Consider the following 576,716-nt stretch of genomic DNA (forward strand, 5'->3'; position numbering starts at 1 on the left):
AGTGCAACTTTATACACCAGTGATTCATCACTTGAGTCCTGTGTCACTCACTGAGCGGCTGTTTGCCTTAAGGCATTAAAGCACAAGCTTAGTTCTTAATAGTTCTGAAGGCAATATGATACTAAAGAGAACTCCGTGGGTGTTTTGTTTTGTCCTTCTTCGAGTGAATGATATTATTTCAATTTTGTGTACAAACACAGTAATCTAGGAAATGTTAAGAAATAATTAAGTTACCCTGTTTTATATATTTTTCAAGAAGATCACATTATAAGTCAGATCTCTGTACATTACTGCCTTTAAATGATACTGAACATTAAATTTCCATATTATAAATTAAATTCCCACAGGGATAACGATAGTCCTACATCAGGCTAAAGTTACTTTATTTTCCCAGTAATTCCATCCCAGTTGCCGAATTAAGGACAAGAACTGAAGATGTGAGCAAGCCTTTTCTCACACTGGACCAGTGAACAGCAAACTAGGAAAATATTAGTTGACCAATGTCTTGCTTTCTAGAAGAACGTTTTAAGGAAATGTTGTTTCCCCAGCACTGTGATAATATTATTTTCTTGTCTCTGGGGCCAAGGCACAGATGAACAAAGTGAAAAGGGAGAATATTTCCTTTTTCTGCTGTGTCAAATAGGATTAAATTAATCTGGTTCTAAACTTCGGACAACTGGACCTTCTAATTAAGAATCCCCATCTTCTTTTAGACTGACCCAGTGAGCTTGAAACCTCTCATTATAGTCTTAGAGCATCAGACTCTCAATGGGGCACGTCCCCTTTGCAGGCACATTGACCAGTCCCTGCCCCTGGGGCTTGTCACTCTGTGCCGGGGTCAGTCAGGGGAGCCTGGGTTCAATCAGCCTCGCCACACTGACATATTCCGGTGCTAAAGTAAATATTTGCCTTGGGCTGGTGAAGGGCACTGGTGCATGTACAGCGCAAAACTAAAGTAAGGCTGATGAATTACTGTACGGGAACTATGCCCTTTTCTGATGGGGATTTGGTGGTTATGTCTTTTTTTGCATGATATATTATGCTATATGGTTATGTTAGGTTGTAAGTGTTGAAATTAAGCACATAATGAAATAAGGACAAATGCAATTTTATTTCACTTACTGATTATTTATTTTCTATAATGTGAATTGACATTCTTTTTATGCTTAATATAACTTTATTGGGTCCAAGTTAAACTTAAAAGTCACAGCAGTTTCTTTATTTCATACAGAGGACTATCTGTGTTTTTCCATTAATTTACATTTTCAAAATATAAGATAAAAATTTAGTGCCTTTAGAGTTATTGGTGTGTCCTTCTCTGTATTATAGAAAGCACCTGTTTTGACCATTAGTGTAGTGTTAGACCACTGCACTATAATATTTTAAGATGGTCTTTTATGGCATGTGAGTCTCCATTGATTATCCTCCAAATAAAGGTAATGCATCTAATATATTCTTTCCAGATTCATCTCTGATTCAGACTCATCTCTATGATTCAATTTTTGATGAATCAGTGCTATTAGTTCAGCGTCCCATTTCTATTGTATAAGACATCTAATGTTGACTTTTTAGGATTACCGAACTCTTTCTGTATTAAACACCAGTAACATATGAATTGAAGCAGTGTGTGACATGATACTTGCACCAACCTAGATTGTGTTGCTCTCCGACATACACATCCAGAGGAAAAAAAAAACAATATTAATTTCATTTTAGATTATTTATAAAAATGTGATAGATTTTGAGGAAAAAAGGGCTACTCCAAAACTAAAACTACAAAAATAAATTGTATTGATTATAGTCTATATTAGCAAATATAATAAATTAATAATACATATGAGAGTAATTTATCTATGGAGTCTGCTTTTCTCATCGAGATGGTGATTTGAATTTAATGTTTTTTTCTCCGACTATGACTTTTTCTATTATTATTGAGCCTATGAAGCAGTAATTGTACTAATTTCACATGACTGCCTTTACATACTAGTCCATTCTTATAAGCAATAAACTACCGCAAATAATATGCATTAAGTATAACTTTGTGAACTGCGTATTAGTTTTTAATTTAACTTTTTCTGTAGTACTGTATTTCAATTTTCAAGGCAAAATTACATGTATCAAAGAATGTTCAAAGTGCCGCCCATATAGTATATATTGTATCTTCCTGATTATGGGATTATGGGACATTACCGTTATTAACGAATTTCGATGCACTTTAGCGCCTGATTAGAAAACTCATGACTTTGAGAAACAGCTTCCAACCTCCGAAAACAAAAAATACCAGTCTACGCGACATAAAAAGACCGAACCCCATTGATAAACGATCACAGGGAAGAAGGAAATATTATTAATTCTAAAAATAAACAAACATGAATACTTCAGGTGTTTCTTTAGGTGTTTTATTCAATGTTATTCAATGGAACAAGTCTCCACGGCCGAAACGTTGTGTTCTCTTTCTTCTTTTTTTCAGCATGGAATAAACCTATTACTTATTCCTTTGCAGCCTACGCATGCTGACGCAGCTACCCACCTGAAATGTTATTCAATGTTTGATTGAATAAAAACATTGAAAGTTTCTCCCACTCATTCAGCTTCTAGGAAAACACATATTTCTACTGATTATTTTGTAATACATTAAAATCTCCCTTTTAGAGAACGGTCGGAGCTAATATGAGACACTGTAAGTTCGTTTTATATTACATATAATAAACTGAGTCATAATTAAACTTTGCAATTAATTTTAGATCATATAAAACATTTTTATCATGTTTAGATATTAGTTTGCTAAAGCATCTGATCAATATACGGATTATCATTTTATTCTAAATAGAAATATGAGAAGGGCTTGGGGGAAACCATTTTATCATAAGGCAGATTGTTTCCCAAAAATAAATAGCACATAGGAGTATGACCTACGTATACAAAATGACAACTGAAGAAAAAGAACAGGAAGCGCTGTATTACAAGAAAAGTGGTGGGTGTTGGGAAGAAGCTGCCAAGCCATGTTATTGGCTTCTAAAGCCAATTCCCCTTCAAATACCTACTGGATGAGATCCTCAGATCAATACATCGAGAGCCAATCGAGCACAATACTGTAGATTTGAAAGGCTTGCTCTGTTTAAGAACGTTTTGTGTGTTCTATAGAGTGCAATAGTTCTGTGAGTTTATAGAACGAAAAAAAATCACATTGTAAAAAAATGAGATATCAAAAACACACTTACGCCTTTCAAACAATTCAGCCACTCAAGAATATGTTACATTATAAGGTGTATTATTAGTGTTGATGAGACAGTATAACAATGACTTTATTATACAATAGATAGTGGTTCAACACAGAACAGCAACGCTGTAAAAAAAGTTTATTTCTAGTAAAATACTAAAGCAAAACCTCAAGGGAAAACCATCGTTGCATGTTCCATCCTTACACACTACTAGTCTATTGGTAGAGAGGGAACTCACATTATGAAACATGTGCTATACTTTGCTTCATTATTGTATTTCAGAGCGTATCCTTGGACCGGGCTGATCACAATAGAGGTTGGAAACTTGCCGCTGTGTGAAGTGCTTCGGTTTTACAGAAAATGCTTTCTTTGTTAGATTAAGGTCTCTGCTTCATAAGAAGAAGAAAATGTGGTCTGAGTGATATAATTTGTTCCCAGATCTGAGGTCACGGTGTTTTCGTTCGGGCACAGGAGGGAATCTCTTATTGCTGCCAGCATCCATTGTGTCACGACCAGGAGCACGAAAGTCTTGTCAATTCTGTTTTGCTCCAGACAACAGAACGCCAGAGTGCATTCAATTATAAACCAATTAAGAGGTGTTTCCTTTTATTTACTTGCTTTGATTTCTGCATGCAGTTTACTGTTTCCAAATACTACATGAGCGGCCTGCGGAAAATGCCGTATATTTCCCTGTGGGAGCTTTCCCTATTTTTTAAATCACAAGTTCGCTTGGTTTGTAACTCGAAGGACAACTGTCCATATACATCAATGCCAGATATGTTATTTTAAAGGCGCGAGTAATTCAATTCAGTGGAGGCCTTTATTTATTCCGAAACGTTTTGTTGTACAGTTCATAAGTAATTTAACAATGAGTTACCAGCCATTCTCACACTGCTGTGTAAACTTCAAAACACGAAAATCTCTCCTAGGTCTTTTGTGCGTCTTCTGCATTTCGATGCTGCTGGCAAGTGAACTACAGCTGCTGCGTAGTTACGCTCTTGCAATATCTGGTACAGCCGATAAAACCCACTGAGAAGACCATTTTTATCTACCGTAAAATAAGCAGAGAATAAATAAAGTGGACCAGACGAAAAACTGAACTTTTGAACTTTGTAGAAATAAAGCTGTGATGACTTGTTGAAATCGGGTTTATTCAAAGTGACAAGCGGAAAATGTTTCAAGTCTCACCTTCTGTTTTCCACTAGTCGTGAAGAGACACTTGAGTTAATGAACCTAGACTTTTTTAAGGCTATAGCTACATATGCTGCAACAATTAAAAACTAAAGAAGCTTTCAACTCGTAACACTATCATTTAAATTTCAATAATTGAACAGCTATTTTGAAATAAACTTTTGATCGTCAGCTCTAGAGTACTTTGCTATTCGTACACAGTTACTTCATCGGTCACAAAACGCATCGCCTAGTTAATGGGCATTAACTATAGCCTAGTTAATGCAAAGCAGGCAGCATCTGAACCAAAGATGGGAAGAGGAAAGAGTTATAATGTCTGGACTGAAGAGTTAAACTTAAGTCCCTGAGGGTTTGAAAAGTGTAATTAAAGGGGCGCCCAGCGGGGGTTTGGATTAATTCAAACGCTCGATTAAACTTGAAATTCGTCATATATAGTCAGCAGCATCGGCTTCTAAATATTATCTTTTGTTCGGAAAGAGAAGAAAGAGGTGTTTACTTCTAAACAGAACTCTTGGTTTTCTTTTGAAGTCTGTTAAGATTACCTCTTTTCAGAACCACCGATTAAAATGTGTATTTGAAATAATATATAAACAAGTAAACCGTCAGTCCGTCAGTGTATTGCTGTTCACAATCATCCCTCCATTAATCGTAAAGGTCTTGAAATAATGAAATAATTATATAAACCAATCTTTTACCCCCCCCAACACGAAAATCAAGTTTACATTAGTTTGCTGCATTCTCAGAACACTAATAAGTTTTGAATAAACGAACGAACAGGATACTCCAAAAACAATGAGTAAGACCATGTAAGAACAAACTATCGTTGCTATTCTTTATTATTTGCAATCATTTTTCTTGTATATTTCCCGCTTGGTTACGCCTGGGAAACGTGCTGTAATCTCCTCGCGTATTTTCAACAACACTTCCCTCTACACATCATCTGTATTGTATTTTGTGATACAAAATGTAAGATGTTACAATGCAATTTGTACATCATTCGTGCTCCACCTCCTATTATAGAAAAAAAAACAAATATGAGAACAAACTTTGCGACAATTAAAAACAAGCTGATTCCAACCATGAAATAAATTTATTAATCGAGTGCAGTACCAAACAGTAAAATACACTTAGCATACAAAACAGCCTACTACAAAATAAGGCACTGAAATTCAGTTTTACATTGTTAAGTTACACTGCATAAGAAAGACTTTATACGTTTAACGTGGCCTGGATCAAATGAGGCTGCACTAAAATGCTTTAAAGATTAAGCTTGTTGGGGTCACAGGTTCCTCTTCACCCAAAATGCGTACACTATAGGCAAGTTGTGCATTATCGTTGCAGTAAAAACATCTATAAGAAACAATGCTTTACATAATGTTTTTACTTGATATCCAGCGCTCTCCGCAAGCAGGAACGCGCAGCATTTTGCATCAGTGATTTATTATTATGTATTAATGTACGTAATTCTTATTAGTTAAGGCACCTTCTTGACAGCACTTGATACAATCTTCACCTTAATGCTGGGTAAATTGAGGAATTGATGTTCTTGCTCTAATTCTCCCATTGTTTTCATTTTGACTCATGTCATTTTTTAAACTTCTGTTCCTTCTCGACTGTAAATTAAATTGTTGACACTAAAGTGACTGGGCATGGGGCTGCCCAATGTGCCACTTCCTTGACTTGTCGGGTAGTAGCTAAGTCGGTTGTGGGTTTGATGACTTGCATCAGAGTTCGGTAGCGTATTGCTTGTTGACGAGTAAGTACTAAGTCCGGAGAGGTTTTCTCTGTGTTGAGTCAAATCGCCCAAAAGTCCGGAACCAAACTGCCTACTGCCATTGTTTCCAAGAAGCATCGAGTTCATACTGGAAACGAAGTTGTTAAAGCAGGGAGCCGGCTCAATGGCAGGCGGCGGTGGTGAAGACTTGGATTCGCTGCCCGAGTCCGGGGAGTTCTGTAGGCTCGGGGAAGGAGAGCTCAGGAGACTGGCTGTGTCTGCAATCTTAAGTGAGCCACTGTTGTCTTCGACTTTTTCGGAAATTCCGTTGTTGCTGCCTGCGTTGGCGTCTGCTCTCCTTTTCCTCTTTCTCCTGAAGTTACCGTTGTCGAACATTTTCTCGCAGTTGGGATCCAGGGTCCAGTAGTTGCCTTTTCCTGTAAACACACAAAGTACCCCTTCAAGTATTTTGACCCAAACATGAAGTTCAAAACGTATTTTCACCCCCTTTGCTATCCAGCCCAAGTTTAATTTGTGCATTTCTTAAAAGCTTGTTTATTATGGATTATACACGTGCATTTGTTTGTGCAATATAGTAAACCAGGGAATAGTTATGACTTCTCTCCTTCGGCAACGAATAACTACACATTATTAGAGCAAAGCACAAAGTTTGGTTTTGTGTCCTACATCATTTTCCTTTTTTTCCGGGTTGTGTAAACGTTCATGCAAAAACGTGTTTTCTTTATGTTCATCACAGTACCTTGTCGGGGATGGTCGTCTTTTCTTTAATATTTAAAACACTTTTCAATACACAAGTAACCCCTTATTTTAGTATAAATGACGGGTTCTACTTACCAGGATCATCCTCGTCCCGTGCTACCTTTTTGAAACAGTCATTTAAAGACAGATTGTGACGAATGGAGTTTTGCCACCCGGCTTTACTCTTTTTGTAAAATGGAAAGTTTTCAGCAACATACTGGTAGATCTGGCTAAGAGTCAGCTTCTTATCCTGAGCATTTTGGATCGCCATGGCAATCAGGGCCGAGTAAGAGTACGGAGGCCTGACCATCTTAAAAAGTTCTTGTTGACTGGAGAGTGAGAGCCACCCTAGATCTGCTCCTCCAAACCCTGTGGGCGGTGGCAGGAACTGTCTCTGATTCGCCCCGTAACTTGATGGAATATATGAAGCCCCATTTGTGCCGGGGAGATAAGGCGACGAATTGATGCCCGGGCTGTTTAGCCAAAGGTATGGGTTGGTCGTTGGCGAGGAGTATTCTCCGAGTCCGTAACTCGTGGGGTGCGTGGATGGCCTCTGAGAGTGGTGGTGGTGTAAGTTCTGCTGGTACATGCTGAAGTTGTCACAGTACACGGCCATATCTAGGAGCTCCTGCGCGTTGTGATGCTGAAGTGGGGCAGACTGAGAGTTCGATGGCTGCTGTCCAAAAGCGTTCATAATCCGTTCTGATCAGTGACGATTAAACAGGGGGCAGCGTCTCTCAACATCAGGCAGGGCGACCTAGTATCCTTCTTCGTCTGGTTCTCTCTGAAGAATAAGCCCTCACGCTGTGGAGAGGAGCATTTAAGTAATGGCTCCACGCACTGTGATAGTGAGCTTCAAGAACAGGTAGCTTGAATGAATAATTTGGCAACACCCCCTTACACCGTCACACTCCACTTGTATTGTCTTAACCAAAAGGACCCAGAACCACACAGGATTACTTTATACTAACTCAAAACAAAAATGATCTTATTTTAAGTACTTGTACAACAATCATTAATTGTTTTTTAATTAAAAAAAACAAATGTAGACCACATTCCCGATGTAAAATATGCTGCTTTAAAGATGATATAATAATTCTAAAAACTATTCATATAATTTGGCACAATGTGAGCCTCGGTATGCTAATATTGCACTAGTTGACGACCGGAACGTGTATAGCAGTCAGGATTGCCTACAGTCTAATTAAAACTCTTTTTTAAGTCTTTTTCCGTGTTAGTAACAGACCAGTAGTCCACTCCCACACCAACTTCACATTACTCCAGTGCCTTTTGGATGCGTCGCGTAAAGCAGTGCACTTATTCAATGCAGTAAAATACGTCTTCCGACTTTATAAAAACAGTTGAGTGTTCTATAATCCTATTATTTTTATTTAACCGTACAGTTATGACCACTTTATACATTTACTTTTTGTCACTATTTTCTCTTGTGGATTTTATCTAAAAAAAAACAGAACAAAAAACTGAATGACGTAGTCTGCCTGTATCTTTTCACAACCCCACATCAATGGCAGATCAAACTGTTTATGATGCTTGACGCAGACCTCGTCTGTAGTGTTAAGAACTAGTAAACAAACTCTGGTCGCTCACCGTCTTGACATACAAAAGCAGGAGTAGTAGGTCGATACGTAAAACCTTTTACATTATTTTAAAAAACTAAAAATACTTAAGTGGTTACTACATTTATGTGTATGTGTAAATGTGTAAAGCAGGCTCTAAATTGTTGGGATGTGCTATGGTAATGTGTGCATTGTATGTGTATTACAACTTGTTTGTTACAAGCAATTTGCTGGGACTAATTTTGAGAGAAGGAAAATGGTCACATTTGAAACTAATTACGTTATGTGTAATTCTTTAGATAAAAATGTATACATATAGCCATGCAATTAATCATTTACAATGACGCATTCATTTTTTCGGTGTATTTTTATTAATCCAAACAGACTGGAATTAAAGTTCCGGTTCAGGCGAAGGTTCAGATGATGTGTTTTCAGCTCTCGTCCTGGCCTGCACCATGTTTTCGGTGTATCCGAGCTTCAAAGTAATTTTAACAACATTGACACGAGAAATAACTTGATTAACTCCAGCTACTAATAAATTACAATTTTTAAATTACTGTAGGTTTGTTAGGTTTCTTGATGTTTTCAAACTTTTTTTTTGCAAGAGGAATAATCAAATCGTTCCAAGTATTGTCAGTTATCGTTGACATTACTACGTTTCTGAGCTTTGGGCTGGCTTTGGGTTAACTTCACGGATCTGTGGGAGAGTTGAAAACTGGTTTCTCCAGTAACCTTCTTAGGATGCCACCTAGTGGTTTAATTGTATATTGCGCTCCTTCAATATTGATTTCACTGTCGTCTTCCCGAATAGCATTTGTGCGTGTGTGCACGTGTTACTGTCAATTGAGAAAATATCCCTACAAAGAAAGTAACTCCTTACAAACAGACTGTGTTGCAACGCCACTTTAAGGTAAAGCGTTCTCTTTATATAAACCATCCTCTTAAAACAAATCCCGAAACACATATGTGAGGGATCAGGATATACTCCGTATCATCAAAATACACTTTTACATTAAGTTAGCGGACGAAATGCCTGAGAACATTGTGTCTCTTTGGTAAGAAATAGTAATCTAACTGTTTAGAGTAGTCTCTATGAAAACATCCCGCCTCACAAAAAGATAACTTGCAACCTTTTATCGGCTAAATGACCTTTGAGTACACTTGACTCGCACCCTTCACAGTGCGCTTTCAGGTATCCAATTTTTGGGAGGACCCTGCAGAACACCTTTCAGAGAAACATAAACGATTAGCGAAAGAGTTCGAAAGTGGATATATGCAAAGTAATTGTATTATCAGCAATACTCTTTTTTACCGAGAACAAATGACATGTCTGCGTCACTTTATAGTGCGTCATTTAGATAAGGGCAGAAAGCTGGGTTTTACGCTTTTCGTTGCTGTTTTGTTATTTTGCGGCTAGGAATAAGAGACACAAAGCGTGGCCTTTAGATGCTGATTGTCATTCTCTTTTACTTTAAAATTTACAGACTCTGTCTTTAAATACAGAGTAACACATAGGTCTTATACCTCTACCTGCAGCATACCTTACATTAATGTTATGAGATTTGTTGCTTTTGCTGCCATCTAGCGGTGAATCGAAGGCGTCTCCCCTTACTGTTTTAGTATATTTTCTAAATTTTTTTAACAGAACAAACTTCGCATTTTCACAATTTCAGTTTTTCTAGAATATTTTGGATTATTTTTTTTTTGCAAAGATTTATTCTTGATATAACATGAGAGTGGATGTCGATAAGGTCCGCAACAAAAATAATAAATTCTACTTATCACTTCCGTGATAAACATTAATATTCAGCTTCTCTTACTGTTCTTGACAGAAATGTTAAATTAAAAAGTATGGGATCTTAGCATGCTATGTTTCGAAACATTATTTAAGAAAAAGAAACTGGACACGTGCAATTCTAAATAAACTATGTTCATTTCTTACTTTGGTACTGAATCACCATGGACTCAATGCTGTTATTCATATTTTCATAATGAGTTTGTTGTTCATGGAGCATTTACTTTATAAATATTTACACATATTACAAAAACAAATATCCATAATTACATCTAATGTGTCATATACATTGCTGAGATACTAAGCCATACAACAAGGTGATGCATGAAATAGCTTTCACATCTAAAAATGTAATAATCTATGATCATATGATATAATTTAACACGCCTGACTGAATTCATCAGCCAAGCTGCTAAATCTTTGTACTTTATTATCTTATCATTTAAGTGTTTGTGATGGTGGATATAAAGTTATATAGTACCTTCATCTTTTGCAAAGTGGTTAAATTGAACATGTTAATGATGGAGACTGTTTTTCAAACGAAGGCAGCCTCATTTGGAGAATAGTGAGCAAGGTAGCACTATGCATATGAATAAGGTTCTGTGATTACAACCATTCCACCTCAATCATTTGTACAGAATGAAAAAATTCAGTAGGACATAATTTTATGTCATATTAACAGGAGGTGGAAATGACTCCATTTGAGATTATATATTGCTAAAACATCTGGATAAACATTTTTATACAATATTTTTATACAAACGTGGTTAGGTGGTTAGCTACGTACTGCCAAATACACTGGATAGGTTACATGGAACCTTTCTTATGTTTTTATGTACCTTTCCCTCCATTTTCAGAAGCTGTTTAATCTAATACAGGGTCACAACCTGGCAGAGAGTAGACAGAAGCATAATATCTCCTGGACCTGACACCAATTATTCACATTTCTGTTATTTACTATATTATATTGGCAATCGACTGGTCTCCTGTCCAGAGTGGTTCTACTGTTGTGACTGCAGGGTGGGGCTTTTGTTCACTGCACTTGTTCGCTGAGATAAATAGTAGAGGAGAGTAACTAAATTACATGAGAATAGCAAAAGTCTGCACACATCAGAAAGATTTGATGTCGAACTGATTCATATGTGTTAGAAAGCAGTATCTCCTTTGACCATTGTCTGATAAAATAAATGAGCACCTACTGTATATGATATATCTCTGACCAGTATCTGGAGATCAGATGCTTGTACAAGATCAGCTAATACAAGCCTATATTCAGATGAACTGTGCAGATATCCTATTTTGCCAAAGAAGGTTTCAAAATGTTGGTTGTAATGTTTGTGGTATGAGTTAATGTGTTGTCTTCATTGGTGCCTGAAGCCCACAAATCACATAATTATCAGGAGAATGATATGCACTTGTTTCCTTCAAACTAATCAGCTGAAAATGTTTGCTCTCCATGACCTTCATTTAATACAGTTGTTTGTTGAAAGAGCCCTTTGTTTGGGGTTCAACTGCCTGACTAGGAAAGCTGTTTGAAATATGCGCAACTCTTTGTGTAAAGACTGTTTCTTATTATTTGTTCTAATTTAGTTCCTTTCTAGTTTCTTATTAGAACCCAGAGTCCTTGTGTCACTACTATGTGTGAAGTAGTTCTATGAGCTGCATTATTCATGCATAGCTTCCTGCAGCTTAGAATCACATATACGTGTATAGTGTATGTTCCCTCTTCATCAAGTGGATCACTTATCAATGTTAAATGTCATTTGCCAATTCAAAATTTAGTCTAAGTCATTTTGTACTTCTCTTGGTGCTGTTTCTGTTTGCTATATTGCCCTTTGTTTTCTTATCTGCAGATTTAACTAGTTTGATAACTGTATCCAAATCCATATAATTTATAAGGTTCAGGAAAAAGTAATGAATGTTAAAATGTTCTCTGCTTTTACCTGCCCAATTAAAGGTTTTACTCTTTAAGATGATGACCTGCTTCCTGTTTGTTAGCCAGTTCCTCATCCAAGAGAATAGACAGAACATAGAATTCCAAGAGAATAGATTAGAATTTAGAGTTCCTCCAGTTTATAATTTGAGAATTACTTCTTATTGAGGATCTTATCAGAAGTGTTGCAAAAATTGAAATATATCATGCCATGTGGTTTAGTTTCAATTGCTGGAGTCTCTGTATTGAATGCAATCACATTTTTATATGCAGTCAACAATTGAGATTCTCATTCTTAGTGTATAGACTGTACTAAATTAATAAAAACAAAACCATCAATAGACGTTTTTTATCTTCTGAAGTATCCTGCACATTTATGTTACGTAAATAAGCCGATGGTTTTAAAATAACATTTGTTAAATGCTTGTTTACAAATCGTGTCTTATATAAGCTGCATAAAGCTACATTTTTATGTAACGAGTAATAGTGAAAGCTGGAAAATCCTGACTATTCAGGTTTTTTTTAGTTTGTTTTTGAGAGCAGCTCCTTTTCAGCTCTTCTATTATAATGGATAATAATATTCCAACATTTGTGACTTTGCAGATCTGTAAGAGTTGTGGTCTCCTCAGCATCTTTGCAACTAGTGCTAGTGCTGTCAAGGGTAAGAAGGAAGGAATGATACTTCTCTGAATGGAAAGCTTTGAACACGCCAATCAAGGAATGACAAACACCACTGTCTGAACAATGTAGTACAATTACACACAATTGAGACACAAGTCTCAAAGTTTCAGACTGCAACACAGTTTTTTAAGTTCTCACATGGCTTGTGTGATGCTTCTATTTGCTTTGAGACAAATTTGAGGTCAAAAGATCACTTGCTGTATCTCCAATACATCCCTCTAGGAGGCTCCAGAAATATGTGTTAAAAACTGTTAGTTGTGAGTACGCTTGTGTCCTACTTTGGGTTTTAAAAGGTGGCTTCAGAAAAAAAAGGACAGATAACATGCTCCCTCTAGGGAGCAAGAGAAAGCGGCTCTTAAGTGCTTAAGCACTTAAATCAGTGGGGGATCACCATCTACCAGTCCAAAAATGAAACTTTATTCACAATGAAAATCTTTTACATATAATGGGAAATGACAAAAATTATAACTGTTTTATGTCACAGGAATTGGAAAAAAAAAGGCTTAGAGAACAACAATGTTTTGCAGATTCCTTATCCATACCACCATTTTCAAGTCAAATGAAATCAAACCAAGCATATAGTAAATTGACAAGTATTGATTATTATTGTTTTTTAAGTGCTGTATTTTTCAATTGGATTTTTTCCATTTCAAAAGGCAAAAATATTTTTTTGAAAATCCAAAACCATCCTAACATGTCCTGCAGTTGTTTTATTCCACAGATAGATAACATGTGTAACAGGTGGCTTTTACAATTCCTGACCCCAAACCCCAAAGTGAACTGCCCAAACAGAAGTACATTCCAAAGAGATGACCCTCTTTCACAAGACAAGTCAGCACCACTCGGTGTCCTTGTGGTTGTCACTGCAACATGCTCACTGAATAAGCCCAGATACATATACTGTATATATATATAACAGCCAAAGCAAATTTAATTGTGCATTCTCTTTGCTTATATACCTGTAGTCTAGTTTGCTCTGCAGTAGGTAAAAAAAACATTTGATTTTTTAATATAGACTTATTTCTGTATCTTCCATTGAACAAGAGAATAAGTTATGATCCTGGCATACAATTTACTGCCAAATTAAAGTACATTGTTGCTTGCAGTGGAGCCTAGTTTTAATTTATCAAACCTTTGACAACCATAAGGAAAGGATAACTTTAATTTGAATATGTAATAAAATAGTTTTTGCCTCTACTTTCAGATTAAAGCGTTTTTTCAAAAAATATTGAAAGAATTTCTGTTTTAATCTGCCATGCTGCAGTCATCCATAGAACATGCTTATTATTGTGGGAGTTTGATTTGTGGGCGAGATTTATGTGATAGATAGGGCTTTGTTGACCTTGATGCAGATTTCATAATTGATTATGTACAATATAGCCCTTTCTTTCTTTCCTTTATTATCATAAGTCTCTACAGACTGCAAGCTTCATTAAGTGCAATTTAGACTATACTTCTTTCCTCTGTAAGAAATAAAGATTAATGGTCATATCAAGCCATAGTGACATGGTATTTAATCCTTAAACACAACAAATTCTTAATTGTGAAATGGAGTCAAACTGCACTGGATTAAAGACTTGCATAATTAGTACTCCTTCCTGAATGAAGCTAAATTGGATTATTTACACTTATGAAGGCCAGGGCTGCGTTGTCTATAGAATTGTTATTTCGCTAGTTTAATTTATTTGCATTTTATATCTGAAAAGTTGCTGGAAAATAATTTGTGGTTATTTTAAGAGGCTCTATTTTGGGTTCTTGAGCACATAGGTACGATGGTACATTTTCTTTGTGTGTAGACAAATGCTAATTTATTTTTCCTAACAGATGTTTTACGATAACATTAAAAAAAAAACATTTATGTGGTTATTGTCAAAGGACAGTGTTTTTTATGACCCTGTGTATCTCCCTTTCAGATTTTCTTTGAATGCTCCCCCTTTCCATTCCAGTTTAAATGTTTAGATTTTCTCTGGATGTCCCAGTGCTAAGCTGACTGGCATCCATTTCATTCAGATGTACTGTAATGCGTCATCTCTGAATAGCCTTTGCCATGGGCAACAACAACTGTGTATTCACCTGCCTTTCCTTGGTGCCTGTCTACTCTTTGGGCAATGTCAACCACTTCAGCTCCAGGGAGCCGACATGCTCTTATTGACTCAGGGCCTTGATGCATTACACAGATGCGGATTGAATGTGGCTTCTTCTAGGCCTCTGTGACAGTTAATGCCAAAAAGGTGGATGCACTACATTTTTCCAATAATTTTCTGTATTTGCGGAATCTTGTCTATGCAAGATTCATGGGGTAATATGGCCTGTATTAGCCATATTGTTTAGCGTTTAACGAAAATATTTGTTAGGATTCTGAATAAACATTAAAATACAAGTGACTGCAGACCTTAGACCATGAACTACAGAAGGAAGATTTTAACTTCTACTTTAAAATAAAATCTACGTACAATCCCACACACAGAAGTTCAGTGTAATGTTTAATGCTTGTTGCGCCTAAAAATGCTTACCTTAGGTGAAGACAGGAGATTAGTGCCATTATGTTTTGCCAGAAAAACAGAACACCATCTTATTAAAACGATCATATTTTTGTTACATTTCTAAAATATTAACTTCAGAAGATTTAAGTGTTCAAATTTAAGACTCAATTTATGATTTTTATGTTAATTAAAGTAACAATTAAGATGAATCAGTGTTTTAAAAACCCATAAGATATTTCATGCTCACCCTTATTTGTTTTTTAAATACTTCTGAGTATCAAAAAAGCTAATGTCTCTCCAAAAAATTATCCATATAACCAGTGAATTCACATTTGATATTTGTTGCCTTAAGTGTGCCACTTGAAAAGCAACATCTCAGATTTGTCTTTGTTTCTTTTGATGGTGCTTTGCCATCTGTGTTCTGAATTGGGTAGATGTTAGTTGGCTTTGCATTATGGAGACTGGCCAGCACAATTATACTGGATCTGAGAATCAGCTAGAGCATATTAATTCAAGACCCTGAAAATACTGTGAAACAAGGGCAAAAAAGACCCGGGAAGCAGGTCAGAAATGCATGACCTTGACACAATCTGGTAGCTTAGCTGGACTATTCCAATGCATATGATTTATTGAGACATGTCAGTTCTCAGACTTTACTGATGCAATACGTCTGTGAAACATATCTCTGTTTGCTTTACTTTTTGCCCACAGAAGATGCATTAGATATTATTAGAAATTATAATTGTAATTTTCTAGGTGGAAGTATGTTTGCTTTTTGAATGCTGTATGTAATTAAATGCTGGCAGGTAGTATATCAAAAATCTTTACGCTTTGCACTGTTCATTTTGTATGTTGTTGTTATATGTTGAACCCGTTTTTCATATTGTTTTTTTGTTGTTGTGGGAAATCACTTGTTTTCTTGTATGAATCTGGTAAATTATACTAACATTTATAAAGGGTTGCATTTCATTTTATAAAATAAACAGCCTTTCTAAAACTCATTTTGAAGTATTCCTTACACGTCTACAGGCCACAATGAAATTATTTTATTTCTAAAATGGAAGTAAATACGTTGCTGTCTTCTACAGATGTAAAGGTAAACTATGGCAGTTGTTTAACTATATCCACGAATTACAACGCCTTAGCTGTGATCCGCAAGAGCACCGAAATTGGAAAAATAAAACAACTACAATTTCTTATAAGTACTTACAAGATTACAATTCACTTGATTTCTGTAACACACATCTCAGGAAATATATCCTGAGATAATACCCAATAGATGTGAACATACTTGTGTTGTAGTTCATGGTAGATCAGAGAAAGAGATGGTTTTACTTGTTTCTTTTAAATGATTTTTGACAGCTGGAATGTATCCCTCGTACATCATGTTTTAGTGACTGAATATTTTGATGAAGTACCTAGAGCACTGAAAGCTCCATAGCACAGTGTGTCATTTTAGATTCTCTCTCCTCTGCCCTCTTTAGTTATCCATCTCAATGTAAGAGATGAGTGATAGTGAATATGGTATAGATTTCCTCATTTCAATGCAGTTAGACGAATGTGCATTTATTGACACATAGCCCCTAGGAAAAAGACAGGGAGGACAAAATATTGTGGAATTCCGTGACATTGTTAGAACAAAGCAGTTCTTAAGTGCTTACTGCATTCTCAGCTGTACTTATTTGCTATTGTTTCAATTTAAAATAACCTCATGCTGATTTGATCCCATTTGTATTTTAATGCTCCAGGAAATTGAACTGCCTTTGCAGACAAACTAAATCAAGTGGCACTGAGTTAACTCTGGCGTGAAATGGACCATGTGGGATTGTCAGTGACATCTTGTGTGGAGAGCCTACTCTTTGGCATTGGAGAATGGGGGTGAAGCTATGGATGAATGGCTTCAAAAGCTGACAGGCATAAATTATCTAGAAGGGAGAACTTGCCCATCTAGATGTCTGATACCAGCATTTGTAAGCATTTACTACAGATAAAGCAGGAAAGAAGTGGAATACTAACTGTAATGTAATGTATTATGCTGTAGAACTTTACACAGGATTGACATTATCAGTTTAGTCATCACCATTGGGTGCTAATTATTAACATTATCAATGATGATACTAAGATTGTCAAAACTTTGTTTAAAAAGGAAGTGTATGGTTTTAAAGAGAAATGAATTACAAAAAAGTTACGTTTCTCCTTCATTCACTTGATGATCTAATAAATCATACATTTATGTTATCTAAAGACTACCGGAGGCAATAAAATTATCTGTAGTGATGCCGAGGTGATTATGTGAATAAACTAAGCAGGTGTGAGCCTGGTCAGTACCTGGGTGGGAGACCTCCTGGGAAAAACTAAGGTTGCTGCTGGAAGAGGTGTTAGTGGGGCCAGCAGGGGGCGCTCACCCTGCGGTCCATGTGGGTCCTAATGCCCCAGTATAGTGACGGGGACACTATACTGTAAACAGGCGCCGTCCTCCGGATGAGACGTAAAACCGAGGTCTTGACTCTCTGTGGTCATTAAAAATCCCAGGGTGTCTCTCGAAAAGAGTAGGGGTGTAACCCCGGCATCCTGGCCAAATTTCCCATTGGCCCTTACCAATCATGGCCTCCTAATAACCCCCCTCTATGAATTGGCTTCATTACTGTGCTCTCCTCCCCACTGATAGCTGATGTGTGGTGAGCATCCTGGCGCACTATGGCTGCCGTCGCATCATCCAGGTGGATGCTGCACATTGGTGGTGGTGGAGGGGAGGCCCCATTACCTGTAAAGCGCTTCGAGTGGAGTGTCCAGAAAAGCGCTATATAAGTGTAAGCAATTATTATTAGTATTATTAAACTTATGTGGAGCTCATTAACAAATCAAGGAACACATAAATATTGTCCTTCTGTATTGTAAGACATGTATTTAGTTATTTACAAAGTGTTCTCAGTTCACCTAAAGTTCAGAACTCTAGAGACAATGCAAAAGTATGAGTTTGGACTGGATTTCATTCTGTATGAGTTTAAACATCATAAACAGTGATAAACAGTGAACTTCGCTGTCCTCTGTAGTGGCAATAAGGACAGGAAAAGTATGCCCTTTCAAGATAAATTCTGGAAGCTTCTGTGTCAAACAATAACTAACCATGCCATGAAAGATAAAAAACATTCAACTTTGACAAATAGCTGTCAACAGTGTCCCAGATTTTTTTGCGTGAAGTAAATTTCCAGAAGTATCTAATTAGAACTGATGTCTCTTACAAAGTTCTGTGAAGTGTACAGAACTCAGACAGGTCAATTGGATGCTGAGAGGCGGAAGGAAGGGTGATATAAATAGATTACTGATAGATGACCCAAGAAGAAATGTTGCATGTAGGCTATGTTCACCTGGATGGTTCCCCATAGGGCTATGTTGCTTTCTTAGTTCATAAAAAATTGAGCTTGACATTTTACATCAAACCTGAAGTCATACACTTAGAAAGGACAATACCCAGCTTTTATGAGCTTGGGTTTAGGTTACAGCTTGGCTATACAATATAGATGGGAAAGATAAGCTGAGATGACCTTTGCATTCTTGAAGCAGGGCACATTGATATTATGCTGTTTTTTTATCGTTCGCTACACAAGAGACATGATTATTTATTTTAGAAAACAAGACAAGGTTTAAGAAGACATCTTGATACATAAAGAAAAGCACACTTCACTTAAATTGAGAAGTAATTAGCATCCTAAATGGAAATGAAAGCAAGTGATAAACACAAGTGGAAGTTGTGGTATTTGAATTATTCTTCTTAAGCACATATCTGTTTTCATTGTTTGAGCAGGGAAATGGGCTATAATCTGGGTTTTATTACTGAAAGAAAACATGCCCATTATTCCTGTATTCTATTGTGTTTAACAGTATCTGGATCAAAAAAGCAAAGTTATTGTGGCTGAGGAGAAATGATATTTTCTATCTGCAAAATAATCCATGTATTGTCTTTTGTTTGAAAAAAAGGTTTGATCTACAAACATCAGTCATACATGGTGTATGTAATTTAACTCTTCTGCACTTCACATCTATAATGTAATTCAAATGAACCAATTTGAGAGACTGTTTTAGTCTTTTTATTGCACTGTGCTATTGAAAAAAAAACAATGAATACATTTTGCTGGTTATTATTCATTGCTAATGGGATCTTTTCTTGTAATGCTCTGCTAATTTATTGTTCTTCCAAGAGCAGGCTGCATATTAAAGCCTAGGGAATAGTGTGAAAATGGCATTAAAATGTACAGAGACTTTCAGATTGAATGGTTTCTTACTCCTGCAGCAGCTAAGGACCACGTAGGCAGGGAGTCAATAGGCACCAGGGGATTAGACCTTGGAGAGAGGGAGGTAGAGTAAAGCATAACTACATGATGGAGAAACCAAATCAAACATACCATCTAATAAGGCAATATGTTAGCCCAGCTTACCAAGGCATGGTGTTTGTTCAAGCTAATAGTTCAAGCGTTCTGGAAAAACAGCATTAGTCTGTCATACTGCTTTTAACTTGGATAACTGGGCACAAACCTATACATACAGCTCTGGATAAGCCATAATCCCTAGTTTGTGACTGCTGACAGCTTTATATAGCGGTTTGCTTTGTGGAGATGTCGTTCAAAGCTTTTAACTCGCCTCTCTCTTATGCTCTGCATTTTTCATTTAAACTGCACATTTTTTCTCTGATTTGATCAATTGGGAGGTAAAAATTAGTAATTGGCAGTACCTTTGTTGTAGGATACTCCTGACTACTAGTGTCTTTATTACATGACTCTAGAGGACATGAAAAGATGGTGCAACTGGTAAAAATATTTTTTCTTACAATATACATTAGAATTAACACTATACTAATTGTGGCATGTTATGCTGGTTTTCCTTTTTGAATTTAATTAATGCTCCAAAATATACTCTGGAAAACAGACCATTGAAATCATCTTCAATGATTCAGTATTTATATTGGCAGCACTCTGAATTTATATCCTGGACACTAAAAATAATTGGAATTTGTCATTTAAATTAATTTTAAGTTTCATTCTTGTCAACTTTCATAAAATAAAGACAATGTGCTCACTCATATGTAGGCCCTGCTGGTACGGCTTTGAGAAAGGTTTGATTGGCAGAAGTACTCTCTTGGGAAATAGACAAAAGCAGCAACACAGGGGCATCCTGTGTACTGTTTATATAGGAAATGCTCCAGTCTCTTAAGCAGTGGTTCTTGAAGGACTATAACCACCTGTTGTATTTTATGAAATGATCACATGACGACAACCAAGGAAATTAGCTTTGAATGGTCATTAGCAGTTAAAATGCTTTAACACTGGAACAAGTAACAGGTTTATTCCATGCTGAAAAGAGAAGAAAGAAAATACAATGTTTGGGCTGTGGAGCCTTCTTCCGATGTCACCTGAAGGTTGACCCACCCGGTTGACACCTGAAGAAGGCTCCACAGCCCAAACGTTGTGTTTTCTTTCTTCTATTTTCAGCATGGAATAAACCTATTACTTGTTCCTTTGCAGCCTACACATGCTGACGCAGCTCCCCACCTGAAATGCTTTAACAATGTCCAGTGTCAGCTGATATTCTTCTTGTTCGTCACATTTAAGCACACATAAATCATAACATTTTATTGCTGTCTACATATTCTTGTAAATCCTGATTACCACAGAAATCCTATCTGTGTAGAATTTTTTTAGAACAATCTGCTTTAGTGATCAGAGTGTTATTAGTGGAGTTTCATTGAAAGTTCTGGAGGGATGAGGGCAGCCGGACTTATTAAGCTCAGCTGCTGGAACCCCCAGCTCATCCTGATGCACAGTAATTTCTCAGATTCCCATTTATACCACATATCAGCCTCTCTTTTTTGTCACTCATTTTGCATCCCTCCTCCACTCCATCTACACCTTTGCAGCTGCTTCTTGGTTGCCTTTTCACCTGGCATGGGGGTCCTAGCCTCCCAGTCCTATGGCTGAGAGGTTGGTCCACATAGTTTCCACAAACTCAATAATGGATTCTAATTCCAAACAATCTTCGGCTCCACTCATTTCTCATGAAAGTGCCTTAATGTAATATTAAATGAGAAATCTTCAGTTTGAGTTCAGGGATACTCTCTTTTAGAGACATGGCTTATGTAAAATTGCATTTCTTCCCTTATCCTGGTATGGCTGATTGCTAAGCAAGACTATGTCTTGTAAGCTAGGAGCTGCCTGCATTGAAGTCTATACAGGAAAAAAATATTTTTCTCTATCTGGTGAGTTCTAGATTCTTTTGGGAAAAGGCTTCCTAGAACTAAAGACCAAAACCATTTAATGTGAGCACACTTAGGCATGTCACAAGAAGTTGCAGTGTTTGCTCATTTATGTGGAAATATAAATCTGAAAAAATCCCTGGATAGTTTGACGGTGCTGTAATGAAACTTGGAAGACTCCAAAGATGTTAGGATTTGACTTAATAATGTATTACTATCTCTCGCTTCAGCCAATAACATTAATTATTTAAGGACATGATATTATCATAGTATTGGGTTGATGTGTTGCAAAGAAAATAGCCTTCCAGAATCCCTATGGTTAAAGTTTAAGAGATGATCAATAAAGATATTAAGAAATGTACAATAAGTTCCTGTATTGTATCTGGATATTGCTCTGAAGATTAAAATAACTATAAAATAAACAATAAAATAACTCAAATAACTTTGAGTATCTATCCATCACAACTAATTGATCAGTTTTGATCTGTTCATATGGTAATATCACTCTTTTCTCTGTCAGTTGTATGTAGATATATTGCTTTGATTAAGCCTTAGAGACCTAATTCTAAACCAGAGATGGACACATCTATATACTGTACCTGGGTATAGGTACAGGGTATAGGGTTAGCTCATTTCTATCCTGAGCTAAAGAGTTATAAAGTTTTTTTTTTAATTGTTATTGATTTTCTCATTTTATGTCTACAGATTCACTAGTTGCCCAGGCCATTTTATATTTTGTTTTCTTCAATGGTAAATCTGAGACATGCACTTCAATAAGAAAGTGAAGTATGTTTCAAATCACACTGTCTGTGAAAGTGTTGTTGGGGTAGAAAACAACAAATAGTGTCTTGATTTTATCTGACATTTTTCTGTATGTGAAAAATACTATCAAAAGCTAAGGCCTCTCTGTCTTTCCTATTCCTCATTTATTTCAGATTTGGTTTTCTTGAATCCAGGCTGGTGGGTCCCTTACTGTCTTTTCTATTTTGTTAATCTCATAGCCTTATACTTAAAGCCCCTCATTCAGTTAATTTGTCTTTGTGAATATTTTGTTCTTTGGTGTGCTGCCCTGTAAGATTCTTCTCATTATCAGGAGGGTTTTCATCCACTTGAGTTCTACTGATGCACCGCTCAGTATATTAACTGGCTATCTGCAACCACTCGTTGGCATACCCCAGAGACTAACTTTTAACAATTCTTTAAAAAAGCTACATATGGAGACAAAATACCAAATTCAGTGTTCTGTCAAAACACAGTATTAATGCTTTACTGGTGCTACAATGGTTTCATTGTTAGGCAATTTAGAAGACTTCATAGTAGAGCATTTCTGTGAATAATCATATAAAACCATTTTTTTGTCCCAAATGTCTTATTTAGGTAATATACATAAAATTTGTCTTTGTCTAATAATATTTGTCTAATATGTTTTTTTATTAAATTTGTGTTTTAATTTGACATTTTTACAGCATTTAATATTTTTACCTTTCTGATTTAGAAGCTATCAGCTCAGAGAAATAGAAATAAATGTATTGCTGCTTAAGGATCTTCTGTTAAAGTATTTTATTAGGCTTTTGGATCACTAATAATTCACCTCTTTTTTTGTAATTTTGTTTTAGACCATCTAATGTTTCTTGTAATTCTTCAGTAGATGTATTTTTCTGATCTGTTCATCGGTAATTCAAACTACATATGGTGTTGACTGTATGTTATAAAGTGTTTGCCAGCATACTTCACTTCAGTGCCCATGAGTGTTCCCTTTGACCCTCATATTATCAGTGTGCTTGTATTACCAATATAATTATATTTACTGTACATCTTCCCTTTAATTGTACAGTACATTGTAAAAAAGTAATCAAAGTAGTATATGGTAATTAATCCAGTATTTATTTCTGCTGAACAAGTAGAGTTTAATTTCATGCTCAAAAGTAAAAAAAAAGAAAGATAGTATTTCAGGTGTGTGGGTTTTTCAGGTGTATATTTATTTCTGTTTTCTAAATCTGGAATCAAAATCAAAATAAAGCAATTGGCATTTCTTTAAGAGTTGCTTTTCAAGGTACTGTATAAGATTTCCTTTAAAATGTAAAATGCTGGTCTGGCAGGTTAGATGAAACACAATAAAACATAAAATTTACTGCTAACAGCTGGTGGTAAAGAGCCATAAAGCCTTTTTGTTTTCTCCAGTAAGCAAATTCAATCTCCCACAGAGCTACCCCAACTGACCAATTACAACTGGAACTGACAGCTCATCCAGTAGAAAAGCAATTATCTGACCCCTAACCAATCAACATTTCTGAAAGAGAAAAATGCTCTCATTTTTTTTAAATTGGTATTTTTATTTGTTGAATTCCCTTAACTCTGATTACAGTGGTTACTCTTATTACATCACTCTAAATATCCTTAAAACAAGTCCATTCAATCTTATACAATATTATGAATACAAGTGCAAAACAAAAGAAATGTAAAATGTAAAATATATATATAAACAGATACAAGGATTTTACTATACTTTGAGTATAGTGTATTCTGTATGTGTTATATGAGTGTGTGAAGCTCTCTGGATTAGAATTGAACAATGAATACATAGATGGTCATAGCATAGTTTTAATATATTATCTCATATACTGGTATTTTTACACATGATTTTGTGTCATTTAGGAACAGTTCTTGATTGCTTCCTGTCCCAACTCATATATTCATTTGAGAGAAAGTGTGATCCTTTCAGGAATATCATTTTTAAAATAAATGATGCATGAACAAAAGCAAATATAATTAAATAAACTTAGTTTTATGCATGCAATCATTATATACCAATATCTGGATAAATAGATATTGTACTATACATGATATAAATATTGCAACTATATAACATAGAGCCGAGCACAGTAATAACGCAGAGCTGACACCCCGCCTCAGTATGAGAACTATCCAGTGTCGGAACTTGAGAATCGTAGTTTCCTGTTTCGTCTGGCTGCACCTTTCAGTACTCAGACCAAGATATGGTGGATGAAAAGTGAACCAGGCCTCTGGCAATCATAATGTCATTTAAAGCCAACAGGTCAATCATTACTTAAAATAATTATCCGGGCTGATTATGAGTTGTCGCCTCACAGCAACCTCACAAATGAAAGTGACCACTTTCAGTTCTGGACTGAGCAAGAATAGCCCTTGTTGGGGGTCTGGTTTGCGGTCGGTGTTGAGCACAAGACATATGTCTTTAGAAGAGATTGCTCTGAATAAAAATCTTAGAACAAACTATTTTATTCAAGACTTCATAGCAAACCTCTAGATATGAATTAGCATTGAAATCCTGACAAGATATTTTAGAATAAATGCTGTTCATTGCAAAGAAGTACAGTTCTGTGATTGGACGGTGAGCTTTTACAGGACTTGCATGGGTTTATACAGTATACAAAGCGAGCCTAGAACTTTGTAATAGCTTGTGTGTACCAGCTGGGGACAGCATTTACCCAGGTCTGTTTTTATTTACAAGCTGGCAAGCCTTCCTTTTCTATTAAAACATTAATACTGTTTAAATTTGGAAAAATTAGGTCATTCATTTATGAATTAAACATTCTCATTTAATATTGTAATGCTTCAATTCACTATAGCTTTCCCCATATATTTCCCATGTTCTTATGTATATGTTTTGAAATTGAAAGCCCATATTTTAATTAACTCAAGAAGAAATGTTTCAAGAACTGTTTTAATGAAGCTGGAAAAGAGGGAGGAGGGTTTTACTAGCAGGTCTCGCCCAAATAACGCTAAAGTTGATCAGTGTCAAATTTTGTTTACACAAATTGTTTAATTAATTCTAAGATCAATGTTTCAGTACCAATTAATAATATTCAACTCACCATTGACTCTCTGAAAAAGCAGCTTCCCCTCCTGGTCACTGTTAGAGATGGAACCCTTTGAAAGGACTGCAAAAGTACATGGCACTGGGCTCCTTCTCACCCTGCCACTGAAAGCTCACTGGCAGCTGGCTCACATTGCCGGGACATTGGCAAGGATCCTTTGCAGAGCACAACTGTATGTGTGTATAAATAGGATAACCAGGTACTGTTTAATCATCCCTCACACATGCATTTCAGTTATCAGACTGAACTATCCTATTATGCAGTATTTAATTTGACCTGCAATGATAATGTAATACCAGTCTGAGTTGTATTTTATTCCTGTAAACTGTTTATTTCTATAATTGCTTTTCTACAATAAGCGTGTTTTGCAAACTAAAAACAGATACAGATCTATACTTGTGCTGTAAATAAAATATTCATGCACGTATGTGTATTTTTTATTCAATCAAATGCCATTTCTTCTATGTAAAAATAACTCTTGTCAGAAGCAATCTCCAGTGGTCGCTTTGTAGAGTAATTTAACCAAGTCACAGGCTGTCAGAACCTGTCACGGGATGCTTCTTGATGAAGCTAAAGGCTTACACCAGGAACAGAAAGCCTATCTGCTGGATTTCCCAGATGATTCTGCTGAAAGGGATTGAAGGAATAAAGCTGTTCAAAGGTGTAGTTTTACAGACCTCCACTAATCACTGTATGTTTGATGCTATCATTTCTAATTATTGCTTAAAACATGTCAGTGTGTTATTTTTTCCTTACTTGTTTTCCTACAGATTTTGTGAAACATCTAGGTAACATTTGCTTTGTAGTGGATGCTTGTTGCCTAAATTATGCACTTTTAATTAACACATTTGGACAAACAATTTTAATCTTTGTGTGCATGCAGTGTTTTTTACTGGAGTATAGTTGGAATATTATTCCAAAAAGTAATTAAAATAAGTTGAATCAGCAGTTTTGTGCTGTTTATTATTTTCAAGAACTAGTATAAAATACACTATAGTACAAAAGAGTATTAAAGAAAGTGCATAGGCAGAGAATTCACTCTCTTTACCTAAGTGGTCTGTACCATGTTTTGCTGAGTAGGTCCTTTTACATCTTTATGGTTTTCATAAGAGTGTCCATAATTTATGTAGCAGTGTTTCTCACTGGAAAGTAATCCTTTATTAATGCTGGGGTGTCATTGGAGCTGAGGCTTTGCATTATTCAGTGTCTTTCCCTAGTGTATCAAGAGAACAATGTTATGAAGGTCTACTTTAAATACAATTGAAAGTGCATATACACTGTAGGACTTCTGGTGAATCTGTTACAGGTTTTATCTTACACAGGGAGTGTAAAAACACAAACAACCCTGGAGAACCAATGTTTCTCCAGGAGACATTTGAAATTGGGTTCATTTCCAAGAAGAGGAGTTTTTGTGCAGCTCTGTTCGATAGCACGAGTTGTCTCATAATGCATCATAGCACACAATGAGTAACATACAAGAGATTTGGAAGCAATGGACAAATCAATGTTGCAGGCTCACAGAAGCATGAGAAAGAGCTACTATAGTCATAAAAACAAAAATAAATCTTTTTTTTCTGGGCCTTGAACTTTTAAGATCTATTTGGGAAAATGGTGAAGATTAAAGTACACAAAAAACAGTAGCAGAGGATCTGTCTTGAAGGAAAAACTCTTCTGCTTTTAATCTTCCTTTCCCCTCAGTTTTATACATGCTGTCTGATACAGTTATGGCTCTGAAACTTCCCTGAAATTAGAGGGGCTGAAGTCAAACCATCCTTGAAAATAGAGCCTTCTTAACATTTTCTTAGCTGTTGTACTGTTACAAACTGCCAGGCTGCAGAAGCAGCCCCTACATTTTTACCAAAGGATACCATTTGACCATTTTATTTCCCATTTAATTTCTGTTTGTGTGTCTGGAATAATGTCTACCTTATTTCTGTGAATGTTTACTGTTACGGGTATGTGGGAACACACCATACTCAAAAATGAAAAAAGTGATACAATATGATTTTTTTTTCTATCATAGTTGTTTTCTTGAGAAGTGGTCATTGTGTGATCTGTGTTTGGCAGCAGCTGAAAAACTCAATTTCTAAGAGGTGTGGTGCATTTGTCATTTTCATGCAAACTGAAATCTTCTCTGGCCTTCTTAAGTCAGAGAGACACTAGTGTTCAGTTTAATGCTTACTTTTCTGTTTTTTTACGTTTATTTTATTTTATCAATACAGAATAATGCCCAGAATATGTCTCTTACATATATATAACTTACTGTAAATGTACTGTATATGAACATTACTTTATTAACCCTTTACAATTTCTTGCATTAGGAATTATCTTTTCGCATACCCCAGCTTGCTCTCCATGAGACACACAGGGTCAGAACACAGGGTCAGCCATAGTACAGCGCCCCTGGAGCAGTTGGGGTTAAGGGCCTTGCTCAGGAGCCCAACGGAGTAAGATTCCGGCAACCTTCCAGCCACAGGCACAGATCCTTAGCCGCAGAGCCACCGCTCCGCCCCGTATATAACCATTTCGATTTGATTTGATTGGTAGAACTTTCTATTCTCAAATCAGTGTTACAGCAATAATTTTTTCCTTCATGACAGCCTGTGATACACTGTGCATTTTAGACTCCAATTAAAGATATTATTGCAAATATATATTTTCATTCTTTCCCCGTTTTTTTTCCCCATACTGTATTACTCAACCTGGTGTTCTTAATGTATAATATATATATATCTACAAAAAGAAAAACAAATCTATAAAATACAACAATATGCTCAGCACAGCACTGTAAGATCTTAACCCTGCAGTTCCTGTCATTGAATAGAAGAATATTATTTAATATGTTTGCTTATTAAATTCCTAATTCGTTTACATTACTGTGGGCATTCAGCTCAGAATGTTGCAGCCTTCTGGAAAAGAAAGGTTTGTACATCACTATATGTTGGTTCAACTACTTCAGAAACGGGCCTGTAATTGTTCTGTCTATTGTTCACAATGCTGATCACTGCATAAACCTATGTGTTCATTGCATTTGCTTTCAAGATGTTAATATGCTTTGGAAGAGTGGAAGATGTCCTTAAATCACTGCTTCTCTTGGGTGCTGGAGAAATGCCAATATTTCCTTCAAAGTGTGTAGAAAGGTGTTCCTCCAGTAACTGCAGATGGCAAAATAAGAATTACAGATTTTTTAATTAATCATCTGTATAGAAATAATATTTTTATATGCTGCTGTACTGTATATTTCAGGCTTGTAACACTTGCTTTTTAATGACAATGTATGCAACAAAGACGCGTGAAGCAGTTGAATGTGTTGTCCGGTCACAGTGTTAACAAGCCTTGTTTGAGAGACCTAACACGACCAAAGCACATAAAACTGCAATTAATTAAGAAGACATTTTAAGCTCAAATTCTGAGCACTTTTAATTTTCATCAGACTCTTACTTACAGATTCTCTACATTGAATTAGAGCAAATATATTTTCAGGAGACACAGTTATGACTAGCAGCAGAATTCTGCAAAAGCCACATTAACACACTTCCTTCTAAAAATGATTTGTTTGGAATTGCGGTATAATTCTTCCTTTTAGTAGTCCAGCTTGAATAAAAATGACATATCAGTCTCTTTCATATATTTTATTATTAGTAATTGAGAATGATGCTAGACTTCTATCAAGGGACAGGCTCTGACTGGCAAGTTACATCTTGCCACTTATCGAAGGAGTTAATCACTGTTATTTCTACAGATCTGTTGTCACAGTATTATCATCACTGGCTTCTGGATAGAATTCAGCTTGTTTCATATTAAAATTAAGAGTTACCCTGAGTCCTGTTGCTTTCTTACAGAGAACAGCATCCCATTTCAAGGAACATTAAGTAAAATACATGCTCAGGCACAGACTTGCTTATTCAGTCTCACTAGACCTGTATCTGTTCCCATCTCTGCCACTATCAGAAATTGAAAGTGTAACCTAGCAACACACTCTTTGTTGGCTAATTGCCAGGGAAACACCTGCAGTTTGTGATGGGCCTTGTTTAAGTAGGTCAATCTAGTGTTATTTTATCCAGGTTACAGTGAGATAAAAAAACCTCTTAATCCACAGATATTGCACATTTAAATCCTTGGCTCATTAGTGGAGAGCAAAGCTTGTTTTTATGTTTGCAATTTTTAATTAACGTGTACAGCCTAATTGCAAAGAAAAATAACAACTAAATGATAAAAAATGCATTATTTATCCATTTCAGAAATTGAAAGGAAATGTGTACGTGTTTGTGACTATTGTAATGTTTTTTAGCTTTTTTGTATTTGTACATATCAGGTTTTTCAGAGCAGCAATATTTTAGCTGCATGATCATGGTCACATAACGGGTTAAGTGTAGTTGCTGTTCCTACCAGTGGAACTCCAGCGTGTTGGGATTTTTTTTTAATGTATACACACAGAAACACAAAAGCATTCCCCATTAACAACTGGGAACATGTATAACAGACTTACAGTACATAAAATGTGGCAGATGAAAAGAGAGACCTGTTTCCCTGGATTCTTTCCGATGGATATTGGCTGATTCCCACCCTAGTCTGTAAAGAAGGTTTGTGACTTTAATACAGATATCACAACACATTAGAATTGCAGGGCTTCTGCAATAAAGGGCAATGGCTAGCAAGACCTGTATTGCCTAAAGCTCTTTGTCATTCATGCCTCTGTTTCCAAGGATAAATTTTTAGGAACAGTTCTGACAGCCAGCTTGGGTAAGAAAATGATACAGTATCTCAGATCTTAAGGGTGTTATGGTGTCTCTGCTACAGCCAATAGGGTAATCGAACACAAGTTTAGGTCTTTGACATTCAATGGTTTTGTAAAATCTCCTTTTGCAATATATTTCACCTCAGTAGATTTCATGTTCTTTATATGGAAAACTTGAAAAAAATATTGTCAGGATAATTATTTCAATCCTAGAATAAGCTTTTGTGTGAAAAGCATCTTTGTGTTATGAGAATCCACTAACTTGGCAAATGAAGTGGACCTAAGAATAGGCCTCTGTTTTGGTCTTTTCTACCGCAAATGGAATCCTACAGAACATCAGGTGCATATTTGGGTTTCAGACTTAATTAATGTTTGTATATATAAACAAAGTGCAAACCCAGACGTGGAAGACTTAGCCACTTAGGGGGCTTTAAGTCTTTCTATGTGTGTGAATGTGTACACCCCTGTTGTGAAATTCAGCCTACCGAGAGAAACAAATCAGGCATGAAATATGGTACCATTATCCCAGGGATTCCATGAAACAAACTGGCAGCCCCTGATCCAATGATAAGAAATCTTATAACACTTCATCAGAAATATTTATTAAAGTGTAGAGCTGTATCCATTAGTTTCTTAATACAATGCACTGATGTAACGATGACCCTATGAAAAACAGAATGCTTTTTGTGTATGCAGGCTAAAATCAGCTGCTGCTGTGATCAATTGAAGATAAACAATTTTGTCATGTGCTTATTGGATTTCAAAATAAGATATGAAAATGAAAACCTGTTATTATTTGCAAGCTGATGTCTGCTCTGATATATGGTAAATTTGAATATTTCTTGAAAGCTAAATACATTTTTATGAAAACCCAACTTAAATGTGTTTGAACACAGATCAAATGTGCTTGAAGGTTATACATTTCCTGTAGCAATACTGTTTGAGAAGTTAACAGGCATGAAAGTGAATTTGTATGTCCTTCTCTAGAGAGCACAGATGCTGATTTTTCGTGACAAATTTACAAAGTTTGCATAGTAATACATAGAATAATAAAATTGCATTTACATGTTAATCCTGAGTAATTCCTAAGTATATTTATCAGCATATTTTGTATTAGTATGTAATGGAACACACATTAAATGTTCATAAGCTACAGTAAACAGAATTGTTCTGTCTCAGTATAACAAAGTGCATTTTTGCTGAATGGGCAGCTCCTGCTGATGAAATTGAAATTGGCCTTCAGTGTTCCACAGGCTGTGTATATTTACCTCTTCTAGACAGGCTTATGGGCTGAAGTAGTAAATCTAAATGAGAGTTGCATAAAACAAGGAAAGATAAACAGCGATTCTGAAATTATTTGAATAAATACATGTACAATATCAAAGGCAAAGGGAAGTTTAGTACTTTGGACTGAAAGAGTAAAAAAATCTAAAAGTTTTAATTTAATTTGAAGCATTGTTTTTACCTGACCTATTGTGGATAGTGCGCTTTTGATATATCATGTAAAAATCTTTTAACTTAAGAATGTCTTTTGTTTTAATCATTCAACATATAAGTTAAGTTTTACAGTAAGAAAGGAATGTTTTTATAGCATACTTACAGTGGCTCATGAAGCTTTTTGGTGAAGTGTAAAATTTGTAGAGAATTAAATTTTGGCTAAAATGAAGTAGTCTTGCTGTCTATTTACGTTGTGCCCGTGCTAGTAAAGTGTAATGCTCAATGCAAACTGTTCAAGTTTGAATATTGTATTTTGAAAATTAGTCCATAGGAAGAAAGATGTTTAGATTATTAGGGAGTTAAAAGGTGGACAACAGCAATTCAAGGTAGTGAGCACTGTAGACCAGAAGCAGAAGAAACACAATTGAAAATTGTCTTTATTGGCAAGCTACAAACATAATCTTTCCAGTAAATGAGTGAAACAGTGTGTTAACAATGTGTAAAAACTGAAATGTTGTTTACTCATTGATTAAACAACAGTTACCTTCACCTGCTTGGATACTAAGCATCATGTGCTCATTACCACTGCTTTCAAATCTGCAATTGTGCACATTTTCCTAATGTTTGTTGTCCAGCTACTTGAACTGTGGACTATTTGGTGTTCATAGAGCGGTATGGATCTGTGGTCAAGGACAGATTCTTCAGTTTCTAGGCTCTATGAGGATTTCTTCAAAAAAGAAGAGTGAAAAACCAAAATTGCCAGTTTGGCCACAGTGTCTAATCCCTATACAATACAATACATATGGCAGAAGCTGAAAGAAATGCTTCAGATAAAGCCCTTTGGAAGAGCCATGGTGAGTTTAATTGTATAACTAAAGAATTATGGAAATGTTTTCATGTCACATCATGCACAGAAACACCCCGAGGTGATTCCAAACTAGATTTTCAGTTGTAATATAAAACAATGGGGCATCTAGCAGAAAGGAAATGTTAGCACTATTATAATGAGTACAGAGCTAGCCTAGTTCTCTACCCTTTGTAAACTGTTATTCCCCTTTGTTAACTCTTTAATACCTTGCCAAATTAATTATTTTAACAACAACAACAACAACAACAACAACAACAACAACAACAACAACAACAACAACAACAACAACAACAACAACAACAACAACAACAACAATCATTTCCCAGATTATAATTTTGAGGTGACCGTTTCTTAAATCCATGACAAACATTTGAACACTGAGGTGGCAAAATGTAATTTGCAATTTGCAATGGAACAGATGCTCCCGTAAATTATTATATATGTACTGTATATTTCTCAGTTCACTAATTATGATAAATTATAATTGTCAAACCCACTTGTTCTTACCAACTTGAAGGGCATATATGCTTATTATAATGTGGAAAAGTTTTTGGCATTATTTAAATTGGGTATAGTAATGTCTTTTCATAGATATTGCTATTCAGCAATGTTTGTACCAACTTTTATGGCAGGAATAATAGACCTAAAGGTCAAAATCCGCCTAAGTTGTTTCTGAGATCAGATCTCTAAAATACCGTATTGCAAATACTCTTTATGATTTTTTCTGTGTACAGTAATGTGAAACAATTAAGACCCTTTCAGCCTACAAAATATAAAAAATGAATGTACTATACGCAAGCTCAAATTTAAATAAAATCATCATGTGGATTCTAGCAGGTAAGCACTGATATGCATTGTTTAGTTACTTCACTTAAGTGTATTGGAGAAATTTTCATATTTTAACAAATAATTGAATAACTGAGTTCTTGATTACATAATGTATCTGGTAGGGTAAAGAAAAGTAAGAGATCTGGGTAACACCAGTATAGGGAGTGCAAGTTCATGTATAGAGCCCTTGTAATCAGTGATATATGAATTGTGCATTAATACAATATAGATAGATACTTTATTGATCCCATGAGGGAAAGTGCAGTGCAACAGCAGCTTAGCACAGTCACCACAGCACAGTGTAACGAAATGATACAATAATACAACAATACAATACAGTACATAAAATACAGTCAGTGAGAAGTGCACTAAGAAGAGTTGCTCACAGTCCAGAATATACAAAGAAAAAAACAGAGCAGTACACAAAAAGTTGTATTGCTCATTAAAAATATGAATATAAATATATCGCAGTCCCTGGCATATATTGCACAAAAAACAGTTGTAGATGGGAAAAGCCAGATGTAAGCAGAGAGTTTACTGTTTAGTCCAAAAACAGGTCAATGTCAATGTTGCCCTTGCCCAGACACAAAGTGGATGAGTTGTAGAGTCTTATGGCAGAAGGCAAGAATGACCTCCTGTAGCGCTCCCTGTCACACCATGGTTGGATCAGCCTGTTGCTGAACGTGCTCTTCATTTCTACAAGCATGTCATAGAGGGGATGGGAGATGTTGTCCATGATGGCCTCTAGTTTGGACACCATTCTCCTCTCAGCCAATACATCCAGGGGGTCCAGGTGAAACCCAATGACAGAGCTTGCTCTTCTGATGAGCTTGTTCAGCCTGTTAGCATCCCCTGCTCTAATCCCAGAGCCCCAGCATACCACCGCGTAGAAAATGGCGCTCGCTACCACCGACTGATAGAACATATGCAGCATCTTACTACACACATTGAAGGACCTGAGCCTCCTCAAGGAGTAAATTCAGCTCTGACCCTTCTTGTAGATGGCCTTGATGTTCTTAGACCATTCCAGTCTATCGTCGATGTGCACTCCCAGGTACTTGTATGGGTCCACTATCTCCACGCCACTCTCATGGATGTAGACAGGAGTAGGTTGGACCCTTTTCTTCTTGAAATCTATCACCAGCTCCTTCGTCTTTGCCACATTCAATTGTAGGTGATTCTCCCCATACCACTCCACAAAGCTGCTGACGAGTCCTCTGTACTTTTTCTCCTGCCCACCCTTGATACAGTACATCCCACAATTGCAGAGTTGTCTGAGAACTTCTGCAGGTGGCATGACTTTGAGTTGTATTGAAGTATAGAGGTTGAAGAGGAACTGAGAAAGAACTCACCCCTGAGGAACCCCTGTGTTACTCACTGCCTGTTCAGACACACTGTTCTGAGGTCTCACAAACTGTGGTCTGCCTGTCAGATAGTCGGTGATCCATGAGATCATGGAGGCACCCATTTGCATCTCCTCCAGCTTCCTCCCTAGCAGTAAGGGCTGGAAAGTATTGAAGGTAGTGGAGAAGTAAAAAAAACATAATCCTCACAATGTTGCCAGCCTTGTCCAGGTGTGACTTTGTAGCATGTAGATGATTGTATCTTCCACACCAACATTGGAATGATAGATGAACTGTAGGGTGTCCAGTGATGAACTGACCAGGGGTCTCAGGGGGGACAAGACCAGGCTCTCCAGTGTCTTCATGACATGAGAAGTCAGCACAACTGGTCTGTAGTCATTGAGGACAGAGGAGTACCATTTCTTTGGTACCGGGACCAGGCATGATGTCTTCCAGAGCACAGGCTCTGGTTGAACAGTTGTTAGTCGTTGTGTTTATTAATGTAATGTGGACATTAACTAAATAATAGGTCACATATTTATAATTTCTAACTATTTTTAATGGCTACTCCATCTTAAGTGTTCTTGTACACTTAAAAAGTTTAATTTGCACCTTATAAAGTTTTATCTGCATATTGGACAGTCTAATGCTTTGAATATCATTGGAATGTCATATTCTTAATATGGTCCAAGAAATATAGCAAAACGTTCTCAAATAAATTGAATTTCTTATCCATTAAAAATGGGAAATACAAAACCCACAGTTATCTAATTTTTTAAAGACACAAATTACAAAATGTTAGGCTTTTTAATGTCTGACTATGAGACCAATGTAACATCCCTTTGGTGCAGCAGTGTTAATTACATTTTAAAATTCCTTCTAAGAAATGTATAAATGAGGGAGTTAAAAACTCATAAACTAATGACTAGCTTCTGTTTGTTCCTGTTCCTTTGGGCAGACACCCACTGCTTGGTGCCACTTGCATACCAAAGTGCAGAAACCAGTGTTATTATAGCTGTCTAAAGCAACAAATGGCTTCCCTCTGGGTCTCCTTATCTTTAAGGATGTTTAAAAGTCAACCAAAGTGGAATTTAACAATTGGTCTGTTGCATGAGGAATTTATAAAAGTGCCCTATATATATTGAAAACTGTTTAAAAGGGGCAAATAAAATTGAATGTTTACTTCCAAAGGGCTAAACATGATTAAATGTATTGTACTACCACATAAGTGGTGCAATGTGGTGGTGCATCTGTTCAATGTTTTTTTTGTTCTTTTCTGTTTTTGTTCTTGCTGTACTTACAGGTTTTAGTATTTTCTATATTCCTTCTATTCTTCACTCATTTTTTCCATTTCTATTTATTTTAAATTATCCATTCTGATAGATTCACTGCACAGTCACATACACTGCTCTGTACACCACAGGAGAAAATGATAATTTTGTGATGGTGCCAAATGAACTCAGGTTCTGATAAAAATGAATAATACAAACAATTAGTGTGAATCTGTGGACAATACCCTGTATAAGACAGCACATCTGAGTCCCCAAAGCAAGGAGGCAGACCTGAAGCAACCGAGGTCTGAGTTCCCTGTCCCACAGTGGCTACTATCTCACAGAAGGGGGTCAGAGATCCTCAAGTATAGGCTGTCCCAGAATCATATGCCCTAGTCTGAACAGGCCATCACCACATTAGAAAAGTCCCAAAGATTAAATGAATGAAAAAATACAACTGATTTGTTATTTTTGCTAATATTAATATTGTTGCTTTGATACTCTGAATGGCAAGAGTTGATTCGATTCTGTTTTTGAATACTTTTTAAATATCACTCATGTATGTTTTACTAATGTACAGTAGATCTTTAAGCCAACAAATTTAAATGTTTCAGTTTATAAGGCATAGCTGAAACAAGCAAGAAGTTATTAAAATTGTGTTCTCCTGCTAAGTTATTTTACATATTTAAACAGTTTATTGATGTACATTCACACATATACTACACATATAGTACTTATACAGATTTGTTTGTGTGGGCATGCTTGCCTTGGATGATTGTATTAAATCTTTGTTTTAAATATTGCAAATAAGACAGAATGTAGGTCAGCATGATTTTTTTCTCTTAATTCTATTTCCGTGCATTATTAATTTCATTTTAGTCCAAAATCAGATTGTTTTTACTTGGTGTTCATTTAACAAGCTGAACAAGATAGTTCTTATTGATTCCTTTTTAATTCTTGATTTTGTTAACTGATTGTTAATAAAGAGCATTGACATGTTCTCTGTGCTCACCCTATCCATGAGGGCAAAACATGGATTAAACTTGCTGTTCAAGTAGGCAAATCAGCAATAAAATGTTTAAATTTCCTCAGAATTTTAACTGTGCCCTGAGCAGAAAGGATTTAAAGGAATTAAAATATTGTACAAAGTAAGTCAGTGTCTTCTGTAGAAAACAAGATAAATGGTTTGTTTAAATCTCAAAGTAAGCTAACTATTCAATTACCTTGTTATAAAAAAGCAATTGTATTGCATTGCATCTGCTTTCAATACAGATTTCTTTTTCATTTTGTTCCATAAGAAGAAGCCATTAACTGTATATAAATCTAAATGAATGCAGAAAGATAGTGTATATTATTCAGACACATTATGGAGAAAAAGATTGAATTCATTTTTGACAAACCTTTTGATTTGTGGTTCTGTATTGGAGAAAAAGCCTATGGTCCTGCTTATTTATTCATTTCTAAAACTATTGTTGAGAAGGCATAATTTAAAATGTAATCTTGGTCTTTGTGAGTTTTTTGTTTAGCTTCCTACAAAGGCACCCTACGGCTGGCCTAATAAAAACCACATTGCTTTATTTTTCTTAAGGCTGATGTTGGAATGTTGAAAATTAATTTTTTAAAACTTTTAGTACTTTCTGAATGTGATGGTCAACAGAGTAGCATGAGTAGCATGATGACAGCAGCATTACAATGTTGTAGCCTGATATCATCAGATATCAGAATAAGGAAGGTCTGCCTGGCCCATATTGATATGGGAGATCCCCAAGGAAAGCCGGATTGCAGATGTAAGTACTGTTGCTGGACCAGTAAGAGTCACTCCTCACTTTGAACCAGAATTTCTCAAATCAATGCCCCAGTATCATGTCTGGGGACACAGTGATATTGGAGGTGCTGTCATTTGATGAAATGTTAAACCAAGGTCCAGAGTATTTGGTCATTAAAGAGTCCATGACCCTGTTTAAAAGAGAAGTGGCATTAACCCCAGATTTGACTAATCCCAAACCTGGGCTGCACATTCTCACATTCCTAAAGTCCCCCCTTATAGTGAAACTATTTCTCAGTTCTCGACATGATCTGCTGTGTCATGAGGATGGTGGTGCCCAGTGGTTCCTATGTTTTACCCAGGTAGGTGCTCTTTCTATTTCTCTCCTTCCAGGCTGGATCCTTTTTCCAATTAGCAGGTAGTCATCATGGCTCAAGGCCACGCATTTGAGTTTTGAGCCAAGAGGGTGGCTTTCTCACAAAGCCACCTTTTACTACATCTCAGGTGTGTTTATTTTCTAGGTTTTCAGTTTTTAAAAAAGCTCCACAGACTCTGTAGAACTTGCCTTTCACAGTCCATTTAATCTAAACACTAGAATTTTTAAAATGATTTCCTGTCTGTTTTTAGGTGTTCCGTCACAACGATGACAGTTTGCAAATGATATACATTTGGACAACATTACTAGAATGAAGCCAACATGACTTATACCAGGATTGTTATCAATTTTGTTGACAAAGTTGTATTTTCTTTCTACCTACAGATACTGTGGAAACAGACTTAAATAATACTGTTTGTTGTTACTTTTATACTATCCTAGAAAAGGTCAACAGGTATTGTTTTTTATCATTTATCATTTTTTGTTTTTATAATTTATTAAGTTTTATTAAGACCCCACACTTAATCTCTCTTACACATTTAAATAAAAAGGCTTTGCTGTTGTCCACACATCAAGCAACCATTTCATCCAGCCACCTCCTGTTAAAATCTCTTTATTCCTGTCATGAAAAAAGCTTTTTTTCCCCAGAAATAAACAACTAATTTAATGTTCAGGTGCTGTTTGTGAAAGGGTAGAGTCTGTGAGCTTGAAATCATTGCTGTTCTTTGGCTGACAACAGTTTTATGTTTCTAAATGATGGTCTACACAAATTCTCAAACTATAGCTTCAGATGGTTGCACCTCTTGTTTTATGAGAAATAATTTTGGTGTTCTCTATAATCTACTAGAATGAAATGTACTACAATAATGTAGAAGATTTATTTCTTGTCACCGGAGAGCAGGGCTCAGCTTTATCAACATCAGCTCCTCTTCTGTTTTTTCCTGTGATGATCCTTGGAGTTGGTTTACTTGCCTTCATTCCTCACACCTCATAGTATATTACAACATAATGTGAATACTTTGCAATATTTACATTAGGCCACGCATTGACCAAGCTAGGATAATGTTTTAAATTTGCAATATAACAAAGAGATAAAGCTTTTTAATGTGGTTATTTGGACATTTACAGAGCAGTTCTTATTGCTGTACAGTATTTCCCAAAATAGTTTTGGCAGTCTTTACAATAAAAACCCACTTGTGCAGACTGTAGAAACAGTATGAAACAATGAACTTGTCACAATTGGAGAGATACCCTTCTAAATCATTGCAAATTGTATTTTTGCAGTTTGTGAAACTAGTTGTGCTAGTAGTCAATTTATCTAGAAATAAGAAATTCGACTGACTCACACATCTGCTTTGAGAACAATTGACAGAAGAATGATTTGAGAAAATATGAAAGTGTTGTGGTAAAAGTTTCAGAATTACATGGTAGGTTAGCCTTGACAGGTTCCCAATAGAAACATGACAGAGTTCTCCATTCCCATTAGATACGAGAGTACTCAGTCAGCTACCTGTCAGCAGAGGGTCAGCCTGCTCACCAGCCCATGCAAGATCAGCCCCCTGTAATGCACAACATCATTTTCTTGTTAAGATTAATGAAATTATAAATGAGGAAAGGCAAAATAACAGCTGTGTCCAAAATAATCTTTGTTAGAAATCTAAAGACAAAGTCTTTTGCAACACAAAGACATGAAATAAAAAAATAACTTTACAACCTCTTTGGCAACATTTTTACTAAAATTTATTTTTTGAGAAACTAGTTTTGTTAGAACCACTTAACAGATAATAACAGCACAGAAAATGCACAGAAAAGTTCTCCTATCTACATTATTATAACCATTATCACAAATTGTTATAAAAATGCATTATCTAATGGAGTGAAAGAATGACAACTTATTTTTGACACATTTATGTTTGCACAAGCAAGTAGACTTAAATTATTACACTTTTCCATTTCATGGATGATTTTTCTTTTAAATTATAGCGTAGCTTTATGGAACTTGATTAATATTAAATTGTGAGTGGTTTATGAATATATGTGAAAACAATTCTTACTAGACCAGATAAATGATTTAATTGTTAATCTTTTTTAAAGTCAAGTATTCCAGTATATTTAGAGCTTTTACATTTATATTTCTGCATATTTCATGTCATTCATGAATGTTGCAAACTTAAGATGTTCATAGAAGTTTGTGAAAATTTCACAAGAAAAGTTAATGCAAGAATTTAATTCATTCTGTTCCCATAATGACTATTTTTAAAAAACAAAACCATGACAAGAAGACAGTGATTTAATAGCAGTTGTTTGTTAAACACAAAAGTGACACATATGACAGGAAGAAATTAGAAATTAAACTTGAATTGAAGCTAACAAGGTAGTTCATAGGGACTTTTTCCTGCAGTGTTTTCAAAGGATGATACAATACACTCTGGTATCAAGAACAGATGTTCTACCATAATAGTCTGGAAAGATTAATATGCCTTCATTGTAGATTGACAAGAACATTTTTGTCCTGTGACAAACTTGTTTTGAAAAACAGGTAATGTTTTTGTAATGTACTACAAATAGAGAAGTACAATAGATATTTCTTGTAATTAATACAAATGTTGATTTGTTCACTGATTGTGGCATCTTAGTTCTTTGGTTCAGGATTCATGCTGTTAAATTATTCTTTCCTTGCTTGTCAACATCATTTTTTCACACTTTTCTGTTAGACATTTCAGTAAAGAAATATGTAAATTGTGGTTATATTTTGTGTAGTACAACATCACTATCCTACAGCATATTATTCCTAGAGTTTATTATTTCCAGCAGCATTTGTAGCATTAACAATGTTAGAAATAATACTAACAGTAGTGTAAGAACATTGAGCTATTCACATTCAAATTATCTGTCAGATTACACATAAAAATTTGTACAAACAAGAAATGTTCAGCATATACCTTCCTCTTTTCTGTGGATATGCATAAAATGTCAAAGTAAACAAAATAAATCCTTTTGTGAATTTGTTTAGTGAACAATAATAAAATTGTCACATTATTCTTTTCTATACAAGACATATCTGCCACAGACTTAACCATGTAGCGAGAAATATTTGATATTTGTGGATGAATAATAGTAGTAGAAGAGCAAGGAAATAGTGCTGTAAAATAATAACTGACATTATTATGCAGACTGATTTGCCATTTATTATGCTTAGTTTATATGCAAAATGTGTTAACCAATGATCCATGATAAAATGCACTGGAACTAACACTGGCAATATGCATTGCTATTTAAATTACTATACTGTTTACCTCGGTTCAGTGCAATTACAAAGGTTTGAAGAGAGCTAGTCTCTTATTAGCCAGCTCATCTAATATATTGCACCTATACTGTAGCTGGAAATTCCAGGATTCCACTCAAAACTAGAAATGAAATAAATTACATGAATGACAAGACAATTCAGAAAAATCTTGAAGTGCTCCTAGTAAAAAAAAATGAATAATGCATCATTCTCTTATGTACTTTATTTTATGGAGGGTCATAAAAAAATTGTGTTCATTACTGTAGAAAACAAATGAAAGTTTTACCTTATGACCTCCAAATTAAGAATTGTTACTATGCAACTTGAAAATCTTTAAAAGTATTATAAACAGAAATCTCATCCTCATCAATTGTTCCCTCATTGATACAAGCCACATAATAGGTGAACACTGTCCAACAAGCTTTAACAATTTTGTTCCTTTCAAATTCTGGCTAAATTCCAGCACTACTAACAACAGTATTGTGTTGAACAGCTAAATATAGTCTATATGATGGACATGAGAAAAGTCTATTAGTGTCTCAGTGACCTGCATCATCTCCTGTGACCTGCAATCTAGCCTACAGTGGATCAACAAAGAACATTTGATGGTATACCTTAGCTTTAAGTGAACACTAATTGGGATCTGAAATCTTGTTTAAGGTAAGACTTGCAGTAGTTTCTGTTTTCCTGAGTAGTACTTTCCAAAAGTATGATAAGTATTTAGCTCGGCTGCTTTTGGTCTTATTTCATTCTTTTACTTATCATTAGCAATCACAAATAAAAAATATAAGAACTAATGTGCACTCAGTTTCCAGAGCTGTGATTATTGCAATCAAAGCAAGAAGAAACAGACAAGTAATAGACAAGTAACAAAAAAAAACAACAGTAATGTGATGAATGATATATTAACATACAGTTTTATGCAAAAGGTTGGGCACTCCTGTCCATATGACATGTTTATTGATTTTCTAACTGAAAAGATGTTAACACCTCTGCAGAGAACAAACTTAAACTTGATATATGTCTGCAAATTTTAATGCACAGTTCCTATTTATTAACAGATTGAAAAAATATAAAACAGTAAATGTGGCATGTGCAAATGTTTGGGCACCCTACCAGTCAGTACTTAGTAATACCCCCTTTGGCAGAAATCACAGCCTTCAAACGTTTGTTGTAGCCAGCTAACAGTCTTTCTATTCTTGCTTTAGGAATTGTTTTGCACTCTTCCTTGCAGAACACTTCTAGTTCAGAAATATTCTTAGGTCCTCTTGCATGCGCTGCATGTTTGAGATCTACCCACAGATTTTCAATAATCAAGTCTGGGGACTGTGAAGGCCATTTCAAAACCTTAGTCTTTCATTTCTTTGAGTAGTTCTTGGTTGATTTTGAGGTATGTTTTGATCATTGTCTTGTTGTAATATCTAACCTCTTTTCAGCTTCAGTTTCTTTACTGACTGTGGGACATTAGTTTCCAAGATTTGGTGATACTTAGTAGAATCCATTCTTCCCTCTACCTGCACAATATTTCCTGTGCCACTGGCTGCCACACAACCCCAAAGCATAATAGATCCTCCCCCATTCTCAATGGGTGGCAAGGTGTTCTTTTCTTCAAATGCTTCTCCTTTTTTTCTCCAAACGTGAAAATCAACAAACGTAATTTGGCTAGGGGTGCACAAACTTTTGCATAAGACTGTATAAGTCAAACTGTTTACTGTACATCGTTTTTTTCCTCACCAATCTGCAGGATAATGATTTTGAAATGTCCTCTATGCATATCTCTTTGGGTGTTCATTTTGAGCATTTATTCATTTCTGAAGCAGAAAATACAACAAATAAAAACAGAAACTTAAAAACAAACAGGAGCTCATTACAGAAAAAAGGAAAAGGGGCTAATAAAACACATCTCATAGAGGAGAAAGCATCTTACCACCTAGACTGCTTTTTGACTGCCTCTGTCTTTGAAGGCAGCCTTGGGGTAAAGAGTCTCCTTTAAGATTGAGATATCAGGCTGATAACAAGCTTTTATAGTTCAACAGCTAAAGCAGCAACACACATGGAGATACTTTCAAGTTTTTGATTCAGTTTTTTATTTCACCTCTGCTAACACAGAAAAATGCTTTTAAAATTGCCCCCTAAAGCAAACTACTGTACCTCTTCAGTTGTCAGCAAATGCAGCCTTAAAGTCTCCTGATATTCCATGGCCTTCAGTTTCCTATTACAGATACTGTAACCTTCTTCTGGGTACACTTTCCTTCATCAATTTTGCTTCATTATTTTATGTTCAAAGGCATTTACACTGTGTTGCAGCTCAGTGCACCATCAAAAGTAAACCAGCCACAGGGTTGTGGTTGGACCCAAAACAACTAAAGGATCTGTGAAGAGTGCGCAGGTAAAAAGCTCTCCTGCTCTCCTTACAATGTTTAATTTTACATACAGATCACAATAAAACAAATTTATATCCTGTAAGTTCTGACCAGATGTTTTACCAGATGCATCAGGAGATCAATAATATTTTGCCAAAAACTGAAATGAAAATACAGCCGTGGGCCTTTCAATCACACTCAGGATAAAGTATTAGAAAGGAATCTTACTAAATAAACTGGTGTGCCTTGCACACACACACTGTCAACTCCAGTTACTTCAGGACTAAGCTATACCTATTGGATAGCTCAAAATCCAGCATTTGTATCTTTTTATGCACTGAAATAGGACAAACAAGATTACATTTAAACTCAATTCTTTGCTTAAACATCCTTAAGATGTTCACTGATGAAGGTTAACATTGACTTTTTTTTTCTCCTGACTGAAATTCTTTTAAAGCAAGCATCTGTGCTACCACTTTGCAACACACTAGAAAGACCCTATTCAATGTCTATCTGCCAGGTACAATTGGAAAAAGTCAAGCTTAACAGGTCTTTGATTATGTGCACCTGGAACCACTTTAGAGACTTTGACTTATTTGACGCATAACATTGAGAGAACTCATAGAGAAATTTGCATTTAGTATGTCTGAAGTAAATACATTTTGCATGCAGTAAGAAGGCAGTCTTCCTTTTTGACAATCGCAGAATTAAATTGGCTATTAAAGTTTAAAAAAAAAACTCAGGGCAGTAGGGGGTGTGCCATAGCTTATCCTTATGCATTGTTAGCATAGCATCTATAGCTTATCAAATAAGTTGCTTACATTATTTGGATTTTCAGTTCTGCAATGCTTAGATTAATGTATAAAAATTGTAAAACTGTCTTGTGATGTGTACATTACTATGTAAGGTGCTGAGGATAATTTTATCAACTCCAAATGAGAAATTTCTCTTTTCTTTGAAGGAAATTATCTTGAAAGATTTTACATATACAGCATACAGTTTATATACAAGGAACAAATTTACTTTGCATTTACATAAATATATCTACTTTGCAGTTGATATAAATAAATATATTATATGAATATATATATATAATTATATATACTGTACATATTAATATATATACTTTGCAATTATGTTTAGTCTGAAAAAACAATTGAATATTTCTGTTAATTTCATGTGTAAATAGTAAAAAGGTTTAAAAAAATGTATTTCAGCTCACTACTGTGAGCTTTATTTCTTTAAATGCAGGTTTTACCTCATTCTTAGGACACAGTGCAAACTCCACTGAATTGTACATTAAAATAAAGCTGTGCATAACATGATGGGATTTCAGTACATTTTCTGTAGCATTTTGATGTTGCTAGGCAGTGTCCACTTATGAATCATCTCCACAGTTGAATATCCCAGGAAGATTTCTAGGCTTCCTGGGAGAGTAAAGGTTGTGAGGACCCAAGTGTTTTAGGAGGTCTAACCTCATCTGACCTTTTCCATTTCCTCATAACTAATAAGGCAGCTCAGAACAGCCATTAACGTAGTACTTCAAGCTATCATTGACTGTCTTCTAGTATTGTTGAAGTGGTCTATAGCAAACACGAAGCTAAAGTAAGCAGCTTGAAAAGCCAGTGCTGGACTCTTCTCTACTATACCCTGAAGTCGTGCTTTTTTGCAATAATTATTTGAGCCAACTTCAAAGGGTGAAGTAGTAGACACATTCGTCTTTGCTTTTCATAAATTAAAATGGGGAGACTATGCAGGGTATGGCCATTAAACCTCTCTTTAGCTGGAGAAGGGATGTTTTACTTATTAAGTCTTACGTGTGTGTGTGAAACCTGTAACTTTCATCATAGGTTAATTGTGAATATGACAGAGTGGTTTAGTCCCACCAACAAATTCTAAAAGGTAACAAGATGATTTGGATGGTAGATTAAATTGCTTTTTAATATAGCTTGAAATACTGAAGTATGACGTACAGTACCAATAAAATGTAGCCTTTTGGGAATGTTTCAGTTGTTTTTGACTTTGACAGGTAAAATAAGAGTGGCACAGTGGACAGCATTGCTGCCTAACAGCACTGGCGCCCTGGGTTCAAATCTGGGTGTGAGTTGCTTCCTGTGTTTGCGTAGGTTTCTTTTCACAGTCCAAAGAGATTGGCTTCTTCTCAATTTGGCCCTAGTGTGAGTATTTACATGTCTCTGCATGGTCAGTGATGGAATTCTGCCTTGTGGGGTTGCCAGCTAGGATAGACTTTGGCTTAACCATGATCATGTACTGAATAAAGCGTTATGAATGGATGGATTTGTTTAAAGGGTCAACAGATGTATTATCATCAGGCATAACATCAGGATGCTTGGCTCTGTTTGGGTCTTGTTTTTTTTTATTCAAACTTATTAAAAAGTGCAATGAGGTTTGATACTGCGGAAAAAATGGTGGTAACACGTGTATTTATTCTACTGCATGTATTTAAGCTGTTACCATTTCTAAATTCTATTCATAAAAATAATTCAATAACAAATAGTATTTTTTTTCAAGCAGCTTCAGGAGTACATCTTATAAAGGATTTGTTAATTATCCTATTGCAGAACAAAATTCAGAAAAAAGGCTGAAAAATAAAAAAAAATCCCATTGAAATCGGCCTATTACTATAACTTGAACAGCACGATATTTTTTTCTACTTTTCATTGTTAACTGGGAATTGTGACAGCAGGGTTAATATGAAAAATATAAAGCTATTCCTGCTGCATTTTTAATCATTTTTCACCCATGCCTACTGTAGATTTTTCTTTGAATTGGTCATTTATTGCATGCTATTTATTTGTGCATGATGAAATCATCTGTTCCACTTTTGCTTTTTCCTGCTGTTAATGTCGTCCAGTGATATGACTGGCTCTTGAGAACAAACTGCTCAGGAAGAACAATGAGATAAGACAGCACCTGAGGCCCTTCACACAAAACACCCCCATTGCTAGAGCAAATCTTTCTCCTTTAAAGACGGCAAGATATGGTTCAGCGTGACAGACTAAGCACTGAGATTACAGAAATCAATCCTTCATAGCTGGTGTGTCAAACTCTGGAGGCTGCAAGGATCACCAGAGATAGCCCAGCATGTGTTGAGGAACAGCAGGGAATGCTAATAAATATCTTGTCTGTTTATGGTATGCAAAATGGAATTCCACAAGCCTAGCAGGAAGGAAGTGCATTACTTATTCAAAAATATTCTAATCAGATTTTTTATTACTAGTTCTTTAAAAAATCCATCCGTCCGTCATCACAAAGTAGCTTATTCCTGGAAAGGGACATAGTGAGCCTTAGCGTATCCCGGATACAAAGGGCACAAAGCAAGACTACAACCTGGGAAAAACATGCAGTACACTGAAGGCACTCTAGCTTTGAATCAAGCCTAGGACCTGAGTGCTGTGAGGCAGAACTGGTGTCATGCTACTGTTCCACTCCAAAAGGAAAAAAAAGCATGAGAAACAGAACTGCAGACCTGAATCCAAATACAGATTTAATAGAAAAAACATCCAGAACTGGTCACAATTTCTATCAAACTTGCATCCCTTTTTTTCCTGTTGTGTGAATCGTGCAGAATAATGACTTTAAGTAATTACACAGGTATACACAGGTTCTTAAACAATAAAACGCCAAAGCTGTCACTGCCTTGTCATTTTTGGGAACAGATGTACCTGAACAATGAATTCAGTAAACCCAATATACTTTTACCTTTCACTTGTGTACTAGATATTTTCTTCACAGTAGTGTTCGGCTGACACATTAACCTTCACAGCAGTGCTATTCTGCTTGTGCACGTTGTAGGAGACATTTGAAATTGTCCATCACCTGAATGGCTTTAAGGAGAAATAAAGCAACAGAGCATGGGCAGTATGTGTTCTATTTATAACCTTTTAGGAGTAAAATAAACTAATGGACTGCAGGCTCTGCCAGACGAGGCTGATGTAGATAGAGAAGCTCATGCCCTTCAGCCTGTCACCCTGCCACGGTCTGTACTTACCACGGAGCTTGTAACTGCAGCAGGCACAGAGGAGAGCCATGTGGGAGCTGGTAAGGGTGTGTCAAACAAGCGTTGCAAAGAAATAACAGCAGCCCATGTGTGTGGAAGAACATTTGAGGATTGAATTTTTTAACATGGGTTTCCATTATTTCTCTCTTCTGAAAAAAATACTTTAGGAGAGTTTAATTGAGGAAACAAGGTAAATACAATGCAAAAAAGGTCTCTGAGTTCCAAGAAGGCGTTTATTTGTAGGGAACAAAGGAAAAGGAGAAAAATACTCTAAAACCAGGCAATCCTGGAGTAATTTTGTTTTTTTTTGCTTTTTGAATCACTTCTTGTGTGTGATGGAATAAACAAGGCACATGCAGGGAGGGAGACAGAGGAAATTGTTTTAATGGCTGCTGCAGTTTTTTCTCAGGCAAAAACATAAATGAAAAAAATGAGGTTGAGAGAGCTCTTGGTTTTAACATACTGGTCCTGCAGTAAATTAAATATTTAATTTATAATGTGTCAATACAAGTCATTACATAATGCGGAACATGACGCATCATATGTAACATAAAAGCCTTTTAGAAACTTACCATATAGCTAACATACAGTTTGCAGTTATTTTAGTCAATTTACTAAATTTACTATTTAATTCTAATATGTTCTTAATGTGAAGATCTTGTATGAGTTGTTGAAGAAGCTACCACAGGGCAAGACATTCATCATCGTTTTGAAAGAATATACTACTGTATATAGTACATCTAACATGGCTTACTGTATATACCTGTATGAGCATACATTTATGCTCATATATTAATATACCATCCATGATTTATTGGCAGTAATTTGACATGTGCTATGAAAAGGAAAAAGGCAAACAACCATTTTAAAAATACACTTTAAAAGTTTATTCCAAAGTCAGTAGTGAATCTGAAATTGTCAATGTTATTCTAATCCAAGGTTATAGCTTTCTATTACATATCATATACAATGATAATAAGAACAGCTGAAAAAAGTTAGTTGTATACACTCCAACACCCATTATTTCCAAGCTATTAAATAATGTTTATATAAAAGATACTCAAAGATACTTTACAGTCCCTGTCATTTTAAAATCTAAAAGCCCTTTTCTGTTTATTTGCCTGTGTCTCTAATGCAGTGTTATTCTGAAAAGGGGTATCAGAAAATGTGTTAAAAAGGCTTAAAATCATATATACAAACCTCTGTACATTACATTATTTGGGCTAAGTAGTAGCTTCTGCAAAATCCAATGTTCACTTATAATTCAGTCAAATCCAAATCCCCTCCCCTCATACAGATATGATAAAAACCTGTAACATTCATTTTTTATCAGAGTGAAAAAGCAAAACAATAACTCATTTAGTATGCATTAGTATCAACAACTCAGCAGTTGAAGACTTGATTAATAATCTGTGCAACAGGAGAAATTCCCTATGACTGACAGCATCATCACACTAAAGGAAAAAAAAAATCTGTAAAGGCCTGAATGAGGTATTCATTTTTCAAGCTGTGAAGGAAAAAAAAAACAGCAGAAGGATATATTACAGCTCAGTCTTTGGGGAATCTTAATCTTTTTCTGTCCTTGTTCACTGTACAGTTCCCGAGTCAATTGATGTTTGTTTCCTCGTTGTCTTAGGTGGAGGAGGAGGAGGGGTCTTGCTGGGTAGTGGAGGAGGAAGATGCTACAATAATAAAAATATAATCATGTTAATTTTCCAACCTAGGCTTTTCTTCACAAAGCAAAGAATATGTTTAACCTGTACTCTGGGATGATGTTACAAAGGCACCAAAAACCAAACAATATACATCAAGACAAAGGTATGACATTCCAGCAGTCACACAATAGGCATAATGTTGGTGTAATTTGTTCTGCTGCACAAAATGTGCATACTTATGTTCAAATCAAACTGAATGATGAGACTTGCATAAATAGAGCTGACAGCCGAACAGGTTTACAGCTGTACTGTGAGGAAGAGGATACTTTAGTGGTTTTGATACTGAAATTGCTGTATCTCTGGAATAGTTTCCTATTCATCTGCACAGTGTGCACAGTATTCTGATTCTCCTAGATTTCAACAGGTGTTTTATGTTATGCAGGCTTATGTATACTTTTGACTCGTCAGCCTTCAGATAATTTAATCTTACTTGGAAATTCTAAATGCAAGTAAAGTAAACCAGAGGACCCAGCAGGAGGACATTTCAAATTAAGCGAACCTTTTCAAAATTGGGCTGCATAAAAAACAATTTAATGTATGACGTAAGGTGCTACAAACTGTAGTGCCAAGTACTTGATCCAGTTCGAAAGAAGGATATGCTTATCTTTGCAGGTTCTATTTTACTGCCTGTCTGTAGTTTGTGAAGGGATATAAATAAGATTAGTTAACTGAGTGGCAAAGAAAAAAAAGCTCCTGTCTCTTCCTTATCAGGAATCAGTAGCAAATATACTGATTAACACTGGGAAGCTCCTGAGTGATGTGAAAGGTAAAGTAATCATCCCATCAATCACCTGAGGGAACTACTTGAGCAGCCTTATATAAATAACATTTCTGTACCTACATCGCATGGTTATGGTTGGGGTATCTTTAACATTTCAGTCCTAAAATGTTTTTTTTTTTCCTTTTAATTCTCACAAAGGGGGAATTACAAACTGTGTATCACATTCCAAAGCTGTATCTTGTCAGTTTACATTCCACTAGAAATGCCCTGCATCATTAAAGAAGTCATTCTACACCTAATTAACAACACTTACCCTTTGATGTGGTGGAGGAGGTGGAGGAGTAGTCGGACTTGTCAAGTCTTGATTATCCACCAGATTTCCATAATCTGCTGTGCTGCCTTTCAGCGGCAGAGGAGGAGGGGTTTCTCCTTTCTCAGGGTAGCCCATGCCATTTAGCTCGATACCTGCAATCAACAGAACATGTTTTGGGTGGGGGGCATTTATACCTATTTGCACTTACACAATTCCAAAAAACACATTGCATGAAATTCCAATTGATTCCCAAAATATAAAACAGAAAACATTCCAGTTATAGAGTTATTTCATTTCTTATCTTCCTAGCTTACCTGCACATTTTTTTCTTCACTTCAAACCTCTGTCAGCAGGTAGGGTATATGCCTGAAGTGTTCCCTACAAATTAACTACTTTGACTTGCTCCCTTGGATTTGTCTGTTCTGGAATGTGTTGTTTGATTCACAAGTCTTCTCCCCAGAGGAGGGACTGAGCTTTCAGCATTGTACTGTATATATATATGACAGAACTACACAGGCATTCAGCTGAGCGGTGCTGGATTTGAAAACCTGATATGATATGTTCTAGTAAACAAATGCCACCAAGCAAGGTCCAAAGACAAAAAAAAAATATCACTAACTTTTATGACACTCACAGCGCCAGCAAAGCTTTTTTCCAACATCTATACACACAACATAAAAAAAATGTAGACACACAAAGCCCCCAAAATAAAAAAACAAGTCATCATAGCTTTTTTTTGATGAGTCATTTAATTTACACATGATACTGATCTCATGTTTCTTTTGTCAACATGTACCCTTTCTACATAAACAGTAGCCTTTAGTCTGAAGGCGTATGATAATGTCATCTTTATTTTAAAAACTCAACAACAATGGGAAATTCAGGTTCAAGTAGTTGTCTGGTACTATATGATTCTACAGCAAGGGCCATCTCTTCTTGTGACGAAGAGCTCTTTATTTGCATTTCATCCTGATTGGATTTCTTCAAAATCTGATCTAAAAGTTTTCAACAGAACCGCTGTGCCCACTGTGGAGGACTTGTGTGTTTATGAAGTGCTGACTCTGAGCTCAGCAGTGTGGCGTGGCAGCAGGTGCCTGTCTCTTGAGTGGTACTTACTGGAACCTGTCAGCATGCTGAAGGACAGCTTGGCCCGGGGGGTGATAGGAGGGGGGACAGAGGAGGAGGAAGAGGACCCCGGAGAGACAGAGAAGCGTCGGTCCCCAGTTATCGCATTGATCACCTGACTCTTTGGTCTCTGAGGTCTGAGCGGACTGATCTGGAAATTAAGAAAGAGATGTAAATAACAAAAAACCTCCAAGCACAGCGAGAACAGATAATATACCCTGCTGAGGAACTCAGAGGATATTCATCTTCTTCTGGCTGCTCACTCATTCAAAATGAAATTTGGCTTTAATAAAGATCATCTTTATTACTAATTGAAATGATTTTCACAGACCTCATTCCAGATAAAGAACACTCCATTAAATTAAGCTTCACTGCCACTTCTTAAGGATGATATCTGTGTTATGAGATGTTAGTAACTCATTTGGCCACTTTTCCCATATCTGAGAAAGAGAAATCCTCCCTTATGCTGCTGTATGACACTGCCTGCAGAAAAGAACAGCACTATGCTGATGTCACACAATCCTAAAGTGAGAGGAGCCGAATTGGAAGCTTTCATTTCCTAAAATGATCATGATCACATTCCTTTCAATAGCCGCTTATCCAGTTCAGGGTCATGATGGCCCAGAGCCTATCCCAGAAAGCACCGGGCACTAGGCAGGATACATCCTGAATGGGATACTAGTCTATCATAGAGCACACACAGACACAAACATAGACACATGCACACCAGGGGCAATTTTACATCCAAACTTCACACTGGTAGTACCCAAGGAATTGAACCCAGAGACCCAGTACTAAGAGGCAGTAAACATAATCTAAAATGAACATTATCATCCAAAAAATTCATCTTTAACAAATAACACCTACATTGCAATTAAATTATTTGAAGGCAAGATTTCAGTTCAGGGGAAAATAAACTGATATGCATATATATTTTGATAAACATTTTATACATTTTCTTTAAGCATAAGCATATTCAAGCATAAGGTGTTTCTATGCATTTTTATGTGTTCATAGGGACTAAGTAACTTGCATTTACACTAATCATCTAATAGTGGCTTTCAGCAAAGTAAATGCGCTAATAAAAAGCAAAGCTGTTATAGACACTTCATTCCAACTTTCATAAAAAGCTTGTTTGATTTCTTTGTTTAAACACTAGAAGCAGAGGAATAAACGCACTGTGGAACAAAGGGACAAATAAAAGTAGTTGGAAGCACCTCCATCCATTAGGACTCCAGGGTATGCAACATAGTGGTGCCCGAAGATGCAGACTCACCGTTTCAGACAGAATGACAGCCTCTGTAGGCTGCTGTGGGATATCTGCAGCTTTAAATTCCTTGTCAAACAGCTCCTGGTGTTTACTGTTCCTCTTCTCCTTCTTCTTCTCCTTCTTCTCCTTGTCAGGCTCTTCTCTGTCCAGTTTATCCTGGGACTTTGAATGGAGTTTCTTTGGCAAAAGAGGCTCTAATGTGAATCTGAAGGCCAAAAAAGAAGGGGAGGTGATGAAGTTTGTCACAAATAAGTATTTAAGTTATTGTATTAGGTAATGCAAATAAAAGCACAGACCAATAAGATTTTATATTGTCAGCGCCGATTTCAAAAAACAATTCAGATACCATTTACAAAAAACAGTAAATAAGATCAAATTATTCAACATTTTTGCAGTAATCGAACCAGAAATGTGAAAAAACTCTTTCTTGATAGCCATTTACTGTGGAGTGCAGAACATTAAAAACAAACTAATTTATAAATCTTAACTATTCACTTTTTCCCCAAGTTCAACACCTTAAATCTGTCATCTGAAGTAAGGTCCACAGTTTCTGTCATACATAATTTAGGCAACAGCATGAGCAAAGATTTCTGAAGCCACTGAAACAGTAAAAAAATACATGTCTGAATATAGTGGATTTAAAACATAAAATATTGCTGGGATTAATTAACAGAGGTGCTTAAGAGCAGCTGGTTTTATTAACAGTTTTGATTTTACTTGAAAAATATGTTTATTTATATTAATATATTTTTATTCATTTAACAATAACAAAAACTGACAACTCTGATACAATCCTGTGCTGAGAAGGTGTCCTGATGATCTAAGATGATCTCTTTTCAGCTTTACACTGAAAAAATGAAAACATTTTTACTATCCCAAGGGACTAATGTTCTCCAAAGTCAATTCATGGTTTGCTCAACACTAACCAATTTGAGCATGGTGTAATGACTCACACTTCCCATTAGATGGCAATTCATACCATTGCTGTCTACAGCAACCACATTCAAAAACATCAAAGATGAAGGCAAGAAGAAGACATTGCTTGCATCTTTGCTTGCCCACTGCTATTTAAACTGTAACCACAAAGCAGGTTTTTGCTTGATCAATACTCCGTGATGTTTTACAGTAACTTCAAACTTAGGTTTTCAGATTATTTAAAATTATATTTCCTCATGTATTTTGCATGTGCAGTAGAAATGGACATGACCAAATTCAATAAAATACCATAATCTGATCAGATTGTTTCTCCCACCCACAAGATAAATTAAAATATTATTATTATCATATTTAATTATTATATTTTAATAAATAAAATATTAAACTTTCAAGATACAAAATCTGGAAGATACATCTTTATCTGACTGGCCATTGTTAAAACTGTAATCACAAAATAGGTTTTTGCTTTGCTTTCGCTTTGCTTTTCTTTGCTTTTGTTTTGCCTGAACAGTTGTAGCTCTTAAAAAAACATCTACATAAAGAAATGTGCCCTCTTCAACTTGTCTTCCAGTCTATGTGCATTAGGGGCCAATTAATTCATGCAATGATTCAAGCAATATTGTGTTAAAAAATAACACAATAGCATACATACTGGGTGTCTTTGTTGCTAAAAAGATGAGAGTACAAAGTAAAATTTTGCAGTAGATTGGTGTACAGCTGCTTTCATTTGGTTGCAAAATCTTTTGAAATTTAAACATGGTAAAGGTGCAATTTAAAATCTTCTCAGCTTTGCTATGAACATCTTAAATTGCAATGTGAAACATTACTTCTAAAAGATTTGTCATTTTAAATTCTACCTACAACACAGTCATGGATAAATTCTATTTATTGTTTTCTTGGCTTCAGCTGTGTAGGAGCCAATGTGAATGCAAATTCAAATCCCAATAATGTGCATTAATGAGATACAGTAATGAATCTTTCTCTGTATTTGCAATCTCTGAGCTCCTGACACTTTTGATTATACAAAGTAGTCATAAACCTTTCATAAGCCAGATATCAGAAATCTTAATTGGCAGTATATAGATTTTAACAAGCTAGGCCATTAAAGACTTGAATGATTAAGTCAAAGGGAAAGTGCTTAGCAGCTACAAACAAAGATTTGTAATTTAATTTTATGCTTCCATTGTATTGGCTTTTGAAGGACTACTTTTAGCTGGGGTAACATTAATATGTCCTGAAGCCTTTTCTCTATATTATTGTTAATATCATCCATTGGAAATATTGCAATGCTGTGGCAGGTAGCTGTTACATCTGCCAATAAAGTGCAGTGCATGAATAGAAGACTGACAGCGCTGAATCCACAGCAGAAAAACTCGAATAGTCAGGGGTCAGCATCTTGTCCGTGGCAGGAGGATATGCACATTTAAGTGAAATTATTTTATGTGTGGACCTGCTGGTTGCCAGTTGAAAGGATCAAAACAAGCTGGTTTTTCTTCCTTTATTGTGTTTTTAGGCCCAATGGAAAGTGAAAACTGAGAGAAGAGGACCCCAGTCCCCCCAGCCACTGTAATGCTTTGTCTGTGGTAAAACTGCTATTTAAAAAAAAATGTCAGCTATTGCTTGAAATGATGCCGACCCTAGGTTACGGGCCTAGAGGGGAGTTCATACAAAACTATATGTATTCTCAAGAAATGCATCACGGACTAGCGAGACAGTGACCTATATGACAAAGGACTAAGAAAATGATTCTGTGTCAGCGATGGTAACCTATTGTGCTTTGTCTGAGGCTACCAGTTGAAAAAAATGACAGAAACTAGGACACCTCTCTCCTATGCAAATCGTTCAAGGCAAAATTTGTACTTTCCTGGGCTTTGAAGTTAAAATATAGGAAAAAAGAAATTACCTATCTGCTGTAAAAGTTATTTTTCTGAAGCTTGACTTTCATAACTCACTGTGTCAATTAATTAAGGTCTTTTATTTCAATGGGGTGGGGAGGAGGTCATTAAAATAAAAGCTTACTTTCTTCAACATAACGTGTTCTTTAATAGGCTCCATAGGGGAGCAAATCTGAATTTCTGTAAAAAAAAAAGAGAAGAGAAGCCACAAACCCATCCGAGCCTGGCCTGGAAGGCGAGTTGTCAGAAGACACGGAAGTCACCGATGCCACGGAGAGGGGTCTCTGGGAGGAAGGCATGGTGAAGGACCTGACCATGGAGCGGGGCCGACTCCCCCGCCTCTCATTGCTCGCAGGCTGCTGCAACACCAAAGGGGTAGTTAACAACTGAGGCAGCTCCCTAGCACACACCCTCTCAGGGGGGGCAGCGCGCCGCTGGGCACTCCGAGACATTTTTCCAACGTTCTAACATTTCACCATTTCCAACATTTCTGTCAGTGCGCCTGCAATTACATTTGACTAGTGAACAGAAAAAAAAAAGTGTAAACTCATAACACACTCAACACAAAGCACACACGGTAATGCAAACGGATTGAGGCACACACAGTTAATGTGATACTCTCTAGGCTGGCTGAAAGCACTCAACTGTTAACATACTTTGATTTTCTAAGCGTTATTCAATTTTGTTGACACCGAGTTAGTCTCAAAAGATATTTCAAAAGAACTGAAAAAAAAGGGAGGCTTTTAATTTTACAGACTTTAGCTGCAATTACAAGCAGGATATTAAATAATTGGAAAGGAACTGGATAATTAAGGTGCAGCAATTAAAAGACTTTCAGTCCTATTGTCATATAATAGGCTGAGTAGATACTGTATTCCATTATAGATGTATCCTAGGATTCTGATGAGGAGTTGTAGTGATGTGATGGAATATCAAATGTAATGAGGCCCTTACTAATCTCCCTTAGTGGTAGTGAATGTATGTTACAGATGCATCCTGTGCATCTCCTAATGATAAATGCAACGTATTTCTCAGTCCTTAGGTCTAAATTGTAAAACATATTCATAATTTGCACAACATAGGGCACGCAAGACTAATGATGAATAACAACCATGATTTAATTCATGTAAATTTTCCTTCCTAGATAATCAATATAAACAGTCTTTGGTGCATATCAGATGCCTGTGTTTATAGCAGACCGAGCAATTAAGATAATGTTTTCTTGTAATTCAGCAAGGCACACACAACATTCAAACATACTGTACTCCAGACGGGAGCCGGAGCTGGGCAGCATGAAATAGCACAGCACAATAGTTTTTTACTTTAAAGAAATCTGGAAAATAAAAATCAGCCATCTGGCCATTAGTGAAAGAATTGTGGTCTAAATTCATGCTTTTTCAGTTATACCAAGCTTGCCCAATTCTGGTCCTGGAGGGCAGATGTGTCTGTATGTTTTCTATGTCTCTTTAAATCAAGAGGACCTGAAAAGTTGACAAACGCTGGTAAATTGGACCAATTAAGCCAATAACAAGCTGATTCAGGCTGTTAAGAGCTCAGCTGGACTGAAAACCTGTAAAAATTCTGGTCCTTTAGGACCAAGATCATGGAGTCCTGAGTTATACTGTAGGTTGATGAAAATGTGGCAGGTATAAGACAAGTAGGCATAGTTCACAGATGTACAAATATGAACTGCAAAACTGACTTTTTTGCTTTAACAGCCAATAGAAATTGTCTTCAAAAGACACAGCAAAAATGGCAACAGGACAACATTTTCAAATTCAGTGTCTAAATGATTTTGTGCAGCAAAAATATCAGCTAGTATATAGTATATAAGCCAGTTTATCATTCCTATATAGAAAATAGATAACGTTAAGTGTCAAATTCTGATTACTTTTGTACCATGCTCACATGATGCTGGAATCTTAAAAGACTTGAAAGATTGGAGGTTCTGTGGATGATGCTACATGGTGCAATGAAAAAAGAAAATTACTAACATAGCACCCAGTAGGTGGTCTTTTAATGTCTGTTAAGAAAAGCTTTCTGATTCAAGGGCCTTTAAAGGAATCAGTGTTCAGTAAAAGCCTAGTAACATGAGTCCAGACATAGCATGTTCTTTACAGATTTCAGTGGCTACTATCTTTTCTTTATAGTAATTCCAAAGCTTTTAGCAACAATGGAAAAAACAGCCTGAAAATACTACAAGGGCATGCTAGCTCATAAAAGGAGGACATTTTTTACAGGAAGTTTTATCTTCATCATCATCTTCACTGGCCTTTCCCAGAAGTCTAGCAGCTGAACTTTAACAAAATCAATGCGACTAAAGGAAAAAAAATGGAAGGCTAATTTGTTGTTAGGCACAACAGAGCACTGATGGAAGAGGGTGCCTAAGAGAATTATGCAATTGTACAAGTTTGTGATTAAGTCATAAAATCTTAAAACCTTGAAAAAATGTGATGCCAATATATAAGGAGTTTGGTTCAGATTTCAAAGAACTGTATTAATATGTTAATTAATCTGTCATTTGATCATTTCAGCCTTCTGAAATCTCATTGTTTTAATTAAGGTAGCTGCTATAAATAATTAAGAATACAAGTAAAGTTGACAGTCACATAAAGAGCTGTGCCAGGATCTTTCCTTCATTCTGCTGTTTAATTTTGTTATCTAAAAATAACAATCAAACCACACATCTCTACTGAAAGCAATCCCCCCACCAGATCATGGAGATCCATATTTCTAAGATTATGTTGGGAAATTGACTGAGACAGAGAACGTAACATTTTGAGCTATACGAGGATATTCAGTGTTTGCCAAGAAAATGCAGTGAGATCTTTACAGCTCAGAGAGAATCAATGTCTCTGAGTCACTTAGTAGTAAAGATGCTTCATCTCTAAAGTGCTGCTGAACACCATGCTCTGGCTCAGCCTCTGAAGGCAAGGAAACCCTCCCCCCAATGATGCTCAGGGAGATCTGCATAATCCACTGCATTTTCTTTCCCTTATACACCAATCACAATTCCAGCAAGACAATAGATTGCCAGTCCATTCACGTGCTGCTTGAGCTACTGGAGAATGAGAGCAGCCTGTAGATGAACGTACCAGTATCCTGACCCCATACTGCTTTTCCACTTTCTCTTTCAGCTGCTTAAAACAAGCCTCCAGTCGCTCATGGAAGGGCCTCAGAGCTTCTGTCACCTTTTCTCCATGAATTCGCACTCCATCGGCAAGGTTTGGGATCTGAAGACAAAAAAATGGTTATATAATTGAAATCTCTCCATATATAAATATACCCAGTAAAGCTTTTGAAAGGTAAAGTAAATTTTCACTTAAGACATTTTTGCCTAAATCTGGGATGAATGTCAAGAGTCTTCTGCTGTTTTATCAGTCTCTCTGATAAACTAAGCTTCTGTGTCTTCTTCACTGACCACCTGAGACTGTCACCATTCACTATAAAAATAAACTGATTTATTTGTTCAAAAAAGGAGTGAGAAAGAATTGAAGATTTAGTTGCAGAATCCCAAGAGGAGCGACTGCTTCTTTTCTTTCTATGGACTTAAGAAAAGTAAAGATGGTTTGAAAGAAAAGTGCTTTCATGTATATTTTAGCTTTCATGCTACCTTTTTAAAGTGTTTATTTTTGGTACTGAGTCAACAACAGTGCTCCATTTAAGTTTATTGTGGTGTCTGAAAACACCAATCTGCAGAAGTCCTCAAGAATCCATGCCAAGACAGGATCGTCCACAAGGGATAGATGGGATGTTTTATAAAGATTACAAGCTAACCTAACAGAAATGTCACTTTGGAATACAACACTTAAGCAAAGCAATTAATGTGACTTTTCTTAAAAAAGACATCTGAAAATACGGAGCATGTCAGAGGAGTTCATCTTTTGAATGCATTCCAACACCAACAAGAGGTTGTAATTTTGGGTTAATAGGATTACATAGTAACAACACATAGATTATGTCTTTGAGGAAGCAGACATGGGAATAAAAGATGTGGGTTTGGGAATAATGAAAGAAAAATTACTACTTGAGAGTAACTATACATGAAATATTCTCACCAGAAGTTTTAAATTATGGCCAATAATTTCCAATATAAACACCACTATTACCTTTTGATTACCATTGATCATTCTAATTTCACAAGTTTCTAATATTACATATTAATGCTAATAATAAAAGCTTCTTATAATATATTAGTTTATTATTATTCAATTTATACTTGAACAGAAAGCCATACATAATACACAACAGCTGTATATAGCATCCTCTTTAGTTTGCCTCTCACTCCTTCTCCTTGCACACATACTTGACAAGCACCTAATACATTTCTGCTAAAGGTCAGAAATAACTGCTTGTCAATGACCCAGACTGCTGTCTGAGAGAACTCAGGAGTACAAAGTTCTAATTAAAGCTCACTGTGGAGGTGCAGCTGACCTTTACTTATTTATTTAGAAAGAGAAGTCTTCATTGCTGTGGTCCCAGTAAGCCTTCCCTAGATTTTCAGAGAATATATTTCCTCTTACAGTTAACTGTAGCCATTTTAAAGGTCTTTTTCTCATTAAAAATGAACAATTCATTTCATGGACAAGGCATTTGTGGGAGTGAGAGGAAAATTATCCATTGCAATGAAACAACAAAGTTAACCAGTAAATAGTTCAATTGAAACGGAGACATCCCTTCAGAACTATGACACCAAATTTCATGTGGTATCATGGGAAAAGGCCGTCATAAAGTCTGGGAAAACTAGTAACAGAGGCTAAAAGACATGGCAGCTCACTGTCAAGTCAGAAAGGTAAGGCCAAGTCTTTTCACGCTCTTTCAAGATATTTTCTGTGCAGGAATACAGAAGGCACAGCGCAGAAGGGAGTTAGGACAAGATTTCAGTGTTGGTGCACTGAGAACCATGGCAGTTTGGCTGGGGACATGAACTGATCAGGGAAAAAAACAAACCTTATAAGTAAAACAGAGAATTAATTGTTACAGATGCAATTAATGTTAACTTGTTAAATTTATCTAGCTGAAGATAAAAGGAATTATCTTGAGCTGATATTCATATTGACCTTATTGTATAAAATAACATAATATTATTTTATATTATAATATGCTATTATAATGTAACATGAAAAATGATATACATTCTAACTATAATAAAATGCCAGGACATGGAAGCTGTTTTTTGGCCAACATCAACAAAAAATATCAATAGGTTTTGATTCCTCAAATATCTATGGGAGTATGTTCCAGAATCTGAATGCAATGAGCAAAATGTTCTATCTCCCGCAGAAAGAAACTTAGGCCTAGGTACTGACAACAGATGTGTATTCATAAAGGGAAGGTACACATGGAGAATATTCTCTTGTAACTGTTCAGGCATATAGCTCGAGCTAGACCATTAATGAGGTTTATACAGTGTTACAACTGTAAAATCATTCTGCATTTAACAGGCGACCAATGCAGGTGTGATATGAAATAAGACTGAAATCTCAGAAAAACCTGATAATGTCTGTAAGTAATGAAACAATACATTCTCAACAGTTCCAACATCAGATGATTTTAACACTCCTATCCTTAATCTGTGCTAAAATATTCCTTCTTCCAATCATGTTTCTCAAGACAGCAAATGATTGGTTTATATATTCATGTGGAGTCTAAGCATAACTAATTTAGAAAAAAAGAAACTTTGGAAATAGGCTTTTCTTAAAACTGCAGCAATTTTGTCATTATTTTCATATATCAAGCAATCAATACTAATACTATTAGTGTCAGAACTCTTCAATTTCAAAACACATAAAAGGCACGTTTGATATTGTATTTTGCTACACAGCCTACATTTAAAGAATGTATTACCTGGCAAAGAAAAGTCAATAAATGATCTGAAAACGTTTTACACTGAAACAACTTTATAGCATTAGAAATAACTAAATGCTAATACTGAATTTGTGAAACTATGTATGTTTTGTGAATGTAAAAGACATGAGTTCTGCAACAACATTCTATGAACAGGACACTGGAAACAAGTGATTGTTTAGACATAGTTTTGCAAGTATTTTAGATATTACTATCTAAATATAATTTATTGTAACCTGTAGCATGAAGCCTAGACAACTGGAAGAAGTGTATGCTCTAAGAGAAGATCCCCTCCCCAAAATTAAAATGTTACTGTAGGTTACAAACTTCATTGCAGCACTAAAGAAACCAAAATGGCAGTGAGCATAAGAACCAATAATGGTTGGACCAAAAAATACTAGACAGTAAAGTCACAGAAGGTCTCATGGAAAATAAGAAGAAAATCAAAACCTTTGATTCTGGGGAAATTCTAATCGTAGCGCACACAGAATAAGGTATCCATCTTTAATATAATTCCATAAGTGAAAATAGAATGGAAAAAACAAGAATTATGAGAACTGAATGCTAACATTTCCAGATTCAACTATGTAATAATTATGACACACGAAGAAGGCTCCACAGCCGAAATGTTGTTTTTCCTTTCTTCTCTTTTCAGCATGGAATAAACCTATTACTTTTACCTATGTAATAATTATATAATGTTTAATTATATTTAACCACCAGCTGTCTGATACTATTAAAAATAACAATTTCCAGTCATAAAAGAGCCTCCTCTCTGTGTCTCTCAGAAAGAACTGGGGGGCAGGGAGAGAGGGAAGGCAGGTGAGTGGCTGATTTTCAGAGGAGTGCACCGCTGTCCCTCAGTTCTGTACACCGCACCCTCATTAGAATAGCGCCCCAGGGTGCTGACACAGGACTGGTATGAGAGAGGGGTAATTGACAGAACTTGAAATAAGTGAGAGGCAGGATCTGAGCTGCTAGAACAGAGACATCCTTAGATCTTTCTTTTTCCCTTTTCTTGAAGACCAAAGAAAAAACAAAAAATAAATAACCTAAAAGAATCAAATATTATTAATAACAAGAACAATCAATAATAATAATAACAACAACAATGATGATGATGTATGTGTGGTTATAACCAACCACAAACAGCCACCTTATTTGGATTTAAGCCTTGGCTAAGTTTTTTTCTTCATTTTCCAATGCAGTGATGCGTCAGGCATCCCTCTGCTGTTAGACTGACTGCACTAATGCTGTTTAATTTATAAATACTGAAACAACTGAATGTATTATCTCTGAAAAAAATATTTGAGAATCATAAAAATATCCAACACCAAAATCTTCATGTGAAGCTTCAAAAATGACTCATTTTTTGCATGTTATACTATTCTGTATTTTATTCCCTTTTTCATTTTCATATTAATAATTTAAATATTAAATCATTCAAAAAGACTGCAACTAGAAAGAAGAGAAATATTGTTTTATAACCTAATAATTCTATCTTAACTTCACATTGAGACATTTTACCAATAGTTCTGAGTAAAACTGAAAAGTACATTTTCTTTGGTAAATAATATTAGAGTGAACAATTTGTATTGAAAAGATATTCTGCTTTTGTCCATTACTTAAAAGAATTACTTGAAACAGAAACCTGTACTGAATAAGGATGAAAAAGGAATTTGGACAAAATGATCCCTAAGGGTATGAAATACCTGACTTTTTAAATCTTCATCACCATTAAGGGAGTTTCTTTAAAGTAATGAAATTGCTCTGGCAGGATTCCCATCTCCTGGGAAACACGTTTCTTTTTATAGCCATAAAAATGACTGCACTGGAGTATTTTAAATAGTGCTACACCAGCACAGTGCTTGTGCAAGTATATGTCCAACCTTCCATTATTATAATATTTTTTCACAATGTTTGTACATTACTTTGGAGTTTGCCTTTCTGACTGAAAAGATGTGCTCTTTTTTACAGAAAAGCAGTGCTAAACATGGCAGTACATAATTGCTTTGGTGCCAACTTACCTTAATTTAATTTCTTAATTTAATTTCTTAATTTAAACAATTTCTTTCAATTAAAACATTGTCCATGTGAAAAAATATTTCTTACATATTTTTGCAATTCTGTGATGTGGACACATTCACTAAGCACAAAGTGATACAGCCTTACAAGCTGAGTAAACTTTGTTTAGCAGTTTAGCACTAGTGTTCATGCTATCCCTAGCTGCAGTATTTCGATAACCAAAAATAATTCAAGGCATCCACATATTCCCAAATGATGCTTTCTGTCATTAAAACAAATGAGGTACTTGTTGTAATTCATAATCTGCTTGCTTTCACAATGTAATGCAAATGAAAGGAGGCCATTCTGCGCATCATTGTCATTTAATTCTGTTTCTCCTAAACCCCAAAGCCAGTACTGGATTTACCGGGAACACAACCTTCAAGTGTGAAACGGCTTGAGATAGTGAAAAGAAACGACAACACCTGTCACCAATCTGTGCAGATATGGGGAGACGTGCAGCCTTTACGTAGACAAGTGCCCCACATCCATTTACCTGGTATGATACTCATACATACAGTACCTAAACCATCTAACTGGTTTATCACCACATGGGTTAATGAAGCATTTACCAAGGTATAAGCAAATTCCAAAGATTCTCATGCCAAAGATTTCATTTCAATAAAATATGAGGTCAAGAACAGACATCTGTTATCTTAGAATTGTAACATAAAGGGAAAAGTGGTCTAAAAGGATATTTTTAATGAAGAGAGCAGTGATTATTCACTTCTAACTACTAAGAATCAAAATGTTTCTCACTGAAAAGTAAAAAGGTCCGTCCACCCAAAAGTGTGTGTCTACATGCTTAATTTAACATTAAATTATTCCAGTTATGGCATTGTAGTAGTTTTTAAAGAAATCAAGTTAATAACATATACAGACAGTGTTAACTGGCTACTCCCATAAAAGAAAGAGAACATAAGGTACAATTTCTACAAAGATAACCATTTTCAAGCAGAAATATTCATTCTCTCTTTCTGACAACAGTATGTAAAAAAATAACATCTTAATGTAATGATTGTTTGGCTCACAGACACAGAGTAAAGTGAACTTGTAAGCAGCATCTATTGACTACAAAAACGAGACATTCTGGATAGATGGCTTTGTATATCACTTGTATTAACGTTATGTTATTGCATTCAGGCCATCCAAAATATGATTCTGTGAAATGCTTTTATAAGGGAGCTTTCTGAACAACACATAATGTCAGAAGACACCTAATACATGATTTAAGTCTGTTATGATTACATTACAAGATTAGTGTATTACAAACCTTGGCTTCTTTCAAGAAATAGATGGATGAGGTTCTCAGATCAACTAGTTGCTAACTACAGTACTACTACTAACAGGCTACATGGCCGAATGACCTTCTCTCTTTTTTAAAAATGTCTGACATTTTTATGACTGTTTACTTGTTAAAGTTAAATTTCACACCTCTTTCTGATACCATTTCTTGGCCAACTATAACTATTCAACTATACTGAATTCCCCCACTGTTCTAAGCACAGACTGTGTAACAAGGTCTGAGAATCCCTTGACACAAACCGACAGTGAAATGCAGGAGAAGAAAGAGTAAAAGGTCAAAATGGACAGAGAGCTTAAACATCTCATTCTTTATGGATTGCCTGAAAGCTTCCACTCTTTCTATTAATGCTTTTTCGTGTCTTAAGAGGAGAATAGTTGTAACCTCTTCCAAAGCCTATCTCCACAGTTAGAAACACTGGTGTTGAATGTGAATTTGTACAGTATAAACATGGTTCAAAATAAAGCATTTAAGTTCCTGGGAAATTACTCTGTGGATCTGATTAGGGGTTCGCTTAATTTAGTTTATTATACCATGCCCTGGCAGAGTGAAATGAACACATTTGTTAATGTTTCTTTATTAGCCCTATACAATTTCTTGCATTAGGAATGCGTCTTTTTGCATACCCCAGCTTTTCTCCAGGGAGACACAGACACAGGGACAGGGAGAGAAGCTTGGGGTCAGAGCGCAGGGTCTGCCATTGTACGGCGCCCCTGGAGCAGTTGGGGTGAAGGGCCTTGCTCAGGGGCCCAACGGAGTAGGATTCCTCTGCCGGCCGCGGGATTTGAACCGGCAACCTTTTGGTCAGAGGCATTTATAACACAGAACTTTGGTTTGCTTTTACAGGGGGAACTGCATTGCTATTTTTTATATTTTGGGGTTAGAAAAAATCAACATTGATGAATGCATTTCGAACCACAATGAAAGTAAAAAGTACACAAAAATGTGTTAACACTCCAATTTAAATCACAAAATAGACCATGTTCCAGGTATGCGAAGATATGAGTCAAAATGAGGCAACCAAACGTCTGGTGAGGTGAAGTGGCCCTGTTATACTACTGTATAAATAAGCAAGTTTGTAAATACATCTCTTTTAATCCAATATAAATTGCTCTCGAATTGACAAATAAAACTTACTTGTTAACTCTGTTTGCAGATCACATTGGAACACTTCTGTGACAAAATGCCTGCTGTACAACCTATACTTATTTGCTCCTACAGTACATCACATTACAATAGTCATTACAGAGACTAGTCAGCAGGAAGGGCCATTTCATATCACAATTGCGTGAACTATCACTATTGCCCGTGGCAACATGGTAACCATTCAGTACTTTCACAATGTTCATGATTTTGTGGTTAATACAGAATTTGTAAAACTTTGCGATACCATGAATTAATTTAATTTGTTGCCAAGATTTAATAACCACTCTGAGAAATTGAGACAGCAGTTCCCCATCAAATATTTAAAATAGGTCTGAAAGAGAAAAGGCATGTGAGGGGGATGAATTTAAACTTGCCCTCACATATTTATCCACATTAATTTTATTCAGCCAGATATCTTTATAAATAAATGTGACTGCTAACAAGCCAGTTGACCTCAATATGGAATGCAGTTTTCTTTTTCCTTACTATCACCAGTTATTTTTAATTTTTATATCCACCCAAAAAGGAGTTACCAAACCTACTTACCCACTATAGTACCTGTACTGCTCAGGGAGAATGAGGATGTGCTCACCTACCACACCCACTTGTCATATGAGACAGTGCGAGCACAGGCCTGCAGGAGAGGCTGCAATAGTGGGAGGAGCAGCATTTCTCTTAACAGAGTTACTGCCACCTCACAGGGGCTTGGCAGGTCCCTGGATTAGCCATTGTTCAGAAAGTTGCAGAAACCTTGGCCAACTAAATTCCATCTAGTCCTGGCTGTACTCAGCCAACTGTTCACCACCAGCTGGGTAATCCTGGTCACAGGCAGCTACTTCAACAGGCCTGAACCAACAATGCCTGGCTCAGCCTGTGCTCTGAGCTAGCACCTTTACTAGTGTATCCATCTGGGAGCCACTGAAAGAAAGTTAATTTAATCACCTTTTGCTATTTACCCATTTTGCTCTATGCTTCAGCCAAAATATTGGATTCATATTTTCTAAATATTGCAGGTATTAGAGCATTGCTGAAACTCCAACAAATGTGCTAATTCACTGGATGCTACATAGTTCATGAGTGCAGTGATTAGAGGTGATGAAGTGTTATATGAATGAACAATCAAATTTTGCTCATCTGCCTCAAATAAAACTAGCAATCAACACACTAAACAATCAATCAATAAACACAGCAGTAAACACTAGTATATAGATGCCTTTTTTCCTCAAATAAATTTGAAGGATGGAATGATAAAAATAGATACAGCTGCTTTAATAAGAGAGCAAATCCCTTTCAAGCTATTGTTCCAAAAAAACTTCATGGTCGAACCATTATTGTAGAATTTTTCAGTTTATGTTGAATTTTGTCAGACTAACAAAAAATGTCAACATTGAAACAACTGGTAATTCTTAGGAGGCTGGGGTGATACAAGTCTGTGATGAGTTGTCATTAACTTACAGTTAGAAGGAGTTTCTGGTTAAAGAAAGAAATATTACAGTTAAAACAGTATCGAAGACTTCACTAGACCCAGGAGTTTAGCTGTAAATTCAAAACATGTTACTGTTAACAATTTTTATTGTTGTGGTTTTCAGTTAATGTTTTGGTTAATGTGAATGATTGCATTTTAAAACATTTCAAAGCAAAAGATTAAAGGTTCATAAAATTTTAATATACAATACTTTTCTCCTTTAAGTTGGCAGCATCAAAAGGTCTATTTCCCTGAATGAGAGAACATTTTCAGACTCCATTACAATTCAAAATGATTCCTTGTTCTCAAAAGAGCTTTTTTGAAAATACTCCCTATCCTTGGAATGACTTATGCAGGTTTTCAGTTGAAAGCACCTATTTTATGACATAAACCTAAGGTCGATCTATTAATTTGAAAATCTAATTGCATGTTTATTTTGTCAGGAACCCCACTGTCTTTCTTCTCCTAAAATCACGAGAGAATAAAGCATACACAATGAATCAGCAGTACGTTTTTCAGAAATGAATGGAACGAACAGCTAATTAACAATAGCTAAGTTTGCTTTATCTTTTCAACTGTTTTGAGTAGAAAAGATATCCCTTAAATGCTCTCATAACAGGCAGACATTCTGAATAAAATAAATATGACATGTGTCATGAACCAAAAAACTTACCAAAGGATAAATATGTCATTTTTTCCTTTTTTGAAAACAGAGATATACTTGTATGACAATTTACTTACCAATTCACAGTAACAAACTACCAATCATCCATTTTTTTACTTTTTATCTATTACAGGATCATGTGGGATCTTGACAAGCAACAGGTTAAAGGCAGGATGGACACCAATCCAGTGCAGGGCAGTGACAAACATTTTTTGGAAATCACAAGCTGTTCTCTTTGCAATCTGGAAAGTTGATTTGTGTTTTAAAACAATATTCTCTGGTTAACACTGATCCCCTATTCCCAGGCACTGAATAGTCAGTCTGTAAGTATTTAGAAATTTAAATGCATTCAGTACATGTATTAAGGCTAGTGGATACGACTGCATTCAACAACCACATTCAAAATAAAGCTTAAAGGTTATATGATGTTTGTAGACAGTGAGACTAAAAACTTCAATTTCAGAAACAATGTGCCACCCTAATTGAAATTATCACGTGAAGCTGTTGTATCGACCACAAAAGAAGCTGACAGACACATTTGAGGTCCAAATAGGTTTTCAAATAGTTTGTACCAGAAACAATAATATCAAATGCGCTCTGTGAAGTGCTTAACATGTGGCAGACTAGATATTCTTAAAAAATATTTTCATTCCTTAAATAACTAGAAAGGAGGCTTGTTTATTAGACCTTGTCTCACATTATGTTATGCACAAAGAGCATGGATAAGAGGATAAGGTTAAAAGTTCCTTGCAAGGAACAGGAATGATGTTGTAAAGAAGAAGAAAAACACTGAATTTCCACTGAGAAAAAACTGCTAATAAGAATGGGAATACATAGTAAGCCTGATAGCCTGCTGTTTGTTTTTTTCACACCTTTCAGTGCTCATGTGCTGTCTGACAATCTCTTCTTCCCAGCTCCATTAAATTATAAGAGCTGTGGACTATGATCTGATCTGAACATCCTTGGTACTCCTGATCTGCAAATCACACAAAAAACAACCACACAATGAAGCACTTTTAGAATCTACAAGCGTATAAAATATATACAAGGATGTCCATGGAGCACAAGCCTAATGCCAGGAGACAATCATTACCAGCTGTACAAAGTGCAGTGTCAAAAATCAATTCACTCTGAATTCCACTGTACAAGAATTCCCTCTCTCACTCTGTGGTAGGCCTACTGCAAACACAGTGATAAAACTACTTATATCAGAACGTACAGTTTAAACAGAGGTTTCAGCCCAAATAATAATGTTGTGAATGTTGGAGGTGAACCTAGACCTTAACAGCTTCAGAAACATTTTTTTCTTATGTTCGAAACATTAGGTAAAGTATATTAGCACTTCTGGTTTTAACATCTGCCTTGTCTACCAACTTCTGAAACTTTACGGAGGGCGTTTTTGTGATGTTGACATACAGTATGCCTATACACAGCCTAGGGATAATGCCACCAAACTAATTTCAGTGATGAGCCCTATATGCTACTTTGCACAGCAAGATGAATGTTTTAAAACAAAGCAAACCATGTATTCAACATTAAATGGATTATTCTGCTGGGCAAGGCGGACAAAATATTTGCCAAATTCCTCTGATCATATGCAGAGTAGAAGAAGATGCCAAAGGCAATTACCTGAAGTCCCCCTTAAAATTGCAGAGAAAAAACCTTTTTAAAGTGAGCCTTTTTTCCTCCAGACACATAATGAGAACAAATACTGCAGCTTGCATGTTTTCCATGAGAGAGGATGTGATAATTAAGCTATGCATTCAGATGCAGCGACAAAAATACCCCAAACTCTGGCAAACTCATTACTATTCTATAGCCTCTTCTGAGTGAAATTACACACTTGAAAGACACGGCCATAATAAAGACTGTATAATGACATCAAGGACTACACCAAACAGACAGATGGAGCACAACGACTAAAAAAATCATTAAATAAAAATATCACTTCTTGTGACCCCATGCAAGTGGTAATTGATTAGCACTGTAATCAGCCCAATGGCTGTGGTATTTTAGTTTTAAAGAAAAATGCAATTAAATATTGACAAGACACAAAGGAGCTGTACAATTCAGAATCATTAAAAGAATATGTTCATCTGAACATGCTGGGAGTGGTTTATAAAGCTCAATAGAAAACCTCATGAGCCTTACAGGCCAATGAGAGGAAGAAACAGAAAGCATGCTAATCCTCACCCTTTGAACCCTTCTATTTTACATCAAGTGGATGGAAAAACTGTGGCAGTCAATTTGAAAAGAGTATTAGTTTTGGTTCAATTGCTTAACCCTGTACTTTTGAGATGCCTATAACAAATAACATCAAAGATAAAGTATACTAAATACTGAGGCAAATAGAATTGAGCATGAAGGACAAAGTCGCTGTGCTGTGAGAACAGTGGCAGTCTATTTAGGCGTTCAAGGGCAAAAAGATTGACCGATAGTTCTGGTCACAAAAGCATGAACGCCTGTGATCCTTAATAGAAGTCTGTACTCTTTCTTAAATTCTTCACCAAAACAATTAAGGTAGCAGACTAAATCTTCAAGATCCTTATGACTCCACCTATTCCGATAATGTTAAAATGCAGACTAAGCTGAAGCTGCATTTATTCTGTGATCTAATTAGTGATTGGACCCCTGCAGTTCTCATTTCCTGGTTTTATAACAGAATAATTTAAATTACAAATTGGAGGTGTTCTTTACCATATTACACAGAATTGCAACTAAACAAAATGGCTAAAAGTTTTGAAAGTGATTCAGCCACACTATGAATAACCATTTTTGCCGTTTACAAAACAGCAAAAATGGTTAAAACAGGAATTCCATTAGATTAAAGGTATTTTGTAGTGAAATAAGAAATATTAATAAGATATTATATAAGGGATTGAGGTTACTAAGACTGATGTCTTATTTTAACCTAAGTGGAAGACTTATAATATTGTATGCCATAAATGCCACAAAGAAAACGAATGCTATTTTTTCTTTTTTACAAGCTTTTGAAGCAACAAAGTTCAAACTCCTACTTCAAGCTTCAGAAAATCATATTGTTAGTGCACGTTTGGCAAAATAAAGCAGTAAACTTTGGAATATTTATGCAATTTCTCATTAATAAAACACTTAGAAGAGTGTAGCTGTCAGTATCACTTAGACCAACACTGAAGCTAACAGCTCTCCAATACTCATGTACACACTATTACATGCGAGACGTTATGCCCTTTTATAGTACAATAAGAATATAAAATATGATATGACCGTGAGAGAAAACTTTTCTTCTACAAACTAAATAAAAGTGAAAGAAAACTAAAGTCTTCCAAAGTGCAATGACAGTGAAGCCTCTCATGCACACAGAAGGGTCTCTGGTCTTGCACTTAAAATACCAAAGTCAAACTGCTGCTCTGAAGCTGAAAAATTCTATAAACACATCTTCCAAACTGAGACCTTTCAAGGTTTCATTCTCTGTCAAATACTGCATGACACCTCCCTTCTCTCTATTACTGACAGTCACTCTTTGGACAGGGCAGTAATACTGCCTTACCTGCCAGGCGATGAGGTCCTTCAGCTTTTCAATCTTGTCCTGATCCTCTGGGTGTTCTTGTGTGTACTTCTCTGTAAAGAAAGCCTGATGGCAAGAGACAGGGGAGAAGATAAAATAAAAACATTACTCTCAGTGTCATCATACCATTTTTCAAGGGAGAAGGACCCCTGCAGTGTCTCTCTCGTCACTGGTATGAGATGTGAAGATTTCAGCTGAGGCATTGTGTCAATTTGGGGTTGATTTACAATCTGGAGCAACTGGTTATTGCTGTTTTATAATGACAAAGCATATGGTAGAAGAGTTGTAGCCATGAGTTACGATGAAGTTGCCTTAACAGCGAATTTAAATTGAGAAAAATCTGTGCACAACTGTAAACAAAAGTTGTTAAAAAAGACTGAGTGACATTGCAATATATATCTCAAAAGTCGCTTGTGTAAAAAAGATGTTAAACAAATGTGTTTTTTACAATTTGCATAAGGCAATCTATTATACCAAAGACAAACAGCAAAGGTTCCCATTCTGGATAAAATGCTCGAGATTTTGAATGATGTGCTAAACAGCCTACTGCACTTGCTACATCTAGCTGGAAAGACTAAGACTGCTATCCAGCAAGAGACTTCTAACTGCCTCAAATGCCATAATGATAAGAATGAAACATGCAATAGCTCAGAAATTTAACAAGGAGAATCAGCATTCAAAGAATCAATTCAGTGAGGGATTTCCAGTTGTGCTGTTCCTGCAGGGTTATTAATGTCTTCTCTCCATTACAAAGCTAAAATAAATGGGAGTGAAAGCAGATTAACAAAATGAAGTCATGAACAATTATGTCTTTAATATTTTCATAATACATGACCACCAGCTTTAAAAAAGAAGTCAAATAGGACTCTATACATTTAAATCTCAAATAGCAACTCCTGATTTCCCACTGCACATTGATTATATTTCATTTGACAGATCTGTTTTCAGGAAATACCAATGGATTAAAACACTGGCCTATTATATTCACTGTGCAATGCACAAAAAAGCATTACCTTAATTTGATTTTGAACAAGTAGTGTTTCTAAAAATCATTATTTTGACTGATAACAATTACCTTTTCATAATTGGCAAACCCGCCCATTACTGCTGGATCCACAATTCCATTAAGCAGCATGGAGAGGGGATTAATGGGAAGGTTGGGATCGTTCAAATGCCTCTGTACCATGTTATTGATCTTTTCATTGGTCAGCTGCATTGTCTCTATTGCATTTTCCAGTGGACTTATTTCAACCTGCACACAACAAGAATCACATGAGAAAACACCATTAAGATATACTTCAGTTTTTAACAGCATAGTCCAAATGTTTAACACAAAATAATCATACAGCTTTTTTCAACAGAAGATCATAAAAGCCACAATAACATCAAATATATCCAGAAAATAGCATCCAGCTTTGCACATGCACTTCAAAGCTCCATCTTCTATTAAATTAATGCAGAATACAATGTGAAAATATTACATGACCAAGGTTTTTTTTTTGTTTGTTTGTTTCAGGCTGTAGTGGTTGATGAAGTGCTTAAAGCCCTCATTGTTTTGATGGCAGGAACTGATGCAGTATCTTTCATTAAGTGGGCTTTACAAATACTGATCAGGAGAAGTTTTTTTTTTAAATAGGCTAACCTTTTAAGGATTAATTTATCTTCTTCTTAAGAACATATCTGAAATAAAATAAAACCTCCATCCACCCAGTTAGCTACTCCAACTTCCCTCCATCTGTGAGGAGGATTAAGCTTGATTTCATCTAAGACCACGTAATGGATGAAAAGTGAAAACCAAAGACAAAAAATTAAATCTAGCCTTTTGCATCGATAGATTGCATTATTTGCTAAAATTCTAAACCTAATAAGAACAGACATGCATTGAAAACATAACCAACCATGTTGACCTTCAGCAGTGTGGCGTTCACCAAATGTAGCAGTTCTATATAGGGCAGTGTGACAGATTTTCAATCTGTACTGATTTTTAACTTGCCTTTTCTTATGTCTGGAGGAAAGCTGTTTTAAATGTTATAAGAAATTGAATTTTAATGAACTGCTTCATTACCTTTTGGTCATCATTAATATAAACATCATAGAAGGAAGGTCTCAGTCACAGGACCTTAGCTTCTCTGCTCTGGGCATTGAGATCATTTTTTATTTTGTGCATACTGTAAAGCTCCTCTGAGGCTTTGTGGTGGAGAATAACAATAAAAAACTTAACTAAAATCTCAAGCGCACACTCTTAAAACCAATATATATCTGAACAAGATTTATAGCTTTGTATAAATTGCTGTGGTTTTGGCCATTCATCTCTTTTCACTTCTTTGCAGCAGCCTATAAAAAGCATGATGCAATATAGCCTGAGCCAGTAGATGGAGCCCCACCTCTCGATAAGATGGTAATTTGGGCTGCCCACCACAGTGCAAGTCAAAAAAGCTTTAATTCCTTTAACCCTGTGGCTCCCACGAGTATTAATCCATTTTGTATCCTACAAAGACACCGCTGGAAAGAAACACTTCCAGTTATGTCCTGATGAGGAAATATCTTTCTGTCCTCTCTGAGTAAGAACACAACTAAGGAGGAACAGCAAACTGTGGCACTACTACAACTGGCAAGCTGTTAATCTAAAAGGAGATTCTCCAGCAGACTCAGCACTAGAACATGAAAAGGTAAATCAAAGCATAAAATACATTACTAGTAACTGCAAAGTGCTAAATTGCCTAATTAGGCACAACATATTTTAAGAATATCTAAGTATTATACAATCAATATGGTACTACGATGGACTAGCTTGTGTATGGAAAGATACAGTAAGCCCAATAAACATCATTGATGGATGCTCATGGAAGCTGTTCTAATTGCATATTCTTTTAATCAGCTTCAAAAACATGGGTGTGAAGCTTGTTCCAGATTCCTACACCCCTCAGTGTCCTTCTTTGTAGTTTCTTCTTGCGTGCTCTGTTGACTCTGAAGAAGTCCACCAGGTTGACACTGTCAGTGTCTCTGAAGATTCTGAATACTTGAATCAGATCCCCAAGCCACCTGCTCTGTTTGTGACTAAAACATCTGTCAGTGTAGGGCATTTCTTAATGGCCAGGAATGTAGCTAGTTGTTCTTCTCTGGAGATATTCCAGAGCAAAAATATATTTTTTTGCCATTGTTGTAACCAAAACTGTACACAATATTCTAAATGGGGTCTTGCTGTCTTATAGTGACAATGCCAATGCCAATGTTTTCCAGTATGACAATGGTATCCAATGCACATGCTAGCCTAAGTAGCTCTTCCTGCTGACAGCATGGCTTTATTAGTCCTGTTTTCTGGTTTTCTAAAGGAAATTCTAAAAGGTGACAGCTGTTAGCAGGATTTGTTCCCTGCATGAGTGTAAGAGTGCCACATGATTAAGTTGCATGTGTAGCAGCTGCCATGCAGAGAGAGACAGCATGTCCTGCACACCAGAGCTCTGGTGCTTTATTCATCAACACTAGGCTTTGAAGAGAAAAACAATAGAAATGCAAAACCAATATCATCATTGGTTCTTGTATGTGAGATATACAATTCCAAACTCAATTCACTGTTCAAGTGAGTTGACTATTAATGTCATGCATCACATTTCCAATTCAGGCTCCACTGAGACTATAATCACATTATGCATAACATTTTACATCTGAATACAACTGCCTTTATCATCATCCTGGGGACAATATGTGGGATTTGATCACTTATATGCAAATTGCATTTCAGAGCTGCACCAGCCAGAATGACCATCCTATGAAAACACATTTTCTTTTGCGAGGCGTTTAACAGTATACAGTGCACTGACATGTAGACCAACAAACAAGAGGATCCTGGCTGCTGGGGTACTGCTGTGGCTTTACCTGACTGTCACTGAAAGGTTCAGAGTTTGAATCTAACCCAACAATGAGCCACATAATAATACAACCGATAAAAATGGAAAACAGAGACCATTCATCGGTTTGTGTACCCTCCAAAAAAGAAGGCAGGTGCCCAGTTAGGCCATACACGGATCATTTTAATGACTTTATTGAAATGCGTTTTGGTCAGTCAAAACAGATCTAAACTGAATCAGTCATGGAAAGGGTGAGAAACATACAATTAAAATTGGCAAAACCACAAACCACATTTTTTTATTTAACTGATTTGGTTTGTCTTGTCATTCTATACTGAGTGGCTGTATGGAGTTAAGGTGTTGACTGATGTCTTTGTAACATTTTTATAAACACTTTTCAAAGCTTTAAGCAGTATATTGTTCATAGCATCATTATGCTATAATGGTTATTAGTAACAGCCTTAGGAGGATTCTTATTATAATCTAGCTCATAATACTGATCATTGCAACTTTAGTTGCAAATACATCTTGCAGGCCTGTACTTACAGCAAATGTACAACAATATTAAACCTCAAACTCCCTCCAGCAAAAGAATAACAACAACAAAGCAGTTAAAGAAAATATGTAAGGCAGCACTTATGAATAAAAAAGAATAAAAAAGTAATTTAGCACTTAATGACATGATTACCAACCATGAGCAATACATTATTGAAATTAGGACATTTAAAAAAATATATCTTTATGAAATTAAGATAACAACTGTTACTATTTCTTTTTGAATTATATTTTGGAGAGATGTTGCACTGGCAAGCTTAGAACACCTAATTATAGGATATGAATTACTGTACTCCTTGTATCTGGCTATTAGTCAATAACTATTGCAAGCTCTTATGAATATTGCCAATGGCCTGTGGGTTTGTAGAAAAACTTGTGTATGTTTATTAATCTGGCTCTTCACAACAGTTAAGTGAAAAAATATTGATCTTATTTTCTTAGGTAAGCCTGAGATAGCTATCTGAGTATGATGCTTGACTGGTGTCATCATACATCATACTTACCATTGAGACAGATCTGACTTCAAACCATCTCAGAATTCCTGGAAGCTTGTATGCAGTTACATAAGTGGTTCTTTCAATCCACATATTCTGAAATACAGAAGACAAGCTTATTAAAGGGACACCTTTTCTATAAAATTAAATACAATACAGTAAATAACTAAATAAGTTAAATGCAGAGAATTCTTCATGAAATATTTTTGATGTTTTAGATGCATGACATACCCATTGTGATGTTTTTAATATATTCTGAAGAAATATTACAATGTCTGTTAGAAAAAAAGGACCTTAGATGTAATGGTAGATATTTGATTAAACTGTTTCCGGAGTAGTTTTTTTAAATACTCAGGATTGAGGAGATTATATGAGAAACTATCTGAACATTACAGCTCGTTTAAGTTCTACCATTTTAAGACAAAGAAGACTCACTGCAAAATATCAGGAAAAATTCTACTTCAAACACCATTATACACTATTAATGATAAAAATAAGGAATTTAAGTGACCCTTTCAGAGCCATTCCAAGGGAATGAGAGAATTTAAAAACTAGTTTTTGTGTTTAAAATGAATATCTTTTCAAAATACAATACAATTAGAGCATTCCTAAATTTACAGAACTGAAGATTCAAAGATCAACAGAATTAAAATGTATTTGGTAACACTTTACTTCAATTTAAACACTATACTGTACAACATGACATAACATTGCATAATCATTTACACCACTTTTGAAATTATAGCCACATTGTTACTTGGAACAGATCCGAACAAGACAGTTTGAGCTGAAAGTTAACAGTAGAATTCCAAAGTAAAAATGTTTGAACATGCCATTTAGGATTTGAAAACTGACAAAGTTTCTATACATGAAGCTTAAGTAAAAATAATGTTTATTAAATGCTTTTATGTGTATTCTTTTATCATAAGTGCAGCTGTATTATTAGCCTTGTGCAAGTGTTACCAGTTGCTCTCTTAATCTCCACTTGTTGAAAAAGACTTTCTTGTCTTCCAATTGTTTATAGCAAATCTCAATGTAAATAGACTGATTAATATACTTTAAATTAAAAAAGCAAACAAATGGTTGTACCACTGAATGGAAAATTCATTGCATCTCTGGCAGACGTCTGTCTTATCAACAGTGAAACATGCAAGGCTTTTACCCAAATGCTACCTAGTATTCTTGGCAAAAAGCGGACTACAATTTTAAAAAAATCGAATCTATTTTTTAAACATTGGTTTGGCTAAGAATAATCTTAATTTCCAGAGTGAAACTAGGAAATGTGTTTCATTGATTTCATCTAGAAATCACTCAACCTTATAGCCCAGCCAGCACAAGGTGAAAGCTTTGTTGACAGATTTGTAATAAAGAACACACATTGGCTAAGCATGAATACTGAACTGCTGCAAAACATGGCTTCTATACCTTGGAAAAGCTGCTAAAACTGAAATAAACCCAAACAGGGTTTTTCAGAGAGCTACATTGTCCCAAACATCATCACATGCTTAAAAGGAAAAAAAAAGTAAATTGTAATTACAGCAAATTCATTGTCTGGATCCTTCTCTCCCTTTCTCACTGGTCTGGAATACTGGAACTTATGGACTTCATTTACAGTGTAGAAACTGGAAAAAAAATTAGATGCAATACAAACATTGCTGAAGTATATAATCTGCAATCATGCACTTTTAAGCTTGGTTAAACAGTTTGATTAGATTCCTTAAGGCAAATAAAGGATCTATATCCAGCAAAAGCAGGTTTCCTAACCTCTTAATTGTAGATAATTTCATATTATCTAACTTAATTTTTACGATAAGCAGGACAGTGCAAATTCATGTAGCTGAAAATTGAAGAATTCAAAAATTTAATTCAATAAAATGCACACAGAAAAAAGCATTAAAAATATTTTAAAGACATTTTAGTGATTGGAAAGGAATTCATTTTTATTCTCATCAGTATATTTCACAGTACCAGATGCAGTGTAAGCCATAGTGTTTGTGGCAAAAGGAAATTACTGGCTAGTGTGAACCTGTAACTCAAGGTTAATAGACTTTCACACTTGGAAAATGATCCTTGTGGTGCCTCCCTGTGATTGTGATGTTCTCCATTCTCAGTTCAGATGGCATACCTGGGAGGGTGTGAATGCATGAACTGCAAGACTTCATTGGATAAGAAACAGATTAAAAAAAAATATTTTTCAACTGAAATATTTTTATAATGATCCAATGTAAGGAATAATACGCTTGCTTTTAATGTTTATACAGCTATGCAAATATCCCATTAGCAAAAAAGCATCTGCAGTTATAATACAATTGAAATGACACATTAAATACACTTCCAGTAATTTGTAAGTATGCACGGAAAAATACATACTTAATGCTTGATTGTTTTTTTTTACTTTGTGTCACATTCACAATCATAAGCATTTCCACTAAAGATGGTCCATTAATGAAGCTTGAAGAGATAATGATTTCACAAAGTAGTTCACAAGATACCAAGATACTTGTTTTACATACTCATCTTATGTGAACACAAAACTCAGTACACTGTTTTCAATCTATTTACATATTTTTTGACAAAAGATCTTAGATATTAACCATATTATAAAATCAAATAACCATAACAAATATACTACAAAGCAAGTGTACTCTGATTACAATTCTACCACTCACAGCAGGTTTTTCTTGTTTTAGGATACTGGTGCAGAAATGCTTTTGTTAACCTACTTTAATCTTTAAGCAAATATCAAGCATGATTTATATAACACTTTGCTTAAGATACCATCTTTGAAATCCAGACTTGATTTACACAGCTGGCAAGGACAGAATTACTCATACAGGAGTCTTGCTATTTGCTAGCATTGTGCAAGCAATAATCTGAATGGGTGCAGAGTTGCTGTTTTATCTCAGTCATATTTTTCTGCCAAGATTGTAATAAGCACAGGGGTTAGGGGGTCTGGGACACCTGTGGCTACGGCAACCAAACAAAATAAGGCCTTTGATTTTGCAACTGCAAAAATCCACTCTTTGAATGCTCATGATATTCATTACTTGTTATGAAGTCTTGTACCGAAAGAAATATCTTTCTAAATATATCAACAGGAGGAGATAATGGTTAATAGTACAGCAGTTAGAAATTAATTTGAATCAGAAATTGTGTGAAAAGATGTTTGAGTAAAAAAAATGGCATCAACATAATGTCATATGTCATTTTCTTGATATAATTTCATAATGATGATGGATTTCCTCATTACAGGCATCTCAAATTTGAAAACAGTTACATACCTCAGGATCTGCTCTGATACTGGTTTGTTCTGAAACTTAGGGGGAAGCTCCAATATTGGCTTGACTGTGAAACACTGGATGTCTATTCAACAATGTTAAGGTAAACATTGAAAAAAACAACAGCTCTTTCCTCAAGAAAGACAACAGGCACTAAAAATAAAAAAAGTAATTTGCAAGTTAATTTGCAAGATTAGAATTAACCTAGGAAGGAACACTAAGTGGTTTTATAGAGATATCAAATTTATTAATACTTCTTTTCCTAAAATGTCTGGCTGGAATGCATATATTTTCTACGGAAATATTGTCTTTTTGAAAAAGCTTCATACATATTAATCCAACAAACGTTTTTCATCTTAAACCACCAGAAAATATATTCCATATAATAAAGTGGACTTGCTCCAAAATTTTTAAAGCAGGACTTAAAATATAAAAAGGTAAACAAATTCCATACAATACATGAAAAATAAAACTGGGAAATTGTGATTATGCAGGTTCTGAAATGAAATTCACAAAATTAATGTGTTGTGTCCAACATTCTACACAAACTTCACTGTAAAAAATTGACCATATCTTATAAAAGAAATGTAAGCATATCAGTAACACCATGATGTATTTTAATCCAACAATTTGTCTGTAAATTCTACAAATATGCTTGCTGAAATGCATGCTTGAACACTCACTCAGTATCACGATTAGCATAAGAGGTTAGCATGAATGTGGACAACTGTGTAAGAAACATGAGAAGCAGTTTGATACCACCTTTGCCGTGTTTCCACTCATGCCTTCCTCTGTCTGAATTTAGACAAGACTAAAGCTTGGCATACAGCAGATTCTCAAGGATACACTGTCCGGGGGAATTTTTAATGTCTTCGCTGGGTGGAGTTGTCGTCTTCATTTTGTCTGCGTTAGGGAACTGGGTTAACAGTCTTGCCTCAAAGTCTTCCCTTCGCTCATACTCCTTTCCACGGTAAATGAACATTTTGTTCTGAAACCAACAAAAACAACACAATCAGGCACAAACAGTGCATCACCGATGACAGGATCAAATTCATAAATGACTTTGCAAAAGCATGTGAAACAAAAGTATACATCAAAGCTTCTTTTTTAAACAAAGTTTTTTCAGTACACTGAAAAAATGAAACAAAATTGTTGAACAATATTAAGAGAACTTTCCAATGACATACTTAATTAAGGAAACTGCCACCAGCTGAAGGCTCCTTGCAATAATAGCACGAAACATTCGTTCTGAGATAGTGTTATTTGAGGTAAAGTATGACTTGCATGACAAATTGGCATCAAACACTACCCTATTTGCCTCATAAACCTTTAATTAGCCTTCCAAAGATTAGAAACCCATAATGATTGTGAGGATTGTTTTCCCCAGACGTACAAAACTGGTGATTTTTAAGAACTGAGCTCCAAACAACCTTATACAAGCTAAGTACAGTATACTGCTACAGATAAAGCATTTAAACTGTTTCACTTGACACCAGTCAGATTTCATTAGGTTCAATCACCTCATAGCCTGTGCCCTACAGAATCAACTCTCTCACTAATTAGGTAATTTAGTAATTTCACAACAGTCAAAGTCACTTGTGTGTATCACAGTCTGTCAAGAATAATTAACTAATCAAATACAGAAAACATGCAATCAATACATATGCAAAATACATATATATATTTCTAAAAATATGTGAGCCTAGATAGGGTTATAATATTTCTTTGACACTCAGTGTGCATACTATCATATCAACAGGATATGTGAAAATAGTCTTCTTGTGAACACCAAAATGGATGCCCAGTTTTCTTTGCTGTCAACCTACAGGTATAACTCTTCTGGTATAAAAGTTCATTTGACCAATTAACTACATATGTGGTATCATTCTAGCAAACATAATTAACATCTGCTGTTCCTCTGTATACCAAGATGGCTGCATGATCTCAGTTTTGTTCTCACAATTCAAATACACATTGCAATAATTTCCCCACCCCCATCAGATCAACTGCTTCGAGAAAGGCTGTCAATTACGTGAACTGCTCCTGTTCAAGCACTGTTTGGCCAATTAACACCACAATTTTGTTCACACCATTCAACAAATGATTCCCACTGAATTGAAAGGTTTGCAGGTTTAAAAAAGCCTACAAAATACAAAAAGCCTGTTGCAGATTTACCTTTAGTTCACATTCTACTCCCACAGAGGGTTATCACCCATTAGGCACAATGCACCCCACTCAACTAACTGCCCTTCTAAAAAAAAAATCTGGTTTAATTTCCGATGTAGTTCAACTGGCAAACCATTCCTTGGCCTGAGGGGTGAGGTGTATGATTGTGTTTAAACTGCTCTCAAAGTGGTGAATGGAGTAGTCTTCTACAAGGTGGAGTGCTGTCTGCAGCTCTCCTGCATTGGCAAGGTTCCAGGAGTACATGCAGGCTCTCAGACTCCGAACACCAGTTCTTTGGCAATTCAGCCAACATCACTCCTTAGATGGCTCAGCACATGTAATGAGGGTGATTGAGCTTGGCACCATTAGCTGCAGTCTTCTGGCTGGTTGGGCTTTTGTCCATTTGTTGTTGAACTGTTATATGATGACTGTAGGGATTCCGGGAGGTTGTGATGCAGTGGATATGTTTTCTGTGTTACCACCTTGAATGTGGATTGTCTGGTGGCAGCTTCACGCCTGTAGTGATGGGATGTCAGTGAGGATAGTAATGTTGTGTGTAAGTGTGGGTTTTAGACAGTCGTAGATGAATTTGGCAGAGCTGAATTATGTACAGTATATCATCCTTAGTTTATGAGTGGGCATTTCTACCTCAGGTGGATGCACATTGTACTGCACAGGAAGATAAAAGTTTGAATGTGGAGGAGTGAAGGGTTGTGAACTCTGAATCCAACACACAACATGTTGGTAGCAAGTTGACTCTGGCAGACAGCTATGGATACTGTACATCAGTGGAAACTGTAGAGGCGGTCAAGCTTCCCTTTGAGGTAGAGTGAAGTGCTGTAGATGGGGATGGGCAAGCCTTTGAATATGATGTTTAGCTGTTTGCAAACATTTGTTATTTAGATGTAAAACACAGTAGATGATCTTTTGCGTATTTAACCATAGGTGCCAGAGGTGGCACTAAGTAATTTTTGCCTATTAACTTCAGATTGGTAGGAATTTTTCTAATGACAATGTAGTTACAATAAGACAAAACAGACTTTTTGCATAATGCCTGACCAACACTGCACTCTTTTACCGTAATGCATTACAAATTACTCTTAAGCAAAAAACACTTTGCCAATCAATTTGTTTGCTTAAACAGAAACATCCGAATGACCCTTTTTTCTTCTTTATTGCTGAAGATTCAGACTGTTTCTGTCTTGGGAACAGCTGCACCAAGTGAATTGACTTGGCTGATTTTATCAACACCTAAACCTCCTTCAGACTAGCACCTCACAGGATGCAGCTATTCTTTTTGTGCTAGGTCATCGTGTGCTTGTGCTAACACAAACAAGTTCAATATAACAAGTGTTTGGCTGAATAACTCTGAAGTTAGCAGGTAACATTCTAACGGCAATATACTGACTGTAGGCAAAAGGTGATATCCAGGTAAATGAAGATGACCCACTAAGTGCAATATTTACCTACTGTCACTATGTGGCCTGTATTGCAAGCTGCTAATGTTAAAATCTGTTACTGACACATTGGTTTAATGCTTGCACTTTTCAAGTCGTATTATCTGTTATGTACATGAAATCCATTGGATTAATTGTTTTAATCAGATTGACAAAACTGTATAGTCACTCAAACAAAAATTGATTGGAGTGGAAGATGATTAAAAAGACAAGAACGAAGGAACGCGTTTATTTACAAGGCATGTACAACACAGAAGAGTCAGAGGGCACCAGAATAATACACAGACTACATAACCTGAAGGCTACTTGCCTTCTGCCTTCTTGCCTTTATACTTGCATGTATCTTTTAAATTAAAAATGCAAAAACAAAATAAAAATTCCGGTTGCCAATGGATCTAGCAAAAGTGATATAAATGCATTATCATAATCTGCATATCAAGGGCCTAGAATTAATTTGACAGCAAGCTCTTGGATTCTTTCCATATATTTGCCACTGAGAACTGGGGTCATTTCAGACTTCCAAATAACACTGGCATTTAACTAAATTGGCTGACTGAATCCACTCCAAATGGATTTTAACTGTAAGCTACGGATACAAAAATAAACCCTCTTCTTTTTAGCAGCACATACTACAACATTAAAATTGTGACACTGACAACAAGAACAAATGTTAAACTACACCTGTCCAACTTCACTAAAAGCTGTATGAATATGTATAGAGTTTCAGTTTCATATGTAATTATGACTTAAGCTATGCTACCTTAATGTCACCAATGTGAAAAGAGCACTTAAGAGCTGTGAAATCAAAGAAGAAAAACATCAACTTCAACAACCGCAAATTAAGATATGGAAATACTCTTCACTAATTCTAATGGAAATAGAGGCCAATCCCTCATACTTCTATACCCAATAAAATAAAAAAAGCACACAAACTGTTTACATTCTGGAACAATTACTTAGGACATTTTATTAATTAAATAATAGTAATCAAGGTTATGAATAAAGCCATAGGAGTCCTACAGGAAGATGCACTTTTACAATGTTTTAGTGGGATGGGATGGGATCAATGGAGGTTCAGCTTAATAAGGACATCTTATACTGAAACTCAGCAAATGTGGTCAAAACTGAAGAAGAGAGGTCAGCAGGTGTTAAACAGCCACCAATGGGTGACATTTCCTTTGTCCAAAATTACATGCCAAGCACTGCTTCGTGCATTAGACCAAATTGGCGACAAGAGGGTAAAAGGAGTTGATAAAAGCTTAAATTTCTACCTTGAAATGTCCCCTCCGAAGAACTTATCTTACTGTAAACACCATAATATGAATGATGACAGAGTAGAGGAAGATATCAGACCATTGTTCTTCCAGCTGACAAGTACTTAATTTCAAGACCTATGGTGCAGTAAACATCGTTTTTGCCCATGGCTACTATTCCACTGAAATGTTGCAAAAATTACATTTATTGGGATACAAAGATGAGAAATGTTATACAGAAAATATTTATTTTTTTCAGAAAAGCGATCACATCAACTTGAATATGGAAGGTAATGTCACCCCCACTGACAGCTTTAGGAACATTTCTCTCTCCTGTTTGAGGTAATTGCTTTCCATTTTACCTTACTATTTCCAATGTTTTATTTTTCAAAATCTCCATCACCATCTCTGCCTCCACTGCCGAATTTTAAGTACAGTGGTGAATGTGGAGAGACATCCTGGACAATGTTTTTTTTCTGCAAAAATATTTTTGTAAGTACTACGAAAGGGGACTAGCACATTAAATCTTTCACAATAGTTTTTCTTTTGTAGAATTTAGGTAAATAAAGCAGGTTTCCAGTGAGCTAATCAAGCATATTTATTTTAAAAGCTTTCTTCAATAAAAGAACCCATTTCTGAAAGATGGCTACAATACTGAGAGCACACTTCGAGAACAACAAGTAAAATTTCTTAAAGATAATCTAAATACAAGTGCTTCCAAATTATTTGGGGAAGCAAAGTTAAAACTCTTACTATTGTTTTACAGTCAACCAATATTGTGTTTTTGATCATGAAGATTAAATGATTAAATTACATTAGAAAATGATGAGTACAGCATGTTTTATTTTTGGCAATGCATACATTGGATCATATTAGAACAATAACATACTTTATGTTCAACTCAGATTTCACGGGACCATAAGTACTTGACACATTCACTATAATTTTCACGGTGTAAATGTCAGTATTTGGTTGATCATCTCTTTGAGGCAATAACTGCATTAAGCCTGTGACTCACTGAGCTCAATAGACTCTTTGTATTGTTATGTCAGATGCTCTGGTGCAGTCACACTGAGGTCTTGCCTGTTCGTGGGATGCTCTGGCATCAACGTTTCCTTCAGCATGTAACATGCATACCCAGTTCGAGTTCTTTTCTTCATCCACACTAACTTGTCCATCACTTTGGTAAAGGTCTTATCTATCCATAAAAGCTGGTGTCAAAAAACCCGTTGTACTTCAGAGTATATCTGTCTTTTATGTTCTTGGTGTTGATGAGAAGTTTACATCTCGTGGTGTACGCTTTATAATTCTGCTGTCTCAATCTTCTGTGAACTGTAAATTTTGATACTTTCACCCCTGCATTCTGGAAGTTATTAGTGATTTCACTGACAGTTGTTTTAGGGTTTATCTTGACAGCTCTAATAATTTTTCTGTCATCAACTGCAGATTTTTTTATGACTTTCTGTGCTATGAAAGGCTTCAAAAGACTTTTATTAATCATTATTATTATTAATTATTATTCATTTTGACTTTTGACTACAGACAATAAACACTATAATCACAGTGAGACAGGCTGATGAGGTATTCACAGGTCTTTTATAAATACTTAATTACCCAACAACAACAATTGTCCCTAAACTTTTTCTCATTTAAAATAAAGAGTTTAAATATTAGAAATGTATTTAATTGACCCAAGAGAGTAGAACTGAACTGGATTAATACAAAAATACTCACCTGTTATATTTTTCTACAGAAAAATAAGATTATTACTTACAATAAATATTATCGATACAACATCAACATCATCATTTTTCTTCTTATTATTATTCAAAGTAAAAAAAAACAGTTAACAATTCACTATCCTAATACTTTTGGAGGGCATTGCATGTAATACTAATAATAAGATTTGTTGCCAATTTCTATCTCTTACACACTCAATCTACTGTTTCATTGTATTCACGGGAAGTTTCAACATGACAAAGAAATTTCTCTTGCAGTTTTCTTTTAGGGATTATCATGAAACAACAATTTATGCCAATGATTGCTATTTTATGCTTGTACTTTTATCTAAAGCTGTACAGAACCAGTACTTGAAACCTCTCACAATGCTGTTCTGAAATTAGCTGAATGCAAAGCAGCACTGACAGGCAACTGAAACGACCTTGAGATCCCTTTTTGTCGACAAACCCTGGTTTATTAGTCGCATGCGTGTGGCATAATTGGGTTCTTTATATTTTCTCTGGACCAAACCAGAATACAAAGCTGAAGCAGATCGTTTCATGAAGCAATCATAATCTCATTATTAGAATGCACAATTACTTGCTGCTATTTCAGATAGATGAGTAAATTACAAGCAAACCCAACAGTGTATACAAGACCAACCAGTATTAATAAATGAGCCCAACTGCACAGAAAAGCAAATATACTCACCTCTCATTAAAAAAGCTTTCTGTTTTATTACCACCACTCTGTGACAGAATGATGCTCAGGCTTCGTTCCACAGTACAGTATTTCCTGATAAAATGCTCCTCATTAAACACACACCTCATTATACAAAACAGATCCCAGTTTCCAAGGTTGATGTTATAAAACAGAGACTAGAGAGAAAGACTGAATCAAATGGTAGTGACTTCTTAGGCTTTATTAAGTATATAACCCACTTCTAGACTTAAGTCAGAAGTATGACAGAGATGTTAAATTAAACTTTGAAAGCTTTAGTAAAATGAAGTACTGAAGTACTGCCAGCTTGGCATTTATTTATTGACAGAATTCAATCTTAATTGCAATCTTACATTTTTTGGTCCATTTGAACTAAACAGTGAGAAACATTGTTTCTACCTCACACTGTGAATGAAAATGCTGTTTATTAAACAAAGAAGCAAAAACTATCATTGCATATCAGATGCCCACATGAATTCAAAAGTAGTGCTATGTTCTTTCCTCCTACCTTTTCTTGCCACCACTGACTTTGGAAAAAAATAAATAATGCAACTGACATAAGCTATTTTCCATATCTTATGAGTAAGGTGAGACACTACTAATAACAAAGTGAATATGAAGCAAAAGGTTTCATATTCAACATCACATTCTGGAGATACAACCTTGCTTCCTATTGCTTTCTCTAGTTCTCACTTCAGTAATTGATTGTACCAATAAATACTATACCCTGCATTGACAATATATACCAGGAATCTTGCAAGTTTACTGTATGAAAAATATGCCTAAATTCCCAGGAGCCTTCTTAATGGTGGAGGTGCAGTAAAATGATCACATATCTCACAGATCCAATTTCTCTTTTTCAGGGTGTATTTTACGACAGAAGAGGTACATGGGTCCTAAAAGGCATTCAAATTAAAACTGATACAGAAATAAATCAATATGTTGAGTATGTTCATTCAGTCCCTGTCTAAGAGGTGTAAACTACAAAAACAAGGTTTATCATATAAGATAACATCAAAAATTAACTTTTCTTTTATCTTTAAAAGCCATATCATTTCGACAGCTCTGCTCTGTATCAGAAATTGAACCTGATAAACAGCTTGCAAAATGAAAATAAAATTTTAAAAGCTCAAACAGAAAACAAAAGGAGTTTCTTTTGGAGATTTTTCTGTGTTTATTTTATTTTGCTTCTGTTGACAGGTATTCAGTTTCAGAGAGAGTATTAATGATAAGTTTTGATTTTCACTTTAATTTCAGTCCAATATTATTTCTTAAATACAGCTTCGTATTTAATATGTTTAAAATACACATTTTTTAAGTGGTGTATGAGATGTAAATTGAATTGCGAAGCCCCTGAAAAGATGACAGGAAAAAGTAGGAGGTTAGAGTTTTAAATTGTGATAATCATACTCAAACTCAGTCACTGCAAAGCCTTTTAACTGAAGGAACTAGGCTAAATAAATCTAACTTGGCCTGTGGCGATTTTTTATTTGAAGAATAAAACAACAGCAGTGAGTGGCTGCTGCAAAAAGATTGCTCTGTGCTCTTCAACAAAAATTGATTGCATTTTTCATACAAGCAGAACTTTTTCCTCCTACAAATTCTATTTTTTAGAAATAGTAATAGTATTCTCAGTACTAATATTAGAAATCAAATGGAAAAAAAAACATACCCCCAAGATCAGCAAAAACATAGCAAAAGTATGTAAGTTTGGTCATAAGTTCAATATGATATTTTTAGCATTCATGCACTAAAAACAGAGCATAAGGGATTCTCAAAGAAATTACTGCATCAGTAACCATCTGACTGGTGTTGTATGCATTGAAATACAGCACATAAAGTGTAAATAAAAAAGAGTTGGTGAGCTGGTTAGTACAGTAAAGGTTTTTTCCTCCCCATTATCACAAAAGTACATTTAATGACTATGTTACATTAATGTAATATATATCATCTATTTCAGCTGAGCCCTTAATGTCATAATTTAGACCTTCCTAAGACCGTACAGTATTTGGGCACATTATTTATTTTGGCAATTCTACTGTAAGCTAATGGAAATCAGGAATTAAACATTACAAAAATGTATTACACTTTTCGGATCAATTTAATTTCCCCTTCAAACAGATGAACTGTTAATACCTTACTGAGAGATTTGTTAAGGATTATTGGTCAGGTTTAGCCAGTCAGGAGTTTGAGCTGTAACTCCTTTCTAAAAGGAAAAGCCACTATCCACACTATCATTATTTTATCCTACAAAGCAAACTGAACCTGTAGATTTAATAAAACCCTAGTATTCCATGTAGAATTTTGCTACAGTATGTTTCAACATAAATATCTCACATAAAATGCTAAAAGATGTAGTAGTATACAATGATATACTGTATACAGTAGCATATAACAAAATATGTTTGAACTAAATGTCATAGAAATCAACTCAGTTTGTAAATACAATCATCGTACTCCACCTTTACTTTTCATATTTTAATAGCTGTTTAGTTTATGAGGTATGAAAAGGCATGTATACAGCATCTTTGAAAATGAATAAATTATAATTAATTAAAAATACAAAAGACTGAAAATATTATTTTGACTTTATGCAATTACACCTTTTGTAACTGGTCATTGAATAGTATAATTTTATTTATGAGTGTTTTTCAAGAAACCCAAAGTGCTACACAACAGCACACGTGAAATACACAATAGAACCAAAAAGTGGGAAAAATATTAGGAAGAAAGAAAGAAAATGGACAGCTGTATGTTGACTTACAAAAAGACCATATAATCTTTCTACACACAAATGGAAATGAGTATGTCTTATTAAAGTAACTTTGCCTGGAGCTAGAAATGCACAGTCATATCGGAGTGAGACACATGTATCAAAGCTAATTTGATCACACCTCTTAAACCTAGACAAGAATATATTCCAGCAGTCTTTTTAAACCACAGACCCCCTGTAACAGATGACTATTTTTAAAACGCGTCAGTCCGCAGAAAGCAAAGGCAGACTTCCCCACATCACAGGAAGGCTACATTCCTAGAGAAATTCCGTTAACATCACTTTTGTTCACTACATTTATCAATTAATATTTGAAATATCTGTTATTCCTCTCTTCATGCCTCTTTTTCTGAAGAAATAATTCTATTTCCTACTGGCGTCCTACTCCACCCTTAGACTTTGGTGTCAAAAATGCTGTATTTAGTTGCACCACTGCTTTGAGCATATGAAGACAAACACCTTTCAGAGAACTCCAGTACACAATACCTTAGTAAAAACTTCAAATTTTTAGAAACCATAACTTCCAAAGAAATGGCAGCATACCCACAACGTTATACTCTTGATTTATAAGCCTGTAGAAAACTTAAACTAACTTTGGCCAACATGAAGGTATTCCAACACACAAATGTATACACAAATTTGTAAACAATAATGCACATACTGTATATATACACAGTACACATACACATAATTTACATCACAGCCACCTTTTTCATTTGCAAGTCATCATCCTAATTCAGGACGTAATATCTACAAAAGCATTTTCAATGTGCAATGAAAAATAACTGATGAAATATGATAACTGTGATACCCATGATCTAGCTTTTAAATACACCAACTATTAAAAAAATATATACAATCAAGCTTTTTTCATAATCAAAAACCAATAAACCACTCCATAGATTGAACTTCCAGTGGTTTGTCTACCCATCTAAATGCTGAGTAAATTTCTTACTGCTCCACTCAGAATAAAGCTAGCACTCATAGTGAGCGAAGACAGAGAATGTGTGATGGTATCATCTTTAGAGGTCTTGTTAATAGTCAAAACAGACTGGAAACAGACACGCTCAGGTTACGAGTATGTGCTTTTATCACTCACAATGTCAAAACAGCTCTTTTATAGATTCTACATTAGCATGCAAGTCCATCGAATGATAATTGACTAGAATCTGTTCTTGTCCAGGAGGTGTATTTGAAGGACTCATTGGCGCCATTCAATAAAGCAGCATTGCATGGCCTGCATAGCTGCTGGGCATGATCTACTATCCTGATATCTGAAAAACAACACCCTATACATCTGCAGTGTTCCTCACTCACGACAACTCATTGCAAATCAACATTTCTACCATCATTAAGTCTCTAGGCTTAATTTCAGGCAGACATGTAAGGTAAATTAATACTGCTTCACTACTCTCAAACACATTACATTGATACAGAAGGTCAGAATATTTTTGAGTGTACAGTATATACAACATCATTCCAATTTAAGAACTGCCCAATACATTTGTAATTATGAAATGGCTTATTAAAAAAACTGTGCTGTAAGTGAGTGGAAAGCTGATACATTGTAAGTTTTCTGTATAACACTTATTTTGCAATATACTAAACTGTAAATACAACATTTCCCTGGTCTTTAACAGCAAATGATTCTTCTGTTTTAGGTTCAGAGAAGAAGAAACGTTTCTCTCTGTAATTTGCAGTATGCCTTGAAAAGGGGAGGCACAATGGTGCAGTCGTTAGCACTGCTGCCTTGAAGCGCTGAGGTCCTGGCCTCAATTCCAGACCTGGGGTGTTATCTGTGTGAAATTTGTATGTTCTCCCTGTGTTCACATAGGTTTCCTCTGGGGTATTCAGTTTCTTCCCACAGTCCAAAAACATACTGGTAGGTTAACTGGCTTCTGGAAAAGTTCCAGTGTCTGCCCTGGAATGGATTCAGGGTCTTCCCTGCCTTGTACCTGTTGCTTGCTGGGATAGGCTCTGGCCCACCTGTGACCCTGAATTGGAAGAAGCGGTTAAGATATGGATGGATGGATGGATGGATGGATATCCTGAAAAGCCCCAGGGAAGGATCTAGCATTAAAATATTTTCATTTTCCAAAGCTGGTTAGTAAAACAAATGTCAGGCTCTTTGATATTTACTAATGTGTTTATAGAGTTTCTGCCTATACTGAACTCAGACCACCATCGTAGGCGAAATTCTTCTTCCTCGGGTGCGGAGCCTGTTTTAAGTGAGAGGAATGAGATGTGACCTTGACCTTACCCGCAGGAAGGAAGGAAATCCTTGTCCATAGTATCCAACAGCAAAGTAATCAGGCTTGGGTCTGATAACTTTCACAATGCTCTCATAGAACTGTGCCTGTTTTCTCTGTGGATGCAACAGAACATTTTACAATTTAGTGAAGCTTCAATACATGACCCAGTTATGACAATTGACATTTTATCTGTTACTGCTATTTTTACTACATCCAAACCTCTTCTGGACAGATACAGTACATACCTTTCTGCACAGTACATGTAACTGTTAGCTTAAAATCCTACTCAAAAATGGTGTTAAATGCAAAGTAAATAATATCTACCTCTTTTAAAACTATAACTATTTTCCACATTTAAATATGAAGAACCCACAAATGAATAATAATCATAAATGTCTTTAAAGCCTTCAGGTTATATCTGTGAGCCTACTCTTAAGGATAGACAAAAAACATCACTGTATTAAATCCGATTCTCATAAGCACAAATGGCCTATGAAGCCATTCAAAAATGTTTGTCTTTAAAAGAGATGCTGATTTTGTTGAGCTTTATGTGCAATGAATTGTCAATATATCATGTATTTTGTCTGTTACTGGATTTTGTATTTATACATATTTATAAACTGTATGTAATATTATATACATATACAAAAGTAATTCAAACCATGATTTATAAGCTATCCAGTAGTCTTTTGTCCACAAATCCACAAATATTATATTCCACTCTAACATATGAATCCATCTCACATTTTATTACCGTATCTGCTCAAGTTCCAAATGCTTATGTTTTCCTTGTGTGTGAATACTGAAGTCTTAAATCACTCTTAATTAAAATAGATGTTTTAACTAAAAATACTATGAATAATATTATGAAGACTGACTATTACTTACCAATAATGCACTTAGCTGCTCGTAGTCAAACATTTCATTTTCATATTGCTCTGCAAGTTCTTTCCCCAAAATTATGGCCTCTTCCCACATCTAATTAACACACAAAAAGGAGACAACAGTTATATATAACATATGCCAGCTACTAGTAACTAACTGAACAAGACTGACTGAATGGACTGCTCTCATTTAAATGATTACTTAGGATGTTTTTTTTACATCTTCAATAATTGTAAATAAAGTTTATCAATACTGTTGGCAATATCATTTTTACCATTGCTACTCTATCCAGAAGACATTGAAATTTTACTGAATGTAACATACACACAGAATCAAGCTTCTGTTCCAAACACTTCAACTTTACTGAATATTGACTTCCAGTGAAGTGATTTATTCCTCCTATTTTTGGTAACAGATTAATTCCTTGCATTGCACTTTTACAGACATTTAGATGCCATTTAGAAATGGCAATTTTGGCACTGAAGCAAATAATTATTCCAGCAAAGCATTTTAGCTGTAAGCATCCTCTCCTCTCCGTGTCAGACCTCTTAAAATATCATTGCCATCATTAGTTTTCATCATGAGAAATTAAAAAAGTGATCTGCACAGTCTGTCTTGTGCACAGTGTGCACGGAATAGATCCGTTCCATGTAAAATACACATTTTAAGCTTTCATATCTTTGCATATTACACAGTTAAGCATTTAAACACTTCTATTAATAGACAGTGAACAAGGGTACGCAATCGACAAAGTTTTCCTTTTATGGATGTGGTCATAACAGATTTATTAGTTTTGTCAAGAGACTGCAAAAATAAGAATGTTGGAAGAACAGCAGCGAGATCATTGATTTCTGGATCAATGCTGTAGAGATTGTGCACCCTTTCCCTTGGGTCTTGGACAGGCTCAATGAATCATGCTGAGGACACATTCGCTTGAAAAATTCTGCAAATTGTAAAATGTTTAATTTATTTTAATTTATGTGCGATAGAGTTCAGTGGCATTATTTACTTAGGTATTTGCGCATAACAAGCAGAGACTGGTCTATTTAAAGAAGGTTATTTCAGGACAAAATATTAACTACAAGACAAAAATGTTTCCAAGTCCTTGTGACAATGCTTACAGTAAAAAAGTTTAATATTGGAACCTAGGATGGGAAATTACCTAGAACATAAAGTGCTCTGGTAGAATAAAATATGCACCTGTGTCATTTACAAGACAGGAGTTCTATTGGTACAGCTTGTGTGACTGTGATACAGCTTGTTCATTAAATATTTCACATTATTCCAAAGAAGAAGCAAATGTACGTCAGAATTCACCCTTGTTTTCAGTAGGCTTGTTGTGATAGGGGGTGAACTGGGCGGGCAATAAACACATGGATTATATAAATTGTGAATATTAACTAATGCACATAGGTTGCAGTAAGGAACCTTTTAATCCCTCTGGAAAGTCTTGCTCACAAAATATCTGAGTATCTTCTGAAACAATTTCTCTTTCAGACCAACTTAAAACAGACTCTTCAAGAAATCTCATGGAGTTAATGACACCACATCAGAGCCTGAGGTTCTGTAAAAATCGCTGGACTTGGTTGGGATCACTTTCAAGTTACCACTTTTGTGTTGTTTTTCTAGCTTATGTCCATCAGACAGCACAGCAGAGAGAATTTTACTTATCCACTTACACACTTCACAAAGTGATTATCACAGCTCCTACAAGCACAAACCCAGGATATCAATTCATGCTGCAATACGTCTGCAGGTTAAATTAGCACAGGGTAAACCTCTACACAACCAGGCAATAGATGGGCAGACTCAATGTCAAGGAATGGCACTGAGAAGACAAATGCATGCCTCTGCCCCCCACCAGCATGATCAGTAGAGCTCCTTTGCAACTCCCGGCACCACTTCAAAGATCAAGCCACCAGAAGATTATTCTGTGCTTACCAGCTCCTCAACAGTTCTCTTATTAAAAAAAAAAACAAGTGACATACGTATGTAAACTTAAGTGGGGTTATGTGCTTTTTTTCTTTATGGAAATAAAACTTTTGTAAGGTTAAAAAACACTGCAATTGGACACATGATTTTAACAAGTCTGGAGCTCTAAAACTGTTCTTCCTAGGAACTTGCCTACTTGTTAATTAGCACTACTAGAGCAATACCTATCTTCCACATAGACAAGAATTTCAGACGACTTCAGAAAATTGAGTAAGCTAATATCTGGAATGTAGGGAGATTTGCATTCTCTGCCTTGTGCAAGATGAAAACATGGTTCTCGGGAGGCACTGAAGGCTACAGAGACACAATGCCATGTGCAAGTAAAAATTAACACTTCCCAATGTGTTATCTACACTCATCAGGCTCACTGGGCCCCGTCACATTAGGAATGAATTTCACTGAAAAGCATGGAGGTATTTTAATGCAAAGAGGCCTGGGAAGTGTCTGTTTTTTAAAACCTACTCTGCCAACCTCACCTTGCCCTTGTCAAAGTAATTGATAATTTCTTGGTAGAGTTGATCCTTCAGTTGTCCTTGAGTTGCTGCATGGTAGCCATCCCGCTGAGTAAGATGAGCGGCACAAGCTTCCTCAGACCACTGCAAAGACACAATAAATAACACATCAGGGTGCACTATACTGCACCGCACGCCATCTGCCTGCAAACAGCACCCTGCAAAGCAGAGTCATGCTACACACCCAGACAACCCACTTTCACACAACCATACATGACTGCACAGCCGGTGCAAATAAAGACAGATATGGTGCAAAAGAAATAAAGCAGTCAGGCAGTGGCTGGAAATTCATAATTCGTTTTCAGACTAATAATCTTCTGGAAAGCAATGATTTCATTCTTTGGAGCAAGCCAAATCTGATTTATTGTCTCATGGAAATATTAGTTTCAGACCCTGTAGGGAAATGACCATAACTTAAAGGAGGAGAAACAATGCTGTGCTGGACCAAAGGTTAATGCTTGACGTATAGTACTGTACTATACAGTACATGCTGGGTAATAAGACATCAGATTAGAGGTAGAAACCCCCCTTAAAACAAGCAAGCCAATTTTTAGTGGTTCCTGAACCAGATAATATGAACACGCCAGCAGTCTTTTTCACTTAAAAACCACACTTCTGTGTTTCCACGCTACATGAAAGGTTGCTATAAAAGCACACAGGGATATTAAGCAGCAGCTTCCATCTTTCTAGCACAGCAAATTGCCTCTACCATCTACAGAGAGACCCTGACAGGGATGAAACATTCGATTCAAATTATCAGCTTTTACAGAGGTACACACAAAGAGCAGCACTATCACAATTACCATCAAATTTATTAACTGCTGCAAGAAACTCTTTAAAAGGCCTGTCAGTCTAGCTTCATTTTCACAGCAAGATAATTGACAAATCATGTTGTTCCAAAATACCAAGGCAGTAAAGTACTACTGGAAATTACAGTATGCAAAGCAAGATCAGACAGCCTGCAGCTTTACTGTTTACTAAAACTGAAATATGGTAAAAAAAACCTCATATACACAGCCCCAACAATGAAAATCTGGAAAGCTTCTAACACATTTCCAAGGCAAAATGAGAATTTCTAAAAAATATGTTTTAGAAGCATTCATTGTGTGAATCAAGAATCATCATTGTCGATACAAAAGGTTTCTGTTGCTAGTAAAAGACTTTTACCAGTAAAGTCATAAATCTCAAGACCACTTTCAGAAGATGCTTCATCGACCAAAAAGCTTTCGCCAGCCAGATGGCCAGTGGTATACTTACTGTCTATGTGAAACTATCACTACATTTGTCTAAGCCAATTAGCAGCTGTGAACCCAGTTTAGCTTGTGAGATAATAGGCAAATGAAAATAAACACCTAGGACACTATAGTTTTGGACTAGGAAGGAACTCCAATGTTGAAGTTTTAACAAAAGTCGACTTACAGTACAATAAGCATTGTCTTAATTCAGAGAAAGCTAGGGACCAAGACTGCTGGAACTAACAGGAAATCATTTACTCAACATGTTAGCTGCTTCCTGCAGGTCTTAATACCATCTCTGCTTCACAAAGACACTTTATTATGGGTTCTGGAACACTTATCAACCAATCAGTATGCAGTGTGCTGACAGTCTGTGTTCTAATTCAATTTTTCATGTCACTTGGCTCACAGAACTCACACCACCCTTTGACTGTTTCAGAGGAGGCAGAAAGGGAGGTGAGATTGACCAACACTATATCATGAGTTTTGAAATAAAATACAGTTTAAGAATGAGAATAGACTACTGCAGTTCCAACCTCAACCAAAAGGACATGTATTTAATATTTGCAATTGTATTAAATGATAGTAGCAATAACATTTATTAGTGGTACCAAGACAGGATTTATACTCTTTGTTACCAATGCTTAAAGCTTTCAAATACACACATTTTATTAAAATGTAAAACATTTCCTTGACAAATTAGTAACCTATATGGCACACACACAAACATACATACAGTACACATAACCACAGTGGCTTTTTAATATGAAAAAAATAATCTTATCCTTCCCACACAGACTCCCTTTTATAATTCAGATGTAGCCTCCATGTCTATATTTGCGTTTAATAAGATTCTATCATTTCTAATACCTTCAGAAGCTTGGCATGAAGTAGCAATGTGTAGGCTGCTTCTGTGTAGTTATCACACTCTTTGTGAAGGTCGCAGAGCTTGTAAAGATACCTGAATGCAATAAAGAAAAGTTAATTTATAAATGTCAGGAGCTGAAAAAGGAATATAACACTTGAGTACTGCAGATGAGAAATCCAAAAAGCAAACAAAATGCTGCCTTGCTAGTTTTCTTTTTTTCTTGTCATAGAACACCTTTCAATTTTGAGCAAAGCTTTTAATCACATGCTTGTATGAAATAAAAGAAAATTAAGAGTAATGGAAATGAGAACAGGACATTTTTCAGCCCGTATTAAGGGTGATTCAGAGCTCCAGGTATTTAATTAAAATCAAATCCAATCTTTATCAGAGATATAAAGCAAATCCAGAGACAAGATTGCCTTCACTAAAGGCTGTGGTTCTGATGGTGAATAACTCTTAACACCGTAGTTGAATTTCAAAATAATGCTATACAATCCCCTGAACTGTAGGTATTATGTGACATACTTCTACATTTTGTCCTCAAAACCACTGATTATTATGCAGGCAGAACTATTTTAAGCACAGTTACACTAGGGAATGCAATGCACACTTCTATATAATTAGATTTAATCTTATTATTAAAATATTTGTATATGAGTATTTATACAAACTGAGGTAAGAATTAAATTGTTCTCAATGAAGTTCATAGGACTATAATTTGCAACCCATAAATCATTCATTTTAAAAGGTGTATATAAAGCAGGTTAGATATTTTTTACAACCTGGAGGACAAGTTTGCATTTTGTTGCTTTGCAGTTTATTTTCAGTCAACTTTGTATTACCAGTTGTGGACAACAAACACAGTATTCAGGGTTGGTTAAGGCTTGCTGTGACTACAAGACTGTGTATACAAAGGAGAATTTAAGGCCAGAAGAAAATTTGAAAGTTTTCAAATGTGGTTTAGCCTTTATAATGTAATAATAACTATAGGAAATTAGGATAAGCAGATCATAAAAGCTAAGCCGAATGTTTCCAGAGTACCCATGGAAACTCACAGAAGAGAAGGGATATAACTATTTAACAAGATTTTAACTTTGACAAAACTCATTTCCAAGCACGAAAGGATGGCACCAGGGTTTAAAGAACCAGCAGTCTCTCTGCTGCTTTGTTCAAATGTCTTATAAAGCAGCAAGGTCAGGCCTGTACTGATTTAACAAGCCTTTAACTCCTGTGCCTTGAAAGGTAAAAATAAGAATCGCTGCGTGCGTACTCGAAAGCTAATAAAAAGGAGACTACATTAGTATTCATTGACTGTATTAAAAACTGTTTTGTGCATGAAGATGAATGCTATTTTAGCTTCAGGAATTTTGTCTGCTAATCCTAGACACTCCTCCATTTAATGTTATGTTTAATGCAATGAATTTTCCGGATTTTACATACTGTACTGTCTTTTTTAATACTAACACTATTATTTGAAAAAACACATTAATTAAATGATAACATCATAATATATTTATGAGGTTACTTCTTTTATTACATCAACAATGTGTAACAGAAGAAAGTAAAAAAAAAACTCAAACTGTATTTTGCCTAAACGGGGAAATTGAAACCTTCTTTCCTATATTTTTTTTTATTTGCGTCTCATAAGAACAAAATATATGAATAGCAAGGTCCTACTGTAGTCAATGACAATCAAAACCAAATGACAACCCAGTTTTTAAAAACATTTTAATCATTTTTTTTCTTTTTCGGCCTGTAATAGATCTTTATCACCACATCATTCAGTCCCTTTCAAATGTTAATGTATGTAAACTACGCAGATTTTCTTTGGAAAGCAGGGATCCATTTGTCTCCTTGTGAAGAATCAAAGCTTTAGCAAACACTCCAGTAACATACGAAGAATCTTTCATCAAACCTTTTATAAAAAAAAAACACAGCAACCATTTCCTGCGGCCTAAAGCAGAGGTTCTCAAAGTGTGAGGAGTACAGATGGGCTTGCGGGGAGGCGTGCACCTTTGTGAATTTTTAAGTAAAATCCGCATACACTAACAGGATTTTGACAGTAATAACACTTCAGTAGAGATTCAAAGTGTGAGGATGGGGTGAATTCAATAAACAGCACTTATTGAATATTTTGTCGTGTAAACTATATTAGCTGAGAGCACTTCAGAATGCTAGCTAACAGTCTGAGGAGGTGCTTCACCGGTGAGTTTCAGAAGCTGTCGGCTTACTGTGTCTGCTTTTCACTTGTAACATACTTTTTAAGATGTCCTATAACACAGTTTAATTTAATGTGATCCATATGAACACAAACTATAAACAGTTACTAATGCTATCGGATCTACACCAAATTTTGTTTGTCATTAATTTATGGTAGTTCACTTCTTTAATTCAGTTATAAATACCATAAAGTCAGTAAAAATACTGTCCTACCTAAAGCTATTATGTCTATAGAAATCAGAACTTTATGTAGATGTGAGTTTTAACTCAAATGAAGTTTTTAAAACACTTTCAGGATTACTGTACATTTTATCATGTACATTCAGACATAGCAGTTACTGTAGATAATCTGTTTAAACAGTTTATCAGCTCTCTTATGTGAATACTCAACCATTATCAGAAACTAGTATGTCCTGATGAGGTATGAAACAACCTGGAAACACAAGGTCTTAGACAGGACTAAAAACATGTAACAGCTTGCACCCTTAATGGGACAGCAGCCTATTGCAAGCCCATGGAGAAAGGGACAACTGAGACCAGTCAATCAAACCTAGCCTGCATGTCTCTGGGTGGTGAGAAGAAATTCATGCAAACAGAGGACAACATGTAATCTCCAGTTCAGAACTTAAAAGTTAAAGACCCAAAAGTTGTGAGGTAGCAATGCCACCTGCCACTCCACAGTGAGGATAATATTAAGAATAAAAGTATAATTACACAAAGCAAAAAAATCAGACATTATGAAAAACACGTAATTACTTACCTTATATACATTTCCTCCCTCTCTATTTCCTTGTAGAAGTTCTGAAACAATTAAAATGTTTTAGAAACAAATAATTTTATCACTAAAAAAGCTTAGTCATTAACTGATTGATACAACTATCAGATAAATAACATTTTAATAATGCCTTACAGTTGGTGAACTGAACTGTAGTTAGGCTCTTTGAAGTACCCCTTCTATGAGTGTATATAAATGTAGAAGAATAAACCATCTTTTCATTGAAACATTAACTGTTAGCCCTTCCATAAACAGGAGTAGAGCCCTTGTAAGTTGCTTTTTTTCCAAATATAATTAGATGCTATTAGTAAGCAGGAACTAATTTAAGTAAGTTTACAACAAACAAATGTAGATAAACATTACACTTGAAGATTAATGAAATAAAACATCATGAATTGTATTTATGTGGCATGGTACTGCAGCGGACTACTTTATAACCCACAAACAGCTTAACTGGTTCCAGAGTGTTAGTTCTAGAATCATGGAGTGACAGTTTCATTAGTTACGCAAAGCTAGCTCTAGAACGGTGATGTGACAACTTGATTAGTCACACAAAGATAGCTCTGGATTGCTGCTCTGACAAGCATTCTGGTTACAATTTACAAATCTTCAAAAATCTATATATCTGTGGCAGGTTAAAAACAGATTTGTTATGTATTTTTCTGTTGGAACAGAACAGTACCCAACACTGAAAATAGCTTTTAAGGGCTATATTCCAATTGCGTAGATGAAGGCATTTAAGGCATTTTCCATTCCTGGGTTTGCTGATGCCACTGACTATGTATTTCATGGAACTTCTTCATAGTGCTACAGACATGAGGTTTTATACAGTCAGACTCATTGAGGCAGCTTGAGCTTCAGAAATGAAACCATTCCTCTTCCCTTTACTTACCCAACCCAAAAGGATTTCTGTACAATGATACACAGGTATTAAGATACCCTCATCAGGGGCCCGCAAAGCACAGTGACATCCCAATGGGAAGAATTACTTTAAACATGCATTATTATAACTGCTATTATTACTAGTAATGAAACATATACTGTAGCAGGATTTGCACGGTTATTGGGACACAGCCCATGGGCTCCTGAACTCACCAGCACATTGACAGTGCAACTCATACGGTTCTCTTTGTTCTCATCATGCATAATAGTTCTGTAGTCCAGCAGCCTTTCCAGGAGCCTGACGACCAGCGTGACGAAATTTTCTCCGCTCTTGGCGAGATACTTGTGTTTCCGGCAGTGCTCCAGGAGGCTGGGCAAAAGTGGTAAATATCATTGTTATTTCAATATAGATTATCAAAAAGAGCAAAACAAAACCCAGAGAAAAGGCTAAGACAAAACATACTGTTTCGTAAAAAACCCTTTGGAGTCATTAACATGTTTCAATTCTTTTTTAAGAGCACATGTTTCAATTCTTTTTTTAAATAAAGAGCACAGAGAATACTGTATTGCAATTATTATTATCTTAGGTTTCTGGATTCTGGCATAATCCCAGCAATTAATCACCACTTACATTTTCTGAAAAAGAACTTTGTATTGTTCGTCCCCTCTGCCTCCTTCCACTTCGTGATCCAGCTTGGTGATGATCTCGTTTTCAAACTATAATTAGACAGAGCAAGCGTAAATAATCAGTGTGGCTAATTTTTCATTTCATTAGTATGACTTTAGTGGTTCACTGTTTGGTGGGAGATCAGTGTGCATTGCCTAATCACCCTTTTTCAGCCTGATTGACTTTAAGAGCTTGCTGGAGTTCATATTAATCTATTCATTATCGGTCTCAAGTATTTCAGAGCTCTTCATTTTGAGCTACTACAACAGCTTCATTTTATCTATAGGGGATTTGCCAGGACTGGATATAAAGAAGGGTAAAGAATATACTAAGCGGCACTTCTTCAGTTTTGATGTTGTATTCCAGGAATAGGCCTGTGTGCATTGTTTCCAACGTTAAGACTCATGATTCAACGAACTGATATTGATTGGATTTCTCCATTCTGGCTACATAAAAACTCTTTTACAGTTCTACAACAACCCAATCGGCACTGCCCGGATGATGTGCAATTGTATAACCAAGTAGCTGAGTGTCTGTTTTGTATAGAGGCAATGCAGTACTTAAGTAAGCTCTGTATTTCATGGTAGTGAGAGGCAGTAAAGACAATATGCCTTGCCTATTAAAAGGGTCAAGATAAAGTAAAATTGATCACTTTTAGCTGCACAGAATAAGAGCCTGGCTTCGCTTTAAATGAAGCAAGGTCTGACAGGCATATATAGCGCGTTACAAAGGATCCTCTTGCTTACGGTTAAAAGACTGCAATATCGGCAGTAAAGGAAGATGGACAGATTTTGGGAGCCAGCCATAAAACTATGGACTTGATTTAAACTACTTCACTGAGCAAGTCTGGCAGGCTTACCAGACTGTAATGAGAATAGCCTGAGATTAACTTTTTTTTGTAAATGCTACTAACTAAACCAATACCAATGTCTGAAACAGATATTTATAACACTTTACTATTTTAATAGTACAACAGCAGGGAACAATCAGGCACTGCAGTGTGCAGGAATACTAACAGCTTAACCTTAAATGAAGCTATTAGTGAACAATTCGGTGGACATAAATGTGTTTTATGGCAAATTGTCCTTACTTGAAAATCGCTGTGCTGTCAATTCCAATTATGAAGGTCAAAATCATACTTCCCTTTTACACATGCTTCAATAAGGGAAGCCTTGTGAATACCCATCTTTATTATTACATCACACATCTGTTGTGGAAATTCAGCCAGATTCCTGTTCTTGTCATTTAACTAATAATGTAGGCTAATTACATTTCTTGCATATTAGTAACACAAGAAGCAACTGTTTAATCACCTTATCTTAGACTGCTTTTGCTTCTCTGTCCAATATAGATTGTAGCTGCTTCAACATTAACAGTAAAACAAGTGCTTCTGTGCAAGTCACACATTTGTGCAGCACAAACAGGAGAGGAACAGGCCTAAAAGTTTTTTGCAGGTAATTTATTTTGCGTAGTTTTGTGATTTTCTGAAAGTTTGTCAAAAATAAATTTGCTATTTCTCCTGGAACTTGTGTCTGGTCGCCTTTATATGACCCAAGACCCATTACTTTTTCCCTAGGTTTTTTTCTCCCAGCGTCATTCTTCTTGGGTATTTTGCCTCCTCAGGGGCAACAGCTTTGCACAAAGCAGGTAGGCAGTCAGAAGTTCATGTTTTACTGTAACAGGGTAACAGATAAATGGAAGGCTTTAACTACCATGTTACATTTAGAAGCTGATGTGAAAGGCACAGGTTTCTTCATTATAATTAATGTGGTTTGTACAATATGAACATAGCTAGCCTATCTGTAGCTATCCTTTCTCACTGCTGTCTGGTGTACACAATAATATAATACATAGAACACACTAGCAGATCTGCATGAAATTCTTAATTAAAAGAAATTTAATTTTTCTAATTGTTCACTTGTGTTTTTCTTCATCTCCACATATAAAATTTAAGAAATGGTAGAAAATGTCAACTAAGCCTGAACCCATTTTATTTACTTTTAACTGTGTTAATAAAGATAGTAATTTGACATAGGAGTTTAAGGTTTTTTAATTAACTGACAAAAAGCAAAACCCATATGAGGCCACTGCAGTGTGTGGTTTGCAGGATGATTGGTTTTCAGGATGGAGTGGTCCAGGGAGAGTTCATATGTGAACACGGTCAACTAGTTGTGTGCATGTTGAGTTCAAGTTCTGTGGACTTGAGAATCAGCCTGTTGACATACTGCACAATTCAGATTTCATGGAGTTACAGTAAGTAGCTGACATACCCTATAGGGAGACTGTGTGCACATCACGAGCTGGAGGGCAGTAGTCTTCAGACCAGAAAGAAAGAGATTGGAGGGTGTCGGGACCACAGAGGGGTGGCAGCCCCAGAGCTTGCTGTGACCAATTGCTTCCCAATCTTACTGGAGATGAATCTGTGTACTGACAGCCTTGAGGAAACTGGGAGGACTGCTGAACCCCAGGGTCCCCAGGACCCCTCTCCTTTTAGTAAGATGGAGCTAGTGACAATGGGGGGACTCATTTATTATATGTATAAACAGTGTATTGTGCATGAGAGACAGGAAGTCTCATACTTTATGGTTCCTGGTGCCCAGGTTGCACTCAAGTGACCAGGCTCCTGGCCAGAGCCGGGTTGAATCCACTTGTCATGGTCCATGTTGGACAAATACAAGAAAAGGCAAAGTGACTTTTTTGCAAGACAAATTTAAAATTTAAGCCTTTATGTTTATGAGCAGAATGTCAACAGTGGTGTTTTTAGGTGTTTTACTGGTGTCACGTGCAAGCCCAGGGTAGCGAGAGAAAGAATGGAGATTTAACAAGGAGTTAAACAACTGGTGCAGAGAAGAGGGTTTTAGGTTTATGGTGCATTGGGGGTTCAAGGTCCCATACAAGCAGGACAAGTTGCACTTAAACTAGATAGGTTCCAATGTACTGGAGACATGCATGTCTAGAGCAGTTGAGGATAATTTAAACTGGGAAACTGTGGGACAGGAAACTTAAAACAAGCCTGTTCTGGTAGATTCAGAGAAGTCCTAGACAACACGAAGAACAAATCGAAAACAAAATACTCATCCGTTCTTAAAGGCTTATACATCAATGCTGAATAGGGGTGGAAGGATCAATCGGCTAAAGATCGAAATCGTTCGATATCCGTTCAAAATATGTAAATAAGTTCCTTTTACTTGGCCGATACTGAGAGCCGATCTATGGCGCAAAATATTTGAGCCACAATTTCGCTGTGTGCCTTGGAATGAAAACGTCATCCATCTGGCAGTTTTTTTAAATATCTGATCCAGATCAAGCCAATGCTATTTGCAATGTTTGTAAAAGTAACATGTCTGACGTGGGTGGAGCAACACACAGATTTTTTATACAACTAACCTGATACGACACTTAAGATCACTTCTCCCGACTGAATACAGTGAGCAGCCGAAACTATAAGAGCTAGCAAAGACATATAATGCTACACCGACATTAAGACAACCGTCAGTGCAGGCGACATTTGACAGATACCAAATGTACAGAAGCATTAGCCCAAAAGCAAAAGGAATCACAACCAAAATCATATAATTTATTGTGTTAGATAACCAACCATTTTATGTTGTTGAAGATGTAGGATTCTGCCGCTTGATATCTCACCTAGAGCCGTGCTATGCCATTCCCGGTCAGAAATACTTTTCAGATTATGGCTTTCGATCATCTTCATTAGATAAAAGAAATGTTAGACCGCAGCTTGTTACTTCATGTGAGTTGGTTGCAACAATCGTTGTCTTACATGTAATAAAACAATTTTAGCTTATACCATCTTTTGTGTCTTTGGCTGGATAATAACACACCAACCACCCCCCACCCCGGCTCGCATCGTTATTGGCCGATCCTGCTGACAGAAAATCGGTGATTGGTATGGGCCTCACAAAACATTGATTTGTCCATATCTAATGCTGAAAGCATAGGAAATAAAACAGAAGTTGAGATTACTGCACTAAATGGAAACTATGTCATTATATAATTAACTGAAACAGTTACATGGTGATGGCGGGTATAAATAAAACTAAGAGGAACACACTTTTTCAGAAAAGCACACAGGACTGAAGAGATGATGGTAAGTAGATACACAAAAACATCCTGCAAGTAAGTGTGTGGACACTTTAGAACATCAGAAAAAAGTGGGATATTGTGATGCGGAATACAGGAGCTGAAATGGAGATTACTTGAAATGATTAATGATTGCTTCGTAACCCAGTTTGTTAAGGAACCTACTTGGCATGACTCTCTTATTGACCTAATCTTTTCAAACAACCAGCCTATAATTAAGGGAACAGATATGATAGAACCACTGGGAAATTGAGACCATAATATGGTATCTTTCAATGTATACTTTAATTAGAATTTATAATTTTAGAATAAAACAAGCTATGAAAGAATGAGGGAGAGCTTAGAAGCAGGGAAACAGGAACAGATAAAGAGTCAATAAAATAAGGGTGGTTATATTTCAAATACAATATTAAAAATTACAATGAGAATTGCCAAGAGGGAGACCAGAAAGAATATCGTAAAACAGAAGCAAAAAAATAAGCCAACAACAGTAGTATAACAGTATAATAGGAGTAAATAATATGCAAGATAACAGGACATTAATAATAAATGGTGATAAAGATACAGTTATCAAGCAACTGTAAATCAATCAATTGAAGTTAATGAAGGTATTTGAAGGTATGAAGGTAAAATGTATTTTCCAAGTTATACTTAAAGGGTAACACCTGTTCCAGTTTCTCACAACAGTTATTAAATCTCTGTAACAAAATAAATTAATTGTCTTTATCAAAAAAATTACCAAATTGGAATTAAGCATAAAATCATTAACTTTGTGATGTGTTGCATGTTGACGCAACTTGCATTCAAGTTCCCACGAATAAGGAGCCCTTCCTGCTCACTATTCTCTGTAAAGACTAATGTAATGTGATAGATGAGTATATGAGCGAATAAATACAGGTTGTGCAGCAAATATTTAATTACAGAAATGTTCCAATGTGATCTGCATGAGTTAACAAGTAGTATTTGTCGGTAAAACCATCTCGAAATAGAAACCAATATTTCTCTTGGTATACACAAGCCTGCTTGTTTACAATTTCATAGGGCCACACACGTCACTGGAATTTTCGTTGTTTCGTTCTGAATCACAGAATATGGCTGTGCACTTACCTGGAAAATTAGTCTATTTTGTGATGTAAATTGGGGGCTTTACAAGCTTCTGTGTACATTTTACTGTTACTGTGGTGATTAGAGAATCCACAAAAACTGAACCAGGGAACTACAGATCAATCAGTTGTCTGCTGCTGGTAAAGTTACATATAAATGCCAGAGCTAACTTAGAAGAATACTTAGAAAATAAGCATATTTTAAGAGACAGCCAACATGCATTTGGAGGAAAAAAAAATCACAATAAACTGAGCCTACTCTTAATTTTCGCACTAAGTAATGTATTTAGATTTAGTACAGTAGTTACATCATAGTCCTCTTAAAAATACCACGATGAATACTACAACTGTACATAAATCACTATAGGTAATGGGCACAAATACAATGATGTAGGTCCCACCAGCTTTCTAAAAATGCAATTATACCAGAACAAACCATCTGCAATGACTCAATGGAAAAGGCCATGAATCATATTATGCAAGATGTGTTAAGTGAATTACAAAGGCAGCAGGCTTAAGAGCTTCCTTAGGAGAACGTGGCATTATTTCAGCATTTTACTGTACAGAACAAAACGAAAACTTTTAAGAAGTTGAAACAAAGAAAAGAAAAGAAGGAAAAATAAAAAAAACAACATATTGTGTAAGTGAGGGTTATGGAAGTGCACAAAAACTTTTGAAATGTTTGAAATGGTGATCTTGAGTAATAAAAGAACATCAAAGGGACTGACCCGCTGAAAGCTCCGGGTGAAATGGAACTCGCACTGCATCATGTCGAAGAAGATGGGGATGGTGGCCTTGCGTAGCTCAATCTCAGGAACCAGAGTCATTTCCAGTATGGGACCGACCATCTCTGGGATAAACTTAATCTTGTGTGGACCTTTCATGCACAAAATCAGGTAAAGAGGAACACATTAAAACAGGGGTGAACAGTGAACAATCTCAAACATGAATCCAATTACCACATCAAAATTCTCTGGCAGGTTGGATGGTTTTCTAAAGTTGATATACTAGGTGCCAGAAAACACTACCAAGATTACATTCTTTCATTTGATACATGAAAATTGTGTACAGGCAGACACAAGTGGATTACTTGATATACCCAACTGCCCTCCACGAACTGACTCGGAACACTGATTTCTCTTTCCCAGTCCATGTCACTCTTCAAGTTGAGGATTGCATATTCCCAACACTATAAAGGAACTAAAGAATAAGCACAGTGCAAACTAAGGAGACAATGCTAAGTGTATCAGCACATCCAATTTTCAATTTAATTTTACTTTCAGTGCAGTATGCTGATCCGTGAAGTGTATATTGGTGAGGACTTATTTAATTAATTTCATTACTTTAATTCTTAATAATCATGTACCCCAATTCATTAGTCAAGCAAGCATTGTTTATATATTTTTCTTAAGGTTCTTTGCAAAAAAAAAGACTACAATGGGGATACAGTATGTAGATCCTAGAAACAACTTGGAAAGTTAGGTTTATACCTTGTATTGTAGCAGCACAAGAATTAACGGGAGGTCTTTCTAGGTTGAGCACAGCCTGCAATAACTGGATGTCATTTAACCTATTGCCTGCTGGCTATAAAGAGAAATCAGAGTCTCATCAGTTTGAATCCCAGGCTGGCTATTAGAAAACTTAGACATGTAACACTCTAAACAATCAAAGGAGGTCAATTTTTTAGATAACTTCCGTCAACATTAAGATCAGTCCGTCCAGATGAAATACTTTGGAGACAATCACATGCATGGATAACTTCATTAGATTTCATTACCGTGCAGTGGATCTGCATGATGGTCTTTGCCTGTACAAATTCCCAGTGTCCCTGCCTGTTTGTGAAACCATCCCTAGTTCTTGTAGTATCATTGATGTGAGTCACAGTTGAAAAGTTACCTGAAAGCCCTCATGACTTGTCCTGATCAATCCATTGAGTTTATTTTTAATTCTCTGCTTCTGTTTTTTATTAACAGATGCATACAGGATTTAAAAAACACCACGTGAACTACTGTGTCCATGACAATGAAAATAATAAAGTGTCATGATACCATTCAAAAGAATATTTTTAGAAGTGCAAGCACACTGATGACAAAAATTGCAATTATTGAGGAGACTCTATTAAAAAGGTGTTTCTAATAACACTTCAAATGAATCTTTCATCAGTTCTCTGCTGTGGTTTTAGCACCCATCATTTTGTTAGGTTATAAAAGAGAAAACCATTTTCTCAGCTTTATCTACATTGAAAGTAATTGGCTTACTACTTAAAAGTAGTAAGCTTAAAAGTACAGTCTCTGTGCTTTTTTTTACTAACATTGATTAGTAAGAAAACAGAACACTGTAAAGTACTGTGCATTTCAAAACAGATTAACGATTATAATTTACACATTTCTATATGGTATCCATATAATTAGGATTTAGAAAATTCCACTTGTTTCGTTAGGTCTAATTATACATGACCTCCTGGTTATATGAGCATTTCTTATATATTGTTCAGATGTTTGCATTTGCACTGCTTGAAATAACAAATAAGATTATTAACCCATGGACGTAAAACTGCTTAAGTGTGTGCTTCATTTTATTTTTTTTCTACAGTTGCACAACAACAGTATAAGACAGGTGAGAAAACATGCAATTATCTTACCAAGATTATACCACATGTCTCTGATCTCAAACCCAATTTGCCGCCTCATATCTTGATATCTGCAAGGTGAAAACAATAATAAATCAATTCATTTATAACCCATTAGTTTTTGGATAGATCTGCACAATTACCTCTTCATTAATCATTTTCACAATCAAGAAAATCAAAAGCCTCTCAAACGTCAATCCCAGATTATTATCAATATTACTCAAGGCTAAGTACACAACAAAATGATCTTGCAAAGACAGATACCAAAACAAAGCATTCCTGTCAAACATAATACTCAATAAAAACAATCAGAAATGCATCTATTGACATTTGATGTTCATAGCCCAATTCTTGTTCTTTACATCATGAACAAGTAAAAGAAACATGGTCTGGTAATAATCACCCATATTTTGTCATAATAATAATTATTAAAGCCAGTATTAGAGGTAAATATTTTGGACCTTGATATCTTAACTGCTACTTATCAGCCATATGAATGCGTTACTTGAGTTTCAGGTTATACTAGACAAAAAATGCTAAATTAAAAAATATGTTGCTCTTTACAGGGTTATTATAATTTTGTTTTCCCTGTCATGCAATGACATTTCAGTGAAATGTAAGCACTGAGGAGAATTCTTATAAGCTATTGATTGCTTTGCCAATATATTTTTAGAAGGCTGTAATTAATGGAGACAAGGAAAGCACATTAAAAGTATCTAACAAAGAAAACCATTAAAAAGGTGGTGGCTAAAAGTTGTGCTGATCAGTTTGTGCTGCAGAGTTGTAACATTCTCTATAGTTTGCATTACCAAAACTAAAAAAATCTAAAGATTCTAAATGTGCTATATTTGCTTCATTCAGAAAGATACCCATCTCTGTGTGCTAAAATCACTGTTCTACCTTACTTCTAGAATTAAAGAGTTTTTGCCTCTCTTTTACCTAGTAGGGGTATTTTGGCAAAAACATAAAATGCTAGCCCAGAGGCCTGTTTCTTATCCAATAGCATTTTATTAATTTCCAGTCAGGCAGGGGACTGGACAAATGAATAGGCATCAGTATAAGAATAGTGCTCTCAAGGAGAAATGGTAAAACATTATGCTAGGTGACAATCAAAAGGTTTTAACCACCAGACTATTGCCAAGCTCGGGAGAAAACACTTGCAAGGCATTTCCAAAGATCAACTCTTGATCAGAATAAGACAGACAAGAAATCAGTGGAAAACAAAAAAGAATGTTTTCAGTTAAGTTTAAATGAACTTCGTTAGGAGAACACAGCCTGAGCTTTGCACTGGAGAAATATACTTTGAATGCTGTGCTACTAACACACTCACTGACAAATAGATTTTTCATTAAAATTCTACATTAACAAAGTCTATGATTACTATGACAATAGTTATATTATTATAATTCTATGCAAGTGAAGATGTAGTGGTCTTAAGGAGGATGGATTTCCATCACCTTCCCTAGCCAGAAACAATCCCAGATCGCAATCCTATAGAAAACTGGTAGAACTGGCAGAATGTGCAGTTGAATTCCATTCCATAAAAGACGCTGGGTCTGGGATGCAGATAGTTGAATCCTTTGTGAAATACACACCATGTTGTATTCAAACTGTTTCTGTTGCTCACAAAGGTCCAATGTGTCCAATGACCCTTGGTGTGGAAGTAGATATTATAGTAAAACTATAAAGAAGTAAATTAAAATTTATAGAATTATTTTAAAATAATTCTACACTCAGTTAATGAATGATCCTCATAAAAATGATGAAGAGATACTTGAAAGACATGCACTCCCACAGGCAAATTCATACAAGAGATATGAGGGTGATATCACATCCCATGACTAAATGCCCTTTATCAACAGACAGGGCATGTTTTTTTTTTCAGGTGAAGACATCAAAATTCACATTAGGTCACCTTCAAAATCTTAAAACCACTCATGAATTACTGTAGGATGCATATTCCAACCAATTTTCTGCTCTTATTTAAGATAACTTGATTGGAGTAAATTTAACAGTTTTGCCTATAGTACATGTTATGCTGTTTACAACATTCATAAAAGCTGTGAATAAATAATGATGCTTCCTACACAAAGACATGAAAGATATGAAATATAAATGTAACTACATTATAAGGAATTCAGACAAAGCTCATTTTACTTGCTAATATAGACTTCTGTATGCTTTACAAACACACCAAGCAGGATCAGCTGCAAAATAACTATGACCGAAATGGCCTAAACTTAAAACTAATGATCAAAGAAAAAAAGTTTGAGGAAAAGACAAAGGAAGGTCTAGGGAACTCTTGGGTAAATTAACAATCAGTTCCACTGCAGAGGGCTATTTCTAAACTAAAATCTTTCGCTCAGCAGTACTTGTCATCTCTCAAGTTTGTTTGAAATTTTAATTTACTGCCTGTTTGAAACCAGAAAAGAGCATAGCCTTAAGAGAGCTCCAAGATAAAGGAGAAATTCACCCTCTAACTGATACAAAGAGCAAGAGAAACTGGGATAACATCTCATCTGTCAGCTGTCAAGACACAGGCTTACCTGTCAAAAGTTGGGAAACATGAACTGAACTGACAGATATGGCATTACACTCCCTACTGAAGCCAGAAAAATAATCTGTGACAAATATAATGATGGTCTTCAGAATAAAAAAGGATCACAGAACAGCCACACATGCCAGATATCAAAATATCAATAACCCTGATATAGGCATGTCTAATCGATAAATATATTTAGACCACTATTATGAAATGTACCTAAAATTTAGGTTCAATTAATTTCAAGCATTAAAACATTAACCTGGTTTATAATTAATAATAATTGATAATAATTGCTTACACTTATGTAGCGCTTTTCTGGACACTCCACTCAAAGTGCTTTACAGGTAATGAGGACCCCCCTCCACCACCACCAATGTGCAGCATCCACCTGGATGATGCGATGGCAGCCATAGTGCGCCAGAACACTCACCACACATCAGCTATCAGTGGGGAAGACAGCAGAGTAATGAAGCCAATTCATAGGTGGGGATTATTAGGAGGCCATGATTGGTAAGGGCCAATGGGAAATTTGGCCAGGATGCCGGGGTTACATCCCTACTCTTTTGGAGAAATGCCCTGACATTTCTAATGACCACAGAGAGTCAGGTCCTCGGTTTTACGTCTCATTCGAAGGATGCCTGTTTACAGTATAGTGTCCCCGTCACTATACTAGAGCATTAGGACCCACATGGACTGCAGGGTGAGCGCCCCCTGCTGGCCCCACTAACACCTCTTCCAGCAGCAACCTTAGTTTTTCCCAGGAGGTCTCCCATTTAGGTACTGACCAGGCTCACACCTGCTTAGCTTCAGTGGGTTGCCAGTTTGTGAGTTGCAGAGTGATACGGCTGCTGGCATGGTTTAGACAGAAGAAAGCTGTCATTAGAGCTGTATTATAAGTATTTCATTCCAGCCAGTGTAAGACTGTGCTAAAGAGACTATAAAAGAACTGAGAGGTAAAATGCTACACGATAAATAATATATCAGAAATAATTCATCCTGCTCATGCAGAAAGTTTTGATGGGAGTATTAAAGAGCTAAAAGTAATTAACCCGCAGTCATCTTCACTCAGTAAGTACAGGCTCAGTTCAGTGCTGGTTATCTTGATTTTTTCTCCAGTAATTGAGAATGAGCACATTCCCTGTTTTTTTTCTTGCAACCAATGTCAGGACCACTCAGACACAAAATGCTAATAGGTTACATTTAATCAAGCACAAAAAGTGCAGCTCTTGAGTTGAGTAAGATAAGAGTTCTTCCTGCCTGTCCTAGCCTTTTCACCAGCTGTTTCAGTTGCTCTTCACTAATGAAAGCATTAATTCATGACAGAAATCATAACCTAAAGTTGATTCCAATTAAAAATTGATACAATACTTCCGTTCATGCACAAAACCTCATAAATATGTAGTTTATTAAGAGTCTAACAAGGTATTTGTGATCTTTTTTTACTTTTTGCTGTCTGTTACCAGATGGTGGCATGTAAATATAACTTTAGCAGTACTCCCAAAAGCTGAATCAATACAGATATTCAGCTGGGGCACAGGTTGACTCCTATAGTTCAGGTATCTCAGAGTTAAGCTTAGGCTGTGTCATTAGGTAACCATGAACTGGGGTGCAAGCCAGTGCATCAGTGAATCACCCAGTCTCAGTTGTCAACACTGATAGTGGCAGCTTTGGGCTGTTGAGATATGTCTCATCAGCAGGCACTGAAAAGCTCAGTAGTCTTGAAGAGAAAATTAATGGTGCAAATTGCAAGGTGAATCCTAGAGTAAAACCTGCTCAAGTCAGCCAGAAATCTAAAACTGGCTTGAAAATATATAACTGAATAGGATAATGATCTAAAGCAGTGGTTGTAGTTCAGGTGGGTAGCTGCGTCAGCATGCGTAGGCTGCAAAGGAACAAGTAATAGGTTTATTCCATGCTGAAAAAAAGAAGAAAGAGAACACAACGTTTCGGCCGTGGAGCCTTCTTCAGGTGTGAGAGAGACAGGGCAGTAGGCAAAGGTAAAGTAGCGGGAGAACAAAGGTTGGGAGGGAGGAGATTGGTCGTTGGAGCCATCTACATTGGAGCCATCTACATTGGAGAAACAGGAAGGAGACTCGGAGACCGCTTCAGAGAACACGTCAGGGCTGTGAAGATTAAAGATCTCTCCAAGCCCATTGTTTCTCATTTCACCTCTGACGGCCACGACCACTCTAATCTCTCCGTCTGTGTTCTCAAAGACGGTTTTCCGAACTCATACATCAGAAAGACCACCGAAACTAAAATTATTCTGCAGCTAGGATCACACATTCTCCCTTCCCTTAACGACAGATTACTGTTCTTTTAAATTTTCTCCATTCATTGGAAGTTTCATTTCACACCTCTCTGCACCCATTCTGGCTTCACAGCTCTTGATTGGCCTCTCTTTCTGTCCCCTGCTCCCGCCTCTCACTCCTCCTCCCTCCCAACCTTTGTTCTCCCGCTACTTTACCTTTGCCTACTGCCCTGTCTCTCTCACACCTGAAGAAGGCTCCACGGCCGAAACGTTGTGTTCTCTTTCTTCTTTTTTTCAGCATGGAATAAACCTATTACTTGTTCCTTTAAAGCAGTGGTTCTCAAACTGTGGTACGCGTATCACTCGTGCTATGCGGAGCGCCGCCAGCTGGTACACCATATGACCCTGAAATTTTGTTGTGTGCACAGAAAAACGGGACGGGTTCTCATATTTTCTATTTTAATACGTGTCGAATACACAGCCCACGTACTACGATACAGCGCACACTAATACTTGAGTGGACACAACAACTACAATGTAATTCTATTCCATTCTATAGAAATGCGTGCTACGAACGTAAGTGACCAATTGTATTTAAAAAAACGTATCTCCAGCAAATAGGGAGGTACAGTAGGAGAATGTGTGTGATCTTGGAACACCGCCAAGCTTGTAAGCACAGGAAAGCATAGAAATGTGTGCTACAAATGAAAGCGGCCAATTGTATTTAAAAAACGTATCTCCAGCAAATAGGGAGGTAGAGAATATGCGTGATTTTGGAACAATGCCAATGTTGTAAGCACAGGAAAGCATAGAAATGCGTACTATGAATGCTGGCAATCTTCTGAGCACAGGAAAGCATGATAGATAACAGAAAAATATTTAAGAACTGTTCTAGGTTAATTTGAGAAAAATACACCGAGCGTCTCCGTGTTTTGCTCCCATCCGCATGAAATAATTTCTTTTAACTTCTGAGACGGACTCCAGAAACGGAAACGGGGAAAATTGCAAGCTTGCGGATTGGTAAAGCAGGTAAGCCCCACACTATTTTTGAAGAACCTTATTTACCGTTGGCAAAAGAGCTGACACGTATCATGTGTGTAGAAAAAGCTGCTAAGCAGCTTGACCTGCTGCCCCCTCCGAAAGACACAGCCACTCATAGAATTATTGATATGGCGGATGATAAGCTGACACAGCGGTGTAGTTGCACGAATTAGAGAGGTTGCTCCAGAAATGAATGGACGCATTGCAACATCCACGAGACCTTTGCCTTCAAGAAAATGCCTGACGATTTAAAATCTGTTAAGACTCTGTTGTGAATTGTATCAAGGCTCGAAACATGAATTCACATCTACTTTGGTCGACTAAACAGGCTCACCCATCTCACTGAAATGGTGCCTTTTTTATTGTTTATGTTTAATTGTTGTTGTTCCTGTTGTCATTCTGTAAACAATTAAAAATAAACAATAAAAAAGCACCATTTCAGTGAGATGGGTGAGCCTGTTTAGTCGAGCAAAGCAGATGTGAATTCATGTTTTGCTTTGAGAAGCCACGTTTAAAGGCGCTATATCAAATAAAGTTATTATTATTATATTTGTGTGAGAGTGTATGTGCACGTTCTAGGGTTCCAATGAGAAGATGACTTGTAGGTGGTACTTGGATGCTTTGGTTTGATCAGAGGTGGTACTTGGTCCAAAAAAGCTTGAGAACCACTGATCTAAAGTACAGGGCCAAAACTATACAGGAGTTTTCAGTGTGAACATGGAGCAGCGCTTTTGTTGATTGACAACATCCGGCATCACATTCTCTCCACTACGGATATAATTTCCACACCTCCTCCCTCCTCATCCAACTTCTCTGGTTCCCGTCTCTCCAGCTTCTCTCTTCTTGACTCAGCATCCCTAAACAAACTAGTTACGCGCATGAAACCCACCACATCTATTTTAGATCCCATTCCCACCACTTTATTCCAGTCCTGTTTCTCTTCTCTCTGTCCCATTGTCCTCAATATAATACATGAATCCTTGAGAACCGGCATTGTACCAACGGTCCTCAAAACTGCTGCTATTACCCCAGTGCCAAAGAAGCCTAACATGGCTCTCGACAATCTTAACAACTTTCGCCCCATCTCCAACTTACCCTTTCTCTCTAAAATTCTAGAATGTGCTGTCACACTTCAGTTACATAACCACCTCATGACAAACAACCTTTTCGAACCCCTCCAATCTGGCTTCCGTCAACTTCACAGCACAGAAACCGCCCCTAGTCAAAGTCACCAACGATCTCCTAAAAGCTTCTGATTCTGGTTCTCTTTCCATACTCATCCTTCTTGATCTCAGTGCTGCCTTTGACACTGTTGACCATAACATCTTGCTTTCTCGTCTCGAGACTGTGTTTGGAGTCTCTGACACTGCCCTCAAATGGTTTAAGTCCTACCTCACTGATCGCTGTCACTTTGTCTCTCTCAATGGGTACAGGTCTGAAATTGGTCTTGTCAAGTCTGGTGTCCCCCAGGGCTCAATACTGGGCCCCTTGCTCTTCAGCATTTACATGTTCCCACTTGGTCAGCTTTTAAGATCACATGGCCTCAGCTTTCATTTTTACGCTGACGATACTCAAATATACATCCATACCAAACCCGACACTGATGTGGCTGTCTCTATTCTATCTAATTGCATCTCTGACATAAAAATTTGGATGACTCAAAACTTCCTTCATCTTAACTGTGACAAGACTGAAGTCATGCTTATTGGTACCCCCCATCAACTTCGTAAAGCCAGTCCTGTAACCCTGTCTGTAGATGGCTCTGTACTTGAGCTTCAATCAAAATTGAACCTTGGGGTTATATTCGATTCTGGCTTAACATTCGACCCACATGTACAGCATACTGTCAAAACATCTTTTTTTCACCTTAGAAATATCGCAAGACTATGCCCTATGCTATCATTAACTGTGGCTGAAAAGCTGATCAACATATTTGTATTCTCTCGAATTGACTACTGCAATGTTCTGCTCCCTGGGGTATCTAAATCTACTATGAACAAGCTGCAGTATGTCCAAAATTCAGCAGCCAGAATCCTGACCAGGTCTAGTGCAAGTGTTCACATTACTCCTATCCTGGAGTCCTTGCACTGGCTTCCGGTAAAATTCCGCGTAGACTTTAAAATCCTCATGCTCACCTACAAGGCTTTACATGGCTTGGCACCTCAATACCTGTCTGAACTTTTATCGCCCTACTCCCCACCTCGCAACCTCCGCTCTTCAAATTCTGCCCTCCTTACTGTCCCCCAAGCCCGTCTACATTGTATGGGCGACAGGGCCTTCTCCTGCTATGCCCCCAAGCTCTGGAACTCTTTGCCCAAGGATATTAGAGAGTCACCTTCTCTAAACTCCTTCAAATCCAGACTCAAAACCTTCTTCTTCAGAAAAGCCTTTACTTAACTGGTTCCATTCTTCACCCCTCTGCTCTTCTTAATACCATCTTCCACGGTCTCCTCTATCGTTATTGTTGTATTGTTGTAATTATAATTGGGTCCTGTCTTGTGAAATTTTCTTATTTATTGTTGTAGTCTTCTTATTTATTGTTATTGTCATCCTGTAAAGCGCTTTGAGAAGCCACCTTTAAAGGCGCTATATAAAATAAAGTTTATTATTATTATTATTATTATTTTATAAAAATCTTTATACACTATAGTTCACTGGCAATGCTTAAAGGAAATCTAAAGGCAGATTGCTGGTAAGGACTTTTGTCAGAAAGAATCCAGACAGAAACTCTAGTGTCCATCACACAACAGCCATGACAAAGTGGATGTACAGACTATACTATCATTCAGGGAGAACAAATGTCCCTTTTCCATTCCCGATTTGTATACCTTCATGCCCTTTTCACCTCGTCAAAATGTGCTTTCACATTGTACAGCTAATACCTGTCAGTTTTCAGTTAAAACAATTCGAGGTTCTCCCTCATCTCTTTGGATTAGTGGCTTTCATCTTTTCTCGATTTCTGCCTTAAACTGTCAGAACAGGCAGCCTTAATTATTCCCTTAACTTGGCAGAACTCAACCCTTTAGGTTTTCTGTCACTCGGCCCGCTAAACAAACAATGTGAAACAGACTTTCCAAATGAGGTACAAAGAAGCACAGCAAGAAGCTCTGCAGCTGCTGTGAGCACTCTGAAGTCACTAAGTGTACAGCTTGCTAAAGATCACTCTTTGAATTAATTCAAAGCAAACACTCCACCTCCACTGGGAGTATAAACAATAAGAAAACCCATGAAGTCATGTTAAAGTTAATTACTATTATCTACGACATCAATGGAGATAGAATAACTTCTTACTCTGTCTGACAAAATGAAATTCTTGGATGAGAGTTAAAACCAAACTCACTTATGAAATATTTTGGCTCGTTTATCACTGGAGAAATTTTCAAGCTGGAGAGATTCTTGGGTGAGAAAAGCAACTGCCAGGTGAAAGTAGTTGTTCCAAAGCTAGAAATAAAAAACAGAAAAGTTTCTGAATGACTCGACATGGTCATAGCACATAATAATGTAATAATAATGTAATGTTGCTTTATTAGCCCTATACATAGAGATACTGTCAACCTCTGTTAGCTCTACATGTATTAGTGAACCATTAACACATTAATTGTATTAATACATGCCCTGTTTGAGGAGCCTATCAATGTCATTTTGCAGATGTTAATTAATGAAGACAAAAGACTATTAGTGAGGTTTATAACTATGATGTATGACTTAGAAAATGACACCATTTCATATTTTGATATTTTATTTTACTGCAAAAGTTGAAAAAACAAAGATATCAAGACCTGCAGTATGTATTACAAGGATATTAAAGGACAAAATTTACTCAAACTGCTTTAGGGCAGAAACAGTTTCAGTTCTTGTGATTTAAACTAGCCCAATGAGTTAGCTGAGCATTATTTGGAATCCACCCTGAAAAAACAAGTGCATTGTGTTTGGACACTTAGCCTTTCAGAGGTCTTCGTCTTATTTAGATATCAAGTGCACTGAAAATGTTATTAATGGTAGAGACAAGACATAAATTAATCTGTCTGTATTGGCCTCTTGAAAAGGACTCCTGATAAATGTAGCAAATCAAGATTCTTGATGGAATTTACCTTCTTGGGTGATTCCCCAAGCTCTGACTGTTTAGCCATCTTAAAATTATTTTATCTTTCTACATCATGCAGTATGTAGCAGACGCTCACAATTATTTTCTGGTAATGAAAGGAATAGTAGTTTTTTTTTTTACCAAAGTTCTGTTACTGCATACATACATATTTATGGATATTATAAAACATAACTGGATGGTTTTATTCATGGTACTTACTTGAAGTTCAAAGTTGGCTTGATCGAGGAACTTCTTGTTTAGCACTGCAGCATACTGATTAATTGCTCGCAAGAAAACTCTGTAAGACAAAAGATTTCTTATTTAGTCCTTTTGTACTTTGTGATCAAATAAAGATTAATTGCTTTATGTAAATTTAGCTGTAAGCTTTCAGTCATTCTACATTGAAATGTTTTCTTAATCTTCATTTAAATAGAAGCAGAGAGCAAAGAATTCAAAACTTAATCAGAAACATTTTTTTTTCTTTGACAGAAGATGCTGTTTGGAAAGTAAAAGTAGTGTCTGCCTCATAGAAACTCATATTTAAATCGCATATTTATTGAGATTCTGATTTGCATTAAACTCCTGCTCAGAAGGAATGTGAACTGATCTTTAAAGACCATACAGTACATTTACAGTAGATGTGTTGTTTTAAGTAGTGCCATTTACTGTAAGTGCATTTTTGTCTACCAGACCAAACCAAGAAGCTAGGTTTTGTACTACAAATTATTCTTACAACAGGGATGTGTAACCCTGGTCCTGGAGAGCCACAATCTGGCAGGTTTCATACATCACCCTTAAATCATCCATTTCCAAAATGTTTTGAACAACTTAATTTCTTCTTAAGCAGAAGACTTATTAATCAATGACTGTATTTAAGAATCTTATGATATGAAAAGAGTAATATGCTGCAGCTCCCAAGGACATCAACAGATCATTCCTGACTTTAAAAACAATTGCTAAATTGGTAATAATAATAATCTCTACCTAATACAATTTTTTACTTACTTTCATGTATGTTTTATCCTTACACCACTAGAAAGAGAATGTTTTCAAACCATGTACTTTGTGCCTCCTTCATAACTGCAATACTGAAATTCTCTCAAATGCTCAAAATGTGGGAACCTGTTCCCCACACATCTCAAAATCCCATCCTGTGTATAAACGTTTTCTTTAAAAAGAATTGCAAAATCATTATATTTCAAAACTCTTTTATATAAATGAATGCGAGTACATTTGTGTTTAGATACGAATTATATAAAAAGTGAAACACACGGGTACACCACCTGACATTGACATTAAAACCTGATTGTTAGAAGTCTTTGTTGAATTTTACCTGTTAGTTAATAAATGTAATTAGTGTTCAACAATAAAACCTCATTTGGAAATGGCAAGCAATAAACATACTTTATTAAGCTTGAAACAATGTGTAATTGTTGAAAATCCTCAACAATATATCTTCCTAATTGACCCCCATGCTTTCACGCAAGACTTGCAAAGTATTACTCATCTACACAGGGAATTCAAATAAGACACAGATAATAAACTTAATTGCTTTTCCTACACTTAGACAGCAGGAAGAAACAGACATTAACAAAATAATATGCATGATTGTACCACTTACTCAAATTAGGAACGAAAAGAGGCTATGATGGGGCTTCACAAATGCCTACCATGAGACTATCCTCACATTTTAAATGCCCTGAGAAATTGTCAACACATTTTACATTTACATTCGTCATATTTTCTTTTTCCTTTAACCTCTGAGTAATGCATTAAAATATCATGACAGCATTTTAAAGGAAAGGGCCTTGGGATGTCTAAGACATCAGACTTGCTCATGGCTCATAGCAATACTGTATGCTTCAAGGGACTATTAAACAGTCCACTCATGTATCTGCACATCATCATTTTTTATTTTGCTTAAAACCACAAACATGACAGAAGTGCAATTTCCCATTAACGGATAATATGTCTGTTGAAGAACACTGTGAATAAATGAATCCTGTTTAAAAAAGTCCCCATATACCGCACTTTCTGGACTCTTACAATACTCACACTAAATTAAATCTTGGGGTGTTCTATTAAAGTATTTAATCAAACTGCACCAATAACAGTAAACATTATGACTGAAACGTACGTAAAAATCATGTAGCATATTCATAAAACGTTTTTTATTCAATCTGCTCCCAAGTTAATTAAAATTCATAAAATGTCGTCATAATTAAGAATATTGCTTTAAAGATACAGCACTGCACTGTACATTTTTGAGTGATGACAAGAATTAGTGTAATATGAGTAAAAATACCAATCATATTTTAGATTGGCTAACTCATAATATTCTATTCAAGCAACACTATCATTTTTTAAATCATTGTTAATGTGGCTTGTTTGAATCTAGAAGCTACAGCTGCCATTTTAATATGTATTCCCATTAGCTGCTTAAACAACACTTTAGTGGGTATATTATCACAACTGTGTTGGTGATAACATATTTAAAAGCTTTTTAAGTTAATATTTAAACATTAAGTGCATTTTTTCTTTACTGGGCAAAAAGTCTGAAAACACAGCAAACAAGTTCTTAACCAAGCATGGGGTATTAGGATATGACTTAACCAACTATGTATACTTGTCACTCGAAAAAGTACTTGAAAAAAGCAGAATACAAGGACTAAGCTGAGAAGAAAACCATTTGTGACAGTATATACTCACCAGAAACACAATTTATTGTTTTAGGTATTTGTTCTTGGAGCAAGAAAGCTAGGTAAAGACAGATGCCAGTCAGTTTGTCAGGATTCAAGTAAACTCGTAAGTTAGGAACAGTTACAAATACCCTTCAATTAATTCCAAAAGGCTCCTTCTCGTGAGGCATTATTACAGTGTTTGGTCCAAAGAGGCCTTCCTGTTGTGTTCTGCCAACACAATAATCATAAATCATCTCAAACGCTAAAGCATTACAGCAATCTCAAACTCGGCAAATGCCACCTTGTATTACTTCAGAATTGTAACCAGCTCTCACACAGAGCTTTAATGACACTTCTCTGATGGTGGGTCTTTGGATTCTGACAGCAAAGGGAGAGCCTTTAAAAATCAAAAGGAAACTTCTAAGGAAAGGCACAGAAGATGGAAGGTCGCTGTTACCTTGTGACAGCTAAAACGTGGATAAAAAAATCATTTTGAAATGAAAAGAATTACTGCTATAGAGGGTGATGGAGGGTGGGCAGCTCAGGATTTCAGACTCTGCCTTCTCAATACATTTTTGACTGCAAACTATTCATGACTGTGGGCCCATCAGCTTCATAAGCTGTGAGAATTTTGTTGACGAAGATGAGAACTAGACAGGGACCAAGTCTTTTTACCACATTTATAAGTTCGCATTCACTGCTTGATAACTGGAGTGTCTCTGGATTTAGGCCACTTCATATTTAAATGTAATACCTTGGAAATTATTATCTGGAACTAAAGCAGAGGTGTTCAGTCCTGATTCTGTAGGGCCAGTGTGTCTGCAGGTTTTTAAAAGTCTCCTTAAAGCATTCAACACAGAAGCTAGTAACCTGCTGGTTTAGCTCATTAAGAATCAAATTGGAATTAAATCCTACAGACACACCAGCCGTCCAGCACTAAGAATTTGACAGTCATGTTCTAAAAAGAGACGGGAAACAATATTCATAGCCACTGAAAGGTAAATGTTGAAAAGAGTGTTTGCATTTAACATTAGGAACCCTTGGTTCACATGTGAAGTGAGAAGTCATTGAAAATGAGTAACGATTTAAGGATATAATGGGCACCATGCAGGTTGCTCCCCTGAACATTGTCAAACAACAAAAAGGCCTGGAAGGCGAAGGAGAAAAGCAAAATGCAAATAATTTGCACATTATATACTATAAACAATACTATGCCTCTACTATACTTAATGGGGCCAAGAAAATCTTTCATTTCATATGATGAGTGCATCTGTAATAAACAGTGACCTTGTAATGGTAAACCAAACGTTCTGAGACATGGTTCATGTCTAGCTGACCAGGTTTCTCCAGCTGTGGTACACAACATGCTAAGCACTTCCAAGGGAAAGATTTAGATAAACCTCCTGTACTGTTGTTAACCAAGACGTTACACAATAATTGACTGACAGTAAAACTGTATGCATAAATAATAAAAGATAACTGTCCATTCAATTTTCACTTTAGGAAATGGTGAAGCAACTATTTCTCACTTTTCTGTTGAGTCAGGGTGCAAAGGATAGGTTATGAATTCAGTTAAGAGTAACTTTTTTTACTCTTTAAAAAGCTATACTTTTTATCTTCACAAGACTTTTGAAGTTGTCTGACAGAAAACCACTACTGAAAGGCAGACTTCAGAAAAGACTTCAAATTGGTCAGCCGAAAACATCAATTTAAAAAAGCTAGATGGCTGGTATAATTTCAGGAACTTTTGGCTACAATCTTCAAAGTGATCTATGAAATCAGAACACAATCTGATAAAAATATAGTTCTCTTCATTTTTTCTACAGGATATAAATTCATACTTCATGCAATATTATTTTTAGCTATTCAAAATAAATACAAAATATGTATTTTGATAAAGTAAATCATAGTAAAGAAAGCCAAAGTGATTAATTCCTAGAAAAGTATAACTTTGGTCAAGAAACTACCATGGGGAATTCATTTTTAAAAATGAAGTGTCAGTACAACTTGAATAGATCTGAAACAACTTACTGGCAGAAGGCACCTCTACATTTGTATCTAGAAAAATCTGAAATCCCTAGGGGGAAACGGAGATACTTCAGGCAGTCAATTCTCATTCAGAAGTTCAATACGTAACAGCAAAATCCAACTGTACATGCAATGCACTATTGAGCTTTTGACTGAAAACCTGTCATTTCAAAACACTGGTGGTGCAGGGCAAATAACTATTGAATGATCAAGCTAAATTGCAAACCACCATATAATTATATATTGAGAGAGAAATAAATATGATTATAAATTAAGCCTTTTAAAAACATATTTAAATGAAACATCCAATAACAAGGTTTAGCAATTCAAGCCAGAAGAAATGAGAATGCAGCTGACATTTTTGACCTTAATGAAGTTAGGGAGCAGCCAATCTATTTCTCAGGCAATTTCCCAGCTAGTAATTACCAGATAACTATGTTCTTGGGGGACCTCAGAAAATATTGATTTACCAATCCTTTTCCTTCTGTCAATATTTTATGTTTCTATGACAAGTAAATACCACTTCCCCAGACTACTATCAACAAGGTTCAATTTTCAAAATAGAGGTGGTGGAGAGCTCAAAGACATGCCTGTGGAAATTTTGGAAGGGAGGGGAGAAGGAGTAAGCGATTCATCGGCTGATTTCTGAAGGCCGCTCATGGACACTGTGGCACAAACTAATTGAGATGAATAATGTGATTATCAATGGTTAAACAGAACAGAACAACCACCTAGAAATTCAGCTTTCAGGGTTAGACTTAGATGAGAACTGCAATCTTTTTACCTTGGGAACCATATACATGAGAACATAACGAAAACCATTTGGCCTATCTAACTTGTTTGATAACGTATTATCATAACCTTCATCCTGCCAGTTTTTGAAAGTGCCCAGAGTTTAAGATGCATTTCCTACTCTCTGACCTAAATGAATTTCTTTTTAGTTTTCTACTGTGACCCACTGTCCTTGCTACACTAATGAGCCTAAGTCAGTCTGCTGGCTTCATACAGCTAGTGTATACTAGAGCCGTATTAAGATAACAATATCTGTGTCTCTTGAAATGGCCTTTTGTTTAATTCATTTGTTCTGGGGGTGGCAACTTTGAAGTTTTTTAATGTGTCATATTATTTATATATAAAATATTATATACAGTGGGCATAGAAAGTCACCACCCCCTTTCAAAATGTGTACCTTTTGTTATATGACACTCTGAAAATAAAAAATAAATAAATTAGGCTTGTTCCATTTTTATTTACACACATTAGCCAAGTGAAAATAAAATTCTAAAACATTCTGAAATTAATTTATATTACAACAGTAAAATACCTTATTTGGATAAGTGAATACCCCCCTTACAATTGCACTTGTAAACTTGCTCGGGTATGACCAATCACCTTACAGATTACACAACTTTAAGTATCCCATGGTGCACACTCAAGACCATCATTAAGAAGTGGAAGGCGTATGGCACAACCCGGCCTTTGCCTAGATCAGGTCATCCCTCCAAACTGGATGACCGAGCAAGAAGGAGACTGATCAGAGAGGCAACCAAGAGGCCGATGACAACTTTGAACGAGCTACAGACCTTTTGCCAAAGACTGGTCATTGTGTGCATGTAACAAAAAATCAAACTTTTTGCCTGGAATGCAAAAGGGTATGTCTGGCAAAACCCCAATACATCTTACATCTAAAGAACACCATTCCTACAGTAAAGCACGGTGGTGGCAGCATCCTGTTGTTTCTCTTCAGCTGGGACTGGGGCACTTGTCAGGATAGAAGGGAAGATGGATGGTGCAAAATACAGGCAAATTCTTGAAGAAAACCTGCAGCCCTCAGCCAGGAAGTTGAAAATGAGAAGATGGTTCACCTTTCAACATGACAATGAGCCAAAGCACACCGCCAAAGCAACCGTACAGTGGCTGAAGGACAGGAAGGTGAATGTCCTTGAGTGGCCTAGGCAGAGCCCCGACCTAAATCTCATCAAAAATATTTAAAATGACTTGAAGAGGGCAATCCATCAAGGGCCACCATGCAGTTTGTCTGAGCTTGAACAATTCTGTAAGGAGAAATGGGCAAATATTCCTCCCTCTAGGTGTACAAAGTTGGTAGAGATGTATCAAAACAGACTCAAGGTTGTAATTCAACCAAAAGGTGCTTTCACCAAGTATTAACTCATGGGGATGTTCTCTCCCCTCTTTCCCAGTTTTTCTATTTTTTTTTAAATACATTTTGTTTACTTATTTCACTTGATAGTGCAAGGTACAATTTGTAAATAAAACTGGAAAAAGTCTGATTTGATTTGTCCTCATTTGGGGTTATAGGGCAACAAAAGCTGAACATTTTGAAAGGGGATGGTGACTTTCTATCCCCACTGGAACATCATAATTATGCAGGAGGTTTGAATGTGTATTGCACCCTTTGGCAAGAGCCTAATCGTTTTGAAAATAGTGCCCTGCATGTTTAAGGATCAACAAGATTTTTATACCAGAAACATCTGCTGTAGACTTATTTCCTAAATTCATTATCCGTGTAGAAATTGGATAATGTATCAAAAACCATCAGCACTCACAACATCAATACCTTTAATCAATCATTCAATCCAATTTAGACGTAAGTTGTTTGTCAAGTTAATTACGCTGCCAACACATGACTGGCATACATTTCTTAAGAGATTGTATAAAAATAACCTCATAAAATACATAACCATAAAAAGTTGAATAAATAAGAAAACAAGTCTACTCTTATTCTGATGACTATGACATTAACATGTCGCTGCTCATTTGTTTTACTTCAGTGAGTAGCACCAATACAAATGAATTCCCCCCCAGAAAACAAAACAATTCTGTTTATCATAATATCCCCTTCAATGATATCTTGAAAAGCCTACTTTTGATAGGAGCACCACTATTGCCTGAAATAGCCCTCTCAATTATACTAAAAACCTTCGCCCAACTTCTTGCCGGGGGGGAGAACAGCCAAATGAGCTTAGAAGTCAGTCTCTTAGCTGATGAAATCAGTGAACAAAGACAAACTAGCAATTAAAATTAACAAAACTGAAAGGCGATTTGCTTGCAATACTGTGAAAAGCTGAAATAAACCTCAAAACAAGGACTTGATCCTGGTGCTGGTTAATCCACAGGCAATCACCTAATAAGTGAACTACTGCAAGAAGCTAAATTGCATTTGAGAGTTTAGAATTATTACCAGAAGCAATGGTGATGTGACCTATAAAAACCCAGGGAAAGTTTCTATAAGCCAAAGGGAAATGAGCTGCCTGTTCAATGGGGAGACTTGTAAAGCCTGGGAATGGAATAAAAACTGGTCTTGCATTATTTAGATATTACAACAAAGAACGTTAACAGGTTGCAGGTAAGAACATGCCATTCACCTGCTGATTTTGTTTGGTGGCTAGAAGCTTACTGATCCAGAAGGAAAAGTATATAGAAATCAAGTCATTTTTTTACAGGTTGACAGTGAATCAGCTTCAACGACATTACTCAATAGCTTGTTCCAGACACCTACCAACTTTATGCAAATAAGTACATGCTGAAAAGCTAAAATCACTTCCTTGGTACTGAACATTCTTGGTTCCCAGTACCAGTTATTTTAAATTTATTTACAGTTTCCGAACTGATTTATGCATATTACCAATTTCAATTAGGCTATACATGATATTTCAGGAACACATCTAGTATAGTTGACAGCACTGCTATTAACTGTATGTGATCAAAGTCACAGATGTGTTCTGTAACTCTTAATTCTCCAAAAACAGTGTAATTAAATGAAGAAAACAGGAGTTATTCCCCTTGGCTTGTATTTTCTATTTTTCTTTAGCTCAATGTTGATATTAACATTTGTATCTTTTGGGTACACTGCTTTTTTTGTTTAATCATACAACTTTGACTGATTTACTGAACCACAAAATTAAAAGCAATTTTCTCACATCACAACCTTTCAATGGCTTCTTGCTTAAAAATACACATTTTTGGTCTAGAATGCTAATGCAAACCCACTTGAATCCAGCTGAGACTGATCAAAAATGACAGTGTCAAACAAGAAAGAGCAGCATTAATCTGGAAACGGGCAGCAGGAAATCAAGGACAACGTAACATTTGGTGCTCTGAGGAATTCAGAAGCATTGCTGGGAGTGATCAGAGTCTCGTACAGAGCTAATAGAGGTTGCCATGAAAAGTAATTTTGATTAAATTGGTCTTGAGAGAAGGTGAAATGTATACTGTATGAATTTATACATGTGATCTCAAGAAAGGGAAGTTGTAGTTAAGGCAATGCTTCAAATAAGTCTGTTTGATTTATTTCAAAAGCACTCTTTTGCCTTCTTGGATATTCACAGGTGAAATACGGAAGCTGATGAGCAATTCAAATTAGCAGGGGCCAGCATTGCTACCATGTCCATGTGTTATGTCACACATGCACCACTGTCACTCCTCTCAGTTTAATACCTCAGCCTGTGGAGAAAATGCAGATGATAGAATACCCACACCACCTTTCTGCTTCCAGTCAGAGTTCAATGACCTGTTTGCTCATCATGGTATTCTAATGAAGTTTCTGGGTCCTGTTGTGAGCTCTTTGTTCTGGGTGGTGTGTTCTTTTAGAGACTCTCTAATCGTCTTATCTGCTGATATGAACCACTTGCTTCCTAAGCATTACCATAACTGGAATGCTTTCTATTCACAGCAGCTTGTTGCTGGAAAGGGCAGGGGATGTAAATTCTAACCTCTTGGGCTCTGAACCCCTTAATACATCTGCAAAGCAAAACAATTTACATTGGCAGTTTAAATAAAAAATGAATATTTTATTTCTTTGCCTCATAATGATGGTTCATATTTTAAATCTTCAGTTCTGAACTCTATTACAGGTCGATCACATTGCCATATAAAACTTTAATGTCTGCTGGTGTTGTGTTTTTATAGTGGTGTCCATTAGAGAAATGGAAATTGTTATAACAAGTGGGTGACATTTCAAAAGATTGCTTGCTGTGGCCCTGGAGCCTCATGCAAATGTTAACTTTTCAATACACTGTAACATTGGTCTGATTAATTTTTCTCAGACATATTTTTTTAATTCAGTAAAAACATAGATATTCTGCTTAAGGAAAACTACTTCAGATGAATTACAATCATCCTTGGGAGCAGATATAATCCATAGTACAAAAAATAATAATAAATGAAAGCTATCAAATGTAGTGTGGCAGTAGCATGCTTTGCTTTGTTCTGCTCAAAGATGGGAAAGTCTATAGTGAAAACAAAGTCCATCAGATCTCACAAAGCTGTCTGAAAAAAAAAAACCTTGAGTTCTTTGAGAGGCACAGTATCCTCTAATCAGAGGCCATCATATGACTGGTTTCAATGCATTGTCTAACTTTCACATTTAACATGTTGACTAATAACACAGCACATTTCATTAAAGGTCAATTATGCATTTTAGGACATGCCTAGGATACATAATGATGCAATGGATTGTTTTATATCTTTTCATATATATTCTACATTCTATTTGGCCATATCTGCTATTTGGCAGATCCAAAATTAGATGTCAGCCCAGCATGTTAAGGTAGTGCGCGATGGTGTTATACATACATCCTGAACATCTAACATGGGTTAAAACAGCATCAAAATATAGACAGTCTCTGATTCTCCCTAGATTTTTTCAAATGGCACAGACTATGATGTTCCAAGATTACCTTTCATACACTAAGGCAAAAGCTGAAAAAATAGCAGAACATCTTTGATATAGTTTCTACCTTGCCATAAAGAGAAGACTGAGCTACCGCGTTGTAACAGCTGTAAGGGTCTATAAGAGATTGCTTTGAATTTTGCCTTAAAAAGAATATTAGCATTTTTGCTCCTGGAACAATTTCCAAAACCTACAAACCAACTGTATCCTTATGAACAGAAATAGAATCTGTGATTCCTGTGGTTGAAAGTCTATATCACTCTTTCAAATTATATGAAAAAGCACAGAGTAAATCAAAATGCATCCTAGAACTATTTATATCATTTTTTAAATTTACTTTAAAATACATTGCTTCTTTTTTCTCTTAATTCTTCTGTTAACAGATCTGCAAGTTCATGATCTGCAGATTTAATTTCTTCTGAAGAACTGAACTGGCATAATGGCATTCCTGTGAAAGTATAAAACAATGTATAAAATAGATATGCATATATACAGTGTGTGTGTGTGTGTGTGTGTGTGTGTGTGTGTGTGTGTGTGTTTGTATTAAGTGAAACTGCCAGTTTCCTTATCTGTTCTATTAAAGAAATGTTAAGAACTGGTGGTCACAGTACACAACCCAAGATTGCCTGAAGAGTGAATACAGGTCAGCAAGGAGATCTGACTTTGCTGAGACCAAAGCCTGCCTAAGGCAACTGGGCTGAATGCTGTTTAAATGATATGATTTGGCACGGATATGAAGTTTAAGAACTTGCAGCTACTTTTAAAAGAGGACAAAGAGACCTTAATGAGAAGAGTGGCACATTTTGTAATCAATTCCGATCTCCCTCTATTAAAGATTAAAAATTTAAGTGGTGTTAAATTGTTAAGTTAACAACTTAAGTGTTTTTAAAGTGAAACTGAGCATTTGCCACTTGCAGCGTGGTGCAACACTTGATTTCCAGATTCCAAGCAAAAGCTAAAATTTGTGCCAAGGTAATATAATTCATTTATTCATTAACCGAGAAATGAGATAAGACAACCTTCACAAGATTATTGTCAAAATGAGCTCTTTGATAACATTCCATGAATTGTATTTTATTTCTGATTCAACATATTTCTCACATATCTCATTTTTTTGTTTCCCATTACATGCTGAATGCAATCCTGAATCAAAACAGAAGAACTGTGATTTAAGGGGAACTGCAACGCCATTTTTATATTCGGGGTAAGAAAGAATCAAAACTGATGAGTGCATTTCAAACCACAATAAAATTAAAATGTACACAGTAAAACCTCAAGGTTGCATCACAAAATAGATTAAATAAAGCAGCAGGCTTGTGTATACATCTCTTGATTTCAAGACAGTTTTGCTGGAACATACTACTTACTTGTTAATTCTGCATGCAGATCATGTTGGAACATTTCTGTGGTGAAATGTCTGCTTGCACAGCCTGTACATATTCACTCGTACATCACATTACATTAGTCATTACAGAGACTAGTGAGCAGGCAGGGCTGCTTCACGTTGCAATTCCTGGGAACTCAAATGCTGGTTTGCAACAACATGGCAACTTACAGTACTTTCACAAAGTTCACGATTTTGTGCAACTTTTTCTATAGTGTTAATGAATTTATTTTTAATAATGATTTAGTAACTGTTCTGAAAAAATTGGGACTGCAGTTCTCCTTTAACTGTCTTGGCAGTGACTTGGGAATCCTTGGAGAAGCATCTGATTATTCTTAAAACTCGACTGCTTATGATAAATTTCTGCATCATACAACTTGAGTCACACTCAAATACATTCCAAAATGATTTCCTGAAAAGGTCTGGAATGCTTTGCAGGTTTTAAACCAGTTTTCTGGAATGAAATGGCAGAAGAAGGATCAAAGCCCAGTGTTTTAGAACTGTTTTGAACTGGCATTGAATCTCATAACACAAGTCTTTTAACTGTGTTTCAAATTTGTGAAAGGCTTCCAGTCTTGTATTTATTTTCTCACACGTTTAATAATCCAATGAATCTAAACCATATGGATATCAGAATGGTCCTCACTGCTTGAAATGAACATTCTTCAGTATTGTTTTGAGGCGTTATGGGATTTCAGATATGATGACACAAAGCATGAAATTACATTTGTATATCTGTGCATTTCCGTTTACAAGGATGTTTATATTTTTATAATATAAATTTTACAAGAGGAGATAGTCATAAGACAGCATAATATATTACTCTTTGAAAAACATAAATCATTACTGTGCCTTTTTCATTTTTGTACAATAGGGCACACAGAGGGCCATTTCCAGTTGAGTAAGTGTTATCGGCAATGGCTCTTCAATCATGTCAGCTTGCTGCCTTTTTTTCAATGCTCCTTAAATTCCTTGGAAAAAGGACTGAGACTTTTATATAAGAGTCCTGATTTTATGACAGATGAACTGAGCCAAGTAGATGAATCTGAATATTTCAAAAGCGATCACAAATTAATCTTTAGGATGTAAAGTGTTTAACAAAGCCATTTCCACTAATGGTCATCCCATTTCCTTTGTTCTTTGTGAACCTCTAACTCCTTTCTCAAAAATAAGTCCCTATCTTTAACTGGAAACTGCCAGCTAAAATTATCTCTTACCACAATCATTTCTACTCTTAATATTTGCCTGTTCCAGCATCTTAGCTTAAAGGTTCACACTAATTATGTGACATCTGAAGACTGCTGAAAGGATATGCATTATATTTTGGAAATTGAGTTTCCACAGAGCACCTAGGGTTCTCTTTTAAAGATCTGAATAGTGATGGATGAAATAGCTAAACTTTAAACCTGCTATTACAATGTTGATTTTCATAATCAAAAAAGAAACTTTATATGAAATTTTGAACCACCAAAATACCAAAGGTAGCACTTTAAATGCACAATGTTTAGTGTAAATTACTTAATTTCAACCTGACCAGAAATCTAAATTTGTATAGGGAGACAATCGTTTACCTTAAAAAAACAATCAAATGTTGAATAAATTGGAAAACATTCTTAAATTGGCAAACAAGCTACATTGATTAGTTCAACATCATAATGCTCTTCTTAGACTACAAATGGTAAACAATCTTATAATGTTGCTGATATGACTTTTGGCAGTGTTTACTGTGATTTAAACACATGGAACAACAGTCTCAATTTTATTTCCAGAGCAACATACATGTAGAAAGCCATGGATTACTGGAAAAGTAATATAAGAAAGAAAACTGTTTGTCCACACAAAACAAATTGTGGAAAAGCCAAAGGATTTAAAAATGATTCCAGAATATAGGATGGTTAGGCTTTTTTGCAGCCAAGGTCAAACTTTAACATCGTATCCTTTTTGAATCGCATGGGTTCCTATAACTGCTACTGTATACCTAATCATAGGGGAACACTACTGTGGCGATCTGGCAGCACATGAGTGCAGTGTACTGCAACAGGCAGAAAGTACGGAAAAAACCTTCAACATAAGAAGCATTTTGTCAGCACATTTACATCTACCACCTATAAGATAAGCTGTAGTACTTTGTTTGGCTATCCACTGTAATTAGCTGTACTTAATGATGGGGCAATCTAACATAATTACAAATGGAGAAATGTAATCCCCAAGGTTTGGAAAACCCTCAAAGTCAACAGAACAATGATGGTTAAAGTTTCCTATCAATGCAAGGGAAAGTGGATAACTTTTCAGAGCAGCCACAGGTACCTTATGAAGCTTTTTATTCATTTGACTGCTTATCTTTTAGGAAACATTTTGCTGAATATTACCATCAATCAAGTGTCTGCTTCCAAGGACATACTTCAATTTATCTTTAAAATGCTTCTCTGAGATGTAAAGCCATTCATTAAATTGTATCTGTGACTGCTATGGGAGTGAAATAAATATTTTAAAAATATAATAGTTATTTCTTTCATTTCTGCTTGATCCACTAAAAGTAAGGCAAAATAAATAAGACACTAAAGTAATGCCTTGTCTTCAATCAAAGCAAATATATAAATATTACTGCAAGACCATTGGTTCATACCATCTAAATAAGTCTAAAAAATAACTTTTCCTCACATTAATATGTTAATTAATCTTCATAATTAGTAACATATTTTGCAATTATATGCTTTAGCATCAAAGAGAGAACCCACTGTAACTGAAAGTAGACAACTGTCATGACGAGGAGACACTGTTACTACAGTGTTTTCATTTATTACAATAAAAGCTTGACAATTTAAGGGACTGAAATTGTTAGGTATAAATTGTAATCTATCCTTAGAAGAAATTGTGACTCTGAATTCATTTTTGAGGCATCACATCCAATTTTATCTTCCAATATTTTATCAATAAATGAACTAATACTGATGACTTAGGAAAAAACATTTGGGTGGAGGAGGGAGAAGTTAAGACATAAAGCATGTTTAATATCACAAGACAGCTTGACAGACATCGTTTTTCCCTGAGCAACCTCAACAGTTAATTTTCATGTCAGGAAGACAGATTAACACTGACTTTAAATGGAAAACAGTCAGCCTAACACCTTGTGATTCTATTACAAAAGCCACTTGTTGCAAAAGCACCTGACATTTACCTCCACAGTAATGTGGTAGCTTGAAGTCATAGCACTTCCAAGAAATCTAACTTAAAGCAAACTTTGTATAGTAATAATAATAATAATAATTGCTTACACTTATATAGTGCTTTTCTGGACACTCCACTCAAAGCGCTTTACAGGTAATGGGGACTCCCCTCCACCACCACCAATGTGCAGCATCCACCTGGATGATGCGACGGCAGCCATAGTGCGCCAGAACGCTCACCACACATCAGCTATCAGTGGGGAGGAGAGCAGAGTAATGTAGCCAATTCATAGAGGGGGATTATTAGGAGGCCATGATTAGTAAGGGCCAATTGGAAATTTGGCCAGGACACCGGGGTTACACCCCTACTCTTTTCGAGAAGCGCCCTGGGATTTTTAATGACCACAGAGAGTCAGGACCTCGGTTTTACGTCTCATCCGAAGGACGGCGCCTGTTTACAGTATAGTGTCCCCGTCACTATACTGGGGCATTAGGACCCACATGGACTGCAGGGTGAGCGCCCCCTGCTGGCCCCACTAACACCTCTTCCAGCAGCAACCTTAGTTTTTCCCAGGAGGTCTCCCATCCAGGTACTGACCAGGCTCACACCTGCTTAGCTTCAGTGGGTTGCCAGTTGTGAGTTGCAGGGTGATATGGCTGCTGGCGAACCTGAACCTCTCTGTCCAAAAGAACAGCCTGAAATGTAGGGCTATTTATCAACCTCAGGGACCTGAGCCTAAAATGCTTGCTTGTGCCCAGTGGCTTTGCAGTTGACTCAACTGCAAATGCCTCACTCTGGCTACCAATCCAGCAGCCTACTATACGGTGAGCATGCAGCTCATTTGCACAGTTGCAAATAGAGTAGATCATCAATTATTCAGTAACCAATACTCGTATCCGCTGATGAGGCAGCACGTGGGTGAAACATGAGGGAACATGTTTACAGCCATGTGATTGCAATTCAAAACACTGTTTGAATATGCTATTAATGAACAGACAGCATGTAACAACATCAGCCATGATTTTTCCCTGACGCGGTATGGTGGTCTGTGCAGGAATTCTGGCCAGATACATTTTTCATTGAACTGTCATGATTTTATTATTGTGTAAAATAAGTTCAGTGCTAATTACATTTCCAGATATGAACAGTACATTTACTTATAATTAAAGTATATCACATAAAGAACATTTTATTTCTCATTAATGAATTAGTGAGAAAGTGCTGTACTAAATACAATACATTCTACTTTCCACAAAACAAGTACATTGAACATGAATATAGTCTGTTTGTATGGATTTTAGCATTCCATGCTTATACAGAAAAAAAATGTGCCAGCATCCTAGAAATCTCCAGATTACACCTCTAGAGACAAGGGCTATTATTTCACTTAGAATTAAGTGTTATCAAAGTTTTCTAATAGTCTTTGTGTGCCTTGACCAAGCAGCCTTTTGCCTGTCTGTGGATGGCACAGGAACATAGCTAAGGAGGCCCCCCCGATAAGAGACATTGTAAAACTATATCAAGCTCAACAATGATATATAGTGCAGGGGGACTCCAGCAAGTCACCAGGGTGGTTTCTTCCCAAAAACGAAGGTCAAAGGTCAATAGCCATCACCCAAAGGAGGACCCACCAATTGGGGATCTAAAGGGTGTGTACCAGAACGATCACATCTTAGCCAATCATCTACTGTACGGTGAGCATGCAGCTCATTTGCACAGTTGCAAATACTAAAAAAAAGTAGATGATCAATTATTCGGTAACCAATACTCTGACAAAAGTAGTAGTATCCACTGGTAAGGTAGCACGTGGGTGAAACATGAGGGAACATGTTTACAACCATGTTATTGCAATTCAAAACACTACGTTTGAATGTGCTATTAATGAACAGACAGCATGTAACATCAGCAATGATTTTTCCTTGACGCTGTACGGTGGTCTGTACAGGAATTCTAACGATAAGTTGAAAACATTTTTCATTGAATGGTCAAGCTCTTTCTATCTCTCCTGTGTCTGCTTTGGGATCCTCCCAGCAGAGAAGCTGTCACAGACAAATCTGCTAAGCCCTGTTTTACCAGAACGAAGTTTAAATTCATCACAGACGTGTGGGCAATAGATCTTATGTGTATAAAACGTCATTATTCACATTATTATTCTTGGGAGTTGAACTACTATTCCAAATGCATGTTTGATGTTTAGTTCACTATAGTAAATGCCTATTTACAGATGCAGCCGTTCAAAACGAGCGCGGTGGGCGTATCGCATCACAACACGTCAATCGCGTCATACCACAGCTATGATAATAGTATCCGGAATCACCACCAGGTGGAGCCAAAAAAGCTTAACCTCTCATGTACAGCATTTGAGCTGTCACCAGAAAACACCCAGTTTTGAATCCTGATCACTGCTGAGGGACAATCTTTATCCAATTAAGAATTTAAGTATTACAACGTGTTAATCATTAAACATTAAAAATTGGTATATTTTATAAAAGCAAGATTGCTCAGGTGGACAAAAGTACACAACCTCGCACCTTCATTATAAATATATTAATTATGCATACATATTTTATTTATCAAAGTCTTTAACTTCGTAATTTACATGGGTTCTGGCTTTAATTTTCTTGTTCTAACATTATTAATGTAGCACTCTCGGGTTCACGTGGGTATGCGCCCTCGCCGTTGCCACCTCAGGTCAGCCCCCCACCGCTGCGGACTCGAACCCGGGCCTCCAGTGTCACTCAACAGGGAACCAGCCAGCTGAGCTAAACGGAAATCTCCCCTTAGCCCGGCGGCTGAGGACTCTGCTATCCACAGGGAAGGGCAGTGACGTCAACGCGCTGGTAAGCCGGCTCCCACAACCTGCAATGCCGGCTGTATGTGTTACATTAAGCTTATATTCTGTACTTAGTTAAAAAGTTATAATGTTTTATCCTTTTCCCAGAATAAGTACAGTAGTAAGAACACCACTTGCTGTTGACAAGTGAAAAAAACAAAGATAAATGTTGTAGTGATTTAAAATCACTTGATAGCTATATTAATATGGAATCGTGTAACTAAGCAGCTAAAGTATCACGAGTGGACATTTTAGAAACATTTTGACATTTGTTTCTTTTTTAAAAAAAAACTTCTATTGTTCTTATAGTGGTAATGAGCACTGCAATGTAGCGTGCTGCATCCAGAAGGTTCAAAGCATGATCGGAGCATTACTTTCGGTTTGGTTCTCATATAGCTGATTGCATAATAATAGTCCACTTTTATAGCTTGTTGTTGGCTCTGGCGTGAATTTGTGTATCTGGATAAATTAAGTGATGATATTGTGATTAAGGATTTCTTCGCTAAATTCTTTAAGTTAAACAAAGGAAGGAAGAAGGGTTATTTTTACAATTGGCACTCTGAGATTCTGAGTGATTTAATTTCCCTCATTTAGCTGAAATGGACAAAGAAATCATGCAGTAGTTATATGTATTGGAAGGCGCTCTGTTTTATTAACAGACACTCCGACTCAAACCCGTGTCGTACAGTGATATATAGCATATGTGGGTAATTTCATCCCCATTAAACAATGTGCTTATTGCACAAATCCTGCTTAACTAGAAGCATTGTAGAAGGTGATAAACTACATTATTTACTGAAGCACAGTTGAGTTCAAAGAAGGAAGTCTGTCAAGAACGGGGTAAAGTTAGCTTGAAGTTCAAAATGATTTTAGCACGCCTGTAGCGTTTTCATGAAACCTCCTAAAGTTATGAAAACACTTGCTGTGTGTACAAAGTACATTGTGAATGTTTTCATGGTCTTCACTATGTCGTTTTTATGCCATTTTTTTTATCACGCACGACTATTCTTATGTCCATATCTTCACAAAGGAAACACAGGAAGACTTACCAGGTAACAGTTCTAACCCCCCCCCGTTCCCTCTGCCAGCCAGACATGTTCCCAATTTTTTAACCATTCTACAAATCGCAGAGGGTATGACAAAGTAGGGAGAGACAGAAAAAAGTAAACCCCGGTTTTTTGATAGTCAAATGGAACGTATGTTTGAACACAAGACTGTAATGTAATGTTTTTACAAGACGTGGAATTGCAACAATTCATCACGGTGTGAATTGTAATACTAATTAAATGACCGCTGGCACATTTCCTCCCCCACATGTAAGACTTTGATGCTTAAAATGTTTAGGGAGAAAGTGGAATACCGGTGTGTATCTTTTCTTTAAAATACCATTACCAGCCATACACAGTTTGTAACGTAGGGATTTCTTTATTCATGTCTTTATTTAGTGGTTAAATTAATGACCAAACTTTTAGCTTCAGTAACGCGTATGCCATATGGCATACATGTTTGTAATGACAATATAGTGTCGATAATATTTATTGTCAGTAATATCAGTAGCAGTAGCACACATCTTATGGGTGGTCGACCAGGAATGTGCAAGGAGCCAGGCGGGTCAGGGCACATGCCAGAGACCAGCCCAAACGTAGAGCGTAGGCCGGACTGCAGAAAGACCGGTCCAAAAAGTACAGTAAGTGGCTGCCTGCCTGTTTATAACTACTTTTTGTGTGCGAAAAACGGGTGATCTTTCTTTCTCGTGGTCAGCCTAAAATCTTTTTGTACGCTGTAAGTTTAACTTTTTTCTTTTTTCTCACCTGCTGCGATTCGGGCACAGAGGGTTAAAAAGAAGTCAGACAGGCAGAGGGAAGGGGGAGGGGTGAAACTGTTACCTGTCCTGGATAAAGCAGTTAGAAAATAGGTAGATTTACACCTGTGAAAAGCGTTCCAATTTTAATGCGATACGGAATACATTATTCATAATAAATGATCTTGTAAGGTCTGTAAACTGAAAATTTATAGAGGAGACACTTGAGTATCACCTCTTTTTACACTTGGAAGAACATTCCAATGTTAATGCGACACTGAAGATATTATTAATAACCTTTTAAATATGCAGCTGTTAAGTCTACTTCAGACCTGCACACCTCCACACCTGCATGTCAAGATCATGGTTCATCATGCGTGAATGAGTCAAATTAAAAATAAAACGTGTTTCCAAAGAAAGTGGAATACAGTAATCAGCTGGGGACTCGAACCTGGGCCTTCGGCATCACTGCTAGCTGTGTCAGTCAGCTGAGCTAAAGGGAGATCTCTCATCTGCCCGACGGCTGAGGTCCCTGCTAGTTATTCAGAGGGAAAGGTGGTGACGTCACCCAGCTGGTGAGCATATGCGTTACAAAAAAACAGGATTCACTTTTTTCACATATTACATATTCACATATTAAACTTAATATGGTCAGAAGGAGCACGTAAAAATGTTTCCGAAATGACCACATGTAAGACTTGTAAAAACATGTTTTTGAAATTATTAGTTGTTATTAATAAATGACTTAGCTTCGAACATGTTGTGATATTTAGAAATATAAAAAATGTCAATATAGTGTCCATAATATTTGTTGTTTTAGTTTTTCAAAGAAATGTTTATTTGTTAAAAGAAAACTCATGGCGACAGCAGGGCTTGACCCACGGACCTCAGGCTTAAAATGCACAGGCTTAAGCCATCACGCCACAGACGCAGTCGCAGTCATGTAGAAAGCAGTGAAACTGAAGTCCACATACAGTATCCATAGAAAGTGTCTTATACTACTGCTTGAGGTACAGTATATGAATATAATTATATTGTTATTAATTTATTTAGATATGCAATTCCATATTATATTCCCTATTAATCAAATTCTAAAAGTATGCTTTTGTTTACTCCAATAACAGAAAAGGTCAAAACATTATCACTTTTTTACAAAGCATATAAACTTAATATGGTCAGAAGGAGCACGTAAAAACATTTCTGAAATAACCACATCAAGACTTTGATGCTTAAAATGTTTAGGAAGAAAGTGGAATACTGGTGAGTATTTTTTTTAAACTACCAATACCAGCCATATACAGTTTACATGATATGTTTATGTTCCTAAATAAATATCATTTATGATCATCAGATGCGTTACTCTCCTCTTCTTTTAATGCCCAGCTACTAAAATTTCTCTTTAGGTGTAAAATTTCATATAAATATTTAATACTTAGCGGATTAAAACGTGCACAGTAAAGAGATTAACTGATTAAATCTTTTTACTAACGACCAATGCACCACAAAAGCCCCTGTCGGTCATTTTGGCCAGCCAATCACATACCGCGGTACACCGCAGTGGCTTGTGGGTAGTTGTGTGCGGTACAGGTTTGTACCGCACATTTTGAATTGCTGCATCTGTAATTGTGTCCGAGAATATAAATGTGTTTTAATTCTATGAGATTGATAGAACCTACAAGCTAGACTGTAACATGTTATAGTCGAGGCATATTTTAACTCTAAAGTTATTAACCCTGATCTTTGCAATCCCTGAGTGAATGATCAACCATTTGTATCACGGTAGATAGTTTCTCAGACATATTCTGTTTGCTGCTTGTTATGCATGTTTGGTTATATCAATAAATTGCATATTGCGTATTTAGAATCCATGTGTGAGATTGTAAATTCTTATGTTGGTTGGTTCCTAAACGTTGTCAAGTACTCTCACTATTTACTGCTAGAATTTCTGATTGTTACAGCAAATTAAAACACATCTCCCACACATCAATGTATGTGGTATTAAAACAAAATGTGTGGAAGTTTGGATCAGCTACCAGATACAAACAGCAAAGGTACAATCCTGCAAACAAGACCTTCCTTTGTTGTGGATAAATAAAATGTTTCATGTTAGGTTGTTTAGTGTGAGAATAAAAACCTGGAACCTTTCTACTATCAAAGCTGCAAAATCCAAAATGAGAAGTTCTCACTTACAAGCCCTATCATGCTGCACAAGCTCTCAAGCTTAGATTCCCAGGTCACGCTGTTGATTCTATTACATTTTTCTTATGCACTGAGAATCAGTGATGGTGGCTGACTTCGGAGTGTGGTGAAATAACCCTTGGCAGATCAATGTCTTAGCTGTCCAGGCTAGAACCTGTATTGTAATTCCATCATAAAGTGCAAACTGTCAAGCTCCTATTCTGCAACTCATACCATAAATCCTCCCTTCCTCTAACTAAAAGAAGGCCAAATATAGAGGAGATTGACTTGGTTAAAAGCAGTAGATGAGCTTGACTACATGATACTGTATTCAATTTAATTTTCTGCAACACAGCGATAGTGATTCATTCCTGCAAAAAAAGACCGATAAAAAAAGCGATAAATCAGTTTGCCACATCTACACATCACAGGGTTGTATTTAAGCAGATCTGGTTGTCTGTTGGAGCTTACAGTACACTACTTAAAGGCAACAAGCACAGTGACTAGTGGCACACAGCAGAGCTGCAAGAAATGATTATTCAGACTGCATCATCTGAGAGGAGAGTAAAATGACACAGACTGAGGTGATAGGACATTTTACTCTATAAATACAACTGTGACACAGTCAAATTAGACTTGCAATAAATCTTGAATGCCAAACATATTGATACAGAGTAATAGTCTTTCTCGCTTGAAAGATGTCAGCATTTTGATGTACTACATATGTGACTTACATTAACAAAATCAGATTTTTTTAAATATGCCTTCATGTTGTGCATAAAATATATCAAATGTATCATTTATTTCTGATGATTAGAGAATAAATTGAATTTATAACAAATACTAAATAATCTAGAATCTATAACAAATACAAGTGAAGCATTTTTTTCTGCTAAAATCTGATTTACTTCAAAACTCAAAAAAAGAATGCTAGTTGGCTATTACAATACTTGCATATGATGAATGATTAACTTAAAATTGCTCAATTAGTTTTACTGGCACTAACAGCAGCTTATTTCATACATTTATAAATGTTACTGCCTTTTGTCATTTTCTAACCTAATTCTATATCAGCTATCAAATGTACTGCCAATTTCCCATTGTCCATTATCTTAATGTCCACTGAAACTAAGAAAAAACAAAAAAAAAAACGTTATTTTCAAGTTGTTTACAAGTAGATGTAAGGCAAAACAGAATTTAAATTTAATTTACATCTGGAGAATACTTCAATAGAATTAACAGTACCATCACAGATTACTATTCTTTTTATCTGAACATTTTTTAAAAAGACTGTATTCCCCCTGTATTTCACGGCAAAATGTCAAATACGGCCAGACAATAAAATGGCAAGAGAAAGTACTTTACATGGAAATGATCCTGAAAAAAACGATCAATGTAAATCTTCAAATAATGTTTTCGCAGACATCTGACGGCAGTCCTAAGCGACTTCGAGGAAGTGAAAAATGCAAGATCTGTTCTCTTTTTTATCAGCTCACACTGAGTCAAGCATGTCACAATGAATATGCTTCACCATAAAGAATGAGCTGTCACTTGGTGGGTACTTTTCATAAATGTAGCCATGTCACCTACATCGAACTGCTTTGAATAACTTGCTTTATTACCACATCATTCAAAGACACAAAGAGCTTTGGTTGAAATATGATGGTGGCCAATACAATCAACATTTTTAATTGGTAACTTAAGACACTAGGAACCAATAGATTTTGTCTTGAGGAAAACAAATTGCCACAATTGACAACTGTCATCAAGTTAGGCAAAGGAAACAGGCATATTACCTATAAAAAAAGACACTACAAATTAAATTTAGTAATTTAGCATTAGTAGTTTTACAGGTGGCTTTATGATGAATACATTTGATCGAATTGTCATATTGGAAGTATTACTTGATTATTGTTGACTGATGTGCACAACTATAAACAGTTCCTGGCAGAAAACATAGGACATAAAATTATTTTTTTCATAAAAAAACTTATTTTGAATAGTGCATTTTGTTGTTTTGTAAAGTGGTACACAATTGCATACAAACTTCTTTTTATGTGTGTTCCATGATATTGCTGGCAGAAATGGGGCATGCGATTCCCAAATTGTATGATGGACAGGTTTGTCAAGTTTTATCACAATGTTTGATGGGCTTCCTTTATTTTTGGGAATTAAACACAAACCCATTCAGAATAAAAGGAGTCATGAAGGGATAACTGAATTGAATAAAGTGTCAAAATAAACTGAAAAAATGAAACACTATTTTTGCTTTTAAACATGCCCCATTCACCCTAAGTGATGCTTCGTCTCTTCAGCAATTCTCAAAAATTTTTAAGAAGCTGCATTTTGTTATAACTACAGTAGTGTACAGAGCTATTCAATGGCAAACACTCGCTTTACAAATTGGACTGTACAACCAACATAAGTGGTTTGCAGAGCCTGTTTCGAGGATGACCTGACATTTCCTGAGAAGCAGAGATTCACAACTAAATTACAGATGCCACATGCTGACATCGCCTCACTAAACATTATGGTTGTAAAGCAAAAGAAACACACCTAATTAAATGAAATTGAAGAATTATGTAGGTATTACATAAGCATGTTTTAGTTTCTTGCTCATAACAGAAATTACTCCTAACACAGCTGGTTAATGAGTGGTATGATTTACAGTTCTGACAGTATCAATGAAGTGGCTCTACTGAGCTGATAATGTTTCATGATCTCAAATTATTTTTTTTACAAAAAAGATTATGCTATGTTTTCTCTCCATTTCAGATTTATTATCTCCCAGCCTTTCATTATAACATTTATATTCATCTTATAACTATCGTAGATATAATAATTTTAATTTCTTACATTTCTGTCCAAAAAGACATATTTCTTGTTACGCCTTTTAATTCGAAGAAATGTTCACAAAGGCTTCCTTAAATGCTACCTCATAATTGTTCCCTCTCAGCAGGGAAAAAAATGTGAAGCTTGCATTATAAATACCTCTGTAATTATTGTTTATTATGTCATTTCATGAGGATGCATTTTAATTAGCACAAATGCACCTAGGGGTCTTGCATCCAGCTTAGGGCATGACAATGAACTTTTCTGACCAGCTACATCTAAGGAGGCTACAGAGCCTGAAACAGCACCTCTGTAGTGAGGAATCAAAGCAAATTAGAATCAGAGTTCAAATATATTTGCACATATCTTTTTTATAGTATGCTTCATTATTATAAAAATCATCTGCTTCCAAGTTAATTTCAGAAAGGCAAGCAAAAGGATACAAATCTTAAGACATGAAGGACAGTTTGATATTTCCATTTTGTCCCATAGATCACAACTATTTCCTTGAATGTTTGCCCAGTATAGATTTCAAAGCAATTTTAATTATACAAATGTGTGAAGAGTGTATACAAAAAAACAAACAAACTCCTAAGCTGTGAATTAGCTCTGTAAGTGCCAAACTTCTAGAAAGACTCTCACTGTATGCCTATGTACAGTACTTGAAGGTACTTGTCTGGCAATGTAATTATGAACCATAATGTTTACACATATGGGATGTTAACAAAACATGATGCTCTAGTAATACACATGAGTTTTAAGCCAAAATCATTTTCCTATTCGTTAGTAAAAAGTAAACAAAGCATTATTCTTATATTTTGGCCCTGACATGTATTGCAAGGATGTTAAACAATATAAGCAATTATTGCATTATCATTTAATTATTCTTATTTTTTTGCTTATGTGCGTTATTTCCCTTGCAAATAAAATAAAGGGTTCTCTGCAAATAAAGGTTTCTTGTCAGTTTATATAAATTCCAATTTTTATATTGAAAGACACTTAATATTAATTGAATATTCTTAATGACATTAATTAAAATTAATTGAACTGGACAAAATGTGTATATAATTAAAACTGTAAAGCATAACGAAAAAAACATGTTAACTTTTATTTCCTGATTCATCTATTAATACAAATTATTTGTGTATGTCCACGCATTTAAGACCACAAAGGCACACAATCATGTGAAAGTCTTTTAAACTTATTTCAAATATGCTGTAATAAAAGTAAAAAATGGCTTTCCCCCACAAAACATTAAAATCTGCGGTACAGATAAGCATGTTTTATCTTTCTTTGGCTTCAGTATTTGAATCTGATCATGTGCATTTATTTAGTTTATAATGTTACACTCCTTAAAATAAGATGAAAAATATATAAGGTTTAAAAGGTCCCTAAATTGACTTTCGCTTGAGCTCTAAGTGACAAAATTCTCTTATGCTAAGGTACAAGGTACAAGGCTCCCAAGGGAGGAAGGGTTCTTGACGGTGACAGAGCAGACTGAGCTCTTTGTTGCTGCGAGTTTGAGTTTGAGTTATATCACTAGCCCACTGTGACTGGGATTCCCCAATAAGTGGTACATTGTCAGCTCCATCAGGGCAGGGTGGCTTGATTTTGATCTTATTTCTGGCTAACAATAACTATATCCAAACCTTAACGATTTCCCATCTCAGTACTGACCAGGCTCAGCACTGCATAAAGTTAGAGATCTGAAGAGATCAGATTGTAATCTGAAAATGCTGCCGTAAATGTTTATTCTGGAGAAAAATAGTCACAGTCCATCTGTCTCGCTATGAAAGCTCACAATATAACATTAAGCAAGGTCACAGAATGATTTACTTCCAAGCAACCCATAATAAAACTGTTTAACAGATGCATCACACCTTTCGATAAATCTAAGACAAAACTCATATTTGAGTTGCCATTATTTAAGAAGAAAATATCTTGACTTTTATGACAACCAAATGCTCAGTTTAGTACCCCTGAGCTCATTCTCCAGTTTGAAAATTAATGCCATCAGCTCATTTTATAGTCCAGTTATGGTTTTATTACTAATAACTAAAAGAAGATACAAAATCATCTATTCTTCTGGTCTACTTAAAAATGACAGCTAACTGTCTCAAATAAATTGGACAGAACTTACTGTACCATCTTTGATTTTATAAATAATATTAAGAACGTTCTGGGCAATGCATAGGCATTGAGTCATTACATTCATACATAAAACTATTTTCAACTTGAAAATATATTAAGCACAAAACTTATTCAAACAATAATAATTATAAAAAAGAAACACTCAACGGTATCCATCTTTCTTGTGTGCTTTATTATAAAGTATAATGAAAGTTTCATTCTAATATATAAAAAATTAAAAACAAATTAAGGAATTAAAGCTTTTCTCGTCACTGCATCTGTTCAATCTTCCACTCAGGCATGCAGAAGACAGCATCTTTAATGTCCAGAGACACTATGCTATCATAAGACGATGACAGATCAGCTGCTGATAGCATTCTATCAAAAAATGGATGCCACAGAAGGTAAGTGGAAACCAAATTTAGAAGAATATGGATTTATAGCTAGGAAAGATGAGAAGAGTGAATTATTAAAACAAAAAAAAACAGGTTTACATTCAAATCTGGTTTAAATAATGGATACAATCTATGTGGCAGTCCTGAAATATGAGTAAAGGTAGGCCAATCTAATAATAGCTACTGAGGTAGATGGATTTTCCTGAGATAAATCCACATTAATCCACAAGCCCAGAGTTTATGTCATCAAGCATGGAAATGCATGGCATCCTTCTAAAAGGTAAATCTCCCTCACAAAAATGCATTGCCTAGAGTGCTTTGGAGCAGCAAGTTCATTTAAATCTGCAACTATCAGCTGCTTTTCATTCTGCTGACAACAGTGAGTCCTATTGCTTTAAGGACAGTCCTAAACGCATACGGCGATAACCTTGTTGATCTCCAAGGACACACTTAAAAATACAGGACATCTATTAGGTCTCCACAGAATACTGGCAAGAACATCTAAAGGTGTTTAGTTCATTGCTTTCAGCTGGTCTGCAGATTCAATATAAACATTACTTTCATTATGAAAACATTTAGGGCAGCAATGTTAGCCCATTTTCATTTATCTTCTAAGAGCAATCTATATGGAATCAGCAAAACATCAGAAAACAATCGGAACAAAAGTATGTTTTTATGTTTCTTAGCAGTACTGGAAAATACTGCAACCTATAAAGAAAACAGGTAACTGTTTACTAATATACATAACTGTTAAACCAAAAATAAATAGTATCTACAATCTCCCTTCTCATTAACAGTGAAGAATTACCATCTGATGCCATTTTATTGTTGAACATCCTCAGACATAAATCTTTCTGAGTTCCACAAACCTGACAGCTCAGGAAGGATGTCCCAATTGTATTGGCCTACATTGACAGCTTAATGAGACCACTTTTTAAGGGTCTTCCTTCATACATAACTACATTTTGCAACTGCTTGACAGCTTTCAATTTCAGGGTCTAGAATGTTTCATCATCCCCACGAACATCTCATTTTTCAAATACACATTTATAAAACATCCAGTGTTGGATTCCATTGCATACATCCTTATCTGACTAGCTAAATTGATTCTACATCACTTCACCAACTTTAATCTACCTCTCAAATTCATTTGTAACCTCTCACATTCATGGGTAATGTACAGTATCTTACATCACTCTTGTGGACATTTGTCTCTCTATTAACTATCTGGGACTGAACATGAGTCTGTGCATTACAGACTCACTTATTAACAGTCATCTCATTCATACCTTCTTCCAACTTACTAATGGCATACATAAACATATTACAAGCTATTCTCTTCTCACAATTCCTCGGACGTCATCAATAATGTAGCACTGTTACTTGATTTGTAATACCAAGCCCTTAAAAATGAAAATCCTTCAGATAGCTTTCTCATCCCACACACAAACAACCCACAGAAGATTAATCCCTTGAGGAATTCCCACATCCTGAACTGAATTCCACCTGTCTTTTCATTTCACCTTCACACCCTTTTTCTTCCCAAAGTCTCAAACAGAATTTCTCCTTAACTCTTCAACTCGAAGGTTGTCTCCATATCCTCCGATCATCTGAGAACATCTACACAGCCTTTTTGTCATACTAATTCCTTTACTGTCCACAGCTGTCATAATCTCTAGGTACATTTACTGCTATAGAAGATGCTGTATCACCTAAAAATACATATTCAACTCACTGGCCCCTATGGCTATTTCAAGATGACCTAGAAGGCCTTGTGTTTGACCAGTAACCTAGTTTATTGCACTTCTTACAGTAAATGCCCTGACATTGACAAAACAGAGGACTGGTCATCCATTTCAGGTAGCATTTCAAAGCTATGTGAAAGACCTCTCTAGACTAATAGATTTTAACTCTCCAAGCCATGATTAGACTGACATTTGTGTCTTTATCCTTTAATAGGAATTACATTACACCAGTAAGTCATCAGAAGCCAAAAATAACTAAATTCACACATTCCCCCAACACCCTTTTTCTAATTTTCATTTACAGATAGTTGTCTTCTACACTTCAGCCGAAATTCACTTCCCAAAATTTCATTTGTTTAGTTCTGTTTTCACCTCCTCCTTCCCATGTAAGATTTTTTAATGCACTGCACAGTTAAAAAGGAAAAAACATGGTTCACTATCTTGCCTAAAAAGGTTTACAAAAAACATGAGAGAGCTGAGCCTGGTCTTTGGGCTATAAATCACATGTGACCTTTATTACCATAATTCTTGATATAGAGCAGCATTTATGGCTTTTAGGCAGCACATCAGCTTGTGCATTCCCCAGCTCTAGACAGCAATCTAAGGAGCCAGACAATTTACGCACCAGTGAAAGAAGAAATGCTTAAAGATATCTCTTTACCGGTTGACAGTGGTCAAAGCAATTGCTGAGCGCAGTCAAGGAGAACTGAAGGGTACTACAGTGTAGGTGCAAAGCAGATTGCCCTGATTTAAAACTGACCAAACATATTAGGATATACATGTGCATTATAGTGTATATTGCACTGTTCATTGTGATGGTTTCCATGTTATGCAATTCAGAAATGTGAGGGGATCGAACCTCACAAAATCCAATGAAAAAACACAGAAGGAAAACGCTGCCAAACACATAAAAAGTATATGTTTTTGAATTCCCATAGAACTATGCTGTATATGTCTGTAATTTTGTTTGGGGGGTGTTATGGTTGTAAACAGTTGATGTGGAACAAAGCCATAAAACTGTTCAGGTGGGTTGCCATTAAAGCTTATAATTTGTAATCTACTGGTATTTACCATTAAATACCTGTACTTTTCTTTCTGTGTCTACATTTATCTAAATTATACAGGCAGTAGGTCCCAGCAGAGCAATATAAACAGTTTAATGATGAAAGAAAATGCAATCTGTTTTAATGGTCTGTGTCCAATGTACTGTACTTTTATATAAACAGATACTTTTGCACATTTTTACTTTGCTTTCATGCTGCTGGCCAACTGTAATAAGTAAAAGCTAAGTTCGAGAAATTGAAATATTTCTGTTACAACTTTTACTTATCCCATCACAACATGCATCATGTACCATAAAAAGGCAGAACTACTAAACCAACTTTATCATTTTCAATTTTTTTTGAATTCGTAGGTAAAATTGACATGTCTCTATCTCTAGGTCACATTTCAGGAATCTCCACTCCTCACAGAAATAGGTACAAAGGGAGTACCGTCACTGAATACCTTTCATCCTTTATTGAATATGAGACAGCAAGGTCATAGCTATTACCATGAATTTCCTTTGCCAAGACCTCACTGTCTATTAATTACGTTCTTCATATGCAATATTCAACAAATATAATTTTGATTAAATAATGTAATGAAAATTTCTATTCTGGTCACAAAGTTTTATTTATTGTCTTCTTCCTAATAAACATCTCTGTGTGTTACAGAGAAGTGATTTAAAATTACTACAGGGAATTTGGTTTCAAATAAACTAGATTTGAAATGTTGGCAACTTCAGTCTTTCTTAAAAATAATGCAGCTAATAAGTAAACAAAACAGGTGAACTGTTTTTTTCTACACCAAAGAGATTTCATGTGTGTTGTAGACTAGAGAATTACAGAAAAGTCAAGCATAAGTTTTATCTTAATTTCTCTGTGGCTTATTAGACTTTATTGAACATACCACTTTCACTGCATGTGCCATTAAAGAGCCCCTTTGCTGTAGGTTGCCAACTCTTGTTCTAAGGAAATATAAATAATATATATAATAACAATATATAAATAAGGAGAAGATAGCCTCAAAGATGATCTTTAGCTGGTAAAACTTGCCATTGAAAAAAACAAGCATTTCTGCCTATCTGCTGATGGGGAGACATCTGGGAAGGTTATGGAAGGGAAGGTCATTATTAAGCTGCTGCCAGGCTGCAGATGTAAGTTAAAGCACTTGAAAGGCTTCCTCTTGACCGGGAGGACAAAATTTGTCAGGCCCCTTGAGTAAACACTGTATATCAGCTTACCTTGTAGCGTCTGAATAAGGACGACCCAGGCAAAGATATGTGTGTATAAGCAATATTAATCTGCACATGCCAGGGGGAAAGCCACCAAGCCTAGGAAATGAATTTGTAATGTTGCTGCAATGAAGTGCAGAGACCAAACTGATGCTAAACATCAGGCTTTGAAATTGTAAACTGGATCACTGCTGTCTGTAACAGTCGGAAAGCTGATGCAGAACCATCTATAACACATCTGGTCTCTCCAGTTTCATTCCTTGAGAAATGTGGAAAAAGCACAGTCCCTACTAACATTTTAAATATTTCACTTTTTCCTGATAGTGATAGTGACTGATGTATGTTTTTTTTTAATTCCAAACAGTTTTACTATAAAAAACACAGTATATCATAGATTAGCCCTCCAGCCTTGTTTTTGATTCAATATGACTTTCTGCCTCACATGATATGTGTTCACCCAGTTTTCTTCCAAAGTTTTCTATGCAAGGTGAATGAGTGCAATTCCTTTTACTTTAACTACAATAACTTTCATGGCATTCTGCTACCTTCACATATAGAATTTGTGGCCACCTACAAACACATTAAACACTTAAAACTTTGTAATTGTACCTCACAAATTAGAAATATAGACTGATATTAGGGTAGAAATATAAAAAAGAATCAATTAAATTAGAAATAAGGTTTGTTTATATCAGATGAAAATCTTAGTGTTGACTAAAGGGTGTTTTTCTGGTCTACTGTAGGAGAGAAATGCTTGCTTACAGTGATCTAAAGCAAAAGGCAATAGCTTTCTTCACAGCAACCCAACTCAAATAATTTTCAACTTTACCTTTTGCAGCTATAGAAACAGATTCATCAGTTCCTTTGTTCGAACCCACTAACACAACACCAATGTATAGAAGCTGTCATATTATAAAGAGTGTACAATATTTCTAGTTTTTTAATTTAAAAAAAGATTAAAAATGCATTTGCATAACTCTTTGACAGAGGTCTCTGGCTCTTTGTTTTCCTTCGGACAAACAGCATATAACGGATTGCTACACATGCCACCTTAACCCCATGTAATCATAAGTGGCCATGCTGTGCTAACCCTCGTTTTCAGTGTGGTAACAGCAGAATATGCTCAGTTGGAATGAAATCTATTTAAATAAGTGTTTAATTAAAGACACTTTAAATGCACGAAAACTCCAAGTACACCTTACAAATTCCAAATCCTAATTATAGGTTATTAACACATCTTAAGTCTAGTCAGAGACAGAAACAAATTATGCAAAATAATTCAGAGAAAATAACAGAGGTCCTTGTAATGAAAATCTTCACAATTGTAATTCAAGCTGTTGAGAGACCTGAAGTGACGGAATTTCTTGAATAAACAAAATGCTAATAGGTTTGCCCGATGGCTGGGTTTTTACTGTTTAAAATGAAGGCTTGTGGCAGGTTATTCCTTAGTGCTCAGAGAAAAGGCAATCGAAAACAGCTGAATCATGCTTTGAAATGAAACCTGTATGTTTGGGCTATTGTTTATTTAACAATTTTACACATTTAATTTCTTGAATTAAGTAAATTACAAAAAATGATTAAATTAAAGATGTTTTCTTTGTGATTTAGGTCTATTATCTTCTAAACCCTTCCAATATCTTTTGGTCCCTCTTATCTATTGGTGGAATGTCTCTCTCACCTTCAGCCCTGAAGGCACCACAGCCAAAATGTTTTTTTTTCTTCTCTTTTCAGCATGGAATAAACCTATTACTTGTACCGCTATAGTTAGTGTCCTAGTCTCTCTGATTGCAGCCATATCACTCTCCAACTCACAACTGGCAACCCACTGAAGCTAAGCAGGTGTGAGCCTGGCCAGTACCTGGATGGGAGACCTCCTGGGAAAAACTAAGGTTGCTGCTGGAAGAGGTGTTAGTGGGGCCAGCAGGGGGCGCACACCCTGCAGTCCTTGTGGGTCCTAATGCCCCAGTATAGTGACAGGGACACTATACTGTAAACTGTCCTTTGAATGAGACGTAAAACCAAGGTCATGACTCTCTTTGATAATTAAATATCCCAGGGTGTTTCTTGAAATGAGTAGGGGTGTAACCCCGGCATCCTGGCCAAATTTCCCATTGGCCCTTACCAATCACGGCATCCTAATAATCCCCATCTATGAATTGGCTTCATTACTCTGCACTCCTCCCCACTGATAGCTGATGTGTGGTGAGCATCCTGGCGCACTATGGCTGCTGTCGCATCATCCAGGTGGATGCTGCACATTGGTCTTGGTGGAGGGGGGTCCTCATTACCTGTAAAGCACTTTGAGTGGAGTGTCCAGAAAAGCGCTATTTAAGTGTAAGCAATTATTATTATTATTATGAAGAATGTTCTGTTTGGATGTGAAGTCTGCTTACAGCTTCTTCAACTCCACGCATTGCTGTGGGAATAGTTTCACCCATTTGCTATAAGGGCACTTCAGCATTATTAACAGATTTTCAATACATCCTTCATCTTCTGTACCAGCACCACTTGCAGTGTACAGGTCCTGAATGATAATTCCGCAATGTTTATAATTGTGGAGGCATGCTTTAGTGGTTCTGTAAAGACCACTAGGGCTTCACGGAAAAGAAAGTCAAGTTAATGACAATACAAAGGTGATCAGGAAACCAGTGTTGTAGAATACAGACAAGTGCTGTGAGAGGGACTCAAGGCATATCAAAGTTTTTTCTGCTTCTGAAAAAAAAAAGACATTGAAAACTGTACATGCTTACGAAAAACAATTAAAACAGTAAAGACACCAACATTTGTCATGGAAGGCATGTTCTAATTCCCCTTAAAACGGCTCTGGTTTTGCTATATATTTTAACTATGTATTTTACAAATATTTTTAACACCCTGTATGTCAAGTACAGATACAGATGCAGCCATTCAAAGTGCGCGGTAAAGACACCGCAGTACAGATACCGCAGGTAAGATGACACGCGATACCGCGGTGCGTGATTGGTTGACCGACAGGGGCACTCGTGGTCCGTTGGTCTGTCGTAGAAAGACTTACTGTACTGTAAACGTCTTTACTGTGCCCGTTGTAGATATTGAATTTTACCACTGAAGGGAAATCTTAGTAGCTGAGCATAAAAAGAATAGGAGCATACTGTAACGCGTGTGAAGGCCATAAACGATATTAATTTTGGAACGTAAACATACAGTATATGGCTGGTCTTGGTACTTTAAAGAAAAAAATACGCACCAGTATTCCATTTCTCCCTAAACATTGTAAGCTTCGAAGTCTTTAACTAACGTGATACCGGAGTCAACAAGCATACTTTTAGAATTTGATTAAAAGGGAATATAATATGGAATCGCGTATCTCAATAATTTAATAACGGTATGATTATATCCGTGTACTGCGGCAGAGCTATGTAGGGCTGTTTCGCCTGCGTGATCATGTGAGCTCTCTTGTAGCCTACTGGTCTAGGTGCGTGACCACCAGCTGGTAGGTTGGGTGTTCGAATCCAGCTGGTACTGGACTTTTCATTTTTATTTATTTTTTAATCGCGTAACATAAACATATTACCGTATGCAAACTGTACTGTATACAGTATGTATATGTATATTTAATGTCTTAACTGTGCCCGTTTAATTGAATTTAAAAAACATATTTAACACGAACATTAAGCTGCTTACATCTTCCGCCTGAGAACAGTCACCCGTTGCTACCCAACGCAGAATGGTGATTGGCTGACACCATCTGACACCCCTCTGATTGGAGAAAAAAGACGTGCTGGTGTGCTATACCAGGAAGAGGATTCTTTCCATTCAAAACGTGTATTTTAAAAGTTTAAGAAGTAAAAACCTTACAGCGTACACAGATTTCTAAACTGATCAGGATCGTTATCTTTGTCTCATGCATAATAATGTTCACCGCTCTGTCCAGCAAATTAATAATAAACTTTATTTTATATAGCTTTTTAAACGAATAAGTAATTAGATTGCTCATAAACCTAATCACTTGCTTTTTCTTTTTATTTAGGCTCAGATTTCAACTATAGATCGTATTATTTATAACCATAATAACAACCAACCAACAAAAACAACCATATAAACATAATACCAACCAAAAACATAGATAACAACCACAATACAAAATCAAATAATCAAACCATTTTACACTCGCAAAGTCATCCAATTATCATAATCCCGCCCCTTATGCAAAACCAAACCTTCCTCCCATCCCAGTTTATCCTGTTTATCATAAACAAAATCCACCTCAATTTTCAACATAAAGCATTACACAAAATCAATACCTCAACACTCCATACTCAACAACGATAATTCACAAACAGCCAGAACATGTAACTACACATTCCCAAACATACCTACTTTCCATAGCCCCGCCCCTTATGCAAAACCAACATCCCTCCCCTGTTCTCTCTCTCCCCTGGCGGTTGTAATTGTTTTTATTTTCAAATAAATTTTAGCAAAGTCATGTATTTTAAAAATCTTAAGATTTTTCTATTTATGTCTTTATTTAGTGGTTTCATTAGTGACAAAGGCTAAACTTTCTTGGAAAAATGTCTTTTATGTAAACCATGTTTGCTATTAATTCATTCAGGGCTAAAATATGTTCATTGTCTTCTAATGAAAGAAGGGTTCCTTTCGCCGTAGTCGAGAGCCTAGCCTTTAACTAGTAAGTACTGTATTTACTGGGTTTTTGAGGGGGAAGGGGGGTGTCTTTCGCTGGAAATCTCGCCTCCTACTTTGAAAATACCCGTGAAACCGGTTCAATTCGTCACAGCCAGCACTCCTGCAGAGAGTTGGGTTGTACTTGCAGTGTATACAGTACACGCGTTATGCTCTTCGTTAATGTCTGTGAAGTTTTATTTAATCTCTGAGCCATACTGATTCTTCTGGAAGCACACCAGTATTCCACTTTCTCCCTAAACATTTTTAGGATCAGAGTCTTACATGTGGTTATTTCGAAAACGTTTGTACGTGCTCCTTCTTACCATGTTACTGTTTACCGTTACTGACCATATTAAGTTTAAGTGCCTGTGGGCACTTTTCCTGTCCGTGGGGGGTGGACCGTCTTTCATTAGAAGGTTAGTCTGTTCTACTCTGAGAATGTAGGGGGGGGGGTGGGAAGTGCCCGCGGTCATTTAATTAGTATTAAAATCTTAGTTATCTTTCTAGTTCACAGGTTTGCATGCATAATTTAATTTTGAAAGCCACTGAGACATCAGGTACTACTGTTGTATTTATGAAAAAGAAACAAAACAAAAAACATACTAACAACTGTGCCATCCTACTCCTTAGTTAATACATTTTATTATTCATAAACAGTTAACATTGTTAGCAAAATATTTTGAATTATATTTAACCCTATTTTTTCTTTAGTTTTGTATTTAACTTATTATATGATAGTCAGACTTAATGTATATTAATGTATATTTGAACAATGAAAATATATTTTTACAAGATTTTACATTAAGCACTTAAAATTAATATGGTTAATAATAGTAAACTGTAACATGCTGTAACAAGATCGGTTAAACTTCAAAGAAAATCCTTTCAGAGAAAATGTTTCAGGTGTGAAGAACAAACCTGTTCCCACACACCCTGCCCCCACTATCATTAGAATATACACAAACATTTTAGCGTTTCATTCTGAGCAGAAGACCCTCACACCTGAAGAGTGCTGGCTGTGACGAATTAAACCGGTTTTACAGGTTTCAATCACAGATTGGGACTCAGTAAAGTAACACACAGCGCCAGTGGATTTGATAATACTGTACCTAACCAAAATCCGCAATATGGAAACAGAACCTGTGTAATTGTTGATAGATGATGTACTCGTAACATTTTTTCAAGACGAACTACAACATTTAAAAAATGACTTGTATGTACTTGATATCTCTAATCAATCCACGGGTCCCAGCACAAAACGAAAGTAAAACGCATACCGTTTCGCGCTTCTTATTAGTTGCTCAAAAGTAATTTGACCGTATGAAATGCATAATATAAACCTAGAAACATATACGTGAGCAGTACTTAAGCACTGTAGTATCGGTGTTAAGACATACCTCTCAAATACTGTAAATCAAGTTAAAAATATCTCAAGAACGATTCTGGTCGTAATGAAACCATGTTTCGTGTATGTTTTCTTTTTCATCTTGAAATAACTCATTTCTAAATACCTTTTTCACTGTTAACATCTTGTAGCAACTTTGCGACAAAATATACACTCTGACAGTTCATCCTGCTACCAACATTAAATAAAACAAATCTTAAGATTTCTATATTTATGTCTTTATTTAGTGGTTTCATTCGAAGCTTACAATGTTTAGGGAGAAATGGAATACTGGTGCGTATTTTTTTCTTTAAAGTACCGAGACCAGCCATATACTGTATGTTTATGTTAAGATTTCCCTTCAGTGGTAAAATTAGATATGAATATTCAATACTTAAACGGGCACAGTTAAGACATTAAATATACATATACATATTGTATACAGTACAGTTTGCATACGGTAATATGTTTATGTTACGCGATTAAAAAATAAATAAATAAAACTGGAAGGTCCAGCACCACCATTATGTTTATATGGTTGTTTTTGTTGGTTGGTTGTTATTATGGTTATTAATAATACGATCTATAGTTGAAATCTGAGCCTAAATAAAAAGAAAAAGCAAGTGATTAGGTTTATGAGCAATCTAATTTCTTATTCGTTTAAAACGCTATATAAAATAAAGTTTATTATTAATTTGCTGGACAGAGCGGTGAACATTATTATGCATAAGACAAAGATAACGATCCTGATCAGTTTAGAAATCTGTGTACGCTGTAAGGTTTTTACTTCTTAAACTTTTAAAATACACGTTTTGAATGGAAAGAAATCCTCTTCCTGGTATAGCACACCAGCACGTCTTTTTTCTCCAATCAGAGGGGTGTCAGATGGTGTCAGCCAATCACCATTCTGCGTTGGGTAGCAACGGGTGACTGTTCTCAGGCGGAAGATGTAAGCAGCTTAATGTTCGTGTTAAATATTTTTTTTAAATTCAATTAAACGGGCACAGTTAAGACATTAAATATACATATACATACTGTATACAGTACAGTTTGCATACGGTAATATGTTTATGTTACGCGATTAAAAAATAAATAAATAAAAATGAAAAGTCCAGTACCAGCTGGATTCGAACACCCAACCTACCAGCTGGTGGTCACGCACCTAGACCAGTAGGCTACAAGAGAGCTCACATGATCAGGCAGGCGAAACAGCCCTACATAGCTCTGCCGCAGTTCACGGATATAATCATACCGTTATTAAATTATTGAGATATGCGATTCCATATTATATTCCCTTTTAATCAAATTCTAAAAGTATGCTTGTTGACTCCGGTTTCACGTTAGTTAAAGACTTCGAAGCTTACAATGTTTAGGGAGAAATGGAATACCGGTGTGTATTTTTCCTTGTGATATTTTAAGCTCTAGTTGAATGATAGGTGTCGCATTTTAAATCATTTTCGTAGCTAGAAATTATGAAACGCCCTGTTAAAAGCAAGGAAGTTTTTATGCCCCGTTGAAGTAAAACAAAATGCCTGACAAAGTATGGCTTGGACAGATTCCAAGTGCTTGTACAAATGTGCTAAAGAAATTATACTTTGAGTATACAGCTTGTCCAAAGTCATCCATTATTAATACTATTAGTAATATCTTCAGTAAAGGCTTTGATGCATAAATATTTCTGATAAAGGTAGGTTGTGTACTTCTGTCCAACTGAGCAATCTTGCTTTCATAATATATACCAACATTTTAATGACTGATGATTAACATGCTGTAATACACAGTTCCAAATTAAAGGTTTAAATGCTGTACATGAGAGGTTAAGCTCCCCCTGGCGGTTTTACAAGGCGACGCCGGATAGTTAGTCACGTGACACACGTGACACCGCGTGATACTGCGTGATACTGTGACACGCCCACCGGGGTATGCCGCGAAATACCTCACCCATTTTGAATGGCTGCATCTGTATATAAAGAAAAAAGGGCATGCAGGATACAGGTGACATTCACTGATTCAATAAGTGACTGCTGGAGAGCCGGTCACTGGGATTATTAAAATTAATAAGATCACTGTGCCAACTCCATTTCTCTGTTTATTTATTAATTAGGCTGCTATGAGAAAAATAATGGCACTGTTTTGGTTAATCCAGAATATGATATGGTTTGTAGCTACAATATCTTGTGAGATCATGTGCCAAAAAAGATTCACACTTGAACTTTAAAAAAAATAAAGAACATGATTTCATGCTGCTGCATCCTTGATTACCACCTATTGTGCAATTATTTATTCAGCATTTCCAGAAGATATGACAAATAATTTAACATTATAGCCAACGCAATTATATATTTATCTTTTTAAAGAGTTTTAAAAGACTTCTGTGCAGGAGCTGATTAGTGTTCTGGAATAAATTATCTGCACTATGGAATGGACAGTCCTTAAACAATATTTGGTGACTTGCATTTTATGTTTAATCTTTGATGACAAGAAATCATTACACTTAAAATTGCAGGTTTCAGTTTTGCTGTCATTTTTACTACTTAACTAGGTGTTTTTATATGTATTCAATGTAATTTTCAAAACCAGCATTTTGAAATGGTATTACTCCTATTCTTTTTCATCTCTTCCTAAGAATCAAAATAATAATCTCACATGAACTTTTCCTTTATTTTTCACAGTTCATTGATATCAGCCACTCCTTTGGAAGAAGCTTAATATGAAAGTAAGGGATTACTCTTGGGAGATTAGGACTATAAAACTTCTGTCTGTATGACTTTCCTTATTTTTGTTCTTAATCAAGGTTTTCCAGATATCTGAGAATTAATTAAACCCATACTTAATATAGATTTCTATATTTTATAAAGAAAATGGCAGATGAGCAGGCTCTTGTGCTAATGTGCTCAACGTGTTCTAAAAAACAATCTTTCATTTAGGCATTTAGTGGCAAAGCTAGATTGGTAATGTTGCAGTTCATATCTTCAATAAATATCACTTTATACATGTAGAAACCTTCAAGTGTTCAGGAGACTTTTAAGCCAATCCTTATCCAGTTAATTTAACAGGAAGGGGAGCTAATGAGGTCCCAGAGTTGATGAATGTAGCACCGTGCAGTCAGGTTGCCATCAATCATTACAAGTGGAGTTTTGTAGCAACTACACACTCCTGCCGAGACCATCATTTTGGACCTCCCCATCGATTAGTCTATTGTAGAGAACAATTAGCATATCACACTGCACGTCAGCAGCACACTCACAAGCATCCATCAGGGTAGTCTTCACAACGCCTTGCTTTATCACTTGAAGTTGACTTGGTGCCACCAAGTCCATCTGAGATGATGCTCCAAAATATAGATGGCACACAAGATATCATTCTCTTGATGAGAGAAGCATATTTTTTGTTTTCTGTGTGTTTTTCTCACCTCACTAATTAAGTGATTTAGTGCTTATGCAACATTCAAAGTCATGCGAGTATATCAGGGTCAGGCAAAAATAATAAAAAATTATGCCAAGAACATTTAATCCATATCCAATATATGCATTTTAAACTTAAAAAAGCACACATCAAACAGTGCTTAGTTTCTTTTTAGTGACCAGTATACATTTTTATACACTTTTGAGATGTAAAGCAGGATTTCAACACTTCTTATGAACGACACACACCTGACTCTTTGTAATTACAGCAATGACGGGATCCCAAAGTGAGAACATCCAGTTCAACGCAACTCTCAGCTGCAATAACCAAAGGACCTAGCAGACTGCCCACACAAACTGATCATGTTAAATCAGCCTTGGATTTTAACATGATGACTGAAAAGGAGAGCAACTAAATTAGAGGGTAGTTTAAGCAAAGTTGTTAAAAATAATAAAGTTAAAAGAAATGCGGCAGAAACAGATGTTTTTTTTTAACCAAATGAATAGGATTCAAGAGTGAAATCATTAACTTTCTTTTTTTACCACAATTGGTCACATGCTTTTATTCGTTACATAGAAGCACATGTGAGAATCAGAATTATTCAAGCAACTTTTGAGGTACAGCTTTAAATGTTTTGGTTGCTCCTGAATGACTCAACCAGCAAGGAAGCATCACAAGTTCAAGGCTGTCTCTATTCGCTATTCTCTATTCACTGGCTGACTCTGACTGGGATTTGTCAAGTGGTACACAATTTACTCAGCAATGCTGAGAATAGTTTGTCAGGTCTGTCTTGGTTTCAAGTGACGAGAGCAACCTCCCAGCCATTTGCAGGGTCAGGGGGCTGTTGATGCGGGACATACCTCTTCTCCAACCTGCCCCGAAACTCCCATATGAGACTGTGCTGCCTGTGACCTATAAAAGATGAATGGCTCGAAGATGATTCTACCTATACTTGCTCATGGAAATAAGATGTTTTCAGCTTCTGAAACAACTGGCCAGGTTCCTTGTCCACCGGAACAGAAGATTTTGAAAGGGTTTTGGAATACACTGACTAGACCATCTTCTTAGTTCACACAAGACCCCAACATATGTCACAAATATAATTGGATTATGTGTCCCAGTATACCTGCATAGTATTACGTTGTGCCCTGTCTCCAGATGCAAGCCATTTCAAAAGCGGAAAGAAAAAAAAAACCTTTATAATCCTAGACTTCCACAACTTGGAAGCTTAATAACAGTGAAAATACAAATCCTTTAATTCCATTAAGGAAGCAGGAAAGAAGCTTACAGTATATCCCTGTTAAGGCACAGCGCTGACCTGGGGAATGTCATGGCCAAGGGACGGGCTAAGAAATCTAACCATTACTTTCGGGTAAAAGCAAGCAGACAGGCGAGGCAGAGGATGCAACAGGCAGACAGGCGGAGCAGCGGATGTGATGTGCAGCCTGGAAGACTAGAGGAAAAGCTGCGTAGCCAGGTAGATCACAGACACTGCTGAATACACTGTCAGAGGCCATGCAGCTTACAGGAAGCATGAGGGGATCTGGCTGGTGGGCCGGTCCTGGTTCAGATTCAAAAACAGAACGGTCTGACAGTTTCACAATATCTTGCAGACAGGTTGGTTTGTGCGAGAAGCACAAAAATAAAACAGGGCGAAAGCTGAACTACAGAGCATCTGACTGGCCGCACTAATCACGGTCTCACGGCACTGGGAGAAGTCTGGCCCTGCAAGTGAACGTGGCAGGTTGCCGGGGGCGCCGGGGGCTGTGAGCTCGAGCTCAGGCAGGTGGAATAGTTGCATCTAAAGCAAAACTTGCCACAGTGAAAGAAAAATTAAAACGACAAATTTTAATAAGTTATTTCATATAGGCATACAGTAAATGTCCTACTTATTCTTCTTTCTTTGCATGCACGGAGAAGGATCTTAAAAGATATATTTCTAGAAAATGTTGTTGGATCAAAGTTTTAGTCCTTAAGAGGAGAGAGCACAAGCAGCAGCTGCACCCTTGCTAAAGCCTGGCAGTTGGATCTATATCTTACCAGGCACAATGGATCACATTTTTCTAATCTGGGCATCTTAAGACTGGTATCTTAAAGTATTTGTTGAAAATGCACAATGAAAATCATTCCCATGCCTCTGAGGACATCTTCAAAGATTATGGATTTACTAACACAAATGTTAGTTTTTGCATTAATCTCAAATATACCCATTTTGGACATCAAGATTTATTCTCTAAAGTAAGAGCCTACATATTCCATTACAAACACAAAAATGGTGACTAATGATGCACCCTTTCACAGCCAAAAGCATTGAAAAACATCAAACAAGAAAATCATAAGCCTGCAAGCCAGCCCTGACAGCACCTACTGTATGTACTTTAAAACTGAGAGAAATGCAAAAGAAACTAGTATGATTTCTATAAATGTACAGATCACAGTCAGGCCAGGTAGAAGAATAGCAGCTACTGTTACAGAATACATACAGTATAGCCAAGGAGATGATGATGGTTGTTTAAAGTACCATTGCAACATGTGAGGTTCAGTTCTCTAGCAGGTCTTCACATGATGAAGTTTTAAATCTATCATTGCAGCAGTTCTCAAAGCAATGGCAGCTTGATTTTGAAACCAAAATGGTTGTCAGGCAACACATTGTAGTTTATGCAGGAACCCAATTATGCTGTATGTTAACTGTGTTGTCACAAGAATAATACATAGGTTTGGAGTTTTTTTAGCCAAACCGTCTTGAACAGAAGCACTTTGTGGCCAGCTATGGGTGGGAAAATTATCGCACCTTATGAGGTGCAAATCAGAAACATCCTTGGTTGTTGGCAACACCTACAAACCTTCAATTTAATTTCCCAAGAGACAGGCAGTTTGAGTTGAAATAGTCATTTGACCAGCTTAATTAAATCAAAAATATAAATGCATCAAAGGTTAATTGTACTCTTAACTAGAATTACATTAATTGTACAGTAACTATGGGTTTAACTGACCAGATGTTTTAAACAGGAGTTACAGGCTGTATATTGATTAAGAAAATTAACATAGTGGATAGTCAAATCCACAACCTCACATACATGACACACTGTATATTGAAATAAATTATGCACTGATTCTGGATGTATTAGAATAACAAAGATTCCAAATAAAGATCTCATGAAGAAAGTAAAAGATCTTTATACTGTACTAAAAGAATACCCAAATGATGTGGCCACTGTTCCATTTTAGTCAAGATGCATCTAACACAACCTCCAGGAAAACAGCTGGAAAAAAATAAGCAAAACAAGCCTGGTCACTTATTCTGCTAAGGCCTAATGGACTATGGCTGGAATTGGAGATGAAGGATAGATAAAGGATAGTACACTATCATGCTATACAGTACTTCCCTAAAGCATTTTGATGAATAAATAAAAACTGCAAAGACGTTTTGGGTTAGTGGATGTAATTTGATTACTGAAACTGTTGTCACCAGGAAGGAGATAAAGACAGTAAAAATGTATACAAGATTATACAGTATATAGTACTTGCATACAGCACATAAAAATCCCCTTTTCATCAAACGATGTTCATTTTTCTAATAACCACTCTTACAGATTTTTTTTATAAAGAGCATGTGCTGTTATACTTGTCACTCTATCAGTTTCTAATCTTTGACACTTTATTATTCCTTCTGCGTTAGATTACATTCATGACAATTCATTAATAATTTTTCAGAATTGGTCCCTCCAGCTAAAAGGGCTGCTGTACAGTACCATGTGCAGTATGAAACATCTGATGACACACTCATTAGCACAGCACTTACACAGCAAACGGGGAAATCTAAAACAATAACACTCTAAGGAATTTCAAACTGCATTTTCACTGTGTGGGTGGTAAACCAGCACCAATACCATTAAAAACTGAAATAAAAAAAATGTTGTTCCTGGGGAGCTTAGCATTAATGTCATACTGAACAGAAAGCAAAAAACAGTATGCATTTTATTATACCATTAGGCCATTAATAATGCAGTACGAATAAGATTGCGAGATCTGAGGAGATCCTGTCAAGCAAACATTGTTGAATGTTTCTTAGCAAAAAAAATTTTGGATATATTTCACTTTTGAAACATTTTGCTTCAATAAAAAAGAAGAAATGTATAATAACATTATATAATTGAGGTGACACACATAAATAGAAGCACTCATCTATTCAAAAACCCAGAGAGAGTGAGCTAAATCGGGTGCTTAGGACAAAGAAAAAAACCCAATAAAGCCTCTGGTTTGCAGTCCTTCAGTATATCACCAGATGGTCACATACTTTCACAAAGGTGAACAAACATATTGTATATATCTGAATTTGGTTAGCACAGCAGGATCTACAGTACATAATCCATCTTTTCAGCTCTCAGTAATCCAAGATCACAGATGACACTTTATCCTTACAGGATGTAGCTTTCCCTGTTCTGATTAAATTAATGTATGATACATCTACATGAAATCACAGGCTAGAAGAAACTGTGATGTGAAAATGAATAGACACTTTGCAAGAAAACAAATGATAAAAAATGTTGATACTGTGTATCACATTTCAGAAAATTACATTTTTTCATCATTTAAACAAATCTATATGGATCATCAGATAAGAAAGGTATAGTAAAACTCCAACTTGCAAAAAAAAGGATCTAAATTTTAAATGATTAAGAATGATATGTATCTAAATATTTTTATAAAGGTACATGTAAAAACATACTGTACATACTATGGAGGAATGGAAGTGCAAGGATGTATATTTTGAATAAAGAAATGTATACTTAATTAAATCTATTTTTCCTCTGAATGAACTATTAAAAACTGAATACACTACCTGTGTACAACCTGACTGTTTCCCTTCCCTTGAATTAATACAGTGATTCCATCTCCAGTAAAACAGATGTGATTTATCTACACCCACAGGCACACAGCAATCTCATCACAATCTTTTTTTCTTTTTGCATTTTGACACAGGTGGCCAAAAATGTTAACTTAAAGGCTATATAAATTTCAATATCAAGCCTTGCGAGAACTCTGCTTGTAGCAATCATAGCTCTTCTGGTAGAAAACTACAAAATATATTTCATCCACATAGTCATGTAGGTTATTTCCTGAAAATATATATTTTGGGAGACCACTAACTTTGTATTAGAACACCACGTCCCCAACAGCACCCAGCAGAATCTTAGTATTCTTCATTCTTCATTAGAGAAATTCAGTCCTTAAATTTCTAGAAATGCAAACAATCTTTCTCCTTAATATCTCACAGTGATATCAAACTGTCAGAAGTAACAGTAATCATGACTGCCCTCTGCACACATTCATATTAAATTCATATTAAAAGGTTGATTTTTAAGAAGTCATTCATTTTGAGTTGTTAATCTTGTAAACTCTGATGTATGAGCCACCTTCAGAGCATTGCATTGACAGCATATCTTATGCTTCACACCTGAGTCTTATATTTTTGTATTGTAGTGTATTGTATGCTGCTACATTACATTGATTGTATGCATCCACTGAATCCAGTGAATGTTTTATGTACTCTGTATATACACTGTTGATATTGTTTGTTTTTCCATCAGGCTAAAGGAAAAATTCCACTGTACTGTATGTAGATTCTGATTCTTATCTGGATCTACTGAAGTACTACTAAAAAGTAAGTCTACACTTTAGAAAGCAGCGGTAAAAGAAATAAAGAACATTCATCCTTTTTAGACTATCCCTGTAACCAACAGGCAAAAAATACACTTCCTAAATACTTATAGCCCAAGGGTGAATTTAGAGAGACGATATACTAAGTTAATTTCATGGGGCTCACACAGAAAATACTATTACAGATCTCAGGTATCAAAAGATTACATACTGGCCAGGCATTCATTTGACATAGGAATGATGCATTTTCCACTGACACAATGAATCAGTATTTTCATTTTTATAACTGAATGTGAGAAATATGTTACTCTTTAGACACTGCTGTGATTCTTTTCTTTCTCACGCCTGAAGACTTGTTTTCAAGAAGTGGGGATGTTAGAGTTGACCAGCCATTGTCCTATGGGTTTGATAGGTAGCCTTAAATGGTCAGCGAGCGAAGATCTGAAAAGTACAATAACCTCTCTTCATTAAGAAACCAGTTGTTCCAGCAATGTCACTCAGAGATCATCTGGAATGAAAACTTAAACTCTTTGTCTCTTAATGTCCATGAGTGGACAGTCCAGCATTAAAGAATACAAAGTCTTGTCTTTTAAATATATTAGGAAAATAATCTTGTACAAACTGCAGTAGAAATGCAAATCATTCAAAACATCTCCCCAAATAACCCTGTTCTACTGTGTTATCCAGGGTATGGGTGTGGTTAAAGTAACTGTATATTCCCAGACATTTTACTTTTTTACAATTATTTCTTATTATTCTTACAAATATAGTTTAATATGAAACCTTTTGAACTAACGTCTGATAGAACCACTTCTCAATTTGTGTAAATGTGAATTCATACAAATCACTACAGTTAAATAATTAAATCTGCAAACAAATCATTTTACAGCTTAGGTAACCTGGTTTTATGTTTTTTTTTTTTAAAGTAAAGCATCCTGAGTCTAGTGTATGAGTTGACTGAAACAAAGTGATTTGACACTATATTTTGCACAATAAATCTTAATGAATCTGAATTTAATGGTCAATTAGTTATCGGTATTACAACAGTAGTGTAAGTCATTGATTCCTATCAGATTTCAGGGCATATTCTTATTAGGAGTTAAAAAGTTGAATAGGATGTGTATTTGGTACGATACCAATTTCTAAATCTCAGAACGGCCCTCATTTACACATTGCCTGAAATGTAACTAATTTGACCTCTGCAGAAGGATAAAATGCTCACTGAGGGAGTGTGGCAGAAAAAGGGTAACTACTGTAGTAAGTAAACTGAAAAGAAGTTATTTAAAGTTCTGTATGCTGACGCTATCAGAAACATTGTCAGTAAAGTATGGTATTTCTGAAACTCTGCGTGCAAAAAACAAGTTAATCAAAGTCTAAACAAGCAAACAGATCAATGACAGTAATCAATTAACACTGAAATTTCAGAGCTCAACTGGAATGAAAACCAGCAGACACTGTGGTCCCACGGGAATAAAAAAAATCAAAATAATTCACAATTCTGAAATTCACAAGAGGTTTAGTGTTATGTTTTTAATAATGGATCAAGAATGCTTTTAAGAATGCAGTATGTTATTAAAAAAAAATGAAATGTCTTTTTAAAATCTAGGTATTAGGAGCCTACCCATGTGAAACCATGCAGAGAAAATTTTGGAGCAGAGCCACCAAGGCCATAAGGACAAAAATAAATGTCCAAAACTTGTTTCAGACCTACTATATGCAGTTTAATTTTCAGCTAGGGCGCACAAACCCCCTGGTTTATAGGCTGGTCTGTCCATTTAGATATTATTTTAAAATTGTATTTTGTGGTAATTGTGTGCTGGGATGGTATTTTTGTTAGATTTTGTAATCATAAATGCCACTGATGAGGAGCTCTGTCCACAATATTCCCTTTTCCCTGCACACACCCCTGAAACAGCTTGCAGTCAATTGAAAAAAAATTGCAGAACAAATGGGACTTGGAAACTAAAGACTGAAAAGCCCTCAATAGAACTGACATTCATTCTGAAGTGAATCAGGCAATAATCTCTATTCTTCTTTATCACAAGACCTAAGGCTGTCTTTCAAATTATTACAAGTTCCTAGACTTTTGTACTGTGCTTGGAGGTATAGCAACAAAGCCTCATCTCCAACAGAAGATCTGATCCTTAATCTTAGAACAGAGTAATTACTGTGGAAATGATTTCATTTCACCTTTATAAAAGATAAGAAGAGATGAGAAAAACCAAAACAAAGAAACAAAAGTTTAGTTTAATAAAAGTTTGATTTCCCTAATGTTCTAACAACAGTATATACAGTACAAGGTCCTGCTTCCTTGGTGATCTTAGAAACCAGGCCTGAAAATGGCCATGGTGTTGCTGGTCTCATGGACCAGGCTACACAGTGTCTAGCCATACCAAATCTATGAGTTACAACTGTAATCGCAGACCTTGAATCAAAATGCAAAACACTCAATACACAAATTTCATTTTACAAAATGATCTAAAAAGTAGTCACATGCATCTGAAACCCAGTGCAAAAGAAAAGTAAATTACACACTAATTTTTAAAAAGATTATTGTTTTTCTTGCTTGTTATATTGTTGCATCCAGTGCAACCAATATTGGATTTCTTAACTAAACAATACTCATCTAAAATGTATTGCAAAGAGACTCCCTCTATATAATTCATTACATAAAGCTCAAATGAAACCCATACATTAGAGTTCTCATTAAGTGATAGTATGAGTTTTATATACAATCTATTTAGAATCAATTCATGAGCAGAACTGAATGAAATCATAGGACTTATAATTTAAGAACATTAAATTTAGCATTTAAAAAAATGAGACTTGATGACTGAAGATTGAAGATGATTTTCAGCTAACATTCCAGTGTGAGATTAACACAACACAGAACTAGGCACTGAATTGGGACTGCAAATTTGCAAAGGAACACTCAAAATAAAAATAACATGATTATGTATAATCATGAGTGATTATTTTTAAGAGGTCTTTATGATGTGAAGAACATTTACAGACAAAAAACAACCACTCTTTATTTTTATCAGATTTGGTACATTTTCTCTTTTTTGAGCATTACACAAGCTCAAATGTTCCTGTGATCATTCTTCAGACTGCTAATTGAGTTATTCCAAAATTCCCATTAAATGTGCATTAGGTATGGAAATCACTATATGTCTGCAACAGCTCTCTTCTTCCTATTGCAAGATGGGATTCTAAAACAAGTAGAGAACAGACTTTGCCCCAGTCACTCAAGCACAGTCCTTCATGGAAAGCACATATAACGCACTACTGTAATCTACTGTACTGTATGCACTCATACTTCATACCCTCATCCAGTTCAATACTGTAAGCTCAGTAATAAGAAATTCCACTGTGCTTTTGTCCACTCTTGCTCTGTTAATTAAAGCTAAAATAATATTCACTGAACAGACTAGCTAAACATGCATTAATAATCATATCTATAGAATGAAGGATGAATACAAAATAATAAATTAAATGAATCATTCAAAACTTTGGAAATATCTTTACTAGTCTGATTATACAGTATTATTCTATGGCAACCTCCATGTCTTGATTATGATAAAACATGATGATTTTAGTTATTTGTTCTAAAATAAAATATAGGAACTCTCCTTGTACATTGGAAGTCTTGTTCCTAAGCAACCACAGTTATGAAAGATCAAACGCAGCATTAAGATGTCTGTGCACAGATTCAGAGCTGTTGCCCTGTACTTACTTATTCTGCATCATGTTCATTATAACCCAGTCGGCAGGGTAGACATTCTTTCCAATGAGATCCTTGAACATGATAAATGTTTCCATCAGAAAATCCTAAAAGGAAAAGAAACCTTTGAAATGAAGACTGTAATTTTCACACTTGGATGATAAGAACATTTTACAACAAAACTCCAAAAGGTTTAAAGCTCAGTAAATAAAAAGAGGGTATTTGGAGGTTTTCAAGGTTTAAGGTGGACAACATACATGCGTTTATTTTCTTTTATAAACCTGCTTGAAAATGATTTACCCTGACTGAGAATGTCACATATTGTATCTTATCCCTCGCTCAATTCCTGATACAAAGCGAGTCCGCATATAGTCATGTAGTTTTTCATCTCCATGAAAAATTGAAGAATTCAATTTGACTATTTGAAAGTGTGTGAATTTTAAAAAGCCTTTTTTAATACTCTGTGAGCAACTCTCCTAAAACCAGGGTCTTCAAGGTCAATTCTCATTTTTTTTTACTAAAGGAGAGCTTTAAACAGACAGGCAATATTTCTGCTTTGTTAATCTTACAGATAAGTCTGAATTTGCAAGAACAAATTAGCATGATTTTAAAAAAAAGTAACTCTTGCTTCAGAAAGCAAGTTTTGGGAGAGCAGGTCACATTTTTAAGTTCATTTCTAAACTCCTTTTGAAAACCTTTCCAAGTATGAATATAATGCATCTATCTGGAATGATAAATGGTCTGTGACACTGCAATGTCATGAATATCACCTGGAAAGCATGCCTACTTCATAAGGAGTGAAACATCCCTACTAAGGATTAAGAGAGTCATTACTCTCTTGTCAATCAAAGATATGAGGAACAGTAAACTGTGTTTACTTAGTTTTCCGACAAGAGTAAACATTCACATATTCAATTCTGCATCCTTTATTCCAGCAATGTTCTTAACATATTATAATAACTGCTGTGGCCTACTTACTGCAAACTGTGGTTGTGCTGTGGTTGACATTCAGTGACTTTGTCTAAGGTATTACTAACATTTTCAGCATTCTCTAACCAAAGTCTCCAAATCAATGTTCAGTAAATGGCCCAGATTGTGTGCCAAAAATTAAGCAAGGTGCACTTCACAGGTCACATTTTGCTTACTAAACACCTATACTCTTTTTAAACAATCTGTTATGTCAATGCTATAAAAACACAACTGTAGTTATCACATTCCCATGCATGTTTAGCTTTAAAGTAATAATGGAAGTATTTTCTACAGAATATTTATCTAATCAATCTTGTGATTAGGATATTAGAACCGCGTTCTTGTCATTTTGAAGTTCCTTAAAATTAATAACTGATTTTTGTTCACTAATGAATTAACTTATCTTTTATATGTCATATGAAAACTCCACTGAATCATGAAAAGTGTTGAATACTTGAGAGAAGCCTGAAGTGTTGAGACCCATGAGAACTGTTTTTTCCATTATCAAGATCAGGAGAAAATACAGTGTGAAATACAAGTTATTTTAGGTTACAGGCATCTGTACTGAACAGCTTATTTCCCATCACACAAACCTGAGCCAGACTTAATGGGAGTTTAAAAAGCTCAAGGTGTTAATCAAAACTTTTAAATAGTTTCCAGCTTTCCTCATTAGAATGAATATTTATATACTGTATATAAACCAGCAATTATTGAAATAGAATAATAAAGCAAATTCAAGAAAATTAATGTTACGAGGGTGGTTTACTACTGGAAGACAGTTGCATACTTAAGGCTCAAACTAGCTTCACAGTGAATTTTAGTCTGGGAACAAACCAAAGTTTATGATCAATAACATTAATGGCAGCAACTTACTAGGAAAGCAAATAATGTCCACTCTGTCATTTACTGCAGACACGTATTGTTTTGTGATGCAAAAACAGAAAAATACAATACAATACCACAGACTGGTAATAAAAGCATTCAATTCAATAATGTCTGAAGAGCAGAAGTCTAAAGCAGACCAATTTAAAAGGAAAGTAAAAAAGCAATTTTCCCTTGCTAACATGACAAGACAAAGAGTAAATGTGGTACAAAAATATCCTTAAGCATGGGATGACTGCATATTATGGAAGCCCGTTTCCGCCAGGGAGTAAAAAAAAACGCTCTATGGTATCTCAGAATTCCGACTTAGTAAGTCAGAATTGCGACTTAGCAACTCAGAATTCCGACTTAGCAACTCAGAATTCCGACTTAGCAACTCAGAATTCCGACTTAGCAACTCAGAATTGCGACTTAGCAACTCAGAATTGCGACTTAGCAACTCAGAATTGCGACTTAGCAACTCAGAATTGCGACTTAGCAACTCTGAATTCCGATTTAGTATCTCAGAATTCCGACTTAGCAACTCAGAATTGCGACTTAGTAAGTCAGAATTCCGACTTAGTATCTCAGAATTGAGACTTAGCAACTCAGAATTCTGACTTAGTAACTCAGAATTCCGACTTTATATCTCACATTTGTGACTTTGAAATAGTCGTATTCCATTGTCTGTCCTTTTGTTATTGTAACGGATTCGGGTTCTAGGGCTTGTGCCCTCGCCGCTCCCACCCTAGTTCGTGCCTCGCTGCACTGGCTCGAACCTGAGTCTTGCCAGCTGAGCTAAAGAAGACCTTCTTTTTTAAGTAAAAAAGGACATACAATGGAAATACGTAAAAAGTATGTTTCAGCTTTTATAATTGTGAATTCTTCTGGATGTTTAGTGCCTATTTCTGTATCTTATTTCATATTCTGTCTACGTAAATAAAAACTATTTTTAAAAAGCCCACCGTGCACTATTCCATCCAGGTACTATGGAAGCCTCACTGGCGGAAATGGGATTCTATAAAAATTAGTGTAATTAATTTGATTTTTATCAGGGCACTGTACAGGACAAGTCTTCAGGCTTATAGATCCTATGATCCTGTAGGATTCATGAAAATAGTGTAACGGAACGGCCGACATACAGGTTGTACGATCTGGTTGCAGTACACAACCCTCCCCTGCGCATAACAGGGATGCTGGCCGCCGGGGTTAAAGAAAGTGTTCTTAAAGAAAGTGAGCCAGTGCAGCGAGGCACGAACTAGGGTGGGAGCGGCGAGGGCACAAGCCCTAGAACCCGAATCCGTTACAATAACAAAAGGACAGACAATTAAATATGGTTATTTCGAAGTCGCAAATGTGAGATATAAAGTCAGAATTCTGAGATACTAAGTCGCAATTCTGAGATACTAAGTCGGAATTCTGACTTACTAAGCCGCAATTCTGAGATACTAAGTCGGAATTCTGAGTTGCTAAGTCGGAATTCTGAGATACTAAGTCGGAATTCTGAGTTACTAAGTCGCAATTCTGAGATGCTAAGTCGCAATTCTGAGTTACTAAGTCGCAATTCTGAGTTACTAAGTCGCAATTCTGAGTTACTAAGTCGCAATTCTGAGATGCTAAGTCGTAATTCTGAGTTACTAAGTCGGAATTCTGAGTTACTAAGTCGCAATTCTGAGATACTAAGTCGGAATTCTGAGATACCATAGCGCGTTTTTTTTTTACTCCCTTTACTTTCCATAGGGTTGAATTATCTAAAGAACCTTAAATTCCAGTATTTTCCTAATTAGACTATTCAGTCAACCAGAATTGGCGAAGTAAAGACAGCATGCAATGGATTTGGTAAATTTAAGCATCATCACAATTAATCCTCAAAATACTTCACTTACTTGCCTTTAACTCTCCCAGCTGTTGTAAGAAACAAATTTCTTTATTTAAATACCATTCCGGCTGGTTCTGTCTCTTTCCGGCTTTTACCCCATCCATCAAAAACCCTTCTTTTTTCTCAGCTCATCTCTGTCGGCAGCTCTTACATGATGAGGATTGTCAGGCATGTTTTCACAATCAGATTTCATGATAAACTTACAGCTATGAAGCTGAATATTCAATCGGCATACATTGCTTTAAGTATGATTTGTTTTGTGTGTGTGGGGGGGGGGGATTTTCAAGTAAGAAACTGCAAGCCAGGAAACTAAGGCAATATGATACCGGAATGCTGTTTAAGCACTTATAATGCAGCAGTTATTTTCACTGAAGGGTCACAACATAAACCAGCTTTTCCACAGCAGTATCAATAAATAAATCTCCTAACTGTTTACTGAAGCATATGTTCACTTACCACAACATCAGTCCTCATCTTGCCGAAGGTGCTGATCAAATGAGCGTAATGATACTCTTCCATTTGTCTTAAGGTGGCTGTCATGCTGGCAACGAAGCTACCCTGAAAGAAAAAAAGAGTAGAAAACCAATGTAATCTCTGTCACAAAAATCAATAACTCAATTTCACATTTGACTTCTATGCTACAAGGCACAGATGGTGAACTTGATGTAATGAGAATTAACAACATGAACACAATCGTGTAATTTGAGCTTCATTCACAACTTCACCCTGGAATTTTGGGCCACACAAGACAGACTGGACATTATAATTATTTGGTACTGTGTTACTGATCTTAAAATTCTTCATATTTAGGCAAAGCTAAAACCAGGGCAAACATCTGGCATTGCCCGGGCCAACTGTCTTACAAAATTATGCAGATGACAACCATTTTTTCCCCATTTTCTAATATCGAACAATATCACATTGGCAGATCTCATGGCAAGAAGGGATGGCTGTTCATACTGAAAAGGTGGTTCTGAAGCAAGGATATGACTGATAATGGTAACAAACTGCCTGGCAGCCTGTAGCAAAAATTACATGATCAGAGTGAAAAAACATCTGTGTCAGCACTTTTTTTTCTGAAAAACCAATAAAGACGCTCCAAAAAAGTTGGCACTGCTGAGATGGAGGCTTAAGCAATAAAATAAAAAAAGTAATTTCAAGTAGAAGTACACCTGGTAGGTAACTTAGGCTTTATGGACTGAAATGAGGGGACCAGTGATTTTATAACTAGGCACTTCGAAAACAGAATGACAAGCACTGCTGAGATAGTGAGGCAAGCTGCTTGTTGTAATTCATTTGAGAATATCAAAGATGCTATAGCTTGTCTGTCTTCGGTAGTAATCTATATTACCACTGAATAAATGAATTTTAAAATAAATGCATGCAGTTTTGTCAGTTTTTCAAGTCTCAAAAAATTAATTGGAGAAAAAAAAATGTTTGTGTACAAATACAACTATAAAACATCTGTAGATTAACTCATGTCACTGCATTAATCAGATCCACCTACATCCAATTTAACAGATGAGCGCAACACCTGAACCTTTAAAATGGCTGACGTCATTTTGAATTTTAAAAAATGGGTTTAAAGATGAAGATCAAGCAACTATACCATTCTTATATATTTTTTGGTAAAGCATAAAGCACACATGACTAGTAAGGCATCATTTAATATTTTACATGCTCAGGTACCACAGAAACAGATAAGATCTAATTTACAAACTGTTAAATTAAAATTGTCTAAATATTAAAGAGGAATGTGGCTCCTTGTAATGAAATATTTATCAGGTTTGATAAGCCACCGATGATGCCACAGTTACTTTAAAATGCAATTAATGGTTTCACTCTCTTAAACATGCAAAACTACACTTTGCAGTACTGGGAAATGACTGGTTTTTGCCACCAGAAAAAAATCTCAGTAACTCATGATGAACAGGAATGCCAAATAGCATTGTATATCTCTGTTAAAAAAATGTTTAGAATTCAAATTACTGAGCTGCAAAACTTCAATTTCACTTCCTTTGAAAGCTATTTTATTATTGCAGTGTTTCAGCTGTATTCAGGAGAGAAGAAATGGTTAAGATGCTAGACTCCTGACTCCTGCATGTTTAACATACAGTAAAAAAAATGAATGCAGGTAACTGTAACATCCATAAGTCACTTTGGATAAAAGCATCAGCCAAATAAATTAATAATACTGTGAGCTAAAAAGAATTAAGTTGAGGATGTGATTCCATGCTGAAAAGCAAAATGAACAGAAGTAACTTTCAGATCTCAGAGCCTGCTTCAGGTTTTTATAATAGGCTCTGAAGCTAAAAAGTTGGGTTTTCATTTTGGTCAATTAACCACTACTTTCTAAATTATTAATATTTGCCAATGGCTTTAGAAACAATAAAACAGTAATTCCTGTTGTCATTCTGGGCAGAAGGATTCAGTGACTCACTGAAGACCTGCCAAGCACTGGTCAGTTACATTGTTTAGAAACTACCCCAACTGAGCTTGTGTGGGACAGGTTTGGTTAATACGCACATAAAAGTGAACTACCTTCATATATCTGATCTTTAGACTGCTTTACAGATTGAAGTGTCCTCCCGAACACATCTGTCAATACCATTCTAGTGTATTTCCATACAAAACCTAATAATCTTTTACAAAAGGGTATTAGACTTGAATGTATAATGTGACTACAGTTGAACTCACCCTCAAACTCTTAGGCACAAACTTCATTACAAATAGTAGGATAATATTATCAACAAAAACACAGTTATCCAACCTACAGTACAGTACATGTCGGAGTTTTACATCAGCACAAGTTATAGCAACAAAACAAGTAATGAGAAACAACGATGTGTTTAGAAGACAAATTCAAAACAAATTCCAGAACAAAATCTGAAAACAATTATACTTCAAAGTGATTACGTTTTCTTTTAAAAAATTTGTACAGTATACTGTTTTATAACAAAATGAATTCACATGTACAGTTTGCTTCACAGCAATTTAAGATGTTCATATTGCATATCATTCTCTCTTGACAAATCATACTAAGTGGTCTGCCTTGGAGAATGATAATGTCTCTGGCTACAGTTTTTCTTTTAATTAAATTAGGAATAGAGCCCTCAGCCTGCTGTTTTAAAATCATTCTTTCTGTAAGCTTCTTATTCAAAAAATATAAATCTGTCACTGTTTTTCCCCTCTTTATAGATCGTATGTATTGATTCCAATGAAATATTAAAACAAAGGGATTCCGCTGAGTCAGAAAACTGCCAGAAGGAACAGACATTTAGCATTCATGAACTATGCACTTAAATAAAATGAAAATCAACACAGTTTCTCTAATAATAAAAAAGAGCCATCTGCTTGCTTTTAATCATTCTTTTTTCAAGAAGGTAAATATTGTAAAATAAATTCAAAATGTTAAGCAATAATTTGGCATTTAAAACTAAATACAGGAAAACCTTCATACACTCATTCCAGCATCACAGAAACTACATAATTTTTCCCAAAATTAAAAAGAAAAAAAATAACTGAACATATTGCAATGTGAACTTTCGCCTTGCATCCAAAATACATACAATTGCCATCCATCCACTTAGAGAGCTACAGTGAGCCAGAGTAGACAAGGGGCACAACACTACACCCTAGTTAGCATGCCAGTTCAAAGCAGGGCCTGCACACATTTACAGGGGGCAATTCAGAGCTGCAACTGAACCTGGACAATATGCATTTGGACTGTGGAATTAAAACTCGAACACCAGAAAACGCATACACACTTGGGGAGAACATGCAAACTCCAAACAGACAGAAGCAGTATTTGAACCCAGCATCGCCTACAGCACCGTCATGCCACCCCAATTGTCAAAGGCTTTCATAAAATCCAAAGATAACTCAAGAAAGTTTATTTTTCTAGAATCGTTTATAATCACTGGTTATAACACTGAATCAATGGACAGATATCACACTCATTAAATACACACTCTCACACTATGGCACAGTGACTCAAAACAAAGCAATTTTCTTTCCCCCACTGTGTGGAAGCTAAGTACAGAAGCTAATGTACTGCTTTGGAGATCACAATTCCGCATTACAGTATGGTAAATGGCTCTCTTTATTGCATTAGGTGACCTATATTGCATTACGTGCTGTGTTTTAAAACAATGGCAAAAGCAACACAGTTGCTTTAAGCACCGTTTTCAAGTACAGCTAGGATATCCTTCAAAGAAATGTGTGAGGTGAATTTTAATTGTTATCATTTCTGTAATAATAAATCAAAATATAAATGTTCAACACATGGTGACATTCTCCTCAGCCACTTCTGTTACTCAGAATAAGGAAGACCGTAATTCTCATCATCAGCCAGAAATAAAGCATTACAATGCACTTCCCATTATTAAGGAAGACACAAAACCCGGGGAAAGAGACAAACAATAGCCAGAGATACAAAGCCTGTTTGCTTCGACTGTATAGCAGAGACAAAAGCAGTGGACAGAAACTTGGTATCTGCAGAGAACAAGCCATACTGAATGCATTTCTCTTTCAGGCAGGTTTCACGTGATTTTTAATAACTTGTTTAATTATGTGAATTTAAAGTTAGTAACAATTAGTAGATGGAACTCAAGAACACGTTCCTTGACAAATGTTCACTTTCTTGATTCCCACTGCTTGTTCCGAAACAGTGTAATCTGCAAACCACTACCACAGCTGTTACATATTGTCAAAGCAATAAATTAATCTCTCAATTAGAGTAATGTTTTATGAGAGATACCAGGAACATTGGTCTTAACAGTGGGTTTTTCTAAATGTTGAAATAAAAAATATGTTCTAAGTGTAATACTTCATTTCACTAACAATTCCAGCATTTGAATTGAAAGAGGTAAGCATAGAAACATTTGTTTGTGCCTTACAATGTAGCACATTGACAATGTTTTTTTCTTATTAGCTAGAAGAACAACTATTAGCCTTGCAAGTCTCTTTCTGTACGTTTCTGTACTTTTTACATCTTGCCTAGAGGTGTGATGACCTACATTTCTATACTGATGTACTGCATAAAGCTTACTCACACATACACAGCACTGATACATGAACCTTCAATACTACAATCTTTGTTTTTGTTTCTTAAAAATATAAGAAATTGAACAAGTTGCAAGTCTTTCCTCAGACTCATTAGCGTTATGAAAGGTTAATACTGTATATGTTGAAGTATTTTGATTGACGTAATTTACTAATTAATACCAACAACACCATCACATTATACTGTAACTATATCATACATTATACATAGAAAACATAAAGAAATCTATTAGAAGGAATTTGTAGCTTATTAACATAAGTAAAATTATCTAATGACATAAGTAAAGAAAAATACCTACAGACTGAATCAATGTTGTAATACCAATTACATCTCTGAAAAAAGAAGACAGAAAAGCCTAAAAAACAAAGACCTTTTAACGTTCTGTCTGTAATTAGAGGATTTTCATGAAGGTGCTGATAAACAGGAACAAACGAATTAACAGGATTCAAAGGCAGGTTATAATAGGCAAGACAAGTAATTCAAATTTCCAAGATGCCATACTAGATTGTTTTCAGTAATTAGGACAAAGCAATTGACTTTCTATTTACAAAATATGCTTTATACTGTATGTATCAAATGACCAAAGTATTGAAATAAAAATCCTGTAATAACTTAAACCAGCACTACCTACAATCACACAGCATTTTCAATAAGAAAACACAAAATCAATAAAATATATCTGCTTGACAAACCCACATCTCCACCAAACTGTACAGGCATAATAGAATATGGTCCGAAGACTATTCTAAGTTCTTTAAATCTATAGACTTATTTCAAATTGCAGGCTTCAGAATCATCTCATTAACTCTTCTTTCCAACCACACAAAATAGAATTAAAGAAGAAAAGCTTAGCATGAAAAGGCCAAGAATGATAGATATCAAACAACTAAGCCTTCAGAAAAGATATTAAACCTTGGAAAATGTTGGCTCTTTCAGACATCACAGTGGTTATTTTCCATTGTGAAGATTAAGTTGACACACGTATTACAGACAAGTATGTAGATGCAGCTCAGACTCATTTCCCTACAATCTGCTTCTCTCAGGAGTGAAGAAAGTACTAAGTTGGTCATAGGGCCAAAACATCAGAGACATGTTTGTTATTATATATGAAATTAGTGTGGAATTTAAGAAGTGCTGAGGGTATGCGTGAGAGAAAGACATAAAAACTAAAAACGAATTAAAGCAAAATGGAAAAATGCTGGCAAACTAATTTCACACCTCTAAAAACTGTAGCCACCTCTGTTTAAGTAACCCACCACTTCTATTTTTTGATCCTAGGCTTGTATGAACCAACATTCATGCACAAATGATTTTTTGTTTGACAAGAAAGGAGCAGACACCTTATTTCAAAGCAGATGCCAAAAAGGATTAACATGATTAAAAACATTAAAGACTAGGGAATCCGGGTATAGTGCTTTCAAGCACATCTATGTGCAGCCTGTTTGTAAAACAGGTTTTAAATATTAAAACAATTCCCTTGCTTAAGTTTTTAAAAATTAAATCAACCTCTTATTCTTTACCAATTCATAGTTTGTACACTCTATGGCCTAGGATCAAGAGAGCAGCAAAACTCTCAGGAAGCAATAACCTCAAACAGGTTTTACTATTTTTTCCTGTACAAGAGCCAGTCATCTAGGCCAGCTGGCTTATCTTTTGCCATTCAAACACAAAGTAAAGCCTCTCTGCAGAGGACAGTGCGATCCAAGCTTTTGACTGGTAGCAGAGGCAGTCATCTAGAACTCTTAATGCATGCAGCTGTTGTTGTGCTTGTATTGGTCTGCAAGAAGGGTTAAGATATGTTTTCTGAGGGAAAATAGACCACTCGATTTGGCTTGCTCAGACTGTGAAAATTTAGAATCAACAGTGAAACTCAAACCAGAGGACAGTTGTGGAAAAACCAAGAACAAGAAACATTTCCTTGCACAAAGGATTGTGGGATTATGGAACCACCTTCCCAATCATGTTGTTGAAGAAGATACCCTGGGTGAACTTTTCACAGTTTATTCTGAGGGAGTCCACTGGATACTTAGTCAATTCCAGCACCATGGAAATATCCCCACATCCATACAGGAGATTCCAAAGTTACTTTTATTAAAATGTTTAGTACACTGCATCATAGTTATGATCTTAGTATATTTTGCTAAGACTTTAAACTGTGCATTCCAAAGTTCTAGACAGTGAAAAAAAGTATTTCAGATAAAAAAAGGTTTTAAGTCATATTCTTCGTACTAAAAGGGGTTAGTTAATCAAAAATGTTTTGTAAATGGTTAGATCCCCAGATAGAAACTACTGGATTTTTCTGCTAAAGTGTCTTGCAAGCTCACATAGCCATGAGTTATAACACAGGAGAATAAGATGGCTTTGCAATTGCTTCTGAAGTTAATCACCAAGCACTCTACAGACCCCTTGGATTATTGTCAATACTACCCTGAAGTGTCTAGGTGAAAGATGCACATTTGTGAATTATTAATACATCCTAAAATACTGAGAACCCTCAATTACATAAAGCCGTATTGCTTACATACGTTACATTATGTTCAATTTCATACCTAAAGATGCAGCCGTCTAAAATACTTGTTACAATTTGCACCAGTGGAAAGCGCACTGTAGTATGCAACAGTTTTGTTCAGTCCTTCACTTCTCACAGCAGATCGATATACAAGAAGAGCTTATATACATGAAGAGCTTGTTGCGTTAGATGTTACCAAAACAGTAGCTTCATTTAATCTGTTTTTTCTCCAACTAATAATCATATCTCTTGAAAATATAATTCATACATTATAAAACAAACTACATAGCCTGGCTATTTAAAATGTAACATAGCTGTACAGTTTTTTTTCTGAAAACCCATGAATGGAGCCTGGATCCATTAAATTGAAAGCTCCTGCATTAGACCGCTATTTATTGTACTTCAAAGTATAGTACTGTAACATTCATGTACCCCTTTACATCCATTTAATATGTAATCACATAGGTAAAGGGAAATCTTGGCTGTAAAGTAGCTGAAAATAAAAATAACTAAAATATAATGTTTGTGAACACTATTTCTTAATTCATTTATTAATAGAAATATAATGTATTTACTGCATTTGGCAAGTTTTGCCATGCTCCTTTTAACTACATTTCCCTTAAAATTTATATTATAAACAATAGAAGTTGAATATAGATGTTGGTGAATTCAAGAAAAGCTGGAGTATTTCAGTTTCTAAAGCTATACTGAGAATGTGCTTTAGTCATTCAGGAAAGATATATGGTGGAGTGCTGGGTGGCCTGTAAAGACGCTGTTACAGAACACCCATGGCTGTGCATGTAGTAAAGATACTGATTCACTGATTCATGCCTGTGCTGTATCATTACTTAACTGCTCCTCTAGGCAATGCTAACTGTTCTGTCAATGGCAAGCAGGCCAACAGTGGGTATAGCGCAGTTCTACTCCCCCTTAGGCTAGTGTCAGGGTTGAAGAGGTACAGTAAGCTTGATTAAAGTTGATTAACACTTGTCATTTTCAAGAATGTGTATAAAATAGAAAAGTAATCTTTGATCCCAAATTTATCAAAAAGGGAGTGCAGAAGAAGGCATATCTTGTAAGAAATCATTCATTCTCATATAGCGCCTTTCAATCAGAGCATTCTCAAGGCACGTTAAATGATACACTAAAAAGACAAATGTACAGAAGGAAAAATACAAACATGTATAAATCATGAAATTAAAGAATTATGTAAGGAAAAGCGGGGTACTTATAAATGCGTTTTTTCTATAATGGAACTGAAGTGCAGGGAATGTTTTCCTCTTTACTTCTATATTTAATTGCAGAAACAACAGTTTCAAATGTATTTAAATGTATTAATTTTTTTAACTGATTCTATCTCACTGAAGCATAATTTATCTCAGAAAGGCAAAACAAGATGAATTGTATAAAGAAAATATGGGGATGCAAGTACAAAAGTACTGCCAAGGCCTTTTAAGAAATGATAAAATCAATATTTACTGAATATACTGTAGTGCAACAGCAATTTCCATTAGTTTTTGAATTACAGAATCTAAGACAATGCTCTAGTCTCCAGGTCTTGATGAAGAAATACTGCCAAGTTATCTGTATGGTAACTAGGTAATGTGTGTTACTCTATTACTCTTCATCAATTACCCAGCATTAATGTGCTTAAATGGAACTTTGATTTCTACTGAAACTATAAACCATTCCAATGTGCTCAATCAGTGAGGATGGCACGATAATGGATGCAAAAATAACAGTAAATATGAGGAGGCTCTTGTAAACAATTAACATTAACAAAAACAAAGAAAACAAATTTAGGCTAGTTATATTTTCACCTGATGTAGAATGGATCAGAATATCTTTTGAATTGAATAACAATTTCATTTTAATATATGAGCCAGAGTACAGACATACAGTACATTTTAAGCTTTATCAAAGAAGAATTGCAAAGAAATTTCAGACACTTTACTGAAAAAATTTACAAAAAATATTGTCCTGGTCCTTATACTGTACATGTACAAAAGCAAAGTTTTCTAAACATACACAACTCAAAATCAAAACTTTCAGAATGTGAACAGAATTTCTGGAGGTAATTTTACCTGGGAGGTTTGGAAGGTTTGATAGCTACAGTGGTTTTTGTTTTGTAAATCTGTGTGCCACAGAATTATGGCATGGTCAGTAGTATAAAAACAGCATCTATTTTTCTTCCACATAAAGAGCTATAAGAATACACATTTTATATTGAAAGGAGGTTTTTTAAGAATAATAATTAGAACTGCTGGGGGCCATCAGACATATCTGGACCAAGTAAAACAGAAGTGTTTAAAGTGGCTCTTAGTAGTGCTTTAATAACTGAGATAAATGGATAAATTCCCAGCATTTTTTCATAGCAGTATGTTTTGCAATATGAATCCAGAGTTATCATTTTAAGATCTCCAAACACGTCGGAGACTCTCTGCTTTAAGGAAGGCAAACAACAGGAGACTAGGCAGTACTCGCTTAAAATGCCAACTGAGCTAACCAAGTATATTAACTTTTGTAATTAACAAAATTGCTTGTATAATTAAACTTGCTGGTTCAGTGGTCTAGTCATAACAGGAAAGCCTAATATGCATGTCTAATACGCAGCACACATTAATAAGAACCTATGCCCCTATGATTTGGGGAGTACATTTTGGCCTGTTTAACCAATTAAACCGCCTCAACCGTTATCTAATATTTATTGATACCATTGCAACCTGAGTCTCTGTAACTTGAAAGAAATCATATTGGAAAATGCCTAAACTTATTTAAGATACAAAATATGCAGCAGTAATCCCACGACCTCAGTTTTTCAAGAGGAAATTTTAATCCTAAAGTAAAATCTCAGGATGACAAGAAAATGCCATAATATATTTGTTTTATATTCATGTGTTATCTATAGTTTGTTTTACACCATTTATAATCTTTAGGGTTTATAATCTGAAACTTCTCCCCCTACGCTTTCAGATAAAAGAAGAATTTGCATATTTTTACAATGTATTATTTAACACATAAAACAGAAATATTATTAGAAGAGGTGTGTTGTAGTTTAATTAAAGATCAAACGGAAAATAGATTTAAATATAGAGTTCAAAATTAAATCAAGGAATAAGGTTCAATTTCCATAAATTCTATACCTATTGACCTAACAATAAAAAGCTAAACATATTTTGTATCTTCAGAACAAACACCAGGACAAGTCTACAGACACAGAGACATCTACATGTACTGTACATCTGTACATAACTAAAATTATTTTCTTAACTTTTCTTAAACTTAACACAAAATAACATTTGTGAAAATAGTAAAAAAAAAAAAACTTGTCCCTTTTGATTTTATTACAAGAAAACTATCAGTGGAGTGGAAATGCAGCATTCTTATTTGAAGTGAAGTATTCATTACATAGCTATAGTATATGAGGCTATAAAATAAGTCAAAAGATGCATGCTGTGCAGAGAATATGCAGAACCCTTTTAGATCATAGAAAGGAGTATGTGAAGACAAGAATAAAAAAAAGAATTAAAACAATCTCAAGGCCAAAACCACAAATACATACTGTACCTACAGAATCTTTGCAGAGAAGCACAATGGGGCTGCTCTTATTAATCTTTCAAGGAAATAGAATTGATTTTGCCTTTGTTTCTTCAATCTTAATTTTTTTATATTCATTAGCAATAGAGTGTAGCTAATATGCTGTATAATTTAGTCCAATCTAGAGACTGAACTGTAAGTTACAAAACCGAAGCAAAATTAGTTACCATAAAGAGATAAAAGAAAACAAGATGAAAACTTATTCTAACAATGACTAACAAGTCACTATCATTTTTTACTGTTAACACATCATCAAACTACAGCATCTTTTTTGTAGCCTGAATCCCTCTTGAAATTACACCCTTAACAACAGAATTGTGTACTTATTTTTAACTTAATGAAGTATCTTGTTAGGTCTCTGATTTACTGAAGCATTGCTACACTAGACAGCAAGGGAATAAAAAAGCTACCTTCCCTAAAACTGAAATAAACAAGATTCTTTTCAAGCAAATTGAATAAGTCAGGGATCATGTTACAGTTTGCCTGTGCAATACAACCATACAATTTATTAGAATTAGGAATCATCTGATTAAGAAGCAGGGTGCAAATGAATGCAACTGTAAAGTAGGAAGTCAATTACTTGGCCAGGCACAAAAAAGACAAATCATTGAGCTGACTCCCTCTTTTTATTCAAGGTTAAAAATCCATGCATTTCCAGGTACATTTCTTGGTCAGTCCAAAAAAAGCACTGTGTAATTTCCATTGAAAATGGATGTACATGATAAACAAGAACATTTCTAGATTTGAAAACTACACACAGACAAGACATCATGACCTATCAAGATCCTCCAGAGTATCCGATAATCCCCATCAACCCTCAGTAAATCTGTATTCACTCTTCTCTTTTCACTCTGTCCTTGTAAATTATGTTGAGCCCCAACCCAACCCAAAGCCTCCTTGTTCTCAGAAAGATAAAAAGTCAAAATATCTATTTTTCTTTATTTTCAAAATAATTAAACATGGTTAAAACAAGAATGCCTAATATTTACCGTTGGTGAAAAATTCTGCAGTTCTTTCCAGTCAGTGATTAAATTGTCAGCATGTTTCATAATTTAAAAATAATGTTCAAAGTTCCTACCAGTGCAAGAGGGGAATTCATTTCTCAATAATGGAAAATAATCAATAGTCATAGTCAAGGAGTAGGTGAAAATGGCTACATTGATCCATGATGAATAATAAACAGTGTTCCTGTTTCTAATTATCCTATTATGGTGTAGTGTTTTTCCCCCACAAGCTATCATTATAAACAGCTGCCTTAAACTGGTCTAAAAATCTTTAATTTTACTCATTTAGCATATTAAGACCAGAGCTGAATGTTCCTTAATCTTACAAATGAAAGTAATTGCTACTTTACTAATCAAGTTCTTTAATGGAAGAAAAAACATTAAGCCAAATTAAATGTTGGTAAGACATGCTACAGCCATTTATTTATAAATGCTAAATAAATTTCTTCTTAACCTGTGAAGTAAGGTCCAAGCACCCGCCTGATAAAATAAGCGAATTATGTAAACCAGTGGATGTTAATTGGGTAGTGTGGTGGCCAAACCTCACAGCTCTTGGATGTGAGGATCGATTCCGAATTAGGGACATTTCTACAAGGACTTTCCATGATCTCTCTGTGTTAGCCCGGGTTGTGTGGGTAGAACCCATTCTACACTTTAACCCCTAGAAGGAATGAAGGAAATTTTCTTGGATTTTAAAGCAATCAGTAGTTAAATTCTACTTGTCTTTCCCAGCACTTTGGGACTCTGAGTACCCATTTGAAATACAAGTGACGTAGGGTGATTAAGTTAATCCTACCCAAGCCTTTAAATATCACAGTAGGCTTTCCCTAAGCCATGTCTGTCCCAATACAATAGATGTAATTTCCTTGAACCAGGAAGCTTCAACCCAAAGCTGCTGACGTAAAATGAATATTCTTCTCTGACCTCGTGAATCCATCCTAGCATTTAAACAAAGTCCAATGAAATAAGAAGATGAAACCTGTGGTCCAAAAATGTCTCTTCTCGTTGCTTGATTATAGTGTTACTGCCATGGGAATCCAGATTGAACAAAACTAAAGAATGTAAAACTTGAGTGTAAAGCAATCATTTGTGCTTCAAGATGTTCAATTAATCCTGAAGGTAAACTGAAAAGTAGCAGATACTTCATGCTTTAAAGTCTCTAAGATCAGATCTGTCCTTAAAAAACACAGAAGAGGTAAAAAGTAAAGAAAATACAGCAAGCCTCTGAACAACACAGCAGGATTTTAATATTACCCTAGATGCTCTTTAACAACGGAATAATGCAAAACTTCAGTTTAGAAATGAAATATTCCATCATCATGTATAAAACATGTTGATTGATTTTATGTATCCCATGAACATTATACCGTGTATAAAACTGCATCGTTACCTTTGTCTAGATTAAATTAAAGCCCTTTGTGTTCATTTACACTCTTATGGCACAACTTTAGTTATCATAGATATATCTCATGTTTATTAAGACAGATTTTTACACTATAATAAAGGAAATGTTGCTTATTAAGCCACCCATAGGAAAAAGTCCTAGAAAGTAGCACAGATTATGAATTCAGCAGCCCACGGAAAGGGCTTCAAGGTCTGTCAGGATGAGCCCAGGTCAGATGTTTAAATTGCCCTGGCAAAGTAATGGATCAAATTATTTTTCTACTCTTCGGTGACTTTTTTGCAATTTCAGACAGGTTAGATTGCTACCTTGGATCTCAGAATTAACATATTAACATTTGCCAACAACACCGAAGATTTCTTAAAAACACAAATTTTGCTGTATTTAGCCTATTAGTGGTTATATTAGGCACTAGTGGTTACTGAATAAAAATATAACCTGGAGAAAACACAGGTGCCCAGCTACAGAGGGGGAGGAGAAAAGCCGAAAAGAAAAAAATATATATACAATGTTGCATATTGGCATGCTTGCTTCAGGCTATCGTTTTCTCTGTGTTGTATATGTCAGGCCCTAATGTAATTTTATACAACTGAATAAATCAAATTAGATCGGCACTAGTGACCTGCATGTAAAATAGGTCGCATTACGTGACAGACTAGTTGATGGATTTTATATTTAATAAAAAAGGCTAGTTCACTACATATACACACCCAAAGCCAGAGTGCATATTGAAAGAGAGCTGGCTTTGATTGTAGGTTGTAAAAATTGATTGCAAAATGGATTTTCAATTGATTGCTTCAGAACAGTACATTTTTTATCCTTTAATGATTGAGAGTCTTCGATTAAAAATAGAAAATGTAGAAATGTCTGAACAGTTGAAGATCCATTTTAAAAATACACACAAGGGATGTCAGAAAGCTTTGTGCTTAATTCCTGTACACTGCTACGTTTCTCACACTTGTAATATAATTATTTTTTATTTTCTACCTTCCAATATTAACCAGAGATGTCTTACCAGATTTAAAGAGATTTCTGTCAATATGGTAATACTCCCATTAATCAGCCTAGTGGTCCCTTGTCAATATCAGAGGAGTGGGAGTTACGATTTTCCTTTTACACACACACAAACATGTTGAAACCTTGGCACTCCCCGACAGAAAATACACAGCAAAAAGGAAAGATCTAAAACTAGGTTAAAGTGTAGTTACAAAATCTAAGCTTTATGGAAGACCTGCAGTCAAAAATACAAAGAGTAGAATGTCTGTAATACAATGGTTCAAAAAGTTGTACTAATTTAGTTGTTAGATAGTGAGATTATTTTACAGCATTTACTGTATGAACTACATGTGCAAAGCAAAATGAATGAAAACAGCTAAAACAGAAACCTGGAAGAACTTTGGGAACTGAAAACATAAAAGTTGATTTAATATACAGTAGTTACAGTATGCATTAAAACATCACCCAATTGATATATGGTTTTAGAAAAATATTTTTTGTTGCATTTTGGATTCTGATTAAATGTTCTCAGCAACATATTCATCAATTATTCACTCTCTCACATAAGGACCGAATTACAGTATCTCATTAGTGATTGGATTATGCAAAGGTGATGAGGTGACTGAACCTTTTGAATGTCAAGCCTGGTGAAAATCCACAAAAGCAGAGAAACCAATATAGTGACACTGTCACAAGAGAACAATGTCCTTGAATCACCTTAGGTGGACAAATCAGCAATGAATCCAGGCTCTGTTTATAGAGATGAATGAAGATTTTGTGTAGTTTACCCTGATGCAGAATGATACGCTAATTGTTCTACACAACAGAGTAATCGATGGGGAGGTCCAATGTGATGGTTTGGGCAGGAGTGTCTAGGTGCTGTGCTACTAGACACTCCACTTGTAATGATTGATGGCAACCTGACTGCACGTTGCTACTATCGATCAAGTCTTGAGACCTTAATTACTGTCTTTACTCTGGGATCATGCTGATGTGACAACATTCAAGCAGGACAATACACATCCTTTTGATGCTGGTGTATAAACAGCGTTTTTGTAAGATGAGAATGGAACAATTACGGTATGTCATCTATACCCTACTTGCGAATCGTGAGACGCAATGAAAAACTGTGCCATGAGCTGGAACAACGGTCAGCATCTAGAGCTCAAGAGACCAGTGAACGTTCACATGTTTAGCCCATCTTTTTGCTTGAAAGTGGACTGAATTATGCAAGACTGCAGGCTGGTGCAAAGCATGCATGGCAGATGTATAAAGCAACACATAAAGTACTAGTATTAAGTATTAAAGACTTTCACAGTAGACCCTGTTGTGCAACCTTGTGGATGACAATATATATCACCATGATGAATTTATCTGTGCCATGTCTGTTCAATAAAATAGCTGTGTCCCTGCTACAAAAAGATTGTCATTCTACTGATGATAACTTTCTGAATCCATTGTTGTTGTAAGTGATTAGGAGCTTTTGATGCCCATCCTTAAATGAGCTTGTCAAGCAACTGAACATTTTTTCCACTACACAAAAAGCAAGGGTCACATTCTATCCAAGCCATATTTCAGCTGAAAGTCTAAAATGATACCGACTTAAGCTATACTGTTCCATAGCTAAAGGCTTAAACAGAATATCCTGTGTTTGGACAAAAACAGTCTAACAAGTTTCTGAAAATCCTACAGTATTGCTTGTATTATTAAGAGAGACAGCCGAGTTTCAGCAAAGGGCACATTGTAATGGTCAGGCCTATCTGAACATGTGATATGCGATAAACACCAGTTTATTTATTTGAGCCATGATTTAATGAATACCTAAATGCAATTCTTTGGCAAGCAGTCCTGAAATGTGCTCTGGTTTTATATAATTGGAAAGCAAATATAATGAGAGATGCATCATGTACAGTGCTCTGGAAGCAGAGCGTGATGAAAATAGGACCATTCCTAAAATAAAAAAGGCCCAGGAAAAGAGATCCAAATGTCAAATTCATCCAAATATATGTTTACCAATTCAACATTGTAAAAAGGTACTTAAACTGCTTTCAATTATGTCTGAAGGTATTAGACATGTCACAGCATGATTGCATTGGTAAGATTTTTTCCACATACAAACTAAAGCTACAATCCAATGACGAAAAAGAGGATTTGTCATTCACAATATAAAGGGAAAGATAATCCCATTTCTGCTTGTAAGCATGACACTGCAAAAGCTAGAAATTGATATTAGGTCTAAAAAAAAAACTCAGATCATAAACAAGAAAACTCATTAAAATACTTTAATTAGGACAACTGGGGCCCTGATGCTCAGTAGTGACTACAACAGTGTTTCCACTTAATCTGGGACTGGATTTCACTGCTCGTTTGGTTTGTGATACTCCGATTCGTGCAAAGGCATCGAAAACTGATTAAAAACATTGCTCTCCCCATGGCCAGCTGAATTAATATAGAAATATTACTATTTCAATGAAAAATGGACCAATTATTTAGCATTACTTCTCAGATGCTAAGTACTATCACACTGCATCAATATACTGTAAGCAGTTTTCATCCCACCTTCCGCTGTGACGTGCCTAGAGATTAAACTATAATATTCAACTTACACAGTAATACTATTGTAAAATATTCTTATGTCATCGGGGCATTGAATTGAAACCAAATCACCAACTGGTGGGTTCTCACAAACTGTGCATTTGGAATGAATAAAAATACTAGATTTAAATCCTATTTTTAACTGAAAAAAAATCTTTAGCTTCCATTATTATTGTGCCTTAAATCCCTCTCAGGATTTGGAACATAATCAAATTGTATTTGAAAGCAGTTTTCATGTAATTATCGTTAAAGAACTAGGAAACATTAACACTGTAAATTAAAGTATAACAGTGTGGTTCACATGGCTAAATTCTAGGAGAGACAGAGTTAGTAGGAGCCTTTTACCATTTTTTACATCTACCCTTTCCAAAACTAAGCTGGAAGTCCAATTGTAACATGCAAACGAAGACTTTAGTCTATTTCCTCATATAAAACATACAGGGCCTTGCAAAAGTATTCAGACCAATTGACACATTTTGTTGCTCTAAAGATTGTAGTCATAATTTTGAAGCAGCAATTAATATTTGCTATATACACAATCTTCTGTGTAAGGTGCAAGCACATGATTTCAGAATAAATACACATATTCCTGCAAGGTCTATCAGGTAGTACATTTCAATGGTCATGGAGACCAAGGAGCTTTCAAAGAAACACAAGGATAAAGTTTTATAAAGGCATAAATCGTGAGAGAGGTATAAAATATATCAAATTTAACATCTTTTTAAGCATGGTGACAAGAAACATAAGCAGAAGGCACGCACCAAAATCAGGCTATCCATCCATATTGAGCAGTTGGACAAGGGCGATACTAGATAGGGATTCTACTGTGAGATCAACAGCAAGGAGATAATTAGAGGGGTAAATGGCTACGAATGAAGAAAATATATATGGGTCTACTAGATCCTGTTCACAAAGGGAGCTTATAAGGAACTTAAACAAAAAATCTCAGATTTTGCATGTGTTTTGTTTTATTGCCCCTAAGTGAAACTGCAAGCATCAAACATTTTGTAGACTGATGAGAGAAAACTGGAAAATTCTAGTCTAAATGAAAAGTGTTTCATTTGACATAAACCTAGCATAGTGCATCACTCAGTCAAAACCATTCCAAAATCAAGCATGGTGGTGGCAGCAATATGTTATCAATCTGCTTCTCAACAGCAGGAACTAGGACGTTTGTCAAAACTGATGGAAACAGAGTAGAGATGGAAACTAACAAATTTCAGCAGAAAACATTCTTCATTCCTAAAACTGTATGAAGCTACACCAAAGCTACATTGGCATGGCTTATGAATAAAAAGGTGAATTTCCATTTATGACCTTACTTTAATCCAAAGCCCTTACTTCAATCCTATTTAAAATCTGTAGTCTTAAAAACTGAAATCCATAGATTATCCCCAAGCTTGAGCAAATCTGCCAAGAAGAATGGGCAAAAATTGCACCAAGCCAGTGTACAAAGTTGGCAAATATTTACCCCAAAAGACCTACGGCTGTAATTGCTGCCAAAGGTGTTTCCTCCTTTGGCAGAAATTACAGATAAATACTTCTGAACACATATGCAATCAACTTTTCACTTTTTTCTCTTTAGGGTTTGCTGGAATTTATTATTCTTTTTATCCTTAGAATTATTAAGTTTGAGCATCCAGGTTTTGCTCAAAATACTAAGTTTAAAAAATGTGGATGCATCATATTGGAATTTCACAAAATGGGACATCATTAGGAAGGGTCTGAAGACGTTTGCAAGGCACTGGATGTGGGTAAGAAATCTCTCTAAGGGAACAAAATAATTACATACCAAAGCAATTCACTGCCACTTAGAATTAGAAGACAAATCACAATGGTTTCTCAACAGAAAAATAGGTTTAACATGTAGCAGCACAGGTCACTGCCAGCAGTGTAGCAGAAATGTTAAGCTAAAAGAAATCCCACTAGCAAGATATTAACTACAGTACATGCAATTTGACAATGTGGCAATTATTCAGAAAATGAACCCTTCAACTTAACAAATCATCAAAATGCAAACACCTACTGGCAATTCAGGAGCAGCAGCTGTAGCTGTGTGAGCAGCCACATTATTATTATTATTATTATTATTAATAATAATAATTATCTGAAACCAAATGAGATAGATGGGAAGAATGGCCTCCTCTCATTTGTAACCCTTTCTTATGTTCTTAATCAATGCTTTTATCCAAAGCAACTTACATTTCCATTCATTTATACAAGTTGCATTCTTTATTGGAGCAATACGGACAAAGTACCGTGCTCAAGCATTAAACAGCCTTCCAGATGTGCGTCTAGAGCTCTAACCACTTTTCCACTCTGATGCCCCCACATACACATACTGTACAGTACAGTATATGCTGTTGAATTACAGCTTATATGTATACACACAGTATGTATTGCTTTACCGAAGGTAAAAGACTCTAAATAGAAGAGCTGGAAATAACATTTTCAATCATAGGATTATGTAAGACGCCTTTCACTTTTTGAAATTCAGACATTTTTCATTATTTTTTTTCCTTCAAAGAAAAAATAAGCCACGAGGATCATATTTTCCCTATTAGTGATGCAGCACCTCAAAAACATACTTGGCTTGTTAAAAAAATACAATAATGCAAATCTGATGATAAAAAGATTCTGTGTTTTCAAAGCAAAACACATTTGAAGTTGTAAATTATGCAGTGCTTGCATTTTGCTTTTTAGTAACAGATGTTGAATGAAGGAGCCCAAAGTCTCTTGTTAATAACAGTTGACATCTGGACATGAATTTTTGAGACGTTTTACATGTTAAGTTGGTTTCTGTTGCCAACAGGCAGATATTACACACTTCACACATGATCAGAACAGATGACTCAGAATATCCAAAATCTATAATAAATCAATGAATTCCCCAACAGCTGCTGGATGAACCACACAGATATGAATGTTGCAAGACGCAGCTGTGTCCCAGCTAGCACTTGGTCTCCTACACTACTTCTCCCCACAAGGCAAACCTTCTCCTCTGAAAAACCATAACCATGCCTACTACCTTCCTTGAGGAAGCCTTGGATCAGATTTAACGCAAAATTGAAGGGAGCCTATGTGTAAAGTAAAAAGTAAAAGCTAATGAACAATGCCAGTTTGGTCATGCCAAAGACTTAAAGGCATGTAAAATATGAATGCAAGATAATATTCTCCAACATTTCTCCACAAGCTTTGCTATTAAATATCATGTCACAAATGAAAAAAAAAATAACTATGCATTGTGTGTTTCTCAAGATGTGATGGACTACCTTGAATAACACTATATGGATTAAAAACAATAGAAAAATCCAAATGACCACAAAATACACCACTGTGATTTCATAAATAAATATTTTCTGGCAAATAAGTGATGCAGTTGGGACCATTTTTCTCAGGTAGACAGGAGTATAGCTTTTCACTTTAAGCAAATGATTACCAAAATGATATTATATTATAAATGATATAATTAATTTCATACTAAGACACCAATTGCATCTTCAGCCAAACCATTTCCATGTACACTACATGAAGCAAAAGTGAGTGAGAGTAGTGACTTTTTGTGAACATGCTCCACGTTATCTTCAGAGCATCCTTCAAATAACCACCTTCAACAGGACTCTCCAGCTCACACAGGCTACCTACAGGGCTTAGCAGAAATCAAAACGGGATAAAAACACTCCATAAAGGAAACCAATGACCAATAAAAAATGACCTTCTCGTAGATCAATCACACATGTATTGTAGCTGCTCCTGACCAGGTTCTTCATGGTTGAGCAAGAGTGATTTAACTATAGCTGTGCCTCAGGTTTACAGGGGTAGTTTCAGTGTTACTGGCAGGCAGTATTTAAAGTGTCTGCTTAGGACAAATGATGGCGACAATAACAGTTGCCAGAAGGGAACTATACGTAGGTTCAACCTTCCATATCTTGAGGCCTCAAGTCTACTGAATAAGTCAATAAAGAATAATGTTCTCTGAAAGCTGTTTCACTGTATAGTGAATTCATTTAAGAAGCCTCCATTGTACATGCAATTTGAGAGGAAAAGACAGATTCTGTTGTGATTAACTGTTTGCATTTTTAAAATAAAGACTGCTTTTATTTAAAAAATTTGAAGTCTGCATGTTATATACAAAACAAAGAAAAAATGCAATGTTTCCAACTGAAGGATACACAAGGCTAGTCTTTGTCACTATTCTATGTGCAGTCTAGAACCACATAATGTCATCTTTTTCCTGTACACAGGGAGACTCCTTTTGCTAGATAAAAAGGGCAAACACTTGCAGTAGAGAAGACATGAAAACTAGAAATACTGAATATTTGGCCAGAAAAACTCAGTTCCTGTGTGGCATTCTAAGTCTAGAAGGAGTGACCTACATACAGTAACGTCATTGAAGATACAGAAATATTAAATGAATCTCTTAGCAGCCCAGCTAATGACTATGCAGCTCCCCCTTGACTATGCTGATGAATGGTTCCCCACAGTTCAGTTCTTAGCATCAGGTGGGTCTCAAGATGGAGCTATACCTATTGAGATAGGAGTAAAGAGAAAATAATTTTCAAAAGAAATGAGGACAAACAATGATTTGAAAAGAAGAACTGATTCAAATGTATTCTAATTTTTTACACTATTGATTAGCTGTTTTTATTCTATATAGTAATGTGTCTAACAGTGTTAAACTGTTCACTGCTCTGTAACAATGAATCGTGTCCTTGAAAGAGCCAACAGCTTCTCAGATAAACATCACTACTCTAAACCCCAGCTGCAGGCAGACCTTAAAAGATTAGAGCATTATTTACCTGGTTCATACTGTGAAAGTGAGTAATGTAAGCACTTATATAAGAATTACACAGTAGTACAAGTATCTTTTAAAATCAAGGGTGTCCATAAAAAGGCCTGGTCCTTCAGTCTATGTGAGCTCCCTCATGCCCTATAACTTTCATAAGGCAAGAAATAGCAATCTAATTGGAAACTGAACCAGGAACCAGACTATCAGCTTGTCTTTCTGTCCGTCCTTCCATCTTATTTGACACAAGACAAGATCTTGGTACTTCAGAAAAGGGAAATAAAGATCTTAGCTCAATATTTAGTCATTCATAGAATTAGCAGTGATGACATTAATCTTCTGAAAGCAGTTATTCTTAGCAGTCAAATTAATGCCATTTTACAAGGCGGGTTCTTAGGGCACTGCTAATGTCTTAAATGTCTTACATACCTGTTAATTACACTTCAAAATCAGAACACTGAAATAGGTCTGACATTATGAAAAGGCCTTTAAAAAAAAGATTCAGATACAAGACAGTCTGACAATTTATGAAAAGAAATATAGAACATAAGCCTCCAGCAAAGTCTTCTGTGCTGATTTGCTTCAATGACGAGACTCCTGTCAAGAATTTACAGCATGCAGGTAGAATAATAATACCCTTAATAAGAAACTTCCCCACTCTAGCTTGAATTCATCCTGCTCATTAATTTCAGTTGCAAATTACAGAATCAAAACCACCTATATGGTATTTAAGAAGCCTTGTCTCTGGTGTAAGAGTTTTACTTACTTGTCTTACTCTTGCATCAACAACATTGAACAGAATCCTCTTACATCTTACACTGTTGATGCTGAAATTCAGGTTGAACATTTCAGCTGCCTTTAGACAGAAAACCAACAATGTTCCTCAAAAGAAACTCTCAGAGTTCTTGTGTTTTTAAAATTAACTTCTGTATTCAGTGCATGCTTAAAGCATAGTTTAAAGTTATGATGTTAATTTAAGGTAACTACTTTAAAACTGCACTGTCAAAATAATCAGGTTTTAGTGTCTCTTCTATATTAAAGTGCTTACATTCGAAAGGTTTTGACACACTTATTTTTTCACAAATTATGCATGCCCTAAAAAAAACCTGCAAACCTATGATGTCACCAAATCACATCAAACAATAACAAGGACAAAAAACAATTAAACTGCAGCAATGTGTATAACAGCCACCATCTGTGGCTAATAATCCATGCAGTTTCTCTTATCTCTGGGATAAATCACAAGGAAAACTTGGAGGTAGGGGGCAGTACTGCCTCAGCAGACCACTCTGAGCCCTTACATTAGCACAGGACCTGCTCCTGTGATTCAGTAAACTACTACACGCTTTGCAGCATTCTCATAACATTATAGCTGCCATGGGTCTGCATAATGCGTTACTGGGTTTCAAGCAGCAAAAAAGAAAAAGAGAAAACAATTTGAATCCAAAGAAAAGTCTTTCAATTCAAATCACCACAGCCTGCTGTATGCAAGCAGCACACAACAAATGGAAAGCATTACTAAAGAAGCTGCTCATGAAAACCACATTTTTCTTTAACTCTTTTCAGTTAGGGATTTTTGTACTGTTGTAAAGAGATCTTATTTTGCAAGAAAAAGAAACACTGAACGAGACTACAGTAGAATAAAGACGCAACCTGCAAAAGCACTGAGACATTAAGGCTCTTGTGATTGGTACACTTCTTAGACTTCAGGAAATACAGTATTTTAGCACTAAATTTCCTTAAAACTTGATTAATCATGCCAAAAAAGAACTTGTGTAATGTATAAGAAGTACTGAATTCCACAATGCTTTGGATGTAATAATGAAAAATAAAATAACAGCTAGGAGAAACTAGGCTAACTTAGAAACTGTGATAAAAGCCTCTGAACTGATACAAGGTGGTCAACATGTAAGTTGTAAAAGCAATTCAATACAATAATGGACCCTATGATACAATACAATGAGCTTTCCGAATAGCCTCTACTAGGTCTCCATTTTTCCTAAGTAACTGTCACTGCCTAAAGAAGAGTATGATCTCTTACTACAAATATAAGAGACTGCTAAATGTACACTCAGGCTTGCACCTCTTTTCAGTAAAATGTACCTACTTACGTAAGTCACCGTCTTACTCTGCAAGTTTATCTGACAGCCTCTCCTACAGAACAGCACATGTCTGAAGTACAAAGACAGCATGCATAAAACACATGAAAATCTTAACATTCCAGCTTTTAACAAAAAAGGAAGCTTAAAACCTGAAGGACGTTACTGTAGCTTCCTGTTAGGGCATACCTAACACATTACATACCAGCGGATTTTGTTTTTAACAGTGACAGGTTCCCTGTAATATTGTGAAGTTAAATGAATTAAATAATTACTTCTGAAGATGCTGACAGCAGCTCACTTCCACCCACACTGCAGAAGTGTTAATGAGATACAACTGTGCGGTTTGACTTTTCAACATTACCACTCGACTATTCAGACCAGCATAACATGGGGACATTAGATGGCGATTTTGGGGGTTCCTTAACAAAGAACAGGAGCAGGAAACTAAAAAAGATCATCAGGCTCAAAAGCTTTCAACCTGTACGGTGGCATTTATCCTTTTCTGGCACTTAATCTTCAATTTTCCTAACTGTTCAAAAATGTCATACAACCTGTATCATTTTTAGGAAAAAAAAGATTAACTACATTAAGAGATATCTGCTTCATCCTTCAGTTTTAGTTTTTAGGCACTACAGCAAAATCAGATACAGGGGAATTAGTTAACAAAAGCAGAAATCTTGACACTTGCAGCAAAATTCAGCTGTGTCTGCAAACCACAAGGATATGAAAACCAGAAATCCTGAATTGTACAATACCTCAAGACATATGCGGTGTGTAAATTGAGCTGCCAAAGAAGTGAACTGCAAAGCTGCGATGACAACTGCGAGGCAGGCTTTTTCACATCCACATTTAGAAGCTGATATCCTACACAACGAGCCGTGAATAGGAGAATATATTTAGTATATACTGGGTTTAGGTATTAAAACATGTGAGACACACAACCATTGCCTCTATGGCTATATTTTGAACTTCTGTCCCTAACTCTATCGTGCAAAACATCTGGCAAACATTTTACCCAGTGAAATTCTGAATTTCTATAAAAAATACAGAAAGAAAAACTTTATATATTTACATATTATGCTACTGCAGTTACTGTAATTTAAGCAACTAAAAGAGCTGTGCTGAATATCATACCAGCACCTCTTCACCATCCAGCTTCCTTTGTGCTTCACAGCTGGGTTAATAAAATCTACCTTCTACTGTACAGACTGTAGCATCATAAGTATCCCTGAATGTAGCTAAAACACATCAAGGAAAACTGACATTAAAAGAACCAAACTATATGTACCACACATACACTGAAATAACTTGAAAAGTCTGTTTTTGTACCTTGCTTTTTCGTTCATAGTGTGGATTTGTGGTACAGGTAACAGATAATATTGACTGTGTGTAACAGCGATGCATACATATGACCTTATTGCAGGGCATGTGATTTTTAATTCTTAAACTTAGCATATGATTTGTACTTTTGAATCAAGCACATTTAAAAACAGTAAAACTTAGCCCTCCATAAGCCATTGCCTAGGCTGTAAGGCACCATTCAGTTGAATGCAAAATCATTGTGAAGCTCAGCAGGAGAAAACAATTAAAGCTACACTGCAGCATTAGTTATACCAATGGCATGCATTAGACCTTGACAGACTGACGAGGGTGAAAGACTATTTTTTTATGATGCAGATGCATGAACAGAGCCCACACTTATACTGTACTTCAGGACATCCACATTAATAGAGAACATATGATCCTGTGCTACTGGTAGATGTTGCGCATCAGACTCAACAAGTCTCTCGTTAGAATAAATCTCTAAGGGGTGTGTGGGGGTAGGAAGGTCTTAAGCTGAAATGTCTCTTGTAGCAAGTCAGCAGTCTTTGCGGCCAGTTATCACTGACTATTCCCCCCCCTCTCTCCCTCATGCAAGTGTCAGCTCGCAAAATAATGTGGGCAGGTGGCATCCAATTAAAACCGGTGCAAAATGATTTCACAAATTTCCTTTCAAGCGCTCTAGCTAGAATTCTGGTTTATATAACATCTCTCTGGCAATTAAGTCACCAAGGATATTGGTCCAGCTGATGAGATAAGGAGGTCTTTACTGTTGATGCATGAGCTCGCCAGCTGTAGCTGATACACGCATCGGACTTTCCCTGGCAGCTCCCCCCTCCCCCTCCCCACCTCTGTTTCACTGACACTCGCGCACACGCACACACACACACAAACACACAGGGACTGCAGCAGTAAATGAGGAAAACTTCATGAGTGCATGCCTGCCTCTAGCGAATGCTGGAGCTAAGTAAATGTCTTACTGATACCTTAGGAGAAGAAGTGGTAGCTACATCTCACGGGGCTTTGAAGAATTTTTCTGATATCAAGCAGCCGATGTGCAACAACTACTACAACTACTGCTGCTGCTGCTGCCGCTGCTTTTACTATTACCATGGAAGATCATCTCTTCAATCTAAGCTCCCTAATCAACTAAACGAACGGACATGTACTGGAAGCACAGAGGATTTTTACTGTATTCTCCATTTCATCTGTAATTTACTCTTAAAGGTAAGTCAGATTTCTAAGGCTGTTAACCAAGAATTATCAAGCGAGTTAATTTTCAGAAAAGGATCTGTATTGCCTTAGCATCCTTTGAGGCAGAAAGGCTGGGAATGTATTACCGCCGTTCTGTGTGCTAAGAATCTGCTATGAAAATGTTTTTTTCAGTTTTGTTTTCTAGAGGGCAATGCTTTCATAAACTAGACAGAAGCTGCATCATCATACCATTTCAAAATATTAATATATTACAGGTGTTCAGTTCTAAGAAAAATATAGGTGAATGTTAGCTGTGTTTAATAAATTTAGATGCACTTTCAGGAATGTATCTTACAGTAAATGATTACAGCATAATGGAAGCATCTAGCAGAAAAAAGTCAATACATAGTTGCAGGGAAACAAAAACATTGTGAGGGCACACACTGCTTAATATAACATTAAAGTAAGGTAATTGAGAAAAGTGATGTCAATGAATTATTGTTTAGAGCAAGGGATTCTACTGTGTATTTCATTTCATGCAAGCTCTTACAACCAAATAGAATGAAAAATGTCACACAAATATGAAATGTGTAGCTTTATTTAAAGATCAAATGCTAAACCAAAACCTAAAATACTCTAATTTCATACTGTTTCCAGTGATGCATGATAATTTGGTGTTGTGATGTTTATCAAGGACAAATAGCCAACAGGAAAGTGCAGTCTGAAAACTAAGATAATCTGGAAAAGAAATAAAACTAAGCATAATATATTTCACTGCATTTGACTGGGGATACTTCCACTAACTACTCGGCAATCACGTATAATATGAGTGATCCTGCTTTTTCACACTGGGGCAGCACACCATGCTAAAATGAGTCCCGAGGTCTAATTTAAAAGCAAAAAACTCTGTGCTTTTTCCCCTTCTGCTTTTTCACTGTCTTACGAAACGGACTGCATCGCAATCCATAAGGAATACAATCTCCTCTGCTGCTTCAATGCAACTTATTTTAAGGAATTAATATATTCATTTAGCTTTGAGTGTAACAGTCTGGAAACAATACCTAAACTAACAATTATCTGCTCTGCATCACTGACTCGGAAAACCTCTCAAGAGAAGAACAGCCCACAGCTCTGCATGGTCAGTTCTTCACTGGCAGGAGTTATTGTAACAGCACACCTTATCTAGCGCATTCCCCAACCCCAGGGCATACAGCATTCAAAACACATCCTTCTGTTTTTCATCTAGAGCTCGGAGATCCCAAAACACATCTAATTATACAGAGAGAATGCTGGCTCAGTATAAATACAAACTCTTCTTAAATGCATTACTTGAATAAAAATCTTTGAAAAAGGAACAGAAACTACCAACTTCAAAATAAGAAATAAAATGTTGTACTTGCATTGTGAGGTGACTAATTTAGCCTAAAACAAATGACCTGCTTTTAAAGGTATGACTGTTGTTATACTGCACAAATATGTTACCTTTCATGTTGTAATGGGATTATTTATTAAGTACTTCATTCCAGAGCACTTCTCTGGACTGCAGTACAGCAGAATATATTTGGTTAGTCCAAGCAGCAACGCATTCTGCCGCATTTAAAGGACACATTAGACACCTGATACTGTCAGGCTCTGGTCTTCATTACAGGAAGTTTACATTGAATTACTATTGAAAAGGTATATGAAATGCAGTGGTAGTGCAGTGAATACAGCAGTGGAAAACTGTGGAACTGTGAACCTGGAAATGCAAACTGAAGAACAGGTTCACAGTTCATATTGTACTGTGCTGCTTTGAAAGGTACAGTACGACATTTTTAACATTGTGAAGACTGGGTTAACTCTTATCTGCCTATAGTAAAAAATATAGTGTCTAAACGATTCCCATTAGAAACAAATGGCGCTACATTTTTAATCAGACTTCACAGCATTGTTTCATACCAAATCAGTCTCTAAACCTGCATCATTACAGTCACTTACGCTGAAACCTAGTCACCTACAGTAGTACATAGTCACCTTGTTCAGGCATTTTTATGCATCAAGGAATTCATTGAAAAATAACCTGGGAAGCTGTTCTTTTTTTCTCTATTTAAGCTTAGACCTACATGTAATTTTATAGCAAAGCGATCCACACAAAACTTCAGTTTTCATAATGTTCAAGCTTTTCATTAACATTAAAGGAATACATAGATTACCAGCTTTTTTCAGATTCAGCTCAGTGGGGTTTTCCTTTTATTACCTGCCCTCTATGGCAGCTCTCACCCCAGTTTATATGACTGTCTCTTAGTGATAAAGGTTGAACTGAAAGGGTGAAACATACAGCAATCAAAGGATTGTTCATTTGGCTTCCCAGTCTAGGCTGAATGAACTCAATTTCAATGACTTCAACATAAAAATCAATCAAGATCTGACAAACAGCACAATTCATAACATTACAGTACAGCTGAGACCACCTCACCTCACACCAATTAAGGTCCAAACAATGTCTGGTGAACCCACAGAATACTGAAACATACTGTAAACTGGATAAAAAGAAAGCATTTTCTTTACCAAAACACTGGACACAAAGACAAGCATAATATATTTTGTTCCTCCTGTTTTCTTACTACGTACTTTAAGTATAAACTGTTCAAAAATGTACGAAAGGATCCATATTTTAAATAAGCAACTTGTATTTATTTGTTCAGTTTATCATGCAAAAAAAGGCTCTTAAACGTTTTTTGAATTCTGCTACCCTTTGAATTTCTCATCTATGACAGATGAACCAATTTAGATTATACTCCATTACAAAACAGCTCAAGCCCTTGCCAGCAGACCTAAGGCATCAAAAAGAAAAAAAAACAAGAAACTCTTTTAATCATGAAAACAAAGCAGATTTGCCTGATGAATACTTATAAACTGAGACGATGCTTTTCAAGGGGACAGGAGATCTTTGCAAATATTAATATCATGACCAACAGAAAACAGAAACAATGCTTGAAAGAAATAAGAATTGTTTTGAAACAGGGAAAGCAATAGTGTTTTACAACATCACGATCTGAAGGCAAACCCCTTGCTCAGATTCACTCGGAAATTGGAAAAACGCTTTTGTTCACCACAGACACTGTGGACAAATCTGGCAACCCATAGTAATTCAAAAATGAAAAGACCTTGAAAACATCCCTTGATAAAACCTACCTAATTATTTTAAAAATGTACTGAAATACTTATTACTGAGTTGGCGCAATGAAAGCCAGTCATTTAAGCTTTAGTTCCAGTGGGACTTATTAAAAATAGAATGAAATTTACCAATAGTAGAATTTTATTTCTGACACATAATTTTTATAATGAAGTATGAATAGTCTAATTACTGTGGGAAAACATCTCAGAAACAATGATACATTATAATAATAAAGTTAAAAGTATTTAATAGGTTTATCTTATTAAAACTAAATTCTCTTAATGTCCCCCAACAACAAACAATTCCTAAAGCTCTCTAGAAAATACAGCTAAGGTAAAGAACTCAAAACTACAGACCAAAAGAACTCAGAAGTGGAGGAATATGATACACTCTCCTTTACTTATTATTGATAGTTTAACTAAACATAGTACACTACTTTGCTTCAAATACAAGAAGGTTCCAGCTACTACAAATGAGAAGTCTAAGGTGAAACACATACTCATATATAAATTATTACTTGTGATTCATATTCAGTGCCTACACTGAACCTGCAGGAGCAAAGAGAGTGAGAGAAAACAAAAATCATTGAAGATTACTTGTCTTGTCTTGAATTTTATGTTTCCATCAGGTACTAATCATGTATCAACATTCATGCCAGGTTTACAAATTCAAATTGACGTGTACTGTGACTTACTATATAGAACCTGACACACATGGAAAACCAATACATACAGTACTAAAATTGTTGTATACGGTTCTGTGGAGTATGTGTAGTACAACCTCCACCGCAAAATGATCCTAAAAAAAGTAAAAGTAAAACAAGACAGTAGAGCAGTTGACAAAGTAATGCAACCCTGTTAACATGACACAAATGTCTTACATCAGATACACACATGCACATACATATACAGTACACATAAGCACAGACTGGATGTACAATATATACTGTAGGGTGACTACTAGATTTACTTGAAGACAGTTAAATCAAGTCCTCCTTTCTTTGGGTGAAGGCCAAGTCAATTTCTTTATAACACAATTTCATCTGCTGTATGGCATTATTAAGACAAAGGGGTTAAAAACGTTAAGATAAGCTAGGCATGCCATTGACAAGTAAGTGTGGTAACTGAATTTGTTAAGGATGCATTCTAAAAAAACTACTGATATTTCACTCCAGCAAAACAGAAAAGAATATTTGTTGATTGTGAGAACCATTAGGACTTAAATCATAAAGCACAAGTTAACGAAATCCCCAACTCTTAAAGGGCATAGTTACAGTATGTGCCTTTGACTGCACATAGGGTATCCAGGTCCACATTGTCAAAAAAGTACTATACAGAAAGACAGGATTAAAAGTAAGAAAGATGATAATATTTGTGCTCTTTCATATTTACTGTCATTGAATGTTCAAATTTTATCAATGACACTTTTTTTCTTTCTCAAGGTTAGTGGAAAAGTCTTTTGACAATCTGAATCAGAGCTCTGTCTCAAGCTTGCATGAGCTGAGGAAAGTATATTAAGGTCCCAAGGTAGACTTATGCTGAGGACAGATATACTATGTAAAATTAGATTTTTTTCTGTAAAGCATTTGTATCAGGCTTTTTATATTCGTTTACAAACTGAATGCATGAGAAAGTTATATGTGGTAATTTGACTTTAACCGGCCTAGTTTGAGGCATGACTCCTGCTTTATGGACAAGGATGTCAAAAACGTCTCAAAGACTGAGACGTTTTTGACATCCTTGTCCATAAAGCAGGAGTCATGTAAGACAAAAGGTTGCTGCATTAACAGTGGCTTTTCAGGCAGGAATGTGTGTTAGCATGCTGGAAAATAGCAGTCTAGGGTCCTGCATTTATATTCTAGAGCAGGTGTCTGGTTGTAGTCCTCTCAAGCCTTTATTAGGACCTCCATTTCACAGATGGGGAGCACAAAAAGTATTTGATATAGCAGTAATGGAAGAAAAAAGTTTAAACCATTAGCAATATATATTAAATACATTATAAAACACAAAAGAGGAAATCAATAGGCAAAAATATATATTATTTTAGCACACTGTTTTTAGTATTTAAACCAAATCAAGCTAGACAGAACCTTTATAAGCTTGAAGACTGATATGATAGAAATACTATAACTCTAAAACTTTTCAGTCATATAGTTTTGCAGTATAGAATTCATCTGTTTCATAAAGAGCTGTAGTGCAATAGGAATAGACAACATCCCCTGCTAAAGTACATAAGGAGATTTAAGAGGATTACTTTTGCAATTTTAGAGTTGATGCATAATTCATAATCCTCCAGATCGCTGGGGCCAAATCATCAGAAAAGAACCTTTGGTTATGAGTACCATGGTAAGGGTGATATTCAATTTGGTGAGGAAAAGTCAAATTCTCAAACAGGTAGCTCTGGAATAACTTAAATCTAGGTTGCTAGAAGCTTTAGAATGTCCTAAAACAAGCTTCGATGGATATATGTCTGTTGTAATGGCTATACAATATGTCTTCTTCATAGGGAACAACACTGAAAATGAACACCTGTAATTAAACAGCTTTAATAAATGGTAGAGAAAATTAATCTTTTAAGGAGTCTAGTATTCCTGTTAGTCTTAGGTAGCATTCACCTAAATTAAAAAAATCAGTCCTACGATGTCATCTTAGCAAAACAGCACTTTGCATGCAGTACAGATGTAATGATTGGCAGATTACAGGCAAGCATTATGCCTGCAGCTTTAAGCTCTACACACTTAACTCCCTCCATATAAAACAAAATAACCTATTTTTGAGTGGCTAATATCTGCTACAGACTAATGAAAGACACCTTGGATAGGCAAACATAAAAAGGCAGGAACAATAAAGACGAGTAGCAGAACAGGTTAAGACCAAAGACACATTGAAATATATGAAAATACTACCACCTAAATTTGTTTTATTAAAGTACACAGTTATACTGCATGGTATATTATTCACACAGTTTGATATACTAGATAGAATTATTGTGTTAGAGAAAGGTGCTTTACAAATGCTGTATTTGTATTGGCAATTATCTACAACTGCTTAATAAAAACTGGCTTTACTTCAAAACAAACATTTTGAGTAATCTGTAAATAGTGAAGCTGGTCCAGTAGGTAAATACATCTTTTTTTTTAGCAAGCTGGTGTAACGTCTTGCAGTTCGTCACAGCTCTGACATTTCAACTTCATCTTCTCTAAATGTTTCACTTTAGTTTAATAACCTACTTACCAAACTCGCAGTATATCCCTTTTTAAAGCAATACTTAGTCTTTGAGTCATACGATTCAATGTTATCTGTTTTATAATGGACATTTTAGGTAAAACTGCTGAATTTCTAACCATTACAATTACATTACTTCACTGAAAAATAGTACTGGATGCTCTACAGTACTGCAGTCTGTTATATAGCACTTACACTGCAACCATAAGCTGTCAGTGTGGAGAACCTATCATTAAAGTACTGTCACTGTAGAATTACTTGTTTTTATTTTTCCTATATTTTACTGGGCTATATGTTGTCATAAATGTCAACAAACCTGTTATCACAGAATTATAAATACACCAGGATTCAGATTTGAATGGTTCTTAAGAGTTCTTTACAAAAAAATATATATACATATTTTTCATCTAGATGTTCCTGTGGCTTGATTCATGGCTGCTAATGACATATTTGGAATACACTTCCAAGAAGCATCAGTGCTGCTGAAGTGAGTTTTCAAATAATGCATCAAGTGGCTCTTTTGAAAGCACAATTAAATTAGTTCTTTAACTTCATACACATAATTCAAAAGTGTTCTAAAATAGGAGATCTACTAATAAGCATTTCAATGTACCTTCCTTTACTATTCATTAATAAGACAGTGGTTTCAGTGCCACTGGAGATGTTATTCTCGGGCTAAACAATTCCTTTAGAAAGTCTTATGTTGACACAGCATTTTCTGTTTCACAAACTGAAGTGAAAAATTACAGTTTGCTCTGCCTTAAAACAAGAGGCAATTGCTGACTGAAGTGAGGCTTTTAGAAGCAGCTCTTTATCTTCAGTGAGGTCATCAGTTTGTTAACTGCATATCATGCTTCCATAAGCTATGCAGAGTCCCCTTCAGCCATAATGCAAAATTTTGTCTTAAGCGCCACAGTTACAAAGAGAAGCTTTTACTAGAAGAGAAGTGCTCATCAAATGCATTTATACACAAATAGTATGAGAAGAAAAGCACACAAAGGAGATTAAAACACAAAGGGAGGCAATATACAAAATCACCAAATGGTGTTTTGTACCTCATATATTCAGATTTGATTAAACAATTATTCAGGCAGTCTCAAAACTGTTGATCAGCCTAAACTATAATCCAGAGAAAATGTCTCTGAAACATTTTTAAAGAAATGCTAAGTGAAACCAAAAAGTTGAAGTTTTAAAATCCTGAGTGTCCACACATGGAAGCAGTAAACTTACCTATTAAACATACATGCCAAGGGGGAAAAGAAAACACACATACTGTAACACAAAAAGCGCTGTTTATACCAGCGTACAAGTGCGAAAGGATCAGGAGAACGTGCTTCAGACAATGTGCCTGCTTTAAAGAATAAGGTGTTAAAGCAACAGCCCAAACACAAAGAAACAATTGAATAGCCCCAGACAAAAAGCCTAGTATTGAAGGTTTTGGTGGATACAGATTTTGCATCTCTTAGCTTAGCAGAAGAAAAGACGGTTCGGTCAAGAGCGTGAGGACTGAATAATTGTTTTCAGAATACCTATTGTAGAAAAAAAGCATTGCCTGAACACGTGTAGAGTTCTGAACATATGTAGACTTTTCAATAACTTTCAACAGTAATAATTACATATTAGGAGAAAATAGAAAAGTTACAGTGCCTGAATACTTGCTGTAGATTTAGCACACTGCACTAAACATGAGGTAAACATCTAGGACCAAGAACTAGATCTGAAAAAGGAGAGAAAACATCTAATGCTTGTTGCTAAGATACCATGAATTTCAAATCCACTATAATAAAAAAAATATCGTTCAGCATATAATCTAAGGACTCGCAGTTTCTTACATAATTAGAGAATGGTGTTTCTGCTTAATTATAGCTATTAATGAAGTAACATTTTTGAAGCAACCATACCACCAATTAATTTAAAACAAGTGTCTCAGCCTGAATTTTTCAACATCATACATAATGAAGGCTTCAATACAGATCAATTATTTCCAAGGATGCATTATTCAGAGGAGAAAGGCAAATAAGAATTGATATCAGTAAATCTATGACATTACTAGAAAAAAAAGGATGAACCTATAAGCTAGAAATATACAATAACATTGATGCAGGCTATCAAAATTAAACCACTGTACATCATGATATTTCACCACTGCTTATGCTACAGTTGTCTTAACTGAACCATTTTTTAATTTCTTTACTTTTCAAAGTGGGTTATTTATAACAAGGTTTAATAAACCCTCAAGAATGTTTTTTTTTATATTTATAGAAGGTGTTAAACCACAAAAAGCTAGTATGATGTCTGCAAGGCACTGAAGCCTGAAGAAATGGTTTAATTCAGGTACTGGAGCAGTGAATTGGGCGCTACTGAAGAGCCCAATTCAAGAACAAAATAGAGAAAGTAAAGTTAGGCAATAAATGATGTAACAAAGGTAGGATCAAAATCAAAATGAATTCTCATATTTCTGAATTTTTAATGTAGTATAGACAGATTGCAGTAAGAATATTAACTCAGTTAAAAAACGTTAATTGAAATTTCAGTATTAAAACAAAACATTTTCACTATAACAAACAATAGGACTTGACATATATACAGTTATTTTTATGTATTTATATATACCTTTCACTTAAGGGCAAGGTGAGGATAACACTTATTGATCAGTTAATCTGAGCTTCACTCTTTCAAATCACTCATCATCTCCTCAGTCATTAAAGAGAGGGGTAGTTGCTATTTATCATTATTCTTCACTCATTAAGAAAAACACTCCAGGTGCAGTTTCCACAATTGTCAGAGAGCCAAGAGTGTGATTGCTGATAGAACTTGGGGGGTTTCTGCCCGCTGGCTCTACACAATGAATCATGCACACCTGCATCTAGTTAGCAGCACATATTTATTTACAAAGAATAAATGCCACTCACTCGCAAAGAAGGTCCTCAAGACAAGACTTTCCTGTCCTTTCCTTCACCTAAGCACAAGTACAGTGCGTAAAAAACATGTTTATAAATCAAAGCCCTTAATGATAAAGAACCATACAATAATTGGACCACCCTTGTCAGCTGTGTACTACTATGAGATGATGTGGTAAAAACGAACAAAAGATTTTGGAAGCTATGGATTATTTTGTGCATAAATATGATAAAAAAGGGAACTTAAAAGCTCAAATTCTGAATCATGGCAATCCAGTTAAATTTCAGTCAACTTCAAGGAAAACTGCACTTATGGATTTTTTTTTTTATTTCTTACAGGCAATAATTTAATCCACTGAAGAAACTTGAGAATTTATTGTTTTCAGAAGAATGTTTAAGAAGTGACAAAAACGGAATATAAATACCTGTAATCTGTTTGATAGCATGCAGTTCTCAGAATTCACAGAATGACTAAGCAACAATTAATTTGGTACTGCCTAAAATGTCCCATTGATTGATCTGTGGTCATTTGCCTTCAGTGAAATTGCCATCAAATTCCAATGAACTGACCTTTCTAATGAAAGTTCATTGTGAACAAATGCTGCAGAAAGATAAATAATACTTTACAATTAGAAGCAGTAATGCCAAAGAAAAGTACTGCAACAAAAGGATTCAATAAATCAGAAAAGTGACAGCCTAATACATTATGGTACGTTAAAGTCATTTAATATCTTAAGATGATCCCCTCAGATGTTTAGGATGAATTGCTGTCTAAGCTCTTTACTTCGGTATGACTTCATGACTTCAGATCCTCACAAGCACTACATCAGGAGACTTACATCAGAGATTAGTTTAATTAAGTACACAATCATAATGTCTGTCTTACCCAGCTAGAGTCAAAAGCAAGATGCAAGAAATCCTCCAAGGTGAACACATGTATCCAGTAAAATCATATAGTAAATTTATAACTTCTGTTTTTAGTAATTGTACTATTTTTTTACATTTTCAGAATTCAGTTATGAAGTTTCATCTGGTCATTACAAACACAAAGGCTGCAAAAGTCTGATCTTGCAAGAGCTGTTCTAAAAAGACTTCTTAATTGACAGTAACACATAGAAAAAGCTCTTTAGAAATCATTTTTCTTGGAAAATAAATATCTTCAAATTCATGTGCCTTTAATGTCACCTGTAATATCAATAACGTGCTTTGAGAATTCTAAGACTTCCAAAAGCAGCCATGTCTTTAAGGCATTTTCTGACAGCAGATGAGAGAAATACTATGCATTTTTTATCCCCATACTTCAACTTGCTCGTTAACACTGCACATTTTTTTCTCCTCATAGAAACCATGGTGAGCAAGGAATCCAGTAAATGCCTGCTCACAAACTCAGAGTCAGAGACTGAGGCTGCTGCATCACTGGCCTTGGAGATGAAATACTCCCTGGATCCCAACCGGCAGATCAGAAAGCGGAATAAGGCCCTGCAGGTAAGATTCAAGGACATCTGTGAAGCCCAGAATGAACAAAGGGAGGCAGCCCAGCAATCAGAGCGGAAGAGCGCAAAGCCCATCTCTTACAAAGTGGCGTACCGCAAATATATGACAGTGCCAGCAAGGCGGTCCATTCCCAACGTCACCAAGAGTACCGGCGTGCAAACTTCTCCTGACCTTAAAAAGCGCTATCAAACGTTCCCGTTTGAGCGCAAGAAAGGACACACTATTAAACATGCTGCAGCCGTGGAAGGTTTTAAAAGTCACAACAATGGATTTGTAATCGACGTTAAGGGTAATAAAGACAAAGAAAGCTCAGGGGAGGCTGCTCAGTGCAGCAGGAAGGTCAGCGATCAAAAACAAGCGATGTTGACTTCACATACTAATGACTGTGTAACAACAGTTGATCAACATTCCAGTGGCAATTGTTCTGATGGAACCACATGCATAGACTCCTTGTTGGTCAGCTGTTCTAAAGAGACTCCCTGCCTCCCAAACCCCACAGACTCCAGTATAGAGGCAGATTACCAGATTTGCAGTGTTAAAACAAAAAACCATAAAGGATTACAGCAAGGAGAAAAGGACCCTAAACCATCTGCAAAGAGGCAAATGCTAAACTTTGAGGAAACCTCTACCAGACCCCTGCAGGACACGGGTGCAAAGGTGATGGGTCCTATTGCCTGGAACTCTTTAACACAGGTGGAATGCTTGGAAAGTCCTTCAATGAGGGGTAAACGTAAGAAAGGGCTGCAGCTCAATGGATTGCAGACACAAATATTGTCTGGTCAGGCTTGCTCCATACAGACTCAGTGCCACTCAAGTAAGTGCACTGATCAGCCTCTACAGATCCAGGCTGCTCCTGCCATGGAAGGTCAAACATGCCAGAGCAGTGCAGTGGCTGTGAGTGAAGCCTGTCAGCAGATTGTGGCCGTCGCACAGGATGGGGACCTAAAAGCACAGCTACAGGTCATGGAAAACCTGATCAGTTCCAGTCAGGAGACCATTAAAGTGCTGCTAGGAGTCATTCAGGAGCTGGAGAAGGGGGAAGCTCACAGAGAGGGGTAAGATATTCATAATCCCTTATGGAGCAGCTCAGCCTCAGTACCTTAAGCACAAATCTTTTAATAAATAGCTTCTTTGTATCAGTAATGGAACATGCATGTTTACTGTGATACTGCTCTAACTTAACATCAATATTTTTCACCTGCTCATCCTGGAAAGCCAAATCATCCACTTAGTAAAAGGGAAGAGCTTTTATTTACTGTGTCTTTACTCAGATCTCTTGCATTAAAATAAAAAAATGAAAGAACAAAAGCTGAATTTGTGTACATTCAGCAACCTAAAGTGAACTACTGCAACTGAGTGTGAAAATGTAATCAAGTGTGAACCAAACAGCACGGGTAATCAAGGCACAGTGAAGGAGTAAGATTGCCCTCCCCAGTTCACTGAAGTTACATGTTGCACTACACAACACAGTCAACCACTGCACAGTGAACAAACCAATGACATACAGTAGGAATTTCAGAGGAGTGGGGTCCCTTAGTGCTACTATGAGTAAATAGTGTGCTTGAAGTGTGTGATCTTCTAGATCATGTGATGCAATTGGCAAATGTGCATTAAAATTATTGCTTGTTTAGGGAAAAATGCTGGATACATTGTGTGTCAGTCAGGCAATTTTTAAGTACTTTCTCCTCCCTACCCTCCTCTCACTGTCTGGCCAGGTAAAATGCCAGTGCATCCCCCATTTCTCTTTATGTCTGATTTTTCACTTTTTATATGACTTCTGTGGGATTTCTATGACTTTGTTTTTCAGTTGTATTTATTGTAAAACATCTAATGTACACACAGTTAAGACCTTATTTTCACATTGACAGGTGATGAATCATTTCACCTGTTGATGGTTTGCTTAATAATGAAAGTATATAATTAGGGACACTACCCAAATGTACTGCCTCAGCCCATTGTTAACACAAACATGGATGATAAAACACATTTGCTTAATCATACCTGTGGGCGAATTCCGTTTCCCTACATGTGCATCATTTTTGGAGAGCAGTCCACAAAAGTGGTTTATGATCTCATCTGGGAGCATGTGAACATGCCTATATAACGCACATTGTGCACAAATGAGTGTTGTGTTGCAATATTTATACATTTTGTTTAATGTTTCACCTTTCTGTTAAAAGAGGGAAAATGTTTGAAGCTGCTGGCTCAATACTACAATGCAGCATTTCTCAACTACAGTTCCTAAGACACAGGCACTTACACATCTCACAGGAACAGTTTTCAGTTCTTTTCAAGTGCCTTCTGAGCAATGTGAAGGATCTTTATTAAAACTGCCTGTTCAATATTCTTTGTCTTGCTGTTCAGTACATTGTGTGCTATCTAGACTGTGGAGAGCTTAATCTTACCATGCTGAATCATGCATTTGAACATTCAAATTCATTTTGTATAAATAACCATTAAAACAGGAAAACAGAAAATCTATGTTGATATCACCATTGACTTTTTAGCAAATTAAATACAATTGTTAGCCATTAATCTGAAACTTTAAAAATCCCCAATTACATTATTTCAATGGTTAAGCACACTTGTTAAACACAACAGAACTTTGGAAACAATTTAAAAAACACAATAAACACACACATATAAACATATTTGACCATAAAAAAAATCCAATCCCTAATATACCTCATGGCATAAAATGCATCAGATAATGTGCTGAAAAATGAGATATATCTTCAGGAAATCAGCTTCCACTCTGTCGTTGAAGATTCCCCATCCCCTTGGGTGACATAGAATAAAATGACCCATTTGTCATTACCTGTCAATAGCTCCAAAATGTAAAATACAATTGGCTGAAACCTGTCCCCTTTGGCCTTGTATATTCTCCTTCATCTCCCAAGGAGATGCCAGAAAGAATATTACCCCTTCCCCTCCCCACATACAAAACACCCTGTAGGATAATGAAAATTACTACAGAAAAAAAATTATCCTCACTCCTTTTCAGGCATACAATATCACTGCTTTCAAATTTCAGCATGATAAAAAAATATATATTGTCAATCACTTTGTGCATAATGATACTATTCTACTTTAAAACATCAGTAAAAGCCATTTCTATCATTTTTTTTAAATCCTTTGATTCAGAGCTTTAACCACCTCAAGGTCATTTTAAATATCTATAATTAGGAGCCCCAACCTTACACACCTCACAGTCATTCCACATGTGCATATGCTCTCTACCTCCCATTACATACTTTTCTTCAATCTTCTGCACTCAGAATACATTCCAATGAATTTTAATACCCGTTAAAAGGGATTTAATCTCACAGGTGAAGAAAGTGCACTCATTTTTTTCAGGTAAAGGCTATGATTCTCTAAAACCAGAACAGATGTTCTGTTGTCAACATGGGGTGTCCGACGCAAAACCTCCAATGAACTGTTTCATCTGTCTCTCTTTTTAATCTATCTGACCCACTTCAAAAAATAAAAGTTCACTCAGGAAAAAAACATACTGTCTATTTTTGGTAATTTGCAATGAATAACCAATTCCCTATTACTTTACAGGGTTTTATTTAAAAGAAATCAAAATGTTCATGTTCTGAATAAGGGTCTGTTCACACTGGAGTTTTTTTTTGTACACAGTACATTTCAGTTTGGAGAACAGAGTGAGTATCAAACTTCAAAGTCAATCACATCTAACCTAGATGTAGACTACCACATAGAAAACTGGTAGAAGTCTAAGTCTATTTTGGAAATAAATATGAACAAAATGATCGACACACCTTCGTTTACAGGCAGGCAATTCTATGATATGAGCCCTAAAAAACAGTTATCCCAACACTACAGAAAATGTATTATGCAGCAATGTCCAAGGAAACTTGGATGGGAGAGGAGGCAGAAACATTTTTAGAAATATGGAGAGAAAGCAAAATTCAGATTGAGCCTGATAAAGCACACATTTATTTTTTCTAAGAGGTTGAAAGAGTAAGGAGTTATTGAGAACCTGCTAACAATAAAGAGACGAAGTAAACGGAGATGCAATAAATGTATTTCACACAAACACAAACAAGAAAAAAATTAACAATGTGTGCCATTTGGATGATACTTTTATCTAAAGTGACTTACATTTTTACCTGTATGTTATAAAGATGTGTTTTGCTAAACCAATCCAAGCAAAGTAACATAAGGGTAGAACAGCAGCAACCAAACAGGAATTTGAACCTACAATCTTCTAGTTTTCTTTTAGTTATGAGTCAAGTTATTGCCCTAAGCCCTAACAATAAAGAAACAGTAAACGAAGATGCAACTGCTACTTTAACAAAGTACAGTTAAGTGCAAATCAGCTAACATATTGATTATCACTGATGCAAACCAAATGAACCAAACCATTTGGTTTTGCTTGAAACAAACTCGATGATATAAAACATTTTGAAACAATGGATAATAATGCCCCAAAATGGAAAAACCCATCCAGCTTATTTGAGTATATAATGTTGTAATGATTCATACAGGTGCAAGGTAAAATGGTTAAATCAGGATTCATGAATCTCTCTAATATTACAGAGGCACATCCATTAGACTAACTCAGTTAGTAACTGCTTGAGAAGCAAAAGATGTTCTTCTTTACAGGTTTGATACCTCGTCAACAGAGCACGCTTTGGAACATTAGCAGACGTTATCAGACCATGTCTTTACATTGTAAGGTTCTCTTCAAACCCATGTCCTGGACAGTGTACTGGCAAACGTCCAAGAAACTGATTAGAACTTAGCTAAATTGAGTTCTAAAAGATGAAATTGCTGTATTCACTTGGAAGATCGTTATCGTATGCATATCCATTAACAGGTAATTGATTGCCACTTGATGAATTGATTGACAGTAGGTTACTGGATTTCAGTGTGAAATGTTGCTTCAGAGCTCTATCATCCCTCTAAAGGTAATTCACATACAGAATAATCTATTTACAGATTTCATATTTCCAATTATAAGAGGCTTACCTAGCACAGTAGCATAACATCCTTCTTTGGAAAAATAAATGTTAACTACATTGCAAACTATCCTGTACAAACTATCGTATCCCTTTTGTGTCCTCTTTTTTTGCAATTTCAAGGCTTCTGTGTCCAAATATGTTGGTTTTTTTTGTCTTGTACAATAATACTAATGGCTCTGTCAACATGAACATTAGTTACAGTCATTGTTTTCTGAAATTTGAGTTGTTCAATAACTAAGCAATGCCTGCAGGAAGGAGGCAAATTGTAAATACAATTATGCCTATGATATTACTGCCTGCTTGGTAGAGGTTTCATTTTTTACACCAAGGAACTGCTTGAAACAGATGGGTCTGTCTTTAAGGATATGTAATCAGAAACTGTATATAAATGTATATAAAAATCTTTCTGATCCAATGCACTACTAGAAACCTACCATTTTTGTTCCTTTGTTCACAAATGCAATTTCTCACAGTAAATCAGAGCTTTACTCTGAGAAAACAGAATCTTTACATGGATTTTTGTTATGTTGATTCATGCTAGGCATTAAAAACTTGACAACTGAGTTTACAGCACTGTTCTTCCACAAGATAAAAACTATACTTTAATTTAGATCTACTCCCAAATTCATAATTTGTTTCCTAAGTAATTCAATTTCTTGAAAACCATACTACATATCTCGCATTATCCAATGGCATACTGTTAAGACTAGAAAAGTGACTAGGTGTTATTCACCTCTACCACACAGTTCAGCGCAATTCTCAGCTTAACTTCTAAACTTAAGCATATTCCACAGCCTTGTAAACCTTTTATTTTCACTGATTCAACTGATCTGAAAGCATTCCATACAAAAAATGTATTAAGATAGAATTAGTATTCTGTATTAAAATACACACTGTGCAAAAAGTCCTTAGAACATATTAAGAGAGGGGAGAGGAGAGTGTAGGTGACTTTACTACATTCCTTGACTCCCCATCAACTTTATTGATCTAAACATGATGCCAGGCAGAGATGGAGGTCATAGTGCTGACCCTGTGATATTAGAGGTCAGCACTTCTATGTTTGTATGGAAAGCCACAGTGACGATCAATAATTCCATATGGCACTCAAAAACTAGGATTTCGTCTCACAAGCATCAGACTAGTGTTGTGACTTGTGACACCAAAACCTCTGACAATAACCACGATCTTATAATGATGAGATTAACATCATCATTTAAAAACCCATTTAACCTTTAACCATTTTTCAACTTTTCGGCCAACATTATTTATCTAAAAAATGTACAGATATCCTGTATATTGATACTTACTTACCGTAAGTGTAAACTATGTTGAGTGATTTGTTCAGTTAGCCCAGAAAAAAATCTGTACAAAATACATGTGCATACCTTAAAAGTAAATGTTACTCTACTGTATATACAGTATACAGAATGTACAGAGAATGTTAAAACTCTCATCAGTGAAAGCAAACTGTTGAACACTAGAGCCCGTTAGACCTATATCAGCCCTCAAATCACTGCTTAAAAAAGATTGAAAGGTGGCACTTGTGTTGCGTTAGATGTCACTGAAATAGTATCTTCATTTAATATTATTTATAGTCTAATAATCATGTTTCTTGAAAATATAAGATTTTATGTTGCATAAAAATATCAAATCCAACACATTGCCTAGCTACCATTTTAAAATGTAACATGGCTGTAGAGTTCTTTTTCTGAAAAGGGAATTAAATGCCATGAATGGAGCCTGGATCCATTAGACTGAAAGCTCCTGCATTAGACCACTATGTATGGTACTTCAAGAACAGTACTGTAACATTCATGTATTGGAAGCCCACTTCTTTAAATCCAATTAAAATGAAATCACATAACTAAAGGGTAATTTTGGTAGCTGAAAATAAAAAGAAACTACCCAAATATAATAATGTTCCTGAGTGTTATTACCAATATTAATTTATGGATATAAATATAATACAGTGGTGAGAAAACGTTTGTGCCTCTTTTAGCAGCAACCACCTCAACCAAAAGTTTCCTGTAGCTGCTGATCAGTCCTGCAAATCGGTTTGAGAGTATTTTGGTCCATTCCTCTTTACAGAACTGTTTCAATTCATTGATATTTTGAGATGTCTTGCATGAACAGCTTGCTTCAGGTCATGCCACAGCATTTCAATGGGGTTAAGGTCAGGACCCTAACTTGGCCATTCCAAAATACAAATTTTCCTCTGTTTAAACCATTCTGTTGTAGATTTACTCCTGTGTTTAGGATCGTTGTCACGCTGCATGACCCAACTTCTATTAAGCTTCAGATCATGGATGGATACCCTGACATTCTCTTGTTTGCTGATATGATGTGGAGTTCACTGTTCCCTCAATGATTGCAAGCCATCTAGCACTGAGGTGGGAAAGCAGCCCCAAACTATGATACTCCCTCCACTTGCTTCACAGTTGAGTTGAGGTTTTTGTGTTGGCGTGCACTGTCTTTTTTTCCTCCAAACATACTGTAACCATGTGCAATATTGTCAAAAGGTTCAACTTTTGTCTCATCTGTCCACAGAACATTGTTCTAGTAGACGTGTGAAACATCCAGGTGGCCTTGGGCAAACTTGAAATGTGCGGCAATGTTTTTTTATTGGAGAGCAGTGGTTTCCTCTGTGTTATCCTGACATGCACACTCTTGTAGTGTGTTTCTTATTGTGGGGCCATGAACATAGACATTAGCCAGTGCAAGAGAAACCTGCAGATCCTTAGCTGTTACCTGCTCGAAAATTGTATGGCTCGCTCTTGTAGTGATTTTTGTTGGATGACCACTCCTCGGGAGAGTAGCAAAGGTAATTAATTTCTTCCATTTGTACACTATCTGCCTGACTGTGGATTGATGGAGGACTAAGTCTTTAGAAATGCTTTAGTAACCCTTTCCAGCCTCATGAGCATTACTCTTCTTCTGAGGTCCTTGGAAACCTCTTTCCATTGGGGCACATTTCACTTTGAGAAATCTGTCTTGTGAAGAGCAGACTCTGTAAACAAACTGTGGAGGTGTTTTATATGGCAGGGCACCTCAAACTCCCACCTGAATGTCATCTCACTGATTGGAACTCCTGACTCCAACTAACGTCTTTAAAAGTGAGCATCACATACTTTTTTCCCCAGCACAGAGAGCGAATGTTTCAACAATTTGTTCAATTTAGACAAGAAAAAGCAGAAACGTTTGTATATTATTTGTTAAATCAGATAGTATTTATCGATTATTATGACTTAGATGAAGATCAGATCACACTTTAGGAGCAATTTATAAAGGAATACAGATGATTCCAAAAGTCTTCACAAACTTTTTCTGCATATGTATATAACTGGTAGTGGTAGGTTAAAATGAAAAATAAGGTACAAAACACTACAACACATTCTTGTATCATATTGTATTGTATATTGTATTGTATCAACTTGGTCACTTACTCCAGCTATTTTTGAAAATCTCAACTACTTGTTTTAAGATTGGTTTACTTATATTTCCCAAGAAATGCAAGTTTCAGATTAAAAACAAACAAAATATCATTGAAGCACTAACCACCAAGGCAGAGCGGGGCTTGAAGGGACCAAGGAAGCAGGGGCCATGGAATTCTGGGAGGTGCAGTTTTTGCGGGCAGTGATTGCTTCAGCTTTCCCAATCTTCGACTCTATTCTTTCTCCAGAGATGTGTTATTATGGAATTATTTGTTCCTTCTCTGATTTACTTAATGTCCTAATTACATATTCCCTAAAATATGACGATGTGTTTTTTCCAACTTTTTTTGTACATTTTAATATCCCATTACTTAATTTTAATTAATCTGAAACCAATTATTACTGTTGTCAACTACTCTCATGTCAACTACGTGACTTATAAATTAAAGTTTATACATAGGACTGTAATTATATCTATTTTATTTGGTTTGCATTATACAAAAAGAGTAATATTATGAATTTGCCAAAATGAATTAATATTTTCATTTTTAAATGTGACTTTCGTGAAAGAAAGGTAGTACCACAAGGTGTTTTTTTGTGATTTCACATTTGATAGATATTTAATTTTAGTTCCTCTTTATAAAATAAACTTAAAATAAGTATGGGTTAAGGGACTTATGAAGTTCTGTATGTCCATGAATTGTTTTTATAGTGTGTGGCACAACCCCTCCACCGTACATTTTTCACTACATTCATATGGGGGCTGCCCCTGTGTTCCTAGGTGCAAACTTTTCAAACCTTCACTGAAATGCTCCGAGACTTCTTGCATCCCTACAGATTGTGATTCTGATTTAGGCAATCGATTTGTAAACTGTAAACATTGTTAACCTTTCTGAAATTCTAAAATAAATGAAAGCTAGTAAACTAGTCATGCTTGAAGATCATACCAATTTAGGAGGATGAGGAAACAGAAACAGAAAATTCAATTTATAAAAGATTTTGATAAAATTCACATCTGGGTAACAGCTAGTAGGTGATAATTAATGTAGATAAGAGCAGGGTTTTGAAATTGTTTTGAGGCACTTACTTTAAATGCTGGGGTAAAGCCCACAGAACTCTACTATACAGTATATAGTGAACAATGCATTGATTCCTATCCCCTAGAAATGTTATTGTTTTTATGTAAACAGTACTGAAATGTATAAGAATAAACGAAAATACTAAAGTCTGTTCAACTATTCTCGGTTTACCCAATCCTGTAAAGATGAAATGATTATCAGAGTGTACCAAAGGAGCAGAAATCAAACTTTTGCCACAAAGCCAAAATACTTATGACAAAATGTTTTTGATTAATAAAATGCTATTTTTTTTTTAGTGTTTCTCTATAATTTTGTGTAAGTTTTTGTTCAGTGTTTTTTATTAATAGCATTTAATTAAAAAAATTTTTTAAAGACTTCTGGTTCATTTGGTTTCACTTCTTCAGTAAGCAATTATAACATCAGTAATCTTAATTATTTGTTGACGGCACACCAGTATGCAGAGGCACAGGAAATTTAAGTCTTTGCCACACCACTTGGCAGTGTTACAGATTAGTGTAGTGCTGTATCTGACAATTGGGGAAAAATAAGAACAAACTGTTGCACATGACCTATGTAGAACGCAGTGCCTACTGTTGCATGCCTATGGACACCTTACGCGTTATAGATGGCTGTATCTACAACAAAAAAGCACAGATATTTTCCCTTTTGTGGTTTAGTAAACCAGACTGCTTGGCCACTAGGATGTGTTTCTGCACTACAATGTTCCAGATCTACTGTAAGTAGGGATGTAAATAATGTTTTAAGAAATCAGTTAAATATTTGACGTTTACCAATTAATCATTTTAATCTTAGTTAACCATAAAGACTTTAAATACTCATATACTGTATACTTTAAATCATCGTTAAAAAACATCTACTGACACCTAATCTAACATAAATTGACATAAATGATGAGTTACAAAAAAGTAAAAGAGCTCTTCATGATTATAAGAGGAGGCACATTCTGTAGAATAGTTACTTTTAAAATAAACTGCAATAAAAATGTAAAGTTTTTAAGGATTGAGCATATTTCATTGAGATGCACACTTATGATAGCTTTCTTTTGAAAAGAAAAATGAATGTTCTTTTTTGAGTAGTTTTGAAATGTGTTTGTTTCAGAATATTTTATTTTATAGAAATCTAATGCAGTACTTAACATATTTAGTACACATCTTAAAAATATATAATACAGTATTGCAAAAGTTACAAATAATAATGACATAATTCTTAAGGTTTTCAAAGAATGAACAAATACTGTATATTTTTTGGAACAGGTATCGGCTGTGGAGCCTTCTTCAGGTGTCAATATATGCTCTTTTACCTGGGAAGCCATTAAGTATTTATTATTCTATTTACTCCATGAAAGCTTTCTTGAAATGTTTTATTGTGGCACCGCATAAAATAAAGATGCAAAACAAGTTTGAGCCCTGCCTTACCCAGGCTCTATGACAAAGTGTGGTCCCCCCCGTACATCCAAAGAGCAATGAAGATTTTATATTGTATCTACACTATCCTGGTTCTTAAGAGGTTTAACATGAACTGATGTGTAAAAATGGTACCGTATCGATTTTTGTTTACCATTTAACCTATTACAACTGTACCATGGATAGGAATAAAAAGGACTAAGTGAATATTCTGAGGTAAAAGTAATACTTAAGGTACATCAGAAGGCTCAGTATGCAGAGATTTAAAGCTCTACTTTATATAATCCATTTGATTGCACATGAATGCTTTCATGCAGATTATTTTCATATGATAAAATTCATCCTGTTCATTTCTCATTCTACAGTATCTTCTAATAAGACAGTCAGGATGGAACTAGATAAACCAACAGAGGATTCCTCTGAAATCATTAATCTGACACAGAAGGCCTTCAATATTAATGCAAAGTTGATGTTTGAAATAAACTCCATGTATTTTAAAACTCAAAGTGCAATATCAATTTAAATTGAAGGCTTACAAGCAGATTTTCATTCTGCAATTGTCTGCATTTTTCCTGTCAAATTCTAAAGGCTGTTATTTGATCACATGGGCTTTCCATTGCTGTTTATTTGTCCTTTTCTGGCAAAAATGTTTTTTGTTTTTTCTGGGAGTTTTAAAAATTGTTTACCGCCCCATTAATAAAACAACAATGTTAGTGAAAAGCAGTCACAAGTCAGAAGCTACAGTGCATTAGTATGATTCTTAATATAATGTACTTTTGTATTTCCAAGTTCTAGAGCAGATAAAATGTCTACTATACAGCGCACAATTGAAAGATGAAATTTTTACTTTTTAAATAGAGTGGACAAAAAGCTTTACCCAGGTGTACCTACACTGAAATACCTGCACATTTCAGATTTGAGATTTCTTTTCGACAGCACAAAGCAAATTCCATGCCTTGATTCTTTTAAGTTTACATGAAAAATTATGGTGTTGTAGTTTTTCAGAAACAAACAAGCTGGGACATAGGGACACCATTTATCTTATATTGTACACTCCTGCCCAGTCCCCCTCGTAGTCCATGCCAACAGACTATGTACTCTGTTCAAAAGCATTTTATGTCACATGACTCCCATTACTAGATTGGAAAATTGTTCTGTGACTGAGAAGGGTTGATTCAAATCAAACCCGCTAATGACCAATAACCCGATCATTCAGACAGTCACGACAAAGTCACCACTGTGAATTGGAAGATGGCTCCCACTGGTGTCTCTCAGACCAAGAGTAAGTTTTTTAGAGCTGAAGTGTTTGTGTAGGGGGTGTTGGATGATGGAGATTCTATTTTTTATGTGTGGGAGATGTTATTGAAAAAAAATTGTGCTTTGTAAACTAACCGTGCTTTGCACACAGAAGCAAAGGTATTCAAAGTACAAAGTTATCTTGATCATTGTCCTCATACAGGAATAAGAAAATAAAACTTAATGCAGGCCATGTTTACTTTAAGAGATAGTAAGTAATGACAAACGAGATGAGACAGGGAGCAAATGGGAAAGGAACAACTAAACAAGCCCTGTAATTACTCATTCGCACTCTTATCTTTGCAGCCTCTCCTATCGAACGGGACAGGACACGGCAAACTGTGACACTTGTCGAAACAGCGCATGCATTATTTACAGGTCGGTTTGAAGTTTTCTTTACAATTACTTCATATTCCTTTTTAAGAACACACAAACTGGACTGTATAACTTTCACCCTAGGATAAATCATTCTGTAGCAATGAGGACTGGCTAAACACAATGACAAACCGCAACAAAGTGCGCTGCTAATTCGTGCACACATAAGATAAACAGTCCTAAGACAGAGATCTTGTAAAGATACAAGTAATTCACTTAACCCTTCATTTGTTTTAGCCCGTTTCAGTCATCCCTGGGCTTATAGCTCCTGTTATTTCCTAATTCATTTTCACAGATGCATCTTTGACTTAGGAAATTTCAAAATGAAAGGAAAAATCGCTTACAACCTGATTCAACAAGAAAGAAACACAGGAAATGAGAACAAAATAAACAGAATAAACAAAAGAAAAGTGACAGATGGAGTCAGGCTGGGGTACACTGATTGTATTGCTCGAGTCTTTTATAAGAGATTGTGGAGGAAAATGCTGTTTGATTTGAAGGCACTATCCGCAGATCAAACATGCATAATACTGGTGAGGAATGAATTGTGAAAGCATCTTTTTTGTGCATTTGTACTTGTATTTGTGCTTCTCCACATATACAGCAAAGTTTCTTGTACCCATGTCTTAAAACAGGTTAGCATACACACTGAGAGACATACTGTACATGACTTTCTTAAAACAAATAAATAACAGACATTAGTAATATTAGCATTACCCTTTGGCACTCATATAAAACTCTAGTATTTATTTGTGGTTAGATTTTAACTAAGCAAACAACTGGTTTTAAAAAAAAATCAGTGCATTTTTTATATTCATATAACAGTGGTACAGAATATGACATGTTGCATGTCACAGCACCTGACTCAGTCTTTATTCGTGTAGTCTGGGGATCTCCAAAAACAAGGTGAACCAAACTCCAGGTGCTATGAGGAAATTACCAGCCTGTAAATAATTAAATTTATGTCCCTGAACACACTTTGTGGGGCTCTGTTATGAACTTCCACAACTGTGACAGAGGCTTCCTTTTTAAAAAATCATCCAGCATACAAGATTCTTTGAAAGAAACCATGCAGTGTTAAACAGCTTTGTATGCTCAATTCATCCAGGGCACTGCCTAGCAGCTTTTATGATCTTATGTATGTTTTCTTGATAGATTACTGGGCATACTGAATTTCCTGTCACTACACAGCCTACTGTATATCCATCCACAAGATGTTTAAATTCTTATGTCAGACCAAAGACCCACTTCATATATACTGCCCTCTGGTGTGTAACAGATGCTTACAGACCATGGTGCCCTGTCATGAGGTAATTGCAATTCAAGAAGTTAAGATTGCTTTGAAGGTTAATTTAATACAATTCTTCTAGCTTTCCTACGCTACAGCTCCTGGAGGCCTGGTTTCAAACTTGGGTCAGGTCAAAAGGAAACTTAATGAATGCCAGCCCAGAACAGAAACTTTAATTTAACAAATATTATACAATATCACAAAATCAAACAATAAACTATATGTTTTTCTTCTTCCATTTCCTTTGTGTAAAAATATGCCTTACATAGAGTACATGTGACAATTTTCTAAAAAAAAAATACATTTATAGAAAAATAAGAGCCCTTAAGTTAGAATTTGTTTTCTGAAAAATCAGTAAAAAGTGTTTTTAAAAAAATGCAAAACCTTTCATTTCTCAGTGATATTAGATAAAAAAATATATTAAATATTCCTGCATCACACTGTGAAGTCATACAATGTTAGAGTTTATTATAGAAAATAATTTGCTTAAAAATACAGAATCAGTCTTGTAATGTTTTTTTTTTTCAGTGATGAGGAGAATGAGTCCAACTCATCACTGGAAAAGATCTAAAGAGGCTTGTCTTTCAATGGCCTGAAGGGCTTCTCAGTTAGGGGAATCGTGATGTAATGGAGGCCCTGTTACCACGTGAGGCACTGGTCTAAGAGAAATCACTTGTGTTAGATGTGATGGAATTAGGTTAAGATTGTCAGCAGAAATTCTGAGTTTTGATAGCATAACTCCAAGCTGCTAAAATGAGAATGCTGTATATGAAATAATATCTTACACCACTGTAAAAGTGCAGAATGAGATGGAAAGCTACTGTGCTGAGAGGCATGGCCAAAAAGCACCATCTTAAATTACACACATCCAACTACAGGAAAAAAATACATTCTAAATTTGAATACAATTTGTGCACAAGTCTTCCAGAACACATTCCTGGCAGTGCAGCACTGAGGCGCTTTGTCACTCTTATCGTTTCACTGCATGATATGAAAAAAAAATCATATTTATATGTTATTAACAGCCCTTCTTGGGTTTTGCATTTTTATTATTCAGCCAATATGATGAATAAAATCAAATCTTTTATGTACAAAGATTTAACTATTACAGTATTTGTCAATGTACATTTATTTCACTGGATAAAGACTGTTATTGGATTTGAAGCGTATCATGTTTTGAAGCATTATTTCCAAAGTACATGCAATTGTAAGACTGAGTTTTCTGATGTTTCGTAAATAGATGAAAATGTCATGGTAACAGGCTTTTATAAGCTTTCAAAACTCTGAAGATCTCCTCTTAGTATGTGGCACACAGCAACTGCACAGGGATATGCAGGGAGGAGTATTAAAATTACTTCATATATCCACTACATTTCTAAATGAAATCAGTCACAATCACACAAATGCATAGCCACACTTCTGAAAGCCTTTTTTGAAAATGATATAAAATGACAAAGCCATACAGTACTTCATAGAACTACATACATTTAGGCAGGGCATTCTTCTTGCCATTGTTTCACTATTGTGGAGAAAGTAAACTCTCAAGAATAACTTCCAGACTAGAAAGAGTCCTAGACTTGCGTAGCTACAGTAAATTACTATTAAGGAATATACGATAAGTGGGAAATAGGGTCTGTGAAACTACTGTACTTGGCAGAGGTGCAGGCTTGCTGCAGATGTAGCAGGACAGAAGATCACAAGGTGAATCACAATTTTACATATAATGATACAAAGCAGAAAAAAACATTAATATGCAGTAAAGGAAGAAAGAGGAAAGGATTACCTTTTGTTTCATTATTTAACAGTAACTGATTTTATTTTTTAATTGAAATGATGACTAATTTCTTTTTTACAAATGTTCTTCACTGCAAATTACTCACAAACTATATTGCGTATTAAAAACTTTTCTAAATATGACAGACTTTTCGCATTACTTTTCAACCAGTGCAAGTGGAGGAGAACAGAAGTTAAATGGCTATGAATCAACAGCTCTGCTGACAATCTGTGCATTCTGTAACGGCAATGCTGTATGAATGAAAAAGTGGCTTGTAGAAATGATTAATGTAATTATTATTTTTTTCTTGAGATGATCTATAATCTTGGAATACTAATGTGATACAGCACATTTGCCACAGTCTAATTAAAGACCATGATGGCATGAAAGAGGATTTAAAAGGATTCAATTTATTTTAAGACTAGTGCTTTAAGCCACAGTGCTTCTTGATGCTTTGTTCATCTGGAAACCCCATAATCTAATTATCTTATACCTCACTGCTGAAGCCTAATATGTTGATCAAATGAGAAGATACCTCTAAACATTTTGATTATAGAACTTTGCTTTAAGCAAAATGCATAATTAAAGAACTTCATGATTTTCATGTTCTTTTTTCCCCCTAACACTTTGAGTTGAAGCCACAGAGCAAACCTCAAGAATGTGATTTTAGGCTCACTTGTAAATATACTTTTTCTTCCTCTGTATTTAACTTTCATCAGTTCTTTTGTAAGAAAACCATCAGATTTTATTAGAATTAATACAGTCAATCTTAAACCTCATTCAACTAAATTCTCCCACACTTCACTGATATAAATGGTACAATACCAGTGTATCTGTTAATCTTAAAGACTATTTATGCATCATGGGTACGTTTGTTGCATTAATTACATACAGTATGTACAAAGCATGCAATGAATAAACACATAACAGCGACTGCCATTAAGAGCAAACACCAGTTTTCTATATTCAGAAGGTATGCAGAGGTGAAAGATGTTTTCTGTAGAGTTGAATGCAGAATTTGCAGTGCAAATGAGTTGCCAAAATCATAGCTTGTTAATCTCCAGAAGTGGAGGCTTGTGGCTATCCAGGCAAGACAGTATATTTTGTGCATCTGTAAAGATGTTTGATGCAGAGCTGTTGGCACTGGAGCTTTATACTAAGGCAGCTGGTTGCCATAGATACCAAAATGATACTTGTGGGAATGTGGCAGTGGGACTGAATGAACTCCACGAGCACTCTGAGGAATTCCAGTTCAAATTCTGTGTACAGATTGGTGAGGCTGGGGACAAGAGACAGGATGCTGAGAAGAAAATGAAATATACTGTATAGTGGAAGAAAAATATCATCTGTGGATCATCACAATGAGCCCAAAACACAGGACTGAGCTGAAAGGTTAAGGAACAGCAATGTCTGAAGTGTTTTTAGGGATACTTTGAACAGATGATATACTTAGGGAATTCCTTACAAAGAGACAAAAAACATATATGGCATTAGAAAACCATGACACAGTAGTACACAGATGGCAAACCCATGACAATTTAATGAAAACCTACTGATAAAGTGGCAACACAACGAATGATTGTTTCATTAAAAACCTTTAAAAAATCAAAGAGAAATTGGTCATCAGCTCTCAAGATTTCTAAAGAGGAGGTCTTCTAAAAGAGGTGGTCAGATTGCATTCACTCTGTTCTCATTTTAAATGGTTTTGTACACTTTGGCATATAACATGATTGGGCATTCATAAGAGGAGACAGTACACTGTCCAAGGATCAATTACATTTATTACATTACAAGTCAGAGCAAGAAGAAAATGTTCAATACAAGAGCACACTGGTGTTAATGTGTACTTTCTGATATGGGAAAATATGTATTTCAATGATTGTCAAAAATGTGGACTTTTATTACATTCTACTTTAATACACTAATTTCTCTTCTTGAGCCTAAGGCAGAACTATGGAAAGGTCATGAAACAATCAGGATAGATCTCCCAAACTGAATAAAGGCTTTACCATCACAGAAATTGCCATCTTGTTAACACTGGATCACACCGAAGAGTGATTACATGCAGCGTCAAGGGCCAAAAAGTGTTCAAAAGATAGTGTTCTTTAAAATCATATGAAATTTGAGTTCAGAGCACATCCATGTGATGGTTTAAATCTATACAGCTGATAAACGTTTTTGTAGTCAAAAGAATTGGGTATGCAGAACCTGTGCCAGTTATATCCAAGTAGCTAAGGCTACTTGGAATTAAATCTATACAGCCATTGTCATTCTGTGATTATCTCTTGGTGAAAGTGCCCTTTCTCTTCCTGCTGAAATTACCATCACTTCAGCATTTAAATACATTTACATCATAAATCATTAATGTGGTTGAGAGGTCTTTTGTTTAAGCTTTGGTTCAATTGTGAATCACTTCTTGAATTAGCCATTTGAAAGATATCTAAAATAATTCATAATGAAGATCACACACAGAAAACTAAGTTCAAAATCCTTGAAAACTAAATCAAAGTTAAACAATTTTGTGATTTTTGCTCTACAAAGTATGTTTTAATTTTTCCCAAAGCTGAATCAATTTTAAACCACAATTGTTTCATTTTCAGAAGTTAAATGGTATAAAACTCCATTCTTTCGCAAATGAATACATAGAGGTGATGGTTCTATTTTCATAAAGGGGTAAATTTACACCTGTTCTTTCATAACCAAAATACAGTGATTAAAGAAATCTAGTATCTTACCTGAAAAGTAAATGGAGTCGCAAAATGGAACATACTCAAGTCCTACATTTTATACAACAACATTCTCCATCTTGGGTCATTTCAACACAGCATATAAGCCTATATTTAAACAAGCACATATAAGAACAAACACTACCACTGGAAAAAATGCAGATTATAGTAGTCAGCTTTCTTCAAACACTACTCCAGTCCTCAGTTTTATACTTTTTTCATGTGATTTGGCACACGGAGGTGAAGTCAGTGTTTTCAAAGGATGCCACCCTAATAAAAGAATGAGTGAGCAGAAAGAAGATTTCTAAAACAAGTTTGTCTTTAGCATCTACTGTACAGAGCAGGGCACAGTGTCTCAATCAGATATTGACTCCTGAACCTCCACTGTTTGTCACTTTATCTCACTAGGAACTTCTTAAGTCTATTTCTGCTATCAGCTGTCAACATTTTCTTCAAATTCTCTAGCTCTTTTGGGTCTTGCTGTAATAAACTGGTTCATTGATCTTTTAGGGAACAATAAAGTGAAAGCTAGAGCTGAAAGTTTTTTTTAACTTTATGTTTCTATCCTAGGATCAGAACAGAACCTAAGATTTCATAAAATAATAACTTTTCCTCTTGCTTGTTTACCTGATAAATTGAAATATATGGATGATTTCTATTTTTAAGGATATATCCTTTAGCACAGGTCCCAGGTTTATTTACCTTACATACAAAACACACTACTGTACTTAAAAGGGTTTACATACCTAACAATATAAATATAACACCTAACAATATACATTTTAATGCTTTTACTTATCAGGATTAACAATAATATTATTTGATCAACTTCCAAAACTTTGCAAGTTTGTGGACAATTTTAAACAATACAAGAAATTAAAAATATACTTATCATTTCAGAGGTTATTTCAGACAATTGTTCTTCCTGAAAGGATTGAATTGAACAAACAGATAAAGAAAACAGAAGCCTCTGTTACATCCAGTAAGTGTAAGTCACTGAAACCTACAGTAGCTCCTTCATCAAAAACTTAAGACCTAACAGATTCTAAGTAAAATGAAGATGTTATGTGAATACAAAATTGTGCTTACACTTAAATTATAGCATTGTTCTTCTCTACTGTCCTACTGGCAAACCATAATTTATTTCTTCCTCACATGTCTAGAAGATATACATATAAATATAATGCATCTGCATAAACACCTACTGTATGTCTTTCTCATAAGCAGCCTCTTCAAGGTTGGTGTTTCCCACTTTATATTAATAGTTTATGTTTCTGTTACCTACATGGAACACCCTGCATGTAGGGTGTCTATATTAATGACTTGTCTATATTAAATGACACCTGCCACTTATTCAGCCAGTCTTGAACTGCATCTAAGTCTTTTTGGATTTCTTCTGCAACTTACACAATGCTTGCTAATGCTTATATTTTGGCATTATCTGAAAAATTGTCTAGTTTTCCAAGTATTCTAGAATCCAGATAACTGAAATAAATTAGTAGCCCTAATACAGATCCCTCAGATACTCCACCAATTCTGTCAATGTATTTCAAACATTCACTGTTTCCAGTCCATTAACCAGTTCTGATTGGTACAGTACATACAGTACATCAAATGCCAACCACATGCAACTGCAGAATTTGGGTGAACTTCATAAAACATAAAATAAAAAAAAGAGTGTTGAAGCTTTCCTCCAAGTAGCCCTAGCTTTGTAGTTATCTACTCTTCCTCAACTTCCAGCTTCTTTGTTTACATCATAGCCCTAAGGGAACATTTGGTCAGCAGTATAATTATTTGTGCTTTATCCAAGAAGCTGTAATTTGTTAATCCTTAAGTCTCAAATAAGGTTAACTTTGTAAAAAAACCTTCAGATTTTTAAACAGTTTTGCTTTAAGAAACATGGTTTTAGTTTTTTTTTTAAACGATCTCTATAGCTGGTAAGAGAAAAAGCAAAACAGCACTATTACCTTTCATATACCAACCACTCAGTAATGAACAAAATTAAATTTGTTGGCTTTATAACAGTAGTCTAATTAAAAAAAATAAAACACAAACAAAAGGGCAATACTTTCTAAATCACAGGAAACTGTAATACATATATTAGCATTTCGAAAAGCTCCCTGGGAAGCTCATGTTCAGTAGTTCACCATTTCAATAAAAAAAAACTTCAGCTCCACTGTTCCCCAGTGCCTGTTCAGTAACTGAATGAAAAAACCCTTTTAGGTCGCAGCCCATTTTCTAGCCAAACTAAGCTCAGAACCAAGTATCTTATGACAACTGACACTAATAGGACATAGACAAGGTAGAGAAAGAGAAGGCTATCAATCTGACAAAGTGGAAAATGCCCTAAAGAAGCTGGAAACGACAGATTTATATGGGATGCAGTTATAAGATACACTGCTTCTGCTGACCCTGTCCACTATCAAATAGTCTTTAGGTAGGCACAAAAGAACTAAGATCTTTTCTGGAACAAGGAGTAGTTAATTCTACATTGAAACCAGAAAAAAAAAACGTTTGGGTGGGTGAGTCCCTTAAAGGTGTAAATCTACTGGCTGTTAAACTCGGTAACTATCGAGAGAACAATACTACAGAACTCGAAGTATATGGTTCAATTTTCCAAGCACCTGAATACAAGCATCTCATTTATCACATTAAATTAACTAGGTATTTATTGCCAATATTGAAATATTTCCAAGGGAAAAAACAAAAATCGAAGCATGACAAACCATAAATTAGGCATTAAAAAGATCTGACGTATATATTTGTAAACATATAGTTAATTTAAATTATATGGTTATATACAGTATGTAGGTTATGTATATTTCCTGCCTATTGAACTACATAAACCTCTGATTTTTATGTGACTATTTCACTCAGTAATTGGTAACCATTAACAATGATCGACTGAGAAATGCATATGAGTAGCCAAACTAATATGGAGTTACAGCAAAGAAGGATGCTTGTCTGTTGGGTCAAATGGGACAACAAGGCAGCTCTAGCCACTTTCCCTCACTAAATGACTAAATGTGTTACACTTCAAGTTTCCGAAAGGAGGAATGCTAAGGCCAATCCCCACATATCACTGACTATAGGGTAGAAATATGAGTCTCTAGATCACTATTTCTTAGTGCACTTCACACAGACACACACACACTCTACCGTCATCATCACTGCCAATGCCAACACAGAAGACTTGGAGTTAGAATTTCAGCATCTTCAACCATATAAACAAGCAGTCATCCCTCAAAACAAACGTGTTTGAGTCAACAACAGCAGTAACAACACTTTCCACAATTGTATAATTGGAATGTGTATCTTCTAAACTATGAAGGATCTCAGAGTGAAACATGAATCAACTAAATTAGAAGTCTACTTTGTATGTTTTACTCACTCCAATCTATGTAGATTGACTCTATCAGTTAGAGCACAGGGGTTCAATTCTTGTATGCTGCCCAGGCAGCTCTCTTCCCATTCCTCTCCATCGCCACTTAATTTTATAACTGTATGAATATATACATGCACATTCCATTCATTATCAAAGGTAGGGGATGGAAATTATATAAAATCAATACAACAGTTTGGCATAATTGTGTCATCTACTGAAGCAGAATGTCAATTATAAGCTTTTAGTTACTGTAATTACAGGCCAACATGCTGCAATTTTTTATGATTACATGCTTGATACGTGAATTATGTACACATCCAACCTTTTTCAAATAAGGGTTTTATTTGAAGTTTAACCAGAAGGGCTACATATTGCCGTATTAGTAAAGATGTCTCAATGGTAAACACAATTTGGAGATAAAAATTAACTGTGTAGTTACTGCTTATTTACCAATACGTGCCCTAACTTAGCGTATTGATCCTTTGTTGTTATCCTGTGCTTTTCAGCGATAGTCTTGGCTTGGTAGGGCATTATGCTGATTGAGACATGGATATACACAGATATCATAGGTATCATATGGATATACATAGAATCAGGAAGGGCTGCCCATTTGAACAATAGGATTAACACATTGATTGAACCTTGTTGGCCTCCCTAGAGAGATCTTGCATAGTTAATCACAAAAGAAATTAGTGCAATTAGTGTGATTTGTGTGGTTAAGCTCTGATGGCAGAAAAAACAACATATTGTATATATACTTCAAGTAGGTAGCTGGTAGCTGTGGTAGCTGTGTCAACATGCGTAGGCTACAAAGGAACAAGTTCATTCCATGCTGAAAAGAGAAGAAAAGGAACACAACTTTTCAGTTATGAAACCCGAAGAAGGCTCCACAGCCCAAACATATTGTATATGCTCAGGAATAGCGCAATACCAAAGAATAAGCACTTGAAATAAATTAAAAGAGACATAAAAGGCACAGAGATCACTTACACCAGCTATTTTCCTGTGTGAAGGTGAAGTGGTCAAACACTCAACAATGCCCATCAGTTCTAATACTAAAGAATCAATTGTTTAGGTAAGGCTGGCAATCACACACTGTAAATTTCTTAAAATGTTACCCGAGAAAAGAGTTTTCTTAAACATAACACTATCAAAGTGCCACAGAGAAATTGACCAGATTTTTCAACAAGATTGTCTCAGATTTTTCCCCTCCTCACCCAGATGCAGTTAGGCCTTTCACTAACAAGATTCTGAATTAGATTACAGCATAATTACATGGTTCTGTAGAGTGATTAATTCTTTAATAACTGCCTGCATTGTGTTGTGCTTTTTTTAAAAGAGTTGATTTTAAGAGCTGCAATACACTATGCTTTGAAAAATGTTAGAAGTCACTATCAATCTGAAAGAGAAAATTGCCTTTATTTTTATAATAAGGATAACTATGCAGGACCTTCTACAACAATAATTGCAAAGCACGTTTGGTAATCTAATGCCTGTCCTTGCTAGCTTTTCAACCATGTTTAATGAGAAATGCACCGATTTTCTTGTGCAAGAAAGGGCATTTAGGACATTATAAATGTTTGTTTCAAGACCATGCATTTAAATTCTATTATACAACAGCATTATCTATAGACAGTAATGCTCCTGTACAGTAGCTTCAGGTACTATAAACATATTCACACAATCACATTCCAAAATATTTGTTTGAATATACACAAAACTTGTCCTTAAATCATATTAGCATTAACGAAGTCACAGCTACAAGACTGCTGAGATCGGTCACTAATGTTTTAATGCATCTCCATTGAAAACTTCAACTGTACACTTATACTTCTTTAAATAATACTTTAGAAATACTTTAGAATTTTGCTGATTCCCAAGTGTAACACAGACTACCAATGATGGCCATTAAGGCAGATTAATTTTCACCAGTTTAGATACTGTTTTCTTTCCTATCTTTCGTGTTGTGTTTATTTGGACAATGGAGTTCAGGAAGTGAAGTACTTTAAAAGATGTAATATAGCAATAAAATAATACTACAAAAATATATTTTATAGACAAGTGTAGTACTTTCAGCACACCTAACTGGGGAAAAAAAAAGATTTCAGGGCAGACAGAAAAAAGATCTACAGTACTTTTGCAGGTTCAGCAATGCACAATATTAGAACACTTTTTGTTCTGCAGATTCAGTATTCTACATAATTATCAAACTTTAAAAACACAAAAGCAACTGAAACAGTTGCACAAGTAAACTGCTCTGCAGTTTCCACATTTTGTTGTCTGAGCTTGCAGTCATGACACTTAAAACAGGACTTACATTTAGAAGCTATGCAACTACTCCAACTAATAAGACGCAAAAATGTTGACACTAAGTTCATAAATTTGATTTTTCAAAAAAAAACATTCTTAGTTGCAAAAGTATTCAACTCCTTTGCTAAAGCAACCCTAAATCACTTCAGGTGTGAAAGAGTAGTTTACAAAATTAGTGTAATGTTCTCTGTGTAGTCCCTTGACATTAATTTGAAACCACAGCTCATGTCAAAATATGACAAACTGACACTGACAATCAAGGAGCTGTTGAAACAAACTGGGGAATAAGGTGTTAGAGAGGCACAGATCAGCAGATTATGCATCTCTTTGAATAAAGTTAGGACCATTAGCGGATCTGCAACATAACACAGATCCTCCATTGATCAGACTGCCCATCCAGACTGAGCAGGCTTTGCAGCAAGCAGGAAACTAGTTAGGGATGCCACTTTCAAGCCAATAGTGATTTAAAGATTTGGAAATCAAGATCGAAATCAATTTTCATACATTGACAATACCCCTGTTCCAACACAAAATTGGCCCATACGGATGAGTGGCAGAAAAGAAGCCTTCACTCAAAATGGCTTTTAAATCTTATACGAGATATACCGTACTGCAGGCATTTGGCAGAAGGTAATATGGTAAAAGGATACCTAAACTAAACTTGCTTTAAACATCTTGCGCTAGACGTAATTGCTTTGCAAAGAACACATTAGTCAGTTAGCACTACACCAGCAGTCGAGTATGGGATGTTGTTACAGGGATACTTCTCATCAGTAGGGACTGGAAAACTTATCAAAGAAAGAGGGTGCAAAGTACCAGCAAAGAGAAAAACATTTGTGAGCCACCCAGAAATGTCAAACTGGTTTGAAATTTCTTACTACAGAAAAACAGAGCTTTATTTCAAGACCATAACCACAGTATATTACAAGAACAGAGTAAATGTCCTTGAATGGCAACAGTCATGCACCCTTTTGAAAATTATATTGTAGTCAGGCTTAACAAATACTGTATAGTCCATCAACTATTCCAGACAAACTTGTCAAAATGGGAGCAATTTTGTTAGGAAAAATGGACAAAATTACATTGTTTATCATTCTGTGGAGGCGATGGGGATTCACGTGAATCCCATGTAGCTTACATACAGAAACAGAAATGGACAAGCAAGATTCCCTTACTTTCTGATGATGCTGTGACCAGAAATAGTGTCTCTATGGCCAGTGTTGTTTTATCTATAGAATTTTATTGTGTACAATTTTGGCAGCCTATGTATGGTTTCAAAGCCAATTTATCCTGCATTGGAACACGCGGGAATTGCCTAATGTGTCTGTGAGAGCTTATAGATGATGGAGAAACAGTTAAAAAAGGAATATTAATTGTTAAATAGCACACAAATTTAAAATGAATCCTAAGGGTCCTTTGTTCATACCATTTTACTGAACAGCTTTAATGTCCATAAGAAGTCACTAGTGGGTATAACAGTTCTGGGTAATAACATCAGTGTTTTGATTTAGTTGATTAAAAACAAATAATTAATATTTAACAAATACAAGGCTCCGAGATTCTGGGATGAAATCCAAGAAGAGCTGGAGGCAGCAGATTCAGAATGTACACTATTAATCCCTCAGAGAAACAATGTTGTCATTTAATGTTAATAGTTCTCTGGTCAACATCAGACCCCCCACCCACACTTATTCACACTGACCCTGTCTGAATGAACAACGGATTAAAAGCGCTGGCTTTATTGAATTAAAGGAAAGTGATTTGGCAGGAATTTCAGTGACATATTCAACTTTGAATGAGACTTACAGGGCTTCATATGGACTTCACACTAAAGTACATACACATTCCACGTAGATAATCAAAATCATCTTGAATCACTATAGCCAAATGAACACCTAAGATAATCGTGTATCCAACAAGATGCATGAGATCACAATGTTTTTTGAAAAGCATCCAAGAAAAATTAACCAGTCTAAATGCAGACAGAAAAACTGCTGATAGGGTGGAGTAACTAATGTCTGTATGAAACAACAGGCAGTGAGCAAGCATTCTAAGACATCGTTTAATATTTTATACTGTAAGTTTAAAACACATTAAAAAAATAATAACTAATTGCATCAAATATTCATTGGGTTGAAGGGCTATGTTTTCTTTCACTGAGCAAATACTGAAAATGTAAAAGTGGGGTTTTTAAAGTGTACAGTATATACTTTTTTATTTTCATTTATTATTCATAAACCTAATAACCAACAGAAATACAATCCATTTCCTAAATGGAAAACAAAATTAAAAATCTTATAACCTGACATCAGACTTTGTTTGACTTTTATTTAGGCAAGGGGTCTGCTCATTTACATTGTAAGCAATCCTATTTGTTTGATACTTGTCAAAATTGGTTAAGAGTTTTGTTCAGTATGTTCCAGGTTCTTATTTCATAAACTTTGAAGGATCCTTCCAGCTATAAGTGGATCTTATATGCTTAGGAATGAAACACACCAACAATCCCCTTGAGATAAAATAAACTAGTTCGAAAGGTATTCCTTCTTTTAGAGCTAACAAATTAGGTATTGAAATAGAAGCATCACAATTAGTGAAGTTAAAAATTTCCCAACCACAGATAATTTATAAAAATGCAAATGATTGATTTAATCAAACATTGCAAAACATGTAAGTATAGCAATCCAAACTCAGAAGCAGCTCAAAGCAAATATTTTAAACTAAATATTTAAACTAATTTCATTACCTTAACACATTCTGTGTGAATGAAGAGATAAACTATTCCAGTAGCTATAAGCAAATACACACTAATTTTACTAAAGCTTTTGTTTTAAATTTGGCTTTATGAAGACATTCAACACTTTCTTCTTTCAAGAGTCCTAATATTTTTATATGAATTTATGTTTTCTTTACAATTTTTTTATAAGTACAAACTGCCCTTTTCAATGTACTGTATGACATTACATAAAGTAGCCTACAATGTTTAACCATCCCCAAATTATCAGAGATTTGTCATTTTTAATTTTCATAACCCTCATTATTTGTAATCTTTGACTTCTCTAAACTTCAACAATTCAAAAAGTCTGACGGGTGTGATTTTCTCATAGTCTACTGAGAATTGCAATGTAGCTATGTACTGAGTCCACCTGAAAAAAAGAACAAAAAAAATGGTCTACATTTTTTTGGTGTTGTCTTGCAGTGTTGAGCTCGACTTCAAGCAACAAGAGGACAAACTGCAGCCCCTGTTGAAAAGGCTGTGTCCCACTGAGGACACTCAGGTTCCATCTCTGCCTTACCCCCAGGAGGGATATACTTCAACACCCAAGAGGAAGTCTAAAACAGAGTCAAAGAAGCATGCAAGATGGAAACTCTGGTTTCTATGATTTTTGTCTTCAAATCCAATGGCCTGCCTTCTACTCCTGTACACGGATACCAGTCATCTCTTTTCCTGGATAATGGATGCAGTGCTGGAATTAAGCAAAGGTTCATGATCCCAGTTTGAAAAGTAGTAAAGAACCTGCATACCATTTAAGTTTTGTCACGTTTACCAAAAAAGGATTCAAACTTATAACTAATTTCCAGGAGCAAGGCGTGAAATTACACCAAGCCTACTTATTTGCAGATCAGCAAGGTGAGAAGCAAGACTGGATTTATTATTTTCTCTGTTTATTTATTTTTCTGTTCAAGTTTGCGGAGGGAAATTTTGGTTTATTAGTTAAGCAACTGTTACACTTTAGAATGAAAAGCCAGCGCCTTTGCATTTACACCTCCCCATCCATTCTCTTGATCCACAAAAATGGAAACCATCAAGACTGTGTGGACAACTTGTTTCTTGAGAAACCATGAATGAGATTGCTTCTACAGCATATCAGAATCGGGGCAAAGCACAAGTTTTTTTTTTTTCTCTAATGTTAGGATATGTTGGTTCAATTCCTTTTTGTGTAAAAGGAGGAGGTTAACTGACTATAATTAGCATTAAGTTCAATGTTTTAATTTAGGAACATGTGCCAAAAAAAGTTTATTAAGAAACAGTTACTGCTCTTCATTGAAATGGGAAGCAGTGTGAATTTCCCAAGGTGGAGACACTTCAATCACTGAGTGCTGACAGGGTCAAAATCCAGGAAAACAGGCACATGTCTAATCCAGTCAAACTGTAAAAAACATCTCAAAGCTTTATACTGTACCTTTGCAGTCCCTAATTGTAATATACTACAAAAGAATAAAATTACAGTTATTTTTATATACTTGTTAAGTTAGCATCTCAATGTAATTTTTTAAAACATATATAGAAATAGATATATAAACTTTAAGCTCACTAACTAAATAAAATTAATTAGTTTTGCTGCGGTGAAAAGGATCAGGAATTTGTAAACTGCACCGTATTTTATTATAAAGACCAAGTGAGACCTTTTCAGTGAAAGTTCCGAGTGGCAGGTAAAGATTAAATAAGAACAAACAGAAGCTTTATTATTTTTGACACTTCTCAAAGAATCAGGTTCATGCCAAGTGATTAAAAGTGATTGCTTCTCACTCACAGACAGGCTAAAGCCATGCTATGACATTTAATTAAAGAATTAAAAAAAGCACTAGCACAGTACCATGTAGATTACATCTTTCACATTGAACACAACACAGTCTTTAATCAATATTATTAAACCCATCATATATAATTCAAGATGTTCTGTAGCTAACATCAACATTCACAAATTGATATGAACAGTGATTTTGATACTATATGATTGCTTCCTATACAGCAGCTACAGTACATTCAGTTCTACTGAATGTTGCTATTTATATAGTATAAATACACAGCTTCAACATTGATAAGAATCATATACGTTTTTTTTAACACCATCAGTCTGCCACACCAAAAAAAGCATTACACAGCAATGTAATGACTGTAAAGCTAGCCTTTCAACCCTAATTTCTGAGAATTATGTCAAAAAGATGGACAAGCATTTTAATCTCAATACTAAAATGTTGAATGCAAAAAACAATGATGAAATACATATTTAACAAGTACTGTATTTCATAAGGCTACATCTGTATGTTTTGGAATATAAGAGGATGAAAAGTTATCAAGAGGTGTTCTAATGGCCTATATTTTATGGCAATGTTAGAGGTCAACAAGCTTGCAATTAAAACCTTCCAAGCAACTAATAAAAGCCAAAAAAACAAAATGCCCGAAAGACATCTGTGCCAAAGCTTTTCATTGGGCATAAAGGTATTTTCAAAAATTTCTGAGTTATTACCAATAGGAAGTGTCACAACTTCCCATTGGTAATGAGTACAGTTTGCATCAAAGGGAAGCTGTACTACTGATCATAAAACTGTTACATACTCATTCGCTGGTTCCAAAGTCATTCTCATGCCCTTGATAATCAAAAAGGCTATCTGTTGACTGTATTTAATAAAAAAACCTCTAAATCTTGTACATGAGGAGTTAAATTTCAAATAGTTTTATTGTAGCAAGAGAGACATAGACGTTTATCTGTACCTTAAGGAAGTGCAATTGATTTATTACGTGCAATATTGTGTATTTTCTACTGTTTTTAAGTCAAATTAAAGAATTTATGATAAAATCAACATGGCACAAAACATTTGGAATTCATGCTTTAAAATACATATACATCTAATTTATATATATCTGAAAACATTCAGTAAGTACATATAACTACTTTTGGGTAATCACCATAGATTGCTGAAACTTACAGTATAATAATAATAATAATAATACTACATTTTAATTTAATTACAAATAAAACCTGATAAATCACTTAAATAATTGGGATATCAATCACGCCAGCCAAACAGCATGCTTAAAAAAATCCATGTACAGAATACTACAAAACTACATGCTATTTTCTCTCCTGACAACTGAGGCCCAGTAGAAAAAGAACTGGGCACAGTCATTGGGTTCATGTTTGACATTCTTCAAGACAATATACAGGTTACTACAGTTCACAAAAAACAAGCATGCCCATAGTTCCAACATCTTTGGTCTCTGAATCACACTTCAGTTCATGCCAAACAGCACCAGCTATTGCCCACATCACAGAAACAATGAAATTTCTTTTCTGGCATGATCTATTTTTGAATTCCTTCAGCATCTTGGCCTCACAGCTGACTTTTGAAAATGAATCCTCATTTCTTATAGAGGACTCTATCATGCACACTGTTTTGTGGCATGCAGTTCATGGTGATTTCTATACCATACTGGTACTTTGACATTTTTTAAATATGTGGTTCATGGACTGAGGGTTCTTTTGAGACAGGGCACCAATTATTCCAGATCCATTTGCTTCTTGTTCTTGAACAAATGCCCAATTTTCCTATTGTTACCAACCAGTAAAATTTAAAGTTAAAAATAAATAATTCCTACATCTAAACATGGGCGGTGAGAACTACGAAGTTAGGTGTGATATCCGATTCTCAGACCTTTCTGGATGGTAAAACAAGTGAACTTGATTAATTCGGAAACTGTTCTAAAATAAGTAAACTGCTTTGGAAACATTAAAATATTATACTAAATATTAGATGTGGAAATCCCCCTACTGTATATATTTAAGAAAATATTCCTGTAGATACTTTCTGCTATAAGTAGAATTCGTAGGAAATTACTTAAATTACAAAGAACCATTGATTCATCTGATCTCTAGGTTTGAGAAAAAACAACCTAGCCAGTGTGTTTACCACAGTACTGTGTTTCCAGAGCAAATTTAGATAAAAGGTAAGTTATGTGATGTAGCCTGTTTTCACTCATCAAGGTGAATCCAGTGCTCAGTGGCACAGCGTCAGGAAGAACACACGGGAATACAGCCTTGCTCCTTCACAGTATGGGCAGTAAGCAATGACTGCTAATGATGTGCATGTCTGTTCACCCGCAAATGTTATTCCCCCAAAAAGCTATCCTTTATTGAAAGCCACAGCTGGATGGTAATGGGTTTTCCACTCCAAACACCAATGTGATTAACTCACACAGCAAACAGATTCGCCCGTGAGTATCCTATAGTTCAGAGCTCAGTCTTAGTCATACACCACTGCAAACTGCTACAGTAGAAAGGCAAGTCCCTATGAATTCAGTCTTAAGTGGTGCAGTTTACTATAAGTGTATGCAGTTGTGTTGGCTTGATATGGCAATCTTTTAAATACCTGATCTACAGTAAATGAACAATCAGAAAAATATAAGAGGATCTATATATATATACTTATATATAAGAGGAACTTAATCACAAAAAAGTGGTTATCACCTGCTGCAGGAAAAGTCACAGATCCTACTGATCTGTATGCACCATCATCACATGGTATACTCATTGTATACCATTATCTCTGCCTCCCATAATGGAATATAGATGGCAGCGATAATTCAGCAAGAGAATGAAAAGAAATGAGGCACCTAGCTGCAGGTTCTAGACCATCAAGAATAAGAATGCTACATCTCTGAATGATTCGCAAACGAAAAAGCAGGATGTGCAAGAGAGCTAAGCCAGTAAAATTGTCCAAATTGCCATGTTGTATGAGGCCTGCTTTTCCAGCAGTGTTTATACAGCACTTGCCTAGCCTGCCACCGACCTATCTGGACAAACAACAAGGAAAATTCAACACTGACCAGATCCATTATTTGCCATCCATTTCCAAATCTGATCTGTATTTATCCTGTGAAGTTAAAAACATTTTGCTGTTTTAATACTTGATGTACTTATACTACAGATGAATTATAAACGGATTTAAAAGCTGGCAAAATATTTGAGTTATTGGATATAACAATAAGGACAATTAAATCAGAAAAGTCTATGTAATTGGAAAATATGCTATGTTTTTTCTAAATCAAATCTAGAATTATTCAACTGCTTTTGGCAAAAATTCAAACTAGACATTTTAACAGTACAGTATGTTCCCCACATGAAATTACAGTAAAGGTATAATGCGAAAAATGCAATTAAATGATTATATAAATGACAATGATAAATGTACCTAATTCCGCTTTGTCTTCGATATCTGGTTAAGTTTAGTGCAATCCTCAGATGATTTCTTCATTGTGGAGAAAACTGCATACCGCACTACAAATTGCCTGCATTATGGGTCAGAGCCCCTCACAGCAAAGCTCGTCAGGTCTGTACTCTATCAATCAATACCAAAGGATTGCCCTTCTTCTGCAGCACATCCCCCAAAGATCTCCCACAATACCACCACTGCATACTACCCAGAGCTTTAGAACACTGATGCCAACCGCGTGAATTATGGAACCGACAACTGTCAGGAGCTGAAAAAATTTGAAATAAAAAAAAAATGTTTTTTCCAACATACATTGATTTCACACAAGCCAATTTGTAAGGTGTACAAAATAAAAGCAAAAATCAAACACATTGTCTGAATCTGAGTCTAAATGCAGAGGCTTGATTGGAGACGTTTTTTTATCAAGATGCAAGATTATATAGCAAAGTGTCATTAAGACAACACATCCTGCATTGTAACCGACAGGTGACAAGGATGCCACGGTGTATTTCTGGACCTAGAATTCACCAATATAAAACTGTAACTTTCTGAAAACAGCACAGCAAGAATATAGTTTCCTATCAAATACCAAAGGCAAGAATTATTCATCTAGATTTTTTAGTTTTATAGATCCGGAGTGTCTTATGTCTACCATACCTTGTCTGTTGTGATGACCATTCTAATCTAATTTCTATGTGCAACAGCAGTGATGTAAGGTGGGGGGGGGAAACCCCTTATGCACAAATCCAAACTTACAACTGATTCAAGAACAGCAAGGTCAGGAATTCTAAGTACTGGTTGCATTTCAATCTTGCAACATTTTGTGGACATCAGAAAAGTAAATCATTATCAGAGTTATTACCGAGAGATATTGTCAGGATGGAATGAAATCCAAACTGGGTCCAGGCCTCTTTGAAGATTCAAGCCACTCTTACTGCTCATTAAATAATAAAAGACTGCTACAAATGTAATGCTTAAAAGCTGCACTTGTGCTCACAGCCTGATTTTTAATAAGAAATGCATAACCTCAGAAACTCAATGGCCAAACAAAATTGTATAAATGTTATTTCTGGCTGCTGTAGAGGGAGTTTATTGGGTGTCAGTGCTGTGAGGTCAATGTATAACTGAACACGTAAATGGAAGGTTATGCTACACTATAATCCAGGAGTCCCCACTCTTCATCAGTATTGCACTGATTAATGTAAGCTGCCCCTTAAATTGAAACTGGGAACTTTAGCATCATAATAAAGTGAATTTATAGCTGAGTCTTACAAAACAGCTTGTTTGCAACATCTAATAATGCAGGAATTAAATGAAGCCTGGGAAACAGAACATCCTAGAGGATGAAAACAGCATTATCTGCAGTTGCAGCAAAACAAAGATCGTCTATGAAGTCTGAAGCTGCCTGAAGACACTGGCAGTGAGAAAAGGGAGGCGTCAAGGGTCACATCAACACAAACCCTCGAGCATTTACCAAAACTGAGGAAGAATTCCCAGCGCAAAGACCTGTATTACCAAGGTCCATCCTTCAGAAGTCTTCACTCAGCCTAGGGTTTTGTTACTGCCTTCAGCTAGTCTTATACTCAGGCAGCAAATTCAAGTTAGTAATTGACTTTAAGAAGCTGCTAGATGCTTTATAATGCCTGGTGGCGGAGTCCGTATTAAGGGCAATTGTAAAAAATGGAAAAAAAGAAGGATAATGAAGTAGAAGGTGGCTAACTTGCTTTTATGGAACTTTAACAAATCCTCTTATAGATGCGTTGTCGCTACAGTATGTACAGTATATGTTACAAAACCATATCACAAGAACAGTTGTCACTACTTAAAGGAGTTAACATAAAAGAATCTAAAATAATAGGAGACTAACAAGGCGAGGAAGACACAAAGCCATGGATTTGAGGCACGTCTGAACACTGCAGCAATGTCTGTCCTTCAGAAAAATCAGTCAGGAATTAAAGGGTTCTAGAAAGCGCTCATCACTGAGACTGACCCATCACCAGCCGAAAACAAATTTTCCAAGACTGCGAGAGAGTCAGAAAAAACAGCCAGGGCTATGCGAGAGAACAGTGCCATTCCCTCTAACGCCACCATTCAACCCCTGAATATTGAACAAGAGTTCAAAAGCACCAAACTTCATCCACCATACATAGTCAATGCTTTAAAGATACCATTCTACTTTTAAGAGGATACAATTTTATTTTCTGCACTGGTGCACAAGCTTCTTGCAAGTTTATTACATCATACTCTAGAGCATTAAGGCACAGCAAAGCTATATTAAAAGGGTGTAGGTTGCGCAACGGCACGTGATGAATATTTTTGTATGTTCTCTCATTTTACAGAGTATGCAAATGTAATAAAATGGAAACCACATGAGAAATATTACACTAACGCAAAAGCTTATCATTTAGAAAGTGAATGGGAGGCATAGAGAATAGAAGAATGTGGCTCGATATTCAGGTTTAAAAAAACATTTTGAATATCAAAAAAGATAATCACCACCTGGTGAAGAATCCTGATAAAAATATAATAATACTAATCGCTGACAAGCATGACGTGCATGAAGCAAACATATCAAGCTTTGGGTAAAAGGTATATTGTAACAGGAGGTGTTTTTTTAATTAGTGATTAAAAACTTTTGAAAAAGCTGCTCAATTAAGACCCAAAACAGAGAGCCAATACCACACACAGCTGGCTTGTAGCTGTCAGTCGGGACATGAGCAGGTTTCATGTTGCAGACAGCTTCATTAGCCATATGCTGTATAACTTGAACAGACAGCATAAAACAACACTAAGAGGCCTTTCAGCTCCCTGCATCAGACAAGCCCATCAAAAGGTAAAAATCTGACATGAGACAATGCAATTACCTCAAAACTCATAACCTTTGTGTCAAGATAAAGGTCTGCATTGTAAATTAAGATATTATTGACATACAACAGACAAAATACTCAGTGAAAAATGTACAGAATATGCATTGCCCTTGTGAACTTAGGTATATTTATTCATGAGCACAACAAATTTGCTGTTATTGAAATCTAGATCAGTGAATATTGTATAAACATGTGCAACAATTGCAATTCCTTCAGGGTTTTTTTTGTCCTGCTAGGATACATACTCAAAACAGAAAATATGCACATGAACAAAGATATTCTAGTAATAGTAGTAGGCATAAAGGTAATGTTAACCAGCTGAACATCATAAAATAACAGACCCCATTAATGCTATACCACGTTAAACCAACTTTCACATTTATACAACTGTTTCATGAATGTTCCCAAGTCCCTGAGCGCCTTCAATGAATGGCTGATTGACATCGCCGGATCAATAAGCTACTGCAAAGTACAAAGATCTAATGGCTTTGTCTCATTTAGATCTTTATGTTCCTAAGAAGAATGTAAGACAAACCTCTGCAAACCTGCATCTTTCATTTCCACAGCAGAATGTCTTAAGTGTGACAACTAGATAATGCAGTCAAACCATGCATTTACTTCTAAAATTGAATGAAATGCACCCAAAATTGGAATGTCAGGTTTCCAGCATATTTTGAAAATATATTGTTTTACAAAATTGATCTACAGTAAAAATACGTTGGAAATGAAAAATGGCATACAAAACACACATTACTTAGCCATAACTGAGAAAGGGGTCTAACCAACTCTAATACATATGTACAAGACAGGAAATAATTTTCTGCAATGAATGCCATTCTAGATTTAATCAAAATTTCGCTTGTTCACCATATTTTTCTTGCTAATGCTTGTCATATTTGACATTCAACGTTACAGATCACTCTCCATCCAAAGTATCTCTGTAATTAAAGAGCAATTAACTAGATTGTACCCATGATCATACATAATTTTATAAGTTAAAATGTTGACAATTTTATTGCTAAGGCAGTTTCATGGAAATGGATGAATTTCAGACTTAGACTTTGGTAACTTTTAGTTAAAGATGGTATAGACAAAGAATATAAACAGTGGACTACCAAATTAATGCAATAGCTCCTATTAAAACTTGTTTGCAAACTTTAGGTTGCAGGAGGTCTTTAACAAATAAGACTAGGTCTCTTTAATAAAATGATAAAAGGAATAAGGAGAGAAAGCAAATCTTCAGAGAATAGCTCAGTGAGCACATGAAGTAGATTTAAACAAGATTTTGATTGCTTTTCACCACCTGGGATTTAAAATCCAGTTATTGAAGATTCAGCAAGTCGCAGCCAGTTGTGATAAAGATTTTTTTTTCTAGCTGATATTGAGAGACACTTACAATAAGCTCTGAGTCTCGCCCCATGGAGATGACTGTTCTGTTTACGGTCCTCAATAACTTCTCCATAATGATCTGGACATGCCACTGTGTGGGACCCTGGAGAAATTGTTAAACATGGAGTGAGAAGGAGAGAGAACAAAAATTAGAAAAAAGGGTCCTGGTAAGCTCGATATTTATGAATGTTATTAATTCAATTTCCATTCCAAAAAATAAAGCACTTACCTTCTCTAAGCACAAATTCATTAAAAAAACAAAACTGATCTTGAAATTTTCAGAAGCATGGCGAAGCAAACTCAATAGGCTAGTGTAACATTTTCCTGTCTGAGCAGCTGCATAACTACTGAAAACACAGCCTAAATTATTAATTTACTATATGAAATTTCAAGCTACTGACTTCATTTTGATTTTAACATTAAATTATAACAAAAAAGTAGAATGGTACAAATTAATCTGTATCTTAATCAATAAACACGAGCGAAATTTAAAGCACTGGAAGACCCTGGGGAAATCAGACATTATTTTTTGCAATGTTAGTAAGACTGATCTCATAGTATTTTAAATCTTAACCATTTTTTAGGCATGATATTAAAGATGATTCTTCTCAGCTATTGGAACTTTGCCCAAACCCATATTTTTTCTTCTACATCTTCATATTCTATCTATGCTTCCTACAGACATCCCTAAAACCAAAGCCACTGAAATAAATCATACAATATTAAGTGTACCTGGCAAGACTCAAAGAATTCCACAGAGATCTTCCATTACTATTATGCAGAGCTGTCCTGGATACACTGCTATTAACAGGGCAAAGATTGAACACTGAATGACGAGTAAATTTATTTCAATGAGCTCAGAAGAAGGACAGCTTCTTCCCAAACCTCAATAATTCATGTTCACATTGAATTTTATTTCAGTAACTTCTCCAGGAAACTCCACATCTCATCTTTATGGACCACAACTCATACTTCTATTCCGAACCTCTTAAAGAAAACTCTACTCCAGATCTCTAGCACACATATGACAACTATCCATATGGCAAAGAAAGGCAAGATCTTTCATGTATAAAAAACACTGAAAATTCCCAAACTTGAGAACTCTTTCATTTCAAAGGAAAAAAATAAATAAATAGAAAACATTCAGGTCTTAGATCTCAATCTCCACCCGAGTAGACTCGAGAAGCTAAAAAGCTTTTGAGCAGGATATTAAAAGTGTCACGTATATAACATGCAAATATTTTGCATAATAATTCTGAAACTGCAAGTATAAAGCTTTCATCTCTTTTTGATTGAAAAGGGGGCCTTAATATTATTAATATACTGTGTTCTTAAAAGAGGCACAAATGGTGCAGAATGCAAAGATACACTGCAACATTTGTATTGAATTTTCTACTATCCTGAAATACACAAGATAATATAAAGGGAGAGGAATCCAACAGTCACTTCATTACAGACACTAATTACACAAGCATACAGATTGATGCACTTGGCAGAAAATAATCCTGTCCCAGAAGGTGAAAAAAGCTTTGTATATAAATATTAGACTGAGGTCCATCAGTCTAGATCATACATGAGAAATCAATATCTGTAGAACATTATTTACAAGACTATGATTATATTGGCACAAATCCCTTTTATTTATATTTTCCTGCATTTGGCAACTTCTAAAACAATTCCAATAAAAAAATGGCTACTTGAGAAAGGTAAACAGTTTGCAAACTACAAGTAAAAACTATTCAGGACAACAGGACCGTGACTAGGATGCGACAATACTGTTCACTCAGCCCTGCTTTTGAATATCTGTGCGAGTGTTCCTGACAGCTGAAGGACAAAAATCAAAACATCCAGAAGATAATGGGAATAATGAAGGTAATGGAAATACCTACAAAAACTAAACCTTGTATGGTGGGGCACTGTCAATTCTTTGCTTTGTGACTTTTCACAATAACAGTTTTTTAACAGTATTAATTTGTAAGAAATATCCTTGTACATATCAGTTTAGTCATTGAGAGAACACTAAGGCTGCTTGTACCAGTAATTCCAAGGTCAGTAAAATTGCACAAAGTTTTTAATATGCAAGACGGAACTTAATGTAAAAGGTTTACTGAAGAGGTCTTATTTAAAAATAAAACAGCACAAAGTCCTGTTTCAACCAGGCTTGCACAGGGAGAGATCACAATGGCAGTGGCACTGATTATGACCAAAGTCTGATGCACTAACCACATTCTTCCTGTAGAGAACTTCCAGGATGTAACTGAGCAACTGGCAGCAGGCCTCCAGCTCTTCCTGCTTCTCCAGGTGAAACTTCAGCTGGTCTGTCATTAGAGGCAGCAGAATTTCTCGACAGTCTGAACACAGAACACAAAAAGAAACTATTGAACCCGCATGTACTGTATCTCAACAGTACACACAGCAGAAACATGTTGCTCATGGTTCTTTATCAAAAACAGACAGTACAGGCCCACTTGAAAACAGCATTTGAAGGACATCTTTGATAACCTTCTCAGAATACAATGTGCACATATTTTATAAATCCAACATGTTTCAACAAAATATAACTATATGAAGGAATATGTTTATTTACATAAATATCATGGTTTATATAATTTTTAAATGAATTTTAACATTAAAATTATATTACACATTAAGACTGATGAAATTATGTCATTATCTTTTTTTCTCCATATAGTGGGAAAGGAACAACTCAAGAACACAATTTTATTTTACCATTTTACCCATTTCCTCAGGACCCAGGAGCTGCTGGCAAAACTGACTCCCACCTCATCCCACAAAGCATCATAAAATAACAGATGAATTTAATAATATTTTAATGGAGTACACTGCTGCTTCAGAGGCCAGTCAAGTACCCCCAATAGACCCGAGTGATTATCATCTTAGCAGACATAATACCAGCAAGCACCAACAATGTCTGTTGCACACACAAATCAAAATCAGAATCATTCAGCAACAGCAGAAGAGGAGCTCAAGGAATACTTTTTGAAAGACCCATAAGTAAAGCTGAACTAAACTACTCCCACATCTGTCAAAAATATACTCACACCATATGAAAAAATGTACCACTTGATCTCTGTGGGCATACAGTACACCATACAAATGGGTGGCAGAAATGTTCACTAGACACCTTCCCCAGGGTCTTAAATAAATTATTTGAATAAAAATTAATCATCAGGTGATCATGATCAAGGAAGCACGACAAATTATTCTACACAGAGTCATAAAAAGAAGTAGTCATTTTGCAAGAGAAATGTACCTGTTCATACAATATGCACCAACACCTTGGAGTTTGATACTGGGACTTCTATTACTAGCTTGAAATGCTTGGGGTTCTTTTCTTTTTGGAAAATAAAGCATAATAGAATATTAAAATCCACTAGTAAATAAACCCCTCTGTAATGCGGTTTACTTCCATCTAAAGTAGTATGTGTATCGGTTGAACACAGAAAGCAAAAAGTAACTCAAAGTATGCCATAGTTACCAGGACATAGATGCAGACCTCTGTTCATATTCTGCAATTCTTCTTTTAAACTTGATCAGCAAGATCAGGGACTGAAACAAATGATTCAGTCCCTGAGACATGTGGCAGACAGTGGCCTTCAAGAAACTGTTATCAATTACCACAATCATGTGAAATGTCAGAGCTATACAATTATAAATAAAAGAAGCAATCTTCAGAATTAATTAAAAGTGGGTCAGGGACTGTCACCACTTGTGCTTTATTAGCAAGAATATTTGCACAGCTTTCATTATTATGGAATATTAGAGATAGACAGTAACTCTAATGCCTTGTCAATGCCATAGAAATAACAGTGTTGACGACTCTCCAAGTCATATGGAGTGTGAGCACAATGGTTTCAGAGAGAGATCTTTCCTGTGTATGCTCAAGGAAAGCTTAATCAGATTCCAGGATATTTTTGTGCAAACAAAGCTAATTAAAATTAAAGGGAAGCAATGTAGTAGTGATATGAATATGGTCTTTTACTGCATCCCCAAAACATAAGGGGGTCAACCGCTGAAGCACATTTCAAAGTGCAAAATGTTACAAGATTGGACTGTAGTAGAATAGTACTAAAACACCACTGCAAAAAAAGCACAAATAAAGAGGTAGAGACAACACCATATGATGTGAAAGAGAAAATTAACAATGTGACTGAACATAAAGAGATTTTGAGAATTTAAATTGAAGATAAATTCAATCCTGGAACATTATTTATACCTAGAGGGGAAAAGGGTAAAATCATTAGGCAAAGAGTATAAAAAACACCCAAGAGTAAACCAAGGTCAACTGTAAGTCTTTGTACTACAACACAGAGGATGTAGCATTCACTAAGATTCTATAGTTTCCAGATTTAATGTCTAAAAAAGAATTTACGATTATAAACAAAAAAAAAAGTTTGAGTCATATACTACCAGCGCACAAACTGGAACAAATGTCTTTCTGAAAATACAACCTGTTCTTCCTGGACAGTTAACAGAGGTGTAGCATACTAGGATCATGAGCTCCATGACATTTTGTTTGCACAAGATCCAGCAGTTACAAAGTATTAAGACTTTGTGTAAGGTGAGATTTCCTGTATTATGGCAAGATCAATTTTCATTTTGCATAAAATATAAAGACATCGACATCCAACAATTATAAAAGCATAGTTTAAAACCACGGATATTCCAGGTGAGTAGATTAAAATAAAATAAAATGAAAAAATGAAAAATAGCCTAAACCTAATGTAAGTAGAAAAGTATTCAACTATTCAACAAGTGCAAGTACACTGTTCTGGTCATTAAAAAATCCTGAAGACAAAAAACAGTTATGGAACACTGAAATTGTATACAACATTTAAATAAGATCTTACTCATGCACTGCACAATTGTCATTTAATTCTACATTTAACAGTGATACAACAGCAGAACAGAAAGACACAGAAAATAAGCGAAAGATACAAATCCGACCTTCAAGTTTCTCAAAGTCTCCAAGAGACACATGCTGTGGGAGGTCAAACAGCATCATTCTAAGTGTCAGCAGCAGGACTGTCATCCATGCAAACTGGATCATGAAGGACAGCCCTCCTGGGGGCTCAGGCTCAAGTTAAAAAACAACTCCTCTCCATATGAGATCTTCGACACTACAGGACAAATCAAGAAATACAGACTTTTGACAGAAAAGTCTTTAGGTAGGTTAAGATTATTTAATTTGTCCTGGAATGTCATCAATTCAGAGACAATGATGCCTGATAGTTCCGCTTTCAGTGCAGCGACACAACAGTGAGATTTTCAATCACTTTCACCTAGGGTTTTGGAATCCTGTCTCTTATCTCACAGTGCTTTATTGAGTGGGTCCAAATCCCCTGTCAGCACTTGTGCGATTGTGCTGTAAATAGCATTAATTTGGGTTACAGAAGCTTGTTCGATCACAGGTGTCTGCTCATGAATACATGCCTGTTTACAATACATCCAATCTGGCACATATTAAGAATAATCTGCTTCTTCCTGGATGTCATCTCAAAGTGGGGTCGCACTGAGAGAACAAAAGTTTCACAGGTATGCAAGTTTAACTGAAATGTATGCAGCACATGAAAGAACCCTAGTGAAGAGCAACCTATCATAGAGTACACATCATGTGGTCTTTAAATTTGTAACTATAATTCTTCAAGTAACAACAATTACCATTATTTAATACTTAACATGCATGAAGCATATTTAACGTGCAATGGTGCAATGTGTTGTTTCGAATTTTGAAATTATTTTTGTTAAATCCTTCCGATTTGGAATAACAAACTGTTTTTCACATCTCAGCTATAATCCTCATGACATAAGAGAGAAGAAATGAGGATGTGCAGGCAACAACCCTAACATATTCAAGCTATTTGTCTTTTAAGGTGTAACACAGTCCCATATCAGATCTTCAGTGCCGATTGGAGGAGAGGTTCAGCCATCACCGACAGCACTGCATTACACGAACCGTGCAGGAGGTTGCAGTGGTCAGTGTGGCTGAGAGCAAGAAGAACCCTGGCTGACCAAACCCACCCTAATCTTGGCAGCACTCATCCAGCTGTGCTCCCCACTTGATGAATCTCTGTCACAGTCAGCTAGTGAGATGACCCAGGCTTGAAGCCATTATCATCAACCTGCACGCTGACAAACACCTTTATCAGTGGAGCCATAAAGCAATATTAAACTTCCAATTTCATTTCAAGGTGTGAATCAGGTCTGCATTGAAGTACAGTGATGGTGCAAACAGTAATATGGAACACTACAGATCTTCAAGACATGATGTTAATCTTACAGTGCACAATATCACTTGCTGGTATTTGCATCATAGCTTGGTTGTTTTTCCTGCCTTCCTTCTGAAGAGAATAACTGAAACTATTAAGTTCATGTCTGCAACTCCCAGCTACTTGCAAAATCAAGCATTTATTTATGCCAGATCACTCAAGATCTCTGATCGAATGCATTTCTGTATAACATTCAGTCGCATTTTAAAGTTCATTTTAATTAAATCAATTAATCAATTGATGTATTTTCAAATGGAGAAATACTGCAGAGGAAAATATATCCAAAATGATAAAGAAAAATCCCAAACACACAATACATTTAATCTAAAGTATCCCTTAAAGTAGAGTGGTGATGACATTATATGGGTAGCCTATGCCATATAGACCTTATCAGAACAGCATTGTTAGTGAGTGTGCAAATATATCTATACGGTGAGAGAATCTCTTATGATAATGTGATATCATATTTTCTATTAATCTGAGATTCAGATTTCCCCCATGGCTGTAATGAAATGAAGATAAGATAAGATCACTTTATTAGCCCAATACAATTTCTTGTATTAGGAATTTGTCTTTTTCACATACCCCAACTTGTTCTCCATGAAACACAGACAGGGAGAGAAGCTTGGGGTCAGAGCGCAGGGTCAGCTATTGTACAGTGCCCCTGGAGCAGTTGGGGTTAAGGGTCTTGCTCAGGGGCCCTACGGAGTAGGATTCCTCTGCCGGCCGCGGGATACAAACCTGCAAACCTTCCAGCCACAGGTGCAGATCCTTAGCCACAGACCCAGTCAGAGTCTTAGTGTTAAATATTTTAAATGAGTCAATCTCCTTGGTCAATTAGCCAGTTTCACCTAGAGAGGCTTTGATCAAGAGTGTGGAGACACTGTCCTATCTGAGGAGGAGGAAGCAGGCAAAATTAAAGCACAACTACTTCAAACAATCAAAGGATATTATCAACACTCAATTTATACAGCAGCAAACTGCACAACGTGAGCACTTTTCTCATCACACTACACATTGAAATGAAGAAATAATGACTGCACTCAAAGACTTTAAGCTTTCAAATCAATACAATATTTATCCATCTCTGTAGTCATGGAACCCTAACGTTCTTCAATAATTAAGCAATTTTTACCTTTCTGTTTACAGTAAAGGTAATGAAATCAAACTACACATCTCTGTCTCCAATCAGTGGAATCAGCACCATATTCAGATATAAGCCTTACCAGTCATGAAAGCCTTGAACTAGACTAAACATCATTATTTACACTGTGGTGAATAACACACAATATGAATCAACAGATATAATGCGCAACACAAACACAAACGGAAGCTCCAGACTACCTACACTTTAGTTCATGAACAGTGTTCTGTAAATAGCACGTTAGATTGAGTGTCCTATATTTGTCCCTATTCAAATACATCCTTCCAGTTTTTCAATTTTTTATCAGTTCTAAAAGCAACTGGGCTGAACATTTTTGACCCCTCACTGGAATTTAAAAATCTCAATCAAACTTCTCAGTCTTCTTCACTTGATGCCAAAAATGTTAATTTGTTTTAACCCATCTATCTAAATCATATCCTTACACTCAGGGATTAGTGTAGTTACTCTTTCTTGGACTCTTTCCAGCGCTACAATGTCCTTCTTATACGGTAGAGAGCAAATCATGCACAGTAATCTTTGAGCAGTCCCAAAAGAACATTACACAGCCTTATTATATCCTTCATTGATCTGTTGTTTTTCACTGAACTCTCAAGTATTCTGTGGATCATTTTAATGACTTATCAATATGATTAAACAAATTTTAACAGTGCACAACAATATAGTCCTGTTTTCTGCTTACAGTGTGTCTTAGTTCAATGATTTTTTTCCCCATTTTAATCTATTTTTATTCTACATTGTTTTTTTTTCTATTTTGGGTAAAACAAATCAAAATGGAAGGTTTTCTTTTCAGTCATATAAGCACTCAGGGCTTTCATAAAGAATGGATGTGTTCGTGATAGGCCTGACATCATGGTGAAGTCTCACCAGAGAGAAATAAATGCACACAGGACACTAACACTAGTAAACAAAGACTGAATGACACAGGCATTAACATATTACATGGGGAAAGGGCTAATGGGAAGGAGAGGTCTGTGACTCCTGCAGGAGAACCAATATTGCAGTGAGTTTTTGTGGAAATGTAGGCGTATATTAATGAAAACTAGCTTCATGTTATTACAATGAACCTCAGCTGCATCAATGAATAAGCCATAAAACAAGAGTACTTAATAAGAACATCAAGAAACACACAAGCGAATAGGGCTTACACAGCACAGTTACCGAGGAAGCTCCAGGATATATGCTGACTGTAAACTGTTAATGAACAATTTCAAAATGAAACCTGCATTTAATGACATCTAATTAAAAAATCTAGATGAGAATTGTGTGTATGTGGATATTATAGATAAGGAAACCACATGCTCATTTCTATACTTTTCAAAGCAGTTACTACAGACAAAATAATTTCTGACAGGATAGCAGTCTTTATTTATGCCTGGTATCTACAACCTTACTGCTAGGGCTGAAACCCAGGACATAAATACAGCCCTGAATACTAATGCATCAATACAGAAGAGTGGATCATGAGAGTTAAAAGCTCTTACTGCCTTAGCTATTAATAAGCAGGTTACAGATACCTGCCTTGACAAATTCAATGTCTATCTCTCTGTTCTGCATTAGATACAACCTTTTATATTGATGATCAAGTGAAAGAGTTGTAAAAAAAGGGTCTAAGACAGAAACAGGATTAGGAATTTGTAGAGTCCAGAAGACTGTTTAACTTATTTTATTAAAAGAAAGCAGTCATTGATCACTAAGTGACCTTGATTAATCAATACTTAATAACTTTCCTCTTCAGTGGCTAAGAAAAAAAATGCACAAAAAGCAGCCAAAAACAAGAGCGTAAATGATACACCAAGAAAGCACAACGTAATAATTCAACATCTGTTCATACTGCAGATCTGATCTGGCCATTAAGTGATTAATGACTTGGCACTCTATTTTAAAAATCAATATCAATCATTTTCAGGGTGTGAGACCACTGGTAACCAGCACTGTTCGATCACTCAGTTTTTTTTTTCCATCTGTAATACATCTGATTAAACGTTTATCTAAAAAAAGATAAATATCACAAATTAGGCAGCATTAATACTACAATGACTAAGAAAATGACAGACATTATATGTCACAGTGCCCTATACCTCTTGCAGCACTAGTGATCTCAAAATTGTTGTGCCCTTAGTCATGTCAGTTTAAATGGTGCATTGGTTTCCAAGACAGAAGCACATTGAATTAAGAAAAAATGGCAGTCAAGCAACCATATTGGTCTACACAGGTCCACAAGTGCATCAGATGTTGCAGCAACTTCAATAGTTACTGTAAGGTATAGTAAAAGTTATAATTCAGTTTGGATTTTAGTGCTACGAGTGACTTAGCAGGACCCTGATTTTCACATATACTGTATTTTTCCTGTTGGTAATAAAATTATACCTTTGGAGTTAATTGTCCAAACATTCATTTAGCTGGAGATATTTTTGTGATATGCTGTATTTCTCAAAACAATGGGTGAATCGTTCCAGATGCATAAATTATCTCAGATGTTTTTAGCTACAAATGCCACAAAGCTTCGGATGTTGATGAAAGCTGGCAAAATTCAATTCAATTGGTTAAGTGATTCATCTAAGGATTTTAAAAGGGTTTTTGAATACTCTGATCATCATTGCTGACATCATTGATGATACAGGAACCCAATTTTGTTACACATTCAATGGTTTATCTGTCCCAGTATACCTAACCAGTATGAAGTTGCTCAGCTTGAAACACACATTCATCAAAACATGTTCAAAAGCATGAAGAAAACAAATCTTTACAGTCACTTTATTCTTCAATTACTCAGAAGCCTAACAATCGAGACAATAACAATGGGCTTCCTGCTATTCTCATTGTAAGGACAATATTTTATGTACAGATCTTACTAGTACAGAAAGGATTGATGTTTTCAATACTGTAGTTATGGAAGTGTTTATGAAATAAACTCAACATCATTCCTCTCTAGAAATTCGCATTTTTACACAAAACACAGAAATGGATACACACTGCATATATGTAATCCTTCATATTGCTCAGTTTAATGTGGGTACCTTATCACTTCAGAATCTAGTTATAATATATGATAGCACATTTAGAAAAGTCTGGATCACTCTGACAACAGTAAATTAATCCTTTACAAACTATGATGGCACGGCATGAAAGAAACTCCAAAACAGCAGTTGTTTATGTAATCTCATGTTTTATTGACGGTTTGCCTAAGTGCCTTTTTCTTCATTCCTAAATCTTAACTATTTTTTAAAAGTATGGCACTTAAAAAAATGAAGTCACACAGGCATGCATGAGCTAAAGGAAAAATAGTAGACTGAAGAAAATAAAACCTGACCACTATCCCATAGCCTTTGATGCGATCCCACTTGTCATCTGAAAATGTCATTTTTCAGTAAAACATCCAAAACTACCACCTGAGGTAACGAAGCACAAACCTGAAGTCAGCAAATGCAAAATCTTAACAGACTGGTTAATGAATGTGGTGCTGATAAGCGCACCATTCTGGTAGATATTTCCAGAATTAAATAGTAAAATAAACAAATACAAACAAAAAAGAAACTAAATTAACCATCGCAGATCAGACTTATTGGAATAAGTCATCCCTTCCAGTTACAAGTCAAAACCTCACTACTGCAAAGCCATTGTCTAACGACTTTTCTTTCCTAAGTAGTAAGCTCTGATGCCAACAAATGAAAACCTCAGCACTCAGATTGAGAGCTTTGTGATGACTAAGGGAAGCAGACTGGAACTATCATGTAAGGCCAAAGCTGTACCCATACCACAGAGCAAACAGATTTAAAGAGCACAATAAGCATAGACACAAACTAAGAGAGCACTTGAAACATTTGTTCAGGAGCAATGAGCCCATTTTTTGGCACTTACACAATAATTTATGTTAAGATGCTCAGCAAAATTGTTTGCCTTGTAACAAAGTGCATAGGTAACATACGGCAAAATGCAATACTGGGGCATCTATTTAATTGCAAGAGCATAAGGACAGAAATGGAAAAACAGAAACAAAACCTTTTTTTTTTTAATAACAAAACTTAAGTGTGCATCCCATCTATTCAGCTTTTATAAAGACCTAAAAGTTTTACTTGGTTATGTCAAATATACATTTGATTCCCTGGAAAGTAATGGCGTTCCTGGCACAATTTAAAAGCATTAAAATGCAACTGAAAAAGACAAAAGATAATTCTGGATCAGTTGCATCAGAGTCCAGTATAACACCTTCCACTGAGTTAACATTTTTTTTTATTAGTGACAAAGCACCATCAGTTTAAACCTAAAAGGGAATGAACAAGAGACCCTGAATTAAAACAGATAACATGCAAAAACAAAGACAGTTGTGCACTTACACTTTGTGTGAAAAACCTTGTGACTTTAATACCATACCATAACTAAATTTCAAAGGAAAAAGTAAAGGTTTATTCCATGCTGAAAAGAGAAGAAAGGAAACACAATGTTTCGGCTGTAGAGCCTTCTTCAGGTATGAGCAAACATTTTTGCGCACACCCGAAGAAGGATCCACAGCCGAAACTTTGTTTAGCAGCCTACACACGCTGACACAGCTACCTATTTAAACCACAATAACTAAATTTCACCTTGTTAAAGGTATGAACAAACTCCTATCAGCTGCAGACATGAAAAACAATCCAACAAGAAAATGGAAAATAAACGGTAGTGTGTGCTCAAACGGTAGTGTGTATTAAAACTAACAAAATCTGCTTTTTTACATGCTCTTTTAACTTAACATAAACCTATTCTGTTTCCCAGATAAAACATTAAAACTGCTAATTCCAAAACAGGAACAGCAGCATTTCATTTAACCTCACAGCCGCTGAATCAATCCATAAAGCTGAGTTTACCAGCAGTTCAGGCCTGCAGTTGCACTATTTAACCTGAAGTAGTTTTTTATGCTTGCAGGTTGATTTTGTAAAGAGTCAGAATATAAGTTATGTAATGTATGATAATCACATGAACAATGTTTTAAATTAACAACGCTAATTTTAAAATCATCCTTAACTCAGACAGCAATAAATGTTTCACTAAATTGAGTTATAAAGAAGATCTGCCCAGTGGCTGTTAACTACTGTTATAATGGGAGGATGCAGTTGTAAAATAAACATCTGAGACATCCATCTAAGCATAAGAACAGCTTAGACAACTCAAAGATATACATATGAATATGATGAAATATATGGAAAACATACAAGGCAAAATGTACAGCACACTTGGATTCATTCATAACCCAAAGGGTGTGACTGTCAAAACTCACAAGGGTCAGAACCACACAGCACACTACAAGAGGTGTAATGCCTGCCAGACAAGAATTTACAAAGCACTAATTTCAGAGATGTGAATAAATGTGACCTTTGTGTTTTCTGAAATTCAATTAAATATAATGACAAATGAGTTTGCTCTGTGCAATGCTATTATAATCACACCTAAAATAGGGTCTCAACATCTGTGAATTTGACAACTGTGAATTTGATTATGCACAATTCAGTCTGGCCAATGGGGTCTTGGATGAAAGAAGAGAAGAGAAGATCAGGAGGAAACCAAGCTGAAGGTTGTTAACCACAACTTTCTAATTAGCATGCAACAGGATTGTGTAATAATTCCAGCTAGCGAGTGATCCTCTCCTTGCTGCCTGCTCAGAGTACCCAGCATGTGCATCTAACATCGGCTTGTTTCTGTATTGTAACAAGTGTTTCTGGTTCTGTGTCAGACAGGCTTGAGACAACTTAACAGGCTCACTGATGCTTTTTTTTCTGTTTATTAAAGTGTGGTGTGAAACCACAGAGGCAGAGGAGAAAATCTAGGCAGGATGGAGAGGAAAAATGAATTTGTCAATATTAACTGATAACTATAAATGTATGATTACTATTGTTTCTTTTAGTTGAACAATGTTATTTAAATTAACTTAAAGCCAATGCATTAGTACTTGATCATATTAGGGAGGGTTACACGTCTTTGTACTATACACGATATCCTGAAGTACATTATACAATATTATTTTGACTATTCGTGACAGGCCTCTGCATTGAACCCTTGCGAATATCGAGACTTCACTGTATAACATTTTTAGAACTGTATAAGCAAGATATTATCCAGTGTGTGCCTCATTTTGTTATATGAACTGCATTGTACAACTACTGCAGTTACATACCATTATTTGAGGACAGCTACTTGAAAAACTTAAAAAACAGGCCATAATATTTAATACTCTAATTTTTTTCTTGTAGTTCTTAATCCCACTGTTAGTTCAGTAATTGTGAATTAATTAATATATTTAAGATTCAGATGCCAAGCACACAGATTATCTACTGAATCAGTGCAGTTCAGAATTTCACTATCACAACTTAGCTTTTAAATGTGCAGAAACAGGCACACAGTGAAATAAAATTAAAGTGACATCCAACTGTTATGATTTTGCTGTGAAAGTTTCAACACAGTGCGGAGAAAGCTCTAGGCAGATTACTTCATTTGTTTATTGAAAACAGTAAATGAATTCGTCAAGCAGCCCTGATGAGTCAAAATGTTGTCACTGAAATTTTCTTGCTGTCTTTTTGCATAAATATTAAGGTGATGATATCTGCATGAATTAGAACAAAACTGTACTACGAAAGACTCACAGTGTAGATAGTAATGCTTACTCTGTTAGCTTACTGGGCTGAATGGATGCTGTGTGTAATACAGTAGGTTTTTCAAACAAATATTTGGGTCACTATCTACAGAGGAGTCACTTTTATTAAGTTTCTATTACCAGGACTGCAACTACTCAAACCACTCTGTGAAGGTGAAAGGTGTTTTAACAAAACTGTCACAGTTAAAAAATAAAATAAAAAGCATGCATAAGTGAAGCCTTACAATATCAGTTTTGACTGAAAACCCAAGTAAAAAGTTAGTGAGACTGAAAGGAAGAAAAATTGCAGTCCTACATTTGCTGTAAATTTCAAGAAAATATTATGCACATGAACATTACACAACACAGTATAAAAGCTACTGTATATAAACTGTTTGCAAATTACTGTAGCACAGTTATAATGTATTCACAGATATACAGTAGAATACCAATTATGGAAACATGCAGTTTATTGGTAATCTCACAAAAAGCCTTTTCATTAATGCAATAATTGATACTGCAAAATACAGCACAGTGGTAGTATATTGTACTTAGTCCAGCTTTTTATTACAATTAAGTGAAACCAGCATAAAACTTTCAATTTAGTTTTAGCAGTTGACTGAAAGATGTTGAAAAGACACTGCAGCCGAGCTCCAGTGTCCGATGACATGCACAATCACCAATATACTGTAGCACACAAAGAGATTCCCTAGCAAAACTAGAAGTCCTGATGCCAAAGGTTCCAGCGCTGGCAGTGGTTGAGAAAGAATGCTATTCTTTTGATTTTGCTGACATCGATCATCCATTGTGCTGATGGTGACTGTACTTTTGTGTAACTTTTGTTACCACTGCTCAGTCTAGACACTATATTTAACTTTGGATTACAATAACTTTCCCTGTTTTTCTTGGTACACTCCATGGTGCATACATTTCCCACTTTAAAAAAAATACTTGCTTGCTACAAAATACCTGCCCTGAAAATCAACAAGTTTAACAAGAAATTTAACAAGACTGTTGGCAGTGTACAGCTGATTTGAATATGGACATACGACATTTCGGCGCTCTATATACAGTATAATGATGAAATATAAATATATTGTCTGTATACAGTATGGAAAAGTATATAACATGTGCCAATTATGCCCCATTTTGTTGGATTCTGAATGTTGCACGTACATTTTTAAAGTGTATATTTTTAATTAAAACCTTTTAGAGTTATGGAGATTTTCAAGATCATGCAGTTACTATGAATGATGGAAATGAAAACGAATTAGCTCTCACCATTTCACAATGCTTGAAGGCAGAACCATGCAAACATACTTATAATTGTGTTTCATTTTTGTAAGTCAAAACAGCCACGGCCAGCTGCTTCTCATCTATTGGAGTGCATCAGCGGGGCAGAGACAGCAAAAGCTAATTAATATTAATTCCTATAATATATAATATGTAGCATGTGCTGCAATTAAAATAAATTAAAGCCAAGATGCTGTTTTTCAAAACCAATTTAACAAACATATCAAACATCGTTCGTACAGTATTGTAAACAGGAGAAGCATTGAGACTGTCGAACCATACCTGTAGTGTAAATAGGGTAAAAGTAATCACTTGTAATTATCTCTAAGCTTTCTACAGTATAATAATACATATTTTTCCTGCTGTATAATTGCCCTCTCAATTAAGATTAAAGTTAGGAAACAATGTAGAGAGAAGCCAAAGATAAGTTACATGTTATTCAGCTTTTATATAACACACTTTGGGATCCTTTAAGATGAAAAACTCTATATACTGTACATGGGAGGGAATGCAGAATTTTACCAAAGGCATTACTTATATACACTAGCTCTTGATCAAAACATACTGAGGTTCTACAAGTTACAAAACCAACACCTGATGCCAGAATTCTGAATACAAAAGTAAAAAAAAGGTTTTGACTCAAATTCCAGGCTTACATAGCCAATCATTATTCAGTTTCCTTTAGTACTTCACATGCTCTTGATAAGAACCCTTCATATGTAGGTAGCTTCACCTTCATGGCACACTGATTCCTGTTCATTAACCAATTCTAGGTCCATATGCTTGCATTATATTAGCTAAGATGGCTACAGTTTTTATTCTGATAATTAACCCTTTATGAAAAGCTTTTCAGATACATAAGGGTCACCTTCTTTAGTCTCGTCAACTGCCTTGGTTGTTAGTTCAAATTATAGTTAAGCAAGCAAAATCCACCCTTCATAAAATGAACTTGGAGGGCGAGGTCTCTTAAAATGCCACTGTTTATATGAATTCTAGATCAATTCTACATTAATCTAGAACTAGATCAATCTAATACTGTCATTTCAACACTATCAGTTCTATCACTTCACGAGTAACTGAAGAGTTTTTGGCCTATATAATATCCTGGTTTAGTTTTGTCTTACATTTGCAATTATCCAATCTGTGGGTACAGCTTCCATCCTAAGCAAAAGATGAAATGTCCTGGCTACGGGTCTATGAATAGATTTCCTTAAGCAAGACTGGGAAAATATCTAGCCTCAGCAGAACATCAGTCAGTTAAGTTAAAATTTCCTAACACCACTGGAGCTCCTTCTAAAACCTGGGGCCTGTTACTGACATCTTCTGTTGTAAAAACCATCATGAATTATTAATTTAGCATCTTTAACATTTATTTTATCTTCTATTATTAATCTTTTATAATCTTGTAAACGACATATGCCCTTTTCTTCATTTTGTACTGTTCTTTAACTGTTGCAGTATTGAAAAAAATACTTTACATTATTTTTTGCTCGTGTTGTTACTTTCTTTTCTCTAATGGAAATTTTAATACCCTATTTTTCACATGCTTGCAGCTCAATCACTCTTCTTCTGTCTTTGGATCTCGAGCTCCATTAGAACTCTCTTCCTTCTGATTTTTGACAATTTCTCCATTAAACCATCTAGCCAACATGGTCCTATACTCGGGCTAAATTGTTTTAGGGATGAGTTTGTTCTGAGTCAACAACACTGTTTTTGAAGTATAATCATCCTTTTCTGTTAATTCTGAATTCATTGGTTCTCAAGTTTTTTATGTCTTTATACAGGATGATAAGAATTAGGATAATAACTTGTACTACAATGCATAGACAGAGCTCTGGACACACTTTTGAACTTACCATGCTGTGTGAAGAGGTCACTGTGAACAATGTCAATCATACAGTAGAGCTTCTGTTTCACCAAGCGTCCTGGAGGAACTTTCAGGATGAACTCTGTGAAGAGTTTGCTGCACAAAGAACAAAAAAAACATTATCAATTTGAATAAAGAAAACAACTATAAGTATAGCAACATACAAGATGGCTTTATCACACCAAATGCTTCCTAGGATTCAACACGGAGGTACACCAGATATTCAATGTCACACATACAGCTATAAACTACTGTACCACTGTTTTCACACATGCATATGAACCACCAGCACAGACCATACATTCCCTTAAGTATGTCTGCTTGCCATCACAGTCAGCCAATTGTAGAGTTTATTTAAAATCTGAAGGAGTAAACATATAGTCTTTATCATGTTATGATGAATACACCTCAGATTAGGATAATGTGGCACTCCCAGCCATACTTGCTGAAGATGAAACAGTGCATAATTGATTCACTTCAGTGCAGCACTCAAGTTTTCTTGTTTACTTCAATGGTGGAACATTACTACATTAGAAGCAGACATTGAAACGGGTCCGCTCAACATCAGTTCTCATCCACTTTGGATAAATGGCACCAAAGCATTTTGTTTTATGTCACATAAACATCACAGTCATATAAACAACAGCTTCACAAAAGCACATGAAAGCGATAAGCCTCGGGTTTCTGTGGCAAACGGAAACAAAATGGCAGAAAGTGCAAGGTGCTGGTGAATTTGGATGCCCAATATGTGAATAGCTGCAGTCCAGACAAGGACATTGGATAAACAGCACTATGTGCCAGAAGTCGGCACTTTAATCACAGATCAAAAGGTTTTTGTGTGCCCTCCAGGGGGACAGGAGAAACCCATATGAAACAAATCTCTCTCATGGCAGATGTGCTGGTGGCAGTGGACCAAGTGGAAGCGTCTGGCGGGATCCTGCAACATCTCGACGGCCCTGCCTCACCCAGCAGACAGGGACCGAAGGTACAGACCATAACGGCTAACTCGGGGACAGTGAAAATCCCTCAAGGGAAAAAGAAATCTCCCCCACCACTGCAGCCTAGCAATCTTTTTTTGCTCTGTCCTATCGCGCCTATGGAAGATTAAGAAGAGCATTACCCACAATAAGCTTTATATTATCCTGGCAGGATTTTTAACAGGTAAGAACATATTGCATCTCTAGGGCATTGTCAACACAACCTCAGTGGAATGTCATTCAAGCCATAACTGATATCTTATACACAAGTCTGCATGACATGGTATTCTCTGCAATATGCATCAGCCTTTGGAACTCTTATCAGAGTACTAAACAGAGGTGGACAATGAAATACGAAAAGAAAAAGAAAGAAAGAAGTTGCAGGCATAGCCTCAATTTGCTATGAAAGTGCTCATACTTTTCTTTGCAAGAGCTGAAGACGGTTCTCAAAAAAAAAACAAATCACATTAAAAAAAGATTGTGAAGGCTAAGGCAGAGGGAATACTATCAAGTGCAAAGACTGTGAAACGTTTAAGCAAAAATTTCCATAAACACACAAGGAATTGCAAAATAATGCAATTCAAGGAATAAAAAGTACCTAAATTGAATTTCATTCCTATTGCATATTAATGCATGGGAAAAAAGGAAAGCACAATTTTCAGAAGTTTTAGTGTCAGTAAACAGAAGAGCTAAGAGCTTTCCCTGGAACAAATTGAAATTATTAGTTTCTTAGTAAAGATTTTTCCCTTCATTATAGCAAAAATCAGTGGCAAGATAGTAGTGCTCTATCCCTTATTTGCGGAGTCCAGTGTTAGTGTATGTTAAATTTGCAGTGCAAACAAAAGTAAATGAATAAATCATGAGCTGTACAGTTTGATCTTTTGCCACATTAACAGCAAACCACACACTAAGGCATTGCAGGAAACAGATTACCAGCCACAGAAGCTTTGCAATGCATGAAGTCAGAAGAGTTTCCACTCAATCACACATAACAGCCCCCTGACCTTGAAAGGTTAAATTCACAGGAAAGGTTCTCCTTCAATTTTCCATCAAAGCAGTAAATAAAAATAAAGAATACCATGGATTAGAGATCAGTAAGCCTCTCGGGCAACACATTACACTTAGACTGATACCACCCGACACAGGATACAGAAATAACTAGTATATTTAGAATGTGGTATTACAACAGACAGATTTCTAATCTGTCTCACCATCATTCTGGATGCCGCACCCATACATTACTGAATCTGAAATCATCTTCATGTTTTTATCAGGTTTTAAAGATTAAAAGACAAAAGAAAAAATAATTTCATGAGAGCTGGTATCCAGAGTGGTGGAGATACGTGAATGTCGGAAAGTCAGCACACCAGTTACTTGATGGCTGTGAAAGAATGTTTTATATAGAGAGTAAAGAGTAACAAAAAAACATTTTTTAGATTTTAGATTTTATTTTTCCTAAGCCTTTCCAAATCAAAGCATTCACACAAACTTAGACTCAACAAGCCTGCAAACAACTACAGGACAATATATTTTTCAACGCAAGTAAAAAAAACAATACTTAGCAATAACAGTACATCTTTAGGAAAGAGAAAAAAACTGGACAGACTACCTTTTTATTTTTAATTCAATTTAGGTGAAAAGAAGATATTTCCACATAAGACAAACATTATTTTACACAGAGAAGTGAAAATTGTTTTTTTTCATGATAGGTTGTCTGCATGTTTCCCACATAAATATGAAACGAAGCAGGTTATTAAAAGTAAAAACGAAATTATCAATTTTTGAAGACCTGGAAATTATTAAATTTGAACAGTTAAACAAGATTAAATTAAATATTTTAAATAAGATCCATTCATCCAATTCTTCTCCAATTCAGTGGGGAGCCTGAGACTATTCTGGCAATCAATGGGCACAAGGCAAGGCACACCTTGAACAGGATGAGAGTCCATCACAGGGCAGACACAGAGACACACATACACCCACCCCTAATATTCCCAGGAGCTATTTAACCTACCAGTATGTTTCTGGACTATTGGAGGAAACCAAAGCACCTGTGGGAACCCACGCAAACATGGGGAGACCGTACAAACTCCATGCACATAGAACCTCAGGTGTGGAAATGAACCCACGGTCTAAGGGCTGTAAGGCAGTAATGCTAACCACTGTAACACTGTGCCATTGTAAATAATATTTGGAACAAAAATGAGAATGTCCTGCAGTCATCTAAGGCTTTAGTTCCCTTAACTGAACAAATTACTTCATAGATCAACAATTTACAAATGCTCCTAACCTTAAAAATTAGGTGATTTAGGGTGACTAATATTAGATTATTAATGGACTGGATTAGATCTATACTCCCGGTTCATAAATCTGTGCACACTATCCTGTTTTCTTCTACTGTATGTGATGTCTTCATTGCATAAGTATTCAAACTAATTTCAGTGGGAAACCTAAATTAATTTCTGAATTCCCCATCTCACTTCTCCTGGCCATGATTTTACTTATCGTTTTTAAATACTTTCCATTCATTTACAGATTTCACACCTCTGTCCTAGATTTTCCTTCATCAGGACACTATCACCCTCTCTGTAGCTATTCTCACCTACTCTGTACTTGGTTCTCCTGAGCATTACATCAATGCTACCTTCCTCTTTTCCTCACAGCTGAAATATTGTGTTTTTTCTATTTTTCAGCATGGAATTAACCTTTAGTTGTTCATAAATTAATACTGGTGCATAAAATGACCTAAATGAGATACACAAATAGTTGAGTTGCCTCTGTCTGTGGTTCTCATGATTTTAGAATAAATACAACTGCCTCTGTGAGGTTTTTTTTTCAGCTAGCGAATTTCAAGCCAAGACTCAATAACAAAGATTAAGCAACTTTCAAAGCAAATCATGGAAAACGTCAATGAAAAGCAGAGATCAGGAGATATCTTAAAAATATCATATAACCAAGCAAAAGCACAGATCAGGCAAAAAATATCAAAGTGTCCAAAATGCCCTGTGAACACAGTCTACTCAATCATCAAGAAATGTTGGGTGCATCATAGTACTTATGTAGATACCACCTAAATCAGGCTGTCCTTACAAACCGAGCAGCCAGGCAAGGAGCTAGCTGGTGAGGTTAATGTAAATTTTGAAAAATAGCTACATGCTACTACATCTCATAGCTGAGATGGGAACAATATGCTTCAGTCCTGGCTATCTCATGTCCTGTGCAGGGTTTGCAACAAAGCAACTGAGTCATTCTGCAAAACATGGTATAAGTTGTGGTCAATGAGACCAAAATGCAGTGGCTGAAGGCTAATTTCTTAAGAATTAGAAAGTGAATTTCCTTAAGTGATCCAGTCAAAACCCTGACATGAATCCTTTTGAAGATCTGTGTAAAGGCTTGAAAACTGCTGTCCATACAGTAAGTGATCCTCAAGCAACGTGAAAGAGCTTGCCAATTTTGCCAAGAAGAACAGGCAAAAATTCACCCACAATTTTCCACCTAACTGGTGCATAAATAGGCTCACCCAAAAAGAATTGCTACTGCCAACAGCTACAGTACATCACCATGCAACTCACAACTGATAAGATCAGCAGGTTTGAGCCTGGCCAGTACCTGGGTGGGAGACCTCCTGGGAAAAATAAGGTTGCCGCTGGAAGAGGTGTAAGTGGAACCAGAAGGGGACACTCACCCTGCAGTCTGTGTGGGTGATCATGTCCCAGAATAATTATGGTGACACTATACGGTAGAAAGGCACCATACTTTGGATGAGATGTAAAAACAATGTCCTATTAAAAATCCTAGGGTGTTTCTCGAAAAGAGCAGGGCTGTTACCTCAGCATCCTAGCCAGATTTCCTGGTGGCCTATGAACTGGCTACATCATTCTGTTCTCCTCCCCACTGATAGCTGATGTGTGGTGAGCATATTGACACACCATGGCTGCTGTTGCATCATCCAGGTGGGTGTTGCATATTGGTGGTGTTGGAAGGGAGTTCTCATTACATGAAAAGAGCTTTGAAGGAAGTGTTCAGAAAAGCGCTATATAAGTGTAACGAATTATTTTAACTGTAATAGCTGTAATTCCACCAAATATTAAGCCTACGGGAGTGAATACTTATGAAATAAACATTTCAGTTTTTTCTCTTTAGTTTTTGCTGACATTTACTGTAACTTATCTAACCCTTAGAAATCTTCAGTTTGAGTATTCAGGTTTTGCAAGAAACAATTAAGTAAGGGACACCGCAGGAAGGGAATATTCTTTGCAAGGCAATGCATATATAATGTAGCTTCCTTGTTATACAAAACAGCCTATGAAACATCTTTTGTATCGCATTTAGAATGCAAATATCTGCAGTAGCCCATTCTAGTGCTCAGATTTTCAACGGTGAATGTGAATGAGTTATCAAGGTCACCAATGTGCCATAAGGCAATTTACAGAATGCCATGTCCTTTTAAAGGAAACCTAGAAGTTCAGTTTTGTCAAGGTATTTTTAAGAACACAAGTAAGTGTGTGTTTCGACTAACAAATGTCAGGTCCTGTTTCAATCTTTTTCACCACAAGTTCTCTTCAGGCCATGACATTTTTAAAGTTGTATTTAAAGGTTTACTCTGAGGACCTATGTACTTAATCACAGCTCGAGAACCTTAGCCAATTTTAGGACTTTAGAAATCATTGGAATTGCAAAATAAAATTGCACAGGTTTTCTAGAAAGTTTAACTAGAAGATAAACTATCTTTTGCTTTTAATTTGAATTATACATTTGAACATTTTGTAGAACCATAATGAGGTACTTAAACCTTTTTATCTAATGTCATCTGGGCAATTTAGAAGCAAATAGAATAACATTTAGAATGGATTCAACTAGACATTGGAAAAAAATGAATGGAGTAATTAAAAAAATTCTTTATGCAGCATGAAGCCAAGAAAAATACTAAAAAGAAACACAACCAATAAGAATAAACTGCAGAGATAAGTGTAAAATTTGAAATTAATTCACTCAATTTCTAAAGATAATTACTGCACTATGGAGGTCTTTTTTTATTCCACAATGAGACATGACAACCCATTCATCTATTTTCTTTTTAAATTAATAGAAACTAAGCCCCTTCCATAGACACAGCCTTGATTTTTCTACATTGCTGTTTCTTCTAAAAGATAATTTAATTGAATGATAATCATATTCATGACTGCATACGTTAACCACTACAGTGGACTCTACTATGTAGCACCAATTCTTACGTTTCCAAGGCAACCTAAGAGTCTTCACCCAACTGCTGTTGTCGTTAAGTCTCTAGTGGTTGTAAATTTAAATGCCCAAAGCAATAAAAGAAATACGTAATTAATTGTAGTAAGCAATTCAGTGGAAGCCAATATCAATTCACCATTTTAAAAGATTAAAAACGTCGTAAGATACACAAAAAAGGAAACTTTGCTATTAATTTAATTACAAAACCTGTAATAAAAAGAAGTGAAGAGGGGTAAAAGTTCAATGTTAAAAAACTGAAAAGTGACAAAAAATAAAACACTATAAGGTAAAAGAATGCTTTATATTTATCCTTTTTATAAACATGGTACCATATTTTTACTGAAAATGTATTTGTAATATAAATATTTGTGGAGTTAACTCTGCCTAGAAGTCTGAAGAAACCACACACCCTTTGGGTAATAACATAAATAAATAATAAATAAAAATGTAGGAAAAAAACATTAAATAAACTGAACATCTCATGTCAATCAGTAAATGAACCTAACATATCAATCTGAGTCATTGGCTTGAAAGTCTTCAGTTAATCAGTGTCAAATAAGATGTATATACTGGTAAGCATTAGAGTAAGTGATTGGAACCTCTTGTCAGACGACTCTCATATATGTTAATTCTAATTTAACCCAGTGCTGGCCAGAGGAGGATAGCCTCCCACTTTCAAACCTTGGTTCCTCTCAATATTTCTTCCTACTTTAGTCTCAGGAGTTTTTCCTTGCCCGGAAATCTGTAAAGCTACTCTGTGACAATGTCCATTGTAAAAAGCGCCATACAAATAAAACAGAACTGAATTGAATTCAGAAGAATTCAATTCAAAAGATTAGCAATCTGCAAAAACAATCAACAGAACTTTACATTTTAAATTATAACAGAATAAAATGTAAATGTCAATAGCGTTCTGTAACATTATTTCATAACATTCTTTCAAATACAACGTCAGCTTGTCATGAAACATCTCATCAAGGCAAAAATAAGACAATATAGGAACACAAAAACATAAGTAAACAGATTTTTTTGGAAGTCTGTCATTTTTTGTTTGCTTTCTTTCCTATCTCTGACACCTTAATTATGCTTCTACACTGTATCTTTTACTAGGTTGATAGGACTGAAAATTCTCGTCCAACCCATCTTATCCTGAAGCAAGATGAATTCATTTAGTGAGATAATGAAATCCTAAAGAGTTTGCCTGACACTAAGTAAAATTAAGTTACAATATATTTTTTCTAAATAGTATCAGATTTAAAAGGCAGTCTACAGTAATTTCATGAAAGGCAGTTATGAAATTTGTGTTATGAAATAACACTTAAGTCTAATACAGCCATTGATATTAGAAAGAGAGCAACAGCACAACTTAGGAACTGTAAGGGCACCTTCTGCCCTGTGGGAATGTCAATGGACTGCTGGACGCCTGTGAACCAATTATATGCAAGAGTAGAATTTATCCTCCATCTGATGCTAAGTGTGGTTAAGAAAGTGTGGAGTTCACGGTACGATAAATGATGGATGACTCAAGGTTGCACATTCCAGAGGCATATTCAACACATTTCACACGAGGGACATAGGAGGAATGAACCAAATTGATGGGATAATTCCAGATAGAGGGGTATAAAAACAAAAATAAAAAAGCATTTCAATTTTTCAAAAGGGGTAACAAAGCAAATTACCTTAGTTCTTTTGGATCAAAAACCTGTTTGACGTCATTGACAATTGTTGGAACATATTTCAGTGCAGCACCCTGTAATAAGAAAGAGAAAATGCATTAAATAACACCAATTTGTATCTGCTTTAAAAATAAATGCACCCGCAGCAATGGATGGGCTGTTACTTTACCCTTATGAAATCTTGGAGACCTGTTAAGAAACAGCCCTAATTTCATAAACAAACAGTCAATATTTGATGGAAGTCCAGCTGAGAGAACCAGATGAATCGCCTTAAGATACACACTTCAAGACTGTCAGTGACAATTTTACAAAAATATTGGATCAATGTACAGTATGCTGTTTCACAATACAATACAAATCATTTAATTTCTTAACTGCATTAAGTGTCCAAAAGGCCCCTTTATATTCACTTCTTATTCAACTTCTAAGAAATGTCTTATACCATAATTAACTTAAAATTTGTGCTTAGAATACATACAGTATTTAATTTTTATTATTTTTTATTTTATTATTATAATAATCAAAGAAATTACATATACTCACTGGCAGATATGTAACAGATAAGAAATTCTATGTTTTAATTGAGGACCTGTGAAATTCACTGGTGAATTAGAATGACCTGAACAACCCATATTTTAGTATGAAGCTGTCCATCAAGCCACTGCAGTGAAACTGATCTCAAGAATAATTAAGTACAGTAATCAACAAATCAGCTAACGGCTAATTATAAAATATTCCCTAGTAATGAGGAGCAATTATTGGAATTGATGCATTGAAAGACAAAAGTTAAGTACAACAGACTGACATCATCTCATAATGAAAACTGAATTTGAAACAATATTGAATGGCTGGCAGTTCCTTCAGCAACTTACAAAAACAAAGTGCTGTCAAATGTTCACACACATTTTTTAAAAAGTTCAGAAATTTTACTAGGCTCATACTGTATGTGACAATGTAAGTTACATTTAATGCTTACAACAACATTCTTCCAAGGTTTCTGCCATATTCAGCACATTCAGTTCTTAATATCGATATTTTTGCTCTTGCTTATTGATTAAGAGCTCAGACATGGCCAGTTCCAAAATAGTGAACTAAACTATGTAGAGCCTTTAAAGTACTTGTATCTCTCATACCCGCAGCTTTACTTAGTAATACTGGCTAAAATTAGCTAAAAGACTTTCTAATGCTATTCTTGTTTTTGAGTAACATATTAGTCCATTATAGTAACATGGGTTTCAGGATATGAGTTTTAGAAAGCTTGTACTGTATGTGTATCTCAATAACAATTATCTAAGATCTCAATGACTTCCTACAGAATAGCTTGATCAACAAATGTTAGCTGACAGGAATATTATATCAAGTTGTTAAATTCATTGGGAAATCTTGCAGGGCCCTAATTATAACAGATCTTCATCCATGTATTTTCTAACAGCTTCATCCACTATAGGGTTAACAAGGATACAGAGCCTATCCTGTGAAACATCGGGTGTAAGGCAGGGTACACCCTGAACGGGACACCAGTCCATCGCAGGGCATGCACAGACACAAACACACACGTTCACACAAGAGCCAGTTTTTCCCAGAAGCCAATTACCTTTCAGTGCGTCTTTGGACTATGTGAGGAAACCCACACAAATACAGGGAGAACATACAAACTCCATATAGATTGCTCCCCAGGTCTGGAATTGAAGAAAGTATACATCTCTTAGGCTCGGGGTATCTATAGCTCATGACAAAACTTTAAGGAGAGGTAGAAAGAGCTAACCTACAGCACCACCATGCCGTCCAGAATAATAGATCATGAAATGATCCCTAATATCACTTAGGCTACATATGTAAAACCAAAGTCAAAACCACACAGACATACAGAGAGCTTGTTCAGTCCATTAAAATGTTTACTTTTCAACTAAAAATATTTCAGTATTTCAAATATTACTTTCCACATCCATAATATCACCTATTGTATAATGTTAATTTTATTTGAATAAAAACAACACTAGTAAATCTGTATAACTTCTGTAGTACTATTCATCTCTTCCATGCATCACAGACGTAGTCAAATGTGTACATATTTTATGTATGTAGAGTCCCACTTTGTCATTTGAAGCATAAAATCTTGAACCATCTCCTGTTTCAAACTCCTGTATTCAAGGCACAATGTTCTGTTGATCACAACAAGATATATTAACTGATATAGAAAATGAGCACTGAGTTTTATTATTCCTATAATCACAAGCTCTAAGTACTCATCAAAAAAACAATTAAATTTTGTTGTATGAGCACAACCACCTTTGAAATCTTTTGAGTACACTGAAGCCATATTGAGAACCCCAGTAGCATACTAATGCTAAGTGGGATTTTGAGAGAACAGCAAAAGTGAATTAAGTGTTACACAGTTACTTTGGCAGGATGGCCTTCCCATACAATTGATACACACGTTTTAGAAAGCTTTTTAAAACCACCCAAACATTACAATATGCTTCAACTGATATTTAGTAGTACTAGACAAACTCGGAATATTACCTTAGCAAACAGAGATTAGCAGTTAAATATTGTGAGTTTTTTTTTTAAGATTAATACAAAGATGTATCTTGTGTTACTTTCTCTTTTACTGAATTGTATCACTTGTGCCATCCACTTACTGTGCAGTAATTTCTGTGTACAGTGTCTTACAAAAGGGATATGAGAGTCTCTGTCATAGAAATTAATGATTGTTACACAGCTGTACTGAAAGATGATTAAATTGTCTGGATTGAGTGACTGGAAGAGGTGCATGATTGTAATGATTAGTTAAAACATTGTTCACCGCCATGACTTCATTAGTATGCCTGTAGTTAACCATTATTTAGAAATTAATTGTGTGCAGATTTCGCATACCCGATCATTTGCTGATCTAGATTGTCAGACTGTGCCTTTGGCTGTGTGGTGAAAAGCAGCACCAAGAGGTTTATGTTCACGTGCCTGCAATGCAGTGTGCTTAGAAAGAGTATCCCCTCGAGCTTCTCACACCGATTCAGAAACTTTAGGTATAGCACACAGGGTGCCCATTCCAATTGGTTTGAGATAAAAATCAACATGGATTTATTTGTCACATTCCATCATGAAACCCTCTGCTGAAAAACCTGGGCTGGCCACGGAGGGCACTCAGAGGTCGCCCGAGGCTTCCCATAATTCCTCATTACCGGATTCACTGACTCTGAAACAGATCATGACATTATTCAGGTAACACAACTCTGAGCAGTTAGTGAGATCCTGCTCCCTGACCTTTTTTAAAGGTGGATATAGCGGCAGTCTTGGTTATAGAAGCATTCAGAGATGTGCCCATGTATATACACTATACTGAACAGATTCTCTTTATTTTGAAACCTCTTAAGACATATTTTGTGTTTATCTGTCTCTTCTGTGGACATTTTATTTAATCTGAATACACTTACGCAACACAGGAGATGAGCTTATTTGCAGAGTTCAACAAAGGGTTTCTATAAATCCTTCCCTTTACCTATAGGAGTTCATTTTAAAAAAGAAACCTTTTTTCTGCATCACTGACAGGCCTTTACAGCAGTACCAAGCAGTGACAGAAAGACTGTATAAAGCAGGGTTTAAAGGCCAACAGATTCACAGCGAAACCCATTCATTTTTTCATGAAGAAAATTGACAGCTCATGTTTTTAAACACCTCCTGCATTGAAAGCTAAACCAGTTAATAGATCAAGCATTACAAAGATGTCAATATTCTAATGCTCTGCCCTAAATGTAAACCCCTGGGACTGTGGTAGATTATGAAATCTGTCCTAAAATCAAGCACCACTGACAGGGGGGTTACTATGTCACTATAAAGATGAAAGCACAAGGCAATGGCACAAAGAGGCACTGGAAATTTTATTGTGCAATATTTTCTCTAAGGTCATTCCATTTCGATACAGATACATTTATGGTACATTTAATAAGAAACAAAAGTTTCTATTTTTCTACATGCGCAGAGCCTCTGAAACCTATATATATACACACATCTGAACAGTCCGGTAAAATTAAGAAAATTCATTGAAGTGTTGAAAACCTTGAAGGAGATAATGAACTTTGCTTATAAAGCAGTTTTCAGAGGTTTTGTAGCCTAATCACACTCTGGGACATGCATGCTATTTATGCATACAGCAGCTTCAACTACTGAGATCAAAGTACATAAATGAAAACATCCTAACTTTATTAGGTCTTTAGTTCCTAAATGTACTCAACTAGTCTAAGGCTTCTAACACCATTTTGTTGTGCCTTGCTCACTTCGTATGATAACCACATCAATCGCGGGCACCTGCCAAATGGGCACACTGCTCTTCTAACATCATACTGTTTTCATGTAATTGTTATTATGAAAGCTAAGTATGGAACAAATAGACCTTAGTCACAGAGCTTCCTGGGGGGACTCCAGATGTTCTCAATGACACTTTGCAAAGGTACCATTCCAGGAAACAGCCTGTAGTACTAGCACTGCCTCACATATATTAAACGGCAGCTGTTACACAATACTCTGCACACATGGCTTGGCAGGAGGATTCTTATATCCAATTGGTTCCCCAAGACCAATTTTTAATTTACTGACAGTTTAACTAACAACAAACGCAATTACACAGCAACTGCTTCGTAACTGGTTTTGAGCAGTTTTCCAAATTTAACCCCTTTTTGAGAAGGAAATAATTAAACAACACAACAGGAGATACACATATGAGAAAAGAAAGGAGGAGAAGAGAATAGCAGGTGAGCAAATACCTTCATGAAGAGCTAGAAGAGCCACAGAGATGCCCCAGGCAGTGGTGCTACTGGATCAGGGTCACAAAGAGTGGATGGACACATGAACACAGATTAAGAACCGAAATGTGCCACAAATAGAAGAGTGGATAAAGGAAGAAATGAAGAAACATGACATACAGTACAACAAAAAAAGGGGGAAAAACCTACAGAAGGAGTGCAAAAACAAAATGACATTTTCTGTAAGCAGGCCTACGGTGTATATTTCTTTTGTTGAGATCATGCAAATGTTCAGATTTCTGACCTTTTCCCACCCTACAAAAAATTATTTATGCACTGAGTCAATTATACTCCCTGGCTGCTTCAATTCTGAAATGTGCAAATTACGAAAGTGGTGTCTGTCTTTTTTTTATCTGATTTTATTGTACCCAGAAGTACAGGTAGTTACTTCCTCCTATATATTTGCTGTATTTTGAAGGTTAATCTTTTTTAAGAAACATTTTTTATATAAAAATAAGCACACCAGGTGAAGCCACAAGGGAGATGATCTATGTGTAACAAGCTGAATACAACATTATTCATCATACGATATCATATCTTCATGGGCAGCCTTATAAGAGATGAGGGTCCAGACAGAGTTTGTTTTCCTTCAGTAATCTACTATCCCAATAACACTGTGCTGTTCGCATATTAATTCTGCCTTTACTGTCTGAGCACTGATCAATGTGTACAAGCACAGTAGTACTATGTCAGAGACTGATTCACCCCACAAAGTAAAAAACATAAAAAATAATAAAGGCAGGGCAGAAAAAATAGGGTCTAGTTTTCAAAGTGTTTCAGGCATCTATTATGTATATTTTATTTCCAAGCAACACAGTACCTTCACCATCACTGTGTTTTCCGAGTTGCTGCTCATCATGTCGTTGAAGGATGTAAAGAGACTCCTCAAGGACTCCATGAAGTCTGTTTCTCCTTTATTCTCATAAAGCCTGCAAATCAAAACAGATAATCAGGTAACCATCTGCAATCCACATTTAAGTGAAAATAAAAGCAATCTCCGTGCATCTATTACCATGTAAGGTTTTTAAGCAGTTGCCAGCTAGATGCATTCAGTATAAGTATGTAAACCTAAAGACAAACACATTACCATAGGTTGGGTACATCTGCATTTCTTTAAATGAACATATCTTGTCAAAATTCCCTCTGGAACACTTGAACATTTTAACTATACATATCAACCCATGGGATATTGTTATCAACAACCTGGTGGGCATTAAAATAACTGCTATTTCACTGTTTTCCATTTCTTTGAATTGAGGCTTGTTTTACATCTTTTTAATGTATGTACAGTGTAATTGTGGAAATAATAGGATGACTAAATTTGTTTTTCAAGGAAAAAAAGGATTGATTCATATCTTTTTAAATAAGCTTACACAGAGCAGGACATTTCCTCATTATTACTAAAGTATTTTGCTTTTCCATTCAGGAATATTGTTTCTTAAACTACTTCAAATTAAATTTGAAAAGTTTCCAAAATGACAGTTCATGTAATAGGGTCCTCTTATGAACTGGAATAAAAAATAAGACACTCTTTAATGTAAATTATAATTATGCCATGTTACCACCATGCAGTCTTATCTCATCAGATCTCTTAAGATAAGAAGTTGGTCAGTACCAGAAGAAAGACCTCTAGGGTCTAAGGAAAACATGTTTGCTGCTGGCCATGGTGTTCGTAATCCATTAGGTATCCCTTGTCCCTCAGGGCCAGAATTTCTAAAACAATGCCCCAGTATGGAGAGCAGGAACACCGACAAAGTAGGCATCCTTCTTCAGAAAAGATGTTTAACTGAGTTTCCTTGGTAGTTATCGAAAGAACAAAGGTGTTATTGCAGCTCCCTGGCTAGATTCCACTCTGGGCTTGTACAATCTTGTCGCGCTCAATTGACAACATCTCACTTCTCTGCACAATCTGTTGCATATTAGGGCTGTTGGAGAGTTATCGCCATCGTACATCACCCAGGTGGTTATACCGCTGCTCATAAACACGTCTTACGTCCTCAGAAATTCATCACAAGAATCAAAATTCTGACAATTTAGAAAGTTTGTCTTAGTACAAAATAGAGCCCGAATGTTGAGAAAAGCGGAACATAATACTGATTTTCTATAGGATAATCTTAGAGAAGGACTAATGTGCATATTAATTCATTCCTAAATTATCCTAAATAATAGATGAGTAAAGACCAAGGAAAAAAATCCTATTATCCACAGCTGAGTCTGAATAATGCAAACATTAAGAAAAAACATGATTCATGTAGAATTGCACTGAAAAGTTTGGAAAATAAAGAAGTGTAATCTGTAAAGTGAAAAGTGATTAACTTGATGCATTTTCAAATCAACCATTACTGCCACCTCTACACAACATCGGGAATTATATTTATTGTGATTCTTCTACTCTACTTTCCTACTTTAGCAGAACTGCACTATAAGCAACCCTGGTGCAATATTGAAATATCTCTCTTCCCTGGGGATGACTTTTTTTATCTATTTAGGTGTGCATATAAGCATACAGCTCATTGGCAACAAATGAAATATAAAAAATAAATGCAACTATATTTGCTCTACTATATAACCACTATAATTTCCTCCAACATGAATTGTTCTCTGATCAGTAAGCAACAAACTAGTCAATCATTTCAACACACACATTGTAGTATAACTTCTGTTAAATAACTTATTAAATTAATTTACTATTTTTCTTTCTGTAGAGTACCACTACAACACCTTATTGTTAAATGGACTACTCAGTTTCCACACATTTATACTGACAGTTGTTCCTTTGCAGACATGTTTTATGATAGTATGGTTAGTCACCTCTACATGCATTAGATAGTTATAGGACTAGGTACACTTGCTCAGCATAGTGAACCCAAGGTATATAGGGTCAAAGATGCATGAGAAATGAATTATTTGTGTACACAGATAAGACAGTAATGCTTATTTTTGAACAGTTACAGTATCTGTGCCTTGAAGAGGAAATTCTAGGGTTTTGAAAATCTTAAGCGTAATGTGTGGAAAAACAAACAAAAAAAATCCATACCAAATGAGTTCAGAAGACTCAGTCACCTAAATTAAGGTTCTAATATTTATTTAACACATTGTAATTCAAGTCAACCACATGACAGAAAGCCCACAGAGGGTGTCCTATAAAGTGACTGACACTTAATTACTTACAGACTCTGAAACATACATTGTGCAAGATACAGACTAACCCTACTGCACGTTTAAACGAAGACTGGGCAAGTGCTGTCGTGCCCCATTCATTTTTAGGATGTCCGGCTGTCATTAAGTGTTCGAGATTATACTGGTTGCTTTTCGGTGAGGTGTACCATCTTGTGAAATTGTTGTCATCTAACTTAAAGGACCAAATCAAATCTCAGACATTCAATTATGCCCAGACCATAAATCTATAGAAAACTACAATGGGCCTGTCTAAACCTGACTTAATTGCATTAAAATGTATTACCTATTGCAAATAAGTCTAGGTGAATAATAAATAGTTTCCATACCCAATCTAAAATAAAATGTCCCAGACAATTCTTTCTCTGAACTGTCTTGAATCTTTTAGCAACCTTCTATTGTAATGAATAAAAAAATCTTTATGCTGTGTGAGAGGGATTAAATAAAACCACTAACCTTTATATAGAGGTTAGGCTGAAACAGATTGCAAGGTTGTAAAAAAAATCTTTTTCAAGAACAGTCAGAATTAATGTGCACAAAGACAACCTCTGACGGTACAAGTTGGAAGCTAAACTAAATACAAATTCATTAAAAGCCTAATTAGTAATTGCTAAGTGCTACATTAAATACTCCATAGAATACCTTTAATCTGTGTAAAATGCACAGGGATTAAGGTTTAATTTTGAAATTTTCAATGCAGTATATTTTATTCCCCTCTGTTTAAATGTAATATATACACAATACACATTTTAAAATGACAAAAAACAATTATAAAAAGTAAGACATACTTTTATAATGCATATAAATATATATTTAAATAATTATTAGATAAATCAATTCATTATTATGCTGCATACTTGTAATTCATCTCTCACCGCTGCTTTCAGAACCTTACCAGTAACAGAAGTAAAGACTGGTACATCAACGGAAACACATGGGTAAATGAGGGAAAACAAGTATACTGGAAGTATAAGGACTTCCACACAGCTTTGACCAATGTGCCAATTCCTCAAATAACAGCACAGCATCCTTAGAGTCATGCAATTATTGCTAGGATGACTGCAGGAAGACACGGTAGTGACTTTGAAAAAGAAATGATTGTTGGTGCACATTTGACACCAAGACTGCGTCTAAGGTGATGTCAGCATGGAAATCCAAGGGAAAGCTATCATCAAAGGGCAAAGGGCAAAAGTGGGTGGAAGCACATATTACAGGATTATGATATACACACTTTAATTTAAACCGCAAGGCAAAATAGGTGAGCAACTGCAGATCAATTGACTGCAAATTTAAACCTGGGCTGCTAGCAGCAAATTTCATCTAAAACGATCCACTGAGAGCTCCAAAGAGCAGGATACCATAGGCAAGTTTCATTGCACAAACCACTCAAGCCATCTGGCAATGCCCATTCACAAGCCCAGTGGTGCAAACAGCACACACAATGGGCTACCAACTGTATATGTTCTCACCCAACAGTCTGACAAGCATGACATCCATGTCCGTCAGCAGATACGAACCCCACCAAACATTTATGGGACATGGGATTTATGGGATATTCTAGAACTAGGCCTGAGACAGTTTTCCACTTCCATCAGCCCAGCGTTACGTGATTTATTTTCCCAGGAAGAACGTGCCACACCCCTCCTGCAGAATTCCGGGTGCTGGCAGACTCTGTGTTATATCACATCCATTTTGTATGGCCATATGGCCACACATGGTGGTCTTAAGCTCTATTAAGTGACTTTACAGTACACTGCTGTTTCATTCTTCTTTTGCCCACTACATGCAGCTGCCTAGTTCATTTTGTCTCTTTTTATGAGACATTTGCAATTCTCAAATCACTAATAGAACAGTTGAAATATCCTGGTAAAAGGTTTTTTGAATAACATTCCACATTTTATTAATTACAACTTTGAAAAAGCATAAGGCCCCAGCAATTTATTGTTTTTATGCATTTCTTGACACTTTAATACCTCAGTGTTACTTGTGCTAAAACTACTTAATACTGATGGTTCACATTCTATTACCTGGTGCATGTTATTGGCATAATCCTTTGATAAACCTGTGTAAAATATCCATTTAAAAACATTTACCATCTCTAGTATTAATCTCAACAACTGTTTGCTTCATCCTTTATAGGTTTTACTATTATCATATAGAAAAATGTTTAGCAATTCTTTAAGCCTCCTCTGCAACCTTCCTTTCTGACTCTTAGCAATTCTTTCTTTAGTTGCATCTTTAGCTCAGTGTACTCTTTTTCTCATTTTTAATCTTGAATGCTATCATGCATTCCATAGAGAAATCTCTTCTGTCTGAATTGTTCTTAGCTTTCTGTATTATTTGTTATTTTGTTCTACAACTTGTTCATTTTAATACATAATAATTATATAATCTTTCTTCTTTGGACATAGTATCCATCATTTTCCATTTCACTTTTTGTTAAACTCTGTCTCATTCCTTCCTAGTCTGCTTTTCTATAATCTAAAATTATAAACCCTAATTTTAGATTCAACTTAGGTTATCATATTATGGTCAGAATCCCCAAGCAGATTATCAAATACCTTAATTCTGGCAGAGTTTTCTAAAAGTATATACAGATGCAGCCATTCAAAGTGCGCGGTACAGACACCGCAGTACAGATACCGCAGGTAAGATGACACGCGATACCGCGGTGCGTGATTGGTTGACCGACAGGGGCACTCGTGGTCCGTTGGTCTGTCGTAGAAAGACTTACTGTACTGTAAACGTCTTTACTGTGCCCGTTGTAGATATTGAATTTTACCACTGAAGGGAAATCTTAGTAGCTGAGCATAAAAAGAATAGGAGCATACTGTAACGCGTGTGAAGGCCATAAACGATATTAATTTTGGAACGTAAACATACAGCATATGGCTGGTCTTGGTACTTTAAAGAAAAAAATACACACCAGTATTCCATTTCTCCCTAAACATTGTAAGCTTCGAAGTCTTTAACTAACGTGATACCGGAGTCAACAAGCATACTTTTAGAATTTGATTAAAAGGGAATATAATATGGAATCGCGTATCTAAAGAATTTAATAACGGTATGATTATATCCGTGTACTGCGGCAGGACTGTGTAAGGCTGTTTCGCCTACCTGATCATGCGAGCTGTCTTGTAGCCTACTGGTCTAGGTGCGTGACTACCAACTGGCAGGTTGTGTGTTCGAATCCAGCTGGTGTTGGACTTTTCATTTTTATTTATTTATTTTTTAATCGCGTAACATAAACATATTACCGTATGCAAACTGTACTGTATACAGTATGTATATGTATATTTGATGTCTTAACTGTGCCCGTTTAATTGAATTAAAAAAAAAAAATTTAACACGAACATTAAGCTGTTTACATCTTCCGCCTGAGAACAGTCACCCCTTGCTACCCAACGCAGAATGGTGATTGGCTGACACTATCTGACACCCCTCTGATTGGAGAAAAAAGACGTGCTGGCGTGCTATACACACTACCAGGAAGAGGATTTCTTTCTATTCAAAACGTGTATTTTAAAAGTTTAAGAAGTAAAAACCTTACAGCGTACACAGATTTCTAAACTGATCAGGATCGTTATCTTTGTCTTATGCATAATAATGTTCACCGCTCTGTCCAGCAAATTAATAATAAACTTTATTTTATATAGCGTTTTAAACGAATAAGTAATTAGATTGCTCATAAACCTAATCACTTGCTTTTTCTTTTTATTTAGGCTCAGATTTCAACTATAGATCGTATTATTAATAACCATAATAACAACCAACCAACAAAAACAACCATATAAACATAATGGTGGTGCTGGACCTTCCAGTTTTATTTATTTATTTTTTAATCGCGTAACATAAACATATTACCGTATGCAAACTGTACTGTATACAATATGTATATGTATATTTAATGTCTTAACTGTGCCCGTTTAAGTATTGAATATTCATATCTAATTTTACCACTGAAGGGAAATCTTAACATAAACATACAGTATATGGCTGGTCTCGGTACTTTAAAGAAAAAAATACACACCGGTATTCCATTTCTACCTAAACATTGTAAGCTTCGAAGTCTTTAACTAACGTGATACCGGAGTCAACAAGCATACTTTTAGAATTTGATTAAAAGGGAACACACACACACAATAGAAGCAGGAACCGCTGTCAGAAGGGAAGATATGTTCAAAATATCGCAAATATCGATCATGTTGCGATATTTTGAAATATAAAAGTCAATTGATTGTCCATAATATCGCTTACCTATTTTTTCGAAGAAATGTTTGTTAAAATAAAAGTCCAGCACCAGCTGGATTCGAACACACAACCTGCCAGTTGGTAGTCACGCACCTAGACCAGTAGGCTACAAGACAGCTCGCATGATCAGGTAGGCGAAACAGCCTTACACAGTCCTGCCAGTACATGGATATAATCATACCGTTATTAAATTCTTTAGATACGCGATTCCATATTATATTCCCTTTTAATCAAATTCTAAAAGTATGCTTGTTGACTCCGGTATCACGTTAGTTAAAAGACTTCGAAGCTTACAATGTTTAGGGAGAAATGGAATACCGGTGTGTATTTTTCCTTGTGATATTTTAAGCTCTAGTTGAATGATAGGTGTCGCATTTTAAATCATTTTCGTAGCTAGAAATTATGAAACGCCCTGTTAAAAGCAAGGAAGTTTTTATGCCCCGTTGAAGTAAAACAAAATGCCTGACAAAGTATGGCTTGGACAGATTCCAAGTGCTTGTACAAATGTGCTAAAGAAATTATACTTTGAGTATACAGCTTGTCCAAAGTCATCCATTATTAATACTATTAGTAATATCTTTAGTAAAGGCTTTGATGCATAAATATTTCTGATAAAGGTAGGTTGTGTACTTTTGTCCAACTGAGCAATCTTGCTTTCATAAAATATACCAACATTTTAATGACTGATGATTAACATGCTGTAATACACAGTTCAAAATTAAAGGCTCAAATGCTGTACATGAGAGGTTAAGCTCCCCCTGGCGGTTTTACAAGGCGACGCCGGATAGTTAGTCACGTGACACACGTGAAATGCGTGATACCGCGTGATACTGTGACACGCCCACCGGGGTATGCCGCGAAATACCTCACCCATTTTGAATGGCTGCATCTGTACTGTACCTCTAAGAGCATGTCCCATAGTTAATGCATGCACAAACTGTTTACAGAAGAAAGCAGAAGTTGAAAGGTTCAAAAATTGTTACCAATTATAGAATCACCACTAAAGGCCTTGGCTGGAATCATAAAGTAGATATAGAACAACAGCAATTATCTATTGTGTCTAACAATTCACATTTTGACTGTTATATAAAAGTGGTTTACAAAGCTTATAAATATACTGTTCATATGGTTTCCAATTTCAGATTAATAAGGAGACCCAGTCTTTCAAATCGTAACAATCATCTAAACATGATTATCCACTATGGACTAACATCAACTTACTGGTTGAAAAGCACTCTTGAGCGAACAATGAACTTGAAAATGTATTCAAGCGCCTTCATCGCCTTGAAGAGCTGCTCTGTACTCTTCTCAGCTTTGTCGACATAGTCCTTCAGCACCGTGGTGAGTTTACTGTAAGAAGAACAAAAAAAACTGAAAATGGGACAAAAGATTGGATGCACTAAGGTTTGTTTTTCATTTAGATTAAGAACAACTTTTAGCAGAACAAGAGTTGGTTTATTGCCCTTGATTTTCCTCAGTGACACCCATGTTAAGTCACCCGATGTACAAATGCACTGACTTTGGTTGTCTTACCCCAGTCCATATTGTACACCAGCCTGTGTCACAAACTTACAAGCAATATTTTAACCTAGCTCTCCAGTCTTGCACTGTGGGACATCTGAATCAACAGGGAGGATATTGCTTTTATTATATACTGAGAATCATTAAAAAATGTAACATATGAGAATTGGTACCAACAGCATTAGTTGTGTTTTTAATTCCTCTCTGTGTATTTTTGTACTGAGAATTGGCAGTCATAAAAAGTGTCAGTCAAACTATTCTAATGTAGATAATCCCAGTCTTTATTAAGTATGCCAGACAATATCTGCCTTAAAGCTTTCTTTGAAAAAGACAAATAGATTAATTAAAGCAACTTATCAAATAAAAACAAAAATGAACAAAAACACTTCACTGAGATTAGATTTGATGTGTCTATTTTTGCTGAGTGAGAAGTACAGACATTCATTATGGTGGCAAAGACTGTTAACAAAGCAGAAACATGAAAACAAATTTCACTAAATTAAATGTATCAGAGCATGACCACTGCAGTGAAATAGAGAAACATTGCAATCAAACAACGAATTCTTCAATCCCATCTTCAAATCAACCCTGGTAAATATTCATATCTAGAAGTGATTTGTCTTTTTGTTTCATTTTCTTCGAGGACTGATTGATGGCTGCAGTTTGCAAACATCTTCTAAAAACAGGCTGCAGTTTTAAACCCAGCAGCTTTTGTGCAGGTAGGGCACTGCAGTTACAGAGAGTAAAGGGGGCAGCGTTATCCAATAGATTAAAGTCAATAAATATAAAGTAAAGTTATATTTTAATAGACACTGAACAGGTGGCAGAGACAACCAGTACGAAGCAGAATACATCACACATAGGTTTTAATAAGATAACTGGCTGACTTTAAGAAAGCAAAAACCACGCGAACCAAATTGCTGTTCTCTGTAGACTCTTATAAAACTCTACTCCCTAGTTAAGAGGTTGATAATAAAAAAAACAATAATAAACTTTATTTTATATAGTGCCTTTAAAAGTAGGTTCTCCAAGGACTTTAGAATAAGAAAATTAGAACAATTAAAAACAAGGCATTAGAATGCAGTAGAAGATGCAAAGGAGCGCAGACATCAATTAAAAGCCTTTATGAAGGAGATGGTTTTGAGCCTGGATTTGAAAGCACTCAGGGAAGGTGACTCTGATATCCTTGGGCATAGAATTGCAGAGCTTTGGTGCATAGCAAGGGAAGGCCCTGGGGTTGGGGGACAATCAGGCCATCCGAGTCAGACAAACAGAGGTACTGTAGAAAGATAATTAACCAGACAGGTACAGAGGTACGAAGCCATGAAGTGGACACAAAACCTAATGGGAAGCAAGTGCAAGGACAGGAGTAATGTCATTATTTGCATGTCACCTGGTCAGGATTCTGGTTGCCGAATTCTGGACAGACTGAACTATGTTACAGTCAGAGACAACACAGGACATAGTCTGGCAAGATGGAAGAATGACTTTCAATTTAGACTGAAAGTCAAGTACAGTGCCACCCACAGATAGGTTTGCTGCACTGGCTTTACATAAAGTTTCAAGAAAATGTTTGTGAACCCTTTGGAATTACCTGGATGTCTGCATTAATTACTCATAACAATATGGTCTGATCTTCAACTAAGTCGCAAAAATAGACAAACACAACCTGCTTAAACTAATAACACACAAACAATTGTGCTTGTCAATATTTTACATATTGTTTAAACATTCACAGTCCAGGCTGGAAAAAGTATGTGAATCCTTGTATTTATTTACTGGTAGAACCTCCTTTGGCAACAATAACCTCCACCAAACATTTCCTGTAGCTGCTGATTAGACTTGCAGAATGCGTAGGAGTAGGAATTTTAGACCATTCCTCCTTACAAAACTGTTTTAGTTCATTGATATTTCTGGGATTCCTTGCATGAACATCTCTCTTCAGGTCATGCCACAGCATCTCAATTGGGTTAAGGTCTGGACGAAAGGGGCCATTTTTATGTCAGGGATGCAATTAAGGCACATCGGTGTCATATTTAGTATGGACATTGATTTGAGTATCAGTAGCATCATAATAATTCAGACCATGTAATTTTAATAACAGACCAAGCGGGAACATATAAATGCAGAATAGTAGGGAGCCCAGTACTGAGAGCCGAGGAACACCAGACTTAAGGAGTTCAACTTCAGAACTTAAATCACCAAGAGAGACAAAACGTTGGTGATCATTAAGGTGAAAGTTGAACCGTTTAAGAGCAGTGTCGGAAACCCCAAATTCAGTCACAAGATGAGAAAGCAAGATGTCATGGTTAACAGTGCCAAAAACAGCACTGAGGTCTAGAAGAATAAGGACAGGTAGAGAACGGGAATCAAAAGCCATAAGAAGATCGTTAAAGACTTTAACCAGAGCAGTTTCTGTGCTATGTAATTGTGTGAAACCAGTTTGGAAGGCTCAAAGAATTTATTTGCTGTGAGATGATTATTTAATTGAACAACAACAGAACATTCTAAAATTTTAGCTAGAAAAGGTAGGATGGGATATAGGGCAAAAATTATTAGGTTGTCCAGAGCCCATATTTGTTTTTTTATGCACAGGGTAATTGCAGCCATTGATACCACTCCAGTGCTCAAGGACTCATTTATTATGTAAAGGACAACAGGGCAAAGGGCAGAAAAAGAGGATAGAAACAAACCGGTAGGAATGAGATCTAATAAGGAAGTGGTGGAGTTCATATGCAGTACCAATTAGCTACAACAGAGCAGCATCAAGTTGAGAGAAACTAGAAAGAAAGGAAACCATCAAAACTAAGCTTTCAGGGGGGAAGAAATACTTTACTGATGCATTTTATACTGAACATTTCAGGTATGCCAAATTATATCTGAGCAAATATTTATGGGTCAGTCTCCATGTAGAAAATAAAGATAAAATGTTAACTGAGTGCCTACAGATGGCCTTTAAACTCCACGCAGGAAAACAAGAGGCAATTCAGACCAAACACCAGGGGGGGTTCACATTAGCCTTGAGGATTTCTGTAGAAAGCTGACAAACCTCTATCAGCACAACCTTATGGTGAAGACTGCCCTTCACCCTCAAAAACATTAAAAAGGACCACAGCACTTTAAGCTGTTTCATTGTCATTCAGTATTCCAGATGAGAATCTACAGTGTCAAGAACCAGCATTAAACTGCTTTAAAGAATAAGAAAACAGACCTGGCAAAAGCAGCATATTGCAGAAATCTACACATCTTGTAGAATTCTCCTCATTACATTACATTACTTTGTTGCACATAATTATCAATCTAACTGATTAGTACTAATGATACCAAAAGCAATTTTCAGAACAAACCTACTGTATTATATGGACTTTCTTTTCCACATACCACAAAATCTATTATGAATTATGAATCTATTATGAAGATAACAGAGTGAAAGGTGAAGTCACCTGAAATTATTACAGAAAGTCAGATGAATTAACCAAAGCACAAATGCTTTACATTAATTTTAAGCTCATTATTGTGATTGGGTATATCAGGGGTCTCCAAACTTGGTCCTAGAGAATCACAAACCAGAAGGGCTTATAGGCAATCATTAGAGCTACCAATTTCTAAAAGCTTTGACAATTTAAATCAAATCAATTAAGGTGGTGATTCTTTAAAGAATTCAGAGATTATTTGAGACCAACATCTTGGTACCCTTCAGCCTTCAATGAACAAAGTATTCTTAATTGAAAAACAATGGATTGCTTAATAACTTTTAGCTGTTTCTAAACATTAGAACTAAGTGATTTATGAGATTCACTTCATTACGGTATGAAATAAATTAAGAGAGATGAGCCAAATAGAGAAAACAGAAATTTGAAAAACAAATCCAAGCTCATGTCAGAGCTTTAACTAAACTGAACTCCTTTGTTCAGTATCTCAACAGGGCAGCTATCTTGCTCAGTGTTTTTGTGAACTTTCCAGAGGATGTAGTAATTAAGCCAATTTATTTTCTCTGGCCTCCAGTCTCCTCTTTGCCAATCATGTTCCCACTGGAAGCTCAGCAGCCAGTGATGCAGTGAACTCCAGGGGATCCGCCCCATCTCCCTCTAGGTTTTGTTGCAACCAAACATTAAAAGGGTTTCCATTGACTTTGAATGCTCTTATACAGAGCAATCTCAGTTATATGAACTAGCAGCATCAACCTGATCGCATGTGTCCGCATGATACATTCATTTTCCAAGATGCCTGCTAAAATGCTAAAATGTTGCTATGAAGTAGTCATTCCTTTTTCCCCACAAAAAAACATTGGATTTTCACTTCAGGTACAGGCTGTTAGCCTGTGATTTTTGTTTTAATCCATGAAATAATTATTTTTAAGATGAGCTGAGAGAATGTTAGCATTTACTCAAGGTGGGGAAGCACTTCATTAAGGTCTAGCTAAGCTATAAAAATAATGATTGAATAGACTTCATTCTAATGAAGTACGTTTCCAGTATTTTAGTAAAATCATGCATCAGTTTCTCAGGACCAAAAATGCCTCAAAGCAACCGATAGAAACTGAAACAGCACCAACTCTGGCATTTCAACTGGCACTCCAACTGGCACTCCAACAGAAGCAATTATAACAGAAATAGATCTGCATCATATGAACTTGCCACATTATTCATTTCTTGGGATTACTTCTATTTAAGACTAGAGCAGTAAAGGTAAACTTAAAAAGTAATTACATCTGACCAGGCCACTACACAGACAGTTAATGCATTTGTATCAGTGATTTCTTTCTTAACATGTGTCACTGCCATTCATGGACAGTATGTGGCACACTAGTTTTCCCCAACATCTACGCTTGAAAGACCTGCTGAGGAATCAGCAGTAATAAATATACTGAAAAGGCCAAAGCAGATCTAAAAAGACTAAGAACCTTCCGAATGCTTTTTGTATACGTTTCCCAGTCAAAAGGCGCTAATTCATGCTGTTGATATCCTAAAAAATAATCTAATATTAGTTTCTACCTATCAATCTTATGATCTGAGAAAAAAAATCAACTAAAAGAATTACAATCACAGAAACAATCGTATCTGGCTCATCATGCTTTATATAGTTATTTGCTTGTGCATTGCTGTTTGTCCACAACTCACGCAATGCATTCTTTAGACACCTGCTTTATTGGGTGCAATCTATCATCTGTCTCTAAAACAAATACCACCTCCAGTGGCGAAACTCAGCGTACATTTTTCTGGGACCTGCCGTATGGCTCGAATACTGTAAAAGGAGATACACCAATATTTCCAATATTGTATTGCAGTATCACAACCAGTATTGCAAACCAAAAATCGGTCAAACAACAGATTTAAGCGAATCTGTACATCAAAGAAGCAAAAAAAAAAGCCCCTTTTATTATTAATCTATGCATTGATTTTGTTTACAGGTACATCAACGAGAATACTGACATGCAGTACAGATTAAACTGTGGGTGTTTCCAGGTGTTGTCAGTGGTATTTAGTTTTATGAAACTTCTGAGCAACATCTGAAAACTACTAATGACACTGGAAACATTATACAGACTGGTAATGATAAATCAACATTGGGACACATTAGCCTTTTATTCTCTGCATCCCCCCATGTTTCTAAAGTACTGTCAGTGCTAGGAGTAGTGAATTCAGGAGGCTGGCAAAGGACACTGGGTGACAGGGAGGAGCTTCAAACACAGCTTTGTTATGATTGCTGGCTGCACTTTCAACACACAGCTCTGCAAAATATCTTCCGTAATGCCACTGCAGAAGCATTCAAATAAAAAGCACAGACAAAATATTCAGTTGGATCATTAACAGTGAACATCATCTTCCTCACATGACTTTCACAATGAAGCAAAATGTAACAAAAAAATGTTGTGTTTAGGCATTACTCAAAAATTGTAACCTGCTTTGCAGTTAATCATTATAAAACATGAATTGTGCATATAATATCATATCCTTTACTAATAATTTCCTTGATAAGGATTTACCAATTGAAATAACTGTGATAAAACATATATCAAACCCACTTACGTGTAAGCTAGAGTTGCACTAAAATGCTTTCGAATGTAGGTTTCAAGGACAGGGTTGAAGTGCTGGAATTTTCTGTCAGCAATGAGCCCAATTATGAATACCTGTCAAAGAAAGCAAGATGTGTTCATTAAACCATAACCGATACATCTCGTGATAAAGACTCCTAAAATTACCATTTTTATGACACAGTTAAAGAGCCTCACAAAACAGCACAATTTCAATTCATAAGAGCTGCTGGGGAAAGTGGGCACTGTAACCTCCCTTGTAATGCTAATATTGCAGGAGTAAAGACAGGAAGCACAAACTCTCAGAATGAAGGGGAGACCAACTGTCCATCTGGCCCCAAAAGGATATTTTTAGAACTGCCCCAAGAAGAAGGGCTTTAGAGCTCATATTAGTATATATGATTTAAGTGTTTTCATACAGAATAGGAAAAAGCAACAATAAATTAAAAAGATGCAGGACTTACTTTACATTCCAAGGTAATCTACCACTACCACTAGATTTTATATCATATTCTAACAACTAAAGTCACAGAAGTGCAAGGCAGATAAATCGTACATAACTGTTTAGAAAGTCATTTTTCCACATATCTGAAGCAGCACTAATGAAACAGTTTCACTGATTTGTCAAATCCCCTTTAAATATTGTAATTTGCTATCCATTCAGTCAGAAGAAAATGATATAATATTACAAACTCAAAGTTAGAAAATAGGGTGGCTGACAATGATGCCATTAAAATGGCTTTAAAATCACATTTATTTTATTAACAAAATAAAAAAAATAATGTGGTGCATTATTTTGATAACACACCCAGCTGTATTTGAAGCCTCTTTGTTAAAAAAAGATTTTGATAGATCAAGGAAGTCCAGCTGAAAGAGTACACAGTTGACTGAACAAAACCTATATATTTTTATAATAAAGCTATATGAGTTTGATGGACATGTAAGAAAAGACTGAAAGGAACAATTATGATCTCAAGCAGCAAGAGGTAAATTGTAGGTTAGACAAGGTCTGAACAGGGTGGGGTGATGGTGATTTTAAAAGCAAACTTAAGGACACTTATTTTGTGAGGTTCTTTTTTCTGATGCTTTAAAATGCTTCAAAAAGTATCAAAAATTGATAAGGTATATCTAAAAATCTCCAAGTACTGATATTTTTTTCTAGGCACACGATTAACATTACCGGCTGGGTAGTACAGAAGTACTACAGTATGTTCTTTTCATGGACTGACAGGAACACTTGATTTTTGCAGTCCACCTTATCACAGATCATATTTCTCCTTGTCAGTATAAGCTTATTTCTTAATCTCCTGACATTACAGTTCCACAATCAAACTCATGAACATGCTAGTCACCCAGACAATCTGGATCCTGTTTATAAATAGCGCAATTGCTATAGCAACCTGCGTTAGTTTAAGTAAAAGTAGTTTCCATCAATCAAAATGCAGTTGCCAGTTATGAGCATATGTTGTATCACAGCACCTGTGGAATTGGTATCGTTTAACACTATTGTTCTAAACTGTCCAATATAAAACCTATCACCTCTTGTTGACATTTAATGGCACAAATACAATAGTGGCAAAAAAGTAAGAAATAAGAGCAAAACATTAAAATGGCCACAACAAAGAATGTTTAAATATGTTGAGTACAATTTCAATAGTTTAAATGGTTGTTAATCAAGCAAAGTAAAGCATTTCAGTTTTTGATCCTAACTGACAAAAAAAAAAGGTTATGTTTGGCAATAAGGATAGTTAAGTCAGGATCATGAGACATTTAACCATAAATAAAGCACTTTTTTTCTCACTGTACTATAACAGGGAAGAAGCAGTAGTTTGAACAGCTCTTTTTTAAATAAAATGTTAATGATATGGCTCCAGAGTGGCTCAACAGGTAGAAGTGTACAATGCAAAAACAGGTGGAGCCAAAGGATCCACATATCATGAGCTCAGACGCGGGTCATGTCACTGGCCTTCTGCAACCAGGATTTCCCAAACGACAGTGCACACCTGGCTCAGCACTTCCCAGCGTAGTGCTGGGATTAGTTAGTAGGTCAGAGGTTTGTTAGCTCGCAGTTGCCTACAGGCATTAATAAAATAAAAAAATAATTTTGATAATACACCCAGTGAGAGACCAGTCTCTTTTCCAGTTGGTGCTGAACCTCTAGTACAGTACTCTAGTGAACCCTCCATTAGCTCCACATCAGAGCTGTTAGCATGACAAAAGGTGATTGGTTCAACAGGTTGATGGGTCATGGGAGCCTGCCTTATTTCCCTCACATGACTACAGGGGTTGTCACCGAGATGAAAAGTAAAGGTGTGATTGGCTATGCCATAGCTGTTGGCACTGCTATTCATGGTATACTATACAAAGTAACTGGCATATAAAGTAAATGGAAAATGAAATGGCCTAGATATGTACACAATACTTGTTTCAGGCCTTCTAAAAAAGAAGCAACACAATATGCTTAAGCTTCACCTGAAAAAAAGTTTGTTGCCTGCTGTCAATAAGAATCCTCTTTGTACGTGAACAAAAAAAGACCTCAGACTCAAGGTTCATGTGCTCAATGGAATTCAGGAGCTGCGACTTGCCCATGCTGGTAGATGAAAGAGCGCTCTTACCAAAGCATCAAAAACAAGTGTGTCGTAAGTGTCGATATCAGAATTCTCCATCATGATATTGAAGAGTGCATCCAGCGTGTCCTGCAGGAACTGAAATGACACATTATTTTCATTACATAATAGTTTTAAACTGTTGCAAACAAATAAGAGGCTTTGATGATTACATATAATCTAGTTTCCTTCAAGAAATTTGTAACAACTAACACTGAATGGAATATTTTGCTGGTGACATTTGGACAAAGTCTGCATTTATAATTAGAATATATCTGAATATAATTATGCTTATTTTTATACTCTTGTCATTCCACAGTACATTATCTGGCTCCATTTTTATACTACTTTGTCATTTTAAAACAAAAACCTGACCTCAGAGAACAATCAGCCTTTTAGCACATTTTCGTTTTGAACGGCACAGTAATGCAATTTTTGTAAACACACCATACTGAATGACCCAGAAGTTTGTTCTCAAGCATTCTCTAGATTGCAAAAAAATGTACTCAATGTATTTTTAAATGTAGACATATTAGCTATTTAACCATTTAGCAACGACAGTTATGTTATTGTTACCTTTTCCCAAAACAAATCCTTCATATCAAACAGGCCCATATAAGGGCATCTGCTTATCTGGTGAAAGGCAAACATAAAAAAGGGAAAATAAATCAAGCTTAAGACTAAAATGTACATGTTACAGTTACTGACAAGGGGGGTCCACGTGTCAAACGCTACAGCCCACGTGGTACATCAACAGTTTCTTTCATTGGCTCAGTGCCATTACTAACAAATCCTTCAGGAGTCTCCCAGGTATTTATGGAATGTCTTAAATGGCAGGAAAGTAACTCTACAAAACAACTTTCTTATGTGAGACAAGTCAGGACTAATGCAGTCTACAGATGTTAAATTTATTGTGACAAATTACAGGCAAGGCACACTAAAGATTTCTTCATCAGCAGACAAGATTCACCACGTTCACCCGAGACAAAGAACGCTGGAATGCTGTTCTTTGACTCATCAAACAGTGCAGTACTGCAGAAGACTGACATTAGAAAAATGGGGGAGGTGTATGTCGAAGTCTTGCAAGTAATAAAAAGGTCAGGCCAGCAAAAGAACAATACAAAACCTGAAACAAATTCAATAGGTTTATAAGCTGCAGATGTGAAATAAGAACTAAATCAGTTTTTGTCTTGTTTTATAGGAATTGAAAAAAAGAACTCTATAAAGTGCTATTGCACAAGGTATGGAAATTCAGATCAAGTATCTTCTCTCATGCAAACTAATAATGTGAATAAAGAAAAATGTTTTGTACAAAAAATTTAATTTGCCTTCATTTTCAGAAGGTGCAGAAAGTAGATAACTACTTAAATCCTATTTTGTTCTCAAATAATGAACTTAAACCATTAAACTGTGTATAGTAAAGTGTACAACACTAGGCAAGAGAATCTAGAATCCAGGAAATAGGAGTTAAGAGCTTCTGTAATATATAGATTAATATATTAAGTTTCAGGGTACCTGCAGTGATTTAATAACATACAGTACTGGTTCCAAACTGCCTTACTGTATATAAGAAAGGCACAGCAAAATGTTAAAGTGTATAGTTCACATTTAAAGTTCATTTACCGAATTACTCATTTTATGATTTTATTGGGCTGATTGTTTTATCGAAAGTGACTTACACTTGTTCCTATTTATACAGCTGAGCAATCTACTGAAGCAATCTTAGTGAAGTACTGTAGTGCAGCGTCCCACCTGGGATTTGAAATGACAAGCTTCCCGTTACGAGCCCAGAGGCCTAACTATTGTTCTATACTGCTGCCTCATACACTGTACGATGCATCAGAAAACCACGCTACCAGTCACCTTTTTTTGCAAAAAAGACAAAAGATACACTGTTCACCTAAATATTTTAATTCCAAGCAGCATTTAATACTGCATACTGTCACTAAACAGCCATTTCACCTGTACAAACCTGCACTAAATTAGGCTTTCCTGGATGGGAGTGGGTCCCCAGTGCATGATGCTTTTTAATCAAGAACAGAAAGCTCAGCAGGGGGGTGACAACATGACACAGAGCACTGCTATCAAGAAGTACAAATTCTAACAACTTGTGCGATAAATTATAGCTGAGAGACATGTGTCTGATTGACACACAGACCCCCTGTAGAAGGTCAAGTCAAAATTCAAGAGGACTGGATTGGATTTCAAACCCCACAGAACTCTGCACCAATTAACCCCCTTACATTTTGCACACAGCATATCTATCGCCTGCAACCATAATGTACATTTTAAGTCAACATTCTCTACCTCCAGTGTGGGGCATGGCTAGTTGTACAGAGCAATGGCTGCAGGAGTAATTAACTGTGTTTGTGATACAGCGCTTTGGACACAGTTAAGTCTTTAGCTAACGTAATCTGTGGATTTTCTAATGAAATCATTAAGCCTCCATTGCTTTGAGGCTCAGAAAGATACTCATCATAGAAAATGCAACAGTTTTAGGTAAACACTGCCTCCGTAAAATAACATTCCCTGTTATGTGCCCAACGATAGTTTCTGTCATTTTTCTTAGGTGCTTGCCTACCAAAAAGTGGAAAACAAAATACTTAGAGGAACAAAAAAGAAGTCTCAGTCAATTATGAGGTACACATCATCTCCAACACATTGGTCCCCATGCATTTCTCTCTCTAATGCTTGCAGCAGAGACGATAATGATGATGATACAGAAGAAAGAAGGCTCCCACACAGACAACACACTTATCACAAAATAAATTGAAGAAAAATAAAACATCATTAGCAAGCAAAGTTGTGAGCCAATGCTGATTTGTTTCCCCTTTTCATTGCTCTTCTGGCTTACAGACACTGAAAGGAGTTGCATTTACACTAATTTCTTGACAGATCAGCGTATTTGCCTTTATGAACTGTGATGACTGGTTACAAAACTTGGGAGGACAGCATATACAATGGCAATCAATAATAAACTAAAGCTTTCAAAGACTCAATTACTGAAATGTGTGGTGTATTTTCATTAACAGTTTACCATGCAGTATGGCTATTACCTCCTGCATATGACTTGACTTAGCCACACACTTAGCCACGCTTCTACAGGTTGCCTGCTTCTAACCACACTGCCAATTCAGTAGTGCAAACAACAAAAGCATTTCAAAAGGAGGAACAGGGTCCTCGCTCACAGGGGAACCACAGATTCAACACCATCTGTATTAGACCCCAGTACCCACAGAGATGTAGCCATTGTACAGCATCCAGTTTTGTGGTGCACCCAAAAAATAACAGCGCCCCATCCTAAATCCTCAGGTTTTTTTTGCTGAATGAAGCAATTTCCTCATTTTGATTTATTAATCTCCCAGTGAGTACCAGAAGCTGGACATCTTTATTCTGCATTTAAGAGAAATGTGCCTGTGAGCTTAGACTTCTAACACATGGTCCACTGTGCTATACACATCACTCGTTTAAATTGTGCTCCTCGGGCACCAAAAAGAATCAAGTGGACGATACTAGCTTTACATTATACTTAGGAGTCAGTGCACTATGCCACAATTTCTGGAGCTTTTAATGCTTTGTACGATTAGGGAGTCATAAAAACACTCTATACACAATATGTTCTGCCTTTTATCCTTCTGTCCAATCACTCCACAGATACAGGTTCTCTCTGTGGCTCTTCTTTGAATAGTATTTTAATGCTGAACAGGAAAAAGACAATTATTATTTCTGTCACAGCCCCAGCTCTTCAAATATAATCCACCATTAAAACTTCCCTTCTGCTTAAACTGCCAAAACAAAAACCCTGTAACTGTCACTTCTTATCACAAACTCATAATAAAGTTACATTTTATTATATAAAAATCAATCACTGAGTAATTGTGGGGAAATAGTAATTATCTATTGCATTTTCTTTAATGAATAATATTAAGTTTGCCAAATAGAAGATTTATATCTTACCCTATGCATACTCATGAAACTATACAGTAACATTATCAAGGGTGAGCTCATCACAAAGTTAGATTTTGATCAAATTATGCAAAGTTTAACAAATAGTATAACTAGATTTTGATGCAAACGTAAAATGGTTTTTATCAAAAAACTGTATGTGCTTGATGTATGTGTTTAGTACTGGAAGACAATATAATTCTTCCTTCTCTATTTTCAATATTGTAGGTTTTCACTGAAAATGAAATGGTCATAAACTCCCTGACTTTGACCATGATGATGCAAGCTACTACTGATTGTTTTATGCATTAAATGTACTGTACGTCCTTGTACTACAACAGGACATTTTAGTCCAACACCTGGTGCTCTCTACCAAGAAGATCAACACTAGATGAAAATGGATATTTAACCACGACAATGACCCAAAGCATACCTACAAATCAATAAAGAAATGGTGATCTAGACACAAAATAAATGTTCTGACTGGCCATCTCAGTCAAAGGGTTTCCGAAGTAAAATCCCACCTCAGAAGTGTCACAACCTCTTTGGTCTCACAGGAGGTACTTTGTCAGTGTTATCCCCACCAGAGGAGCGTTTAGAAAACATTAACTACAGGGGTGTGAATAAATGTGACCCTCGTTTGTTCTAAAATTGAAGTGATTGCAAAAATATTATTGTTCTATGTGCAATGCTTTTAAGATTAATTGAAGACATTTTTGTAGAACATGCTATATAATCCAAAAACGTTCCTTGTTTCTTGTTACTTTTTCACCAGGGTTACAATTAAATGTGGAGAGTACTGTATAGCATCCTGTTTGCCTTTTACATTGCCTCCCTATGAATGATGAACTGGAAGTCATTCAGGCTTTACCTTCACAACTTCTCCCCCATCCACCTTCATCAGCTGTCTCAGGTTCTGCTGCAGCAAGCTTGTGTTGGAGCGCCATTTCAGCAGCCCCAGGAGGTCCACTACAACAGAGCACATAGGGGAAAAAACACAACATTAACAAAATACAGCTATAACCAACCAAGGCTGAGAACCTGCTAATGTCCGCAAAACACCAGTGGAAAGGGAATGAGGATGTAAATTGCAATTTGCTGCCAAGTTCCCTTATTGTAGATGAAAGAGTGGTATTAAGAGCTTTTCAGGGTTAAAGAATGCTGGGATGCTCTGGGTGTTGTCGGAAGGCACTCATGCTTAGGCAAGACAAGCCTGCACTATGGAATACACAACACAGCAGCACTAAGTTCTAACCCACGGGCAACTCTTCATCTCTGATTTACTCAGTGCTTTCCTCACTGTGCTCTGTTCACCTCACACACTATATGACCTGTTTTACCTAGAAGTTTTGGAAATAACCAATCTGAAAAAATTATATTTGATATGAAGACCCCCACCTACACAGATCTAGAACGCTGCTTAGCTTTCAATCAGATGGAGCTGGCTTCATGTTCAGAGGAGAAAAGGTTTAGTTAGGCGAAAGCTTTACTTCACTTGACATCACAGCTAGCTCTATGCAGAAATAAGGTATTTAAGTAACATAAGGAACGTTATTCCGATTTCACTTGAGCAAATATGTACTGTAACACACTCAGTCCCCAACACTATGTTTTTTGCAGTCTTACAGATATTCAAAGCAACAAACTAAGTTCTGCTGAAAAACCATGCTTGCGGAGCAACTTTCATTATATCTGCATTTGCTTCAGATACCACAATACTTAGAAATGGGTCAGAGATGAAATGTGGTCTGCGACGTGTGAAAATGTGACATTTCCCAGAGGGGCTTATATATAACTTCTGACTTTACTGTGTTGTTTTCTTGAGAGATAATCCGTGATCAAGACACAATGATGAATGTCCATCTACTGCAACAGTGACAGCCAATTATCCAACTTCTGTCATCACTCCTGTGATGTGCCGCTTAGAAGTTTTTTTTTAGACTTTTATTAAACTATACCATGCTCTTATTTAGATATATAATGTATAATATAAATTAGTCATCAGTGACTGTAAATTGGGACAATTTGGAAGAGAAAAGCAGAGTTCATGAAGAGCAGATAAGAAGATCCAATCTGAAAAAGATTTGCAATCTGTGCTTACAGTAAACTTTCCCTGACTGTTTCTCCAATTATAACAATCCTTCAAAGATCTCCCAGATGAAGCCATGCAGCATGACCTACCAAAACTGCTTTCTACTGAAGACAAGTCAGAGAAAAGCTTGTTCTGCAGCCTACATGATAATTTCACATCATTAAAATATCAAAATCAAGATATGTTTCAGGTGATATAGTAAAATAAAGTATCTCCTTTCTAAATAATCCCCTAGTATCATAACAAAAGGCTAAGTAATATTGACTTAGAACTTTAAACAGGCTGTGAGAAATGATACCATGCAGAAACCATTAAATTTTAAAACATTTATTCAGTGTTGGAAATTACTGTTCAATGTGCACAAATTTTTGATTAATAGCTTTGTGCTTTTTTTTCTTGAAAATACATTTAGTTACCATTGAAATACAGGAATATATCTACAGTTCAAAGTCTATCATCATTTCCCACTGTTTTCCTTATAAATTTAGGTTTCTAACAACATTAAGTCAGGGAAAGCAATGCAAATCGGAGATGACAAGTCTTCAAGAACAATATCGTGCACTGTACAAAAATGGAGCTCCATTTTAAGTGAGTTGTTTGGGAGCAAAAGCAGAAAATGCCAATACATATTAATTTATCTCTGATGAGTCCACTCTGTTCTTCCATCTGATTATTTACATTTCAATCATTTTCACAATACTGTTCACCCATCATCCTCCATCCACATCAAGATGTAAAATGAGGTCTGCAGATACAGTATAAAAAATATTTTGAATCTATATTTCACCATTCTTAGGTGCTAAATTATTTTTTTATGTGTGATTGATTCCCTCCTTTCCTCAAGCTTACTTTGAAAATGAAAGCACACCTGAAATTGTGATACATTAATAGTGGAAACTGTGACTGGGTTATTGTCTCAGCTTGAATTTTAACAAAGCAAGTTAGTACAGTTAAAACTTGGACAAGCTCCAAAACTAGAACACAAAGCTAACCTTGAATAACAGATTGAAGCTGAATCAAATATATCACAACTCAATGTTAGCTATTTAGATTCTACCCACATTTTCTATCAGCTAAGAATAAAAATACTTATCTTTTGTGGATGGAATAAACATCAAGCTAACCTGCAAGTCAGAGTCTTTATCCCAGATTAATGTTGAGTATATGTCATTCATTCAATTACCAAGGGGGTAAGCATCTTAAGATACATGCTACAAAGATTAACCAACTAAGCTGTCCAAGCCTTGTTCCTCGGCATTTCTTTAAAATTATTTCAATACTGAAACATATTAGGAGAAATGGGAAAAAATGTAAATTTTAAACTTTCTTCAAGTTACCCCTCTCCCTCATTAAATACAGAACAATACCACAAGGCTTCAGACATTTAACCACTAAGAGAGTAGTACTTATATCACCACGTGTAGACAATTCTCCTGAAAATTTCAAGCCTACTACTGGCTCTGAATACACACTACGTTCAGAATACACAGTGTTATCTTCATAAAGAACAGTGCACAAAAAATAGATTTTCCACCCAAGTCATATACACTCCCTTACTAGAAGAAAAATATGATTCAGCTAAATCTACAAAACCCATAGGATAGCCATTGTCCAAAAATCTCTAATAACACAGAGGTGTTTGGCACTGTGGTACCTGCAATATTGAAAAAACTTCAATATTTTAACATTTTCTCAAGTCTTTAATAACTGTATAACTTTCACACTATTTTAATAACTTTACTGTGCCGCATTTACACAAAAAACAAAACAAAAAAATACAAAACCACTGGCTTACAGAGTGAAGACACAGCTGCTTGTTGTTGTGTATATTTAAACGTGTATATATACACACGGGTGGTCTTCAGGCTGAATGTAAGAAAAATGTATTTTACAAAAACACATTTCAAAACTGAAATGTGTGCTTCATCACTTTTACAGTGATATCATTAATTCACTCAAGACAATACTCAAGAGTCATACAAACATTCAAATCTTTCTCCTTAACCACGGAATGCTACTTACAGTTGCTGTTATTGACTGGGTAGATCAAAAGCACAGGGAAAGCTCACATAGTGAACAAAAAACAAGGTTTTAAAATGTTAAAAAAATGACATTTGGTTGCAAACAAGAGGCAAAGGATCAGCAGACACAAATAAAGGGGAAAATGAAGTCTTTCCAGCTATCTATTATAGCACACTTTAACCCTGAAGGATGTGTACATGTCTTCAGGAAGTGATTAACGGCACCTCAAGAAAACAATTACTGTATGAAGGGACGTACATTTTTTAATGAGGCCCAGGGCGTCTTATGTTTTCAGAGATGGATGTATACTGTCAGTCTTTATTAAAAGAAAACTAATCTTTCCAGGAGACTCACCAGAAGACGAAAGGTCCCCTTCTGTTTAATCAACGTTCTATGTAGAGATGAGACTAGGCGAGCTTGTGACAATCGCCTGTCAGCTCACAAATTACTGCTGCAAAGTGCAGTATAAATGTCAGGTCTTGCACACAATGGGACAGAGCCACATAAGGTTCAGAAAAATACAATTGTTAATCTTTCAAGGATATTTAATGCCAAGTTAAAAAAGAAAGATATGGAGCAATTTTGTTTTTTTTCTTCACCTTTCTGAATTAATTTTCAAATACCTATTAAACAGAAAATGTAGAACATTTCCATTTTACTCATGCATTGTTGTTCGCTGAGCTAAATATGCCAACTACAGTATGAACAAATTATTCAAGCAAAAATAAAGTGAAGCCTTTCTGGAAAACATCCACTGTGTGCCAAATGTTATATTTTTATTCATGGTGTTCACCTTCTTTTTAAGTACAGGTTATCTTGCTCTTTTCTTAAATCATTTAAGCAAACAATCCTTAAGGGACTGGTACATCTGAGTCACAGGGCACTCTTGTGTTGTTAAAGTGAAAACGTGCTTTAGTACTGAAATAGACAGTGTCAGACGTTTGTGAATACCTTGCCTGAGAAATTAAATCAAACCTAAACATTATTTTGATACATTCAGCGAAAATATTGGCTTTGTACAGATTGTACCAATTTAATAAACATGGTTGCAACATTAGTTTGATGCTTGCAATAATAATTCCTTGCATTTGTACAGCACTTTTAATCCTAAAGAATTCCAGGTATTTCATATAGAGAAGAGGATCTGCTCCACCCACCACTGTGCTGCAGCAATCACCTACCTGTACACGTGTGGCAGCCATCATGCACCAGCAGTCCCACTGAAACAAGGAACTGCTTCCAAAAACTGTTTTGCAACAGTAGAATTTAACTAACACCCCTTACTCTTTTGAACAGTAACCTACCATCTCAAAAGACCAACTAGTCAAGATCTTGATTTAATATCTCATCCAAAGAATGGCATCTCCCTCAATACTGTGCTCCCAGGGACTATTATAGAGTGATTGCTTTGTAATATCTGACCTAGAGAAGAAAGTGTCACCTATTGGTCCACCAACACCTCTTACAGCAGCAGTGTTTTCCTCTGCCAGTACTAACCATGCCCAGCCTTATAAAGCTTTGAAGATGAGATGAAATCAGGCAAGAAGGCAGTTAACACTGCCATCTATAAATATGCTATGCTTTCACAGACACGAAGCTTTCAAACCACAGTTTATAATCCTTGGTGACCTCATTAACAGACATTTTAGTAGCTACGTTATACATCATGTACAGAGCAAAGGCAAGTAATACATAAAAATGGGAGAAAATTGAGAAACTGAAATAATTAAACTTTCCATGCAACTGGATATGCAAAATGGTATGAATGATCCTTTTCTGAGATTTCTAATTTTTTCTTTCTAAACTTGCCGATTTGTTTTATACACAGGTCACCATGTGAGTTATGGCAAAAAGGTAAACAAACCAAAACAGTAATGTCTCTAATCTCAGACTGATTAAAAAAAAACAGCCCAGTGGCTTCCCTCCAAGTTTTCGATACTGTAACTTTCTTGTAACACACATCACCTTGGGAAGGCAAAGGAAGATGTTCAATGACAGCAGAGATCTCAGTTAAAAGTACAAGCATAAATCCTGATCCGAAAGAAAACTAACCTGCTGTACAGTGCATCTGACTCAGCAATCTTCATCCTCCCAAGGTATTACGATAGAAGAAAAGATACCCGTGATTCAGAAATGCTGGCTGCAGATAAGGTACTACATTCCACTAATGCTGTCTATTTGCTCGTACTGTATGTGGGTTGTATTATTATGACTGTTCCCAGGTGAGATTTTTTTTTAAGTCTCCTCTTTTACAGAGATTAACACTCTGGATAACTCTAAACCAGGATTATACCTAAAAAGGAATAAATGCTCTTCTTTATGCCATTTTAGTTAAAAAAGTACCCAAGTCAGCAATACAAAAGATTAGTTATCATCCATAAACAAAAGACTTTATCTTAAATTTAAATGGAAGATCATGAACATACTGTACTGTGAGCAAAGTAGTTCAAAATAGGTTTATACAATAGGCTTGTCAAGGAAGTGCCCCCAAACATACGGAAACCACAAAAAATGCAGCAAAACACTGCAGTTATCTACAGATAATGGAATGTACTGTAGCATGAGATCATAATAGATAGGACTACACAAAAAGTACAATGTGTACAATGCCAGTACAGTATGTATATTTTCTTAATAAGAGAATAAAAAGAAGTCATGATATGAAAATGTTTGGATTCTTTACATTTTGAGCAACTTCATTCACCTTCATACATAAGCTAGAAAAAGAAAAAAAACTAAATGGTTTTATAAATTGAAAAAGGCTACCAGACTCCAAAGGGATTCTCCAAATAAGAAAGGCACAAAGGTCAGACTTCTTTATCTAAAAGCCTTCAGCAGAAACATGGCTTCAAATGGGTTTTCCTTGGCCTAATAACCACAGTTCTTTCTGCTACAGGAAATAAAACACTGTATGAAGTGGATGGCAGTAAGCAGTATCCCCTGTTCCCAACTGTCTGAAATTAACTGATTGAGAACGACACGACTATATATATATAACTTACTGGATACATATATAAATAAATAAGAGTGACTGTGGTGGCCTTACCATTCTGAGTAAGCTTGGTGGAGCAGACCAGGGTAGAGATTTGAAAAGAGTCCTTGCTTATTGTGCAGCTTCCCAGGCCCTGAAGACTCTTTCCTGTAGCTGAATAGCCTTTCTCTTCCAGTTCTAACTTGGTGGCAGGAAGGTTTAAGTACACTGATGAGTCTTCCAATTTCTTTGCTTCTGCCTGTTGTGCGTCATAGACAAAAACAAAAAAGATACCACACTATTGCATATACTGTAGTTCTCCCACTTCATGAGACTTGCAAATTAAAGCTCGTTTCACTTCAAGCAAACAAAGAAAAATTATTTGATATGCCTATCTTCTGGTACTTAAAGCATTACAGCAAAGTTTTCTTTTCATCTTGATACTTTGTTTAAAGAGAGAGAAAAAATACAGAGACAAGGTGCTACTGAAAATTGAAAAACAATGTAGATTAAAGAAATCACATTTTTTTAAATATTCTGTACTGGAATATTTAAGATAATAAAGGTTACAAACAAGAGGAGGCAATTTGTTCCTGGTATCCTGTTTGGTAGTTAGCTGACTGATCAAAGAATCTCATCCATCTGTTACTTGAAAACAGACAGAGAATTGGCTTTAATAACATGGGTAGGTTGCTTGTTTTATACTCTCACAACCTTTTGCATAAAGAACTGTCTTCTGTTCTTAGTTTTAATTGCCATTCTCTTTAATTTCCACTAATACCTTCGATTTTTAATACATTGAATTAACTTCAAACATCCTCTGAAACTCAAGAAAGAGGTCCCCAATCTGTCCCAAATTAATTTCAACTTGGAGACCCGATTTGTAAGGCAGCTAGTACAGAGCACTGCAGAAGACCAAGTACCACTGGAGAGAATACCTTGTACACTATGAGATCATGCTCCCCATCTCGTAGCGTCGTTCCATCATACCTCATCAGCTTTACAAACGACAAAGCAAATATCTTCTCCGATTTGTCTTTGGCTAAGAAGAAAATGTAAAAGGAGAAAGGATGTAAAAATAAGTACCTTGCTGCATCATCCAGTATTAGCATAACTTCAGAATAAACCATTGCGAAAGCCTTACAGCCAAGTCTGGTAAGTTCATATCCAGAAATAATGCCACTCGACACATGCCAGTTTTTAAAACTCCAATGCCACATATGAAACGTACGATACCTTCATTGGGCACATTGATTGTGTGCATAACTGGGCATGGTTTGATGCATCTTAAAACCAATTTTGTGTTCAATTTAGTAGACAAACAAGCACCAACATCACAGAGTTCAGGAAACTTTAGGACACTCTACTGTTTTGAGCTTTAACACATTTTGCCTGTATTGTTTCAATCTTACTTGTGTAACAACAACACAAAAAAAAACATTTTGTGCTGCATCGCATTCACACAGAGGAAGCACGTCCTCTGCCATGGAACATTTTCACACACAGAACAGGTTTGCTGGAGATAGCATTTTCACATCCCATCTCATTATTGCATTCAATGACACAGAACACTGCCTGTACCTTGAATGTTTCAGTTGACCAGTTTATTTCACACCTCCCCAGAGCTCCTGCACTGCTAGATCACCTTCCAGTTGATGGATTACAGAGTATAATCGGCAAAAAGGTGTTGTTCAAAACAGATAATGAATACGTTCCCCATAAATTAGGAAATAAAGTTTTACAATGAACCAAATAAATTTACAGTATTCCAGTGGATTAGGTCAATTAGAATTTGGCTTTTTGATGAGGAGCATGTAGTTTCTTAACCCAACTGAGGATTCAATAAGTTAGTGAATGGGGAAGTCATTCAAACGTGAATGCAGCTGGGGATCAAGGTGTTCAAATTTACAGGAAAAATGCAATTCATCTGAGGGAGGCTTGAGTGCTCTAAACACTCAAACTCTCCATTAACTTGGCACCTAATTCTGACAGTGATTAAGCCATGCTGCACACAGGACTGAAAGCCAACTGGTGGTAGAAGCCTAAAACCATTCACTGACTTCTAAACAGATTACCGTATAATGAACCAGAGCAGATACTAGGCATTTTACATCACAATAGCAGCTCATTAAGGCCAGAATCTTTGTAAAAGTCTCCATCATTGTTGTGGCCACTTCCAATCTTCTGCCTCATCTGGTGCCTTAACTTCTTTTCTTAGTGACTTTCCTAAAAGCTACATCAACTTTCAATCAAAACTGGTAAAATTCAGACAATCGATCATGAACTATATATAAACTGACCTTCAACTGAGGTCTTGGTGTTTTGTTTGTGGTACTGTTATTACTACGACACAGAAAGTCTTCTAGAGAGATATACCAAAATAACTTTTTTTTCTTTTATGGACTCTTATTCTAACACAGGGGATACTCCCATTCACATAAACCCGTAATGGCATTTGCTATAGCATTCCGGCTCAGTCACATAGTAATAGAGGGAGTCCGCTTCTCCGTATGCTACAAGAGTACCCTCAAACTGCCTTGCGACAGGAATATCTGTGACTAGCAGGGCAATGCTGAGGTTTGTTAGTACAAGGGCAGCCAAGCTAATTAACAATTTGTGATTTAGCCAAGATTTAAAAAAAAAAAGTTCAAATTGAGTCACGGTCACACCACTCCCTCAATTTACAGGAATGGGAAAAAATCAAAACTGCTTCTACATCACTGCCATCCGACATGCAAACTGAAGAATGGCTAGAAGTAGACACTTTAACAAACCATTACTTCTCAAGCTCACATACCCTCACATTTTGTGGATTCAGCAAATGAAGCTTTTACCATTACTTTAGATGAAAAATAGTAGACCAGTGACTCTTGCATGGCACGAAATTCTTCAGGTAGATTAATGACATCCTTCAACCCCAACTATTAAAAACTAATAACACACCAGAATCCACAGTGGGTATGAAAAATAAATAAAGCAAGCAGAAATCAGTTGACATTAGTAAACAGCAGCCGGTAAGTGAAATGGCCTGATTGCGCAAGTGGGATATCTTTCATAAACCACTGTGTGTTTTACTGATACCTCATCCAGCATGACTTTCCATTTAAATTGATAGGTTTGCATATGAAGACTGTGCTCTGCTCCTTTTGGCTGCTCCGCACTGCCATGTGGCTGGCAGATGGAAGGCTGTGTCTGCCAGGATAGGGTTCCCTGCACACTATACAAAACAAATGCACTTACTACCACCAGCAGCAAGACTAATTCCCATTGCACAAATCATTAATTCCATGTTCGACAATTCCTCAAGGCTATGGAGAACTTGGTGTACTCACTGCTATACACCTACATTATGGGGAAAAAAACATGGAGCAATTTCATTTCCCGCCATGAAGGCTGAAATGTTCTTTATTCCAAAGAACGGTAAAGTGCCACTGCTGGACACCTCACTAACATAACATTCATAGCTGGGTGGGTTGTTCGGATATTTTGTTCCATGGTTATTCCCACAGTCTCAGTCTGTATTAATTGCTGATACAAAATACACTCATTGCTCATTGCCCCCCTTTTGACTCACAATCCTGGGATGATCGGTGCCGAAAAGTGAAGCGCAAGTGGCTGCGATTCACGTCCTCAATAGGAATAGCAACCTGAAAACACAAAATGCAGAACACGATCAGCAACATGAATTTAATTTCTCCTTTAAACACCAGCACACGATCAAGAAGATCTCAGAAATCGCAGACAAAATCAAAAATAACCTCAGAATTCAAATAGAAAAACTCATGGCGGTGACACAACTTTAAATATCTAATCAACAGCAGGTTATACAGAAGGGCGATACTGCTCGAGAATCACTACTTGAGGAAAAGCTGCATGTTTTGACAGAACAAGTGATCTCCTAACAGATGGTTACAGTAGGTTAAAATCGTACAGGTGTGATGCTTGTTACTAGATACTAGATGGCAAGAGGTGTGCTGAACGTACAGTGAGCATCAGGCTAATCACTGACTACTACACAAGGACAACTATTGAACAGGACTCGGAAAAGGACCATTTGTACAAGCATTATAAAAACTCTCACTCAGACTTCATTCCTAAAGCAAAACTGCATGGCAACAGAAAAGCAATTTTTATCCAAATATTTTTTCAGATAATTCAGCTTTGTTAAGCATGATCTGACAGGATGTCCCTAATCTCCTCAGATATTTTAAAGAAAAACAGGAAGCTAAACATTTAGGTTTATTTAAACACTAGTGAAGTCACACTTATTTCTGCATGTTTAATAATGACATGAAATGCCTGAACCCACATTCTTTTTGCTTGGCAAACAGGCTCAGCACTTTAGGAAGGATTCTTAAAAAGGCCACCTCATACAACCAGCTGTATGAACACAAAGTGTGTTTTAAATCATATTACACAAGCTGAGCTCTTAATAATCGTGTGCAATATTTTTAATTCCTCGGGATATATCCCTAATATCTTGCATAAAACAACTGAACTAAACATTTTGCTACAAAAGCTTTATTACAGGATGCACAACTTTAAATATGTTAAAGCATTAAAAAGATTTACATTAAGAATAGAGCCGCTGTGAAATTCACACACATGGAAGACTAACCTTTACAGTTTCGAACCAACGGGGCTGTTTGACCTGATAGTATATCACCGACTTGTACTCAGAGATCCCATCATCCCCAGCTCCAGGAAAAATTACATTCTTGATAAAGGGAGGAAAAAAAAATAGAGAAATGTGTGAATCAGATGAACACCACATCATGCGAAAAACTAAATATTCTAAAGATCTGCAAGATTAAAAAACAATGCCATTAAAGAGAGGCTTTGCAGTAACCATGTATCATTCTGCTGGAGTTTGCCACTTTCCCTCTCTCTGCTCCATCTTACATCCTCAACATTATGCTGCATCTCTCACTAAATACCATATCTTTCAAGGACTGGACTAGAAAATACCTCATGTCTTAGTCTGTGGTTGGGAAGTTTTAGTGTATTTTTTAAACATTCATAATAGCATTTAATACAAAAAGGACAAGAACACTTCAAAAAGACTGATTTTAGAAGTCTAACTGGTGCAGAGTGGTTGTATGAGATTATTAGCACTAGGGTAAGCACACTGGCACTTGACACTCAATCTAAGGCTGACCAAGAAATGACAGGTGGGTCTGATTGTACTTTTTTTCATGCAGCTTTACATGTCCTTTACACATTCGAGGTCTGTGACATTTGTCATACAGAATCAGCACTAAACTTGTATGGTATGGCGCCCATGCAAGCAATTAGGTTTTCCCTCCCAACCCCTGCAGCAGATCAGGACCTCTGAGTAAACGACTCATGCAGCTCCAACATGGATGAATTATTCTCAAGCAGACAGATTCATCCCCTTCCTTATGACTCACTCTTATTAGGGAAAGTGGCAGAGGTCCACACTAATGGCTTTTGACATCTTGCAATTATGTAAAATGACAAGCCGAGATTTTTGCAAAGCATCGCAAAGCTGGGAGGAAGAGGCTTCTAATGCCAAGGCAAACGATTCCCTCATCAAGAAAGATGCCTAGTGGCACACTACATGACAAGAAGCAGGCCGATTCGGTGTGCTCCCACTAGATGATGGCTTCAGGTACCAGCAGAAGTGCTTCCTTGTGTTAAAGTGATGGGAACACTCTGCTTCCTCTTGCTTATCTGCCATTATTCATCATGAACAAGACGTATGCCAGTGTGGCCCCATGCCAAGAACGAGAGGTGGAAGTGCTTCTTGTATTAAATGTCTAATGAAAACTAACAGCTTTAGTATTTCGCCTTGGCAATATCACACAAAAACTTGTGTCTGTTCATTTTCAATCAACAGATTTCTTAGACCTGATTACCAGACGTTACAACAGATAAAAATGGATAAAGATAAGCTTATAAAGAAATGCTTTTTTGCAGTGGAAGACACACTCAGTAACAAAAAAAAGTGCACATTGGAACAAAATCCCTATGACCTGTTCCCACATCTGTGAATTACAAATACACCGTACAGACAGTAAGAACGGTCAGGAAAAAAAATATGGCTTCAATATAGAACCCAACAACTAACTGAAATATCTACTTCTGAGGGCCTCTTCTGTATAAGTCCCAATGGTATTCATCTCATGAAGGAGATAATGTAGCAATTTAACATTAGACTCTCATCATAACAACAAGCAATTAAGACCAAGAGAGGGGTCATTGCACCAGGCCAAGGATTTATTATTTTTGAGATCAGTACAACACAGATGCAGACAAAGAGATGATGTATATGGCTGAAAAAGGAGCCTCATAATTAACTAATGGACTGGAGATAGAATTAACTAGAATTAAGTATGCAATTGCATTCACAGACAAAAATTCCTGTATAAAAAGGCTGTACCCATTTAACTCACACCAGATTAATTCAAGGTAAGGGCTTTCAAAAGCTGGATCTTCCAGTAAGTTGCAGAACAGGACTTTGAATTAAATTAGCTAATTAATGACTGAACTGAAATGACTTTTAAATAACTGAAATAATTCATAAGATGGTTCTAGGAAAAACGTACAGTAGAAGACAGAAGGCTGAGTCTTGTTACCAACTAAATCTGCAAAGGTCTGAGCTTCTATGTTATACTGTAACAGTAGAATTCTTATTCCTGGAGAAAAGAGCTCCTGCACATAAGAGCTAAGACTCCAATAGTAAGGATAGTAGGGCAACTCTTAAAAAGATCCAAAGCCTTACAATTTAAGTTTAAACTCAAACATGTGAATGACAAAAAGATTATTCAGCGTTTCACTTTTTTGTTACTTCACTACAAACAACCATTCTCCAACTGTTAGCTCCTCCATGACGTAATCGGGAGAAGTACACAGTTCCTTAGTACACATACAAGCAGATACAAACTGATGTATTTCAAGGCCTTTGCTATTAACCCCCCCCGGGGTAACAGAGTCAATACATCAATCTGCAACCCAATCCTTTCCCAAACAATAAACCAGACAAAACCAAAAACCAACCAACACGCTAGACCAGATTCTGTCTTCTCAGCTGTCTTCTCCTTCTCTAAAAGATTTTACACACAGCCAACACACCCATGCTCATCGACCCACAGATAAGTCATTGGTGTGCAAAATGGAAACTGATGTCATGAGGGTTCACTTATCCCTCTCACCGGCAGGTCATGTACTGTACCTACCAAATACAGGTCATGTATTTAAAACCAGCAAATCAAACAAAAATTCAGTATTAATTTGCATCTCTGTATTTTAGCCTATTCAAACCAACACAAACGCTAACTGTATTTTAAATACATATTTAAAACATATATAAAACTCTATTTTAAATATATCTACTGCTCCAGACCTATTGCATTTAACAATAAACAAAATGCAAATGTGTGGGCTGTGTTGACAACATAACCAATATGTTTATTAAAGCTTGAAGCTCTGACCTTGATTGTCAAGAATCAAAGGAACAAAAAGACAAGAGTGACTGCCTCAGGCACTGCAACTCAAGTGGCATCAGAGGAATTTGGAGAAACACTGCTGCACTATGATTATCAATGTTGGGAACTGTAGAACTTCACAGAAAGATCAAATAAAAATAGGGAAATAAGGGTAAAGAATCTCAGTACCTCCAGTCTCTTGCCATCTTCGTCATATACTGACATGGTTACTTCTACATTTTTAGGTGTCGTCTTGCTTCCTTTATCAAAATCCCCCTGGGCCAGTGTTACATAGATGTCATTCCTAACATCACCTTAGGGGGAAGAAGAAAAAGACCACAGGGTTAGGCCACTGAGCGTTCTGTAAAAAATCTGTGTTTCCTAAAGCTACCAAAGTTACTGCCAGAACGCATTTCATTACCTTACCAGGGATTCCTGGGATAACATAATGAATATATGACAAATGTGCTTGCCTTACACCTTACAAGAGCTGGTGGAAGAAGTGCTCCGATTGGATTACAGCACGTAACAGAATTAAAAAACAGAATTAAAAGCTTAAGCCTCTTTATGACAGACTGTGTTTCAGAAATTACTCAGAAGAAGTAAGGGAGAAATAACATCCATTACAGCCACAATGTCAAGAGAAAAGGTCAAGGCAATTAAAAGAATTTGCTGACTCTACATGAGAAAACGCAATCCATCCAGGGGACACTTAAGACAACTCAAACTGGGGTCTGAGGTTCAGGAACTCCGAATACTAAGTGCAATAAGTCATTTCTTTGTCATCTATGCCTATTGACACTCTCATCTATTTGCAAAAACCTTAAAGTGCCACAGTTTAACAAATCATAACCTACCAGGCATTATAATCTCAGGAAATCCCATTTTTCGTGCCACAGCCGTAGATCGATCAACGAGATGCGGGAAGTCTTTACGGATCTGATGTATATCTCCAGGAAGCAGTTTCAATGTCACCCACAGACCTGAAAAGGCAATAAACAATGTTACAAACACACAAAGCAGAATTCCCAAATTTACAACTTAATTTTAAGACTCCCTACATTTCCATACGTACAATTTTAGCACTCAAATAAATTAATTTAAATATTTATATTTAATGAATATATCAAAAAGAGGAAGTTGCTGTTTGATTGGTGGAATATAGGCCCTTTTATCAAGTATAATTTCACAATTTACAGTAAATGCAACATTAATACTTCAGACAGACCACTGTGCTAACATTATTTCATTGTATATCCATGTTATGTATCTGTCATGTTTCAGTGAGCAGACACATACATGAATCTGTGCTATACCCCCTGAACATGGGTACAATTTTATGACTTTTGACAAATAATGATTGTTATACACAGAGATGAATTGCTCCAAGATTTAAAGCAGGCATATTAAAATGACAATCCATAACAAGGAAAGCTCCAGTTGACAGTAACTACTTCTCAAATACACGACTGTTCCTTTAGAAAACTGTTACTGTATATTGCAACAATTTTACTGCTTGAATTTTAGCATACTCTTGCTCAGATATTCTGTACTTCTGTTTAAAATACATGATTACACTTGTAGTCTAAATACCACATATTGTCTTATCCCCTACCATCATACTGCGATACAAAAAGGGCAAAAATCTCTCATTAGCAAAAATGAAGAATGCACACATTTTACAGCAATAAAGATTCATATATAGTCAGCAAAATTGCATTTAAAATAATTATGAAAAATGCAAACCTACAGTTAAAACAATGAGATGGCACAAAAACTAATGCAGCCTTTGAAGGGTAAGAAATCTCAGTGAGGGTAGGAAGAAATCAATTCAAATCATTGATAAACCTAATCCTGAAATGAAAGATCACAAAGGGAATTTCTCTTGGAGGTCTGTTAATTCATCTTCACAGTTAAGGAATTTCATGTCCTATGATTGTGCTGGAGCTGACCTTTCCTTTAATGAGGCCTCAAAGAACAGAAATCATGAGGTGCGGACTGCGGTGTGTAAAACACTGAACACAATCTGGATTGGTATAAAAAATACTGTTCAGCTCAGTTCACTGCATGACCACTGCTGGCCTTTGAAATGCTACTGGTAAAATCCTTTCCTACCCTCTGCTTCCATTTCAAATTAGCAGACTTACTGTATCCACCACAAATTAAAATCAAGGCATTTCCACTTGTACAAACCAATTACAAATGGCGAAACCCCTTCCTTTAAAGCAGCTTAAGATTGTACTTGGAAAGTACAGCTTAAGACTACATTTAACCTAAAATGGTATCTAAAAAAGGAAGCCTGTTATACTCAGGCATTCTGGCCGGCTTTTGCATATTAGATGTAAAAAAAAAACAAAGGGGTAAACAAAATTCAAGGGATAACTCTATGAAGTTGAGAGTTAAGTTTTTAAACAAAACCCACTTCTTTTATTTTACTTAAAAAGGAAATACCTTTGCTAAATCGATGCACACTTGCTGTCACACAATGACAATGTAAGGCCAGAATTTTAGAATGTGAAGAGTTCTACACCAGTGCCATCACCGTCCACCATAAAATAAAATATGGGATCATCTACTATTCTTTCTTGCAAATGCACAGTATTTTAGCTACCTTAAAGGTTAAATAAGCTTCAGTGGGCTATCGCAAAACTAACCTGTTTCTATAAGAATGTGTTTTCCAACTTTTTGAAACCCATTTGCAAGTACAATCTTGTACTCTCCATCAGGGGAAAATTTAAAATATTAAGCATGTTGTGCAATCTAAATTAAATTAAATATACATTTCTATATACACATTTCTATCCAGCAGTGGCTTCCTAGCACTCCATATAATTCAGTGCTCTTGATTACTTGGGGGAAATGGGACAGTCTTAGCTAGACTTTTAAACCACAGATGTGCCTTCACAACACAGAAAACAAGGATTTTTTTTTAAATTCTGTGCTCCAGCCAGAACAAAACCCCTACCTTGGCCCTTGTGATTTACTTCTTTGGCAGCGATCACTTTGTTGATGACTGTCTGAAGGAAGTCGTTCTCTCCCGCCACCCTGGGTGAAAAACGGGATGATATGTTCAGCTGCTTGTGTCGAATGGCGTCATCCAATGCTAGCCTGGAGTATGCACATGAGGGCAACACCACAGGAAGAAGGAAAAAGAGGGGAGCACAGAACACCGGAAGGGTACAGCAAATGAGGGGTGGGGAAGACACACACACACACCAAACGTTGATGCCAATATCATGACACAGAAAGCCATTGTTAGCCAAAAGCGAGACAAAAGAAACAGGATGGGTAACAAGAGAGACACACAGGAAGACCATTATTTAGGAAACTGCGACGCTGCTCTCGCAGTACAAAAGCAAAACCTGAAAATGTTTTGTTTCCTTTCATGGTCCCCAAACTAAAAAGAGAAGCAAGCTCTGAGAGAACATCCCCTCCCCCAGCCTGGCCTCCTTCGCTGCTGGCAGCACAAAATCTGCATGGTTTAATAGATGCACTTCATACTAAACACACATGGGGCCACAGTGGCAGTGTTTGTGAAAGACAAAAAAACAGTATGCAGGTATTTGTTTTGCAATACATCAATGATTCTAATCACCATCTAAAGAAAAAGAAACTGAAGATGATGCAGCCTGGTAGGATTAAAGATATGCTACCTGCAATGAACTCTGATTTATATGGGATGGGCAGTGAGACTCCAAAGAAATGAAAAGAAGAACCTGTGGCTTTATATAGCATTATTGTAAAAAATAATCAGGACTCAAGGGGATTGCACACTTCACTTGAAAGCACAAAAACTACTATGAAGATTCTGAAAATTATAAATTCCATGCCTTCTATAGTTTTTGTACAGCCCCAAATGATACAGTACATTGTTATGAGGTAAAGGTAAAAGAGGAGAGTATTGTTCTTTATAATCTTTGGGGATTTTGTTCCAAAATTCAAGCAAATAAGAAGTGGACTGAATTATGAGACAACAAAATAGCCTGACTAAATCAAATTATAATCTGTACCTTCTGCTGCCTAACAGACATCTTGCTATTCAAAGTACACAGTATCATATCAATCTTAAAGAGCAGACCAGACTTCCAAGAACACAGGACTGTTGGCAACACTGCAGAGATCGTCAATTACTACTGACATGAGGGGGCCAGCACCTCATATCAAAAAGGCATTTCCATATAAAAACAAATCATTAGCATTAGCATTAGCCAAGTATAGAGTGAATTTTATAAGTTATTATTGCAAACACCCCTTTAAAAAGCGTTCCCCCTAAGGTTTATTTACAGGTTTGACTATTTTTAAGATACAAAATAGCAATTACAGTGATTTGCAAAGCTTTAAGGATTTCTGCCGTAAGTATTAAATGAATTACAATTAAGTCCGCTCCACAAGCACATTTTTTAAATTAATTTATTAAACAACTATTTGTCTTATTCTTAAACCCCATCTACTGCAGATCTCTTTATCTTCTACATCTTCGGGGGTTATCAGAAATATAACATTCTTCAGGAAGAGGACTCACTTATTTGCACAAGATATGCACATCACTTAAAAAAAGAACTGAATAATCAGCAAACTAAAGTTCATGAATATTGAATATCTTTAATCACAGTATGCCTTTATAGAATAAAATTGAATTCACATTTTTTTTTAAATGAAGTACAGTAAACTGAGCTAAAGAGAGGCCAGACAATTGCATTTTTATTTAAATCTGTTTTAATTTAGTACCAAATATTGGATCCATGCTAAGCTATTTAAGGAGTAATTGTGTGTTAAATACAGTGTTGTCTCACTCAGTTTTGAGCATTCTTAAGGTTGACTTCTATTTTAGTCTATTAAAGACTACAGCAGTAAAAACAAACCACATAAACATCCTGTCAATATCCATACCACAAATTTCTAAAACAAAACTTTAATTACAAATATTTCTGGATTTCCACAATGTTTCTGTAATGGGGTTTCCAATTTAAACTCAAAAGAATGTTTTATTTCTTCAAATGATTTTCTGACTCCCAATGCTATTTTACTTGTCACTCATAAATACTTACGGCTGGAAAGGAATGAAGTGCTGCTTGTCCTCATCATCCACTTTGCCAGTTATTATGTCAGTGACATCCATTACTGGAACACAGGAAGCTGTAGTTAATACACTGTGCCCGCCCTGACCCAAACAACCTAAAATGAAGTTGTTCCCTTTCTTTTATTACTTCAACACAACACAGAAATACAAAGCACACAGAAGTGCCCACTCATTAACATAAATGCTTAGACGCCCTTTTTATATCACAAAACAGTATTTTCCATCAACATTCAAGAAGGTGGTGACCAGCAATCAGACATAGGGAATTGTGCATTTGCAACAAAAAAAAAGTGTACAGTAGAGACAAAGGTAAAAGAATTACTCCTTGGTTCTCCATGCCTGACCCACATAGATGCCTCTGTAGAGGATAAGAAAGACAGAAAAAAGAGACTCCAAAACTGACTTCAAAAACACGTTTGATGTTTATACTGATGGCTCAGTCTCTTTTCATTTTTCCTCTGGATAGCTTTCTATCTATCCTCTGCAATATCAGCAGTTATCACACAGTTCTAATCACTAGGGCTAAGGAGTGATATTGTGTGCTTTTGTCTTTTCCGTTTATGAAGCTAATCATCAAGCACACTGTATTAATCAGCACTTTTTTGCTGCCCAAGAAGAAAATATGAGTCCGCTGAAATAATTTACTGGTCATCCCATTTCTTCATGGACCAAACCCAGAGATCTAGATCCTTTGCAAATTGTACACTGGTTGCAAACAATATATAACTGAATGAGAACCATTATATGCAGAATAATCAAAAGAGGGCTGTCACTCTAAACAAGAACATCAAGAACACTGGACTTGGTCAATGAGTTCAAGAAAATCCTTTGAGGACATCTTAGTGAAAATTCCCTCTATTCTTCTCCCTCTACCTTACAATTGTGAATAATTCAATCTGAATTATTCATTTTCCTAGCTTTAACATTTTATTTTCTGTTTCTTTTCCCAATTCTTGCCTTTGCTGAATTAATGAGGTAGTCTCTGGAGGTGATCAACTCATTGTCTGACAGCACACTTCATTTTCCAGGACAGTGAACAAGTTTGTATTTCAAACTTCATATACATTTATAGTATGTATACAGGATGTATATTTATAGTATTAATAACCAGTCCCATACTGAAAATTAAAATATCAACGAGTAAACAGCTGATCTTCTAAGATGTTTTATCTCATTCTTTGGATGAGATAAGAAGGAGACCACAAAGTTAAATATTGCTTTTACAGTATTTATTGTACTGGGTGTGAGTAAAGGGCCAGGATAGTTAAATTAAATTACCTGCTACTCCAAAAGGCCTGCGGAGACCAGAGGTCAGTTTTTTGGTATTATTGTCTCGCAGCTCCATGCGTCCTACCCTAACTATCTGACAAACAAAGCTGATTCTCTCTCTCTTCAGGTCCTTGCTTCCGAGATCCTATACATAAAATAAAATAACACAATAATTATAAAAGATATAATTGCACATTGCTTCACTGCAAATTGGAACAACATGCATTCTCTGGTAATTGCAGATTCCTCTCCTGGAGGCTCGAAGAATGTTTTACGAAAGTGATGTGCTTCTAAAGTAATTGGCTACAGCCCGGCTTACCTTCCCATTTACTGGGCAAAAGTCGACATCACCTTGGAATAAAATGTGTCTGATTTTAGTTCCTTGTCAAGCATGAGCTGCCTATTAAGCTATGCACCTTCTACAGTTGAAAAGATTGACATTTCTGATTGAGCATTTCCAGAAAAAGCCAACTTTTGTAATGATTTTCTGCAATTTGCACACACAATGCTTAAACCTCCAGCTTTAATTCTGACCAATGGTTCATTTCTTACTGAGATTCCCACCAGGGACTCTTCGGCTCTTGCTAACAATCATGTAACCCGTCTCTCCTACAGGTCTCTTAGCAGCCATTAGTGAGGAATGACCTTTAGTAAACAGCCCTGGGGTTTAATTTAAGCTCTACATCTCCAAAACTGAACAGCTCTTCTTAACAGACATAGCCAAATTACCCTCCCTTTAACTTCTCTGGCAGCATGTAAATAGCCAAGCCCAGGAAGACATGAATGGCATCTGAGGTTTCTTTCCAACAAAGAAAAGAAAGAGACACTCACTGTGAAAACAGACCGCAGGTTGTGGAGCTGATCGATATCTTTTACTAATCCTGAGCTCGACCATCTCACTAGATAGTTTTCACTACAAGAAAATTAAAAACAGCAAATTAGCATCTCTATGATCACTAAAATGAACAACTTAAACCTCACTGGATTTGACCAAATCCATACACATTTTATTGCATGCAATCTGACTTTTATTTTGAATATTGCACTTGTCCTGTGAGAGGCCAGATAAAACGCACGGATAGGTTACGATGTGTGTTTATTATCTAACGGGTACACAGTAAAGGAAAAAAACATTCTCTACAGAAAAACAGGCTAAGCAATATAGATAATACTTTATCTGTGAAAGACATCCATGAAACCAATCATTACAACCACAGCTGCAGAGACTGTTAATAAGGAGAGCATCCCATTGGGAAAAGAAACAACATACCTGATGAACCTGAACTCCACAGGGTCATATAAGGACATAAGAACTTCAGCATCCTCACCAATCTTGCACACCACATTCTTCAGGGTAACAAACAGGGCAAAGGAAGGAGTTGAGGCAAATTTGGCTTGTCTGTTTAAATCAATATTTTGCTTCTGGGACTGCAATGGAAAAGACAAAAACATTCACCTCTGAAAATGTGATTGGTTCATTCACAGAATTTACAACGGGGCAGCTAGAGCCAGTCATATCAATCAAGATTTAATGCCATTTTCTCCAGTTCATCCACAGGACAGTACTTCATCTGATCTGCTGCTATATACAGTGCCTTGCGAAAGTATTCGGCCCCCTTGAACTTTTCAACCTTTTGCCACATTTCAGGCTTCAAACATAAAGATATAAATTTTTTATTTTATGTGAAGAATCACCAACAAGTGGGACACAATTGTGAAGTGGAACGAAATCTATTGGATTTTTGAAACTTTTTTAACTAATGAAAAAATGAAAAGTGGGGCGTGCAAAATTATTCGGCCCCTTTACTTTCAGTGCAGCAAACTCACTCCAGAAGTTCAGCGAGGATCTCTGAATGATCCAATGTTGTCCTAAATGACTGATGGTGATAAATAGAATCCACCTGTGTGTAATCAAGTCTCTGTATAAATGCACCTGCTCTGTGATAGTCTCAAGGTTCTGTTGAAAGCGCAGAGAGCATCATGAAGACCAAGGAACACACCAGGCAGGTCCGTAATACTGTTGTGGAGAAGTTTAAAGCCGGATTTGGATACAAAAAGATTTCCCAAGCTTCAAACATCCCAAGGAGCACTGTGCAAGCGATCATCTTGAAATGGAAGGAGTATCAGACCACTGCAAATCTACCAAGACCTGGCCGTCCCTCTAAACTTTCAGCTCAGACAAGGAGAAGACTGATCAGAGATGCAGCCAAGAGGCCCATGATCACTCTGGATGAACTGCAGAGAACTACAGCTGAGGTGGGAGAGTCTGTCCATAGGACAACAATCAGTCTTACACTGCACAAATCTGGCCTTTATGGAAGAGTGGCAAGAAGAAAGCCATTTCTCAAAGATATCCATAAAAAGTCTCGTCTAAAGTTTGCCACAAGCCACCTGGGAGACACCCCAAACATGTGGAAGAAGGTGCTCTGGTCAGATGAAACCAAAATCGAACTTTTTGGCCACAATGCAAAACGATATGTTTGGCGTAAAAGCAACACAGCTCATCACCCTCAACACACCATCCCCACTGTCAAACATGGTGGTGGCAGCATCATGGTTTGGGCCTGCTTTTCTTCAGCAGGGACAGGGAAGATGGTTAAAATTGAGGGGAAGATGGATGCAGCCAAATACAGGACCATTCTGGATGAAAACCTGTTGGAGTCTGCAAAAGACCTGAAACTGGGACGGAGATTTATCTTCCAACAAGACAATGATCCCAAACATACAGCAAAATCTACAAAGGAATGGTTCACAAATAAACGTATCCAGGTGTTTGAATGGCCAAGTCAAAGTCCAGACCTGAATCCAATCGAGAATCTGTGGAAAGAGCTGAAAACTGCTGTTCACAAACGCTCTCCATCCAACCTCACTGAGCTCGAGCTGTTTTGCAAGGAAGAATGGGCAAGAATTTCAGTCTCTCGATGTGCAAAACTGATAGAGACATACCCCAAGCGACTTGCAGCTGTAATCGCAGCAAAAGGTGGCTCTACAAAGTATTAACGCAAGGGGGCCGAATAATTTTGCACGCCCCACTTTTCATTTTTTTATTAGTTAAAAAAGTTTCAAAAATCCAATAGATTTCGTTCCACTTCACAATTGTGTCCCACTTGTTGGTGATTCTTCACATAAAATAAAAAATTTATATCTTTATGTTTGAAGCCTGAAATGTGGCAAAAGGTTGAAAAGTTCAAGGGGGCCGAATACTTTCGCAAGGCACTGTATATATACAGTATATGCAGTATAATGTGAAGATAAAAACTTTAAAATTTAGCATTGTTAGGTCTCTCAACATGAGACTATGTAGCTAAAGGTTATGAGATAATCCCAGACACACAGTGATTTTAATCTGAAGTGTTTCATGAGAAGGAAATAAAGTTCTGAACTGCTACAGGTGGTGTTTAGCATGTAGCAACACTTCCTCTATATAATTTGCAGACATGGTTGTCCTACAGGGAACTGCACAGAGGGTTTGCTCAGCTGTGAACACTTTGGAATTCTTCTTGAAAGGATATTGTTTTGCCAATTTGTTTTTCCACCATATACAACGCACCTCGCCCCAAGCCCTCTTCCATAATTTTTAATATAATTGCGCTGAAAAATGCCACTTGCCCTTGCCAACAGACACTGCAGTTCATTTCTGGAACATGACTATATAAAACCATATTTGGCAAACACATCTGAACATATGCAAGTCTGCAAACAAAATAATGCATCTAAAAGTACATTTTATTTTGTAATTTTGATTTCTTGAGATCCAATAAAAATGTAATGGCAGGGAGACAGCTGTATAATTGTACTTCAATATCACTGCACCTACTGAAATATGTAGTTCTACATTTATTGCTTTTATTACATTTATCTAAATGGATGTATTCATGCAGGCACAGATGGATATTACAAGACCTGAGAACTGACGGGCCTAGAAAGCAGTAGATTTCCTTCCTGTAATGTAATGTAAGGCTTCTAGAATTACTCCGCAACTACGAGCACATAATTTATGTCTCAGACCCTATAATCCTATTAAGCACAACTAGGATGATTCTCTATTTGCATACATAAGCTGATTTAGAGAACTACTAACTTCAGGCTTCTTACCACTGCTGTTCTTCAGAGCAGCAGACACCTTGAATAAAATCCTCTTCAAGTTCCACAGTAGCCTGCATCTACAAAATGTACGCAGCCCCCAACCCTGTTTCTGGGTACCCTTCATTATCCATCACTCTCTAGAAACAACTACGCTTCATCAACCTGCCATGGGCAAAGACTCAAGCTCAAGCAGGAAGAAAAAAAAACTAGATCTGGAGTGTCTACTGTAGAGAAACGAGATGCTAATACACAACAATTATCCCATACTAGAGTTGTACCAGCAGGAGTCTCTTCCAGAGTAATACAGCAACTGCCCACAAGAAGAAACAATGAGGAGAGGTTAACTATATTAAAGTTTTCAAACTGCCCACTCATTCATGGATGGAAGGGATTAAAAATACTAGTGTTTTTCTTAACAGGAAAGTATGAGAAGTTTACATTTTATTTTTGGAACGCAATGTTGCAAAACCAAATCTGCTACAGCACTTAAAAAACCCCTAAATCGCCTCACAGGTATTGTTTTGCAGACCATTAAACCTTCAGAATCACTTGTAATTTTAAAGGTGGAGACTACGTATGAAAAAATACCTTTTCTTCCTGGATTCTCTGTTCAATCTGTTTGGAAGCAGCTTCGTGAGCTCTGAACAGGCTGATGGTGCTTGTCTGATCTGGATCTAGAATGTTGCCATCTTTATCTCTCACCACAAGGTCCAGATCCAGGTATCTGATCAAGAAATAGAAACAATTTCAACAAATGAACAAGATGTTGGCATGAGCATATTCTATTGGCCTGTAAATAAGGAAACACATAGGAAGGATACTCATAACATGATTTTTTTTTTAAAAGACCTAAACTCTTATGTCTTGAATTGAGTAAAAGGAACCTCAGGGAACATCCCAAATGGGAATGGCTGTATTCTGCAAATTCTTATTCACTGTTTAGCTTCAAATGTTAAAAATAAAATATAACTACTCTGTAGCACAAATGTGTTTTTTTTTTGTTGTTGTTGTCTTTTATTCATAAGCACCAAACTGGTCACTGTCAAGGTATCATAAAGAATTAAAGAAATCAGGCATAAGAGACATCACTTAGTTTTACTGCAAGGATAATTAGGATTAAGTGACAGACTATTGCAAATTAAAAGAGGTCTTTAGATAAAAGTAGTACCAGTCACAGAAGCCACAGGCAGGTAGAAGAATGTTAAGATTGCTTAACAATGTTGGGGTGTCAGATGCTATGCTTGTGGGCGGCTTTTAGGTATGGGCGAAATGGGAAGCTCCATCAGAAGGAGGGTAGCACACGGCCCTAATTTATGGGTAACAAGAGTATACCAGCTTTCTCCGCCAAACAGCACTGGCTCTGTCTTTTAATGAGTTTCTACTTTTCCTTTTCCAAAAAATCGCTTTTTTTCCCAAACAATTATCAATAAGACTGGCACATTCTACACTATCAGACTCTCAGATTAAAACTACCTTTGCTATTTCCAGACTGTTTCTTTATCTCCCTTTGAAGAAGATCCCATGAGGCAGAATACCAGAACTCCTTTAAAAAATGAAGCATATTAAAAGCGCAAATCTATATGAAGTTGACAGTAGTACTTACTTGTTACCATAATCTATTTTAGAGGTGACTTTCTGTTTCAGCTCTGTCAGTTCATCCTGTGGGAGGGTTCCAGACAGTATCTGTGATCGCCACTCTATGAGATCGTATATCATGTCTCGGACAGTATTGAACATCTCTCTTTTGTCTCCCTGTGGAAATACAAACCAAACTTCATGTAGTATGTATTACAGAATACAACAACACATGAAATTATACTCAATAACTACTGAGACAGCTTAACTCCAGACACATAAGCACTTAAAGTTTCATTAGAGTTTCAACAGAATGCAGATGTTTAAACAGAGTGAAAAATATTAATCTAATATGTTGCATTATCTGAAGAAGCAGAAGGATGTGCATGTTTGTGAGCCTCTGGATACATTTATAATGGATTATAAATCATTATGATTAAAAAATTACAAAAATAAGGATGGCAACAATGCTGTTTAAATACCCACCACATACAACTCTCTCCATATGGAAGCCCATTCCCTCAGAGTAGTGGTCACTTCCTGAACTAAAGGCAGCTCGTTAGGGATGACCGTTTCTTTTTGCCTACAAAGATTAGCAACCATTTCAAAATAAGGCAGAAATCAAAACAATAACTTTAGCATTTTGAGTTTTTTGTGCGCGACAGCATAACATTTCAAATTCATGAAAGAAAGAAACATAGAGGCTGTCACTCTTCATCTATTGACCAATAACCTCCAAATAGTCAGCTACAAAAATATACCGTATCTCCCATGTATAGACATTTCACCTTAACATCTGAATAATGTATATACTCTAAAGTACTCTAAAACACTGATATTCTTTTCTTTCCCTATTATTTATTTTTAGACATTTTCTATTTCCATTAAAAATCTCAATGTACTAGTTAGTAGTTCAAAAAAGTCTGATTTTTGAAAAGAACCTTTGAATTAACCCTGTACATTTCAGACACCATTTTATAAAGTTCACAAAAAAGACAGATATTCCTTTGAATCAGGCGGTTATGTTCTTCCCTTTCATGAGAAGACTATATCGTACAAAACTTTGCAGCAGGAAAAGCCTTGAAGGCACTAACTAAACTAAAAGCCTTCAAGACTGCTTCAAGTATAACCACACTGCACCTTAATTTTTTTTTTCAATACCAATAAGACACAATGTGCATTCCTTATGCAGGGAGCAATAATCCTTTTACAATATGTGAGCTTCCATCATGGACCATAATTACTCATCCATCAGCATGTTACTCTTATAGTACAAAGCAGACAAAGCCCTTTGCATGCAAAATGTCAGACATCATAAATACAATTTCCACAAATACTTTTGACAGTGGGCTGTGCAGTTGTAGTACTGTAGTTCATAGTGCTTCTGCCAATGCACACAACATGACAGGCCAACAAGTTATGTAAGGTACATTGAAAACTAACCCATTGCCTTCAACTGTAGCATCTTTAAGGTGTATGTAGCATGCAGGAAATATACCCTACAATAGAAACACAAAAAATTAAAATATATCCACAACAAATTAAAATCTTCCACAAAGTTGTAAATTAGGTTCCCAGCTGTTAACCATTAAAACGGCTGATTTAATTTGGCTTCACAGCCGAAACATTGTGTTTTCTCTCTTCTCTTTTCAGCATGGAATAAACCTATGACTTGTTCCTTTGCAGACTACGCATGCTGACGCAGCTACCCACCTGAACTGTTTTAATTTAATGCTTGTGACAGTAATATTACACAAATACACAGTACAACATTTAAATTTGACATTTAAATTTACATTTAATGGCAAGGAAAATCTATTGCATTACACTACAAACAGTACATTAAACACCAAGATGACATTTTTTTTTCTTGTGGAATTGGACAAAGGGTAGGGATGATTAATAATGAAATAAGCTACAGATAGACTCAAGTAATAGGTTAATTCCATGCTGAAAAGAGAAGAAAGAAAACACAAAAATTTCAGCCGTGGAGCCTTCTTCAGGTGTATAGATAGATTCTGTTTCCATGTATGTGTAAGATGCCTTTGCTCTAGATTCTACTCACCTTTGTTGACTTTCTTCTTAGTCTATATCCTCTGTACCAGCCTAACAGAAAAAAATTAAGATTTAATAGGTACACAGTCACTGAAATCAGCAAGGACAGAGGCAGAGCTACAGATGTGTCTCTGTTAATTAAACAACCCATAATTCAAATGGGCATTCAGAGGAAAAAAACTAAATTTTGCATACATTTGCTTTTAAAATAAAACATTCTTTTTACCTAACAGAGCCTGCAGGCTTTAGAACTTTCAGACTGGAATTTTACCAGCATCACTTTAATTGTGTTCACAACTTTTTTCTTTGTTATATTCCCATGCTAGATAAACTAATAAGTGCAAATTATAATTAAAGTTGGAGCCAACTCATTCTAAGATGTGTCTAATACATAAGTGAATCAACCCTCCAGATGTATTCATACTCTTGATCAAATAAGAATAAAAAGGTATCACAGAAATATTTACAGGTCGGATAATGCGCTTCCTTAATAAATCTTAAGACATTACAACGCATTTTCACAGAACTGCACAGGGCAGTCCTACAGTATTTGACATAAACATAAGACCTCAAAACACAAGGGTCACATTTATTTATACCCCTGTAGTGTTTAGTGAATTCCTCTGGCATGTCTCATTAGACAAGATGCCTCCCGTACCACGCAATGAATTTGGGACACTTCTGAGGACAGATTATTGAGCATTCCTCCAGGCAGAATTGCTCAAAGTCTGCCAGACCCTTTGGTTTCTATTTGTGAAGTGTCTTCTTGAGTTCAAACTACAAATGTTCAATTGGACTGAGGTCTGCAGATTGAGATTAAGAACATTCGTTTGTCAATTTAGAATCATGTTTTGGATCATTGTTGTGCTGGAATGTCCATTTCTGGCCCCAAGCTTGACCTTCCTGAGAGAGGGAACCAGGTTGTCCAAAATGTTATGGTACATGTGGGAGTTCAAGATTCCTCTGTCCCAAGAAGGGCTCCAAGACCCACAGCGGCAAAACCAACCCAAAACACAGTAACTGTGAGGATGGGTGTTTTCTCAATAAAGCTTCACCATTTTTTAAAGAAAACATAACACAATTGAGCATGTCCAGAAAAGTCAATTTTCCTTTCTACTGGCCAATGGTCATTCAGATGTTTCAATTAATCTGAGTTGCTTCTTTTTGTGGTTCACACTCAGAAGAGGCTTCTTCCTTGCAATCAGGTGACATTAAGATGGTCGTTTTCAAGACTGTGTGTCCCAAAAATGACTGTGTTTGGAGATCCCCACGTGTTTCCTTTGGAAGATTCCCCTGGAACTTGTTTCACAGGCCTTTTAGGCAAGATACACATGTGCCCTTTCCCTGACTGGGTTGCCCCTATACCACCAGCCAAAAAATAACAATGGATAGATACTATAGTGGAAATAGGTACATTTAGCTTTTAATGCGTTCTTTTATAGTCTAGCCCCAACTGGAGGCTGCTGACCATTTGCTTACAGGTTCCATAGACCTTCACTATAGAGATGCATGCTATTGCTGAATGTATTCCATGCGTTACCTCCTTTTACACTGTGGGGAAAAAAGGAAACCTTCAGGGGCCTTTGCTTCCATGGTACTTCCAAAGAGCAGAATATTCTTGTTGATTTGCTTTTGTTGGATTTTATTGAAAGTATTATTTAGAGGTGTGGATAGATATGACCCTTGAGTTTTCTGGAATTCCCTTATGACAAATGGCTTTACACAGTGCAATTCTATTGCAACTACAGTATAGCTTTTTTTTTTTAGAATTTCCTTAAGAAAGAAATATCCAATCAATAACTCATTCTGTTATATTATAACTTTTCTTTTGTTCCTTTGCATTGGGGGTATAAATACTGTAAATCTGGTGGGCATTCTTTTTCTGGGTTTAACAAAACAGAATTTAATCATTGTGAAATTGTAGTAAGAAACAAATACAGATATCAGCATATTGGAGTCTCAGTCGCATTCAGATGAAAAACAGTAATACCCCGAGAATTACTTGCAAAATTCTCATTACATTGTAAATGTTACAACTTACCCACACCATCATCAGCTCAGCACTGAGCTTCTATCTACTCACCTTCATAAGTTTCCAATATATGTACTGTGTCTCCAATTTGTAAAGACAGCTCTTCTCCTCCTCTGGCGTCATAATTATAGATTGCTAGGGAGAAAAAAAGCAATAAGAGTAAAGTGATTTTAGATATGAGGAAAAAGGCAATCAGCTCCCCAGGCTGTGGTGGGTACAGCTTCATCCAAAGGTTTGGAACGCACTGCACTCAAGGCCATGTCCCCCCAGCTTCAAACCCAATCACTAATTGTTTTGCCATTATCCCGGCACCCCTATTTACATAAGTCAAACTAATTTGTATCAAACGTAAGCTGTGCAAATAATCCTTGTGAGAAGAACGCTTATTTGTAACAGCAAAAGAGAGTTGATTAGCTAGGCTCTGTGTCAGCCAAGGATTACACAGCAAGGGAAAGGTTTTGTTTGGTCTTAATCAGCCCTTTCACCAAGCAATTAACAAAGGGGCCATTTTGAGAAAACACTGTAGAAGCCTTGGAGAAAAGGAGCGGAATTTAAAGGTGAAAAAAAAGGTCTCTACAGCCTATTACTGGCACAGTGCTTTAAAATATATTTAAAGAACTGACATCAGATCATATACGGACTTAAGGACTTTATTTTCCTTAGATGACAGTCGCAACATTTTTCTGTTTCCTGCTGCAGCAGCAACGGTTAAACTCCTGAACACCAGGTATCAAGGCAAAGTTTACTTCCTCATGCTGTAGGAATGCAATACCTACTCCCTCTGGAATTCTGCTTACTTTTTTCAACGCAGCTCCAGGCAGAGGTGGCTGTGGTGTTTCATGCTTCAATTGAATCAGTAAGAAACGATAGACAAAAAGTGAGACTAATATCTTAATGTGGCACGGTTTCTATTCCAAAGTGCCTTAGCCTATATGAATACTTGCAACTAGCTGTTTCCACCAGGTTCATTGTCGCTGTCCCTTTTAATAAAACATCAGCACTTTAATGTAAATGTTTCCTTAAACGTCTGACAGTTGTTTCTGGGTTCATTCTAGCAGCATGGAGTACTAGTTAGAGCTCTGGACCTGCAACTGTATTGTCTATCAAATCCCTAATGGGGCACTGCAGTTGTATCCTTCAGCATGATACTGCAATCACATTGCTCCTATAAACTCAGCTGCTGAAATATGAAACTAATTTAGACAAAATCATTAGACATATTAATATGAGTTGGTTCAGTACTTCACTCATACAAATTATATCAGTGCATGTTTTCAACAAAAAGGATGGTCTTTAAATGTGCTTTTTTCTACATCAGTCAAGGAGGGTTTCCCACAGGAAAAAGCTCAGACCAGGTGGCAACCTCAGGCACATGACAATTAATGTTAGACCCCCAGCTACCTGACAACTAGATTACTGTACTAGCTTGTCCACTGACTAGCTATCTTATTATTGTAACTAAACAACATTGTCATGAACAATATGATATTTGACCACAACAACTCGTTTGATTATACAAGACTCACTGAGGATGCAGGCTACCCATAATGCTGCCCAAGAAGAGCTTTGTGCTTTGAACACATTGCTACTATTTATCTTCTGTGTGCATTACGCCATCATTGTGTTCTTATTGTTATTAAGGCACTGTTTATTATGTTGTGCTCATTGAGGCTATAAGTGTTTTTTTTTCCCCACTTAGAAAATTAAGTGACTTCCTATCCCTTTATGATTAGTTAGAAATGATGCATGTTCTTCTACATCAATTACTAACAAAGCTCTCAAAGGTCCAAAATATCAATGCATGAGATTTCCCATCGCAAACTGAAATTACACACTATTTGTATTGATAGTTTTTTTTGTGTATATAAACACAAAATGTATATAAACAGACTACAACTTCAAAGATTTCATGTTCATTACTTCATTTTTTAATCACCCTAGACCTGATTCAAATGCATGACACTTTCAGACCAAGTTGTGAAACCATGACTTTTGATCACAATGTGTGAGACTTGTGAGATATGCGATAATGTATCATCGTGGCTGCTGGCTAGCAAATGATCTTGTGGTGCATTATTACGAAACAGTATTCTGGAGTACATCTTGTTGGTATTCACACAAAGTGTATGTTTGGACAAGCAGCACTATGCTTTACAACTGCCGGAAACCATGGCTAAGGAATGAAAACATTTGATATTGCCTATTGCAGTCGACAGATGATGACAGATGACTCATGACTGAAATCAGACATATCTGAATATCCCATTTTACAGAGACAGGGCTGTTGTTTATTTACAAGAAACATAACATTTAAAATGAATTGTACATGTTTACATGTATGTTAAATAGCAAATATTTAGCAAAACTGGCACAGTGCAGAACTAAAAGTGATTACAAGAACTTGACTATCAATGTATTTTATAATATCTTGTGTTTTTTTTCTGCTGGCATTGCAATCTTTAGTATTCCACTTCTACTCCTGAAACACAGTACACTCACCAAGAGCTGGAATGAATTTCAATTGTGTACACATCAGGGTAAAATCAATGTCATTGGCTAATTATTATCAAACATTTGTCATGTTGACACTTTAAAGCTCTCCAATCATGATTCTTCCCAGAGTTCAATGTGTCAAAAACATGCCATAAAATATAAATAAATCCCTTCCCCTAACACAAAAAACAAATAGCATCAGTGCTGATATTGTCTACTTTCAATACATGTTCTTGTTTTATCTGGATCTTGCTTGTGCCTAGTAATTTATTAACTGATCATTGTTTCTTAGCTGTTAAATAAACATTGGCAACCTTGTTACTACTTTAGATATAGGTAAAGCCTATGGCAAAACAGAAAATGTGTAACTACCACCAAAAAAGCTTTCTGCAAGCATATTGTGGAACTTTGAACTTGACAAACTAATAAAAAAATGTCAGTGGGTCTCCCTGCACAAGGTGACAGTATAAACTTTAACACTGCACAGTGGGAAACGCCTGCAGGAACCTACGGCACAGGCAGAAGTCACATGTGAAGGTTCAGTGCAATCATTTTTATTAGCAACAGATTAAAAACAGTATTCCAGCACGAGTCAAGACCATGGACAGCATCAATACCCACAGACAAGCTCACAGATGAAGCACACCGGGAAGGACACCAAACATAAAAACAGAACCTAGGAGCATTCAACAGGCATCAAGGTGTCAAAGTTTCACCACGGGGTGATGTTTGGTTTAACTGAAAGCAAAGATGAAGATCACCAGCATATAAAAAAAGCACCTGAATAGACTTTAGATAGGAACTACAGAGCACAGAACAGCAGCAGACTGACAAACATGAATAAAAGCCCACTGTGTGAAAGACGGGGCTCCCAAATTCTGATTAAACACTTGGATGACAGTCCAATTAAAATGTCCCTTTACCACTCTATGTTATTCCATAACACAACCTTTTTTATAGTGCTGCATTTTTCATTACACCCATCAAAAAGAAGTTTCCATTTAAATTATTCAATGATGAACTGACAGGAAATCTCTCGAGACTGGGGGGGGCGAAAAAAGCACTGTATAAACGCATAGCTGGGATCTAAGATCACATTTTTGCAACTCCAATGTATTTGTACTGCAGTCACAGCATTTGCTTTTTATTTTAGCTGGAACACCCACTGTTCTGCAGCTGAAATTAGCAGACATACACCATGACATCTGCACTCATGATTTAATAATTACCCAGCTAAATACAGTTCATTTATTGATTCACTTAATAAACGTGTTTAGCATATCAGGGCAGGTAACAGGCAAGGTTAGCAGGAAACTCAAGGGAGCCTTCTTGAGTGACAATCCATTTAAATATCAATCTGTCATTTTTCAACGGTAATAATCATTATACTGTAAAAGTAGCGCAGACAATCAAATTAAACTGTGTGTGCAATATGCATACGGTATTTTTATTTCATTTTTTTTAATCTGGCAAAGGAATTCAATGACTGTTTGCTGGCCATAACATCCTAATATATTCTACCTGGATTATTTTTCCTCGAAGGCCTGCGTGTAGGTGATGGATAAAGTCATCTGCAGGTTTAACAGCATGAGTCACGCACCTCTCTTAATTATACACAACGGATATTACCTATTTAAGGTCTTCCAGGACAATGTTTAGTTCCTTCCTTTTATATTGTAACAGGGCTTCCCAACTAAGTGACTCCGACTTGTGATTCAAATTTAAATCCCCATTTGTATCTACCTCTTCCTGTAGAATTATCCATACTTCTGTTTTTCACTACCAGAGTGCTAAAAAGTGTTTTCAGTTTTATGTACTATAAAAAAAAGCTCCAGGCAAGCATGGAAGGAGGTGTCTTAAACAAGAGTGCTAAAGGTCCTCATGTGCTGGCCTTTTCAACCTGGGGTTCACACGCACACTTCCAGCTTGGGAACAGAAGCCTCCACACCTGTCCAGCTCACCTGTCCAATGTGACACTCACATTAGAACACATGGTGGTAGCCACTAAGCCAACATTGAGATTTCGGGTTCTTTTGACACCATCGCTGAATTCCAGATTCCTTCTGCTCCAGGGAATGTGGGGGAAAAAATAAACGATCTTGCACAGAGCAAACCTAGCTTGCATCTCCTTGCCACTACCTTCCTCCTCAAAGAAAAAAAAAACCTGTAATCACACAGGGAAAGATCAAACCACATTATGCCTCATTTCAGATTCTGTGTTTGACCCAGGATAAGAACTCTAGAGTGAAAGAGATGTGTGAGACCATGAGATAAATCTCAGCCCAGATCTGAGATTAGTGTAAGGCACACAGGGCAAGTCAAACCCGAGCCACTCATCCCAGCCATGGAAAGACAAGTGAGGGTGAAGCTTTGGTGAGGCTTCAAAAAGCTTCCATGCACCTGATAAAATTGCCTATGTGTTTGCATGACATCAGCATGCATTTCCCAGAACTCATCTTGGAATAAACTGATAGAACACATACATTTTGGGCCAAGGGGGATTCATTCACAATGAACAACCGCTACACATGTTGCTTAAATGTGTTTTGAGAGGTTTTTTATTTTACAAAGAATAAATTTTACTAAAGAGGGGTGAACACAGGAAAATCAGCTGAATTACGAATTGTCCCTCTAATAGGACACTTTTTGTTCAAAAAAAGGATTAGCCTTCCTTAGAACTCACAAAAGAATGAAAAGGGGTAAATAAAAGCCAAACAAATTTTGTTTGGGGAAAAAATTAACTTGTATTTTTATAAGTTTCATGTTACAGAGAACTACTAGAAAATGAAAAGTAACATTTGACAGTTATTTTTAAGGGGATAATGTTTTTGAATCCTTTCATCGCACATTAATTTAACATAGATCCTCTTATTATGTGCACTATTTCTGCATTCTGCTTTTCTAGCAGTGTATTACGAATATCCAGTTCACATTTACAGGATACGTAAGCAGCACATAACATAGCATTACTATAACAAAGGTAAAAGCACATGAAAAACATATTATAAACGCTCATTTCCTATTAAACCAATCAGAAGGAAAAATATTATTAGCATCAGCTTTTTTATAGACTGTCTATTCACATTGCATTAAACAGTTTGGGAAATGCTTCCCTACATTTTTACACCTAAGGCACAATCGTATATTCAATGTGATCAATGGACATAATCAATTAAATTCATCGCACAATTGGCTGTGACTAAAAGCAGTGGGTCAGACTGCTTTCAAAGGCCCTTGACACAAGAGTAAAAACTATCCAGAAAATGAAAATAAAAAAACTCATAAAATTCCACTCAAAAATTTCACCTTTTTAGTTTTCACTTGCTATCCATTAACTGTGCAAAAAAAGCATGAAAATGCATTGACTCCTGTCAGAATATTTAGCCCTGCGTGCTAATGAGGGATAACTACTTGAATGTACTGTAGAGAAATGTAAAAAAATGAAAAATAAAAATGTACGCTGCAAAAAGTTTGCACTTCTAGTGCAAGACAGTTTGCACTACTCTTTAACAGCATTTTCATACTGTATAGATGATCAACCAGTTTGGCCGACAAATCAATTTAGTCTTTAATCTCCACCAACCAGCTGCATGTGTGAGGCCCTCATCCAAAACCATTTCCAGTTCACAGAGTGGGAGAGCTTTGGAAAAAAGTCTAGCCTGGCCCTACAAGATTTGAAATATTTTATGCATAATCAAAAAACTGTGATGGGCTGGCATTTCTTGCCCGATTGCCCATTGCTTGCAGGATAGTCTGTGGCTCCCCAGCGAACCTGAATTGGATGACAGAAAATGGATGGATGGATAATCAAATAACGCTTTAAAAGCTTTGCCATTTCTAATTAAATGCAACTATAACAAATCTGAAATTTCCTTTCTTGTCATGTGCAGTTCAGCTAAACAGTTAACATGGACAAATCCTACTTACAAATCCTCGGCCTAGGCAGTTTAAGTCTAAGCTAGTGGGAACATAATCACCATGACTGGAGAAACCAGGGTCAATCGTAATGGACTGAGATACAAAGGAAATAAAAAATGCAGGAAATGGGATTCACTCTGTAAACAAATGACATACTGTATGGCTGAGGCATGAAATTGCAATGGAAATAACCATAATAATAAGAGTTATAAAATCAAGTCTTGAAAATGCCAAAAGCCTTGAGCACATCTCCCATTGCTGTAAAACTGGGTCAGACTGCTAATGGAGTTTTGCTTAATGCACAATACCACAAGCATCTTTTTAAATAATTAATTCCGTTCATTAAGAGAAGAAAGCTGGAATGTGATTAAAGAGTTTGTCACATCCCCAGCAACATGTTTACTTAAACTTCAAGTACTGAACTGACAGGACGACTAAGGTATACCTCGTTATCCACTCCACTAACGGCAGCCCCTTGGGTTTCTGCATTCCATTCAGATGAGCAGAAAAATACAATTGGTGATTAGGTTGGGAGAAGGTTTCATTATCCCATTCCATAATTATGTGGAAAATAGCATCTGCAGCAGACTGCTAAGTAGATACTACATACAAGATGAAATGAACTACCATAATCGGGAAACAATATCTGCCTCACTCTTCAGCTTTTTATAAAAGAAGAGAAGTACCTCCTTGAGTTTTCAAAGCTAACTGGCATGTTTTTTTTATTAGAAACTTTGAAAGTCAAAACGTTCATCCATTTTTCTAACATTTTCATCCAATACAGGATCGCAGGGGAACCAGAGTCTTATCTCAGCAAACAAATGGCTCAAGGCAGGATACACCCTGGACGGGACACAAGTCCATCACAGGGCAAACACAGACACAAACACACACTCACACCAGGGCCAATTTTTCCCAGAAGCCACTTAATCTACCAGTATGGCTTTGGACTGTGGGAGGAAACTGGAGGCCCTGAATTGAATCCAAGGCCTCAGCACAGCTTTAACCCAGAGGGATGTCGGTCAGAAGGACCCAAACTCATACAATCTAGACAAAGGATGTGCCTGTTCAATGGTCTTCGAGTCCCAGATGATACACATGATCCCAGCTCATCCCACAGAAAGTTTAATGGGGCTCAAGTCTGACAAGCAGGGTGACAACAGTATAATTGTCACATCTCATCTTGGAAGACCGCTGTTATACAAGCAGTGTAAGGACATGCTTTGCCCTGCTTGATATGCATACTTTCATTTTTAAAAAACTTGGTGATATCCACCAGTAATTAACAAGTTAAATTACTTCATCACCTGCCCAAACAACGCTCCTACTAATCAGGGATTTTGTGCTTAAGAAACAAAGCCATTTCATTTTATCAGCCATGAATGATTAAAATTGGTGCCTACAACATTTAACCACCACTCAAAATCCAAATATTTTTCAAATAACACAAATTCTTTGAGCAATAAGTTTCTTTTGATCCTTAGTATACAGTACAGTAAATATATATAGATCCATAGTGTATACATATAGACAGATAGTATGACATATTTGACTGCTGTGTATTCTTCCCCAGCAGCAAAGAAGAGCTAGCCCTAAAATTCTGTCATTGTATTTGTGAGACTTATAAAACACTGAAATTATGGCACTGCTCTCTTTCAGTTTCAGGACCCTGGCTTCAGGCATCTGTGTGTAAAGTTGTTTCCTGCACATTAATACAAGGGTCTGCTCATGGTGCTTTACTTTCCTCACACCTCTGAAAGGCTGACTGGATTGGATAAGCTATTCAAAATATTTTTTTTTCTCTCTGGCCCCATAATGGACTAGCATCTATTCTATGGGAAGAGCATCTGATCTACTGTAGCTGGACTTGGGAGTCCATCTTGCAATGACCACCACTAGTAAAAACCAAATTTTGATCATAGAAGGACAGAGGTGGTTGAACACACTGCTATTCTATTTTAACCCTCCCTGGTTGGGTTTTATCCTCCCTTTGTTTCAACTAAATGCTCCATATTCTGTGCTGCTTTATGCAAATCTGCTAATAATGTATTATTGTGTGCAGCATAATTAAAACCATGCAAAGAAAAGAATTGTGCTAAAATGTGGCAAAAGCTCTCAACAAAACCAAAATCCTTAAGTGTGTTTGTCCCAGAGGGATCTTAACACCATGGATAAAACCCAGACTCCAGTGTATTTTAGTCCCTGCAGGCTGATGCTCAACAGATTCGCATCTTATGGAATCTCACAGTGCTTACAGTAAATCTGTGAACCATTCTCCAGTGAATGGTTTTATTTCAAGAAATACTGAATAATTCAATAAAAGCTAAATTTCTCTCTCAAGCAGCTCTATTATTTCAATGAGTTGTGTTCCCAAAAGTTACTACAACTCTCAATCAGGGTACAGAATATTTTATTGCCACCCAGAGGATATACTGTACCTCCCCTCATCCCACACAGTGGGAATAGGAATAGAGGCTTCAGAGAAATAGTATATACATTATTAATACAGCATTACAAATTGCAAAATAAAGGAAAACAGTCTTCATATTACAAAACCATCAAACGTTAAACATATTCACTGGTCCAGATCCTCACTCTGTCTACCCTGAACTGTAAAGGCCTTTGAATAGTCCTCAGTGTTATTTCCTGCAATTCCCACTAAACCTCATTAGAAGCACTTAAAGCACACTCACCTTCTGCTGATCCTAGGAGCAGAAGACAGGTATTGAGGAGATTCAAGAATTCACAGCCAGGGGCTTTAACAGAGGATTTACACAAAAACATCATCAAAACATACAGCAGTTAGGAGGCCTTTTATGTTTCATTTTGTGTTAAAGATACAGTACATGTCCTGAGAAGGATACACTATGCACTGACAAAATATAATGCCCAATACAAATCACATCTCTTCTGCAGTTTTGGATACCAAATTAAAAAAAAACACACAGATACCCAAGTCATGGCGCAGTGAAATAAACAAACTGCATGGTTTAAACGGAGTGATTATGGTGACATCCCGCAGCCCTAGAAGGTGGGCATTGAAACTTTAAAAAATAAAGTTGATTTCAACACTTATTTCAAACTTTGTTCACCCAGGAGTATTTGGGTAAACGAAACAAACTTAGATTTCAGCAGTTAACACAGGGAGCTTTAAATACAAACTGAATAGTTTGTCAGCCGATGATGCTTCATTCCCTACATTTCTAGGATTCTTCAGGCACCAGTTTAGCATTACATTAGTCACCTCGCGTACAGTGGATCACCAATCTAACTGCCCCAAAAGGCAGTTTCACTGTTGTTCTGTTATATTTGGTGGCAAAAACATGGGTTATCTGTTGAAAAAACATGCTGTATGGATAAAATCTGTTCTGTTGTGAAGATGCATGTAGATCCCTCTTCTTGCATTGCAATCTTACAAGGCACAGATCCCAGAGACCTAAAAGACCCCTTTATCACCCCAAAGGACACTAATGCATACAGTACTTCTCAGCCACACCCTCCAAACATCAAAGCACAAACTATTTTAAAGCAAAAATAATGCCTGGTAAAAATAACTCAGCCATATCCATCTCCTTCAATGGGACAGCATCAGTCTTCATGTTTGTTACTCTACCAGATTTATTTAAGGTTGAGATTCTCTTTATAATTACTGTTAAGTAAAGTTATGAAGCAAAGTCACACTAAAAGCAAACATATTCTGAACCAAGGGGTGTGACTATCATTCCATTACTCATGCAACAGCCTATGGTTTGTTCCAACCAGGAACTAAATATAGAATTTTTGTTGGACATCCTGGAAGTCTTTGAGTCGGCATCAACTTCCTTCTCAGTTGTCAGCTGCATAGACATATGACAAGAACTCTTTGAAGTTTCTCTTTTTTCCTTCTGTGAAGCTTTAATAAAAAGGCAACTCTGGCCTAGTTTAAAATATTGCTTCCCATTTCTTAAAAAAATCATGAAGCAGAAGCACAGCACAAATCAAAATCCCTGAGTCATGCCACAATATTTTCATTCCAGGGGGAAAAATACTCCCATCAGCCAATTCCCCAATTCATTTTTTAAATGTTCCCCCATATCAAATAGTCTATATATTCTAAAAAAAGGGTTTAATATTCTTACACTTAGTTGGTACACCATTTGGAACTCCTGAAAATGCTATTCACCAAAACAAAATGTGAGTCATCAAGCCTTTTTCACCACCCTCTCCTTTTGCTGTCACTCCACAGTGATAATCAGAGATACCGCTGAGCTGACGGTCTGTACTGAGGCACCAGGAGGACAGGTGAAGACAAGGCTCTTCATCTTCAAAACAGGAGGAGGAAAATCTAATAATTAAGGGCTATTTGCAGTCTTGACTTAATGAGTTTAATCACCAGCTTTAAAATTCATACAGAGGCTTGATTGTTTTAATTTAGAGCAAGCCTGAAACAAAAAAACCAACACTTCCTACAGGACTGACAGAACCTTCTGAGTTCCCTCTAAAATATATATGAAATATAGCAAGCCAGCTTTCTTAATTATTGATTCCTAAACCCTTCATGACAGTGCACCATCAAATTAACCCTGCAATTAAAATGAAAAAAATCAATTTTGCAAGAGACAGCTTTGCAGAGAAATAATTAATAACACCTGTGAGGAAGAACAACTAAAGTTTTGTGCAAAGAAAAGCCGCCAGCACCTTCATTGTATTCTAATGAGGAGACAATTTTGCAGTAATCAGAGAAAAAGTCCAGACATTTCAACACCGAGAGGAGGAATCTGGCAAGCTAACATCCTTACAAGACAATGGGCTAGCACTTGTGTGCCCTGTTACAGGAAGATGCCGTATTGTCAGTAGAAACGTGAAGTGAGAAGTCTCACCTCCTGGCTGATTGTGCTCAGGGGATTAAAAAAAGGAAGTGAAGGCTGGCATTTTCAGAAGCAGAAGGTTCAGGACTGAAATCATAAGCCTACACCACATTTGAAAGCAATTTAAAACAGGCAGGCAATGCTGCATGTGGTCCTCTGTAGTAACCAGAGCAAATGTTAATAAACTTACACATACATTATAGAAAAAGGTTACCATCTCAATAGTTTGAAGGAAAGTCATCCAGGCAAGACATACAAGCAGTTGCACTGACATCTCTTATTTTGAGGTAATCACAAACATTGAATCCGTGATGCAGCAAATTAACTATGTCCATACTGATACAATGAAAATGCAATGTTATAAAAGCAGCACACCAAAGTCAAAGAAGGAAGACAGAATTTGCTGTGCATGATACATAATGGTGCTATGGTTAATTGTTGTACTTGGGGAGGACGTTTAAAGTTGTAAGACGCATGATTATGAAAACAGACATGCTGAGTACAAAACGCTAAATAGCTGCTGTGAAAATATGTATATATGAAGCCCCAGAAAATATTATTTTTCTGCAAAGGAGAAAAAGAGAAGAAGAAACAACAGACACACTTGCAGGTTAAGACAACCAGAACACCAGTCCACAGAAATACAGGGCACACCTAAAGAGGTAGAGGGTGACTACTCCTGATGAAGAACATCATAGTTATTGGCAAGATGACATCTCTATAACTGTACTGTATATTACTGTATGGTACAGTAAATTCCAGATAAGACAACAATCAACCGGTAAAACCTCTTCCAGCTGTTTAAGATGAATGTTAAAACAACCTTCCGAATGTATATCCAAATGTTCATTTGATCCACATGTTCACTATGTCAAGGCAGTGAGTATGCTTATACCAAATTGTAATAAACATGGTAGTAATGACTTCAGTAAGCACAAAGTTGCCTCACATGCATTTTTTTATTTCAGACATCTACTATTATACTATATTTAAACAACTGAATTCAATATATAGCAATTGATAAAGCAATGCAATGTATTGTAGTGTTCAGCAGTATATTATGCTCTGATTGACTCATAAATTAACACAATAAAAAAATCCCAAGAAAGTAATTAATGGGTTAATATGTCCAAAATACATTTAGCCTACCGGACACATTTCAATTGCACTAAAAGAATGACACTGTTTCCCAGAGGACTACCTTCAATTAAAGGAACAAAAGAAATCCAGGAAACTACTGACTAGATCAGCTATTTTTGCCTACATGCCATCTGTGCCATTTCAATTTTACACAAAGTCAAGATTGACTTTTTATCAAAGACACAGAGGAAAGAGTCTCTAGAAGATCAGCACTTCTGAATTCATACACTATGTTCACATCATGACAGTGACCCAAAATCGCCCCCAACCATCGTTTAGAAAGAAGAATGGCATTCAGTAAAATTAGCTTTAGCAGATTAACTAAAAAGGCTTCAACACTGGTTCCAGGAATGCACTCAAATTTGAACAAGACAGTGATTGGTCACTTTGTTAGATGTCTTTTTTTATTAATGGGGAAACGTCTGTAAGAGATTGAGAATAACTGTGTCCATAATAGGATTTGCATTGATTTTTCATTAATGTTTGTTTAAGCAAACTGATTCGCTGGATACAATGAGATAGATCTAATACGCCATTAGAAAAATAATTTATGATACAACTTCAGCTATCCAGACACTGATACCCGATAAAAACATGATACCCAAGACGCGTTAAATAGTTACTGGGCTAACCCCAAAAATCCACAAATCTAAAGACTGCGATATTGGACAGGTTCAGTTTTCAAAACACATGGCAATCCACTTTATGACAAAAAAGAATATGGATAAAAAAGAAGGACAGAGATGTTTCTGGAGATGCTATCTCAACATCCTGCAGTTAAAGAAAAGTGCACAGCAGATCCACCACAGCAACCAAGGTTGCATTTTTTTAATGCCATTTACATCCAAGAAAAAATAAAGAACAAAAAAAACTAACAGTAACAGAAAAAAGCCCACAAGTCCCATTTTACCACCTGCAGTAATACAGAATGCCTGCTGGGATACTTAACATGTACTTTCCAGATACCAACATGAGTGCTGTAATCAAAGGTAGATGGATTGAACTAATTAGCTTTTACTGCAGCGTTCAGTTTAACAGTGGTGGATGCCAGTGAAGAGGCCCTTTGCTAAAAACTGTTCACTCAGAAAAAGAAAACATGACACTCCAGACAACCATTTCCCAAACAGTTCTTCAGTATGTATCTCAGGATCACCGAAGATTCCCAGTCCATCTTCCAAAACCATATGATCACTGCAATTATATTTGCAAATGTAGTACCACACTGTACCTGTACCCTGGTTTATTGACCAGAATAATCTTTTTCACCAATGAATCTTCAGTAAACTTCAATGGGATGTTTGTTACGAATCAGTATAGTTTAATAAACAATATTGACTGCAGTTCATGAACTTCAGAAACAACGTATCTGACAAGATGCAGTACTGTATTCAGCCTTGTTAATAAAATGTTGGCTGCTCAGACTTCACTTTTAACAGCTTCATCCAGAGAATATTACTTTTAAAAAGCACATTGCTTTGAAAGATGCTTTGACAAGATAAAACAAAGGTGAAAGTGCCAGAGTATGCTTCTTTATTATGCATTTCTGTTTAGGTTAAGCATATATATCATACAGTATGTGATTGGCAAAGGTGCTCAATGTCGGAGCACCACACAGAATATTATTATACACTTGTATGGCAGGAGTCTTTAGACCCTGACTGTAAATTATTCAGAGCTGCACATTACCTATGATTTAGAATTGCATTAAGAGACATTTCAAATGTTGTTAGGTGGGTAGTTTGGGAATTACCTTTCCACTTGAAAAGTTAATTACCCTTATTTATGACCTAGTTTCCATTATCATGGATTTCCTATGGGCTCAAATTAACCTGTAAAGCAGAACTTGATGGCATTTCAGGTGACTAGTGCTGGCTGCATGCTGGAGTTTTATTTACTTCTTATTAATGAGAAAAGTCTTCAAACACTGAGTAAGTATAAGCCTTGTGCTAACAGAAATACCCAGCAGCTTTCATTTTTGAAGATGGCAGCCATGCCTGTAAACAGACTTCAGTGAACTGTTACCACATAGGAAAACTGTACCAATACCCTGACCCCACAGCTCCATAGATCATTATCTTGGTTTTCTTATTTCTTTCCATGTGTTCCCATTTTGCCACTCATCATTTCCTTTCAGAGTCTTCAGAAATTGATCATGTTTCTTTTCACCAATCATTTCTGTATCCAGTTATTACTGTTCTCATCTCCACCACACTAGTAGACTACAGTATCCCACAGCGTGTAGATATTATTCTGTCATTAATCTAGTAGTTTCAGCTGACCAGCCACTAGAGTTTGTTAGGGTTTCTATTGTTTGTAAATAGGTTCACATGTGGTGCATGATTTGATTAATTTTTGAAGGACTGAGAGACGCATTTTCTCTTTTATTTTTATTTAGATTAGCTTGTTATATATAGGGACACACAGTGGTAGCTGGTGTTGGGTTGTTTAGGGTAGGTCTGTGTTTTGTATATGTTGAAGAACTTTGTTAAAAGCCTCCTTGCACTGCATTTTGCTGTGCATTGTGTTTTTGCATGTGCCGAGACCTCACAAGACACCTGCCTGTCACATGATCTTCTACCAGGATACTGCTTTATCTATTTGAATCTTAACATATTGATTTGTTTGATTCCAATATATATTCAACCGTCAATACTCTCTCATTGACATATGAGACTAAAAAAAAAGAAAGATGCATTGATATTTTTAAGTAAAGGTAAGCTTCAAGACATGGACCAAGGTATTGAATTTCTTATACTAATCAATATTTCAAAGAAAATGCTCTACAAGATTATGACCCAGAAATAAACTCAATTAAAAATTGAAGGTCTTAGCACAGGCTACCTCTGTTTTGCAGGAGTATACAGATCAAGGAATTCACAAAAGCCCTCTGTGCCCAATGTAAATCTATTCAACTGGCAGATGTGCCCATTTAACACTGGAAATAAAAATCAATACCAATGCTCTAAAAGCCAAAAGTAAAAAAGGAGAAAGGACAGTAACTCTCGGGCTTCTATGCATCTATAACACAGAGACTTACTGGAAAATGACAGATTACAGAATCCAAAACCTTAGTATTGCAAGACACATGCATAGCATTCAGTAGATAAAACCACTTCTTGCACATTTTAAGAAACAGAGAGAAAAACCATAACCAACAAAGAATAAGCATCATTTTGTGAAAAGCTGTGTAATACAAGGGCCATATAACAAATTAAAACAGGACTTTCAAAATTCAGCATTCATTTATAAATTATATTAAGGCTGAATTTGTTGGCAGTTATAACAATTCACAATCCGTACAGCACAGTACTGTGTGTACTATCTGAACTCATGAAGTATTCATTGAGACACATACCAACAAAAGATTTATCTAATATAAATATAGCTGAAAATGTTTCATCACATACTGCTACAGTAACACTCAATCGCCGATCATAAAGCTTTATAACATCTGTCCACTGAGGTCAGAAACGTATTTGTGGTTTTTAAGATGAGCAATAAAACCACAAAATTTGTTCTTATTGGCAGTTTGAAAGCAAACATCCTGAGATAGCTCCAGTACTCTGTTGTATTCCATATTATACACTACATATTGTAGTCTGAGCTTTAATTTTTTAATTACATTTTATTCTATTTGTGTCAGGAAAACAGACAGTAAAAGCCCAAGTACCAGAAAAGAACATCTGTGTGGAAAAGGTTCCATTTAGACAGTCTCGAATAATGATTAATGCAGAATTGGAAAGGATGAAACTAAGACACCTAATTATAGTGAGTTGAATTATGAAGTAGGCGTAAAAAATAACTTGTTTTCTATCTTCCAGATGTGCTACTTACTGCTGTAACGTACATTGAAAAGAACAAACCAAAGCAAGTTAGCAGAAATGAGGTTAATCCTTCTGAGATTTTTTGTGAAAAGTCTGAATTTGTTCTTTGTTTTTTCTTAATCGGCTTTAAACATTCCCTTCAGCATCTAAATCTCAGTCTTAACGCAGTCCAGTAAAACAGGACAGCTAACAGGTCACATATCTGATGCAGCAAAGACCTGAAAATGTTCACAGTGAATGTGTCACCTCTGTATTTACACACAGAAATTCTCAACAGTATTTGCCCCTTTTTCCAAAGAAATATGAAAAGGTCTCCTAATCACCCAGAGATCAAAACTCTGCAGTAAAAGATTTTCATAATATATTAAGATATTTAATCTTGAAACTAAAATCTGAATAAAGTACACTTATTCTGTAGTGCATGTTACAGTATTCAGCCTTGACTCAAACAGGCCAGTAAACAACCAACCAAAACACAATCCCTTGAGATTTATGCCTGGGTTAGTGTATTAGTGCATCAGTAAACAAATAAGGTAAAAAAATATTAAGGAGTTTAAAAATAACATTTGGAAAAATTGAAAGATTTCGGCTCTCTGAGCTTCCTTCACCTCAAGTTTATCTTCTCCTTATTTAAATACCAAAGTGCTCATCTCATCCCACAGGACAGCCACCACATCCGAATCTCTTATTTTCATGGCACTTTGATGCCGAGTGTCAACTTCCAAAAATTATTTTTCGGAGTAACTAGAAGAAACTGATAAGTTCGTCTCCCACGCAAGAAAAAAAAGCTTCTTCTAAACACATAGTACTAAACACATAGTAAGTGGGATATCGGCATAATTTTCTTTTAAAGCACCATGAATCATCTATGAAAAGTCCTGTGAACAGAATGAACTTGGCTATAATACATTTCCTTTAACTATTTCCAGGCTATGAAAAGGAAGAAGAGTTCCCATCAGCAAAACTAAGTGATGTGTAATATAGCTTTTCACTATGGAGTTTTTCATCTTTTTTTCCTGGTAACTCTCTAATAAGAAGACAATTAAAGACTGTCTCATCTAACTACGAATGACTACACCACACAGGTAAATATTTTAGCCTTAGAATTATTTTTTTAATCCTTAAGCACAAAGACAATGGTTTCAGAATAATATTTTCTGTATTTTCTACTGGATTTCCATGGACACATGTGAACCAGCCTCTTTTGGTCTGGTAATGCCCCAAAAAAATTTTGAATCTGAAGGACAATCATCAGTCTGAAATTAGGAAGATCAGCCATATTTATTTTTCATTAAAAACATAACACTGAAATGATTGTAATCTTTCACGTTTGAAAACTTGTTCCCTTAAACAAAGATGATGCAGCAGCTATTTTGTCCATAAGTCTTTATATATGTTTATGGCAAGCAGTGTCCAATCCAGAGTAGTATTTAACATTACAAGACACTATGCTTTAGAAATAATATAATTAACATCCAAAAATAAGAGGTCTATACTTATACTAAAAATGGCTGCTTTTTGTCACAAAGACATTCCTTCATGGGTGGGAACCAAATTCTGTCGTTGCATTCATAAAAGTGTTCACAGTTTCTTAGGGATACAATTTAACAACACTACTCTTTCTTATTACGCAGTGTAGGAAAATGTTTCCAGTTAGGGCAACACTGCTTAGAAGAGGGAATTCTTGACATGATTTAACCACTTTAGCACCAGCTAATGCTGGTAAAGGACAACACTGCAGTTTTCAGCCAGGTCTAAAAGATGTAAAGGACATTGGTATACATGATAAAGTTTTCCTTTCCCCAAGTATTTTTAAAAGTTTTAGTAAAATGAGTTTTAATTTAGTGGGCCATTCTTTTGACATGGGATTGGTTCAGACACTCTCTGAATATTCTATGCAAACATCCCCTTAAGCCAAGTTTAATTAAAATACATCAAATCTTTATGGAAGAGGAACTGTAACTGCTAGATTTCTAGCCAAAGTGTCAGTTTTAGACTGAAAGGTTAAGTAAGATTTTGACAGGTTCAGGCAAATCAGCATTAATCTATGTTCATATTTGCAGGTTTCTGATGGCCTAGGGCTATTCCGTACGTTTTCAGAGGGAAGCTTACATGCAAACGCGCAAATGTATTACTGACACAAACAGTCAAGCCACTCAGCATTCAAATATAATGTTATTTGAAATGCTCACAAGAGACATTATTTGAATGTGCAAAAGTGGAAACATCCTGCAAGTACAGATAATCATTTTTTTCTTTATGAAATAATAAGTTTAACTGATTACAGTACATACAACACTTAAATGCTAGTAAACCTAAGTGGATGGTCCAGGATTCCCTTTTAAAGCTGCCAGGTTGTGCTGTGCTCATTCTATTTATTTAAATTTAGTGTCAAAATAAAAGACAGTGAGACAGCACTTTCTAATTACGTACTATGTCATGTAAGTATGGAAGGGAGCTATGGTCCATAGATAAAAATTTAAAAAAACATCAATATCTATATAAAATAGACTAATCAATCAAGACTAGCTCAAGCACAGTATAGTAAACTTCATAACTCAGATTAAGACTGAATACAGATTTAAGATTTTTTATTTTAGGAAAACGTTTGTGAATTACATTATGTTAATGTATTGTTTAAAACAAATGAGGCAAATGTACCTACACGGATGATATGACGGCAGCCAAAGTGCGCTAGTACACCCACCACACATCAGCTATCAGCGGGGAAAAACACAGTAATGAAGCCAATTCGTAGATGGGGATTATTACAAAGCTAAAGGCCAGGGGGAAATCTGGCCAGGACACTGGGGTTAACATCACTACTCTTTCTGAGGAACACCCTGGGATTTTTAATGACCACAGAGAGTCAGTGTCTCTGTTTTACATCTCATCCGAAGGTCAGCACATTCCAAAAAAAGACTGGCTATACTTTCAGTAGCAGACAAAGGAAAAGGCAGCAGATATCAAACAATTGTAAAAGAAAGCAAAGTGAAACACTTTTTTTTTCTCCAAAGCATCTGTTTTCACAGGCAAGACAAATAAGACATGGCAGGGTGGCCTACAAACTGCATCACATATAAGAATAAGAATCTGATGAAAGAATGGTGCAGCATACAGAACATCGCAAAACGTACTTCAGAAGTCAAGAAGGAAGGTTATATGAATTGAAAAAACATAAAATTTACACATGCCCACCTAGCTTATTTGGTTGTTACTACCTGTAGCTTAAAAGATCTTATCCAGCAATTTCTTGAAAAAAGCCTCGGTATCATCTTCAAACAACTTCACTTAATTAACATTTTATATCCTGTCAGTGTAGGACATTCCTTTAACCCTGAAAGTGTTATCTGGAAGCTCCTCTCCAGACTGATCTAATATTTTTCATAACAAGTGTGACCAACATTATACCTCCACATTCTAAGTCTTCCTAGTGCTTTGTACATTTGAACATTCCTTGAATACATTTCCCACTTTTGATTACATATCCTAGTATTCTGTTTGCCTTTCTTATTGCACATTGTCTACAACATGGAAATGATGTGCCAACAAACACCTTTGACTTCATATTACAATACGTTTCAAAATCAGTTTTTCTGTGCTTCACATTCTAAAACACAGGGCAAGGTACCAAATTAAGCAAAATGTGTTATTAAAAAGCTATCAAAATTAAATTAACAGCAATATTCCCAACAAGGACCTCAATTACACCACTAAAAATGAGATTTTTATTGTCCCTCTTTCCCCAAGATCTGACAACAATTAATAGAAATAAAATCTAACTTTTATATCATATATTTCAAACAAACTCAGAGAAACTTTGGAAGCAACGTAAAATGTCAAAAAGTCTGTGGCCAGAACACATACAGTACTTATGTACTAAGTGTACATAAGTACTGTATGTACACACCACATAAGTAAGTGTGGTGACTTACCGCAGTCTTGCACACTGAAAACATGAAGTTCAAGGGGTGACCAAAGGGGTCATATGTTGTTCTTTCAATAAAAATAATTAATAGTGCTCCTGTAATGAATTCCATAACAACTGCAAGCAATTTGCAGTAAGAGATGTGGTCCATTTTAAAAATATCAACAGTGGCTCCTAACCAGCTCAAGCTTTAATGGAGAGACTTTGCTCAGCCTTTGATAAATCTGTAGAACTCCACTTCTTTGTCCCTCTGACAGGAGACGATGTTCCATTGTTTTTCATCTGTCAGCATTTTAGCATCTCTCTCCTTCCACAGTGTTTTTAAACTCTGATGTACACAATTCATTGTTCCCTCTGTCAAATCAGCAATTGTCTTGGATAAACTCTTTCTGCTTCGGCAAAGCCTAAACCTAGATAAACAGGTGCTTTGTTAAATTGCCTGTTGCAAAAACTCATTAGACTGGTGTTGGTTTGAAGAAATATAGTTTTCCGTTCACTTACTGGTATCATTACCTAGGGACCTGCCCCATTAAAATAAGCAGCCTGTACACAAGTGCTGCTTAGGGCAAATATGTATGCAAATGAACAAAAAGTATCTGGTAGCTTGACATTGGATATCATATAAAGCTGGATGTTGATTCTAACGTGCAGTAGGCTGACATTTTTACCATAGGCACAGAAGAGTCTAGGATAGCTAGTCGATTCCAGTGTTACAGCAGGACTCTATACTACATTATAGTGTTCATATCCGAGTGTACAGTTCACTAGTTTCCATTATCCATTCAATTGCTCACAGTTATAACGAAAGACAACTGCAAATTTCATTGTAGGGTTTGCATTATCGTTCTTTGTCTGGTTTTCCCCAGCCACCACCCATCAGCCTTGTAAGAGTTTAAAGGCCATTCATTATTTTATATACAGTTAGTGCTCTATAACTGTACTGCAACCCAATCTAAGCCTATAAATTCTAAATTACAGTCCTGTTTTATAATTGCTGAGTTCTTGATTTTTCCTCTTTTTCACATTAAGGGATTTTTTTGCAGTGAAAAAAACACAGATGGAAGAGAGGGGTATAAATGAACAAACAATATATTAATAGAGACTTAGCCCTTAAAGAAATTAATATTTAACACTTCAACAAAACAGATTCTCCTTCAGGTTAACACATTTTACAGCCAAGTATATTTTCTTGCATTTCAGATTTTCAAAGCAAACCTAAACCACCTAAGTGGATTTTTCCATTTACAAAGCAAGTCTTTTTTCCTCTGCTGTCAGAGTTGACCATTTAGAACTCCATTTCAAGGCATTTTAAAGAAACCCAAGAGATAAATGGCCTGGTTGGGTTCATCTGCTAGCCTGGCCATTAACCGTTTTTTGTACCATCATCAAATGAAAAAGGTTTTGCATCCACTGGTCAAATTGGATTCAAACTGATTAAAAGAGAGTACCGATAAATGAGCAAGACATCAAAAGTAAATACAAATGTTAAAGCACAAAAGCAATACTGAAAGCTAAAATTAAAATTAGTTTAATGAGTAAACATTGGCTTATTGCAGTCTCTCCTTGCCCATTAAATTTACTGTTTGTAGCTTAAAAGGTCAGTTGCTATTTTTAAGATTGTAAAGAATGTTATAATCTTTGTTTAGAAATTATCAGAATTAAGAATAAATTCCAAATACTAAGATGGCTGTGATGAAGTGAGTGAAGTCTCCGTTGACATCAAACACTGTTTGCTCATTAAAACCAAACTATTTAGCACCAGCCCTGTCCTCTGGCATTAACCGATATAACCCTGGGCAAAAAAATCACTGAAGCTGTTAAACAACTGGCCAGCCTCTGCGTCTCAAGAAGGTATCCAACAGTACTGTACAAACACATTTGCTAGAACCGCATCATTAAAATATATTTGAGCAAACAAACATTTGGCTAAAATAGACAAGGCCCTACCTCAGGTAGAATGTGATTCGTGCGCTTCATCGCTTTAGGTAAGAGCAGCATACCTTCCCTAACACGCAATGGAAACCAAAACTCAAACAGGATGCACCCCTGAGAGTTCAGCATTATTCTGAATATTAAAATTTCTACTTATCTAAATCTCTACTGTTCTGTCAATAAGAAGGTATGGTATAGTACAATTATTCTTTTCCCCCACCTCTATCAAGTGTATGGCTGTTCTCTCTGGAGAACAAATTACAGCTGTTCAACAGTAGTCACTTTTATGTTTGCTAGTGCTCCAGTCCTAAAACTCAGTTTTCCTCTAGAAAGTTGCTTCTTAAAGTATAGTATTAACATATTTGGTGTCTTTTTATAGAGAAAATGTGCCACAAATGAGGCAAAACAAAACAAATAAACTATTTCATCATGCATCACATGTAGTTAATTGAACTGTTATATAAGGCTTCCCAAAGCACCTCTCCTACATACGTTTCCTGTGTGTGCATGCCAAAATATCCATAGAGAACACACAATTCTTTTTGATCTTTACATGCTTTGTCAGACAGCATAATATGATTCAGTTCACACATGGATAGCAGAACAGCTCTTTGTAAATGGAGATGATTTGTTAATAGGAGTTCCAGAAGGCCACAGAAAATTGGAACTAATGGTTCTTGATCATCACCTGAAAGCAGATAAAGCTTCCCCCAGTTATTAAAAAATCATACATTTATTCTTATTTAACTAAGAAATCTCACTTATATTTAGATGTATTTTCAAGGGAGATCAGGATGGAAGGAGGCATAGGAGAGGTGCAGAAAATCAATTTATAACATAATTAGATACCTTTTTTTAAGCCATAATTTATGTGTTTGGATTTGGTCATAAGAGTCAACACATGAAGGCTTATACATTTACAATATCCCAGGCTCAAGACATCTTAAATCTAGTATGAAGCTTGTGACAAAGCATGTACTGTAAATTACTGAACATGTAACAAAAGAGTTTGTGGTCTGACGAGACATTTTTAATCAAAATGAAAACCATTACGTCTGACACAAGCACAAGACCGCATATTACCCAGTCAGCACCATCCCAAGTGTCAAGAAAAATGGTGGCAGCATCATGTTACGGGAATGGTTCTCATCAATGGGGATAGAATCCGAGAGGATAACAGTTATGTCAGCCAAGAATCTAAATCTGGGTAAAAACAAATCACATTTCAGCAGGACAGGGAGACAAAAGTGTTTTGACAATAAGCGAATGTCCTTGAGTGACCCAGTCAACATTCCGATTTGAACACACTATGAAATTTATGGCAAGATGTAAAAGATCGATCCGCAATAAATTCCAGTCAGAACTGGAACACTTTTTTTCCCCAGGAGGTATGGGCAAAAATTACATCATCCTACTGAGCACAGCTGGTTGAGACCTATCCAAAATAACAACGGCAGCAATTGCTGCCAAAGGTGCTTCCACCAAGCACTGACTTAAGGAACCCATTAGATCAGTTCTAATGTATATATTTTCATTGCAGGTTTTATTTAATAGAGGTGAAAGTATGTTCAAGCCACTATATATGCTAGTTTAAAGTGTACTGCGGCTCTTTAAAGGCATTCATAAAACTATTATTGTTAATCAACACACCTCCTGGTTTTCATTATCATAGTTACCTTACTTTAATATATTACCTTATATTGATATTAAAGCATTAACAGTTCCCTGATTGGAATATTTGTAAGTGTTTTTTTGCTCCTCAAAAGTTTGGGATTTAATTTGACTTGAGATGAAGTAGTTGAAAGGCAACCTTACAACTCCAACACGTTTAGGAGCTGAAAACTCTCAAACAGTTCAATTTAATCCTATTATTAAGTCACACGGGTGTTCAACTGTGTGACTGACAGCTTGATTGGAACAAAACCTAACAGGTATATAGATCCAGGAGAAGGACTTCGAACCACTGCCCCAGTGAACACCCAAGAAAACCCAAAACTGGAACAGTCATTCTGCATACCCAACTGAATTCCAGCACCCGACTGAGGTCTGAGCCCAAAACGTTAACCAAACGAATGAGCTGAACAGGACATGGAACCATATCTAAAGATGAAAATGAAAAGCCACTGGAGTCCTCATCCTCCCACCTTTTCTGACACTCCTTTCCACATTTGACTGTATTTACAAACTCATGCGCCAACTGTAAGAAGGTCTACCATTTTCCACATCTTTGCCAAGCCTGTCAGCAAATCTGAAAGTAGATACATTCTGCAAACTAACCATTTTTATTGTAAAAAAAAAACTGCCTCTTTGTATAACTTGAAACCTGTCAACAGACTGAGTAAACACAACAAACCTAAACAATGTAAAGAAACATGAAGGACACAAGCAGGCAAACATGAAAAAGAGATGACAGCAGCTTGAAGCCACAATGCACAGTGAGAGGCAGCTGCAATTAAAAAAAGCACAACCACAGCCAGTCTTCACAAAAGCCAATACTGCACTACAGCATGATTTTTTTTCAAAAGCAATCATTTAGAAATCCAATAATGACAAATTAAAAATCAATCAGCATCTGCTTAGCAAAAAGAAAGGCGATTTTCTATTTAGTCCCCAGATGAAGGGGGACATGCTGGTGATGAGTGTCTCTGCCATAGCCTACAAAGACAGATGCAGGCAGCATGTGTTACTGAATGACCTACAACAACATAAATAGACACCTTAAAAAAAGAATGCTTCACCAATTCTTTAAAACGCAAGCGATTCTGGTAAATAAGTGTGTTTCCCTACATAGAGGAAACACTGTGGTGTCTGTAAAATCATTTTTATTAACATTAATAATTGTCAATTTATAGACATAGACTCATATCTGACCATGTCTCAAATGTTCTAGAACTCAGTCACAAAAACAAAGAAAGCACATCCAACCACAATGACTACTCACTAATCTACAGAGAGATAAGTTTCACTTTGTTAAATCTGTACTTTTAATTGTTTTCATGTTCCTTTTTTACACAGTTTATAGTTAAAATACAACTTTTTCAAAACAATGTGAAGAAAACTTAATAGTAGTTAATTGCACTTATATGGCACTTCTCATTACAATATTCCGAGATTGCAACATATTGCAATACTCCGAGATTCCATAAGATATAAAAGCACTTTACACATATACAGAAAGAGGGGACCCACTTCATCCACTACTGAAGTGCAGCACCCAGCAGCCATTATGTGCCAGCCGGTAGAGAAGTGACCATTTGCTTCACCAATTCAATTAAGGGGGAACTTAATTAGAGAGGCCAGGTCATTAAAGCCCAGCGTAGAATTTAGCCTGGATACCCTGGTTAACACCTTTACTCTTTCAAAAAGCCCCATGGTATCTTTAATTACCAAACAGCCAGCATTCCAGTTTAACATCTCATTTAAAGGACAGCACCTCTTACACTACAGTGTTTCCTATCACCACCATAATGGGGCTCTGCGTAGCTTTTGACATCTCAGGAGATGAGGCCGAGATGCACATGTATTACTTGATAATTGTGAAGCTGATGCCCTGGCTTCCATCAAGAAATGGCTGGATGAGATCCTTGGATCAATAAACTACTAACTACCAAATAATAATAATAATAATAATAATAATTGCTTACACTTATATAGCGCTTTTCTGGACACTCCACTCAAAGCGCTTTACAGGTAATGGGGACTCCCCTCCACCACCACCAATGTGCAGCATCCACCTGGATGATGCGACGGCAGCCATAGTGCGCCAGAACGCTCACCACACATCAGCTATCAGTGGGGAGGAGAACAGAGTAATGTAGCCAATTCATAGAGGGGGATTATTAGGAGGCCATGATTAGTAAGGGCCAATTGGAAATTTGGCCAGGACACCGGGGTTACACCCCTACTCTTTTCGAGAAGCGCACTGGGATTTTTAATGACCACAGAGAGTCAGGACCTCGGTTTTACGTCTCATCCGAAGGACGGCGCCTGTTTACAGTATAGTGTCCCCGTCACTATACTGGGGCATTAGGACCCACATGGACTGCAGGGTGAGCACCCCCTGCTGGCCCCACTAACACCTCTTCCAGCAGCAACCTTAGTTTTTCCCAGGAGGTCTCCCATCCAGGTACTGACCAGGCTCACACCTGCTTAGCTTCAGTGGGTTGCCAGTTGTGAGTTGCAGGGTGATATGGCTGCTGGGCTTCAAGGCCCAAATTGTTCCTCTCATTTTCTATGCATAATGACTTTCACCACAAAAAGCTTCTAAAACTACTTCCCAAAAGCAAACAGCACCGTCATATAAACTTTTATCCAAGGAAAAAAAAGCATGCTAATGTAATTCCTGGCGACAGATTTTTAAGAGCACTTTTATCCACCTATTTTATTTTTTTCTGGATTATGTAATGTAAGCAAAAAGAACAGTACAGATGCAAAAAAAATCAAATAAGCAATTCCGGTAAAATGTTAAAGGTATGAACTACTTTTATAGCTGCTTCATTTAGAGGAAGTGAAGAGGGAATTGTTTATTTTCGTCAGTGATTCCATCTCAATGTCAGATCTTGTTTGCTTTCTTGTTCCTAAAAAAAACTATAACACTGTGCCGCAGGGGTGAGATCACGTTAAATCAGTTCCCTTTCAAAAGTCTATACACACACATATATAAAGTCGAAGACAGCAGTATTGCAGCATCGTATATTAGATGCTGCTGCATCAAAGGGAACGGGATTAGGTAGCCATCCTTGTAGGCTTGCAGCCAAATCAATTCACGAGTACAGCGTTTAAGAATCAATCTACGATAGCTTCGGCTTTTGTAACAAATGACAGAGCAAAAACCCAGCGCGGAATTAACCTTTAAATCTGTAAACATCAAACCCACTGTCCAGTAGCTCTGTTAGACTACAGAGCTTAAAGAAAAGATGTCTGTTTCTTTCCTTATTAATACTTATTTCTGTGCTGTATATACATCCTGTTTAATATGCCAGGGTTAACCCAGGACAAAATTGGATTACGCATTTTGTTTTCCACTGCCGAAGTTCCTTGGGTATTTGATTCACAAGATTCATATTAAAAAATAAAATTGGCACTTTTAAAAATGGTGATTTTTATTTCTACTGCATTTGAATCAATGTATATTGTAATGATACAATGTAATGTGTTGTGTATTTTATTACCCGCTCTGTATAAGGGCGTCTGCTAAACAAAAACAATATTGGGTCTATAAGAAACAATACAACGAAACTTTTCAAACGTGCTAACACTAGCAACACTACACAGGGCAACTCAGTAGTAGCAAAAAACCGACAGAAAGCATGAATTAAATTAAGAGGGTGGTCATGTTTTAATTGGCTATGTTACTGTTTTTAATCTAAATACTATTGTTTTTTTCTCGGTACATATAGTAAACTGAAAACGATTACGCAGAAACGTAGTAATCTATACTGGAGCTTTTGAGCTTTTCCATGGACGAAAGCAAATAACAGTGTATTAATAATTAAACGATCTTAACTCTTGGTGTATACATGTTTCCGACATTACATTGAGAAATGATTTAAAAGCTTCGGGAAAATCTAAACAGACTATTTTCTAGTAAGGCCCAGAGCAGGATACAGTGTTGCAACTAGGCGCGCCTCTGACAATTCCCAATCCCTAATTTATTTACAAAGAAAGAGGCAGCACTGCTTTGCATGCACCCATAACCATGTAAATCCAACCACAGAACCTGTTATCTCTGACAAGAATTCGATATAACTGAGACTTGCATTGGAACTACTGAGGAACAGCTCATCAGATACCACACAATTGCCAGGCCTCTGCGAGGATATTGGAAAACTCGGGATTCGACACAGCTAAAATATATAGGCTCCATAATCACTATTCTTCCCCCAAACTTGTGCAATCGGATACTGCTGTGGATTAAATGGAAGTTTCGCTCTTACTTACCCACGCCGTATTTTTCCTTTTTCGTAGGAACCCAGCGAGACATTTTCTCAAACTACAGAAACTTTTTTAGTTGTTAGAACAACTTTCTTGTTTAAGTTTCTCAGATGATGATTTTTACCCCTTGCCTTTTACTATTTGTGCCGAAAGCCACACCGAGCCGCCATTTTCCACCAGTAGCAGGGAGAGCAGCAGTAGGCAGGATGAGAAAAGAAAAGTTTTTGTCATGTGGTGAAAGCGTCACTATAAAAACTTTCGCATATCAAAATCCACTCTTTTAAAATAAGCGCCATTAAAACTAATAAATTACGCGTTATTTTTACTTTGTTTATGGTGTTTAATTTGTGTTAGTGATTACATTATTGCTGTTATCTTACAATATAAAATTGACTGCTGTGATTGATAAATTACATTGGTTAGCTATAAACAGAATGAAAGCATCAGGATAACGTTTTATCATGATATCGTTATGAGGGATAACAATAACTTAAGTAAAAAATTTGAACTTCAAACACCTATATTTTTTTCCAAACAACTAGTCATAAACACAGGAAACTGAATCATACTGAAACAATTATGTAAACCATCAGTATTACATGTGCCTATCTGGAATTTAAGTGTAGATTTACATGCATTCACACAGAAATCCTAAACAGGCGATAAAGATAGATATATTGCTAGAATCAAGTTTTAGTTGATGTTGTTTTATTATTTATGTTTTTTTATCCCACTCGACAACCTATATTTTATGGGTTAGAGATATGAGAATATCAAATGATTTCAGAATAAAACCCCTAAAGGGATCTTTTCCCTTCAATATATTTTGAATTGAAAAATCTTTCCTCTGTTACATTGGATTATAATTTATATCATTAACGTTTTAAAAACGACTAAGATTTCTGCCTGAAAAGTCGCCAGGCACTGTAGTATTAGTGTGTTTTTGGGAATACCAAAATATTTTTTCTATTTTACTTGGAATATAAGCTAGATGAGACACTAAATAACATCAAATACTTATTTATAACACAGCTATTAGCTCAGTAACTTTAAAATTATTGATGATCGCCATAAGAAAGCCAACCGAATTATTGTGTACTTTTTAAATGTCTTTAAAGCTGCAGTTCACAAATAGGTCAGTTGTTGCAGTGAAATAGACTTTACCGTACTTTGATTTAATGAGCAATTACTAAATACCATATTAATTAGAGGTTTGTAGCAGCTCTAATATTTATATATATTTATATGAAAAATATTGAAATCTGTGTTCTGACTGCACCTGCATGTTATTTACAGTAGGTCGTTTTTTAATCACTCAAGACAGCCACTGAGGTTGTGTGTTTACTGTAGGTGATGGTAGTAATAATGATGTGATGTTTTCAATTGAATATATTACTTTACCTAAAGATTGTTTTTCTGCAAAGATATAACTCAGGCACATGAAGAGAAACAGTACTGTACCTGTTTTGCTCCCATATGTCTATCTTAATAGCACAAGAACAGTCTACTGCAAGTTTGCCAGGTTCTGTACTGTTAAGATACTCATACAGAAGCTCCATGTCCCACTGTCCTCACACAGGTTCCCAGGATGTGCCACAAAGGTGCAAAGAAAACTGTTACTTGGTGGACACATTGAGTCATTTCTCATTCTCATGTTAAGACACTTTTTCTGCAGGCACCTCATGAATTTAAACCAGTGGTTCCCAACCCCGATCACGGGGAATTCACTGTGTCTGAGGGTTTTCTTTCTGGCTGAGCTACAACTCTCCAGTGCTAATTGAAGTTCTGATCGGCTTTTTCAGATGTTCGGTTTACATGTTTCTGCACTAAGTCGAAACCGTTCTCTACTTAAGCACAGATTAAGCAATCTTTCCTTAACTTGCTGACCCTTATTTCTGGCTTTAATACAGTATGTGATCAGTTTGCAGCCAACAAACACCTGGGAAGAACACAGTATCTGACACTCCCACAATGAGCTACTGTATTTTCTCTTCCAAATTGATTAGAATTTAGGAAATACTCTTGATTGAGGGCAAATTATATAGGGTTGATATAAATTACAAATCACATGCAATCTTTTAAGACATGAAAGTGCATTTTAAAATATGTCTCAAAAGGAAGACTGAAATAAATTAATTTGTAATAAAGAACGTAGCTAGAGCAAAAAACAGAAGACAGCAGTCCTCTCCAAATCAGGGTTGGTTTAGAATTAAGGACTATCTATAAGAAAGCATAGAGTTTTGTAACTTTGTTGTTGTAGATCATTATATGCCATTCATAAAATTAACTTAAGATCAAGGGTTAAAGTTCTTGATATACAGTATTCAGTGATATTTTCTTATTATTAATGCAATCCCATTCTAAATGTATTGAGTTATCTATGCAGAAAATCTGACTTAATTCAACTGCCAGTGTAATATCACTCTCCTCGTGTTTTATTCTTCAGCGGGAATATCAAAATTATTTTACTGATCTTTCCTATTCAGTTGTCTTCTGGTTTCCTTAGATTCAACTATTTCGATGTTTAATATAATTACTTTAAAGAGAAAACAATTCAGTATCTAACATTAAATCGTAGAATGCAGAGTTTGTGCTGCTTAACTTTCAATAAAGATTAATATGCATGCATATACTGTATAATTCCCTAAATCCCTTCAGAGCTCTTTTACTTAGCAATTAATAATTATTAAACCATTAAGTATCAAATTAAGAAAAACACCAACGGGAAAGAAGTGGGGCTAAGCAATGATACAGAATGTGTTACTTGTCTTTTATTGAGCTAGATACCAGGATTTTGCTATGACATGTATCTAAAGATTTAATTTATTTTCAGTAGACCATTTCTTAAGTCTGTAAATCTTCAAGGCATTATTAAAGTGAACTTTTGAAGGCTGTATTCGGATGTGATATTAAAAGCATGCACTATTGCATTTTTGCTGTATATGGCAATTTTTTAAATTTTTATTTATGTTATGTCTGTACATTTGATAACCTCCTTCTATTTTCAACACCCCAGATGAGTTGTATAAGGGCATGCAAACACATTTTTGCAAATTCATTTGTCTTTATGCCTTACGAGATGTACTCTTCAAAATCTCCACTGTGTTTGTTGAAGGTTTTGCCCAGTGGTACATTCAAGGACATTCAGAGAACCAAATGACGTCTCTAGGAAACCGGGTATTAGGGTATAATAAGTTACAATCCTATGGGACGTCATTAAATCAATAGTATAGCTGGTAATCATAGAAAATAGTGTAATTTTGTATCAAACAATCTACCAATATAAGATGTACTTGTAATTCTCCAGTTTTCCTGATTTTTTAAAAAAACAAACTCATAGCTCAAATCAAGCTTCATTAAATGGTGACGTAGAGAGCTCTCGTTAAACTAGCAAAAGGTAGATTTCACTTCTAAGAGCGCAATAAGACTTGTTATTATTGTAGACGATCACTTATAATCTTTAGAACTGTTGTTTCCATTTAGTCATTACTGAATAATGAAAACGACTGAGCAACATGTTCAATTTTAAAGTTCATAAGGATGACCAGCAGAGGGCATTGCAAGTCTTTTTTCTTTTTACAAAGAACATTTCGACGCATCTTGACAGGACAGGACAATTCATTTGCGGCACCTGTGAATTATGTAATGGGCACTGATCATTCCTAGGTTCAGACACTGACTGCTGCAGTATCTCTTACTTACGTTACTTACGTTATTAGGTTTTGTATCCTAAGTGAAGCCTGCGTTGGAGTTTTTCACACTTACATTTTGTTGTTGTTGTAGGATGACATGAAATTGCAGTGACTTATATTCAGATTTTTCAAAACAGGCTGTTGTCCACTAATAAAAATGTTCACATTAAAAGCAAGAAGTACTTCAAACAGCTAGAAATTCACATATTTTAATGTAGTGTATTATTTTTGTGAATAAGGGAGATGGGAGGGCTTATTGTTTCTGTTTTGAGTAATTTTAATGTATCAGTCCAAGTGAGAAACAGCTTCTGTTGAGGAGCCATGAGGTTTGTATTTACCAAGCTATCCAGCCACCTTGTCGAGGCTTCTTTCAAGAAACAGCTGGATGAGATACAATAATTAAGTACCACCAACCAAACAAGGAATATGGATGCCCTCCTTTCGTTTGTACCTTTTACAATCTTCTTTTGTAAAAACATTTCACACTGAAAAACTATAGTTCTGTAAATCTAATAGTACTGTGTTAAAAAAATGGCAAGTCATTAAAAAAAACACTGAATTGGTAAAATCAGTATTAAACACAATTTAGCATTATCTGGAAATGTAGTGCTAACTCCTTAGTCTAGCAGCTCGCCAGCTCTGAAACAATACGAGAGAATTTCAAGTCAGTTGACTGACAGATGTAGAAATATAAATGTTAAACTGTGACTTGACGTGGAACCTTTTGTACGAAATGATATGTCAGATAGTTAAATGTACTTGGAAAATGATTTACACATATTTTCTAGTTTGAACTAGAATGTTTAAATTTCTATCTCTTTTCAAACTATTTTCAAAGCAATTTCATTTAATTCTTCACCAAATAGTTTTGAAAGATGATGCAGAGCCTTGAATGGGATTAAGACCTTTCCTATGGTGTCCCATGTGGTGAAAATACAAAATGATAAACGATATTGTACATATACATTTTAAATTAATATTTTATTCAAAACCTGAACTCAGTTTGAAGACTATGGGTAAGATCAGTTACAGTAAATGTCAGCAAAAACTAAAGAAAAAAAACTTTGATTGCATAATTGCTCCGACTCTTGAATTCAATATTTGGTGGAAGTATCTGTAGTAGAAATTACAGCTGCAAGTCTTTTAAGGTAAACCTTGCTCAAACTTTCCCAGGATGACTGTGGATTGCTTATGGACAGCAATTCTCAAGCCTTTCCAGTAGGATTCAAGTCAGGACATTCACTTTCTTATTAATAAACTATTCCAGTGTAGCTTTGGCATTCTGGTGTAGGTTTTTGTCCTGGTGAAAGGTGACATTTTGCCCCAGTTTTAGGTCTGAAGCAATCTTTTTCTTTATGATTTGCCATTACTTTGGTCCATCTACAGTATGTTCCCACGCTATTGACAAGCTTTCCACTCCCTGCTGATGAGATCTAGAACTATAACAAACGTCTGCCACCACCATACTTGACAGTAGTGATGGTGTTGACTGAGTGATGCTCTCTGTTGTAGTTGCATCGGAAGAAACACATTGAATTCAAACCAAAAGTTAAAATTTTCTGTTGTCCAAGCACAAAACCTTTTGCCACATGTTTGCCGGGTCCTTCAGGATTTTTCTGCACACCCTGTGTGAGATTTGAGTTCTTTTCAGTTCCACACAAGCCCTTTTTGTGGAGTGTCCAAGATATTGCTGACACATGGACATTTTTTCCCATCTCAGCCACTGAACTCTTTCAAAGTTGCGCATGGCCTCACAATGTCATCTCTAACTTGTTTTCTCTTTGACCAACTGCTCAGCTGAATGTGTTTGGGTTCCTTCCACTTTTTAATGAATTACTTCAACATGCTCAGAGTGAGATATTAAAGGTCATTGAAATATTTTATACCCTTCACCTTATCTGTGCCTTTATACAGCTGTACTCCTGAATTTGAAAAGTTCATTGGTCTCTTTGAAATTCACTTCCTGAGTAAATGTGTATTTATTCTGAAATCATGTGTACCTCTATTATTTCACACAGCCAGAGGTCATTCAGCTAATTGTATGACTCATTAAGGTAAATTTGTTGAGCTAAATTAATTTAGATTTGCCACAGCAAAGAATGTGAATACATACAATATGCAATCATGGGTTTTCGATTTTTATTTCATATGAATTATCGATTTTCTACTTTCTTTGAATCAACAAAATGTAAAAATAAGCAAGGGTCTGAATACTTCTACAAGGGACTGTAAATTGGGGTCTGACTAGAAAGCCTACCTTCTTAAACTGAGCTAATAACTAACTGACCCATAAAATTTATTAATGCATGAATGCGTTTAGATTATTTATACAAAAAACATTGACTTGGCTTGACATTTTGATGTGTAAAAGGTAATTGTAGGGTTTTTGTAGTTTGGGATAACAGCTAATTTAAGGGAAAGAAATTGTTAGGAGTTTCCTCTGTTCCTGAAAATTATTTTCTGAGAGAATTATAAAAGATTGTGAGACTTCAGTGCTTCGGGGCAAATTTGTCTTACTGTGAGGTTGGAATACTTTGTTAGATAACTGCACTAGTTTTTATTTACTGTTTCCGTAGCTAAAATGTTTCAGGGCAGTCTGTGGGTCTCCTCGTTATGAGCAACAACAAATGCAGACAGCAATCATTTGAAGACTTACAACATCTTTGCTCCAGTTCATGAAGAAAAATAGCCACATTCGGTTGGTGTTGAAGGGTAGCAGTATGTGATCTGCCAAAATCTATGGACTTTTCTGTAAAGGACAAGTACTTTCCAGAGAGTCACAATGCTGTTAAGAACTTTGATAATGGATTCTCACAGTTTACCCTAGGGCTGGCTTTATTTTCACTAATTGACGTAAGTAGGTTTTTCAGTATTTCTATTTAACTTTTAATAGACATTCGGATTACAGATATTCTGCAATAAAAAGCATAATTTTCATTATTTTAAGTCAGTGCTTACATTTCATTTCAGGATACAGATAATAGATTAATTTTCAAACCTGCAGAAACTACTTACAATACATTCACTAGAATAATACTTTATTGTTCTGGGTTTTGGCAGAGATGTACTTTTACCCGAATTCTGACTTTTTTGTTTCCTTGGTAACTGGTAATTAAATGATTTTTAACTGTATCTAGTTATTTTTGTAGCAGTTACATATGTAAATATTGAAAATATTTTTAATTTAAGATGTACTGTAACTATTGTCCTGAATTAAAACACACTGTATTTAAAAATGTATCAATTACTGATGTACAATACATACAGTACAGCAGCCTGCTGTATGAAGCCTGTAATGGCTCACAAAAGGCTACAAAGATAATGAAACTACTGTAACTAATTTAAACCATATTTCAATGTCAGTTCTGACTTTCACAGAACAACAGCTGTAACACAAATATACAGTATATATGTTTTGGACATTGATTCTGTAAAAGTTTGGATCCGATTGTTATGTTCTGCAGTTATACATACTCTAACAAGGTTCCTGAAGTTTAAAAAAAAAACACTTATGTAGACAACTGAAATAGCAATCAAATCTTTTTCTTAGAACAAGCATGCAACCCAAAAATGTCATAAGATGTTGCTAATTCACAAAAACATCCTCAGGCATTTCTCAAAAGTCTGTAAATACACTATCCCCCTTCCCTTACAGAATGGTTTGTGTATATTCTACCCCTTGTGTACTGTAACACTGATCTCTTTTGTTCATTCAAAGTGGCTCACACAGTTAGCTATATTCATGCTTGACTAGAGAAAGTCCCATCAGTAGCTGGGCTTTTGTCACAAGAAGTCCAGAGTACATAGATCTTTCTATGATGTATTTACAGTCAGCAATTTGGGAGTAAAAAGTCACTGACAGCTGAATATCTTAATGTCTAAAAACCATTCACTGTGATCAATTGAGCAACACAAAACTTTTTAGTTATCTTTTGTTTTCGTTTTAGGATTCTTTGAATGCTTCCGTTTCCAGACGAAGAGATTATCAGGTAAACTAGTTAAGCTATAAGCCTTTCAATTTCTGCTTCTCTGCATGTTTGTAATGTATGTGAAAGACTAAAGAAGGGAAATTTCATAACATTCTAAAACCATATTGTTTTATAAAGTGTTCTTGTATTATATAATGATCAAATGTTAAGATTAAAATGATGCATGTAATTCTGATCCTTTTATGAAGAACATATGTAGAACCAAATAATGCATAGCAATAATCAGTATTCAAAGATTTCGGAAAGAAATGTGTCAGTTTTTGCATAGTTTGTATTTTACCTTGGCAATTGCAAACAAAGCATTTACGATTTGTGTCTTGCTTGTGTATTTGTTTAATTTTTATATAGGTTTAGAAATCTGTAAAAATCTATGCTTTTTGCTGTTACTCTGGTAACCAAGGGAGTTCTTCCAGGAGACTTCATTAATAGCTGGGGCCCAAGAACGTTATGGAAGAAGTGAAATTTGAGAGCTGTACACTGTTACCTGAGAATCACAGAAGAATAGGTTGGGAGTCAGCTGGTTCCATTCACAGTTCACCAGGTTACACAGCATTAGGGGATAAGTACTGGGAACTCCTGATGTCTCAGGTGCAGATTGTACCAAGGGCTACAAGAACCAAAAGCTGCAGTGAGAGTAGCAGGCTGGAGAACCTGCAGATTCTTCCGGAGGGGTCCCACAAACCACCAACAGGTACCCCTCCCAGTAACAAAGTGCAGTCAGTCTTTGAAAGGGCTCTCTCCCTGCCCTTACTGCACAATGAAGCCATCGACTTGGCCCTGCATCTCACAGAGACCCCCGAGCACACTCAGTGGTGTTTCTCACCCAGAAGGAAAGAAGGAACTCCAGGGCTGTCCAAAAACTCACTATGCAGTGAGAGCTCCTTCACGTCTGGAAGGAACCAAGCACAGGAATCCAAAGACATCTTGGAGACCATTCACTTCAGGTGTACTTCAAGAAAGGAGTATGTCAGGTTCTGCACTTTGGCAGCTGTTAAAAGCGGATGGTTGCCAGTCCAGAGGAAAGCAGCCAGCTACGTTATTCCTTGTAATACTGGGGATGAAGAGAGCTCAGCTTTAATCTCTGAGGTGAGACACCTGAAGCTGTTTGCAAAATGAAAGAGCTATTTTAAAATCATGTATTGACAACACTAGCTCTGAGGTTTTTTGGGGGGTTCCTACTGTGTTGAAATATGAGAATTCCTTGTGGATTATAACTCATGTGACTGAATTTTTGCAATTACAGTCAATGCAATTACTGCATGCTTGAATCTACTTTTATAATTGTTGGACCTTTGCATGCATTGTGCAGACTTTAAAAATGTGAAACAAACGACGATAATCAGCTAGTGTCTCCAATTGGATCAGGCAATGTTATTTTAGAAACAGTTATTTTGTTTTTGCCTAGATATTTTTTGTGAGTGGCAGCTATTATTTTCACTCTAGACCTGTTCTTGCAATGATGATAAAATGCTCCTTTTTCATCTGATGCATTCAAGGTGTGAAGCAAAGGGATTGTCACTAGTAATCTTTTCTGTTTGTGCATTACATGACATTTTTCATATAAAATATATTCATTTTTAATATAATTCCTTGGCAAATGTATCTTTACCTGAATATATTTATATTATTGGCTAATACATAGAAACACACTACCTCTGCCCTGATTATATTCTCATGCCACGTTATCTAACTGAACCCAGACCACCTTATTTGATGCCCTATGATAATCAGCACTGACTGTACCCTACCCTACAAATGATACTTTTCTGAGATTGAATCACAATCACTAACCCTAACTGATCTGAACTTGAGAATGTTAACCTTGAGACCTGCAAGACCCACTTGGGAAGCTTGACTTGATTAGTCACCCAGTGTCCTCTAGATCTGTATAGTCCTGCATTTGCTATGGAAACACATAAATATGCATCAGTTACAATTTAGTGATGACAGTGCAATTGCCGCATATTACTCCACCACAATTATCTTAAAATGTATATAGTAAGTGGCTTTTTTAATCAGAATCAGAAACTTTTATTTTGCAAGTACAAAATATACAAGGAATTTCTCTTGGTGCAGGTATCAAAATACTGTAAATTCCAATAAAAGAAAATAAAAAACCTACAGATAAAAACAAATCTCAGTGATATGTAGCATTTAAAAGTATATACAGTTGAATAATAAAATGTAAAATGAGTACTGCATGTATTTGCAAAAAATATCAGTGGTACAGTATGTGCCATTAAATAAAAATGTACAACTAGTCACAGAGAAGGAATCTAAGAAGTGTCCTTATTTATGAGAGTTATAGCCTGGGGAAAGAAGCTATACAGGTGTCAGTTAGTCCCAGGTTTTAGGGCTCTCACTCTTGGGCTCCGCTGAGAGGGAAAACACTGGAGAGTGGCTGGGGTGTGAGGGGTCAGCCACAATTTTCCCCACCGTCTTTCTCATCCTAGACGAATATAAATCTGTCGGTTGGGGGGGTTGGTAGCCGATGATTTTCTCTGCACATCGCACAAAGCTCTGTAATTTCCACTTTGAGTGTGATGATGCAAAGCAAACCAAACAAAAAAATAGAAGATGTGATGACTGATTCTATTATGGCTGTATAGAACTGGACCAGCAGCGTTGTGACAGCCCAAATTTCTTAAGCTGTCTCAAAAAGTACATGCGCTGTTGGGCCTTCGTGATAATTGTGGTAATATTCTTGTCCCATTTAAGGGCCTGTTGAATGATAGCTCCTAGAAATTTGTAAGACTCTGCTCTGCTGACCATGAAGCCATGTACTGAATTTCCAAGGGAAGGAGAGGAGTGGGCTTGTTCCAGAAATCAATGACCAGCTCCACAGTTTTTTGTGAATTCAACTCCAGGTTGTTAACTTCACACCATGACACCAGATGGCTTACTTTCTCCCGGTATATTGATTCGTCACCGTTTGAGATGAGACCAACCAGAGCAGTGTCGTCCGCAACTTGAGAAGTTTGACAGATTCGCTGTTAGATGTACAATCATTGGTGTAAAGTGAGTAGAGCATAGGAGAAAGCACACAGCCCTGTGGAGCGCCAGTATTGAGAAGGACGGGGTTCAAAAAGTGGTCACCCACCCTAACGTACTGTTTCCTCTTGGTTACAAAGCCATGGATCCAGTGGCAGACAGGATGGGGAAGATTGAGCTGCTTCAAATTATCCAGATGTAGGTCTACAAACAAAATACAGACATAAGTGTGAGAGCTGTCCAGGTGCTGCTGGATGTAGTGCAGAGCAAAGTTGATGGCATCGTCAACAGACATGTTAGCTCTGTATGCAAACTGCAGTGACTCCTGAAGAGCATCAGTCTCTCAAAGCACGTCATGATGACAGAGGTTAAAGCAACTGGTCTGTAGTCATTCAGGCAGGAGATGGTCTTGATCATATAAAAAGTGCAATTACTTTTGCAAGGCAATTCATAGATTGGTTTTGGGGGTGAAATGGGTGTTTATTAACTTCAATTTAATTTCTTTAAATTTCATCCTATAACAGTGTTAGAATTTACATTCCAATAATGCAATGGCTGTGAGAAACATAAAAGGAAAGTTAAATTTAACATATAAACTGCATTTTAAGGTGAAGATGCACTGTAAAGTATGACCCAGAGTTTAGTCAAGAACGTTTTAAAAACGAAAAAAAGATTTTATTTAAATGCAATACTTGTGTGGAAATACTGGAAATGTGTAGCTCTTATCAGATGTCAAAAAGACCCCTTAACTGACAGTGATTGAACACACTGAGCCCTGATTTACTTCCACCTCTGCATCAAAGTTATTCCAGCCAACAAGATCTTATTACTGATGCTTCAGAAAGCCCAAAGCTGCCAGACAGAATTGTAACCATCTTAGCTGTTTCACTGCTGCTGTGCCAAGATGTTTCATGGAGCACTTTAGAAATGCTGTAAAGTGCCAGGAAACAGGAGACAATGTAGTGGCATCTAATGATGTTATAAGTCAACTTACACAACACAGGGAATGCTTGGCACTTGGATACGGTCTCATAAGCTGAAAATATCTTACTCCTTGGAAAGAAACAAGAAACAAACGACAGGAGAAATGTTTCTCATTTGTCCAGTAAAATAAATGTATAATCTCAGACATATTGTAGAAGAAACAGCAGAAAATGTTAAGGTCTGACTGTAACACACTTTAAATAAATGTGCATGAAGACAATCCTATGCATTCAACGCTATGGCAATGCTTCTAAAATATGTTGCCAGGCTCTCAGCTTGAAGTTAATAAAACATACTACAGTATGTAAAAGGCAGCAGGCTCCTTGATCAATACCCATTGCTTATGGGCAACTCATCACCCGTTATTGAACCGCACAGATTGGAGCCAGAAACTGCAGAGTGCATTGTTTCTAATGAACTGTTCCTACCCTTAAGTTCACTTGGTAATTTTTCTTTTTTGACGGTCACTTTCGCAGTGATACACGTTATCTTCAAGGGCCTACTTTCAGAGTACGCCTTTCAATCAGCGTCTCCTGACCTAAAAGGCATCAATCACAGAGACACTATTGATTTGTGGGTTTTTGCAGTTGTTGTCTCAAACTAAAACCATTTCAAAGCAATTTGGAGGAAATTTTAGAGCTTCTTTCCTCCAAAGCAACTTCAGCACTTTTTCTGAAAGATGAACATTGTGTATTACCTGACCACTTACTTCAAGACACAAATTCAAGAAAAAAACAGCATCAACTTTGTATCAGAAATTAACATAAAGAGCCTTTCATAACTATTCCATAACGTTTGATTTAAAAATAATATCAACATAATATCAGTATAATATCATAATAATAATACAGGTTATTTATCAATAAACCAAAGTTTTAGAAACCCACAACTAATAAAGCTGTGAGGGAGAGTACTTAGGCACTTTAAATGACCAGACACACGTTTTCTCTGACCTTTTTTTTTGTATTTTAGACCAAAGCAGTCACTTTCAGTAGAAGTTCAATGGTTCCTGAAAACCTCTTGAACAAGAAGACGCCTGTTCAAACTGGTAACTATGAATGTATTATTTTATGATGCTCTGTTCCGATTAAAATACACTAATAAGTAGTGTGCTGTACTGTAAATGTTTACAAACAAAAGTTTAAAAAAATGCCTGGTTTTAAAAGGAACCCAAAGAATGCAGACAAATTGGTTTTAGGAATGGATAATAAAAATAGTAATTAAACATTTTCTTTGCAAATCAGATTGGTTCATATTTAAAGGTTAAACACAAAAAAAAAAGATTTCTATTATATATATAGATTTATTTGTGCCTATATACTGTATATAGTATGTGTTTGGCTCGTCTGTTATTTTTTTTAAAGGCTGAATGGAGCTGTCAACTGTAATTAAAGGCCCAAAAAAGAGCCACTGGACTGATGCAGTGAAAGATATGAGACATGTCTGCAGTACTATTGTGTGACCGAAGTAAAAAATTGTCATTTATCACATTGCTGTACCACGTGAAGGCAACCGAAGATAATTAGAGATTTTCTGAACATAGGGGTCACTCAACCAGGAGGGACACCTGTCCCCTACCGTGCAGGGTAGTTGGTTTTAAGAGGCCAGTAAGCTTTTGCGGGAGATAACTTTTCCTGACCTTGTAGAATTACACTGTGGTGCAGAACAATGTGCACTTTGGCATGCTGAGAAAGGGATTGGGCTGCTGCTGTTACTTTAGTCAAAGGTGCTCAGGGCTAGTTATCACATAGTGGAACGCTGGGCTGTGATAGCCAGTCACCACATTGTGTGGACTGAGACTCAGGTGTCATTGTCAGGCAGTCAGAGAGAGGGATATAAGGGCCCGGAGCTTTTCCCACATTACAGAAAGAGATGCTGGTTGCTGATGCTGGTATCCTCCCTCACCAAGAAACACTCAGATTTGGTTGCTGCCCTCATTGCTGTCTCAAATTGTCTTTATTAAATAGTTCAACAGCTGTTCAGTCACATTCCATTTAGTTGCCTCCAGCCCCTCTTCAGCACATCAACAGAAATTAATAATCAAACAAAAATAAATTACTTTTTATAACGAAATAAAAACGTACATGCAGAACTGAAATATTAAAATGTAGGTTGGCAGCAGGAGTAATAAATGAATGAATGAATTAGCCAAAGATAATGACCTTGGCCTCTCAGTGGGTTCCTAACCATGAGGATGGTTTATAAACACCATTATCTAAATGCCATGAGAGTACAGCAGAAACACAAACATGTTGCTGTAATTGCTGTGCTCTGCGGAGGCTTGTGATGGGTTTATTTCAGTGGGCTTCTCCAGAACAGTGCATCTGCTTGCTCTGCAACCATGCCCCCTTTGGCATTGCTCTATGTTGCCATCACGAGTCAGGCGCTGCTCGCTGAGCGAATTGCTGTATTGAAGCATTACAATAAACAGAAAGACAAAGTGAATTCAGGATAAATAATGCTCTGTCCATTTGAGAATGGGAAGAGCCCCTCACTGAGAGCAAAGAGAATCACATTTCAGGGATAAAAATCATGATTTACACAGTGCAAAAACACCAGGCCTAGTCCTGTTCTGTTTCTGTACACATTTTGCAAGCCTCTTATTTGTACACAGGCCTTTTAACTAGGAACTTAATTTGCCCGTGGTAGTCGATTGTTTACGTGTTAATTACACAGCAAAGGCTTTGGCTAAACACACAAAAGGTAACAAGCAAGATATCTGAAAAAGCAAGGGACTTAAAAACAAATTTGGGGCCGTTTTCATTTGATGCACAGCTGTTCTCTATAAGCCCCAGCCGAGGTCTGTTGGAGCTTAATCAGTGATCAGACAATGAATGTTTCTTTTTAGTATCAGTAAAATTAGTTTTAGTTCAGATTATTTGTTTTCCATAAACCAGGGGTAAGCTTCTTAAACTGGAACATCTCTGGAAAACTGGAGGCAAGAACAAATATGGTAGAAATATTGTATTTTGTAATAATGTAATTTGGATCTGATGCTTGCAACACTGAATGCTACTGTATGTTATTTACCTAGATATAAAAAACTTGACTCCCTTCAACTTAGTATAACAAAATATCTTATTAAATGCATAATAATAAAGATAAATTCAAAGGTACTATATGTATTATGTTATGCATAAAAACTATGTTTTTATTTTTATTTAATTTAAATTTACATTTTTGTGTTTGCAAGCTGTCTTAGAAGACTGTTGACGTGTCACAGAAAATTCCTTGTGTGGAATTAATAACCCATTAAATTTCTATTTCATTTTTCAGCACAATCCCATTGTGCACTAGGACATATTGAAAGGGAAAACTGAAAGTTGAACCAAGAAAAAAATTTAAGCAATAAATTATTTACTAATGTAGGCACGACACAGGAATCGAGGGACAAAATCTAAAAACTATATATACAAATGTTGAAGAAGTCAAACATATCTAAGCAAGAGAGCAGTCAAACTGGGTTTACATCATCCGGCAATTATTGGAATTGGAAAGATCACATTGGTTAGTATGACATTAACAGTGTTAGCTCATGAACATACTGAGATTGAAAGCTCTTCCTCTGCAGGCAGTAGACAATTCAAAACTGAGGATTTTATTTTGTTATTTTGTTATTTTTTATTTTGCATTTGGCACAAGATAGGGCACACCAGTCCATCACAGGGTGGACACACAGACACAAACATACATACACTCACACCAGAAGGTAATTAACTTACCACTATGTCTTTGGACTGTGGGAGGAAACCTTAGCATCTGGAGAAACCCACATTAACATGAGGAGAACATACAAACTCCACCCCGATAGCAAACCGGGACTACCGTGTTGCCCGAGGTTGACTCAGCTAAGTTGGAAAAGTTTCTCTCCAAACACATGTACAGAAAACCAACTAAGGACCAAATAAGATACTCTGAAGTATAATGTATCAGCAGCTTTTTTTAAGGCAAACGAGAGACAATGAAGATCAATAACACGCATCTCATGACCCTGTCTTGGATAAAGCAGTTAGAAAATGGATGGAAGATCTGTGATGTGATCCTTGAAGAAATTGTCACGATTGTCATCCCTCCTCTAGAGGCCGCTCCGACCCTTTTGTGTTTTTGTTTCATTATCACGTACATCTGTCCCTGGATTCACTGTATATTATTTTAACCTCGTGCCTCTGAGGCTCAGGGCTCTGCATTGGAAGACGGACGCCCGGCATCAAGTCTCCCCGCATCCACGGCTTAAAGGCATAGCCTTCCGAATGGCGTCCTGACCAGCTGAGTCCGGGGCTCAGAGCGCCTGGCCTCGTTATCCTTTTAACTTTTGTGTTCCTGATCGAGTTCCCCTTACCGGGGATTTTAATCTTCTTGTCTTGGATGGATCACCTGGTTTTGGACTTTGGACTGAGCCCTGATCTCCTTTGGACTGTTTTTAGACTTGTTTGCCTGCGCACCACCCTTATACCGTCTGCACAGGGTCCTAAACTACACACTACACGGGAGTCAGGACCAGCTCCCGTTACAGAAATCTCATAGCAAAAGCTTTTTCCTTACTGATCCCTCTGTATTGCTCCATGGCATGGTACACTGTAAGATTACTTTCTAAACTTTCTAAATGGCAAGTCCTCTGGAAGATCAGATATAATGAGGGCGATCAGAAAGATCACAAATGAAAGGAGGCCATAGGTCCCATTGTATTCTGTTTCTCTGAAGTTACATTGCCAATACTGTTTACACAGTCAACCACTCCCCCCACCAAGTATGAAACAAAACATTAACATGTTGGAAATATCTTTCCCATTTGTGGGCTTGTTCAGAAATAGCTAGACATCATTCTTAGTTTCTTGTGTGCAGGATAAAAAGGAAGTCATTTCCAAGCCCATATGAGCCCAATGCTTAAACTGCTAAGAGAAATCTCTTTTTTAAACCTGCCATGCAACACAACTTGACTGCTTTCAGAGTAATGGTTGAAGCACTGGGGTCAAAAATCATACTGTGTAATCATACTCACCATGTGTTGAATGCTAGGAAGGGTGAGGAATAAACAGAGGGTGTCTGTGTTTATGGGCATCAACCGTTTTATGAGAAAAGCAGGTTGCTAATGCTTGTATATCACAATTTCTGTGTGTCCTGGCAGCAGATGGCAGTTAATACTGGAAGCAGGAATGGAATTGCTTTGACTGTTTTCTTCTGCTGAAGGCAATTTCCACCCTCTCAGCACATAAAAATGTAATTAACCAACAATAAGCAGGGTGCTGTTAACAAGAACATAACAAACATAACAACAACTGAAACTCTGGTGTTGGCAAAATGGGTCTTTAACCAGTCTGAAAATACACTATTTTTAAAATTCTTTATTTTGTTGACATGGCATTTCAGAACAATTTCTCTTTTTCAATGGTGAACTGGAGACCACTTTACTGTATATAGGAGTTGTCTGAGTAAAGCACTTTGCTCAAGAGTACAACAGCAATGTCTCACAGGGAGCTTGGACCTATGACCTGGTCCAGATTCCATAGTCATAACCACAATGAACAAAATTACATTTTGTAACAGAAGATCAGACCCCTTTTTATAGTGAGAATAGTGAGGAAACAGATTATTTAAGGAAGGTCTGCAGGTGGGTGTGATTATACTGTAGAATCATTTTTCAAGAAGGCCCAGGGGTTAGAAGTTAGGTCAAGTGTGAGGAGAAAGTTATAAAGTGTTATCAGAAAGTTAAATTGAGAGTTCTGAGCTAGTTTCAAGAAAACTGAAAAGATTAGACAGTCCATTAGAGTTCATTAGAGTTCAGTCCATTCTTGGCTAATTGTAAACTGCGTAATACTTGGCTAGTGGTTATATTGGTATATTAATCTAGTGAATCCCTACATACTGTACAGGTGGAAATCTTCTCTTGTCTTTAAGATCCTTATTTTAAAGCTTCTTGTTATTTCTCACCTTTGTTTAATGGAGTGAGAGCACATAGTGTATATGGAAGGTATTGCAGCAGCAAATACAATTTTGAATTTGAAATTGGTCATTTATTTATTGTTTGTTCTCCTTTATGTGAGGTGTATTGTACATACTGTACGAGTTGGCGTGGAATCATGTGGCAGCAGTGTGACCATCTCAAATTTGATCCTGTAACATCTCAGAATCTAATGAAAACCAGGTTTCTGCATAAAGCAGAGCTGGTGGACCAGTAGGTGGGTCTCTTCCCTCTGGGCTAGAATTTTTAAACCACCGTGCGGTTTAAACCATGCTTCTTGACTAAATTCCACTCGGGGTTCGTCTAATCTGGCTTCTAATCAAAGGTAACTGAATGGGTGAAGCAGTATCATACTTGTCTGCCTGCTACAGTACAGTATGTTGTGCACTGGGCCTGTTGGTGCATCATGGCTGCCACATGTCACACAGGAGGACACTGCTCTTTCATATTGAATGAAGCAGGTCTTCTCCTGTACCGTATGTGCATATTTATCAGGGAATTATTATTTTGATTCATCCAGCATTTTTTTTATCACTTAACTAAATTCAGCTCACAGCATTATTATTATTATTATTAGTAGTAGTAGTAGTAGTAGTAGTAGTAGTAGTTATTATATTGCTAAGTTTAAATAATTATTGTGAATAATAATAATAATAATAATAATAATAATAATAATAATAATAATAATAATAATAATAATAATAATAATAATAATAATAATAATAATCACAACAAATCCTCATTGCAGTTTAAACTAAACCCTTTTTGTCCTAATAAACCTTAGGACCTTTTAGGTGAATAGGGGATCCAACTCAGTGATACATGAGAAGAATGCTCATAGCTAGGAGGTAAAAAAGATTAATTATTCATTAGGGTTGTGCAGCTAAGCTCCCACAGTTAATATCTTCTGTTACTGTTGCAACAAGTGGCTTCGCCAGTTTGCTGAAGTGACGCCGGAACCTAAACCGGTTGGTGTTTTGATGGTAAACATGTGATTGGCATCTTACTTTGCTTAATGTTTGCCAGAAGACAATCGGCATTCGAGCTTTTCGTGGTGGCGACACGGTGGCAATTCCCTTCCTATGAACAACGGTATTAGAAATGGAGACTTAAACTTACGCCTACGCCATTCCGCCTCCTTGAACAGGTGTCTTTTCTCCGGTAAGAAAAGAAATACGCTGCTAGTTTGCATGTGAATTTACTAAATAATCGTGTGTACGATCGTATTTGTCTAAAATAATACTTTAAAATGACGGCTATATTGACAAAACATGTTTAAACCCCTCTGGGTGGTTTGTCGAAATGACATAAAATGATACTGACTCTACTATTAATAATATTTTAATTAAAGGGACATATTTCCACTAGATGCGTAAAAGAATGAAACATCTTAATAGTTCAGTTATTACAATATAATTATAGGCAACTATAATGATTAGTCATTATTACAAACCTTTTTTTATTTTGAAACAAATTCACCATAAAAAAGGACAAAAAGCTCTTAAAATAGACATTCTGTTGTGAGATAATATTTGATTTGCATTTATTAGGTGCTCTACGTCAGATTCAAAACTTGCGCACGAGTTCTGCAGCGTGGTCACTTTTAATATCAAAACCGGTTCTTCTGGAAATGTGGGGAAACAATATTCTAAATACAGGATGCTTTTTCCAGTTCTCAGTGAAATTATTTTTTACAAATTAATTCAATAGTACTAAGCGTTTAAATGATACATAGGACAATCTTTGCATGGGTAGATAATATCCAACAAATACAAGTAAACAGTTTCTCAAAGCAGTGAGCAATTTGATCCATACCGAAATAACTTGTTGAGACACATGACTGACAGTGAAGGAGGCCTTCTGCCACAGATACGAGGTAAGGTGCCGGAAATAATATCAAGAGGCAAAATAATACTTTTGAAAGAACTTGTTAAAGGGCATTTTGCCGTCTATTGCAAGTGGAACAAATTGATTATCGTTTCAAAATTAAATTAAAAAATAACACAAATTGCCATGGTGGAGATACAGAACATATCACAATAAGATTATAAAATGTAATAATAAATACTTTCAGATAATAAGGTTATTAGAATTTTCTTTCAATTTTGTTGCACAGCTATGAGCACAGTTTTCAATCTTTGTGTGTCTTATATTCAATCACTTTGTGCTTCTGCCACACAGCTGCTTCCTAAGTCTCAAACAAAAAGTCACAGCACTTATTGTTCTGCCAGATGGGCCTTTGAAGCGCTTCTCCTTCTATATGATGTAGATTGTCACAGGACAGCAGAGACCGGTGTCTTTCACAGAACATTCAGCCTTCTTTGGGTTTGTCTTTGTTCTTCATATGTAGTTGGTAACAGGTTGTCTTTACAGAAGAAACAGTTTTGCATTCTCATTGGTTATATTTGCTTTTCAAATTAGAGAACCACAAGTACGTGGCTCTGTTTTCATCATCCATCTACAGTATCCATCCATTTCTTAGCCACTTCATCCAATTCCCCTGAATTGTGGGGGAGCTGGAGTGTATCCTGGCAAGTAATGAGCGCATGGCAGAGTACTCCCTGGACAGGATGCCAGTCCATTGCAGGGCAGAAATACTGACACAAACTCCCTCACACCTAGGGCTTATTTCCTAAAAGTTAAATAACCTACCAGTATGCCCCCTATTTTTAATATAATATTATTGTTATCAGTAGCTAAAGAAATAGTAGTAATAGTAATTCTGCTTTTGATAGCAGTATTATTGGCAATAGCTAATATTAAAAGTGTGAACAAATGGGATAAACAGAAAGAAAGATTACAAATTTAAAAACGCCATATGGACTATTAAAATGTTTGTTACTTCATTACATTTTGTTGGTGCTACAACAAGATCACTACAGAAAGGAAGGTCCATAAAAAATACATAATTTGCAGTTAGGTTTCCTTTGATTGGAAGTACTGGAAGTGTTTCATTTTAGTCTTTTTTATCTCCATTTGGTCACAATCTCTTGTTCATTAATTCTGATGAAGAAATAAAATATTATTTGTTATTACAGTACTTGTTGGATAAATAATTCATAAAGGGTGTGCTTTGTTTAAATATTTTATTGAAACCTGCCAGTCTGTAATGTAGCCATGTTGAAAATTCTAATACCACACTCAAATAGAGAAACCTATGTTTTATATACAAATCAAATGCAAGAAATTATTGTGTCTTTTCTTTTCATAGATATAAAGGATGTAAACCAGGCAAGTTCCAGTATAAACTCCACAGGATTGAGCACCTGGAGATTTCCAGTTCAAAATTTAAAAAGCAACCAGGTAAAACTTGTTTCTGTTGCTTTTTATAGACTTTATTGAGGACATCATTGAACAAATTTCATGAATAACATTCATATTTGTATTCATGCTGTAAATCCTGGAAGCCCTTTTGGTTAAATGCTTAAGGAATACTTTGCAAAGCAGTAATTACATTTATTGATATTGCTTTGAAATCCTTAATAATAATAGTAATATTGAATGTTTCATGGTTGATGGTTGCCTTCTAAAGCTCTTGTTATAATTCATTATTTTTTAAATATTGAGTTATTTGATTTGCTTTTCTGACATGGGTAATTTAAAAATATCACCCACAATTGTTTATATGTTAAACGTTATAGTGTTTTTTTCTTAACAGTAAATTAAATATGGACTTACAGTACGGTAAGTAAGAATTTATTCTGTGTGATGATGTTAAAAGTTCTACTGAAGTACACAACATTATTAACTCAAGAAAATACATGTACCAGCTTTGTAGACAGTAAGCAAAGGTGCTTCTGAAAGTAAAACTCCTGCACAGCATTTATGCAGTGTTCTGCAGTTCAGTGTCATTCCAAAACAAAGACCTTACACATGCAGTATGTGTCCAGTCCAAACAGGAAACATGGAGTTACTTTATCCAACAGATCTGTTGTTCATTAGAAGATGGAAATATGAATTTAGAAACGGTACAAACCATAGTTGCATAAATAATCCAATTTAAACTGCTGTGAAATTGTACTTAATCTGTATTTTATAGCTGCTCTTTAGATAACTAAAGGGAATCTAATTTCCACTTGAATGCAACCGTAATGTTTCAGTTCAGTTTGTAAGAACACTATTAGTTTATTTTTCTGTTCAGAATAAATGCCAATCATAAAATACACATACAATAACATAGCTGAATATGTTCTCATATGTTTGTTTAGGGAAATCATTAAGTAAGTACCCTACTCTGTTGTTTACACACGTTGAAGGCATTCTACTGTAGGTTATCATAACATATTGGCCTGCCTTGTGATTCTCTCTTGTATTCAGTTTAAACAAATGACCTTATGAAGATACTCTTTAAGAAAAAAAAAAGCTTTTGCTGTCCTTTTGTTAATTTACATAGTTTGAAATCAGCCTAGACTCCTAACTTGTATGTTAACATCTGCTTACAATGTTGTAGAATTACTATGGACAGTAGAACTGTTTAATGCAGAACTCCTTGTACCTGTAGTTAGAAATGCACTGTGCAGTCAACCTTTGATACTTGGCTTAGTCTGACATTACTATTTATCTGGGGCACTGTGCTGTTTAAATGCTATTTTGTCTGGAAGTTTGGTTAATTTTTGCCTGAGCATGTCCCAGCAGGGAAACATTACCATAGTAACAAATGATCAGACCAAAAAGTAGACTCTTGATTCACAAAATTTTAAGAGCCAGACTGGTTTTCCCCACATCACTGCCATGCCCTGCCATAGAGAAAGAGACTTCTTATGCTTATGGATGTGGATGAAGATATTTTTTTCAAAATATAATGAAGATGCATTACAATATCTCTCTCCCTCCACAGGAATCAAACAATAACAACCTTGGTTCACCGAAGGATAAAGTGCCTTTAACAACAGAGGGTGAGGCAAAAAAATCAGAGGACAAGAGGACAGGATTTTCGCTGCTTTCTAACTCAGTTCGGTCTGATAAGTCACACAGTAAGGAATGTGTGGAGCCCCGCCGGAGTTCCGTGCTTCCAAACGAACAGGCGGAAGCAACAGAAATTTTGGAACAGACATGCAGCAGTGCCTATCAAGGAGACTCACCACCTGGGGAGACTAAAGGCCTTCCTAAGATGAAAGCAGGCTTCTCGTCTATCACAATAACAACTAGAAGAGTTGAACAGCTACCTAACACTTCATCACAGCAGGATACATCCACTCTCACTCAGACGGAGGTCAATGATGGCCAGCCTGCCTCTACTGCTACCTTGGATGGCCTCTTAGTGGACAGGAACTGCAAACCAGTTATCCGAAGAAGAAAGGCCACCATAATAAAGGTGACTGAATACAGGCAAAGTTACACAGAAGGTGAAAGGATCAGGAGGGTAAAACCCCTTGAGTTCAGACATAGTTATGCGGAAGGAGAAAATAAAGAAAACGTGTCCTCTCATCTTTGGCAGAGTAAAGATTCTTTGTTCTCTCCACCCCAAGGCTTAGTACGATCCTGTGCCCATCTTGAAGTACCAGCTGAGTCTGCAAATTCTGTCTTGTACTTGGAGAAGTTCCGTTCCATTTCCTTGCCTAAACCAGAGAACGACAGAGAAGAGGAGGTACACAGGTCTGCGCTTTCTTTGTACCTGAGCAGAACATCCCCCAAAGCAGATCAAGCAGAAACGGGAGGTGGCCAAAACGAAGAACGTCTTGGTCCTAAGAATGGTCTTTGGTGCCCTGGTTTGAATAAAAACACAGAAGCTAGTCTGCACTGGATCACTTCTCCTGAATTACAGGAACAAGAGCCCACTCTTCCCAAAAATTCCAATGGTGTCGATACTGCAGAGTCAGGCTCTCATTTATGCAAGCAGTCTTTTTCTGGTGGTGCAACAGAAAGTGATACATGTTTCTCATATACACAAAAAGTGAGAGAAGATACAAATTTAAATTACAAGGGTGCTTTTCAGCAGAGCAGTAGGACCAATCAACCACCTACTTTTAATAAACCCCAAGGTACACTATGATTTTCTACTTAGCTTCTGTCAAAACTACCAGTATAAAGTTAATTTGTTTGCCAATTACTCGTTGCTGAAGTTTGCATTAAGACAAAATGTAGACTATCTCAATATGGATGTCAACCTGAAAGAAGCACATCACGTTCACAACAAGCTGTAGTATAAAAATAATATATATTTTAGATACTTTATATATGAATAATTCTATTTTTGTAAAATAGCCCTACTTTCTTGTTTCATTAATTTAATATTTAACATACTGTTAAACACAATTTAAAATTAATAAAAATCTAAACAGTATACTTATATTCTATAATTGGAAAAGATTGTCCCTCAGCATTGACCGGGATTTGAAACCAGGAGTTTTCTGGCAACAGACTGACATGGCTGGATCATAAATTTCTACCAAATTTAACTAGCCATGATTTTATCTTTTCAAGGCAATAAATATAAGCATGCCTAAAGAAAATGATCAGGTAAAGGTTCGTTCCATTGTGAAAGGTAAAGAAAAGAAACACCACACTTTGATTATAGAACCGTCTTCAGATGTGTCCATGCTTAAAGGTTTCATCGTGTTTCTTTTCTTTACTTTCACCATGGAATGAACCTTCACCTGTTGCTTTGCTGCCTGCAGATGGTGACACAGTTCCCTACTTAAACATAAAAAAACAAAACTAAGTGAATTTAAAGTAGACATCTTGTGCACAGGGGTACAGTGATACATAAAAGTATCACATTTAGGTCAGAGACTCATATGTATTGTCACTTTGCCTGGCCTGTCATTACTATCAGACCTAGTTCAGATCAGAATGTGTTTAGCAGGTGCAGTGATGTTGGAGGGAATAAGCTTGGCACATATGGACAATACCAACTTCACAACAGATATCATGAGAATAGTGCCATGCACGGTCTAGCTCTGTTTTATTTTCCAATGCTCAGGCGGTGAGTGTGATGAATTCTCGGCTCAGCAGCGTGTAATTATGAGCAGCTGCTCAGGGGGTTTTGAAAGCCTTGGCAGGAGGGACAGATTGCTGAAAGCTAAAAAAACATTTATTAGAAGTGATTGGGCATACTTTAATTCACTGATGAACACAGTTTATTCTTTATGTATTTATTTGAGAATTCTAGATGGTTTACACACTACATAGTCATAAAATTAAAACATCTGGATGATAAAAAGTAATGCGATGCTTAAGTTTATCTTCTGTAAGTGAATCGAAATCCATGATGATACAACTACTTAGAAAATAAGTGGTAAATATTTAGGTGTCTTTTTCTTTAGAGATTTTACTGAATTTACTGGTAGCTTATTTACTCATCCTCATGCTTTCTTCACATTAATTTATGTAGCATATGTTTTGGTTGCATGCTTTAAGAAAGTCACATTTCAATCAGATTTCAATCAGATTTGAATTGAGGTTCTAATCAGGATTTAACCATTGTTGTTTCCATTCCAGAACACGTACCATATCAAAGAAGTTCCTGTCCAGCTCTTGACTTGTCATTAAGTCTTCGGGCTGCATCTGTGATAGCCAATCTGAAAATCCAAAAACAACTTGGCAAGATACCAGTTTGCACGGATGCGACATATTTAAAGAAAACTCAGCACACGCAAGACACTTTGGGTAATACCGTGTCTCTTTTCTGTTTTAAGCAATCTAAGGGCACTATTTAAAGTAGAATATCTTTTAAAAAATCTCTTTACCTTATTATATTTACCTTTTTTAGAGATGTTTATATACTGTACAACAAAATCTGGATATGCTATTCTAGGTTACACTGTAAGCATAACATGAATAAGAATATTTTACATTATTGACTCATTTGAAAAGGACATGATGTTTCTATAATTTAAAGGGTGTAAACTAATTAATGTTTTTATATAAATCTATAAAATGTCATCTTTGTATTGTAAATGTACTGTAACTTCCTGTTAAGACAGAAAATTATATGTAAAAATAAAACACTTTGAAGTGCTCAATTCTTCCTATTAAACAACAGGAATTGCACAGTGCCATTTTTATCCTATTTGTTATAAGAACAACAAACAGTGTTTTTTGAATATAGCCCTTATTATTAGACTGCTATACCCTATTATTTAACAGGGTGGTTGTGTTACATTTGTGTCTCGTTATCTTTCCTCTCAGGAGAGGCTGCTAAGGGACACGTTAAAGTGTCCAATCATGAGAAAGAAGTTAATCAGGACCCCTCCTCCTGTGTGATGCCCGAGGATACACCTGAGTTCCCCAGCCCCGTTCCTGAGGAGCAGAAGCAATACGTCCATGGCCCTGTGGATGTCACACTTACAGCCCTCACTCTGAAAGTAAGTCTGGCATAACCTCTGATACATGCTCTTCAGCAGGTTTAACCTGGGAAGAAATCTGCATACAGAACCTGTTTGGAAATTGTCTGAGATGATGGCATCAGACCCTGGCGACTGCTGTTGTTTTGCAGGAAGCGCTGGAGCTCTATCGCCCTGACTTCATTAACCGCTCCAGGGGCAGAGTGAAGCAGCTGGAGCAGCGGGCGCTGCAGAGGAGAGCCCTGGAGATCACAGACGTGTCCCCGCAGGGCCCCACTCCTGGCACCAAGAAGAGGCACTGCACCAAGCCCCACCCTCTTAGTGGTACCTGCCATGTTCCTCTCCATCCCCAGTCTTTTTGTTTGTGGATGTGGGAATCCACCAGCAGGATTTTGTAGTGGGAGCTCCGCCCTCTTAATCAGCCTTTGTGAAAACACTGACACAATGTTGCTCAAAAGGTGGCTTGGGGTCTGCTCTGAAAGTTTTTGAAACTCCAGGCTTTTGATCCAATCAGCAGCTGATCATCAATTTCAGTATTTATACTGCCTATATTGTGTATCATTCACTAATGTCCTCATTGATGGTAATGAGCAAGACACACAAGCACTGCTGTATGTGCAGTGGTGCAGTAATGATTTTAACAGTAATGATTAGTTGCTGCTTGGATCGAAAGTCGAGATAGCGAGGGAGGAATCTGACATTGTTTGGGAAGCACTACACTAATGAACTAAAGTATAATATCGTTTTAGCAGAGAAGATTATTATGTTGCAAAACGTTCTTTTAGTAAATTGCTTTTCAAACATGATTGATCATTTGTGGGCAAATGAACTGTAGGTATTCCCCTTGCCTTCTGCCAGCAGTTAAACAGCTTTCTACCATTTGTTTCTCCAAAAACAGGAAAGATCTAAATTCATCGATGCAGATGTATTTTGGTACATGACATCATATGTCACGACTTCTTCCTAGTATTGTTCCCCCACTTATCAGGCACTGGCTGCACAATAGAAGGCCCAGCAGACCCAAAGAAACCAAAAAATATTTTTCATAAGGCTTTCTATTTTAAACTGCTCCACAACCACAGTGAATGGTGCTCCTGTTAAAGTAATTATGTAGTTGCCAACCACAATGCATTTTATTCGCATGAACTACAAGAAGTTGACATACAAGACATACAAGACGTTGAACTGCACTTGGACAGAAAACTGATATAGAAATGTTAATTTTTGTAGTGTTTTGAGTCCTCTGCTGGACAAACTTTATAACTGCAACATATTAACAGCATACTGGAGTATCTCTCTTGGATATGGGCAATCTCATTGCCGGCCTTAATTTAATAAAATTTCAGTGATATGTGTATTACTGTATTACATTTCATATAATGTAATAAATGGCCATTTCAATATATATGTATAAATGAAAAAGTATAAACGAGCAAGGATGACAGATTCTCAGAAGAGAAAGTCAGCCTGCTATAGAGCAGACATTATTTCAAATGAAAATAATAATAATAATAATAAACTTTATTTTATATAGCGCCTTTAAAGGTGGCTTCTCAAAGCGCTTTACAGGATGACAATAACAATAAATAAGAAGACTACAACAATAAATAAGAAAAATTTCACAAGACAGGACACAATTATAATTACAGCAATACAACAATAACAATAGAGGAGACCGTGGAAGATGGTATTAAGAAGAGCAGAGGGGTGAAGAATGGAACCAGTTAAGTAAAGGCTTTTCTGAAAAGGAGGGTTTTGAGTCTGGATTTGAAGGAGTTTAGAGAAGGTGACTCTCTAATATCCTTGGGCAAGGAGTTCCAGAGCTTGGGGGCATAGCAGGAGAAGGCCCTGTCGCCCATACAATGTAGACGGGCTTGGGGGACAGTAAGGAGGGCAGAATTTGAAGAGCGGAGGTTGCGAGGTGGGGAGTAGGGCGATAAAAGTTCAGACAGGTATTGAGGTGCCAAGCCATGTAAAGCCTTGCAGGTGAGCATGAGGATTTTAAAGTCTAAGCGGAATTTGACCGGAAGCCAGTGCAAGGACTCCAGGATAGGAGTAATGTGAACACTTGCACTAGATCTGGTCAGGATTCTGGCTGCTGAATTTTGGACATACTGCAGCTTGTTCAGAGTAGATTTAGATACCCCAGGGAGCAGAGCATTGCAGTAGTCAATTCGAGAGAATACAAATATGTTGATCAGCTTTTCAGCCACAGTTAATGATAGCATAGGGCGTAGTCTTGCGATATTTCTAAGGTGAAAAAAAGATGTTTTGACAGTATGCTGTACATGTGGGTCGAATGTTAAGCCAGAATCGAATATAACCCCAAGGTTTTTCAATTTTGATTGGAGCTCAAGTACAGAGCCATCTACAGAAAGGGTTACAGGACTGGCTTTGCGAAGTTGATGGGGGGTACCAATAAGCATGACTTCAGTCTTGTCACAGTTAAGATGAAGGAAGTTTTGAGTCATCCAAATTTTTATGTCAGAGATGCAATTAGATAGAATAGAGACAGCCACATCAGTGTCGGGTTTGGTATGGATGTATATTTGAGTATCGTCAGCGTAAAAATGAAAGCTGAGGCCATGTGATCTTAAAAGCTGACCAAGTGGGAACATGTAAATGCTGAAGAGCAAGGGGCCCAGTATTGAGCCCTGAGGGACACCAGACTTGACAAGACCAATTTCAGACCTGTACCCATGTACAAGTTTTGCTTTACATAACAATGTGCCTGATGCATTTGTTAAAACAATAAGCTGTGTATTTAAGCTGCACTGAAGCGTTTCTTTTGAGTCTGTCGTTCTTTTAATGCTAATTGAATTTTGTAAAAATGCTACTTTATGCATCATCAATTACTTGTAAAACAAAACAAAGCAAAAATATGCCATTCAGTGTGCTGTTTTACAAGAATTAGTAATTTAAAATTCCAGATCATTTACATGTAAATACCTCACATCTGCGCTATTTTCTCTCACCTCAGTCACTTCACAAAAATATTTTTTGTGATTCAAGGTTTATTGAAATTCTTAAAAGAGGGGTTTAGCCATATAAAAAAAACTATCAATGCGCCTCTTTTATATTCCACGTTGGATCCTGCTACAGTTTAGCTACCCAAGACCTGTATTACTTTAGATCGTTTTGCAGTGCTGTAATTTACCATAATGTCAATTCTAGCTTGCAGGCGGCTTATTTTGCATCCTTTAAAGCTGTGACAGAATTCAGACAGATGTATAAAAACCCATTGTAGGTCTGTGTAATTTGTGATACACTATGCTTGTCAAAGTTTGGTAATTGTTAAACACATCATACTGAAGTGGACAGAAGTTGAAAATAAGTGATCCATAAGCTGCTTCTGCAAGAAAAATAGTTTTCATTTTGGAAACAAAATATTTCAGTAAAGAAAAACTGTTCTATTGCAAACACATTTACTTTTTAAAACTTTAAAACATTTTTGCATTCATTATTGTTAATAGCAATGAGCATTATTACTACATAGAAAGGAGGATATTTTATTATATTTGAGGTAGGATATTTATTGATGATTATGGTTTACAGACAAAATATTTTAATATTGGATAATATTATTTACTGTGATATTTGTGAACCCAAAGTTATAATTTCAGAAAGAAAGCATAAGATTTCAGAACTTACAATCTGAGCTTTTATCTACATAGTTATAACCTAAAAAGATACTTAAATTGGATGTATCGCCTTGTTGCTGCAATTTATCTTTAGTGAGTGCCTATACTGTAAGAATTATTCCTGCTTTTAAACCAACAGAATAAATAGAACATATAAACAAAATAGAACTAATATGTAATAATCTACAGTTTAAACTTTTTGTCTGTAACTTGTCTTGCAGATAATCTTTTTAAACCCAGGGAAAGAGCCATTTCAGAGAAGGAGATGCAACTGAGATCTAAGCGGTAAAATTAGTTATTATTTCTACATTAAGGACTGCTCTTAATCAGTGCAAATCATGCCATCTTGTTTAGATATTAGATTGCCATGTTTGACTGTTACTCATTAAATTATCCTTAGCCAGATAAACTACTGGGCACATAAGGACAAGTATGACAATAAACATACTTTGCTTTACTTAGTTTGTACCTACTGTATATGTATCTGAATTTGTTGCACACACACAGAAGACTACCTCAGATTTAATGTTTTTTTCTAGCAGTTTGGTTTTTCACTGGTATGATAACCAATCTTAAATCCCAGAACCATAAGCAAGGAATTCCATTTTGAAGGAGGAATGGACTTTGCATGGTTGGTTTTATCGTTTAGTCCAGGTTGCCTGATCTGCTTTCACAGTGATAAAGACCCCTTCTTTGTTTTCCAGATTGTGGTTGTGGCAGAGCAGCCTTTCAACAAAGGGGGCTGCTGCTTTCCTCTCTGCTCTGTGCAAAGACTGAATTGCCTTTTCTCTTGATTGCAAATATTGACAGGATTTACAACAAGCTGCCTGAAGTCAAAAAGAAAAAGGAAGAAGAAAAGAAAAAAGTGGTATCGCAGACAAACAGGTTGCGGGCTGAGCTGTTTAAAAAGGTAAGACTCAGGGGCTGACACCACTGGGCCAAGAGGTTTCTGGAAAGGGGTATTTTTCGGAGAACACACAATGGCTTATGAAACTCTCTCTTCCGATTTGACTCAGGGCGCAAGTGCCAGGAAAATAATTTCTCACTATCAGAATCTCAATATGCACGTATCAACATGTTTTGTACAAAAATATTTTTTCTGCTTTGGTATTTCTTTTATACTGCACATTAAATCAGACCCTTTAGATACCTGCCTGTCAGGCACAGTACATGCTGATATTTTGTTTGCCAGAGATCTCTTGCTTCCTCTCGATGGGGCTCTTCCATCACATATTGTGCTTGTGTTTTTTTAATTTTTAGTTAAATTTTTTATTTAATCCAAGTCTATATATAATTTTGCAGCTCGATGCATACTGGAAGCAAGTGATGGACCTGAAAGGCACAATCCAATCCCACAACACACAACAGACTTAGATCTACATTTTTTTAGATTCATGCATTTCTTATAAAATGCATAATGTAAGACAAATTTATAAGCAGTGCAATAACACAAAGTAATAATCCTGCAATAAAGACTACAAACTCCACCCATGTTTCAATTACACACTTAATATTGGTAGATGTCTTCATAGTCCTGTGGGCTTAGATCTTCAGATCCTTGTTTCACTATAACCCATGTTTGGTAGAGATTACGTGTACGTTACCGGGAGGCTGTTTGTATGTAACAGTGACACCTTTGCCTGATAAGCTCAATTAAACTTTGGAATGGATGTCTTTTTTGTAGTGATAGGAAATTCAATATTTAAAGACATGTTTCTCCCTACTGAAGCAAATGATAAAAGTAATAGACAAAGGCTGCCTGAAACCATTTACAACATAATTGAATACTGTAGATAGCAGTTTGGAATGTTTAAATTCTGACTGATTTTGAACACTATGAAGAAAAAAAGATCTTAGCAAAAAAAGGAAATAAATTAAAAACTGGAAATAGACTTTAATGTTCATAGATATTTTTAATTTCATATTTATGTTACTTTTATAAAGTGGTTAGATGTTAGTGACCTGTTCTCATCAGATCTCAAAAGCTAAGCAAACCTTGGCCTGGTCAATACTGGGATGCAAGATCTCTAAATAACACCAGGTTCCAATTGTGGGTAGTGTTCATGTGCTGGTAGCGGCACTATTCCTTCTAGACCAGTATTTCCATAACTAATGGAACTCCTCTGGTAGTTACAGTCACTGTGTCCTAGAAACTACCATTCCATGTCTGTTTCGCTGTAGGTGCACACAATCTGGTCTAATTGCCCTGATGAAGCAGTTCCTCCCTCACTATCTGATCCAGGTGGATACTGCACTACAGTGGTGGATAAACAGGGTCCCTTTCCCTTCCTATTTCTAAAATACTCTGTGATCCTTTGGGATAGAAACCCAACATCCCCACAGTAGATCAGGTATCGAAATGCGAAATTATTTCCAACAATGGAATTAAGATGAGTATTTAGGCAGGCCATATCGGGCAAGCTCAAGACTCAGGAGTAACACGACTACTGTTACACGCAGCCATTGCATCTTGAAAGAGCTCAGAGGCAAAGAAAAATAATGCCTTCAACAGGTTTTTAATGATGGATACTAATATAAGATCAGAGGGGCTAAGGGTCTGTCTTATTTTTGTTTTCTGGATACTTCTCAATCTTACATAAACACAGAAAATATTTCCCCATTGATTCATGATTGTACAGTATGTGCAGTAAAATTATCTTTCTGCCCAGGAGAGGTCAGTGTTTAGCTATTCAGTGCTGAATTCCTTTCTTCATTATAGTTAATTCACTTTAAACACTGTAAAGTGTTTTGTTTTTTTTAAATGCAAGCAAATATGTTTTGAGAATGGTTTTACTACAGAAACATTTGCTATGCATCTGTATTTCTTATAGGCTTGGGCACGTATCCATATTGAATGGCTTACAAATTAGCTCTGTCAATATTTTGTTTGGGTTTGAAAGAAATCCTTCAGTTTCCACCTGAAATGATTAAACCAGTAATTGTTTGTTTTTTTACCAATAACCTTTCAATTATTAAATTGGAAATGATAGCTTCCATCCTTGAAGTAAATTGATGAAAAAAGGAATGACACTAAAAGCGGGTTTTTATTTTATTTCTATTTGTTTATTTTATAACCATATTTTATTTGTTTTAATTGTTAAAAATGAGTTGTTTCCCTTATATTTGGAAATAAACAGTATAAAGTCTGCAGATTTATTTTTTCTAAAAAGCACCATCTCCTTAGCGACAGGAGAACCTGTGCAGTGAAGTGCCACGGCCCTCTTTCATGAGCCTTCTTATTGACAGGTCTCCTGCCACCCTGTAGAGACTCCGTGTCCTTGCCTGACAAACTTGATCTGCATTAAGTGGGATGATGCTGTCAGCTTGTAAGCCAGCAACCATCCCCATGGCCAGGCCTGGGAAGTCCGAAGTCGGGCAATGTGTCTCACCTGGGCGATTCTTTTTCTTCCAGTGCTGGAGAGAGCTGGCCATGAGGTCTCTCAGGCATGGAGGAAACAAATGAGAAAATTCAAGGAGACTATAGATAACTAAAACCTTCTTAGGTTCATCTGTTTCTGGTGCTTGCCTAGGTGGTTTGAAGGATAGCTGGTCTCCCTGCTGAACTCTGCCATTGACAACATTTTTAAAAAAATGAAACTTTCAGATCTGCCTTGGCTAGGAACCCTCCAGGCCTAGTTTTGAAAAACAGAGAGGAAATTTTCACTTGACAAAAGGTTAAGAGTTATGTCTAAAAGATAAGTGGAAATCTCACTGTGAATTGGATGCTGTCTAACGTGGTCCCTGCAGGAAGCTGACAATCTGATTGCCACCCTCTCCATCCCTTGGGCCTGTGTGCACCTACTGTATGCTGGATTCATTCCATACCCATTGATTTTAGCACAGAATACAGTCATTATGTTTCATATGAGCTCCCGCTGTCCCAGAGCCAAGTGCAGAACCATGAACAACTTCTTTGTGATCTGTGACAAGTGTGTACGCAGCGACTGTTGGATGGTCCCGATGACACAAAAGGCCTGTTAAATAACAAGCAAGAATTGTACATGAGCAGGAGCACAGAGTCAGCTACTCCCACTCAGACTTGAATTGTCTGCTATATGGTGTGTCTCATCCCACCATGCAGTGGAACATACACATTCACAGAAAAGGGGAGAGGTTCTGAGCAACGCCAGCATCAGACAGGTGAACAAGAGAGATGGAAAAAGCAGGTACTGTGAGGCAACGGATGGAAACATACTAGGTCATAGAATGCAAGTATTGAGTGAGAAAAGGGTTGTTTGCCAGGGTTGTGAGACATTTTATAAATATGGATTATGGTTGGATTAATAGAAACAACACAGCAGCAGATTAGAGGACTGTATACGACATGTTCAGTGCAAACGCATTCAATTCGGGGAATTTGTTTTTAATACACTGTTACAACTGATGAATCTAAAAACTATTGTATCTTTTTTTTCTTAGAAATTGCTGGATCAAATCCTGCAGAGAAATGGTGACTGATGAGGAATGATTCTCAGGCAGCCTGCTGGATTTGCAAATCTCTTAGTCAAGTAGTGAAATGCTTCTTCCGTTGCTTTCTTAAGTCAAAAGCAGAATATGTGGAATGGAGAGAGTACCCACAGCAACCATTGGCTCCACCAGTATTACAGTATACAGTATGCAGTTCTCTTCCTGTGCTGCTTTCAGACAGTAGACTAAAATTAAATATATACCACTGCTTTTGAAATTGTATATCTAAGACTATTTTGCAACAAAAAATGAACTTCGTGCTACCAATGAGAGCCCATCATCATAAAGAGCTTTATATAATGGATGGTATTATTTTTACATGAATGGCAATATTGTTTTATGTAATCTGAAACTTGATTCATGAACCTACCAGAAATGTGTTTTCATTCCACCTCACTCCTGAATAACCTTTTTATTGGAATGACAAATATGAAAGGCAATGAAAATATATGAAAAGTGCTGCATGACATTTCTATTTAGTAGCTACCTGTATCTCGTCACCTCACAAAAGCTTGAATTGAGTGGGTTCACACAGTGAACTTCATTAGGACAACAATGAATGAAGCCAGGCAGAGTCTCCCTTTTTTGGGCAGTGGTTTGGGAAAAACTACTAACACTATCCGAGACTCAACAGGGATGTTACACTACATAATCTCACTCAGCCAGAGGGACCACTTGTTGCAATTTCTCTGAGGTAAAAATACTGTAGGATTAAAAAACCCATAAGGTTTAAAAGACAATTTCTTAAGATTAACATCACAAGAACACTAGCAAAAACAATCATATTTAACAGTACAGAATGGTTTGTGTTGAGATTTGTATTTTCTAACCCCCAAATCTTTTCTGTGTGTGTTTTGATGTTGATATTAGGCTGGTGGTTCACAGCATGTGCGAGTCTAGTACGTCAAATTATATTTCCCAATAATAAACTGCATCACTACACAAACAGGTTTGCTTGAAACGTGGAAAATGCATTAGGTAACAACAAACAGGTTTTAAGGTGAGAATGTGTAGAAGTTACATGTAGTATTAATACTGTAGATGTAATCCCACCCCAAACCAATGTGTGTAATACAAGAAATCTGTAACTTCCTGAAAATTGCATTAAAATGGTAAGAACGATGTATAAAATACTGCACAAGAATCTAAATTGAGTCACTGCCTATTGATTGTTGAAGGCAACTGAAATTCAGATTGCTGCAGCAGTAGGTCATCTGTCTTTTAAGGGTGTGCACTTATCTTCTGTCTTTTTAAATAAAACATAATTCTGTATATTCCATTCAATTATTTAATTTTTGTCATGAAAAGTATTTTAGATATTCTCCATGCTTTTTATTCCTCTATAAATCGTCGACCAAAGGCTGTGATATTTTGTATCCTCCAATAAACTATATATTATGACACGTCTTTGAGTGAAATGCACTTTTTAATGCAGTGGTGTGAATTTTGTGAGGACGTATTGTGAAAAATCTGTATCTTAAATTAAAGACCAAATTATATATGTGAAGTACAGTATGCTACTTTTAGATCAGCTTAAAAAGTTTTTCTTAAAAAACACCTTGCTTTTAATTTTATTAGAGACTTTATAGTATTTGATTCTCAAAAAATAGGAACATAGCTAATATTTCACTTTACAATGCACTGTTATTTTTCTGTGCTCTGCTGTTTGTTTCAATCTAGCCCAATATAATGAATTTCTTCTCTTCTTAGTCATGACCCATTGTGGCAAGATAAAGTATGCTCCTTTTTTACAGTACTTTGACACACACTTTTTTCATGGAAGACGTACAACAGTAAAAAGTTGTAAAAAGTTTCATAAAGACTTTATTAATGTATTCTTTTATTTTTTGAATGGCCAAGACAAATTGACAAGAAATCAAGTTATTGAGGAAATTGAATTTTTCTTCACTTTCACTGCTTTTAGATCTAACTTGAGGTTTGAGGAATTTGACTTTTGAAATAGGAATTCCTAGCTAATGGAACTCAGGAGGCAGCCCAATGAAGTGAAAGAAGTCATTGTCAAAGAAGTGCTTCACATGAGATATGACATCTTGTTTCAGTCAAGGCCTAGATACACTAATTCTCTAGGATAAATTTTGCCTCACATTATAGGCATTATAGGTAAGATAGGACAACTGGTGCATATAAGTCCTGAGCTTCAGAAAAGTGGGTGCACCTCTGGAATGTTAAGAGTTACTAGTTAGTTGTTTATATAAAAGGTAGTCTGATAATCTCTTTGTTTCCTTCTAGTACTGTACATCTTGGTACAGTTTGGGAGAGACATTTTTTCCAAACAGGTTGAGTTTCAAATATATTTTAAAAAATGATTACTCTGCATGCAGAAATTAGTTCAATATAAGAAGAAATACATGTATATTGTATTTGTGTTGTAAAAACAGTTACTTTAGTTAACAATGCAATGTACTGCAAGAAATTAATTTGCTTCAACTGACATTTGTTATACATTGTGCAAGGCAATATATTCCCAAAAATCTCTTAATTTAAACCACCAAAGAATTGCTTTTCATAGTTTGGAACGTTGAAAACAACAAACCTGTCTTTCCCACCAAACCCTTTAAGTCTGTTTTTAGTACCGGCCAATAATGAAAACACCTACTTCAGCTGCCAGCACCTTTCAATTAAAACATAATTTTTTACTGTCCCAAAAACAATTATTATTGTCCTAGAACAAAAATATTTTGCTCCCACTGTTGAGCAGATAGAGAAAATGTTATTCAAAGCTTTCTGAAACCTGAATTCAATAATTTTTAATGCTATCCCATGCAGTAAATTGCAAGTACTGTAGACCAGCACATTCCTAGCACTGACCTGTTCAAACACTGATTTTATGTGATAAAGTCCTATTACCTGGACTGACAAGCTTAGCAGGGATTAACATCAACCAGCACAAAGCGTAGGTACAAGCAGTGTAAGCCAGTCACAGCCAATGTTTGTCCTCGCTGTTGCAGATTCACCATTCAAACGTGGATCATCAGATGTCAGTCAATATGTCTGTACACTTCAAGGCACATGCCACTATCCAACAGGCCAGTCTGTTACAATGGCTGGGAAGGAGGCTATCTACCATCCAAGGAAAGAGCTAAGTCCTGCCTCTTTGGCCAATACGATGGGGGCCAGGCTTCAGGCTCTCTATTTAGCCATCTGTGTATCAACAGAGCCTCTAATTGGCTGCCGGACGAGCAGCCAAGACCCACAGGCAACAAAGGTTCTATGTCATTTCTACAGAAAAGCCCAACACGTAAAAGCAGGCAAAAGACAGGCATGTAAGCCATTCTTCAGAACTATCTTGCAAGTACAAATATAAACCAGGATAGTTTTGGAACAAGGGTTTATAGACACATGAGAGTCTATATGAATACAACAAACCTTTACCAAAGTACAGGCAGATGTTCCAAATAACATTTCCTCAAGGGTGAAGCATGACTTAGCCTGGGCACGCAAAGCCTGGACCAAAACTGAATCACAGATCTGTATTAATGAAGCAACTAATGATGACAACTAATGTTTACAGAAATGTTTTGCAGCAGAAAACACTTCCTTACTATTCTAAAAGTTCTCAGAAGAGGCAGGAACCCATTCTGACTGCAGTGATACTGTACATCTCAAATTATCACACAAAGAGTTTGGTAAGATCTACAGGTCACAAGCTTCATGCAGCTATAGTTGCACGTCAACAAAGCAATAAAAAATACTGACTTTAACACTGAAATTTACTTAAAGAGAATGTGTCCTAATACTTTTAGTCACTTGAAACCACTGGGTTATACACAAAGCATGTTTTTTTGTTATTGGTTCAAACGTATGCATGTAATTACTCAAAAGTAAAAATGTATTGTATACTTATGATTCATACTAATCTCATGGTCACAAACTCAAATTAATTGACTGGAAGATAAAACTAAGAATGTTGAATTTGCTGGGCCAGTACTTTTGGAGGGAACTGTATGATACTGTATAATACATGATTGCCCGCAGCCTTATTACTCTGCAACTCACAACTGGCAAACCACTGAAGCTAAGCAGGTGTGAGCCTGGTCAGTACCTGGATGGGAGACCTCCTGGGAAAAACTAAGGTTGCTGCTGGAAGAGGTGTTAGTGGGGCCAGCAGGGGGTGCTCACCCTGTGGTCTGTGTGGGTCCTAATGCCCCAGTATAGTGACGGGGACACTATACTGTAAACAGGTGCTGTCCTTCAGATGAGACATAAAACTGTGGTCCTGACTCTTTGTGGTCATTAAAAATCCCAGGGTGTCTCTCGAAAAGAGTAGGGGTGTAACCCTGGTGTCCTGGGCAAATTTCCCATTGGCCCTTACCAGTCATGGCCTCCTAATACCCCTCCTCTATGAATTGGTTTCATCACTCTGTTGTCCTCCCCACTGATAGCTGATGTGTGGTGAGTGTTCTGGTGCCAGGTGGATGCTGCACATTGGTGGTGGTGGAGGGGATCCCCATTACCTGTAAAGTGCTTTGAGTGGAATGTCCAGAAAAGCGATATATAAGTGTAAGCAATTATTATAATAATGTTATATCTATTTTGCCTTTTATTCAATACCTTTCCACGCTTCCTCCAGCGTGTTTGTTCAGAATGATATCCCAATAATAATGAGCTAAGTCAGCTAATCTAAAGTGGTAACTATGGGCATCACAGAGGACTTCAGGTTCTGGCACAGCCTTTTTTCCAGCTGCATCACCTCAGCAGATCTCTGCTCCTACGGTACCTAGATAACCAGCAAGCACAGAGTGGGTTAACAAGGGCTGGCTGGTCGGACAACAGGTGCTGTTGATAAGTTATGGGTCAGCTAATGATCGTATATTGTTGACCAGCCTTATATTATTTTGGCCCCTACAAACGATCTGCTTTGAATAAAAAAGGACAATTAGGTCAGCCTTTTTTTTTAGATCTGTTAGTGTCATTAAGCACAAAGAACATTGCAGTGTGTATTAATGAAAACAGATGTTAGAGAGAGAAAATGAAGTGACTTTACAGTGGACTCAAAGGCTATGATCGATATCTCTGTAATCATATACTGTACATACACCCATCTCAATGGGGTGTGGAACTCTGAGGGCAGGATAGGATGACATAATCTATCCCGTTGAAGACCAAAAACAGACACATAAATGAGGACTGCATATGTGAGGATTCTGCACAGATTTCTGGACCTCCGACCTATATTCAATTTATTTTCCAACTGCTTTATCCAATATAGGATTGCAGGGGGGCCAAAGCCTATCCCAGCAGGCAAAGGGAGCGATGCAGGATACATCCTGGAAGAGAAGCCTGTCTATCACAGAGCATGCACATACTCTACACATGCACACACACACCAATCTTCCCAGAAGCAACCTAACCTACCAGCACATCTTTGGACTGTAGGAAGAAGCTGGAGCACCCTGAGGATACCTAAATGAACAAGGAGTGAAAAAAACAAACTACGTGTAGACAGCACCCCATGTCCAGGATTGAACCCAAGGCCCCAGCACTGCAACACAGCAATGTTAACCTCTGTGCCAACTGTATACATATATACATACTCTAATTCTTTATTTCGTATTGATATTGGCCCAAAGATTGCTGGTTAACTGGGTACATCCAGGTTAAATTGAAAGTTTTTAAATACAAACTAAAAATGAATCTAAATTTGGGGTTGATCATTAACTTACAGGTTCAGTTCGCAGGTTGTCACTGAACCTCTTGAGATTAATACGGAATCAGCTTCTTCCTTTAGTACTAATTGTACAATTGAAAAAGAAAGAAACCATTAAATCATATTTATTTTCAACAAAGAATAGAAATGAAAAAGAAGGCTTCAAAGCACAGTATTTTTAATGTCATTCTAAAACAGCAATTAAGCTATACTTATTACATTTGACATATTACATTAACATGTAACATTTTACATATTACATTTTACATGCTGAACTCGGTGTACAAAAATGTGCAGAATTGTCAGACTATTTACAGTAAATATTATTTGATATCATTGATCAAATGATCCACAAAAAATCATTTTAAGATAATACTCGATAAGACGTTAAAATATTACTTGAATTAAAAAAATATATAACATCACCACAGCCATCGTTATTTAATACGTGCTACAGAACTTCGCTTCTTGGGAGCAAATACAGCACATTCGCGAGGTTCAAAAATCTGTTGGGATATTTCGGCTTTAGGACCTCGCTGAATCCTCTGCTTAAAGCACATGCGAGGACAGAAGACAAGACTTTGTTCCATAAAGAGAGCTTAACCGATGTCAGTTTGGTAGATTCAATTGTCTGCTTTTTCTTTCATCCTTCTCACTAACAATCTAATGTATGGTTTCTAAACCGGAGAGGCGGACGTCCTACCTTTGTGTTTTGAAAATCGTTGACTAAAAAGTTCATGACAGCAGTAGTATCGTATAGCCAGAAGTCTGAGTAGGATTTGTTGGGTTTTTTTTAGGAGTTGATCATATTGCAGGAAATCACTCACATCCTGAACATCAGCTGCCTGGCTTTATATTATGCTCATGCTGCCGTGATTTCAGCTGATCGGTTATCATCACCCGAAGCCGGACAACATGACAAACCGGCGATGGAATGAAAACTTCGTCTTTTTCACCGCCCTCCAGGTTCTGTCACTTGTAACAACGAGGTGCTTCTCTGTCAAGCCACCAACTGAAGCACCTGAAGGTAAGATGAGCAGTGAAAGCCAGATCTTAAGAATACTAATTAGAAAAGTGTCAATTATGATTGAAATCGCAAAGACTCAATGCAGTGGTTACTTTTTATTTGTAATAATTATTTTTTTTGCCGTTTTAGAAAGTTTCCACATCTATTTGCAGAGTGCGGTGCATTCATAAACATAAGTTTTGGAAAAATACACAGCTTGAAAAGTTGAGTTTTGCAATGAAAAACTGTCAAAAAGAGAATTTTATCTCCTTAGTGTTTGACACGTTGATGCCCTGAAAAATGCATTAGGCAAATTGTTCTGGGTTTGTGGTCTGGTGATACCAAAGCTTCGTGTTATACTGTATGGAATAAGGTTAGTGAAGCAGTTATCTGCATCCTTCTTTAAAATGAATCATTACATACAGTGTGTACTATTTCTCTTTAAATAAGTAATAGAAGATGTCATCTTCTTTTTCCCTGTGTTTGATGAAGACTGTCTTGATTTCTGTTGCATTTTTGTGGCAGGGGTCAATTTGTCAATTTGCAAATGTGGATCTTTCTATAACACTCTTCTTTTACTATCATTTTACAGTCATTATTTTTAACATAAATACTGTAGCTGTTTATTCCCAATTAATTATGTAAGTGTATGTGCGTGAGATACATTTTATCTGAAAGATAAATGTGTACAAATGGATATAAAGTATAAATACAAACCAATGCTGTATTTGTTCTGTGGACCCATATTGTCTATTGTAGGACAGGCCAATTGAGAGAAATAGGATCTAGTCAAGGGAATGGATGACTGCTGTCACCTATCTTTCAGAGACACAGGGCTTTCCTTTACTCTCTTGATAGCAAAAGCACATGTGAGACGTGCATCTGCAGTGCCAATCCAACCTTTGAGAACTTCCCCTTTAATCCATATTCCATGTGCAGTTGGTTAGAAATACTTGTTGTTTTGTAAAGTGAACACATATAAAATCAAATGCATCATATAGTACATAAAGCACAAGAAACTGTTTTATTCTTGTTTAGTTGGACCCATGCATTAGGAAACAGCCATAAACTGAGGTTCACAGAGAAGAAATACCGGAGATGTAAATGGAATGAAATTTATTATATTTTGTGCACCTGCATACCATGTGCACCTTACATCTGAAGAACATGTTGCTAACATGAACTGTTTCTCCACCCACAATATTTTAGATCTGCACTGCAAACAATTCAAAACGTCACCAGCAATGTAGTCCAGAGCTCTATAAATGCTTTATGTTTCAGGTTTGCAAAGGCATAAATAAATACATGTCTCTAGGAAAATGCTAAAATGTAAAGAATTACTTGCTGGGAGTTATATTGTATGATGGATAACTGCAAGTGTAAAATAAAAAAGGTTTTCCATTTTTGAAGTCTAATAATGTTTGTGATATGTACTGTAGTACTGTATGTGGTAGTTTATTGCCTCTCTGTTAATTGTACGGTACAATTCCTATATAACTCTGAACACTTCTGTAACTGGCATCAAAGAAACACATGTGTAACTTCAAATGTAGAGACATAGCGGTCAGTGGAGTGCACTGGATACATTTTGGACACGTGAGTCAAAAAACACCATCGTTTTTGCTACCATGAAGACAAAATATAGAATATATATCTATCTGCTAATGATGTGGAAAAGCAGTTCTTTACCAATTATTTCTTTAGATTAATGTACTATGGTTTACTGTGGTTAATGTAAATCAGCCATGGCCTTTAGAGCTGATGGTGACCAGGTCTGCTGAGCACTTTGGCTTCCCAGGGAGCCTCAGAGCCAGAGGTGCTGTTGTAAAACCGGTTTCAGTTCAGTGTGCAGGACTCATTAGTTTCCACGCAGAATCTACTTGTCAGCTGTTGAGTGTATCCACATAATTTACTGTTCCAAAGCCTCTTAGTTAATGAATTCCATTTAATATCAAAAAGGGCAATTGCAAAATATATTGTTTCAAAACAATTTCACAATTATAATAATAATAACAACAATAATAATAACAAACATACTTTTATTATATTAACACATCACCTTTCTAACCTTTATGCGTTAGTCAATTATTGTACTATTTTAATTTGATGTCCGGCTTTGAAAACTATTCAACGATACCCTGACTTTTATCCACCCCCATCCCCTCCACTTCAAAAGCAAAATATCTATCTGAAGTCATTGAGATCAAGGGAATTCCCATGACAGTAACAGGCAATGTGGAAAACTGACCAGGGAGTTTGCTTAAAACTAGAAAAAAAGTTTATCAAGCATGTAAGAAACAAGCATATCCAGACAGAGCAACACAAAATATTTATTCAGATGTTCCCTGCCTCTACTGTACATCCTCACACTTTCTATGATCTAGTTGTCCATTAAATGTGTTTATGAGATCAAGATGTTGTCTGTCTTTTATTGGAGGTATGTGAACATATCTCAAAATAAACTATATGTATTTTTAAACCATGTGTTCTTAAGCATTTCTAGTAAAACATCTAAAGTAACAGCTCACTGCATTATGATGAATCATTTTTCCTGGGTGGCGAACATGCCCGGGTAAAATGTTCAAGTAGGAGATGAAATGGAGGTTCAGGCCTTGCCTGAATGGTGAATGGTGCGGCCCCAAGGTGAGGTGTTCATGACCCAGTGGGTCTGCTCTGGGCCTAGACCTAGAGTATGGTTTAAGAACCCGGGCCTATACTGTTTTACATTGAATATTCAAGCCAGGAGTGAGAAGCACTTTGTTAAATATGAAATCTACTGGAATAAATAATAATAAACTTATTCATGTTAAATAGTGCCTTTAAAAGTGACTTCTCAAAGTGCTTTACAGTAGGAAGAAACGCACACAATGAGCGGTGACAGCAGAATTACATAAGTACAATAAGGGTTTGGAATACAATAGGGAAGCATAGGGGCAGACACAGAACCAGTTAAAAAAAGCCCTTCTTAAGAAGAAGGTTTTGTGTCTTGAAAGTGCTCAGAGAAGGCGACTCTCTGATTTCCTTAGGGATAGAATTAGAATTTAAGTGCTTTGGGGCGTAGAAAGAGAAGGTACTGTGTTTATAGATTATAGAAAACAGCCATAACATAAAGGTCGTTTTCCAACTTTTGATGGCAGGGCATGGTTTAAATATCATGATGACCTTTAAGGCTATCTTAAGGCTGTTCGTCTTAGATGTTTTCTTAGGAAATCTTAGGTTTATGAAAGGCATTAAGTACAGCTACTTAAATCTGAGTTCACTTGCTTGTTTTCATGTACACCATCGTTTGTACATACTGGCAGAGGGTATTCAGGCTACCCTGTTTGAAGACATACATTGGAAGCACATTGGCGGCTGGACAGTTGGAAGGCACTATCAATTCACAGTAGCCGTCAGAATGGCATGAACTTCTGCATGGAGACGGCTAAATGGAGAAGGCAATACAAAGCAGAAATGCAGTTCCCCACCAAAATGTTCCACATCTGCAGTATTTCAGAATACTCTTAGCATATATTGTCGTTTCCTTATGCCAGGAATGTATGTGGTCCCAGGTTAAGCATTCTTTCATTATGAATCAATGCATTGACATTATGAATAGAGCAGCTGATTGTATTTTTATGAGGGATCTGATGGCTGCTTTAGGTTGTCCTGGTGGATCAATTAAACAGTAGTCAGACATGATGGTGGATCATCTGTATTTATAAGCACATGCTGTAATTCAATTCAACTTGATAGTCTGCTTTAAAATATCAGTGCGCAGTTACTGTCAGTAGTGGCTACCCATCATTTTATTTCAAATGAAAAGAACCATAATGTAATTATTGATCGAGGGAATTAATTTAATCAAATGCAGCATCTACCCCTTACTCCTAACACTGCCTCTACCAATAGCCTGAAAACCCTTTTGGGGTAGTTCTTTCTAGTGTTTTTGAATTAATTGTTTAATCTTCAAACACCTCCTCCAGGGAAAGGACCTTCACTGAACAATTAGCCTCCCTGTCAGGCTTAGTTATATCAGAAGGTACTGAAAAGTGCTAATGTCAACAATTGTGTCCCAGCATAATTAAGACATCTATCTATGTTCTGTGGAACCCAGATGGTAATAAACTAAAAATATTAAGTTAACGTCTGAGAAATGCAGTTGTTGTTTTTTTTGCAGCGCACAGTGACATATTATCATTAAAATAGAAAGAATAAAACAGAAAAGAGTCACTAATATACAGTATGTCATTATTGTTATATCACTATAATGCTTCTTGAATTTTTATGTGTTGAAGATTGTTTTGTGAACGAGTTGAGTAAAACTACTTGGAGAGAAGTAAAGCTGATACTTAGATGCCAATGTAAGATGTGCCAAAGACCTCAGAATAACAAAACTCAAGTACTAAACAATAACAAATCAAGAACATTTCAGGGACTTACCTGATTGTATTTCATTAATGTTTCTGTCATTAAGTATGGAAAAGGTAAAAGGTAACTCTGAAAGCTGTGAAAGACAACCTAACCTTTTAAAAAGCCTTAATTGTCTATCTCTTAGTTTCCCCTTTTGTTTTCATACTCTGAGATACTTGTGCATGTTCAAATTTTGAATAATTTCTAAATATGCAAATGGAAAATAAGCAAGTTACAAATGAATTTGGGCATCAAGAATTCAAAAGGTGCATTGACTGTTGTTGATGTCAGAACATATACATTAGGTTATGGTTAAATATAGGTTAAATCTGTTTAGCATTATGCTGTTCAAAAGTAATCTGTTGAGCATCAGAGGGTAAAAGGTTGTAATAATATATGACAGCAAAGCAGGGAACAGAGATGTCCTGCAAAGTAAATGTATGTATTCTCCAGCGGCAGTACAGTATATGGTATACTAATAAAAATACTATGTGATCACAAAAAATTGTGAGCTACATCTCTGTGAATATGTTTTTGACTGTTTATCCAGTCTTCCATATCCAGGAGTTCATTATCACTGTGAAATGGAGAAACTCTTGAACTCTGTACGTCTATGAGAGGTGGGGGAAAACCAGAGTGCCTGGGAAGAACTGATGTAAACGCAGGATAATATGCAAACTCTACTGTCCATAACGGAGTCCTGACCCAAACTGTCGGGACTTCAGGAAGCGCACCACTGTGGTGCCCCATATTCATGACAAATAATGTATATTTTAAAAAGCACTTGCAACCTTGGTAGCACAGAGGTCCAGTGGTTAGCGTTGCTGTGTCACCGCATGGGGGCCCCGAGTTCACTTCTGGACCTAGGGTCCTATCTACATGGAGTTTGTATGTTCTCCTCATGTTCACATGGGTTTCCTCTGGGTGCTCCGGTTTGTTCCTGCAGTCCAGAAACAAACTGGTAGATTAATTGGCTTCTTAGAAAATTGGACCTGGTGTGAGTTTGTATTTGTGTGTTTGTGTCTGTCTCCTCTGTGTGGATTGGCGTCCCACTCAGGGTGTATCCTGATTTGTGCCTATTGCTTGCTGGGATAGGATACGGCTCCCTGCAACCCTGAATTGGAAGAAGTAGTCAGAAAATGTATGGGTGGATTGGGTGGATAGTGCAACGTTAACAAAAGCACATAAAGCTCAGAAACAGCCAACTAGGTTTAACATGCCTGGGGACTCTGCTAGCATTTGTAAAAAATGTTCTTTCCCCATTCCAAGTTTTCTCATTCAATCTGCATGTATTGCTCTCTGTGGTACAGTATGTGGGTATTTGAATCTGTTTTTTAGATTAAATGCATTTGGGACTTTATGAATTAGAATCAAAAGCGCTGTTGTATTTAAGATGTTTAGTCCTATTGTTTTTTTAATTTATTAGCAGTTTCTCCCTATTAGAATAAGTGGTGACACTAATGCTTTGAAGTATAGCCTTTGCAAATTCCCTACTTAGTCACATAGCAATTTATTTTTTTTAAGTGCTAACAAAAGCTATTTGTCTGAAGTCAAGAGGAAGGATTTAAATGAAACAGGTTTACTGTAGAGAACTGTGTTTATAAAGAAGCTCTCAGAAATTGGCAAGATGGAGAAGAACAGACCAAATAATGAAAGCCAATTTTTTTCGACTCATTAGAACTGGAAAAGCACAACAGTTTTAACTTTTGAGCTGTGAAACAAATTCTCCAAATGCACGTTGTGAAACTCCAAAGCAATGCATGCTACAAATAATTTGAATGCCAAGTTTTACCTTTAAATGGTTCTGGGTCTTTATAAACCTTTGTAAATTTATTTTAAAAAAAATTCCCTCAAAAGACCACCAGTCTGGTATGAATTGCAAAAAGGAACTGTGGTATGGGTTCTTTACAGATAACTGTGTTCCAGTGAAAAGGTCTGCAGTGATATAAATTATGTAGATTAAAAAACAATAGCTAATGTTGGTGAATATGGACTGCTGAACGCTTTAAGGTAAAAACTGAGAAAGAATAATCTATGACTGTGCATGGAAAGCCTTTAAGTGGATCATGCACAACCCCCTTAAAGACGCATAGTCAAATTGTGTGTTTCCCCTTCTCAACAGAAATGTGCTACAAAGGTCAGAGTTCAGCTGTTGCCTTTTCTCTTTTACTTCAAGTATTGAGAGATCCCTTCTAAATAACTGTTGAACCCAAGAATAATAATTTCATTTTTACTGGATTGGTTTAACTGGGAGTTTAATGCTCCTCACAGAATCATCAGAAGGAAAATTAAACAGAAATATGAATCTGTGATTTTTTTATGCTCATACAGTAATTGTCCTATGAGTAATTCTGCTCTGTTGCATTTGAAACATGAAAATATCCTATTAATGTGAAGTCTTGATGCAAGTGCTGGGTGTCAGATGGGGTACAGTTCGTATTTGTCGTCTGGCTTGGTTTCTGATGCTACATTTAAATTTCTTTTTGCAGACCTTGCACAGTCCATAAAGAAGTGGACAGGCGGGTAATGTGGAAATTTAAAGAAAAAACAGGGCTTTTACAAACAGTTCTGTATTTGAAGGTTCTGTTTCCAGCTACCCCCCAAAAAAACAGAATCTTTGTGGTTGTGGTGACCAAAGCTTTGACCTGCTAAATGCTCTCTGCTCAGAAGCTGTGGTCTTGTGGCGGACCAAACCATACACCCAGTGATTATGTCACACACACACATACTGTATGAAGCCTGCTGCTTCCCTTCCCTGAGGACTGAAGGGTCTCATCACTGCATCCTCAAATCACATCAACACCTAACACACTTCTGGGATGCAGACGCAAAGCCATGAGACAAAGCTATATGTTTTATATTTCACTCTAGAAAATGACATTGAGGTGAAGTGTCTGCTTGTCAGTCTATGCATTCCCTTGAGATGCTCAGGACTTATTTTTTCTTTATGCGTCTGATGAAAGTATTGTAGGATATTGATGTCATGACACTGGCTGAGATTTATTAGTGAGTGCTTTCTTTAGTCAGGAGCTGTAATAATAAGACAGAAAAAGAAGAGCACAAAGCTGCTGCCACTGACGTCCTGCTGTCATCCACTGCACATTAGCCATGTCATTATAAGAGAGCTGAAACATTTTTGTAGTCATTGCGGCTGTTAATATAGATTTAAAAAAACAGCATATGGGTGACTAAGATAACGCTTTCTTCAAATGTCTGAGTTTGACTGGATTTTCGCTTTGAGTCCCTGCCAAAGCATGTGCTTTCCATGACCGACAAGAGTCAGATGGTTTTCTAAATGAAATCCTTTATTAGCTCCAGATTAAGGGCTTTCACACAATTATATTACAGAAGCTCACAGACAGGAGCAATCCGACTGCCGCAGGATACCAGCTGTAGATTGTAAGCAGTGAAATTTTATGAGCGATATCAGCACCATTCCCAGAACCCTGCTGTAATGACCTTTCAGTGTGAGGTCAGTGCCAGCTAGCTGACACAGATATCATTTTGATAATTGATAATGCTGAAGCAAGCATAAACTCAGCTTCCTGGACCTGTCAGTCTTGAAGATTCTTCAAACTGGTAGAATTTGAAGAACTGTGTTAGTCAAAATGTCCAATAGAGGGAGCATTTCTGCACAACTTATTTTTGGGAGATTACATCAGACCTGGAATTCTGAGGAAATGTGTATTTTTGTTGTTATTTCTGTCCAATGCCAATTATTATCTCCTTTCAAAGATATAATATAAAGATATTTTCAGGAGGACTGAGTATAATAACTGTTATTATTGTGATGCTTAAAATTTTTATAACCTATCTGGCATACAGACTCAGAACTGTAGAAAAACAGTACTGTAGATAGCTTTTTAGAGAAACAGTGTTTTGATATGAATTAAGATGTCCAAATTTAGGAAAGAAACAGAAGGCCTGCATTGTTCTATTCTTTGTCAGTTTTGTTAATTTTCACTTAATTTTCTTCCAAATATGGAAGCTGAGATTTTTTTTTCTTTGTATTAAAATCCCTGTTAAAATGCAACTTACATTGCAGATAACACCATGAGTCAGACATTCTGATTTATGTTTATCTGTCACAAGACTGAAAGCTTGTTGCAGTGTTTTCTTGAACTTTGGAAAATCAACCAGAATGTAAGCCCATTTCTGATTCCCCAGCGTGATGAAGGAATGTGCTTGGTGGGATCAGAACAAGGCAATATAGAAGATAACACAGAAGAAACAGCAGGTGCTTCAGCTGTGGGTGTGGAGGTTGTATGAATCTCTTCAACATGGATTATGGCCTGTTGAAAACAAGGTGGTAAGACCACTTAATACATGTTTCCGGTGTTATTCCAGCAGGGAGAAAGATAGCTTGTGGTTCTGGGAGCTCCTCTGGGATCAGTGTGCCGTAATGACAGGGTATGGGCGATCCCTCCAGGGCAGGCTCTCCTTTCAGCATTATCTCACGAGATCTGGCTTTTATGGGGACCTTTGGGTATTTGGGTATTTACTCAGTCTTATGTTACCAGCAGAGATGTTTGAGATGGAAAGAATCCAAGATTAACACCCGTTTTGTGGTTTAGCTTTATAATTACCCCATATGCACTTCTACCAGCTATTGAGGCGTTATCACTCAACAAGGTAAGGAGGAGTACAGCCTGTGGACATTAAACACTTCCAGACTATTCCTTACTAAAATCATAGTCTGAATCTAAAAAACTCCCAAATAACAGTGCTTACCTCATTGAGTCTTGGGACTGTATGATTAATGCGTGAATGGACAGCTATTCCAATTTAAATTTCCAAAATGTCTCCCTTACTAAATTAAGGTCAAGGAAGGACAGTATAAGTATCAGAATATAAAAGTCAGGGCCACTACTCACAAGGAAACTGTTTTAATTTATTGTCGAAATGATCTGGGTAGTTGCCTATGGTGTAAATAGGATTTTCACTGTTTCTGTACCATAATTAAATTTGATTACTGTATGGTCTTATTCAGGGCACAAAAACTCTTGCAGAACCTGTGGTGTCTTTGAAAGAAGACCTCAAACTCAGGCCCCATCTGCTTCAGTTTTGGAGTGCACTACGTGATCTTGCTGCAGCCAGCTGGGAGTGCCCGGGGTGCTCCTCATTGCTGTGGAATAAGGAATAGTAAATCTTTCCATGAATATCGCTGCTCTGACCTCCTGAACTCCGTCCCAGTAGAGAAAGCAAATTCAAAGTTAGCAGGGTAGACTAGACTACACTGACAGGACTCTAATATTTGTTTTCCGTGTCTGCTCATACTAACTCCTGCTTTTTCTATTGTTTCTTGCTTTAAAGTATTCCGAGAAAACAAAGATTTTCTTTATATTTAATCACTTGCTCTGATGAACAGATCACCTTGTGCTGTGAGATATATGGTTTTTCAGAGGTTCTCTTGAAAAGTCAGTCAATCTGTACTTTACTCTGTAAAGAAGGCACTGATGCCAAAGCATAGTTTTTGAATAATTCTTGGTACAAGGTAAGAAAAGAGAGGAAATGTCTGGTCTGCATTATACAACTTAAACAAAACTTGGCACCCGAAAGGCCCTTTAAATGGGGTTTAAGAAGTGCTAATTTAAATGGGAGATTTATTGCCCTCTTTTTTTGGGTCTAGGCATCTCAAAACGTTCAGATTGGATTAAAGCTCCAACAAAGACAGTGTGACTCTCAGAACTGCTTTTGATCACATTTTGAAGTCTTGCCCTTAAAACCTCCAGTGCCGCTTTCAAAGGAGTTGTGAGTCTTTAAATAGGCTACCCTTCACTTATTGGGAATTATACATTAATTTCAGATGCATGCCAATTTAATGCTATGGTAACATAACCAGTATGTAATTCCTTAAACTTTCTACAGTACATATCAGGAAATGGGTTTGTTCTGCTTTCCAAGCACAAAGGGTTGTATACAGTGCAGAATAAATGTCAAACTCCATTAGGTGGTTCATATCTTCCATACAGGTTAATTGCAGCTACTGAGTTAATTACTAGCAATACCCATCTTGGATAATTATCTGCGTCAAGTGTGCACTTGAAGCATTCTATCTTTTTTCTTTAATCATTTTTACAATTGGATTAATATTTCCTCTCTTTGTAGCAGGGTGATTGGGTCTGATCAGTTGCATAAAGTCCTGTAGCACTTTCTCTGTACTACTTTATAATTTTGCCTGTTGCATTAACGCTACAGTATTCATGAATAATGCAGAATATGATCTGTAATGTGTTTCAATATTTGTTGCAGACCAAAATATCTAACCTGTTGAAGTTCAGTATCTTCCAATATCCGTCTAAAAGGTGCAATATTTGTCTGACCTTTTTTTGGCATAGTGATTATCCACAAATATAACTATATATTTCTAACTATATATATAACTATATAAATATAACTATAAATAACTTTATATATCCACAAAGGGTTCAATATATTGGGGGAAAATAAAAATATCTCAAACTGATTACAAACACTGCGCTCTTCACACTATGCTTATATATTTGTTTTGGAAAATACATCACTTCGCAGGGTGTTCTAAAGTCAAAAGACTATCAGCAAAAAAAGGACTGCTAAATTTTATTTTCTTAAGAGTAGATTAAAAATAACCATCTAAATGGAGACAAAAATAAAGAGTGTTAAAAGAATTATTTTGCTGATTTCAGGTCATCGTTGAAAATAAGAACCTTTTATCAATTATCTTCTCTAGTTAAACAAAGGGCTAAAAATATTAATTTATGACTTTGGATTCCTTTCAGTGAGTAAAACGCTACATGTACTGTAGCATGTGACACTCTTGAGTTTTATAAAATAACACAAGGCTTCTTGTTGAATTGCGAGCTCTGGGAAAGGGTTGCGGCTGCCATAACCCACTGTTTGCCAGCCAAAAATATGGGAACTTCTTTCCGTAATTCCTCAGACTTCCTTTTTGAGATGTTGTGCATGTGAGAATAATTAAGCAATTGAGATTTCCAAGACTTAAGAGAAACCATCTTTTAAACAGCTAGGGAGATTGGAAGCTTGGATACACTGTGATGATGATTTCAAAGGGACCCCCAGTATTACAAAACATTGTCCATATATTAAATTTAACTTAGACTTACATTACGCAACTTCTTTCCATTTCTGTAACACAAAATAATGCACAAAAAATGTATTTAGCAATGATATGACCATCAGGATACATAAATGTGGATGCCGGGGTGCTGGTATTAATTCCACTGAAGCCTTATTACAGCCTGTGGCTTCTTTAACTAGCCTTTTTTACAAGATTTAGCTACTTTCCTCAACCAGAATTTTTTATAGATTACTAAATTTAACAAATAGCCATGCTTGGGGAAATAAATTAGTCTGAGACTTATTTTTACACTCTAGTTACAATATTTACAGCTGAGTATTAATTCTTACCATGCATCACATTAGCAAAACTGCCCCCTTTTTAAACTGATCTTGAAGCTAAACTAACAAGACTGTTATTAGACAGGAAATGTTCTACACATACAGTAATGTTACAGTATATTCAAAAAGTATTATGACAATAGTAATGTAAATGGCAACAGTGGAAGATTTAACATGTTTCTTAAATCTGACTGTAGTCAGATGAATGTTCAGTATCTTTAGACCACTTATCATTATTTTATGCATGTGAAAGAAGAAAATGTTTTATACCCAAGGAGATTTTTTCCCTATTACTTTAGCTTGCATACTGTACAAATCTAAATACGTTCTGGTGCAGCAGGTTTTCACGGTCATTTTGGCTGGGCTGTTTACACGTCTTTGTCTTTGTTTGTTTGTGCTTTGTCAAAACAAATGTCAGAGGATTTTTGCTTTTAGAACAATGAGCTTCCCACTGAGCTGGAGAGGAGTGGAAAAAGTACTGCAGTTAATGTGGCTGGTGGGGGGCAGGAGGCGTGGAATGGCTCCTGTGGTCAGGCCCAGCAGACTGAGAAGAGGGAACAGTCAGAGACAAAAGGAGGCTCTCTCAACATCTCTGTTTATCATGGAAAAACATTCACCGAGCCCAAACACATATGTGCACTCACACCCACTCACATACAATCTCACACTCACAGACATATGGGAATGTATCACTTTCTTAATGCATATTTGCACTGGTACTAATGCAGAGCTAATTGCTCTTCTCAACTAGAGTGGGCCATAGGTTTTGAAGGCTACAGGTTTAATAATAATCATAATAATAACAGCAATAATGGATCATTCCTAATTATTCTCTCTTCACCAGCAGCCATATCACCCTGCAACTCACAACTGGCAACCCACTGATGCTAAGCAGGTGTGAGCCTGGTCAGTACCTGGATGGGAGACCTCCTGGGAAAAACTAAGGTTGCTGCTGGAAGAGGTGTTAGTGGGGCCAGCAGGGGGCGCTCACCCTGTGGTCCATGTGGGTCCTAATGCCCCAGTATAGTGATGGGGACACTATACTGTAAACAGGCGCCGTCCTTCGGATGAGACGTAAAACCGAGGTCCTGACTCTCTGTGGTCATTTAAAAATCCCAGGGCGCTTCTCGAAAAGAGTAGGGGTGTAACCCCGGTGTCCTGGCCAAATTTCCAATTGGCCCTTACCAATCATGGCCTCCTAATACTTCCCCTCTATGAATTGGCTACATTACTCTGCTCTCCTCCCCACTGATAGCTGATGTGTGGTGAGCGTTCTGGCGCACTATGGCTGCCGTCGCATCATCCAGGTGGATGCTACACATTGGTGGTGGTGGAGGGGAGTCCCCATTACCTGTAAAGCGCTTTGAGTGGAGTGTCCAGAAAAGCGCTATATAAGTGTAAGCAATTATTAATTATTATTATTATTATTCAAACAATTCCCTCCACAACCAATTACAGAGCTCGGCGACTAACTAAGAAGATTCCCAGTTCCCAGTTCAGGGAGGAGAAATAAACATAAAGAACTAAACATAAGATAAAAAATGGCAACAATTCCTTGCCAGAAACGAAACAAGTAAGGTGCTAATGAAGACGTCGTTGTTTAGACAGGAACCATTCATTTTAAGGAAACCCTGGAACGAATGTCGTTGATTAATTCCAGAGAAGATTCTGATTGATTTTTGTATCTTGGTACTGTATAGTACTTGCTAACCCTCTTGTTTTGGTATGGTCTGGAAGCTACACTAGTAGACCAGAATCTAGCTCATTGATATAAATTAGGAAGAGCATTGGTCCTAATATTGAACTCTGTGGTACTCCACTAATTACATAATCCCCACTTATCTATACTCTTTTTTTATATTGACCAATTCTCAGTCTAAATATATACATTTCTCCCGAATACCTAATACTTGTAATTTAAGAACTTTATCAAACGCCTTCTGAAAATCTAAATGCAATATATTGTATGCTGTGAGTGTGCCTGTTTGTGTACTACTGTTGTTATTTGTTCAAATAACTATATGAATGTTAATTAAGATAGATGCAAGATCTGTCCTTTCCTAAATTCATGTTGACTGTTCCCTGTTATTTCCCTCTAGGTGATCTTTTAGTTCTAATATAGTAGACCTGCATTTTATGCAAAATATTTGTTTATATACAAAATAAATGAAAAATCAAACAATTCAATTCAAATCTGGTGTGGCATGCACCTGTGCTACTCTTTGGTTTGGCATATATGTTTGACAAGACTTAATCTTCAGTTCATGCAATTAGAGACAGAGAGAATGATATTTGTGAGAGCTGTGCATCTGCTGTGTTCCCTGCATTTTATTACATCTATTTTGTATACTGTACAGTACTGTATTTGCCATATTACTGTTTCATAATACTTTAAACTACATACATACAAATACTAATACACTTATGATTGATTTAACTTGTATAAAGGAGGAAAATAGGTGGGTGTAAGGCGGTTCTGATTATTCGCTATTTTGGGCATACACGCCATGTCAGGAACCTACATGTAGCTACTGTACCGTGTAAAAATGCGAGTCTACTGGAATTGGTTTAATAACTTATGTGTAATAGACATAAGTGTTATGGGCCTATAATTACTTGGTTCAATTATGTCACCCTTTTTATGGATGGGCACTACATTAACAATTCTCGAGTCCATGGAACTGGAGACCCATGGTTTGAATAAAAGAGTGAATTCCCAACTTAAATGCTATGGGTAAACTCAGCTGGGTCGGAAAAACATGAGAAAAAACAAATATTTTTGTTCAAGATTTTTGTTCAGGAACCTTGAAAAGCATGTTCCTGTTCTCTGGTCTCTGAACCATAGATACCACTTAGAAATGTGTGGAGATCAGGGCATTCACAACATAACTGTCACATTCTCTTCTTGAGGGCCTGCAAGTGAGGTTGCAAGCCTTGAGGATTGTGGCACCATGCAGGCAGTAGCAAATCAATGACTCTACAGGTAGAGTCCCTTCCTTCCTCTCCAGGCCTTCATGTTGTGCCTCCCCATCAATCAGTCAGTCTACACAACAGTTAGCATATTGTTCTGCATGTCTGTGCCACACTCGATGACGTCCATCAGGGTGGTCTGCGCACTGCTAAAGTGTTCACTGCTAAAGATGAATTGGCTCTGCTGCTGGCAAGTTCTCACATACTGTTGTTCCAACATAACAATGACACAAAAGTGTTGTTCTCTTGTAAGTAGAGCATATTGGTTGCTATCTGAGATTTTCTGTATTTTCATCAGGCTTAACCTTCAGCAGGTTAAATCACTTCTTTACCCATGTCCAATTATCTGTCCTACTAGTGAGGTAGTTTAGTACTTACTGTATACAACAGCCAAAATTAATGGAGTGTATCACAGCCAGTTAGTTGATCAATTAAAATGGCACCAGAAACATTTAATCAATATCTAAAATCTATATTTGAACTTTTCTAAAAACATATACAGAACTGTAGGCATACATGTTTTGATGCTCGGTTTACTATAGCTAAATAAGCAGAAACAATATACTATTATATACTATTATTATATACTGTTAATGGTATTGCTTTCCTTTTTGTCTAGGAAATATACTGGATGCATCAAGGCAGCAGAGGACATTAAAAAAACTGGGAAACTACGAAACAATTGTTCCTTTTCTCATAGAAGACGGAGAGCATAAACCAATCAGTGAGCTGCATTTCAAGGTAAAGGCCTACAAGTTGTACTGTGAGATTCAGGTGGGATTTATTGTCAGTTGATGTACTATACACCATTGTTTGGATTGCTGCAAAGTGAAAAAAGATTAAGGGGAGAAAACATTCTTCGCTATAAATACTATGGCAGTATGTATGCTAAATGTGCTTTTTAATTTAGTCTTGTGTTTTCTCAGTCTTGCAGTTAATACTGTCTGCTCTTTTAAATGCATTCACAGCTGTGCTATAATATGAGCAAACTCTTCAGTTCTAAACATTCTAAAGCTATTTCCTTTATGTTTAAGCAATTCTTTATATCATGGATGATAGTGCATTATGTTCTGTGCACATGCATAAATTGTACTCAGAAAACTGTGGTTATGCATTTCAGCATGTTCTGAACATTTAATTTTTATGGGATCTTTTACAAATTGAGCACATGTTCAACAACTGAATTTGTGGTAAGAAAACTGCTTTCAGCTTGGACTTTTTCTCTGGAACCTTAATGAAATGTTTGAAATGCAGGAGCCACTGTGCATGGAGAAAATGTGCCAGACTTTTATAAGATGGGTGTATAACACTCTTACCAGTGATTAAAACATAGGATAGGTTTTCCAAGATTTATTATGCAGACATATCATAGGTGAATGAGTTGAATTTGACTTTTTTTTTAATTACAGCTTTTTCCTTAACATACAAAGCTTTACTTTGCTGAAGAAAAATATCCCCGTTAGCAGCCAGATTCTTTTAAAAAAGCATTAAAAAAACTCCTACAGCTGTAAGTACTGTTGGATAACATGAAGATCACATTAAAGTTTTTTAAATGGTTTGCCAAATAGATTTAATTCATTTTCTAAATAAATGTAGCCCTATGGCAACTTATTGTAACTTGCGAGTGTGGGTGAAAGTGGATCACAGTTAAAGTGTTCATAGGAAAAACAAGACAAAATACAGCCACTATTGTTTAACCACATTGAACTGATCCATGACCAGAAGAAGGCATTTAACCAGGTTTAAATTAACTGGTTATTGTGTGGAAGACACTTTTCCTTGTGAAGTAAAAATGTTACAGATGAATCCAATGCACTGTTTTAAAATAATCCCTTTTAAAATCTAAGTGTGAGTTTCCTTCTCTACTTTCCTCATGTACACTACTTCCATCATTACAGGTATGTAGTATATGATGTATCGCCTTTTGGATAATAGTGAGGTGGTACAGAGTTAGGGCAACTGTCCATCCCATTTTCTAACCGCTTCATCTAATTGGGCCACAAGCAACAGGACCCCAGTCCATCGCAGGGCACAGATAGACACAAACACACACACTCACACCCAGACCAGTTTTCCTAGAATCCAATTAACCTACTAGTAGATCTTTGGACAGTGAAAGCAAACCAGATCACCCAGCGGAAACCCACACAAACACGGGAATAACATACAAAGTCCAAGCAGAGAGCACACTAGGTAAGAATTTAAACCGAGGTCCCCAGCTGTGTGAGGCAGCAAAGCTAATCTCTGCGCTACTGTGCCGCCCATGAGGCAACTACAGTAGTCATTAGTTAATCTCCTTGGACTAATCTGGCAAATACAAAGTTCACCTGTCCAGATTTGTGTTATTTTGTCAATAAGTTATTTCAGTACTTTCAGTAAGTACACCACTTACGGTCGCTTCAGTGTTTTCTGACAGGAATACATGGAGCTTTGTGACAAATCTGCTTGTGTGGAAAACTATGTGGGAAGTGGAGAAGAATCTGATTTTTTCCCTCTGTCCTCTAAGTGTTGTGGATGTTGATTTATTCATTCTATGACAGGATTCCCAGGGTTTATCTGCTAGCAGATAGGCTAGGCCGCTGGCTAGGCCTCTGGGTACTCATGCATGTTGTGTACACATGGGAAGAGCTTACCCAAAATCCCTCTTGGTGCTCTGTGGGAGAGTGTGTCATGAAGTGTCATGATGAAGTGTGACCCCCACCATTTTCATTTTACCAAATCTCTTTTCAGGATACATAACTCAGGGGTGGTGAAAGTTTAGGAAGAATACAGCTCTGTATTGCAATTTATTGAGTCATGACCATAAATTCTGCTCATGAAGTTTGCCTTTATATCTTGAGCAATGTATACAGTAAGTAGTAGCAAATTTAAATTAGTTTGTATGCCATGCATTTCCCTCTTATTAAATTATAATTTGAGGTTTTACTTACATTTGTGCTTGTTAAATCAAGAGTGAATAGAAATCATATTTATGCAAAGAGAGAGAAGAGGGAATGTACTTTGCAGTCTCTGAAGTACATACTGTAGGATAGAAGACACATTTGAAAGTCTTTTATTAAAGTAGTATTTACATTATGAACTGCAAAGCCTTTGCTTGCTGTCCAATAAGGCTACATAACTCTTCACGAGTATTAAGGTCTGACTGTGAAGGCATATTTGCAAAAGAAAACTGTACCTTGAAAGATGAAGGAGAATCAAGTAAAAAAATAAGTTTGACTAATTTGGAAATGGGAAGGTTTTTTTTCTCTCCCTCCACCTTCTCTTCTTTTTCAAGTCAAAGGTTTTGCAAATGAGCGCAATGCTATCTTCTCTCTCTGATTTTGTTTCAGAGCCATCCTGCGTCTGTGAAGTTATTGATTGAAGCTGAAGGTGAACAGCTGCTCCTGGCCCTTGAGAAAAATGAGTAAGTGTTTCTAATTCATTTCCACCATGCAGACAAAATGTTTGAAGTAGGCATTTCTGGATTACAAATTGGTGACATGTGTGGTGCCCCAGGCTATAACAGGGGTTGTGGCCCTCTATATAATACAGTTCTGATAAGCTTTCTTTTCTATCACAAGTACAGACAGCCTTTGGCTGCATTTGTGTTTAGTCTCTTGAAACAAGAGAGCTTGAAAGACAAGAGTTAATAAAAATGAGGTGCTGGTGAATGTGGTTTGTTTTCCCTTCATTATTCCTTTCCTTTTTCAGGCACAACTAATTATAATTTGTCTCATATGAAAAAGCAAAAAGAATTAAATTCCTAAGGCATACCGAAGTTGAAAAATCACAGCAATAGGAAGATTTGATGCTCTAATGCAGACCATAAGGCTGTTGGAGCAATGGTTTGTGATATTTTTTTCCACAATAGCCATAGCCCATGATTATGATGAACAGTAATACAAATAAATAGCCCTTGGCAATCCTGGAGCATATAACCTCCTATGCAGTTCATTAGGATTTTTTTTAGCACTAGTGTAAAATTTTGGAAAGTAATGTTTAGTGTGAAGTTTGGAAGTGTTAGTGAGTTACTAATGGTGTACTTGTGTGTGAAATGTGTCACTGGGACATCTCTGTTTACCTGGACTTTGGAAGGTCCAAATGGGTGTCATATCCATAGCAGTTATCGGATGGTCGGTGAAAGCAACTCTAGCAGGTAGCAGTCCACAACTTGACACAATCCTTGACTTTTTGTTTTTGTAATTCAGTACACATGATTGCAGGACAGAGGTTATCTCTTTGCTTTTTCAATTTTTTTTTTTTGGTTTAATAAAGCCACATAATAAACTAGGATCCCAATAACACAAGTTTTTTTTCTTTAAAAAGTCAATTATAAAACATTCACTGTTTGTGAAAACTGAGATTCTTGTGACATTGTTATAATTTAATAAATATAAAAAGTATTTGCTCCAAAACAGAGAAAGCCATTTATCTGTTCTTGTTTGTTTGTCAGTATGATCCAGTTTTAATAGAACTTCAAATAAGGAGCACTTTGTGTTGTCTTATTTGTGGTCAAACTGTGTTCAGTTTCAAAAATCTTTCTTGAAATACAGAAAATGTTGCCAGGGTGTGAAAAAAGCTTCTCAAATTCTGCTTATTTACTTCAGGAATATTCTGAAAATATGGTTTATCTACAGTCTTATCCCTTCTGAGATTATTAAGAGGCACTGACGAAGTCCGTCCAATGGACTTACTCTGAACTGTGAAATATGAATCGGAGGACACAAGTGAAAATTGTGAAGAAGCACATTTAAAACCAAGAACAGGAGGCACTTTTGCTCACAAAGGTCTTTAGGAATCTGGAATAAGCTGGTCAGCCATTTCAGTGAAGCTGAACTCAGATATTTTTCTAGAAACAGCTAGAAGAGATCAGCTAGCTACTAGCAATCGACACATACAATAGACTCCTCTTGTTTGTAACCATTCCAATGATCTTATGAGTCGACAGCTGTGGTCCCAGGAAGCTAAAGAGGTTTTCACCTCTGAGGAAACTAGCAGACACACGCTCACTGGGAGATATTTAGATACCCTTAAGGGTGTGGGAGGTATCCACAGGAGTGGGATTTGATTCACATGTGGAACGCCTTTTAAATAAATTGATTTACTGGGATCTGCTCATCATGTATATTCCTTTGGCCTGTTAATAGAAGACACCTTTATTTTCATGGGCCAGTTTGAAAGAAAACAAAATACCTTCACCAGCCAAAGGAAACAGGCAACAAAATTTAATTAATAATACAGTATGTTAGCATACAGTTTGCCAGCAGTGTCCCAAAGTCAGGGCTGGATTAGTAAAAACAAGCAAAGCTGCTTCAGTAGGGAAGAGAGCAGGAACTGTGGGGGAACAGCCGTGCTGGATGAAATCAATGCCAGTGAGTTCGATTGTACTCGGCTTGCAGAGGCAAAGCTCATGCATTCAGTCTGTAAAGAATTAGGGTTACAGGCATTGGGTTAAGCTTCTGAACAGAAGAACAGGATTTATGTTTTTCCACTGCTTCACTTTGGGACCTCACTTATTTTTAAAAAAAGTTATTTGATCCACACAAAAAAAAAACTAAAAATGGAAGTTATGTTGTTACTTTTTCTTTGCATGTAATCAGTTATTTACCCAACTGGCAATTTGAAAAATGAGGCGAACTCCAGTATCATTCTTGGTATTCCTACTTTATTAATTTCCATTCTCATGTTTAGTTTTTGTAACTTGTCTGGTTGTCCGCTGTTTTTATATGTTATATCAGGTGGTTGGGATTGATTAGGATTGTAATCAGGTTTATTTTAGCCTGTCCATATTGTTATATCTTCATATTATAATCCCCCTGCAATTTAGAACTGCCAGGTGTTAATCGATGTGGCTCACATTTACAAGCCCTGTAGCAGCACATGACACCACACACATCTTCGTCCTGGAAACAGACATTTGTTTTTGCACTCTGTAGGCCTAGTGTCACCTACTGCAGAGTGAACATTGAATGGAGAACTAACGCAGAGAAACTGGGGATACCCTCAACAACTTGATACCATGCAACTATAACAGTGCTTGGCCCCTTGGGAAACTGTCGGCCAATGACATAGACCAGACTTGAACTAGCAATCTCTGAACATTAGGGGTCAACATGTGCTCTTAATGAACACCTTTACTGCCACTCAAGGGCATCTTATCTGAAGCTCTAGAATGTTTCTTATAATCCGTCTTGCAAATACTGTAAGTCAAACTTACTCTGTAAAGCTGTATAATGAAAGTGCAGAAGTAATCTATTCAGATTGCTATTTAAAGACGTACATTTTTCATAGAAGTGCTTTCCAAATTGATCCAAAGAGACAAGGAGATCCCATACTTTTGTGTGATTCTACAAAGACATAGGGTCTGTTCTGTTCTTCATTCAACAAGTGAGAAATTCTAAGCCTTTGAAAACATTTAAAAGAAACACTAATTACAAATAGTGGGTTAAGGAAGATGCATTATGTAGATCTTGCCATTATGTGTGCTGTATTTTGTCTTTTTTTCTTATTGTAAAACTCAAATGTGATTTCCCTTGTGAGTGATTGCAGAAACATTCTCTGGCAGCAGAGTTACCATGATTATACAAGATTTATTATGCAGCCGCCTGTGCACACTGTAAATGTCATATTTTTCAATATCTGTTTTCAAGTCTTTTTTGTGATTGTGAAAGCAGATATACCAAGGCAGCTAGTTTATCTTTAAGTTGATAAAGACAGTTCTTAAAGTTTTAATAGCTTCAATCATGTGTCTGGAAAAGGACAGACTTTCTCCTTAATATTCCTTTTGGAACCAGAGCTGTAAGAGCCAAGAAGTTTTAACTGAAACGCGTCCTCCCTACGAGCTGGGCTGAAGGGGAGATTTTTGGCACAGTGGCTGATGTCACTGATGAACACCAGTTGTAAAAACATGACCAAATGTTGGAGGAAAAAAAAGTTTGTCAAATGGAATTGTGAAAAAAAATTAAATCATAGACTTGTTTTCTGCCCTGCAAATGGCAGATTTAAAAAAATGACATCTCTTGGCGCAGACATGCCTCTTCTATATGTCTAACAAAGAACGTGCAGCCTCTGAAATGATAAATTCATAGATAAAACATTTGAAAATGATAGATAAATGAAAAAAAAAGAAATAACAAGTGAGGATTGACACCAACTAGGGATGAAGAGACTGAAATACAAAATCAACAAAAATGAATATACCTTATTAATTATTTGCAAAACATAAAAGTGACAGAATGCTTTAGTACCAATACTTCAAACATTGATTTTATTGGTGCCTAATAGAACTATGACAAAACAGTAATTCTGATTGTTTGAGGTGTACGGTACCTTACAAACCAACCAATTAAGCGAAATGGGACATGATTGGAAGGGGTGAATACTTTTACCAGACACTACTGTATATGTACTGTAGATAGAAGGGATTGTAAATGAAATGTGGTAGCAAGGTGTTGTTTCTTTTTTCCAGACAGAATTGATGTTTCTTTGACTTTATGTTCAGCTATTTAGTGAACAGTGTAAAACTGTGTACTTTGGAATTTCAAGGCAAGCAAAAGGTAACTCAAAAAACATAGTCTATAATGTTAAAGCATCAGATCTCTTTGAACATCAATTGTCTTTGAGCAGAGAAGTTTGCATATTGCTGCAGTAATGTCTGTGGGGGAAAAAAGCATAGCTTAGCTGCGCATAAGGAGCATACCCCCATCAGCAGCCTGCTTGTGTCTCTATTTATGACTGGGTGAATGATGGCATTAGAATGTTGGATCCTCAGAGACTGCTTGTAAAAGCTCTGCCTGGGAACCTGCTGGGGTTCTCATTAAAGAGATCAGAGAATTGTTCTGCTCAGAATCTAGACTACCTTGCCAAGAAAGCTCCTTCCCTGTCTCTCCTCATTGAGCCATCATGCACAGGAAATCCTAACAGGAGTGCTTAACCAATACCTCATGTTTCAGGGTTTCTTGACTGAAGCAAAACAGACGATAGAGCTATTGTTCACAGAAAGACTACAATAGTTTACTGCAATATTTTGTGTTTTGGACAAACCTCTTAAAACAGGTGGCCCTGTATGGTTCTAAATGAGATTCAGAAAATATGTTTATACAGTTGGAAGCTTTTTCAGCTCAAGAATACTGTACTATACACAGTATCTGTATGTAGGAATTTGAAAACGTTCATGGTTGCACCCACCTGTGGTTTGTAGACAATACAGTGTGCATGAGAAATGGAAGTTCTTGTTTGGTGAGTCTGTGTTGTCTGCCTGGTGCCTAAGGTGTAGACCTCCCGAGTAAGTGGACAGGACCATGGTCATGGTCCACGTAGGAACTAATGACATACTGTAGGGAAGGGTAAGATGGTGATCCAGCAAGACAAATTCAAAGATGTATATTGGAAACTCAGGAGAAGAAAGCCTATGGGTGGTTTTCTTTGGAATCCTACAGAAAGAAATGAGTATCCTCTAAGTCATCAGGTACCCACTGTGGATATACAGTGCATTCTTGTAGTCTGCAGTAGCAAAATCTTCAGCAAAGCAATTTTCAACTTACAAGTAAATGAACATGATGGCTGCCATTATGTCCCCCTGTCTCAGTTGTAGCTATGGAAACAGTCCAGTGGATTAAACCATGTGAAGATCCAGCAACTGACAGTGATAAGATAGCTGATAGATTAAGATCATGCCTATATACATCTAATCTGAAAAAGCTAAGACATTCATATTGACTTGTGTAAGTATTGAACTGCCACACATTACAAAGAGACCATTAACAGTATTTCACTCAAGATAAAGAAAATCTGTTCAGTGTTAACTTAAGTTTAAATTGCCCCTAGAGCAGACAATATAAGGATAAAAATTAATCTGATAAGCTTGCTTTATTTTCATTAGTCTATCAAAAGTTATTGTTTTTTTAATAAAAGGTACATTTTGGATTTTGACATTTTCAAAAGCGATCAGAATTCATTTAGAATGATGGTTTTATAACTAGTGTTTTTCATAACTAGTGTTTTCAAACAAATTTTGATTTCTCATTAGTTGGTAAGCTTCTTTGCTTCTTCTTTCTTTAAATCTTTTTTATAAGAATGAGTTATCTATATAAATGTTTGCTATCTATAATGCAAAAAAATATCTCTGGTTTTATGAGCCTTTTAGTGATGAGTTAATTATCTCTATATGAGAAACCACTGTATGAGAATACTAACATGGAAGAAACACTAAAACAACTGCTTTGATCCATTACACTGACATCTAAGACAAACGGAAGGTACAAAGAGTGGATAGTGAACAGCAGCCAAGAGATAAGAAACAAACAGATTTGCTGTGGAACATGGTCCAGAATCTCTGTAAAGACTTCCTCTTTCTTTCCCTGTGTTTCTGTTCGGCATATTAAGAAAGTATTAATCATTTTGAAAGACAGTGAAACCCAGTAATACTGACATCTGGTATTCTGCCAAATTGATTTGTTTGATTAAATTTGTCGTCAAATCTAATAAATCATTAGTAAACCTAATTTGGTTTTCATGTATGGTTTGAAGAACTCTCACTCCTTATTATACAGGTCAGTCCTATTTACTTTTTTGATAAGTACAAGAGGTAGGAAATTTCAGATGGGTAAAGCAAGGAAATAATATACTGTATAAAAGTTATTCAATCCTGGAACTGAAAGAGAGCATTAATTTTTAAACGGGAAATGAACTGCAGAAGGATTTCACAAAGCAAACTGTCTCCCTATGAGGTTAAATGAAAGATAAAGAGTTAATGTTTGGGATAGTGCTTCAGCAATTGTCAAGTATGTACTGGGATTTTTATAAATATTAATGGTAGGTTTGAAGCTAGGATTAGATTAAGATTATGGGTTGGAGTATGGGTTAACATTATGATATGTTCTGGATATAGAACTAGTCAAGCAGCATAGGTTTGGTTTAGGATTCTTTTGCTGTTTGTTGTTTTGTGAAACAATGCAGTTTATATCATATTAGAAGGTAGCTTAATTTGTTGAAATATTACTTAATAATGCACAGGTGGTGACCTACAGTACATGTATTGAATAATGTATATTATCTGTCTTCAGCCTGTTTAAATTGATTCAGAAGTTATACTTTTCAAAAACTGTATAAGAAGTGGAATGTCACCTTTCTAAAAATCAACTAAAGGATCTCAACAGGGTTGAGGGTTGGTTCCATAATACAAGTGTAAAGGTACAATATTAATGATTTAGCGAAAAGTATGAATTAGACTCTTAGAACAATTAACTGGAGAATGTGATGTAGAGTGTAGTTCTGGGATAGATGGTAAGATTCACTAGCCTTTATTGAAAACGATCAGTACAAATTAAGTTCACTTCATTTCTTGAAAATTTTAAAAGGAGATATTGCTGTTGTCGTGACTCAGTCTTGTGGTGCTGGGTTCACTTTATCAGTGGAAAGATAAAAACTCACTGTGATTTCTTGTCTCTGTTAAAAAAGGCTTTGAGTTCTCTTCATCTTCGATGCAGTGATATTGCTGTTATGTTTTATAATTGGCATGTGTTTTCATAATGCTGTAAAAAACATCTCCAGAATCCATTTCACATGGTTTACTAAGGAGTATCTCTGCTTAATGCTGTTGCTAAACAACAGGGCTGAGTGAGTCAGATTTCACTTATATTTAATTACATCCAAATAAGTTACAGAGAATTTACAGTTTATTATTACAACTGTCATTAACGCACATGTAGTAATGTAATAATTATCGTGTTCACAGAATTGCCTGTTTCTTTCACTCCCCTTTGTAAGTAGTGCAGTATCTTTGTTATAGTACATGAGTGCAGTATTAGTTTTGAGACTGAAAATGCACATCAGTATTATAGAATCAGAACAATGCATACATTATCATTGTGTATTGTAGCAGTTTATAGATAGTTATGTAGGTTGAATTTAATGCAAAACACTAATTGACTGTGTAAAGAGGTCTAAAAGTCCAAAAAGCAGGGAAACAGTGTCTGTTGCCCAATAGAATTTCTTAAGTGCTCCGTCAAGGGAAATTTATTATTATTGTCGCCTATTGCCTCCACAAAAACAAAGTAACAGGCGGTAAAAACTGCCACAACAGACACACACACAATCATATTAATGACCAGATTGAAGCCGTTTTTTCAACAGACCAAATAAACAGCACAGTCCCCCCCTGACCTCATGAGAAAGAGCCGCTGGATTACCAGAGATAAAGCAGAAGTGGGAGGACAGCTCTACATCCCCACAAACCCACTGTTTAGCAAAGAAACACGCACAGAACTTCTCTCCCCTAGACCCCTTAACTCCTTGAAGCTGCCAAGTAAGCAAAAACGCCTGTGTGCTGGCCTGTTTCTCTCCAAACGAGCTGACCCCTGAGCCAGAGCAGATACTCCCCTAGGCAAACTGACCAAGATGAACATATTTGCAGCTCAGGCTTGCAACAGTGAGAGTGGTCATCCATCCCCCCACCCCACCCCTCCTCTGACCAAGCAATGTGCCTGGATGTCATCACCACTTTACTGGAGGTTCTGTGGAGGCTTGTGAACTCCAGACAGCAGGGGTCTGTTTCCTGTGAGGCACTGACCCCACAGGCGAGAGACAGATGTTATTAAGTGAGTCTGCTGTGGAAGTGACAGGATGGAACAGGCCACATTGAGTTTCAAATGCAGTATTAGGATAGAGGCTGAAGCCTGAAAAATAGACACCCCAAATGTGTTAAGGCCGGCCCTCTGTCTGGAGTAATGGGCTGCTTTGTGTCGTGTCAGCAGCCATTATGGAGAATATGCTTAGCAGCGGAGGTTCCCACCACTGTTTCACAGGTGTCATGGTTAAGCCAGTAGGTTGAGCATAAAGCCAACCACTAGGAATAATATGGAACTTTAAACAGACAAAGTAATTTCAGGATATCCACTTTGCAATTGCTAAGAACATTTCTTCTGTAACATGATATGTTCAGAACTAAGTCCAAACTGATATATGGAGTTTGTCGTGTGCATATCTTTCCTAAAAATATATAAACACAAAACAGTGATGCTACAGTTTCATTTTACCAAACTTATGTTCCTATTTACAATTGATAAATTGGCTTTTTCTATCAATTCCTGTTTGCACTAATGTGTAGTTTAAATCAGTGGAAAGTGATATAGGAAGTCCCTAGAAACAGTGGTATTTCACAGACTGGTCCATTTAACGATGTTAACAGCAGGAGAATAGGCCTACAGTAAATGGTAGAACGTACTGTACATTGACACCACCTAGCCCAGCACACTCCTGTCTTGCCTTGTGGGTTTTTGTTGCTTTCCTCTGCAAATCTCCCTATTTACAGGAAGTACTCGGTTTCTGAAACTGAATATGGGCATAGACATTGGTCAGATTACCAACTTGAGATCCCTTTTCGGTATTCTATTGTAAAGAACAACAGTTCTGTGGCAGCTCTTGGAAACATTGTTCAGAACCCTGAATGAAATGGTTGAATGCCCAATAAAAATGTAAATACCAGTCTTGTAGCAGAGCGCAGAGCTTTTTCCTATATCTGCTGTTCAAGGTCTAAGTTGTACTCTTTACATGCAGAATTACTTACATATTCTCCTTTGGTTAATAAAAATTGTGAATTTTGGCAGCCACTGCCTGCAGTTTAGGTTATGTATCTACAGTACATATAGTGTTCATGTTTAACTTAACAAATGTGCCTTTTGTCTCAATTATCTTAGGAAACTTTCAAACAGAAAGTTCCTATTATCTGAAGCCTATAACCCTAGATATATGGGTTATTTGTCAAGGATATTTTGTTGTAGAATGATAAATATTGCATTTATTGCCAATTCCTGTTTGTGATTCAACACATTAAATAAAATAAATAGCTAAAAAGGAGGCAGACCAGCCACGCTCAAGGACTTCCATTTCATGACAGAAATAACATTTTCTTTTTTTTTCATTTTGCTATTAAAAAAGAAAAGCACAGAAGATGAGAAGAGAAAATGTATTTTTCCACATAACAAATCTGTTGTGTATGGCTGCGAATAATGTCAAATATACACTGTATATTTTGGTTTTCATAATTCTCATTACTTTATTGTGCAGTGAACAAAAATTAGTGGTGATACTGTGCAGAGGATTACTATTCCCAGGGTCATCTTGTTTATTCTAAAAGACCTCATTGTGTTATCTTCATTCAGTTTTTTAGGAGAAATTCAGCATTTTGCCAAAGGTATACTGTATATATTTTTTTTAATCAGAAGTGTTATAACACATTTGCTCCTTCCCATCCTGAGCCAAAAATATTGTGATAAATCTGGTAAGAAGATAAGATGACCTGACTGACTTCTGTTGGTAAGCTTTAGTATTGCCCTTTATCATCAAAAGCCACTTTCACTTGTCCCCCTTCATAGAGCTGGGCATTTTACTGACGTAATCTGAGAAAAGTACATTGCTCAAGGGAACAACAGCAGCATCCCACCTAGGGTTGGAACCCACAGCTTTCCAGGTTCAAGTGCAGAGCAATAACCACTCTTCCAAAGGCAAAGTGGGTCTTGCCCTTTTGTACATACTGTACAGACCAGATTCTCTAGGCATGGTGCTCGACAAATTAGGAAGCCCAAGAGCCAGTTGTGTGAATGGATCATTAAATAGTTATGAATAGTTAAAATTATATTTTAAATAAAATTTTACTTTGGGGATATTATTGTTTTGTCCTTCAGCCCATGCTGTTCTCTATGGATAATATGAAGCATGGGTTGGTTTGGTGTGAGGGTGGCATCTATTTCCCAATTTTCTGCCAGTGTTTTCTGTGTCTATCAAAGACTTGTTGTATGACTCTTCTGTTTTTGCTCCATTGAAATGAAAGTGGAAACATTTTCCAAAAGCTTAATTCAAGGGAGGGAAAAGCAAGAATAAAGGAGAAAAACAAAACAACACAGAGACGCACTTTGAGCCCATGTGTCCAAAAGCTGTTCTCTGGCAGTACTGATGCAGGCTGAGCTCCAAAACTAGAATGCTGTTGCTGGACTATCTCTCACAGTTTCCACACCATGACACCATTCCCCACTGACCTCAGCCCTGACTGACTGATCTGTTTGAATTCTGCTTGAGTCAGCTTCCCATGTAGAACAGGAATCCTGAGTTTTTTGGTCAAACTTCCCGTTTCCAGAATTTCATAGAGGCTGACCTGTAGCAGTCCCGATGATGGAGGTCAGCAGATAGCCAAAGGGAAATGTGTCTTCTTTATCAGCCTCAATTGCACAAACAAGAATAAGGGAAGGAAATGTATCCTACTTCAAATCCCTGAGTTTGCCGGATATTTCATTTTGCTGTGTGTGGAGGTACAATACAATTGAAAATTGAGAACCAAAGTAAGCTAAAGCAGCTCAAGGCTTGGGATTAAGTGAAATTTTACAACTCTATTGACTTCTAAAACTTGCGCTCTTAAAATGTTCTAGTAATCCTAATAATTTAGTCATTATAGTATTTAAAGGAAGGGTGTCTTTTCTACCCTTTTAAATGGATTTCTAAGTAAGTAAGGACAGGCAAAAGGAACTTGACCAGAAGCCATCACTTTTTGAGATGCAACCACATTATGTGTGTTATTACTCCTTAGTTTATATGATTGCAAGAAATCTGTAATCATGTTACATGTATCATTAAGAATAATAAAGCAAGGTAGAGATGTCAAGTCACATAACACCAAGAAGACATAAACCAGATGTATTTGCTTCATACTGATGAGGGATGGCAAGCTAGAGCCAACACCTGCATCTGTTTAGGTTAATATTAGGCTAAATTGTGTACCAGGGGGCTGGAAGTGAATGAAGAAAAACTGTTCAAAAGCAAACACTATAACCACAGAGAAGGAAATGTTGTGCACTAGAAACAGTTATAGAGATGACGAGGTTAAAGAGTGAGTGTGCTCACTTGTTCCTCCAAACTGCAAGGTTGTTCTCAGGGTTTTGGGCTTTTTCAGGGGTTGCACTGATTGTATTGGCTCAGCTGTGCAATATCCCTGAGCTGGGGGTGGGGAAAGACCCTTGACCCTATAATTCTGTGACCCTGCGAGCACTTCCTCTGTGGAGCCAAAATCCCTGCTTCTAAGTGGAGAACAAGCTCTCCTTCCATTCTTCTTCCCTCTTACCTAATCTCTTCTTTGACAGTGACAGGAGGCAGCTGATAGTCCAAAACTAAGGTGTGCCAATAACAATAGTGTCTGGCCAGCCCAGAGGAAGTAGTTCTGGAATGACTATAGGGATGCTGACTGATGCTGAGGCCAAAATAACAAAGCTCTTATTTTTGAGGGGGGTGGGGGCAAAGGCGACAAGTAGGTTTGGTGGAAAAATGGCTTGCACAGAACAAATGTCATATCTGTGATGCAAGTGCTGAGATGATCTCCGGTTCCGTCTTCTTTTCCTTTTTTATTGACACATTATTTCATCCTTGACCTCAAACAGGGGTTCATTCATGAAAGTGAGAAATACCTCTAAATTCCATAATGCTGGTAGATTTTTTTCTAGGTAAATATAAGAAAATTCACATTTTAAAATTGCTCCCTAATATCCTTTGATTTCATTTAAGGTTCAACCTCAAATAATATAAAATGTGCAAAGGAATATGTTTAATAAGATTTTATTCTACTCGGCTAAACTGATTTTTTCAAATTTATATTACATTAAGGGCACTACTAACATTAAAAGGACAACTTTCAATATTCTCACAGTTTCATGTAAGTAGAATAAAATAAACTGCAGCTATCTGCCTTCTGTCACAATGTGATTTCTGTGCTACTTTTCTATAACCTAATTTTCCAGGGTGCCAGAGGCAGTTGAAGACAGATGATAGTGAGTAATTTTTTTTCAGCATGAATGATAATTAGTTGCTGCTTTTGTCAGCTGAGAAGCTTGAGCACCATTTACAGACAGAGATGTCAAAAGTTACCTCACCATGAATCCACAAGGGGCTCCTGAATGGCTCAGCCAGTAACTGTGCTCGATCAGAGAGCAAACTGACCGCATGATCAAGACGTCACTATTTCGGGTTCAGGTTCACGTAATCACCTTATTGTGACCACGATTCTCCAGCAGGGTTGAGTAGAGTGGACCTGGCCAAGGGATTCTGAACTGGCCATGCAAGAGACCCCTGGGGATTGGCAGGTACCGGTACCGGAGAGCTTGTGGTATCATCAGTAAGAGGAACTCCGCCTCTCCAATCAGTGCCATGTCTCCAGTGTGACACTGTGGAGTTCACAATGTGTAAAGGGTGAGCAGCTAATTAGTGAACATGTAAGAGAAGATCAATACCCATCCCTGGGAACTTCTGTTCAGCAAGCTTAATTGATCAGGAATTAAAGTTCCCTAGATGCAGGGGTACGAAAAGAAAAATAATGATCCAGTTTCATTGGAAATTTGAAAGTATACTGTATAGAAAGGCCATGAAGGTATTTCTTAAGTTTATTTTTTACGCTGTGTTGTCATAACCTTGGTTAGGGCATCTGACACTACCTGGTGTGAAACAGATAGTTTTTTTCCTTATCTGCCATGTTCAAGCTGAAAGCTCACTCATCTTATTTTCAGAATCTAATCATTTTGTGTAAGAGCCGTTTCTGTTCATTGCCTTGTTTTCTTGGCATTGGAACAATTTAACACAACAGCATCACCTAGGTCTCATGTTAAATGGTGTAAGGAATGATGGATTTTGTGATCTAATCTCCATTTGGATTACTGATTCTGAATCTAATAATTGTGGACTGAACAAGGATATATTTGGCACACAGTGTTTTTATTTGGTCGACTTAGTTTCACCTGAGAGGATTCCTTTCCTCCTTTTCAAGGATATTGGACCCCTGTTAGCACTATAGGTGCCATTTATCGTCTGCTGTCAGAACTCAGGAAGCATGACCACCAACTCAAAGTTGTTGTAAAAACATCAGCAAAATCCCAACCGTTTGTGTGGTTTATGTGTGTGTGTGAGAAACTATGAGGAAAAGGATGTTTGGGAGAAATAAAATGGAAACAAATCACCAATATGGAAACAATCTTTTTTGAAAAAAAATCTTTTTTTACAAAAACATACAAAACTTGCACTTAATTGTTTGTTTTCCCTCAGGAGACATAACACGAAAGGAGTCTTGCAGAACAAGGAAGGCGTGCCAGATTTTAGGCAAAGGTTGAATTAATTGGAAGGATGCTAACGTACTGACAGTACATTTAAGCACATGTTTATTATTTTTTAAGAATAATAATCTGGTTTATTGCTTGCAGGTCCCAAGTCACTCATTAGCTGCAGTATGAAGTTGTAATGAATATAAATATACAGTAAGGGATTCTGGGCCAACACATGTAAACCTCTGGAGTTTGTTTAAACAGAAAGCCTCAGAGCTTTTTGTATGATGTCTTATTGTGTTAATGTAAACTCAAGAATTACAAGTTTTAAGAACCAAATTCTTTTTCCCCAGACACATGTAAGTTCGGAAGTCAGCTGTAATCAAAGAATACATACTGTACATACCAGGAATTACATTTTCTTATCTCTTGCACTATGACATAAAGTATGTATGCCAAAAGACCAGGTTGAATTTGCTCAGCGTTTCCATACTGCTGAGTGTGATGGGTGTTGTTTGGAGAATCTCTGAAATGGGATTGTTAATGAGGACTGAATGGTAGTTAATGTGGAAAATTTTAATATGAAACTTGGAAACCTGCAATAGTTAATAAGAAGATTTCCTATTTGTTTAAAAAATAAAGTGATTCTTGCCTCTGTAGGAAAGGAGGGATTTGCACAGTTGAAAGAATGTGAAGCTTTCATTGAGATCAGGGCTTTTTTATGCTGTAGGATACTATGGTGTAATGACAGATGAAATGTACATATCCCTTGGGCAAACATGAAGTCCCTTTGTAAGACATGAAGTGCTTTTGTTAAATTGGAAAACAAAGCCAAACAAATAAACTTCTATAGAAGGGGTCTAGCTCCCAGATGGCCAATGTTTGCAGGTACCTACAGTAGGTCTCTTCAAAGCATCAGAAGAAGAGCTGAAAGACAATTAAGAATTGGTCCAACTAAGCCAATAGCAAAAGCTGATTTAGCTCACAAAGAGCTGAGCTGGACTGAAAATTTGATGCACTGGCATTCTAAGACTCGAATTGGAGCAAAAGAAAACTCCAGCTCATGGTGAACCGGCTTTAGAAACTGGGATCTTTTCCTTGTCTACTCTCTAATGTTACAACAACACAGCATACAGACTACTACTACTAATAATAAACACCACTATCAGATGAATGAAGATTGTGAGGTGCGGAGTAGGAAGATAACAAGTCAGACAGGTTCCGAGATGCCAAGCCATGTAGAGCCTTATAGGTGAGCATGGGAATTTTGAAGAGGACTACAAACCTGATAGAAAGCCAGTGCAAGGACTCCAAGACAGGAGTTAAATGATCATTTGCATGAGAACTGGTTAGGATTCTGGCTGCTGAATTCTGAACATATTGGAGTTGTTGGAGTTTGTTCAGTATAGCTTTAGATACCCCAGTGAGTAGAACTGAGCTGGCATTTGCTAAGAACGAGAAACTTGGAAAACAGTAAACAATGTATTATTATTTTCATTTTTCGTTGCTCTAGCTCTGAAACCTGATAAAATGTTTATTATAATGGCTTGATAAGTATTAACATATGTGTAAGGAAACAAAGCTGATACAAAAATCTGTCTTTAAATTATTGAAAGAAGAATATATTAAAAGAGTCTTTGATTTGTTACATGTGAGTTGTAATGTTTTCCGTTGCCATGGGATAAGTGATATCATCATACTTAAGATTAAAGAGGCTTCACAATATGACATCACACACTTGGTCCAGCATCTAAAATATATTTCTGTTCTGGGCTTTGTTATATGACATTTTTTTCGACTAGCTGAAAGCCAGAAATGCAAAATAGGCCCTCTTTTAACTGTACATTAATATTATGCCAATGTCTGACACCATTCATCAATTAGTGCAATCCAGATTTTTCATCATATATATAACACCTGTCCTGTAAACTAAACAGCAGTAAAACAGAATTGTGGTACAGCTATTGCATTTGTGTGTAGACACGGAGGTTTACAGAAACCTTGCATGTTATGAAACACTGCTTAATACTTCATACAACATCTGTTGTGCTTTATTTTAAAATGTAAAAATCTCTCACTGATGGACTTTGTGCAGGGATAAAACAGAAGTCTGTAAAAGACTTTATTGGCACACTTTTAAAATGTAACTCTTTCTTCTTGTTAAACTGTGTTCTGAACGGTTCTTATAATGTGTTCTGGACCAATAAAATGCATTTCCAAGGCCAATGTTCTTTTACAGTACTCCAGGGAAATCTCTGTCCTTGCAGATATTGTGCTGAGAATGCACTTATCTACAGTGGTCTGCATGAAACCCACTGTAACAGGCCTTGCTCATAGGCAGAATTGCAGTGTGGAGACAGGCATTGGTAAGGTCTGCTTTCAAGAGAACTGCAAGAATGTATATTTCAGTAATGCAAAATAATCAGGTCTGCTTTCCAGAGCACACTGGTCTTGCACAAGGATGGTTAGTCAACATTTCCAGGCCACAGCACAAATTTCTCCTAGTAGACTAAACCCCTAATGTCAACCCAGCCTAGCATCACATTCCAAAATCTGGGCGGGTGTATTTTCTTTTCTGTTTAAGTTTTTTTCTTGCTTTCTCTGAAGTTAAATGTGCGGGGAAGGCTATCTTGGGGAGCAGACAGCACACTAACAGTACTGTCTCACTGTGGCCTCAAATGAGCAGCCCAGCTTCTTCACTAGTTCTGTTCCAGATCAGAATGAGACTAGGGCAACAAGTGGGGAAGAGTGTCTAAAATGAAAAACATAATTATTATAACGTCACTTAGTTTTCCTTTTTTATACCCTGAATTTCTTCCCAACAAGTGTTTTTGAAAATCCCAGTGTACAAAATTCTGATACATAAACAAGCTAAGTCAGCAGAGGAGGTGCTCTGCAGTTTCAACTGAGGGTGTGGATGGTTTATTAGTATTCAAACTGATACGCCCTGATCAATAAAAATGTGTTTCTTTTTTAGACCCCCCCTTCTTTGACATTAACATTTCCTTCTGGTGCGGTGAACAGTTATATTCTGACAACTCTAACAGTTTTTTTAAAACTGTGATGATTATAAAACTTTGTAGAAACATTTAGGGACCCCTAATGTTACTAGAGTGGACAAAAAATGAAAATAAAATCAAGAAGAAAACTGTCCGATGTTTGAACGATAGAAAATTCCAGCATCACGACAGAGATGTCACAAGAGATTGTAGCTCCCTGAGTGAAAGGATTTCTTTGACAGTACAGAGCAGACACACTAAGTTCCTGAGGCTGCCAGCTCTAAGAGCCCCTTTCCGCTATGCATTGAGAGGGCTTTCCAAACTAAATACTTAAAGCAGAAGCTAAACAAACTCTGCAAAGGAGGAATCGTGTCTGGATTTTCTTCTTTTCCATTGCTTTTGAATACTTTCCATAGACCGAGTAACCCAGATGGCAAGTGCTTGAGTCAAAACACGGCTGTCTGGACCCCTCTGAAGCCCTGACTCAGATGCAAATTCCTTGCAGAGAGTACAGGGGGAGTTGGCGTACAGGGCATTGGCATTAATGACTGACCTATCCTTTCAGGCTTCCTTGGCTCTCTGATTTTCACATTCAGGAATTTCATCAGGAGGACTCCCTCTGGTTATTCTACAGATGACTTGATGTCTATCACTCTTTTCTCCCCTCTTTTCTTCAATTTCTCAGAAATCATTTTTATTTTGTCACCTCTCGCCTATCTAAAGTTGGTATTCCTGATCTTATTTCATTTGTGATAAAGGGCATCATGTTGTAATGTACCAAAGACAAATTGTTTAAAGAAATGCACAGGATTTGGAAAGAAATCTTATGCCTTATTATAGTGTAGTGCTGAGGACTCACTACAGCATCTGGGATATTCCTTGTATTTTCCGATGGTGGCCTGTCTGAGTTCAACAGTAAACCATGTCCTCATTAGCAGAATGATTCTTTTTCTTGATCAGAGTCATGGTTAGATCCTGTCCCAGAAGCATAGTGTGTAAAATAGGACCTATATGGGACTCAAGTCCATTCTGTTGTACATACACACAGATAATATAGAGATACCAATTAACTTGGCCAGAATGTCTTTGTAAACCAGAGCACACGGAGAAGACTCACATGAGCATGAATATGGAACCCTTTTTATCTTGATACATTTATTGTTTGTATTTGGCACTGTTATTTCACCCTCAGATAAGAGGATACACTTAAGATGCCTTTGGCTACATAAAACAGATTTCCAGAGTAGACAGAAAACACACAAAGAAATACATTCCCACAAAGTCATGTTAGGATAAGTACCTAATGTTGATGTCTGGCTCTTGTTCTTTTTTTACTTACAGATTGCTATACCTCTGTTTTGTTCTTGTGTGTTAAAGGATAAAAATGTACCCCACAAAACAGAATTTCATTGCGTCATGCTGAAGTGTTCAGTCATGTGCTTTTTAATTTCCTGTTGCAGAACAGTTGAAGATCTGCTTCAGAAATTGCTTGAAAATGCATAATATTGAGCAAATATCGTGATTATCATGAAAAGACATCTTGTCAACTTGGATGTCTACAACTGATACCCCTTCAATTTTGGATTTTTTAAAATGATTTATACAGTATCTGTTAAAAAATTATAAATCCTTTTTTCCATGGTTGCAGCTATGTAGTAATTATGTTTCTACATATTTGTGCCAAGACAATTGTTTATCAGCAGCGAATATGGGAGTTTTGTTTATGATTGATGTTTATAATGTTGTTTTTCACAGAATTTCACCTGACTTAGAAGTCAGTTGAATACATTCACTGCTTCTCCACTGCTCTCCATTGGTATAATGTATGTACTTAATGATCAGACAAAAATCTTACAACATCAGAACCATAAAAAAGTATGTATTGTGCCATATCTTGCTCAACAGGAAAAGTGTTTTTATCTCAACTGAAGTGTGCCGTCTCGGCTCAACTTAGAATGCTTAATTAACCAAAATTGACCAAGTTGATTGCCAGTAAATTAACAGCAATTTGCAATTTTGCTGTTCTTAGTTTGCCTAGAGAAAGGCTTAATAATGAAAACGCTGAGTTCAGCTCCACCATAGCAGAATAAAATGTGTTTCATGTTTAAACATGGCACTATTACTGAAACTGAAAAGCAGCTAAAATAACTCAGTTTTGGCTTTAGTTTTTTGTTAGAGATTCCCATGGCTTTCTCTCCAATATACTGTATGGGTCATAAGCAGATCTACAATATTTTTAGAGCTGGGAAAGAGAGCAGCTCAGGGATATTCTGCCTTGGATTGTATTTTACTGCATTTTACTGTCCTGGCATAGGTGTTGTCTCGGCTTCTCAGTTTCCCATATGCAGTAGAGTGATACAGTACTAAGAATCAGTGTCTTGGTAGCTGTGCAGCACAGTGTCTATTATGCTGTGCATGAATACTACACCTAATTGGAATCTGTCATTTTTAGCCAAAATCCTATTAGATTTTCTTTTTCTACAGTATATAGTATGTAGCAAAGCATTTTGTTCTTTGGTCCAATCCTGTTTTAATCTTTACTAAAATATATAGATTTTGAGATCCCTTATGAGAGGCTGTAGTTCTATTTATCTGTTGCAAAGGTCCATTTAAAAACAAAGAGTACTGATGCACAAGTAAACATTTGTCTAATGTTTGACATCAATAGCTTGTTGGTTACATACATAATGTTATTTGCATTAAATAGTGAGTATATACAGTAGTTTTGGTGATTGTCTGAGTAGTATTGTTCCATGAGTTAAGACACTGAGCCCATTAGTCATTATAAGTCATCAAAACATCATGTACTCAGGATTTGTGTCTGAGATAAAAAAGCTAGATTGAGATGCAATCTGCATAAACAACCATTTAAAAAGACTGTGATTTAAATTAATGTGAGAATAGTGAAAGATATGCCTAAGCCCTGCCTGAGTAATAAACATTTCCTGGTTGCTATTGGCATGAAAGACAGCCTCTTGAAAACCGGCTCTGTGAGACCACGTTCTGGGAGGCAGAGGTTCGCCTCACTGGTCTGGGACCGTAGCATCTATCTGATTCATCTATCTAATTATTTTCAGACTGTAGTGGAAACAAAACAAAAGGTTCCAGGAAGAAATAATCCATGCATTAGAGCAATGATTGTAGCTCACTGTCTGCATGAAAATGATGGCTCAGACGCAATTCAGAGGAGAATGATGGCTGAGAGACAAAATAATTCTGTGGCCCAGAGAATATCTGAGGTAGTGACATAGAGAGAGGTGGTCTTTAATTTGTTTTCCACGGAAGTCAGTCTGTGAGTGAAATGCTGAATGTTACATGACATAGTGCTTGTGCCAAAGGTTTTTCCAATCCTGCCAGCCAGTCAAGAAGTGTACATTTTCAAGCAGGACAATGGAAGACCACACGGTGCTAGGATTACCATGGCCCATCTTTGAGAAACCAGTTTTGAGGTTTTGCTATGTCCAGTTTTTTCTCCTACCTTATGTCCAATAGAACAACTGTGAAACCAACTCACCCCTGCCATCAACAGGAGACAACTGAGAGTTGCTGGCTGCAGCTGCTCAGGAAGAGTGGGGAAACACCCCTAGGCAGTCTGTGGAGATGTTGATCAGGTCTCTACATCAATAGGTTAATATTCAGTGATGTCATACCATACTCACAATGTAATGTTTTCCTTATGGAGTTTATTACAAAAGTTTGGGAGGGACGACAATAACCAAGTTCAATCAGACTCAACTGTCAGTAATTGGCAATCGCTCCTGACAATCCATTCCTCTCCCAAACGCTATAAATACCTATGAGATCCCTATCTCTCGCTCTTGCATGAGCCTCGCTGTCTCGTGTGTGTCCTTGCATAGACAGTACTATAACGCTGCCTACACCATACAATCAGTATTCCCGTTTGCTGCTCTGATGCACGGTAGATCTCAGGAAGAGATCCAGGAACCACAGTTTTCCTTGTTTTCCGTGTACCAGCTAGCCATTGATCTGATTCTTCGTTGCTTTTCAACATCAGCCAGCTTCATCTGCAGGTCATGCCTTTCCCAAGACCGAGAACCGCCATTGTCAACCCGTCCTTTCGAAAACACATAGTGATCGACTTTCCAGTTACTTCTCCTGTTTTTTTTTCAGTGGGCTGCTCTCGGCAAACGCACATTCGCCACCACGTTCGCAAATTTCCCATTCAAAACCTTTCCTCCCATTATCACCTGGACAGTAGCACAACGTCACTAAACTATGTTTTAAAAGCTTTCGTTCAGGACGTACATCTAGGAAAATTACTAATTTTCCTATCAAAGATATACGTAATGTATCCCGCACTCCCAGTAAACTTCTGCATCTCCCGACGACGTAATTTGCACACTACACTGGTGCAAACGCTGAGCTGCCATTGCAGCCGACCTGCTGAATAGACCCGTCCATAGACCCGTGCTCTGGATTTTAAATAAAATGCTGCTTATTTTGCATTCACAACCCGCACTACTAACGTTAGTTGCATTCATTCTCTATGCGTGGATTACAAGCAGAGAAGAGAAAAGTGCAACAAACTTGCATTTCCCCCAGCTTCCTGCAACCTATTTAACGGTAAAGCAAAAAAAAAGCTTTGAACTTCAGAGAGAGTAAAAAAATAACCATGGCTTCTGCTCAGTTCATAGCAGGATGGAACCTCTGAGCCACCCTCACTGCAATCCCACAACCATAGGACCCAGTCAGCAGTTGTCTCGTGTCCCTATCCCCTGCATTCAGTTTAGCCCCAGGTTCATTCCTCCTGTCTCCGCTGCTACTGCAGCCATCTCCCTGGCCCCAGGTCTGTCCAGCGTCCTACCTCCGGCCCAGCCAGTAGTTGTCCTGTCTCATGTCCCCATTCCCCACGTTCAATTCAGCCCCGGGTTTCTGTCTCCGCTGCTACTGCGGCCATCACCTCGGACCCGGGCCTGTCTCATTTGTGTTTCTGTCCAATTCAGCCCTTATGTCTTGTGTCCTCGTCTCGTTGTGTCTTGATCCCCGGTGTCCAGTTTGGCCTCAGGTCCATCCCTCTCGTTCTCTGCTGCTACCAAAGCTTGATATTCATACAGGTAAGTCCTACTTTTGTCTCTATCCCCGCCATCTAATTCGGCCCTGGGTTCATTCCTCTCATTCTGCGCTTCTACTGATGCCAACTTCTCCGCTCCAGTTCTGCTCTCGCTTCACGTTTCAAGCCACACCTGCTTCTGGGTCAGTCCAGCATCTTCTCAGTTACAGTACTACAGGGCCGACCCATACTCAAACAATTAGCTGCCTGGAGGGGGGGTATCCATTTGGGACGGGACCCCCAGAGGTTTATTTCCTCCCTATGGGAGTTTTTGTTTTCCTCTCCACAGTGCCCAAATGGATTTGTTGAGTGGTTAACAGCGCTTTCAGTTCCATTCCAGAATCCGAGCTGTTAGTGCCTTATACTTAATTCTGCCTTGGATACCAAGAGGTTACACGCCAACAGGCTTATATGCCTAAGCATTACACACTCAGCCCATTTGCCCAGGAGACTGCTTTTGGGGGTACAATTGGAAACTTGGTCCATTTCCATTCGGATAACACTGGCATTTTTAGTCAACTTAATAATACCAGTGACTTCCTTTCCCATTTACAAAGTTCTAGTAAATCTGGAGTTATTGCAAACGTTTCTTACAACTCAAGGCTGCCTCCTTGCTGCTCATGCGTACTTATTTTAATAAGTTACTCGTCTAATACTTCGGAAGCCTTCCTTCTTTACATACAGTAACCCTAAACAAACACTCCCCCAGCTGTTATCCAACGTCTGCGATGACCCAAAGTTCACACCATCAATTCTTCCCACCTCCTCCATGCTTGGTGGTTTGGGGTCCCATTCGGTTCTTTTGGGGGTCCTGGTCTGCTTGTCCTATGGCCAGGAGGTCAGCCCTCAGCCAAGCGGGTTAAGCCACAATTTTGCTCCCTGACACTTTCATCTTGGGTGCTGTCATTCCTAGTGAATTGACAGTGACCACATTTTGTGCTGAAATGATTTTTGACTTGTATTTCTGTTCACATTTTCTTTGATTTTGTGTGGCAGATATGTTAAATATGTGATTAAAAGCATTATATTATAGTGTTGCAGTTCTTTTGCTTTTCAGTAAATGTTGATAAAGCAAATATCACAGTTAAAGTAGTTTGATAAAATATGTAGGGGACTGGATACTTCCATATATGTTTAGTAACTTTAGAGCATGTATGTTCCTAACCCATTTTGCGTTTTCTTTTTGCAAAGAAAATGAAACAGTACCCATACTTGCAACATGCATCAGATGCATGTCTAACAGTCCAATTATCTTGGTTTGGTGGGTTTGTCTGAGAGTTTTACCTTTTCCAGAGAGCCCTTACACTGTGATCTGCACAGGAATATCTTCATCAGTGCTGCAAATCAATACATCCTTCCTCGCAACAATGGTTCCACGAGAAATTATTTGCTTGTCATTGCTGTTAATTAATTTGTGAACTCGACCACTGCCCTTATTACCATCAGCAAAGGTTGCGTAAATCTGCCAGACTAAAATCCCGGGAAGAAGTACTATATCTTGTTGCACAGACGAAACTGAAGAGTTGGATGTGTTCATGTTTTTTTTCAAGACCTAAACTCAGGATTCCCAGAGTTGTCCTTAAAAAAACTGGCCCAGTTTCAGTGCAGCTGACTGCACACTGTCTCTGAGCCAGGAACTGGAAAATGTTGTTTCAGCTTTGAGGATTTTTTTTCCTTGGCATCGTGTGCTCTAACAATCAAGTGAAAGCTAGTCCAAAGCCATAGGGATGTAAAGCTGTATGTAAATCAATTTTGGATGCAAAGCCTTATGCAAATAATATTAGGCACATCTATCCATTTGTTATTCTTTTTCTATTTCTTCTTTCGTTCTGTGCTTCGCAGTATTTTACATAATGACTACATTTATTATATGCTCCGTGAGTGTTTTTGCTTGGGAATTGAAGCCTAATAATATTTTCTGGATAATGAAGCAGTTGGGATGCATGTTCCCATGGAAGCCACAGATGGAAATGAATTGCGCTCTCTGCAGCAGAGTAATTAAAATTGCACTCACATTTTCCAAGCTTTAATGGGATTCTGTCCTTTTAATCTGCTTGTATACTCTGTACACAATATGTGATTATTGGATTTGGATAGAACCAAAACTGAATTTTAAGGCAGATTATAAATTTGTCTTTTAGCTCCTGGAATTAATGGAGATGTTTAAAAGGTTATTTCAATTAATGGAAGTGTCAATGCAAGTGCTTAATTCTTTCATATTGCTATTATCATAGAGATATCAGACCAATCATTTCAAGTACTGACTTTCACCAAGTGTTTTAAGAATGACCCGAACACATAATCAAAATGTTGGTTTTTAATGTAGTTTAACTCAACAGGAATGCACTCTTTAAATGATGATATATTTACAGTCCTTATTGAGTATACCCAAAACAGCAATGTCAAAATATTTCACAGTGGTTTGTTTTTTATTTATGCCTTGTCCTTGTTTATTTTATCTGGATGTTGCAAAAAAATACATAAAATCTCAAGCACCGTGCTGTCAACACATTGTGGACTGAAGAGCGCAGTCAGCATGTTTGTATAAATGTCTCCTCGATCAGTGTTCTCTGGAGTTCAACATTCGGATCAAAAAGTACTCTAATGAGGATAGTAACAGAGATGTATTGGCTTTACAGTATATTTATTTTATTCAAAACCTGGGAAAACGATCTGGATGTATTTTCCTGGGATTGTGTTTGTGGAGTCATGATTTGCTGTGATCTTATACTGATTCAAAACCATGTGTGTTTACAGGAGAAATGCTTGCTTACAAATATATATTAAAAAATTGCAAACAGATGTTTGTGCATGGTGTGTGGTGTGGTGGCTGATAACTGAATCACAGAACTATAAGACTAGACTGTTTTTTAATATTTCATTGGTGAACTAAACTTTCAACAGCAGCTGATATCCACCTTAAAATGGGTTGTATGCATTGATCAATAGCACTGCCTATTAGAGTATTTCACTGTCGAGTAAACAAGTTAACATTAAGTAGGGATTTGTCCCTTAAAGTCATTCTTTTTCTGAAATCTACCCCATTGAATTTTAGAGGAAGTTACTTTACAGCTTGAGTGCAGAGAGTAGAAAAGACTAGTAACAGAAATGAGTAGACTAGAAACGTAGGGTCTGTTTCTCCAATGTGGTTTTGTTTGCTTGTCAATAGAAGGAGGAATTATTGTAGAGTATGGTTTTGACTATTTAAGACATTGCTAGTAGGCTATAATTTATCACCTGAAAACTGTGATTTACTTGACAGTTTGCTCATACAGTATTATCAATGAAACAAACAAAAGTATGTGAAAGGATGGGAAGAATGGATTTTTTGGGAAGAATGGAATATCGATACACTATGATTATTAGTAGACAGGTAACATAAACATTTGATTCAATGTGTAGGGAATAATACTTCTGCTGAGGATTGGAGGCTATGTTTTTACAGGATCTTCTAGTAAACAATTGCATGACGTAAAAGTAAAATAGTAGCCCAGGCGTATCCTTATGTAACAAATGTGGATGAAGTTTATACTGTACATAAAGTATAAAGTATAAAAGGTAAGTAATCTGAAAGAAAAATGATTATTGTACTTATGGTTTGGAGAAACATTGTCTTAAAAACATTTAATTAAAAGAAAAGCTAAAGCAGCTTTCGGTTACCTACAGAAGCATCTTTAATTAATTGATAATTGGAATCCTGAGCAAGATCCACTGTGCATCCAACAATCTTGACCTGCTGCAGTAAACAATTAACTTTCTAGCTTTTGATTATGCACAAAGGCCCTATTTTAATTAAAATGAATTGAATGAAAAGAAAAGGGTCCAGGCTTAAATTGGAGCAGAAATCTATAAAAACCACCACTGCAAAAGCAAAAAATATCCACAGCAAAGTGTACTTAGAATTTAGCATTTTTAAATTCATGACGTACGCTATGTTCTTCAATGAGAAAAATAATGCATTCGGAGTTTATGACCTACAAGTGCTCTTTTCAATTTGTAACATCAAAGAAGTTTTCTAATGTCTAATGTTCTTGCTGCAATTCAGATTCCATTATTTTTTAATCGCTGCACTAAGCTGGTTTCTAAGGAATCTAAGAACTCTAATTATTCTTATGATGAAACCACATTGTTACACATAGGATTCAGAGTAAGCTTTCAATCCAAAATGATTGTTTATTCAAATCCTACAAGGTTCGACTCATACAGTATTTCAGTGTGACCTTGAAGTTATCTGAGATGTTAATATATATTATTGCTGTTCATCCTATTTGGCAATGTGTATGTAATTGACTTCACTTAAGCAAGGAAGATAAAACAAAGTGCACATTTTGTAACCACAGAAGAAAATTGTTTGGTCAATCAAAAGAATTATTGAATGGTTTTACATTCCTGTTTCAGTAAAGAAAAACACAACAGAGGAGTATGAAATAATTTTCAGTTCTCTCTAAGATAACTATATAAAATATACATACAGTATATATACTGTACAAACTTTTTCCCCTTACAAAGATGTGTAACATCTATAATTATATTTCTCCAACAAATACCAAAACAAAATGACACACACAGCCTTGAAACATCACTCACATTTATTAATGTCCTTTGTGTTCTGTGTTCTGTGGTGCATTTTCACTGTTTCAAAAAATGAGATTTATTTTAGATCTTAAAAAATGTAGGGGTGAACTAAGATTGATTTTAAAAATGTTTCTGCTTTCTTAATTAGTATTGCTCAAATGCATTTATTAATGTCCTTTATAATTTAAAATGACAAAGACAATAAGAACATGAGGCATTCCTATTACTTAAGTCAGTTGCTGCTAATTAAGAAACGATATTTTCAAAAATTACTTTTATAATATTTTTAAGAATAATCTACGCTAATGGAAGTTAAGATGATTATTATCCAGATTAGATAGATTTTCTCTATAAAGAGAAATCCATTTTTAGTGTTTAGCACAACAGATAGAAGTTTGTGATATTCATTTTGAAAACTTATTATGGTTCATCATAATTAATACAGGCTAAACTGAAGCAAAGCACAGTGAAATCTTAGCAAAAGCAGCACAATTGTACAAAACCAGGTTAAACCCATGGTGAAATCTCTGCTCAATTATCATGCTATACAGTATGTCAAAATCATATTACTGTACAGTATATCGAGATGTGCTATTTGGTAAGATATAATATGAACATGGAAATCCATATATGTAATATACTGTATGTAAGGTGAAACTGTAAGAAATCTCCAAAATAATATGCAAATACTATCTTAAGGGACAGACTAAGGGTTGAAAGTTCACCTCAGTTATTCTTTTTGTATTTGTCAAACCAGGATGTTTCCATAATTAAAAAAAATAAAATTTCAATGTTTCCAATTACAGCCAAACAGATATTTAATTTATTACAGCTTCCCAGGAAACGCTTATTCTCCTTTGTTCATCTTGTGTCTGTTATTTATTATCACATTCAATAAACTCGTCTCTTCCCTGTTGTTTCTGAATATAGATTTATTATTGCTTTTCACATTTCTACTCTTTTCTAGGTCACATGGGATTCTTGTAGTTCTTATTGCTATCATCAGTAATAAGATTTGTTCCTTTTAGTATTAGTGTCTAATTGGATGCATTGATCAATACAAGTGCTCTGTTGAGAGTAAAGGAGCTTCAGTTGTTGCTAACCATGTTCCTCTCCATAGAATGAATTTGCATTCTTTTGTATTGGAAGGTGTCTTCAGACAGACATTCAACTGTTGTGCATTTCCTACTGTTAGAGCATGTTTTTAGGTTCTGTATTCTGATCAGTTTCAGATTCTGTTCTGTTCTAGTGTTATTTGTGATTTTGTTATTTGTAAATAGAGATGTATTCTCAGTTAACCTGTTATTATACTGTATATACCAGGATATATAATTTGGCTGATTTCCTATCACACATATTGGAGTATCCATTGCAAAGTACATGTCTTATTCATTGAAAGCCTTATCGAACATTGGTTCTCCAGAAAAAAAAAACAACTGAATTAAGCACTGCGTGTCTGAGGGAGTTTACAGCTGTTCCTGTACTGTATTTCTGTGCCAACAGCTCCTTCAATTAAGATATTGCAGCAATGAAGAACAGTAAGAACTTTTTTGGATCTAGTACATTATTCTGTGTTTTGTTATTGAAGTCTTGGTTATTTCCAGTAGTTTCATTTATTTCAAAGGAGAGAAAAAGGGAGCATTATACCCCATGCTGGCAAAGTGTATATACTGTACAAACCACCCAACAAAAATGAAAACCCTGCACAATGCAGTCCTGGCTTTGAGGCCCTGCTCAATGAGGTCAGTAAGATGATACAGCAGAACTGAAGGGTGTTCCCTAGCTGCCCTGCATGCGCTTTTCATGAATTGTCACTCACGGGACATCTGCTTAAGCCCTGCACAAACACACAATTAAATCACTGGGTCTCCTGCTGAGAGTGAGCTCATATCATCCCAGGACATACCCCTGTTTTTCTCGTCTGTCTTTTCCACTGTCATACCCCTGATATTCACTTTCCCACTCATCTCCAGAAACACTGGCATTGCTGGAAAGCCAAAAATGACCTTTGCAGTTTTGCATGATGAGGACAAGCCTTATCTGACACACCACTGATGAATGTTATAGCTGTTATTTGAAGATGATTATAATGCTCTCTAGCACATGTACAGGACATACAAAAACACAAAACAGCCCTTGTAGGCAATAGCCTGCGTACTGTATTCTTGACTCAGGTTTCATCTGTAATAATCATAATAGGCTTCAGCTTACTTATCTTGGACAATACCTTTACATCCACCTAAAAAGGGTCAGAAGGACCATCTGTAAGACTGTCAACTCATTTGTTGTTGTTCTTCAAACGACAACAATTTCTGATGCTGACCTTTATTTGGGGAGTGACATTGTAGGAGGGAGGTGTGATAGGCTCATAATATGGGTCACCAACACTCATATCCTTACAAGAGTAGTGAAACTGATTCACCACCATTCTCAATACAACAGTGCTCTAAATAGAAATAATTGTCAGGTCTAACTGGTTTCCTCTTTCACTGAGTTGCTTTACATATTTCGTTGTTATTCTGCTATTTCCACAGCTGTTGATCTGAATTAAGGAAACACCTGTACAACCTATTTGATCTGGCATAATTTTTAAATAATTTTCTTAAATGTAGCTATATGACTGTGTATACTGTGTAATGAAATAAAATGAACAAAGTAGTAGTCACATTCTTATACTATACAGTACCTTACAGCTACAGACAAAAAAAAAGGTCAAGCATAAATTTAGAAATTAAGTGAAATATACCTATTGTTTGGATTGCAAAAATTAAAAAACTATTTTGTATCTCAGATCACTTCAAATAGTTTTTAAAAAGTGTCTTTTTGCCCTTCTCTGTCGTTTCTCTAAAGGTTTCTTGATTTCATAATGTTAAAACCAGAACTGTATACAGTATTCCAGATGTGGTCTAACTAGAGCATTGTACACTTTCTGCATGACCCTTCTTGACTTGTGTTCTACAATCTTTGCTGGATAGCCAAGTTTCACATTTTTGTTGGATTTATGTATTTTACTTTTTCTGATTGTGAACTTTTTAATTTTGTGCTGCCTATGTTGTAGTTTTCTTTTACCTAAATACAAACATAGCGTATTTAGAAGTGAATAGATGGTTTCACTAGGCTATCAAGAAAGTTATATTTTGATACTGTGGATCTCACGTAATTGGGAAAGGTGGGGAGGAACGATTAGAATTCTATACAGGTGGTCATGGAAATATTTATCTTGTATTACTACGATAGTAAGCACTGTTAGTGGAATTACAGGCCAGGTCCCTTGCCACAAGAGAATTCTACATGACACCAGTGACCAGCGTGGCTTTGCTCGGCCCCTGCCAGGACTCAGTCACGGTCACTAGCAGGCCCAGAGCCACATGGCGCCTATCTATAGCCAGTGGAGAATTCCTCTTTACCACAAGACCAGGCCCTCTGCTGCTGCAGAATTGTATACTATCTAGATCGCAGAGGGGGGTGACATCACTTCAGTGCATGAGCCCTGTTACACAAACAATGTCATTTGCAGTCTGTGGTTAACTCAGCTTTGTTTTGTTGTTTTTTGTGACATCACTTCAGTGCATGAGCCCTGTTACACAAACAATGTCATTTGCAGTCTGTGGTTAACTCAGCTTTGTTTTGTTGTTTTTTGTTTTCTGAACTGTAGAGGACTTTTTGCCAGTCACTACACAGAAACACACTACTTGGAGGATGGAACTGCAGTAACTTCCACTGACAATGTAACGGTAAGGTGCACTCCGGTTTTCTTGGGGACATTGCACGACAAAGCTTGGTTTATTTTTTAAGAGGAAAAGCTGGAACCAAGAAGCAAGGAAAAGTAGCATAGCTCCCTATAGTATCCACTTTAAAACCTGCTGGAGACAGGCAACATTTTTCTGTTGATTGAATCTCATGTCCTACTTTTACAGCTTTCTTTAGCTCCTGAACTGTCATTGAGGTGCTTGTAAAACCATGGTTCCATAAAGGAAGCTCAAATCCAGGAAATTAGCATTTTTCTTGCAGAATGCTTACATTTTCACAGTAACCTGGTGAGCAGAGGGAATAAAACATGTCTTTGCAAGAGTCAGCATATACCTTTAGAAAAGGATGAAACAAGCTTTAGAGTTAATGAAAAGTAGGCTTACATCTACAAACTTACTTGCTGTTTATTATAGTATACATCCCAAAATGCTCCTTTTGGATTTGTTTATTTGTGTAGAGTATTTGGGAATGCTCTTATCCGGACTTTTAGTTGTCATTGCAGTGTTTTGTAAATCTGGAAAACTTTCCCAATGTGATGTTTTTAACAAACACAGTGTTCAAAATCCCTATCCACACTCTCTGTGCTTCCCAAATTTTCTTCAGTGGCACACCACAAGCATTGACAAGGGATATACTCAGGGGGTTGCTACTGTACGTCTGTCCTTGAACACTTATTTAAACCAACAGATAAAACCTTAAAGGAGATACAGTCAAAGCTAATGTGTTAAAAGCAAAATAACATTTCTCACAATCCCCTTCATTTCAGTGCCAATGTTGATTTCAGTAAATTACAATAAGTAATATAGTAATCACTGATATTTTCAAATGCATTTTCTGAAATATAGACTTCAACCATGATTTTAAAGTAGGCTAAATGCTTATGAAGACTGCAGCTCATTTACATTGAGCAATGGGCCAGATAAATTCCTTAGACAATGTCAGTTGTATTTTTCTCCATCCAAAGCATATACATCACTTGTTTCATAATTGCGCTCATCTGTCAGCTTCATGACTCCACTGTATGAAATTAATCTCTGTTGTATTCATAATATTAAATGAATAGTTCACACAGTTTTAACATGTAATCCAATCAACACATGCAGACATTCAGCAAGTAAATTAATAAAAATGTGACAGTTCACCAGGCACTGGGACAGTACTAAGGACACCACATAGATTGAAAGTGAACCAAAACACATCGGTTTCATTTAGCAATTAGTATATTATTGTCAATTATCAATTCTTTAGGTCCCTGATCTCTTTAGCTTGTGGAGGGCTAGCGCCTTCTGGTTTTTGTTCCAACTTGAGTAGTCAGTTAAAAAATAACCTAATTATATGCTTAGTTAGGATTTTGTTTTAGGTCTTTTAGAGCTTACAGCTCAAAACATTCACTTAAATGTACAGTACAGTTACCTATAAAATACTCCAGAGTCTGATTAGATGTTGTACCACTATGCAGTTAGTTAAATAATTATATCAGATGTGTAACTGAGAACTGAGGTGGAAGAGAATCCAAAGAGCTCTTGGTCCTCCAAAAACTGAGTTTAAGACCTCTGCTTTAAGGGATATCTGCTGTCAGTGGTCACCACACACCGCTGCCTATACAGCATTGCATTGTCATATTTTCTGGATGGACAGGGGATGCCAAATAATTAAATTTCCTGTTTTTCAAGGTTGTTTGCTTGAGTAAGCTGTGTTTCATTTACATTTCACAGTATGAATGCACACCAATTTTCTGCCATATCTAATCTGGATTTTTAAAACATTTCATTGAAGTTTGACAATTGTGCTTCGCAGTGAATATTTGAGGAACTGAAATATATTTTTTTTACTCACAGCATGTGGGTTCCTTGGCATCTTTTCAATCTCTGCAAATACAGTGTCTCCCCCACTTAAATAACAGGATTCGATATCCAAATTGAAATCACATTGTGGCACATTATGCACACTGCGTGATTTCAAGAAACTTTCACAATTCATAATTAAATAGTACATTTGTTTTCCAAGTCTAAGTTTTACCAAGAAAATGTGCTTAATGAATGAAAAGGAGCCAAATGTAAGAAAATGTCAAGACTTTAACATTTGTTAATGATCTGGGATTATGAAAATAAGTTTAGAAAGTATTTCCAGCGGTGAATCTGAAATTCATTCGTGTGATTGGAGACCACTGTATATAAATTGTAACATAGCATGGAAAGTCTTAAATACATCTCAAATGGAGTTAAATTTGGAGTCACTGCTAATGGATCAAATATTAAATGATGTGGTGCACATTTTGCTTGGTAATGTTATACAGTAGGTGTATGCTTTAATATTAAATGTAAAATATCAAATATAGAGTCATGTTAAATACAAGTTTATGTTTAACCATTCTGGCAACAGGAAAACACTTGTTAGTAAATGTTTTCTTGCACTCTCATTAAGCTTACAAATAGGGCAAATGTGCAAAAGAACAAATAAATGAAGTTGTAAGAGATTACAGTGGCAGTGACAGGCAGAATAAAGAAGGCATGCCATGCTTCCTCCCTAAAAAACTGTTTTAACCACTGCTGGGCGGCTGGCACAGTAGGCAAAGCCTTTCCGAAACGTCTGCTAAACTTCTGTACCTTTGTCTGCTGAGTTTAGCCTCAGCTTCATCTGAGGCCACGGCAGTAAAAATGTTGTGACACACTGAAAATGTTTTACTGAGAATCTACACATTAATGCAGTGCTTTTGACAGATCCAGCCATCTGAGTTAACTTTAATTCAGACTGATTTACAGCAAGTGTTCCTGGTGTCATGGGAGAGAATAAAACCGCTCACCCTCATTACTGTTGACTGGCTTCAAAGCTTAAGAGAAGTGCCTTGGTTATGGACAAGCCAGCATTTATTAGGTATATTAAAATATTGTTAATTTATAGGCTTGTCGGGAAAAGGGACTTAAAATATGTTCAGGAGAAAGGGGTGGGAAGGATCAGGTTTGTGTCAACAATAACATATTATTGGAGCAAATAAGTCATGTCTGTGCTTCAGACTCCTTTAGAGTTTTAATTTGCAAGTTTTATTAGCTTTCCCTAGTGTAAATCACAGCATGCGTCATTTCACATTAGACAACAAAGAAAGCCAAACTGGTGTGAAACTTGGAGAAGAAAAACTTAACACAGCTACTTTTCGTTCCTATTTGAAGTGATTTTTTTTACTAACTACCATAAAGTAAAAATGCAGGACAGCATTGCTACTACAAAAGGTGTACAAGAGAGAAGTTTCTCTTCTGGGTAATCAAACCAATGAAGGCATACTGAATGTATATTGAGTTTCTTGAAGTGCTTGCATTACACAATACTTCAGAATCAGGCACGTGGGAAACAGGAAACATCAGGTACTTAGGAAGGAAAGGCTGTAGCTGATCATTTAAAAATGATTGTAGAGCTCATACTAGTACATACTAGTACTGGTTGAGCACAACCACAAAGTGCTGTGCTTTGGAACATTTTGAGTTAAACTCAAAGACTTCTTGAGACTTTCATAGGTGTTTGAACTGCAGCTGTCAGGTACAGCAAAACATTGCCATGTCCATTTCTTTAAGTATTGAAATTTGGATGCAGAGTAATCTTTATCAAGGGGAGTTTGACTTGTATTTATTTCAAAGATATAAGCATGCAGTTAGATTGGTTTGACATGATATTGAGAGCTCCAATTTATTTTATTTGTCTGCTTTGCTGACCTAATTAAAGCCATTCAAGAAATGTACTGTACCTGTAAGCACTTTTAACAGCAGGAATAATGTGTTAATAAGCTGCACAGGTTCTGTGTGGCATGTTAGGTTTGTTAGGGTACAGCAGCCCAACTGTTTATGAAGTGAGTGAGTATTCTGAAAACTGGCCTTTGTTGAATTCAGCAATGAATTCCACTGCCGGCTACCACAACTCACTACCTAACAAACAGTTTTTATGTTCTGCATACCCCCACTTACTGTAGTGTATTAACAGATAGACTTAACATAAATGAAACATAAATACTAAAGTAAGCACTTCAATTTTGCTGCAGTGTATACATATTTAATGTAACTAGATCCTTTTTTTGTAACAAGGTCATGATCAAAAGGCTGAAAGACAGATTCTTTCAGTGGAATGTACACATTGCACTTTGGTTTAAAATGCTCTAGAGACTTCTGCTCCTTGCTTGGCCCTGGCATTCATTCTGAGAGCCTGCAGGAGTGTGGCACAGCTGAAAAGTTGTGGAATGAGTAAGCCCATAAAAGAGTGCCCACAGTTTGCAAATAGCAGTGAAACATTTCTTCAGAAAGTTCAATATTGACTTTCAGTATTTTTCTGCTGAGTTGCTGTTTGCACAGTAGTGTGGCTGCAGCTAACACAGTCCGATTACACTTGAAAGAGGCTATGCCAGTCATAACAGGGGAGTTCTGTTATTTCTCAAAACTAGACACTTCCTACTCTGACAAGCTCTCTTTGTCTTCAAATTTTTACTGATTCTGATTTACAGGGGCAGTTAGCTAGGCAGAGATTTATCTGCCTTTCTTCATGGTTGCTTCTTAGTATAATAAAAAGAGCTGGAATCTAAATGGAGTACATGGTTAGATGTACTTGAATCTCCTTCACAGGGCCCTTGAGAGAGGAGATACTCACTGCAATTGATTTAAAAAACAACCAGACACATGCAATTACAATTAAACAGGCAAAGAAGTGCAAGGTTTTGTTAGACGGTCCTGTTTAGGAGCCGTAAGCCAATTGTCAGATATCATCCCTGTGCCAGTCTTTCTTATTTTACTTCTACCGTCTTTAAAATTTATTTTATGAGGAAATTACCTTTTCAGGAAGGCTGCCTTGAAGTATACATTTCAATCGGTGAAAACCAATCAGTCTAATAGGATGCTTCACTCTTCCAGGTTAATTGCTACTATCACGGTGAGGTCCAAGGACGTGCCCATTCTGAAGTGAGCCTCAGCACTTGTTCTGGTCTTAGGTAGGTTGTCCTCAAAATCAGATAAAATTACCATCTACTGTATGTTCTGCGCATGGTGGTAATATCTTCTTGGTCACAAGACCTTGTGGTTCCGTATGTCTGTATTCAAATGGGAATGTTGCCTCTTAAGGGTCTTGATTTTTTCGTTGGTGAAGTTAATTGGCTTTTCAAATGTCATCTTGTAGTACTAAATATATCCATTGCAGTATCTATGAAGTGAATTTGGTGAAAAATACACAAGGATTCCTTTATTCAGGAATAAATCAGGAACAGTCAATCTTTGCTACACTGGCATTCTATTTTCTTGTGTGTGAAATTAAAACTGATTCATTTCCATTAAAATAAATAAGTGAGATATATTTCACTGTAGCCATTTTAGGCATACAGTAACTACAAAGTTATTTTTTGCTCAATCTCCTCTTACTCATGTATAAACACACAGGACTAAAAAGGTCAGATTTAATTTGTAATCCATCAAGAATTACAGACATATAGTTTTAAAAAAATTATAATGTAATCTGTTAAATTGCTGTGTGTGTAATGTAATGGGATACATCTGCTTGTGTTACTTTCATTACATTATTATAAGTTATCATCATATTCATTTATGTTTATCCTTGTTAAACCTAAATTAATGAATAGACACTTGATATATACAGCTTGTTCTTTGCTCTCCTCTGTTACATTTCTTTTTTAAGATTTAATACTGGTAGCAGGCAGTCTCAAGACAGTTATAAAAATGTTAACAATTAAGGATCCAAACAATTTATGGAGTTGGGACAGTGGAGGTAGGGAGGTGGTTAGGGAGATCTTTTTAATAATCCATCACAGAGGTACAACCTTTGAGTGGATGAAGTCAAATGATCGGACACATATACAGGACATGCACAGGGAGTCTGAAAGTCTAAAGGCTGTAAACTGTGTAGAATTAGAATATAGAGAAGCCTTATTGTGTTTCTCTATATGGTTGTTTTCTCAAAAGTAATCCCAATTATAACATTTCCAAAAATCCTTACAAATTTGTAAGTTGCTGTGAAGTATTTATGAGTTTCAATGACTTGAAACAATTGAAAAGGATTTTGTTTACTATTACCAAAGTTTTGCTATCTGATTGTGTTAACTGGCACTTCAGTGCTGAGGAAGAGTTTGTGATCATAGGAATTACAATGTCCTACCATGATACTCTTGTTTAATCAAAACCTGTTTTTTATTATAGCCAGGAGGGTTAAATGAAATATTATTTGAGATGTGATGGTATATGAAATAGAAAGAATTAATATTTAAGAATCAATGTGTGTGAATCCCTATTTTACTTAGCACAGTTAAGTGGTAAGGTAATCAGGGTCTTGTGATCCTTCCACCTCAAGTCCGCCAAAGTGCACATGGATGATCCACAAGGCCACTGGACGAATGTTCTCTTGACAGACGACTCTAAAGTTGAACTTTGTGGCTACAAAGAGAAATGTTTTATGAGGTGAAAACCAAACACAGCCTTCCAACAGAATAACCCCATTCAGACCATCAAACGTGATCGTTGAAGTATAATAGTTTGGGCTGCTTCAGAGCCTCGGGACTCAAACTGAGAGCTTGCCTCATTGACAGAACCATGAATTCTGCATTTTTTCAGGAAATTCTGGAGGAGAGTGTCAGGCTATACATTTGTCAGCTGAAGCTGAGCCAAAAGTGGGTCATGCAGCAAGGCAACAATCCTAAACATACAGTACCACTATATCTACAACAGAATGGCTGAAGATGAAGACATTTTTCATGTTTGACTGGCTAAGTCAAAGTCCAGACCTAAACCAAACTGAAATGTTATGGCAGGACCTGAACCAAGCTGTTCTCACAGAAAGTCTTCAAATGTCGTTGACTTGAAGTAGTTCTGTAAGGAAGAATGGGCCACAGGTCCTAAAAGCCGATGTGAGAAGCTGGAGTCACTGCTACTCAAGGAGGTGCCAACAGTTACCGAATTACTACAGTTATTATTGAATCAGTTTGTACTTAAATAATCAAGTAAATGTTATATATTTATGTTTTATTAAGATTGTTAGACATAATTGTACCTCAGTACTGAAATCTAAGAGAATGTGGACCACCATAGAAGGTTCACAAACGTTTTTGGTCACAACGTACTTGTAATTTGTTACCTTCCATTACTGTCCAAAGACACATACACCAAGACGTGTGTATGCACAATCCATCATTTTATTGCATATTTGGAAACTAAAAACCTCCTGTATACTTCTTTAAACAAAAGCACTGAACTTTGATATATAGATGGTGTTGGCTTAATTAACAAAAATGTGAATATATTATGAAACTTGAAACATCTGAATTGTCATGTAACCTTCAGCTACAATTCAATTACATGTAATGATAAAGAACCTTTGGCAGCACATAGCAGCAATAATTTTTTAATAAACACTGCCGGACAACATCAGGAATTTCGAAGTAAGTTAGCCAAAAAAGTTTTCATCTTCTCAAGGCTTTCACTAGTCATTTTCAAGCTGTTTTCCTTGTGGGTCATTCAGTCTTATATAAGCTCTTTTGCAAAGTATTGCGATAGAGAGATACAATGACCTTTTTTGACAAGAAATACTGTATGTTGCAGAAGTTCTTAGCCAAAAGAAATTGTGCTGTAGTTTTAGTTGGCAGCAAATTTGTCTTTTGAGGGAGGGGGGGGCGGTTAAATGTAAGTCTTTGTGGATGTGAATATTGTGTATGGAAATTGCTAAAACATTTGGTCAGTCAGCCCTAGAGAATGAAACATACATTGAATTAAATGTTTAAAAAATCCTAGAGTTGGCCATGAAAACTAATATGTTAACAAATTTTAGCAGTATGAATAAAAACAGAAGCAAAGATCAATACTTTCTTTTGGAATGGCAGGTTCTAGGGACTTCTAAAACATGAAGTTACAGACAAATGTACAAGGTTTAAATCCCCATTTTACAGTATCTTACCTGCAAAACTGGGCTGAAATGAGCATTCTGACAAAGAGAAAGACTGTAAAACTACACCACCAAAGCTTTAAACAAAAGAGGAGTCTGCAATGAATGATAACAAACAGAAGTATGTTTAAAAGTGTTGTGTTTTACAAAAGGAAAAATTCACTTGTGTGTTACAAGTATTACAGTACATCTATATCTTGTTAGGATTGCCAAATCTGACAGAGAAATAAAACATCCCTCTTTCCATGATTATCAGTAATACTAAAATTATTGTTTTGTGATTTATAAGGCATGGAGTAATTTGAAGTATAAAGCTGCTGAATAACCAATTATACACATTTCCCACATGTATTAAGTGTATTATTGTGAAAAATCAATTTCTTCACAGGGGATTCATCTTACTTGAAAACAAAACATTTGTCCTGGAGCCGGTGTTTGATCCAGCAAACAGAAGTCATTTGATTTACAGAGCAGAAAACCTCAACTTTTCTCCTGGCACATGTGGTCATGGCTTCAACATATCAGACTTCAGAGTGGATGACATAGCCAGGCCCTTCAAAACATTCAATGCAAGGGTAAGAGGACAGCACAGATGCACAATCACTGACTCAGCCTAGATGAGTGCTTTCTACAGGTATTTTCTTTGTGAGTGTTATACTTAATTTATCCTGTAAATGTCAGGCTCACCCCTGCTTCAAAGCTGCAGAGCAAGGTAGCATTTGTCATGGTACCTGGCTAGTCACCTGTCACTCAGAGCTGGTAATCATTGAAATGTATTGCGACAGGAAATCTGCATCACCTGTGAGCAGTTTCCATCCACGCCCATACCAGGTGGTGCAGAATATTTAAGTACAACTCTGACATTGCTGAGGGGTCTAGTACAGAGTCAAGCTCTGTGGAAGTCTTGAGTTCTCTCATTCCCTAAATCCCAATTTCCATCTTGGTGCTTTCTTTGGATACTCGATCCAGCTTTGTCTCAATTTTGTCACTTGGATTGCCTTGGTGCTTTGTATTGTATATCCCTGCTAATTTTTGGGTTTACTTTTCTGGGCTGTGTTTCCCTGTACTTTTGCTTGTCTACCTGCTGCCTGACTAGCAATCCAGCTACATTCCAGAACCATGTCACTGGACTGTGCTTTGCCTGTTCTATGCTCTGTTTGTTTCTCCAGCCTACTACAGCCCCGCTCCCCCTGTGTGCATGCTGCCTGCTCAGCCTCCCTGTGTGCATGCTGCCTGCTCAGCCTCCCTGTGTGCATGCTGTTTTCCTGGTTCTCTCAACTGTCTCACCCAGCGTGTGTGTTCACCACATGAAAAGCAACCAACTGCGAAACAGGGGGATCTGACAGAGAAATTATTTGAAAATAGCAGCTGTAAATGGGAGGCACTTATAGAAACTTATTTGAATTATAATAAAGTAAACATATAATATCCATCACAAGCCTGCTCAAAGGGAGCAGTTTTTAATCTGCCTTTTAAAAAGGTCAACTGACCTGGCTTCCCTACCTTGGAAACACACAGCTTGAGGGACAGAGACCATGAACTGAATTTAAAGGGTGGACCTACAAAAAGTACGGAACCAGTGATGGTGATGTCTGGATTTGATATGATTTTTAATGTCTCAAAAAGTCAGCACAGAAATAGAAGTTACTTTATAAGATGCTGTTGTAATCGGATTGACAGAAACAGTCAGCTTTTGTTCTTGTTACTTGTTAGTAATATTGGTCTTACAAAATGTTATGGTAGAAATGTTGACGGGTGATTGCCTGATTATCTTGGCTCAGAATTGCTAGGTTAAAGAATGCAAACATGGCTTTAGAAACAAAAAAAATGATTTGTAGATACACTGCTATGGTTGAGCCATCATTGGCCCCTGCCTGTTAGGTCATCTGTGTCTGTTGCAGACAAGGGTTAAGGACATTCAGGAGATCTGTCTATGAGAAATCTATTCTCCCTGCATTTCCAGAATTTAGAAAGAACTAAGTCATCATCTCTTTCCATTACATTTACATTAACACTAGTTAGATTTTCATCTACAGTCCCAAAAGGATAGTTTTAATTATATTAAATACCAGATGCAATGTTTTCCACATTACATTTTGTGTTGCTGGAGGTGGTTATGTGTAAACTGACACTTTATATTTCAAAACTTCTTTAACCAAAGTACATAAAATATAAAATTCTATTTCATTAACAAAACCACAGTTATTCAGTTCTTATTTAATACTTTCTGACAGGATCACAATGCCATCAGCACATTTGGGAGCTAGTAATTTCTCAGATTTATGATGCACTTTAGGATCTGTTATACTGTGGGGTAGGAATTTATTACTAAAGCTTTTTTACTGAGATTTATGTTTGTGTTTCTCCTGCAACCTTATTAGTTGTCTTTATCTGATGACATTGTGATTCAATCAGTTGGGATCACGTTTTTCCTTTTACTCTGCAGAACATATTAAAAATGTTAAAAAAGTGAAAATTGGTTCCAACAGCTATACTGGAATTTAAAATTGGGTTTCTCAACCTTTTTTCTTAAAATTTTGTTGATGCCTTAAGATTTCCATAGGATAATATTTACAGCTATGTGGAATATCCAAACCATGACATTTGAGACGTAATAATTACCCAGAGACAAGTATCATCATATGATTATGATTATAATTTAGAAAACAAAAATACTGCAATATAATCCAATAATTCAAGGCTCAATTTTAAATTCACTTCTTAAGCTTCATGCATTTTTTCTCATAAGCTACAATTTCAGTACTATTTAGGGATTTTCTTTTCATAAAGATTTTCATATACAGTGTGTTACTTTACCTTTTAAGATCTATTGTTATTACTATTATATTCTTATGTTGTGATCAGCATTTGTCACATGAAAAAGCAACTTAAAACTGTAACTTATTTAATTGACTTTCCCCACATTGCAATTGCTGTAGTACTGGGTAATTTTGTACATTGTAAATGTAGCTCACCCAGAATGTTTTTTAATTGTTTCCACGCCTTACATGTCTTAAAAAGAGCACAGGGGAAGCACTCTAAAGCTTCCTGTATTTCTTTTGCATGCATTATACCATCTGCTGCTTTTTTGCTTTGGTATATTTGTATAAAAGGGGGCAAAGAAATTCAACATTGCTAAATCCTTTACTTGAATAAGGCAAAAAACACCATCATGACTCCTTCATAATCACTGTGCAATGTGATATAACAGCATGCATACAAAAATTAAATTTAACATAAATGTACCCAGTCTAATGTTGCTGAGCTGAAAGTCTCTTTTTCGGATAGAAGGTCCTCAAGTCATTGATGTTGTCTCCCAACATTTTTAGATGTAAAGTTCTGCCCTCTGTGTTCAGTTGAGAGTCTGTCTGTAGTGTTTATGAAGGTGTTACGATGGTGTTTTTTGTAAAGTTTTTGTTTTTGCTTTAATTCAGATATGAAATTCTAGAAAAGTCTGTAGTTTCCAAGAACTGTTTCCTTTTCAGTTAATTAAAGTATTGCATTTAATGTCTTTATTACCCAGCTAATATAGCATAGTTTGAAGTTCATGGTAAGTTCAAGATCTCAGTTTGAAGGTTATGTTAGGTTTCTAGGTACACATTTTGCACAGGCCTGCAGTGGTCGAGGGCACAGAGAGACACACAGAGATAGTATTGTCATGTGGATAAACCTGTGGCTTTTGGCTAAACCCCAAACCATGTGGTGTTCTTGTTGTATAAACTATCTCTGATGTAGCTGGTGTCTGTGTTTGACTGATGCTGGAGGCAAACTCAGTGATGCCAGCTTACAGGATTTACTTTTATCAAATGTAACACAGTGATTTTCTACCAGAATTTATGACATTCTCTGAAGATTTTACTGCTACGTCTGTATAAACACACTTTGACACCTGATATTTCAATAAAAACAAGAATAGTATCTAAAGTTAGAAAGATAAGTGAGATGAAGAATACTAAATTATTACAAATAAAAATGCAAGAGATAAATCATATAAATCGGAGGCCTTCTTGCAACAGGTATTCTTGCAACACAATATTCTTCATAGTCATCAATCATAAGATTGATGTTCGGGTGTTTATGAACACTTTTTTAATACTTGGAACTTATATCATATGTGAAGTTACTGTATGTTGTTAATATAAGTATTTAGCAGCTAACAGAAATCTGCAAGAATTCAGTAAATCTTTTATATTGAACGCCTGATTTGAAATGATAGACTATTGGTAGAATAACAAAGACATGTTGCTAATACAGTATTTAGCAGATTTTTTATACAGTATATACAGGCAAAGTATATTGCTATCCTGCTAATCACGGAGAACTTCTGAAAATAGACAAGAGAGTTCTCCACTCATGAAAAGCACCTCTGCTCATGAGCAGTCATGAGCAGTCATCTTTAGAGATATAACTATCATCCTAAAGTGCATTTTCTTCATTAGCGGAAGGACTTGAATTGAGATTATGTTGCATCCTTCCAATGTACAGTATGATATACTTGATCTGCTTCTTTAAAAAAACAATAACAAAAAACATGACAGTACACAAGTGGAAGTCTATCCATCCTTTTAGTCCAATTTTTTGGTCAGGGTGGTGGCTGAAGTGGATATTAAAAAGGAAATAGACTGATAAAATGGTGTACATGCAACAGTACTGTATATGATATTTAATTTAAATGCTCTGACATCAGCTTTGTTTGGAGTAGCATAGCTCCTCTATGCAGATGTCTGTTCTTATCTCTTCCTCTTCGGAGAAAAGACATGGGCAACGTTAACTGTTTTGTTTGCTTTTATTCAGTCTTGTTCCCCCTCTTGCAGATCAGTCAGCTTGCCTGGTCCCTGATAATGTTTCTATTTCTTTTCTCTGCAGCACAAGAGGGACACACAAAAGACAACCAAATATGTGGAGCTAATTATTGTAGCAGATAATCGAGAGGTAGGAAGAAGCTTCTCTGAGGGCCACCAACCTATGTGGTTGTGCTTTGTACTCCTATGGTTGTATCAGTAATATCTTCCAGACTTCCAGAGAACCAAAACAAAAGTGAGGAGTAATAATGGAGGAGTCAGGAAAAGGGTATTTGGGCATTGCTCAAAACATAGAACAACAATATGGTTGAGAAAATATTCTCCTTCTTCAAAATTCGGTAATTTTACATTAGTGGTGACAACTACTGTATGAGTGATTAAGAGGAGGCTGTGAATAAATCCCCTGTGATCTGTAGATCTGCCAACAAGAAAGGACCTCTACGGAGTCCTAATAAGTCTACTGCCTTTAAGCATCAGAGCAAAGGTTTAATGTGTTTCATAGACCACTTTGAAAAGGAATGGGATTTTTAGTCTGAAATCTTGTAAGACTCTAAGGAGACATTATTTCCCAGAACTTAGCTGACAGAAAGATGGAAAGGTCAGCAACTTATGGAAACAATTCCGTGTCTGGTATCTGATTTTCTCACTCTGCAAATGTTCCTTTTGATGTAGCAAAAAGGAGTGATACTAACATGTTACAGAGTAGAAAGCTACGCACTGAGTCATTCTCTGCCAATGTGCAGATTGAATAACTAGAAAGTGTGTATCAATACACACATTTTTTACAGGAAAACAATTTGTATACTTTTCTTTTGTTCAATGGAGTATAGCTGATCACAGCAACTCATTACATTGGATAGAAACATAGAAACACATGTACGGAGCTGTGTAATATAAACTTTGTTCATGATTTACGACCACACACATCCAGAAAGAAACAAAATTGGTTACTTCTTTACAGCTGTCATGTCTAACTAAAAAAATAGTACTGCCGATTTTATGGCGGGGTGATAGATTTTCATGTGGGACTGCAGTGCAGTTCTGCCAGTTCCTCTTTTACTTTCAATGTCCAGAGACACACATCCTCTAAATAATATTTTAGGGGATATTGTCAATTGTCAATATAGATTGTCAATTGTCAATATAGATCAATATTGTCAATATAGATTTACTCCTACTCGCCTCCCTTCTTTGATATATTGTAACTTTTGAATTTACAGTATTCCAGGCTATCATTTATTCCAACAATGATGCTAAAACTTTGTCACTTTTTTGTTTAGGCAGCAAATTACTGTAAATATTTTAAACATGTTAAATATACAGTATGTGGCAGGTCAGCTTATGAAGGCGCTCTAGATGTTGCTACTATATGACCTCTACTTGTAAATAGTCACACTACGGATGATTGACTTAATTCCACGTTCGCACACGGGTGGGAATAGACTTTTCTAGCTCTTTATTAATAAAAATGTTCTAATTTATAATTGATTTATAGGATTCCTGAAGTAATTTATTTTTGTCAGTTGAATATAAAACGGATCATTACAGATCTCTCAAGGCTTCAGTGTGCATTGTCCTCAATTTTTAGTTTCAGAAGCAAGGGAAAGATGTGGAGAAGGTGAAGCAGCGGTTGGCTGAGATTGCTAACTATGTTGATAAGGTAAGAAAAGCATTATACATTTATCATGAAGTAAATTAATGCTTCTCCAGGCAGCCACTCTCCCTCTGGTCTCCTTGCCTTTTCTCCGCAGACATTACTCATTCTGCGTCCTGCAGCCTTTGCTCCTTAACCTTAGCCTCACTGTTTCTCTCTCTGCTCCCTTCTTGCTGCCACACTACCATATCATCTCGCCGGGACCTCCCGAAGATCCCTGCAGCGGCTGCAGGATAACAATCTTGTGTCCAATTTACGATAGTCGATAGTTCTTTCATTACAAATAAGAAATAATACTGAAAAACATTCTGAGTTTGCATTCCCTTTCTAAGCAAAGGAATTCTGGGAAATGACCAGACCTCATTGAACAGCTCTACAAACCTTACACTACAGCGGTTTCCCTGAGTGCTGAAGTTCTTCTGGTCTCCAGTTCTACAGAGCGCTGAATATACGTGTGGCTCTGGTGGGGCTGGAGGTGTGGAGTGATGTGGACAAGTGCTCAGTCACACAGGATCCCTTCACTACCCTGCATGAGTTCCTGGACTGGAGGAAGACCAAACTGCTGCCCCAGAGGCCTCATGACAATGCCCAGCTCGTGAGGTAGGAGAAAACCACTGCCCTGACCATCCCAGATTATCAAAGTCTTCCAGACGCTATGTACTGTATATCACACAAACAGGTACAGATATTAAATATAACATCCCACCCTGGAAGACGAGGCAAATGTCAACATGTGACCATGGTCTGTGTAGTTCACAGTGAGAGCATCCTCTCCTTCTAAAATCCCATGCTACAAATTTTAACTGAAGTGGTAGTGTTTGCTCCCAGGTGTAAAACATTAAAAAAAGTATCTGTAGTAATGTAAAGTAACAGTATTAAGAGACCTTTGTCTGAACCTTTGTTCACTTATCTGTTGACAGCGGAGTGTACTTCCAGGGCACCACTATTGGCATGGCTCCGATAATGAGCATGTGCGTTGCAGAGCAGTCTGGAGGGATCGTCATGGTGAGTGAATGATTAACAGGGACTGCGGCTGATCCTTTTCATTCTAATTATTCACTTAACTAATCACTTTCTTTGAAGCTTCTTTGAAGCTCCATGAGAATCTTATTTCTTTTGTATTAAAAACTGGAAAGGGAGTACTGTCAGGCATACAAGAAATCGCTAAAATAACTAAAAAGGCTTATAAATGCTTGTTGACAGGAGGCACATGGTATAATATTCTGAGATACAATGTAGACATTTTTACTGATAATCTATGCTCTCCAGATGCGTGGGAGTGCAGCTGGGAATTCAGAATCCTTATGCTGGATGAACAATCCCCAATGGTGCACATGAGATTCATGTATATTGATCAGATCTCCTTTACATGATATTGGGTAGGAGCCCTTAGGCCTTTTCATTCTAAGAAGAATTGGACAAACAGAATCTGTTTCAAAAACCTGGTCCACTCAGCACAAAACTTACTGTAGCTACACTACATATGAAAAAAAAAATCCCAGGATGAAATGAACTGCATGGCATTGATCAAGTTTTTGACTCTCTTCATTGTAACATTTTGAGGTGGAATTATTCGATTAGCATTTTCTTGGAGACGACATTATAGGAAAGCAGTATTGTCATCACCCAGTGAGCTAACTTGCGTAAAAATACATGTTTGAAAATACATCACTGCACACACTGTATGTATAGGATATGGTAGAATAAAAAGGTATATATATATAGAAAAAGTAAAGAATAGTTAATGTTTGGAAAAAGCAAAATACAGAAATTACTGAAATTCGGTAGGAGTCAATGCATTAAACAAAGACTAGAAACAATTAGCCAAAAAAGTTTAATAAACTTAATAACTAAAAATTAAAGATAAAATAGCACTTCACAAAATGATTAAAACAGAATAAGACCCCCTTAAAGAAATGGGAGTCCAATAAATTACAAAGACTGGAAAAAAGGATATTTGAAAAACAATATCCTCCAAAAGTTGATAAAATCAATAACCAGGTTTTTCCAGAATTGCAACAGTAAAGGAAATGCAAAGGATAAAGTTAATATAATTCATATTAATTAATTATATTAATATGAGTAGAATTAATGCAGTGTAATAATGAAGACGTTTATCTTCATTACTTTCATACTGTAAGTCAGACCTTTAAATAAAGAGAAATAACCAATATATTTCCCTGAGGTGTTTACCAGGAAAGAGAGTTATAGAAGGCTTCTGGCTGAGCAAAATCAAAATATTATATTTGTGCTTTAGAGATTTTAAAAGCATTTAAGAAACATCATCTGGTCTGGGTGGTATTCTACCAATAGTTCTTTAGGAAACAAAATAAACTATTCACAGACTGTAAACATACTGTAACTCCTACAACAGTCACACAGGACAGTGGTAATACTCACTGACTGGGAAATCTCTTTGTAGCACCCATACATGAAAGGAGTGAAAGAAGTGAACCGAATCATTATAGACCAATAAATCGTACAATCGATAAATTCCCTGTAAATGTATAGAAATGATCATTAGAACTAAGCTAAAGGATTGTCTGTACAGTATGGTAAACCAAGGCAAACAACATTAGGATATTGTCACAGTCTCCTCCTTGAAGAGTTTAGAGGTGTAGATAGAATGTAACAATAGCGATGGCACAGCCACACTTGCAAAGACGTGCAATTGTGTTTATTAAGAGGAACTGTGATCCCAAAGTCAACACCCAAAAAATAAAGTGAAAAACATGTACTAACCGGGGAAAAAAACTACACAAAGCTATAGTACATTTGCTGTATTTGCTGTAAAAAAAAAAAATGATTGTTGTAGGCAGCTCCTGTTCTTCCCTCACAACCAACCTGCTCCTATCTCCCCCCTCCTATATTGAAGAGCTCCTTTTCTAGGTTAAACTCCTCCCCCTAGAATATTCAACTATAAAGCAAAAATAATTTGACAAAATAATTCTGATTATATGCATTTCTTAATTAAGTACACAACTAAAAAATGAACATATTATTACCAAAAAATAAAATATCATACTTCTTTTATGTACATAAATATTGTTTAAGAAAATACTACCCCCTCTTAATGGTATCTCCTTACAAATTAATCCACGCATGCGCAACCCTGAAACAGGCACTACTAAGCCAGCCCCTGTTGCCATGCCAAAGTTTGGGTCCTACAGGTTGTGGGAGAAACCATTTTGCCGATAAGAAATCCAAACAACTTATTTATTTGAAACACGTGAGTTGATCACCAATTTGGTTCATTTCACTTCTAAAACAAAGGAAAACAGGTGTTTGGTTTGAGTTAAAGGTTAATTTTGATAATAATAATTGCTTACACTTCGCATATAGCGCTTTTCTGGACACTCCACTCAAAGCGCTTTACAGGTAATGGGGACTCCTCTCCACCACCACCACCAATGTGCAGCATCCACCTGGATGATGCAACGGCAGCCATAGTGCGCCAGAACACTCACCACACATCGGCTATCAGCGGGGAGGACAGCAGAGTAATGAAGCCAATTCATAGATGAGGATTATTAGGAGGCCATGATTGGTAAGGGCCAATGGGAAATCTGGCAAGGACGCCAGGGTTACACCCCTACTCTTTTCAAGAAACGCCCTGGGATTTTTAATGACCGCAGAGAGTCAGGACCTTGGTTTTACATCACATCCGAAGGACGGCGCCTGTTCACAGTATAGTGTCCCCATCACTATACTGGGGCACTAGGACCCTCATGTACTGCAGGGTGAGTGCCCCTTGCTGGCCCCACTAACACCTCTTCCAGTAGCAACCTTAGTTTTTCCCAGGAGGTCTCCCATCCAAGTACTGACCAGGCTCACACCTGCTTAGCTTCAGTGGGTTGCCAGTTGTGAGTTGCAGAGTGATAATACGGGAACATCCTTACTTTACCCTGTGGGTGCATAGCAAGCAAAGCTATCCCTGGAATTCCAGACTAGTTTGTTTACGTTGGAAACCAGAGTTATCGCCTTTGTTTAGATAGTGAAATGTTTGTGTATGTGTGTGTATGTGTACACGTCGATACCTCACGAGTGCCAGGTGATCTGGAAACGGAGTCTCCAGTCACAGATATGTAATTAGAAGTATAGAATTTAAATCAAGGGGTTTCATTCGCTCTTTCTTCGGACTTGGCCCTGCTTAGAGTAGACAGATACATTAGTGTGCTAAAAGAATTGAACATTTTTAGCTTTGATACGTGAAGACTACAATGGCAGTTGATCCAGGCACTGACAAATTCAACCAATGGACTTCTTCAGAATCAATAGTTAAACACTAGCCAAAGACCAAAACTTAAAAAACAGGTACTCTTTTGCACAAAAAGGGTTGTGGGAGTCTAGAACAACTACCCATCCTTGTAGACAAAGCTGATGCTTTGGCTTGTTTCAACTAATGGCTAAATGAGTCTCTCAGATTGTTAAGTTACTAGTGAGCAGACGAGAGGTGGGCCAAATATTCTCCACTCATCTGTAAACTTTCTTGTGATCAGTAAACCACTAGGTTTGTCTTCAGTATGTGGTGTAATCGCTGGACAGAATGTGTCCTCATAATCAAGAGACATATCTTCACAATTAATGTATGTGTTTTTTTCTTTTTGCTAGGCGGCCGGTTTACAGCTTTTTTCCAGATGTTTATCCAGTTCAGTTGTCACAGATGGCAAAACGTTTGCCTCTTGATTAAAGGCTGACATATCAAGTTATAGCGCTGAGAGGGAAAATTAAACACTTCTCGTACACTATTCAATATTCCAGGAAGGTTCTGGAAAACATAGTTTGAATTTTGCTGTTTCTTCAAATTTTTTAAATTAACTTGTGATCTCACAACAGATTTTCTACCTCAGTCATCTGATGTGCTGTTTCGATATCTCCGGTTAATTTCTGAAGTCATGAAGTAGAGGTCAAGCACTGCCATGACTTTAAGAAACAGCCCAAATGTAATTTGCTGATTTTCATAATGCTGATTTTCTGCATGAGGCTTTCCATCTGAACTCCCTGCATTCTTAAATCAAGCAAGAATCCAATCAATTCCAAGTAGCTGTGTCTAAACTGGACCCTATCTGTGACAGCACGCTGAATAATGCATGCGTCTATATCTGAGATTTTATCCATGGATTAACACTCCTTTTTGTGTTTCTTGGAACACCAGGAGGTCCTGCCCTGTTGGAAGGGTGTTACATACAGTAATTTATGAAGGGTTCATGCACAGTCTCCGCATCTTACAGGAAACAGCTGGTGTACCCCTCAGTTGCTCTGTAACTCTCTCCATAGGAAGGTTAGATACTATGTGTCTGCTTAGTCAAGCATAAAGCTTCATAATTCACCTACGTTTATTACTAGGCTGTATTTGCTAAATGAGTAATAAAACTATCTGATGTCGTGACTGCTCCTGATATTCAGATTTACAGCTTGATTTTCCAGACTGAACTGCCACAACACAGTAAAGATCTAACAGGATCATTTATAAAATGTATGGGAGTGTATACCCCCATTAAAAGTAACACAATACACAATTTACTTCTGTTTTTTTTCAATAATTTGAACAAATAAAACTATTTACATTGACTATTCCTTTGCTTGTTTGGCATTTAACGTGATTGGTTCTACCACTGTTTTCTTTAGTGTGAAACCCAATTAAAAATCTTTAAAAAGCACCAAGGAGTAATTTTTAGATTGTAATGAAAATCCTGTATTAATAATAGAGAAAGAGTATAGTCATAAATTCTATGTATTCTAGTCATAAAAATATGTTAAAAAATAAAGGAACAATGTGACGTCCAGATTACTACCACAGGAGATCTATGTGGGTTTCATCACTGAGAAGGAACAGAAGCACTAAGCTGCAGACACCTTCCCTTTTGCTTTTGAAACACTCACTAGTCTTGCACGTTGTCTGAAAATGATGCATTTCCCACACAGGACCATGCAGATAGCCCTCTGGGCGCAGCAGTGACCTTGGCACACGAGCTGGGGCACAACTTCGGAATGAATCATGACACCCCAGAGAGGGGCTGCGGGTGCCGGGTCACAGCGGAAAAGGGGGGCTGCATCATGACCCCCTCCACTGGGTGAGTGCAGCCAAGAGCATGAGCCGTGGAGGAACAAGTGTGTCCATAGAGACTGGGATAGAGCTGATCCGAGCAGAGTCTAATGACAGTTGTCTCGCTCTGCTCCGTGTGTAATACACTGTTTATTTCAACCTTTGTTTCAGCATGCACCCTTGTTTAGTTTAACATGCAAGACTTGAATGTTTTATATGCAGTGCAGAAGAGGGTAGATTTTGAAATCCGTGCATGACGGGGTTCTGTTTAGTTGAAAAAAAGGACAGCTTTAGGGAAATGCTTAGTTAATCACAGATCTCTGCGGGAGCTCTGAAATGCATAAAAAGTATGTGATCACCGTTAGATGATTTTTAATGTGGTTCATGCAGAGGTTTGGAAAGATGAAACCATGTCATTCAGTAAATGCACAGCAGTTAATATTTACAAGCCCAAAATATAATGTGATTTTTAACTTAGGCTGCTGGCACGTGATGTAATCTAATTATAAGACTGATGGCCTTTTCTTGACCATAGCCTTTTCATTATCTTATTAGAAATCCTTTTGGCATGTTTCCCCTGCCATTTTAGAAAGAAAATATACTCTAGATAGATACCCCAGCATTCAGACATTGCTATTGGATTCCTTACTTGAAACCATGCTACTCTCAAGGCTGCTAAGTTAGAAAATGCTGCCCCCTGCTTAAAATTCAATGGAGAAAATTGGATGCCTTGCACAGACCAGTCTGATGTTAACTGAAGCCAATTCACAGCCTCATAAGCTATAGACTATTGTGTTTTTACTGGACCTTTTGTATTTTCACTGGACTGTACCCATCAAAAACAAAGTAATACTATGCTCAATTATGCGCTCATAAAACAGCACAGCAACGAGCTGTAAGAAAATTGAAAAAAGGCTTTGAGGGCATCCTTAATAAGAACATATTCAAAATAAAGCTATGGAGAAGAACAGGGAGAGAAAATAAGCTGTCTTCACACTAGAAATAGAACTGACACAGAGCAGGGATTTGAGCTATGCACACTTTGTGACAGGAATTATGATATTTTCATACAGTATTTATTATGAGAATACTCTTCACAGCGGGAGTGAAAAACAGACTGCTCTTCAACACCTTTCTAATTTAAGAGTGGGTTTTATCATTCAGAACAACACAGAAAAACAAATGTCATTTCAGCCGTAAAACATTTATCTAAAATAATTACTTGTTCCAGTCATAGGTGTTTTAATTAATTTCTGTGTAAGAATAGAGTACACTATTTGGGATGTACTAGCAACATCCTTGAAACCATGTTATAGTTAAAAATGTTTATGACTTTAGAACAGTGTATTTTAGAAAACAACAGGGTATGATATGATAATATGATAAATATGGAAAATTGACTTATGTAGGCTTAATGTATTTTTTGTACATGAAATAACAATATATAGATTGTAATAATGTTACTACTTGTAAACCGAATGACTCTGAGAGACAGTGGTACAGTAAGTAATTATTATCAGTATATGTATATTTTCATATTTTAAAGTAAGAAGCTCAATTTTACATGATGTAATTAGGCTCATATTCCCCACAGTATGTGTAAGAAAGCATATAAGTATAGGACTCACTTTGTTTCCTGGGAGGAGACAGTGCTGGGTTAATTTGAGGTCAGGAATGAGAAAATGTAGCATTTGCTGTCATATTATTGGTCCCCTGAGAATCAGTTTGACTTCCGCAGTTCATTACACTTAAAAGGCCAAAGAGCCAGCTCAGTGGAACACATTAACGCTGTCCCCTCAGAGGCTGCAGACTCGGTAAGCATTTGAAAATTGTGAAGAGAACATTTGTTTAATGTTTTTTTCACATCTTATCGCCAATCAGATTCTCAATATTTTCATATTCCAGACATGACACATTTATAGGAACCGCCCAAAAATGGAGCATCCGCTAAAAAAGGGTTAAGAACGCCCTCAATGTGATGAACCTGTTGAGCTACAAGCATTTTATTCCTTACCGCAAAAGGACAGTCAAGCAAACAACAAACTGTATTTGTGGTTTGAAAACTACAACTAATAAAACTGATATGAAAGTAATCAAAATGAGATTGGGAGTGAAGCTTTTATCCATACTTGCTTAGTTTAGTAAGATTTCATTTTGGAATAAAAGGGTAAGCTAATAGCCAAATATCATCTCAATTTAGTGTCTCTACCATTGAAAGGACTGCCCTGCTATCAGTGGTCTTTACAGCATCTCATAACATTATTTGTATGGCATCGTAGTTATTATACAAGCACCGGGTCCATTAAAGCTTAAGGGTTGTATCTATGAAATCCGTTACATTAAGGGCATCCTGAGTGATGTAGAACCACTGAAACCATGAATATACCTTTTTTACACAATTTAATGTGTAAATATATATCAGCTAAGACATTATATATGTGATGTGAATACCATACTATCCTGTTAGCCTATTAGGGAGATCAATTCACATTAAAATGTCTTTTTAACTATCTCAATTACAAATCAGGTTTTGAAAATGATCATTGACTATCATTTAAGCCGTGCTGTACAAGCTGGTATAAATGCTGAAATGTTCATTAGCAGTGTTTGATTCTGCAAGCACCACAGAAAAGAATTGCTTTTTGCAGCCATTCCAAGATGTCAAGATGAAAGGCCAGTTAATGAGAACCACTCCTTCTTTATTAAGTAAGAAGAAAAGAGGACAAACTGGTTTACTGCATATATGCCAAAATGCCAGTTACACATCTGCAAAAGAAGTATTTCTTGCTTGCTTTAGTTTCTTTTTAAGTTTGCTCTACAGATGTTTGTCTGCATTTAACCAAATGAGAACAAGCTGGTAAAGACCTTTTGTGAGGAACAATCTCACCCTCGATATCGGCCCAAATGTAAAAATGATTTTATATACCAGCTTCAGTCAGTGCCGTGTTCTCTTTTCAGAGCTGGTTTTCTGGTGGTGTTATTTGTGCCATGATACAAGGGTGGAAATGTGATTCCCATTCCATGGCAATGTCAGCTCTTTGGAAATTTTCAAAATTGGAGGCTTCAGCATGGAAGTCATTACCAAGTTCAGATTATTTTGTGACTGTTTTTTAGTAAATATATAGGAAGACATCCAGCTTTTCCAATTCAGGGTTGCAGGGAGCCAGAGTCTGTCTCGGCAAGTAACAGGCATAGGGCAGGGTATATAGACAGACAATGGTGAGTTAAAATAAATATACAGTACTTATTTTTACCTCATTGGTACAGAGTTACACAAGAGCCTTGAGGCCATAAAACATTGAAAATCCTTCAAATTCTTATGCAGTGTCTTATCATTTCACAGCATTAAACATGTACAAAATAATTCCTGCATCTGTAATAATACAAGGAAATCAATAGGCGATCCCTGTGACTTTGCTATGACAATCTCTACTGCATTTAATTTTATTGGATAGAGTCATGGCAACTAAATACCTCCAAATCGTGTTCTGTACAGCACCCAAAGCAATCAGAGAATTTGAGAGATTTTTTTTAATTGTAGAGTAGCTATAAAGGTTTGGATGTCTTTCTTGGAGACCATATATCAACACTGGCAACAGGAGAGGAAAGGATTTAAAAAACAAAATATTTACACTAAACCAATTACAGAATGATTATACAAAAAGGTTGTATTAAAAAAAAAACTGGAACCCCCAGGCAAACATGTCTCCATTCACAGGATGAAGCTTTGTAGTAATATTAAAAATGAACAATTTTTGGTTTACACTTTTATCCAGAGTTATTTAAAACGTATAAGCTTTTATGTCTTTTGAATTGTATATAACATATTCATAAATGAGCCAACAATGTCAGTTTGATATAAAGCTGACATAAACTAGTCAGGTCGAACATCAGCATATCCAAAGTATGATTTAAAACATTGGAGTTCTAGTTGTTTCCAAGAATCTTTCGACATCACTTTTCAATCATAATTAAATTAAAGTTCCTGGAATGCACAGAGTCAGTGTGGCCGTGTTTAAACCAATATTATCCCTTGAAAAGTATAGTTATCAATCTCATCTCCTGTAACTTAATTCTAGGCTCTTAACTCAGCTGCAATAATAGTCACTCTGTACTTGGGATTTACGTTCCAAGCAGATCTCCTGCCAGTGAAAATGAATAATGGCAAAGCCAATTTAAGTGCTAATCTGGGATTTTGAAGTTCTAAACTGTACAAGTTAAACTTTTGAAGTGGTTTACTTGTTTATTTTCAAAGATGATATAAATCTGCCTCACCTTTATGACATGGGTGAAAAGGAAGATTACATTTTTGGAAAGATAACCTTTAATGGCCTATAATCATATTTCTAAGATTGTGCCTAGCCCCACTTTAGCATTCAATAGCTCAGTCATTGCTAGCACTGACAAGTACTGTAGCATCACAGGGAAACCCACAGTAACATCAATAGGCAGCCCTTAAGGACTGTAGTTGTGCAGGTTTTACACGTGATTTGACCTCTTATTCAAGTATTTACTTAATTTAGTATTATTAAATTATCATCAGAGGTGGAATCAACATCAGAGAACTCTCAGCTCTTGAAGAATATAGTCACTCATCCCTGATCTACAGAAAGCTCCTTGAACTAAGAGAGTGAGGTTCCAAATGTGGAGGCCCTTAATGAGCCATTTCTGTTTTTGGCAAATGGTGAATCTGCACAATGTTAGAATAAAACATATAAAATGAGGCCATAAACATAAACATATAAAATACTACTAGTGTGAGACGGGGAAAGTTGGATCTCTAGTTTTTCTTTTATTTTCATTTGTTATCGGCTGTGGAGGATGGAGTGTTTTGCAGATAAAACTTTATACACAAATGTATTAGAGCCAATGCCCTTATCTGCAGCTTGCTGATAACTGGAGGCCAAATCACAAGATGAACAGGCCAGAACCTCCTGTGTATGCATGCTGCTTTCCCATTGTTCCCTTATTGTTTGACAGTGGGTGTCAGGGACCAGCATGTGCGAAGGAGCACATTGTTTGTTTCAGCCTGTTATGGAATCCTGAGCTCCTGTGTTACAGCAAATGTGTAGCGATATGGCTGCAGAAAAGGGGGATTCTGAACAAGACCAATCCCCACGGGTCAGGCAATTTTAAAATGATTATGCCACTGTCAGCTGGCAGCCACATTTCCTGCAGGAAAAGCAGCTGTCTGAGTGTAGTTCCTCTCATGACTTGCACAGGGCTGGCAAGGGAAGGCCACTCTGCTGTGCAAGGTTATTAATTGAACCTTGCTAATGCCTCTAGGGTACACAGCTGTCGTGGGTAATCGTTCCTTTTCTATCAAAAACATTTTCTTTCTCTGCTAAAATCACTGTAATGTAAAATTCTGCCTGCCCTGCTTCATGTTAGCTGTACATGTAGTATGATGTAATTGGAAAGTATACAAGTGTTTTTAATATATTACATATTTGTCTGGCAAACATAGCACCGGGCACATAAATGCACATATTAAAAGGGAAGAAATCATGCTGCAGTAGGGAACGAGGGATTTGGTGACACTGGTTGCTTATGAAGTAATGGTTCTCTTAAACCATAACAACAGCCTGTAACAGATTATCATTGCATGACATCTCACGGTGCTCTGACAAGTAAAATGTAGTCTTACAAAGCAGTACTGAAAATGTGGCATGAAAAATGTAATCCAACAATGTTACACAAACCATTAATGTTTCAATGTACATGGTTAGTTCTCTGACATGCTTAGCAGAATATGCTTTTCTTAAACATAGCACACATTTAAAAAATGTAAAAATATTAAAGAAAAATGTCAAGTAGGACTGGTTTTAAAATTGATTGCAGGTGAATCAGCAATAAGTATGCTTGGAATTTGTGTAATTTTGAATTTTTAAAAAAGCTACATGTGCACACAAATAGTCCAAATCTGTTAAAAAAAAGTGCAATGAAAACGAATATAGTACTTAAATTTAGAAATCGGTACTTGTTCCTCCAAAAATGTGAGGTTAAGTTACCCAAATGTGGAATAGACAACATTAGTCTGCACAGACTGTTTAATTAGAAACAATCCTCAACAAAGATAATCACAAGCAATGGCTGTTAAGTGAAATAGCATGCACAATTACCTTTCATTTTCACTTACACACTCACACCCAGCTTTCTTTTATTTGTAAGAAAATATAAGGAGATTAAATCCTTCTGCAGCAGAAGGTGACATTCTTATTTTTTGCAGGGGGTGGAGGAGTGTTCTAAAACCTCCATGAATATTACACACATTTTCAGGGTGCATTACACACTTGACATTTCTTCAACATCTCTAAAACTCAGTGAGAAGAGAAAGTGACAAAGGTCTGACACTATGCCTTGCAAGTCATTCTGCAGATGGTCTGCTGTTGGATGGTGCCTTGTAATCTTCACAGAATTCTCTCCAATGTGTAAAAATGGCAGCTTGGGCTTTCTAATGATGAGGACAAAAAAACAGATTTCAAGCAGAGACAACTGTGCGCTGTGGAATCATTTTTCTTCTGCACATTGTGCTCTGGCTCAAGGCAAATGTGGCAGAAGCAAGTTCTGGGAGCTTGCCTCATGTGTGACTGCCCTCAAGAAACAAGAAGTCCTACATAAAAATGAACACTTGGCAGAAGCTTCTCAGACTGTGTCTCTCCCAGACACAGCAAAATCAAACTGAGTCTCTACAGTATCTCTGTTTCTCATTTTGAAACTTCTCATTTTGAATAAATATTCAACTCTCTGAGAACTCAGTCTCTGTCTCTATCAATAGTTTATTGCATATACTGTGTTTATAGTAAAAATGAAGAATGCCCCAGTGTGGTGACTGGGGTCACTGCATGGTACTAAATGTTTGGTCATTAAAGAATCCCTTGGCACTTTTACTAAGAGCAGGGTGTTAACTGCAGTGCCTTGACTAAATTCCATTTGGCCCTTCACATTCTGGCCTATCTAAAGGTTTTGTTTAGTTCAATTAGTGTAGCAATTTCTCACTGCTCTGCCTTAATGTGTGTAATGAGTCTGCTGACTGGCACATAATGCTTCCCACTCATCACCCAGGTAGGAACTGCCCTTTAGTGGTGAATGATGTGGGTCCTCTCCTACTGTATATACTATGTGCTTTAGGATACTGTGGCATGAGAAGCCCTATAAAAGTACTATTATATTGTACTTTTACAAAAGTATTGAAATGTATTTCTGCCTAAAACCAGAGGGCTGGGCCCTTTGAACTGTCCTGTATACTGTATCAGTCCACAACTAAACTTCAACAAGTTCTGGGCTGTCTTAGTTTTACACAAAGCTCTACCGACTTTCCGGCATATGATTTTTTCCAGAAGGAATATTGCAAGCACATTATCGACAGGGATTTCAGTTGCAGAGGACCGGGTCCTAGAGTGTTAGCACTACAGATATCTTACCCTCTACCCCAGTTCAAGAGCCCGTCGGTTCCTCTTCGCAGGTACCCTTTCCCTACAGTGTTCAGCAGCTGCAGTAAGAAGGACCTTGCGGCCAGCCTGGAGAAGGGAGTGGGGATGTGTCTGTTCAACATGCCCGAGACAAAAGTGCTGTATGGAGGACAGAAGTGTGGAAACGGATATGTGGAGGAAGGAGAGGAGTGTGACTGTGGAGAGTTGGATGTAAGTGGCATTGAGCAGTCATGCAAGGCTGAGAATGAACATTCGATGCTTCAGAGCCTTTTCTTTGGGATCAAAAATGAAAGAAAAATAGGGAATAAAATAAAAAAAATAGGAGAAACCAGCTGAGAACTTTCAGAAACAAAAATACTTCCACATCTGGGGCACAGGTATCGAGACAGTATTTCACACTCAGGCTGCCAGTCTTATTTTGGTATCTGGCTACATTTTTTAGGAAAGCTTTAGTGTACATAGCACTTTGTAATAGAAACAAAAAAGAACTGGAAATGAAATAAAATACTCCTGGTAACTTAAAGTGTGGTATATAAAGAATGCCTTTATGCTGTATATACATCTGTTTAAAATAATTTGGTTGTATCTCTTTCCACTGCTCCACCTATATCCTTTTCCTATTAGTAGATCTAAGGCATTACTGTTGCAACTCATATCTATAGATTTACAGCAGCAGGTGATGACTAGTGGTATACGCATATTAACAGTATTATTTTAAAGAGCACAGTTCACCCAGACAGAACTGTTTTAAAAATGTTTTCTGCCTGTGAGGTGCTCCCTTGTGCACTGCAAATGTTAGTTATATGGAACCCAGTTAAGAGCCCAGAACCACTTTAAAGGACATCCACGAATGATCCCAAACTAGTCTGGAATAGGACTTTTTATCCATTTCAATTTATCAATCAAAGCGGCATTCACTGTACACCTGTAGGCCTCATGAAAGTAAATTAGACTTTGACTCACATAGATGATAACAAAAAATAACCAAATCTGTGTCATGCAACACAGCCAAATATTCTTCTGAGATTTCTTTGTTTTTGTGAGCTGGAAAAAATTGACACATGGCACAAAAAGATGCCCTCCAAGATCTAGATTGTTTTGGTAAACAGGGATACAGCAGTTGGAAATTGTGTGCTGTGCTTCATGTGATACTTGAAGCCAAACCTTAATGAAAGCATGCTGTCTCAAAAGAGTCAATATCATCAATCAGAAAGCTCCTGAAGTGCCTGTAGATCACTGTTCAGACTGGTAACATCCATATATCCACGTCTGCCTGGAATGAGTTATATTCAGCTGGCAGGTGCAGAAGAGCCCTAGTGATCTCGGTGGTGATGGCAGTGGGAATGAGCAGGCTCTCTGCTTGAGTGGGATAAAAACTCAACTCCTTCATCCCAGATGATAAGAGCCAACCCAATAAACACAAAACCACAGGGACCAGAAGCACTGCCTCAGACTGGTCTTTGCTTCATCCCATCCCAGAACTAGAGAGCTGCTGCCAGGCACTCGTTAATTACAGTATTCTCTTTAGCAATGACTCTAGAATTCCACATGACATGGGAAAGATGTTTAATCTTTTTCAGCTTGAACTATGTTTTGACAAGCTCCTCTCTTCAGCTATTACTCCAGTCATTTCCCTGACTTGAAATTCAAAATGGATTTATGGTTTAAGAGCTTTATTAACATGTTAACTACTATCTGGACGGTTCACTTCACAGCTCTTTCCTTTTCTTTTTCCGTCTCCCAGTGCCAGGTGTACTTTTAGAATATAGTTCCTGAGAAATACTATACATTAGCTGAGAAATTACATCTTGAAATCCGGTAATCTAGAGTCAGTTGAGCAGAGATGTAATTTATAGCCTCACAGCTCACATGTTCAGGTGTGCAAAGTGCAGTAAGAGGCTGGCAGGATATTTCCTAGTAAAAACACTGAAATTTATGAGCTTGACCAATATAGTAGCAACAGCAGTAAGTTCCCTCCGATAAAATCTGATGCATTTTGTTAGTTATCTGCAGGACTGTTTTATTTAGCATTGTTTTTGCAGGAATGTATGAATCCCTGTTGTAATGCCACGACTTGCACTCTGAAGGGCGACGCTGTGTGTGCACATGGACAGTGTTGTGAGGACTGCAAGGTACAGAATTTTGTTAGTGATTGGAAAATGGAAGAACAAAGGCCATATCAGCTAATAAATTTGAAAAACATGGTTGTCTTGTATGTAATATGTAAATCCTGGGTTTATTCTCACAGGATCTGCGTACTCTTAATGAAATAATCTTTCTAATGACATCTAAATATGATAAATGATCAATTGATATAGTTGCACCTGAATAAACATTTTCAGCAACTATATTTTTTTTAAGTTTGGAGGTCAGCATGAAAGCTGCGATCTCATTCTGTTGAACCTGATCTGCCTCTCACTGTCTGCACTGTGTACAAGTCACTGTTGCTTCCCCCAGCCTCATCCTTATCTGTGTCTGTGCAGCTGAAACCTGCTGGCACCCCTTGCAGGGATTCTAGTAACGCTTGCGATCTGCCCGAGTTCTGCACGGGGGCCAGCCCTCACTGCCCAGCCAACGTGTATCTGCACGACGGCCACGCCTGCCACAATGTGGACGGCTTCTGCTACAATGGCATCTGCCAGACCCACGAACAGCAGTGCATCACTCTCTGGGGCCAGGGTGAGTGGAGCCACCCTCACTGAATGACGGTATCCGTCCTCCGGGTTTCCAGATTGATTTCAGGAGCTCTTACCTTGTGGCTGAATCCACTGAATACGTGTTTCAAAAATGTGCAGAATATCCTACAGTAGTAATCATAATGGTTATAGTGCCATATTCTTATGTCTTTTGGTAATGTCTAGATCAACTTTAGAGTTTGCAGACAAACACAAGAGGCACTGAAAGGGGCAGAGCAAGGCTGGGCTCATTTTCAGTGTCAGAAAGCAGTTCTCAGAGACAGGGACTGTGTGTCACACAGTTACTCTGCCCTCCAGGAGCCAAGCCAGCACCAGGGATCTGTTTTGAGAGGGTCAATTCTGCGGGGGACCCCTATGGAAACTGTGGAAAGGACTCAAAGGGTTCATTTGCAAAATGTGAAATTCGGTAAGAGCCAGTATATTTAACAACCTGTAGATTCCCATGTGCTATCTCCCTACCACTTACAGGAGAAAGGAATTTTCCAGACATGCAGGCAGAAGTAACTTTAAAATGTCTGAAGTAGAAATACTTTTTTTTTTTAAATGTGCATATAAAAGATTTCCCAGTCCTGATAAAAATAGCTTTAAATTTACTGTGATGAAATGAGTAATGTAATGAACACACAAGATATACAGGTAAACACTTACAATGCATTAAGCTTATGAAGAAAAAAAGATTTCAAGCCCTTATAATCTAAAGTGAAGTCACTCATACTGAAGAATAACACTCTGATCTTTCAGTGTGTCTTGCTGTGTTTTTTGTAGAGATGCTAAATGTGGGAAGATTCAGTGTCAAGGAGGGGCCAACCGGCCTGTGATTGGTACAAATGCTGTTTCCATAGAAACAAACATCCCGCTCCAGGAGGGCGGACGAATTCTCTGCCGGGGAACCCATGTTTATCTTGGAGACGACATGCCTGACCCAGGCCTGGTACTGACTGGCACCAAGTGTGGAGATGGAATGGTGAGTGTCTTGTCACTTGTGATCGACCTCACATATGACATTTGCAACCATGATCAGGATGATTGCTTCAGTCAACTGAGCGATCGCTCCGCTGGAATACGCTGATGGTGGTTCTTTGGTTTCCATTTGTACATTAGCCTAAAGTCATCAGCTACTCCTATTTAGAATATGTCAATCAGTTGTACGTTTTGATTTGTTTTCATTTGTGGCTTTTATGGATTGTTTGTGAATTCAATAAGCTTTTAGTGACTACTGGACAGGAATAAATCAATAATTTCATTTTGTAAAGTGCCTTCCATGACACACATCCCACACCACTGCACAATTAAAACTACAAAATATTTAAAAACCAAATACAATATGACGGAGGCTCCATCCATCCACCAAAACTGTAGACCAATGCCACGCTCATGATCTGAGCCAAACATTACCCAGGGAATCAATACCTGCCTGGCCACCAGCCTGCTGACACAGTGCCCTCTTGTGGTTTGGAGGGAGGTGGTATGTAAAGGAGCAGGGTGCCTTTAAGAGGCCCCTGGGTAGTAAGAAGAGGGTAGATGTTACTAAAATAAAAGGCAGACTCCCAGGCCAGTTAAGAAGTTCTCTTGTAGAGCTCTTAGGTGAATGGTATGTTACTCCAGCATGTATTTCATGTATTTTTTTTCTGGGAACTCAGACAATTGGTAAGTTTGGACAGAGGTTATTGTGCCTGCTGTTTTCTGAAACTCTTTTTAAGAGGTTTTGTGGAGATTACCATCTGGTTCCAGTAAAAAAATCACTTCTGGTTTTCAACAGAGGACCTGTATGGTTGTGGAATTTTTCTATGCATCCAGACCAAGAACGTTGGTTTTCAGTAATGACCTAGTGACCTATATACTGTACAATAGAAGAATAGAGAACATAATAGAGCACAGAAAATTTATTTTGAATAGAATTAAGGTAAATGCATAGCAATAGGGTTTTACCTTTATTTTAAAAATACTCTCAGAAGCACAGAATACTGTGACTAGGCTTTCCACTGCTCTGTTAAACATATTGAAAAAATCCCTGTGTTTCTTAGCACCAGGAACTGTACCAGGATCACTCCTCTTCCTGATTTATATCAAAAGTCTAGACTCTGGTCTAGGTAGTAAACTAGTCAAATGTGCAGATTGTATCAAAACAGAAGAATTAGCAAACACTGTAGGATTTGGACAGAATTCAACAGTGGCGAAGTACCTGAAAGTTTACATTTCACAGAGATGACTGTGGTGTTCCAATAATGTAAAAGAAACAAAAACTGTTAAAGGAGTTTAAAACAAAAGTTTGGGAGGACTCTTAACTTGCCCATTTTTACCTACTTACACAGAAATATAACACACGTTTCATTGTCTCTACTCCCCTCCACCTCATCTTCACGATTGCAGCAGCTCCCTGGCTCATTCCTCATTGAAAGTACGGGTTGTCAGGTGATAAACCTACTTGTGAGAAAGATTTAGGTATTCATGTTGACACATTATTTCCATCTTCTAAAAACAGTAAAAATGACAAACAGAAACCTAGGATGTACTATATAACTGAAAGTGTAGAATTGAATTTGTTTTGTACAAATAAAAAAAGACTTTAACAGAATTTCATAAAGAACATTTTAAAGTTAAACCAAGATCAAAAAGATCACACAGAATGACAAGTGCTCTGAGAGGAAATTCAGTATTGCGGCTATGATCAGCTGCACATTTTTGCAATCTCATGCATATCTGCTAACATCACTTCTGATTTGTCAGTATAAGATAAGAAAAACTTGCTGCATCAATCATTTCATTTTTAAAAGCACACTGTGAGTACAGATACAGCCAATTATAACAAATATCATATTCCTGAAGGATTTAACTGTTCAAAAAGCTCATATACACAAATTAAATAACAATTAGCCAAATACGGAGCCATGAGTCATGTCCATAATGACAACTGTGGTGGTTAAAGTAAAATGACAAAATCATATTAAATGTGTTCTGTTACTGAGACTCTAACCAATTGGAAATGTCTGTAATGCCAATCAAATGCTTAAGCTGTTTAAGACAGATTTTGTGGTCAGCTTCGTCAAAGCGGCACTCAAATTAGCAACACAAAAATAGTTAAGGATCCAGAGTCAACAGTCATCAAAAAAGAATTCAGTCTTGATGAATAAAGCAGTCTTAATGTTGTTTTGGGCAAAAAGCAGATCAAAACATTTAGAAATTTCTTGCCAAATGGTGCTACAAGAGCATGACCACAACACATTCCAGACACTTTGCAGAACAAGAAACTTCTGGAAAGGTATCTGAAAATATACTATATTGTGTATAGAAATAATTATAAAATAAATAATAAATAATTTTAAAATAATAAAGCAGTGGTGACAACTGCAAATTGATGCTAACTGGAGTAAGTAATTCTAACACCTTATTACAGAGTCTGTTTGCAGCTTTTGGGGTTTTTTTTTTCCATACAGTATCTTGAAGCCATACTGAAAACTAATTGCAGATGAATGACATCATTGCATGAATGAGCTGATGTGGTTTTCTACATTGCATGGGTCTGAATCTTCTGAAAATCAAATACCAATATTCAAACAATACCATTCTCCACATTTTCCCGTATGGGGAAAACTAATTCCTATTCTACACTTCATTTTTAACGTAAATTGTCAAGGTTTATGTGGCAGCACAGTGGTGTGCAGTGGTTAGCATTGCTGCCTTGCTGCACTGGGGCCCTGAGTTCAATCGGTGGACTTCTAGCTGCCTGCAGTTTGTATGTACTGGTCTTTTAATTGGCTTCTGGGAAAACTGGCCCCGGTGTGAATGTGTGCATGTTTGTGTCTCTATGTGCCCTGAGATGGACTGGCTTCCCATCCAGGGTGTATCCTGCCTCGTGCTCATTGCTTTTCAGGATAGGCTTCGGCTCCCCTGCAACCTTGAATTGAATAGAGCAATTAGAAAATGGATGGATGTTAAGGTTTGTGTGAGCAGAGAGCTTTTATCCAAAGCAGTATGTTTCATTTCATTGTGTATTCTTTTTTTCTATCTTAGTTATGCCTAAATCGCCAGTGCCAGAATATCACTGTGTTTGGGGTACATGAGTGCTCTGGAAAATGCAGTGGCCATGGGGTAAGTCCTTATGACAGTCAATACTCTGGGCAATATGGATTCAAACTGGCAGGGGGCAGAAGACCTCAAAGTATTTATAAAATCACACTCCACAGCCAGCTTCCTTATTGTACCATATTTACTGGAACATCCGGCCTGTGCAATGTAGGCCATGGTTGAACAGTTCCACCAGTCTTCATATGCTATATGCTACATAGCTTTTGGCTTGCATTTTAATGAGCTCTATTGAATTTACAACACAGTACTTCAATTATGGAAACAATTACAGACCCTCATAATCAATTTTCATTGCTCCAGAAAGGTTAAATCAAATCAAATGTAATGGTTTCATTTATGCCCCATTTAAAATACTATCCATTATCTTTTGGCCTGTAAAGACAAACAGTTTTAGCACTCTACGTACTTCCAAAAGAAACCTTATTTTGCCAAAAACAACACTGTCCATTCTGATTTTGGAAGTACACAATAGGACAGATTTATTATGTTATCGATTTGCTTTGCTGTTGGCCAAGAAATGAATGAAAAGGCTGATTTATAGGATCACTGCAAGTTAATGTCTTGAATTAAATACACAGGGTACAGTACATCCTGGCAAGTCCTTACATGCCACATTAATTCTGGATGAGATTTTGTACCCAAACTGTAACTTTTACTATTTCTTTGTTAAAAGAACATCCCTGACTTAATATTACAGATTTCTAAATCCAGTTTCTTGATTAAGCATTTCACAATTCCTTCTCCATTTATTTTCCTTTTACAAATACTGTCAAATTTGCAATTTTAGAAAAAAGGCTTTATCAAGAAGGCTTGGGTGATTTCCAAGGCTAGCTCAATTATTTTGTTCACAGCCAGGATAATCTCCACCTGGACCCAAGAAGGAATTCCTTGAGAACGAACTCTTGTATTTCTGTATGTCAAAGATATATTTTTAGACAAGCTCCCTGTCGGAATAAAGGGTGGCCTTTGAGTTTTTTTGATGATGGTGTGCAGCAGTTGAAAATCTCATTTGCTTTCTGTGCTTGGAAGGTCTGTAACAACAATAAGAACTGCCACTGTGAAGCGCACTGGGCCCCGCCTTTCTGTGATAAGGCAGGATTCGGCGGCAGTGTGGACAGCGGGCCTATGAGATTGGCAGGTGAGCAGTACAAGATAGTACAAGCCTTTATAACGCTTACCTTTGGTGTTGAAAATATTACCGATGTTAGTATTTAGAAGTTTCTAAGACTGACAAACCTTTTAATATACATACATTAATAAAGGTAACAACGTAACCTAGGTTAGAATCTTTCTGAACTTGCTAAAAACAATAGGATTTACACTTCTGTCTATGGGCTTTATATAGCAAAGAGAGATTTCTCTCCATAATATACATACAGATAGTGTTGTAGCAAAGCAAGAGCTGTCATCATTAATAGACCTACAGTGTTGGTCTTATGTGCTGGTCTATACAGTATGTATAGAAAGCTGCATATAGCTTTTCAAAAAAAAAAATCTTGAGTGCGCTCAGCTGACTGTTGAAAAATAATTTTAAAAGACGAGTCGGGACTTGACAATTGCAGCATTGCTTAAACAATATTATAAATATATGGAAAGCATCCAGACAGCATTGCATCTGCTGTTTTTGTGTTTTGGGGTGTGCGTGTAAGGAACAAACCCAGATTATTAAATGTATAAATAACCTTAGTTGTAAACTATATTAAGTTATTGTAAGTCATTGTGCATTTCTGCTTGTTTATTCCCTTGACATATGTTTTTGAGCAAAAAAGGATTCATTTTTCCACTTAGATTTACAGCTAAATACAATTCTTAGAATAGAACAATTGCTTTCATAGCATCTGCTTTATGTTCTGTCAGCTGACAGCAACAGTCTCACAGTTGGAATTCTTGTGACAATGCTCTGCCTCCTCACTACTGGACTGGTCATCTGCTTTAAGAAGAAGACACTAATTCATCTTCTGTTTACTAATAAGAAGACAACAATAGAGAAATTAAGGTAGTTTCCGCTTGCTTCTTCCTCACAATTTCATTTAATTTCCTTATGGAAATCTTTTCCTGTGTTTCTTCCCGTTGAACAGGGGGTTGCCTGTCTTTGTATTTCCTCAGTACAAATACTCTGGCCCAGTGTGTTTTGCATTCATGCTGAAATGTGATTTTAGCACGTTGATAAAGCATGTGCCATTATGCTGATATAAAAGAATATGTGAAGACCAAGGGAATTATTCATACTACGTCAATGTGCATTTATTATTATGCACTTAAACAAAAATGTCTTTATGTCAGTCATAGGCTTTTAGTGTTAATTAAAATGTGTTGGTAAGGTAACAAGAAATACAGTGCATAGCTGGAACCACTTGGCCAAATGTGTTTCATTAAAAATATGTCTCGTGTTTTATTACAGGTCTGTTGGCCCAAGCAGGCAATCCAGCCCAAACCAAACGCATTCAGCTTATAGGAACTCCCCTTCCAGACAGCCCCCAGCCAAGCCACAGAACTCCAGTATATGCAAGGTAGGGTCTCCTGGTGCTGCTTAATCAGGACAAGAGATCCAGCTCGTCAGACTGTATTGGCTGACATACAGTAACTTGAAGAGATGCAGAGGCCAGTTGGCTGTTGCAGTGTAATATCTGTCCAGTCTGAGCAAAATGAAAAAGGTATTACAGGCTGATCCTTTACAGATGTGTGGGTGTCACTTGAAATTCTTTAAATCCTATTGAAAGTATAATTCGTTATATTTATCCAAATTTGAATTCATCCACACTCTGTTATTATAAAGCTAAAAAAATAAAAATAAAGGTTTCACAAACCTATTTAAGGATTAATGTCAAAACAAAAATGATTGCTAGCTTGGCAATTGAGATATTTCTGTCTCCTTTCCATAAGGAGTATTAATGGGAGTTATATTTTCAGTATAAGCTTCTATAACGTTATTGAAGAAAGGTTTATTTTAAATAAAAACTAAAGCCTGGAATATCATTATACATTTTACTTAATGGTTTTATATACAATAAAAAATCAGTTTAAAAATGAATTGAAGTGCAGGAAAGAACTGCTTAAAGTCTGTTGAAGTACATTTTCATGGACAGATCAAATGAGAATTATTTTTCACCACTTTAACTATTAGAATTACTATGTAAGGGAGTTGTGGAGACTAGATATGGGACATACAACACAATGCATGCAGATGTCAAGAAAACTTTTGATATGGTCCCTCCTAAAAGGTTGATTCTAAGATTAAAAGCCTTAGGAATCCAAGAAAATTACGGTATGCACATGGATCAGGAACTGGCTATCAAACAGGAAACAGGTTTATTAGGGCAGATATAATAATGGTATGCTACAGGGAACTATTTTGGGCCCATTGCTTTTCCTGATCTATAGCAGCAATTCAGATTCTGAAAACAAGTTAAATTTGCAGATGAAACTAAAACAGAGGAAGTAACAAACAAAAACAATGACAAGATCAGTACAAAGACACGTAGACAAAGTTAAGACTTAGACTTGGCACACATATGGCAAATAAAATTTAAAATCAATAAGTACAAAGTGATCTACACTGGTAGTATGAAAACTACACACATGACATGGGATTCTCAACTGCAGGAAGAGACACACAAAGAGGATCTTGGTGTTTATGTAGTTTCTTTGATATCCTCATCAAGACAAGGTGGGGAAGCAATAAAATAGCAAGCAGAATTCTTGGGTATATTACAAAAAGTGCAGCATTTAAATCCAGGGAAGTTATGCTGAAGCTTTACAATGTTGTGCTACATTTTGGTCACTAAAACTACATAAAGTATATTATAGCCCTAGAAACAGTCCAGCGAAGAGCAATAAGAATGTTTCCTAGTCTCATGTAAATTGCCCTTTACAGATGGGTTAAGGGATCTAAATCTTTTCAGTCTAGAACACAGGAGCTTGTGAGAAGTTTTTATTCAATAAATAAGATCCTAAGGGGTATATTTAAAGTTTACACAGGAGACATTTCCACACTCAGTAATGAAACAAAGACAAGAGGTCACAATTGGAAACTAAGGAGTATTAGTTTAGGTGGGAGAAATGAATAAAACCCCCACACCAAAGAGTTGTGGGTATCTCCCAGTCAGGTAGTGGATGACATTGGGCACTTGTAACAAATGACTGGACAAACCTTTACTTTCACTTGACAGTGAAACTACCAGACAAGGAAATAGGCTGAAAAGGTTGCTCATTTGCAAACGTTCTTGCCTGCAATGCTCTGCTTTGTCCTCCTGCAGCCTTCTCACTTCCCCTCTGACTGCCTGCTGCCTCCTCACACCATCCACCACCACACCCTGAGGAAGCTGCCTCAGTTCCAGCCCGTGCACATCAGCCACCCGATCCCACTGCCGCTGGGCGTGAATCAATCACAGCCCCCTGTCCTGCCCCCTCAGAGGGTCCTGCCGCCACACCCGTCTTCCTCGCCCCAGAAGGGTGCACCACTCCGGAATTGGCAGGCCCAACCATCCTTTAGACAGGGTCAGGTATGCACATGTCAACTCACTGGAACACCAATGTGCTAATATCCTGATTTCGAATGTCTGTAGATGCACTGCGGTAAGCTTATAGCACAGTGGGGGTAACAGAATCCCCTTCTGGGGTCATTATGATCACCTCTAATTGTGGAGCTCAGCTCCCCTGTGCAGTCATAAACAAGCACTTCTTTTAAATGACCATGCCTCAAAACACTGAGGTCAGCTCACACAGTTTCCTCTCCTCTTAGGCTAGACTGTGTTTCTCTGTGCGTGTTTTTGATTAGGCTTTAATCAGGTTTGGAGTTAATAGAATAAAAGGTACAGAATGTATAAATAGGCCCAGTTAAAGACACAGCAGGTGGACACAAGGATAGCCTCAGGCCCTGTTGGAACAAACTATTGCTGCCGACATCTGTTCAAGTCATTTAGCTAGAGCTGCAGGGCCAGCTCTGGGGGACTCCTTGTTTCCCCTGATGGTTTCACAAGTGACAGGTAACTGAAACAGGGCTGGAGCATGTGTTAGAAAAACTTAACACCACACCGTGACGAATTATGACTTAGTTTCAAGGGTATCAAACTTAACTTTTTGGTTATGTCGGACTCAGGACAAGATGTCAGAGCTGGAATTTTGTAACTGAATAGCCATGGTGTTTTTTTTACGTTCTATGTAAACTTTTACATCTGTTTGCATCTGTTTAATGCTATATGGAAAGGCAACAACTAAAACTGTATTTTGCGCAGAAGCAAGACATTTGTCAGACATTTGTACTTTATTAATAGACTGAAACAAGAACTTCTGTGAATACTACAATTGGTATTTGATAGCTTTCAGATCCTTTGTCATACAGTACCTGTAAATTGTCTCTGTGTTATACAGTATGTTATAAAAAGATTGCTGTTACCAGGTTGCAGCTTCTTGTCCAACAGCTGCTGCTTGGCTGTACTTTGCAGACCAACTAGCCAGATCTGCAGACACTTATAGATGATTTCTAATTGAAGTGCTGGTGAGAAAGCCAGGGCAATGTCAATTAAGCCTGAAAATTCTACACGTGTTTAGCTTTGATGCCTGTGCCATCCGACAAAAAGGCAGGCATGTGGGATACAGTATACAGTATGTTTCTGTTCTAATCAGGCCACCTTGGAACTGGTCCATGGCTTCAGGCCTAATGCACTGTAACCTTACAGAGAAAAAATAACAATGCCTTGATAATGGAGTAATGATCACGGAAACACAAGAGAAAATAATATTTCACTTAAGTGACATGGGCTGAGGTGATGCAAACAGAGAAACTGCAAATGCTGATGAGTTTTCAGTCCTGCAGATAAGTTGAATCATAATGGAATCCTTACGTTCATGTTGGATGCTCATTCTGTCTTCTTAATGATATGGTGGAAAAAAGACATAAGCAGTACTTTATAAAAAGCTCCTTCTTAAGTACCATGCTCTTTTGGGGATTACTGAAGTGTTTTCCAGCAGTTAATATTGAAGATGATCTTTTCCTGTCTGAGAAACACAATGCAGAACAGCTGGGATGTAGGTAGCAGACGTTTGCCATTAACTCATCCTCCCTGTGTAGATTAGTAACACATGATAGCTCTTCATCAGATGCCTTCTGGAAAGAGCTGCCATGAAGGTGATAGCAAGTCTATACAAATTGTTAAACTGTGCTAGAGTAGATTTTAGGTCATGCTTTTGTCTGCGTGGCTTGGAGCGCCCCCTGGTGTCATCCCAGGGTAATGTCCGTTCAGTTCACAACTATGACAGCTGCGTGCTGTTTCAAGTGCTTTGGGTGACCTGTTTAATAAAATGTAGTACAGTAGTTCAGTGATAGTAATTTCTATTAACAGTGTATTAAAATAATTAGACCACTTCAAAAGCAGAGCACAATGAAAAACCAATCATTGTGTTAAGCTATTTGAATGGTCTGTTTTATGACCCGGCCAGTTGTAGCACTCACCATCCAGACATGAAGTAATGTTTATAGTGTACACTGAAGTACATGTTTTAAATTGACATCCTGAAAAATTCTTAAGTACAATATATGGAGTTTAATAACAAATTGATCTGCTGGTTGTTTGGTTAAGTGGAGACTTTGTCTGGAACAGAAGTTGTAAGTCACTGCAACCCTCAAAGTATTTGATACCCTATTCTGCATTGTCACAGGAACAGGAGAAACCCAGCCCTCCCAGGAAACCACTGCCAGCAGACCCCCTGGGCAGACCCCTGCGGCTGAACCGCAGCCCATCCGCCATGTCTGGAGCCCCGGGCCCTCTGCCACACGCGCGGTCAGTGCAGCCCCAGGGGGCTTTCTCTTGGGCATGCACTCGAATTACAACGGGCCAGCCGAAAACCTGACCCGCTTCCTGTCGGAGGCTCAGTCGCACACTGTGAAAACAAATACACGGGGGTTAAATCAAGGGCCCCCACCCTCTACAGAATGACTCGCAATAAGAAGTGTGATTCCGGAAATCAATTTGTTTTTAAATCACTGACAATTCAGTATCTACTACGATACAAATTCAACTTGAAAAGGCTTTAGGGATTCAAAACAATGTTTCTGTCTACCAGCACCTTTGCTGTTCACCTTTAGAAATCAAAAGAAATAAGTATTTTATAAATGTCTGGTATATACACACACTTGAAAAAGAAACTTTAAGCTGTGCTTTTGTTCTTTTGACAGACTATTTCAATCCATGAGAAAGGGCCTGTCACCGTAGTTACCAGTATTCATATTAAACTAGATTCTTTTGTTATTTTCTACTTTCAGACCTGCTCCCAAGCCTCCAAAACTGCCCAAGCCCGTCAGTGTCCCACATGTGAAGTAGAAGGGAAACACCCATGAAACCCATCTACAGATGAAGACACAAATTTGCACTAAACACAAGTTGATCCTCTTGGGTTTTTATAGAAACTTTAAACACGGTGGGTGTCTCTGTGTTTGACTGAAAGGGACTGAGCTGACCCCTTGGCGCTCTGCCTCAGATAGGTGCTATGAGTCCTTGCTCAGGTACTTGTAAATTATTTGATCTGTATTTATTACAACGCGGTGCACTGTGGTAGACACTTTTGACAGCTACATTTGTGATTATTTTTAAAGCAAATTCTGTTGTTTTGCACCACAGCTGAGGGAGTATTTTACTTTCCTTAGTGGTTTTATAATGAGTGTAGAGAGCAAAAAGAAAAAAAGATGTCTAGCATTTTACAATAAAACAAGAGCGTGATTAAGTGAAGCAATGCTGTGGACAGAACTGGACTCTCATTTTACAGACATGGACGTCTGTAGGAGTATTAAAGGGAAAAATTTGAGCTTCTTACTTGATGAAAAATAACTCTTATCTTTGCTGTTTTAATTTTGTCGGACAGTATTTAAGGTAATAAAAAACTGGGTACAACTATGGCTCAAAAAGCACATCACAGCATACAGGGCCTAATAAACCACTTGAACTGTTCTTGACTTATTCAGCAACCTCTAAAGAGAGATTTTAGTATGAAGTATGCTTATCAAACTGTTTTGGTGGGATTGATGAAATAGGAATTCAGATCTTTAAATGAAAAGCAAAAAGGTACAGAAACACAATCAAGTATTAAGATGAAAACAACGGTCAGCATGTTCAACCAAAGCTGTCGTCATATCTGCTTTCCCTCAATTATAAATGCGGACATACTGAACTACTCTGTGTTGTTACCTCCACCCGATTAGGAATTACCAGTTGTGTGTTTTTCACTTCTTGACTCATGGCTACAAACCCTGCAACCGCACACAGGAGAGAATGAGGGAGTGTAGGTAGACCACTCCAAATGAGGGAGTTCAGGTAAACTACTCAAACCCACATTCGAGCTGCTCATTTTCTAACACATCACACGCATCACAGCCCCGTACCAGAGGTTCAGGGCCAAGAGGAGGAGCGGTGCATCCTTCACCGACAGCATCGCAAGGCAGCAAGCGCCCAGGAGGCCGCAGGGTTTCGCTGTGTCACTGACAGTCAACCGTAGTCGACTAATCCCGTCCTACCTCTGGCAGCGCTCAGCAAATTGTGTGCCATGACTCGAGGAAGCCTGGTCACAGCCTCAGCCTGTGCTCAGTGAAGATGTTACTGGTTGAGCAGAATACAGGACTGCTGGCTTCTTATTGCATCAGCTTGACAGATACAGCTGTACAGCCTTGACTGCAGACACATAACCCATTTTTTTGTGCATTTAAGACATAGATCGAATGGCCTTGCAGCAATAGGATTTGTCTAAAATTTGTTTGCGCTGACAGATTAATTATATTCCTCATCACTGCGTTAACAAGGTATGGGCATGCTTATCTGGCACCCCTGCTGGAGCAACCCTCAGTCAATGCTCCTCAGGATTTAGATTTTATTGTCTGCTAGCTGTCTTCCCAGAAAGAACACTTAGCTTTTCCAGGAATAACAGCATCTTTTACATTAGGGCTAGGAAAGGAAAAAAAATCCAGGGATTTTCAGAACTGTGCTCTTGTTGGCCTGTTGTATATCTGCTGTAAAGCTGTCTTGATCTGTGCAAACGTCCTAAATTATCCTTCTCCTATATACCAATATGCAACACCCTAAGGAATAAACATAGGCAAGAGTTCTTGATGATCTGAGTCCAGCAACTCCTTTGTATAAATTAATATATAGTTAAGTGAATCTATTATTTACGATGGTGTAAGTGGTACAGGGGAAGCTAAGGATTTTGCTGTCAAAGTCAGATTTGTAAAGCTACTAAAAATGACCTGAGAAATGGGCTCTCTCCTGTAAGTGTTTTTCTCACCAGGTGTTTGTGAAATCAGTGGCACAGTACACATACATACAATAAAATGCAATTGGCTAGACTGTTCGTGCTATTCTCTATTCAACACAGATGCTTGTATTAATCACTTCAATTAAAGACATTTATTTAAGAGTAAACGTACTTTATAACCACTCTTCTCAGTCACCAGTTCTTCCCACAAACCATTGTGATAAAGAAAATAAACCAGGATTTTGGCTGATAGTAAAATACCATTAGAATGCAAGCAACAGCAGTGGAAGCATTGCCTTTCAGCATTTATCAAGCAGCTGTAAATGGATCCAAAGAAAACAACCAAAACACAAAGCCAATGATGTGAGAATAAAATCAATCTCTACAATAACGTTGTTTTAAAACACCAGTAGGTCTTGCATTAAATACATAATAAAACAATAGATATATGCTCCTTTGAGAGCTGCTCAAAGTAAAACAAAACAACTGGTCATGAAAAGATTTTTATCTTATCTTGTTTTGCCTAAGAATGAAGAGCACTACAGCAAGGATATGATGAATTATCTTTTTCCTGTTTTTTCCTGGAATTGCAAGACTGCACAGCTCCTCCAGGAAGTCTTCAAGAAAGGGTGGAGACATTAGACTAGTGAGGACCCTCTTGTCTACTTGTTACAACTGTGTGCTTTAAGTAAATCAGTTTCTTACAAAATGTCTGGAAGAAATCAAAATGTTTGATTTTACTCTCAATATAAAACAGACTGTACCCTTGAATCTACCAAGAATGGTATGAGCCAAACTTTATCATTGAAAGCAACAGTTATCTCTTTAACAACATTTAAGTCCTGACAAACATGCCCCTGACCATTCTTCAACCATACCTGTAAAATCTGTGCAAAGTACTATTAAGACTGTCTAAATGAATGCTAGTTATACTGTGATTAGGAAAATGCTTTAAAAACTTGAAAACAGAAGAGCTTGAGGGAACAGGCTCTCTGCGCATAATAACTTTATGGCTGAAGACACTTGATGCTAGATTTCCTTAATAAAGCAATGGCTGTTCAGCTTCAGTTTCAGCAAGGTGTCATTTGAGTGGCAATTCACACTATAAATGAAATAAAAGGTGTGAGACATGGATGAATCTTTAAGTAAGCTGGATTTGCATTTCAAGGGATCCTTTCATCATTTATTCTCTTCTGCAAGGCTATATTGTATCTGAAGAGATTGAGTTTCACAGTCTAGTCCTGGGTTAGTCAAATACCAAGCCTTCTAATCCTTCCCATCTGCAGGGCTTCACTACAGCTAGATTCATACAAATATATCACATAATTAATTATCAGTTGCTTAAAACCAGTTAAAAATACAATTTGACCAAAGTCCTGCAGGGAGGTCTAGTATTTCACTATGCCTATTGCTTACTCCCTGTACTCCATACCACATCTTCCTGGTACTTGAGCCCCCTTAGTCTTCTGGGTTTTGTTCTACCTAGGTATTTTGTTGATTAATTTAATTCTTAATGGGATTAATAATTGGCTTCTGTCATTGTTTTCTATTTCTGAAAAGCTGCAAATTTCAAATAACAATTTAATAGCTTTCTCTAAAAATCTACAGTTTAATTCTCTAAAACATACTGATAAAAATGTAGAGTTGAATTAAGCAAATTATTAGTGCAGGCAGGTTCTTAGCCAGAATGAAAACCAGAAGAAACTGTCTCTCTAGGTCCCGGATCTATACTTTGGCCCATAGGACTGCTTGACTTCCTTGACCTGCTGGAGGAGTGAGTGCACACACCTGATAATGTGTTGCAGCTCAGATGCTTTGAGAAGCCTCAAGACCACTGTCTATGTGCTACTAGATCCCTGCTTTTGTTAGGTTTACTAACAATGTACATTGTACCTTCACAGTAGGGGTCATCATATTTCACGTATTATGATCTTTAAAGAAACCTTAAAAGTGTTTCACCGGTATGAAAGCTTGTTTAGAGCAAGACACAATTTCAGCCTCAATCTGAAGAAAAGTTGTTTTCACAACATAAGCCCAGCCCAGTGCATGTTTGTTTGGTGTCCTCAGTAATCATTACAGCAGTTTTCACTGTTACAACCTATGCTGAACTGAAGGTTCACCTATTCTCAACCTATCCAACCTACCTATAAACTTGCTTGAGTCAGTTATAATACAATTTTTCTTCTTTGTTTTGTTGTAGTCAAAATGTATCTCATAAGATAAAAAGTTTAACCACTACATCTTTTTTTCTGCAATACCTTCTTGAAAAAAAATTACATAATTGCTATTTTGTGTACTTTGCCATTTATGAAGCCATATTACTGCTTTTTGTAAATATGATCAGCATTATTCTGAACTGTACTTTTTGCTATTTACAGGTGTTACTGGTGAACATCTTTTTGACCAATTTAAAACAAAAAATCTTTGTATAATATGTATTCAATAAATATGTAAGAAAAGTAATATGATGTTTTGAGTTATTGTATACATTTCAAGCACTGACAGTTGGAAAAAGTCTTAACAATGTTAGTATTCATTTTAACCCAAGAAATGTATTGCCATTGTAGTGTTTCATTTTAAAAATAGTGTAGTGTTTCCTTTCAATATCTGATTTACTGCCAAATCCTTTATTTCCTTTTAATCAAAAACACTAGAGCTGGTGCATTCTTTTCACAATCAGCACATGTAAAATCAGTAGATAGGAGAGAGACTGATCTTGGTGTGAATGTTATGCACTCTGTAGACTGTAGTTCTCAGATAGCTGTATTGTGGAGCAGGGGAGTGAAATTACAATGCTACTGTAGTATTTATCATTTTATTGTTTTGTTTACACTGATATAGATCTGAGGAATATGAAATGGTTTCACCAGATAAAGAGTACATTTAGTGTACAAATAAAAAAGGAAACAGCACAAAAGGCTAAAAATCCCCAGGGACCAAATGTCTACCACATTAGTATGAAAACTGCAATATAGTTTTCACTCATCTGACAACATGAAAACTGACACAGTTAGGATTGATATACATAGGACTGTGTTTTTGTATACAAAGATGAAATAAAATGACAACCACAGTTAAAATACATTAAAGTGTAACACTCCCTTTCTCCCACCCTCTGACAATCAAAATGAATAAAAGCAGTAACAGTAGTAGTAAGGTAGCAAAATACATTCGGAAAACTAGAAGTTCAAGAAATTGCTTTTACACCTCATCTTTAACCCTTTCCCTAGATTCTGAATTCACAGCAGATTCACATTTAAGTCTTTCATTAAAGAAAGTCTATCTGGGGGTAGTGTAATAGAAGTTAAAGAAGAATGTATTTTAGTAAAACTTAATAAAATGACATCAATTTCACATTTTTAACTGCAGCTATAGTAAGTTCATTTGAGTAGAGACAAATCTCAGTAAATATCCTCATACAAAGAATTTGCCAGTCTTTAACAATACATTTTGCCTTCTTCTAATGGATCTTCTTTCCTTCTAACAAGTTCACAATGTTCTACAAATAGAAAAGGAAAAGAAATACAAAGTCCAGCATTACTGAATAATATTTTTATTACTAGCTTTATATTTGTTGAAGAAAATAAGAATATGTACCTGTCTTCCAAAAGCTTTTGCCATTTCTATCACACCTGCTCCAAACTAAAAAACATAATGTAAAAACTGCTTTAATATATAAATCTTCCCATTAACAGAAAAGACATCTACACAAAAAAGAATAAGCTTATCTTGCATAAATACTCTGTCGTACAGTATGTGTATATATATTATCCTAAAAAAAATGCATAGTTTTACAAAAGTGGTAAACTGTAAAAGTTTTTAGATAGTCTTAAATCTCTCTCGGTCCTCACTAATTTCAAAACAACAGAGCAAGACCAAGACATAAATGTATCTTAAGATGCGATAAAACGATAGAGTTAGATGACTATACAAAGTTATTTTGTAGAACAGTTTACTGCTCATTTATCCTAAGGACACTTTGGTTTCACTGCACTTTGGACTAGATTATGAGCTACAAAGAACAGATCAACTGTTACCTCATTCTTAATTTGGCAATCTGCTCCTTTCTCTAGCAGTAACTGGACAAGATCCTCGTGGTTGTTTAAGGCAGCAACCTGGAAAATAAGACATTTAAATATATTGTTACTTACACAAATCCAACACACCTACCTTCCTTTCACTTTTGGCCTTCTTTCCAGCCAATAAGTCAAGTGACAGTAGTTTGATACATATCTGTAAATCAAACGGAATGCTGGTCAATCAGTTTGCTAGTCAGGTTTGTAGTGTGAACAATAGGTATCTCCAAAGGTCAGTCAGTACAGTACAGTATGTTGAAACGGGGGTACATACAGTAGGTTGAAAATCAGAAAGTTGCTTATCAGTTGGGATCCTGGGTTAGCTGGTAAATAGGTCAGTCTATTGGTCATTCAATTGGCAGATCAGTGGTTTGTAAGTCTGTAGGTGGGCAGGTAACTCATTCTCTCAATAGATTTTAGATTGGTAGAAACTTTATGTTGAATTTTGAATTACAATTCAAGAGATTACTCAGCACGTTATATCTGGAAGTTTCAGGCTTCTAGAATTGAATGCTTACAAGATTACTTACAGTATCTTTAATCGAACATTGATTTAATATGAACAAGTCTGTAAAATGTCTTTTTTTTTTACAAAAGGTAAAATGTTTGTCAAAGAATTAAAATGAATTATATTTAAAATTAAAATTAATTTTGCGTCGCTGAGAGGGGGTCCACCACAAGTGTGTATATATATAAACTATAATTAACATGTTTAGCTTAATTAAACAGCCTATAGCTTTCAAAAAGAAATTGTATTTTAATTTTATCAGAATCAGACAAATATCCAGCCAGTCATATTCCCTCACAGGCCTGTTTTTCATCATACACGTTGTAACATAAATGGCTGAGATTAACAATGATGCAGAAAAGGTTTATAATGGTATTTATACCATTAACGGAGTCTTCCCATCCTTATCCTTCACATTAACATCAGCTCCAGCGCTAATTAAAAGAGAAGCAACGTCTGCATCCCCTGTGACTGCTGAGACCCTCATCAGTGGTGTCCACAGAGAACCACTGTCTTTAACATCAACCTAGGGCAAACATAAGGTGAAGATCAACAGAGATCAATGTCAAGACACATCGATTATGGTCACAATCAAAGGGAGAAAGTGATTATTAACAACTGAAGGCATTTCAAAAGAAACAATTAGAAGTGTATTCAAAGGTCAAATGACTTGTCTGTGCATGTATTAGACACTTCTAATTAAATGCTTTTAATATGTTTCATAAGAAAAATAAATATTGTTTGATGTATTTGTCTTTCATACATATTAACATACAGTATGTGTATTTGCCGTTTTGATATCATGATATTTTACATGTAAAACAATTTACTGGTATTTGTTGCTATAAAAAGTGAGCATGGCCAATATCCACAGCTTATTCCCTTTATTGGGGTATTCTTACCTCCCAAACTACTATGTTATTTCAGCAAAAACTGATTATTTCTCCATAGTTTGCCATATTTTTGCAAATCTTGTTTTTTAACACTTTTCCAGTGCATATTGCAAGAAATGTCGAAAAACAATTTTTCATCAGAAAATTATAATTAGAAGATACCTGTTTTTGCCTGCCTCTTTGTGAAAATGTAATACTATTTATATGAATTACACAGGCAAGACTTCACTAGGTCTGGGTTCCTGGAAGATATAAGTGTTTGACTAATGAATTCCATACCTTACAGCCATCATTTATCATGTAACTGATAACTGGCATCTGGCCTCCATCGGCAGCCCAGTGCATTGCTGTACATCCCCCTAAGTCATGGGTTTCCCAAGTAGCTCCGCATTTTCTTAGATACTTAATAACATCCAGGTGTCCAGCAAAACAAGCCAGCATCAGACTGTAATACCCAACAGAGCACAGAAACATTGACTCAGGAGGGGACCATTTTCCTTCTGTAAATTTTACACGTGCTTCAAGGCTGCATTTTTTATTGTGTTCCATTTGTAATGAAGCAATGTAGCATACATTTTAGCATACTAAAATGCTGGTTCAGTATTTGCATTGTGCCAGCAAACATTCATAAGATTTGTAACGAACTCCCTTTGAAATTAATTGATAGGATAATGATGAAGGGATTAGATTCTGAGCTATTGAAAAATTATACTTGATGTAATAACCTGTTCTTTCCACTTGCATTCTGCAAGTTGACATCTGCTCCATGTTCCACCAAAATCTGAACTAGCCTTAAAAGAGAAAAAAAGGAATCTATCACAAGCTGAAGCTGCACTTTCTAAATTTAGATCACACTTAAAAGACATACAATTCTAGTTAAATATAAAAATTTCAAAGCACTCATATCAGATCTTGTGATTTGTGTATTAAAGATGAATTATATTTAAAGTAAATATAAAAATCACCAGTCTCTTAATTAATTAAAAATTAAAGGTTATAATTTTGAAAAGTAATATAATAATATTGTAATTACAACACAAATCATCACATTCTCAATTATGACTTTTGTAGCTTTAGATAAAGAATGGTTTTAACATCAAAACATCAATCAATCATCAATTACTGCAGTTGGCACATACAGTGTCATGAAAACAACTGTATATAGTTTTCTGTCAGAAGATGCAAGCTATCATGATTTTGAATACTAATAAAATTTAAATAAAAATAATTTATAGAATATATCTATATGAGATCTAGAGTAACCAAAATAAAGACAATCGAGCAAAAGCACTTAACAAAATAGACTTGTACCACTAGAAGCTTGGTCTTTCAGCTCCCCCTACTGATAGTATTATATTATCCTCCTAAACAGAACTACTAAACCTTGGCAAGTTATTAGAAGCCATAGAAGCTTATTCCTGCTATGGCTGTCAGCAACCCAAAGCCTATCCTAGAAGCACAGGATTACACCTTGGACAGGATACCAGATCCTTTGGAGTGCACATACACACTGAGACAGTTAAGAGACAGCCCAAGAGATTGACCTAGCCAGCATGAGTTTTGGAGGAAGCTGGAGAACCTGGATTAAACCAAGTGGGAGAAATACAGAGAAACTGCAAAATTGAATCTAACCTGGTCAGACCTGTGAGGCAGCAGCACAAACTACAAAGCTGCTTGACACTGCTAAATACCTAATACCTAAGTATCATCAAGAATAAGATAACCCCAAACTTATTTTAACACAAATTGCTACCATTACATATTAGTTTGTATTACTATTATTTATTAATAACAAAATAATACTTATTGTTATATGTTGCTATTATTATTAATATGTATAATATGTTATGAATATCAGTAATGTTTATGCAGTGTACAATACTATCAATCGTTACACACTGTATTTACACAAAATTCAATAAATATAGCACCTGAAAAAGCCTTTTTGGGCAGCCACCATGAGAGGAGTAAATCCTAGTTTATCAGGAACATCCACCATCACAGTTCTTAAAAAAATAAAACAAACAAACAATTGCACAGTTTCAAATCATATAATCAAAAAAACACGAAGACCACCAATGTAAAGGGAGTATAATGAAAACTTCCTGTAGAAGAAGTACCATAATACATCAAGCAGCTTATAAGGATAAAAAGTTGTTTTTGTTATTGGACAAAATCAATTTCCTCCAGGGAAATAGTTTTTATGCTTTATTGTCAATAGCATTGTTTCAGTTCATTAGTCATCACAGGGTTAGACTCATTCAATTAATTTGTCAGTGTTCATTGTCCAAATCACTGACTTTTCCTTCAAGCTATTACTTTTTTTTATTTATGCGACAAAAGATTTACAATTATTTTGATATGTTATAATCTTAGGAAATAGTGCTACAAAAAAACTAAGCATAAACCTCTTGAGCCACATGCAGTCCACAAAGCACTTAGGAGGGGATTTAAATGCCACTGCTAATTAACATTGTAATAAAGCAACCATTAGGGAATTTTTACTGCAAAGTAATGCATGTTTCAGTAGGAATTTATACTAATCTGTTTAACAAATTTATGTTGAATTTATGTTGATTGAGAACTGTATTAATGATTGGCACTAGATTTACTCGACTGACATATTTCCATGGGAATTTAAATGGAAATCTGCTTTACTCATGATAGTTTTTTAGAAGCTAATTTGCATGGGTAAATACACAGCTGTAAAATATTCTATGCTTTGTTATACAAGAAAAAAAATGTTTGGGTAAAAAGGTAATTTTTGGTCTTGAGAAACCTCAGATTGACAGACCCCAGTGGCAGGTTTGACAACACAGACTGGGCATAATTTGTTTGATTTTCCCCATGCAGTCTGAATAGGACACCTATTGTTGACCTTGGTGAAACTGTGAAAGAAGACACTGAATAGGAGTCATAGCATAACTGCTTATGAAGGTAACATAAGAAAATAAAAACGGTTACTGACAAGATGAGGCCATTTGGCCCATTTATTTCATTTGGTTGCTAGTAGCTAACTGTACTAAGTCAGTTTTAGTCACAGTGTTCAAGATATAAAATAAAGGTTTTGAAAAATCACCCACAAATAAATGATAAAGGCCTTGAGAGCCTTTCCTCACCCTGACTGCAGGACTTTGGTCACTTCCACTTCATCATCCATGTTCACTGCATGATGCAATTGCTTACCACTCAGTGGTTCTCCTAAATGTAGAACAGAGAAACAACTCACCACCTACTCTCCACACACATGTACTGTATGTTATCCAGAGGAGGTGGTACAGTAGGTGAGCAACATATAATAAGCAACCAAAACAGTTACAACTTACGGCCCAGAATGTAAGGTTGCCTTCTACTGGTGACCCACAATTAAGGAATGTAATTTTGAACAGTAAGTTGGTAATGCATTTTTTTTCCATTACTGTTGCAGGCATTGTATAAGAAATTAATTCTAGTTTAGCATTGGAAACCAGGGAGACACTGAACAGGATACCTAATTGGACATGCTTGACTTAAACTATCAGTTGCAAACAGATTGCTTTTGTTCTGAGGAAGCCACCCACTGGCTGAATTATTTTCCAATCCTTTTGCCATAAACATACCACTGTCTTAATATTTTGTTTTTTAAATTATATTGCGTATCTCGTAGCATCACAGAGATTTTGTCTTCGACATTCATTTCTTGTGATATTGCAGTTAACTTTAATAACAAATAAAGTAAGGTACAATTCTTTGGGTATCCTAAATCAAACATTGTTGTAACAAATACATAAATGTTCCCAAACATGTAGGTATTTCTCTAATAAATGGGAGAAATAACAGTTATCTTATTATATAACAGATTTTTTATTGTCATAATTTTAATATCAATATGCTTATTATCTTTATCATGAGTTCGCTGTACTTACTTGTGGTTGAAACAGACACCACTGGACTGTATGTGTATTCACCCGTTGGACTGGTTACTTTAAGTCTGAACTTGTAAGAAGTACTGGGCTCAAGCCCCTCAACAGTGTGCTTTGTACCATAGCCACTGAAAACAAAAGCATTCAAAAGCAAATCAAAGATATTTAGTTGTGAAAGAAGATGTTATAAACAAGTATTTAAGCATGTAAAGTGCTGTTTTCCATAATTTAAGAATGAATCGTTTTTTTCTGTACAGGTTTAAGGGATTTGAAAGGCTGAGATGTCCACTGATTACACCTGCAGGTTATCAACAAGAACAAATTATTTTTGTACAGTATATGATACATATTACTTTGTATGGCTTTCTTGTTAATGTGTATTCAATACGAATGGATTAAAGTCTTGAAATATGCTACAGGACCAAGATATATGGCTTCAAAAGATTAAAAACTGATCATTACATTTCATTTTTTTATTGCATTAATGGTTTTCCATTATTATTAGTAACAAAATCTTCCATTAAAATTTAAATGATCACTGTAACTATGGTGACATCATTTGGAAATGGATTAAATAAACTTTTAAAGTCTTCAAAGAAGACTGTTTCATTTAAATATTGGATACAGTATATGTGAGTGTGGGACAAATACTCACATGTAAATGTTGCCGTATGTGTGGGTCTTGGGATCCTCTTCCTCCAGGGAGAACCGAAGCCACTGCTCAGGAGGGCCAGTTTTCGGCTCTTTTCCTGCCTCATCCCAGTACAGTTCAATACTGTGATGATTCACTTTACCGATGACAGGAGGGTCCAGCTTGGAAAGTCTTTGAAAGCCTTTAAAAAATATTTAAGCTTTGTTTACAAACCAAGGTAGCAGTATTGGTTCCATTAGAACCAATTATTTATATTAATTTATATTAATTAACCATACTATTTTTAACCATACTATTTCTGCACTGTTCCAAGAATTACCTTGCACTGTTTTTGTCCTATTATATTTTCTCTGTTTGCGGAATTTTGCACAGTTTTGATTACTTGATTACATGTTATTTATGTTATGTTATTACATGTTACTGTTATTGCTATTGTGTTACTGTCTATTGTCTTATCGTCTATCCTATTTATATACTGCACCTGAGTGACTAATGAGAAACACTTTTCATTATACCATGCACCTGTGTAAGTTTAATGACAATAAAGTTGAATTGAATTAGTTTCAGTTCTAGTCTTCCGATGTTGTCTTATATGTATAAAACATTGTTGGAATTAACTTCTTGTTTATTGTGGTGCTTGTAAATGTATAAGACATAATCATTAACAAAAAAGGCAATTTTTGCTTGCAAGGTCTAAAACAAATGAGAAAACTTTTATTTGTCCCAAGGCTGTGTGCTGACCCTGTTGTTTTTCACATTGTACACTAATGATTATATAAGCCACTATGACAACTGTTCGATTATTAAGTTTGCGGATGATGTTGCCGTGATTGGAGTTTTGAATGATGAATAAAACAATTACAAACAGGAGATACACCTTTTTTTATAATTGGAGTCAGGATAATGAACTGATTTTACACACAAAGAAAAAGGAAATGAAAGGATATGAATAAATTAAATAATAATCGATTTTAGAAAGAAATGTTCTGTTCCTATGATCCCTGTAACTGTTGATGGAACTGATAATGAAACAGTTAATGAATAAAAATATCTGGCAATATTATCATTTATAAATTGATTTGGACCACCAAAATGGAGGCAAGGTATTTGAAGGCCAACAAAGGTTTTATTTTTTAAGAAAGTTAAGGAGTTGTAATGTACTGTAGAAAGCACAAGGTAGACACTTTTTATAAAAGTTTTATTCAGAGCAGGGGAAGCGCCTTGTTTTGCAGAACAGAAATAAGTTGAACAAAGTGATCGGGACTCAATAACATGTCTAAAAGAGCAAAATATTATTAATCATGCACATAAAATCTAAAATAACCCCTTTTATCCACTCTTTGTAAAATACACTCTCGTACTCTCTTGGAGGAAGCACCAGATCTGGTGTATAAAGACTAAGAGAGTATTTACTTCCTTTATACCTAAAATCATTCAATTGTTGAACAATCAAAAAAATTGTTTGCAGGTAGGATTCTTATTATTCTTGCTGTTTTTAGACTTTACAAACTAATTGTTTGTTGTTTTTTTAATTATATGCTACTGGAAGAGTTTTGATTGAGTAATGCTGTTAAATTGTTTTCTATTATGGTATAGTACTGTTGTAATATGTATTATTGTTACGTGTTTATGAGCTCTTTATGTTAAAGACAAATTCCCTTAGGGGCAATAAAGGTTAATTCAATTAAATTTGGTGAGAAACTGTAAAATGTGTATCATCAGAAACTGAGAAAGTCTATTAGAACTTGTTTATGCTGTTATTACTCTGGCTGGCTACCACAAGAGGTCAGTAAAACATAAATATTATTCAACGTTAGGATAGTCAGAAAATTAAAAGAAAAGCATTAGTAAATGCAAATTAATATAAACCACTCACTTGGGAAACTTCTCCTACTGTACCTCAAAGAAAAATATTTCTGAGAATATGCTGTGCTGTTTTTGTTGTTTTTTTTCAAGTAATTTATGGGTCTCTTGAGCGTGAAAGCACTAATTCATAGTTTATAAAATGTTTTACATTTACTTTATTCTTGTGGTCTAAACAAGGTAACTTAAGGCAGAGTAGAAAATGGATGCAAAAAAATGAAGGAGGAAAAAAAGTCAAGTGCCTAACATTTACTTTTTTTGGAGTATACAGTATATACAAAGACTAATATTCTGCTATCTAAAACAAACTGTATTATTATAGCAAAACCAGTAGTTGTACTATTATGGAGCAATAAATTGATACACTATTTCACTGGAAAACTACAGTTTAATTTGATTTTTTTCAAAGTACCATATAGATAGGAAGCTGTCAAACAGAAATTTGCTTAGCTTCTTCACTCCCACATAGCAAACTAAATGACCTAGTTACATTAACCATCAGTTCCCCACATCTTTTGAAGCATGAAAGAAATAATAATTTGGCAAACGTTAGCATCCAAAGATGCCTCAGGAAATAATTCATATTAAAATCATTTGTAGAAGGCAATTGCAGTACAGTAAAGGTACATACTTTCAGCTAGGTACTGTTTATGCAAAATAGCCATTTTGTAAAAAACCTTTTCATGTAATGTGATGATTTGCAGTGAAGGGCAGGTTTCCATTCACCAAACATTCATCTATGTAAAAAGTTGTCTTTTTTGTTCAACTAGCTTTTTGTTTAAGTAGTCATTTTCTAGCAATTTACCATAGAAAAAATGCCACTAATCATACAATCAGTCAGGTAGACAACAGAATACTTTTACTGTTCAATAAACTAGGTCAGATAGGCAGGCCTATGTAATGCAGGCCTATGGTAATGTAACACCTAGCATTTCAAATACTGGCCATACAAATAGTAAGGGCATCTTCTCTATGCATGCTTCTCTGGTGCTTTGTTTGTAGGATGTTTACTATGCTTCACACATTTTTAGGTCAGTGATTATGCAAATGTCAGAATGCATTACAGAATGATGTTGCCTGACAGGCATTATTAATATCTATCACACAATAATATTTGCCTATTGCTTCTGAAACACAACAAATACTACAAGGATCAATATTAGCTTGCATGTTGACCATCCCAGAGAAAAATGGCTCTATATGTCCGTATATGAAAAAGGAAGTTTGATTATAGTTGGATAATTTGTATAAGAACAAAAGAAACATTAGAAACAATTAAAAGCCGTTCAGCCCAACCAGTTCATTTTGCTATAAGATAATTGACCGAGAGATTTCATCCAAGTATTTATTTAAAGAAGCAAAGTTATTGGCTTTGGCAATATGACTGGTAACTTGTTCCAAACCTCTACAGCCCTTTGTGTAAAGAGATGCCTCCTGTTCTTAGTATTAAATTCACTCTCACTTGTCTCATCGGGTTTATGTTTCACTCTGAAGAAGTGCTTTGGGTTGATTTTGTCAATGCCTTTGAGAATTGTTAATGCTTGAATCAGGTCCTCTCAGGTTTTTTTTGTTCAAGAATAAAAAGAGAATACTTTTGAGAGGACTCGATTCTAGTGTGACCAGCTTCTAGATTAAATTAAAGGTTGAGAAAATACCTCAACAAAAACAAAAATAAAAGATAAGAAGACAGGCAAACACTAGAAGTGTTCAAAAACTATTACAAATCATCCTACTTTTACAATAAAACTCAAACTCAACAGTTGTATCAATAATTAAAGTTGTACATTTTAATTGTACGTAATTATAACAGACTAAATTCACATGTGTCAGCAACTTGCCTCGTCGTTACACGCAGTCCTAACATCATTCAAGAATAACAGCTGTTCTTGACATTTTCAAGAAAATAAAACCACTAGTTTGAATGGAGGAAGCATATGCCATTTGTGCCCGGTGAATATATGTATGGCTGCTTACACCCCGAGCTTGAGAATTTAAATCTGTTATTAAGAGTTTAAAACCACATCGGTATTAAACCATTTGTCTCGTCTCGGTGCTAAAAGAAAGCGAGAATGAATCAGATTGGGTTATTTAAGATTTTGCATTACCTGAAGTTGCCATCGGTAAGATAAGGTTTCTGAAACTTTCCAGAGAAAAACAGTCTGAACAGCGCGCAGAACAAACCAGTAGGTTTGTTGATGTTCCTTCTCAGCTCTTGACCCCAGTCCGCGCAGCTCCGATGCTGTTGACAATGTGGACGCCGGTTAGCGGTTGCCATGGGAACAACCTGCAGGGCACTTTCGCTAGTGTGGGCGCCGCTCTTGATGTACAGCGCAACATTACCGTGCCCGGGAGAAAAGGACAAAATATTCATGTCAGGGGTCTCTCTAGAATAATGGTTCTCGGTCCTGCTACCATTGCGTTTACTGGTTCTCGTTCTATCTGGGGCCTTAATCGCTAGTATGAATAGGTGCCTGTAATTCATGTTTGTTCATTCTTTAACTCAAAGTTGATGAAGAGTGAATCGTGTGATCCGCACAACGTTGCTAATTGGTACCCAACTAGACACAATTTACAATAAGAACGCAATTCATGAAATCACCAGCCTTACTAAAATATTCAGTCAGGATATGGATTGACAGTACGTGTGGTGGCTTGCTGCATTCTGAACTTTTCAAAGTGTTGTTATTTTAACTGTCAGCTGTGCAGGATAAGATTTGAATATTGATCTTTTAAAAATATATTTAAACCATTAAAATGAAAGTTTCAGCAGCTTTTCGCTTTGAAGACATTTGCAAATAAAAGGGAACAGCCTTTAGAGAAAAAAAAAACTTTTTTAAAACGTTTACATTCAAGAAAACTCTCATTACGCAAATTGTAGCTCACTGCTATTCTTCTACGTCTTTACGTCTTTCACTGCGCCTTTTCATCCCTTCTGCTCCAGGGATTAAGGGGCCACATGATCACATTCAGAGTCACAATAGCCTCTCGCCTCCCCGGGCTGCATTCAGTGATCGGACACGTGTGACACCGCGGCACAACAGTTCAGCCGGGGATAGGGTTACAAAGACCCTTTGCAAAAATAACCTAAAGCGCTCCAAAAGTAATTTTTGAAACAACCGTTCTACCGTTGGAGTTCAGGGTGATTCGAGGACGTCGTAATTTTTTATTTAGATTTTGCTCACCTGTTTTAGCTGGAATTGCTGGGCGTTCCCTTTTAGTGTTATCAGATATCAGGGCTGGATTATTTTCTTTAAACGCCATTCGGTCACCTGCACCAAGAATGAAACCTTTGTATCATCTGCAGTGAATCCGATATTTTGTCTCTCGCTTGTACCTGGTGGAGAGGTACTGTTGCGGAATCGTGGAGTCCTGCCCTTTCTCCTCATGACGTTCTCCGTGCGGAACCCTGGCAGCAATTTCTCCAGTCTTCGGCAAGTTCGCAGTTTGTTCCTCGCATTAATTTATTAATAAAACCACCCGAGCAGGTTTGAAGAGCTCTGCCATGTCGGGGGAAGATTACTTACTGGGGGAATCGGATTCCGACGTCGAAGAAGGACACGAACAGGAGGGTTCGGTGTTTGGTGAAGATTTGGAGCTGAACCAGTTCGACGGACTGCCTTACTCCTCGAGGTTTTACAAATTGCTCAAGGAAAGAAAGACTCTTGCAGTTTGGAAAGGCAAATGTGAATTTCTGGACACTTTGGCCAAGAGCCAGCTGGTAATAGTCTCTGGGACAGCGAAAACTGGGAAGAGTACGCAGGTGAGTGAGGAGGAATGTGGCTCAATGAAGTTAAATGATTTTGGCGCCTTTTAACTCGGCCTGGAACTAAAAATAATGAAATCGCCTTAGGTAAACATTGTTCTGTGTTTTAATGAACATTTTGGTTGGTTAAAGTTTAACTTAAAAAGTTGCTAAACCTGTTTAGTCGTTACCAAACAGGCTTTAGCAGAAATGTACCTAAACTTTCTTGTGAAATCTTTTGGATCGAGTTTTCCTGTGAACACATTTTGCAAATTACAGCTCTGTGCAAAATATATTATGCTTCAGTGCTGTTCAAACAGTCTCTTCTAGACTTGGGATTTAGTAACTGATGGTTTCAAACCTTTATGTACAGAAAAAAACAGAAAGAATACAAGAAAAGATGCAGACAAGAAAAGGTTGTACGAGGCAATAATACTAGCAGTACCTAACGTTTAACATAAGATTATTAAAAATATTCAGCGCTTTCAATTCATACCGTATTTGTGTAATATTTTTCACATTTATTTTCCAGTTCAGTCTACTTGTACTGTACCGAACTTGTTGTATTCAATGTCTTATAAATGGATTAAGCAAAACATGGACCAACTGAGAGTTAAATATACCTTGCTGACCACAGACACTAATGCAATAATGGTTTGTCTCCATTTTCGTAATGTCTTTTGGCTCTCACCTTAGCTTGCTAACCCAAATCTTTGGCTCCTGTTCCCAGAGTGCTCGAAACTGTGCTCGAGCAAATAGTCACGGTACTGTCTGATTTGATTAAACGTTGGAAGAGACAAAAAATCTAAAATGTACACATACAAAAGAGAACATTCATTAAGGAACTTAATGAATGAGTCTGTGTTCAGTTTATTGGGATGGCTATATTTAGTGGTTCAGTAAACATTACCAAAACTGTCTCACAGGAGGTTATTTGTACAAGTAGTATAAATTAAAGATGTTAATATTTAACCTGTTAGTTATTTCTACAAATAGAAGAGAACCTACCAGCAAAGGGCGGCTAACCCTTCTAGCTTGTTCAGTTAGTAGTAGCTAACTGATCCAAGACTCTCATCCAGCTGTTTAAAGAAGTAAAAAGAAGGCCTTTACAATTTGATTGGGTGGTTTATTCCAGACAGCCACACTCTTTTGTGTAGAGCTCTTGTTCTTAATGCTTGGCGAGCTTTCCCTTATCTTCCACCTGTGGCCCCTTTCTTGTTTTTCTTTATTGATTCTGAAGTCCAGTGATTAAATGTGATCAGTGGCTTTGATGATTGAGAATACTTGACATCTCCTGAGTTATGATGAACTTTAAAAATGGCATTTAGACAACCATGAATTTCAGCCATTCTCATTGAAGTGCAAGCTGCGCATAAAGTAAAGCACTAACATTTCAAGATGTATAATAAAGTATTTTTCTAAAGCTTAGAATTAAAGCTTGACTATAAAATCACTGGCCTGACCATAACATTTTTAAACCATTTGCTGCGGAGGTTGTCATTTTTAAGTGTCCAGTAATTTTTAAAAATGTAAGCCAGCTAGGTTTCTATTTTTTAACATCTACAGTATGTAAAGCAGCTGCCAGACTGTGACGACCTGAAGTGTCTCTTTTAGTACCTTAGATTACATGCACAAGCGACTGCTGCTTGATATGACCCTCCTAATGAGCTGCTAAGCACAGCTTTGAATGATGCTTGCAACAGAAGGCTAGCTTTGTAGGCCACAGGCTGTCAGACAGAAGAACCACGACAGCCGGACAAGACGCAAGTCCAGCTGTGAGCTGCGTAGGGCAGGATCTTAATGGCCACCTACTGATAAGCCTTCTTATGATAACTTTCTTCACCGATTTTAAAAGAACATAAAACAATTCTACAGAACGCCGGTGAAATCCATTGGATATTCATATATAAAGCACATGTGAAAGTCTTTGCATCTGCCGAGTTACAAATTGAAGTACATATAAAATGCTATTTTTATCTTTTGAAACAAGAAGGATGAGCGTGAGCATTGATCAGTCAAATAAAGTGGACAAACTGTGCGATGACACTGCTTGAATCCGTTAGTGGAATGGGGTGAATAACAAATCAGGATCACATAATTATTGGAGTACCCAGGGATTTGTACCAGAACCACAGATATTCTTAACTTATATCAATTAACGAAATTCTGGTATAGTTCATAAACGTTTCAAGTTTGCAGATGTCAAATTAGGAGAATTAGCAAACACTGTCAAAGCATAAAATGTTTTTTTTTTTAATAAATGAAATTTATTGGCAAACACCTGGCATATCAGGGCTCCAGACGGCAACGAAAAATACGAATTTTCGACAATAATTTACAATCTAGTTGCCATTAGCGACAGACACCAAAACGTTATTTTTGTCGAATTTAATCTGGCGATGAGGCGTTACTTAATTCCATCTTTAGAGCGCACGCCTTTACGCCCCTTCGTCGCAGCACACGGCAGTGACTTTTGGTTAATAGGTAGCAAGCTAAGAAGCTTCGCGCTAGAACACGCGTAAAATTATAGACTTTTTTTTAAAGAGCTCGATTCATCCGTCAACAGGTCTGAACGGCATTTCAGAACTTCGTGGCTTCAGGAATTTGCTTGGCTTAGGCATGAGAATGGTAAACAAATGATGTATTGCGACTTTTGCTCTAAAGCCGGTCAGGAAGTTGCAGAAAACTGAGTTTTTCAAAGGGACGAATCATTTAGAAAAAACATGGGGAGAGTCAGAAGCATACTGATTGAAGCTCGTGATTGTGTAACTGCGAAGTTTGCCCCAAGGCAGACTCCTTTAGCCCGGGCTGTCTCTCGGGCCTGTGAAAAAACAGCCGAGAAAGACCTTTAAGAAGTGAAAATGAAATTTAATGCAGCCTACATGATCGCACGCGAGGAATTACCGTTCACACAATATGCCTCCAAAATCTTGCTAAGGAAAAAGAACAGAATGGATGTACTGTATCAAAGACGTATGATAACGTATGTGCTGAGTTTATTGGGTGCATTGCAGACGAACTATTTTGATTCTGGAATTTGGCGAATAAAAAAAGTCAAATGTTTCATTTTAGGAGCCAGTGGCTCCCAAGGTATTTTTTTGGTCTGGAGCCCTGCATATGATGTATAATGCAGACAAGAACCTGATACAAGTGTTCACAATTTTCGAAGGCATTAATAAAATCAACCAAGCGTATCTCTTCAGAATGAACAGTGAAACTCGAACCAAAGGGCATCTGTGGTAACTGCATGGAAGTGCGCTTAGAAACGAGAACAGGAGGCACTTCTTTTCTCAATGAGCTGTGGTAATATGGAATAAGTTACCCAGCCATTTTATAGAGGCTGATACCCTGGCTTCATTCAAGAAAACATTTGGCGAGATTCTTCAGTCAATGATATACTAATTACCAAAAGGGCTAGATGAGTAAAATGGCCTCTTGTTTGTAACCTTTCTTACATTCTTAAGGTGTTATGAGGATGGGGCGCTGTTTTTATTATTTGTAACCCAGCTGATTCTCCTGTAGAGGAGACATAAGTGGGAAGACCATTAAAATGTCTTCCAAGAAAATATGCTTGAAGAAAATGTGTTAACCTGTCATAAAATCTGATTCTGCTTAGTTTATTTTATCACACAGAGTGCTGAGATGCCCCTACAGATGCAGCAGGCAGAGTTATGTAGTAGTGTAATAATGTTGAAAATACTGGAACTAGAAGTTCGTAGTAGAGTAATGGTTGTTGGGGAAAAAAAAATCATCCGATTAATACTTTGTTGTTGGCCTTTTTTCCCATTTTCCTCATTGTAGATCCCTCAGTGGTGTGCGGAATTCTGCCTGTCAGCGCAGTACCAGCATGGAATGGTGGTCTGTAGTCAGATCCACCGACAGCAGGCCGTGAGCCTCTCGCTCAGGGTGGCTGACGAGATGGACGTCAACATCGGGCACGAAGTGGGCTACAGTGTACCCCTGGAGACCTGCTGCTCCAGTGACACTGTCCTGAGGTCTGTGTAGTCTGCGTTTACTCCTGCCCGTGTACACACAGAGACTCAGACACGCACACACACTCAGACCCCCTCTGAAGGGGCTGTCTCCGCTTAAAGAATCAGCAACAATGGGCAGAGGGGTGGGGGGTGGCTTGGAGGTTGGGGGTTGAGCTGCAGCTGCACTTCATTCAAATGGAGTATTCACCCCATATGCTGCTTTTTAGCATTTATATTGGCTTTTAAGACAAGGAAGCTAACAAAAGAGAAAAGGCAATTATAGAGGTAGCACAGATTTCCAAAAGATGAAGGGTAGGGGTCAGAGAAAAGAAGGAACAGCATTAGAGTAAGTTATAAAATGAATAAGGAAAGCAGCCAGGCTTGTATAAGTTTTATCAATGATAGATGTTGACAAAACCAATAGATTGTATTGGGAGGAGATGTCAGTCACTAAGACTTAATTGAATTTTAACAGGTGCTGTGATGTCTTGCAGTTCTGTCGGTAGTAAATTTAAAGAAAAAGCAGAAATAGGAGCAGGGACAAACATCTGTTTTTGTACCTTGGCCTTGTGCATCATGCAGAAGGTTGTGCTGAAGGCAGATACAGTATACCATTTCCATCTTAGAAGTTCAGTGGGAAAAAATGACCAGGTGCAGTATTTGTGAGTGTTTCAGTGTAAATGAACTCTATATTAATCCACAGAAAAGTAAACACATTCAAGGATTTTCCTCGTATTTTACAGATACTGCACTGATGATGTGTTGCTCAGAGAAATGATGTCAGATCCCTTGCTGGAGCACTATGGAGTAGTTGTTGTTGACCAAGCCCATGAACGGACAGTCTGCACCGATGTCTTACTGGGGCTGCTGAAGGATATTTTACTGCAGAGACCAGACCTGAGGGTGGTGATTCTCACTGTGCCCCATATGGCCAAAAAGCTGCTCACATATTATGGCACCATCCCTTTAATAAAGCTAGACTCCCTGTGTCCAGCTGAGGTGGTTTACAGCAACAGCAGCCAAAAGGACTACTTCTATTCAGCACTGCGACTGGTATTAGAGATCCATCACACAAAGGAAGGTGGTGATATTGTGGTCTTCTTGGCATCATCACAGGTATGATATTATTTGTTATTAATTTAGTTGGCTGACACATTCTGTCCAAATATATAAAGAGGTACAGCTAGGCATTTTACAGAAGTAATCTCAGTGCAGTATCTTGCTCAAGGATACAACAGCAGTGCCCTACCCAAGATTGAACCAAATTCCAGTTGAAAGTCCAGAGCCCTAACTACTACCCCACACTGCTGTCACTTATTAAATAGTGTTACCAAGTTACAGGTTTGCTGATCAGACCAATGTTTAACGGGTTTGATTCTAAATGGTTTCTTCATCAAGATAGGGTTCACTTGTTTACAATTGCCTGGGATGACTATTTTAGTTTTTTACATAGTATTTAACAGGTTCTAATTTATATTATTCTGTAGGATGTGAAAATCTTAATTTTTCTCTTTTCTGTAAGTCTTCCAAACCACAAAATTCTTCTTACATATAGTTTGTTAAATATTTACCCACTCATCTCTTCTGTGTTTATTAAGAGTGTGTTTATTGATCTCTCCCAGTGTTCCTGTATAGTTCCTTTCCTGTAAAACTGTATTGTCCTATAAAGCCTTGAGTTTTACTTCTGTAGTTAGCTGACATTAATTTTTTAATGGCATTAATCTTTGATGTTACAGTTAGCATTGGAATGCCTAGAGCATTCTACAGTATAAGTAAAAAAACATTTAGTTGAACAAAATGGCATAGGCTGTTTTTCATAGATTATTATGCAGCAGCAAAAGACATAATGCAAGATAATAGAACTTAGTGTTTTCTGCAAGTAGGTGAACAAGCTTTCTTCAAGTATAGAATACAGTATCTGTGTATTGATTATGTGATTTAAGTTTGAGTAACACGTATTGTGCAAGGTTTAGGTTAACTGGAATCATGAACTTCCAAAAAATATAGGGATTTGTGAAGGACTGGGCAACGGCCCTTTGTTCGTATGATGAAATCTGACTACACTGTTTTTGTTTCAGGAGGTTGACTGTGCTCATGACATAATCAGGCAAGAGGGAGCAAATCTGAGCCCAGAGCTGGGAGAGCTGGTACCTGTTCCCCTGAGCCCTGAGAAAGGGGGGTGTATCCCCAGCCAGAGTGAGGAGCAGGGAAAGAGCGGCAAGTGTCCTGACAGAAGAGTCTTCCTGACCACTAGTCAGGGGGAAGACCTGTTCTGGGCGGTGGATACCGTGAGCTTTGTCATTGACACTGGGGTTGAGAAAAGATATGTGAGTGAATTAACCTTGAATTACTGCACAAAACAGGGCAATCTAATGTAATTTTATAACAGAAGACTGTCTGGTGAGTGCGAAAGAGATTACTAGGATGTTCATGCACCCATACAAGTGGGACCAGATACAATTTACTGTATTAAACATGAAAATAAGCTTTGCCTGTAGAAGGGAAAACAAGCCTTCCCTAAGCAAAGATTGTGAAAGACAGGATAAAAGTAACACATTTATAGACCTTTCATCAGTTTTGTTTCTCTATGTTAATTTGCAACAACAAATAAAGGTTTTTTTTATCATTTCAAAGCTTATATAATTGGAATTTGGATAAAAGTTCCATATCATCAAGGTTTTATGTTTTTGTGTCCTGGGTCATTCTCCAGCCATAGCTGTAGCCAGTCCAACTTGCAAATGTCCAATTGCTTTTCTGTGTACAATCTTGGTCTTCCAATTATTTATCAATGATTCGTTTTATGCCACTGGATTAGATTATTTAACCTACATGAGAACCTCAAATTGGCAAAACTGCTTTGTGCTGCTTTAGGTAGATAATTGATCTGAAGACTTATCTGGTGTTGGCATGTGCAATATTTCACTGTATCATTGTTTTAGCCAAGCTGCATTAAGTGTTCATGCATCTGCCTACTGGCTCGTTCTCATGTTCTTTAGTTTTTTCTTTAGCTTATGGTAATGTGCATTGTTTACCACTATTAATCATTCTTTACATGAGCTTTTATATAAATGTATAATAGGAAAAGACTTAAAGAAGAACCATTCATATTTTGTCACTTTTAAATTCCTACAGGCGGGAAGTCTGTTGTTGCAGGCTGTGTTTTCTGTATTTGCAGTGTTTGCATTCCCACAAGAGGCAACGATATTGATGCGTGTGACAACTCTTTAATTCCCTCTGCTAGGTATACAATCCTCGGATCAGAGCCAACTCCCTTGTGGTGCGACCAATCAGTAAAAGCCAGGCAGAGATGCGTGAGCAGCTTATGGGTTCAGCAGGTGGGATTGAAATCCAGTTTGAATCTCTTTACTAAACAAGTTACTCTTCACTTGTTCTAAACGTCTAATGTGCCACAACATCTAACAGATTTTATTTTTCCGGTTAGTAAGAGTTTACCAGACACATTTTAAGGTGGTATCAATGTAATAAATTAAAATACTTATGCATCACAGTGCTAAAAATCAAGAATTCACAATTATGATGAGTTGGAACAGCCACATTTTGCCACTGTTATTTTAATTTTTTCAAAACTGATTTGTAAAAACCTTTGGTTTCCCAGAGCAAAATTCTATCCTGTTGCTAATGTCTACTGTTTTAACATGGACAAGATTATCACCATCACTTTCAGCAACTGGCCCAGAGCCTATCCCACAAGCACTGGACGAGACACCAGTCCATTAAAGGGTACACACAGGTGCAAACATGCACACACTCACACCGGGGCCAGTTTCACAGACGCCAATTAACCCATCAGCCTGTCTTTGTCTGTGGGAGGAAAGCCATGTAAATTCCTGTGGCTTGTGGAAAACATACAAACATCCCATAGCACAACAGAAACAGAACCCAGGGCCCAAATGCCGAGAGGCAGCAAGACTAACCACACAACTGTGCTACCCTGGACAAAATAATTCAAACAAGCAGTAAATGGCATAACTGAAAAATTTGAATGTATTAAGTACTATTCTTATTTCTATTCATCCTCTTAGGGAAGTGTTTTTGCCTCTACCCAGAGGAAACACAGCTGCCAGATGAGAATCCTCCACAGATTCTGGAGTCCAACTTCACACCCACAGTGCTCTTCCTGAAGAGGATGGATATTGCAGGACTGGGCCACTGTGAATTCATAGACCGACCAGGTAAAAGAAAATGAAGTACTGCTGAATTGCACTTATACAGTTCCTGGATCCCATCATGAAAGTCAGGGATCTTCAGGCCTGGTCCCTGAGTGTCCAAGTCCCAGTATAATTTGTCGGTCACCATGTAATCCCTGATTTCTAAAGATATGGAACACTTCATTTGTAATCCATTTGCTTAATTCATCAATAGCTTAAAGGTGGTGCTAATCTTTAAAAACAGATGACCTATAAAACAAACAAGACTGGGGCTTTCCAGTGGATTTTTACTTTACACGGTAAGTAAAAATCATAAGTCACAATTAAAGACAGCTACATACACACCAAGGCCAGTGTGTATATTATTTTTTAGGTTTTGACCTGAATCTTAAAAAAACTTGATAACTTAAATAATTTTGCAATAAAACAGTATTTTTGGCTGGAAATAGAGGTTTATACTGCACGGTTTTACGAAAAAAATGAAAAGCTTCAGAACAGTGAGAGTTAAATGTTAAGTAGGGAAGGCAGGAGTTCAACCCAGGTTTATTTGGCTGGTGTAAACAGTCCAGATGGGCCAGGAATGCCTGCTCCCAGCCTGTTATTTGGAGTCAGTCAGCTGTACATTAGCAGAGCTGACAGCATTCAGCCAGGGACCATTGTTGGTAATCAGAGCAGCCCCAACATGTGAAAGACTAACTGTGATTTATTCCTGTAGCAGCTACATATTTACAGTGTGGCAGAAGATGGTATAAAGGAGCAAGATCATTAGTGATTACAGCTCTGCTTTGTCAGTCTCTTCAGCACAATGAACAGGAAGTCCCATTCTTTTGCACTTTGTTCAGGAAGGAATATTGAATAACTTTTAAAAGCTTTCATGCAATAGCTCTCAGGGAGTATTTTTCATATTGGCAAGGCTGCTTTTTTTAGTTCGCAATCAGCTACAAAATGTGTCATCTCACATTGTGTAACAAATTGTATCGCTATAAAAATGACTTGAAAAATTCCTCCATATTTCTGGGAGTCGAGATTTATTGCTGTAAATCTTTATTGGTGTTTTTTTTTTTTAAATGGTATTACCCACTAAAGATTGTGGGTATCCTACATGCAGTGCCTTCTATACAAGTGCTCCTACTTTAATTTTCAATAGACTACACCAAAGTTGTAGGAGATACGTAAATATGCATCTATAACTATTCCTTCATTGAGTGTGGAAACAAATTGAAATTAATATTCAAATGTTATTGTCTGTTACACTTCCAGATCCAGAGTGTCTTATGCAGGCTTTGGAAGAACTGGATTATCTTGCAGCTCTAGATGATGATGGAAATTTGTCAGAAATCGGAATAATCATGTCAGAGTTCCCCTTGGATCCTCAGATGGCGAAAGCTCTCCTGGCTTCCTGTGAATTTGACTGTGTCAGTGAAATGCTTACCATTGCAGCTATGCTCACAGGTATTATATACAAGGAAGGTCCATTACTTCTGAAGGAAGCAACTTTGAAAATCCCAGCAGTTGTCAGATCCTGGGCTTCCTTTTGAACACCCAGTGTATTGTAAAATTAGGTTGGTGCAAAGCATTAGAAAACCATACAGAAAATGTTGTGCATATTTATGGATAATGTTCTTCATATTGTGTACCTCTCCTACATGTATACAAACCATGCATGTAAGGTATCATCAAAGGCAAAAGGTCTAGGTGATAAGGTAAGGGAGATAGTATATGATAGTTTATTTGGTTTTGAAACAATGCAAAAGGGCAAAGGGAGCCCCTTTGAACTTCATTGCTTTTAACATTTGGCTTTTTGATTGATATAGCATGTTCTCCCCATAAATAACTCCTTTATAACAAAAAAAAAAAGTCTTTGTCCTTGTTATTATTTATTTCACCATATGGACATGCAGGTCAATCCCTGGTAGCTTCTCTGTGAGGGCAGCTGTCTTGGGTCAGATGCTGTTTATGAAAACTGGCTTGGTCATGTATGTTAACCATGTATGCTGGTTTGTTTCAGCACCAGGCTGTTTCTTGGAACCGCCTGTTGGCTCCCAACAAGCAGCTCTCCACTGTCACATGAAATTCCAGCACCCAGAGGGAGACCATTTCACCCTTATCAATGTCTACAATGCCTATAAGCAAAGTCAACGTAAGTGACCGGCGTGACATTTTCTGAAACCTACAGGGCTGCACACTATCAACTTTACAGTTGGGAATGGCATCTTCAGTCAACTTTTAATAATTATACTAATTGTCTAAACATGCAATACGATTTTTGTTATCCCCTGGTTGCTGTCTTGTTATTGTGTACATATGCAGAAAACAAGGAAAATAAGCTGTTCACCTTGTGAACAAATATTGTTTTAGTATTACAAAATAAAGATAAATATAGAAGAAGAAGAATCTGTATTTACCATTGTGTTGTGTACTTTCAAGAGGGGGGGGGGGGTTATTTTATAGAAAAATATATAATTATATATATATTTCTCTTTTAAGATGCAAGTATTGAGAAGTGGTGCCAGGACTGCTTTCTCAGCTACCCTGCTCTCCAGACAGCCGATGCCATTCGATCAGAGTTGACAGATATCTTAAAACGAATTGAGCTCCCCATCTCGGAGCCCTCATTTGGAACAAAGTGCAACACTCAGAATATAAAGAGAGCACTCCTGTCTGGCTATTTTATGCAGGTAAGAGAAAATCTGCTTATCCGAGTCATACATTAGAAAACAGCAAGGAGAAAAAGTACATAAAAGAATACTGGCTTCACAGGGGGTAAACTTAATTGATAAAAATTGGCTCAAAGGAAACCAAAGTCTTTGTTTTTATTTCATAAACAATTTGCTGCTTGTCCAAGTGTGATTCTGAGTGCTGAAGTGTTGTACCATCTAGATTTGTCACCGTTAAGCAAATATTCATCACCTTTTGAACAACTTTCCACAGTAATTTTTCTGTACAAGATGTACATATTCACAATCATTTGAAACTTGTGTGTACCTAACCCTACCGTCAAGCAACAGACTCTTTACTGAATGTGTTTTTGTTCTTTTTAGATTGCAAGAGATGTAGACGGCTCAGGCAATTATTTTATGCTGACACACAAACACATGGCTCAGATCCATCCTTTCTCCAGCTATGGTTCAAAAGCAGACCAATTGGGCTTGCCAGAGTGGGTCCTGTTTCATGAATACACACTGTCTGAAAATAACTGCATCCGAACAGTCTCTGAAATATCACCCGAAGTGTAAGTCAATACCATTTACTGTTGATTCCTACATAAAAGCAGGTGCGGCCTACAGTAAAAAAATAAATCCCATGGCTAATATAAGACTTGTTTAAATACCTGAATTACCTCCAAAAAAAATGAAATAAAAAGAATTTACACAAGGGATCAGGAACGTTTGTATAGTTTCTAATCCACTGCTACGTGTTCAACTACTAAGAAGCAAATGGGACTGTTTTCTTAGTCACACAGGCCACAAATTGGAAAAAAAGATTGGAGAGTAGACTTTTAATCCCATGTTACTACAACTGCAAAAAAGACGATGACAGTAATCTCCCGTCGCTGAATAAAAGTCTAGTACTTGGTGCAAAATTGTCAAATTTCAATTTCAATTCAATTGTGAAAGAAATTTCCTATGTCAAAGAAATGTGGAGAGCAGCATATTGTATACAGAACAAATATCTGTAACAAGAAATGTGTAATCGTATGCTGTTATAAAACTATAACATCAACTGTTGGAATGAAAAGATGAAGTTCAAATTAATTTAGATGGGTCCATCAACCCAAGGTGAAAAAGTATATTTTTAACAACTTTTACCTCTTATTGGTTATTGGTATTTTAGCCATAACCCTGCAAGTCTTAATAGGGAAATAAATAACCTTTTTATTTTGTTTTTCAGATTCATTCAGATGGCACCACAATACTTCTTTTACAATCTGCCCCCTAGTGAGAGCAAAGATATACTGCAGCATATTATTGACCACGTATCCTCAGTGCATAAAAACAAGAAACAAGACACACAAACGCTATCAAGTGACGTGCCCGAGGACTGCCAAGCAAATCAGTCTTATGAGAGATGTGTTATACAGTGACATTTGTAAATCCAGTTCATTGTTCATTTTGTAAAGGTATATGTAACAGCTCAGCATAGCTAGAGAGACAGTGTAGAATACTGCTGGAGAAGAAGACCTGTTTTTTTGCCATGGCGGAGTTCACTGGTGGCAAGGGAGTGGTGCTGTGTAAGCTCTGTGTTTACAATCAGAGCAGAGCTCCACGTTGCATATACAGTACTCAAAATGAGGTTATGTCCGGGTGCTGCCAGGCTACTACTAACACATTTTTAGATAATGCATAGGGCAGAAGCAGTTTTGTCCGAAGAATATTATAAAACCTGCTAGTAAATTTAGCAATGATCTTTTACTGGAAAAAATACTCAAGGAAAGATGAAGAGATCACCATGGCAATTGATACATGTGGGAGCAAATGAAGAAAAACCACCTTGCAGTCTTTAAAAGATTTGTTTTTACTTCAGTTAAAGTAATACATGTTCATTCAAAAAAATTTTATCAGTACAGTGGTTTTGATAAGAATATAATATATACTGTATATGGTACATTGTTTATGGATGATTAAATTATTTAAAACTAGAGTGGTGTTGTGTCTTTACTGGAAACATTCTTGAGGTACTGAACCATGTGGAACCTCAAGGCAAAGGACAGCCAGCAGCTGCTTGGATTTTATATAAGCCATCACCTGGCTGTGAGGTGGTTATTCAAGGTTATTTTCTTGAATGACTGATTTGTTCCTCGCTATCTTTAGTACACTCTTGTTGCAGAGCACACAATCATCAATCTACATAATATAGCAAATAAAATGAATGTTTTTTTAATTAATTGGTAAAACTACTGCAGAATGTAATCCATTGACACAATAGACAAAAAGTTAAAGCAAAAAAAAGGTAGGATAAAATTTGCTGCTGTAGAAAGAATTTCATGAAGACTGTAAAAAGACCATTTTAAAAGCCAACTACTGCTGCTGAATCTGTTCAAAGCAGCACTTAAATAAAAATATAAACTTCTAGCAGCAACAACAGATTAAATTATTATTGTGAACATCCCTCAATCACTTGTCAGCTACAGTATAGATGAAACAAGCATTAACACAGCATTTTATTAATTGACTTTAGATTCCTCACGTGATTAAAAACACATCTTCTCTAAGAGAGAATGAAAATCTATTAAATGATAAAGCCTCATCCTGCTATCCAGGGCCCATGCTGACAGGGCCATTGTCTGTTTTATTGTTAACTAATTATATGTTAATCAAGTTTCAGGTGCAGTTTGTGACTTGATTTCATAAGTTCAAGGGCAGGCAGTCTGCAAAAGCAGATAGCATATCCCCCACCCCACTCTTTTAACATTTCTTAAAAGACATGCTGAAAACTTTCAGATTTAAGTGTACCAGGATCCAAATCTGAAAATGCATTTGTTTCTTGAAAACAACTGCTAAAGAATATCGATGAATTCCTATGGGTGGGAGTATCGATATGCCCTTTTTATGAAAGATCAATAAGATTCCTGAAGGAACAAAATGTGAATTCAAACTATGGTTGTGTCCTTAACATCATTTACTTTTCACCGCAGTGTAAGCTTACATTCTGATACAACGGTATGCTTACAGTATTTTCAATACAAAGAGTATGTACATTTCTTAAAGTATTTTGCATAACTCTTGAGCAAAACTGTACCTGACTTGTCACTAGATCTGACACAGTATGTATCAAGAGCCAGTTTTGACAATTCCTTTGACAAATTTCAAACTAAAGAGGCTCACACATGAACAGCTATCCCACATCTTTAATGCTACTCATACCGTCAGATACTCTTTCAGCTTTGCCATGATTGTGTCGATGCACTCGGCGGGGATTAACATCACTGTACGGAATGGTTTCATTGGAACATCATTAAAGTTCCATCGTCCACCCAGGCAAGAGTCGGCTTCATTTTGGACAGAGTAATTGAACTTAATGACTGCTTCCTGCGGGAAAAAAAAAGAAATTAAGTTGGAACTCCAATGTGAACTGCATGATGAAGATGATGTCTTAAATCCTGGACACCCTGTGAAACCTGGCCAAGCAGGTACAGCTCTCCTTTACAAACAACAGCTGCTACAGGAGGTAGGTTTAGCATGCACACGACTTACCCATCTATGCCAGGGAAGCTTTCCAAACACCGAGCAAATAAAAAAACCGCAGACCACAGAAGTTCAGATTGGTTTACCTCATGGAAGAATTCCTCTTCGGCGTTCGCAAACATCAGCTCCTCCTCTTTTTGGGGACCCCCTCTCCTAGAATCTCCCTTCTTTGCCTCCTTGCAGGTCTTGCTTATCATCAGGTAATAATGGCATTTTCCACTGGGCTTGTTGGTCCTCTGGGCTTGTCTTATTTCTTCCCTGAATTTTGGGGAATTGGAAATATGAGTAACACTCTGCTTTATCTCACTGAATGTTACCCCAGATTAGACTTGTTTTCCTTTTTTCCAGCAATTAAAACTAACGTTATGGAACTTTAGCCTTTCCACAAAGCATTCCATCTGGAGTGCAATGACCTACTTCTGTACAAATTTAATCCAAAAGCTTTAGAACATGTGACAGCACCAATACTGTACAGGGGCTCACGTTCATGTTTAGATAGCACATAATTAACTAGGAGTACGTAATCAGCATTGCTGTTCAGCATTTTAAAAATAAGGAATCTGCAAGGTCAATTTTCTAATATGTGTTTCTCACTAGTTTTCTATTTGACTTTCTAAGGTTTAAATCTTAGAAAATGTCTAAGGTTTTTCAAAGCTATGACACATTACTATAAATTGCAATAACATCTCATTTGCATTAGAAAAAAATAAATCCATCCTTTGTGAAAGTGACATTAAAATCCTTTTCTTTTCTAGCTGTACTTTTGTTCTGTCTGTAGGTCAGAAGCACATAACTGTTGTCCTCTGAGGAACCCAGAAACTGCTTGGGTTTTTTTTCAGTTAAGATCATACATGACCTAACTGACTTAATTATTGATTAACTTTAATCAGTTTGGTATTTTTTATAGATCTTAAACTGTTGAGAATAAATGTTGCCACCCTCCAGTGCTGGAACTGTGAAACCCAAGCACTAGGGCTGAAAGACTCACTGGAGCTGCTTGTGCAAGGGAAGAGCGATCTGTGGGGGCACGTTGATGAACCTCTCACTGAGCAGCAGGCCCACAGGCTTGCTCGTATCACTCATGATCTTCTCCAGCTGCTCTGCGACACCCTGGGGGACGACCTTCTCACACTGGCTCAGGATAAGCTCCTTAATCTGCTCCACACACGGGGTGTCCTGCACACCAATCAAAAGCAAACATGAAGGCACCAACAAGGGATGATTTCATTTTAGGCTGAAGATTTCATTTAGCTGGTTTCGCTGTGAAAACCACCAGAGAGGGGGCTGCTATGCTTTAGCAATTTTTTTGTACAGTCACATACTGGCAAACAACTTCCCCAGTAACTGCCTGGAGTGCTTACCTTCCTTTCAGTGAGGTTTAACAAACTAATGAATCCAAACACTTCATCAGGATCATCGTCATCATCACTATCCTCGGGTACTTCACCTTGCTGAAAAAAAGAGAAGAGCAGTGATCACAGTTATTATTAAATAGACCAAGACCGTCAATATCCCATCCACTAGTGTTTCAAGTGGATCGGCTTTTCAAAACTGTATAATGTGAAATAATTGATTAATCTCATTAGTTAAAAAGTGTTTTATTACAGATTTAAATAACATAAAACTGGACTGGCACAGAAACTAGTGATTAAAAGATCAAGTATCACATGTCTGCACTGTGCAATATATGCACCTAGAAAGGTTTTAAAAAAAGGCCATTTAACAAAACAGCAACATAAAATGTATTGCAATACATGCCAGAATACTGCATAAAAGGTAAACAAACACAAGCCATTACACAAAAGCACTTTCAGTCAGCCAGTAGAGACACTCTGAACATGGTGAAGCAGCATTTTGCCTCCCTCTTGTTAAGGCACGTTTCAATCTCACCAGTGTTTTCCAAGTTAGTTCAAGATAGTTCTAGTCACAAACCCAAGGTATGAACCAAACTGTCAAGAATAACACCAGGATTCTTAACACTGTGAAAAAGGTGCCAGTAAAAGTCATCTAAAATTGAACAAATTTTGGTGATTAGCATTTTGAGACAGCTGGTGCCACATCACCACATCACTGGAATAAAGGTGAAAGCCAAGTTTGCATTTCCTAATAATATCACAAGGTGAAAACACATATGCATGTACTTTAAATGAAATATCAAAAAGCATACAGCAGTGTGAAATACTCACAGTACTGTCACTACCTGGTTTTTGCATATTGCTGCTGTTTGAATGCTGCTTAAAATAATAGCTACTACCCTTCAATGTGTATATTGCTGTTATTATATAATGTCATGTATATTGCTGCTACATGTACGTTTATGCATACTGCTGCTACTGCTATTTTACATGCCACTTTCCACTATGTTGTTGGCACACATGCTATTGCTTTATGTTCTTGTCTCCAACAATTTGTGATGTCATTTGTATGTTATTTGTTCTGTCATTAATAATGTGAGGAAACACACAAGTATTTCATTGCATTCAGGTAAACATGACAAACAAAAACTTGAAATTTGAAGAGAGAGTATTCAAATTCTTACTCTAATGACACTTCCAATTTCATTCTGCTGGATGATGATATCTGTCAGCTCTGAAATGTTTACAGTGGCTTTCAAGAATACCTGTGAGGACAAGAGAATTTATACTTTAATTATTGTTAATTATGAATTAATAATAAACAACCTATGTCTGAGACGTACATGCAGCTAGAATAAAAATACATTACTTGAATATCTGCACCTCCTTTGCAGATATTCAAAGAACAATGACACGGACCTACCATCACAAATTCTAAAAAGAAATCAGATCTTGCTAAAATATATAATATTTTTATATGTAAATACAAAGAACAAGCAATTAAATGTTATTTCTGCACTCTGTTGACATTTTTCATCTCCAAATCGCCTTCTTAAAAGTTTCACTGGCACCTGCAAAAATCCTGACATTTAGAGCAAAATTCTCAAAACAGTTACCACCAACATTAAAACAACATTAATTTTGCTTACCGCTAATTCCTATGTTCAACTGACTAACTGCAAATGTATTACTTGAATACATTTCACATATCTCTGCAATTTATCATTCTCACCGTTGTTGCTAACCATCAGTGCTTGTGGTTTTAAATAATATCCTCCATATGAAAATAATACATCGCTGAACTGATTACCCTTTCATCAAATGTTCAAGGTGTGCACACAAGAATGTCATTTCCAATGGACACCAGCAGCAGAGGGCGTTTTCTGTTACTTTATAATATATTATATATTTGACTATATACTATAGTAAAGTCGACTATACATGATGTCTCATGAAATGTGGTATGGAAACATGATAGTAGTTATTTAGCTTTTAAAAACTGTAAACATGCTTCTGTACATTGCTAGTTGTTTTTGGTGTAGCAACTGTCATTTTAACGACGTTAAAGCATAATATATATTCACCTGTTGCAACAATTTCTTTATCCCGTTAAAATCGTTGTCGGAGATCGCATGTGCCTCAAAGTCCACCTTCACCTCCTATCAAGTAAAACAAAACACGGCAGGTCAACGGGGAATTGCTAACCACGTGGATACCACATTTTTATAGTCTTCCCCTATCTGTAATGTTTGTAAATATATTTTGAAACAGTTTCATTGTTTTGCCTAACACGTCAAAGTTGTTGCTGTATATATACTGTAGGTTATTATAATAAATCATGAGATACTTGAGAATGCGATCTGGTCGTAAACCGCGGGAGGCTCCCACAACCTTAAAATCATATACAGTACTGTATGCATATATATTTTACCTCGTGTATCTCCTCATCGGAGTCTTCGCTGTCCTCCTCTCCCTCGGATGCCTCTTCCTCCGAGCTCTCCTCCTCATTCTCCTCCGGGTTGACCCCCATTCCTACGGCTCGCCTTTTCGCAGAAGAGGCCATGCTGCCAAAACACACAGAAGAGGAAAAGGAGGGGACCTGCACACGCAATTCTTACGGTTAAGTGGTGTGGAAGCTGTAGAAGTATGGACGCCATTTTGGCTCAAACTGACTCTCGCATGAAATGTTCAACGTGGTAGACGCCATGGAAATGTGTTCAACCTCCACTCGATTTCATAAGGGAAGCACCCTTAGGAGGAAGGGGAGGGTTTTGGTGCAAAGCATTTAAAGAATTCGAGGGGAGTCTTATTTATATAACATATAAGTAAAGATAACATACTTAGAAATAATGTGATACATTTTACAGTGTATATGACATTTATTATAGGAATGGTGATGGCATTTTTAAAAATGATTTTATTTTAATGTATTTTTGTCTACCTCTCTTCTTTACGATTCTTGATTTTTCCCTCGTTCTTCAACCCAGTTCTTCATCGTAATTTGTTGTCGGAAGAACAGCTGTTCAGGCTGTGCTGCTGAAGTATGTCTTATAATTTCTGTTCTTGGGGCAGTTATCTATCCACTGCGTATACACAATCATCGTGGGAGTTGTCAGTAACATTTGTTTCAAGAGCAGAGATGTGGGGGGTCTGCGCAATGAAATTAAACGTTGTAACGATTTCCTGTATCTGCTGTTTTGCGTCCCCAGTTCGACCTTTGACAGAAATGCTATTCAGCGATGTGTAACGTTTAACGTAGGATACTGCTCAACAAAGTATTTAATTACTGTGAAGGCTACGTTTAAAAATAAATGATTGTATTGTCCGTGATCAGTCTTTTGCCAAATTATACGCTTTCATAAAAGAAATTGATGCATACAAGCTTATAGAGTTAATGAAGAAATGCAGCTACAGTGACAAAATTAAAAATAAATGACTATGCTTGTTCCGAGTAAAATCCGCATCTCATTCCGTTGCTACTAACAGAACCTATGATCTTAAAATTGTTGCGTTTGTTCATTTCCTGCCTACAACTGTGGAGGTCAGAGGTGACGGGCTGGAGTATTATAAGGACAATATGAAAACCCTGCAACGAAGCTAATGTGTTCCAGACAGCTGCACACCTAGTCAGATTAGTAGCCGTCGTACTGAGAGTTTCAGGGTTTATTTGTGGGAAGAATACAGGGATTACCCAAGAGTTAGAGGGGACAAATATGAGGAAGGTGTGTCATTTAAGAATGGCAGCTGACCAGCTGTTGTGGTGACATCCGTTGTGAAATAGGTGTTTCCAAACACACCCGCCCGTTGCCTGAATCATGGGTTCGCCACTGCGCAAACCATAGATTTGATCTGAACAAATGTCTGTTTAGTATTGTAAAAAAAGAGAAACTAAACGGAGGTTCAGTTGGGATAACAACAGCACAGTTCAACTGGCCTCAACTGTCCTAAATCATAATCATTCCTGGTATCATTTGATCAATTACAAACAAATATGAATACTAAACAAAAGTACCTAATCTCCTCCCAATCTGTCTTTTGCATAACTCCTTGATTTTTGCAGTTACACCTTGGTCACTTCTGGCTCTGCATGGAGGTCCCAGCTTCCTCCTGCTATGGCCAGGAGTTTAGCCCTCAGCTAAACAAGTCAAGCCTAGCTTACCGTGCTTATTACTAAACTTACTGAACTATACTCCACAACCGTTTTTCAAAGCACTAAATTCTTGGGTGCTGTTATTATTAAATTAATGTTTGTATACATTGCATACATTTTGGATATGGCAAAAGTAGAGCAGTGGGAATTTTCAGTTACGCTATCAGAAGAGCAACACTTGTCAGTCAGTGGGTGTGCACTGTGCTTACTCATGCCTTTGAAAACCGCCTCTGTGCTGAATGGCGATTGATAATCAGTTTTCTGACCATGAGGGAAGTGGGACATAGTCATTTCGTTTGTATTATATAATATTCTTATTGTCTGTTTATTACAGCTTTGCTAATTGTTTTTTTTAGACAGTGGTTTGTCTTTGCATTGAAGATGAATGTGCTCCTGTTAAAAGAATCCAAAGAAGCCGATTCCAGTTCTGACCCTTATGTAAAGGTTTGTATACTGAAAAACAAAGAAGAGAAGACTTTTATGTAATACTTGTCTAAGTTAATAGGAAATAATAGCTAAGATAGATTAATCAGAAAAATGTAGTACTAACTGTGGCCGAGCATGCTCTGTTTTGTGATCTTTAAAAGTCTTCTATTTTGCCTAATTATCTCTCATTATTCCACATGTCATCTACCAAATTCTTCCTAATTGCAGTGCACTTTTCATTCTTTTGTAGGAGCTGGCATCCTGTGGAATTAAGGCTACGTTGATACCTGTTTTGTCTTTTGAATTTGTGTCACTGAACACTTTGTCAGAAAAGGTGAGGGATAATCTTTGTGTCATTCCCCTGACATGATCGTACTGTTACAGGCTGTTTTTTTTTAAATGACAGTCATTCAGATCAAAGCCTAAATGCAAAAGCTATTTTAAGACACTCCGGAGTTCATATTGAATCACAATCAAATGAAGAGAAAATGGATACTGTTATTTTGTTTTATGATACCTTGCAATTCCAACATTACACATTTTTCACATTTATTAGATCTAATCTTCCATTCCTTTAGAAAGAAAACCTTCTTGTGTCAGCATGTGCTTTGCAGATCACATACGATGACTATCACAATTTCGCTGGAGTCTCACATAGTTACTGACAGGTTAAAATCCTTTCCATGAATACAGATGGGCTGCATGTTACAATTAATTTATTTACTAGTATATTCAAGTCTGATAAAAAAGTTTTTTTATTAGCTGTTTCACCCTGAGAAGTACGGCGGACTTGTCTTCACTAGCCCAAGGGCTGTGGAGGCTGTGAGAAAGTGTCTGGAGGACAAGGGTAGAAGAGATGGTAAGTGAATATGTCATAATGTTAAAATGGAGAACATGATAAAGATAGCATGGTGGCAATTGTGAATTGTTTTATACCTCTTGTTGGTTGACTAGAAGAGACTATGGAGTTTGGTTGGCTTGTAAATGTTACTTCACTAGTCGTTTTCACTGTCTTTACTTTCTGCCAAGCAGTAACATGGCCAGTTTTTCACTTGCAAAGATAGACTGGCACAGTTGTATTGGATGTTTCCATCTGGAGGTCTTCATATTCCAGCTCCCTGAAGCTAAGCGTTGCAGGGGCTGTAAATGTCCCATAGATGTCAGCATTTGCCATATTCCTCCCTACACCTCTGTTGTCATGGCCGTACAGACAATTCCACAAAGGGAAGTTAAGGGCTGTTGTCCTGTTGCTTTACACAGCTGGAGTATACAGAAAGCAGTGATCCGGAACAATGAAGCCTGACAGGTGGACAGATCAGAGATGTTTTCAGAGGTTTACGATATAGTGGTCAAATATTTACAAACCACTTTCTCTGTGAAAGCTTAGTTTGGATTATCTCTTTTCATCCAACCTGTCAGAAAGGTGGACTCATTCACCCTAATACATAAGTCACCACTGCACCCAGCTCAATAAAACAGCTCCCATTGAAGAAGAAGCATTTTTTATTGTAGTTTCATTTTATCAGTTTGGTCAGAAATGCTTTTCTCCCCTCTTTACTAGAGAAAGCACTGGCATCACTGGAAGGTGACCCTTATTTGCAATGCAGTGTCGACACTGCTCAAACATGAAGACAAAAAAAGGTTTCCTCTTAACAACAGCTTTGCATTTCACAGTTGCAGGACAGCCTGCAGCTAGAAAGATGTTTTCGTTGCAGGTACAGAGCCTCTTATTTTAACATGTGACAGGATTATACTGGACGATAAGACAGTTGACAAAAATTACAAATGTGTTTATGCAATACAACTAAATTAATCCAGCTAGCCTTTTTACTGAAAACTGAATCAACGATATGAGATGGATAGGAATTTAAAAATGCAAATGATTTAAATTAAGTGGTAAAATAATGGTACAAAATAGTAAAAAAGGTGTAATGCTGGTGTTTTTCATTTTAAATATTGTGTAAGAAACCACATTTTTGTTCACAAGAGACACTCCAGTACTCCTTTAATATATTACTGCCTGGGTTTAATTTTCTGTCATGTGACAGCGTGCAAGCCATGAAAATTGGTTTCCTAGTGAGTGTTTTGACATTTAATAGGTGTTGAAATATGTTACTTTAGAATCTTTTAATAATGTGATGGCTTATCTGAAATAATAGAAGATGCATTTTTTCAACGAACCCCCATGATATCTAATTATTATTTTCCAGTCCTTCATATGCTTGTTAGCCACAATACACAAATGGAAATAAAACAAGACAGAAGCCTGTGTTTAATTATTACCTTCACTGAACAAATGGTTGCCGCATCCCTGACAGTGATCTATTATTATCTGTGTATTATTGTAGTTTGAGAGAATTCTTAAATTCTAACACCTGGCCTGTCAGAATCCTGTCCAACACAAATTTAATTTCAGTGACTTGGAATGGAAAGCAATTCTTCCATGATTCTTGAATTCTGTTAGTTGCTTGCACCTGTTTTTTTGTTAATAGTTGCATCAAAAAACCTGCCAAACTCTCTTTGAAAGACCTCTAGAGTCAGCCTGCTGCCTTGCTCATGCTTTTCATTCAAGCTGAGATAAATGTTACCTTCAGAACAATGGTGCTCCGTTGCCTCACATCTGGTCCGAGCCTTCCTCTGAATTCCTATAAGCCTGAAATTAGAGGGTTGAGACATGCTGTATGTTACACGTTTTAGCAGAGTACACCAATATAATTCACATATTAACTTTAAATACTGAATGTTTGGCATAGGTTATTTATAAAAGAATTGTGCTAGCCACAAGAAAAACTACAGTACCATCTGAATTGTGACACTTGCAAGTTGTATACTTCACACATAAAGGAGAAAACACATTGACTAATGTGCCGGATGTTTTTTGGTTGTTGATCTGCACAGAGTGGAGCAAAGGGCTGAAGGATAAATGGAACACTAAGCACACCTATGTTGTTGGGAAAGCCACTGCAGCCTTGGGTAGGTCTTCTATGTGCTCGTCATGCTTCCTTTGTGATCAGTTGATTCGCAAATAAAGAGGTTTCGAAAAATAAGTGAAGAAGGTATTAATACAGAAAGAGAGAGGGATTGTGCTTACCCAAACCCTCTGCTTGCAGACTTGTTTTTGAATATGGTGCTGTTACATATGGGAAAGCAAGCCAAACATCAGTGCCTTTTACAAAGCTGGGATGTTTGTGTTAGATGAGGATTGTAAACGAAAATGACACATCCAGTTGGGTACAGTAAAAGCCACAACATAACTATCACCAACTGCCTTTTTAACAAGGTTGGACTCAGCGGAGTAAATGTAAATAGATGCATTTATGCAGCCGATGATTGATATGTTCAAACATATGACTAAAAAGTGTTCAGAATTCACTGTGTGTGCTGCAGATGGATTATGGGTTTCTTATAATTATGGGGTATGTTTTCTTTTTAAACTGCCACAAGCCACCTGCCACGAAAGAGGCACTGATACCAGTGCTGTCCTGGTGAAGCCTCATCTATCATTTAAAAGGCTCCTGGCAAGGTCAGGGAAGTGCCTCACCTTTGGAGGATTCACAAGACCCTGCTGTTTCTGACTTGAACACATTAGCTGATAATTGAAACAGCCTTTTCTGTGCCAGACACCTGTGTATCCTGCCTTAATCTATCAACATGATAAACACTGCGTTTAGTTTGCTTGGAAATTGGTTTGTAACAACTCACAGTTTACTGTTACCAAAGAAACGTGTGAACAGGAGACATTGGTTGATTTATCACTCGTCTTGTGTTAGAGAGGAGATCCACTCAGTCCTTCTTTCTACATGTGACTAATCTCTGTTGTGCAGAATGTCTTGGCTTTTAACGTAAGGTTGTGTTTTGATAAGGAGTTTAATGATGGTTTCCTAACAGTGTTAGTTTACTGTGACTCATAGTAAAAGCATTTGCAGTATGTGGTGAACAGAAATCGTCTTTCCTTGGTGTCAGTCCTTCATCATCCTTCCATTAAAGTTTGCATTTCATTTCAGATAGCATTTATATCATGTTTGTGTAACATACAAAAGTGGCCAACTTTGTCACTCTCAACTCATGCTATTACTGGACAAGACTGTGATCCTACCAATACCTAAACCACCAAATTGATACTGAATTACTTAGTGGATCCTGCTGATGAGGATCTCTTCAACAATTACAACATAAATAGGATGGAGGGAAATGTACAGTGGAACAGAATAGAAGAATTAATAACGTCTAGCCCCGGGCTATACCATTTGATCCCAGCTGTGATAAAAATTAAGTCATTGTGGAAACAGGAGTGCTGACACATGACTGTCACTTAGGTGCTACAGCACATATACTGTAATTGCCTCTGTTTAATACTTCATTCTTAACCTTGGTTTTATACACTGGGAAAAAACTGTATCATGAGACCTAGGCACCTTGGAGCAGTGAAATGTAGTTCACATACAAATAGAGCTTTGAGGAACTCATTCCTATGAACAATAATAGTGATCTTTGACCAGTGTCAGACAACTGTGTGCCATGTTCCTCCACAAATCTGATGGTCACACTAAGCTGATATACTGTAGCAGCTTTAGATATGTACTGATATCTACAGGGAACAAGATTCCTCTAGATGTGTTTATATATATATACCAAAAGGCATTGCTCCACTGTACATAGTTTTCAATTTACATTTATTTTAATTAGCCTGCTAACATTATAAGCCCACCTTATATAAATAATCTGTTGCTAAAACCTTTGATATTGACCATTTGCGCATATAATAGTGTTGAGTACATTACTTTGAGTCCAGAATTTAAAGTGCTTAAATTTGAATTTGTATTTTTATATGTGTTCTGTAATGCTGTTTATTTTGATATGCACTTTCAAATCTTGTTTTCTAGTTCAAGAAATTGGTCTGGTTCCACTGGGAGAAGACAGTGGGAATGCAGATAAACTATCTTGTTTCATCTGCGAAAGTATGTGAGAAGTTCCAGAGTTCTGTATCTTGGTGTAATATTATTTAAATATCTTATTTTCAATTATATCACTGCATAAAGTGTTATTTAGGACAAGCATTCAAATGTAAGGCTTGAATGTATCTGATAAAAATTGTGATTATTCATTAATATGCTGTAGTGAATGTGGATAACTAAACATTTGACAAAATCTCATTTGTACAAACAGCAGTCTTGTTTTTCTGCAGGAGAAGACTCCAGTTCATTGCCCCTTCTCTTTCCTTGTGGGTCTATTAAAAGAGAAGTTCTACCCACAGCACTGAAGATGAATGGTAACAGTCTGTATTTTACTAGAGTGACTTAGAAACCACGCAAAACTTAGATAAGTTCTTAAAAGGATTTCTAAATCATATTGTTGCATGTCTTGCTAATAAAATCTAAATATGGGATGGTATGGAGTTTTTATTATGTAGCATTTGTCTTTTCTACCTGCATTATACATAAAGAACTGCAATGACTTGTTCTTAGGAAAATATTTTACAGCTTGATGACAAATTATGAATGATAAAATTCAGAAATAAGAGCACTTTGTGACACTCATTTAAATGTAATCAGGTGTGCCTCTGGAATGTTTGATGGTCTACCAAACGGCACAGCACCCAGATCTTGAAAAAAATTTGGAAACCTACTTCTCAGAACAGGTAAGCTCTGTACAATATTATGATTCGATATACAGTTTATCATCTTACAGCTAAATGTCAGATAGCCTGAAATGTCTGCACATAACTGACACAAAACCACTGTAAAACAACATATCCATTGTCTGGCGTTTAACATCCTGAAGCCTTCAAAACAGTGTTTCGTGAATTACTTGTATAGGGTATAAAGAATTGCAATTACAGTTTTTTGTTCAGTCAGTGCATGGAAATGCACTGACTGCAATGCAGTGCTTTTATTTCCATTTTCATGTATTATTTTTGATTTCTCATTTCCTTTTGAACATCACCTCACTGATCTAGATTTACTGGAATGTTTCACAGATGCTGTGCACTTAATATGGAGAAGAAGTGTGTCATTTCTGTACTCCTTTTGGTTTAGAATGTATGGTTCTCGGAATGGATAGAAATGTATACATCTTGGAAAACAAATTTGACATGAATTGCATTTATTAACTTGGCAACACCTGTTTCACGTGTGACAGTTCCAGAGTGTTAAGTGTCCATCCAACTTTAGCATCTTATTTAATTGTATTTATTATGCTATTCACTCTGACATTCAAGCAACCTTTAAATAAATTGTCACAGACACAAAATAGAGATGTTTTGCTGGCCTTATTATATGTTGTACTGTTTTAATTTGTGTGTAGGATGTCCCAGCAAGCATTGCATTCTTCAGTCCTTCAGGAGTGAAATTTTGCCTTAAGGCTCTGCAAAGACTATCAGGAAACAGACTGGAACAGATTAAGGTACTGATAATCTGAATTACAAGCAGTTATACTTTTACTATTGATCTTTCCACATTAACATGGGTGACTTGATAAAGGTGCTTTTAATCACATATTAAATCTTCATGTTTTAGCTTTAGTCAATAGGAGTGCTGATCCACACAATGTAGAATTAGATAGCAGTAGCTAAAAAAGGCCCTTAAATGTCAAATTACAATAGAAATAACCAAATGTTGTCTCGAAAAAGTTTGTGCAGTTTTGCTAAACATCATGTTGTTCCTGTGTAACATTCAACATTTTCAGAATCCTGTTTAAACAAGCACTTAGGGGAAGGTGGTTAGCTATTTGCTGTATTTTTTCTGTTAAACATTCTAGTCAGGTAAGTGTAATGCTGTAAATAAATTAATTATCCTCCTTGAATAAGTAGGAGCAGTAAGTCTTCTGCTCTGTGAAGCTAAGTTCTCTTTAACAGTATCTTTCAGAAAGGTTATTCACTATTCATGTCATAGCATGATGCACATCATATATGTTTTTCAATGACACCTGTGAATGTCCCATGGCGTATCTGAAGAAAGTCTGATATAACTACACTGCTTGAAGGACATCTTACACAACAAAGCACCGAGTTCAGCTTTTTAGCAGTCATCTCACAATGCAGGAAAAGAAACATTTGACACCTTTAATGAAATTTGATTTTTTCTTTGCTTTATCAGATTTGTTTTGCTTATGAATAGCATTCTTTTCAGTTTTTCCCCAAACCTGTACCTTCGATAGATTGGTATATTAATAGGAAAAAGAGATTGCAGACATTGTGCAGTACTCCACTTCTGAATATACAAAAAAGATTATGTTAATTCTTAAATTAACGTAGGGAAACATATTGGACTGTTTCTACAATTTCAAGTGGTCTAAAATGTACTTCTTTAATAAGATGATCACTAGTAGAATAAGCATACATTAAGGGTAGATCATAGTAGCATTTAAAACATTTTTTGCATTTTTCACTGTCTCGTTTCTCTTCACAATAGTGTACTACATTGAGGCATTTATTTTCATTTAAATTATTGTGTGTGATGATTAAAGCCATTTTATACACAATACATCCTTATTTCAAGTATTTTATAGTAGTGTGTATTACATAAAGCTTCATTATTCTACCATTTTTCTGTTGTTGATTACAGCCAATGCTGTATTGTTGGCAGGTGAAGTGTACCTACCGAGATTGTTAGTGCTGATGATTTGGCAGAGAAAGCAGAGAACCCGACAGTGAATGCAAATGTAGGATGTGACTCAGTCATTCTAACTGTTAGGAGTAAATTATCATTCCTGATTAGATCATTCTGGAGGTGGTGATATGTACCATATAAAAAAAGAAAAGCTGTTTTATGAAATTACCAAGTGCATTTGCATCATAGACAAGTATCAAAATACAACATCAGTAAATAGTGCACACTTGACATTTACAGTATCTCCTGGCTATTAATCACGTGCTTTATTTTGCTAGCACAGTTAAATTAAACTTGACATGAAGATCAGTGAAAGCCTGTGATTGACACATTCATCACAGCCACATGCCTAAAAGAAGGCACAGTAACACTGTATTGTTAGTCACCTTAGAGACGTCTTACTGTAAGTGAGATGCGGGATGTAAGGAAACATTGAAAGTAAGTGAAATAACAGGAAGGACCAGTTCATTGATTGACAATTACATTACCAACCACCGGTAGTAAACAAGTTGAGAGTTTTTTTGTCGTTATCCGCACTGAAGAACTGGTAGAGTTTGGAGTTGAGGGATCTAATGAGGTTAGTAATTAAAGGAAGTGCAAGATGTGGAGTTGTTACGTGTAAAAATACACTTATTTAGTATATTTAGTACTGCACTGATCCCTGGCTGCATAACTGGTAGCTTAATATTTGTCACCTTTTAAATACTCTATATACTGTCTTTAAAAAATCTTGATGGTTTCTTCCTGTAGTTTGCAGCAATTGGACCGTCCACAGGCGATGCAATGGCAGCCGCAGGGCTGTCTGTCAGCTGTACCGCAGGAAAGCCCACGCCCCAGGACTTGGCTGCAGGAATATCACAGACACTTTGCTGACTCTGACCAGATAATCTGTCTCCTGGCTTTGCAGCTGTAAAGCTGTGAAGAACATGTTGCTCCTCAGTGAGCTGAGTGTCCTCATCCAGCACTATCCCAGAGCAATGATAATATCTGTCAAAGGCTGCTTCACTGCCTGCAAGTTTCCATGTATCTCTTCTTAATAAAAACAACAGAGATGTGTCACATCCTGTTAAGCGCTTAAAGACTTACACTTGAGCTATACCGAATGTTTAATTGGTAACTGTTAAACTGCAATATAGGCCTACAGTTTAAATATAAAAATCTGTAGCTCTTCAGGAGTGTCACTGCATCATATACAGTACATTGTATGTACTTGTTACAACAGACCTGTTTTTGTTAGTTTTCCACAGTAAATGCACTGTAATGAGACAAATCAAAATGTTCAGGAGATCATATTGATTATTCTTAAAATCATTAAGTTCTAAATAAGCAACCAAACTTTCTCCCTAATTTTGTGTTGTTTTGTTTAAATTAATTTTTCTCTGCTCTATACAGGTTTTCTTTCTTATTGATATACAGTATAATAAAGTCCATTGAGTGATTGCATGTGTCATGTCATTGTTTTATTTAATCATTTGTTATTATTATTATTTATTTTCTAATTGCGACAATGTGAGCAGGTTTATAGCAACTAACAACTACTATAAGGAATGGAACTGTCATTTACAAGTCGCAGTGAGTTTCAAAATGAAACTCAAGAGTAAAATCTACAAGGCACGTGTGATCTGGTCCGCTGTACACAAGAGTTACTGGGTATATAAATACGAGTTCAGAGAATAGAGAATCTCTCTGTAGGAAAATAAGTTTTTATCACCAGAAGGGTAGTACATAAGCATATTAGTAAGATAAGTGATAATGGCCATACCAAAGATACAAACTCTCCAAGCCAAAAAATGAATTAACTGTTAAGCACTGGTAATTTCGCAGATGTCTTAGGTTATGTTTCATTAACCAGAAAATCTGGACTGGATCACCAAGAGTTTAACAATTACTCTTCTTTTTCCAATTTGCAGTGGCATCTCAGTTAAACTCTAGCATGTAATGAACTCTTTGAACCTTTTCGGTCCAGGTTTTGATACAATATAAAAACATCCCTGGTTAAGTTAATAATCTGCTACATATTTCAAAACCTAAGCAAGAGTGGGGCTGTTCAGTACTGATACGGGAGACATCCAAGGAAGCACCTTCAGGTTGCTGCTGCGAGTGGTATTGGTGGATCCATAGGTCACAATCTTCAATTGGACCAACATTCCCAGACTAATTCCCCTGTGTGGTGACTGGGGACACTCTGCTGTAGGATATATGTTTTAGGCAAGGCAGAAAACCAAGGACCTGATTATTTTGTCTTTAAAGTTCCCATGGCATTATTTGAACGCAGAAGATTATTAACATCAGTGTCTCAGAAAAAATCTACAATTTGTACAATTTTACCTTCTTAAACTCCTTCCTTTTTTCAGCCGTTTCAGCAATTTCTCCTTTTTCAATGTGAACATTTTGTGCAGTGGTTCTCCTATCACACATCTCCCTGGAAGGGCTGCACTTCAGGTGTGTACAGTAAAGAACTTCAGCGCCTTTAGGATAAAGAACAATATATTCTATCAATGCATGGACTTTTTATTTTTATTGCTGATGGCGTTTGACTCTTGGTCACTTAATATTCTTCTCTGGCAGGATTTCAGACAGTTTTTGATATTGTCAACAATATCAACAAATCCTACTGGATCACATTAAGAATCATCTTTAAATAGTACTCGGGTATAAGCGGCTAAATGGTCTAGTTCCAGGTTTTCTTAACGGTTTTTCCCTAGAGTATAATCTAACTTATTTTGAAACCTGCTGATTCTGTCCTTCTTTACGGAAGAATAGTTTTTGGTGTGGAACACCAAGTCCATAGAGCTCACTGCCCAAATCCGTTTGATACTGTACGTCTATCAACGTTTTTACATTTGATGAAAACATCATTTTTTCAATATATGTTGTGCTTTATTGTATAATTGCAATATAATTTATTTTCAATTTAGATTTTACTAGGTTGGTTTGCAGTTTATTTTTCCTCTTTTTATCACATGTATTATATTTGAGAAACTTTCTCGAAAAGCTCATAACATTTTATTAGTACTAGATTTCATTTAGTCTTTGCCTGCGTAAAGGGGTCAATTATTACGACTTTAAACATTACTGTTTTATAGAATTACCTCAATTATATATATATGTATGTAAAAACGATATCTAATCAGTGCACAATATCCCACCGGGGATTATCACCGCATCGTTAACTTCAGGTGTAATTACATCCTAGGAAAAGGAGGGAAAGGGAAGGTAAAGCTATTCACAACTCCGTTACAAAACAGTTTAAATTAAAACTATGCTTTTCTTGAAACTTGAAAGACTGTTGACTTTTTGGGGTTTGTCTTAGGAGGCGTGGTTTGCTTTTTCCGTTGTAATATATAAAGAGCTTGTTTCGCACGGCTTTGAGACAGGGCATGTTTTAAAGAAGAGGGAAAAGACAAAGCAGAACTAAGTGACATCATCTGTCATACACCCCACGAACACCCACGATGCTGACTTCAATTCGGCTGAGAGCATACTTTCTACTGACCCTCATCGCCCCGGCTGTAGCGGAAAGAATATTTCACAACAGAGACCATTCCGATGTGCTGATACCCGCTTCACACCAAGCTGAACTCATCATAGACAAAGGCTCTGCTCAGGTAGGAGTGAAACTTTTTGTCACAATGTCTTGTTTGTTTATATAACAATATCGATTCAAATACTCCACTATTAAAACACTGGCAGTAGCTATCAACCTTTATTTAAAAAAAAAAACATTCTTGCCTGAAACGACTCAGAACAGTTTTGCAGCATGATGAACAAAGATAATATATAAATAATATTAAAAGTGCAATTATATGCACTATGCAATATAGTGGCATTAAATCAGACCGTCATCACTGAACAGCAAATGCTTGTATAATCAAAATCTAATGAAATCATAACATTTTTTTAATTCTTAAAATACACAAAACAATGTAACAAATCATGAAGCAGATGCTTCTCTAATCCTAAACTCAACACATGCACTACTTAATAATCTATTCTATACTCACATTGCACTGTTTGTAATATGAACTCTTGTCAAGACATGTATGGACAGTCTGTATGAAACTTGTGTCTTGTTTAATAATATATTCCATATATATTATATATCCATATATAATATATTCCAAATATAAGTTTATGCAGTTTTTCGGATTTCCAAAAAAAAAAGCAAACTGTAAGTCAACTACTGCACTACTGGATAATAGGTATTTCAGTTTAGGATTTGAGTGGATTCTCCACTTAATTAACAAATCTGTTTCATCAACCCCAACCTGCGTGTGGCCACCGCCTTCCCTTGCGCAGCAATTCCTCTTGAAATATGGCTTTATGAGGCCCGGAAGCTGGGAGGAATCCCAGTCTGACACGGCACTGGTTCCTGCGGCTGCCAGCACAGCTCCATTCGACATGACGCCTTTGATTCAGGAAGGGGACTCGGGGTCCCGAGCAGGGAAGGAAAGCGCCTCTAAGGATCCCGCTGAAAACCCCACGTTCGTCTCGGCTCTCAGAGATTTCCAAGAGGTGTCAGGCCTACGGGTCACAGGTGTGCTGGATGATGCCACTAAAGCTGCCATGAACAAGCCCAGGTGCGGTGTCCCAGATAAGGCGTTAGACTCCAATGTCACCGCCGCTGCCAACGCAACAGACACCAGGCTGAACCAGACTCTCTTCATCAGCACTACCGCAGCCGGTGCCACACGCGGGCTCCACAGTACTCACAGCCGAGACGGCCCGACTGGGTCTCTGGGGCCAGAAAGGAGAAAGCGGTTTCTAGAGACCCTGTTATTCAGGAAAAGACGGAGAAGAGACCTCACGGGAGCAGGGCAGGTGGGCTTCTCCAAGAAGGTGCTGAAGTGGAGGCTGATGGGAGAGGGCTACAGCAGCCAGCTGTCCATCGACGAGCAGAGATATGTTTTCAAGCTGGCCTTCAGAATGTGGAGCGAGGTGTGTCCTGTGGAATTTGAAGAGGACCTTACGTCTCCTCTTTTCGAGATCGACGTTCGGCTTGGCTTTGGAACAGGTAGGACAAACATTTCTAATCTCTCTCATGGTAGTTATGGTTGCATTAAACAATATAGAAGATGGAAGAAACTGGGTCACGAAAACAACAACATTCATGCATTGACTTCTCTCAGTGATCCCACAAATAAAGGACTCTTGGTCAAGACCAGAGTTTACAGTTAAGACAATCCTCCATATTTTGGTATGTATTATTAGACTAGAATAATGTAAACACATTTACAAAATTTTAACTTTAAAAAAGATCTAATATTGAAATTAATACAAATGTTAAAAAAATCTTTGAAAAGAGTCTATATTTCCTGCAAAACTTCACATTTGATAAGGGGTTTATTTGCATACTTGGACATATATCGTTTTGATCACTTTCAGTAAACGGTTTTCTGAAGCTCTCCCTTGTCGACACCTCTTGTCTGCAATTCAGGACGACACCTGGGCTGTGCCCAGAGTTTTGATGGGGCGGGTCGTGAGTTTGCGCACGCATGGTTCCTGGGTGATATTCACTTTGACGATGATGAGCACTTCACAGCTCCCAGTGGTGGTAATGGAATCAGCCTCCTCAAGGTCAGTGACAGCTGTTAGCACTCCATACATGCTGAAAGACATCCAGTGTCTCATCCATTAAGGATTATGTCCTTTGCATGCACTGTCAAGACCTATTAAACCACAGGAACATTTCTGTGTTTGAGCGGGTGAATCAAAAAGGATGAATTTCATAATTAATGTTTCATGGAACATCTGCAAAATTCTTCCTTTTGGGTCGGATGTTCAGAACTCAGAACAAGTATATTATACAGTCTTTTATGCCAGTTATTCAACCTAAGCCTCTCAGAGCATGTTGTAATGATTTTCAATCACAGCTGTATACGGTAGTTAAAAACTTACTCTGGCTCTTTATTCCAGGTTGCAGTGCATGAGATAGGTCATGTTTTAGGCTTGCCACATATCTACAGAGGAGGATCCATTATGCAACCCAGCTATGTCCCTCAGGACTCAGCCTTCGAAATTGACTGGATGGACAGAAAAGCTATCCAGCAGCTCTATGGTATGGTGGCTTGTGTAGGACCTACCACGAAGTTTCCATTTTAAAAACAAAGGCAGAGGGGTGAAACTATAGAAGGTGGAGAAGGATCTTCACACATTCTCAACGGGGTTCTGTGAAAAACTTGTATACCCAAAATATCAATTAATCTTATGATCATGCTTATAAATGGGATCCTTCATTTTGCGTGCAATCTTAAGTCTATCCAGTCTCAGGTTGTTTTAAAATGTAATAACCCACTGTTCCAAATATTTATTTATCCAGTTAAAAACAACAGTCTTCACACAATTATATATATATATGCATGGAATTTCATTATGTTTCCTTAGTGCTGGTCTCTCAATTCTAAAACATTTTAAGAACTGCATACAGTATTCTATTGTTTCTGTTTTGAGAGGTCCTGTAGAGAACATGCAATATTTTTTAATTAGGTCTACTAAGAATTTTCTTTCTTAGGCTCAGCTGTATTCATGCATTGCTTGAAAGCATTTGAGTAAATAATAATTGCTCACAGAACTGTGAACTTCACAAGCAGTGAGAGCAGTGTCTAAAAGCAGATCTGCAGTTTCTTCAAATCTGCAATAGACAGATTTTCAGGCTTAACAATGATGCATTATTTTTTCTAATGTAAAAGATTGCTTATAATGTCACCTTAAGAATCTGCCCACATTTATTATTTTTTTTTTATTTTTAATAATCACTTGAGAGGATAAATAAATACTAAATATTTGTTTTACATACTATTTTTAAAGACGTATTAAATTTAAAAAACATTTTTGCAGGAATTACATAATCTTTTAGTTATACTGGCAGTCCTCCCGGCTGCGAAACTTTCTGTTATCTTAATGTCAGTTTAATGCATCTCATTCAATATTTAGGTACTACAAGATATATTCGTTTTCAATATGCTTCATGCATGAATTATTAACATAAATCATCGTAACAAGATGCAATTAAAGGGGAATTTAGTGCTATTTATCATAGTGATATTTATTACAGGTAAACCTGTATAAAATAGCTAGTTTATTAAAGGCTAATCTATACGTTAATCTGACATAAATTTGATCTCAGCTGAAACTGAAATTAGATCATGAAAAGAAATGTGGAGACGGTTTTGTCATTGAGAATGTGTGAAGTAGGAAGCAGTGAGAATAATATATTTTGAAAATGTAAATGTTTATTTTTATTTAAATTCAAAATTGTAATTGTGAAATAGTTGCTGCACAAAGATGTATTATGGACAGCAGTTTTTCTTTTCATGGAATTCTTTTTGGGCATTTTTAATGATGACGTATTAAGTACACTAAGTTACTGTAGTGTATGTTTATTCCTAGTATTTTAGGATGTAACAAAGCTTGTCCAGCTTTTTTTGTATGATTTTATATTATGGCCTTTATACATCTAGACAAAGATCCTGTTTTCACTCCAAAAACACAACCATCTTGACTAATTATGCAAATCACATAAACTCTGCAGGAACCAATTCAATTACTGTTGGCTAACCTACAGTATTGTGCTTTTCTTGGCTACCTACCACCTGCATATACTGAAATAACATTCCAAGAAGGCTCAACCCGGATAACGTACTGACCTTTTGGTTTTCCTAAAAATTGTAAACTGTCAGAGAGAGTGTTTAACTGCATTAAATCACTCTTACCAGCATTTAAAAGGAAGATATAATGGTTCCCTAAATGTTTGAGTCCATAAATCAAATTCTCCAATTCTCTACTGTTTTTGTAAATTTTAGATATTTTGCACATAAACTACATTTCAGAGTAGGACTCAGTAGATTTTTCTCTTTTTAATGAAACAGGATTCATGTTAAAGTTGAGTGTTGTGACTTTGTAGATCACAGGTAACTTTTACTTCTCAAGCATGGGCTTGTTGCTTCTTTATTGATCACTATCTCAAGCTTCAAGACGCTAAAGAGACAGAAGGTTACATCTGAAAATGTAGAATTAAAACATAAGCTGTACAGATACCTACACTTTGGAGTTTGGAGTTAGAAGCATTGCACAGTGTTCAAACTATTCAATACCTGAGCTGGACAGGAAGCTTTGAGCTTAATCTTTTTCTGTAGTTCCCAAACTTGATGGTGTCAATAATATACCATGCATGTAAAAACTTCTGTCTTGCTGATGTCTGCTTTAGGTGGGTGCAAAGGCCGTTTCAACACTGTTTTTGACTGGGTCAGAAAAGAGAGGACTCCCTATGGCGAGCTGGTGATCCGCTTCAACACTTACTTCATCCGGGACAGCTGGTACTGGCTATACGAGAACCGCAGCAACAGGACCCGGTATGGTGACCCCATTGCTCTGCAGGTGGGCTGGCATGGAATTCCTTCGGATGGGGTGGATGCTTATGTTCACGTGTGGGACTGGAGGACTGACGCCGCCTATTTTTTTAAAGGTAATAAATGTACTTAGTTGCAGCACACAGACAGGGTTGTATGGGCAGGGAGAACTGATTCTGTCTGTGGGTGATGGTTGTGTGGATGTGGTGGCTCAGTGTATGCTGTAGACCTTTAGCCCAAATCATGTAACTGCCGCTAAATTAGCAAGAGGGGTTTGGAAAAAAAAAAGGATTAAATAGTACTCCACAGACCATATTTAACAGAAGAAGTCTGGTAGTGTTAAATAAAAGAAATACCCTGACACATTTCTTTATGTCTCATTACTGAGAACCTTACAATGAGCAAATACAGTTCTGAAAACGCTAAAGCACAGCGATAATAGCATTCGTTAACATGCAGCAGGCTCACACCAGGTTAAATACAGATGTATTTTTCTTAAGCCATTTTTCCACTCTTATTAGTAGTGGTGGCTTAGAATGGTAGGGGAATTAATTCCACTTGGATTTGAAGAAAACAATAAGGATATAATGTCTGCAGTGTTACGGAAGGAAAAATGCATGAATAAGGAAAAGAAACTGGATTCATGCCCAGTTAACCTATGCCTTGATTAACACTTGAAGTTGTACTGTATGTTTGCCCTGCATGGCTGCAGGCACTCAGTACTGGAGGTACGACAGTGAGAATGACCAGGTGTACACCCAGGACTCAGAAGGACAACGATACCCCAGGCTCATTTCTGAAGGCTTCCCTGGGATTCCCAGCCCCATCAACACAGCGTTCTACAACAGGAGGGACTCCAGGATTTATTTCTTTAAGGACTTGCATGTAAGGGCTGGATCTTTGGTCCACAAATCCATTCAGACCACCTCACAGCTTTCCCACTCAGGAGGAAGAATATTTTTCAGGAATACAGCAAAATACAGACTAGTACAAATGATCAGCTCAGAATTTAAAAGGCTTAAGAGGACTTCATGGGCTAGATTGTTTGCTCCTGATTCTGGACCTTGTTTTAGACTGCAGTGATGAACATGACCGTTGTCTGACAGCAATAAATTGAGAAGTGCTTTAATTTATTCAGACACAGGGAACAAACTTCACTCTTGTAACCTAAATAGGATCCATGGCTAATTTGGCATTTTCAAGCATTCACTTGTTAACCTTTTTCTTTCTACATTCCTGTGGTAACACTGAATCACCACACACCATGCCTCCTGGCTTCTCATTAGCACATCTCAGTTAACAGAGGCTAAAAATAAATAGCAAGGCACTGACGAAATGCTGCTGCTGGGGGAAAAAAAAAATCTATTTTTTGCTGTTACTCTCTTTTGTTCTTTGTTTTAAATAACCAGTTCAAAATGTTTGCTTTCCCTTTTTCACAGGTATACAGCTTTGATGTGAGAACTAACAAGAAAGTGAATGGCTTCCCCATGAGAATAACGGATGTGTTCCCTGCGGTTGTGCCTGGAGATCACCCCATCGGAAACCTGGACGTGGCTTATTTCTCCTACACACACAACTCCATCTTCTTCCTTAAGGGAAGCCACTTCTGGAAGGTTGTGAGCAGCCAGGACCGTAGGCAAAACCCCTCCCTACCCTACAATGGAGTGCTGCCCCGGAAGGATATAGATAGCCACTGGTTTGACATATGTAATGTGCACATGAGCACTTTGAAAATGACCCTCTAAAAAGGTGAAGGCAGAGTATCGAAAATGTTTTTTCTCTTATGGCTATTTCTCTCTGCTGGAAAGAGACTGTGTTTGTCTTTTGTAGTGCACAGAACATACAAGGAAATACATGTGAGAACATAATGCTTAAGCATCAGATATCTAGTGCATACTTCAGATTTCTGTAGATCCACCATTTCCTTGAAACTATCAACACTCTTGGCCTGCTAGTTTCAGGCAAAACATGTATTGATCTCTTTTATGTGCAAAGTTAAAATTCAAATTTTTAGATTTGTAATTTATTTCAAATGGAAACCTGACTATTTTTTGAATCATTTATGTATGTATGGATAACTATGTGGAATTTATTAGAATCTGTGTTATGAAAATGAATGGCTGATATTTCAACTCATTCTCCAAATATAGCTCTGAATTTGAAAGTCAGTCCAAAATTGCTCTTCATTTTTGTTTTCCTTCAATACATAACAGGCTTTACTAATTTTATTCTTGAAGGCAACTTATACTATAATGTTCATTTTGACGAAATATTTCAGCAATTCACCTCAGAACAAATCCTGTTAATTTAGCTGACATTCAGATAGTAATTATTAATTCGCATTGTGTAATCACTTAGTACATCCTATCTAGCTTCATACAAGATTAACAATAAGCAACTTCAGTACAGATATTCTGCTCTCTGTGAAATATGATGGAAATTAGCTATATTATCCAGTATTTAAACACTGCACTAGCGATTAAACAAGTTTCCTTGTCACCAGAACAAATATAATAAGATCCATCAACTACGCACTTGCTGAGGTAATAAGTTAAATTAGTGCTGTGATTTGCGAGGCTGCCCCAGCTGTCTGTGGAAGCTTGTGCATTTGTGTGCTCCTTTGGGTGCCCTGGTTTCCTCAAAGCTCCCAAGAACATGCTGGCTAGATTTGATTTGCTAATCTAAATTGTCTCTTTCTCCATTTCCCTGCAATGGACTGACATCCCATTCACAAGAATAGTCACGTTACCCTTACCAATGAAAGCTACTTACAGATATGAGAATATTAGCCTGCTTTTATTTTTTTAATGTAATTTTGACTCATGCTGGTAATAACTAATACTAGAATCCCATTTAGTAAATCTCTTTATTTCCCTGACACATGACTTATATTGATGAAGGACACTATCTTTCCAACCAATAATATTCAATATATCAGGTGGCAACAGGGGTGAAGTAGTGAAACATCAGTATTACTTCTCACATCCACTTTTTTCCTCTTTAGGTTAGTGGTTCAAATGTAAACCCACGTTTGTTTTGCTTGTTATACTTAGTTAGATTTACATATGAGGTATCCATTTCACCTTCTTGTAAATATTGTTAGATGTTTTTGTATTTATGGTTAATCAGTATCCTGCGCTATATTACAGATGTTTTGATGTGTACTTGTCTATTGCACTTGTACTGTATAACTATGACAAAGAAGTTTCTGAAGTGTCAGGTATTTTTCCATTTAAATCTAAAAAAAAAGTGTTGGTTTAAAAATCTCTTCCTGGTGTACAGAATAAGACATAACTAGCTATATTTACCAGGGAATTACATAAAGATTATCATGCAGTGTAAACTTGTGTAGTGTCCTGTTAATTTTATCATACAATATGCGTTAACTGGTGTACCTTAGAGCTTGTCTGATAGAGCACTCAATTTAGAACTTCAGAGTCTTGCCTAAACTGGGATGGCTTAGTCTAATTTGTCAGCAATTTTGCCTGCAGTATTGTTTTTGATTTTTTAATAAATATTCATAAGCAAACAGCATTCACTGAAACTAATGACAGTGACAGGACTGTGATTGTTATAACTCGCAAAGTCTAATATTTTCCTTTTTTAGGTGTTCTTGTCGTGTTCATATTTAAATTGATGGGTAGCTGAGTTAGCTTAAAAATCAAAGATCATATATGTGGTTGCAAAATTACACTTTATAAATGAGTAATAAGCCTAACACTAATACATTCATAAAGTCCCCAAGTGCAACAATCTATCTTCAGCAAATAACCCAAAGGTTAGGATTAGTTTCTGTTACAGATGTTTTCCTACCTACATGCAATTAATTTACAGCAGTGGGTGTTAGCACATTTTTTGTTCCTATTAATGTCATTCAAATACTCTACTTACAAATCACTTCAAGTATGTTTACTAATAAGCAAAACAAGGAGCAATGCTTTTCAAGGGATTCTAAATGACAAAACCACATTTGAAAGAGCAGATGCAATAGCTATTGCTGGATGACAGCAGTTTAAGACACATAAATGATAAAAACAAATTCAGACCTTTATTTTACTTAAAGCGAATAATGTCCTAAATCTCAATAATCTTTCAAAGATTCTTCATATTTAGTTCTGTCCAGATATTGACATTTATATACATATTTTGTAGAATTTTGATTTATAGATGCTGTTTTTGCACGTTAGCTTTACAAAACATACCCTGTACAGAATACTGCAATGAGTCTTCAAATATTGTGTTCTACAAACTGCTAACTCTATAGACTTCCAAGTGAAAATTGTATTTTATTTTGTGACAGAAAAAACGTGCCAATTTGACCCTGCTAGTAAGCATACAGGAAAACCTATATGTTTAAAAAATAAGGGGGAAATAAAGCTCCCAGTGACACTTCATTTTCCTTTTAAAAAACACGGAACAAATTGCAATTTACTCAAATGTGCAGAAATACTGAAATAAAAAAATAAATAAAGAGCCCAAACTAGGTGACCATCCCAACAGTTCGGTCAAGGCACTTGCTTATTAAATGTGGAGTCCATGTCGGGTTTTCAGACCTTAACCCAGTGATGTGAAGAGAGCCTGAGGGCTGGCCGCACTGTCATGACACCCCATTCTCACTGGCCTCTGTCTTGGGTAGCAGCTGGGTCAGCAGCTCCAGGATGAGCTCCACTCTACACAGCAGCGGAGCACTCTTGTCAGCACGCAGCAGGGAGGAGTACACTTGCTTGTAGGTCTTCACCAGCTCCTCCTCGTGTGAGCCACTGCCACGCCAAACAATAATTCATGATCATCACAATCCGCAGCATTCTCATAGACGGTACATTACTTCATTCATTCTGGTATATCGGTCTTAAGCAATTCCATACAGTTATAAAAGATGGGAACTACTTTGCCTTAATTATATGACAACCCCGCATTTCTTTTGAAAAAACAATTGTTTTTTTAATATTTCTAAATTATATCTGCACATTAAAAATATTCTTCGAAGGAACTGATGACTGTGCTGATTTTTTTTACAAAACAATTTACTCCAGCATGAAACTACTTACTGCAATTTAATTTAGTGAAATTAAAAAGTGTTGTTAAATCCATTAGTAATCCTATTTCAATCTTCCTGCACATATTACACCAATCTTATTGCTGTATTTAGCCTGGCAATCCATAAATACAGACTGATGTTTATAAAGAAGACTGTCAGAAGCTATTACTATACTCTAGCTATCTGTGCATGAAGGCATGACTGTAATCACATCTAATACATGTCAAAGAGATTTAAATATTTTGAATCTGCAATTGGTAGTGTTAAATGGTTGTGACTAAGAAAACTCCTGGCAGCTACAAGGCTCAGGTGCAGCTGATGTCCTCTGTGTCTGCAGAGCACAGGGTCTTCCAATAACATTGTTACGGTACTTGTGTTAAAACAAGGTTTCTGAGACACACCCCATCTCAGATCAAGGATGCGGTACATATTCATATCCTACTTGGGTGTCACACAGGCATACATACACCTGTTTCAGCCATGCCTGAGGATTTAATCATTTAAATGGATGACACAATTTTCAAACAAATGTAAAAAGAATGGCATCTTATTCTTCACCGAACAACTAAAACACACACTAGCATGGAAACAAAGCACAGCTGTTTAGGAAAGCTCTGTCTGGACCTCATTCATAGAACTAAGGGAAATGCGTCTCAGTGACAAACTGCCCTGACAAACAAAATGAATAGTTTAGGACCAAACAAGTCACCATTCTTCTCCTAAAAACACCTTCATTCAGATGCACAAAGTCTTTCAGTCTATGAATGTCTGTCAATGTATAACTTCAATTTTAACATCCCTGCACTATTTTAAAGTGTTCAGGTTCAATGTCAACCCTGGATTCGGAAACTGTGAAGAATAATGGCCAGATTGCCTGGTTCCTGCCGTTTACTAACCTGGTTTTGCGTTTAGTGGCAGTCATCAGCTTGACCAGGTGCAGGAGCAAGAATGAGAAGCTGGGCTCAAAGACACCAATGAGTTTCTGCACTTCCTGTGTGTTGAGGGCAGAGGAAGTGGGGATGTCTGAAGAATCTCCCCCCTCAACACCTTCTGGGCATTCTGCCTGTAGGACACAGCAAGCGGAAGATTTCAAATAAGTGTACACACTCGGAAGGCTGAACATTCAATGTAGAGCCAGCCTTAAACAGCTGAATAAACAAGTTTCGTGGCCATAATAGTTTTGATTTATTTAGTTGTTTTTAAACAATATGACCAAGAAGCTTGTAATGCTATAAAAACTACATTTAAACAACACTGAGTCGATGAAGATGTAGGGTCTACACTGTAATTTGTTTTTCAATTTAGAATCACTTTTTTCCCCATTATGTACCCATCCAGTTCGGAATTGCTAAATGGGGAAAATTAGAATATGCTGACCATCTCCTCGACATGCTCACCCTTCAAAACATGCCACCAAGAGGGTCAGTGCCCGGAGAGGAGGCGTGTCCCTCATGTTACAAGCATGCAGGCACCTGAACGCCGCAGGGGTTGCATATTTACCCAGACCCATCAAAGCCCTGGCTGACAATTTTCTGAAGTAACGGAGCGCTGATGGGCTGATCCAGACTCAAACTCATGTCTAGATCACAAAATCACCCTGCACCTGGAGTGAGTTACTAGAGAGACAGATCCAGTACTGATAGCACTGACGGATTTATAAGTTGCAATTCCAAATCTAGCCCCCCAGAAGACAAATAAGAAGGCAGGCAGGGCCGGTGTTTGTGTGGTACCCGTCTGTGCTCCTCCAGCAGCTCCTTACGAATGAGGTGGAAGGCATGTCTGGTCTCAGTCATGATCTCCAGGGCCGTGAACAGGGTCTTCAGCTTCGCAGCATTACTGCTTTGTCCTATAAGCACAAAGAGAAAAGTAAAAAGGAAAAAAAGGGATTATATCTGAACAAAAGCCTCAGATTGACTACTGCATCTTCTTGTGTTTACCCCTGCATAACTATAAGGCTAAGCACGTCTCTGAACTTTTCAATAGGAAATTGTATGGTAATTATCAATGTGCAGAGCAGAAAGCTTTAATGAAACTATCCTCATTCCTTCAGTGTATGGTTCTATTTTTTCCCCAATTAAAAAAACGTTAGAGGTCTAGATGAATTCCAGCAGGCGTTAAAATTCTTACCAAACTTAAGGGTGTACTTGGATCACTAAACTACTGAAACTGAAAGAGCAGCATAGTCTAAATAGACCCTTCTTTCTTTATAACTTTTCAAACATTCTTATATTCCATGTCCCATTAGATTATACGCAGTATGTGTACAAATCTCCTGCAAAAACCTTATAAAGTACATGAGAAACACTACACTGTAAGGTGATGCAAGTCTGGTCTGAATTTAGCGTAACACCACAAACAGGCTTTTCCAGTCAGCCTCCCCAGTTACCCATTTGGATTAGTATTTTCACTTGCTTGCCCTTCAGCATGCTCAGGTGCAGACTGAGCATCAAGGTCTACAGGGGTGGAGCCTGGGGCAGGGCTGAAAACGTGAGGCTGCTGACCTGCCATCTGGAACTCCGTGAAGGCGACCCTCTCCAGCTGTGTGCGGAGCAGCTCACAAGGCGCGTCCTTGAGGACAGTGAAGAGCCGCACGGCCTTACTGTAGTGCAGCTCGGCCAGGCAGCGGTGCTGCTTCCGCTGGTGCTCATCCCCGACCTGCGGCACAGACCTGTGGATCAGCACTGGCACCCCACAACACCCCTCTGCTAGACTACTGACATTAGCAAAGAGGAAATAGAGGCGTGAAGCGATTTCAATGACTTCTTCCTGAAAGGAACAGATCTTTTCGTGCATCAAGACTCACTCCTCCCAGAAAACAGCTTATATATACACCGGGAAGTAACAGTTAAGCGGATGTGATTCATTGCCTCCACAATCTAGAACAAAAAGAGCTGATCTTATACCGGGAGACGTCACAGGTAGATCCACTGTTATGGTGCTTCCTGCTTCGTATCTCTGTAGACAGAGAGGTTGTGATGTTCGCCAACAACAAAAAAAACAACTTTCTGATGTTAAAGAGGCTAAGATGTCACGTTTACTTCTCAAAGAATGTACACAGCAAGTCTGCAGTGTGACAGAGAACAGTACCTGGTTCCTGAAGCAGCTGTGATACATGGAGGCCAGTCTGTGGTGAATGGTGGCAGCGCGGTACTGATACAGTGGCTGGCGAAGCGACTCCGTCTGGAGGTCACAGTACTTCAGAGACTTCATCATGGCCTCAGTCACTTCGCGTTCAATCTGCAAGCAGGGTGTGAATGATCTTCCTAATTAAAGGCACTATCTTATTCAATATAATTTTTATTTATTTATACCTTTGGACAAGCAGAGACCGCATTTAAAAAATGCTAAACACTTTACTTTTGGAAGCGTCAAACCACAGCTTTAAGAAAGAGCCATTAGTTTGTTCCTTCCTTCAGATTTACATGTTCTTTCAACCACACAAACTGAGTTTATGGTTGTCTCTTCACCATAATGTACATCATCACACTTAGCAGCACAATTTTGTGCCACTCCTGTCACCTGTTCTTGTGCTTTCCTGGACAGAGGTGCGTAGTCCTGCTGGAGGGTAGCCAGAGTGAAATAGGTAGTGGAGAGCTCCCAGTTGACAGAGTCCCACACTGCTGGGTGGTTCTCTCTCTTGCCCAGAGACTTCATGGCTCTCAGGTAGTAATCAATAGCCTACAGAAAAAACATTTCAGTTCTACTCAGAGAAAGTGTATTGTGGTATTTACATTAATTTACATTTACTAAAAGTTCTATTTAAAAATTGATAGAACTTAGTATTTTACCATCAGTTCTAAATAATAAATTTGTACAATGCACTATATTTTGTTTACATAAAGACTACTCAGTTTTTGGTGTCCTGAAATGAACAGTCAAAAAAGAACACCAAGAGGAAAAAAAAAAAATAGTGCTTGGTTTTAGAATAAAGGCTCCTTGGATTATCACAGGCCAGAGAGTGCATAGCAGCACCTTGTTGTAGTAGAGCGCTTCCTCTGGTGAGAACTCTCCCCTGCTGAGGTCTGGGGTTACAGTGCAGTGAGCCTGGGCACAGATGCGCATCAGCCGGCCCGTGTTGCAGAGGAGGAGGGCTGTGTTGGTGGTGTCCCCTATCGCCTCAAAGTCCTTCATGCCCTTCTCAAAGCAAGAGAAACTCTTCTTCCACAGCTCCTGCTCTACAGCTGACACTGCCCTGTTCACTGCACGAGGGAGGAAAAAATAGAGAGGGGATATCAGAGCCTGACCAGATTGCCACAGTTTTGGTCCAAAGATCACTTTAAAGGTCAAGACGTAGACCTGAACAAGATCGTATTACTGCTCCTTTCCAGCAATCTGACCCTTAACTATGTAGATATATAGGACTACACATGAAAACTATGACATCTGTAGTAAGGAAGCAGCAAGAATAATGTTAAGCATTCTTCTACTGTTAATACAGTTTTCCAAGCTTCTTAGTGCCCTACAGAGACAGTGAATCTGCATCGCAGCTGTGTGACATAGGAAGGCCTGCTTACCTGCCCGCTCTGTCTGAACTGCGGCTGCCTGGTTCATGTAGAAAACACCCATCTCGTTACGGATATTGCCCAGCCTTTTCAGCACCTGGTTCAGCTGCTCAAGGTTTCGTTCCTTCAATTCTCCAGCATTAATGAGGTCATATGCAGCCTCGTAGCACTTATAGCTGACACTGAGCTGATACTCAGGGTCTGTGGCCAAGTCTGTGGCCAGATTGAAAGCTGTGAAGACATGACACAAAGAATCAAACATCTGAGGAAAACCTGCCCTTACCTGAACCTAGACAAATGTAAGGACTGTGAAGCAGTAGCAATACTGGAGAAAAATATTTATGTTCAAAACAGACCGTATAAACATAACAAAGGATATGAAAAAAAGAGGGCCATTCAGCACAATCTAGCCCATTTTGGCTCATCTAGCCACTTATTGAAACAAGCAAGGGTATCGGCCTCAACAGCATTTCATACTCACACAAATATATACTGTAACAGTGCAATGTTCCTTTTCAGTAACAGCAATGTAGTTTTATAAAATCAATGTTTTTGTTTTTAAAAGGAAATGCTGGACATGAACACATGAGAAATGATTAAAAATAAAGAAACAGTAATACATAAAAGTGTACTCCTATGGTTAACAGAGTTGCAGAAGCACTTCACACAGGCTCTTACCCTGGCAGCTACATTCCCTGTGCAGGCTGTGCAGGATCTCCTGGTCCTCTTTGGTCTGGTAGCTATACTCCTCCAAGTATGCTGCTCTGTTACTGGCGTTCTGGGCCAGCATCAGCTGGATATCCCCACAGAGAGAAAGGCACTGGCCGTGGAACAGCAACACCTCTGGGTGCAGGCTGGTGCTCACTGAACAGTAGGCATCTGCAAAGGGTACAGGGGACATGGGTAATTCCACCAGCATCTGGTCATAAGCAGATTATTGATTTTAAAATTATGTTGACTGTGTTAATTTATGTGTAAAACTGTCACATTTTTTTATTTTGCACAATATAGTATAGTATATGTGCACCCAATTTGGGCTTGCCAACTGAGTCGTCTTTGTTTTGTGGCTCACGATGCCAATCACACTCTTGACAAAGGACTTCTAACAGTCGCAGAGTGAAATAAAACACTGACCGGACAGCTGACGCACTCGCTTAATGTTTCCCCTTCTTTCATGGTAGGTAAACTACATCGGTCAATTATAGGTGCTTATTTTCTAAGGCGAATAACACTCACCATAGCACTGCAAAGCCAGTTTTATATATCTCAAGGCTCTGCCATATTTCAGGAGGTTAGTAGCTGCCTCTGACAGGATGTAATAAGCCTTGGAAGCCTTGAGGAAGAGCTGCAGCTTCATTCTGTGCTGCCAGGAGCCAGGAATCATCCCAGAACGGGTCGGGTGCTTGAGGTCCTCCTGAGAAGGGCCCACTGCCATCAAGACAAAGAGAAAGATGAGGAAAAGGAAGAGTCCTGATTCCTTCCCGTGGCAAACAAGCACAATCTATATGCATGTTGCATGGGTGCTTCAGCAACACTACCACCTTCTAGCCTGATCTCATCAGATCTCAGAAGCTGCTGGACAGGTTGGAGGCGCTCTCCCCTCCCTCTGAGCCAGAAAAAGCAAACCAACACCCCAGTATGGTGACACTGTATTGTAGGAGGTGTTGTCCTTTACATGAGGTGTTGAAGCAAGGTACAGAGTACTTGGTCATGGCGCTTTTTGTAACAGTAGAGGTGGCTAAATTCTATTCTGGACTTGTATGATCTTATTTCTACATTTCCTCTTTAATCCAACTGATGAAGGAACTTCGCCCTTTTCCACTCAAACCACTGTGCAATGGGGCTGCTGGCTCATAACGGCAGCCATATGCCACACCGCTGAGTTCTGAACTCGAGTGGTTGATCCCCCGTGAGATGAAGAGTGCCTTCTCATGGAGGAACACCACTGTACATAGATGCAAGAAAGTAATATTTACATGCAATGACATGTTTGAAGAAAGGGGCAGTCCACCTATTGAATGAATTTGCAATTCCTTACTTTTGTCCAGCAACAGGGCCATCTCCTCCTCGACGGCAGTGTGGCTGGCGCTCTTCGTGCCCTCCTCATATTTCAGAGGGATTGGGGTGTTGGGGTCTGCCGCTGGGAGGTCACTCTCCTTCTTAATGCTGCCATCCACTGCTTTCAGGCCCTTTAAAGACAAGACCTCCTAACTGAGCACACGCAGGCAGTACCAACAGTCACCGCCTCTTAAATGTAATCAACTTAAACAGAATAATATCAATGTCAATTAAGACTCCACACATGCAAGCTACTTTTTAGGATTTAGTAATTTTAGGAAAAATGGCTTTTTATGAATGTAGATGGTGCAGGGAGAGCTACCATAGTTTAACACTTAATCTCCACTCTGTGTTACAAAAAAAAACTGTCAAAAATCTCAAAATGTCTGTTTACCAGTAAAAGTACATATGGGAATTCAGTGAGAAAATAAAATATTCATTATTGGTTTTTGATTTTAACTTTAATGACACAATTGAATTTCATCATATAGTAAAACCACTTTATCACTTACTTTTAGGACGTAGCTCAGAACATGCCGACATCGCTCCTCTTTGTCATGGGAAACAGGGAAAGAGTAGCTGGGCTTTAAAAGGAAAAACAATATGTACAATAAATAAGAACATGTAACACACTTTTCTCTGGGGTCTGATTGTAGTCTGTTTGGCCACTGTGTCAGTTGCTCATACAGCCCTTATATCAAGGATGAACATTCACATAACACATAAAGCAAAACCTGGTTACAAAGCTTCACACAAAGACTTCATTATATAAGAACCCACAATATTTCTAGATAAAACTCTTACCTGGGCAACAATATTACTCCAATCCTTAACAACTGCACTGGCTTCCAGGTTACTTTTGATAATTACAAGGAATAGCTAGGGTAAATTATATAAGTAAATAGAATATAGATTAATTTCAAATTGTCAAGATTTGCCGTCTCTGTATACTACAACAAATACTCGGGTTTTCATTATTCTGTTCAGGAAAACAATTCTAGGAGGCTGTTTTTTCAATCAAGCTTCATTTTATTCGAATGTTAAGAGTTAAGAGTCCTAAGTTTGATTTTATGAAGTTACCTGGAAACAGTACTTGCCTAAAGATTCTATAAAAAGTCTAGTATTGTGTACAAAGTCCAGGTATAGCACAATGTGGCTTACCCTGATCTGATGCGTTGACTTGTATTTCTCAGGGACAGACAGTTCCCCCACTGACTTGATCACGGCCACAGCCTTCCTGTCATCAGGTGTGCTGGAGCTGGAGCTATAGGTTCCATTGTCAAAGCTGTCTTCAGACAGCTCTTCCTCCTCCTCTTCTTCTTCCTCACTGTAGCTATCCTCCAAGCCAGCGTTGTGCTCCTCCCCTGCCTCTGGTTGGGCCTCATCCAACTGGAACAGCTCCGAAAGCATGTAGTTCGCAGAGGCAATGATCTGCGCAGAAAAGGGCAGGAGCATGTCTTTAGTCAAAAGCAAGATCACAGCTTTAATTGTAGCCATTATAAATTACGATAAATAGTACCTTTAACCAGCACAGAACTCAGGTCACATTCTAGAGAACATGGCCAGTATGACCAGAGCAGTTCGCTGGAGAAAAAATGGGAAAGGATCAAGAGATACCTGAGGGTGTTTGTCTTGGTCCAGCAGCTTAATGCAGTTCAGAAGCAGGGTTCTTATGGTGCCATAGTGCTTCCTGTTCTGGCTCTTCTTCATCATCATATTGCTGGCCACTCTGCCAAGTAGCATGGCATTTTACTTAATGAGAGCCTCATGAATTATTTTGTTAAAAAATGCTCTTAATTAAGAGCTAACATGCACAAACATTAAAATTAAATATGTATAAATATAATTAGCTTAAAATAACTTCATGACATGTTACAGTTTCAGTGGCAATAACCTGTGCAAAAATCTCATACGCACATACATACAAACATTTCTTCTCTCACACCACACTAATGCTGAAGGTCACTTGATACCTGAACCCAAATCAGCACTAGCTGTCACTAACAATGTACTCTCCAATTTATCACAGCTCCAGCTCTCAGTACCACCAGATGGAGAGCTTGTCTTTTTTTACAGTAAGAACCAGAAAAACAGCTTATTTGGCACTTAGAGAAAACGGAAGAACTAACTTGTACAGCAGCACTGCCACTGGCAAGGTGAAAGGGTTCTGGCATTTCTCTTCTGTTGCTTCCTCACACAGGGTGGTCAGATCATACAGTTTCACTATATCACTGCCGCTGGCTGGGAGAGCAAAAACACATTTAAGCACTTTGCACTAAACTTATACATGATTCTTTTAGTTTAATGCTTAAACCGTAGTGTAAATTAAAGCAGGTAATACTCCTCTTTACCAGAAAACAAATACAATTTCTTAGTTTTATTGTCTTAATTACATCCCCATCCCCTCACTATAGCAAAATAACACACCAAAGCAATGTATTGTATTCAAGATTATAGACAAATAAGGAAAAAAAACATAACTGTACACATTTAAATATGCAAAATGGAAATATAAAAAAATGCCCCATGAAAACCTGGTTTCTGATAGTTTTCTCAGAACAATGCAAGAATGGTAAGTCTACCCATCTTCCTACCTTTGAACAGCCAATACGTATGGCCCTCTTTGGTACAATTGGACTTGAGGAAAGACAGGATGTTCTGGGCAATGTCCTTTACTACCCTGGTGGAGAAAGTGGAGTTCTCCAGGTCAGGGATATCTTCTGTCTTTATCATCTCATATTTCTGCAAACAGACACCCAGCAAAAAACAATCAACTGCAAGTGTCTGTCTACAAGTGACAAATCGGGTGACAGTCATTCAAGAACAAGGACACTATTACGAATAATAAAGGTGAGAAACGGCTTTAAATCAGTCACCTCGCTGAAGGAAAATAAGCCTATATTTTCAGCCTGCCCTGTAAAATTGTCAACCATAGCACACATATGAGTTGGTAAAAATCATGAATGTAGTCCCTTATGCTTGATAACTAGACTATTGGGAAGAAAGCTCTGACCTTGACATGACTTAAAGATATATTGTCCCAGAACATCTACCTGAACAATGCCATTCACATGAAAGCACATCACCAGCTCGGGGACGTTGCACATTAGATTGTCCAGCCAGTAATCAATGCCAGTGAGGATGTTTATTGGTTTATTGTTATCCCTGAAAAAGACACACAATGCATCCATTTAGATCAACAAAAAGTAAAAATGAAACCAGAACATACTGCTTCAGGACCTTAGCAAACCTGTGCCACAAATGTTTTCTGAAAAAAACCTGGAAGTAAAATTAAAATGGGCACACCTATATAAGAACAGAGATGTTTCATTAGCATAAGAGAAGCCTATGAATACACAGCTGACTGACAAAATGCAGGGACAGAGATTAATTCCTCTTTATACAAGAGAAGCTGACTGAACTGTTTATCATAAATGTTACACCTACGCACAAAACTATTGTTTTTTTTCTATGAACTGAACAAAGGATAAGTTTTGTCCCAGCTTTTAGTCTCCACAGGAACAAAAAAATAGTATAAGAAAAAAACAAATGTAAAGAATTTTGTCAGCTTTCTAACCTGAGACGGAGGCTGACTGCAGGATACCGCCCTCCTCCAAATATGGGCATGTTTGATCCCACAAGCATATGAATGTCTTCAAATGTCCATAGGATGTTGCGCACAAAATCATTCCGGAGACCCTTTCCAGTCACCAAAAGAAATTAAAAGGAAAAGAAACAGTATGAAATCCAGTAATTTGGTGAGAGCGTGTAAGACCAATACATTCCTTGATCTGGCCTAGCAAGGGGAAGAAGGAGTAACAGTCCTTGCATTCATCTCCACCAAGAAGATGCCACACAGATCCCACAGTGGACGAGTGTCCAGTGGAGACTGCCTAGGGTCAGCGTAAGGCTCAGCCTGTGCTCCGCAGCTCAGCAGCATCCAGCAGTCAGGTACACTGAATGAACAGTAGTGATCTCAGTCAAAACCCAATATTTTCTCTTTGGTCATGCCAGATATTGCTAAAGTTAAAGGCTCTGGAAAATCTGACAGTGCATTTTCCAAATTCAACAGGAAAATAAACTGGAAAATGTTTAATAAAAAAGGCCTGAATTCAAACCCAGAACACCAGATACCTATAGAAACCCCCAAGACTACAGGTTGATTGTGCAGTACCTGGCTGTTCTCCCCCTCATTGAAGAGTGTGGGCAGGTTCTGTTCCTTGGGGGATGAGGCCACATGTCCCAGAGCAAACTTGCTCTCAACAGGAACACTCTCCTGTGAGGAAAAGACCAGCACAGAAGCTTAAACAAAACATACAACAAATTTAGGACAAGTAGAACTTAATAAACAATAAAAAACTCCAGGTTAAGTGTGTGAAATTAATATGCCCACACGTCGTCGTTTCTACAGATACCATTCACATCAGAGCGAACATTTTATGATGCGATGATGCATTCTGCTAATGTCTCCCTCACACCACACAGATATTTCACTTTAGCACAAGCCTCGTCAAACTGGCCATCATTGCTCATCATGAGGTTTCAAACTTGGCTTGACACCGCAGGCCTCTTACCTACCTGTCCAGAGGCAGCCGACTCCTCGGAGACAGGGGCAGAGCTTCCATACGTGGCCGGCCAGGACTGGCTGAACTCCTCCTCCCCCGCCTCAGTGGGTCCTGCCTCCGCAGCCTCGTCTGCAGCCGCCGGCACGGGCTCTGCGGCCCCATCGCCATTAACACTGCAAAGACAGGGGCTGTCACCTCACGGTGCCTGCTTCTTCACTGTGCCTTTCGGTCCCAGACTTAGCCCTGCCTGAGATGCTCAGTTTTGATTCGAAGCTTTTACCGTTCAATAATATATTAAAAGAAATCTCAGCTGGACCAGAAACACACACCCATCCACCAGCCCTCCATCAGAACACTGCTTATTATTCCTGGTACAGGCTGCAGCAACCTGGAGCCTTTCTCAGAAGCGGAGTGCTCAAGACACTACTACTGGTCAGGACACTAGCCCGTGTCAATTGACATATCCACATTCAACAGGAACTAATGAATTGTGACTCAGAAAACAGTTGTAGCAACCTTTTTTTGCATTTGCCTTGAGCCAGTTCCAAAAAAGTATTTGACATGAAATCTGAGGTCACAATTGTCTACTCTGATAAGCCGACATAAACATCAAAGTAAGTGAACAGCCACATGATGTCAGGTACTACTGCAAAAGATCACCTCACATTATTAATCTCATCATAAGTCAATTCTGATTCTTTAATGCCATCTCGGTATATCAACATGCATCATAAGATCACAAAGGAAGAGTATGATTGCACTGCAAATGACATCACAAACAATCCACTCCCCCATGTTCCTTTAGTGCCTGACTGAAAACTCACCTATAATACAGAAATTTTGAAAGGATTGCCTTCTGATACCAATGTTCTTTGCTCTTCTTTTTTCTCTGCCACTTTTGATCCACAAGCCTTTGATAAAATTCTTTCAACCATGTCCAGTCACCTGTCTGTGAAAAAAAAAAGATACCTGTTGTTGTAGGTATAAGTGAACAAAATTTAAAAATGGACAATCAGTTAAGATGTTGGAATGCACAATCTTAGCACATTTCCTTCCATAGGGACAAGTTTCAGAATGGTAAACTTAAACTAAAGATTCACACAAAGCATTCAGACACTAAAAACAGAACAGTCTACCTTAATGTCTGACTTCTAAAGGTGACTGTTGCAGCCACTTAAGAGGTTCTCTAAAGTCTGAGATACACATATACAGCACACAGATGTGTTATGCTCACCTGAGATGATCTCATGAAGAGCTCCTGGATATCCAGCTCATCAAGGAGCAGAGTCCGCCCCACACGGTGCACAGCCATGCTGACATGAGACTTACTATACGGAATCTTTAAGAGCTTCTTAATGTTCTGAGAGAATAAATAAATGAATATGTTAGCCCAATTTCTTTTGCCATGCACTACCAAACTTTCATTCCATAGTTTAAACCATAGCTTCAACCCAACGGATTTGTTTTCCAAAGAAACAGTGAAAATGACCAAGAGGGCTCAAAAGAAAACTGCATGAAATTGCATTTAAAACCATTAACTGGAGACACCTCTTTACCCAAAGGTAATATGGAACAAATGACCCAGTCTGGTTGTTAAAGCCAATACCCAATACTTTCAAAACAGGATGGATGAATTAACAACTAACTACCAAGCAGCTTAGAAGGGCTGAACGGCTCCTCGTTTGTAACACCTGCAGAAGAATCCACAGAGAAGTGGACATGGTTACCTGCTCCGCATCTGTGAAACTGGCATTTAAATTGCAATTCGCTTGAACTTTCAAAGACAAAATCATCTGCTTCTTCTACAGGCACTCATCACATGTGCAGAAGTAATGGTTGGTGGGAGAGCCGATGACGTTTTGCCTGGTGATGCTGGAGTTTCCTTGACACCAGGCACAAGGCCTGCAGTCTGAAGAGTGCTGCAATATGGAGACAGCACTAGTGGAGTACGAGGCACCATCACCAATACCACATGATTCTTCTACATATCAGACATACCTCAGAATCAGATACGACATCCACATCATTCCCGATACAGTCAATAAAGTCGTATGCCATCCCAAAGCTGTGCATAAAAAATGTATGAAGAAAATACATATTAAAACAAAAAAAAGAAATGGAATGAGATACAAAAAACGAAGACATTTTGTACTAAAGGTTCTTTGGTTTTTTTCTGAACCAGTCTTTCCAGAAGATATCGGAATGATTTATACTCTAACCTTTGCTACAGCAAACGTTTTCCGTGCATCATGTAACTATTGATTTAGGAAAAAATGAATTTGTACAAAAATCTAAAGAGGCACAACAGGGGTGGGGGGGGAAAGATTACTGTGCTGTAGTGTAGTATCTCCAGTTTATGCATGGTTAAGACATGTCAAGACACAACAGAAAAGCAGAAAGGCTCTTGCACTGGAGCGGTTAGGATGCAGGTCAGCGCGGCCGTCAAGGGAAGCCCACTGGGTCACATGTACCTGGAGAATGGTTTGCTCTTGCTGCTGGAGCCCAGGACGGTGGTGCCGGCAGGCCCCAGCTGGGTGCTCTCACGGAGCCAGTTGGCAGGCGGCAGCTTCAGGTCCGTCTTCTCCTGCAAGAGGGCATAGGTCGCAGGCGGCGGGGCGGCAGAGTACTTCACCACAGCCCGACTCTTCACTTCGTTGCTGCCCAGACACATGGCTGACTCCTGTCACATGCAGAGGGAAACAGCACTGAGGAACTCCTTAAGCAAAAAGCCCTGATACACAGACGTTACCTGATTCCCCCAAACAACTGAAGCTTTGAGCTCACCCGGAATTTTGTTAGTGGCATATTGAAAGAAGTTCATATCAAATGTTTTTCATATTTTTTTAGCTTACATTTTTGTCTTACATACTCATGGGACATATCTGATTCCCTGAAATCTGTCTTGAACACACATTATTGACCTTTTTCCTCTTTTAAAAAGTATAAAACATAAGTGACATTACAATGTCACTCTTTGTAATACAAATCTTGGATGAACACATGCGCAAGTATGAGATGCGATCCTTCAGTTTTCAAAGAAAGGTGAGTGAGTAGGAAGATAGGTAGACGTAATGGTTACTCAGACCATCAAAGTACATGAGAAATGCTAAAATGGAAACTCCTATTTTCTGGAAATCACATTACAGAACAGTGGCAGATGTCAAATGATTAAGACATAGTCCCATCTATGTGGAGCCAATTTTAAATAAATAGCCTTCTCTTAGACTCATGTTTTCTTGGTTTAATTTTATTTCTCCATTGCTTTCAACTGGAAACAGCCTGGAGTGAATTACTATGAAATTCTCTTTGGTAGGCCATTACAATGCATTATGAGTCAATTTTAGATAGATAGATACTTTATTGATCCCGTGAGGGAAATTGCAGTGCAACAGCAGCTTAACACACACAACACAGCCACAGTGTAACGAATTATATAATAATAGTACAATACATACAATACAATACAAGAGTTACTCACAGTCCGGACACACAAGAACAAACTAGAACAGAACAGTACACAGAAAATCGTATCATACATATGAATATAAATATAGATGTAACTATAGATATAAATATAAATGTATTGCACAGGTCCCTGGCATATATTGCACAAAAGTGGTTGTAAACGGGAAAAAGAAAAAGAAAGAGAACAGATGTAGCAGTAGATGTGTATATGCGTTTAGTCCAAAAACAGGTCACTGTCGATGTTGCCTCTGCCAAGACGCAAGGTGGATGCGTTGTACAGTCTTATGGCAGACGGCAAGAATAACCTCCTGTAGCGCTCCCTGTCGCACCGTGGATGAATCAGTCTATTGCTGAACGTGCTCTTCATTCCTGCAAGCCTGTCATAGAGGGGATGGGAGAAGTTGTCCATGATGGCCTCTAGTTTGGACATCATTCTCCTCTCAGCCACTACCTCCAAGGGGTCCAAGTCAGACCCAATGACAGAGCTTGTTCTCCTGATGAGCATGTTCAGCCTTTTGGAATCTACTGCTCTAATCCCAGAGCCCCAGCACACCACTGCGTAGAAAATGGCACTCGCTACCACCGACTGATAGAACATGTGTAGCATCTTACTACACACATTGAAGGACCTGAGCCTCCTCAAGAAGTAAAGTCGGCTCTGTCCCTTCTTATAGATGGCCTCGATGTTCTTAGACCATTCCAGTCTATCGTCGATGTGCACTCCCAGGTACTTGTACGAGTCCACCATCTCCACGCCACTCCCATGGATGTAGACAGGAGTAGGTTTGACCTTTTTACTCCTGAAATCTACCACCAGTTCCTTTGTCTTTGTAAAATTCAGTTCCAAGTGGTTCACCCCACACCACTCCACAAAGCTGCTGACCAGTCCTCTGTACTCCTCCTCCTGCTCACCCTTGATACATCCCACAATTGCAGAGTCATCTGAGAACTTCTGCAGGTGGCATGACTTTGAGTTGTACTTAAAGTCAGAAGTATAGAGGGTGAAGAGGAATGGAGAAAGAACTGTCCCTTGAGGTAAAGCAATTTAAGCAATTCCTTTGACAACTGTAACCATTGACAAGAGCAGGAAAATTAAATCTGTAGAAGTTATGTGAAGTGATTCCTTAGCACAACAGATTTTTTATTCTATAAGCTTAACGGTTTTCACTCATTATTCGCACTCTTTCTAATTGCGGAAGAGATGTTACAAAGATCTATGTGTCGGATGCTGTTTGGATTTCTAAATACAAGACATTTTAACCCTTTTGCCACCTGGAAAACCAAATGAAAGGCAATACTGCAAACTTTAGTTTTATGTATCGACGCATAAATGTGCACATTATCACTCGCAGAAATTAAAGTACGCCAACAAAACCCACATAATTACAGCACCTAAAAACGAAGGCATCGTCAGGATTGTATGCTAGATTCCCGATAAGAGTATGAAGCAAAAACTCAAGCAAGTACTACAACAAAAGAGCTCCAGAGGAAGTCATGAGATGAAAAATATTTGTTATCTAACAATATTTATGACCATACCTTGCCGTGACCAGTACTTTTGCATAAACTCTGCTACATGACATAAACTTACCGGTTTATGCGAACATCTGTTCCCTCTATGTTCGGTGCTAATTCGATCAACAAAGCGAAGCAACAAGCAATGTTTCCTTACCTGTCTCATGTCGTCTCTGCTTTCTGGCAGCATGTTGCCCCCCGCCTCTCCGGTGCCCGCGACAGGAGAGACGGGGGAACGTGTTCCCCTCTCTGCGCTCATTTACCGTCGTCTATCTGGAGAGATTTCCAGAGTTTTCTCCGTCTGTGTATTGGTGCAGGGAAATTCATGAAAACGGTTTAGTATTTAGCCTTTTTGTAGATCATTAAATGCTGGGCGCAATATTTCTTCAAACAGTCCTTCACCTGGCCCGATCTCTTGAAAGACTGATTTTCAGTTCAAGTATCGACAATCTTAGTGGCAGCTATATTTAACACAACAGCACTCCAAATTTACTTTCATTTTATTCAGTAACTTGCCTGCCTCCAGAAACGTCTTGTACAACAGTGTTGATTCTACATATTATGCGTTAGCTTACTAAAAAAAGAATAATGTTTTGATATTGTTGCCGTTACTTTCATTCTTAATACTTTGACTCTGTCGACTCATACACGCAGAAAGCTGAGTACTGCAGTGCACTACAACAGCATGAAACACACATACCTGCTGCCAATAACCCGGAAATACACACGGTCACTAGTTGTACTTCCGTGTTCGAGAAAACTCCATGTTCCGTCTCCCCTTTCAGCTGAGTTATTAGCAGGACTAAGAAAAAATACAGCTTTTAAATAAAAATATAAAAATATATAGAATGCAGAAATAATAATACAAAAATTTACGAATAAAATGGCATTGGCTCCAAGTATGTGTGGTTGCGAAAAAATAACAATATGTTCTTTTCTAGTATTAGTTCAACATAAGATAAAATGTGAAATATTAACTAAATTCGTGAGACGTTTTGTATTTATAAGCGTATTAATAACTAGCCATTTCAAATTATTTCTTAAACAATGTTTGCAATGTCCTCCCTTTTATAAATTTTATTAGCTGAATGATATCGTTTGAACACATACAAGAGAAATACTAGTTTGTCATAGCACCTCACTGCGTCCCATGTGAGCAGCGATTCAACTGAAGTTGGTCTGAGTACGGGAAAGTAAATCTGAATTTACTTCTGTAATTTAAAATACAGAATATTCAGCGTAATAACCAAAAAATACGATTTCAAGCACGACATAGAATTATCTTGCATTCACACGCATCAATACAGTCAATAGTCAAGTCACAACCGTTAAAACGGAGACTGCATTCATGACCATTTTTAACCTGCTAAATTTCAAGAATGAGTCCGCATTCAGCACTGTCCCCAACATTAATGTGCTGACTTCGGGATCCCCGAAGAAGTGGATTCAATTGAATCCTGTTTATGTTAAATGAGCTTCAGACCGTACGGTATCATGACAGTAGGTGTAACTGAAAGAACCGTTGCTTTTTACTTGCAAAGGACAACTGTAGGCAAAAAAAAAAAACAGGTTATCCTCTCAAACTGTAAACTTTGTATTTCCTAATTATCAAACTACATATAGTTTCATGTAAAAAAATAATAAGCAACGTTTTAGTCATTTTTATCTGAGTATGATATTCAGTTTAACTATGTCATTTGGTGTAATTCTGCAGTAGGGCAATTATCAAAATATGTTGTTTTACCAGGCAAATAGAAGACACATCACAGGCCCAAGCAAACATTACTGCATTGATTGAATTTAAATGGCTAGTTATTATAAACATTGTGTGATGTGGAAGAACAAGTGTTGCTATGCCGTTGCAAATGAATAAAACTGGGTTACGAGTGAACAACATTTTCCGTAATTATCTTAGATACGTCGGGGGCATGCCCAAATGTAACACACCCTGAAGTGGCTCGGAGTAGTGACGATCGTGCTCGAGACACTCCACTCCACTAAGTGTGTAAAAAATAGATGGACTATCGGTCATAGATACCGATTAAATTCTAATTTCCATAGCGTCAATTGTTATGTTGATCTCCGTTTCAGTATCTCAGAGACAAAAACAGTTTATACGATTGAATTGCGAGTCATTGTGGTTATTGTATGGGGGGCAAACTCACAGAGCTGCTAAATATTAATCTATGTCTGAATTTGTTCGTGTCTGAATTTTTTATCACTGGCCTTAGATTTTTTTAAAAAGCAAAAACCCCAATTAAATAAAAAGAACAATAAAAATTGGAATAGATATTCAGCATACGTATTTACTGTGTTAGACAAATTACAAGCACTACGAACTTGTCGCCAAATAATACATAGCTCAACATCTTACAAAATTCTCCCGCGGGGATATCAGGAAGCAACTGTGTATTGCTGTTTCTATGGTTACAGCAAAACTCAGTCCTCCTGTGTGCTTTATGACTTGTTAATAAAGTGTGTTTTAGATAGTGTTTGTTTTAATATATGTTGAGAGAACAAATATTGAGATAAAGCCGCAGTTTATTTATGCTAATTAATGAAAGGGTTATGTAACCGATTTGTGATTTAACTTTAGCAAAATGCCAAAAGGAAGAAACTGGAACCCATGTATGGATAGAGACGGTGAATGGGTAAGTTTTTCAGTGTTCTCAGCGTTATTGTTTTGAACTCATTCATTATAAATAATCACTAAGAAAATGGGAAGGTTGACTCAATTATGAACAGCATTAGCCTTCTAATAGATTTCAAAGTCATTAGTTCAGTTCTGTTTATTAGATGGGTTTTGGTGACTAGCCTCACTAAGTATGATGCCCTAATGTTAAGAAGAAAAAAGCAGAATTCCTCTTGAGTTCCTAGTTTTCTCACCTCTGTTTAATTTGGATTTTTTGGTAGACACTGGATTTACTACTATAAATAATATAATTTAGTAGTATTGTACATATAATTACAGTCCTACATTAATTATTATTATGACCTATCTGTGAAATTTACAATGAATTATGAATTTTCCAGTTTTCCCATCTAGGTTTTCCCTCAATCCCATTTAAAAGAGAGGCTGCTACAAGCACAGGGTGCATGCTAACACAGGCAACAAAACATCCACCAAATGGTGTCCCAGAAAGATACCTGAAGACCTCCAGAACCACAGAAGGGGTGAGAGAAAATAAGATAATCTTTGCCTTGTACATAAAAGTGTTCAGTTTGCAGTTCTGCGATTTTACTCTTGACATACATTTTTAATTGTATTAAAGCTTAGGGGTTTAATGGCTTATTAACTCAATTAATGATGCAAATTCACAGTGTTATAATATTCCTATATACTGTAACAAGAAAATTCAAAAGTTTGCAATGAGCCAAATTCATTACAGTATACAGTTTCTATGGGGTTAAGTTAATAGAGATGGATTATTTATGAACACAAGTGGGCAGGACACCTCAAAGTAACAAATTTCACCCAGAAAAGGCTTCATTTATAGCCAGAAAGTATTAATCAGTCTTATTTTTATTAATTGAAATAATAAAAGCCCAAAACTATAAAAGAAAAGTTGTATGTAAATCTGTACTTCAGTAGCTGCATTTGTGCAAAATGCCATATTCACATAAAAAATAGATCTTTCTAACAATGTATGTTTTTAATATCCAAAGTAAAAAAATAAGTATTGTTTAACTTATTTTTAAGTATTATAGTCAACATATTAACAATGATAACAATACATATTATTTGTATAATTAAGTAGCTTTAATGTTTTAATTCTGTCTACCTCTTATCTTTCAGAACACTGAAAAAAGAGAATACCCATTTTCTGTTCACGATAATCGCTTTGCTTTACACCGTACCTCTGAAATGTTTGATGTTGTAAGTAACTTGTTTTTAAAAACTGTACAGGCTCCGTATTTCAAATTTTGGCACTATAGAAAACAGTACACTTTAGCACTTTCTTTGTAGTTTTCAAATGTTCTTCACTTTTTCATGCCGGTTTCCAGAATATCTTCTACAGCTTCGTAAAACCCTAAAAGTTTCACAGAGTGAAATGTAAATGTCAGGAAGAGAAAAACGAACACACACACACCCACACAAAACCAAATTTCAACCATGAAACATAAAAAAAATCAAAGAGAAACATTGTTGAAATAACTTGATGAAGTCTTTACAAACGTAACCTTATATTTTTCTTGAGGGTCTGGGGCGCAGAAAGGTTTTGGACGGTTTGTCTCAGCACAGCTCCCACAACTTTTTCCTCTGGGCTCAGGATGCTGTGCCCCTTGTGTCTGTGGATGGAGATGGCATGTCATTCTACCACACAGAGTACCTAGGCTGCCAGGAGACAGACCGCCCCAGCTTCAGGCGCTTTCCTCAGAACCACGCTCAGATGTCAAGAGGTTCAGCGGCCCAGGCCGGAAGAGACCTAGTGTGGTTTGGAAGGCATGACAGGATACAGCACACCCCTCTCAGTGTGCTTGCTGTTACCCAGTTCCCATCCTCTTCAAAGCCCTGGAATTACTCCTACCATAATAAAAGCTATTCCAATAAATAGAGATTAAGGGTAATATAACAAGGAATGGATTTTGTTGTTTTTTTCTTTGTTTACTCTTTTCTCTCTGTTTCTGCATTATATAACATTCCTTTCAAAGTCACTTACTACTTTTTTTTTCCTGTGCCAGAAACAAAGAGAGAAACATTAAAATGTTTCTCTCTTTGTGTCAACAGCATTCTTTCTTTTTATTATTAGTATAAAATCCTAATGCTGAGAAGTGAATCTACATCTTAGCAAAAGGTTTTTAAAAAGTACTTTTGAAAAGCAGATGAAGGAGCTGATAAAAATAGATTAACTTATGCCCATAGGGATGAATAGCCCACTCATATATTCAGTGTAGTGTCTGTAAGAAACAAAATGTATTAAAATGTAATGACCTGATGGTTTATGTCACAAATTTAATAGAAGGTATGCTGTTTTTCAAATTAAAATGAAATAGTTACTGGTTTCTTGTTAACTTTATAAAGAAAGGTAGCTTAAGTATTGATTCACAATCAATACAGTGCTTGTCAATTCTACCATTTATTTGCTTTAAATAAGAAATGGGATTCCTTGTGAGGCTCAAATTACAAGTGATGCACAACCAATGCTTTGCAGTATGTATTAATAAACTGAATTTAGAGTCAATTATAAGTAGGATTATCAAACAGTGTGATAGCAAGAGACAAATAAACAGAATTAGGAGAGAGAAATTGCATTTAGTCCATTTAAACATTACAACAGGAGGATCAACATTCATTGTTCCTGCATGTAAAAAGGCAAAAATCAATTTCCCTACCTATGGTTTTGGCTGTGGAAAATCTGCTTGGTTTTATGAACTAAGTCAATACTCCTGTTTACATTATATTGCTATGATTTGGTGACGGTATACATGATCTAATGCTTTTTATTTGTTGCTGTATGTTTATTCTTCTTTTAATATAGTGTAAATGTATTATATAATCTAATGCTGTATTATTAATTAATACAATAAGTCCATACTCTCCTTTGAACACATATATACTGAAAATAAAAAAATCACTATTCATGCATATACAGTACTATATGTTTTTTAAATAAAGTACAGGTATACAGATTTTTCACATTGAATGTTTTTAGTGTCATTATGATTAATTAATCATAAATGACTAAATTTAAAAATGACGAACTCTAGCAAGTTTACTAAATCACCATTAGTGTACCATTAGTGTACGCAGATTAGGTAGAGGGGATGTGGTGATTTAACCCGTCGAATATCAAATTTACGCAGAATGTAGCCAATATACCACACTTCCCAAGTGAACAATACCTAGGTGTCATTGTATGTTGTAGGTTTTTTATAGACCACCATGATGGATATCAGCGAGTGGGATCTCAAATTTCGCCTTTCCTGTGGCATCATCCTGATGTGACTGCATTCCAACAAGCCGATGCATGTTTGCTGTTTGCGTAACTTTGAGTTTTCTTGCAAGATGAAAATTTGACAGGTATGCTGTAGATGCCCTATTCACCAGAGCTCAGCACCATTGAATTTTTGTGTGGGATAAGCTGGAATGATATGTAATACTGTATGTAAGAACAGACATGTGCTTATCTAGGCTGTGCATGAAGAATGAGACAAAGTCCTGCAAGACAGCATCTGCAATGTGGTTTAAAGATGTACAGCTTGTATTGCTTCCAGCAGTGGCCTCAAACCTATGACTTTCCCAGTAGACTCCTATTGATCAAATGTGTCAATACTAGATCATATCTGTTTAGGAAAAAAATAGTGTACAAAAAAGATTGTAAAGTTGTGAATTTGTAGTCTTTATAAGTTTCTTTTGTTGCTCAGTGTATTTACAAGATGGAGGTGAATATCTACAGAAATATGCATGTCCCCTATGTTTGAACTAACAATACCTGATTTGTTGTATCACCATACATTATTACATTGGACTGAAAATATTTTATAAGTACCCATTTTTGCAAATCAAAGTCAATGTCATGCTCTCTTCAGCTGATATTACGGACTGCTAAACAACCTCAAGTTTTAGGCAATGCATTTCAGTCAAATTCTTCATGTTTTTTTACACTAACATCTACAGCTGCTGCAAATTATTGAAAGGCTTTTGTGCTTTATTTGGCTAATTTATTGATTTCTTTGTGACACACATAAATGTGGCTAAATCTGTGAATTCAATAACAGAAGCCTCAAGAATGTTGGCAGAATGAACAAGATCAGTCACGCTGACACTTCTGCTATCACCGCTGCCATGGAAAATAAAAAACACTGTCAACATTTGGTGAAATGCATGGCGTCCCACATGGGAGACACTTCTGAAGCAGTAATGGCACAAACCCCTGCGACACATTCATATAACAAATCTCGGCTGCATAAATTGCAAATAACCAGAGAAACAGTCACCTCATCTCAGTCTAAAATCAGCTGAAATGATAGGTGGATGAAAATAAATCACTTTTGCTATTATCTGAAGAAGGGGAATTGCGCATACAGAATTTCTTTTACAAATCTGTCCTGGGCTTCCAGGCTTTGCTGCATTGAAATTGGCCTCTGTACACAGTGAATTTTTGTCAGAATGATTTTAAATCCCTGCTGATTCGCAACTCTGTATTCCAATAAGATATCACTCTGTAGGGCTCTTAGCCAGAGAGAGGCACCGTAGATGCTGTGATATTCAGATATTCACATGTTTACCCACAGTGGGGATCCATACTGCAACATTTGGGTTCCAAGAAATATTGATGTTTAAAGGTCAGCTTAATATCTAGTGGGAAGACACTGACTATCTACTGCAAAATTTAGGTATTTTGTACCTGCACACACAAAATCCTGCATACAATATTTATAGTACATATGCTGTACAGTGCCCATCACATCTATTTTTCAGGAAGGATTTTGTACACTTTTTATCAGTGGCAGAAAAGAAGCTTACAAAATTTTTTAAAGCAATTAAACTCTCCATTTGATTTTGCTGCACCCACTTGATTTTGTATAGCCAGTTTGTGTTTTTTCACGCCTTTGGTCACAGCTACAAATCTATGGCTGTACGCAGGGGAAAATGAGGAAGTGTATGCCGACGCCTTCTGCTCACCTCACTTGGAGCCACTTGTTTTTGAAAACGTCACAGGCGACACAGTTCTGTGCCAGAGGTCGAGTGCTGAATGGAGAGGAGCAGTGGCCATCACCAGCAGTGCTGCATGTGAGCAAGGCATGGCAGAATGCAGGGGTGGCTATCTCACTGAGATCTGAGAGAGCCCTGACCTACTGGTCCCACTACTCTTGGCTCTGCTCAGCCAATTGCACTTGGCTCCTTAGAAAATCCTAGACTTCACCCATGACCCTTGTCCATAATCAGTCAAGCACATTTATAGACTGAGCCACTCCAACAGCAGCTTTTGTTGGTTCCTGAGCCCGAGAGTAAGTTGCACCATGAGGTGATGCACTCTGTTTAACTCCATTCAGCCAGCAGGCATTTCACCCTGCAACCCACTGAAGCGCAGCAGGTGTGAGCCTGGTTAGTACCTGGTTGGGAGATCTGGGACAAACTAATGTTTCTGCTGGAAGAGGTGTTAATGGGTCCAATAGGGGGTGCTCACCCTGTGGTCTGTGTGGGTCCTAATGCCTCAGTATAGTGATGGGGACAATGTACAGTAAAAAAGCACTGTCCTTTGGATGAGAAGTAAAACTGAGGTCCTGACTTCCTGTGGTCATTGGGGTCAAAATCCCTGGGTGTTTCTCGAAAAGATTAGGGGCATCCTGGCCAGATTTTCCCATTGGCCTTTACCTTTATCATGGCCTCCTAATAATCCCCAACTATGAATTGCTCTCCTCCCCATGCGACTGGGGAGCTATTCTAGCTCTCTAAAAGGACCTTTTTAGAAATAAAAAAATGTTATTACACTCAGGGGCTTAACACATCTGCTACTGTTGAAGCAGCAGTCATTGGATACCAAGTATGCTGCCTTCAGTTTTTGTTTGTTTCAATTATCAAACATCTAATGCATTTAAAATATTATTTTTAGAGACTATTTTATAATGCTTTTGCGGTTGGATAGGGTTATAGGTTTGGAATTTGACTTAAAGCACTTTTGCTGTATCACAGAGCTAAACATTTGAGAACATCTTTAATGCTACTCTTTTCATGCTGAGGGTTGTAAATGAAATGGATAGTGAGCCAACATCGATACAGCTGGGTGCATTTTATGGGATTCATTTATATAGTACTCCACTTCATCCCTCAAGTCCAAATGATATTCTTTTGGATGTTTAAGTCTGGCAATATGCCATCTCTGATACTTGACTTGAAAGCACAATTCAGAAAAAGAAATGTGCAACCGTGATTCAGACAGGGCATTATAGATGTTAAAGAATATTGCAAGGGCTAGGAAAAAACTACATGGTGCATGTAAAAGAAACTTGCATGAAGAGCTTAATCTCACATTTCTATCGCTTATATCAGATTGCAGGCTTTACTCTTCAGAAAAATATTACTGTTGCTCAAATGATAACTTGCAAAATATTTCATTGCATTGAAAAGCCTTAAAAAAAGCAAATGTGCAAATACAGAAAGAATGTATTGCTAAGCCTGAGAATATGTCTAATAAGGCATTTCATTTTTTCACAATGCAAATAAGAAAAACTTATGATGGCAAACACAAAATATATCTGAACAGTCTGAATGTGAATTTTCTTTCTTTTTCAAAATATATGCTTAATATAACTAGAAATCAAGGTATACAGTCTAGAATGTGTTTATGTGTATCTCCATATACAGCACTGCAAATGTACAATATCTTTTGCTCTACTGTATGTACTGTATGTACAAATTGAATGTGAATTACTCTGAAAAGACAGACATGCTTCCATGCTTCACCCAGAATACATATGTCCAGTAAGGGATAACTCCCTTTGGAATTAAAAGTCAAAGCAGGTAGCTCACCCTAGTATTTGATCTGTAGACATTAAAAATTCAAAAGTATCTTTTATAGCAGGGAAAATGTATTAAACATCATAAATGTCTTGTACACTTTTACTTCTTAGTGCAAAATTAATCAATAATAATAATAACAATTGCTTACACTTATATAGCGCTTTTCTGAACACTCCATTCAAAGTGCTTTACAGGTAATGGGGACTCCCCTCCATCACCACCACCAATGTGCAGCCCCACCTGGATGATGCGACGGCAGCCATAGTGCGCCAGAACGCTCACCACACATCAGCTATCAGTGGGGAGGAGAGCAGAGTAATGAAGCCAATTCATAGAGGGGGATTGTTAAGAGGGCATTATTGATAAAGGCCAATGGGAAATTTGGCCAGGACGCCGGGGTTACACCCTTACTCTTTTCAAGAAACGCCCTGGGATTTTTAATGACCACAGAGAGTCAGGACCTCGGTTTTACGTCTCACCCAAAGGACGGCGCCTGTTTACAGTATAGTGTCCCCGTCAGTACACTGGGGCATTAGGACCCACATGAGCCGCAGGGTGAGCGCCCCCTGCTGGCCCCAATACATAAGTAAATGTTATTTCATAGCTTATTAGTTTTTTGCAGCTACAAACACAGAACTAGTTTGCATAAATAGAAAGTTTCAATAAAAATGAGAAAACACTCATGTTGAACCCAGCTTCCGAAAATCTTACATCCTAGAGGTGTATCCTTCATAAACAACACCTACATTTTTTTAAAATAATTGCTCGTTGATGAAGAAAATAGTTCACTAAAAACTAATACAGAAATACCTGTGGTCCTTGTGAATCAACGAGCCAGGCATAATTCATAACACTTTCATGCAGTTTAGCAAAACTACTACTATGTCCAACTCCACTCCCCAAGATATTTCAGATTAGGTGCTTTTTCTAAGTCTTTTACAATTGAGTCATTCAAGAAAACAAGAACATCTGCCAGACTGTAAATTGTTTTGAACTTGTACTGAAAATTAGATTTACTGCCAAGCATATCATACAAGGGATATACTGAACATAGAACTGATCATCAGTTTGCATGTTGTATACAAGTACAGATGTCTCAAGGCAAGGCAAAGATACTTCCAACGTGACTAGAAAGCAAGTTGGGAGGGAAGTTGTAGGACATAGTGCTCGGTTCATCACAACATGTTGCACAATCCGGCACAGGCTCGGTGAGCATAACCACTAACACATGAAAACAACAAAGCAAAAATAAGTAGGAGTTACCCTTTCAAGAGAGCATTCATAAACTGCTGCTGTTCTGCGTCCCTGCCTCTCATTGTATTTCAATTAGTGTTTACCAATGTGCTTCCCTGTTAGCATCTGCTTAAGCATAAGCCCATGGCCCATATCTCTGATACTGTTGAGGTGAAAAGATTTCTATATCTTTTTTTTTTCTTTGCTGCTAAATAAAGCGCAGCTTATTCAGGTTTCAATGCACAAATAGGCAGAAGGATGGAAACAATAAAATTATTACAGGGGCTATTGATCAGTTGCCATGGAGAGCATCATGCAGATAAGGCCCTGCATTATGTTTACTGAACTAGTGCCACGTGTTAGCAGGGTCATTACAGATCTGAAGAATGACATGGAACCAAATGTTTGATGTGCTTTTTTGCCCTCCTACACCTATCACTTACTCAATACTTACTGAGTTTCATTTAGTCTTTTGCTTATTAAAATAAAAAAAGACATTTAAATTTGTAGCTTCTCAATAGAATTAGAGAAAAGCGTATATCAATAAATATTTTGAAGATTCATGTCAACCAGATTAGTTAGCAAAACAACATTTTTCCTCTTGCACCGCATCAGTAATGAAAAGGTAATAGGTAAAAGGTATGATCTTGGTCTGGGTGTGTAATGACAAATGGTTTAATCAGTGCATCTCTAATTAAATATAATCTATAGGTGACTTTAATATATCTTTATAAACGTCTAAAAAAGGTTTATATAGAAAATATATAGGTCATCTTTTATAGAAACTATTACATTACTTTCATAAGTGTATTCACACACTTGTTTAGTTTCTGGGGTTTGGTATTTTCAAATCCACATATATTAAATATTAATTTAATATAATAACTACGATAAAAACACAATTCAGCAAAATCGTAATTCGCCAATTATGCAATGTGACTCAAACTGTACAACGCATCCACCTTGCGTCTGGGCAGAGGCAATATTGACAGTGACCTGTTTCTGGACTGAACGCATCTACACATCTACTGCTACATCTGTTCTCTTTCTTTTTCCTTTCCCGTCTACAACCGTTTTTTGTACAATATATGCCAGGGACCTGTGCAATACATTTATATCTATATTTATATCTATATCTATATTCATATGTGTGATACGATTTTTCTGTGTACTGTTCTGTTCTAGTTTGTTCTTTGTTACTGTAACTCCTTTAGTGCACCCCTCACTGTACTGATTGTATTGTATGTATTGTACTATTATTATTATTGTATCATTCGTTGCACTGTGGCTGTGTTGTCTGTGTTAAGCTGCTGTTGCACTGCAATTTCCCTCACGGAATCAATAAAGTATCTATCTATCTAAACTGTTTGAAATATTTGGGTTTGCTGAGCAGGGCAGCTGAGCAGGAATGAGCTTTCAGTTTGTATTTACACCAGCAGAGGGCAATCCTCCCTTAACTGGTTCAAATGAATTTAGTTTCAAAGCCACGAGTTCATACGTAAAGTTTGAATAGGGCTGTTAATGAAATAAGGTTTAAGAATTAATTACTAAGGACAGTAGAATCAAACAAGTTCCTGTAATTTGTTTTAATATATCAATGTACGGCCTGGCTGGCGTAAAGGTTAGGAAAATAAGCTTTCTTCTTTTCTGAACATCAAAAGAAACTGTGACCTACTATATATCTGCAAAAAATCAAAACTTTATCAGAAAGTTGAGAAAATCTTTTTTGTTGTGCTGACACTTTATCGAAAACGCATAATATAGGTAAGTTCAGAATGCTGATAACATCTGTCAGGCCAGCAGTGTGTGTCCACCACTGGAAGTCAGACAAGCTGTCCAGTACATCTGCAATACATAACTTAGCACCAACTTGCAAATGCTGTCCTATGGAAATTGTGGCCCATTCCTCTCATATATCCTGGAGAGGCTTGCCTGTTCACTGGTTTCGGGGCCATAGATGCTACACAGCCCATCCCACAATTTTCGATGGGGAGTAGGTTATCTGAAGCATAAATGTCACATTCTCTTCTGGCAAGATGGCATGAGCATTTATCACAGGAACAGCACGAGGACTTGTGTTGTCCTGCCGGAATGTTGTCCAGCCAGGATGTGACCTCAGGCAGGGGAGCAAGTGAGGTTCCAAGACTGGCTTCTCGCCGTGCATTCAGTTTGGCTTTAAACACTACATGTGGAGTGACACTCCTGCCCCAATCATTACACCTTGACTTCCCCATTGACTGGTCAGTTGAACACACTAATTAGCATAATGTTATAGGCCACCAGCAACTATATCACCCTGCAACTCACAACTAGCAACCCATTGAAGCTAAGCAGGTGTGAGCTTGGTCAGTATCTGGTTGGGAGAGTTCCTGGGAAAACTAAGGTTGCTGCAGGAAGAAGTGTTAGTGGGACCTGTGGGGACCCTGCGGTCGGCGTGGGTCCTAATGCCCCAGTATAGTGATGGGGACACTATCCTGTAAAAAGGTGCCATCCTTCAGATGAGACATAAAACCGAAGTCATTAAAGGACCTCTCTCAAAATAAGTAGGGGTGTAACCCCGGTGTCCTGGCCAAATTCTCCTCTGGCCTTTTCCAATCTTAGCCTCCTAAAAACCCCCATCTCTGAACTGGCTTCATCACTCTGTTCTCCTCCCCACTCATAGCTGAAGTGTGGTGAGCGTACAGGTGCACTTTGGCTACTGTTGCATCTGTGAAGTGCTTTGAGTGGAGTATCCAGAGAAGCGCTATAAA

The 576,716-nt window shown here is 36.7% G+C and overlaps 12 protein-coding genes and 1 long non-coding RNA gene across 26 annotated transcripts; 7 read left to right on the top strand and 6 right to left on the bottom strand.

The window, feature by feature from the left end:
• Positions 1-5,483: 5,483 nt before the first annotated feature.
• foxi1 (forkhead box i1) lies at positions 5,484-8,342 on the bottom strand. Its single transcript, XM_088635089.1, has 2 exons — positions 6,982-8,342; positions 5,484-6,563 (listed from the first exon to the last, which is right to left on the bottom strand). Exons 1-2 carry the CDS (start codon positions 7,577-7,579, stop codon positions 6,004-6,006), a joined length of 1,158 nt encoding a protein of 385 aa, XP_088491215.1. The 5' UTR covers positions 7,580-8,342; the 3' UTR covers positions 5,484-6,003.
• A 40,275-nt stretch (positions 8,343-48,617) lies between these two features.
• dock1 (dedicator of cytokinesis 1) lies at positions 48,618-357,725 on the bottom strand. 4 transcript variants are annotated; one of them, XM_088635091.1, is made up of 52 exons: positions 357,525-357,725; positions 329,554-329,637; positions 327,481-327,521; positions 326,859-326,914; positions 325,902-325,998; positions 325,444-325,592; positions 324,429-324,564; positions 321,025-321,182; positions 320,586-320,667; positions 319,764-319,899; positions 318,454-318,526; positions 316,371-316,513; positions 314,263-314,388; positions 313,595-313,719; positions 310,576-310,674; positions 309,532-309,604; positions 306,896-306,999; positions 306,033-306,216; positions 299,744-299,841; positions 294,937-295,026; positions 292,317-292,417; positions 285,988-286,116; positions 278,159-278,267; positions 272,543-272,613; positions 264,635-264,741; positions 249,650-249,777; positions 247,434-247,529; positions 174,214-174,315; positions 170,061-170,155; positions 120,290-120,368; positions 119,327-119,427; positions 110,162-110,220; positions 108,249-108,397; positions 102,281-102,366; positions 101,863-102,019; positions 100,753-100,793; positions 97,775-97,865; positions 95,634-95,753; positions 93,169-93,258; positions 92,289-92,393; positions 80,787-80,928; positions 79,944-80,025; positions 78,200-78,284; positions 76,672-76,758; positions 72,841-73,017; positions 71,748-71,831; positions 58,825-58,962; positions 55,943-56,085; positions 52,905-53,103; positions 51,620-51,779; positions 50,504-50,655; positions 48,618-49,436 (listed from the first exon to the last, which is right to left on the bottom strand). In XM_088635091.1, exons 1-52 carry the CDS (start codon positions 357,565-357,567, stop codon positions 49,341-49,343), a joined length of 5,658 nt encoding a protein of 1,885 aa, XP_088491217.1. In that variant the 5' UTR covers positions 357,568-357,725; the 3' UTR covers positions 48,618-49,340. The 4 variants fall into 4 exon arrangements, with proteins under 4 accessions (XP_088491217.1, XP_088491219.1, XP_088491218.1 ...); XM_088635093.1 differs by having other exon boundaries at positions 316,371-316,450; positions 357,525-357,724; XM_088635092.1 differs by having other exon boundaries at positions 55,943-56,088; positions 316,371-316,450; positions 357,525-357,724.
• insyn2a (inhibitory synaptic factor 2A) lies at positions 199,885-240,761 on the top strand. 2 transcript variants are annotated; one of them, XM_088635095.1, is made up of 4 exons: positions 199,888-200,360; positions 210,951-212,157; positions 223,627-223,698; positions 238,375-240,761. In XM_088635095.1, the coding sequence occupies exons 2-4, from the start codon at positions 210,956-210,958 to the stop codon at positions 238,556-238,558; spliced, it is 1,458 nt and encodes a 485-aa protein (XP_088491221.1). In that variant the 5' UTR covers positions 199,888-200,360; positions 210,951-210,955; the 3' UTR covers positions 238,559-240,761. The 2 variants fall into 2 exon arrangements, with proteins under 2 accessions (XP_088491222.1, XP_088491221.1); XM_088635096.1 differs by lacking the exon at positions 223,627-223,698 and having other exon boundaries at positions 199,885-200,360.
• Positions 357,726-363,877: 6,152 nt separating the features above from the next.
• c6h10orf90 (chromosome 6 C10orf90 homolog) lies at positions 363,878-392,929 on the top strand. 2 transcript variants are annotated; one of them, XM_088635098.1, is made up of 11 exons: positions 363,878-364,063; positions 365,158-365,199; positions 370,147-370,222; positions 378,345-378,436; positions 379,971-381,114; positions 382,574-382,741; positions 383,264-383,439; positions 383,571-383,742; positions 387,281-387,344; positions 387,870-387,969; positions 391,479-392,929. In XM_088635098.1, the coding sequence occupies exons 1-11, from the start codon at positions 363,950-363,952 to the stop codon at positions 391,515-391,517; spliced, it is 2,187 nt and encodes a 728-aa protein (XP_088491224.1). In that variant the 5' UTR covers positions 363,878-363,949; the 3' UTR covers positions 391,518-392,929. The 2 variants fall into 2 exon arrangements, with proteins under 2 accessions (XP_088491224.1, XP_088491223.1); XM_088635097.1 differs by lacking the exons at positions 363,878-364,063; positions 365,158-365,199 and adding an exon at positions 365,632-366,285.
• Positions 392,930-397,549: 4,620 nt separating this feature from the next.
• adam12b (ADAM metallopeptidase domain 12b) lies at positions 397,550-491,637 on the top strand. The gene is made up of 23 exons (XM_088635102.1): positions 397,550-398,221; positions 413,580-413,701; positions 416,290-416,363; positions 446,309-446,387; positions 451,290-451,366; positions 454,706-454,892; positions 459,184-459,249; positions 460,708-460,779; positions 461,204-461,373; positions 461,694-461,778; positions 466,699-466,847; positions 474,285-474,462; positions 476,295-476,384; positions 476,736-476,931; positions 477,246-477,354; positions 477,714-477,912; positions 480,960-481,037; positions 482,064-482,172; positions 482,892-483,030; positions 483,436-483,544; positions 485,291-485,536; positions 487,692-487,813; positions 488,296-491,637. The coding sequence occupies exons 1-23, from the start codon at positions 398,110-398,112 to the stop codon at positions 488,351-488,353; spliced, it is 2,826 nt and encodes a 941-aa protein (XP_088491228.1). The 5' UTR covers positions 397,550-398,109; the 3' UTR covers positions 488,354-491,637.
• On the bottom strand, positions 486,279-487,757 carry LOC148661403 (uncharacterized). Its single transcript, XR_015939533.1, has 2 exons — positions 487,672-487,757; positions 486,279-487,322 (listed from the first exon to the last, which is right to left on the bottom strand). It is a non-coding gene; the product is annotated as an uncharacterized LOC148661403 (long non-coding RNA).
• A 1,438-nt stretch (positions 491,638-493,075) lies between the features above and the next one.
• Positions 493,076-505,738, bottom strand: fank1 (fibronectin type III and ankyrin repeat domains 1). 3 transcript variants are annotated; one of them, XM_088635107.1, is made up of 12 exons: positions 505,693-505,738; positions 505,351-505,437; positions 500,309-500,486; positions 499,657-499,781; positions 498,871-498,952; positions 497,683-497,757; positions 496,477-496,542; positions 496,031-496,196; positions 495,241-495,384; positions 494,312-494,389; positions 493,872-493,916; positions 493,076-493,773 (listed from the first exon to the last, which is right to left on the bottom strand). In XM_088635107.1, exons 2-12 carry the CDS (start codon positions 505,427-505,429, stop codon positions 493,735-493,737), a joined length of 1,077 nt encoding a protein of 358 aa, XP_088491233.1. In that variant the 5' UTR covers positions 505,430-505,437; positions 505,693-505,738; the 3' UTR covers positions 493,076-493,734. The 3 variants fall into 3 exon arrangements, with proteins under 3 accessions (XP_088491233.1, XP_088491236.1, XP_088491235.1); XM_088635110.1 differs by lacking the exon at positions 505,693-505,738 and adding an exon at positions 504,274-504,407 and having other exon boundaries at positions 505,351-505,492; XM_088635109.1 differs by lacking the exon at positions 505,693-505,738 and adding an exon at positions 504,274-504,485 and having other exon boundaries at positions 505,351-505,436.
• Positions 505,671-518,692, top strand: LOC148661405 (putative pre-mRNA-splicing factor ATP-dependent RNA helicase DHX32). Of its 2 annotated transcripts, none has more exons than XM_088635103.1 (11): positions 505,671-505,928; positions 509,712-509,905; positions 510,628-511,000; positions 511,963-512,211; positions 513,126-513,219; positions 513,928-514,077; positions 515,314-515,505; positions 516,062-516,193; positions 516,541-516,731; positions 517,095-517,285; positions 517,945-518,692. In XM_088635103.1, exons 1-11 carry the CDS (start codon positions 505,671-505,673, stop codon positions 518,135-518,137), a joined length of 2,217 nt encoding a protein of 738 aa, XP_088491229.1. In that variant the 3' UTR covers positions 518,138-518,692. The 2 variants fall into 2 exon arrangements, with proteins under 2 accessions (XP_088491229.1, XP_088491230.1); XM_088635104.1 differs by having other exon boundaries at positions 513,952-514,077.
• Positions 518,549-524,303, bottom strand: bccip (BRCA2 and CDKN1A interacting protein). The gene is made up of 7 exons (XM_088635111.1): positions 524,025-524,303; positions 523,678-523,752; positions 522,778-522,858; positions 521,600-521,689; positions 521,227-521,414; positions 520,325-520,496; positions 518,549-520,082 (listed from the first exon to the last, which is right to left on the bottom strand). Exons 1-7 carry the CDS (start codon positions 524,154-524,156, stop codon positions 519,912-519,914), a joined length of 909 nt encoding a protein of 302 aa, XP_088491237.1. The 5' UTR covers positions 524,157-524,303; the 3' UTR covers positions 518,549-519,911.
• A 67-nt stretch (positions 524,304-524,370) lies between these two features.
• uros (uroporphyrinogen III synthase) lies at positions 524,371-535,215 on the top strand. 2 transcript variants are annotated; one of them, XM_088635112.1, is made up of 10 exons: positions 524,371-524,634; positions 526,100-526,187; positions 526,420-526,503; positions 526,932-527,028; positions 529,068-529,142; positions 531,053-531,127; positions 531,355-531,438; positions 531,722-531,807; positions 532,473-532,571; positions 534,527-535,215. In XM_088635112.1, exons 2-10 carry the CDS (start codon positions 526,125-526,127, stop codon positions 534,647-534,649), a joined length of 786 nt encoding a protein of 261 aa, XP_088491238.1. In that variant the 5' UTR covers positions 524,371-524,634; positions 526,100-526,124; the 3' UTR covers positions 534,650-535,215. The 2 variants fall into 2 exon arrangements, with proteins under 2 accessions (XP_088491238.1, XP_088491239.1); XM_088635113.1 differs by lacking the exon at positions 529,068-529,142.
• Positions 535,216-535,846: 631 nt separating this feature from the next.
• Positions 535,847-547,114, top strand: mmp21 (matrix metallopeptidase 21). Of its 2 annotated transcripts, XM_088635105.1 has the most exons (8): positions 535,847-536,218; positions 537,150-537,384; positions 538,076-538,790; positions 539,214-539,353; positions 539,693-539,834; positions 541,983-542,240; positions 542,837-543,009; positions 543,564-547,114. In XM_088635105.1, the coding sequence occupies exons 2-8, from the start codon at positions 537,232-537,234 to the stop codon at positions 543,867-543,869; spliced, it is 1,887 nt and encodes a 628-aa protein (XP_088491231.1). In that variant the 5' UTR covers positions 535,847-536,218; positions 537,150-537,231; the 3' UTR covers positions 543,870-547,114. The 2 variants fall into 2 exon arrangements, with proteins under 2 accessions (XP_088491231.1, XP_088491232.1); XM_088635106.1 differs by lacking the exon at positions 535,847-536,218 and having other exon boundaries at positions 536,470-537,384.
• Positions 546,151-564,053, bottom strand: edrf1 (erythroid differentiation regulatory factor 1). Of its 2 annotated transcripts, none has more exons than XM_088635101.1 (26): positions 563,968-564,053; positions 563,425-563,568; positions 560,759-560,967; positions 560,286-560,352; positions 559,522-559,647; positions 559,112-559,236; positions 558,301-558,460; positions 557,897-557,998; positions 557,300-557,421; positions 556,776-556,887; positions 556,317-556,464; positions 555,852-555,963; positions 555,340-555,451; positions 554,884-555,153; positions 554,235-554,306; positions 553,703-553,853; positions 552,901-553,092; positions 552,343-552,543; positions 551,677-551,895; positions 551,135-551,361; positions 550,682-550,840; positions 550,250-550,399; positions 549,664-549,817; positions 548,893-549,008; positions 548,059-548,225; positions 546,151-546,884 (listed from the first exon to the last, which is right to left on the bottom strand). In XM_088635101.1, exons 2-26 carry the CDS (start codon positions 563,524-563,526, stop codon positions 546,722-546,724), a joined length of 3,738 nt encoding a protein of 1,245 aa, XP_088491227.1. In that variant the 5' UTR covers positions 563,527-563,568; positions 563,968-564,053; the 3' UTR covers positions 546,151-546,721. The 2 variants fall into 2 exon arrangements, with proteins under 2 accessions (XP_088491227.1, XP_088491226.1); XM_088635100.1 differs by lacking the exon at positions 563,968-564,053 and adding an exon at positions 563,784-563,961.
• A 40-nt stretch (positions 564,054-564,093) lies between these two features.
• Positions 564,094-568,854, top strand: tex36 (testis expressed 36). 3 transcript variants are annotated; one of them, XM_088635117.1, is made up of 5 exons: positions 564,094-564,166; positions 565,864-565,918; positions 566,301-566,441; positions 567,064-567,144; positions 567,467-568,854. In XM_088635117.1, exons 2-5 carry the CDS (start codon positions 565,868-565,870, stop codon positions 567,821-567,823), a joined length of 630 nt encoding a protein of 209 aa, XP_088491243.1. In that variant the 5' UTR covers positions 564,094-564,166; positions 565,864-565,867; the 3' UTR covers positions 567,824-568,854. The 3 variants fall into 3 exon arrangements, with proteins under 3 accessions (XP_088491243.1, XP_088491240.1, XP_088491241.1); XM_088635114.1 differs by lacking the exon at positions 564,094-564,166 and adding an exon at positions 564,539-564,773; XM_088635115.1 differs by lacking the exon at positions 564,094-564,166 and adding an exon at positions 564,539-564,767.
• Positions 568,855-576,716: the final 7,862 nt, after the last annotated feature.

Source organism: Lepisosteus platostomus, chromosome 6, assembly GCF_059453375.1.
Source record: "Lepisosteus platostomus isolate fLepPlt1 chromosome 6, fLepPlt1.hap1, whole genome shotgun sequence".
NCBI classification, from domain to species: Eukaryota; Metazoa; Chordata; class Actinopteri; order Semionotiformes; family Lepisosteidae; genus Lepisosteus; species Lepisosteus platostomus.

Bases quoted from the DNA above. Each gene is read 5' to 3' on its own strand.
- c6h10orf90 (XM_088635097.1), top strand. From the start codon at position 365,647: ATGGAAGAAGTGAAATTTGAGAGCTGTACACTGTTACCTGAGAATCAC. The intron at 381,115-382,573 runs GTACACTATGAT...TTTCCATTCCAG, and splicing joins TACTTTTAATAAACCCCAAG to AACACGTACCATATCAAAGA. The intron at 387,345-387,869 runs GTAAAATTAGTT...AAATATTGACAG, and splicing joins ATGCAACTGAGATCTAAGCG to GATTTACAACAAGCTGCCTG.
- uros (XM_088635112.1), top strand. From the start codon at position 526,125: ATGAATGTGCTCCTGTTAAAAGAATCCAAAGAAGCCGATTCCAGTTCT. The intron at 529,143-531,052 runs GTAGGTCTTCTA...CTTGTTTTCTAG, and splicing joins GAAAGCCACTGCAGCCTTGG to TTCAAGAAATTGGTCTGGTT. The intron at 531,128-531,354 runs GTATGTGAGAAG...GTTTTTCTGCAG, and splicing joins ATCTTGTTTCATCTGCGAAA to GAGAAGACTCCAGTTCATTG.
- LOC148661405 (XM_088635103.1), top strand. From the start codon at position 505,671: ATGTCGGGGGAAGATTACTTACTGGGGGAATCGGATTCCGACGTCGAA. The intron at 516,194-516,540 runs GTAAGTGACCGG...TTCTCTTTTAAG, and splicing joins TGCCTATAAGCAAAGTCAAC to ATGCAAGTATTGAGAAGTGG. The intron at 517,286-517,944 runs GTAAGTCAATAC...TTTGTTTTTCAG, and splicing joins TCTGAAATATCACCCGAAGT to ATTCATTCAGATGGCACCAC.
- edrf1 (XM_088635101.1), bottom strand. From the start codon at position 563,526: ATGAGCGCAGAGAGGGGAACACGTTCCCCCGTCTCTCCTGTCGCGGGC. The intron at 559,237-559,521 runs GTGAGCATAACA...TTTTTTTCACAG, and splicing joins TCTTCATGAGATCATCTCAG to ACAGGTGACTGGACATGGTT. The intron at 546,885-548,058 runs GTTAGTAAACGG...TTGGCGTGGCAG, and splicing joins GCCACTAAACGCAAAACCAG to TGGCTCACACGAGGAGGAGC.
- bccip (XM_088635111.1), bottom strand. From the start codon at position 524,156: ATGGCCTCTTCTGCGAAAAGGCGAGCCGTAGGAATGGGGGTCAACCCG. The intron at 522,859-523,677 runs GTGAATATATAT...TTGTCCTCACAG, and splicing joins TAAAGAAATTGTTGCAACAG to GTATTCTTGAAAGCCACTGT. The intron at 520,497-521,226 runs GTGAGTCTTTCA...CCCAAAATTCAG, and splicing joins CCCTTGCACAAGCAGCTCCA to GGAAGAAATAAGACAAGCCC.
- dock1 (XM_088635090.1), bottom strand. From the start codon at position 357,567: ATGTCTCGCTGGGTTCCTACGAAAAAGGAAAAATACGGCGTGG. The intron at 316,514-318,453 runs GTAAGTATTTAT...TGCATACTCCAG, and splicing joins CACTTCATTCCTTTCCAGCC to GCTAGCATTGGATGACGCCA. The intron at 97,866-100,752 runs GTAAGTAATTAC...TATTGCATTCAG, and splicing joins AGGGAGGAAATGTATATAAG to GTATCTTTACAAGCTCTGCG.
- foxi1 (XM_088635089.1), bottom strand. From the start codon at position 7,579: ATGAACGCTTTTGGACAGCAGCCATCGAACTCTCAGTCTGCCCCACTT. The intron at 6,564-6,981 runs GTAAGTAGAACC...GTGTGTTTACAG, and splicing joins ACGGGACGAGGATGATCCTG to GAAAAGGCAACTACTGGACC.
- adam12b (XM_088635102.1), top strand. From the start codon at position 398,110: ATGACAAACCGGCGATGGAATGAAAACTTCGTCTTTTTCACCGCCCTC. The intron at 446,388-451,289 runs GTAAGGTGCACT...TCACTCTTCCAG, and splicing joins CTTCCACTGACAATGTAACG to GTTAATTGCTACTATCACGG. The intron at 451,367-454,705 runs GTAGGTTGTCCT...ATTTCTTCACAG, and splicing joins AGCACTTGTTCTGGTCTTAG to GGGATTCATCTTACTTGAAA.
- insyn2a (XM_088635095.1), top strand. From the start codon at position 210,956: ATGGTGAGCAAGGAATCCAGTAAATGCCTGCTCACAAACTCAGAGTCA. The intron at 212,158-223,626 runs GTAAGATATTCA...TTATCTTTGCAG, and splicing joins GGGGAAGCTCACAGAGAGGG to CCTCTCCTATCGAACGGGAC. The intron at 223,699-238,374 runs GTCGGTTTGAAG...GTTGTCTTGCAG, and splicing joins AGCGCATGCATTATTTACAG to TGTTGAGCTCGACTTCAAGC.
- fank1 (XM_088635107.1), bottom strand. From the start codon at position 505,429: ATGGCGTTTAAAGAAAATAATCCAGCCCTGATATCTGATAACACTAAA. The intron at 498,953-499,656 runs GTAAGTACAGCG...TTCTACATTTAG, and splicing joins GGTGTCTGTTTCAACCACAA to GAGAACCACTGAGTGGTAAG. The intron at 497,758-498,870 runs GTGAGGAAAGGC...TATTTTTTTAAG, and splicing joins ACCAAAGTCCTGCAGTCAGG to AACTGTGATGGTGGATGTTC.
- tex36 (XM_088635117.1), top strand. From the start codon at position 565,868: ATGCCAAAAGGAAGAAACTGGAACCCATGTATGGATAGAGACGGTGAA. The intron at 565,919-566,300 runs GTAAGTTTTTCA...TGAATTTTCCAG, and splicing joins TGGATAGAGACGGTGAATGG to TTTTCCCATCTAGGTTTTCC. The intron at 566,442-567,063 runs GTGAGAGAAAAT...CTTATCTTTCAG, and splicing joins CCTCCAGAACCACAGAAGGG to AACACTGAAAAAAGAGAATA.
- mmp21 (XM_088635105.1), top strand. From the start codon at position 537,232: ATGCTGACTTCAATTCGGCTGAGAGCATACTTTCTACTGACCCTCATC. The intron at 537,385-538,075 runs GTAGGAGTGAAA...TCCCTTGCGCAG, and splicing joins TAGACAAAGGCTCTGCTCAG to CAATTCCTCTTGAAATATGG. The intron at 539,354-539,692 runs GTCAGTGACAGC...TCTTTATTCCAG, and splicing joins ATGGAATCAGCCTCCTCAAG to GTTGCAGTGCATGAGATAGG.